Source organism: Amblyraja radiata, chromosome 3, assembly GCF_010909765.2.
Source record: "Amblyraja radiata isolate CabotCenter1 chromosome 3, sAmbRad1.1.pri, whole genome shotgun sequence".
Lineage (NCBI taxonomy): Eukaryota > Metazoa > Chordata > Chondrichthyes > Rajiformes > Rajidae > Amblyraja > Amblyraja radiata.
In genome coordinates, this window is record NC_045958.1 from 41,947,457 (window position 1) to 42,524,172 (window position 576,716).

The 576,716-nt window shown below is 41.9% G+C and overlaps 5 protein-coding genes across 16 annotated transcripts; 1 reads left to right on the forward strand and 4 right to left on the reverse strand.

The window, feature by feature from the left end:
- Positions 1–2,458: 2,458 nt before the first annotated feature.
- LOC116970958 (fructose-1,6-bisphosphatase isozyme 2-like) lies at positions 2,459–83,392 on the reverse strand. The gene is made up of 7 exons (XM_033017689.1): positions 83,122–83,392; positions 74,643–74,805; positions 70,108–70,200; positions 47,339–47,479; positions 28,991–29,128; positions 5,387–5,506; positions 2,459–3,479 (listed from the first exon to the last, which is right to left on the reverse strand). Exons 1-7 carry the CDS (start codon positions 83,289–83,291, stop codon positions 3,285–3,287), a joined length of 1,020 nt encoding a protein of 339 aa, XP_032873580.1. The 5' UTR covers positions 83,292–83,392; the 3' UTR covers positions 2,459–3,284.
- Positions 83,393–88,126: 4,734 nt separating this feature from the next.
- Positions 88,127–117,597, reverse strand: LOC116970962 (fructose-1,6-bisphosphatase 1-like). The gene is made up of 8 exons (XM_033017702.1): positions 117,499–117,597; positions 108,101–108,286; positions 99,087–99,252; positions 98,282–98,374; positions 96,795–96,935; positions 92,739–92,876; positions 92,534–92,653; positions 88,127–88,574 (listed from the first exon to the last, which is right to left on the reverse strand). Exons 1-8 carry the CDS (start codon positions 117,540–117,542, stop codon positions 88,380–88,382), a joined length of 1,083 nt encoding a protein of 360 aa, XP_032873593.1. The 5' UTR covers positions 117,543–117,597; the 3' UTR covers positions 88,127–88,379.
- Positions 108,284–314,017, forward strand: LOC116970959 (aminopeptidase O (putative)). Of its 8 annotated transcripts, none has more exons than XM_033017690.1 (17): positions 108,284–108,576; positions 122,002–122,959; positions 130,197–130,360; positions 141,744–141,903; positions 143,222–143,470; positions 183,993–184,182; positions 193,554–193,660; positions 203,093–203,195; positions 204,983–205,090; positions 205,699–205,742; positions 208,670–208,730; positions 220,648–220,710; positions 220,937–221,026; positions 267,523–267,639; positions 276,727–276,813; positions 278,893–279,052; positions 313,418–314,017. In XM_033017690.1, the coding sequence occupies exons 2-16, from the start codon at positions 122,157–122,159 to the stop codon at positions 279,031–279,033; spliced, it is 2,487 nt and encodes an 828-aa protein (XP_032873581.1). In that variant the 5' UTR covers positions 108,284–108,576; positions 122,002–122,156; the 3' UTR covers positions 279,034–279,052; positions 313,418–314,017. The 8 variants fall into 8 exon arrangements, with proteins under 8 accessions (XP_032873581.1, XP_032873588.1, XP_032873585.1 ...); XM_033017697.1 differs by having other exon boundaries at positions 122,002–122,106; XM_033017694.1 differs by lacking the exon at positions 313,418–314,017 and adding an exon at positions 279,942–280,350.
- On the reverse strand, positions 313,728–453,964 carry fancc (FA complementation group C). 4 transcript variants are annotated; one of them, XM_033017699.1, is made up of 15 exons: positions 453,883–453,964; positions 437,283–437,521; positions 434,950–435,034; positions 431,107–431,201; positions 393,640–393,741; positions 392,127–392,191; positions 373,696–373,860; positions 356,667–356,823; positions 348,151–348,206; positions 337,331–337,430; positions 336,145–336,178; positions 322,191–322,275; positions 317,598–317,769; positions 314,324–314,527; positions 313,728–314,224 (listed from the first exon to the last, which is right to left on the reverse strand). In XM_033017699.1, the coding sequence occupies exons 2-15, from the start codon at positions 437,451–437,453 to the stop codon at positions 314,060–314,062; spliced, it is 1,656 nt and encodes a 551-aa protein (XP_032873590.1). In that variant the 5' UTR covers positions 437,454–437,521; positions 453,883–453,964; the 3' UTR covers positions 313,728–314,059. The 4 variants fall into 4 exon arrangements, with proteins under 4 accessions (XP_032873590.1, XP_032873589.1, XP_032873591.1 ...); XM_033017698.1 differs by having other exon boundaries at positions 336,145–336,214; XM_033017700.1 differs by lacking the exon at positions 393,640–393,741 and having other exon boundaries at positions 336,145–336,214.
- A 22,504-nt stretch (positions 453,965–476,468) lies between these two features.
- ptch1 (patched 1) lies at positions 476,469–548,186 on the reverse strand. 2 transcript variants are annotated; one of them, XM_033017704.1, is made up of 24 exons: positions 548,014–548,186; positions 539,921–540,113; positions 518,198–518,387; positions 517,866–517,935; positions 517,658–517,749; positions 512,727–512,925; positions 512,346–512,467; positions 511,315–511,462; positions 509,495–509,626; positions 509,106–509,261; positions 507,141–507,239; positions 505,753–505,878; positions 502,351–502,469; positions 500,735–501,155; positions 499,855–500,167; positions 491,536–491,678; positions 489,965–490,148; positions 486,060–486,340; positions 484,078–484,215; positions 482,053–482,195; positions 479,760–479,859; positions 479,094–479,348; positions 477,976–478,500; positions 476,469–477,292 (listed from the first exon to the last, which is right to left on the reverse strand). In XM_033017704.1, the coding sequence occupies exons 1-23, from the start codon at positions 548,014–548,016 to the stop codon at positions 477,976–477,978; spliced, it is 4,152 nt and encodes a 1,383-aa protein (XP_032873595.1). In that variant the 5' UTR covers positions 548,017–548,186; the 3' UTR covers positions 476,469–477,292. The 2 variants fall into 2 exon arrangements, with proteins under 2 accessions (XP_032873595.1, XP_032873594.1); XM_033017703.1 differs by lacking the exon at positions 548,014–548,186 and adding an exon at positions 541,241–541,789.
- Positions 548,187–576,716: the final 28,530 nt, after the last annotated feature.

The window sequence follows — 576,716 nt, forward strand, 5'->3', positions numbered from 1 at the left end:
AGGATGTAACTAGTAGCGTGGATAGGGGAGAACCAGTGGATGTGGTGTATCTGGACTTCCAGAAGGCTTTCGACAAGGTCCCACATAAGAGATTAGTATACAACCCTAAAGCACACGGCATTGTGGGTTCAGTATTGATGTGGATAGAGAACTGGCTGGCAAACAGGAAGCAAAGAGTAGGAGTAAACGGGTCCTTTTCACAATGGCAGGCAGTGACTAGTGGGGTACCGCAAGGCTCAGTGCTGGGACCTCAGCTATTTGCAATATATATTAATGATCTGGATGAGGGAATTGAAGGCAATATCTCCAAGTTTGCGGATGACACTAAACTGGGGGCCAGTGTTAGCTGTGAGGAGGATGCTAGGAGACTGCAAGGTGACTTGGATAGGCTGGGTGAGTGGGCAAATGTTTGGCAGATGCAGTATAATGTGGATAAATGTGAGGTTATCCATTTTGGTGGCAAAAACAGGAAAGCAGACTATAATCTAAATGGTGGCCGACTAGGAAAAGGGGAGATGCAGCGAGACCTGGGTGTCATGGTACACCAGTCATTGAAAGTAGGCATGCAGGTGCAGCAGGCAGTGAAGAAAGCGAATGGTATGTTAGCTTTCATAGCAAAAGGATTTGAGTATAGGAGCAGGGAGGTTCTACTGCAGTTGTACAGGGTCTTGGTGAGACCACACCTGGAGTATTGCGTACAGTTTTGGTCTCCAAATCTGAGGAAGGACATTATTGCCATAGAGGGAGTGCAGAGAAGGTTCACCAGACTGATTCCTGGGATGTCTGGACTGTCTTATGAAGAAAGACTGGATAGACTTGGTTTATACTCTCTAGAATTTAGGAGATTGAGAGGGGATCTTATAGAAACTTATAAAATTCTTAAGGGGTTGGACAGGCTAGATGCAGGAAGATTGCTCCCGATGTTGGGGAAGTCCAGGACAAGGGGTCACAGCTTAAGGATAAGGGGGAAATCCTTTAAAACCGAGATGAGAAGAACTTTTTTCACACAGAGAGTGGTAAATCTATGGAATTCTCTGCCACAGAGGGTAGTTGAGGCCAGTTCATTGGCTATATTTAAGAGGAGTTAGATGTGGCCCTTGTGGCTAAGGGGATCAGAGGGTATGGAGAGAAGGCAGGTACGGGATACTGAGTTGGATGATCAGCCATGATCATATTGAATGGCGGTGCAGGTTCGAAGGGCCGAATGGCCTACTCCTGCACCTAATTTCTATGTTTCTGTGTTTCTATGTGCTCTAATTTTGCCCACAAATCTCCAGTGTTGGACTTTATCAAAGGCTTTCTGAAAGTCCAGGTATGCTACATCCACTGGCTCCCTTGTCCAGTTGGCCACACTGGGTAGGTCACATCACATGCTTCCCCAAGAACAGACCACTTATACATACACTATTCTGTACTCTGTTCTTGGAGAAGATTACCAGGCAGCCGGAGGAAAAGATTCGAGGCTGTGCTTCAAGTATTTTTAGTGCAATGTTCCCAGTGACTTGTGGAAGCCTCTGGCTCATGATTGTTCAAAGTGGAGTAGTATTCGCAGTGGCACTGAGAACCACAGAGGCAGGCATTGGTAATACCAGATGTCCTGTGTGAGCAGTGGAAGGAACTCATCAGCTCATAAACTATCCACCCCACCTCCTGCCCCATCTGTGATAGAACTTGCTGTCCCACATTGACCTAATTAGTTACAGAAGATTTCACAAAATTGGAGTGGAAGCAAATCCTCGATCCCGAGGGACTTCACAGGAGAAAGAAGATTGAAGAAAGGTTTTGACCCGTCACCTAAACATATTCTCTTGGGATGCTGCCTGACCTGTTGAGTTATTGCAGCACTTTGTGTTCTAATGATGAGTTTGTGCTGCTTCATAGTCTGGCCAACAACACCTTCAGTCATTTTGCTGATGGGGATTGACTGATGGGGCAGTACATACATTAGATTTGTGAACAGTTCACAACTGGGCAATTTTTCGTCGGGCCAGGTGGATATTAATGTAACTAGTTTAGTTCAGTCATCACTGCAGTTTTGATTTTAGGCTGGATTGTTTTTATTTTTCAGCCAGCACATCCATGAAAGGACAGGTTTTTAATTACTGCATCATAATGAATTGCCTAGCAGAGAGTGATCTTAGCAAAGTAGAATTTTAAATTCATTTTGGTGTTGAGAAGCTTATGACTGACACTTTTTAAAACATGAATAATGGCAATTGTAATGGCAATAAATGGGCAGCGGCATTCATGCAGGCACATATTTGGTAAATATTACAGCAAGAAAGAGTGGCTCAATGAGAAGGGCAAGCCATCCGTGGCTAAGTTAGGAAGTTCAGTGTAGAGAGAGAAAATACATAGCATTGCAAATATTAATGGTACGGTAGAGGGTTAGGAAATCTTTGGAAACCAGCAAATGATGACAAAAAATAATATATAAAGGAAGACTAGAAGACACAACTTTTTAACATGTAGGAAGCAAAGTTTAATGGTGATGTGCGGGGAAATATTTTTACACGGTGGGTGGTGAGGGCTTGGACTGTGCTGCCAGGTGGTAGAAGCAGATACAAGAGTGGGGTTTAAGAGACTTTTAGATAGGCATGTGGATATGCAGGAAATGGAACATATTGATCATGTGCAGGCAGAGGGGATTAGTTTATCTTCGCATCATGTTTGGCTTAGACAGAATCTCAGGGTATTTGACATGGGGGAAGAGGATACTTCCCCTAGTGAGTGCTTCTAACTGGAGGACATTCTTTCAGAATATTGGGTTGCTCATTTAAGGTGAAAATAATGAATTTGTTCTCTTGGGCATATCACTCTTTGGAATAATCCACGGCAGAGAATGACAAGGGATATGGGAAGAGAACAGGAAGTAATGTTGAGGTGGGTCAGCCATGACCTGATTGCATGAAAATTAGACAGAAGCAATGTCTGCCATTCCTGCTGTTGTTTTTTATCATCTTATCACGAATGGCACAATCTCCTCCTGTGCTCTACGTTTCTATATGTCTGACATAAGTTTGAAAGTTAGCATCTGACTGTTATCTCATTTTTTATTTTTCTAGATTCGGCGTATTTATTCCTTTCAGGACAGATGTAAGAAAGTGACATTTCAAATCTGATAACAGGTAGTAAATGTTATGTAAGAAGCACTTGTTTGTTCTTAACATATAATTTTCATATGTTGACATTTTACACTTTTGTCCCAAATACGATCCTCTTTATTTAAATAGCATACACCAGCCCCTGATATCAGTTTTATAATCATGTAGCTAATTTGAAGTTCATCCAGTGGTTTGATGCTTTTTTACAAAGGAAAGGTATTCCTCAACATCATCAGGTGATCCCATAATGAGTGGAACTCGTTGATGAATAGACTCTGGCTTCACATCAAGTATTAGCTGGGTTCCTGTCGTGGCTACACCGCCAGCCTGCTCCATAATAAAGGCCATGGGGTTGCATTCATACAGCAGACGAAGCTGTGGTTGAAGAACAAATAACATGAATTGCATTATCCAGCATTATGCACAAGACCGTAGGAAATTGCAGGGTCGTAGAAATAACCCAGTCAATCAATAAATCAGTCCCTCTTTGCCCCACCCATTTTCCAGTCGAATCCATCTATGCTTCACACTGTCTCAGGAAAGCAGCCAAAATAATCAAGGACCATTTACACCCGCAATCATTCTCTTTTCTCTCTTTTCTTATCAAGCAGAAGTTATAAATGCTCTTGGTTTCTTCCCTGCTGTTGAACTATTGAACACACATCTCATGAATTCCTTGTAGTGCTGATCTGCCAATCTACTGCATTGCAGCCCTTGCACTATTTTGTCTGTACTTTTGCTATAGGTGTTACTCTATATTCTGTACTCCTTTTTGAACTACCTGTAGTATTGTTACATGGCTTGATTGTGCTCAAATATAGTACAATACACCTGGTTAGCACATAATACAGATTTTACTCTATCTCAAAGATAGACACAAAATGCTGCAGTATCTCAGTTGGACAGGCAGCACCTCTGGAGAGAAGGAGTTGGTGACATTTCGGGTCGAGACCCTTCTTCAGACTGATGTCAGGGGAGTGGATGGTACATAGATTAGGGTGTGTAAAGATAAGGAACTGTAAGGTATGAAAACGACAAAGGGAATGAAGACCAAGGAGCATGTAGAATAGGTTATTGTTAGTTGGGAGAAGCTAACAGCAAAGCGAACAGAGATAAAATGTAGTTGGAGACAGTAAGACTGGTCAGAGAGGTGGAAGGGGTGGAGAGAGAGGGAAAGCAAGGGTTACTTGAAGTTAGAGGTCAATGTTCATACCGCTGGGGTGTAAGCTACCCAAGCGAAATATGAGGTGCTGTTCCTCCAATTTGTGCTGGGCTTCACTCTGACAATGGTGGAGGCCCAGGACAGAAAAGTCAGTGTGGGAATGGGAGGGGGAGTTAAAGTGTTTAGCAACTGTAATGATCAGCGTGTAAATGGTCCTTGATTATTTTGGCTGCTTTCCTGAGACAGCGTGAAGCATAGATGGATTCGACTGGAAAATGGGTGGGACAAAGGGACTGATTTATTGATTGACTGGGCTATTTCCACGATATAAGATATCATAATTGTAGATGATGAGGGGAGCAAAGTATTAATAAATATAGCTATATTTATGATACATGGGAAGGTACAATCAGAAGTGAGTTATTCCAGGCTTCCTCTCCATTCATGTAGATTATTGGCCCACTGCATCTAATTTCTAAATGAAAATATAGCAAGGTTTTATAGCCAGCTTTAAGTCAATAATAACTTTGTCTTGGATGTTAGCAAGTACCATCTATTGAGGGTTCTGTCAGTATGAAAAGGCATCATGACGTGTGTTATGCTGCAGTATTCGTTATAAAACATTTTCTCAGGCTTTTTTGGCAAATTAGCAGTTGTTAAAACATTTATATTAAAAGGCTGTTGGAAAATTTGAAAGTGTTATCAGAGGCATTTAAAAATGGCTTTGTAATAACATTGTTAATTGGCTCCTTGACTCAGTTGGTGAATACATATCCTGAAACGTTAAGGAAAAGCATGGTGCGGAAAGGATACAGGTTCATGATTTGATAAGAGTTCGCAGATTTCAGGCAAGCAAGGCAGTGCCAGTGCTCTGGATAGAGAGGAAATTGTCAGCTAGATTCCAGCTGACCACTGGAGGTTAACCCTGGCACAGACCAGACAACTTGGCATGAACCAGAAATTGAAAATTATCTTCTTTCTGTGCAAATCATTTGCCAGTTGAGCTGCAGGGAAATCTCTGTTTCACTACATAGGTCAGCATGAAATGCATATTTCTGTTTGTTTGTAAATGTTTTTATATACTGGAAACTTAGTTGGGCGCATACTAGTGGAAACCTACCTTTCCTTTTGGAGTTTTCTTATTGGCGGGATACATGAAGATTCCCCCATACTTCAAGGTACGATGGACATCTGCCACCATTGACCCAATATATCTTGCACTGTATGGAGCACTGCCATCCTGCATATAAAATAATTACAATATAGATTCCATTCTATCAAATGGTAAATTGCAAATTCCACCATATGTATCCATTCCATGAATAAATATTTTAAATATATAATTTTCATCCAAAAACAATGGTTTGTGTTTCATTTTATCACTTCAGATTAAAATAAACTTCTGTATAATCTCTTACATGCAATTTAACCCATGTAGAACATTAGTAGATAGAAACATAGAAAATAGGTGCAGGAGTAGGCCATTCGGCCCTTCGAGCCTGCACCGCTATTCAATATGATCATGGCTGATCATCCAAATCAATATCCCATACCTGCCTTCTCTCCATACCCCCTGATCCCTTTAGCCACAAGGGCCACATCTAACTCCCTCTTAAATCTAGCCAATGAACTGGCCTCAACTACCTTCTGTGGCAGAGAATTCCAGAGATTCACCACTCTGTGTAAAAAATGATTTTCGCATCTCAGTCCTAAAAGACTTCCCTCTAATCCTTAAACTTTGACCCCTTGTTCTGGACTTCCCCAACATCGGGAATAATCTTCCTGCATCTAGCCTGTCCAACCCCGTAAGAATTTTGTACGTTTCTATAAGATCCCCCCTCAATCTTCTAAATTCTAGCGTGTACAAGCCGAGTCTATCCAGTCTTTCTTCATATGAAAGTCCTGCCATCCCAGGAATCAGTCTGGTGAACCTTCTCTGTACTCCCTCCATGGCAAGAATGTCTTTCCTCAGATTAGATGGGGCTGTTATAATAATGGGGAGCATTCACAGGCTTGGACAAGACAGTTTGCGTTTCTCTTTCAAACTATCAAATTATTTTTCTGCATGTCAGCAATATTTTTATTGCAATTAGACAGAATAGTCTTTATCGAAAGGGAAGCAGGGGATACGCCAATTACTCAGAGGACTTTCGCTCTTTGGAGACCTGAAGGTCTTGGAAGTCTCTGAAGGTTTGAGATGGAGATTCCTGGGCCTGACTGACACCAGATTTCCCAGAACTGTTACTCATGCACCATTGTGAATGACAGCCAGCTTCCATAACTCAACACTGCAAAACACCATTGCATGAAGCACCAGATTCTCAGCAGAGCAAGTATGAAATTCGCATGGTAGTTTTGTGATTTTAAGGTCATATGTTTGTATCTGTGAGAAGTGGATTTTGTTAGAGGTGCTTTGTGAATAAAAAAACAAAACATCTTGGAAGCACTCAGCAGGTGAGGCAGCATCTGTGGAAAGTGAAATAAAGTTAATGTTTCAGGTCCAAAGCCTTCTGTCAGCCTATGTAGAACAGGCAGGCAAAGAGACTTCAACCTGAAACATTGGCACCATTTCTCTTTCCACAGGTGCTGCCTGGCCGGCCAAGTGTTCCTGCATTTTGTGCTTTCATTTCACACTCTCAGCATCTGCAAGTCTTTTTAAGTTCATTTTTACGTAAATGCAAGTAGTTCTTTCTTGTTCATCCAAGGCACGAAGTATATACTTCATCCTCTTCCAGCAACACCTGCTCAATCAACCTATCACAATCAAAGATTATAGAGGAGCGCTCCTCTAGTATCTTTGATCACAATACACTTTAGATAAAAGATATCCAATGCCATCTTGCACTACGGTTCCCCAGCTACCCTCAAAGATCGCATGTATGTCTAGCTCTAATGGCACCAATGTTTTTAAACACTATATCTCTGTTTCCTCTCCACACTCCTTAACAATAGACTTAATTTCAGTTATTCTGTCTTCCTGCAAGATAATTTATCATGTAATGCCATCAGTGAAGCTAAGAGGATCCTTCAGTACATGATAATCCATAAGTAAATACAATCTGACGCAAATACTGCTAACAGTATCTTATCACTTGGGGGAAGCTGGCAACCACAGAATTACTTTGTGGCTCTTACTTTCTGCAGTGTGGCTGTGAATCTGAAACTCAGGAAGTGGCCTCCTCTGGTACAGCAATCTAATGTATTTAGTAATGCTCCCAGCATTAACTTGGGCAGGCATAGAACAATACAGCTCAGGAACAATGTCTATGCCGATCATAAAGACAACTCTGATCTGCCTGCACAATCACTATCCCTCCATTCCCTGCATATCCATCTGTCTATCCAAAATTCTCTTAAATGCCGCTATCATATTCAACTCCACCACTACCCCTAGTAGCACCTTCCCTCGATGTAAAATCACAACATTCTATGTAAAATAAATAGTTGCCCACATATCTCTTTTAAACTTTGCCCCCACCCTCTCCTCATCTTAAAATTATGCCCTCTAGTATTTGATATTTCTGTATTGAGAAAAATATTCTGACTGTCTATCCTATCCATGTCTCTCATCTTTTTATATTCTTCGATCAGGTCTCCCCTCAATCTTAGGCATTCCAAAGAAAAGTCTGTCCAACCTCTCGTAATAATACCCTAATACTAATACCCTCCAATCCAGGCACTTTTCTGGTAAGCCACATTTGCACCATAGCCTTCACATCCTTCCCGAATTGGGGCAACCAGAACTGCGCACAATATTCCAAATGCAGCCTAACCAGTCCTATAAAGCTGCATAATGACTCCTGACATACTCAATGTCCTGACCAATGAAGCCATCATGCCATATGCCTTCAACTCTATCGACTTGTGATACTACTTACAGGGAGTTATGACTTGGAGACTTATGAACATCAATGCTGTTATGTCATTATGTCATTAGTTGTATATTTTTCCCGTGCATTTGACCTCCCAAAACGAAACACCTCACATTTGCTTGGATTAAACTCCATGTGCCATTTCTGCACTGCTTTCTGCAGTTGATCTATATACTGATGTATACTTTGAGAGCTTTCCTCATAGTCTGCAAGCTCAGCAGTCTTGGTGTCATCTGCAAAATTACTAACCAACGCATCTATGTTTATGTCCATGCTATTTATGTATACCACAAACAACAGAGGTGCCAGCATAGATCGCTGCAGAACTCAACTGATCACAGACCTCCAGCCTTCCACCACAACTCTCTGTCATTTATCAGTAAGCCAGTTCTGAATCCATACAACCAAGTCACTTAATTCCCTGCATCATTATCTTCTGGATCAGCCTACCATGGCAGACTTTATCAAATGCCTTACAAATCCATGTAAACAGCACAGCAAACGTCCCCAAAGGTTTCCTGAAACAATTTAAATCAAAAAGCAGAGGCAGTCGTCACTTTTCTCTGGGTGAACAAAGCAGGAAGATGAACCTGAACAGACTTGAAAGGATTTCAGAGCATCAAATGCCATAGAATGGAGATTGGCAAATGCTGCAAACCCTGCCGTTTTCTGGCTGTTTTGAAAGGCAATTAATCTCACTACCCTGCTTTTATTTTTCAAAAGATTTCCAATTCTCTTTTGAAAGTTACTACTGAAACTACCTGCCATTCCAGCGGTGCATATCAGATCCTGACAATTCAGTATGATAATACAGTTCTCGTGTTTCCAAGTGCAGTTTAAACAGCATATGAAACTTTGCTTGTTCATTTATAGCCACTCTTAAATTAATCCAGCATTGGTTTAAAGCAAGGACATTAGCTTTAAATGTTGCCCAGCCATTCATTCATGAAGAATGTCATATATGAGCCCAATGCTCAAATAAAGTTCACTTGAGCAACAGTGCTCATCGGATGATGGTGACAGAATCTTTCCAGCCCCTTTATTCAATGAGTCATTGATGCTGACAGTAATTGTAGTACCTCATCCAGCACTAATTTTACACAGACAAAATATTGTATCTTGGATTTTTCTAGGCTATATGTTTTAGCATCATGTAATGCAATGCAATCAAGTAAAAATATAGTAGTTCCCTGCCTAATGGAAACTAATTAAATCTATTTTGTATATTTAATGTATTTGCCTAGATACACTGTATATTTATAACAATGATCTGCTGGTGTGTGGATTATGTGTCTAAATTGTGGAATGCAGAATATTTGGCAGACCAAAATTTAATCTTGTTTTGCAGATGGCTCAACCTAATAAAACACCAACAATATGCAATAGCTGTTGAAACAGATTATAATTGAAAACATTCAGCAGTTTCATTTTTCTTAGAAGCATGAAATTTTAAAGACCCTTTGCATCCAACTTGAATAAATATGAATCATAGATAGACACAAAAAGCTGGAATAACTCAGCAGGTCAGACAGCATCTCAGGAGAAAAGGAATAGGTGACGTTTCAGATCGAGACCCTTCTTCAGAACCTTTCCTCCAGAGATGCTGTCTGACCTGGGAACTTCAGCATTTTGTGTCTATCTTTTGTTTAAAACCAGCATCTGCAGTTCCTTCCTACACTGTAGATAGGAAAAATAATGGATCAGGGCTTTTTAGGGGTTTCTCATTCCCTGCAGTCTGTTCCTACACAGATCACTTACAGACAAGACCATTGTTCTGAAATATAAAATTAAATTTGTAGTACAGTATAGGACTCTGGAACATTACATAGATGAATGGAAAGCTCTTTGCAAGTTTATTCCACAATTTCACTGTCAAGTTCTGACATGTTGAATATAAAATGCAATTGGACTGGTGGGTCAGTACAAGGGACAAAGGACATTTATTGTCACATACACCATTTTTGATGCAATGAAATTTGAGTTGCCAATTGCAGCAATAAAAATAAAACACAACATTAAAGAGCTTGACATTAAATATAAAAACATCCCCCCACAATGGTTCCCACTGTGAGGAAAGATGCTCCGTGACCACAGCTCCGCGATGTTGAAGTCGGCGGTCCCAGCTCTCTGGAGCTTACCACACGGCGACCCGGTTAAGGCATCGCCCGCTCCGCGATGGTGCTTCAGCGTCGTGCCGCTGCCGAAGCTGAAGTTCTGGCCGGTCCCGGCAGGAAACGCCACTCCAGTCCCGCTGGTAGGCCACGAGGAAGGGGCAAAGATACGGCTCGGAGGAAAGCCGCATCTCCGACCAGGTAGGGACTGAGAAATACAGTTTCCCCCTTCCCCCCCACGAGACCTCCAAAATCAAAAACTTTTGACACACTAAAATCTTTTTAAAAAGGGTGAAAAAACGAACAGCTGCAGGCTGGGCAGCCATACTCGACGGCGCCAATATGTTAAGATTCAGGACGTACAAGCAAGATTGCTTTACCAATGGGACATCAGGGAATGCTGTGTATCTACTTCAGAGACATGACTTACTCCGCGCTCACCAGACTCAACCCTCCAGCCTGAAGGTTTCTTGATTCATCACATGGACAGGATAGTTTCATTGGGAAGGCGGTGGCCCCGCGAGTGGCTGCCTTGCCATCAGTGTGTCAGTCATTTTGACTTTTTTTGTTTTTTTTAGTATGTTTAAATATATGTGTTAATGTTTCTCAGTATGTTTTTATGTGGGGAATGGTGGGGTGGAATAGGGGGAATCCAGTCACTTATCTCGGCGGAGATGCGACTTTCTCCTAGTCGCATTTTCGCCTCCCTCGCGGCCTAACAACTTGGATTGATGCAGCCTTTCCCGGAAACCGGCCCAGAGCTTCAGCAGCAGGCGGGGCGTGGACTTCCATCGCGAAGTCAGAAGATAGGCTCCGACCGCCGGCCTGCTGACTTTAACATCCTGAAGCCACGTTCCTCGGAGCTTCTAGCTGAGGGCGTGGAGCGGATTTACCATCCCGGAGCCAGGGATCCCTAGCCGGGGATCACCAGAGAAGAGCTCCGACTGCTGGTCTGCCTGCGGCCCATAACATCGAGAAGCTGCGGTTTCCGGTAAGAAAGTGGCTGGTTCGGTTACTCCAAGCCGCGGAAGTGTGTTTCATCCGTCCCGACGTCGGTGCTTCGATCATTACGACGAGACGGCCTGTACAATTGCGCCGTCCGTAGCGGCGACTGCGGAGGGTCAAGGCCCTATACACGGGTGAACAAAAGGAGGAAGACTGACTGAACTTTATTGCCTTCAATCACTGTGATCACTGTGGTGAATGTTTATGTTAAGTTCTATCGTTCTTTTAATTGTGTTGTGTTCTTTTAATTGTATAGCTGCATGGTAAAGGGCCTGTCCCACGAGCATGTGACTCCATGCGGCAAGCGCGACCTAACGTGGCCGCTTGAGCCGTACGGCCTCGCGGGGCCGGTCCCACTTCGATCGCCAGAGCTGTATGGAGTTGTGCGAAGCTGGTCCCGACATCACGCGGGGCTCCGAAAAACTGACCGTGTTAAAAAATTCCAGCCTGCCGGCCCGCAGCCACCTCATCGCCTTACGCACCGCCTCGATGGGCGTGCGCAGCGTCTCAACTCCATACATCACGCGCGAACTTCCCGCAGACTTCGCTCGGACTTCACGTCACTCACTCGACCTCCGCGCGGCCCCCGCTTCCGGTTTGGTCGCGCTCACCGCATGCAGGCGGATGCTGGTGGGACCGGCCCTTTACTCAAATATCATTGTATCTTAATTGGTGTATGTGACAATTAATGTGAATTTGAGTTTGAATTTGGAAAAGGGAGAGACAGTGAGGTCTGCCTCATGGTAAACTTATTGTAGTGCTTGCATGAGGCGGTCTTGTTCAACTCCTGTTCCCCTCAACTGGAACTAATGGTGCACCTGGCTGCGTTCCAAAACCAACTGACTGGACTGTTGACATCTTCAACCTCTCACTTAGACAGTATGAGGTTTTCACTTGCTCTAAAAGGACATTGATAATACCGGCACCCTAGAATAGCAAGGTGACTTGCCTCAATGGCCACCAAGAAGTGGCAGTCACGTACTCTGTGATAAAGTGAGATAAGTAAATTATGATACAAATCAACTCCAACCTCGATATTGACTAGGACCCACTTCAATTCATCTACCACTGCAACAGATCGACAGTGGATGTGATCCCACCGGACCGTCACTCTGCGTTGGAACACTTGGCCAATAGGAACACATTTGGCAGGCTGTTGTTCATCGGCTACAGCTCAATGTTAATCATTCAAATTCATTGTCAAACTCAAGGAACTGGGAATAGACACAAAATGAACGAATAACTCAGCAGATTAGGCACCACCACCATTACTCACCACCATACTCACCACCACCATTACTCACCACCAACAATGGAAGCCTGGATCACCTCAGTGCAGAGGGAGAACAGGGAGGGAAGAGACAGAGACTTAAGACTTTTGCCTCCATCACAGTGAGAGGTGCCTGATGAACTCACTGTGGTGGATGTCAATTTGTGTTTATTGTATGTTTCGTTATTTATTATTATATGTATGATTGCAAGCAACGTAATTTCGTTCAGACCGAAAGGTCTGAATGACAATAAAGAAATCCAATCCAAAGAATCTCTAGAGAAAAAGGATGGGTGGCGTTTCAGGTCAGGACATGGGTCTTTTTCCTCCCTATGTACCTGGATCCTTGACATCCTCATTGGCACACCTCAATCAATCCAGATCAGCAACAACATCTCTTCACTGACCAGCAGTACAGGGGGCACCTCAGAGTTGCTTACTCGGTAACCACGGGAAACGACAATTCAGATTACAGGAGGAAGATTGATAAAGATTGAATGGTGCCAGAACAACAATCTAGTCCCAATGTTACCAAGACCAATGAACTGATTGTTGACTTCAGGAAGGGAAAGCTGAGGGACCATGTTGGTGGGACAGTGATCGAGAGAGTCAACCGCTTCACACTCCTGGGCAGACACATCTCTGATGATCTATCACGGGGCCAGCTCATTGATGCAATCAGAAAAAAAGCTTGCCATTGCCTCAACTTCCTCACATGTTTGAGGAGGTTGAGCATGTCACTGAATACTCTTATCAAACTTCTTGAGGCAGGGACTATCTCAACGTTTAAGAAACAGTTAGACAGGTACATGGATAGAACAGGTTTGGAGGGAGGCAGGTAGGACTAGTGTAGCTGGGACATGTTGGTCGGTGTGGGCAAGTTGGGCCGAGGGGCCTGTTTCTGCACTGTATCACTCTATGACTCTTTGACTCTCCAAGTGTATGGTGGAGAGCATATTGACTGTTTGTGTCACAGCCAGGTTCAGAAATTCAAATACTCAAGAACAAAAGAGGCTGCAGAAAGTGGTGCACCATCATAGGTACTGGCCTTCCCAGCATGTAAGAGACCTACAGGAAGTGGTGCCTCAAGAAGGCAACTAATGTCATCTAAGACCCACACCCTGACAAAACTCTTCTCACTGCTACCATCGGTGGAAAATATAAAGAAACCTGAAAACTATCCACTATTTTGACAATTGTACCTATAAATATTCTATTTGCTTTAAAAATTATTCCAATGGTTTGGCATCAGGAAATATTTGGAATAATTTAGATTTTAATCAGATTTTTTGCCAAGTAAGAGTGCAGAATAAGGAATTAGATCATGTCAAAATAACCTTGAGGTCACCAGTCTTGTGCTCATCTTTAACAGTAAACAGTTTAACATGTAAACATCGCGGGACTTAACTAAAAAGCAGTAAGAAAAATTCAAAGACATAAAAAGCTGCAAAGAATGAGTTTTTAACTTGCATACGGCTTTCCTGGAAGCTATAACTGATTCAGAGACAATTGAGTCAAGAAAATCCCTAAATTATTACCATAATATTTGAGAACAATATTTAGCTCATTAACAACACAGGAGCTTAGAATAAATAGTATATTTTGATTCCTTGTTCTTAATTTTATTTCTTGATTTAAACAGATTTTTAATGAGCATGTGTTCAAATTAATTCAATTCATTAAAATTAATTTGTCTGCAGAGCTCCAGCCGGCGATGCGTGCACAGTTCGGGATCCCTCGTGGGGGAACCAGGAGAAGAAGAAGCCACCACCGCCGGCCCACGGCCAACTTCTACCATTTGCGCGGCGTGGGCTTACCATCAGGAGTGGGATCCCTCGTCGGGGATCCCTGGAGGGGAGCTTCGATCGCCGACCCTGCGATCTGCGGTGCTTCTGGCTGCGGCGCGAACTTTAAATCTCCGACCGCCGGCCTGCGGCCTACACCAACCTGAAGCCGCGGTCTCCGGTGGGGAGTCACCGATTCCAGACTTACCTTGACTTTCATTCATCTGGATGCCCGCAGCGGCGGTTGCAGAGGGGTAAGGTCCCGACCACGGGGGAAAATGGTGGACTGGCCAAATTTTGTGCCTTCCACCACAGTGATGAATGCTGTGGTGGATGTTTGTGTTAAATTTTTATTGTGTTTTTGTGTGTTCTTTTTCATTGTACTGCTGCTGACAAATTCATTTCACTTGCACTTTATGTGCAATGTGACAAATAAAACTGATTGTATTGCATTGTATGAACTGCAGCGGTAGAGTTGCTGCCTTGCAGCGCCGGAGACCCGGGTTCAATCCCAACTACAGGTGCTGTCTGTACGGAGTTTGTACGTTCTCCCCATGACCGCATGAGTTTTCTCCGAGATCTTCGGTTTCCTCCCACACACCGAAGACATACGGATTTGTAGGCTAATTGGCTTGGGTTTGTATACTTGGTATGTGTAAATTGTCCCTAGTGTGTGTGTGTGTAAGTTTGCGTTAATGTGCGGGGATCGCTGGTCAGTGCGGACACAGTGGGCCGAAGGGCCTGTTTCCATGCTGTATCTCTAAACTAAACATGGTCTGTCTGCTTAACATAAAATTACACAATACAGAAGGAAACCATATTAATATTTGACACTGAGAGAGTTATGAAGCGGCGCCTGCTGGCGCATGCAGATATCAAACCCGGCGTTCGGAAGCCGCGGTCACGTGACTCGGGAGGGGCTGCTGTTTTCGTGCGGTTTCGCTTTCGTGCCACAGTTGTTTTGCTGACCACCATTGTGATCAGACGTGTTTGCAGAGACCTGTTTGCCAAGGAGCTATTGTGTAAATAAATCAGTTCAGAAAACTTGGTTATCGTTTCTGCATCCGCAAAAGTGGTGACCCCGACCTGTCTCGCCGTCGTTAGACAAGAGATCATGCAGGAGGACTACGTCCCCGCTGAATCGGCCGGCACGAGGCAGGGCTCACCGGGCTTCAAGCTACCTTCCTTTTGGCCAGATCAACCTCAGGTGTGGTTCGCCCACGTAGAGGCACAGTTCCATCTGCATCGAATAATCGCGGATGACACAATGTACTTCCATGTGGTGGGTGCTCTGCCACAGGATTGTGACTCGAGGCTGTTGCCGTATATTAGAGACCCGCCGATGATCGCAAAGTACGAAGGTTTGAAGGCCCTGCTGTTACACACCTTCGGTCTCAGCCGTAGAGACAGGGCGGCGAAGATCGTGCACATGGACAGTGTCGCCGATTGGTGTCCATCCACCATCATGGCGAAGATGCAGGCCCTGATGGATGGGCATCGCCCGTGTCTGCTTTTCGAACAGGCGTTCTTGGAGCAGATGCCAGACAAGGTTGATTTGATGCTCGCCGAGGCCGATTTCAGCGATCCCCAGCACCTCGTGTAGAGGGCCGACGAGCGGTGGACCCACAGACGGTGGGACGTTTGTTCTTTCACCCGCCCCACTGCCACGGCCGGAGGTGAACAGCCGATGATGTTGGTGCTACTACCATCTCCGTTACGGTGTGGAAGCCCGAAGATGCCGAAGCCCCTGCTCGTTTCAGGGAAATGCCTCGGCCAATCGCCCATAGAGGCGAACGCGATCGGCCCAAACGAACGCCTCTACGTCCGTGATCGCCATTCCGGCCACCGTTTCCTGGTTGACTCCAGTGCCATTGCCAGCATCCTGCCTCCGAGCGCCCGAGATACCCGTGTCGGTAAGGTAGCACCCGTCCTCTCGGCCATTAACGGGACCGACATTTGAACTTACAGTGCGCGGACCCTGGACAAATTTTGACTCCCACTCATATAGGTGGAAGTGCACCATTGCTGATGCCGCCCAGCCGATATTGGGGGCCGACTTCTTGCGCGCGTTCTCCCTGCTAGTCGATGTGCGAGGCGGGCGAATGTTTCTGTTGTCGGACCTGTGCCCTGCCAAGCCGCGTAATCCGTTCTCGCCCCAGCAGCAACTCGACGAGGTAGCTGAGATCCAGCAACCTTTTGCAGCCATTCTCACTGAATTCCCAGGGTTGCTCACGCCCTGGTTCGACGGGGCCGTGCCACGTCATGGCGTGGTCCACCACATTCCCACCGAGGGCCCACCGGTTCACGCCCTCGCGCGCCGCCTCCCACCCGATAAACTGCGCATTGCACGAGACGAGTTCCAGCTTATGGAGGACATGGGGATTGTCCGCGGTCGGATAGCCCTTGGGCTTCCCCGCAGCACATGGTGGCCAAAGCGTCCGGAGGTTGGAGACCTTGCGGTGATTACAGGCGTCTAAACGTGGTAACCACAGCAAATCAGTACCCAGTCCCAAACATCCAAGATTTCTCAGCTCATTTGGAGGGCGCTGCCTTCTTCTCGAAGGTCGACCTTATTCGCGGGTATAATCAAATTCCGGTCCATCCCAACGACGTTTCTAAGATGGCCACCATCACCCCTTTCGGCCTTTTCGAATGGCTAAGAATGCCATTTGGTCTGAAGAACGCTGCTCAAGCGTTCCAAATGCTAATGGATCAGGTCGGGTGGGGTTTGCCGTTCATATTCATCTCGATGATATTCTGGTGGCCAGCAGTTCGCAGGTTGAACACGTCAGACACCTCCGCCTGCTCTTCGAACGGCTGCGTAAGCACGGGTTGGTGATCAACCCCACGAAGTGCCAGTTCGGATTGCGCTCCATCTCCTTTTTAGGTCACGGGATAACCTGCCACGGCGCACAGCCGCTGCCTGAGAAGGTAGACGCAATCCGTCGCCTCCCGAGGCCACTATCCGTCAAGGGTCTGCAGGAATTCATCAGAATGGTTAATTCAACTTCTACCACCGATTCGTCCCGTCAGTGGCCGCCATCATGAGGCCGTTGTTCCAATGTCTGGCAGGCAAACCTAAAGACCTGGTTTGGTCCAGGGAGGCAGGGATAGCTTTCGAGCTATAAATGTTATCCTGTGGTGGAGCTGCAACAGGGCCCCAGCTACTGAATACATGAAACAAATTTTCACAAGTGGCTGAGCAAGCTGCAGTTTAACCAGGTATCAAGACTATTACAGATAAGTCACGTATCTGAAACTCTCATATATTGAAACATTCAAAATCTATTAAAGAATCAGTTAAAATGTGACATACATTTAAAAATAATAGAACATATTTAAGTAAATTCACTTTCATTAATTAATTAGTTAAATTAGGTGCTACCTGACACCCTGGCGCTTTGCAGCTGTTTTTCTCCCTTCAACTGAATGGATTTGTGGTTCCTGCCACGTAATTAATCTGGACCAGGACCTGCGGGTGAATTTCCCAGAGTACAAACTGAGAATGTGCTGAAACTGCATGTTTTGTGGTCGGGTTACATGAGGAATCTCATGTTGGGACTTCACCAGCTTTGAGCATGCTGCAGTTTGTGTGTGATTCCTGGAGGTGATTGTATTTAGACAGGAAGCTGCCACAAATTTCATGCAGAATTTGGCAAATTTAATCTGCCTCCACAATCTTCAACTTCATTTCAAGCAGCGCATTGCATATTGTAACAACCCGCTACTTATCTGATTTTCTACCTCTTCCTTCTTGTTTGCTCATTTATTTTAAATCTGTGTCCTCTCCATGCCACCCGTTCAGGGATACTCCAAATTGATCAAAGCTGTTTATCATTTATAGATCTCTGTTAAATCTCCCCTTACCTTCACGTTTCTAATAAAATGCAAGCCTCATTTCTTTAGGCAACTGTAGAATTTTATCCCTGTTACCAATTCTAGAATTGTACTCCTAAAGTATGGTGATAAAAGTTGATCAGCTAGATTCAAACAGTATTTAACAAAGCATTAGGCCAGGAATTTCATTTGACCTGTTCATAACCTGTCTCCATTACTTTACTAGAATTTTGATGGAAAATATTTTATGTATTGAAAAGGGATTTCCATCACCCTTGCAAAACAGTAATGATGGTGAAGTAGGTGCACTTGCAAGTAAATTAGTGGCGTGACCCTATACTGCTATTTCAGAAACTAATTTTAATATCTTTTTGTTTATGTCAGTAATTCTATTCAGAAATAAACCTATTGTTGCACATATTATACAAGTGAAAAGGCATTTCCTGATGGAGCAGACAAAATCTGTAGGAGAGAACTGTAGTCGCTGGTTTACACAAAATGTTGCGTTAGCTCCGTGGGACAGGCAGCATCTCTGTTACGTTTGGGTCAAGACCCTTCTTCAGACTTCAGTATTTCTTCAGCATTTCCTGAACTGACAACACATGCTAGGATATTTACTAATTCTAATCACGTAATATATTTAAATAATATTTAAAAACATTTTGGCGGTCGCAAGAACTACAACTAAGTTTTATACAGAGAAGGTTCACCAGACTGATTCCTGGGATGTCAGGACTTTGATATGAAGAAAGACTGGATAGACTCGGCTTGTACTCGCTAGAATTTAGAAGTTTGAGGGGGGATCTTATAGAAACTTACAAAATTCTTAAGGGGTTGGACAGGCTAGATGCAGGAAGATTGTTCCCGATGTTGGGGAAGTACAGAACAAGGGGTCACAGTTTAAGGATAAGGGGGAAATCTTTTAGGACAGAGATGAGGAAAACATTTTTCACACAGAGAGTGGTGAATCTCTGGAATTCTCTGCCACAGATGGTAGTTGAGGCCAGTTCATTGGCTATATTTAAGAGGGAGTTAGATGTGGCCCTTGTGGCTAAAGGGATCAGAAGGTATGGAGAGAAGGCAGGTACAGGATACTGAGTTGGATGATCAGCCATGATCATATTGAATGGCGGTGCAGGCTCGAAGGGCCGAATGGCCTACTCCTGCACCTATTTTCTATGTTTCTATTCTCAAAATAGCTTCTTAGCTCACAGGTTCTTACAACACCTCTGGCCACAACGGTGGTCAGCAATCAACTGCTGCGCAAAAGCGAAACAGCGCGAAAAACCAGCAGCCCCTCCTGAGTCATATGACCGCGGCTTCCGAACGCCGGGTTCGATACCTGCGTGCGCCAGCCGGCGCCGCTGCATTGCCACTTTTCATTTCACTGCACATCTCGTATGTGTATGTGACGAATAAACTTGACTGAACTTGACAACATGTTATTTCTTTAAACAAATTGATTTATGTTATTTTTCTATTTGCATCAAAACCGACATCTAAGATGGAGCTGGAATCTCTGAGAAGGTAAAAAGTGCTGTATTTTCTTATTTCTTTCGAATCATTCATAAATGTCTCAATCTTTCCCTCATCATGGTATTCTCTTTGCCTGCTCCCACCACTTCTCAGTAGATGTTGATACATGTGAAAGAGAATCCCTCTGTGTGCTGTGTGTTGCAATGTTATACATTTGTCCTTTGTAAGTATGTTTCTTTTTCACTGAACATAGTACATTTTCCTTTTGTCAGTCACAGAATTTGCGGGATAAACTAAAACATGCGAACCCATCTTCTCATTCAAAAATGCTGGACTACAGTGTAACCAGTGCTCAACAGTTGTAGCAGGGTTTGCACGCTATCACCTCCTATTACAAGGCGAAACTGGGTAACAAAAGTGGCAACAAATGTCACTAAGATGAGCTCAATGCCTTTTATGCACATTTTAATAGGAAGAACGACGACACATCCGCATAAGCCCCCACAGCCCCGACAACACTGATCTCAGGAACTGCAGATGCTGGTTTATACCCAAGTACTGGAGCCGACATCAGATGCTGGTTTATACCCAAGTACTGGAGTAACTCTGCAGCCGACATCAGAGCATCATCCAGGCTATTAAACCTGGCTCAGCCAAAACTTTGATTATTAATAACCAATTATCTGTTATTTGCACTTTGTCAGTTTATTTATTCATGTGTGTATATATTTATATTATGGTATATGGACACATTGATCTGTTTTGTAGTAAATGCCTACTATGTTCTGTGCACTGAAGCAAAGCAAGAATTTCATTATCCTACCAGGGACACATGACAATAAACTCACTTGAACTTGAACTTTTATCGATTTTAATGTTTTTAGTTATTTTATAGGCAGCAACTGAAGAAAGCACCCCCAGAGGTGAGGACTGTACAGAGCTTGTCGGGGAAGGGGGGGGGGGGGGGGGGGGGGTCAGAGGAACAACTCCACGACTGCTTGATGTCTGGAGACTGGGCAATGTTCAGGGGCTCTGCAACGGATCTGAATGAATACGCCACAGTCGTTACAGACTTCATAAGGAAATGTGTGGAGGACTGTGTTCCAACAAAAACCTTCCGAGTGTTTCCTAACCAGAAGCCTTGGATGAATCATGAGATCTGCATTCTTCTGAAGGCATTATTAATTATTTTAACTGCTTATCATTTTTAGGTCAAAGGTCAAAAACTGTATTTGCCATTTGTGCTTACACACATAGGAACTCTTGTGCGGTTGTTCAGAGAATCAAGTCAAGTCAAATTAAAAAGACACACAGAAAGACACATAATCTATAAAAACATATACTTCTCTAGAATAGAAAAGAAAGTGCCTAAAACCCTATATAAAGGGGACAGTGAGAGCATTGTAAATTGCACAAACCCTATACAAAAGTGTCGATTGCATTGTAAATTGCACAGGCCCAGGAGACAATATAATATGATATAATATGATATGCTATGAGGTAGGTCAGGACATCAGTTCATTTTGTTTTGGCCAAGAGTCTCACTGTGGCAGGGAAGAAGCTCTTAAAAAAGCGTGTTCTGTTTGTGGCGATGCTGTCCGCTCGTCTGTGCCTGAGGTTGTATGTGCAGTTTTTGTGTTTGAGCAGGGAGTGAGCTGGATGTAGTGTGTCTCTGATGATTCTCTCTGCTCTTTTTTGACAGCGCTGCATGTAGATTGTGTCCATAGAGGGGAGTTCCGTTCTGATAATCCTCTCTGCAGTCTTTATGACTCTTTGCAGAGCCTTCCTCTCTGTCTGTGTGGTGTTTCCATACCACACCGTGATGCCTGTGGTGAGGATGCTCTCTATCAATCATTTGTAGACCTGGGTGAGAGGGCGACAGTGCAGATCAGCTTTTCTGAGCAGCCTGATGAAGTACAGCCTCTGCTGGGCTTTTTTCACTGTGGCAGCAGTGTTCAAAGTCCAGTTCAGATCTGATGTTACTTGTAATCCCAGGTATCTGTAACTGTCAGCCCTCTCCACCATAGTCCCCTTGATGATGAGGGGCTGCAGGGGGGGTGGATTTTTTCTGAAGTCCATTATTATTTCTCTTGTCTTGTCTGTGTTGAGGCTTAGGTCGTTCACCTCACAGGCAAGAATGTCGTTCACCAGACTCCTGTAGCCCGACTCGCCCCCCCCCCCCTTGATGAGGCCCAGGATGGTGGTATCATCCGCATACTTAATAATGATGGTATTTTCCTGGGTGGAGACACAGTCGTGTGTGTACAGGGTGAAAAGTTTGGGACTGAGACAGCAGCCATGTGGTGATCCTGTGCTGACGGTGAGCTCTGCAGACACCCTCCTTCCCATCCTCACCACCTGTGGTCTTTCAGTCAGGAAATCCAAGATCCAGTTGCAGGTGGGAGTCGGGATGCCGAGGTCTGTCAGCTTCTCAGTCAGCCTGCCCGGGCGAATGGTGTTAAAAGCCGAGCTGTAATCCAGGAACAGCGTTCTGACGTATGTTCCTCTGCTGTCCAGGTGTTGCAGGATGTGGTGTAGAACAATGGCCACTGCGTCATCCACTGAGCGGTTGGGGCGGTAGGCGAACTGGAGGGGGTCGATCGTGCCCGGGACCATGTGATTGATGTGTGTGAGAACCAGTTTTTCTAGACACTTCATGGCAACTGGCGTGAGTGCCACTGGCCTGAAGTCATTCAGAGTGGATGGGTTAGGTTTTTTTGGAACTGGTACAATAGTGGAAAATTTAAAAATACGGGGGACCACTGCTTGGTTTAAAGACAGATTGAAGATGTCTACATACACTCCAGTGAGTTGTTCTGCACAGGCCTTCAGAACTTTAGGAGGGACGCCATCTGGTCCCACAGCCTTGTGGGGGTTCACCTGCCTCAGAGCTTTCAGGACCTGTGTGGGTGTCACCTGAAAGACAGTGTCCGTGGGGTTGCAGGGGGCTTTTGAGGGGGTGTCTGTGTTCAGTCTGTCAAACCTGGTGTAGAAGGTATTAAGGCTGTCTGGGAGGGTGACATCCTGGGGGTCTGTGGTTGGTACTGTTTTCTTGTACTTTGTGACTGCTTGGATTCCCTGCCACATACTGCGTGTGTTGTTACTTAGGTAAAAGCTTTCAAGTTTTTGGGAATAAGCCCTCTTTGCAGCTCTGATGGACTTCTGTAGCTCGTACCGGGCTTTCTTGTACTCCCTTTGATCTCCTGACTTAAAAGCTTCCTGCCTTTTCCTGATCTTCTGTTTTATGTTTCCATTGAACCAAGGTTTCTGGTTTGGAAACACATGCACAGTTCTGGGAGGGGCACATATAGATGTGCACCAGCTGATGTAGTCACTCACAGCCTCTGTGTATTCATGAATGTCATCTGTGGCCACCTTAAAGATGTTCCAGTCTGTAGCCTCTAAACATCCCTGCAGGCTAGCCTGTGCACTGTCCGTCCAGGTGTTAACAGTTCTGACTGTGACTGGCTGTGCCTTAAGCCTCTTGGTGTAGGTGGGCTTGAGCCGAATTGCCAGGTGGTCCGACTTGACGAAGTGGGGTATTGGTTCAGCTATAAAAGCATTTCTGATATTACTGTAGCAGTGGTCCAGTATTTTATTTCCTCTAGTTGGGAAAGTCACAAACTGATACAGTTTTGGTATGTTTTTCTTGAGGTTGCAATGATTAAAGTCTCCCAGAATAATAAAAGCAGCATCAGGATATTTGTTTTCATGCTCATTGATCATGTCGTGTAGCTCCCTGAGTGCAGCCTCTTCTTTGGCGGAAGGGGGAATTCTTTGGCGGAATGTGTGATTGCATGAGTAAGCCTTGTTATTTGACCTGGCAGTTCTTGCACAAATGACATTTGAAAAAAAATATTGAGTACAATGAGAATGAAGGAAAGCTCAGAGTTAGCCAGAGGGCGAATTTCAAATAAATAACAGTTCACATCATTGGGATGGATCGTGCTGGCTCCTCCAATAGTCATATTACAATCACTCACCTGACATTTCTGCCTGTTGTGTCCTGCTGGTTTGAAGACTCCCAACAGTGAAGCCCCAGCGCAAATCTTCCCTAAAACTCTTGATAGCAAAATTATCTCTGCAGCATTGCAAACTCTCAAAAGGATCTCTGGCATTCAGAAATATTTAAATAAAATGGAAACCAATAGATGATACGAGTGCAAAAGATGGGAAACCTGCAAGTTATTGAGGCAGGAAGAGTGCAAGTCCATAAAGAAAGTGACCACCAGCAAAGGGAATAAAGAGGAAAAGGTTGCAGGGATGAAGGGAAGTAGGAAGAGTGAGAATGGGATTGTTTTCAATCAGAGCCAACACAGCCCTGATGGGTTGAATGGCCTCTTTCTATGTCATAATAAGCTCCAGATATGAGCATGCCCCCAACAGAGCCAGAGTGTCAGCTGACACAAAACACCCAGTTAATACAAACACAGGCTTAACCTCAACATTTTTATTTTGTAGCAACTTGGGAACAAACAAATATTCAGAGCACCGTCATTTAGCACATGTGCAATCCGTTTGTTTCGCAATGTCTCTCAACATTCACGAGTTGTTTTACTGGTTGCTCTCCAGATTAGATATGATTTTGAATGTTTTCAATTCACAAGCAGAACCAGTCTTTTTACATAGTTTTGCTATGATCTGTACTCCTCAGGGGGCCTTGACTTTTTTTCAGAATCATGATGTGCAGTTTAACCTCCAGCACCTTACTGAAGTAGCAGTTGTCCGTTTGAGACTCTAGGCAACCAATGTCAGCAGGCTTGGCGATCGTTTCGCTGAACACCTACGCTCAGTCCGCCTTGACCTATCTGAAGCGAGACCAAGCGCAGGGTCGGCGATCGTTTCGCTGAACACCTCCGCTCAATCCACCTTAACCTACCTGATCTCCCAGTTGCTCAGCACTTTAACTCCCCCTCCACACTCTCTGTCCATGAGAAGCAGTGATGTTGGAGGTTTTTACCAGGTACCCCCCCCCCCCCCCCGTTGTGGGTCATTGTGACATCACTTTGGAAGTGGGTTGAAAGATTTTCCATTTAAAAACTTGGTTTTGGTTATTTAAAAAACCGTGTAACTTGTGAAATATAGCATGAAATGTGAAATGAAAGTTTCTTTTGTTGACGGGGTTAATGTGATCAATAATCTGTGAAAAATTCTGCGCTGACGCGTGGTGTTTTGACGAAGGTAGAAAGACACATACACACTCACGCATACACGCACACATACATACAAGATGAGAGTTTTATAGATATAGAGATAAGGGAAACCCATCACAGGAAGAACGTGCAAACTCTGCTCTGACAGCACTGGAGGTCAGATTAAACCAGAATCGTTTGAGCTGTGGGATAACGGCGCTACTTGCATCACCACTGCGCTAAATTGCTGCAAATAAACAATTTGTTTTACTGCCACCCTGCTGGAGATCAGCAGAGACAGTTATTTGTCAGTTCTCATGTGACACAACACCGTTGAGATCACCATGCAGGAATACTAGGAAAACTAGAGAGGTTTATTGCACAGCTAGGAGATGTATTTTCGCAGTAGTTATGGAAAGGAATTAAAAAATGCAGAGAGATTACAGCTGACAGATAGACAGTGTCGTTGGAGAGGAAACAGAAAACAAACAGCACAACATGCTGAGTGGATTGTCGGATAAGAGTTAACTACACAGTCAGTGGAAATGAACGGAACGGAACAATGACATTCTTACTTGTGCATCTTTACAGGCCAATTAACACAATAACATACTACTAAATATATAGCCTGGCTGCTTGGTGTACCAACAACAACCTTGTCCTCAACACACAGAAGACGAAGGAAATCATTGTGGATTACCGGAAGACCAGAGGCGGCAGACACATCCCCATCCACATAAACGGGACTGAGGTGGAGCGCGTCTCCAACTTTAAATTCCTCTGGGTACACATCTCTGAGGTTCTGTCCTGGTCCCTCAACACCGCTAAACTGATTTCAATGACAATAAAGTTGAATCTAATCTAATCTAATCTAAATAATTAATAATATAATAAATTAAAACCAGTAATACTAGGTAACCAAATCATATTAAACTCGAGTACATGGTGCATCAAAAACAACGTCCATAGTTGCGGAAGTAGGATTATGATGCTGTTGTGCAGCATTCAAGAGTCTGCTAGTTGCTATTCTTGAGGCCATGGTTTGCAGGCACCTGTACCACCTTCCTGAAGGTAGTAGTGAGATGAGAGCATGACCTGGGTGCTGCAGGTCTTTGATGATATTAGCTGCTTTTTGGAGGCACAGAAGGGAGGTCCACCTGCGATGGACTGGGCAATATCTACTACTTTCGGCGGCCTCCTTTGTTGCTGAGCATTCAAGTTACCAAACCAGTGATGCAAACAGTAAAAAATGAGAAAACTAGGAATAGCTCTTATGTACTTTGCCGGAGCACAAGGAGCTTGACATAAGTTGAAGATAAAATAGAAGAACTGGGTCACAGAGTTTTGCATTAACTAAAGTTTAGGATGGGTAGCAATTGAAGGAGCAGTGGTATTCAAGGCCAGATCGTCAGCTCCCATCAGGAAAAGGCAAGGACATAATGTTGCAAAACTGGAAGAGTATGGCATTTGTTTCAAACAGGACTTGGAACCTAAAAAGCTACTTCATGGTTAAATAGAATCCGAACAATACATGCTCTTGTTAAGTCACTTTTTACATGTTATTGAGCTTTGAAATAAATTTTGAATAGAAACTCACTACTCAATAATGGGAACAATCTCCAGGTTAGCAGCGAGCTATGACATGATTAGTTATGCAGAGATGACAATATCAAGATCTGTGCAATTGGATGAGGATCTGAAGTGGATCGAATGAATAAATGCCCATGCATTGACAGCTCTGGCCATTTTTCAACTACTTCTACATCACATAAATTTCTACCTGGTCGCAGTCAACGTGTGCATGTTTAACATCAGTGTTAAAGTAATATTCATGTCTATCTAAGATGGCGCCTACCTGTGGTGAAATTTTGCCAGCGGCACAACAGAAAATCTTCAAATATAGTATTTCTGAGCTCATCTGCATCAAAGAATCTGCAGAAATCAACAATGTAAGTAGCGAGCTGCTAAAGGGCTTGTCCCACTGCGGGGACCTAATTTGCGTTAGAAGAGTTTAGAAGAGTTTGCGCTAGACTCAAACTTGCAGCATGGTCGACACATGGTCCTAGGAGGTCACTGTAACTCTCCTTCATGCTCGAGGGAAGTTCCCGAATACTCGCGGCCTCAGTTTGGTCGAGATGCTGAACATTTTTCCGCGAGTAAAAATTGGTTGGCATGGTTCTTTTGAACTCGTAGTGCAGTGGAATGGGGTTGCTATGTAGTTAAAAGCTGTGTGTGTGTGTGTGTGTGTGTGTGTGTGTATGTGGTGTGTGTGTGTGCTGTGTGTGTGTGTGTGTGTGTGTGTGTGTGTGTGTGTGTTTGATCCAGCTTGAGGTTTTTCAGGCGAATGCCCTCGAGCTTGAAGGTTGAAGACAGTTGATGTAGGTGGGGGCAAGCCCGTTAAGGGCTTTGTATACATAAAGAAGGAGCTTGAAATTGATTCGGAACCGCACCGAGAGCCAGTGGACAGAGGCCAGAATCGGGGTGATGAGGTCCCTTTTTCTGGCGCCCGTCAGGAGTCTCGCTGCGTCGTTTTGGACCAATTACCGGCAGGACAGGGATGATTGGCTGATGCCAGTGTAAAGGGAGTTGCAGTAATCTAGGCGGGAGGAGATAAATGAGTGGATGATCTTTTCGAGGTCGTCAAATTGGAGGAAAGGTTTTATTTTAGCTATCGTCCAAAGCTGGGAGAAGCTAGCTTTTACCACGGCATTGACTTGTTTGTCAAATTTCAATGCAGAGTCAAATATCACGCCAATGTTTTTGACGTGAGGTTTGAGTAATGGGGTAAGGCTTCCAAGGCTGCCCAGTATCGACCAGTGGCAGTAACATCTGTGGTGATGAAGTGCTTTGAGAGGTTGGTTATGGTGCACATCAACTCCTACCTCGACAAGAACCTCGACCAACTACAGTTTGCATACCGCCACAACAGGTCGACGGTAGATGCAATTTACTCTCTACTCCCACTCCCCACTGGACCACTTGGACAATAAAAACACCCACATCAGGCTGTTGTTTATAGACTGCAGCTTGGCATTTAATACCATCATCCCTTCCAAGCTGGTTACCAAAGCTGGCCATCCGCGAGTCAAGGCGCCAGACGGTGGAGGGCTCTACCCGAGCCTGCTGCCTGCCCCCTTTTCCGGGGATACGTCCGTGCCCGGGTGTGGATAGAAAGGGAATACGCCTGTCTACGGGCACCCTGAGGGAGTTCCGCGACCGCTGGGTACCGAGGGGGGTTGAATGTATCCTGGACAAGGATTGCAATATAGTTGTTTAGCAGTTGCTTAGCATATTTGTTCGTCTTGTATTATGGTGGTATTTTGTTTTATCTATGTGTAGTCTTTCTGATACTTCTTTGGCGGAAGGGGGAATATACACGACACTCACAATAATACATTGCAGTTCTCTGGGTAGATAAAACGGCCGTAGTAGTACCTAGGTCTCTGGTACTTTGAAGCAGCAATTCTTCTAGGTGTTCCGTTGTGCCACCTCTTCACTGAAAAAACAGTGCTGGTTTTAACATTTTCTCCCCAGTTTAACACTATTTTTATTTCTTGTCCTTGCATTACTAATGATCAATTTTAATAAACTGTTTAATTATATCTGGTATCTGGAGGAATTTAACCACATAATCTTGGTTAATGAATGTCAACCACATCTCTATATGTGACCCTATGGGAGCAAGACATTAGGGTATTAGATAATAGACAATAGGTGCAGGAGTAGGCCATTTGTCCCTTCGAGTGACATAGATTGGAACATTGCCATTTAAATAATAGTAATCATCTGTTAACTGAACATAAATGGGTTAAATATTAGCTTCAGGATGAAGTCTACCACCATGAGTTACATTTTCTGCAGAAGAGTAGTACATATCCTGCAAAGAGCAATCTACATTTCCAATATGTTATTTTCATGCCCCATGCTATGCATTAAGCAGTAAAAGTCATCCTTCTGCTTCCTCTGGAGTAGTAGGAAACTCTTTGTCAATGCACACTACACCTGGAAAGCTCACTGGCTTTGGATGCTTGAATTACGGTATGTTTGTTCGTCAATTCCACAAAGTTCTCATTTCAATCAGCATGTTACCTCACAAAAAAGATAAATATCAAAACCAAATACATTTTCAATCTCTTGGGAGGCATTCTGCATCCATTTTAATCTCCTGGAAATTATGCGAAATGAATTTTAAAAAGGTCGAGCGGAGTTTCTTTTTATTGCATTAATGTCCACATACCTCGGGAAATTTTTTCTGGTGGATGTATTCCGCGAGTGCAGGATCGAAGTATTTGGCGTAGCCCTCATTCAGACTATATATAGTTCCTTTCTTCTTTATCTTTACGTCCTGTTCCACAAGAATAAATTCGCCTATAGACTGAAAGAGGAAAGAAAGATTGGAATGGTCAAACAATACAAAAGTTAAATTGTTAAAATTATAGTCCAGGAGTTCGGCACTAATTGTCATTATATTTGTTATAACTGAGGCCAACGTGGTTCATTTGCATTCAAATAACTATTAATCTGAAGCAGACCAAGAAGAAAATTATCTATGATTTTGGCATTTAAATACGTAGTTGTGGGTATCAGCTATCAGTCATATTTGGTGGGGTGGGAGATTGCAACCTTCACGTGGTCCGCCCTGTTTCGACGAATGCAGTCAACCTGGCGTGCACAATCAAATAAGATCAAATAGAACAAGTTGCCCTCCAACTTTAGGCTGTTCACGCCATACTCAAGAAGAAGTCATATTTGGTTCATATAAATTATATTTCTCCTTTTGGATGTTGCTTTCACTCCCAATATGTGTGTTCTCAGCATGATACATATACTAATGCCAGTGGGGGTACCATATGCTCCAGGAGACATGTTGCATTTGAGCAGGAATATGTCCTTCTCAACTAGACGCTCAGAGATAGTGCTCTTGATCAGAAATATGATCAATTAGATAGACACAAACGGCTGGAGTAACTCAGCAGGTCAGGCAGCATCTAGGGTGAAATAGGATGAGTGCCGTTTTGGGTCGGAACCCTTCTTCAAACTCAAGAAGAAGTTTGGGTCTATCTTTGGTATAAATCAACATTTGCAGTTCCTTTCTACATATTGTGATCAAGTAGTTCTTTAAAGTGTTTTTGCAGGCCTTGACTGATTCCCTGTTGGTGATAATTCTGCCTCTGATCTTGAATTTCACTGAGTCAACCTTTGAGTGTTAGGGCGATAGTTGGATTTGAGAATACTGAAGAATGGTCCATAACATGGTTACCAGCAAGTTTGTGGATCTCCTGTGCTATTTCCTTCTACCATCTGTACACTAGATCATTGATTTTCTGTTGGATTACTGCCAACAGATGCCTGTCCACCTGATTATTTTCTCTTGAGGGGTGGCAATACATCCAATCTAGGAATGTCTGAGTTTGTGGTTTATTAGCTTCTGGATCTTCTGGTCATTTTTTTTAAAGCCTTTCTGATGTATCTGGGTAGATGAGTAAATGGCCTCTTCACATGCAAACTATTGTGGAATTCAGATTTATCTAGGCACAGTTGAAGTTTTGTGATTCCCATTAGTTGGTATTTGGTGGGTTATCTGCGAGGCATTCGCTGACAAGAGCTGCTCATTTTCAACACTCATTCTCTGGTAGCAAGGTTATTATTGTCACCATTATTTTGGGTTTAAACTAAAGGAGTTTAGGCTGTAGTCAAGCAAACCGTTTCTCATGGACAATGCAAACATCCCTGTGATCTCATGTTTGGATGGAGCTGTAATCTTACAATGCTTGATAGGGTGAGGATCTGTCCCCTGACTGAGGAGTCTAGAATCAGAGGGCACAGTCTCAATTTAAGAAGGTGGCCATTTAGGACTCAGATGAGAAGAGGGTTCTACATTCAGATGATGTGGCATCTTTGTAATTTTCTTTTTTTTCTTCTTGTTTTTGTTTATTTTATTAGAAGTTAATACAATACAAAACAATACAGTGGCACCTAATTTTAGGTGCCAACTATGTCATACCGTAATCCATTCCATGTACAACCTCTGGTTTTATGTTATGAGAAGGAAGAAAACAATAGAAAGGAGAAAGAGTGGAAAAATAGATGGTAGAAAGTAGAAAAATGTGAAGTGTGTATATAAAAAAAAAAAATAAATAAAAATAAAATAAAAAAGAAAAGGTGGAAAGTAGAAATAGAAGAGAAGGCCCCTTAAAAGAGAATTTTTCAAATCTATATTCGGAGATGTAGATCTATCCACGTCATGAACTGAAATCAGCAATCCTTATGGTACCGCTGCATCACATGATTCCAAAAAGTCGATGAAAGGAGACCAACTCCTTAAGAATTGGTCATATTTATCTATTAGTCGGAGTCTCATTTCTTCAAGGCGTGCTATGTCCATCATATTCCTAATCCACACTTTAACAGTTGGTATGGCTGTATTTTTCCAAAATTTAAGTATCAATTTCTTTCCAATTATTAACCCATAATTAAAAAAAACATTTTGGTCTTTATTTAAATTGGTATCTTCTCCTATTATTCCAAATATAATCCATTCCATTTTGGGTTCTATTCTTGACTTGAAGAGCTTTGTAAATATATCAAATATATCACTCCAAAATTTATTCAACTTTGTACATCCTACAAATGAATGTGTTATATTAGCGTTTTGAAACAAACATTTATCGCATCTGGGAGAGACGTTTGGATAAAATTTATTCAACCTCGTTTTTGAATAATATAGTCTATGTAATAATTTGAATTGAATTAAATTATGTCTTGTATTAATAGAACAGTTATGTGTATTCATCAAATACTTTTCCCATCTATCCTTCGAGATCTTTATCATTAGCTCATGTTCCCAATCTTCCCTTAGTGCTTCTGTTGAGGGTGATTCTCTATATAATATATTATTATAAAAGTATGAAATTAATTTTTGTGAATCAGCCTTAATATTCATTGCTTCTTCTAAAGGGTCTAAAAATATAGTTTGAAATCTATGTGTATATTTCTTCATAAAGTCACATACCTGTATATATTTAAAATATTGATTATCCTTCAATTTAAATTTAAATTTTAATTGTTGAAATGATAACAGTTTACCCAATTCATACATATCCCCTACTTTCCTAATCCCCAGTCTATCCCATTGTTGATATGTGTTGTCGATGAGAGAAGGTTTGAATGCGGGGTTGTTCAATAGTGGGGTTAGTACTGATAAATTATTTAATTTCAAGGATACTTTTATTTGTTTCCAAATTCTTATTATATTGTGAATAATTGGGTTCTTCTTATATATTATACTATTCAATTTTATCGGTGAGAGCAGGATTGTTCCTATATCGTGCGGATAGCACTCCTCTTTCTCCATTCTTATCCACTCCAACTGCTGAGTGGAACTATCCAGCCAGTACATTATGTTCTTAATATGCACTGCCCAGTAGTAATACATAAAATTAGGTAATGATAAACCCCCAACTTCTTTAGATTTGCACAAATGCTTTCGTTGAATTCTATGTGTTCTGTAATCCCATATAAAATTAGTGATAGTGGAATCTAGTTTTTTGAAAAAATATTTTGGAATATATATTGGGATCGCTTGAAACAAATATATTAATTGTGGTAAGAAAGTCATTTTTATAGCGTTAATTCTACCTATCAATGAGAGCGGAAGTGTTTTCCAAAATTTAATCATATCATTCAGTTTATTTAATAGTGGTATAAAATTGGCACTAAATAATGATTTGTGTCTTCTCGTAATTTGAATACCCAGATACTTGAATTTTTCTGTTGCAATTTTGAAGGGGAATTTTAGTAAATGTCTCGAATCCTGTGGTTTTAAAGACATAATTTCGCTTTTATTCCAATTTATTCTATATCCTGAAAAAGAGCCGAATTCCTCAATTAGTGTTAATAAGGTGGGTATACACATTTGTGTATTAGTAATATATAAAAGAATATCATCAGCATATAGTGAAATTTTATTCTTTGAATCCTTAGTGTTATATCCGTGAATATTCGGGTGATTTCTAATCCTTTCAGCCAACGGATCTATCTTTGTAATTTTCTATCGAGGAAGGTTGTGGAGGTTCAATCATTGAGTTCATCACAAACAAAATCAGTAGATTTTCTGGATATTGAGAGAATCAAGGGGTATGTGAATAATGCAGGAGAATATTTATCTGGAAAATTGTCCATGATCCAAAGTGCCTATTCCGGCTCTTATATCTGATGCTCTGATGCTATTTAACAGAAGGTTAAGAAATTTCTTGTTATGATAAACAGGGTCTGATTAGGAACAGTCAGCATGGATTTGTGCCTGGAAGGTCATGTTTGACTAATCTTCTTGAATTTTTTGAAGAGGTTACTAGGGAAATTGACAAGGGTATAGCAGTGGATGTTGTCTATATGGACTTTAGTAAGGCCTTTGACAAGGTTCCTCATGGAAGGTTGGTTAAGAAGGTTCAACTGTTGGGTATAAATGCAGGAGTAGCAAGATGGATTCAACAGTGGCTGAATGGGAGAAGCCAGAGGGTAATGGTGGATGGTTGTTTGTCGGGTTGGAGGCAGGTGACTAGTGGGGTGCCTCAGGGATCGGTGTTGGGTCCTTTGTTGTTTGTCATGTACATCAATGATCTGGATGAAGGTGTGGTAAATTGGATTAGTAAGTGTGCAGATGATACCAAGATAGGGGGTGTTGTGGATAATGAAGAGGATTTCCAAAGTCTACAGAGTGATTTAGGCCATTTGGAAGAATGGGCTGAAAGATGGCAGATGGAGTTTAATGCTGATAAATGTGAGGTGCTACACCTTTGCAGGACAAATCAAAATAGGACGTACATGGTAAATGGTGGGGAATTGAAGAATACAGTTGAACAGAGGGATCTGGGAATAACCGTGCATAGTTCCTTAAAGGTGGAATCTCATATAGATAGGGTGGTAAAGAAAGCTTTTGGTATGCTAGCCTTTATAAATCAGAGCATTGAGTATAGAAGCTGGGATGTAATGTTAAATTTGTACAAGGCATTGGTGAGACCAAATCTGGAGTATGGTGTACAATTTTGGTCGCCCAATTATAGGAAGGATGTCAACAAAATAGAGAGAGTACAGAGGAGATTTACTAGAATGTTGCCTGGGTTTCAACAACTAAGTTACAGAGAAAGGTTGAATAAGTTAGGTCTTTATTCTCTGGAGCGCAGAAGGTTAAGGGGGGACATGATAGAGGTCTTTAAAATGATGAGAGGGATAGACAGAGTTGATGTGGATCAGCTTTTCCCTTTGAGAAAAGGGAAGATTCAAACAAGAGGACATGACTTCAGAATTAAGGGACAGAAGTTTAGGGGTAACATGAGGGGGAACTTCTTTACTCAGAGAGTGGTAGCGGTGTGGAATGAGCTTCCAGTGGAAGTGGTGGAGGCAGGTTCGTTGATATCATTTAAAAATAAATTGGATAGGCATATGGATGAGAAGGGAATGGAGGGTTATGGTATGAGTGCAGGCAGGTGGGACTAAGGGAAAAAAGTTGTTCGGCACGGACTTGTAGGGCCGAGATGGCCTGTTTCCGTGCTGTAATTGTTATATGGTTATAACCTTCCATGCAGACTTCTTCTCTGGAACCTTCTCATTTGGCCATTGTACAATGCCTGAATTGGGAACGTTGTTATGTGGTCTAAACCTTGATGCTCGGGTGAAAAGTGTTAGTAATGACAAGCATTTTGGACACAATGGAATGTTCTTTCCCTACTCCCCATACGCTGACCATTCTTCTTCACCCCAAGTAGGGGAGTTGCCTGAAAGCATAAATTTTCATCCCACTGGGATGCAAGGTTTCTTCAAGGTCAGGCTAGAAGTCTTCCTTACAAACATCAGCAGTTTCCATGGTTGCATCATATGCACTAATAATAATAATAATAATAATAATAATTATTATTATTATTATTATTATTATTATTATAATAATAATAATAATAATAATAATAATAATAATAATAATAATTATTATTATTATTATAATAATAAAAAATGTATTTGTATACCACATTAACAAACAACTTGCGTTGACCAAAGTGCTTCACATCAGGGCATGTACTAGTTTGATACATACTACGATAGACAGACCTAACAATACATACATAAACTGTTACATAAACTCAGAGGGGCTCAAAAACGCTAGGGAGTAGAAATAGTAGACTTAAAGGAGTCGATGGTGGGGGCAGTTCTGATGAGGAGCGGGATGCTATTCCACAGTCTAGGTGCTGTAACGACAAAAGCGCGGTCACCGCTGAGTTTAAACCTAGACTGCGGGATAGTCAGTAGCCCCAAGTCGGCCGACCTGAGGGACCTAGAGGTAGAATGGTGGGTTAGAAGATTTTTGATATAGGTGGAGGCAAGCTCGTTAAGGGTTTTTTTACGTATAAGAGGAGCTTGAAGTTGATTCTGTACCATACTGGGAGTCAGTGGAGAGAGGCCAGGATCGGGGTCCCGTCAGAAGTCTTGCTGTGGCGTTTTGGACCAATTGCAGGCGGGACAGGGATGATTGGCTGATGCCAGTGTATAGGGAGTTGCAGTAGTCAAGGCGGGAGAAGATGAATGCGTGGATGATTTTTTCAAGGTCGTCGAATTTGAGGAATGATTTGATTTTAGCTATGGTACGAAGCTGGAAGAAACGAGCTTTTACCACAGAGTTGACTTGCTTGTCAAACTTAATGCAGAGTCAAATATCACGCCATGGTTTTTGACGTGCGGTTTGACTAAAGAGGTTAGGCTTTCAAGGCTGCCTGTTAAAGTAAAGTAAAGTAAAGTAGCCTTTATTGTCATTCAGACCTTGCAGTCTGAATGAAATTTTGTTGCCTTGCAGTCCTACATATAGTAAAAAATGGCAAAAACACACACAAAAAACACAAATTAACATCCACCACAGTGAGTTGAATACTCCTCACTGTGATGGAAGGCAAAAGTCTTAAGTTTTTGTCTCTTTCCTTCTTATTCTCCCTCTGCGCCGAGGCGATCCAGGCTTCGGATGTTGTGACCCCGCCGGGCGATGGTAAGTAATGTCAGTCCCGCGGCTGAATCCAAGCTCCGCGAACGGGCCGGTTCAGCTCCGCGGCCCGGGGTGGTCGAAGCCGCCGAAGCTGCGGCCCTCCAGTCCAGAGGACACAGCTGTTGTCGCGGGAGCTCCGCAGAACAGGTCACCAACCTGCGAGCTCCCGACGATGTCGTCCACCGGGCCCGCGGCCGGTCCTCCGAGGTCGGATCGCTGCTGCCGCTGCCCGCTCCGAGGTCTGGTGGCTGCTGCCGCAGTCGCTGCCCGCTCCGGGGTCGGGTCGCCACTGCCGCTGCCCGCTCCGGGGTCGGGTCGCCACTGCCGCAGCTCCGAGGCCGCCAGCTCCACTATTAGGCCTCGGCGCAGGCGGAGACGGAGACGGGGGATACGACAAGAGAAGTCGCATCCCCCCGAAATAAGAGACCAAAACCATGTTTACTCCCTCCCACCCACACACATACACAATAAACCAAAAATGAACTCAAACAGGACAAAAGAACAACACAAAAAAGAAAAAAAAAAGACGGACTGCAGGCGAGCCGCAGCTGCTAAGGCAGCGCCGCCATCTTGGGATCGTTTTGTTGGAGTTGGAGGGACGAGTAGGATGACCTCAGACTTGCTCTCGTTAAGTTGGAGGAAGTTCTGAGCCATCCAACATTTTAAGTCATCGAGGCAGTGCATGAGGCTGTTTAAATTAGACTAGTTGTTGGGTTTCAGGGGGAGATGGAGCTGTGTATCATCTGCATAACAATGGAAATAAATGCCGTGCCGTTGAATGACTTTGCCGAGGGCGAGCAGGTACAGAGAGAAGAGAATGGGGCCTAGGATGGAGCCTTCTGGAACCTCGCAAAAAAGGCTAGCTGGGGAAGAGAAAGAATTGCCCATGTTAGTAGAGTAACTCCTATTTTTTAGGTAGGAAACGAACCAGCTCAGGGCAGTGCCATCAACACCAACCCCGTACCGGAGACGGTCAATTAGGATGGTGTGGTCCACTGTATCAAACGCTGCGCTGAGGTTGAGAAGGAGCAGGATTGCACAGTCGCCGGAGTTGATGGTGAGAAGGAGGTCGTTGTGTACCTTTAACAAGGCAGACTCTGTGCTGTGGTGGGCCCTGAAACCTGATTGGAAAGTTTCCAGGATGGAATTTTGGTGTAGATAAGGCATTAGTTGGTCTAGAATCACCTTTTCAAGAACTTTTGAGAGGAAAGGCAGTTTGGAAATAGGTCTGTAGTTACTAGGCAAGGTAGGGTCTAGGTTAGTTTTTTTCAGGAGGGGCTGGACCACCGCGTGCTTGAAACAGGTTGGAACAGTGCCAGTGGCCAGAGAACTGTTGATGATAGAGAGGATACTGGGACCGACTATTGCAAAGACATCCTTCAGAAGGGCAGTGGGAACAATGTCAAGGTGGCAGGTTGCAGGTTTCATAGTGCAGACAAGCTTTACAAGGGAGGATAGAGTAATGGGATGGAAACAGTTTAACTTAGACAAACAGACCAAAGAGACAGCTAGGTCACGGGTGGGAGGGGACATATTTGTTCTAATGTTCTCAAATTTACTGGTGAAAAAAGTAGAGAATTCTTCGCACTTGGCAGGGGACCCAGCTAAGCTGGTACTGGGGGCTGGACATATGACAGAGGTAATAGTACTAAATAGGACCTTGGAATTTTGAGCGGTTTTGGAAATAAGTTCGGAAAAGTATTGTGTTCTCGCCGACTTTAATGCTTCCTGGTATTTGAGAAGATTGTTTCTCAGAAATTCGAAGGAAATTTGAAGCTGACGACTATTATGTTGGTTCGATGTTAGAGTGCGGTTGAGGGTCATGAGTGATTCACCTATTCCATCAGGAAGAAGTTAGACCTTCTACTTCCTGACAGAGAAACCCAACCCAGAAGGTGGAGCACTCACCATCTTGTTCTTAGATACATAGATACATAGAAAATAGGTGCAGGAGTAGGCCATTCGGCCCTTCGAGCCTGCACCGCCATTCAATATGATCATGGCTGATCATCCAACTCAGTATCCCGTACCTGCCTTCTCTCCATACCCCCTGATCCCTTTAGCCACAAGGGCCACATCTAACTCCCTCTTAAATATAGCCAATGAACTGGCCTCAACTACCCTCTGTGGCAGAGAGTTCCAGAGATTCACCACTCGCTGTGTGAAAAAGTTTCTTCTCATCTCGGTCCTAAAGGATTTCCCCCTTAAGCTGTGACCCCTTGTCCTGGACTTCCCCAACATCGGGAACAATCTTTCTGCATCTAGCCTCTGGGGAGGTTCTGGAGATACAATAATCCAATCTTGAGGCAAATAACCATCTTTAAAACTGGCATTGCCTCTGCCTTTAATTCTGCATTCTCCGAGGATGCTGGATGCCGCGACAATCTCTTGCAATCTCTTAGAGAACTGCTGGCAGACAGGAAGCAAAGAGCAGGAGTAAACGGGTCCTTTTCACAATGGCAGGCAGTGACTAGTGGGGTAACGCAAGGCTCAGTGCTGGGACCCCAGCTATTTACAATATATATTAATGATTTGGATGAGGGAATTGAGTGTAACATCTCCAAGTCTGCGGATGACACGAAGCTGGGGGGCAGTGTTAGCTGTGAGGAGGATGCTAGGAAACTGCAAGGTGACTTGGATAGGCTGGGTGAGTGGGCAAATGCATGGCATATGCAGTATAATGTGGGTAAATGTGAGGTTATCTACTTTGGTGGCAAAATCAGGAAAGCAGACTATTATCTGAATGGTAACAGATTAGGAAAAGGGGAGATACAACGAGACCTGTGTGTCATGGTACACCAGTCATTGAAAGTAGGCATGCAGGTGCAGCAGGCAGTGAAGAAAGCGAATGGTATGTTAGCATTCATAGCAAAAGGATTTGGGTATAGGAGCAGGGAGGTTCTACTGCAGTTGTACAGGGTCTTGGTGAGACCACACCTGGAGTATTGCGTACAGTTTTGGTCTCCTAATCTAAGGAAGGACATTCGTACCATAGAGGGAGTACAGAGAAGGTTCACCAGACTGATTCCTAGGATGTCAGGACTTTCATATGAAGAAAGACTGGATTGACTCGGCTTATACTCGCTAGAATTTAGAAGATTGAGGGGGGATCTTATAGAAACTTACAAAATTCTTAAGGGGTTGGACAGGCTAGATGCAGGAAGATTGTTCCAGATGTTGGGGAAGTCCAGAACAAGGGGTCACAGTTTAAGGATAAGGGGGAAATCTTTTAGGACCGAGATGAGAAAAACATTTTTCACACAGAGAGTGCTGAATCTCCTGAATTCTCTACCACTGAAGGTCGTTGAGGCCAGTTCATTGGCTATATTTAAGAGGGAGTTAGATGTGGCCCTTGTGGCTAAAGGGATCAGTGGGGTATGGAGAGAAGGCAGGTACAGGATACTGAGTTGGATGATCAGCCATGATCATATTGAATGTCGGTGCAGGCTCGAAGGGCCGAATGGCCTACTCCTGCACCTATTGTCTATGTTTCTATTAAATGGGAGTAGCTGTTGGCGGGTTCGCTGATAGACGCTGTTGTCAATATTGACCAGGTGCGAGCATGGCTCTGCGGTTGACCCCAGAATGACTCCGATGCGATGGTAACCTTGGAGTGACCGTAAACAGACAACCTGTCCCTTGTTGAGCGGTTGAAGCCGAGAGCTAGTTTTGTATTAATATATTCTTTCTATCTCGCGGCGGCGTTGGAGCTGGGATTGGATCACTGACGGTGCACTAACTTGTGGTTCTAGTAGTTGCTTGGCCATAGGCAGGGTGGAGCGGGTTCACTGTGACAAGAGTCATTCGGCCGAAGATCCCAGGAGAGTGTCACGGACAATGTCCCGTTGGTTGAGTAAGTCGAGATAGACATCAGAGACAACCCTGTGTGAGCGTTCCATTAGTTCGTTTGCACTTCTTACCGCGCGCACGGCCAGGCCGTTGGACTGTGGGTAATCGGAGCTGCTGATGGTGAGGTGAAAGTCCCAGCGTTTCACGAAATCCCTGAAGAGATGACTGGAGAATTGAGTTCCATTGTCTGAGAGCAGCTTTAGGGGGGCTCCGTGGACAGAGAAGTAGCGAGTCAGTTTTTGAATGACCATGGCTGAGGTCGGGGTACTGAGAAAGTCGACTTCATACCATCCTGAGTAGCAAAAGGATTTGAGTATAGGAGCAGGGAGGAGCCAAAGAGGGAGTACAGAGAAGGTTCACCAGACTGATTCCTGGGATGTCAGGACTTTCATATGAACAAGACTGGATAGACTCGGCTTGTACTCGCTAGAATTTAGAAGATTGAGGGGGGGATCTTATAGAAACTTACAAAATTCATGAGGGGTTGGACAGGCTAGATGCAGGAAGATTGTTCCCGAACAAGAACAAGTCCAGAACAAGGGGTCACAGTTTAACGATAAGGGGGAATTATTTTAGGATTGAGGTGAAGAAAACATTTTTCACAGAGAGTGGTGAATCTCTGGAATTCTCTGCCACAAAAGGTAGTTGAGGCCAGTTCATTGGCAATATTTAAGAGGGAGTTAGATGTGGCCCTTGTGGTTAAAGGGATCAGGGGGTATGGATAGAAGGCAGGGATGGGATACTGAGTTGGATGATCAGCCATGATCATATTGAATGGCGGTGCAGGCTCGAAGGGCCGAATGGCCTACTCCTGCACCTATTTTCTATGTTTCTATGTTTCTAGCCTGTCCAACCCCATAAGAATTTTGTGCGTTTCTATAAGATCCCCTCTCAATCTCCTAAATTCTAGCGAGTATAAGCCAAGTCTATCCAGTCTTTCTTCATATGAAAGTCCTGACATCCCAGGAATCAGTCTGGTGAACCTTCTCTGCACTCCCTCTATGGCTATAATGTCCTTCCTCAGATTTGGAGACCAAAACTGTACGCAATACTCCAGGTGTGGTCTCACCAAGACCCTGTACAACTGCAGTAGAACCTCCCTGCTCCTATACTCAAATCCTTTTGCTATGAAAGCTAACATACCATTCGCTTTCTTCACTGCCTGCTGCACCTGCATGCCTACTTTCAATGACTGGTGTACCATGACACCCAGGTCTCGCTGCATCTCCCCTTTTCCTAATCGGCCACCATTTAGATAATAGTCTGCTTTCCTGTTTTTGCCACCAAAGTGGATAACCTCACATTTATCCACATTATACTGCATCTGCCAAGCATTTGCCCACTCACCCAGCCTATCCAAGTCACCTTGCAGTCTCCTAGCATCCTCCTCACAGCTAACACTGCCCCCCAGCTTAGTGTCATCCGCAAACTTGGAGATGTTGCCTTCAATTCCCTCATCCAGATCATTAATATAAATTGTAAATAGCTGGGGTCCCAGCACTGAGCCTTGCAGTACCCCACTAGTCACTGCCTGCCATTGTGAAAAGGACCCGTTTACTCCTACTCTTTGCTTCCTGTTTGCCAGCCAGTTCTCTATCCACATCAATACTGAACCCCCAATACCGTGTGCTTTAAGTTTGTATACTAATCTCTTATGTGGGACCTTGTCGAAAGCCTTCTGAAAGTCCAGATACAACACATCCACTGGTTCTCCCCTATCCACTCTACTAGTTACATCCTCGAAAAATTCTATAAGATTCGTCAGACATGATTTACCTTTCGTAAATCCATGCTGACTTTGTCCAATGATTTCACCACTTTCCAAATGTGCTGCTATCCCATCTTTAATAACTGACTCTAGCAGTTTCCCCACTACCGATGTTAGACTAACTGGTCTGTAAATCCCCGTTTTCTCTCTCCCTCCCTTCTTAAAAAGTGGGGTTACGTTTGCTACCCTCCAATCCTCAGGAACTACTCCAGAATCTAAAGAGTTTTGAAAAATTATCACTAATGCATCCACTATTTCTGGAGCTACTTCCTTAAGTACTCTGGGATGCAGCCTATCTGGCCCTGGTGATTTATCGGCCTTTAATCCATTCAATTTACCCAACACCACTTCCCGACTAACCTGGATTTCACTCAGTTCCTCTATCTCCTTTGACCCGCGGTCCCCTGCTATTTCCGGCAGATTATTTATGTCTTCCTTAGTGAAGACGGAACCAAAGTAGTTATTCAATTGGTCCGCCATATCCTTGTTCCCCATGATCAACTCACCTGTTTCTGACTGCAAGGGACCTACATTTGTTTTAACTAATCTCTTTCTCTTCACATATCTATAAAAACTTTTGCAGTCAGTTTTTATGTTCCCTGCCAGTTTTCTTTCATAATCTATTTTCCCTTTCCTAATTAAGCCCTTTGTCCTCCTCTGCTGGTCTCTGAATTTCTCCCAGTCCTCTGGTATGCTGCTTTTTCTGGCTAATTTGTACGCATCATCTTTTGCTTTGATACCATCCCTGATTTACCTTGTTATCCACGGATGCACTACCTTCCCTGATTTATTCTTTTGCCAAACTGGGATGAACAATTTTTGTAGTTCATCCATGCAGTCTTTAAATACCTTCCATTGCATATCCACCGTCAACCCTTTTAGAACTAATTGCCAGTCAATCTTGGCCAATTCACGTCTCATACCCTCAAAGTTACCTTTCTTTAAGTTCAGAACCGTTGTTTCTGAATTAACAATGTCACTCTCCATCCTAATGAAGAACTCAACCATATTATGGTCACTCTTGCCCAAGGGGGCACGCACAACAAGACTGCTAACTAACCCTTCCTCTTTACTCAATACCCAGTCTAGAATAGCCTGCTCTCTCGTTGGTTCCTCTACATGTTGGTTTAGATAACTATCCCGCATACATTCCAAGAAATCCCCTTCCTCAGCACCCCTGCCAATTTGATTCACCCAATCTATATGTAGATTGAAGTCACCCATTATAACTGTTTCGCCTTTGTTGCACAAATTTCTAATTTCCTGTTTGATGCCATCCCCAACTTCACTACTACTGCTAGGTGGCCTGTACACAACACCCACCAGCGTTTTCTGCCCCTTAGTGTTTCGCAGTTCTACCCATACCGATTCCACATCCTCCAAGCTAATGTCCTTCCTTTCCACTGCGTTAATCTCCTCTCTAACCAGCAACGCTACTCCACCACCTTTTCCTTTCTCTCTATCCCTCCTGAATATTGAATATCCCTGGATGTTCAGCTCCCAGCCTTGGTCGCCCTGGAGCCATGTCTCCGTGATCCCGACTATATCATAATCATTAATAGCTATCTGCACGTTCAACTCATCCACCTTATTACGAATGCTCCTTGCATTGAGACACAAAGCCTTCAGGCTTGTTTTTACAACGCTCTTACCCCTTATACAATTATGTTGAAAAGTGGCCCTTTTTGATTTTTGCCCTGGATTTGTCTGCCTGCCACTTTTACTTTTCACCATGCTACCTATTGCTTCCGCCCGCATTTTACATCCCTCTGTTTCTCTGCTCACCCATTTAAGAACCCCACCACCTCTTATTCTCTGTTTATTATTGTTTTCTTCTTTCCCCCCTACATGTTGGGTCTGAATGCTTTCCTTCTCTGCCTCCTGCCTCACACACTGTCTAATAGCTTTCTCTATTTGAGTCCCTCCCCCCAACCATTCTAGTTTAAAGTCTCCCCAGTAGCCTTTGCAGATCTCCCCGCCAGGATATCGGTCCCCCTCAGGTTCAAGTGCAACCCATCCTTTTTGTACAGGTCGCACCTTCCACAAAAGGGGTCCTAATGATCCAGAAATTTGAATCCCTGCCCTCTACACCAGTCCTTCAGCCACGCATTTATCCTCCACCTTGCTCCATTCCTACTCTCACTGTCGCGTGGCACAGGCAGTAATCCCGAGATTGTTACCTTTGCTGTCCTACTCTTTAACTCCCCTCCTAACTCCCTAAATTCTCCTTTCAGGACCTCTTCTCTTTTTTTACCTATGTCATTGGTACCTATATGTACCACGACCTCGGGCTCCTCTCCCTCCCCTTTCTTGCTCACTCAATGCAGCAATGTCATTGACAAAGTATGTCAATCACCAGGCGAGGATAGTCAAGCGATGTTCAAGTCTGCTGCTGATGGAGCTGCCATTGAAGGCCAGGACTTTCCAGATTCTGAACTCCATGTTGTGGAGTGGAAGTGGCTAGTCTTTCAATGAGGGATAGTCACGACACACCGGTTACCACTAGGAGCAAAGTTTCAAAGTGGATCCAAGGTGACGATAGATCATGCTCAGCTGCATTAACCCTCACACCAGCAGGGCATATAGATAGACAAGTATTGGTGCGTGTGTGCACGCACAAGCACATGCACGTGCTCAGGCATGAATACCCTTACCCACTATCCCCTACCTGCTTCCTCCACAGACACTCATGACCGCTCTCACTTTTGATCCTCCCATCTCTAAATTCCTGCTGCCACTCAACCCTTTCCCATCCTTTACCAGACCCCCTTACTCCAACCGCTACAACCCATCTCTTGACTGAATAATTTTTCACTCACTTAATGTTACAATTTAAAGCGTGAATTGTTATCAGGATTAATGACATCATTAGAATTCCAGTTGGAATGACGTGACAAGAAAAGAGCGGTGATGAATGGCTTGTGTCAGAATGCCTTCATGTCAAAAGCTTGTACAGAAAACCACAATGTACATGGTGTGCCAAATGCAGAAGCAGCCGCCTGTGTGTTTTTAGCATTTGTTTCTGTTTTAGACCAATTTTTATTCCAAAGATGTTGACTTCTTACAATGATACTCTTTCATGCACACTTCTTCTCTGGAACCTTAGGGGACTTGGAACCTAGCAATAAAGGGGGCTTTTTCTGGTTGGCTGCCAGTGACTAGCGGACTTCCGCAGGGCTCGGTGTTGGGGACCCCACTCTTCATGTTGTATATTAATGAAGGGGACGAGGGGATTGGCGGCTTTGTGGCCAAGTTTGCGGATGATACAGAAATAGGTTGAGGGGGAGGTAGTATGGAGAAAACTCTACAGAAGGACTTGGACAGGTTGGGAGAGTGTGCAGAGAAGTGGCAGAAGGTAAATAGTGTAGCAAAGTGCAGAGTCATTCATTTTGGTAGTAGACTAAGTAGGCTTAGACTATATTCTAAATGGGAAGAGAATCCAGAAATCGGAGGTGAAAAGGGACTTTGGTGCAGGATGCCCAAAAAGTTAATTTGCAAGTCGAATTGGTAGTAAGGAAGGCAAATGCAATGCTAGCATTTATTTCAAGAGGGCCAGAATGCAAAAACAGGGATGTAATGCTGAGGCTCTATAAGGTGCTGGTCAGGTCACATTTGAAGTATTGTGAGCAAATTTAGGCACCATATCTGAGGAAGGATGTGCTGGTTCTGGAGAGTATCAAATAGATTGTTTACTATTTGTAAATAATCCAAGGAATGAGCGGGTTAACATATGATGAGTGTTTGACAGCACTGGGCCTGTTTTCGCTGGAGCTTAGATGGATGAGTGGGGACCTCATTGAAACTTACCGAATAGTGAAAGGCTTGGATAGAGTGAATGTGGAGAGGATATTTCCAATAGTGGAAGACCCTAGGACTAGAGGTGATAGCCTAAGAATGAAAGGACTTCCTTCAGGAAGGAGATGAGGAGAAATTTCTTTAGTTAGAGGATGATGAATCTATGGAATTCTTTGCCACAGAAGGCTGTGGAGGCCAAGCCAGTTGATATGTTTAAGGCAGAGATAGATAGATTCTTGATTAGTACAGGTGTCAGGGGTTATGGGGAGAAGGCAGGAGAATGGGGTTAGGACAGAGAGATCAGCCATAATTGAATGGCGGAGCAGACTTGATGGGCAGAATGGCCTAATTTTGCTCCTTACAGAAACATAGAAACATAGAAATTAGGTGCAGGAGTAGGCCATTCGGCCATTCGAGCCTGCACCGCCATTCAATATGATCATGGCTGATCATCCAACTCAGTATCCCGTACCTGCCTTCTCTCCATACCCTCTGATCCCCTTAGCCACAAGGGCCACATCTAACTCCCTCTTAAATATAGCCAATGAACTGGCCTCGACTACCCTCTGTGGCAGAGAGTTCCAGAGATGCACCACTCTGTGTGAAAAAAGTTCTTCTCATCTCGGTTTTAAAGGATTTCCCCCTTATCCTTAAGCTGTGACCCCTTGTCCTGGACTTCCCCAACATCGGGAGCAATCTTCCTGCATCTAGCCTGTCCAACCCCTTAAGAATTTTGTAAGTTTCTATAAGATCCCCTCTCAATCTCCTAAATTCTAGAGAGTATAAACCAAGTCTATCCAGTCTTTCTTCATAAGACAGTCCTGACATCCCAGGAATCAGTCTGGTGAACCTTCTCTGCACTCCCTCTATGGCAATAATGTCCTTCCTCAGATTTGGAGACCAAAACTGTACGCAATACTCCAGGTGTGGTCTCACCAAGACCCTGTACAACTGCAGTAGAACCTCCCTGCTCCTATACTCAAATCCTTTTGCTATGAAAGCTAACATACCATTCGCTTTCTTCACTGCCTGCTGCACCTGCATGCCTACTTTCAATGACTGGTGTCCCATGACACCCAGGTCTCGCTGCATCTCCCCTTTTCCTAGTCGGCCACCATTTAGATAATAGTCTGCTTTCCTGTTTTTGCCACCAAAATGGATAACCTCACATTTATCCACATTATACTGCATCAGCCAAACATTTGCCCACTCACCCAGCCTATCCAAGTCACCTTGCAGTCTCTTAGCATCCTCCTCACAGCTAACACTGCCCCCCAGCTTAGTGTCATCTGCAAACTTGGAGATATTGCCTTCAATTCCCTCATCCAGATCATTAATATATATTGTAAATAGCTGGGGTCCCAGCACTGAGCCTTGCGGTACCCCACTAGTCACTGCCTGCCATTGTGAAAAGGACCCGTTTACTCCTACTCTTTGCTTCCTGTTTGCCAGCCAGTTCTCTATCCACATCAATACTGAACCCCCAATGCCGTGTGCTTTAAGTTTGTATACTAATCTCTTATGTGGGACCTTGTCGAAAGCCTTCTGGAAGTCCAGATACACCACATCCACTGGTTCTCCCTTATCCACGCTACTAGTTACATCCTCGAAGAATTCTATAAGATTCGTCAGACATGATTTACCTTTTGTAAATCCATGCTGACTTTGTCCAATGATTTCACCACTTTCCAAATGGTGTTACTTTCCAAATTATGACCATATGACCTTATTTGGACATTGTTCAGATTAGAGCTTTTGCAATTACTTTAGTCAGACTAATTTTCCAAGCAGGGGAAGAGTGAGTTCCAAACTTCAACCATATTTGGCAGGAGATTGCTTATCTTGCATCATCTGTCTACCGTGCTTATCTCCGATCTTATGTCTACCTCCATCTGTAGAAATGAGCCTTTGCCAATAATGACACAAAATTAATGGAAGTTCTGATTTCCCCAACAACTGATATTCATTTATTTACCTTCCCAAACCTCCACTCAACCACCCCTCCCCCATGCCCTCCCAACTCACCCCTCTAATTTCTTAGTAGAAAACAAAGGCAACTACAGTATAACACTGCATTTTCAAATATTCTATTGCACAAACATTTGGATTGTGTATGAGATCAGAAATGGTGATAACTATCAGCTACATACTGGATCTAACATGAAGAAGTTGACACCGTGTCCTGTGGATAGCGCTATTAGGGTAGCGCTGCCATAGAGGGCATATCCAGCAGCCACCATGTTTCGTCCTGGTTCAAGGGCATCACCCTCAGTCAGCGACTCCGTGTAATCCTGCCAAAGTGAAAGAAATGAACAGTTATCCCGCTTCAGTGGTACATCGGCAGAATCATGCGAAAGTTCAAGAATAGTAGATTGCACACGTTTCTGGCACCTAGTACCCTTCAAATTCAAAGTTGTTAAAGCTATAGTCTTAATCTGAGCATAACGGCCCGTAGTTCTACTGCTGGCCCCAGGTTGGAGTTGCAGGGATCAGCCTGGCCAGGTGATGATGTCAATGTCCTCCATCGCTGCTCTGCCACTGCAGGCTGCGTCTGCTCCGTTTATAAAGTCCAACTTCTCTGTTTCTGCCCACCCAATTTGTTGCCATCTCAGAGATAGTCTTGTTGTATGTAGAATAAATATGTTCTTCTTTTGTTAGTTATATATTGAAAATGAGCTATCGATCTTCCTGAAACGTGCCTGAGATTTTTATTATTTGATCTATACGGATGCTGCTCATTTTTAATGATCTTTGCAGTGTTCCACAATCTCAGATTTTACTTCGGAGTCACGTGAGTGACTACGTGAAGAACCCGCTCAGCACGCATGCGTGCCATTACGCTACACGCATTGCGAAACGTCAGACGCGGTGGAAGGACGGGTCAGGGAGGACCGCGAAGCAGCTGCCCCCGCGGCGGCAATTTCAAAAAGCCGCTATTGCAGGTAAGATTTCTTACTCTGTCGTCTTTTTGCCCACTACAGGGAAGGCAAAAAGTAAACGGGGGCTGCGACAAAGCTGGTCAGGGAGGACCGCGAAGCAGCGGACAGCCAGCAAAGCAGCCGTCGGCACTAGATCACCCGCAGTGGGATCAGCTGTGCCCTGTGTAGCCGCCGCGCCGGCCAAATCAACGCAGCCGGGCGGCAGGCAAAACGCAAAACAAACAGAGTCGTGGACTCGGAGGAGTCCGACTCTGATACACCACGGGAGGCCAGCGACTGAGAGCGCTGGACCCGTATGGAATGGTGTTTGGAGCATCTGCTCCAGCGTGACCGGCTCCGGGAATTGGAGTCAGGCCACTGTGGGCATATATCAAACCCACAGCAGCACCTTTTCAAGGGCTGCACAATGTCCCCACCTTATCAGAGGGGAGCACCTCGAGTCAGTTCTGGGCTGACTTGGAAGAGGGGACCGCGGAAGAAAACACCAGTGCATGCATGGGGTGCAGGGTGAAGAGAATTTGCTGGATATGGTGGTAAGCTTCATGCAGCCAGACCAAACAGGGGCAAACCTGGAGCCTAAGCTTGCAACAAGCATTGACTACATGTCACTGAACCAGCTACAGGAACAGGCTGTGCTGGATACAACAGAGACATTTAACACCAGGAAACTGCATTTCCCTGAATGTGCCAATTGTAAACAGCTGCATCTGGAAGCACATCGGCCACGGGCAGAAGCATGGATGTGAAGTTTAAAAAAGTCCTGAAGTTTCTAAACTTCAGGAATAACCGCCTTTTCCCGTACGGTGGCACCACGGCCATGTCCCAAGGCCAACAGGACATGCAGGCACTGCTATGCAACACTCAGCACGAATTAAATAGCATTAGAAAAAGTGTCATACACCCAACGCTAAATCCAAAAATCCATGGGGCTGTGTAAGCCTGGAGCCACCAAACCGCCTATTCTCCTGTTCAGGAGGCAACTTGTCTAAGCAGGTAAAGGAGCTGGACGAAGAAGCCAGAACTTTGGGGCTAATCAAAGGATCAACCTACCCTGCCAAAAACCCACCATAACCTACGACAACACCCCTACGCACCCACTGGCAGAACTGGTGAAATTCGAGGGCTCGGCACTCTAAACATGAGTCTTTTAGGCCATGGCCCAGGCCGACCCTCCTGGAAGATGCGGGTAACCCCAATAACACCAGCAACCAACCCGAAGAACCAACCACCAGCACAGCAACGGAAGAACTTCAGGAAGAAGTAGTCCTGCCACAGGTAACAATGAAGGTAGGGGGTCTGGTTCCCCAAATAATATGGGAAGCATGGAGGTTGGGGGGGAAGACTGTACTAGGTTTTAAATGCATGGAGCATGCTAACATCCGATACTTACATCTTAAGCAGTATCCAGGGATATGCCATAGAGTTTGTACACCAAAAACAGCCCTCCAGTTCAACACAAACGAAACCGGGAATGTGTGCTCTCTGATAGGTAAAAAACAGAAGCACGTTGAACTGGAGCGACTTTACATAAAGGTGTAATTCAGACAACACAACACGAACCATTAGAATTCGTGTCCAATATATGTACTAAAACCAAAAAAGATGATGGTTGTCACATCATCATAGATCTGACAAATTGAATATATTTGTACAATATATTCACTTCAAAATGGAAACCTTTGTTACTGCTAAACAACTAATTTCCAAAGGGTACTTCATGGCTAGCATCGATTTAAAAGATGCATACTATTCAGTACCCATACGAGGTGACCACAGACGTTACTTAAAATTTAACTGGATGGAACAACTCTGGCAATATAAAGTGCTGCCAAATGGGCAAACATCAGCCAAGGCTGTACACAAAAATTTAAAAACCAGGCCTAGCGTTTCTACGCAAACGCAAACATATGGTTATGGCATATTTGGATGACATACTCATGTGGGCATAACTTTGGAATTGGCCATACTAACTGTAACAGCCACAAAAACAGTTGTTGGGGAAAACTGGGATTTATCATCCATCCAATTAAATCTAAACTAACACCGTCCACTACTATGGACTACTTGGGATTCACCATTGATTCAGTTCACAACGGTGACACTACCCAAGGGAAAGGCCAGAGAAATAATAGAGGTTCTAGCAACCTCATTGACATCACAAATCCATCCATCAGATTGGTAGCCAAAATAATTGGTAAAATGGTGGCTGCTTTCCCAGCCACATAATTTGGATTACATTACTAAAAATTACAGAGAGCTAAAAATCAAGCTCTAAAAATCAATGCAGGTCACTTTAACAGACCTATGAGACTACCAATTCAAGCCAAAACGGAGCTAAAATGGTGGATCGATAACATCTGGCTTTGTTCCAAACCTATCATTGTCAATAACCCTTCGATGGTACTACAAACGGATGCCAGTGCACTGGGGTGGGGAGCCACCATTACCATCACCAGCTGTGGAGATAGATGGACAGTGCAGGAGGCATCCTTCCCACTGACACTGGGTATAAATTACTTGGAAATGTTGGGTACAGTTCATGGACTTACACACCACCAGCATGTTAGATTACAAATAGACAATACCACGGTGGTAGCATACATCAACCACATGGGCGGCAACAAATTGATATCATGTGACAATCCCGCTAATTCAATTTGGCAATGGTGCATCCAGAGAAATATTTGGATATCAGCCACTTACCCACCACGGAGACTAAGTTTAGTGGCAGACACCAGGTCACGCAAATTTAATGAAAACACCGAATGCATGTTAAACAAAACAGTGTTTGCTGAAATCACAGCAAATACGGGAAACCGGATATCGATTTTGTCGCATTTAGAAGATATCTAACTATGTTTTATGGGAACCAGACCCTGGGGCAACAGCAACAGATGCATTTTCGTTGCATTGGGGGAAATGGTTCATTTACGCATTCCCTCCCTCCTGCCTCATCAGTCGGGTATGAAGCAAAATACAACAAGACTCTGCGTCTGGTATTTGGGAGTACCCGATTGGCCTACTCAACCATGGTTCTCAGTGGTGCAAAACATGGTATTCGAACCATGTATTACAATCCCACACAGACCAGATCTACTACTACATCCCGTGACGGGATAGCCATCCAAGCCATAAAGCTGGAACCTGCTAATTTGTAGAGGTTTTTTAAAAACACCGCTTCTACAACTGGGACTCAAGGACCGAACAGCAAACATCATCTCGGAGGCCCAAAGAGAGTCAACCAAGAAGCAATATCTGGTCTACATCAGAAAGTGGGAAACGTACTACCATAAGAACAAAACCACCAACAGAAATATCAACATCCCATCTGTTCTGGAATATCTGGCAGGCCTCCACTATGATGAGGGGCTCAGCTACAGTGCCATCAACAGCGCCAGAAGTGCCCTGTCGACATACATATGGCAAGGGACAGAGCGTTACACGGTAGGGACTCACCCTCTGGTAACCAAGCTCATGAGGGGAATATTTAACACAAACCCCCAAAAAACCAGGTACTCCCATGTATGGGATGTAAGCATTGTCCTGAAAGTACTCAGGAACTGGTCACCAGCATCTACTCTGTCCCCATACAGACTAACGTTTTAAAAAACAGTCATGGTAATGGCACTGGTCACGGCACAGAGGGTTCAGTCACTGCACAGACTGTTTGGACAACATGACCTCCTCACCTGACGATATTACGTTCCATATTTACGAACTAGTAAAACAGAACAGACAGGGATCAGCAGGCCTCAATATCCAATGTAGGTCATACCCTGCAGATGACCGCCTCTGTATAGTTAAACATCTATCACTATACATGGTGAAACTAAAAACCTGAGAGGCATGAGAATGGACTGCTGATCAGCCATAAGAAACCTCACAAAAAAGTGACGGTCCAAACGACCTCGAGATGGCTGAAAAAGGTACTGACGCGGGCTGGGGTGGATACTAATGTGTTCAAATCTCATTCCACCAGGGCCGCAGCTACATCAGCGGCAGTACGGCTGGATCTGCCCATGGACCAAGTCCTCGAAGCAGCAGGATGGTCAGGGGAAAGAACTTCCAGTTATTTTATAACAAACCAGTTAGAGAGACTGGAACATTTGCAGAAAGAAATTTAAATTCTGTAAATTAATTAAAACCCATAAATATTTGTGTTAATACATTATATGATTTCAATAACGAATCATGTGCAATTGTGTTAACACTATTCCTCCCAGTCAAGGCAGACGTGTGCATGGACGTTTCTACGGCATGAGATCACAGAGCTTTGAAGTCTTCATGTAGTCACTCACGTGACTCCGAAGTAAAATAGTAAGATTAAACGAGAACTTACCAGTTTGAAGTTTGATCTGTATTTTATGAGGAGTTACGATGAGGGAATACGTGCCCTCCGCTCCCACCCAGGTCATATATACTTAACTGGTACCTCTTCTCCAATCTTACTATGTTTAGTCATTACAGTTATCTGTGATCTCACACCGCTGCTTTGAAGAATGACACGCATGCGTGCTGAGCGGGTTCTTCACGTAATCCCTCATCGTAACTCCTCATAAAATACAGATCAAACTTCAAACTGGTAAGTTCTCGTTTAATCTTACTATTTTCTTTGTATGAGTAATCTATTTTCAAATCGGAAAACATGTTTTTGTTAAGGCCTGCTGTAAAATTTTGCATGAGTTTCACATACCAAATTGTCTCACTGTGTGACACAATTGGGCAGCTTCTTCCATGAAACACACACAACATGCAAAGAAAGGCATTTCTTCCAAGTAATTCCTCCAATAATTTCATCTTTATTTTCCTGAAATGAGCCTTATTTTTTAGCTTTTTCTCCTCGTTAAATCTTCCCATTTCAAATACGTTTTGTGGTATCAGGCAGATAAGTAACCAGCTTTCAGGCTTCTGCAACCACCGTTCAACTGGGGAGGATTTGCAATAGTGACTTAGAGCAAAATCACTGCTGCAGTATTTTCTCCTCTGCTGCAAGAATGAGTGGGTTTTCTGCAAAATGCCTCCACCCAGTGGCAGACATAGTGTTAGACTGAAAAATATATAATCCAATGGAAATGGGCAGCACCATGGAGTAGCTGGTAGAACTGCTGCCTCATAGCTCCAGACAGGGGCGGAAAACCCGGGGGGGGGGCAGAGGGGACACATCCCCCCCATGTTTTGAGAGATGGGGGGCATCCCCCCCAAGTTTTTGTGATCCCGATTTTAAAATCTCCGTTTTTAACGCTGGATTGAGCCTCCGAAGCCTCGCGCGTGTGTGTGAGTGTGCGCATGTGCGCGTGGCCACCAAAAAATTGTGTCCCCCGTCCCCTCCATGTTTTGATAGCGAGTTCCGCTCTTGGCTCCAGAGGCCTGGGTTCGATTCTGACCTCGGGTGCTGTCTGTGTGGAGTTCGCACATTCTCTCTGTGACCGCGTGGGTTTTGCTCAAGTGCTGTATGTTCCTCAAAAACTTGTGATCCGTCACTGTCATTGTTCACTCGCTGTTTAGGGAGACGTATATCATCCAGCGAGGTGGGAACCGTGCATTGACTTAAACTTGCTGCCAGTTTGTCAACAGGCAACAATGACCAAGAACACTGTAGTTGTGACTTGATGTTGGGACTATAGAACACAGAACAGTACAGCACAGGAACAGGCCATTCAGCCCATAATGTCAGCACTGAACATGATGCCAAGTTAAACGAATCTCCTCTATCTGTATCAGATCTATAGCCTACCATTCCCTGCATAGCCATGTGCCTATCCAACAGCCTCTCAATTACCACTATTGTACATTCCTCCACCACCACCCCCTGGCAGCGCATTCCAGGCACTCACCACTCTATGTAACAAAAACTTGCCCTGCACATCTCTTTTAAACATTGATGCTCTCACCTTAAATCTATGTCCTCTAGTGTTGGACATCTGAGCAGGGAATCCGATTGAGCTGCTCTTTAAAACGGGAAGCCTCATTAACTAACATAGTGGCTTTAAACCCTTCCCTTTTCCAATTTGCACCATCCATCTCTGACTCCCTTTCTCTCTGTTTTCCCTCTTCTCCATGGAAACAAGAGACTGCCATGAGGATAGCTCTTCAGTGGCTCTGATCCCTTTGCAATAAGCAGCACACGAATAAGGCAGCAACAGTGAGCTCAGGTTTCTGAAGATTGCACAGGGAGAAAACTATCATGGGGTTTAGTTAAAATGAGGATATCTCAATTTAGCAATTCCCTTTTTTATTTATGCATGTTCATGCTCCAGGCATCACCGGCACGCAAGCCCAATGCTTACTGATCCTCGCCAAATGCCCTTGAGATGTTTTCAGTGGGCCACCCCCTGTGATGGAGGAAACTGGGGTTTACGGTGGTTGATGGTTTGCTGGTCAAGTGGGCCGTTTTGTCCTGGGTGCTGTGAAGTTCCTGAGAGTTGTGAGAGCTGCATTCATCCTGAGCGCCAGACCCGGGTTCAATCCAGATCTTGGATACTTCTTATGTGGAGTTTGCACGCTCTTCCTGTGACAGCAGGGAGCTACGATTTTCCCCTACATCCCAAAGACGTACAGGTTTGTAGTTTAATTGGCCTCTGAAATTGTTCCTAATACATAGGGAGTGGATGATCTATATTTTAGTTAGATGTTAGATGTTAGGGAGTTAGATGTGGCCCTTGTGGCTAAAGGGATCAGGGGGTATGGAGAGAAGGCAGGTACAGGATACTGAGTTGGATGATCAGCCATGATCATATTGAATGACGGTACAGGCTCGAAGGGCCGAATGGCCTACTCCTGCACCTATTTTCTATGTTTCTATGATAAAGTGTGATAACTAATGTGAATGGGTCAATTGATGGTTGACACAGACTCGGTGGGCCAAAGGGCCTGTTTCCATGCTGTCTCTCTAATTTAACACAATATTCCATTATTCTCTGACTTGTCCCTTGCAGAGAGGCCTCATTTTGTCAGGAGACACACCCAGTTTCACTTTAGACCAAAACATCTGCCAAAAATGTGCAAAAAGCTACTTTGTGACTAGAATTACTCATTGGATAAGTGTGCTGAGTCACATGCATACACATCATCATCACATGCTACACATACGTCCATGCAAATATTTTATTAACCCACACCCTATTGCTGCATGAAGTAAAGAGAAACTTTGGGAAAAGAAAACTTTTCAAGCTCTCATGACCTATAGATGGGCTATAGGTCATTACGTAAAACTATAATGTAAAGATTCTGCATAGTAGCTGCTCAGGAAGGTTAGATTGCGTGGGATCTGGGAAGAATGAGCTGGAGACAGGACAGTGAATTGGCTTCCTGGCAGGAAGCAGAGGGTGATGGTGGAAAGTTGTTTTTCAGACTGGACACCTGTGACTAGTGGTGTGCCTCCGGGATCGGTGCTGCACCCATTGCTGCTTATGGTTTATATCAATGATTTGGATGAGAATATAAAAGGCATGATTAGTAAGTTTGCAGATGACTCTAAAGTGCAGGTTTACAGAGTTGTTCACACCAAGGGCAGTTTTACAGAGACCAATTAACTTACAAACCTGCATGTCTTTGGGATATGGGGGGAAGCTGGAGTACCCGGAGGAAACCAATGTGGTCATAGTGAGAACATGCAAACACCACAGAGACAGCACCCGAGGTCAGATCGAATCGGGTCTCTGGCAGTGAAAGGCCTCAAATCTTCCAGCTGTGCCACTGTGCCACCCAGGTGGCATTTTAAGAAGCATTTAGACAGGTACTTGGATAGGTAGGGAATGGAGGGACATGTGCAGACACACATCATAGGTTACAGATGCCTGTTCCTGTGTTGTAACGTTGCACGTTCTACGCACTCTCACTCTGGTTTAACCGAGGCCAGTTGCAAAGATAGTTCAGCTTTAAAGTTGTTTACTTTTAGATTGCTGCCAACATGAGGCTCGTGATTCTGGAAGTGGCACCACAAAACAGCATGAAAACATAAATAACACAGCAAAGGCTGTAAATCTTAGTTGACTCCGTAGATTAGTCATGCACTAACTGTCTGCATATTTATAAAGTATTGGGAGTGTTGGGACATACATACAAAGGCACGACACACATTTTCTAATTGAATTAAAAATGAAATCACTTTTGTTAAATCTAATTAACAAAACATTTATTTCGTACATACGCTAAGAACACAACAAGGCTTTATTAAATCCGATCAAGATAGACAAAAACCATTAACATCAAATCTTTAAACATTCATTAACATCTCAGTTCTCCTATTGCGAGTACGTTTTCCCTATATTAACTTTACAGGAGGGAATGTTTGACCTGGATGAGCAGTTAAGGAAATGAGGCCACTGTTATAATGGACAGAATCCTCAGGATAAACCTGCAACTCAAGTTTCCTCAATGCTTTAATGAATGAAAAAAGCAGAAAGTACCAGGTCTAAACCCTAATATGTCAGGTAACTTCAGTTGATCACTTCAGAAATTGTGCAATGGTTGGCCTCAGTAGCACCAGGTTAACCAAGGGGAACATTACAGTAGACATTGTCATTAGCTGAACATAAAGTGCTGGAGGAACACAACGAGTCAGACAGGCAATATGGATAGAAAATGTTCAGAGGGATACGGGCCACATGCTGGGGCTCGTGTGGATGGGGCATGTTAGTCGGCATGGGCAAGTTGGGCCAAAGGATCTGTTTCTGTGTTGTATGAATCTATCTGGAGGACAGGCAATGTTTCTTCGGAGGTTTTTATTATTCAGCTCCAATATAGATGATCCTCCTCAAACATTACCGCCATTTCCCCCTCCACATCTATTTCTACTAGTTTCTGATTTTACTGCAGCTTTCTAAAGCCTTGCATTTTGACTTTAGTCCCCACTATTTAGGAAGGACAGAAGACTAACCAGTCAGCCTGACATCGGAAGCCACAATTGCTAGAATCAATTTTTTAGGTAATGGTAACAAGAGGCTCAGGGTGAGAATGTTTACTGCATTGGATATGAACCGGAACAGTAACATTCTTGTTTGCCGCAGCTTAACAAGCATGTTAGATGCAACAATATACAATGTTATCAGTTATTTTGGGTAACAGATAACTTACCCAATGTTATCAGTAAAGGGGCTGTCCCATTGCGGTGACCTAATTTGTTAACTCTTACCATGATAGTGCAAAATCCAAACTGTGTAATGCTACTGGAGTAGTACAAAGTCCTCAGTGGTTTGGTGTTGAGGTGGGGTCGCGCAGGGTGGTTCAACACCTGATGGTTGATGGGAAGAAGCTGTTCTTGAGCCTGAAGGTAATGGTTCTCGGGCTCCTTTCCTTGTTGTAGTAGTGAGAAGAGAGTGGGGCCAAGGTAGGGTTCCCAACATTCTCACTCTCAAATAAGGGGCAAACGGTCAACATAAGAGACAAATTCCCGACGGCAATTCGTTGACCGACTCGCCCATGGCTGCGTGAATGATGAGTTGGCCCGGGTGCTGGACTGCACACAAAGCCCAGGCGGTGGGCCAGCTGAGGAGTTTTGGTCAGGGCGCCGGACTTTGCGCCCCCTTAAAACTCCTCAGCTGGCCTGCCTGCTGGGCTTTGTGTTCTGCTGCGCGCAAAGTCCAGCACCCCATCCAACTCATGAACCGATGATCGGCCATGAGAAGGAAGGGTAGTGGTGTCGGCATGGGCTGTCAGCGAAGGTCCGAAGATCGGACAGCTGTGGACGCATTGGTGGTCATTTTCAAATGTTCTATAGATTCAGGATCAGTTCCTGTGGATTGGAGGGTAGCTAATGTTATCCCACTTTTTAAGAAAGGAGGAAGAGAGAAAACAGGGAATTATAGACCAGGTAGCCTCACATCGGTGGTGGGGAAGATGCTGGAGTCAATTATATAAGATGAAATAGCGGCAAATTTGAATAGCAGTAGCAGGATCGGTCCGAGTCAGCATGGATTACGAAGGGGAAATCATGCTTGACTAATCTTCTGGAAATCATGCTTGACTAATCCTCTGGAAATCATGCTTGACTAATCTCCCTGGACAAGGGAGAGCCAGTGGATGTAGTGTACCTAGACTTTCAGAAAGTCTTTGATAAGGCCCCACATAGGAGATTAGTGGGCAAAATTAGAGCACATGGTATTGAAGGTAAGGTACTGACATGGATAGAAATTGGTTGGCAGATAGGAAACAAAGAGTAGGGATTAACGGGTCCCTTTCAGAATGGCAGGCAGTGGCTAATGGGGTACCACAAGGCTCGGTGCTGGGACCACAGCTATTTACAATATACATTAATGATTTAGGTGAAGGGATTAAGAGTATCATTAGCAAATTTACAGATGACACAAAGCCGGGTGGCAGTGTGAACTGTGAGGAGGATGCTATGAGGATGCAGTGACTTCGACTGGTTGGGTGAGTGGGCAGATGCATGGCAGATGCAGTTTAATGTGGATAAATGTGAGGAAAAGGGGTGTCCTTGTTCATCAGTCACTGAAAGTAAGCATGCAGGTACAGCAGGCAGTGAAGAAAGCGAATGGCATGTTGTCCTTTATGACAAGAGGAGTTGAGTATAGGAGCAAAGGTCCTTCTACAGTTGTACAGGGCCCTAGTGAGACCACACCTGGAGTATTGTGTGCAGTGTAGGTTCACGAGGTTAATTCCCGGGATGGCGGGACTGTCATATGTTGAAAGAATGGAGCTACTGGGCTTGTACTTTCGTTTGAACTTCATTTGAGGTTCAAATGACAATAAATGGTATTGTATTGTATACACTTGAATAGAAGGATGAGAGGGTAACTTATTGAAACATATAAGATTATTAAGGGATTGGACACGCTAGAGGCAGGAAACATGTTTGAGATGTTTGGGGAGTCCAGAACCAGGGGCCACAGTTTAAGAATAAGGGGTAGGCCATTTAGATGGGAGATGAGGAAAAACGTTTTCACCCTGCGAGTTGTGAATCTGTGGAATTCTCTGCCTCAGAAGGCAGTGAAGGCCAATTCTCTGGATGCTTTCAAGAGAGAGTTAGATAGAGCTCTTAAAGATAGCGGAGTCAGGGGATATGGAGAGAAGGCAGGGACGGGGTACTGATTGTGGATGATCAGCCATGATCACAGTAAATAGCGGTGCTGGCTCAAAGGGCCGAATGGCCTACTCCTGCACCTATTGTCTATGTCTGTTGGCCACGGGCGAGGCGCTGCTGCTGCACTCCATGGGCTGCACTACGTCGGGACGGGTGAGGCGGGGCCGGACGCGGCAGTCCCCGACAGTCCTACCCGACAGTCCCTTCGACCCGAGTAGTAGCAGTCAAATATGGGACAAGGCGGCCCTGTATGGGACAAACCAATTTAGCCCAATATACGGGATGTCCCGGCTAATACGGAACAGTTGGCAACCTTAGGTCAAGGCGGTGTCTGTCTTTGTGATATTAAATAATATTTTATACCAAGATACAGAGTAGGAATAAAGACATAATTTTCATCATGGGGGAGGAGTGGGGGGAATATGGCCTGGGCATCAGTTGTTCCCAATCAACGTCAATGCTTTGGATGATGGAACCTTTATTCCTACTCGGTGTATTGGTATCACGTATTATTTAATATCACAAAGACGCACAAAGATGCTGATATTGTACCTGCCTCAACTACCTCCTCTGGCAGCTCGTTCCATATACCCACCACCTTCTTTGTGAGAAAGGTGGGTATATGGAACATTTACTTGCTTACAACTGCACTCATAGTAAGATTCATTGGGACCACTTGGATCCATATCTGATTTAACTTTGGTCACCACAGTGGTCACATCTGTGTGTATATTGATATGTACCAAAATCAGCCAGTTTTCAGATCTTTTTTTGTGGCCTTCGTGGTTACAAAATATATGCTCAAAATGTTTTATACATAAGTACACAAATGGTAAAAGAAATTGTATGACGAGTGAAAAACTCATTGTAGGCCCATAGTTCTGATTTTACTTCGGAGTCACGTGAGCGACTACGTGAAGAAGAAGGGCCGTCCGTCTGCGTGCACGTCCATTATGTCTGAACGCAACGCGCGACGGACTGGAGAGGCACTGCGTCCGCCCAGGCCGTTAGGATGCGCAGGTAAGGAAAGTTGAATCACTTACCTGCGTTCTTTCGGGCTTGAAACTTTTTGTTGTTTCAGGGCCCAGATGTCGAGGATACGGTCCGCGGGGAAGTCGGCTGCCGAAGACCGCAGCATTTCCCAGTAACGGGCGACGGTGTTTCCCGACACAGCGCCGGCAGCTGAACCGGCAGGAGACTTGTTGCAGGAGGAGAGCTCCGTTGGTGGTCCTGCAGTACGGGAAAATCCACCCGCAAGTCAAACAACCCATTGACTCAGAAGAGTCCGGGGAGGGAAAGGGATACCCTCCCTCAACGGAGAGCGTCTGAGGACGACTCTCCCACATAGGAGCAACTTTTGGAGAAGTTGCTCCAACAATGACCTGCTCTAAGGAGAGAGCTGTGTCAGCCCGGGCCTACAGCAGCAGGCAGTACCGGGAGCCTCACATAATGGGGCAACCCAATGTCTTCCCCATTGGAGGGGGAAGTACATATGGAAGAAACCACTCTGAATCAGAGTACAAAAGCAGGGGGGGGGGGGAAACCTTCCCAGGGACAAGCAGAGGAAAGGAAGTAAGTAAGTAACTTTTACTTATATAGCACTGTTTAAGTTAACTTGCACCAAAAAGCTTTACATAAAATAAATAATAAGCACAAAAGAAAAGAAATACTTCTGCAATCATCCAGGTTCCACTGGGTGCTTCCCTGGATAGAGATCTAGAAAATGTCTCCTGCTCTGAGGAGAGGAGCATTCACGGTCAGTTTCAGTCTGACCCAAAGCAAGAATCTCATTTAGGCCCGCTGGAGGGGCCATGTCAGCGCAGGTATCCTCAGGGGCCTGCGGCAGCACCTGTTTTCAGGGCTACCTACAAATCTCACTCTCAATGGAGAGGAGTGTGAGTGATCAGTAGGTAACTGATCTCGAATTACAATACTATACAATACCATTCATTTGTCATTTGAACCTCACATAACGTTCAAACGAAATTTTGTTTCGAGATCAGTAGGTAACTGATCTCGAATTAAAGTATGAACATACTGAAGCACATGCATATGGCCTCAAGAGACAGCAGTTGGCAGAATATCCGCACAAATGCCGGCAAGGGAACAGCGCTATCAGGGTGACTTTGGAGAAACCAGCCGCCGAATCCTCTCTTCAGGTAAGACCAGAAGAAGGAAGCAAAAACTGTCGGACCAATCAAGGTACCAACGACAAGCAAACTTCATCAGTAGGCGACAACACACCTCACACCTCCATAGGGGGTAAGCAGTTCGCTGAAGCCGGTGGTAGCTTGAAAGCTGGGCACGGAAATATGATCAGAGTCGTCTTTCAAGGCAGACTCAGAATTATGGCCAGAATTGTCCGACAAGGCAGGCTCAGTATGATAAGGTTTTCAGACCAAGACCCAAGCAGAGGTCAGGAGAAACATGGAATCCACACTTCCTACCAGTCCAACTCCCAATCAAGGAGAGAAAAGGAACCCACATCAGGGGCCTTTGTGCTTACCACAAGACCACCGGTAGCCATGGAGGTAGGTGGGTCTAAGTTTACAGAAACAAGGGATTGTGGACCAGTTACATGTTGGTAATTTTACTCTTGTGTTTTTGTTCAAAATAACAATAACATGAATTTCAGATCTGGTTTTAAAAAACAGATAATAACATGTGATTATTTTTTACTGCACAACATACATAGGTTCCAAGCAGACTTGGAACTCGGACCGGAATTGTCTTCAAGGCAGGCCCAGTATTATGGGCAGGATTGCCTTCCAGGACAGGTGACAGATGGAGGATGTCACTTCATCCAGGTTTAACTCATTTGTGCAGTATAGACTTTTAGAAACAGCAATTTTTGTTATGATCTAACAACTGTTTTATAGGAGCTTCCTATAAAATGGTCACATGGCATGCATCGACCTCAAAGATGCATATTATTCGGTGTCTATTCATTAAGAACAGGAGATATTTGAAGTTTAACTGGATGGCATGGCTCTGCCAAATGGGTTGACATCAGCTCCTAGACTATTGACTAAACTACGGAAACCAATTCTGGGACTACAAAGGTCTCAAAACCATATAGTAATGGCATATTTGGAGGACATTTTCATTCTGGAGTCACCAAGAATTGGCAGAAGCATCAGTCAAGCAAACCAAAACCCTGTTTGAAAGAATTGGTTACCTCATCCATCCAGTTAAATCAAAATTGACACCTACAAGGGTAATTGATTACCTAGAATTTACTATCAAAAACAGTAAATATGTTGGCGACTTTGCCTAGGGGCAAACGACAATATTAATTAAGTTTGCAATGACCTGATAGCCAAATTCTAGCCATCTATCAGGCAAACAGCGAGTGTAATTGGCAAATAGTAGCTGCATTCCCAGCAGTACGGGCCTTTGCATTACCAGAACTTACAGCAAGCAAAGGAACGAACACTCAGATTACATGCAGGCCGAATTGGTAAACTATGGATTGCCAGCAGAGGCCATTGTTGAATAACCATGGTGGATAACGAATGGGAGACAGCTCAGGGAAATTTTGCTCGAAAGCCATCGAGGGTTCTTCAGACATATGCAAGCGGCTAAGGATGGGGAGACACCAACACAGTCTAAAGCTGTGGGGGCAGATGGAATGAGCAGGAGTCTGTAATTCCCCAACACATGGAATCAATTACCCAGAATTGTTGGGGGCACAATATGGACTCAAGGTTCTCTGTAACAATATGCAACCGGTGCTTGTTCAAATTCAGATTGATAACACCACTGCGGTGGCATATATCCATTAACAAGGGTGGTGTAAAATCTGTATCTTACGACAGATTGTCGAACCTCATTTGGCACCCGTATATCGAGAGGAATATTTGGGAAATCTACGAGGTAGATATAACACGGTGACAGATGCTGGATCACGAATGTTTAATAACAACACAGAATAGATGTTGAATCAGACAGTATTTAACAAAATAACTACACGATTTGGCATACCAGATGTTGATCCGTTTGCATCTAGACTAACCATTAGTTACCCAGATATGTGTCCTGCGAGCTGGATCCAGGAGCAAGGCAGTGGATGCTTTCTCCCTCAATTGGGGAGGAATGTTTATGTATGCTTTCCGCCAATTTGTCTCACAAACCGATGCTTGACAAAAATCAAGCAAGACTAAGCCACAGGCATATTGGTAGTGCCAGATTGGCCTACTCAAGCCTGGTCCCCAAAAATGTTGGGAATTATAGTCCAGCCAGTAATGGCTGTACCCAAGAGCAGGGACCTCCTAGTGAACCCAGTTACAGGGAGCAATCATCCACTACATGAACGTATAACTTGTTGGTCTGCAGATTCTGAGGAGGCCATTTCAAGGCATAGGACTGTCCGAACAAATACAACACAGTTCGGATAACGGATGTCTTGGAGTTCCTATCAACTGTACTATAACTATAAACTAAGTTATACTGCATCTATAGTGCCAGAGGCGCACTCTCCTCCAATCTGATGCCGGAAGCAGGGCACGGTTCGATAGGAACGCACCCCTTTACAACAAAATTCATGAAGGGAATTTACAATTTAAGACCTCCAAGGCCAAGGTACACTGACACATGGGATGTGAGCGTGGTACAAACCCTACTTTGACAGTGGGGACCGCCTATAACTAACCCTGAAGGTGGTATGCTGACAAAGAGTCCAGACACTGCAAAAGCTACGGTTGGACTACGTGACCGCCAATATGAACAACATAACATTCCTAATCAGGAAACTGACAAACAGAGCAGGCCAGGAATGCCAAAGTTCAAGGTCAAAAACTTTATTTGCCATTTGTGCTTACACACATAGGAACTCTTGTGCGGTTGTTCAGAGAGTCAAGTCAAGTCAAATTAAAAAGACACACAGAAAGACACATAATCTATAAAAACATATACTTCTCTAGAAATAAAAAAAGAAAGTGCCTAAAACCCTATATAAAGGGGAAAGTGAGAGCATTGTAACTTGCACAAACCCTATATAAAAGTGTCGATTGCATTGTAAATTGCACAGGCCCAGGAGACAATATAATATGATATGCTATGAGGTAGGTCAGGACATCAGTTCATTTTGTTTTGGCCAAGAGTCTCACTGTGGCAGGGAAGAAGCTCTTAAAAAAGCGTGTTCTGTTTGTGGCGATGCTGTCCGCTCGTCTGTGCCTGAGGTTGTATGTGCAGTTTTTGTGTTTGAGCAGGGAGTGAGCTGGATGTAGTGTGTCTCTGATGATTCTCTCTGCTCTTTTTTGACAGCGCTGTGTGTAGATTGTGTCCATGGAGGGGAGTTCCGTTCTGATAATCCAGGGATGGGGATCCAGGGATAATCCAGGGATGGGGATCCAGTTCTTGGCATATCCAGAGGACCAACGGTTGTGTGTGTGGTAACATACTAACACCACTATCTGAAAGTTACGGAGAACCTCAGAGGCTAACAATCGGTCCTCATCAGCCATAAAATAAAAAAAAAAACACACCAAAAGGTGTCAACTCAAACCATCTCCAGATGGTCAAAAGAGGTAATGGCGGTAGCAGTAAACATTTATATGGTTAAATCTCACTCCACCAGGGCTGCATCTACGTCGGCAGCAAGAGCTATGGACGTGCCCCTTGATGACATCCTAGTGGCTGCAGGATGGACGAATGAAATAACGGTCCACCGGTTTTATAACAAACCCATAACCGGACTGGGGGTGTTTGCACGTACCATTTTAAGTTCTGTCCCTTAGTTTCCCCCCCAAGGTTGGGAGGGGTAACTTTTTAAAAAACTTTTCTTTCATTTAAAGCATCAGTTTCTTTACTTAACTACGTAATGTCTGAATGCTTTAATGATTACACGCATCCATGGTCAATCCATTCAGTGTGTGACGCCTGGATTCGTAACCTGGCAGTAAAATCACAGAGCTTTGAAATCTTCACGTAGTCACTCACGTGACTCCGAAGTAAAATAGTAAGATTAAACGAGAACTTACCAGTTTGAAGTTTGATCTTGATTTTATGAGGAGTTACGATGAGCGATTACGTGCCCACCGCTCCCACCCTCATACTATTAAGGTCATATGGAAGTTCTAGTTTCTTCACAATCTTACTATTCTCAGGTCTTTTTTATCTGTGATTTAACACCGCTGCTTTGAAGATTGACGCGCACGCAGACGGACGGCCCTTCTTCTTCTTCACGTAATCGCTCATCGTAACTCCTCATAAAATCAAGATCAAACTTCAAACTGGTAAGTTCTCGTTTAATCTTACTATTAATAGACAACAGGTGCAGCAGTAGGCCATTCGGTCCAAGCCAGCACCGCCATTCAATGTGATCATGGCTGATCATCCCCAATCAGTATCCCGTTCCTGCCTTCTCCCTATATCCCCTGACTCCACTATCATCAAGAGCCCGATCTAGCTCTCTCTTGAAAGTATCCAGAGAACTGGCTTCCACCGCCCTCTGAGGCAGAGAATTCCACACTCACAACTCTCTGTGTGAAAAAGTGTTTCCTCATCTCCATCCTAAATGGCTTACCCGTTATTCTTAAACTGTGGCCCCTGGTTCTGGATTCCTCCAACATCGGGAACATGTTTCCATGCTTCTAGCGTGTCCAAACCCTGTATAATCGTATATGTTTCAATAAGATCCCTCTCATCCTAAATTCCAGAGTGTACAAGCCCAAGCCGCTCCATTCGCTCAGCATATGGCAGTCCCGCCATCCCGGGAATTAACCTTGTGAACCTACGCTACACTCCCTCAATAGCAAGAATGTCTTTCCTCAAATTGGGAGACCAAAACTGCATTTAATACTCCAGGTGTGGTCTCACTAGGGCCTAGTACAACTGCAGAAGGACCTCTTTGCTCCTATAATCAATTTCTCTTGTTACAAAGGCCAACATGCCTTTCGCTTTCTTCACTGCCTGCTGTACCTGCATGCTTACATTAATTGACTGATGAACAAGGACACCCAGATCCCGTTGTACTTCCCCTTTTCCCAACTTGACACCATTTAGATAAGAATCTTCCTTCCTGTTTTTGCTACCAAAATGGATAACCTCACATTTATCCACATTAAACTGCATCTGCCCACTCACCCAACCTGTCCAAGTCACCCTGCATTCTCATAGCATCGTCCTCACAGTTCACACTGCCACCCAGCTTTGTGTCATCTCAAATTTGCTAATGTTACTTGTAATCCCTTCAACTAAATCATTAATATATATTGTAAATAGCTGCGGTCCCAGCATCGAGCCTTTCGGTACCCCACTAGTCACTGCCTGCCATTCTGAAATGGACCCGTTAATCCCTACTCTTTGTTTTCTGTCTGCCAACCAATTTTCTATCCATGTCAGCACTCTACCTCCAATACCATGTGCCCTAATTTTGCCCACTAATCTCCTATGTGGGACCTTATCAAATACTTTCTGAAAGTCCAGGCACACTACATCCACTGGCTCTCCCATGTCCATTTTCCTAGTTACATCCTCAAAAGATTAGTCAAGCATGATTTCCCCTTCGTAAATCCATGCTGACTCGGACCGATCCTGTTACTGCTATCCAGATGTGCTGCTATTTCATCTTTTATTATTGACTCCAGCATCGTCCCCACCACCGATGTCAGGGTAACTGGTTTATAATTCCCTGTTTTCTCTCTCCCGCCTTTCTTAAAAAGTGGGATAACATTAGCTACCCTCCAATCCATAGGAACTGACCCTGAGTCTATAGAACATTGAAAAATGATGACCAACGCGTCCACGATTTCTTGAGCCACTTCCTTAAGTAACCTGGGATGCGGACCATCAGGCCCGAGGGATTTATCAGCCTTCAGTCCCATCAGTCTACCAAACACCACTTCCTGCCTAATGTGGATTACCTTCATCTCCTCTGTCACCCCAGATCCTCTGGCCACTAGTACATCAGGAAGATTGTTTGTGTCCTCCTTAGTGAAGACGGATCCAAAGTACCTGTTCAACTCATCTGCCATTTCCTTGTTCCCCATAATAAATTCACCCTTTTCTGTCTTCAAGGGTCCAACTTTGGTCTTAACTATTTTGTTTTCCTCTTCACATACCTAAAGAAGTTTTTACTATCCTGCGTTATATTCTTGGCTAGCTTACCTTCATACCTCATCTTTGGTCTGAGCAATGGTCTAAGCAAAAAAGACTCTCAGCCTGGATCCCGCCTGGCTTCAGAATATTATTGTGATTTACCTGAAGGGGCACTGATATTTCAATAAAAGCTTTACAGCACCATCTGGTGGTTACCTATAAACATTATGTTTAGTTTAGTTTAGAGATACAGCGTGGAAACAGGCACTTTGGCCCACCGAGTCCATGCCGTCCAACTAGTTCTATCCTGCTCATTCGAGACAATTTACAGAAGCCAATTAACCTACAAACCTGCACGTCTTTTCAATGTGGGAAGAAACCGGAGTACCCGGAGAAAACCCATGCTGTCACTGGGCCAACACCCAAACTCCATACAGACAGCACCCATAGTCAGGATCATAGAAACATAGAAAATAGGTGCAGGAGTAGGCCAGTCGGCCCTTCAAGCCTGCACCACCATTCAATATGATCATGGCTGATCATCCAACTCAGTATCCTGTACCTGCCTTCTCTCCATACCACCTGATCCCTTTAGCCACAAGGGCCACATCTAACTCCCTCTTAAATATAGCCAATGAACTGGCCTCAACTACCTTCTGTGGCAGAGAGTTCCAGAGATTCACCACTATCTGTGTGATTGAACCCCAATCTCTAGTGTTGTTAGGCAGCAGCTCTGCTGTTGTGCCACTGTGATACCTTCCAGCAGTCGTTAAAGAAACAACTTGGTCTGATTATCTCTTCTTAGTGCAGCAACGAGAACTGTTTTAGCATTTCCTACACTAAACGTTAATTCAACAATAACATCTGAATATAATTTTAGAATTCTTTAATCCTCTTTGGGATTTTTACATTTTTCACATTTTTAGTACTATGCACAATAATGGCCTCCTTATTTAAGAAAGGATGTTAATGCCTTGGATGAAGTTTCGAGATGGTTTCTAGATTAATACCTGGAATGAGTAGATTGGCCTGTGAGGAAAGATTGGTCAGGCTGGGCTTGTATCCATTGTAATGTAGAACAGTGGGGTGTGACTTGAATGAGACATAAAAGATCCTGAGGGATTTTGACAAGATTGATATACAGAGAATGTTACCTCTTGTGGGAGAATCTAAAATCAGAGTTTTTGCAGGTTAAGAGCGAGAGGGGGTGAGATTTTTTTTTCTCTCCGAACGCAAGAGTCTCTGTAATTTATTTTCCCTCAGTGGAAGTTGAGTCTAGTGATGTTTTCAAGGCAAAGGTAAACAGATAGCTGATAAACAAGGGGGAGTAATGATTACAGTGTGTAAACACGATTGCGGAATTGAGGTTACAATCATATCAGCCATGATCTTATTAAATACTGGAACTAACCCGAGAGCTGAGTTTTCCCAATTTATACATTTGTGTGCAAATAATTAAAAATCTTGGAACATGATGGAACATGAATTACGCAAACATCTTGTTGTGGAAATATCGATACCAAACAGCTTAAGCCTTGTGAATTATCATTTAAAAAAATATTCACCTTTTCATGAAGAGGGACAACAGGCTCTTTATTTTACCAAGACATCATAAAAACATTTCATCGGTAACAATAAACCTGTGATAATTTGTACAAAACATTTCATTCCAGATAAGTGATCAAATCTAAGTGGCCCTTTAACAAGGTGTTGATGACTGAATCTGTTTACAGAAACACTGCTTTTCACTGGGAGAATGAATACTTTATTGTCACATGTGATGAGTCACAGTAAAATGCTATGTTTTGCCTACCCAAGGTATGCAAAGAGTCGCCACATAAATGGCGCAGACAAATTTACAAATATCCCACTGGGTCCTCCTTTGTCCCCCACGCTGGGTCCTCCTTTGTTCCCCCCCTCCCCCCACGCTGGGTCCTGCTTTGTTTCTCCCCCATGTTGGGTCCTCCTTTGTCCCCCCCCACGCTGGGTCCTCCTTTGTCCCCCCCTACTCCCTCCCACGCCGGATCCTCCTTTGTTCCCAGCGGCATGTCCTCAGGCGGGCACCGCCCACCCATGAGGCTCCACCGCCTGGCCTTCTCTGCAGCCTGCTGGGAGGAGTCTGCCACCGCGGTCTCCTGGGAGGCATCTAATGAAACACTGTTTTATGCAGCCTAAATCCAATGCAGCGGCACCTCTTCTTTGCTGTTCGCAAATGAGCAACAAATCCAAAATACGTGCAGGTTACAAAGCCTCGCTTCTCAAAGATTGCTTGGTGAAAATCTAAATAAACTTTCAAACGATGAAAGCTGAAGTAAAAGTCAAATTGTGAATATTATAATGTGAGTTGTGGCACTCAATTAAGCCATTTGGTCCATTAGCAGAACTGTTGACATTTATGACTCTGAAGCAAGCATTTGACCTTTAGGATCTACAGATTAATCTGCCTCCCCAGCTCTTGTTCTGTTGATTTGTATGTTATAGCTCTTCAGTTCCTGCCTTCTCCCCATATCCCCTGACTCCGCTATCTTTAAGAGCCCTATCTAGCTCTCTCTTGAAATATCCAGAGAACCGGCCTCCACTGAGGCAGAGTATTCACACATTGGATCACTTAGTGGCCAGTTAAGTCAGGATGACCCTGTGGGCAGAGAGTGTGATATTGGGAAACTGATAGAAAATCAACAGACCATTCTCATGGGCTATGCGATAAAACATTACAGAGAAGCCACAGTAAAGACTGAAAACTGATTCTCAACCAGAACACCAATATAAATGTGAAATAAAAAGTACATTTTTTCATGCTTTAAAAAAGAAAAACATATTTTAATCATTGACTTGCTTTGGCTTAACCTCACACCACTAATCAATCTGATTGAATTAAACAAAAGACTCTTTGTCTTACCTTCCTGTAGATACCAAAAATGGTTCCAATAGCTGACAGGCAATCAATGTTTGAAGAACCATCCAATGGGTCAAAGCACACTAGATATTTACCCTGGAACAGACAATTATGCATTAAATTGCGATTGTTCTATGTAATCCTTTAAAGAAAACCTTCAAAGTCCCTATTGTGTTCCCAATTATCTGGAGGATGCCAACCTGATGACCTCAATGACGTACCTACCCTACATTTCACCACTCCAATCCCACTGCCAAAATCAAGAGGGCCGACTTACTACAGGGAGCAAAACATCAAGTCTTATTAGCTCTACTCTACTGCTTAATTTTATGTTTATCAATTTTAAGTGTGTCGTGAGGCAGTCCTATACATGTGGAAGATGTAAATTTCTATTGTGTTATGATGACTTATAATGCTTCAGTTGTGGCAGGTGGAACTAATAATTACTTAACAATGTCTTGCTGATTATTTTGGGTAATGATCCTACTCAGTGACACCGCAGAACAGCACAGCACAGAAACGGGCCCTTTGGCCCACAATGTTTATGCCGAAAATGATAGCAAATTAAACTGATCTCATCTGCCTGCACATGATCCATATCCCTCTATTCCTTGCACCCCCGCATGCCTATCTAAAAGCTTCTTAAACTGCTTTGGGGAACCGGCATGATGAGATCAAAGGGGGACCTGGCGTGGGATACTTTTGTAACTTTGTTGGCGCCCATTATGTGGCGACTCTTTGCATACCTTGGGAGTGCAAAACAAAGAATATCACTGTGACTTGTCACATGTGACAATAAAGTATCATTTGTTCATTCACAATGGTATCTGTCTCCAACACCAGCCTTGGCCGTGAGTACCAGGTCCCTACCACTGCCTGTGTAAACTACAGACACAAAGGTTGTTAACAGCAGTGAAGTGATGATACTCGTAGGGTTTGTGAAGAAAGCTGCCATGAAATTTAATAATCTCTCTGACAGGAATCCTTCCTTTTCCTTTCCCCTGTTTGTAACATAGAAACATAGAAAATAGGTGCAGGAGTAGGCCATTCGGCCTTTCGAGCCTGCACCGCCATTCGATATGATCATGGCTGATCATCCAACTCAGTATCCCATCCCTGCCTTCTCTCCATACCCCCTGATCCCTTTAGCCACAAGGGCCACATCTAACTCCCTCTTAAATATAGCCAATGAACTGGCCTTAACGACCTTCTGTGGCAGAGAATTCTAGAGATTCACCACTCTCTGTGTGAAAAATGTTTTCCTCATCTCGGTCCTAAAAGATTTCCCCCTTATCCTTAAACTGTGACCCCTTGTTCTGGACATCGGGAACAATCTTCCTGCACCTAGCCTGTCCAACCCCTTAAGAATTTTGTAAGTTTCTATAAGATCCCCCCTCAATCTTCTAAATTCTAGCGAGTACAAGCCGAGTCTATCCAGTCTTTCTTCATATGAAAGTCCTGCCATCCCAGTAATCAGTCTGGTGAACCTTCTCTGTACTCCCTCTATAGCAAGAATGCATTTCCTCAGATTAGGAGACCAAAACTGTGCGTAACCAGATGTCACTCCACAGAGATCCCTGGGATCTACCTTCGGTGATGTTATCAATCCGGGCAAGCCGACAATCATTTTATTGAATTCAGGATGAAAGAAGTACAATATTCACCTCCTTCCAATCCATTTTCAGAATATTGGATAATGGTTGGACCAAAATAGTAGAAATATCAAAAGCAAAGTTATGATTTAAAAAATGCACAGAATGTAAGGAGTGTGAATCACACATCTAAAATCACTTTGGGTAGTCAGGGAGTTTGTTAATGAGTAATTATAACTTCATAGTCTGTTAAAAATTCAGTTATACTTTATTCAGCAAGGGATAACACTTCTTTCTTTTGATGCTGAAATTAATTTCAGTTTACTGATTACTGCCAATTGCAATGAAAAAGAGCTGCAAAACCATACCACTTGTGAGGAAAGCCACGAACCATTGATAACAGCTTCAGGACTTCAATGGTTCAATGGTCGTTTATGACTTCCAGAGACAACAATGGTTGTCAGTGTACTCTGGAAATAAGGTCAGATATCCTCCATCGTAATGGAGAGTGTTCATTGTCTTTCTGATCTGTCTTCAGGTTATGCACGTTTGGATGGATGTTTTAGAATCTATTTTGAGATTTTCTTTGTGAAACTCTGGTACTCACCAAAATGCCCACAGCCCATTCATCATTCAAATGTTTACTGTGATATAGAAATGGCCACCAGGCCGCCTCACTAACAGTCTGTCTTGGCCCCGTCCATCTTTGTTGTTTTTTAGCATGTGTTAAATGTATGTTTTAGTGTTCTTTAGCTTGTTTTATGTGGGGGGTAGGGGGGGGGGGGGGGGTGGGATTGGGGAAAACTTTTTTAAATCTCTAACCTCGACGGAGATGTAATTTTTTTCCATATCGCATCTCTGTCTGCACTGCGGCCTAAAACCGTGGAGCTGGCGGCTTCTGTTGGAGACTGACTTTGGGAGCTCCAACCGCGGGAGCCTGTGGATTTTAATATCCCAAAGTCGGTTAGAGACTGACTTTGGGAGCTCCAAGCCGCAGGAACTTCGACCGCCCCGACGCAGGAGCTTCGGTCGCCCTGACTATGGATGGTGCGACTGCCCCGACTGCGAGAGAATAAAGAGGAAGAAGATTAGACTTTATTGCCTTCCATAACAGTGAGGAATGTGGGGAATCCGCTGTGGTGGAAGTTTATGTTAACTTTTATGTAGTTGTGTGTCTTGTTGCTTTTTTTTAGTATGGCTGTATGGTAATTTGAGGTTCACTGTACCTTAATGGGTACACGTGACAATAAACTGACCTTTGAACCTTTGATTTCAATCCATTTTATTTTGTTGTGGGTAATTATAATGAAGGTGCCCTCATAAACTGCACTTGCTGGGAGAGCACAATCCCAGACATAGGATTTAATTATGGATTACAGGCACCTCGTGATTTACGCGGGGGAATACGTGCCTGAAAAATGACGTGTCATTCAAAAATGAGTGAATTAAACATATGAACGACTGCTGTCAGCAGGCCATTTGAGCGCATTATTTCGAAAATACTTTTGTAAATCACACATTTGGTATTAACTGAACAAACGATTTATTTCCAAAGTACAGAAATCGAACACACTTAAAATGTGTGAAGATGCCTGTACGTGCTAAATCTTCACTTTATTTGCTTTCGGAAGACAAAGGTGTTTCTCTTGCATTTCATGATCCTAGGTTTTAAGGAGATAATTTTTGCTCTGCCTTTTTATCAGCAATGTACCTCTGTCACCTGCGCTTACACCATAATTGTCAACTAACTTTTCTGAAGGGTCGGCATGGATTTGGAGAGGACAGTACTGTCATAGAGTCATACAGTGTGGAAACAGGCCCATCAGCCCAACTTGCCCACACCGACCAACATGTCCCATCTACACGTCCCACCTGTCTGCATTTGGCCCATATCCCTCTAAACCTATCCCATCCATGTGTCTGTCTAAATGTTTCTTAAACCTTGCATTAGTACCTTCCTCAATTACATCTTCCAGCAGCTTATTTCATATCATCCACCACCCTTAATGTAAAAAGGTCGCCCCTCAGGTTCCTATTACATCTTTCCCCCCTCACCTTAAACCAATGTCCTCTGGTTTTCAATTTCCTACTGGGCAAGAGACTCTCATGATTTTGTACACCTCTATCAGATCACCCCTCATCCTCCCGTGCTCCAAGGATAAGAGTCCTAGCCTGCACAACCTCTCCCTACAGCTCAGCCCCTCACGTCCTGGCAAAATCATCGAAAAACTTCTCTGCAGTATTCCATCTTGAAATCTTTCCTATAACATGGTGCCCAAAACTGAAAACGATATTCTAAATACAGCCTCACCAACATCCTGTATACTGCAGCATGACCTCCCAACTTCTATACTCAAAACTCTGACTGATGAAGGCTAATGTGTCGAAAGCCTTTTTGACCACCCTATCTACCTGTGACACCACTTTCAATGAACTATGTACCTGCATTCCCAGATCCCTCTGCTCTACAACACACCCCAGAGCCTTCCCATTCACTGTGTCGGTCCTGCCCATGTTAGTCTTCCCAAAAACCCAAATCCTCACATTTCTCTGTATTAAATTCCATCAACCATTCCTCAGCCCACCTGCCCAACCAATCAAGATCCTGCTCCAATTTTTGACAACCATCTTCACTATCTACCATTAGCAAACTTGCTAATCATGCCATGTACGTTCTCATCCAACAATTGATTTGAATGATAAACAGCAGTGGGTCCAGCACCGAACCCTGAGGCACACCACTAGTCACAGGTCTCCAGTTTGAAAATAAACTTTCCACCATCTTCCTTCCTGCTTCCTTCCATGAAGTCAATTTTCTATCCATTAAACTACCCTCTCCTTAGATCCCATGTGCTCTAACCTTCCAGAGCAGCCTGGCATGCGGAAATGTGTTGAATGCCTTGCTGCCATTACATTGCCCACCCATTACATTCAGTATACACTCACCCTCTTCTCAGGATCCACGATTATTGCATCTTTGTTCTCCTCTGACACTAGAATACATGTACTGTAGGATGACTTTAGCATATTTATGATCAGATCATTGGACAAGACATCCAGTTTCTTGACTTCATCTCCAGTCACATTCACAGTCCCTGCAATTCCATACCTAAATAAAACAATTTGTGAAGGATCTTTAAGTATTTATCAAGCAGCATTCACTTAAATATAGCGCACAACACGAAACAGTAACAATTTAGTTTTCTGAGCTGTTTTGAAACCTGACCACACAGCCCTTTTAAATGGTAAACACATATGATACCAAATCCTCTTATGTTACCTCTTGACATTCTCTCCAGGGTAAGAGTCCAGTTGGCAAGAAGCCTGCAAGCCGCGAGGCTTCCACTGGTCTCCACAGTGAGGCAATTCATTTGTATAATGGTGAAAGCTTTGAATATTCCACACAAAGGTAGCCGTCCTTACTTAATGAGGGTTTTGCTGATCGCTTTTGTTTGCAAATAACTTTTCTGAGCAGTAATTAAAGATTTCCAACCAAAAGTTTGTTGATTAAATGAATATAACTTTTGGCCAGTGAGAATTCATTGGTGGGTGGTATTGGAAGAGAGTGGTGCAATATTGCTACAACATTGAGCAGAAGGAGGATAGCAACATTTCTGTTTTAGATTGCATTGAAAATATCTAATCATGTAATTTTTATCACGTTGTTTTCATGAGGTGATCTATCCTACAAACAACTGTGAACAATACCCTGTGACCTGCTTGTACCAGGGAATCCACTTTAATCTTTTTTTATTCACTGCTTATGTTCCCTTTCTCTCTTTCCTATGCACTTCCCTATCTTCATTATTTTGTCCCTTTTCTATATTGGTATTGGTTTATAATTGTCATATGTACCGAGATAAAATGAAAAACATTGTTTTGCGTCCTATCCAGGCAAATCATACCATACCTGAGTACAATCAAAGCATGCATGGGTACAACAGGTAATGCAAAAATAATAAGGAAAAACGTACCACATATATTGTTACAGCTACAAAGGAGCACCTATGAAATGAAAAGTTTAGAATTCTCGACATTCAGTAAACACAATAGTGGCTGTAGATTTAAGATATAATCTTTTAATTGCTATAGATGAGGCTCTCACCAGGGTCTCCTCTATATCCCGCAGCTCCGCTTTCATTCCCCATCCCCCCACTCGTAACAAGGACAGAGTCCCCCTTGTCCTCACCTTCCACCCTACGAGCTGTCGCATACAACACATAATCCTCCAACATTTTCGCCATCTCCAACGGGATCCCACCACTGGCCACATCTTCCCATCTCCTCCCCTTTCTGCTTTCTGCAAAGACTGTTCTCTCCGTAACTCCCTGGTCCATTTGTCCCTTCTCACCCAAACCACCCCCTCCCCTGGTACTTTCTCTTGCAACCGCAGGAAATGCTACACTTGTCGCTTTACCTGCCCCCTCGACTCCATCCCAAGACCCAAGCACTCTTTCCAGGTGGGGCAGAGGTTCACCTGCAACTCCTCCAACCACATCTACTGCATCTGCTGTTCCAGGTGTCAACTGCTCTACATCAGTGAGTCCAAGCGTAGGCTTGGCGATCGCTTCACCCAACACCTCCGCTCAGTTAGCAATAACTAACCAGATCTCCCGGAGGCTCAACACTTCAACTCCCCCTCCCATTCCGAATCTGACCTTTCTGTCCTGGGCCTCCTCCATGGCCAAAGTGAGGCCCACCACAAATTGGAGGAGCAGCACCTCATATTTCGCTTGGGTAGTTTACACCCCAGCGGTATGAACATTGACCTCCAATTTCAGGTAGTCCCTGCTTTCTCCATCTTTCCCCTCCCCTTCCCAGCTCTCCCACAGTCCACTGTCTCTGCCACTTCCTTTCTTCTTCCCGCCTCCCCCCCCCACCCCCACATCAGCCTGAAGAAGGGTCTCAACCCGAAACGTCGCCTATTTCCTTCGCTCCATAGATGCTGCCTCACCCGCTGAGTTTCTCCAGCTTTTTTGTCTTTCATCTTTTAACGGAATTTCATTCTGCTGAATTTCCCTATATTTAATAGAAGACAAAGCAAATGAAAACAAGGAGATCATCAAGTGCAATTGATCAACCTCCATTTTCAAGACCAGGTAGTATTGAAATATTCAGTGTAGCAACTGATCAGTACAGGATTGGAAAGCATACCCACTATTATGTTTATATGTAACATAGAAACATAGAAATTAGGTGCAGGAGTAGGCCATTCGGCCCTTCGAGCCTGCACCGCCATTCAATATAATCATGGCTGATCATCCAACTCAGTATCCCGTACCTGCCTTCTCTCTATACCCTCTGATCCCCTTAGCCACAAGGGCCACATCTAACTCCCTCTTAAATATAGCCAATGAACTGGCCTCGACTACCCTCTGTGGCAGAGAGTTCCAGAGATTCACCACTCTCTGTGTGAAAAAAATTCTTCTCATCTCGGTTTTAAAGGATTTCCCCCTTATCCTTAAGCTGTGACCCCTTGTCCTGGACTTCCCCAACATCGGGAGCAATCTTCCTGCATCTAGCCTGTCCAACCCCTTAAGAATTTTGTAAGTTTCTATAAGATCCCCTCTCAATCTCCTAAATTCTAGAGAGTATAAACCAAGTCTATCCAGTCTTTCTTCATAAGACAGTCCTGACATCTCAGGAATCAGTCTGGTGAACCTTACCTGGACTCCCTCTATGGCAATAATGTCCTTCCTCAGATTTGGAGACCAAAACTGTACGCAATACTCCAGGTGTGGTCTCACCAAGACCCTGTACAACTGCAGTAGAACCTCCCTGCTCCTATACTCAAATCCTTTTGCTATGAAAGCTAACATACCATTCGCTTTCTTCACTGCCTGCTGCACCTGCATGCCTACTTTCAATGACTGGTGTGCCATGACACCCAGGTGTCGCTGCATCTCCCCTTTTCCTAATCGGCCACCATTTAGATAATAGTCTGCTTTCCTGTTTTTGCCACCAAAATGGATAACCTCACATTTATCCACATTATACTGCATCAGCCAAACATTTGCCCACTCACCCAGCCTATCCAAGTCACCTTGCAGTCTCCTAGCATCCTCCTCACAGCTAACCCTGCCCCCCAGCTTAGTGTCATCCGCAAACTTGGAGATATTGCCTTCAATTCCCTCATCCAGATCATTAATATATATTGTAAATAGCTGGGGTCCCAGCACTGAGCCTTGCGGTACCCCACTAGTCACTGCCTGCCATTGTGAAAAGGACCCGTTTACTCCTACTCTTTGCTTCCTGTTTGCCAGCCAGTTCTCTATCCACATCAATACTGAACCCCCAATGCCGTGTGCTTTAAGTTTGTATACTAATCTCTTATGTGGGACCTTGTCGAAAGCCTTCTGGAAGTCCAGATACACCATATCCACTGGTTCTCCCCTATCCACGCTACTAGTTACATCCTCGAAGAATTCTATAAGATTCGTCAGACATGATTTACCTTTTGTAAATCCATTCTGACTTTGTCCAATGATTTCACCACTTTCCAAATGTGCTGCTATCCCATCTTTAATAACTGACTCTAGCAGTTTCCCCACTACCGATGTTAGACTAACTGGTCTGTAATTCCCCGTTTTCTCTCTCCCTCCCTTCTTAAAAAGTGGGGTTACGTTTGCTACCCGCCAATCCTCAGGAACTACTCCAGAATCTAAAGAGTTTTGAAAAATTATCACATATCTATAAAAACTTTTGCAGTCAGTTTTTATGTTCCCTGCCAGTTTTCTTTCATAATCTATTTTTCCTTTCCTAATTAAGCCCTTTATCCTCCTCTGCTGGTCTCTGAATTTCTCCCAGTCCTCCGGTATGCTGCTTTTTCTGGCTAATTTGTACGCATCGTCCTTCGCTTTGATACTATCCCTGATTTCCCTTGTTATCCACGGATGCACTACCTTCCCTGATTTATTCTTTTGCCAAACTTGGATGAACAATTTATACACGTGACAATAAACTAAACCAAGATATATGACAACATTATCTTCAGTCAGGTGAAGATATCACCAGAGAGCTCAATCCGGAGAAAGAAGTGGCTATTTTCCCAGAACAGGTAACTGTGGTCACTTGGGGTGTTCGTATTGCCAATGTGGCTGAATGCAGCTTTCCAGTTCACTATAATCTTCTGATTAAACCTCGGATCTTTCTGGTTTAGTTTAGTTTAGATATACAGCAAGGATTCAGGCCCATTGGCCTACTGAGTCCACACCAACCATAGATCACCCATTCACACTAGTTTTATGCTATCACACTTTCTCATTCACTCCCTACACATTGGGGGACATTTACAGTGCCCAATTAACCTATAAAGAGGAAATTAGAGCACCTGGAGGAAACCCTCGCGGTCACAGGAAGAATGTGCAAACTCCACACAGACAACACCCAAGGTCAGGATCGAATCCGGTTTCTGGCGCTGTGAGGCAGCAGCTCCACCAGCTGTGCTGCTGTGTTGCCTTAGTTTAAGAACATAAGGATTAAATGCAGCAGTAGGCCACCTGACCCTTCATCCCGTTCTATTATTCATCAAAGTCATGGCAGATCTTTTACCACAATGCCATCTTCCTACACTATCGCCAGATTTTTTAACCCCTTAATATACAAAAATTTGTAAATGCTCTGTTTTGAATGAACTCAGTGACTGAGCCTCTCTACCCTCTTTCTGCATTTCTTTCCTGGCAACTTTGATATATTCAAGGTTAGGAGTCCTAAACTATACACAATACTGAAGATGCGACCTCATCAAGGAAGTAAGACATCTTTATTTTTGTATTTAAGTCATCAAACCATAGAAATGTACAGTGTAGAAACAGGCCCTTCGGCTCAACTTGTCCTTGCTGACCAGGATGCCCCATCTAAGCTTGTCCCATTTGTCCACGTTTGGCCCATATCTCACTAATCTTTTCCTATCTATGTACCTGCCAAAATATGTTTTAAATGCTGTTATTGTACCTGCCTCAATTACTTCCTCTGGTAGATTGTTCCATACACCATCCAGCCACACCCACCACCCTTTGTGTGAGAAGGTTGCCTCTCAGGTTCACTTAAATCTAACACCTCTTACCTGTTAAACCTATATCTTCTGGTTCTTGATTCCCCTACCATGGAATAGAGACTCTGTGCATTGAACTGTCCCCTCATGATATTATACACCTCTATATCACCCCTCAACCTCATGCATGCTAAGAATTGTCTTTGCCTGCCCAACCTCTATCTATAGCTCAGGACTTTGAGTCCAAGGAACATCCTCATAAATCTTCTCTGCAGTCTTTCCCGTTTAATAGCATCTTTCCTTTACCATGGTGACCAAAACGGAACATTACTCCAAGTGCAGCCTTACCAGCATCTTGTACAACTGTAACATAACATCACAACTTCTATACTCAATTCCCTTACTGATGAAGTCCAATGTATCAAAAGCCTTCTTCACCACCTTCTTTGGGGAACTAGGTATATGTACTGAGGTCGTTCTGGTCAACAACGCCTTCCAGATCCCTGCCTTTCATTGTGAAGGTCCTACTCTGGTTTGGCTTCCCAAAATGCAACACCTCACACTAATATGTACTTCTTAATGTTTTAATGTTTTATGTTTTATTCTTAATAGTTTACTGTATGTCGTGTTGTTACTTGCGAGTGGAGCACCAAGGCACATTCCTTGTATGTGTACATACTTGGCCAATAAACTTATTCATTCATCCATTCATTCATAAACTCCATTAGCCACTCCTCAGTCCACTTACCCAGCTGATCAAGATCCTGCTGTAATTCTTCAAAACCATCTTTACTGTCTACAGTACCACCTATTTTAGTGTCATCTGTAAGCCTACTAATCATGCCTTGTACAAAGCTTACTAATTATGCCATGTACATTTTCATCCAAATTATTGATATAGATGATAAACAGCAATGGGCACAACACTGATCCCTGAGGAACACTGGCCTTCAGTGGCCTTCCAACCTTCCAACCACTCAGCCAAGTCTGGTCCAAAGATCCATATTGGACTTTGAAATTAAAACAAAATGCTGCAAAATGCTGGAAATCTGAATTGAAGGAAAAAATTGGAAATACTTAGCAGGTGAGGAATTACTTGTGAATAATGACTTTAACATTTCTGGTCATGGAGCTGAAATTTAAATTATTTTCCCCTCAGCAAGACACTGTCTGGCATGCTATGTTCATCGTTTTTTATCTTATTTATCAGTTCATAAGACACAGGAGCAGAATTAGGCCATTTGACCCATCGAGTCAGCTCTGCCATTCAATCATGGCTGATCTATCTTTCTCTCTCAACTCCAATCTCCTGTCTTCTCCCTATAACCTTTCTTGCCCTTGCTAATCAAGATCCTATAAATCTCTGCTTTAAAAATACAACGACTTGGCTTTCACAGCCATCTGTGGCAATGAATTCCACACATTCACTACCCTCTGGCTAATGAAATTCCTCCTCATCTGCTTTTGTCCTGAAAAGTATGACCTTTTGTTCTGAGGCTGTGCCCTTTGATCCTAGACTCTCCCACGTGGAAGCATCTCCACATCCATTCGATCTAGGCCTTACATTATTCGGTAAGTTTCACTGAGATCCCACTTTATCCTTCCAAAGTCCAGCATGTACAGGCGCAGAGCCGTCAAACGCTCATCAGACGTTAACCCAATCATCCCTGAGATCATTCTCCTAAACCTCTTCTGGGCACCTTCCAGTGCCTCCGATTTTTTAATCTTCTCACCATTTAGTATATAGTCAACACCTTTATTCCTACTACCAAAATGCATGACTGCACACTTTGCTATGCTGTATTCCATCTGCCACAGCTTTGCCCACTCTCCCAAACTACCCAAGTCGTTTTGCAGACTCCCTGCTTCCTCTACCCTATCTTCGTATCATCTTCGAACTTGGCCACAAAACCATCAATTCCATCATCCAAATCATTAATATACAATGTGAATAGCGGACCTTACAACGACACCTGTGGAACACCACTAGTTGCTGGCAGCCAACCAGAACCCCACCGCCACTTTATTTCCAATCTTTGCTTTCTGCCATCCAATACTGTTTAATGATGGAAATTCTGCCTTCCGAGTGCAAATGGAGCAATAATTATATCAGGCCAAATACATAAAAGAAAACCTATTCCAATTCCAAGAATTTCCCTTGTGGCAAAACTACAGATTCTAATGTTCATTGGCATGGTTAAACACCTTGCTGGGTGGAAAATTCATGATTTGACTGGTTGTTCCTATTGTTCATTTGTCAGTTGTGATAGAAAAGCAAAATGTTGCAGATGCTGGAGATCAGAAATTAAAATAAGACATTTGATAGCCGTATCCCTGGGGAAAAAAAATTATGATCATGTTTCAGGCTCAAATTTTTTGATCGTGAATTGGAAAGAAGCAAAAGTGTTTGTTTTTTTTGCACCTAGTCTGAGAGGCAGTTGAGAGCCTGTAAATTCTGGGCTTCAAAGAGACAATGAATTTACTGAGAGCTTGAGGTGACAGCTGCAAATCAAATGACCACACAAGACAGATCCACAGACCTCAAATATGGCAACAGAAATTGAGCTGGTGCCCTTTATATTTATTACCTGAGGAAAGAATGCAATGCGTGAGAACAATTAGGGAGATTCTCTGCTTCATGTCCAGCACAGTAGAACACCCTTAATGCACCTACTTAAACTGGCATAAACTGTACTGAGAATATGATTTAATTATGTTTTAATAAAAACATTTTTTTACTATAATTTTGAATATTTAAATATATAGAATATTTATTCACACCTAATCAATGTTGCAATGATGACTTTTGGAAAAACAATGCTAATTGCAAGGTTGCAATTGTAAGAATGGTAAAATACACAATCTCTCCAGTCTTCAGGTTTACGGTTAAACCCCGTCCCAACCAAGAGTAAAAACTGCTGATGTAGCTCACTGTACTTTGAAGAGCATAGAATCAGCTCGAAGTCCAATGTTGCTGTTCACTGGGCTGTTCACACAGATGTTGCAATGTTAGGACAGCTTTCTCAGCAGAACCCTGGGAATGGCAAGGGAGGAGTGGGAATATCAGCCAGGGCTCCCACTCTTGACTACATGTTTGACACTCGGGTGAACCTCATAGAACTGCACAGACTGTAGATCCATTCCTCCTGGATTCAAAGATGTTTTATTTAACACAACTGCAGCTTTCAGTAGCAGGAAGCATACCATTGTATAGAAATTCACAGTAAATAAATAGGCTTACTTAAACGTTGAAGATAACCTCAAAAACATTAGTATGTGAATAGGAAAAGCTGTTAAAATTATTTCTGTCTGCACGCAGATTTAAATATAAAATGTTTCCTTTAAGCATGATGAAACAAATTGCATGCAGTTGCTTACTTTGCAACACATTGCACTTGTGGAGCGTAAGCTAAACAAATACCAAGGACTCACAAGTGGACAAGGCCAGCCTTCCTCACGGCGCAGGAGATGGCCTTGATTGCCGTCAGCAGTGAATTCAGAAGCTGCGTGAATTCCCCCGTCCCTTTTGCTTTCCTTCCCTGTTCCATGACAAATCGAGTCATTGTTTCGACATCGATGTCAAAAGGCATCTGGTCCGACATTGTGGCTGTATTCCTTTCTCCTCCACAGTTGCAGGAGTAGTGAAGCAGAGTGGAGGTATCTAAGTGGAGTGTCTATTTAAAGTACACTCGGTGGGCCAAGCAAATGGAACAGCTGTTTGAAATGTTCAAGACTGAAGTCAGTCAGATGTCAGGCTCAAGCATGCTTTTTAGACAGACATGGCGTGCGCAAATGATTGACAAAAGAGAAAGGTTTTAGACATTGTCAAATTTGATATTGATTCGGGATCTTTCACTGAAATTCTGTATTGTTCATTATGTAGATGTTGAATTTACAAGTGTGCATAACTAACATATCTTTGTTTTGATGTGCAGCAAGAGTTAACGTGAGCTTTAATATAAGCTTTATATTAATATGAGCTTTAATATAAGGTACTTTGAGCAGAACAATTCCAAGAGTCAGAAGATGTAGCTACTCCAGGGGTGAGATCATTGAAAGACTACAACTTATGGTATGCTTTGAAAGGTCATGATCTTTTTCACTGTGTCATGAGTGCAGAAGTTAACCTGGCATTTGAAAGGAAATCATCCTGAGTGAAAATGCCAGAGTTCTACAGTGACAGACTGGAAAACCTTTCACTGTAACTGTATCTGGGGGAAATACTTAGGTAAGTGATATGCAATCACCATAGAGAGCTACCGAAGAACCCAGGCTGAAACCTGTATGGGAGCTGGAAAGTAGAGTGTTCTCCCACCTCCCTCTGGGGAGTGGATCTGTGGCCACTGTAGGTGGAGCCCAATGTGTGAGCAGTGGCTTCAGATCAGGCTCCACTCCCACAATGCAGCCAAGTGCCATCTCCTATAATAATAATAATAATAAATTTTATTTATGGGCGCCTTTCAAGAGTCTCAAGGACACCTTACAAAAATTTAGCAGGTAGAGGAAAAACATGTAAGGGGAATGAAATAAATAGTAGAGACATGACTAGTACACAAAGTAAAGACAGAATACAATTCAAAACACAATATGAGGCAATTAATGCACAGATGAAAAGGGAGGGGGACGTGGGGCTAAGGATAGGCAGAGGTGAAGAGATGGGTCTTGAGGAGGGACTGGAAGATGGTGAGGGACACGGAATTGCGGATCAGTTGGGGGAGGGAGTTCCAGAGCCTGGGAGCTGCCCTGGAGAAGGCTCTGTCCCCAAAACTGTGGAGGTTGGACTTGTGGATGGAGAGGAGACCGGCTGATGTGGATCTGAGGGACCGTGAGGGTTGGTCGGGGGAGAGGAGGTCAGTGAGATATGGGGGGGCCAGATGGTGGAGGGCTTTGTAGGTGAGGATCAGGATTTTGTAGGTGATCCGGTGGGAGATGGGAAGCCAGTGAAGTTGTTTGAGGACTGGAGTGATGTGATGCCAGGATTTGGTGTGGGTGATGAGTCGGGCGGCTGCGTTCTGGACCAGTTGGAGTCGGTTGATGTAGGTGGAGCTGATGCCAAGGAGAAGTGAGTTGCAATAGTCCAGTCGGGAGGAGATGAAGGCATGGATGAGTCTTTCAGCAGCGGGAGGTGTGAGAGAGGGTCTGAGTTTGGCGATGTTGCGGAGATGAAAGAAGGAGGTTTTAATGACATGGCGGATGTGAGGCTCAAGGGAGAGGGTGGAATCAAAGATCATGCCAAGGTTGCGGGCCTTGGGAGACAGTGGTGCCGTCGATGGTGAGAGTGGGGTTATTGATTTTGCTGAGTGTGGCTTTGGAGCCTATGAGGAGGAATTCTGTCTTATCGCTGTTGAGTTTGAGGAAGTTATGTTGCATCCAGGTTTTTATAGCTGACAAACAGGAGTTGATATGGGAGACGGGGGGGTTGTGGGGGGATTTGGTGCCGAGGTAGATCTGGGTGTCATCCTATCATCCATGGGCCTCCTGGATACTGGACCATGTGCAAGAAAACACCTTCTGGAGATACTACACCATCTCATTTTGTGCATTCAATTATTTGACCTTGGATTTCCATTTTACTGTATTTGACTGTATTTACCCATGGCTGCCAACTCCCACGCATTGAGCGTGTGAATCACGCATTTGACCAAATTCTCACGCGGAGCTGGGGCTGCCGAGTGTTTGCCGGGCTGGCAAGTCAGCTCCGGCCATGGAGCAGCCTCAGTGCAAGAGTACCGGGCCGTTGGAGGCGTCGGAAGCGTCGCTAATTGGTGTTATTTACAGACCCCCAAATAGTAGCCCAGATGTAGGATGTAAGTTGCAGCAGGAGTTAAAACTGGCACGTAACAAAGGTAATGCCACTGTGGTGATGGGGGATTTCAATATGCAGGAAGATTGGGAAAATCAGGTTGGTTCAGGACCCCAAGAAAGAGAGTTTGTAGAATGCCTCCGAGATGGATTCTTAGAGCAGCTTGTAATGGAGCTGACCAGAGAAAAGGCAATTCTGGATTTAGTGTTGTCCAATGATGGTCTGCATCCCAGTGTCCTCAGGGAGGTGGCACTAGAAATGGTGGACGCATTGGTGATCATTTTCCAATGTTTAATAAATTCAGGATCAGTTCCTGTGGATTGGAGGATAGCTAATGTTATCCCATTTTTCAAGAAAGGAGCGAGAGAGAAAACGGGGAATTACAGACCAGTTAGCCTGACTTCGGTGGTGGGAAAGATGCTGGAGTCAATTATTAAAGAGGTAATAATGGGGCATTTGGATAGCAGTAAAAGGATTAGTCCAAGTCAACATGGATTTATGAAAGGGAAATCATGTTTGACTAATCTTCTGGAATTTTTTGAGGGTTTGACAAGTAAAATGGATGAAGGGGTGCCAGTGGATGTAGTGTATCTAGACTTTCAGAAAGCCTTTGATAAGGTCCCGCACGGGAGACTGGTGACTAAAATTAGAGCACATTGTATTGGGGGTAGGGTGTTGACATGGATAGAAAATTGGTTGGCAGAATGGCAGGCAGTGGCGAGTGGAGTGCCGCAAGGCTCGGTGTTGGGGCCGCAACTGTTTACCATATATATTAATGATTTGGAAGAGGGAATTAAGAGCAATGCTAGCAAGTTTGCGGATGTCACAAAGCTGGGTGGCAGTGTGAACTGTGAAGAGGATGTTAGGAGGTTGCAGGGTGACCTGGACAGGTTGAGTGGGCAGATGCGTGGCAGATGCAGTATAATATAGATAAATGTGAGGTTATCCACTTTGGTGGCAAAAACAAGGGGGCAGGTTATTATCTCAATGGGGTTAGGTTAGGTAAGGAGGAGGTACAGCGAGACCTGGGTGCCCTTGTACACCGATCACTGAAAGTTGGCGTGCAGGTACAGCAGGCAGTGAAGAAAGCTAATGGAATGTTGGCCTTCATAACAAGAGGATTTCAGTATAGGAGTAAAGGGCCTGTCCCACGGGCACGCGACCTGCATGCGGCAAGCGCGACCTAAAGGGCTGGTCCCACCAGCATGCTCCTGCATGCGGCAAGCGCGACCTAACGTGGTCGCTCAAGCCATAAGGCCTCGCGTGGCCGGTCCCACTTAGATCGCCGGAGCCGTATGGAGTTGTGCGGAGCTGGTCCCGACATCGCGCGGGGCTCCGAAAAACTGACCGTGTTTAAAAATTCCGCGCGGCAACGGCCAGCCGGCCCGCAGCCGCCTCGACGTCGTGTCACTCACTCGACCTGTGCGCGGTCCCTCTTCTGGTTTGGTCGCGCTTGCCGCATGCCGTACGGCTCAAGCGACCAGGTTAGCTCGCGCTTGCCGCATGCAGGCGCATGCTGGTGGGACCGGCCCTTTAGGTCGCGCTTGCCGCATGCAGGTCGCATGCCCGTGGGACAGGCCCTTAAATAGGTTCTTCTGCAGTTGTATAGGGCTCTGTTGAGACCACATCTGGAGTATTGTGTACAGTTTTGGTCTCCTAATTTGAGGAAGGACATCCTTGTGATTGAGGCAGTGCACGTAGGTTCACGAGATTGATCCCTGGGATGGCGGGACTGTCATATGAGGAAAGATTGAAAAGACTAGGCTTGTATTCACTGGAGTTTAGAAGGATGAGGGGGCATCTTATAGAAACATATAAAATTATAAAAGGACTGCACAAGCTAGATGCAGGAAAATGTTCCCAATGTTGGGCGAGTCCAGAACCAGGGGCCACAGTCTTAGAATAAAGGGGAGGTCATTTAAAACTGAGGTGAGAAAAACTTTTTCACCCTGAGAGTTGTGAATTTATGGAATTCCCTGCCACAGATGGCAGTGCAGGCCAAATCACTGGATGGATTTAAGAGAGAGTTAGATAGGGCTCTAGGGGCTAGTGCAGTCAAGGGATATGGGGAGAAGGCAGGCACAGGTTATTGATAGGGGACGATCAGCCATGATCACAATGAATGGCGGTGCTGGCTCAAAGGGCCGAATGGCCTCCTCCTGCACCTATTTTCTATGTTTCTATATTAAGTGTAGATTCCTTGTAGCCTCAGCATGTTCTCCAAGAATGCTGGGAACAGTCAGCAGGTCAGGCAGCACTTGTGGTGTGAGATAAAGGAAAGGGTCTTTGACCATTGGACGTTTTGCCCCATCACAGATGTTACCTGACTTGCTGAGTACTGCCAGATCTTTGTTTTTATTTCAAATTTCCAGCATCTGCAGTTTTGTGGTGATCATACTTTATGACCCAAACCAAATTCCACAGTATGCACTTACCAAAACATACTGAGGCACTTATAAAAAGTTTGCAACTGCTGGAAGTTAGCACGCATATTACTGTGTTGGAATATTGAACTAAACTTAAAATTATTTGTTACTGTCTGTTATTCTGTAATTTTCTCCACTCAATTAACAAAGGTAATATATATTTTCACTCAAACTACAGAAATAGGAAATAAAGAGAAGTGGACTGGAGGGGTAAGTGATCAAGTTTATTTTTAATCCTTCATTGATCTATGTTGTATAGGTGTTGTTGTGCACCATTTGTTACATAAAGACACACAAAAACTAGGCTGAGCCAAACGCACTAGATTGATAACTCTAAGGATCGGAATCACTTTATTAATGATATGATTTGGATCATCAAGTTGGAATGTTACTTTGCATGGAAGAAATGAACAATCTTTGGTCCAGGTTTTTCTTTACAGTTTGCGATTCATATTCCACTGTTATATGATTTTGGCACATCGTTTTACATGTTCGAGGTACTCTAGAACATCATCTGTGGATCCCAGTACAATTGGTTCCCTCTGGTGAATGGATTCAGGTACAATGTCCAGCACATTCTTCGTACCTGTGGTGGCCATACCTCCTGCCTGCTCTATGATGTACGCCATGGGATTGCCCTCGTACAAAAGTCGAAGCTAAAATAGAGAATTCAGGAATTAGTTTAAGAAGTAAAAGTTTTTTTTTAAGTTCTTTCCCCTCCCACTCATCAGGAACAAGGCCAGAGTATTAGGATAGCCCTATTCAGGATCTGATCCGAAGGACCCTGATCTGAAACATAGAAAATAGGTGCAGGAGTAGGCCATTCGGCCCTTCGAGCCTGCACCGCCATTCAATATGATCATGGCTGATCATCCAACTCAGTATCCTGTACCTGTCTTCTCTCCATACTTCCCTTTAGCCACAAGGGCATGGAGAAACATCACCATGGAGGACATGGAGAAACATCACCTCTCCATGTCCTCCAGGGATGCTGCCTGACCCGCTGACTTACTGCAACATTTTGTGTTTTTCCTTTGTAAACCAGCATCTGCAGTTCCTTGATTCTACTTTTCCCAACATTGGTCACTGAGCGGTGACCTGTCTGGCTGATTTTTGTCCTCATAAGTTCAGTATCTTGGCTCTGTCGTTTGATCAGTTAACATTGCGGAGGCGAGATACGTTGGTTAGAGAACTTCACTACAATGAAGTAATATCCAAACAGATACACTAGAGACTGCTGATGCTGAAATCTTAAACAAAAACTCAAGTGCTGGAAGAACTCAGTGAGTCAGGAAGCACCTGTGGAGAAATGAATAGACAGTATTTCAGGTCAGAACTCTTCTTCTGACTGAAGACATGCTGACAGGCTCCCGGTTGCTTACCATTTTAATTCCCCTTCCCTTTTTCATATCGATCTTTCTGTGCTTGGCCACCTGCATTGCTAGAGTGAGGCAAACTGGAAGATCTGCTTGGGTAGCCCACAACCCAGTGGTATGAACTATGAATTTTCTAATATCAAGGAAACCCTCTGACCCTCCTTTTCACTCCCCACCCCATGGTGCACACACCTTTCTCCTGCCAACCTGATCCGTTTCTGCTCTTCCTTCCATTTATCTCCTACCCCTCCCTTCTCCGAGTCCCCCAATTCCCACGTATCCGTCCGCTTTCCCATCTCTCCCTCCTGATTTACATTTCACTCCACTTCTTCCTTCCTTATCTGCCAACCTTTTGTCTCCATTTTACTTAGAATAGAATAGAATAGCCTTTTATTGTCATCCAGACCGAAGTCTGAACGAAATTTAAGCAGTCATACATATAATACAATACAATAAAAAACAACAATAAACACATATTAACATCCACCACAGTGAGTCTACCCAGCATCTCCTCACTGTGATGGAGGCAAAAGTCTTAGGGCTGCAGTCTCTTCCCTCCTCTTCTCCTTCTGCGCTGAGGCGATACCCCACCGGGCGTTGTTAAAACCTGTCCTCGCGGCTCAAACACCGCGGCCCGGGGTAGTCGAAGCTGCCGCTCACCAGACCTGCTGACGCAGCCGCTGGCCCGCGGCCGAACCCCCGGTCTCAGGCCACCGCCACCAGAACTGCCGTCCCAGCCCCCGGAGCATCGTTCCAGCCCCGAGCCGGATCGCCCTCACGTGAGTACTGCCACCGTCTCAGCCTCGCGCCAGGCCGCCGCTCCTCCCTCGCGCCAGGCCGCCCCGACCGGGCACCGCTCCTCCCTCAGGCTGGGCCGCCCCGACCGGGCGCCGCTCCTCCCTCGGGCTGGGAACGCCGTACCTCCCCGAGCTCGGCTACTCCGACGGGAGCACCGTTCCTTCCTCGGGCCGGCCGTCACAGCCCCTCACGAAAGCCCTGTTCCAGCCCCGAGCCGGGCCGTCCTCACGGGAGCGAGCTCAGTGCGAGTCCTGGCGGGCTCTGCCTCCTGAGCCTCGAGGTCGCCAGCTCCGCCATTAGGCCTCAGCGCAGACGGAGGCAGAGAAGGGGAATACGACATAAAAGTCGCATTCCCCCGCAGGGAGAGACAGCAAGCCCCCTTTCAACCCCCCCCCCCCCAAAACACAAACTAAAAACCAAAACTAGACTAACCAAAACGAAAATAAACAACCCAAAAAACACAAAACAAACAGGACTGCCGGAGAGCCGCTGCAGCCAGAGCCGCGCCGCCTTTCTCGCTATTTCCACACATCTGCCATTCACCCTTCCTCGTCTGTTTCCACCTATCACTTGCCAGGCTATACCCCATCCTCCTCCTCATTTTCCAACTTTCTCCCCACTATTCAATTTGTCTGAAGAAGTCTCTCGACACAAAATGTTGTTAGTCCATCTTCCTCCACAGATGCTGCCTAGCCCATTGAGCTCTTCTAGCACTTTGTTTTCTCCTTAATATTAGAATGTGTTGGATTTTAAAATAGTAATTTCCAGGATTTGAGTATTGCTGACAAAACCAACATTTATTATCCGTGAGAAGGTGGTATTGGGTAACTTCTTGAACTGCTGCAGTCCATTAGGTGAAAGTACTTCCATGGTTGTTGGGAGGTAAGATCCAGGATTTAGACCCAGTGACGATGAGGGAGCGGCAATATGTTTCCAAATCAGGATGGTCTGTAACATGGAGAGGGAACATGTATGTGCTGGTGATTCCCTATCCTTGAACCCCTGGTCTTACTTGGTGGAAAATGTTGCATTTTTGGGAGATACCGACAGAGTGTCCTGGCTGAGTAACTACAGTGCATTTTGTAAACTGTATGTTCTGGAGCCACAGTGTGTTTATTATGGAGGGAATGTAGGTTTACGATAGTGGATGGACTGCGTTACTGCATCAAGGAAGCAGACTCAATAACATTTCTGTTGCAATATATATTTCAGGCTGGAGAATATGTTTTCGCTGGGAGTGCTGGGATGTCAGTGTTGCTGCTTTCCTGCTTCTATCCCCTCAATGTATCTTTGCTCTCTTCTGCCTCTTTATGTCTCTATCATTTTCTTCATTTGCTTTGGGTGCAAAGTGGTGAGTGGTTGGATACTCCAAAGTAAAGTCACAAATTACAGCTAGATACATTTGACCTAGCCTGTAGATCTGTATTTTTTGCCATCAAATTCAGCATGACTGTTGGCAATAATCCTGTCCCATGAACACACAACTCATCCACTTAATCCTGCATTGAAGGAACCCTACCTCGATGTTCATGTGCCCAATTTTAAACCTTTGCCACTAACAATTGAAGCCAAAGTGCAATTATTTATTGACCTAAGTTTGAGGACTTACAAATTCTTTCAAAGTAGACTCAATCTCAACCCAACACGTAAAGTCATTGGCACAATTCATGTTGGCTTGTGGTCAGTTAGATTTGGAACGGTGGTGTGGGAAAAATGTGGGTCGAATTTCTTTCTGATATTTATTGTACTTGCTTGTTTAATTTTCCATGAGATTTTGCACGGGAGACTGCCATTAGTAGGAGGTGGAAATGATGGCATGGGGCCCTCTACAGAACATCCAGAGCCAATGAGGATAGGGTAAAAAATAATGCATCTCCTGAACGATCATGAAATAAACAGTATTGAAGTTGACAGGCATGTCAGTAGGTACTGTGACTTCAATGTTAAATCACACAGAAAATAGAGATTAAGATTGGATTTAATGAAAAAATCCACATGCAATACTCTAGTTGTGTCCTCATGTTTCATACAGTTTGAGCTTGACATCCCTGCTCTTGCATTTTATGCATGCAGTCAATACAGACGATATGTTACTTACCTTCTTTATCATTGTGTTAAGCTGGCCTACTACCTCAGGGATCTATCTATAGGCTTGCACTCCTATTTATTACATAGAACAACATACTTGTCTGTCCTAAAATCCAGTACTAACTCTACCATTATTCAAATTCTGTGCTTACAATGCATATTTCAGTCAAGAACTCATTAAAGGAAAATGTACTAAAATGTTGCTTACAAGACATGCTTTATAAGAAACACATTAAGTAGTCAGAACACTAACCGACGTGTGTTGAAGGTCATATAAACAGTGTTTTCAAGTGAACTTTGAGCATGCTGAGGTTACTTTTGCAGAGCCACGGTTTGCTTGGTTCCAGTCTTACCTTTCCTTGGGGACTTTTTGTATTGGCTGGGTACAGAAAGATCCCTCCATACATCAGAGTCCTATGAACATCTGCTACCATGGAGCCAATATATCTTGCCCCGTAGGGAGCACTACCATCCTGTGGGTTAAAGATAGGTACAGTGGCTTACAGATAATAGAGACTGAATACTCTTTGTAAATAACTGCAATGTTCTTCGCCATACCTTTGGACATTTCTTTTGCTTGATGTACTCTAAAATTGCAGGATCAAAGTACTTCGAGTAGCCTTCGTTAATGCTGTAAATATTGCCTTTCTTCTTCATGGTCACATTCTTGTTGACCAAAATGAATTCACCAATAGCCTAGTTTCACGGGTATTAATTAAAATCAGTTACTTCAGTTTGAAGGATGGATTGACATCAGGAGACTCAGTAAAACCATTATAAAACATTTTAATCAATATGCTTTAAGTAAAGTCCAACAGGCAGCATTTCTATCCATATATATATACAGTGGCTTGCAAAAGTATTCATACCCCTTGAACTTTTCCACATTTTGTCACGTTACAACCACAAACGTAAATGTATTTTATTGGGATTGTATGTGATAGACCAACACAAAGTGGCGCATAATTGTGAAGTGGAAGGAAAATGATACATGGTTTTCAAATTTTTTTACAAATAAAAAACTGAAAAGTGTGGCGTGCAAAAGTATTCAGCCCCCTTTACTCTGATACCCCTAAATAAAATCCAGTGCAACCAATTGCCTTCAGAAGTCACCTAATTATTAAATAGAGTCCACTTGTGTGTAATCTAATCTCAGTATAAATACAGCTGTTCTGTGAAGGCCTCAGAGGTTTGTTAGAGAACATTAGTGAACAAACAGCATCATGAAGCCTAAGGAACACACCAGACAGGTCAGGGATAAAGTTGTGGAGAAGTTTAAAGCAGGGATAGGTCATAAAAAAATATCCCAAGCTTTGAACATCTCACGGAGCACTGTTCAATCCATCATCCGAAAATGGAAAGAGTATGGCACAACTGCAAACCTACCAAGACATGGCCGTCCACCTAAACTGACAGGTCGGGCAAGGAGAGCATTGATCAGAGAAGCAGCCAAGAGGCCCATGGTAACTCTGGAGGAGCTGCAGAGATCCACAGCTCAGGTGGGAGAATCTGTCCACAGGACAACTATTAGTCGTGCACTCCACAAATCGGGCCTTTATGGAGGAGTGACAAGAAGAAAGCCATTGTTGAAAAAAAGCCATAAGAAGTCCCGTTTGCAGTTTGTCACAAGCCATGTGGGGGACACAGCAAACATGTGGAGGAAGGTGCTCTGGTCAGATGAGACCAAAATTGAAGTTTTTGGCCTAAATGCAAAACGCTATGTGTGGCGGAAAACTAACACTGCACATCACCCTGAACACACCATCCCCACTGTGAAACACGGTGGTGGCAGCATCATGCTGTGGGGATGCTTTTCTTCAGCAGGGACAGGGAAGCTGGTCAGAGTTGATGGGAAGATGGATGGAGCCAAATACAGGGCAATCTTGGAAGAAAACCTGTTAAGAGTCTGCAAAAGACTTGAGACTGGGGCGGAGGTTCACCTCCCAGCAGGACAACGACCCTAAACATACAGCCAGAGCTACAATGGAATGGTTTATATCAAAGCATATTCATGTGTTAGAATGGCCCAGTCAAAGTCCAGACCTAAATCCAATTGAGAATCTCTGGCAAGACTTGAAAATTGCTGTTCACAGACGCTCTCCATCCAATCTGACTGAGCTTGAGCTATTTTGCAAAGAAGAATGGGCAAAAATTTCAGTCTCTAGATGTGCAAAGCTGGTAGAGACATACCGCAATAGACTTGCAGCTGTAATTGCAGCGAAAGGTGGTTCTACAAAGTATTGACTCAGGGGGGCTGAATACTTTTGCACGCCACACATTTCAGTTTTTTATTTGTAAAAAAATTTGAAAACCATGTATCATTTTCCTTCCACTTCACAATTATGCACCACTTTGTGTTGGTCTATCACATAAAATCCCAATAAAATACATTTAAGTTTGTGGTTGTAACGTGACAAAAAGTGGAAAAGTTCAAGGGGTATGAAAACTTTTGCAAGCCACTGTATATGTATAGAAAGGACAAGCAGCAATGATGGATGATTGGCCTGAATATAAAAGTTTTAGTTGCAAGAATTAGAATTGTAATTTTCAAGGTAGAATAGACATCCCATCAATAAAGGGACAATTAAAAGCATGCTGTTGTGTAAGAAAATGGTATAGGTAGCACTTGTGTGATCTGCAGTTCACACGTCCGTCCTCCTGGATGAGCAGACTGAACTTTAGCCCATTTGTTCATTTACTCCATGTAATCATTCACATGGAGACATGATAGTAAACAGAAATGGCTAACTTCATCAAAAATTAACAGTGATCCAAGGATTTTCTGGTGGCTAGCTAGTTGCAGGTCTGCAATCAATGACCATTTAAAATCTAACCATATATGGAAAAGATTAGCCTGGATTATAGTCTGAACAAAATTATTGGCACTGATTAATCATTCAGTAAAACCTTGCAAAGAATTGAATGAGGAATTTTGTTTTACATTGTAAGGGGTTATGGTCTGGAACCTAATGCCTGTAGGAATTAAGATTGATCAAGACATTTGTAAGGGAAGTTAATTTGTGAGACTGTGAGCATTTCAGGAGACAGGTGATGGTGCACATTAACTCCAGCCCAGATAGCCTTGATCCACTGCAGTTTGCCTACCATTGCAGCAAGCCCACAACAGACGCCCTATGCCTGGCACTACCCTCCATCTAGATAACAAGGGCACCAACGTCAGGCTCCTATTTATTGACTATAGTTCCACCTACAATGCCATAATCCCATCTAAATTCATCTCCAAACTTCTGGACCTAAGGGTCACCACCCCCCTCTGCCACTGGATCCTCAACTTTCTGACCCATAGACCACGATCAGTGATGTTTGGTGATAATATCTCCTTCACAATAATTCTCTACGTTGGTGCTCAGGATGTATCATCAGCCCCTTACTATATTCCCTGAACACGCACAATTCTGTGGCCAAATTTTGCTCCATCTCCATCTACAAGTTTGCAGATTTAGTGGCCCAGATCTTGAACAATGATGAGGCTTAGTACAGGAAGAAGATAGAGAGCTTAGTAGCATGGTGTCAAGCCAACAATTACTCCCTCAGTGTCACTGAGACGAAGGACCTGGTTACTGACTTCAGGAAGCTAGGTGGAATACATCGCCCAATCGGCATCAATGTTGCCAAAGTGGAAATGATTGAGAGCTTCAAGCTCCTAGGTGTAAATATTATCAACCACCTATGCTGGGACAACCTTATTGAAGCCATGGCCAATAAAAGAACACCAACACCTTTACTTCCTCAACGACTCTTACCAATTTCTACAGACACATCGTAGAAAGCATACCATTGGGTTGCATCACAGCTTGGTTTGGGAGCTACTCTGCCCAAGACTGCAAGAAACTGCAGAGAGTTGTGGATGTGGCCCAGTCCATCACCCAGACCAGACTCGTTACCATAACTCCATCTACACTTCTGCTGCCTCGGGAAGGCGGCCAACATAATCAAAGATTTTTTCCACCTTGGTCATTCCTTCTCCCCACTTCCATCAGACAGTAGATACAAAAGCTTGAAAGTACATGCCACCAAACTCAGGAACAGTTTCTTCCACTCCGTCATCAGAATTATTAACAATCCTTCCATAAGCTACAGTTCCAATTTTCCAACCTTCCTCATTGGGACATTTAATTTTTTCTCTGGAACTGTAACAGCTTTACTGCTGAACAACTCTGGAACATTTTTCTTCTCTCTACCTGTTATACTTGTGTAGGGCTTGATTGTATAGTAGTGCCTGATTTGATTGAATAGCACAGGAACAAAAGCTTTTCACTGTATCTCGGTGCAAGTGATGATAATACACCAAACCAAACTTCTAAAAAATGAGTCAAGGAATAGGATTGACAGGATTGCACTACCTGTACAATCTGTACAAGTAGCCAGTACAAACCCAATGGGCTGAATTATCTTCTTCTGTGCTGGTTAGTGGATTGCCATGGAATTTTCCTTATCCATGGGTGGAAAATCAATCCAAATATGATTACATGATATGGGGGGAAGGGTGACCTCAATTTAATTTAATAGATTTATGAATCACAAATAGATTTTATGGAATAGTTTGTTTTGACTATTGTTGCTTTCACAACAAAAGGCAGGTTATGTTCTTACTGGATCCAGCATGAAGCAGTTCACTCCCTTTCCTGCAGAAAATACCAGCATGGTGGCACTGCCATACAATGCGTAACCCGCTGCCACGATGTTACGACCCGGCTGCAAAGCATCTTTCTCATTTGGTTCGCCTTCAGTTGTCTAAATATACAAAAAGGACAGAAGTTACCAGCTTCATCCATTAAAGGAAAGTACACAATGCATTCTAATAAAAGTGCATTAGAGTTTTGTTGAGCTTAGTTTAGAGATACAGCCCGGAAACAGGCCCTTCGATCCACCGAGTCCGCAAAGACCAGCAATTCCCGCACAATAACACTATCCTAAACCCACTCGGGACAATTTACAATTTTACCTAGTCAATTAGTGTACAAACCTGTGCATCAATATTTCCCTCTATTTAGATTTTGGTAATTGGAATGTCTACCCTAAAACAATCAATGGTCTGAACAGAGGCAAACATTTGCCTTGCTTATTGGACCCACTGTCAGATCTGGCCATAATCAGATTTAAACAATGGCTGAGAGAACATCCTCAGCATTTTACACTTTTGAAGATGCCACATCAAATTTATTTTCCAACCAGCTCATTTTGATAAATTTACTTAATGCTCCAATTTTACATGGTTATATTAGTATCGTATGTAATTGTAATTAAATGTTTTTCAATATGCAATTCAGTATTTTTATTTTTGGCTCTCCCTGTGTCTTGGCTAATAATGTAATAAATCCATGGAATTTGAGAACATTTTTTTTACAGTCTCACAATATGAAACATTGTTGCTCAAGAAACCCATCTAAACTAATGTGCCGTGATATAAAAATTATCTTGGCTCCCATTAACTGCTTGGAAGTGATTTTTTAATGTGTCAATCGAGTTTTGCTTTGTATCCAAAATGCAAATGGACCTGGTGAGGTTTTACATTTGTTGGTCCACCTCAGCTGATAAAATAGTTTTCCAGGATTGGCATAATTGTAAATTGACCAGCCTGTGACCATCCTTACACGACTTCCACCCCAATACCATGCCACCCTAATGCAATAAGTAAAATATCCATAAACCATAATAAATATTCCAGTCAGCAATAAAAAACAGACAAAGCCCTGGAGTAACTCAGCAGGTCAGGCAACATCTCTTTAAAACCAGGCTCACCAGGCTTTGACCTGCTCCTGCTCCTCCTCTCTTCCAGCTTTCTCCCCCTTTCCCAACACGTCCAATCTGAAGAAGGGTCCCAGCCTGAAACGTCACCTATCCATGTTCTCCAGAAATGCCGGCAGTTATTCCAGCACTTTGTGTGTTATTTGTAAACCAGAATCTGCAGTTCCTTGTATCACCAGTCAGTAATATGCCTGGAATGGCCTGGTGGCAATCACATCTGACACCGCTGAAGTGAATATATTCATTTAAAAAAAAACTAATTTTGCTCACATATGACTTTTTATTGAAAAGACAATATGAAAGAATTCAAGTCATGGTAATAAAAAACGTACCTTTTTATAAATAGAAAAAATTGTTCCTATGGCACCAAGACAGTCAATATTGGAAGAGCCATCTAGTGGATCAAAGCAGACAATGTACTTTCCCTGAAAAGTAAGAATATATTTGTCAATGCTCCAATGTCATTCCCTCCCAATATACTTTGCATGGCAAGAAAATTATTATCTAAATTATGCTACAGTTTTGACATTATGCCACATTATGCCCTGGGGAGTTCCTCCAACACCTTCTCAAGAGCAAATTAGGGGTGAGCAATAAATGCTGGTCTCGCCAGCAACTCCCACATTCAAAAGAATGACTCACACCCCTTGAGCTATCACTGACTTTCCACATACCTAGCCTAATAGCCATGGGATCAACAGGCACCGTCACTGAGATGAGCAAAGACAACAGAGAATAAAATAATATAATCCCCAACCTCTGATGCAATTTCCCACACACCATTCATGAGGTTAAATGCCCTAGCCTAAAAACACCAGTAATTTACGCAATGCATTACTACATTTGCATCCGGATTTAAAAGAGGTATGTGATAGTTTGTATTGAACACTGTATTCATCTGAAACAAATCAGGTTTAAACACCAGCTGACAATAACGTGCTACTGGACAGCACAATGAACATGTTGCAAACCCACACAAAAGCAGCAAATTATTTACAATTAGATGGTTGAAACAGCAAATTATTTAAAATGCATGCTGTATTAATATACAATTTAAAATAATACATTTGTGCTTTATCCAAATATGATAGCCATTTCTTCAATTTTAAAGAATAAAAGGAATTCCTTTAAACTGACCCGTGTGTCTGGATCCACAATGACGGCATTTTTTTCTTCTTCCGATACAAGGACGCATGTACTGAAGGAGGATATTAACATGTTTACTACCATGTCGTTAGAAAGTATATCGAGCTTCTTCACCTGATCGCCTGTTACATTGATTTTGCTTCCGGAAAGTCCATATCTAGAAAATGAGTTGGGTATTAGTGCCAGTGTACATTCTTTACCTTGGATAAATTGAAATATTTGTTGTGCATAGACATTACAGAAAATTGATGTTCATCTAATTCATAGTTTTTCATATTGTGTCAAATAGTGCTGTCTATGCTATTCCAGAGAGAAGTTTCAATTTTCATCCAATTGCACCACTTGGACTTGCATTAACCCATTGTAAGCTGAGGGCTTTTGTGGAGACCAGTGGTGGTATCCTGCCTTGCTGGAATTTCTTATGTTGATTTTATGTTGTTTCCGCAGGCTGACCTCGGAAAACATAATCTCAGCTAAATGGGACAGCTACTCGGAATTGAGATCGCGAAACACAGAGGGTTGTAATTCTTTGGAATTCTCCTGCTTATGGAATGGTATACGTTCGGTCATGGAGCACATTCAAGGCTGAATTTGACAATTTAGGACATTAAACAAATTAGAGGAACTAGGGGGTCAACTGGCAAAATGCTTGAGGCACTTTGATTGCCTGTAATCTTACTAAATAGTGGAGCAGGCTCAAGGTGCTGAGTGACTGATTCCTTTCTCCAGTTTCATTTTAGGCTAAACAGTAATAAAGAAATATATATATATTTTTTTCATTTGCACAGCTTCCAGCAGTCCTGTTAGTTGTGCCGCAGTGGTCTCAGCAGTAGATGGCACATGCAAGCTGCACCGTCACTTGACATTTTGGGTCCTACGACTAACCTGGGATCCAAATTTGCACAGTTAAAGACGTTTTCCTCAGGTCACGATCTGGATTGCCAAACAATTCATCTAGACAAATTTCCCACTACATTTCCAAAGCAGATTAAATATGATAATTTGAAGGTTGAAAGTTAATGTTATGCACAAAGCAGGTGGTGATAAATTGATTTTTTTCCTCTGTACAGAAAATTGTCACACAAAATACTCCTATCTGCTGCATTACTTCAAAGCATTGCACACAGCTGGGCAGAAACCTTTCATTGGGCTGATAATGGGGGTTGTTCAGGCAGGTAAGAACGGAACATTTGAGGATAAGCAGTAATATTATTCATCTGAAGTGAAAATCGCAAGTGTATGATGGGCCATCGACATTGCTTTGGCCATCGACATTCGAGAGGCCATCGACATCGTCCATCACTTGCCTCATTATAACAAGCTGACTGAATGGGATTCAAAATTTAAATTTAACCAACTAAAAATATATTTTAGACTGCTGCAGAGATTATTTGCTAGGTTTGATGCGTACCTTCTATCAGCATTTGCAATTTTCTGCCTCCTTTTCAGTTAATGAGAATGATCCTGGCCCTTGGAAGTCAAAAACAATGCTCTACCCAGCTTGCACTGCTGCAAGCCCAGACCAAAAATAACCCATGTGTTCCTTGTACTGAAATTTGAATTCTAAAGAATACTTGTCAGCAAAACTAAATAACTGAAAACAGACTTTTAAACTGAGCAAATCTGTAAAAACTGTAAAACAGAACTGTGTAAAAGATAAACAAGTGTCAGAGGTGAACAGGGCTATAAACTATGCAGATCATTACACAATCATTAAAAGTTGACAGAAATGTTTTACATATTCTGACTTTGCGAGTCCAACAGCAACAGATTTGTCTATCTCCTCTGGCACATTTGGCAATTTAGAAGATAATCCTGTATGGCATCAAAGATGAAGCTCTTTTGATTTAATAGCTAAGACTTGACATTCTGGTTTGTTTTGTTTTTCATCACCCTCAGGAAATTATCATAAATTTCACTCCAGTCATCTTCCCCCAAAGTAGTATACCGATAAAGGTAAAATGCACTAACAATGAGATACGTCACAATGATTTCAAACAAGACTATGACACTTTCTTTCCTGGGATTCTTATTTATCACCGCCATCATCTGTTAGAAGAGAGAATGGAATTTTAATTGTGTTATTGTCTTGAGGAACAGTGATTTGCCAATCAGTAGATCAACAAATAAAATCAAGATAGGTTATCAAAAATGGTGCAGAATATACTTAGAATTGCTAAAGCAATTTTGTATCCAAAGAGAAATCGTGAAAACGGAATCCATATTAACTTTCACAAATGAATTTGGAAAAATGAAAGTGAATGTAAATAATTATATGGCCATTGTTTCTCTTTGAGAGAGACATTGATAAATGGTGGAAACTGTCACCAACTGTTCTAAATATGTGTTTACTGCAGATCCTGACCTCCCTAACTAATTGTACGCTTATAAAATCAAAACAGCTTCTTGCATAAATTAGTTGGCACAGAAATCATTCATACAGTTCAACCATTCCATGCTGGCATTTATTGCTTTCTCTTCAGCCTTTCCCCATCCTTCTTTCCCTAAGAACATCACCCTCTATTTCCTTCTCCCTTGTTTGTTTATTTAGTTTCCATTTAACGGCATCTAAACCAGTCACCTCAACCAGCCATGTCCTATCAAGTTCCACATTTTTAACATTCTCTTCATTCCTTATTTTTGGGGTCTAGGCATCGCCAACAAGGCCAGTATTATTGTCCTAACTGCCCTTGACAAGGGGTGATGAGCCATCTGCCCTGAACCATTACAGCCATTCTGGTGAAGGTACTCCAAGGATTTAGACCTAGCGATGATGAAGAAACTGTGATGCATTTTCCAAGTCAGGATTGTGTGCGACTTGGAAGGGAACATGCAGATACTGGTATTCATGTACACCTGAAGCCCTGGTGGTAGGGTGGTAGAACTCAGGGGTTTGTGAGATAATGTTGGGGTAGGCTAGATGAACAATTGTGGTGTATTTTATAGATGGTGCACCCTGCAGCCTTTGAACGCTTTTGTGGGTAAATGACTATTTCGGTCTGTGTCTGGGATGAAAATTAAGCAGTCTGTTTTGTTCTGGATGTTATCAAGCTTCCAAAATATTTTTGGAGCTGTACCCATCCAGCTAAGCGGCAAGTATTTCATCACAGTCCTGATTTTGTGCTGTTGTAGATGGTGGGAAGGCTTGAGTTTCTCACCAAAGGATGCCCAGCCTCTGGTCTGTTCTTAGAGACACTGTATTTGGGTGGCTACTGGTCAATGGGATTTCTGGTCAACAAGACCTTAGAAGTTGGTGGCAGAGGACTCAGCAATGATCACACAAATGAACATGAAAGATAAGTAGTAAGAATCTCTCTTGGTTGTACAAATATAACTTGTCATTCATTTGCCCTTGCCTGTTGTCTAGGTCTTGCTACGTGTAGGCATAGATTGCTCCACTTGCTGAAGAGTTGCGTGTGGAACTGAACATTCCAATCAAAAGCAAACATGGCCTTATGATGCAAGCAAAGTCTTTGATAAAGCAATCTCGGACCTACGCTTAGAAAACTTTGCGCCGGTGAGCAGGCTATTGATAAAGTACATGCCTGTTAACATCTCTATCACTTTACTCTTGATTTAAAGTAACTAGATTGGACTTGTCCCAATTTTCATGAGTGGCAATGGTTACCCTGCCATATGAAAGACATCGTTAAGCTAGAAAGAGTGCAAAGAAGATTGACAGGAATATAGCCCGGATTGAGGAGGGGAAGGGGCCTGACTTTATAGGGAGAGGTTGGGACTTTGTTCCTTGGTGTATGGGTACTGAAATGGTGACCTTGTATGTAAAGGGGCAAAGAGAGAGTGAATGCCCATGGTCTTTTACCACAGAGAAGAAGATTCATGGACTTGACAGCTTGTGTTTGAGGTGAGAAGGGAAAGATTTGGGCAGTACTTTCCTCATACAGGTGGTGTATGCATGGAACGAGCTGCCAGAAAAAAAGTGGTTAAGGTAGATACAATAAGAACTTTTTGAAAGACACTTGGAAAGATGTAGGAAAGGTTTAAAGAGATATGGGTCAAACATGATCATATAGTGCGAGCTGATATGGGCATCTTGGTCAGCTTGAATGAGTGGGTTGAAGGGCCATGCTATATTACTCAATGACTTTAATGTTGTCCAATTCTGGAGGTTTCCTGTATCCAGTCCTTACTTCATAAGCATCCTATGATGATGAGGATCTCAGGAGCAAGTTAAGGTGAATCATTTACTCATCCTGTGTCACAATATCACCAAGTTGCACCTCAGTTTTACACATGTCTGGTGCTGCTCCCAGCATACCCTCCCATACTCTTCATTGAACCAGACTTGATCTATTGGCTTGATGGTTAAAGTGTGGAATATACTGGTTTATGAAGTTATGGATTGTGCTGGTGCATATTTCTGCTGCGACACCTATGGATGCCCACTTCAGAACTATCAGATTTTGATGGATATTTAAGAATCAATCACATTGGTGGACCTGGAATCACATATGGGCTGGATTGGAGAGGGAGGTTTCTTCTTCATTTGCCCAAAAGTAAAAATACGCAGATGTTGGAAAGCTGCAATATGACAGAATCTGCTGGAAATATCCAGCAGGTTTGGCAGCATCTACACAGAGAGAGAGAGAGAGAGAGAGAGAGAGAGAGAGAGAGAGAGTTAACATTTCAGGTCAGTGAACTGCCATCAAATATTGTACTTTTGATTACAAAGCTTAAATTATTAATCACGAACAATATTCCTACCATATAAAACTTGCAGCTCTTCAGTTTAAACTTTCTGCCACATAAAATACATAACCCTTCACCTAATTTTTTGTTTTCCATCCTGAAGCCTACTCGCTATCCAGTCCTCTGCTCTCTGTCCACTGAGTCAACAAGTCTTAGTTAATCAATTGAAGGAACCCCATTGAAAACTCTTTCAACAATCCAGATTTACTCGATTAAACTAGCTAATTTCTGTTACATATTCAAAGAATTTTATGAGACCTGTATTTATTAAATCCATACTAGCATTATTTTACTTGTGAAATTCTTTGGCCAAAAACATTTTGTCAAAGTAGTCAGAATACTATTGTTTACTGCTGAGACTGAAATTAGCTAATAATTAATTGCATAGGAAATATTTTCTGTAGTTATTGCAACATTTTATAAGTTTAGGTGATAAGAGTTCGGTGTACCCAAGAGTATAGTCAGCAAAAAATACTTCAAAATAAAGGGTGCTTTGCGAAGATATGGTGCAATCAAGCACATAAACAGATCTGCAAAGAATTAAGGGGTTGTCACACTATTTATATACTTCAAGATACCACAGATCAGAAATCATTAGTTATCCAAGACACAATATCACACTCAACGGTGTTTCCAGTAAGACCATAGGCAGCGGGGAATGCGTGTCCTTCACCCTCATCCCCATCCCCATCCCCAACCATATTCGAACATTCAACAAAAGAAAATAAATGGCCAAATCAAGCTGTTTCAATGCCCCTTCAGACAAACTTGCAGAAAAAAGCCTCCCAGTAAACCCTTTTAAGGGAAGGTAGGGTTTTGATTAAAGTCAGACTCATTTAGTGAATGATCTATTAATCTAATTCACACCGACAAGTTTGTCTACAAAGTATTTTAGTGGTCTAGATGTTGCAACCTTATTAAAAAGTACTGTGCACGTTTAAGATATGAAATCTTGAATGGGATTCTCCAAAACAGAGAAAATGTGCTGTACTATCACCAGCACCAGCACAGTATATGTTGTTGAATGAAAGTCAGTAGCCTCACCCTATTTAGAAATCTTAAGTTAGTAACTAGATGTCACATGCAATCTACTGACGTTAAGGGGAAGCATTGTGGAAAAGGATACTAATTTCAAAATACACAAAGCAGAGTAATAAACTGAATTTTGCTCACATAACTTCAGAGGGGAAATGAAACAGTACAATAGCAGATGTTGTCATCTTTTTTGAGGATGTGCTGGGACAGTAGTACCTAAAGTATTTGGAGAGACTTTTTCAATATCATACGAAACCAGATTGCTTTAAAGGGGGACAGCCAAACTATCTGAAGCATATTGCACACCAGACTTCATTCTACACTAGGGTTCCCATTCCAAAGTTGCTATTGTTATAATAAAAATAATAATAATAATAATAATAATAATAATAATAATAATAATAATAATAATAATACACTTTATTGTCATTGTAAGTGCATTATTATTATTATTATTATTATTATTATTATTATTATTATTATTATTATTATTATTATTATTATTATTATTATAATATTGCACACCTGACTTCATTCTACATTAGGGTTCCCATTCCAAAGTCACTATTGTTAGCATCTCTGATCAGTTTTGACTCACAATTACCTCTTTCATGTCCTTAATTAAGCAATTCTTAGTTGTAAAACTGCACCATTTTAGCTCTCAAGAATGTGGAATCATTGCAAGAGGAGTTCAATAGGATCCCGACATATGAAACATTTTAATATTTGCTCCATATCAACAGTAAGCTCGTAACTGATCCTGGCAGCTGTATTTGGGAGACATGTACTCAGGGTGTTGATAATAAACTTACTAGCCCTTCATATGAAATAACAAGAACAAATGTTTGATAGATAGCAACAATCTGCACTTTATTTTATAACTAGGCACTGGACACATAGGGGTGGAAATATCTTCTGGTCATGCATAATGTATAGCTAGGTACTGAAGGTCCTCTATAATTTGAGAAATCCAATAATGTCATCTATCACTGTTTTATGGGGGGAAAGTGATGAACGTGTTCATATCGCTATTAGTAATATTTGAATACATCCTAAAGCAGATGCTGCAGACGTTTCCAATGGTAGATTGAAAGAACCAAAAACAAAGGCTGCGTTTCTGGCCATTTTGACCATGATTGGTTTGGCTTTAGAATTTCTAGTGGAAGATGGCAATCATTGCGCTTCCTTTCCTTGCCTCATCTAGGTTTGTGGATACATTTGATGGCACAATGGCAGATGAACCCAGTCTGCCTCTAGTGTCATCCAATATTCCTACTTTCGCTTTCCTGCTTTTGTTCATTTTTATGAAATAAAGAAATGAACAGCCCCATTTCAAGGGGATTGATTGTTTATTGAGAGTCTACAGACTAAGCCTCAAACTTCTGGTTGCAATGATGCTGGTATGCTGCATATGCAGTGCAACCATTAGCTCACCCATTAATGTACAATTGTAGTAGACCAGAACTTAAAAGTGAATATCTTGCAGATAGTGTGTTTCAACACGACGTTAGGAGGTAAATAGGTCAGGAAAATATGAGTAAAATACACAGCAGATGTCAAGTGCAGTGGGAACAAGGCAGGAATGATGCTCTGGAACTAAGTCACACAATTCCCAATGGAATTACTGAATCTTGATATATTTTAGCAGCCTGGTGAAAACACAGCTAATCATTTCATGGTGCAGTTATTACACACTTCAACATTTGAAAGAATCACATTGAAAAAGGTGAATAGGATATTTCAGATTATCTGATAAACAACAACTTATTTTCTAAAAAAAATTCAACAGGTTTCAGTGGAACATTATCTTATGATAGTACCACACCTTATATGTGAATGGTGAAAGAATGTACAATGATCAATGTCAGGTCGGTGCTGCAAGGAAACGTGACACTGGAGCATTACGTTCACAGTGGAAAAGTGGAAAAGAGCGATACACAGTATCGATAGTTGCATATTTTAAAACAAACAGACATATCTGAAATTTCAAACTTTGATTTTGATGATTTGAGATGAAGGGCAGGTAGTTATAGATTGGAGATGGATATTCAGAAAATCAGGGAGTTTCCTGTCCAATAAGGCAATGTAAGCATGAGACAGCACTTCCTGATGCACCAGTCTGATTGGAAGATCTGCATATCACACCCCCAACAGTTAAAACCACTGGAAAGGGACAAATTCTTAACTTTAAAACAATTATGTTCTTTTTAAACCGCACTTGCATCGAAACAAGTATTTTTAAAATGTCTCTAAGTGTTTCCTCCTTGTATAACAAAACTGTAAAATACATAGAAACAAAGTTATAAATATATAACACTGAAATATATAGAACTACAAGCAGCCTTGGGTCCACATCTAACGCGGAGGGTTTTAATATGCTGGAGAATCCCAGTAATTTCAGCAGACTTCCTGTATAAGACGTTGGTGAGACCGCATTTAGAATATCGTGTTCAGTTCTGGGCACCATGTTATAAGACGTTGGTGAGACCGCATTTAGAATATCGTGTTCAGTTCTGGGCACCATGTTATAAGAAAGATTTTGTCAAGCTTGAAAGGGTTCAGAAAAGATTTACGAGGATGTTGCCAGGACTGGAGGGTGTGAGCTATAGGGAAAGGTTGAGTAGGCTGGGTCTCTATTCCATGGAGCGCAGGAGGATGAGGGGAGATCTTATAGAGGTATACAAAATCATGAGAGGAATAGATCAGGTAGATGCAGTCTTTTTGCCGAGAGTAGGAGAATCGAGGACCAGAGGACATAGGTTCAAGATGAAGGGGAAATATTTAACAGGAATCCAAGGGGTAACTTTTTCACACAAAGGGTGGTGGGTGTATGGAACAAGAGGAGGTAGTTGAGGTTGGGACTATCCCATCGTTTAAGTAACAGTAAGACAGGTACATGGATAGGACAGGTTTGGAGGGATATGGACCAAGCGCAGACAACTGGGACATTGTTGGTCGGTGTGGGCGAGTTGGGCCGAAGGGCCTATTTCTTCACTTTATCATTTTATTTAACAGCTTTAAGCAAAAGTTTGCTCATCCTTTACGATAAAGTAACTGCTGTCTATAAAGAAGGATGGGAATAGTTCGTAATATCCGCGTTCAAACTATGGAGGGCGTCCAAACGCAAACTGAAAACATGCTGTAAGTTTTCTAACACTGCTCCAAAGAAACAAAGTGGCTGCATTAGGCATTAAAACAATAACTTGACTCCAAACGCCCTGACAGTTTAGTGGAAGAACTGCTGGACAGCAAATACCTACAGGTTGGCGATGCCCGCTTTCCTGACGGCCGACGAAATCGCCTTGACAGCAGTACAGAGAGCGCTGAGAAGCTGGTTCAATTCCCCGGTGCCTTTCGCCTTCCTGCCCTCCTCCAGCACGAAGCGGGTCACAGTGATCAAGTTGGTGTCAAAGGGAGCTTGGTCTGTCATGCTGCCTGGTTCAGCACTGCAACGAGAAGGGTGCACGGTAAAAGGAGGAGAGGCAGTCACACACCAAGCTGGCTTGGGGAGGAAAGCTCACACAACACAAACTCCAGGAGGGAAGGAGGTGCCATCCACCTCAAAGATTTGCAGCCAGCCAATCGCCTGAAAAGCCAGCCCCACCCCCTTCACTGAGTACTCAAGGCAAAACATTTGGCTAGATCTGGGTGAAATTCCAGCAGAAATGGCAACAAATCAGTGAGGCTGCAGCTAATCCTCCCATCCTGGAAAATATCCTTGCTTAACGGATCTCTTGTGAGTTTAAAACACGTCTAACCATATTTCTGCGATGAGTTGATGCAATTAAATACAAGTCGCTAGTGTCCGCTATCATTTTGGAAATGGTAATAACTGCAGTCTGGTAGTTACTTTTAAACTGTGAAGTTGTCGAACTGTTCGATTTTCTAATCGAGTTGGAACCTGGAACTGCCGACAGTTTAGTTTAAACCTCAGTCTGACACGTGCCCAACCCCTACCGAGAGGCAATCTCCTAACGTGATGATGGCATCTTGCTTTTCCAACGACCACACTCCTTCAACTGCAACACGGGGTTTCCAAAATGAATTAAAGTGTTTTCCAGTCCATAGGATGCGGTCCATTGAACTTTGGGGTTGGGCTGATTTGTCAAATTCGGAGGAAGATTACAATTACTGTCATTTATAAAGTGAGTTTCATTCTTGGGACATCCCTCAGCATGAAGTGCTCTCTGAAAAGTTGTCATGAACTGTAATTTTGGATCTGGCCACCCAGATAACAGATTCCCGAAGAGCACTGTAATAATGCCCATATAGTCTGATTTGGTCAACATGAACACAGAACATGTGGGTATGGAGAGAAGGCAGGTACGGGATACTGAGTTGGATGATCAGCCATGATCATATTGAATGGCCTACTCCTGCACCTAATTTCTATGTTTCTATGTTTCTAACAGGACCTTCAGCACAACTCGTCAATGCTTACCAAGATACTCCATTTAAGCAACCCCATTTGCCCATACAAATGCAAGACCCAACTTGCAATTCCGACCCAATGCCACCGCCAGAACAGGCCTTTATGGCAAAGTTAAGACTACATTTTTAGCAATTGTGGACTTGAATTGCACTAAATTACACTGGAAATGTGGCAGCTCTAGTGTGCTGCCTCAATGCAATCTTTTATTACATTCTTGTACGTAAGTATGAATGTGCCTATGTGTAGTAAGATTTTTTTTTACTGTACTATACAAAAATGGAATTTCACTGTACCTAGGTACATGTAAGAATAAAGTTTCAGTGAACCATTAGGACAAACACTGCAAAAATAATGCTCAGGAATCTTATATTCTGAGCGTGAGGATGAGGTCTCTTGTTAATTCCTCAACCAAAAGATTCCACTTCTGACTGCAGCACTCCTTCAGCACTGCATTTTAAGTACAACTCAAAGAATCAGGTGTCCATTTGTTCAGTTTTCTGGATGGTCAGGCATCTGGATCATTCCGTAGACCAGAACATGAGCTGCGAGGTCCAGGGTACAAGTGGGATGTGGAGGCAGATGCAGGGTTGGAATCTGGACCAACAGAGGTCAGGAAATGAATTCAGGGTCTGGAGTTCGTGTGCATTTCACATTCCCTTTAAATGCACTAGGTTCATCTGAGAGTTTATTATACATTTGTGTATCATGTTAAAAGAGGGAAATAGAAATATGTTGGTATTAATAGGAGTAACTTCCAACAGTATGAAAAATCTCCGAACCTAACAAAAAGTCCCAAGAATTCCAGATTATCAGAGATTTACTGTACAGGTATTAGGAATCCAACAAGTCTCATCCTTCACTGAAGAAGTGAAATGATTGGGCAATACAATTCAATTACTGGAAATACTCTTTGCTTCAAAACAATTTTTTTACTTGCATTACAACACATTAAAGAATTACAACATTTGAGGATTTCCTAATTTGAGGAAGGACATCCTTGTGATTGAGGCAGTGCAGCGTAGGTTCACGAGATTGATCCCTGGGATGGCGGGACTGTCATATGAGGAAAGATTGAAAAGACTAGGCTTGTATTTACTGGAGTTTAGAAGGATGAGGGGTTATCTTATAGAAACATATAAAATTATAAAAGGACTGCACAAGCTAGAGGCAGGAAAAATGTTCCCAATGTTGGGCGAGTCCAGAACCAGGGGCCACAGTCTTAGAATAAAGGGAAAGCCATATATGACTGAGGTTAGTTGTGAATTTGTGGAATTCCCTACCACAGAGGGCAGTGGAGGCCAAGTCACTGGATGGATTTAAGAGAGAGTTAGATAGAGCTCTAGGGGCTAGTGGAATCAAGGGATATGGGGAGAAGGCAGGCACAGGTTATTGATTGGGGACGATCAGCCATGATCACAATGAATGGCGGTGCTGACTCAAAGGGCCCAATGGCCTCCTCCTGCATCTATTTTCTATGTTTCTATGTAACAAAACCTATTTTAATATGGTGCTTAAATGAGAAAAAGCTTATTGCAATTATCTACTCCTATGACTGAGACATAGTGACTGTTGCCGCCAGGGAATACATTTTAATATAAAAAAACGAATCTAGCATCATTGTCCAAACAATACAGACATAGGAGATATCAGTTAGCTTTATCATCATAGATAGACACAAAATGCTGGAGTAACTCAGCAGGACAGGCACCATCTCTGGAGAGAAGGAGTGGGTGACGTTTCAGGTAGAGACCCTTCTTCAAATCAGTCTGAAGGGTCTCGATTCGAAACGTCACCCGTTCCTTCTCTCCAGAGATGCTGCCTGTCCCATTGAGTTACTCCAGCATTTAGTGTCTATCTTCGATTTAAACCAGCATCAGCAGTTCCTTCCTACACAAAGCTTTATCATCATGTTGGGCACTGCTCCAGAGGCAAGGGAACTGGTGTTACAGCACAAACAAGTTCTTCAATATATCAAAAAATGGGTGCAGCTGATTAATTGCAATCTGAGACAAAGTGAACTGCTGACATTCATAACATCTGGAATTTTACCAAGAGTATATCAGATGAATGGGAATATAAAGTGGTTTAAGCTGTGGCTGAAAGACATTCTTTGTATTGGGTACCTAGGATCCTGCAATTCTGCAAAGCCAACATATTTGATAATGAACACATTGTGATCATTTGGGAATGACTCAGCCTTTATAATGCAATCACATGGCCATCTATGTTCATTGAAAGCAGATATTCTAAAGTTTCAAAGACAATTTTAAAATGATAAGACTCAGTTAAAGAAGATTTAGAGTTGCTAATAGTTCCATTTAGATTGACACTCAAACCCAGTAGTACCCTCCGAGTTATTCCAGCATTTTGTGTCTATCTTCGGTTTAAACCAGCATCTGGTTCCTTCCTATGCCAGTAGTAAAATGATTTACTGTAGGAAATGTGTAAGAAGGAAATGCAGATTCTGGTTTAAACCGTAGACACAAAAAAGGCATTTCACTTCAAGGTGGTGGTCAGGTGGTACACGATAACGTGGAATCCAACAACTCAGGCAAAATGATCAAAACAAATTATGAAAATGATGCTTCTCTGCTACCTAGACTAATTTGTCACTTTCACATTTCTGATGAAGAGTCCCAGACCTGAAACATTAACTGGTTCTTTTTCCTTTGATGCTGCTTGACCTGGTGAGTTTTTCCATCATTTTCGGTTTACATTAAATAAATAATTGGTTCTAATCAAATGGACTGCTCTACCTCCCACATTATAATACTGACTCTAATGGGAATTGTGAAGGGAGTTTTCTTATTTTAACCACAGCCTCTTATGTATCAGCTGTTGATTGCCTCATCTTCCAGAAGGAGATTATTTACATAACAATTACGACCCTAGAAACGTTTATATCTTCCTCAATCAGTTTATTCTTTCAAAATAAAGAACCCCTCCAATACAAGATATAACTAACCATTAGTATGGAACCCTTATCCCAAGCAAAAATTTCTATGTAGTTTACAGGAGCATCTCAGTCATTAAAATTCCACAATTTCAGTGCTTTCAAAAATGGTTAATGGATCAATAACGTGATAATTCACACCTCCTTGTTTCCCTTCTGTACTATACTGTCAAAGACTACAGGATGTTTTTGAGTTATATAACCCCTGAATAATTCCTAACATATATATTAATTGTTTCAGAGGAATTGCGTGTTATTACTTGCGAGCGGAGCACCAAGGCAAATTCCTTGTATGTGTACATACTTGGCCAATAAACTTATTCATTCATTCATTCATTCATTCATTTATATCAAAGAGAAGGGGAGAAGGAATGGGTGAGTTTTCAGGTTGAGACCCTTCTTCGGACTGAGAGTCAGGGGAGAGGTAAACTAGAGATATGATGGGTACAAAGACCATGTAAAGTATGAAAAGGACAGATCAAAGCAGCCGATGATCAAGGAAATATACAATGGTTCATTGTTGGCTGAGGGGAAGGTGACAACAAGGCATACAAACAGTAAAATTCATCAGGAGAACAGTGAAACTAGTTAGAGAACTAGTGTGGGAGAGGGAAACATAGAAACGTAGAAAATAGGTGCAGGAGTAGGCCGTTCGGCCCTTTGAGCCTGCACCGCCATTCAATATGATCATGGCTGATCATCCAACTCAGTATCCTGTACCTGCTTTCTCTCCATACCCCCTGATCCCTTTAGCCACAAGGGCCACATCTAACTCCCTCTTAAATATAGCCAATTAACTGGCCTCATCTACATTCTGTGGTTGAGAATTCCAGAGATTCACCACTCTCTGTGTGAAAAATGTTTTTCTCATCTCAGCCCTAAAAGATTTCCCCTTTATCCTTAAACTGTGACCCCTTGTTCTGGACTTCCCCAACATCGGGAACAATCTTCCTGCATCTAGGATGTCCAACCCCTTAAGAATTTTGTAAGTTTCTATAAGATCCCCCCTCAATCTTCTAAATTCTAGCGAGTACAAGCCGAGTCTATCCAGTCTTTCTTCATATGAAAGTCCTGACATCCCAGGAATCAGTCTGGTGAACCTTCTCTGTACTCCCTCTACGGCAAGAATGTCCTTCCTCAGATTCATCAGAAACGAGGGGTTACTTGCATAGAGAAATCAATATTCATACTGCTGGGTTGGAAACTGCCCAAGCGAAATATGAGGTGCTGTTCGTGCAATTTACATTTGGCCTCATAATGACAATGGAGGAAGCCCAGGACAGAAAGGTCAGTATGGGAACGGGAGGGGGAGTTAAAGTGTTTAGGACCAGAAGGACTGAGCGAAGGTGTTCAGCGAAATGATCACCCTGTCTGTGCTTGGTCTCGCCGATATATAGGAGTCCACACCCAGAACATTGGCAACAATAGATGAGGTTGGAGGAGGTGCAAGTGAACCTCTGCTTCACCTGAAAGCACTGTTGGGGTCCTTGGACGGAGTCGAGGGAGGAGCTATAGGGACAGGTGTTGCATCTCCTGCAGTTGCAAGTAATTGTTTATTGTTTGTAGAGCTTGTAGACAACATCTACTGCCCTGCCTTCGTCAATTTGCTTTGTCACCTTTTCAAGAAATGCAATCAAATTTGTTGGGCACAATATTCCAGCCACAAGGTCATGCTGACTATGGAATGGTCTTGGAAATATAAGCACTAGTGAGATGTTGTCAATGTCTAAATCCCACTTGATTGTACTGTCGGTAATACCTCTCATCACTTTGTTGCTGATTGAGAGTAAACTGAAAGAGCTGTAATGGCCAGATTAAATGTGTACTTTTTGAAGACAGGATGCTCCTGGGCAGTTTTTTATATTGCTGCATATTGTTGTAACTGTAGCTTCTTTAAAGACACAGTTTAGATTTGCAATTATATTTAGGTATTATAGGGTGGCCATGTTGGATCACTCAGCAGATCAGATCCATTGGCAAATCACTTTGTCAGAAATGAAAAATGTCATGAAAGGTTGAGTCAAGAGTGTTTGTTGGTCAATAGACAATAGACGCAGGAGTAGGCCATTTGGCCCTTCGAGCCAGCACCGCCATTCAATGTGATCATGGCTGACCATCCCCAATCAGTACCCCGTTCCTGCCTTCTCCCCATATCCCCCGACTCCGCTATTTTTAAGAGCCCTATCTAGCCCTCTCCTGAAAGCATCCAGAGAACCTGCCTCCACCGTCCTCTGAGGCAGAGAATTCCACAGACTCAAAACTCTCTGTGTGAAAAAGTGTTTCCTCATCTCTGTTCTAAATGGCTTACCCCTTATTCTTAAACTGTGGCCCCTGGTTCTGGACTCCCCCAACTTCGGGAACATGTTTCCTGCCTCTAGTGTGTCCAAACCCTGAATAATCTTATATGTTTCAATAAGATACCCTCTCATCCTTCTAAACTCCAGAGTATACAAGCCCAGCCGCTCCATTCTCTCAGCATATGACAGTCCCGCCATCCCGTGAATTAACCTTGCAAACCTAAGCTGCACTCCCTCAATAGCAAGAATGTCCTTCCTCAAATTAGGGGACCAAAACTGCACACAATACTCCAGGTGTGGTCTCACTAGGGCCCTTACAACTGCAGAGGGACCTCTTTGCTCCTATACTCAACTCCTCTTGTTATGAAGGCCTACATGCCATTCGCTTTCTTCAATGCCTGCTGTACCTGCATGCTTACTTTCATTGAATGATGAACAAGGACCCCCAGATCCCATTGTACTTCCCCTTTTCCCAACTTGACACCACTTAGATAATGTTTAAGAAGGAACTGCAACTGCTGAAAAATCAAAGGTAGACAAAAATGCTGGAGAAACTCAGCATCTATGGAGCGAAGGAAATAGGCGACGTTTCGGGTCGAGACCCTTCTTCAGACTGATGTGGGGGTGGGGGGGGGGAAGAAGAAAGGAAGTGGCGGAGACAGTGGGCTGTGGGACAGCTGGGAAGGGGTGTGGAAAGAAGGAGAAAGCAGGGACTACCTGAAATTGGAGAAGTCAATGTTCATACCGCTGGGGTGTAAACTACCCAGGCAAAATATGAGGTTCTGCTCCTCCAATTTACGGTGGGCCTCACTCTGGCCATGGAGGAGGCCCAGGACAGAAAGGTCGGATTCGGAATGGGAGGGGGGGTTGAAGTGCTGAGCCACCGGGAGGTGTTGGGCGAAGCGATCGCCAAGCCTACGCTTGGTCTCACCGATGTAGAGCAGCTGACACCTAGAGCAGCGGATGCAATACATGAGGTTGGAGGAGGTGCAGGTGAACCTCTGCCGCACCTGGAAAGACCATTTAGATAATAATCTGCCTTCCTGTTTTTGCTACCAAAGTGGATAACCTCACATTTATCCACATTAAACTGCAACTGCCGTGCATCTGCCCACTCACCCACCTGTCCAAGTCACCCTGCATTCTCATAGCATCCTCCTCACAGTTCACACTGTCACCCAGCTTTGTGTCATCTGCAAAATTGCTAATGTTACTTTGAATCCCTTCACCTAAATCATTGATGTATATTGTAAAAAGCTGCGGTCCCAGCACCGAGCCTTGCGGTACCCCTCTAGTTACTGCCTGCCATTCTGTAAGGGACCTGTTAATCCCTACTCTTTGTTTCCTGTCTGCCAACCAATTTTCTAATCATGTCAGCACTCTACCCCAATGCCATGTGCCCTAATGTTGCCCACTAATCTCCTAATTTAGAACGGAGATGAGGAAACACATTTTCACACAAAGAGTTGTGAGTCTGTGGAATTCTCTGCCTCAGAGGGCGGTGGAGGCCGGTTCTCTGGATACTTTCAAGAGAGAGCTAGATGGGGCTCTTAAAGATAGCGGAGTCAGGGGATATGGGGAGAAGGCAGGAACGGGGTACTGATTGGGGTTGATCAGCCATGATCACATTGAATGGCTCGAGGGCTGAATGGCCTACTCTTGCACCTATTGTCTATTGTAAGATTGCACAATGCACACAGCCCAAAGATAGTGGTTCACACAATCCTGAACAATGTTACACATTTATAATAAAATAATATCACATCTGTGGTAATTATAGTTATTTTGCAGTTATTGCATTTCATGCTGCTATAAAATACAACCTAAAATATTTGCCTAGCTGTTTAAATTTAAATTTTCTGATCTACTCACATTGATGTACCTCTTCAGTACTTGCATTTGGTTTCAGTTGCATAGTCAGACTAATAATTGAGGTACAAATTTATTTGTGCTTTTTCTAAGTTCCACTCCAAAATGTGTGTAAAAGATGCAGATGTATTAAGTGGTTTACTCTTCACCTAGTACTTGCCAGGCTTTGTCCTGCCCCTCCTCTCTTCTAGCTTTCTTCCCCACCGCACCAACTGAAGAAGAGTTCAGACCCAAAATGTAACATATTCCAGAGATGACCATTATTATTTATTAACTTTTACATTCACCACTTCCACCCTGCCCTCAACTTAACCTGGACTACCTTGGACACCTCTCTCCGCTTTCTTGATTTCACTATCTCTATTACAAATCTACAGACTCCCACAGCTATCTGGACTACCCACTCTGCCTCATGCAAAGATTCTTATCCTGCTCTCAATTCCTCCGTCTTTACACATGTGCTCCCAAAGTGAAATGTTCCATACTAGGACATCCGAGATGTTGTCATTCTTCAAGGAACGTGGCTTCCTGCCCTTCTCCCATGGATGGGATCCTCACTTGTGTCTCCTCGGCGTCATGTAGTCCTGCTCTCGCTCCCCCCCAGATGCGACCAGGGCAGAGTTTCCCAGTCCTCATCTTTCACCCCACCCAGCCTCCGCATCCAACACATTATCCTCCGACATCTCCGTCTGCTCCTAAGTGATCCCACCACTAATCACATCTTCCATCTCCACCCCTCTCTGCCTTCCGCAGAGACTGCTCCATCCACGATTCCTTGGGTCACTCATCCCTTCTCGTCCAAACCACCGCTTCCCCAGGTACTTTCCCCATACAACTGCAGGAGGTGCAAGTGCAACCACCTGCCCTCACACCTTCTCCCTCGACTCCATCCAGGGACATCGAAAGTCCTCCTCTAACCTCATCTACTGCATCTGTGGTGTTCTCGATGTGGGCTCCTGTACAGATTAGTCAACAGTGAAGGGTGATTGCCCAGAAACGTTCCTTCTCTTTCCCTCCCTCGATGCTACCTGACCTGCTGAGCATCACCAGCGTTCTCTGCATTCATTGCCCTGTGAATAGGAGTAGCATTCGTTTCCAATGCCTTACCACACCCCGCAAACTGCACTTTCACCTCTCCCCTCCTCCTCCATATTCTGCTGCCAGGCGTAAGGGCTTCCTGGTCGGGACGCGGAGTGATGACGGGGAATGCGTGGAGCGGGAGGTGTGTGTGTGAGAGAGGGTGGGCGGCGGGACCCAGCAGCCGCCCCATGGGCGGGAGCTCATTGTTGTTGCAATCACGTTAATCAGGTCAGTGACCGAAGCAACAACAGCGGCGCTCGATGCCGGCCTCAGGGCGCCCCCTACCCTTCCGGGATTATCAACGTAGACTTTTGTTAACAACGCTGGATTGTTTGTAACTTTAAAACCAAGAATAAAAAGTGAGGATATGCGCAATGCAACACTCACGTTGCAATATCTCGTTGGAAATGTTTTCAGTTTCCTCTAATAATAGACGATAGTGTATTCTACTGGTAGTGTTTATTTCATGCAAAATACATAATATTGAAATGTTAGTGTGCACAACAAGTCCGCTTGGATATACAAGAAGAATATCCTGCCCTGGAAATGTACACGAGTAGAACTACCTAATGCCACGAAGTGGCGCTGCCATGGGTTGCTAACATCACGGATGTGTCTGCATAAAGTAATTGTGTCTCGGGCAAGTACACTGCTCCTAGCAAAAGGTTATGGTAACAGTTAACTTATCCAATGACTGGAGCAAAAACCAGTGCTGGGGGAAACTCAGTGGGTCGGGCAGCATCTGTGGAGGTGGAGGATAGTCGAGACACTACCCACAGATGCTGCCCGTTCCTCCAATCTGTGGGATATCGACTTCTTCTATGTAGTTTTTTTTGGCGGTTGGCAAACAACTTTTTAGTGCATTACCGCCACCAACTGGTATGGAGTATGGATCAAATAACATTGTAACTTATATACTAATAACCTATATCTTTCCGAACAAATTGGTTACCCTGAGAAAAAGCAATAGGATTTGATAGCACTTATATGAATTCTTTTGTAAAATATCTATTAAATCAAATTGTACTTTTTCTTTTCTGAATCGTTCACTCATTTGTCTTCTTTCTTCCTCATACCTCTCACAATGTATAATGACATGCTCTATTGTCTCTTCTTGCCCACAGTATTCACATCTGCCTGTATTATGCTTGCCTATTATAAAAAGTGTACTGTTCAGACCAGTGCGTCCAAATCTGATTCTTGAAATTACTGTCTCCTCTTTTCTGTTTTTTCCTGCACATCTCATTTCTCCCACTTTCCTCTGGACTCTGTAGAACCACCGTCCTGTGGGATCTCTACTTCTTCTTCTTGTAGGATTCCGGCAGTGTAGACGCTGCTAAGCGTATTACTGCCCTCCACAGGTCAAAGTTTGAACTAAATTCTTACATACAGTCCTGTAACTTGCAGGAATTGAAGAACAGCCCTGGATATCAGTTGATGTTTCTCACTGTCCAAACAAAGATGAAACAGAAAAAGCCTCAACTCCAAGTCCTGTCAGTCTAACAAACAATACTTTTCTTTCTACCATGTACTTTTTACATTCTAGGAAAACATGCTTAACTGTCTCATTACTCTCACATTCACACAAGCCAGAAACATTTTTCCCTACAATGCACAAATAGTAATTTAACCCACAGTGTCCCAACCTCAATCTACACAGTTTAACTGAGTCCCTACGGGACAGAGATGTACAGAAACATATTTTCCTAACTTCAGATTGTATAGAAAAGTAGTGTCTACCCCTGACTTCCATTTCCCATCCTCTCTGCCATTCTTTTGTTAAGCCCTCTTTAATTATTTCTCTCAGTTCCACTCACCCCAATAATACATGGATATCTATTTCTCTTCTTAAACTCTCCTTTGCTATGAGGTCCACCTGCTCATTCCCCCTTTGTGGGATCTCCATCTCCACTGCAGAGTTAACACCCAATACAATTAGCAGAAAGTTTTGACCTCATTAAACAGAGTATAAACGGTTGTGTTTCGAATTGCCAGCTCTCCTTTTTATAAAAGAAGTTGTGGATAAAATAATATTTCCACATTTCCAATGCAGTTGCTGCACCGTTGAACAGATTTGTGGACTATAACAATTGTTTTTTATATGTTGATCATTACTGTTTTAGTCAATTTGATTTGGTATTTTATTTAGTGATTCTTTACTTTTAGAGTGAATTTAATCAGTTTAGGACAAGCACAATTAGGTTTAAACGTAATTTCCTTCAGCTGTTTTAAACGTTTTTATTTAGTAGTACGTGAAATGATGTGGCCCTTTTGCTGACCGAATATCCAGTCCTAAATACAGGATCTCATTTAAACATAAAGGCAGTCTCTGCCTTATGAAACATTCCATTCTTGAGAACTGCTTGTAACCCCAATTTTACGTCAGTCGGAAATGAACCAAAATAGTTTGTGGGCGAGGATCACAGAAATGACTGCGGTAGGAGAGCAAGCAGGCGCAGGAAGTGTATTCGTTCCCATCCCGCCGAACTCCCAAATCCTCGGGGAAATACCCTGCTCGGCCCTGAAAAGATCCTGCAGCAGCCCGCAAATCCACCCTCGCACAGACCCGTGCGGCACAAAGGCGCTGCTATAGGGTGATTTCACTAAAGGTCATTGGAGCGTAGATCCGCACCCACGTGACCGAAAATTTTAACTGGAGTACATGCGTCACTTCCGGTACATGTTAGTGAATGGGAAAACACGCATTTTCACACCCGTTAAAAACATCGAAAACGGCCAGTTTTTGAGCTGCAATTAACTGTGCCAGTCGGGCTGACCGTGAGGCGCAGCTACCTAAATTTACAGTTAAAAAAAAAGATAGAAACTAAGGTAAATTCAAGAGGAAGCTGAAGGTGTAAAAACAGCGGAAGTTGTTAGCGGACATTTGCCGTGGAGATTTAAAGATCCAAAATATCGGGAATTATCGCGTTTGCTCGCTGCATTTCATCAAAAGTAAGGCATTATTGACTTTTTATCTTTATTCATTTGTTATATGAAAAGTATTAAAAGTTAAAAATCCGTCAGTAAAATTGCAAAATCGCCCATGGTTCTCAGGTGGGTTTTAACATGCAAAATGAAAATGCTTCTGAAGCTCCATTTACCATTTAAATAATCGTAAACTATCAATGCGTTTTGAAATAAATTTTACTGAGATGCAAGCTAAGGAATGGGATAATTGTCAGCTGTTAGTTGGACAAAAGCAGGACATTTTATTATTTGCCAAAATATATTTCTCAATGTTTCTTGTTTAAAGCCTGCACAATCACCCAAACTACTTATTTATTTATTTATCATCTAATAACAGACAAGCCTGCAGCATGGAATGATGTCAACAATCCTGATTGGGCACCCACTGTGAGCAGGATAGACAATGTGCACAAGAACGCCATGCACATGCAACAAGAAGAGAGTATTAAAGCAGATTTGGTTGCAGCTCAAGCATCTATAGCTCTGCAAGTTGATGGCGTTCTTGTGCACATTGTCTATCCTGCTCACAGTGGGTGCCCAATCAGGATTGTTGTCATCATTCCATGCTGCAGGCTTGTCTGTTATTAGATGATAAATAAATAAATAAGTAGTTTGGATGATTGTGCAGGCTTTAAACAAGAAACATTGAGAAATATATTTTGGCAAATAATAAAATGTCCTGCTTTTGTCCAACTAACAGCTGACAATTATCCCATTCCTTAGCTTGCATCTCAGTAAAATTTATTTCAAAACGCATTGATAGTTTACGATTATTTAAATGGTAAATGGAGCTTCAGAAGCATTTTCATTTTGCATGTTAAAACCCACCTGAGAACCATGGGCGATTTTGCAATTTTACTGACGGATTTTTAACTTTTAATACTTTTCATATAACAAATGAATAAAGATAAAAAGTCAATAATGCCTTACTTTTGATGAAATGCAGCGAGCAAATGCGATAATCCCCGATATTTTCGATCTTTAAATCTCCACGGCAAATGTCCGCTAACAACTTCCGCTGTTGTTGCCCCTTCAGCTCCCTCTTGAATTTACCTTAGTTTCTATCTTTTTTTTTTTCGATGTTTTTAACGGGTGTGAAAGTGCGTGTTTTCCCATTCACTAACATGTACCGGAAGTGACGCATGTACTCCAGTTAAAATTTTCGGTCACGTGGGTGCGGATCTACGCTCCAGTGACCTTTAGTGAAATCACCCTATTGCCGCACAGCGCCAGAGATCCAGGTTTGACTCCAACCTCGGGGCTGTCTGTGCGGAGTTTGCACGTTCTCCCTGTGTTCCGGCTTCCTCCAACGTCCAAAAGATATGTGATTAATTGCTCCCAGTGTGTAGCAAAGATCTTATATCGTAGGGAGTGGATGAGAAAGTGTTCCAGCATGGAGCCAGTGCGTACAGGTGATCTTGTAGTTACGGGTGTAAAGGCAGAGGGTCAATCAATGGAGTATGAGGAAAACAGAATAGAGTTCGCTCGATGACAATAGGGACAGTTTCGAAATTAGTGTTTTTGATGCACGCTTTGTAACTTTTGGTTTCTTTGTGCACACAGGTTTAAAGACACCTATGAAGCTAGAACCCAGGATCAATTTACAAGAACCCTTTTTTGTTACTTAAAAAAGAATCAGGAAATACTTATCACACTGGAGCATTACTGGTATTTGCATTTTTAAATGTTGACTGGACTATTGCTCCTTTGTTCCAGCTATGAATGAAAATACAGAGTCAACTCTTGACCCCAACAAAGATGACCTTCCTCTCATGGCCAATACTAGTTTTATGCTCGTCAGACATTACGTGCTAGATCTTGCAGTTAATTTCGACAGGGAAGTCATCAACGGTACCATTGTCCTTTTCCTCGAAACCAGCAAAGTGTACAACAAACCAGCCAATGCCGAGGGAGCAGGTCGGCACCCTTCATTGCAGGGATCTCTTGAAACTGGGCAACTCGGACCTTCATGCAGTCTCGCTTGTGCATGCAAAGATAAGATGAGCAATCTAGCTAACTACGGTGATGGCAGAGTTACCAATGTTAATAGTTGTAACCATAGCAACAATGAGTGGGCTGGAGGGATTTCTGGTACAAGGGAGCACTGTGGTGATGGGGATGATTTTGTGCTGGTGCTGGATTGTTGCGATCTTGTGGTGAATAAAGTGGAGGAAGTGAATGTTGTTGCTACAGCAGGTATTGACAAATTGATCCGAATAGACATGATCAAGCCAGAAGATGGCATTTATTCTCACGGGCTGCAGAATGATCTCCAGAGTAGCATATTGGATGCGATTCTAGGTTTAGCAGCAGAAGACTGGCAGGAGCAACATAATTATTACATGCAGTGCAGCGAAGCACCTGGCTATAGTGAGCTCCAGTTTCAAACTGACATGTGGAGCCTGAAAATAAAGAAACCAGGAGTACAAAGTCCTAAAGACTTTCCTCGAGTATTAAGGATCTGGTACGAAACAAAGCCAGAAGGTGGTTCAGTGAAATGGACGAAGGATCAAGTTGGCAGGTTGGTTACTTTTGAATGCATGATTCTTTAAAACTTGTAACTGAATTATAATCTGTGACATATGATGTTTTGGGTACTGTAATTGATCACTTAATGATGCAGAGCACAGGCTGTATTTAAAAAAATATCGGAAGATAATGTGTGTATGAGGTAAGGCATTTATTATCCATTCAGCACATTGCTATTTATTTTAACAATCCTTAAAGGATCACCTTTTTCTTTTAAGATTTTTTTTAAAATTAAGATGTCTTTAAAATATGATGGGTTGCTTAACTCTTTAAATTTATTTGACAAATAATACAGGAAATTTAATGTAACAGTCTTTGGCAAGTACTGATGCATTGCCAATTATAGTATAACATTGACACAAATTCCTCATAATATCAATTGCATTCACAGGCTTGGTTGGATAGCAGATGGGCTGAGACATAACATGTTTTGCTGTCTTGATTCTTCAGAGCTTGCATGTGTGAGTTTAGTGTGCATGGTGCTGGTTGTAATTATGTTCATCGTGCAACTCTGTTTAAAACCTTGCCATAGTTCTTAACTGGAACTGGTCTCCATTTTGTTGAAAGAAGAGGAATTCTGAACGGCATACTTTTCCTGTGACTTTGCTTTCTGCTTTCTCCGTTTCATGTATCTCAAGGTGAAGAATATTAGCAATTGCAAATAAGACTTTCCATTTTGTGTAGCTAATGTTAGCTTAGTTAGGAGCAGAGAGAAGCTCACCCAAGTGTGACTTAGCCCTAGCCATTAGGTTTGTTCCCTCCACAATGCCATATTTTCTGCTTACCAATGCCATTTATTTTATGATAATTCTTGGTGAAGCTGTCAATTTAAATACAAACTGGATGGTTTTATCCTCTGGCTGCATGCTGCTTAGGAACTGGACAGACTTTTGACTGTTTCCACATATGGCAGCAAGAATATATTCATAATCTCTATTTCAAAGAAGAAAGACTAGTCTTTCGCCCTGTGGCTTTGTAATGTTTGATACCTTGCTTTCATTGAACAATTATAACTTTATCATTGAGCTTGAATGGTAAATATTACAATCTTTTTGACAGTGGAAAGTAAGATTATTTATTTTACCAAGTGATGTGATAATCAACTGATTCAAGCGACATGTTTACATTGTCTGTTATTCCTTGGTACTCCAGTTCAGTTGCTTAACATACATGTTCTATAAAGCTGAACGTGTGGTAGTTGAGCATTGAAGGATAAATGACACAGATTGATGCGGCTTGGCAGTGTGCTCAGTTACGTAATGATCTGCATTAGGACAGAACCAGGTTAATTTAATATCTCATCCTGTCCTATTTTCTATTCATGTGGGACCAGTGATCATGAGAGTTTGAATTGAAGTAGAATGAAGATAGTGCAGCTAATTTGTTATAAATATTGTAAATATGAAATTAACTCATGGGTTGGAATCTTTTAAAATAATGTAGTGTATTGCCATTGAGAAGTTTTTTTTGTTACTGACCCTAGGTGGTCACATCACTGGGGGCATTGTTTATATTGTGCATTTACTGCTCCATTTAAGGAACTGCATGGATTGGAATGTGTTCAGGGAAGCAACCACAAGCCTCGATGAGTATACAGACACTGTATCATCATATGTCAGCTTTTGTGAGGACAGTTGCATTCCAACTAGGACTCTGACCCGTTCAACATCAACAAGCCCTGGTTTACTGAAGAACTCAGACAGCTCTGACAGTTAAAGAGGAGGCCTACAGGAGTGGGGATGCAGACCTCTACAGGCAGGCCAAGTACAAGCTGAGAAGAGGAATCGGAGCTGCCAAGGAAAGGTACTCTGAGAAGTTGAGGAGCAAGTTCTCAGCTAGTGACTCTTCTTCAATTTGGAAGGGCTTGCAAGAAATCACCAACTACAAGAGGAAAGCCCCCCGCTCTTTGGACAATCGTCAGCTGACCAACGACCTGAATGAGTTCTACTGCAGGCTTGACAAGCAGAAATGTAACCCTGGTTACCCTCCCCCCCCCCCCCCCCCCCCCCCCCCCAACAAACACAGCCAGATCCCAGTCTGCAAAGAATGGACCCTTCTGCACCCACTCCTCCCCATTTACCACACCTACTTAAAGCAAGATTCCAGTCTGAAAAGACTGGACCTTTTCCCACCCACCCCTCTCCAATCACCACTTCACACCCAATTACCCACACCCTCCGTGCTGCACAATATCACTTCTCAATCATCAAAAAAAAATAGAGGAGGTGGAGAGGCTTTTCAGAAGACAGAAAAGCCGGAAATCTCGAGGACCGGACAATGTTTCCCCCTCTACTCTCTAATTTGCTTTAAATGAGCATCCTCATAGATAAAAAGTCACTCCCTACTTCTAAATCCTCCCACAAGAGGAAACATTTTCTCTCATCCTGTCAACATGCCTCAAGACCTTGTATGTTTCAATCAAATCTCCCACTCTTCTAAATTCCAGTGGATACAAATGTATCTTTATTCATCTTTTTCATCGCAAAACAACTGAACCATTCTATGTTTTCTCAACAAACGTTGTCTGAAAATGACCAATACAATCACATTCTTACATGATTGAGATCAACAGTGTACACGGTACACCAGATGTGGTCTCGCTTATGCCTTTAAGTAACTAAAACACAACCTCTCTTTTGTATTATTTCCCTCTTGCAACAAACCACATCATTCCATTAGCTTTCCTAAATACTTGCAGTAAGACCATATGTAACTATGTAAGATCGGCTCTCTGGATACTTTCAAGAGAGAGCTAGATAGGGCTCTTAAAGATAGTGGAGTCGGGGGATATGGGGAGAAGGCAGGAACGGGGTACTGATTGTGGATAATCAGCCATGATCACATTGAATGGCGGTGCTGGCTCGTAGGGCCGAATGGAAGGTGACCAGACTGTCAAAGCTGCCACAGCCAAACATAAAAACAGCTTTTTTCGACGAGTAGTAGCTCTACTGCTGATTGTATTGTATTGTAGCAGATTGTACTGTATTGTATTGTACTTTGTATTGTACTTTGTATTGTATCCTAGGTAAGAGGGGAGTATGAGTGCCAGGGCAGTTTACTGTTCTGGATGTCAGATGTGGGAGGTCAAGGAATCTGATAGCCTTCCAGACGTCCACATCTGCGCCAGGTGCGTTGAGATGGGGCTCCTAAGGGACCGTATTAGGAACCTGGAGCAGCAGCTCGATGACCTCCGTCTGGTCAGGGAGAGCGAGGAAGTCATTGAGAGGAGTTACAGAGAGGTGGTCACTCCAATACCACAGGAGGCAGTCAAGTGGGTCATGGTTAAGAGGGGCATGGGGCAGAGGCAGGGACTAGAGAGTACCCCAGTGTCTGTACACCTTGACAATAAGTACTCCTGTTTGAGTACTGTTGGGGTGGACAGCCTACCTGGGGGTAGCAACAGCGGCAGGGCCTCCGGTACAGAGACCGGCCCTGTTGCTCAGAAGGGTAAGAAAAAGAAGAGGAGGGCAGTAGTAATAGGGGACTCTATAGTTAGGGGGTCAGATAGGCGATTCTGTGGACGCAGTCTGGAGACCCGGATGGTAGTTTGCCTCCCTGGTGCCAGGGTCAGGGATGTGTCTGAATGTGTCCAAGATATCCTGAAATGGGAGGGAGAGGAGCCCGAGGTCGTGGTACATATAGGTACCAATGACATAGGTAGAAAAAGAGAAGAGGTCCTGAAAGGAGAATTTAGGGAGTTAGGAGGAGCGTTAAGTAGAAGGACCGCAAAGGTAACAATCTCGGGATTACTGCCTGTGCCACGCGACAGTGAGAGTAGGAATGGAGCGAGGTGGAGGATAAATGCGTGGCTGAAGGACTGGTGCAGAGGGCAGGGATTCAAGTTTCTGGATCATTAGGACCTCTTTTGTGGAAGGTGGGACCTGTACAAAAAGGACAGGTTGCACTTGAACCCAAGCGGGACCAATATCCTGGCGGGGAGATTTGCAAAGGCTACTGCGGAGACTTTAAACTAGAAAGGTTGGGGGGAGGGACTCAAATAGAGAAAGCTAGTAGACAGTGTGTGAGGCAGGAGGCAGAGGAGGGAAGCACTCAGACCCAACATGTATGGGGGAAAGAAGAAAAAAATAAAAATAAACAGAGAATAAGAGGTGGTGGGGTTGTTAAATGTGTGAGCAGAGAGACAGAGGGGTGTAAAATGAGGGTAGAAGCAATAGGTAGCAAGGTGAAAAGTAAAAGTGGCAGGCAGACAAATCCAGGGCAAAAATCAAAAAGGGCAAATTTCATACATAATTGTATAAGGGGTAAGAGCGTTGTAAAAACAAGCCTGAAGGCTTTGTGTCTCAATGCAAGGAGCATTCGTAATAAGGTGGATGAGTTGAATGTGCAGATAGCTATTAATGATTATGATATAGTTGGGATCACGGAGACATGGCTCTAGGGTGACCAAGGCTGGGAGCTGAACATCCAGGGATATTCAATATTCAGGAGGGATAGACAGAAAGGACAAGGAGGTGGGGTAGCGTTGCTGGTTAGAGAGGAGATTAACGCAATAGAAAGGAAGGACATTAGCTTGGAGGATATGGAACCGATATGGGTAGAGCTGCGAAACACTAAGGGGCAGAAAACACTAGTGGGTGTTTTGTACAGGCCACCTAACAGTAGTAGTGGAGTTGGGGATGGCATCAAACAGGAAATTAGAAATGCGTGCAACAAAGGTAAAACAGTTATAATGGGTGACTTCAATCTACATATAGATTGGGTGAATCAAATTGGCAGGGGTGCTGAAGAAGAGGATTTCTTGGAAAGTATGCGGGATAGTTTTTTAAACCAACGTAGAGGAACCAACGAGAGAGCAGAAGGTAGTTGAGGCCAGTTAATTGGCTATATTTAAGAGGGAGTTAGATGTGGCCCTTGTGGCAAAAGGGATCAAGGGGGTATGGAGAGAAGGCAGGTACAGGATACTAAGTTGGATGATCATATTGAATGGCAGTGTAGGCTCGAAGGGCCAAATGGCCTACTCCTGCACCTATTTTCTATGTTTCTATGTCTATGTGTCTACTCAATAACCAAAAATCTGTAGCCTCCTTTTGCTCTGGTATTTTATATAATTCACATGTTTAATCAACAATGTTTTATTGTTAATGTTTTATGTATCATTCTTAACTGTCACTTGTCATGTCACTTGCGGGCGGAGCACCAAGGCAAATTCCTTGTATGTGAATACTTGGCCAATAAACTTATTCATTCATTCAATCAAAATGTTTCTCTTTAAAAGTTCAAAGCAGCAATATTTACATGTGTGTTGATTGCTCAAGGTTTGAATGTGATACTGATGCTGATGTTAATAAAAAGTAATTATCAAGCAAAGGTGTTTTTGTTATAAAATTAATTGGATTTCTTCAGGTTCTTCTCATTCTCGGGTTAAGTAAATATTCAACCAGTTACTAATTAATGTAAATCAAGATCACTGACCTTGATTTAAAAATACAAGCGATTTGTTTTATTTGTCTTTGTTTTCCCTCGGTTTTAATTGGTTTCTAATATTTAAGCTGTTTTAAAATCATTGTTTCACCACTCGGGTCCTTTGTACTGTTTTTGTCTTCAATATCCATGACACAGCCAGCTGTTAATAGGCCATCAGGGATTGATTAGGGGCTTGGGATCTGCTGCCAGAAGATGGCCTCGACAGCCAGGCCCCGAGCTGGATTGAGATAGCTGCTGAAAATGATGAGCGCATTAGCAAGCAAAGGAGAAGGTGTGAGGGGGTTCCATGCATGTGATGTTGAAGGTGAATGTAGATGGTGAGCCTGGTTTGAGCTACATCTGGCTCGTTATGTTCAAGTGAAGGATTGAGCAGGATTTCCTGCAGCAACATGGAGCGATGGACGACAGTGACAACATCCCTGGGTCAGGCAGACTCCTGCTCCACCAACCCGGTGCTGCCGCCAGGGCAACAGGCCTTTAAAGCCAAATTACGACTCTACTTTTTAAAGAACTTTGAAACTTGAAGGATGCAAAATGTTGCTGGAAACGTGGCGACTCTTGTGTACTGCTTCAGTGTAATCTACTATCCTTGCACTCTTGTATGTAAGTATGACTGTTCTTATGTATAGTAAGTAAGACTTTTACTGAATCGTATGCAAAAAACTAATTTCACTATACCTAGGTACATGTGACAATAAAGTACCATTGAATAACGTGCCTGAAAGGTTTTTTTCAGCAATTCAGTAATCACTATGTACTGCATGCAAGTGCCATCTTTAAATTTGTTCACATGCTGAAATGAGGTTAAAAACCCATCAGGTTTTGAATCAAACTAAGAGTACTACATGTTGGCCAAGGTTGCAGTCTTGATTTAATCCTTGGTCTTTACTAATCTTGTCTATGACAATAGAGGGACAGTGTCATTGGACACTTACTTGCCTGAATAGAACTGTAAATTTAACTGTTGTTTCATCTGCTACCACGGTACCTTTACTTCTTAAACAGAATTGTATTTCGACTCCTGTACTAAGTGTGTTTCTTCAAACTATCGAATACAACATGATAGACACAAAATGGTGGAGTAACTCAGCGGGTCAGGCAGCATCTCTGGGGAGAAAGGTTGGGTGACGTTTCGGTTCGAGTCCCTTCTTCAGATTTATTCTGAATCGGACTCTCACTGATTCAGACTCTCGCTGCTCCCCCTCTGTGGTTCTTTCCTAATACAACATGATGCCTTTCAGGCTTTGCCACCTTCTTGCTCAATGAGTTTCTTTGTCTATGGTTCCCTTTCTCCAACAATTGGGTTCAGTCAACGGAGACCGTTGAACCTAGCTCAAGCCCACCTTGCTGGCTGCCCAACAATCAGCACCATGGCACATTGACCAACTTTGCTGGCTCACTCCCTACTTCTGAACAGCATGTTGGGTCATGGTCTTCCTTGTGTATAGAACAGGGAAAGACATACTATCATCTCTATAGGATTCTCTTTCCCCACCCTTTTCAAAATTATTTTTTAATCTCCTGTTTCCCCAACAACCCTGTGGTGTTAAAGTTTCTGATGGTTGCCATGGATTTGGTGGGTAAAGGGGCTTGTTTCTGCACTGTATGCCTTTGACTCCATGGTACTCACTCCTAACTTGTCTTGCCCCCTGGTCAAATGATCCTCTGACTGATAGTTGAAATCTTTCAATTATTGCTCCAAGGCCAAATAAGTGACACGATGATAAAACAAGTTCTCGCGTAAAAGGAGTATAGAGTAATAGTTCATTTTTGTTGTGTTTCAGACCGTGTGTATATACAGCAGGATCCCCTATAAACAACAGAGCATTATTTCCATGTCAGGAACCTCCAGTAGCTATGGCAACTTGGCAAGCATCGATTTGGGCCCCAAACGATTCTTTGGTTCTAATGAGCGGTGAAAATTGTGCTGAACCCCAACAGGATGGAGGTAAAAGGAAATTTAGAAGGATGTTGCATTCCACCATTACATGATCCAAATGTTAAAAATTAACAGACATAGAACAAAGAATATTGTGAGTAAAAAGAAAAAAAATCTTCATTATTAAACTGGCAACATTAAATGACCTGGACTAGAAATAATTGCACGATTTGCATTTATGTGATGCCTTTTGCAACTTTGAAGTTTTAAATGCTTAGATCAATGAAATGCCTTTGAAGTGCAGTCAGTGCCGTGGCATAGGAAATGCAGCGGCTAACTTGTGTGCAGTTAGCCTGATAAAACAGCAATGTGATAGTGGCCAGTAATCTACTTTAAGAGAGGCCAGAGTGTTTAATTGTCATATGTACTGTCAACAGAACAATTACATTCTTATGGTAGACACAACATGCTGGAATTACTCAAGCGGGTGAGGCAGAGAGAAGGAATGGGCGATGTTTCAGGTTGAGACTCTTCTTCAGACTGATTTCAGGGGAGGGGATGGGACAAAGATAGAATGTAGTCGGAGACAGTAGACTAGTGGGAGAACTGTGAATGGGAAGGGGATGGAGAGAGAAAGCAAGGGCTATCTGAAGTTAGAGAAGTCATTGTTCATACTGCTGGGGTGTAAACTACCCAAGTGAAATATGAGGTGCTGTTCCTCCAATTTGCTCTTGGCCTCACTCTGAAAATGGAGGAGGCCCAGGACAGAGAGGTCAGATTGGTAATGGGAGTGGGAATTGAAGTGCTGAGCCACCGGGAGATCAGGTAGGTTGAGACGGACTGAGCGGAGATTAAATTAAATTCTTATATTGCTGCAACTAGACAAGCTTGTAAAAGTAATAAAATGCAGATAACTTATGATAATTAAAAATACAATCAGTTAATATGTAATATTAGACAACAGTAAAAGTGCAAAACCAAAGTCCGTAGTACAACCATAGGCACAATCTCAAGGTAAAGATCAGTTTATTTTCACATGTACCAATTAAGGTACAGTGAAATTTGAATTTACATACAGCCATACTAAACAAAACGCAACAAGACACACACAACCACATAAAAGTTAACATAAACATCCACCACAGCAGATTCCCCACGTTCCTCACTGTGATGGAAGGCAATAAGGTCCAAACTCCTCCCTCTTTATTCTCCCGCGGTCATGGCAGTCGAACCATCCGCAGTCGGGGGGGGGATCGAAGCTCCGGCAGTCGAAGCCTCTGCGTCGGGTCAATCGAAACTCCCGTGTTGGATCGGTTGAAACTCCTGCAGCTTGGAATCCCCGATTTCTGTCTAACCAGAGACCGCAGGCTCGGCGATGTTAAAAAAAATGGTGGCACCCACGGTTGCAGCTCCAAAGACGATCCCCGACAGGGATTGCGAACTCCGTGATTTTAAAGTCCCGCAGGCTCCCGCCATGGAGCTCTTGGTCAACCTCCAGTAAAGGTAACCGACTCCATGATGTTAGGTCGCAGTGCGGACGTAGATACGATACAGAAAAAATTGCATCTCCAACGAGGTAAGAGATTAGAAAAAGTTCCCCCCAGCTCCCCCCCCCCACACACACATAAAACAAGCTAATGGACACGAAAAAACAAACATACAAAACTGACACAAAGAAGGAACGGACAGACAGACTGTTGGCAATGTAGAGTACAGGAGGAGAGACTATCATAGTTGCTGCGGTAAGTGCTGTGAAGACAGGCTTGTGGATCCTCTGCTTTCCCCTACTGTAGTCAATGATCAGCTCAATGTCTTGCTATCTTTCAGGGCCAGATTGTTGTTCTGCCACCATTCAATCAGATTTTCAATATCCCTCCTGTACTCTGACTCATTACCCATTATTGGTCCAACAACATTGTTATTGTCATCTAATTTAAAGACTGCTTTGGAGCTGTACCTGTCTGCAGCATCATGGTATATGGAGAGAATAGAGGAGGGCGCTGAGCACAGCACTTTGAGGTGCTCCTGTGTTGATAGTTATCAAGGAGGAAGTGCCAATTCATGCTGATTGTGCTCTGCTGATGAGGAAGTCAAGGATCCAGTTCTGAGTTTGATAAGTTTGAAATGGATGATGGTGTTGTAGTCTATAATGGTTGAGTGTAACTTCTCTGCTCTTCAGAATAGAGTGTATGGAGCCTATGTGTACTAGAGGGGAAATATAATTAAAAATATCAAATCAGAGACACTTTTAACCTTTGCATGCATGCTTATAGATGCACTCTAAAAAGCTGTTGGATTTCCATATGAGTTTGCTCTGCATTTTTAGTTTAGTTTAGAGAAACAAGCCTTTTGGCACGAGTCCGCGCCGACCAGCGATTGGGACAATTTACATTTATACCAAGCCAAGTAACATACAAACCTGTACGTCTTTGGTGAGTGGGAGGAAACCAAAGATCTTGTAGAAAACCCACACGGTGGCGAGAAAAATGTACAAACTCCATACAGACAAGGACCCATAGTTAGGATCGAACCCGGATCTCTAGCGCTGTAAGTAGCAATGTTACAAAATGTTGAGATTTTAAAAATCAAGTCTGCAATTGATCCCATCAGATAAAGCATAAAAAGAAGTTTAATTTGACACCTAATTCACTTTCATATCTTCAGTATTAAAAAAGGTTATGGCCATTTTCACACTCGGAAATTAGCATCTTGTTCCCTATTGCTTTACCATTGACTTAACACAAAAGCTGTGATCGAGGACAGTCAAAAGCCCATAACTTTCTTACAAATTAAGAGAACTGAAAGAAATTTTCAGTTATTATAGATTGAATCATTCTGAAACAAATATGAAACAATCTTACTTGGATGACCTGAAATTAAAGCATATAATTAGTTAGTTACCCAATTGTAGCTAATTTCAAAATTCAATTACTAGATCTAAACATCAATCCGTTTCTTAAGAAAAGATCAACTTTTTTAAATAGCCTAAGTGTCCAAATAACATACACACAAGAATTCACAATGTAACATGATTTTAAATCTCATTGTCATGAATTTATTGGCCAAATGGAAGGAATTTAGTGTTTAATACCTGCAAATTAATGGCCATTTAATTCATCTTGCGAGTGGGTTTTTCTGGAACGCGATCATTTGGAACGTTGTGGTTGCGGTGAATTTAAACCCCATATCGGCAGGAAAAATACTGCCGGTTCGTATGGGGGAAAAGGTCACCGTTTCGCAACGTAAAATGTGAATTAAAGGCATCTTAAGGAGCACTTTTATACATAAAATAAACGGCTTTCCTTTACCTGCCCCGTACGTGAAATCTGTCCCCGTTGACGGCTTTAGAAACTGATTTTTAAATTACTCCAACGCTGAACTTGTCAGGCGATTTATTTAAAAAAAAAATTTTTTTAATTCACAGAACGCCCGTTAGAACAATTCTTCAACAAAAGCTTGCACTCCGAGAAAATATAATCCAGGACAGATAGGAGAAAACTGCATTTTAACCCCGCCCCCAAAGGCGGCAAAAGTGCGCACATGGCCAGTGGCAGAACTGCAGCGCCGCTGAAGGTAAGTTTTGTAACATACCTACTGTGCACGGTACTGCCCATTTGACAAATAATTTATTGTATTCCATGTGACATGATATGCAATAAACCTGTATATTAAAATAGTTGATATGATTACAATATTAACAGCTTGCACATGCATGTGAATTTTTACCATATAAAGAAGAGTCCAGAGGGGTTCCAGGAATCCAAGAGTTAGGAAGGAGATATTTCTGATAATGAGAAATTCTGTGTTAAAGGAGAGAAGCTTGAAGAAGTGGTAAAGTTTAGAAGTACAGTTGAAGTAGTGGTGGAGTATAGTATCTTGGGTCCAAGTGCCTAAGACTCGTATCCAAAATAAAATTGGTAAGGTAAATACTGAAGAGACTGGAGCTGAGATGGAAAAGGTATATGTTGTTCCAGATGAAGTTAGAGATCAGTGAGATTTAGCAGAATTCTGACTTTGTGATGTTGGGGGATCCAAAACTGATTTAATTTGAGACTGGACTCTGTTGTGGAAATCTGCTTATAACTAGTTTGCTGAAGTGCTTGCCACTATTGAAAAACAAAAATCACTTTATCTCTGGGATGTGTGTTACTGGTTTGAAATTTATTGTTGCTCTGGAGCAGAGTGTAGGAAACGTGTTTACGGGGTAATTTGGCCGTGGTGAGGTGGTTTCTATGGAGAGTAACTTTTGGCGCACGTTAATCCAAGCTATTTGCTATTGCCTAGGGACATGAAACATCTGTTTTTTGTGTATGAATATGTTGTGCATCTATATGTGTAAGCTGTACACAGATGCACGGTGATTGTGAGCCTGCAACTCTGAAGTTTGGATGATGCCCAAAAAAACAGCTGCGATTCAATCAAAATGTTCTGATGTTTCATGATTCCCTTTAGTTAAATGGCAGTCTTACTACATGTGGCTAACCATTCATAATTTTAATGATAGGAATGAACTCCCAGAACATGTGTTGTATTAAGTAGATTATTGCTGGGGGTTTTTTTTAATGATATTTAATGAAAACCTGGCATCTTAGTCTTGACATTTCTGGTTCGTGAACGTGACTGTTTTGAGAATTGTGGCCTTGTAATTTTTAAAATAACATTTCTTTAGTCTTGAGCATAGCATAAAGTGGGGAGTAACTCGATGGGTCGGGAGGGAATGGATAGATGATAATTTGAATCGGGGCAGTTTTTTAGATTTTCAGTTTGTAAAAATAGTTGGTCACCATGGTCTGTTCATCTCCTTACTGAAATTTACAAACAGAAATGTCCTGCTAGATCCATTACATCTGTGTGCTTTTTCCCCACCAAACTCATCACCTCATCCAATTTACTGTTCACCATTTAATATTATGTTGATGATGGTCTCCCTTGTTTGCAGAGATTGGTGTACTAATATCATATGATTATTAACCTCACCCTGTACCCTTGGTTTGGGAGTATTGACCCATACAGTGCTGCAGAATAACTTGTAAGCATGAAGTGGAAGCAGAAACGTTAAATATATTTAAGTCAAAAATAGATGGTTTTTTAGCTGCCAAGGGGATAAGGGGCTACGGGGAGAGGGCAGGGATATGGACCTAGGTATGGTTAGTATAGTAAGACCTGAGTGATCTCCTGGACAAGTGTCGATCGCCTGGATTGGGGTCGGAGAGGAATTTCCCGGATTTTTTTCCCGAATTGGACCTGGGTTTTTATCCGTTTTTTTGCCTCCCCCAGGAGATCACGCGGTTCTTGGGGTGGAGAGGGGTGATAGCGGTATAAAGGGGAGGGTAGTGTATTGTGTTCTGTGTCTTGTGTCTACTGTTTGTGGGTAAGTGTGTCTGTTTAGTGTTCAGCCATGAGTGAATGGCGGTGCGGGCTCGACGGACCTGGTGGTCTACTCTCGCACCTACTTTCTATGATTCTATGATTCTATAATACTGCAGCCATTTTTTTTTTAGTGGATTTAAAAAAAATTCGGAACTGCCTTGAGTTTTGCCCTGTAAATCAGGGGTGATGCCTCAGATTTACACATGGAGTATTTCAACGTGAAAGCATAATATGAATTTTAAAAAAAATAATGTTAACTTTATTTGTTGCATTCAATATCCTTAAGTTTGCTCTTTTTTTCCTCATCACCACTTTTAACCTCATGTTTCCTTCCAATCAAGTCCCCATTCGTTAATGTGTAAGAAGGAACTGCTAATGCTGGTTTAAACCGAAGAAAGACACAAAAAGCTGGAGTATCTCAGCGGGACAGGCAGCATCTCCAGAGAGAAGGAATGGGTGATTTTTCCGAAGAAGGGTCTCGGCCCGAAACGTCACCCATTCCTTCTCTCCAGAGATGCTGCCTGTCCCGCTGAGTTACTCCAGCTTTTTGTGTCTGTCCCCATTCTTTAATCATGTTCTCGTGCTATGTTTTTATTGGATTGACCTTATACAGTGAGATTGGTGTGTTTTATGCCAGTTGGTCTTTCTTTGAATAGCTCCTGCCGAAAAATAGGGGAACTTTTTATTTCAAAACATTTATGAAGAATATGAATTGGATTTTGTGATGTTATCTGAGAAAGCCTTTCTCAAATAAAGTACAGTACCTGAGACTGTTAAAGAAGACAAGAACCCATGGCATTAGAGGGACGATACTAGCATGAATAGCAGATTGGCTGAATGGCAGAAGGCAAAGAGTGGCAATAAAGGGGACTTTTACTGGTTGGCTGCCAGTGACTAACGGTGTCCCACAGGGGTGGGTGCTGGGGTCGCTACTCTTCACGTTGCATATTAATGATTTAGATGAGGGGATTAGAGGCTGTGTGGCCAAGTTTGCAGATAATACGAAGATAGGTGGAGGGGCAGGTAGTGTGGAGAAAGCAGGGATTCTGCAGAAGGACTTGGACAGGAAGGGAGACTGTGCAAAGAAGTGGCAGATGGAATACAGCATAGCAAAGTGTGGAGTCATGCATTTTGGTAGTAGGAATAAAGATGTAGACTATTTTCTAAACTGGGAAGAGGATTCAGAAAATCAGAGGATTCCCAAAAGGTTAATTTGCAAGTTGAATCTGTAGTAAGGAAGGCAAATGCAATGTCAGCATTCATTTCAAGAGGCCTAGTCCTGGATAGAGTGGATAGATGCGGAGCAAATCTTTCCACCAAAGGACAAAAGACATTTATTGTCACATACACCAATTGGTGTAGTGAGAGAGTCTAGGAAAAGAGTGCATAGCCTCAGAATAAAATGACATTCCTTTAGAAAGGAGATGAAGAGGGATTTATTTAGTCAGAGGGTGACAAATCTGTGGAATTTGTTGCCACAGACAGCTGTGGAGGCTGTTATTGGGTATTTCTAAGGTGGAAATCTATCAGATTTTTGATTAGTAAGGATGTCCAGGGTTATGGGGAGAAGGTAGGAGAATGTGGTTAAGAGGGAAGGATAGATCCGCCATGTTTGAATGATGTAGTGGACTCAATGGGATGAATGGTCTAATTCTGCTCCTATGACATGAACCGTATGAAAGCCTTAAAATGAAATTCGGCAAGATAATAATTCTCAAAATGAAACTGCTTTAGTGGTAATAAGTAATTGTTTGAGTGCTTTGAAGGTTAGGGTTTATGTGATCCCCAGATTTAGTAAATGCCCTAAGCCAGGAAATGGAATGTGAAAAACATTGATCCACATTTACTGGAAAAATCAAAATCAAATTTTCCTATATTTTGGGGCTCTTTTAAAGTTCTGTATTCAAGCCTCTTCAGCAAGAAGTCATAATAAGTAGAAGAAATTAAATTTCCTCTGCTATATGTTATCGTATCAAAAGCCTCATAGTTGTTAATACTGCAGCAGTTAAGCTTGCAAATTGAGTGTTTTGCTCTCAGAATTCCTTGCACAGTAAGTTCTTGTGTGTGAAATGTTGCCAACCATGAGTCAAGTCAAGGGTGCAGTGATATTTGATCTCTTTGAAGTATACAAAATTCTTGCAGTATTTGACAGGGTTGTTGCGGAGTTGATATTTCCCTTGGCTAAGGTGTCTAGAATCAAGCAGGGATCACTGTCTCAAACAAAGAGATTTGCCTTTCAGGACTGAGCTGAGAAGAAATTTGTTCATCCAACGAAATGTGAACGTTTTGAAATTCTCTTCTGAAGAGCGCTCTAACTCAGTAAATTCATGGCTAAGATTGATAGTTCTTTTATGCATTGAGAATCAAAGAATATTAGATTAGTGCAGCAAAGTGGCGCTGAGGTTAAATAATTATCCACCACCTTATTTTATTTGCGGAGCATGGGGTTGAATGGTCTAGTTGATTGTCACGTGTACCGAGGTACAATGAAAAGCTATTTTTGCAAGCTTACCAGTCAGCGGAAAGATGATGCATGATTACAATCGAGCCACCCACAGTGTACAAATACATGATAAAGGCAAAAATGGGAATAACGTTTAGTGCAAGATAAGGTCCAGTAATGTCTGATCAAATATAGTCCTAGGGTGTCCAATGAGATAGATAGTAGTTCAGAACTGCTCTCTAGGTTGGATGGTTTAGTTGCCTGATAACATCTGGGAAGAAACTGTCCCTGAATCTGGATGTGTGCATTTTCACACTTCTATACCTCTTGCCTGATAGGAGAGGGAGAAGAGGGAGTGGCCGGGGTCTAGTCCTGCCTCTCATGTGAGCCACTACAGCCAATGTTGTGTTCATTATTCTAGTTGGTTTGAGAATAGGCAGATGTTTTCTTATTGGGGAAAACTTGATTTCTGCAAGGCTTGTGCCATTGAGCTTCTTTGGTACTTAGAACCATAGAAAATAGGAGCAGGAGTAGGCCATTCGGCCCTTCGAGCCAGCACTGCCATTCAATATGATCATGGCTGTTTGTCTAAAATCAGTACCCCGTTCCTGCTTTCCCCCCCATATCCCTTGATTCCTTTAGCCCTAAGAGCTAAATCGAACTCTCTCTTGAAAACATCCAGTGAATTGGCCTCCACTGCCTTCTGTGGCAGAGAATTCCACAGATTCACAACTCTCTGGTGAAGAAGTTTTTCCTCATCTCAGTCCTAAATGGCCTACCCCTTATTCTTAAACTGTGATCCCAGTTTCTGGACACCCCCACTTCGGGAACATTTTTCCTGCATCTAGCCTGTCCAATCCTTTAGGAATTTTATATGTTTCTATAAGATCCCTTCTCATCCTTCTAAAATCCAGTGAATACAAGCCCAGTCGACCCATTCTTTCATCTTATGTCAGTCCCGCCATCTCAGCAATTAACCTTGTGAACCTATGTTGCACTCACTCAATAGCAATAATGTCCTTCCTCAAATGAGGAGACCAAAATTGCACACAATACTCCAGGTGTGGTCACATCAGGGCCCTGTACAACTGCAGTAGGTTTCTTGGGATTTTAATATTCTTAGAATAAAGGGGAGGCCATTTAAGACTGAGGTGAGAAAAATAAATTTTCACCCAGAGAGTTGTGAATTTGTGGAATTCCCTGCCACAGAGGGCAGTGGAGGCCAAATCACTGGATGGATTTAAGAGAGAGTTAGATAGAGCTCTAGGGACTAGTGGAATCAAGGGATATGGGGAGAAGGCAGGCACGGATTATTGATTGGGGACGATCAGCCATGATCGCAATGAATGGCGGTGCTGGCTAGAAGGGCCGAATGGCCTCCTCCTGCACCTATTTTCTTTGTATCTAATAAATTGTCTTGTAATGCCTCACCTTGCAGCAAGAAGAACTAATTAGAACCTATTCCCAAATGTGAAGGCATTTTGCATATGACCACAAGGTAACATTATATGTACTTTTAATAAAGGTAGTACTATAGGGGTTATTAATTCATTGAGTTTTGTTTATTCAAATAATTATTTATCTATGAATGTTGTACTTACAGGCTTGTTATGCTGCTGCAAGTAAGAATTTAATTGTCAATTTATCGGTACATATGTGACAGTTAAATACTCTTGAATCTCTTGCCTCTTGAGAATGTGGATATTGCATTATGTAAAATTAATGATTTGTATCTGAGTCAAACTAATCTTCTTTACCTTTTCTAAAAAAAATGTTGCACATGTTAGGATGCAGAGCAGGGTACTGGGAAATGTTTACTTTAGAGTGATCCCTTCAGTTTAGTTTAGAGATACAGCGTGGAACCAGGCCCTTCGGTCCACTGAGTCCGAACCGACAGATTATCCCCACACATTAACATATTAGCACAGTGGCGCAGCAGGTATTGCAACCTTACAGCACCAGAGACCTGGATTTGATCCTGAATATGGGCGCTATCTGTATGGAGTTTGTACGTTCTCCCCATGATCTGCGTGGGTTTTCGCCGAGATCTTCGGTTTCCTCTCACATTCCAAAGATGTACAGGTTTGTAGGTTAATTGGCTTGGTATATATGTAAATTGTCCCTAGTGTATGTAGGATAGTGTTAATGTGTAGGGATCGCTGGTCAGCGCAGACTCGGTGGGCCGAAGGGCCTGCTTCTGCGCTGTATCTCTAAAACTAAAACACACACAAGGGACAATTTACATTTGTTAAAGCTAATTAACCTACAAACCTGTAACCTTTGGAGTGTAGGAGGAAACCACAGATCTAAGCGAAAACCCACACGGTTACAGGGAGAACGTAAAACTCCATACAGACAGTACCTGTAGTCTGGATCGAACCTGGATCTCTGGCGTTGTTAGTGCTGTAAGGCAGCAACTCTACCGCTGCACCACTATGCATTGCCATTTCGCACAACAAACCACTGCGTGTTCTTGGCCCATAATAGAGAGATTGGTGAGACCAAGTGCAGGCTAGGTGACCGCTTTGCTGAGCACCAGTACTCCATCCACGATGGCCATCTGGAGATCCCACCTGAAAGTTATTTTGATTTCCCTTTCCTATTCCCACATGTCAGCCTCCCTTTCTGCCAGGGTGAACTCAAATGCAAACTCGAAGAACAGCATCTCATCTTCCACCAGAGTAGCATACAACCCAACAGCATGAATATTGTGTTCTTCAATTTCAAACAACCCGCTACCCCTCTGTTCCTTTAGCTGTTCTACCCAGATCCTCTCTCACACACCTTTATTAACCTTTTTTTTTGCCTTGACCCACCAACTCCATCTGCCATCATCTACACACACCTCACGCTAGATCCCCTATTCCCTTCTCTCACTCTTCCCATCTGCCCACCATCCCTCCGCTCTTCACCATCTTTTCTTATGTCATTCCATAATCTGCAACCACTTGGTGCCTCCATTCTCCCCTTCCCCTCTGCCGTTCTCTCCCACCCTTCATTTAACTACATCTGCTAATCAACCCCTCTTTGCCTGGATCCACCTAACCCTTGCCCCACCCTCTCCCTCACCTCTCTGTACTATATATCTCCCCTCTACTTTGTCTAGATGAAAGGTTTTAACCTGAAACGTTGACTATCCTTTTCTCTCCACCCGCTGAGTTCTTGCAGCAGCTTTCTTTTGCTCCATTTTCCACCTGCTCTAGTCTCTGTCTGAGGACCAATCAATCTTTAATTTTCTCATCTTAAATTTCATACACAAATTAAAGGAATGGAGTGTAAAGAATTGCATATGCATGGATCTCAAGAATATAAAATATTACAAACTGCATTGCTTGTAGGGTTAAATAGAGACTTGCGCATTGCACCTAAAGATGTCAAAGCATTAGTTAATCAACTGGGGCATTTTTTACCATGGGCCAGCTGTAAGCCACAGTGGCATTTCTGCCTCTTGTCATTAATATAAGATTATTATTGGTGCTTAGCAGAAAAAGTTGAATTCCATTGGAATTGAAAAGAGTTGACCTCAATGATATTTGTTGATGCAGTATATTTTTGACAAATTATAGTGAGATAGTAAAAACAGAAACTGGAAGTTTGTAAATATTATCAAGGATTAGACTTTCATTTCTTTCATTCCAGCACTTTCAAAATGGTTTTATTACGTAACCATGTGTATGCCAGCATCTACTTTCACCCTTGCTGTTGGATACTGGATTGAAATTAAACATGAATTTGTCTTTGAATCCCAGTGGCAAAGTCCTTCATCCTCATCTTCAAGCTTTGTAAAAGAAAACTGCAGGTTGGTATTTAGTTTCCTACATTAAATTTACATTCATGTCTCTGTGATGGAAAAATGTGCTATTTTCTTTATTCATGAGTTATTAGTTAGATATCAACTTGGGTATTTCAATATATTCTGGGGGGAATTAATTGAAAAATTATAATATAACAGAAACATAGAAAATAGGTGCAGGAGTAGGCCATTCGGCCCTTCGAGCCTGCACCGCCATTCAATATGATCATGGCTGATCATCCAACTCAGTACCTGTACCTGCCTTCTCTCCATACCCCCTGATCCCTTTAACCACAAGGGCCACATCTAACTCCCTCCTAAATATTACTGAGTATATCAGTAATTTACACTTTAAAAAAACATATGCTAAAACTTAAAAATTGTTAGTTAGGGCAATGTAGGAATTTAAAAGAAAATGTGCCATGGTATTAGATAAACATCCTAATTTTCATTGATATTCTGCATATGTTGTCTTGTATATATCAGGTCTCTGAACATTGTACCTCACAATTCTGGTTTAATCCCTCTCGCTACTTTCTATTTGGGGCCCTTTTCATTTTGTATTTGAACTGGTTTGAATTGAGTGACTTGATGTCCATTACAGAGAGCAGATAAAGATCAACGCACAACTTGGACTAGTGTCATGTAAGGAGCAGGATAACAATGTAAAATTTCTTCCCCTGAAAGACATAACTGGACCAATTAAGTTATTACATCAGTCCAGTAATTTCATGAACATTATTGTTGTTTGGTTTTCATTCCAAACTGATTTACTTTCAATTCTCCCATTGTCATGATGGGTTTAGAACTCTCATTGCCAGATCTATGGGTACAAGAAAGCAGTGTATGCTACTGTAATCCCTTTCAATGTTTCAATATGTGTACGCTTTCTCTTTCCATTTTTATCCATTTGTTGCTGGGTGACATTATCCAGAGGCAGGCAGTGTGTTTCCATGTTTTCCACTTGCTTATCCACTCCTTATCTGCATAATTAACAACCTAATGTTATACTGTCTTTCCAACGTTGGAATTTTCTCCACTGGACTCTTATGTTATGGCCTCATCGTGAACTCTGTATCCTACCACTGCTTCCCGTTCCCTCCCTTGGAGATTGTTTCAGATGCAGTGTGTGCATGGAGTTCTGCTTGATCTGGAGCTGACCTTAAAATCGCATACCTTACTTTACTGACTTCCTTTTTTGAGTAATGTGACAGTCTTGTCATTGATCATTGCTTATGAATCATTTATTAATATTATTAGGTGGCAATATATTGCAATATTGAATTTATTTCACCCTATCGTTTTGCATCTTTTTTACTTCTAGTGTCTACATGACAGCCTGTGGTCATTCAGCCTATCCTTGCCGATTCCGAAATCCTGCTGCCCGAAATCAAGATTGTATTCCTCACCGAGTCTTTGCTCCTGATTGTCTGAGATTAAGTAGTCAAGAGTTTCTGCTTCCTCTGTTAGCTCGGTGCCTTTCTGCGGCTCATTGTATTCTGGGCACTCACCCTTTCGGCAGAATTGATGTGTTAATTGTTCCTGCTAGTTTCTCTAGTCTGGGAATGGCCAGGTAAGTTTATTGCATTCATAAACCATATATATGTCATTTCTCTTTGCCTATTATTTTTGCCTTAATAAAATTCAATTTAAATTATTTGTTTTCTGAATGCCATCATCAAAGCAAATTTCAGCTCGCATTTGGTAGGTTTTATTTTAACATTCACGTTCTTCTAAAATTAAATTGTTGGATAAGGATTCAATAAGGTTTGTCAGATATTGTTATTAATTCTGCCTTTGCAGAAGTCATTCTCATGACAGTATCTCTGAAAGTGTTTCAAAATAAAAGGTGTTGAGTTCTGGCAAAAGTTACAGATGAAATAAATTTGTTCCTGAAAAGAGCATGAATTGGACTGTCCATTCAGTTTCAATGTTTACCTGTACGAAAGCAGAATAACTATATTTGGAATAATATAGTCACTTGGATAGGGGATTGATTGATGTGTTGAAAATAGTAAAGATAAATGGAGCACTGTTACTAATGGGTTTCCATGGGGATCAGGATGGAATTAGTTACTTACCAATAATGTTGAATAGATGAATGGACTATGCAACTATACAGATTGTTGATAAAGCAAATCAAGGTTAAAGTAACCATTGAGGAGAATCTGAGTCTGCAATGGGATGTATTTGGGTTACGATTTTGGTTTATTATCGTCAAGTGCAGTGTTACTGGTAAAAGCTTTAGTTTGTGTGCTATCAAATCAGATAATGCCATACATGAATATAATCAAGCCAAACATGTGCAAAGGATGGACTGAAGAGAAAGTTACCAGAGTGCAGAATATAGTTCTCAGCATTGCAGTGTAACAGTTCCAGTGAAAAAGTCCCAATGACATAGGCTGAAGAATCAGGGCTGTACACTAGTTTATGGAAGAACCATTCAGAGCTCTGATAGCAGAGGGAAAGAAGCTGTTCCTGAGTCTGGTGATATGTGCTTTTGAACTTCTATCTTCTGCCTGACGGGAGCAGGGAGAACGAGGAATGACAGGGGTGGGGGAAGACCCTTGATGAGGTTGGCTGATGCGTGAAGGGTAGACGGAGTCCATGGTGGGTCTGTGTGATGGACTGGGATACATCCAACTGTCTTTATTGAAAGAATAATTATGCAGTGATACAAACCATAGTTATTTGTATTATATTCATTGCCATAAATTATTTACTTGCTGCTCATTTATTTTTAATGTATTATTTACCTATTAGAATGTAATATGCAGATTTAGTGAAAAGAGGTAAAGGAAAGCTGCCAACAAATTGTGTTTTATTTATCGTGCAGAGAAATAATAGCTTACATGGTTAGTTACAGAAGCTCATCACAGGAGTTTGTTACTTTTCAAAAAATTGACCACGATTGACTAGCACATCTTCACATTTCCAAAGCTGTTGTTATATCTGAAAATTGACAAAGAATGATGTGGATTCCTTCGTATAATATTCCCACCATTTGACAATTTCTTCTACTCAAATACCTGAAATTTTACACTTCTATACTTCAGCATTTCATTCTGCCCTCAGATCTCAATTAGTGTTTAATGACCTGTTCCACAATAATAGCATTCTGCTTTTGGGCAACAGAACATTGAAGATGAGTCAATCGGAAAGATAAAATAATTAGCACGCTGTTCTCAAATCTTCCATTTATATTATATTAAAGAATAAGTTCACTGTTTAGTACTCAATAACTCTCTGGTATAGATTTTTTTTTTTTCTGTGCATTAAGTGGCTTTTGAGTGCCCCATTATTAATCTGAACGTCATTTAAAGGAGCTTCTACACAAAATGGGAGTGCATTTCATTTCTTGATTTTTTTTCACAACGAACTGCACCTCATTGGCTGAGAAGTGCTTTAGAATGCGTTATTTCTTGAAAATGTACCTAATTATCTTTCAAAGTTGTTATTTTTTATTTTTTTTACCCCAATCTTATATTTTCTTCTGTGTTGTTGTTCTACTGTCCTGGAGCAGCAGGGACCTGTTGGATATTCCCTTTCAGCTCTGTCCACGACTGCAGCAATTTGATATAAAGCACGTCACAATTTTTTGCTTTGATGAATCATTGGTGAAGTTCTTGGGAATGTTTCAGAAGGATTTCAGAAGTAGAATATCCACGCTGAAGCAATAGAATATCCACGCTGCTCCCATTCACCTATTGTATTGTATGGCTGCAGTTGATCTCATAATAATCATAATCATACTTTATTAGCCAAGTATGTGTTGCAACATACGAGGAATTTGATACTGAAGGTGCAGTTCCAGCTTTTTCCCCCTTGCTTTGACTCCACCAGTTTTATGGCATGATAAAACCCTTTTCACTTTTGTTTACATGCAGTAGTAGTAGATTATGATTCAGTTTTAACTGTGGAGTCTCCTCTGTACTAGGATTTAAATATATAAACATGACTAACCCTTGAGATTCATTTAATTGTAGGGTGCTATCCAGTTCATCCTCCATTTTCTAATGTTTGTATATAATTCCTGTCACAGTGAGGTTGAATTGGCTAACGTAGTTAATGTTGTAAACCTGAAGACTTCTTGCTTTGTGTGATACAACACTCTGCGGGAACATATATTTAACCTCTAAACCAATTCCATCTCTCACAGTATATTCTCAGAAGGACATACCAAGTATGGTCCCAAGCTAATGTTTCTGCAAAGAAGATGACATGTATCTGTTTAATTTTGATTTCCATTTCGGAAATGTTTTGGGAAATTTTGCCAACTTTGTACAAAGTTAAAATTACCAGATACAATATTTTGTGATGTGCAACGCATTGCAAAGAATTTTGGATTAATTGAGTTAACTTAAATGAAATGATACGTGTGCTTTAATGTTATAATCATTTTAAAAACCTTTAGTTGTACATAACTTTCCCAGGTTTTCTGAGATTTTCATAGAAGTGCATTGTTCTTTACCTGTTTTGTTAGCTGGTAACAAAATGCAGATGCAGTTTATTGCCTGTCAAAGCATTTCTGGGGCTGGGGCTTTTTTGCATACTAGATTGCTGCTGAAAGTAAGTGTGAACCCCCCCCCCCCCCCTCACTTATTGAAGTGTGCAGATGGAATGGTGGCAGACCAGGGAGATGTATTTTGTGCTCCCAAGACATAACCATTATAGGCTTGTGGTGACTGAATAACTCACTCCATTTTTACTGTGTAGATTGAAGGGTTTTGATAAATCAAATAATGTTTTTATGAAGATTCCAATGGATGTATTACTTATGTATTTTTATAAAAGGCTCAGGAGGTTAGGTGTACATAATAGCAGTTATTAATAATGGAATTATTTAAGGGACTGAAAACAGTTGGAATAAAAAAATATTTTCATGTTAATGAGTTGCAAGGATTTAGGATCGGTACCAGAGCATTACTATGTTATCTAGAACAGTAGAACTCAAGAACAAGCCGTTCAGCCTATAATGTTAGTGCCAACCATGATGCCAATTAAAACTAAACCCATCTGCCTGCAGGTGATCAATACGCCACCATTCCCTGTATGTTCCTCTTCATATCTGAATGCCTCTTACACTTCTCAATTGTATCTGCATTCACCACTTTTCAGGCACCAAGCATATTTGTGAACAATAAATCTTGCTCCGTGTATCCATACATAACTAAAACTCTGATCTTGTTATCTTCTAGTTTGGCGGTCTTTCTATTTGCGCAAAAACGGTTTGTGATAGCGCTCCGATTTTTTGCCAGTTCACTCACCGTTCGCCTGTGCTGCGAGTGCACCAAGTTTTGTTCCGATTGGTTGAATGTTGTAAAAGTTAGCGAGGTTTAAAAATATTAAAAACCGCATCTGCGCAGATTGGTCTCTTCTGCCAGTCAGTGCCGCGTGGATTAGTCTCGTCCCCCGTCACTCCCCCGGATGATTCCTGCGCCATCGCATCTTTACTGGAGCTGAGGGTGGCCAGCGGAGGTTTCCAACCGGACTTTCGGAGGGACCCGAAACAGCCCAGCCCCAGGCAGCTTCAACAATATGGAGTTTTGATTAAATTAGAGGTGGATAACAGTTCAGTTTAACATATCCAAGGAAGGATATATTACGGTCATGGTAAACTGCAGATGCTGGAATCTTAAGCAAAAATCAAAGGTATGGAGGAACTTTGTGGGTCAGGCAGGATCTGTGGAGGGAATGGACAGATGATATTTAGGCTCTGGCCACTTCTTCAGGTTCTGAATAACAAATCTGACCCAAAACATTGACCATTCCCTCCACAGATGCTGCCTGACCCGCTGAGCTCCTCCAGCACTTGTTTTTTGTTTGTTGAAGGATGTACTTGCTTAAGAAGTAATGCACCAATGATTGTATGGATTGATCTATGAGAAGAGATTGTGCAGGTCTGATTGAGAACATGAGGCGTGATCCATTTGAAATGTTCTTACGCTGACAAGTTCAATCAAAATGTTATGGAGCAAAAACCCTGAATTTTCAATATTTCTAGTAGGGCTTTTAGGATTACTTTCCGTAAATCCATTTGTTATTCAGAAAAATCCAATGTCTTTGAAAATGTTCCTTGTGGCAGTATTGTGGGTCTATGGACATTCTATGGTGGCTGTCTGTTAGTGGAGGCAGCAGCCAGAGTTGTTATCAGTTACAGCACTGATCGGCAAAATATGAGCTTGGGCAAAGGCATGAGATGAATGTTTCCTAATGGATTGAACACAAAATTATATTTCTTTGCAATTTACCACATTTTTTCTAGCTTAATATATTTAAGGTGCGCTGAAGAACAAAATTATGTATTTTTGCAAATTATATACATTTGCATCTGTTCTCAACAGATAGGCAAAATGTTGACAGGAAATATCAATAATGCATCTACTTGTAGCTCTACTTTGCATTGTTAATTTCCTTTGTGTAACAGTTGCACATTATATCTTTATACATCTCCACTTCGGAAAACAAACTGAATTTACAATATTAATTCACTACAAAGAGTAATTTTCTCTTTTTTTTAATAACCAACAGAATACTCTCTTTCAGTGAGAGCCTCCTAATTATTTATGTCCTGGTGTATGGCCTAATCTAATGTTACTTTATGAATTATGTAGAGGCCCATCTGCTTTCTCTGAGGGCTGTCTCTGGGTTTATCAGCCATTAGAAGTGAAAACGGCTTTCCTCACATAAGGTTTTGGTTTTTGTGGGTATCACAGCACTTCACTGTAAACTACATCTAAATTGTTAAATCTGTTTTCTGCAGTTCTTTGTTTTGTATACTAAATGAAGAGTGACAGGACTATTCTCAAGGATAACTTGCTTTCTCTCCTGTGGGGCCTGAGATGACTGATGATGCCAATGTGGGAGCTGCAAACTCTGCCGCAGGTGGGGCAGGAAGTGTTGACTGGGTTGGTGAACAGGTGGGTGGGTAGTTTAGTTAATGCTCTCTTTCCACCTTCCTCTCTGCATGCTCCTGCCATATAGGGCCAGGACTCCCAACACCACCCAAATGTTCCTCCTCTACTTTGAGCCAAATAAGGCCAGGCATTCCCAGTGGGTTGTTCCATCTTTCAAGGAGGCTTTGAGAATATTCTTGACTTCATTTATGTCTGACCCCCTGCTAATTTAGTGTAATTTATAGATACAGTACGGAAAAGGATCCTTTGTTAAGCCAAGTCCACACTGACCATTAATCACCCGATCATGCAAGTTCGATGTTAACCCACCTTCTCATCCACACTCTGCACACTAGGGGCAATTTACAGAGAACAATTAACCAACAATTCTGATCGAATTAAGGATGTAGGAGGAAACCAGAGCACTCTGAGCAATCTGATGTCAGGCATTTGAATGATGTGCCCTGCCCAGTGTAGGTCAGAATCTGAAAAGAACAGAGGCTGGAGTGCCTTGGTTCTGGAGTGTGTGATGAAGATTAAATGGCATTTTCCCTGTAGATTATTTTCCAAGTCTTGCAGGAAGCTTGTTGTAGCAAGAAAGACTGAAAGGAGCGATTGTGGTGCAGGGTCTGCACGAAGATTGGGTCTGTATAAACTTGTAGATTAAAAATATGGCTTGCATGCCATAATAAAGTAGCTGCAAAAACGGAGATTAATTTCTGTGCATTGCCAGATTTCAGGAGGATCTCCACATTCCATGTTGACTGACGATAAAAAGCTTTATTGAGGTCAAAAGTAGCTATGTATAGTGATTGTTGCTGGTCTCTGTATTTCTATTGACGATGACACTTGGTAACAATAATTAATGTCCACTGTTACGCAAAATGATTGAAATCTTCTCTGCAGTTCAGCTTTATGGCCACTGGGAGGCAGTTGAGGAGAATCTTGGTGATGACTTCCCCTGTGGCAAATGGGACATCCCATGGTAATTCCTGTAATCTCATCGTTGCCTTTCGTGAAGACCATCACAATCGTGGTGCCCTAATCTGATCTCCCTCGGTGTGCTCCCACTTCCCAGATGTGGGAGATGAATTTGTGAATACGAGATCAAAGTTCCTCACAGTCAGCTTTCAGAACTTCAGCAGGGACTCAGACAGAAGTCTGTTTTTTAGTTGGCATGTTGTGCAAATAACCAAAGGCTCACCCACTGAGATCAAGAACAGGGGTGAACATAGAAAGCACTAAAAGTCAGTTGGCACCCTTTGGAAGGAACACTTTGAAGACTTGCTCAACCACAGCACCCTTGCCAACAGTCATCAGCAAACTATCTGTTTCAGACATTGCCACCCTAATCTGTCAGAAAGGCCCTCTGCCTGACAGATACAGCATGGAAGGAGGCCCTTTGTCCTGATTGTTTTCTCCAGATTTGTGAAAGAACAATAAATCTAGTCCCATTCCAATCCATCCTACTCACTCTCCCAATAGCCCTGCATTTATTTCACTTTCAGATATATATCTAACATTTTTTAACTACAAGTAAATAAGCTATGCCCAGCATTGCAGACCAACCCCTAACATTGCAGTAGTTTCTACATGAACTGGTGAGCAGACAAGGAATAACAGATGGGATTTAACTCGGTCAAGTGTATGATGAATCATTTTAGAATGAAACCAGGGCAGAATAAGCAAGTTCAGTATTTCAACTGTGCATGCCCAGGTCATAGATCCCTTGAGATAAGCATTCTCGGCAGCTGAGCTGCTGTGTGTATACAGACCTGTGTTTTATCTGTAGTCGGGATCAAACCCGGGTCTCCGGCGCTGCAAGCATTGCTGAATTGCTACTGGAGTTAGATAATGTAGAACAAGTGCAAATGGGTGATCTCACTACCGTCCCCGTCCCCTCCCGAGTGTCCCATCCCTGTCCGGGGGCGGCCGTGGATGTCCGGGGTGACGGGACACCGGCCCAGAGCAGTGGCGGCCACAGGCTTACAGCCAGCGTTAACTCCAGCTCAACTCTACTCCAACTCCCGACGAACTAATTCCCCGACGGGCCGGGGACCGTCAGCTGCACCTCTCGCCTTATCCGGTGGCTGTCGGTTAACCCCCTTAGAGAGAGAGAGAGAGAGAGAGAGAGAGAGAATGTCCTCCGACGCTGCCGGGAGAGTTTCTGCGGAATTCCAGAGGGTGGGTTTGTGAAGTGAGATAGAAATAAGATCGAATTAATGTTCATAAAAGAGCGACGCCTGTCCGCTATTGAGTTGACAGAATTCTAGATTAATTCATTGGTGACATCCGTGGCGCTGTTGAATGGCTGCCTCCGCCTACAGCCTGTTTGTCTTTTTATCTTTTTTGTTTTTAGTATGTTTAAAGTATGTTTTGGGGGATTTTTAAAAAGTATTTTATGTGGGGGAGAGGGGTAGGGTAAGGGGGGTACCGTCCTTCAGTCACTTCCTGGCGAGGACGCGACTATTATCCGAGGAGCGCCCTCGCCCCTCTCCTCGCGGCCTACCAACTGGATTGGCCGGTACCGGACCAGAGCTTCAGCAGCGGAAGCCCAGCGCTGGATACATCCTGGAGCGGACGCTGCCTTACTTGAGATCGCCGTTTGTGTTGGGCCTGCTCCGGAGTGTTGGGCCTGCTGCATCGACATCGCGGAGTTGTGGTTTGCGGCGCTCCCAAAGCGGGCGGCGCTGACCAACATCGCGGAATCCTGGGACCTTTGCCGGGGGCTGCCAGGGTTGAATCTCCACCCAACTCAGCCTGTGGACTTCGGGAGCCGCGGACCCCGGTGAGAGGTGGCTGATTCAGAGGTCCATGCCGCTGAGGATGTTCTTCTGTTCGACGCGGGGTTCCATCGTTCCCGGCGAGTGGGCCTGAACATCGGGCCGCCCGTAGCAGCGACTGCGGGGGGCTCGCGAGGCCACGACCATGGGTGAACATCGGGGAACATCAGCGAGGAGGTTGACTGGACTTTGGTTCCTTCCCTCACAGTGGGGAACTTTGGTGCCGCTGTGGAGATGTTTGTGTTGTGGACTATTGTGTTCTGTGTTTTTCATTTTTTTTATTCGTATGACTGTATGGTAAATAGCATTTCGTTGTCTCTTACTTGAAGACAATGACAATAAATTGAATCAAATCAAATCAAATCAATACAGCCAGCGCTTCATTCATTTTTTCTTTATCATGAATGACCTTTGACAAATCACATGATTCCTTTTCATTTTTTCGGAATACCGAACTCACTTATTTGCACAGGAAATGTGCCCTGGGGAATGTTGTTGGACAGAGAGAACTTGGGGCACAGGTCCATAGTTCCCTGAAAGTAAAAGGTAGACAGGTTGGGGAAAGTGCTTGGCTGGTGAGGTGTTGAGTACAGGAATTAGGACAACATGTTGCAGCGGTACAAATCATTTGCGAAACTACGCTTGGAGAATTGTGCTCAGTTCTGATTGAGCCAGCTATGGGAAGGATGTCATTAAACTGGAAAGGTTGCAGAAAAGATTCACGTAGATGTTACTGGGATTGAAGGGCTTGAGTTGTCAGGAGAGATTGGATAGGCTGGGACTATTGTCCTTGGAGCGTAGAACATTAAAGAGTGAACATAGAGATATGTAAGATCATGAGAGGTGTAGATAATTGGAATGGTCACAGTTTTCCCAGAGTAAAGGAGTCTATCCTTGCACCCTTTTTGAAGAAGTGTGTATCTTTTCCAATTTTTACCTGTCTCTGAGCATACAGTGCAGATGTTGGGTAGATTTATCAACTTTAAGTCCATATGCTTTTCCAGTAGCTCCACTTTATTAATTTCCACCTTATTCAGAACTTCATTTGCTGGACTCCAGCAATCTAATTTTCCTTGAATTCTGACACAAAATCCTGAAGTAGCTCAGCAGGACAGGCAGCATCTCTGGGTGACGTTTCGGGTTGAGACCCTTCAGACTGGTTAGGGATAAGGGAAACTAGAGATGGTGATGTGGAGAGATAAAGAACAATGAATGAAAGATATGCAAAAAAGTAACGAAATAAAGGATACAGGTCATTGTTGGCTGTTTGTAGGGTGAAAATGAGAAGCTAGTGCAACTTGGGTGGGGGGGGGAGAGAGAGAGAGAGGGGGGGGGGAATGCTGGGGCAATCTGAAGTGAGAGAAATTAATATTCATACCACTAAGCTTCCCAAGCAAAATATGAGACGCTGTTCCTCAAATTTGCGTTTAGCCTCACTCTGACAATGGAGGAGACCTAGGACAGAAAAGTCTGTGTAGGAATGTGAAGGAGAATTAAAGTGCCCAGCAACCGGGTGATCAGGCACTGTAGGTGCATGCGGGCTGAGCAAAGGTGTTCCGCAAAATGATCGCCCAGTCTGTGTTTGGTCTCGCCGATGTATAAGAGTCCACATCTTGAACAACCGATACATTAGATGAGGTTGGAGGAGGTGCAAGTGAACCTCTGCCTAACCTGGAAGGACTGGCGAGGTCTCTGGACAGAGTCGAAGGAGGAGGTATCGCGACATCTTCTGCAGTTGCAGGGGATGGTACCTGGGGTGGTTTGGGAGGGAAGGGATGAGTTAACCAGGGAGTTGCGGAGGGTACGGTCTCTGCGGAATGCGGAAAGGGGTGGAGATGGGCTAGTGGTGGGATCCTGTTGGAGGCGGCGGAAATTTTAGAGGATTATTTGGATGTTGTGGGCTGAAGGGACTAGTTTCCAGAGGACTAATATGGACATTGTGGGCCGAATGGATTCTTGAGCTGGCGGCTCAGTTACTCAAGCCTGATGTGCTGGCAGCTCACTCACTCACGGCTGGTGGGCTGGAAGTTGACACGGCTATTCCTTGAACTTCCATTTCAAGCAGGGTGCAAGGCCGCCAAATTCAAGTGCGGTTTCTTACCACTTCAAGCAGGGTGCAAGGCCACTAAAGACAGCGAGTCGTGACCTCTCCCTCCTCCATCTTGCAGACTGAGCCACGCCCACACTTCTGGGTTTTATAGTCCCTCCCCCCCTCCCACCAGAAAGGGTGTGGCCTTCATGGCATGATAGACAGGAGAGAGAATCTCAACATTTTTTAAACACTAATAACTATTTTATTTTTCATCGATGGGAAAAATCCTCGGCACCTGATGAGCAGAGGGGGACTGAGTAAGATGGCCAAAAATCACAGCCGTACGTGGTAGCGTTTTTTCTAAAATCAATATAAAGCGCAAACAGGAAGTGGTCAAGATTAGACTTGTAATTATATAGAAGGCAAGGCAACTTTAATTAGGCAAGGCAACTTTAATTAGGCAACACAGCTTTAGAATTTCCAAACCAAAGACAACACAGCTTTAGCATTTCCAAACCAAAGGCAACACAGCTTTAGCATTTCCAAACTATATTTTCAAACCACATTAAAGGCACTGACTGGTCAGTAAAACCACTCAGTTTAGTAGACATGTGTTCGTGTTATTCACAGCTCAGACTGAGAGGCATGACCCTCTCGCTCCCCCATCTTGCAGAGACTGACTGAGGCACTCAACACTTCCGGGTTTTATAGTCCCTCCGGAAGGGGCGTGGCCTTCAGGAGAGAGAATCTCAACATTTTTTAAACACTAATAACTCTTTTATTTTTCATCGATGGGAAAAATCCTCTTGTTCTGCGCAGCAGAGGAGGACTGAGTAAGATGGCCCAAAATCACAGCTGTAAGTGGCAGCATTTTTTCTAAATATACAGAACAATAGGAAGTGGTCAAGATCAGACTTTTAGTAATATAGATATGTTGTATGCGACGGCTGATGGGGTGGAAGGTAAGGGCTCGGGGACTCTATCTCTGTTGCAACTGGGGATGGGGAGCAAGAGTGGGACGAAGACTGATATTAAGTATCTCAATCATGCCCTGTGCTTCCATGAGTTTTTCGTTTTTGATTACTGTTCAGCCACATATCTACTCTTACAATCCATTTCCTATTTTAATGTTTACAATGTATTTTAGATTTTATTTTATGCTTGCTGCCTGTCTTTTCCCAGCTTTTTCTTTGCATCTTATTTCCACATTCACTTCACTGCTGAACTTTGTGTAATCAGCATCTTTTTCAGTTGCGTTCTCGCCCTCGCATCTTTGTACCTCTTTTTCTTGCTGTAATTTATCTTGGTCATCTATGGGGCTCTAGCTTTAATATCTCTACCCTTCATGAATTGTAGCTGATAATTAGTAAATCTTTTGACATTGCTCTGCTTTATCCACACATTAATTTGCACTTCACACATTGTGAAGTATAGTGGGATATTTGTGATAGATGTACTGAGGTAAAATGTAGTACAAGCCCTTTATTTGCATATTATTAAAATAATACTGGGGCAGGTCAGATGACGATTGCAACTTAAAAAATGGGATAGGAATGGCCCTTCAAAAATCTATATGCTTGCATTAGAAATGAGCAGGCTTCCAGAGAAAATTGCGACTGAACCTGTACTAATCTAGAAAGACAGGCCAGTTAAAGAAAATTGGGTAAACTTTCAATCCTTTCAGGTGAGGCAGAGGTTCACTTGCACCTTCTCCAACCTCATCTACTTTATCCGCTGTTCCAGGTGTGGACTCCTCTATATCGGCGAGACCAAGCGCAGTGCTCGGCGTTTGTGTCGCTGAACACCTCCGCTCAGTTCGCCTAAACCTACCGGATCTATGGGTTCCTGAACACTTTGGTAACTCCCCCTCCCATTCCCATACTGACAATCTGTCCTGGGCCTCCTCCACTGTCAGAGTGAGGCTTAACATAAATTGGAGGAACAGCACCTCATATTACGCTTGGGCCATTTAAAACCCAGCTTTATGAATATTGACTTCTCTAACTTTGTAACCCTTGCTTTCCCTCTCTACAACCCTCCCCCATCCTAGTTCCTGATTACATTTTATCTTTGTATGCTTCGGTGTCTACTTCCCCTAGCTAACAATGATCTATTCTACATTTTCCTAGAGCTTTGTCCCCTTTGATGTCTCATTTTCACACCTTACCCTTCCATATCTCTGTGTCTCCCTCTCCCCAGACTCTCAGTGTAAAGAAGGGACTCGACCCGAATCGTCACCCTTTCCTTCTATACAGAGATGGTGCCTGTCCCACTGAGTTACTCCATCATTCCGTCTCTATCTTTAGGTAAACGGGTCATTCCTTTGGTCTCCCAGCTTAATTCGTCTGAATTCCAAGGAACTAGAATAAATCAATGGAAGTCTCAACTAGACTGTTGAGACTTCCATTGAAGTAGCATGAAGATATCAGAAGAATCTTCAGGGAGTTCTAGATATCCCTTAACAAAGGATTTCCTTTTTTAAATAGGGAAGACGGTGCAGGAATGCACTAGGCCAATAGATGGTGCTCAAATCTACTTCTCTCCATGCTTTAGAAACTGATAAATGCTTATGTTCAATGTTTTGCAACTATCTGTGTAATCCAGATGTGTTTTGCAACTATGCTCATATGTTTAGAAAGACTCACTGAATATTCAGTGAATTCTTATTATTGAGTAGTATTAATTACTTCCCATGTGGATTTGATTAAAATTAAAGCACTATTTTATACCACACTGCTGTGTGGGGTCTTGTATGTGATATCTTAACATTTGATACCTTTTGTAAATAGGATGGAAACCCTAGAACCAGAACATTCCTCACTTAGATATTGCTAAAAAGAACCAGTTTTATTTTTAAGAGGACTAAAAATATTTATAAATGTACAAAACAAGAGGCTTGTCTTATAACTTTAGAATTTTGAAAACTAATGAATGATGATACAAATCATTCTTTCAACATAAAGAATGTCTCTCCTCTCCCACAAACACAATGCAACTGTCTCTGAAAGGACCTTTTAACAGCCAGCAAAGCAAAATTGTTTGAGTTTTGCTTCCTGCTCTCTCACTTTTCATAAGGCTTTGGTATCTGCCAATTGAATTTTTATTGCCACTTTAACCCTGAAACAAAGTTGCACATTTTGATAAAACTTGTACAAGGAATCTTTGTTAGCCGAACATAAATTGGAGGAACAGCACCTCTTATTTCGCTTGGGCAGCTTACAACCCAGCGGTATGACGATTGATTTATCTAACTTCAAGTAGCCTTTGCTTTCCCTCTCTCTATGTCCCTCCCCCACCCTAGCTCTCCTACTCGTCACTGTCCTGATTAATTTTACTGTTTGTACGCCTTGTTGTCACAATCACCTCATCCAACAGTGAGCCTTTGTACATTAGCTTGATCATCGCCTGCTTTGATCTGTTCTTACATCTTGCATGTTCTTTGTACCCTTCCATATCTCGGTCCCCTCTCCTCTGACTCGCAGTCTGAAGAAGGGTCTCGACCCGAAACGGCACCCATTCCTTCTCTCTAGCGATGCTGCTTATCCCGCTGAGTTACACCAGCATTTTGTGTCTATCTTTGATCAAGTCAAGTTTGTGTATCCATGTCCGATCAAGAAAGAGTTTGGATGACTGGGCAGTTTTTTTCCGATCTCATTCTAGAAGCTTTTGAGAGGGTATTCAAAGGTCACTGCAAGAAGAAGGATATAGACTTTAAAATTCTTGTCATTGTAGATAATGTACAGAGTCACCCATCTGTCCTGCAATTGCAGAGCTGTCAGAACATGTAAAAGTTCTGTTTTCACCTCCCTCCTACAACTGCTTGATCAAGGAGAAATTGCGACATTCACGCCTGCTATTTGAGGCGCATGTTTAAGAAGTTGTTTGAAGCAACAGTCGGCGAAGAGAAACCAAATGTTGCTGAATTTTAGAAATGCTTCAACATTAAACATACAATAGATATCTTTTTAGATGACTAGGCTGTTGTCGGGGAGTATATATAAGCTTCTCCCAGAGTCCCAGAGAGAAGAGTTTTCTTAAGATCTGCAACAGCTGGCTTCTGAGAGTGCAGTAATTTTTTTAAGGTGATGTGGATGATATTCGTGAAGCTCTACCTCAATAGAGTTTAGAGGATACAGTGTGGAAACAGGCCCTTTGGCCCAACTTGCCCACACCGCCCAATATGTCCCAGCTACACTAGTCCCACTTGCCTGCATTTGGTCCATATCCTTCCAACCCTGTCCTATCTATGTTCCTGTCTAACTGTTTATTAAATGTTGGTCCCTGTCTCAACTACCTCCCCTTGCAGCTTGTTCCATACATCCACCACCCTTTGTGTGCAAAAGTTACCCCTCAGATTCCTATTAAATCTTTTCCCCTTCACCTTGAACCTATGTCCTCTGGTTTTCGATTCCCCCACTCTGGGCAAGAGACTCTGTGCATCTACAATGTCATCATTCCCCTCATGATCTTATACACCTCTATAAGATCACCCCTCATCCTCCTGCGAGTATAATGGGTGATCGTACTTTACTAAATAGCTCACCACTTTTCTTATGTCTTCTCTATTGCAAGAAATTGATAATGGTTTAAGGACAATAATTATAATGTTGAGCGCAGCAGGAAAGTTATCCATTCTGTAAAAACTGCTCCTTCACCTTATTATGAGCTGGGATGTGATAAAAGAAGGTTGACGGAGCCATCCTGCTTCAAGCCTCAAAACTGCAAAGAAGAATAAGAAAGAAAGCTGCAGCCATATTTCCAGTGGGTCGTTTGCTCTTGACACATCTGCAGTTCTACCAGCTAGTTCTTCATCCAATATTGATGACACTCAACCCTGTTCACGGTTACCTTAAAATAAATGTAATTCCAAGTATTATTTTATGTAATGTGTCTTCAGTTAAGAGAGAAAATGCGCATAAAGCTGCAAAACATTTTTTTTTAAATGCTGCAGGGAAAATTACTTGGTTATTGAGAGTTTGAAACACTCTAGCCTATAACCATTCGTTCCCCCATCTACCCAATTATTTTAATGACATGAGATAGACATAAAAAGCTGGAGTAACTCAGCGGGACAGGCAGCATCTCTGGAGAAAAAGAATGGGTGACGTTTTGGGTCGCAATTATAGCAAAGCTACCTGTATTGTGCAATTTAGTGTGTTTGCTGTTTTGGGTTGCTGTAGTGTTGGCTTATCACCAGTTAATCAGCAAAAGGAAGATAGACACAAAATGCTGGAATAACTCAGCAGGACGAGCAGCATCTCTGGAAAGTAGGGTGACGTTTCCCATTCCTTCTCTCCAGTGATACTGTCTGTCCCGCAGAGTTCCTTCAGCATTTTGTGTCTATTTTCTGTTTAAACCAGCATCTGCAGTTCCTTCCTACACATTCAATCAGCAAAAGGAGTTGGGGAAACAGCAAGAAGAGATGGCCGCATGCATGAACTGGTATATGCCTCCGAGTCCCTTTCTCTGTGTTGTATCAAAGGTTATTGTACTCCCCTTGTATCAGCCAGATCATAGGCCTCAGATTCAATCAGAGCCTGGGTACACTCCCCAAAGTGCAGTGTATCTCACATCTGTTGTGTGTTGCTTTTCTTTCTGTTTGTGATTGCCCACCTTAATCTCAACCTGGTCCGTTTAAAACTATCAGCTGTTAATAACCATATTTTCAATGTTTTCAAGCGAGTTAGATTTAGCTCTTAGCGTTAAAGGAATCAAGGGATATGGGGGGGGGGGGAAGCAGGAAGGGGGTAATGATTTTGGATGATCAGCCATGATCATATTGAATGGCGGTGCTGGCTCGGAGGGCCGAATGGCCTACTCCCCACTGCAACTACTCTCTACGCCGATGTCTATGACTCTGCTGCTCTCATCCTGTCAAATATATTCATTTTATCTCTTTTCCCTGCAACTTATAACTAAAGGGTTTTTCTCTCTTTCCTAGTTCTGATGGAGTGTCTTTGACCTGAAATGCTGAACCTGGTTCTTTTACCATTTACTGTGTGTTTCCCCGATTTTCTGGGTTTTTTTAAACAATTTTGCACCACTATCACAATCTTGCTAATTTTCAGAATTACTAACCCAATTCTATCAATCTTTATAACTCCTGTCATCTCCCCACTTCGTGCTTTGAAACATTAAGGAATATTAAACCGATTAGTGTCCCTGTTCTCATTCTTCTGAATGTTCAGCTCCAACTTGGAATGTCATTTAAGTTTTCTTTTCCCATTCTATGCTTTAAGTACATATATGTTCTAGGTCCTTGTTCTAGCACTATGAGAGCTCTATTAACATGGGCGCCACTTGTTTTCGTGTGACGTTAAGTTGTATCTCCATTTAGGCAATGCAAAAATGTTCAAAGAGAAGGGGAGAGTTCTTGAAAAACCTCTTCCTTAATCACTTATATTTGTGTTAATATTGTTGTGTGCTGTTTCATTTATCTGTTTAACATTCATCATTTGCAAAGAAGCAATGTAAAGTATCCTATGGATGTGACAGGAATCCAAGTTTACTCTTTCAAGTTGCTGTTTTAAACCAGACAACTTGTGCTGAAACATTGGCAGGTTATGTTAGTGGAACACTTTAATAAAATTTATAATTTTATTAAATTGAAAAGATTTTTAAATAAGATATTTATAAACTTTATGGTGGTAATGAGTTTGATCAGTGAATTGTCTTCTCTTGTTACTTTGAAAATATGTGTATTGTTTCAAAGAATGTTTACAGATGATTATTATTTATTAGACAACATTTGTATGTCATTAACTTAACTGGGATTAACCTAGTTTATTGAAATTGGATACTTTTATCCTGTATTTTACATTACAACTGGATGCAGCAAATACTAACCTTGCACCCATGGATGGAGTTGATGTATTTTACCATTTATAAAGAAAACTGGAATTAATCAGCATAAGTTGAACCCATCATAAACAGTATGGTACTTACTTTTCCACTAGAGGTTTTTATTGTGGGTGATATATTTTAATGCCATGAATGCTTCCAGTTACATGATCAATCACACATGGAAATACACACTGAAGTGCTTTAGATTGTTTTCAAAAATTCTCCCACAGGAAGCATCACAATAACATGTCATGTGGAAATGTTATGGGCAATTAGAAGGATGTACCTTAGCTACCTATTGATTGAAGTGTTTACCAAGCTGGTTTGAAAAAAGAACAGATTTATATCTTAAGTTTCTGGTTTAGGTCACTCTCCTCCTGTTTGTTTCCAATTAACTGCATGGAAACAGAGGAAGCATGCTGGACACCGGTCATCTGTTTCCTTCACTTCGTCAGTTACCCCGTGGAGGGGCAGAAATATATTGAGTTATGTTTTTTAAGTAGGAAAAGGATTATTTGAAATTTAGACCAAAACATTTTCCCATTGGCTATGTTTATTAAAAATATAAACATTCATTAATACATAAATTCAAAATTCATAAACACTTTTGCAGCTCTCAAGACGTGTCTAGCTTGACCAAAAATGAAGTCCTGTTTCTACTATGGTGAACAAGATGTGGTAACTAATTAGACATATTAAGGTTGCAAAGATTGCAATAAAGGTTAGTGAGAGGATAATTTGTGGTGAAGATCTTGGCTGAAGGATGCATCTTGTCCCTGTTACTATTCAAGTCAAATCCTGGCCTGCTTAAAGTCTAATAGCAGACTTCCAAGGCGATGACATCAGCGGTGGTGCAACAGTACCACTTTGTTATCCAGGAGCAGAAAGATTTGGGTTCAAGTTCCACTTTGTAGACTTGAACATGTCATCTTGGCTGGCACTGCTGAGGGAGCACTTATCTTATCTGTAAGCTGAAGCTTCCAAGCGTTGAGGATACTCTTAAAAGAAAGACATTCCTTTACCGAGTGATTTTTCATGAATTACTGTCCGATTAAAATACATCAAAGTAACAAATGCTATTTAAAGTGTTGCAACTGTTATAATACTGGAAATGGGGCAGCCAATGTGTGAGCATCAGAGCCAGGAAAACAATACTGCTTCTGGGACCACATGATTCATTTTAAAGTGCTACTAGACCAAGTGGGATCCGTTGGGTCCCGTCCCCTCAACGCGCGGTTTCTGGGGGGGCCTTCGGCGTCACACACACACACACTGACCACACACACACACTAACCACACACACACACTAACCACACACACACACACACACACACACACACACACACACACACACACACACACACACACACACACACACACACACACACACACACACACACACACCTTGATATTATATCCATATTATTCATTCGCTCCTTTTACCCCATCCCCCGCCTTATCCACTCACGCAGAACCCCCAACTGCGCAGGCGCGGCTAGAAGGGGGGGTGGAGAGGGAGGGGGGTAGAGATTGAGGGGTGGGTCTGGGGGGGGGGGCGCGGCTTCACAGGGGAGGGCTGGTTCCCGAACGCAATACTCCACCACTCACCCATAGGTCCCAATATTCACTACTCCCTAGGGGGGGGGGGGCAGAGAGGGAGGGAGGGGGTAGGGGCAGCACCTACCCAGGTTGTAGAGTAGCAGCCTCCCCGCCGGGCCCAAGCAAGGCTGCGGGTGGGAGTGTACCCGCGCGAGGCCCCCGTGACAGCCAGAGATCGGCAGGTGGGATCGGTAATCACCAGCGTGGAAAAGGCGTCACGATTCCCCGAGTCCCTGCGATTGACGGAGGATTCGCAGGTCTCCATAGACGGCCTCTCCCAGAGGGAGTAATGGCCGCCACGGTCACCTTCTCATCGTGCTGCCCCACAACCTCACCCGCGCGGCGATAACGACCGTCGCCGCCGTGCTCTAGAACTTCAAGGGGCCCAGCGGAGTGCACAGCACGAACTGAGCAGCAATTGAAAAACGCTAAGTGACAAATTTAAAGAAGTAAAAGTTAAGAAGCCAAGAAGTACAGAAGACATAACAGGTGACGTCACTCGCAGCGCGAGCAGAGGCAGGCAGTCAGATCAATTGTGACGTCATCAGCGAGACCGTCACGTCTATTTGAGATTTGTGAACATTTTCATAAATAACTCGAGAAATAATGCATGAAATTTTCAGATAAGGCTGTTTTTGATTTCACGGGATAAATCTCTACTGGAATATGTAAACATTTTATCGTTAGTGCGTCGTTTCTTCGAGTAGATATCGCGCACACAGACACAGATAGTTCTATAGTTATAAGGATGGGTTCAAAAATAAATCATCATCGGCGGTCACTCGAAACGAGTACGACTGTCCTCACCTCCCCATAGGGTCGTCTACTTGTGGGTCTGCAGATGTCTGTAGAGGCCGATCCGCGATCCACATACCTTGGTGCAACGTGGGCAGTGGAGACTGGCGGTGGTTGGTAGTCACCGAGCCCCCTCCTTTCTCTCTCCTTACGGTGATGTCGCATTGTCTCTATGACACGGCGTGGTCCCATTTCGTGACGTGCAGATCCTTCCTGCACGGATTTCCTCCAGGATTGCCTGTCCAGTGCAATGTGCTCCCAGTTGCTCGATGTGATGTGGGATTTCTTCAGACTGTTCTTGATGTTGTCCTTGAAGTGTTTCTTTGGTCTGCCAGGGGCTCGCCGACCTTCCTTCAATTGAAAGTACAGGATTTGGTTAGGGAGACGTGTGTTGGACATGCGAATGACATGGCCAGTCCATCGAAGTTGGTGCTGCATTATTGTGGTGTTGATACTGGTATGTTGGCTTCCTCCAAAACGCTGATGTTGGTGCATTTGTCCTCCCAGCTGATCCTCAGAATCTTTCGTAAGGATCTTTGATGGTATTGTTCCATGGCTCTCAGGTGGCTGCTGTAGGTGGTCCATGACTCGGCTCCATAAAACAGGGTGGAGAGGACAATGGCTCTGTAGACCAGCAGTTTTGTTTGATCCTTTAGGTCTCTGTCTTCAAAGACTCTTTTCCTGAGTCTGGCGCAGGCTCCGCTGGCACAACTCAGGCGATGGTTGACCTCAGAGTTGATGTCAGCTTTTGAGGAAAGAATGCTGCCAAGGTAGGGGAAGTGGTCAATGTTTTCAAGAGTTATGTCATCCAATTTTATAGTGAGCTGGGTAGACAGCTGGTTGTGTGGAAGTTGATGTAGGACCTGGGTCTTGATATTTCTGTGAAAAAGTTGTTCCGCATCTCAGTTCTAAATGGCCTACCCCTTATTCTTAAACTGTGGCCCCTGGTTCTCGACTTCCCCAACATCGGGAACATGTTTCCTGCACATAGCGTGTCCAATCCCTTAATAATTTTATATGTTTCGATAAGATCCCTTCTCATCCTAAATTACAGTGAATACAAGCCCAGTCGCTCCATTCTTTCATCATATGACAGTCCCACCATCCCGGGAATTAACCTTGAGAACCTACGCTGCATTCCCTCAATAGCAAGAATGTCCTTCCTCAAATTAAGAGACCAAAACTGTACACAATACTCCAGGTGTGGTCCAGTACAACTGCAGAAGGACCTCTTTGCTCCTATACTCAACTCCACTCGTTATGAAGGCCAACATGCCATTTGCTTTCTTCACTGCCTTATGCTTACTTTCAGTGACTGAAGTACTAGGACACCCAAGTCTCGTTGTACTTCCCCTTTTCCTAACCTGACACCATTCAGATAATAATCTGCCTTCCTGTTCTTGCCTCCAAAGTGGATAACCTCACATTTATCCAAATTATACTGCATCTGCCATGCGTCTGCCCACTCACTCAACCTGTTCAAGTCACTCTGCTTCCTCATAGCATCCTCCTCACAGTTCACACTGCCACCCAGCTTTGTATCATCTGCAAATTTGCTAATGTTGCTTTTAATTCCTTCATCTAAATCATTAATGTATATTGTAAATAGTTGCGGTCCTAGCACCGAGCCCTGCAGCACCCCACTAGTCACTACCTGCCATTCTGAAAGGGACCCGTTAATCCCTACTCTTTGTTTCCTGTCTGCCAACCAATTTTCTATCCATGTCAGAACTCTACCCCCAATACCATGTGCTCTAATTGTGCCCACTAATCTCCTGTGCATGACCTTATCAAAGGCTTTCTGAAAGTCCAGGTACACTACATCCACTGTCTCCCTTGTCCATTTTACTTGTTACATCCTCAAAAGTTCCAAAAGATTAGTCAAACATGATTTCCCCTTCGTAAATCCATGCTGACTTGGATCGATCCTGTGAGTGCTATCCAAATGCGCCGTTATTATATCTTAGATAATTGACTCCAGCATCTTCCCCGCCACCGATGTCAGGGTAACTGGTCGATAATTCCTTGCTTTCTCTTCCCTCCTTTCTGGAAAGGGGGATAACATTAGCTACCCTCAAATCCACAGGGACTGATCCAGAATCTATAGAACATTGGAAAATGATCACCAATGCATCCATGATTTCCAGAGCCACCTCCTTGAGTACCCTGGAATGCAGACCATCAGGCCCTGGGGATTTATCAGCCTTCCGTCTCATCAGCCTACCCAACACCATTTCCTGACTAATGTGAATTTCCTTCAGTTCCAACGTCACCCTGGGTCCTCTGTCCCCTAGTACATCTGGGAGATTGTTTGTGTCTTCCTTAGTGAAGACAGAACCAAAGTACCTGTTCAACTCGTCTGCCATTTCCTTGTTCCCCATAATACATTCACCTGTTTCTGGCTTCAAGGGACCCACATTTATCTTAATTAATATTTTCCCCTTCACATGCCTGAAGAAGCTTTTACTATCCTCCTTTATATTCTTGGCTAGCTTACCTTCGTAATTCATCTTTTCTCCCCGTATTGCCTTTTTAATTACCTTCTGTTGATCTTTAAAAGTTGCCCAATCCTCTGGCTTCCCGCTCGTCTTTGCTATGCTATACGTCTTCCCATTTATTTTTAATACTGTCCTTGACTTCCCTTGTCAGCAACGGTCACCTCTTACTCCCCTTAGAATCTTTCTTCCTCTTTGGAGCCAGAGTGGTGTGGCGTGAAAGGGAACCCATGTGCGTTCGTGGCCTTGACGTTTTTGGTGATATGAGGTGCCATGATTGTAACCTGGGTGGCATTTAGCACTAAATGTTTTAAATCATAAGATATACCGACAAGATTGAAGTCATTTTTAACAAATGAATCTTTTATGTCTTAGTTCTCCGATGCACTCGGGTGCCACTTGCAATTCTGTGGCAGAGCATATGTCTGTAGTACAATAAACATGGTTAAATTAGTTGAAAGAGTGGAGCCAAAAATAACTTATGACTTAAACTGTAAATTTTCCCAATAAAAATAGGGTAAATATGTCAAAAACGTTTAGTGGGTGAAGGATAGTTTTATACGAATTATGGTCACAATATCAATCTCAATCCCTTAGAGTACTGTGGTGACCAGATTGGATTGGCAAGGAAATTACCCGGTAAAATTCACTCTGTTCAGGAATTCTGTTGTTACTTTATGAAGCTGTAAAACAGTCATGACCTGTAAATATTAACATATGTTAGTGCCAAAAGTCAGCTGTTTATTCAGTTACTTAAATGTTGGAACAAGAATAGAGTAAGCACAGAATCATTTCCTTTTTGGGATTGAGTGTTAGATTTTTCCACATTGATACGTTTCAATTGGCTTTGATATTAACAGGTTGGAGTTAATTTTTTATTTGTAGTTAAGAATAATCATTGATCAGCCATGATCACAATGAATGGTGGTGCTGGCTCGAAGGGCCGAATGGTCTCCTCCTGCACCTATTTTCTATGTTTCTACGTTCCTATGTTTATGCAAATCCCAAAACATGACATGTCGTAACAGCTGAGGTATTTTGGAAAAATGCATCTGAAATTTACCAAAACTTTATCTTTGTTCTCAATCCCATCCCCCTGTCCATCTGCTCTTGTAGCAAACACCACAGACTTTACATTATGTAAGAAAGAACTGCAGATATTGGTTTAAAGCGAAGGTAGACACAAAATGCTGAATGCTGAAGAAGGGTCTCGACCCAAAACGTCACCCATTCCTTCTCTCCAGAGTTGCTGTCTGGCCCGTGACTTTACTTTATCTTGTCCAGCCCTCAGCTCAACATCAATGCTGCCCTACTTTCAGCTCAGAAATATTTGACACTTTTCCACTTGTTTCTTGCTTGGTACATGTGACAATAAACTAAACGAAACTTTTGTGGCTTTGGCAGACATTCACTGTCTCCTCCTACTACCAGGAGTCCAATTCAAAGACCTAAGCTCACCCTTGTGTTTACAAACACCATCTCTGCAGCTCCAGTTCTGCCGTGGCCATTTTGATATGAGTCATCCATATCTGAAGAATTAAATATTGTGAAGTAAAGCTGGATTATGTGTATTTTGATAAAGGTGTCTTCAGAAATGCTTGACTTATTTCATTCAATTCTACTTCAGTTGATCTCTCATTTTAATTGGTTAACTTAGCAAATATTTCAAAGGTTGAATAGCATATTGTTTTCTGCCTTTGATTCTTTATATCCTGTGTTGGTATTGGAAGGCGCTTGCCCTCCGGAGGACTGCTGAGAAACCGGGTTCAAGGCCGGAACCTCGGGTCGACGGAGCTCACAGCTGGGGCCTGGGTCGGCGCCACGGAGGTGTGAGGTGAGGACCTGACAGCGATAGTGGAGAGGTTGCTGCGGCGGTCGACCGACCGACGGAAGAGGATGGACCACGTGGAAGTGAGGACGCTGCTGCCGAAGCAAGGAACATAGGAGGACCCAGTGTGATGGGACCGCCGTGAAGGAGGGGGAAGAGCAATGGGGGACCTGGCACGGATACTTTGTAAGCGCCCTTTATGGGTGACTATTTGCATACCTTTTGTATTCAAGCAAAGAATTTCACTATGGGCTTGTCACATGTGACAATGAAGCATTCATTCAGAGGCCACATTTTGAACATTTTGGGATTTAAATTTGCACTTTTTGACCTTTTTTTCCAATTTGTATTGAAGATAGAGATGGCTGTTGGTGAAGAAAACGTCACTTGTCAGGCAGTCTGACCTTCTGCAAGTGAAAACATAAGAATATCATCAAATTATCGAGTCTCTCGATTAGAAAAATAACGGCAATGGATCATGTGGATGAGTGGTTGTTTTCCCAGCAGCAGCCAAATTGCTTTCAAAACATAACTATCAAAATTAGGCAAGATGACTTCTGGGGGATCAAAGCTCTGGCTCATTTTTGCAGCTGCTACAAATTAAAGCAAAACACAGGTTCCTCTCAGAAAACAATATGGCATACTATTAATTTTTTAACCTGTTGTTTCTGACGGTGCAATGAATTGGATCAGACTACCTTGTGTCTGACAATGTTTCTGACAACATCTGCCTCAATTTGTATAATTTTGCAACTCAAAGAAACCTAACCTCAAATGAACAGATTACTCTACAGCTAATAGCAAAGTATATCTGGTATTTCTTCAATTTCTACTCAAATGTTTGAGTCTTTTGTTGGAAATTGAACTGATTAGGGAGCAGGAGAGTGGAAACAGGCAGTCATTTTGATTATGTGGAAATGTGACTTAAAACTCATCTCATTGCCTTAGAGATTTAGAGAGTTGTTATGGCAGGAGTCGGCCATTCAGTGCGTTGAATGTGAGCAGGCCTGCTAGATTGAGCAGTCCAGACATTTCTATCCTTGTGCACTGTCCAGGTAACACTGCGTGTTTACTTCTCTTGTGGCTGTCCAATTCACAATTGAAATCATCGACTATCTCAGCTCATTTTACAAGATGACACTGGGGAGAGGCGACATTTGCAGGCAGCATGCAGGAGAGCATTTGTGCACTCGCCATTCGACTTTTTTTAAGTCTGCAGCAGTAGAAATCTGAATTTATGCAGTTTAAATGCATCAGCGATCTTGCACCCGCCCCGATGGACTTGACAGACCCGACCCTGCGGATTGCATGCATCACACCTGGAAGTGACAGGGAGGCCCCTATTTGCCAATGTCTATGCTGATTCTCACAGCAATTCCATCAATGCCTCCCCCGTTTCCATTAATAATCCTTGATTCTCTCTCCAACTGCACACTAGGGGGAATATACTGTAGCCAATTAAACCAAGCAACTTTGGTATGTGGGAGTAAACTGCAGCACAACCTAAACATACAAATTAAACTGACTAGCTGGTCATTACTAGGAGTGATTTTTTTAAAGTCTAGAATTACAGTGCCCTCCATAATGTTTGGGACAAAGACCCATCATTTATTTATTTGCCTCTGTATTTCATAATTTGAGATTTGTAATAGAAAAAAACCACATATGGTTAAAGTGCACATTGTCAGATTTTAATAAAGGCCTTTTTTATAAATTTTGGTTTCACCATGTAGAAATTACAGCTGTGTTTATACAAAGTCCCACCATTTCAGGGCACCATAATGTTTGGGACACAGCAATGTAATGTAAATGAAAGTAGTCATGTTTAGTATTTTGTTGCATATTATTTGCATGCAATGACTGCTTGAAGTCTGTGATTCATGGACATCACCAGTTGCTGGGTGGCTTCTCTGGTGATGCTGTGCCAGGCCTGTATTGCAGTGATCTTTAGCTTGTGCTTGTTTTGGGGGCTAGTCCCCTTCAGTTTTCTCTTCAGCATATAAAAGGCATGCTCAATTGGGTTCAGATCAGGTGATTGACTTGGCCACTCAAGAATTGACCATTTTTTAGCTTTGAAAAACTCCTTTGTTGTTTTAGCAGTATGTTTGGGATCATTGTCTTGCTGTAGAATGAACTGCCGGCCAATGGATTTTGAGGCAATTGTTTGAACTTGAGCAGATAGGATGTGTCTGTACACTTCAGAATTCATTATGCTACTACCATCAGCAGTTGTATCCTCAATGAAGATAAGTGAGCCAGTACCTTCAGCAGCTATACATGCCCAGGCCATAACACCCCCTCCACTGTGTTTCACAGATGAGGTGGTATGCTTTGGATCTTGGGCAGTTCCTTCTGTCCTCCATACTTTAGTGCCATCACTCTGATATAAGATAATCTTCATCTCATCTGTCTACAAGACCTTTTTCTAGACTGTGGTTGCTCTTTTATGTACTTCTTGGCAAACTGTAACCTGGCCATCCTATTTTTGCGGCTAACCAGTAGTTTGTATCTTGCAGTGTAGCCTCTGAATTTCTGTTCATGAAGTCTTCTGCGGACAGTTGTCATTGACAAATCCACACCTGACTCCTGAAGAGTGTTTCTGATCTGTCGGACAGGTGTTTGGGGATTTTTCTTTATTATATTGAGAATTGGAGAGGAAAAGACTACAAAAAGTAGTAAACACTGCCCAGTTCATCATCGGCTCTGACGTTCCTTCCATCGAGAGGATTTATCGCAGTCGCTGCCTCAAAAAGGCTGGCAGTATCATCAAAGGCCCACACCATCCTGGCCACACACTCATCTCCCTGCTACCTTCAGGTAGAAGGTACAGGAGCCTGAAGACTGCAACAACCAGGTTCAGGAATAGCTACTTCCCCACAGCCATCAGGCTATTAAACCTGGCTCGGACAAAACTGATTATTAATAACCACTTTCTGTTATTTGCACTTTACCAATTTATTTATTCATGTGTGTATATATTTATATCGTGGTATATGGACACATTTATCTGTTTTGTAGTAAATGCCTACTATTTTCTGTGTGCTTAAGCAAAGCAAGAATTTCATTGTCCTATGCAGGGACACATGACAATAAACTCACTTGAACTTGAATTCTTCTATCATCAGCTGTGGGGGTCTTCCTTGGTCTGCCAGTCCCTTTGCGATTAGTAAGTTCACCAGTGCTCTCTTTCTTTTTAATGATGTTCCAAACAGTTGATTTTCGTAAGCCGTTTGGCTGATGTCTCTAACAGTTTTATTCTGGTTTCTCAGTCTCATGATGGCTTCTTTGACTTTCATTGGCACAACTTTGGTGCTCATGTTGATAAACAGCAATAAAAGTTTCCAAACGTGATGGAAAGACTGGAGGAAAGACTAGGTGCTGAGAGCTTTCTTATACCTGCATTAAGGAGGCAATTATACGCAAATGAGCAATTACAAACACCTGTGAAGCCATGTGTCCCAAACATTATGGTGCCCTGAAATGGGGGGACTATGTATAAACACAGCTGTAATTTCTACATGGTGAAACCAAAATATATAAGAATGGCCTTTAATAAAATCTGACAATGTGCACTTTAACCACATGTGATTTTTTTTTTCTGTTATAAATCTCAAACTGGAGTACAGAGGCAAATAAGTAAATGATGGGTCTTTCTCCCAAACATTATGGAGTGCACTGTAGAATGTCATGGTTTCCAATTCTGTGGAGTCTCCCTTATCTAAAGAACATTTGAATTATGCTGAGCCCTTGTGCTATCTGAGAAAGCCGGCTCGGTTTACCTGTCACATTATTTTGTGTCTAAAAGATACCTTCCTGAATTTTACTGCCACCTTAACATTTGCATGTTTGTAAATGTCAATGGAGGTGAAGAGTGATATAACTATATCTATGAGAAACATCTTACAAATGCTAACATAAATCAATGGCACACTGGTACAGCTAACAGCCTCTGCAAATTGCCCCTAGTGTGTAGATGAGCGGTAGAATCGGAAGGGAAGTGATGAAAATGTGGGAAAATAAAATGGATAAACTGCCACAAAAGGCAGTGGAGGCCAATTCACTGGAATCAAGGGATATGGGAGAAAACAGGAACCGGGTACTGATTTTGGATGATCAGCCATGATCATAATGAATGGCGGTGCAGGCTCGAAGGGCTGAATGGTTTACTCCTGCATCTAGTCTATGTTTCTATCAGTTGAAAATTAATGTAAACATGGGTGCTTCGTAGTCAACATGGACTTAGTAGGCCGAAGAGCCTGTTTCTGTGCTATATCCCTCTCTGACTGACATATGTAAACATAAGGTGGCCTGATATGGTGCAAGTTTAAAAGTATTGCATATTACTGCAGATATTGGCTATGAATGTATGCAATGCCAATATTTGGGATGGGGAAAAATGTTAAACAGTTCTAAAGTTAGGCATGATACATTTTTTAACTTTCATCTCTGTTTATGCATGAGTTTTATCCTGTGTGCTGTATGTCTGGATTCCTATTTATTTAAGATTCCTGAGGTTATTCTCTGCAGCCTGGATATGTCTTATGAGTCATGGGCTGCACAGTCTCAAGTTAAATATTTTGTTTCACTGTGGAACTGGTAATATTAACCCAAGGTCAGCATGTACTTTGGTTTATCACAATTGCTAGCATCATTTCTAATTGGAATGTACCTTTTTAGTGTACATAAATATTTTGCCAAGCATGTCATGTAATCACATTAAATAATTTGTAACAGCCAACAAGAAACTGTACTTGCCATATATGTCAGTTCACCACTAACCAGGTTTGCAAACCATAAACTGCAGATGCTGTAAATTTGAAATGAAAACAAAAAGTGCTGGAAATACTTAGAAGGTAAATTGGGTATAATGCAGAAAGCAGCAATTAATTTTTCAAGTTGACGACCTTTCATCAGTTACGACAGTTAGAGATCAAGCATTCTAAAAAAGGTTGTCGTTTACTTGTTATTGTTTTTCTTAGTAAGTCCCATGATTCTCAGATGATTTGCTTCCCCTAAGCAGATGATACTTGGAACGATTTTTTTTTTAATGTAATGTTACCATGGCACAGCAGTGACTATACTGTCCTGTGTAGGAAGGAACTGCAGATGCTGGCTTAAACCGAAGATAGACACAAAAAGCTGGAGTAACTCAGTGGGACAGCCAGCATCTCTGGAGAGAAGGAATGGGTGATGTTTCAGATCGCGACCCTTCAGTCTGAAGAAGGATCTCAATGCAAAACATCACCCATTCTTCTCTCGAGAGATGCTGCCTGTCCCGCTGAATTACTCCAGCTTTTTGTGTCCACCATACAGTCTTGATGGGACAAGGCCTAGATCCAGTAGCTAGGATGGTCAAGGTGATTGGAGATCATGATCTGCTGCCCACACTTAGACATATGTGCCCAGCTATTCATGCTCTGCCCACACTTGTTCACAAGCGTTCGTTCACACGTGCTAGTGGATCCACACATGCTCTTGCCCTACATTGTCTTCCACAATCACCTTCATTTGATTTTCCTAATCCCCTCCTTCCCTTGGTGTTTCTACTCCTCTGATCTCCTTTCCACCTGCTCCCCTTTCCAGATATTGTAGTCTGCATTCCAGGTACAGTACAGTGCCACGTGCAGGTCCGTACTTAGGGGAATGTTGCCAAATTTTTCAAGATATGGTCTCCTTTCATTGATTCATTACAAGTATAGTATGGTGCAACACAACTCTGGAATTAAACCGATTCACGGACAGGGTGATGGGTGTGGTGAGAAATGAAGCAGGTATATCAACACGTAAAGGTCCCTTTTTTTTTTCTTTATTATTTTTGGTCTTCTTATTCTTCTATAGACTTTTACTCATTCACTCCTGGACTGCACTATCTGGTAGTCTAGGGGTTTACACATTCACTATTTATTTCACTCTCTCTCTTTCTCGCTCTTTCTCTCTTGTTCTATTTCGTTCTTGTTAAATTTTAAATGGAAGATGTACATTAAATGTATTTTGTCATATGTCGCGGTTTATGCTACTGTACATTGCTTCTAATAAAAATATTTTTTTTAAAAAGAGAATGTTGCCAAGATAGGAACAGTTTTATCTATGAAGAAAGATTGCATTTGCTAAGAATATTTTCTATGGAATACAGCAAACTCTAGTAATTGGAACCCTGCTTAATGCGAGGCATAAAATTAAAGATTAATACTTGTCTCTATTTACCAGGAGGAGTTCATACAAGCTGGTGAATTCGAGAAAGAACAGTATTGTCCTAAAATATTTTAGTATTTTAGAAAGAGGTAGTGAACTTGAAGTGTGTGAAATGTTCAACGAAGTCTTGGAAGTGCACAAAAATGGATAAATCCATGGAGCCTGACCACGTGTATCTTAGGCTCTTATGGAAGTGGGGCAAGAAATTGCCGAGGCCCTGGTCGAGATTTTTAAATCTTTGTTAGCCATGGGTGAGGTACGCTAGAGTGCCAATATTTTGCGGTTGCCAATATTTTGCTTTTCTTTAAGAAGGGCTGTAAGGTTAGACCCAGGAACTCCAGGCCAGTGAATATTATGTAAGTGGGGAGAAAGTTGCTGGAGGGGCATTGTGATGAACAGTATATGTTCGCATTTGGGAAGACAAAGATTGATTGGGGATGATATATGCGTGGGGAATTGTCTCATGGGTTTTAAAGACTGATCAATGCAAGGCAGTAGATCAGGGGTTCCCCAACCTTTTTCGTCCCGTTTACCCCAGGCAACTTTAATAGCACATAACAATGTTATTTCACTTATTTATGAACAACTAATGATGAACAAATGCCGATATACCAGAACCAAACACAGTCAATGAGAAAAAATATGTACAAATCCAGAATCATAAATTTACCCCAGGTTGGGAACCCTTGCAGTAGATATTCTCTCCATGGACTGTACCATGGTCTTTAAGGTCGCACATGGTAGGCTTGTCTGGAAGGTTAAAACACAAGATCCAGTGTGAACTAACCAATAGGATTTTTAAAAAATGGCTTGATGATAGGAAACAGAGAGTGGTAGTAGAGGGTTGCTTTTCAAATTGGAGACCTGTGACAATTGTAATGTCATGTAAATTGGTGCTTGGTCTGCTATTGTTTGTCGTTCATGTTTTTGGGTTGGATAAGAATGTAGATTTCATGTTTAGCAACTTTGCTACCGCAATTGTGGGGTTAGTGGACAGTAAAAAGGTTGTCTTGGGTTACAACGGGATATTAATCAACTAGGAGAATAGTGAAGGAATGGCAGATGGAATTTAACTCTGACAGATGCAAGTTAATTTTGACAATTTTGTTAAGTTAAGTTGAACCGAGATAGAACAGACACAGTCAATGACAGAGTGTGTAGAAATAGAAAGACCAAGTGGTGCAAGTACATAGTTCCCTGAAAGTGGTTACACTGAAGAAGAAGGCATTATGAATGCTTGCCATTGTTGGCCGCAGTATTGAGTACAAGAGTTGGGACATCATGTTACATTCGTACAAAACTTTGGCTAGATCATCCTCGAAGTATTGTATGCAATTCTGGTTACCATGCTATATGGAGGATGTGCTTAAGCTAGAAAGGGTGCAAAAAAAAAAATCACTGGGATGTTAACTGGATTGGAGACTTGAGTTCCAGAGAGATTAGATAAGCTGAGACTGTTTTCCCTCAATCGAAGGAGATTGATGGAGTGATTCAACACATCAGTCAATGTTGTAATTTTGTCAAAAAAGTGCTCTGTATTTCTAACTTAAACATCTTCAGGCAAAGTTTCCTTGCCTCTATTGCATTATCAGCGGTTGCAAAGTAGAGCATGTACGTATGTATTCATGCTAGGACAATAGACAATAGGTGCAGGAGAAGGCCAATTGGCCCTTCGAGCCAGCATCGGCATTCACTGTGATCATGGCTGATCATCCACAATCAATACCCCGTTCCTGCCTTCTCCCCATATCCCTTGACTCCACTGTCTTTAAGAGCTCTATCTAACTCTCTCTTGAAAGCATCCAGAGAATCGGCCTCCACTGCCTTCTGAGGCAGAGAATTCCACTCTAAATGGCCTACCCCTTATTCTTAAACTGTAGCCCCTGGTTCTGGACTTCTCCAACATTGGGAACACGTTTCCTGCCTCTAGCGTGTCCAATCCCTTAATAATCTTAAATGTTTCAATAAGATCCCCTTTCATCATTCTAAATTCCAGTGTATACAAGCCCAGCCGTTCCATTCTTTCAACCCATGACAGTCCCGCCAACACGGGAATTAACCTCGTGAACCTACGCTTCATTCCCTCAATATTAAGAATGTCCTTCCTCAAATTTGGAGACCAAAACTGCACACAATACTCCAGATGTGGTCTCACTAGGGCCCTGTACAACTGCAGAAGGACCTCTTTGCTCCTATACTCAACTCCTTTTGCTATGAAGGCCAACATGCCATTAGCTTTCTTCACTGCCTGCTGTACCTTCATGCTTACTTTCAGTGACTGATGTACACCCAGATCTCGTTGTACTTCCCCTTTTCCAAACTTGACACCATTCAAATAATAATCTGCCTTCCTGTTCTTACCACCAAAGTGGATAGCCTCACATTTATCCACATTAAACTGCATCTGCCATGCATCTGCCCACTCACCCAACCTGTCCAAGTCACCCTGCATCCTCCTCTCAGTTCACACTGCCACCCAGCTTTGTGCCATCTGCAAATTTGCTAATGTTACTTTTAATCCCTTCATCTAAATCATTAATGTATATTGTAAATAGCTGCGGTCCCAGCACCGAGCCTTGTGGCACCCCACTAGTCACTGCTTGCCATTCTGAAAGGGACCTGTTAATCCATACTCTTTGTTTCCTGTCTGCCAACCAATTTTCTATCCATGTCAGTACCATACCCCCAACACCATGTGCTCTAATTTTGTCCACTAATCTCCTATGTGGGACCTTAACAAAAGGCTTTCTGAAAGTCCAGGTACACTATATTCACTGGCTCTCCCTTGTCCATTTTCCTAGTTACATCCTGAAAACAAAATTACAGAAGATTAGTCAAGCATGATTTCCCCTTCGTAAATCCATGCTGACTCGAACCAATCCTGTTACTGCTATCCACATGAGCCACTATTTCATCTTTTATAATTAACTCCAGCATCATCCCCACCGCCGATGTCAGGCTAACTGGTCTATAATTCCCTGTTTTCTCTCTCCCTCCTTTCTTAAAAAGTGGGATAACATTAGCTACCCTCCAATCCACAGGAACTGATCCTGAATCTATAGAACATTGGAAAATGATCGATCACCAATGCGTCCACGATTTCCAGAGCCACCTCCTTAAGTACCCTGGGATGCGACCATCAGGCCCTGGGGATGTATCAGCCTTCAGTCCCATCAGTCTACCCAACACCATTTCCTAACTCATGTGAATTTCCTTCAGTTCCTCTGCCACCCTAGGTCCTCTGGCCACCAGTACATTGGGAGATTGTTTCTGTCTTCCTTAGTGAAGACAGATCCAAAGTACCTGTTCAACTCATCTGCCATTTCTTTGTTCCCCACAATAAATTCACCTTCAACTGACCCACATTTGTCTTAACTAATTGTTTCCTCTTCACATACCTACAGAAGCTTTTACTATCCTCCTTTATATTCTTGGCTAGCTTACTTTCGTACCTCATCTTTTCTCCCTGTATTGCCTTATTAGTTATCTTCTGTTGCTCTTTAAAAGTTTCCCCAATCCTCTGGCTTCCCACTCATCTTTGCTATGTTGTACTTCTCTTTTATTTTTATATACTGTCCTTGATTTCCCTTGTCAGCCACGGTCGCCTCTTACTCCCCTTAGAATCTTTCTTCCTCGTTGGAATGAACTGATCCTGCACCTTCTGTATTATTCACCAGAAATACCTGCCACTGTTGTTCCACTGTCATCCTTGCTAGGTTATCTTTCCAGTCAACTTTGCCCAGCTCCTCCCTCATGGCTCCATAGTCCCCTTTGTTCAACTGTAATACTGACACTTCCGATTTTCCCTTCTCCCTCTTAAATTGTAGATTAAAACATCATATTATGGTCACTGGCTCCTAATGGCCTCTTTGAGTTCCCTTTATCAAATCCGGTTCATTACACAACACTAAATCCAGAATTGCCTTCTCCCTTGTAGGCTCCAGTACGAGCTGCTCTGAATCCATCTAGGAGGCACTCCACCAACTCCCTTTCTTAGGGTCCAGTACCATCCTGATTTTCCCAGTCTACCTGCATGTTGAAACCTCCCATAACAACCGTAGTATTATCTTTGCTACATGCCAATTTTAACTCTTGATTCAACTTTCACCCTATATCCAGGCTACTGTTTGGGGCCTGTAGATAATTCCCATTAGGGTCTTTTTACCCGTACAATTCCTCGATTCTAACCATACTGACTCCACATCTCCTGATTCTATGTCACCCCTTGCAAGGACTGAATTTCATTCTTTACCAACAGAGCTCCCCCACCCCCTCTGCCCACCTCTGTCTTTTTGATAGGATGTATACCCTTGAATACTCAGTTCCCAGCCCTGGGCCCTCTTGCAGCCATGTCTCTGTAATTCCCATAACATCATACTTGCCAATTTCTAACTGAGCCTCAAGCTCATCCACTTTAGTTCTTATACTTCGCGCATTCATATACAACACTTTGACTTTGGTATTCACCTCCCCTCTCACACCGGTCACTATTGCCCCTGACCGTACTCTCTTATCCCTTCTCGAACTAACCTTCCCATTAATTCTGGAATCTTTTGTAACTTTTCCTGTACTCACTTCCCCTTTAACTCCATCTTTATACTCCCAATTTGTCAATCCCTCCCCCCCCCCACCCCCGCTATTTAGTTTAAACCCACACGTGTAGCACAAGCAAACCTGCCTGCCAGAACATTGGTCCCCCTCCAGTTAAGGCGTGATCCGTCCCTTTTGTACAGGTCACCCCTACACCAGAAGAGATCTCAGTGGTCTATAAAGCTAAATCCTTGCTCCCTGCACCAGCCCTCCAGCCACAAATTCAGATCCCCTATCTCCCTGTTCCTGTCCTCACCAGCACGAGATACAGGAAGCAATCCAGAGATAACCACCCTAGAGGTCCTGCATTTCAGTCTTCTTCTTCCTAACTGTCTAAACTCACGTTGCAGAACCTCCTTCCTCTTCTTCCTGATGTTGTTTGTGCCCACGTGCACAACTACTGCCGGCTGTTCAACTTCCCTCTCGAGGATGTTCTGAAGTCGGTCCGAGACATCTTGAACCCTGGCACCAGGGAGGCAACAGACCATCGTCGAGTCTCGGCTGTTGCCACAGAATCTCCTGTCCGCACCTCGGACAATGGAGTCGCCCACCACTATGGCTCTGCCCGACATCGGTCTCACGGGTCAAGTCTCATCGCTAGGATTGGAGCCACTGACCTGTCCACCGCTCGGACTGGAAGCGTTGTCTGCCCCGACAGCTCCCAAGCGGGTGTACCTGTTTTCATTAGTCACAGCCACCATGTTTACTCCCATTTCTCACAATCACCCACCTTCGCTCTTCCTGTATCCTTGGCGTGACAACCTCACTCTAGGACCTGTCCGGGAAACTCTAGTTTTCCCGGATGGCCCTGAGGTCATCCAGCTGCTTCTCCAGTTCCCCGACACGTTCATTCAGGAGCTGCACCTGGACACAATTTCTGCCGGTGTAGTTTCCAGAAACTCCAGCGGTGTGTACCTGACATCCCACATCCTGCAGGAAACACACTGCACCAACTTACCAACAAAGTGGAGATAGCCAAATAACAACAATAATTAGCTGTATTTTTATAGCAGATTCGACAAAAGAAAACACCCCAGATCTGAAGATGTGTGTAAAGTACTCGAGGATAAAGAAATGTTAACAGTGACAACAGGCAAAATATAGAGACAAAATTAATATTCCTTTAATTGATGGAAGAAAACGGGCGAGAAGGTGGAGTGGGATGTGTAGGGCAAAGGAAGTGTCTGTGATAGGGTTTGTGGAGATGGCTTAATGCCAATCATTACTAGCACATTAAGCTGCTTGGTCATTAAGGTGAGGGACCTTTCATCAGACTCAAGAAAGAGAAAAACAGAGTTAATCTAGCTCGCAATAAAGGTGGGAGAAGCAAATGAGTGGTAGAAAGTAAATTTCTCAGGATGAGGCAGCTGGGATCAATTAAGCCTCCTTGGCTGTGTAATTTGTTGTTAATGCAGTCCAGATTGTACACAGATTAAATCAAAAAAGCTTGGCAAGTGGAAATGGTTCTTAAATAAACAGATATAAAGAGCAGGTAATCTAAAATTGGAGAATTTGATACTGAGCTTGGAAGATTTGATACTGAGCTTGATGGACATCGAAATTGGGAGTGGGATGTTGGTAAAGAGGCAGACAACTGGATACACAGTGTTATTCCTGGGGCTTGATGGTGGGAAGGTGCTCAAAGTGATTAGCCAATCTGTGTTTGGCTTCTCCAATGTAGAGGCAGCCACGTTGTGAACACCAAAATATATAAACTAGATCAGAACAAGGGGGAGTGAATCCCTACTTTTTCTGGATAGAATATTTGGGACATTAATCGTGGAAGGGAGGAAGTAACACAGGGCTCGAGATTAACGGTTGCCCGGGTGCCATTGACCACGCAAAGCGCCGCCGGGCAACCTAAACACCGAGTAATTTTGCCCGGCTTGGCAACCATACTGGTTTGTACCGAAGATAGACACAAAAACTGGAGTAACTCCGCGGGTCAGGCAGCATCTCTGGAGAAAAGGAACGTGACATTTTGTGTCGGCGGTGACGGCTGTATTGCGTGGGAAAGATACTAGGTGCGGGGTGACGAAGGGTCGCAGCGAATGACGGCCCCCGAACAGCGACAGCGGCTCATCTCCTCCTCCTCCCACCCCCCGCCCGCCCTGATAAGGGGCCGCTACTTGCAAACCCGCTGACAGCGCACTTTCAAAACAAACCCTCCCGCACGCCGAGGCCGGGAGGAGGGAGGGAGGGGGAGGCCTCGGCGTGCGGGAGGGTTTGTATTGAAAGCGGTTATGCCGTTAGCGGGTTTGTAAGCAGCGTCCGCTATCAGGGAGGAGGAGGTGGAGGGAGCCGCTGTTGCAGCGGCTGCTGCCGCTGCTGTGCGGGACCCGTCTTTCGCTGCGCCACTTCTGAAGCAGCTGCACCATCGATCCGATAGCTATAGGATCTTTGAGCTGCACCGCTCGGCCCCGCACTTTGCTGTTGGCTGGCGGAGGAGGGAGGCGGTGGCGAGGAGTTCCCAACGGCCAAGGCAGCGGGGCGATGTTGTCCGAGGAGCGCTGACCCTCCTTCCTCCATACCTCGCCCCCCTTCTCTCTCTCTCTCTCTCTCTCTCTCTTGTATGCCCCCTCCACCCCCCCCCCCTTATCCTGGGACCCCTCCTCTACATCCCGCACTGATCCCCATTCCCGCCTCGATTCAGTCCTCACTGACATCCCCTGTGCTCCACTCCCCATCCCCCCCCAATCTATTCATCCTGCGCTGATCACCCTATCTACCTCGCATTGATTCTCCTGCCCCCCCCCTCCCCCCCATCCATCCTACACTGGTTCCCCAATTCACCCTGTACTTGCCCCTTTCCCATCCATCCTGCACTTCTCCTCCATCCATCCTGTACTGATCCCCCATCCATCCTGTACTAATCCACGCATTCATCCCGTACTGACCCACCCTCCATTTACCCTGCACCTTCCCCTCATTCATCCTGCACAGACCCTCCGATCCACACTGTACTGACCCCCCCCCCATTCATCCTGCGCTGGTCTCCCCCCCCATCCATCCTGTACTGATCCTCCCATTCAAGAATGGGGGGAACAGTCTGAAGAAGGGTCTCCACCCGAAACGTTGCCTATTTCCTTCGCTCCATAGATGCTGCCTCACCCGCTAAGTTTCTCCAGCACTTTTGTCTACCCCATCCATCCCGTACTGAACCCCTCCCCATTCAACACCACTGATATCCCCCGTGCTCTCCCCTCACAATTTTACCTACTCCAACCAACACGTACTAATTCACCTGCCTCAATCCATCCATTCTGCACCAAATGCCTTCTAACCCCCCTCCCCCCCCCCTGCCATCTATCCACCCCGCACTGATTCACACACACACCCTCCCTGACCCTATTGTCCTGTAAATGTCTTCAGAGCGAACATTGACTATGTTTGTCGAAATGCAATCGGAATGTGTTTTAATTCCCAATGTTATTATTTGTTTTAATCCATAAAGATGGATTAATTATATTGTGAACACGTGAAACATTAAAACTGCAGTGTTCGTTTGTCACTGCTACCGTTGACACGTTATTACAGAATTCATTTTAACGGCAAATCAATGCTCTTAATATGGAATATCAGTACTGCAGTTATTTAATGAGCAACATTCACAACTATACGTAAGCATATATGTTACCATGGTCCAGGATTTATTGACACAGGTTGATCATACGCTGAATAATCCAACCACATTTTTGTTTGGAAGTGGAAAGAACTAATAGAAATTGCATTAATTGCAATGTGTAAAAAGAGTTGAGATACTGTCATATAATTTTGCTGCATGTCATTGTGGGATATATCATGTCTTGATTGGTAAATGTTTAGTTTGTGACTTTATTTGAAGCAGAAATAATATGTGAATGCTTCATTGAGTATAATTCCGACTGGTAACTACGCACTTCGTCCGAGCACATTGTCGCACGCGTCATGCAAGCCGTCTTAAATGACCATCTAAACTGTCATTTGGCAACCTAAAAAGCTGCCAAGGTTGCCCGGCTGGCAACAGGGAAAAAAAGTTAAGCGAGAGCCCTGTAACAGGGCAGATGCTGCATTCTTGGACTACTCAGGAGAGTTTTCCTGCAACAGAGAACAGTAGGAGTAGGACAAGAGACTTGCAAAGGAATCAATGTTTATTAAATGATGGGTGAGAGGGGAGAAATATTGCCACAATATTGTGGTATCTTGTTGGTGCTGATGGAAATTGCATAAGATGATTTGTTGAATACGGATGCAGATGAGGTGGAAAGTAAGAACAAGGACAAGTATGTTCTTGTTCTTGTGGCGCAGCGGTAGAGTTGCTGCCTTACAGTGAATGCAGCGCCGGAGACCCGGGTTCGATTCCGACTACGGGTGCTGTCTGTACGGAGTTTGTACGTGACCTGCGTGGCTTTTCTCCGAGATCTTCGGTTTCCTCCCACACTCCAAAGATGTACAGGTTTGTAGGTTAATTGGCTTGGTAAATGTAGACATTAAAAAAAAATTGTCCCTAGTGGGTGTGGGATGGTGTTAATGTGCGGGGATCGCTGGTCGGCGTGGACCCGGTGGGTCGAAGGGCCTGCTTCCATGCTGTATCTCTAAACTAAACTAATGAAAGACGGTATAAAAGAAGTGTTACAGAAAATATATTTGTTTTTGAGATATAGATGTGTGGGTAATGCCAGCATTTGTTGTCTATCCCTAATCACCCTGAATTGAGGAGGCAATTGAGAGCTGCGTACAAACTATGCCAGATATGGCTGGCAAACTTCCTTTCCTGAAAGTTGAGTGAACCTGACTTGTTTTGGGATGATACAAGTATGTCATGATGCAATCAGCAATACTATTTTTTTTACTGCAGATTAACTTAATTACCTGCATTTCAACTCCCTATCATACTATTTTGTTGCAGGTTCAATGTGTTGGACTTAACTAGGCTTCTGCACCTCAACTTGAAAAATGGGGAGAGGAATTTCAGAACAATCATCTTTAGCACTGGATTCAGATTCCAACTTTATTGTCATTGTGCAGTGTACAGTACAGGGACAACGAAATGCAGTTAGCATCTCCCCAGAAGAGCGACATAGAATAATGAGCAATAAATATATATATGTACATACAGTCGTAGTAGTGCAATTTTTCTGGGGGAAGGAGTGTCCGGGGGGGAGGGATGACTGGCTGTCACCGAGGTGCAGAGTTAAGTACTGTAACATCCGCAGGGAAGAAGCTGTTCCTGGACCTGCTGGTCTGGCAACGGAGAGACCTGTAGCGCCTCCCGGATGGTAGGAAGGTAAACAGACTGTGGCTGGTGTGAGAGCAGTCCTTGACGATGCTGCGCGCCCTTCACAGACATCGCTTGCTTTGAACAGAATCAATGGAGGGGAGTGAGGAACCGGTGATGCGTTGGGCAGTTTTCACCACCCGCCAGACACTGACATACTTGTTGAGTCCCTTTACTGCATTGCCCGACTAGTAGCTTGAGCATCCTGAAATTCAAATGGCAATGTGAAATGCAGACCACACTTGAGACTATCCCCAATTGCATATAGAAAATGTGTAATCCAGTCAGGAGTTACACTGCAGTCTGTTGTATTATGTGAAGTTACCAGCAATTAGGATGAATCTGCTTTCAGCAATGTCAACAGATTAGTATTTATGTCCATTATTGAATTTATTAAAACAAATTTAATTCCAAGTTACTGAATTGAATGACTTCTGAATAAAAAATAATGGGACCCCTCGTGACATCTGATAATTCTGAGGAAGTTTAATTGCATGAGTTTGTAAGTGATAGGCTAGTGCGTTGTGTGGTTCGGTGTAGGTGGAACTTCAGTGAAAAGCAATTATATTGTTTGAGGAACAATATGAAAAGCATTAACCTTCATCTAATTCAGTTTGTTATTAATTACATTATCTTAAGGTAATTATATTTGATGCTGTCTTTAGTAATTTTGAAGTAAGCTGTTTGTGAAAATCTTGCATAAAACATTATTGTGTTCATGTATAAATGAAGAACAAACTTGCAAGGTGTTGATGCAGGTTGTTAATAGTGTTTTCTTTTTAAAGCCCACATATCATCTTCCTATCGCAATCTGTTTTATCCGGAGGAAACCATCTCTGTGGTGTGCGTCTGAGCCATGAAATAGCCCACGCCTGGTTTGGATTGGCTATTGGTGCTCGTGATTGGACTGAAGAATGGATAAGTGAAGGCTTTGCGACTTATTTGGAGGATGTGTTTTGGGCAAATGCACAAAAGGTACATTTAAATTTTTTTCCATGTGCTGTTCCCTATTGTGCTCAGGGCTCGATTCTTTTGTGGTTATGGTAGTGAGGTGTTTATTTAAAATGATCAAAGTTTCTCTTGACAGAATGGGGAAAAGAATTTCAGAGTATATAGGCAAGTGACCACTTTATCTTGAATCAGGCACTGTTTTTGACTTTGATGCTGACATGGATGTGAATACCAACAGGGCTTTGCTAGTCAGATAATCAAAGTTATTGTTTATATTATGCTTTTAGAGATTGTGTTGGAAGACAAAGCTGAAAAATAAGAGCAGATGATCTTTGAGGCCTTCAAATTGACTATCTTCTACTCCTTGCAATTTCATGTATGTATGGGATGGTTTCTTTTGAGGGAATCAGGAGTGTGCATTTTCTGAATGTTGTCCTACATTGGAATTGGATATGTTCTTACAATAAAGATTATTACATATTTGTGCAAGTATGACTTAATCCAAGTAATATTGAAATGCCAACCACGTATTTGAGTGCATTGTAAGTTTAAGTTTCAGCCTTACATTGTGTGAAACTTACAGTAGTGCTAAGGTGTCTAAATTAACATTAGCAGCTGGTAGATGCAAAACTAAATCATACATTGCCGATATATTTTATCATGAACTGTTTTCACATCTTTTTGTTGTGATGTTTAAAATCTTTTCACTATCTGTAAACAATTTAAATTGTATGCACCCATTTGTGACATACTTTGGAATATCCAAAGGATATTTTAAAAATATGTCATTTTTTTAAATACACTGTGAATATAATTAAAGTGGATGGAAATTGAAAAATGTTGCAGCTTTCTGAGAAAACTATCTTCTTTATTTGTGTATTTTGGAATCATTGAATTGTAGAACAGAGGTAATTTTTTCCACTGAATTTTCTATCCAATTGGGTCCAGTCACTGGCCGTCCCCCAAAGCCATAAACATTTATCTAATTCCCTTTTGTAATGTATTGCTGATTCTGCTTCCACCACCTCTTCCGATTGCTGGCAGAATAATGTTTTTCCTGAAAATTATTGTTCTTTGATTTTTGGGCTTTGTCATTTTCTTCTTATTTATCCGATTGGACCATCATGTTTTTGGATACTTTATTATCCAATCGCCTTTGACGTAATAGATTATGAAAGAAAACTGGCAGGGAAACTGGCAGGGAACATAAAAACATAAAAACTGACTGCAAACGTTTTTATAGATATGTGAAAAGAAAGAGATTAATTAAAACAAATGTAGGTCCCTTGCAGTCAGAAACAGGTGAGTTGATCATGGGGAACAAGGATATGGCGGACCAATTGAATAACTACTTTGGTTCCGTCTTCACTAAGGAAGACATAAATAATCTGCCGGAAATAGCAGGGGACCGCGGGTCAAAGGAGTTGGAGGAATTGAGTGAAATCCAGGTTAGCCGGGAAGTGGTGTTGGGTAAATTGAATGGATTAAAGGCCGATAAATCCCCAGGGCCAGATAGGCTGCATCCCAGAGTACTTAAGGAAGTAGCTCCAGAAATAGTGGATGCATTAGTAATAATCTTTCAAAACTCTTTAGATTCTGGAGTAGTTCCTGAGGATTGGCGGGTAGCAAACGTAACCCCACTTTTTAAGAAGGGAGGGAGAGAGAAAACGGGGAATTACAGACCAGTTAGTCTAACATCGGTAGTGGGGAAACTACTAGAGTCAGTTATTAAAGATGGGATAGCAGCACATTTGGAAAGTGGTGAAATCATTGGACAAAGTCAGCATGGATTTACAAAAGGTAAATCATGTCTGACGAATCTTATAGAATTTTTCGAGGATGTAACTAGTAGCGTGGATAGGGGAGAACCAGTGGATGTGGTGTATCTGGACTTCCAGAAGGCTTTCGACAAGGTCCCACATAAGAGATTAGTATACAAACTTAAAGCACACGGCATTGGGGGTTCAGTATTGATGTGGATAGAGAACTGGCTGGCAAACAGGAAGCAGAGAGTAGGAGTAAACGGGTCCTTTTCACAATGGCAGGCAGTGACTAGTGGGGTACCGCAAGGCTCAGTGCTGGGACCCCAGCTATTTACAATATATATTAATGATCTGGATGAGGGAATTGAAGGCAATATCTCCAAGTTTGCGGATGACACTAAGCTGGGGGGCAGTGTTAGCTGTGAGGAGGATGCTAGGAGACTGCAAGGTGACTTGGATAGGCTGGGTGAGTGGGCAAATGTTTGGCAGATGCAGTATAATGTGGATAAATGTGAGGTTATCCATTTTGGTGGCAAAAACAGGAAAGCAGACTATTATCTAAATGGTGGCCGACTAGGAAAAGGGGAGATGCAGCGAGACCTGGGTGTCATGGTACACCAGTCATTGAAAGTAGGCATGCAGGTGCAGCAGGCAGTGAAGAAAGCGAATGGTATGTTAGCTTTCATAGCAAAAGGATTTGAGTATAGGAGCAGGGAGGTTCTACTGCAGTTGTACAGGGCCTTGGTGAGACCACACATGGAGTATTGCGTACAGTTTTGATCTCCAAATCTGAGGAAGGACATTATTGCCCTAGAGGGAGTGCAGAGAAGGTTCACCAGACTGATTCCTGGGATGTCAGGACTGTCTTATGAAGAAAGACTGGATAGACTTGGTTTATACTCTCTAGAATTTAGGAGATTGAGAGGGGATCTTATAGAAACTTACAAAATTCTTAAGGGGTTGGACAGGCTAGATGCAGGAAGATTGTTCCCGATGTTGGGGAAGTCCAGGACAAGGGGTCACAGCTTAAGGATAAGGGGGAAATCCTTTAAAACCGAGATGAGAAGAACTTTTTTCACACAGAGAGTGGTGAATCTCTGGAACTCTCTGCCACAGAGGGTAGTCGAGGCCAGTTCATTGGCTATATTTAAGAGGGAGTTAGATGTGGCCCTTGTGGCTAAGGGGATCAGAGGGTATGGAGAGAAGGCAGGTACGGGATACTGAGTTGTATGATCAGCCATGATCATATTGAATGGTGTGCAGGCTCGAAGGGCCGAATGGCCTACTCTTGCACCTAATTTCTATGTTTCTATGTAATGCTAGTATCTCTCTATATCTAAAATCCTATGTCCATTGTTATATCTGTGTTACCTTTTTACAAAACAGCAATGGTTGTTTATTCACATTAGATACTATTATACAAAGCAAAAAAGTAAAGTGCTGGAGAAACTCAATGTGTCGAGCATCATCTGTGGAAAGGAATTGTCAACATTTCGGGTTGAGACCCTGCATCAGGATTGTGAGCACAGAGATGAAGATAGTGAGTTTAAAGAGGCTGAAGGGATGGGTGATGCAGGAGTTGGTAGGTCATAGGTGGAATCAGGTGATGTGCAGAATGATGCGTGGGTGGAGGCAGGGGAATAGGAAGGGAAAGTCAAGGGAGAAATATCCCTAGTAGATGCATGCATGGGTGATGGGCAGATGGAAAGGAGATACAGTGAAGTGAGGGAGAGGGGGGGGGGGGGGGGGGGGGGGAGCAAGGTGGATCTAGATCTGCTAGTAGGAGTGAGCAAGGAAAATTAGGATGGTGGGTTACCTAAAATTGGAATGTTTATAGCATTGAATTGTAAGATATTCAAGAGGAACATGATGTGCTGTTCTGGTTTGCTTCGATTACTTATCTTGCCCACTTGGTTCCAACTGCCCATCACCCATGCCTCTCTCCACCTGGATTTCTTCTCCCTTGGCCAACCCTTCCTATACTACTTCCCTCCCACCAATCTGCTTTCATCTTGCCATCATCCCTTTCTTATCTGGATCCACTCATCCCCTCCCACCCTCCATCTCATCCCACCCTCCATCTCATCCCACCCTCCATCTCAACCCCCCCCCCCCCCCCCATCTCAACCCCCCCCGTTCCATCTGCCTCTTTTATCCATTACTTTTTCCACTATTAGAAAGTAGTAATTGTCTCTCAATTCCCCTTATTACCTCTTACCCCTCAACGTGGCTCTATTTTTAAATCGTTGTCACTCCAGCTGTTTCCAACTACCAGCCCATCACACCTCTCCCTCTCAACTCTTATTGGCTACCAGCCTTCTATAAACTCAGTCCTGATGCAGGGTCCACAGGTGATGCTTGACCCACTAAATCCACCAGCAGTTTTGTTTTGCCTTGTACTCCAGCATCTGCAATCTCTTGTGCCTCCATTATAACCGAGAGCAATTTACATGCAGCGGGATTGATGCCTGAGATCAGTACTAGACTGAGATTTATGCCATTCAATCTCTTCCTGTTACCTTTTGTGGTTCATTCTGACAAGCCAACGCTGTTCATTTCCATTAACATTAATTTACTTTGTTAGGATTATCAATCAGGATCTCTGAGATGAAATATAGTTGGAATACCAGAACAAAATGCTGGAAGATTTTCGTGGGGGGGGGGGGGGGGGGGTGGAATTCCAGTGAGTTTTTTATTCACAAAAGTCAGGCATTTGATCATTACAGTTACACCAGTCGTGAAATAGAAAGAGAGACTATCTAAGAAAATATTGTTTTGGGGTTAATTTGCAAGTCAATTTCTTGAGACAGGAAAGCCAGAACCGTAAAATGAACATAAAAGAACAAAGAACATAAATCAGTTCAGAATGGATTTGGATAGATTTATTTTATGATCTGGGAAGAAATATGTTGTGATTAGTTTGCTCCTGAGTGGTGCTTGCACTCTCTACATATATTTGCCACTTCTGACTTGACACATTTTAATCATGAAGGCTGTTAGTTTAATCAAATGCATTGCAACATTTCCCCCAAATATAATTTAATGTTCTAAAGGATCCAAAAATGTATTTATGTATTTTTGTCACATAAATATATGCATGACTACAAAAGGCTAGGTGATCTTTCAAACTACGCTGAATTAAAAAGATAGAATCATTTATCTGATTGCCCCATTTAACAAGTCCAAAGAAAGTTAATATAATTTTCTTTTGAATGTGTTTTTACCATCCATTTTCTTTGTCTTCCTGGTGAGTTAATTCCAAGTATTTATCTCATCAATATATGGTTATTATAAACTATGTCCATCTTCCCATCCTTTTTGCCAGTACACCCTCTTCATTTAACTTCCAACACTAGGTAGAAGCGTAGAAGACAGGATCCCTTCCAAAATTCCCTTCAAATCACAGGTCAGTTGTGTTGGGACAAATATTATTTTATCATCATTACTGCCTGGTGAAAGTTTTAGTATTGTTATGAAAAGTTTGGTGGGATCTTGAAATCTTGATTCTTCAAAATCAAAGGGATATGTAATCAGAAATAATTCCTATTTTGCATTAATGTGCTGTCTCTTGGATAACATCATTCAAAAAATAAATTTCCAAGAGTATGCGAATGATGATTAACATTAACATTAGAAGGGTTTTGGCCCGAAACGTTGCCTATCTCCTTCGCTCCATAGATGCTACTGCACCCGCTGAGTTTCTCCAGCATTTTTTTGTGTACCTTCGATTTTCCAGCATCTGCAGTTCCTTCTTAAACAGCCCATCACCACAGTTCCTTATTTCAACACTCCCTCTCATTTTATAGACAGTGTCTCCGACATCCAAGCCTGGGTGAGCAAAAGTCTGTTCTTGTTTGTTTTGGGATGACCAAGGTCATTGTCTTTTCTCACTACAAACTCCATTCTCCAGTCTAAAGTTTCAGATCCAGAGTAACATTTTAACACTTCAGGCATTTATATACAGAACTCTGTACAACTATTACTATTTATATCAACGAGTCGATGGTGGAAAGGGTCAAGAACTTCAAATTCCTGGGCGTTCATATTTCCGAAGATCTCTCCTGGTCCCAGAACACTGATGCAATCATAAAGAAAGCACATCAGCGCCTCTATTTCCTGAGAAGATTACGGAGAGTCGGTTTGTCAAGGAGGACTCACTCGAACTTCTACAGGTGCACAGTAGAGAGCATGCTGACCGGTTGAATATTTGCTTGGTACGGCAACCTGAGTGTTCAGGAACAGAAAAGGCTGCAAAAGGTTGTAAACACTGCCCAGTCCATCATCGGCTCTGACCTCCCTACCATCGAGGGAATCTATCGCAGTCGCTGCCTCGAAAAGGCTGGCAGCATCATCAAGGACCCACACCATCCTGGCCACACACTCATCTCTCCACTGCCATCGGGTAGAAGGTACAGGAGCCTGAAATCTGCAACATCCAGATTCAGGAACAGCTTCTTCCCCACAGCCATCAGACTATTGAACACAACTTCAAACAAACTATGAACTAAAACAACCTATTGCACTTTATCTGTTTATTGATGTGTGTATATATATTCTATGGTATATGGACACACTGATCTGATCTGTATTTATGACTACAATATCCTGTTGTGCTGCAGCAAATGCAAGAATATCATTGTCCTATCTGAGACACATGACAATAAACTCTCTTGATTTGACTACTGTGCTCCTTAGCCTAGCCTGCTTTTGTCCATTCTGTTATTTTTCTGTGAGGCTATAATCGTTATCCACCTGTTTCCTTGAAGTTAATAAGATTATTGTTTAAACTACGTTTCACTCATTATTTATCCTCGGAGATCAGAGCTGAAGCATTCAGAATGATTGGTATGCACAGAACCCGTTTCAGAGCTGCACAAAGATTTGGAGCAGTAAAATGGAGACGTGGAACTTTACGTTTTACCAATGATTTGTCGTACTTGAATGGCTTTATTAATCAGGACAAGCTGACATTTGACTGAAATGCTGCAACAATGATACATGTTTTCCTATCTTGGACTATCTCAAAGCACTTGGGAGACAGCAAAGTATTTGTGAATTGTAGTCACTGTCATAGAAAAGCAGGAACAATTTGTGCATGCAGGTTTCCATAAACACCAATGAAGTGCAAAGCTGGGTAAATTAGTTGCTACACTATGGTAGTAAATTCTTGTTATCTTGGCATCTTTGAGGTGCACTCTATCGTATACATTCTCGTGATTCTCTCTAGCCTTCCTCTATTGCACATACGTTTCCAGTTTTGATGACGCTTACCGGATCAGAAATGTTTCTCTCCCCAATAAAGATGAGGCTTAAGCTGTGAAATGCTTGCTACATTTTCTATTTTTAATTCAGCTTTCCACTATTTGCAATTTTTTCCTCCAATTTATGAATATGGGCAAATGTTGATTGGGACCCTGAGAAGTTCCATGCTGCTTTTTGAATAATACAGTAGGGGATCTTTCACTGCCAGGCAGAAAACGGACCCTAGTTTAGCATCTGATCCAAAGACATTACCTCTGACAATAGAGCAGTCTCTCCATATGGCACATTGTGGCTCAATAAAGTTGCGGCTTTATTATGACTCAAGCATTTTAATGGGGTTCAACACCTTCTGACTCAGAGGAATGAGAGCTGACACTTAAAGGTATGAATGAAATAACTGATTTCTGAAGTGCAGTTAAATTCAGGTTATCCAATTAATTTAGTGATTTTATTTGTTTAACTCGGAAGATCCCAAGAGGCAACTTGCAGAACATGAGCAATAACTTGACTCCCAACTGGATTACCCATCCCTACTATTGGCATTGTCTTCATTATTATCTTCGGAGGTTTGATTCACGGTCTGGGCATTCATTGTGTCTTTTAAAAGCATGCCGTCCTAGAGTATAATACATTAGATTTAATACATTAGCAGAACACATCTGCATATTATCCCTGTGAGCCATATGTGCTTTAATCTCCTTATTCCTCTCCTTGATATGAATGCTCGGAGAATCCAAAGCAGATTTTAAAAGATAAATCCTTGTATATTTGTTTTAATATTTGAATTAGTTTGCTACATTATCTGATATTTCAGTTTCATTATTGTGTACTAAATTGCACCTTTATAATCCAGCATGAAGCAAATTGGAGTGCCTGATATTGACCTTGCCATTTTACAGGCTTCTTAGAATTTACCCTCTTAAGTGTATATCAGTGTAGGAATGTGTGCTGGGGCACACAGCAATACTGGGGGTCATATAGAAAGGAGTCGTGATCAAGTAAGAGATTTACAAAATGTGTTAGAATTCTAAAACATCATGCCCAAAAATATAGACACCATCCCCTGTATCATGAAAGAGTCAAAAAATCAAATAAAGTGCAGATGTCACACAATTGAAGAATTAGTTACCAGCGAAGTATCAGTTGTTATGAAATTCAGAGTGATGTTGCTTATTTTGCTGGACCCGATAAGTTGTCTGAGAACTCAAAGAAATGTGTTGGTGGTATGCCCACATGTGAAGATCCAATCCCACCTAAATGGTGAGATTGTTATTATTCGCACAGTAAATGCCTGATTTAAGGACCAAGTCACAGAGACACACAGCACAAACATAGGGTATTCCACCCACCAAGTTGATGCTGGCTGCCAGCCAGTCGTTTGCAGTATTCCTCAATTGATCTCAATTTTATTCTCATTAATGCACTCCAAATTCTACCATTAACCTACACATGAGGGGCAATTTACAATGGCTAATTAATCTTCCAACCTGTACATTTTTTGAAATATGGGAGGAAACTGTAGTACCCAAGGGAAACCTAAGTCACTGGGAGAATGTACAAATTCAATACAGACAGCAGTTATTGTCAGGATTAAGGGACACAGAGCTGGAGTAAAAACAGGTTAGGCAACATCCCTGGAGACTGCGGATAGGTGACGTTTCAGATCAAAACCTTTCTTCAGTCTCAAGAAGGTCTGAAGAAAGGTACCGACCCAAAGTGTCACCGATCCATGTTTTCTGGAGATTCTGTCTGACACACTGAATTACTCCAGCACTTTGTGTCATTTTGTGTAAAACAGCATCTGCAGTTCCTTGTTTCTACTTGGTCAGGATTGAACCAGGGTCTCCAGTGCTGTGAGGCAGCAGGTCTACCAGCAGAACTGTTTAACAGCCACAGACTGTTTACCCTCCTCCCATCCGGGAGGCGCTACAGGTCTCCTCCGTTGCCGGACCAGCAGGTTCAGGAACAGCTTCTACCCTGCGGCTGTTACACAACTTAACTCTGCACCTTGGTGATTGCCAGTCACCCCCCCCCCCGGGACACTCCTTCCCCCAGAAAAATTGCACTACTGCTACTGCATGTACATATATATATTTTACTGTTCCATTATTCTATGTTCGCTCTTGTGGGTGAGATGCTAACTGCATTTCATTGTCTCTGTACTGTACACTGCACAATGACAATAAAGATTGAATCTGAATCTGAGAATCAGAATGCTACCTACTGTCATTGACAGTTAACGATGCCACTTAGTAGTCTAATACCACTACTTTGAAGTCGATCCCTGCAGCAATTGTTTTTGTTTGTTTAATATTGCATAAGGCTAAGCATGTATCAATCGTCAAGTGTTCATTGACTACATTTCCCCAGCTTGCACAGGAAGAAGCAAAGGAACAACAGCAGCTGATGTCCTTACTGCGATGGCGAAGGCTCAGAGATGAAATTCAGAACTCTGAAGAAGAGTTACAAGTACTCAGGTGAATACAGACACATTGTTCATCAGAATTGGGAGCGATAAAGGTAGAAAAGGGCCGAAGGGCCGAATGGCCTACTCCTGCACCTATTTTCTATGTTTCTATGAAAGAGGGATCTAGGCATACAGGTCCAAGGAGCCCTGAAGAATGCAGCACAATAAGATAGTGAAGAAGGCATACGGGATACTGACCTTCATTAGCTGGGTCATAGAATATAAGAGCAGAGGGGTAATGGTACAGCTTTGTAAAACTTTGTTTGGCCTAAAGAATTGTATGCATTTCAGGTCACCACACTATAGGAAGAACATGATTGTATGTGAGAGGGTGTAGAAGACAAGGTATTGCCTGCACTGGAATACTTCAGTTTTGAGGAATGATTGGAGAGGTTGGATTGCTCTTTTGGAGTCAGACCTGTTCAAATAGTAACCGGTTTGTTGGCCTACATACACATACCAGCGTCAGGATTCAACTTATGTCTGTGGTGCTGTGAGGTAGTGACTTTACTAGCTGTGTCATTGTGCCACTTGTAAATTCTGTCAATATACCATCTTATCTTCCTTGCACAATAACAAACCTTACTATCGGTGTGGTCCAACCCATAAAGTTTGCATCTCAAAGGGGTGAGTATCTATGAGTGCTGTTTGATCATTGCAGTTCAAAAGACTAATATCTAAACTCTCCCTATATAATTAACAGAAAATGTCACAGTAATTCCAATGAGGATAATCTATTAATTGCTTCAAAGTTCACTATGGCACATAAATCACACAATACCGAAATTCTGTGCTGGAAATTGTCTAGTTTTTATTTGTATACTGTATGTTTCAAAAGTTTGACAATTTATTGCCTGGAAGAAGTAAATATATATATATCAAGTATCAGTTTGGCTTGGCAAAAAAATTATAGGTCTATAACCTGCATTAATTTTTGGGAAATCGAGTATTTAAAACCAAAGGTACTGCTTATTTCCATCTCATCCCTTGGCTCTTGTATAAAAAAATGTCTGTGTATTCACATTGAGTTGCACATTTCACTTGTTTTTGACAATTTAACTTGGTTGCTGCTGCTAAATGTGTCTTATTTTACATCAGTGTAAATGTCTGTAGATTTGCTGCAATCACCATCGTCTGTTTTAAAAAAAACTTCTAATTCAGGTTGAAAATATACAAATACAGATTCTAGCATTCACCATAAAAATATAATCTGTGGGGTTTAACCAGCCATTCATCCTTGGGTAAAATGTTCCTTCAAACCTTAAATCTAAATGAAGAGCGTCAATGAAGAGCGTATTTGGGTGGCAATGCCCTGCTTCATTCTCAGCTGCTGATTATTTTATTTGTGCTCCCTGCTCATCTTTGTACTCCTGATCCCCCTGTCATAGATGTATGTACAATGCTACTTTTCAGAGAAAGGGTATAGGAGTTATGAAGTGCAGCTTTGCTCTGGTGACGTCCACTGATTGAACTTCTTGTGGTAGATGGAGAAGGTGAAGATGAATGCAAAATCAATGGAAAAACTCTTCAAGGGTAACTGAATGACTGACAAGCAATTATTCTAAAGTGAGGGCTTTGATCTGATATTGAAGAGCATTAAAAACAAACCAGAAAATTGGTAAGAGGCCTGAACTGGGGCTGAATCGTTCCCATCCCTTGTTTCTGATCAGTGAATGTGATGTCTTTAGCTGCTCCTTAAGTGGAATTGGAGGTCAGAGATTTTTTCCTCTCTCCGTATGGCAGGAGATGAGAATATTGAATGATACTCGTGAGTCGTCATGCTACCCATGATGTGATTCGTAGGGGACTGATATACAGTAAATTCTCATTAATCCGATACAATCCGTTACACCTTCTGTTTGTCGAATTATCAAAAGTCGGAGCATTCAATTTAACAATCTCGGAGGTAACCGACATAATGTTGACTGTTAGTGACTGACAGGTATCTAATACTAAATGTAAACAAGAAGCAATTTGCAGAGTTTATATCCCCAGACAATGACAGTGGGATTCCAAATAGGCACATCAACAAATCTTCAATAATCATCGAAAACCATGGATAAAAAAGTGACATGAAAACTGAAGTGATCATTAAAATAGAGTGGTGCTCGCTGGGTGACAGGCTGACATTTCCCCAGTAACAGATAACCGTATACTGAGAGACTTGATAAAATGGGAGTTTAAATTGTGACGTTTCAAAATTACCTTGACTGAAAAGATCCCAGTCCATTGTGAAACTGCAGAGGAAAATACTTAATCACAAAATAAATGAAAGAAAAATCAGCAAAGCTAGCGAATGGCAGCATACCAAATGCCATCGGGGAAATGTGGGACTTTATCATTTAAGAGAACACAGTGGGATATTGAGAAGACAATGGGAAATGTAAATATTGCCAAGTTCCAATTTATTCAGAGAGAACCTGAAAGGATGATTAAATTAGAAAATCAGGGCGATGAGAACATGCTAATAAGTTGAGTGCAGTACATAGGTGGTATGGGCCTTTGAATATATATAAATAGGAAGCAAGTGGCAGAGCTCTTTTTCCAGAGGATAATACTGTGGGATTCAGAATAGGCAATGGGGAAACTATATTGACTTCAAACAAATATATTGCAGTTATGTTCAATGTGGTATAAACTAAAACACTTTAATCGTATAAAATCATGGATAAAAAGTGAAATGAATACTAAAGTGATCGTTTACAGCTTATAAAACATGTTATCTGTTTGACTGGGAGTTGATTGAAGAGTTGGAAGCATATGGCCTGAAATGTGCAGCCAGTTAAACAATAGAAATGTAATGCTAAATTTACAATCTGCTGTGGATAAACATGCTGGTATTAGAATATGAATTGTTGGATTAATGCATATGTTCATGCTCTATTAAAATCTGTTAGACACATAATTGTTGGAAAGAGAATATTCTTAAATGATGTGTGGGATTGATGAGAATTGACGATAATTAATGTTCATTGAATTGATCAAGTGTGGAGATAGCTTTTACTAGATCTTCATCTAAGGTACACATCACACGGAACCTAATTTTACTTTGAGGAAATGGGGAAGGTTATTTCCTGCGATTTCTTGATTTCTATCCAGATGAGTCTTTAAATTACTCTGTGTAAAATGGGAGGCATGATTACTATTGAATAGCAGCATGAAAAAGAAAGGAGTTAAAATAAATAAATAGAAATATTAACTTTCTGTATCATTGTGTGCAATATTTTTGATGACTATTTCTCATTACACATGTCTGATAGAAACATAGAAACATAGAAAACAGGTGCAGGAGTAGGCCATTCGGCCCTTCGAGCCTGCACCGCCATTCAATATGATCATGGCTGATCATCCAACTCAGTATCCTGTACCTGCCTTCTCTCCATACCCTCTGATCCCTTTAGCCACAAGGGCCACATCTAACTCCCTCTTAAATATAGCCAATGAACTGGCCTCAACTACTTTCTGTGGCAGAGAATTCCAGAGATTCACCACTCTCTGTGTGAAAAATGTTTTCCTCATCTCGGTCCTAAAAGATTTCCCCCTTATCCTTAAACTGTGACCCCTTGTTCTGGACTTCCCCAACATCGGGAACAATCTTCCTGCATCTAGCCTGTCCAACCCCTTAAGAATTTTGTAAGTTTCTATAAGATCCCCCCACAATCTTCTAGATTCTAGCGAGTACAAACCGAGTCTATCCAGTCTTTCTTCATATGAAAGTCCTGATGTCACAGTTTCCAACATGATATTAAAACTGTGTACAAAATAATCATGGAAGCAAATGTCACTTGTCTTTTCTCAATGTATGTGAAAATTGATATTATTTCTGGACTGGAATGTTGTTACTACCGTTGCCAGGTCTACTTTAGAAACATAAAAACAAGGAACTGCAGATGCTGGCTTTACCAAGGACAAACAGAATATTCTGGAGTAACTCAGCAGGTCAGGCAGCATCCCTGGAGAATATGGACAGATAACTTTTTGGGACCCTTCTTCAGATTGATTTCAGGAGTGGGAAGAAAGAAAAGTAGAAGAACGGAGAGGCTGGACAAATCATGTCAGGAGCAGAATTAAGCCATTGAGTATACTCTGCCGTTCAATCATGGCTGATCTATTCTTTCCTCTCAACCCCATTGTCCAACCTTTTCCCCATAACCCTTGACACCCTTACTAACAAAGAGTCTATCAATCTTCACCTTAAAAATACCCAATAACGTGGCTTCCATAGCCGTCTGTGGCAATAAATTCCACAGATGTATTACCCTGTAACTAAAGAAATTCCTCCTCCACATCTCCTTTCTAGAGGTGAGTCCTTTTATTCTGAAGTTGTGTCCTCTTGTCCACCCACCAATGGAAATATTATCTTCACCGCCAATCTATTCAGACCTTTCACAATTTGGCAAGTTTCAGATGAGTTTCACTGTGTTTGGCTACTGGAAATTATCCATTGGCACAACTAAATATTCAAAGAAGAAGAATGTATCAACAACAATCCTGGCTGGTGAAGGAAAATAAATAAATTGTTGAGATACCAGATCCAAACTTGCGATCATTTGTCAATATGACAGTTGTGTCATTATTTTACCTTGTTCACAGCAGGGAGGGTACTTTAATATAGGTGGGAACTTATTAGAAACAGTAATCCAGGAAGCAATTAAGAATCATTTGAACTATTATGGTCCAATAAAGGAAAGTCAAACCATAAACGTTAAACCGTAAACATTAGGGTTGTTATTGTGCACTGAGGTAGAGTAAGTAACTTTGCTTTGCTTGGAATCCAAACAGATCAGATATACCATATGTAGATTGGTTATTGCATGTGAACCAATCACAGTAGAGTAGCATCACATAGTAGAGTAGCATACACCTTAATGTATGCTTTATATTAACACCCACTTCCTACATTAGGTAGTCTTGGAAGCGGTGATGATGAACTAGCAACTAAAAACCTGCTGTACCACTATACTATGTGTTTAAAGATGACTCCAGTCTGTGTAACATAATCATTTACATGTTGTCAGAAAGCTTGAAGTAACCCACTGCGTCCATATATTGGGTTTTATTTTGTTTATCATTTTCATTTGTATCACCATGGCTCACTCGTGCCGAAAGCCAGCGCAGCTTATCTTTGATTCTGACATCGGGGAACGATGGGGGCTATTTGAAATCGACTACGAACACTATATCAACATCGTCCATCGTAATGAACCAGATGCTGTCAAGGCTTCTCTTCTACTAAACCTGGCGGGACCGGAGGCTATGATGAGAGCACGGAGCCAGCCGTTCTCGATGCTAACAATCAGGTAGTTGTACCTGCTGAGACTATGCGTGACGTCTTGCTTCGTAAATTCCGTGAACTATGCGACCTACCCTCAAACCGTATCTTAGAAAGAGCAAAATTCTTCGGGAGATACCAGCTTCTTGACGAGCCTGTGGAAAGATTTATTTGTGACTTGAAATATATGGCTCGGCGATGCTGCTTCGGGGTCATGTCAAACAAATTAATCCGGGACAAGCTTGTCAGTGGCATGACTGATCAAAAGCTAAGACTGAGTTGCTGCGGAATGCTGACTTAACCCTTGAACAAGCTGTGCATGCCTGCCGAACGTCTGAGATTGTGGCTCCACTAAGTGACCAGTTTGACACTCAGAAGAAGACCATAAACCTGACGGGTTTCAACAGACGAGCCACACCGACAAATAACAGAAGATTTATGAATGAACCACCGCAACCGGCTAACCGGGGATTCACCAATGAGCCCCCGCAAAGATGCCCGAATTGTAACTATTTCCACAACAAGGGAAGAGCATTTTGTGTCCAGTGAATGGCAAGCCTTGTAATTACTGCAAAAAGATGAATCACTTCACCGTTGTCTGCAGGCCCCGTGGGAACAGAACTTCCAGCTCAGCGTCTAACCTGCACCTGTTGCAACAAAACCAAACAATTCAAGACTCACAGGACCAGCTCGACTCTGCCCACGAGGACGATCCAATTAGCACATATGAGGAGTCAACTGTGCATACACTCCTTCACACAGCTGGTAAGATTCTGGATCCCTCTTTGTTTCAATGTCAATTAACAACAATCCTGTGAAGGCCAAGCTCGATACCGGTGCCCGCGTGAATGTAATGTCTGTGAATGTTTACAACAAGATAAAAAATAATTAGACCTTGACTAGAGGCAGCTCTACCTTACATGCTTATGGGGGGGGGGGGGGGGAGGTCTTGTATCCTCTTGGAAGAACTACCTTCAAATGTGTGCTGAAAAACACCACAAGAAATCTGACTTTCTATATCTTAAAATCTGACTCTGCGACTCTACTGGGCATCCATGCTTTCTGGGTATGGTGAACTATCTGGGAAAGTTCATACCGAACCTCAGCGAACTAAGTTCGCCACTGAGACAACTCACTCGGAAGGACACTGAGTGGACCTGGTACCAGCAGCATCAACAAGTATTTGATTTTTTTGAAGTCCAAGCTGACATTCTTCGATCTGAAGCGTCCTGTCACGATAATCTGCGATGCCTCACAATACGGGCTGGGCACAGCCTGCCTTCAAACATCTACCGATGGGACTGTACTACCTGTATCTTACGCCTCCCGCACCATGACGGACACCGAACAGCGCTACGCACAGATCGAGAAAGAGCTGCAAGCTGTGGTCTTCGCTTGCTCAAAATTCAAGGACTTCATCTTCGGGAACACTTTCACAGTCGAAACAGACCACCAACCACTTGTAACCATCCTGAACACACCTATACACGCAGCACCTGCACGACTGCAGCGCATGATGATGCAGCTCCAGCGGTTCGACTTCAAAATCGTTTACAAAAAAGGAAAGGACATGCTCGTTGCTGACACTCTCTCTCGTGCATCACGTGCATCCAGTGAACGACCCCCATATGAATGGGACGAGTTTACGGTTCTCAAGATCGACTTCGTTCCCACGGAACGCCTGCGTCGCCTGGCTGAACACACAGCCGCTGACGGCACTCTTCAGCTACTCTCGTCCATTATCAAAAGAGGCTGGTCAGACAGACAATCCAGCACACCACTGGAGGTGCAGCCGTTCTTCCTAGTCCGCGATGAGCTGGTAAAACAGGACGGTGTCATAGTTAAGGGCCACAAAGTCGTGATCCCTTCATCCTTACAAGACGAATAATACAAAGAGGCACACAACGGTCACCCAGGTACCGATGCCACGTTGGTCCACGCACAGAGCATGTTCTACTGGCCTGGTATGGCCAAGTACATACGGGACACTGCCCCATCTGCGACAGTTTGGCAACACACCAACAGAGACAGCCTCTGCTACAACAACCCCCACCAGCACTGCCTTGGACATCAGTGGCTGCAGACATTTTCGAATGGCACGGCAAACACTATCTAGTCCTGGTCGACTCCTACTCTAACTGGTTCGAACTTGGTTATTCAAAAGCACAGAAACGCTTTTCCACATTCGGCGCACCAGTCCGTCTGCAAACTAACAACGGAAGACAATTTACCAGCCACGCTGAACGGGCCATTAGGAGCGCAAAATAACTATTGGAACGTGCCCACCTGGCCAAGTCGGATGTGTATCTGGACCTTCTAAACCTCCGAAACATCACTAGAGACGGGGTCCTGGGCTCATCAGCCCAACGCCTGATGTCTAGGACAACACGACCTCCAATACAATACCAATTGCACAGCAGAAGCTGGTGCCACAGGTGTTCAAGCCAGCCACGATCCAGAAGCGCATCCAGGGAGAAACACAACATCCAGAAACAATCATATGGCAGGTCCAGCAAACCTCTGAAACCGCTACTGCAGGGCCACGTTGTCTGTTTGCAGACGGCTGTGGGACATTCCCCTCTAGGTTTTGTCGTTGGCCCATCTAAGGAACACCGCTCCTACCTTGTCAACGTCGATGGTGCTTGTAAAGGAACCTCGTCCGCCACCAGCTGATCCCTTTGCTCCATCTCTGATGTTCATGCCGACTGCTGCTGCTGCTGCTATCACTAGTCCCAGCATGTCCCGTTCTCCGCCGTTCTCCGCCCTGCCTAACAACAACGCTACCTCTCCCACATGCTCACCCTATCGGTCGCCTAAAGTCCCCCCCGCTGCTTTCTCACTTCCGGGTTCATTGCCTCCGTCCCCCACTAACTTTTCTGGTGCGGAGGGAGAGGGGTTGGTCCGTACACGTTCGGGTCGTATTAGTAGACCGCCTGATAGATACGGTGAGTATGTTTAAATTCACGAACCTTATATGTGTTTAACTATATTCGCTCTTTACGGGGAAGGATGTAGATTGGTTATTGCATGTGAACCAATCATAGTAGAGCAGCATCACTAACCCCACCTTACTGTATGCTTTATATTAACACCCACTTTCTACATTAGGTAGTCTTGGAAGCGGCAATGATGAACTAGCAACCTGCTGTACCGCTATACTATGTGTTACAATTAAAGATGACTTTAAACTCCAGTCTGTGTAACATAATCATTTACACCATACATAGATACGATCAGGTCAAACTCAAGTACAATAGAGCAAAAGGGAACATGGTGCAGAATATAGTACTCAGTGCATGTTCCTTTGACAAAGTCCAATATCCTCAATGGGGTAGAGGTGAATGGGACAGTACCCTAGCTTATGGTAGGACAGTTCAGAAGACTGATAACAGAGAGGAAGAAGCTGTTTGAGTCTGATGGTGCACACTTTCAAGCTTCGCCCTGACGGGTGCAGGGTGAGAACGGAATGTGTGGGGTGGTTCAAGTCCTTGATTTATGTTGGCTGCTTTTCTGAGGCTGCATGATTGAATTGAGCATTTTTGATCAACTGATTTTGAGGTAGATAAAAGCAGGGCAGTTAATATGTTATGAACTTTAAGAGGTTATCACATCTTAGATGTTACTTTCTTGATTTCACTACTCTTTTTAAATGATTGTTAATAATTTATGTTTCAATTTTGCAACAAAAGAGCACAATTGAACTATTGAACCATTGGATATTATGGGATGTAATTTAAAAATTTGTAGTTGGTGCAAACCTGGAAGGGTTGAAATGATAGGTTTCCTGGCCTTCTGTATTATGATACTCATTGCAATGCTCCCACATTTTCCTATAACCTATATTCTGTTAGTAATGTTTCTACTACAGTAAGGGTAATTTACAATGCCAATTAACCTACCAGGAGGTCTTTACGATGTGGAGAAAACAGAAACATCCTGGAGAATTCCACCCTATCACAGGCAAAATGTGTAAATTCCACACAGACAGCTCCCGACGGCAGGAATGAACTTGGCTGCTGGAGTTGTGTGGTAGCAACACTAACTGCTGTACCTCTCCACTGCCCTTACATTGAGACTTGTAGAATTACTACCAGCTTGCTGCCAGACTTTTGATGGAAATTTGGAGCTCATTATATGCAATTTTATGTTTGAGACTATTTAATTTTACAGGCCTAACAAGGAGAACACGGGTGAAGTGAGCAGCCCTGGTGCAACGATTGTCAAACATGGTCGAAATCCAGGAAAGATCTTCATGCAAGTTCATTACTTAAAGGCAAGAGCTTCCTTTCACACATACATATTAGGGCGGCACAGTGGCGCAGCGGTGGAGATTCAAGTTTGATCCTGACTACGGGTGCTGTCTGTACGGAGTTTGCATGCTCGCCTCGTGACCTGCGTGGGTTTTCACCTGGATCTCCGGTTTCCTCCCACACGTACAGGTTTGTAGGCTAATTGGCTGGCTAAAATTGTAAATTGTCCCTAGTGTGTGTAGGATAGTGTTAGTGTGCGGGGATAACTGGTCAGCGAGGACTCGGTGGGCTGAAGGGCCTGTCTCTGTGCTGTATCTCTAAAATAATAGAATCCTAACGGTAACCTGTACACATGTCAGGGGCAGCTGCTGTGCTCTGTGATGCAATCAGTGAATATTAAGAGATAGACCAAGGATAACTGTTGGGACACATTTTTTTCTGGCCTCACCTGACAATCGTGTGAATTCACTTTACAACTTTGGACTCGTTCATTATATGTTGAATCAATTGAAATTGAAATTTTGTTGGAATGGCTATCAACAGGTGCAGAACATTGGTGGGTTAATGGAACTGAAGTGCCAATCATCCAGTGAGTGGCGGAACAAACTTATAGATCTCTGTGGCCTACACTAGTCAATATGATCAGAAGCTCAAATCCCAATTATTGTTGCTGCATCAATCGCCCTAATCAATAGCAAAAGGTCATCCTTCAGGACAAGGTTTTAGGTGGTTCATCCTTGGGTTCTGGAGTGAGCCTTGAAATACATTTTCAGATGTTACGTGAAAATGTATTTTATTTGCTGTATAATATATTGCCAATGCCAAGAGGCACTGCCGATATATCTCGGGCTTGAGGTTGTCCTCTTGACTTGAATGACTCCTGTGTTTTACCAGTTCTGCGGCGATCTATCTTCCTACAGTGTGGCAGGATTCAGCCTGAACTGGTGGGCTGGGTCCTTTTTGTATCCTGTGCCCCAGCTTTGCACCAGACACAGCTGCCATATGGGACACAAACCCCATTCATGTGAATGGAGATGCCAAACTAGTTTACAAAGGCACATTGGGAGCAATGTTTGTTTTGTTATCATTTTCTTGACATTCTTAATTTCCAGTATACTAAGGTATAGTGAAACATTTAATTTCAATATTTTTTGAAAATGAGTGTTTGTATTTTTAAAAGCTTCTTTCAAAAGACACTCTGAATCTAATATCTGACTCCTAGATGCTGCTGGTTGACTATTTTGCCTCATGGGAAAGGCCTCAGGATGCAGACTGCAGTCAGCGCACCGGATTGACTATGTTTTGGCTCATTATTTTTGAACTATTTGAATAATTCAACTTTTAAAGCACAGCTATTTGCATGAGCACACATGTTGAACTAATTGGTTAAGTTTCTCACATAAATATTTCAACACTACTTGATGGTGGGTGGCTGCTGTGCCATGGAATTTGATTTTGTTCAATCAAGTTGTCTTTGTACAAATTGCAATTTCTTCACATTGGATTGAATGAGACACATGCTTTTGATATTTTATATTATGAGAAGAAATAAGACAGATTTGAGAGCATGTCAGGCTTGATCAAAGCTTTGGTTTTGAGTAGGAGTTGGTGTTATTTTTAACTAATTGCCAAAAGAATAATTGCATCCTTCAAGTGGAACTATACAAGTGAAAATGATATGTATCAAAATAATGATGGGTAATTCTGTTAGATATATTGACATTTTATCTGCACTTTGAATGTTCATATTTAGTCTGTTATGTTATCTCTCGCAATTTCCAGTTTTTTTTTAAAATGGTGTATTTTTTAGGGTTATTTTCTGCTTCATTACCTCGAGAACCAAGTAGGACAAAAGGCTTTTCTTGAATTTTTACGGCTATTTGTGGAGAGATTTCATGGGCAACTAATTCTTTCTCAGGTGAGTTACTTTGGGAAGAATGTTTGATTATATGTTTTAATTATGTAAATGTGAGTTCTGCAACATTTAATCATCAACGAACACCAGCCGTAGAACCTCTATATTTAACAAAATAACTAAAGTACGTTTCAGCTTGGAAATGTCCAGCTTCTATCCTGCATTGTCATGACAAAAGCTCCAGGCACTGTGCTGCTGAGGCATGAACTATACGATACGATAGAACTTTATTTATCCCAGGAGGGAAATTGATCTGCCAACAATCATAAAAAACACAAAATACATGAAACATGAAATGACAGTGTTGAGTGGAAAGGCTTGGGGGATGTGCAAAGATTGAAGAGGTGGGTGGGGGGGGGGGGGCATCTCACCTTGTGTCCCTTTCACTGAAATCTTGTGATATTTGCTTATATATAATTCACTTTGTTCCTTTCACTTGAATCGGTGTTCTGTATAACATTGCTTACGATAAGTATGAAAATCAGGTGAGGTAAAATCTAACCGTGCTAAAACTGGTTGAAATGGGAATTATTTTTTTAAATCTATCCTTTTTAATATAAATTGAATTCCAATTTTTGTTTTGTGACAATTGTTATTATTTCAAAAATTAGGATTTTCTGCACATGTTTATGGAGAATTTTCCACAACTGAGAAGGTAGGTGCAAAAGATGCTTTGTTTCTCACAATTAAAATATGTTATACTTTCCAGACGTTCAAAATAATAATTAGCAATGTCCATGTGTGGATTAACAAGCAACATATAAATCTTCTCTGCAAAGTAATTTGTTACCTCTAGCATCATCATGAATTCAGTGCATTAAAACGAGTGTTTCCATAAAAGAATAACATTTTGCAACCAGAAAAAGACCCATCATTTCTGCCCCAATCTGCTGCTCTTTCTCCATGAGTCTGTGTATAATTTCCCCTTCATCCAACTCTATTTGAAAGTTTTTATTGATTCAGCAATGATTTTAAAAAGGAATGGTAGAGAATTGAATCATAACAACCCTGTCCAAAAAAATTAATACCCACTTCTATTTTTTTTATATTAGTTATCCTAAATCAGACCCTTTTGGTTGTCAATCCTTCTGCCATTAGAAACACATTTTCTCTATTTAATTGATCAAAGGACATAGTGCTTCAGTAGTAGAATTGCTGCTTGACAAGGCCAGAGACCCAGGTTTGATCCTGACTGCAGGTGTTGTCTGTACAGAGTTGTCTGTACGTTCTCTCTGTGACCATAAGGGTTTTCTCCAGGTGCTCTGGTTTCCTCCCAAATTCCAAAGACTGCAAATTTGGAGGGAAATTGCCTTCTGTAAATTGTCCCAAGTGTGTAGGGTAGAATTAATGTTTTGGTGATTGTAGGATGGTGTGGACTTGGTGGGCGAAAGGCCCTGTTTCCACGCTGTATCTTTAAAATAAAAACCTTCTTGATCTTTGAATCTCATCAACTCCATATGTTCGTCAGAGCCCTGGGAGGAATTTCCCAATGTTATCCATTTTTTCCCCACATAACTAGTGTCTTTCATATGTGGGACCATTCTAATACTACATCTCTGCATTCTTTCTGAGTACTTGATATCCTTCTTAAAAGGGTGGTGCCAAAATCAGCCACAGTGTTCTATAATGGGTTTTATCAGATCTTTCTGAAGTTTTAGCACATATTCTTTAGCATTCTGTCTCCAGTGAAACATGCTATTGAAGACTCCTTAAGTATCCTTCCTTCTTCATGATCTTGAATGTATGCATCCCCAGGTCATTAGCATGACATTGTTTAGGTAATATTTTCATCTTCTTATTCTTCATGTGCAAATCACTTCTCTGCAGCATAGTTCATCTGATGTGTCTTTGTTCATTGTCTTCCCCATCTTGTGCTTGTGAGGTTTGTGTTGATCTTTGCTGTTTATTTTGAGTTTCACCTCAATTGCAAGTTTGGAAATTCGGATTGATATACCCTAGTTTTATTATGAGCACCTACTTATAGCTATGGTATTACTGCATATGTCCCTGTGGATTTTGCCCTGGAATGGCTTAGGCATCTTTCAGGTGCGTGGCTTTCCAACCACATCCCATATAGGATGGTTTGTTAATTAGCCACTGTAACCTCCCCCCAGTGTGTGGGTGAGTGGTGGAATCTGAGAGAGGGGGTAGAGGAAAATGTGGGAGAATAAAAAGGGTTAGGTTAGGATTAGTGTAAATGAGTTCTGGTTTGGTGTGGAATCAGTGGACCATAGGGGCAGCTTCCACGCTGTATCTCTCCATGACTAAAGATGTTGGCAAAGATGCAGCCACATTTAACACTGCTCTTTACTGAGATTGGTTCTGTTATTCACTTATTCCTTGATATCAGGCTTGCATGATATAGAATGATTTCTGTGGGCAGCTGATTTTCTTGTCATGGTCAAACACCATGAAAACAAGCTATTCTACCCTCCATGACCAAGCTGACCAGTGGACTCACCATTATTAATCCCTCTTCCAGCACATTACCTAATCCTACCTCGACAACAGATCACCGCAGACTGTCTCTTGCACCACCAAGGTCTTGTTTCATCTAATTGTGTTTTTTACTAATGTCTTGCGTTTTTTTTTTGCAATGTATTTTTTCTTTATACTGTTTTGCAGAATCTTCTGTGTAAGTTATGTTTGTGTGTGCCTGTCCGTGTCTATGTGGCTATAACACTGCTTCTAGCATGATTTTCCATGTACCTGTTCCACCTTGCAGTTAGTCATATGACAATAAACTTGACTTGACTTGGCCCATAATATTCTCTGCCCAGGAAATTCAACTGCTCTTCCCAACAATTATTAAATGCTGTCAACAGCTCTGCTGCCATCACTCTCTCAGTCATTGTATTCCAGTTACTCATTACAAAGGTTCCCCCTCAGACTACCTCTAAATCTCTTTCCCTCTACGCTAAATCTATGTCCTCTTGTTGTATCCACCTCTGCTCTGTAATGTACCCTATTCGAGACCTCAATCATGTCCCCTCTTAAACCCCACCGCTCCAAGGAAAACAAACCTAACCTCTCCAGTCTCTCCTCTTAACTGAAACGCTCTGTCCCATTTAATAGTGAGATTAGTGGCTTTTAGATTGGCACATGAATATGGAGGGATATGAATGACGTGCAGATAGAAGGAATTAGCTTTATTTGGCATCATGTTCAGCACAGATATTGTGGGCCACAGGGTCTGCTCCTGTGTTGCACTCATTTATTACAACATCCCGGTGAATCTCCCCTACACCCTCTCCAGTGCTGCCGCATGTATTGAGGGTGTTGTTCCACAGTGCGTCTGGAGTCAAGGCATTTAGTGAGGTTAAAGAAGGCCATGTAGACTGGTTGGTGCTGTTCTCTATTTTTCTTGGAGTCATCACGTGGACTGATCATGCCTAGTTATATTACACTGAGCCCACATAATTTCCTAGATTTGGAACCATCCCTGTATCTTTTGTTACTGGTATGAAAGTGCAAAGATAATGTTGAACTTTTGTATTTACTTTAGAAGTTTTTGTCCCACTTTTTAAATTTAGAAAGTTTAATATTTCACTACATTTTCTTCCTGTGCTTTATTCACTACAGTCAGGGGCTGTCCACGGAAACTATTTATGAAATATGGCTAGATGTAGCTGGATTGCCAAAGGTAATTATTTTTTGGACTTGCATTAAACATTCCTAAAATGACAATGGAAGATGCTGGAAATACTCAGCGGGTGAGGCATTATCTGAGAAACAGCTCTATTTCTCACTTTCCACAGATGGTTTGTAACCTGAATATTTCCAAAATTTTCCGTACATTTTTCAGAACTCGTATCTGCAGTTTTTATTTTGCTTTTTGATGAGCAGTATCTAATTTGCTTGTGTATGGATTCACCTATCTTGTATTTATGTATTCAAATTTATATGTGTGAGAGTTTCCAAAGACTGGATGCCTATCACTGCACTGTAAACGTAGATACAGAAGGTTTAATGAAAAATAAAATTTGATTCAATGCAAATTGAAATTCTACATATTTGTTATTTTATTATTTAATAACAAGCATTGCAAAATAAATATGTGCCTCAGGAAATTTAGTAACAGACAATACAGAAGCAAAAGGGAAGTGTAAATTTATGTTATGTTAGACGATAAAAAGCATATTGAAGCACTGTAAAAAAATTTTTTTTAAATGAAATTGTAATATATTGTATTTCATGATTGAATGGTTGAAATTGTTCAGAAAGGTTCAGGAGGCAAGAACTCTTTCATTTTGTTCATCAAGAGAAAACTGAGAGAGGACCCAATAGGGTTGAATAGAAAACACATTTTTACTTTTGGAAAAGGTTAGAATCGAAGAACGTAAATATAAAAACACCAAGATGTTAAATGAACATGAACATGAATCATTTTACATAGGATGAATATAGAACTTGCTCCCATAGGTTCAGTTAGATGGGTCCAGCAAATTTAAGGGGAAGCACAATGTATACTTGAAAGAAAAACAAATAACCAGATATTGGGGGAGGGTTGGAAAAATTAATCCGTGAGTGAGCAGGCTCTTTCGGATCATAAATAGCAGCTTGGACCAGGTGGCTAATTAGCCTGTGTCAAATCTTTAGTGTCTGTGTCATTCTATTCAGTAGGGTTAAGTAATACATTGAAGATGACTTGAAGGGGAAAAGTAAACAATAGTTTAGGAGTACTGCACTTTACTCACAAACACTGCCTAAAACTAGATTAAGCAAAAATCTAATTTATTTTAGCCTCAGAAATTAAAATCAGTTTAGAGCCTGTTTGAGGAAAATCTGAATCTGCATGTGCATTGAGATAATTTCAGTCATGCCATTGATTCCTTCCATAAAGTGTAAGTTTTAGTGGAGTATCGGTTAGTATGTCAACAAAATTAGATCTGAGCAGAGTTTGTTCTTTTGCATGGCAATCTGTTAAACCAGTCACAATGTTCATATGGCTGACCTGAGCTGAGAGCTGTTATACCTAAAATGTAGCAACAAAGAACTGCAGATGCTGGTTTATACAAAAGATAGACACAAAGTGCTGGAATAACTCAGCGAGTTAGGCAGCATCTGTGGAGAAAAAGGATGTATAACGATCCTGACTCGAAATGTCACCCATCCTCGTTCTCCAGAGATGCTGCCTGACCCTCTGAGTTACTCCAACACTTTGTTTCTACCTTTAGCTGTTTTAGCTACTTGGATAAGTTTAATTGTTCTCAGCCCTCTGTCTCTTCCAAGCTCGGCCAATCGTGGGGCTTACTCTCTGTACACCCAATGCCATATATGATTGTTTCTCCCCTAGAAATAAATGTGTTTGTTTTTGTTTTGCACAGTCAAATTTACTGTAGAATTTTTATGTGACAATTTATGTAGAATTTGTCTTGTGTGTATGGCTGAGCATGTATCTGTGATGCTGCTGCAATTAAGATATTAATTGTACCTGTACCACACCATACTTGTGTATGTGGAAATAAACTCTACTTGACTTGATTGCATCCCCCGTTTCGAGCAGAGAACTGCGATGATTCAAGGATTGTGTACTTAAAAAAAAAAATAATAATAAAGTTAGTACGATAAAATGCTCCATGGGCATGATTTAAATATTTTTAAAACGATATAATGTAATTATGTCGTTAAAGCTATCCCACCCAGCAAGTATGCCTACTGATTTTTGCAAATAGCTCCAGTAATAAACATTCTCTGCAATTTTGTCTAATACTCAGCTGTAATTTAAAAAAAAGTTGATCCTGCAAATTAGATGTGGCCTTACCAATACACTATAATAAGGGAATTATCCTTCAACTTCATCTTTAGCTACCAGCTATTTAGGAAATAATTGCTATGAGTACCTTTTCATCAGTGCTATTTGGTTGAATCGGATGAACAAAAGAACATTGCCATTAAAGTTTGAGGATAATATATGAGGGTTACTGTCACCCACCATTATCTCTCAAATGCCAAAGCAAAGATAGGTTTATCTGATCTCATAAGAGTTGGAATATGTTCAGGCTGAAAGTTGCCAGACTGAAAACAACAGAGCACTACCACTGCAGCACAGTCGATAGAGCTGCTGCCTCACAATGCCAGAGACTTGGGTTCAGTCGTGACCTCTGGTTCTTTCTGTGTGGAGTTTGCATGTTCTCCTTGTGACTGCATGGGTTTCCTCCCACATACCAAAGATGTGCGATTTTGTACGTTAATTGGCCTCTGTAAATTCCCCACTAGTATGTAGAGAGTGGATGCGAAAATGGGATAACATAGAACTAGTGTGTACGGGTGATCGATGGTTGGCGTGGGCTGAAGGGCCTGTTTTCATGCTGGATCTCTAAACTAAGCGCAGTGATACATGATGACCACTGGACTCCTGCCAATTTGGTGTTTAAACATGCACTGCAATGACTGTCAAAGCCTCCACCTCTAACTTCCCACGGAAATATCCGAAATAGAGATTTATATTTCCTTCAGATTTGAGGTGAATAAGCAACAGGATTTCAGTTCCATTAATTGTCCTTAAACAATTTCATGAGAAGAAAATGAGGAAGTGACATACGTCAAATTCAATCTAAAAAGAGACAAAATGAACTGCGAGAGAGGAAAAAAAGACAAATAATTTTTTTTCTTAAAACACAAAGTCTTCTCGGAACAATTTGCTACTTGGGGAAATTAGCTGCACAGTTTTATTTGTTTCCTTTCTGGGCCTTTCGAAGTGAAGGAGATTGAAGAACAATATGTTATGCCTTTTACTAGGTGCTCATGAAATGTATTGCCAGGCCTGAGTGGCTGCAGTGAAATTAGTTTCTATTTATGGCATATATCCGGTCAGTTTATGTAACACACGGAGATGTGCAAGCGTTATCATTTCCTGACGGTCACTGTAATGGAAGCAAATGGTTATGCAAACATACAAATCGGGAGCATGAGAAGGCCACTCAGCCCTTGGAGTTTAGAAGAATAAATATAAACTCCTAATTCTAGATTCGCTCAAGTGGAAAAATCCTCTCCATATTCATCCTGTCAACGCCCCTCAGGATCTTGGGTTTAAATCAAATCCATTCTTAGTCTTCTAAATTCAGGCGAACACAAGCATAGCCTGTCCAACAATTTCTTATTAGACAAGCCTCCTATTTGAGGTATCAATCTAGTAAATCTTCTCTGAACTACTCCAACAATTTCACGTTCTACCTTAAATAAGGAACCAACTTTGTACACCCGGGATATGATCTCATCAACACCTTAAATTATAAATTAACCATTTTTTAGCAATGGATTATACCTTGATGTGTTCATATTTCTGTCCCTCCACTATGGGCGTAATATGCCTGCACTGTGTACCATTTGCAAAACCCATGGCAGACATTAACCTTGCAAACCCATGACCCTTGACACCTCAAAGACAGGAGTAATGCTTAACGTTTCTGCATTTACAATTATTTAGTGAGTTTTCATTATTATTTTTAACCTGAGCATTGATACCTTGTTTCTAGTTATGCTGTGGATTTGAAGATATTAGAATGCACTTGTTTGTAGTGAAAATCTGTGGCCCTGTGTCTTGATCAGTAGAAGTGTTATTAGTCATGCTGCTGAGACAAACTTAACCCAGGTGATTCCTGACAAAATTGAATTGGTTTATTGGATTGGAGCACTGCAGCTATAATTTACGATGCATTCTCAACTGTGGAATCAGTCATGAATGCTTTGGATTGATGTACACTGTTCATTGCTGGAAAGGGCACATTTGTCTGGTCTCAATAGTGGACAAGATCAGGTTTGCATATGAAAGCTACCCCTGCAGAATGAGGTATCTTTTATTATATATTCTCCCTCAGGTGAAGTATGTTCACTTGTACAGCTGCTACATATCCACACCAAGAAAAATAGATGAAATCCAAAGATTATCTTTGAACAAGTAAAATTGACAATATGTAGGTATGTTGCAAAGCCTACCTGAAGCGTCGTTGAAAATCTGCCGCTGCGGTGTGCGCGATTTTGGCGCCGTTTAGAGGGGGGCGGGTTTAAAACGCGATTTTCTCTAGGCTGTTCAAATCGAAGATGTTCAGCCTAGTTAATTATTAACGAAAAATCGCTGGAAGACCTCGTCGCAAAAGCTATTATTAGTTTTAAAGGCCTCGTATAATAGTTATAGTAGTTTAAAAATCCATCTCTAAACCCGCGACCGCCAGCAACCGCAGGGTCTCATAAAGCAAATAATTGAAGTTAGACTGTATATTTTTACATTAAAAAGGGCTTCTAAAGATCCCTTTATACAAAGTTTAATATTGCGAGTAGCTCAATTTGGGCCCATTATATCCCGCAGTATTTTTCTGGGCATTTGGGGGCACAAATCTACCGCAATGTGAACGTTCTAAACCAGCGCGTTCCACAGGGACCCACTGGAAAGCTGATTTAAATGGGCATTTATTTACAGCAATTGAACACTGAATTCCTTCCATTTGGTCTATAAATTAATGTAAATGAGATTTTAAAATCATGTTTTATTGTGAATTATTTGTGAATATTATTTGGACATTTAGGCTATTTAAAAATGTTAATCATTTATTAAGAAATGGATAGATGTTTAGATCTAGTAATTGAAGTCTGAAATTAGCTACAATTAGGTAACTAACTAATTATATGCTTTAATTTCAGGTCATCCAAGTAAGATTATTTTATGTTTGTTTCAGAATGCTTCAATCTATGATAACTGAAAATTTCATTCAGTTCTCTTAATTTTTAAGAAAGTTATGGGCTTTTGACTGTTCACGATCACAGCTTTTTTGTTATGTCCATAGAAAATCAATAGGGAACAAGATGCTCAATTCCGAGTATGAAAATGGCCATAACTTTTTAAATACTTGAGATATGAAAGTGAATTAGGTGTCAAATTAAACTTATTTTTATGCTTTATCTGATGGGATAAATTACAGATTTGATTTTTTAAATCTCAAAATTTTGTAACATTGCTACAATATGTCATTAATTTCCCTTTTGTTTAGTTATTTGATTATAATGTTTAGCAACAATTTATTAATATACATGGTGTTGTGTGCCATGGAGGTCTCAATTCACATTTAGAATCTGTCATTAAATTGGGAATATTAATGTATTAAAGTAGAAAGTCAATGGTACTGAAATGTTTAAAATGTTGAAAGGAAAATGGAATCCAGAGGGAAAAGAAACAAGCAAAAGAGTATTGTGTTGCAAATACGAACAAATTAAAAAAATAATTCTTATATTTAACTGGCAACTTTCATGATGTTAAGGCATCCAAAAATATGTTACAGACAAAATACTTGGAAAGTTTATTAATTTGCTGTGTAGGAATGTGAGTCAATTTGCATAAATCAAAGTCCCACAAATGAATAGTGATCAAATAATGTGTAGGTTGCTTTTGAATGGAGAACAATGTTGGTCGGAAAGGTAGAGAAAGAAGCTGATAAATGTTAATATGATTTGAGTTTATAGTCATATGTAGAAACACGGTGAGGTACAAGTATAATGCGAATCTTGCTTGCAGCAGCATCACAGGGAAATAAACTCAGACAACTCACAAAAAATTTAGAAGGATGAGGGGGTATCTCATTGAAACTTACCGAATAATGAAAGGCCTGAATAAAGTGAATGTGGAGAGGATTTTTCCACTAGTGGGGAAGTAGAGGACCGGAGGACGCAGCTTCAGAATAAAAGGACATACCTTTTAGAAGGGAGATGAGGAGGAATTTCTTTAGCCGAAGGGTGGTGAATCTGTGGAATTCATTGCCCCAGATGGTTGTGGAGGCCTGGTCTTTTGTGAAATGGAGATTGACAGGTTTTTGATTAGTAAGGGTGTCAAAGGTTGTGGGGTGAACGGGGTTGAGAGAGAAAGGTGGATCAGCCATGAAGGATGTTGAAAAACACAAGACTTTTGTAATTAATTTATTTTACAACATACAAAGAGTTTGATTTTACCATATAGTCATACCAAATAAAAGCAACAAGACACAAATACATGAAAATAACATTAACATCCACCTCAGCGGTTCCACCACATTCCCCACTGTGATGGAAGGCAATAAAGTCTTATCTTCTTTCCTCCTTTTCTCCCGCAGTCGGGGCAGTCGAGGAGATCGTAGCTCCCGCAGCCGGCGATCGAAGCTCCCGCGACAGGGTGGTAGAAGCTCCTGCAGCTTGGAGCTCCCGAAGTCGGTCCCTAATCAGGGACCGCGACCTCCGCAGGTTTCTGCGGTCGGAGCTCCCAAAGAGGCTGCCAGCTCCACGATATTAGGCCGCAGCGCGGACGGGGATACGATACGAAAAGAAGTTGCATCTCCGTCTAGGAAGGAGATTAAAAATGTTTCCCCCACCCACCCCCCACATAATACAAAACTAAAGGTACACTAAAACATACATTTAACAACAGACTAAAAACAACAAAGAAGCAAAAAACAAGACAGACCGTTGGCAGGTTGTGCAGGTCAGTGTAAAAATCTGGTAGTTGTATGAAAGTAGCTGTTCCTGAACCTGGTGGTGTGGGACTTGAGGCTTTTGTACTTCCTGCCTGATAAGAACCAACTCATCCCTATCAACTGATCTGAGACCTACTTCCAATTTTGCTGCAAATTCTGCAGCCGATGTAATTACCATTCTCTGCCTCAGAGGGCAGTGGAGGCAGGTTCTCTGGACGCTTTCAAGAGAGAGCTAGATAGGGCTCTTAAAAATAGTGCAGGGGATATGGGGAGAAGGCAGGAACGGGGTACTGATTGCGGATGATCAGCCATGATCACATTGATTGGCGGTGCTGGCTCGAAGGGCCGAATGGCCTACTCCTGCACCTATTGTCTATTGTCATTGCATTTTATCCTCCCCTTCTTATTGATTTGGAGAGATTGCGCTGCTTGTTTTCCCAGAGGGCTGTTAGTAATTTACATTAAAACACAACAAGGGATTTATCAAAGTCAAAGTGAGCAATTCTGTCAAAATAATTTTATCTACAGAGAACTTTGTGCCTTGCTCTGCATTGTATATCTATTCTGATGGTATTCTGTGCATAGCAGTAGAATGAGGATTGTAATTAAATTGAAGGATGTGGTTCAAGATGCTATGGGATATTACTGGCTAAGTAACTGGAAGGGGAGATTTGTTATGTTGCAAAATAGTCTTGTTATGCAAACACATCAGTATGAGTATTCCCAAATCTTTTCCAAAGCTGATTTATAAGAGAAACATGTTCACATGAAGGGCAAAGAGCACTTGTTTAGAAATTCCTCCAGACTGATGTTAAGTGAAATGAGGATCAAGATTTTTCCATCATAAAGTTGTATATACAGGTAGTAGAATATGTTTGGCCATTGGCACTCACAATCCAATTAACTAAAATCTAAAATGCATCTTGCGTGGAAATGTACATCTCTGGGATGCAAGGTCATAACCCCATAGGAAAATATAGAGATGTTTTACACTCCACCCATAAATACAAAGTATTACTACTACAAATCTTGTTTAATGATTCGGGGATGGTTGGGAATGGAAGTTATGCTGTGGTAGATCTTTTTAGGGCCAAATATCTGAATGGTGCATCAAAATACTTCTAAACTGAGTTGTATAGTGCATAACAGCAGGCAGTGAAGAAAGCGAATGGCATAGAAACATAGAAAATAGGTGCAGGAGGAGGGCATTCGGCTCTTCGAGCCTGCACCGCCATTCATTGTGATCATGGCTGATCATCCCCAATCAATAACCCGTGCCTGCCTTCTCCCCATATCCCTTGATTCCACTAGCCCCTACAGCTCTATCTAACTCTCTCTTAAATCCATCCAGTGATTTGGCCTCCACTGCCCTCTGTGGCAGGAAATTCCACAAATTCACAGCTCTCTGGGTGAAAAAGTTTTTCTCAGTCTTAAATGGCCTCCCCTTTATTCTAAGACTGTGGCTCCTGGTTCTGGACTCGCCCAACATAGGGAACATTTTTCCTGCATCTAGCTTGTCCAGTCCTTTTATAATTTTATATGTGTCTATAAGATCCTTCATAACAAGAGTAGTTGAGTATAGGTGCAAAGAGGTCCTTCTGCAGTTGTATAGGGCCCTAGTGAGACCACACCTGGAGTATTGTGTGCAGTTTTGGTCCCCTAATTTGAGGAAAGACATTCTTGCTATTGAGGGAGTTCAGCGTAGGTTTACAAGGTTAATTCCCGGGCTGGCGGGACTGTCATATACTGAGAGAATGGAGGGGCTGGGCTTGTATACTCTGGAGTTTAGAAGGATGAGAGGGGAACTTATTGAAACATATAAGATTATTAAGGGTTTGGACACGCTAGAGGCAGGAAACATGTTCCCGTTGTTGGGGGAGTCCAGAGCCAGGGGCCACAGTTCAAGAAAAAGGAGTAAGCCATTTAGAACTGAGACGAGGAAACACTTCTTCACACAGAGAGTTGTGAGTCTGTGGAATTTCCTGCCTCAGAGGGCAGTGGAGGCCAGTTCTCTGGATACTTTCAAGAGAGAGCTAGATAGGGCTCTTAAAGATAGCGGAGTCAGGGGATATGGGGAGAAGGCAGGAACAGGGTACTGATTGTGGATGATCAGCCATGATCACATTGAATGGCGGGTGCTGGCTCGAAGGGCCAAGTTGCCTACTCCTGCACCTATTGTCTATTGACTGTAACTTGGGTCTTCAAGCAGATTATTAGAGATTATTTTTATTTTGCGTGAATGTAAATCGGCAGAATTGTTTCTCCACACACTAATTGGATATAACACGATCGATGAATTAGGGAACACTCTGTATTACAAGGGCCTAATTGGTCATAATACAATTTCAATTGGGATCTAGAGAACCTTTTAAAAATTACTTTGGAAAATGGCAAGCAAAAAAAAAAGCCTCCTTTGAAAAAATGTTACCATGTAACTTCCCCACAGTAATTGGACACCATTGTCTCTTACATGACAACATGCAGTCTATCAGTTTCACCACAGTTGTCTACTGAAATTGACAAGTGATCACAGCCTTTAGTATTTTTAGCTTGCAGTAACAACAATAAACCTTTAGCTATCAAAAAGATATATAATTTTGAAAATGCTGCTGGGAAAAGGTCTTTTTTATTGAGAGTCTGAAACATTCTAACCACTATTAATATAATTGATTTATAGCATGATGTTCTATACCATGAGGTTTCTTAGGAACACAACTGTCCCATTATAGTAGAACTACCTGCACTGATTTAGAGTACAGGTGGTTCTGCTATAGTATGAGTTTTGTTCCTAAAATACCTCGTGTTATAGAAAATTGCTTTATAAAGACAATTTTATAAAGGGGGTTAGGGCCTAAGAATTGTAGATCAGCAATAACAAATTTATTAATAACAATAGGTTGATTGTCAATAACAATAAATCGTTTGTCGACTTCAGTGGTCACTCGTGCTTACAGTAGCAGCTGTGTTCTTAGAGAGACAATTAACATAGAACAGTATAACACATGAACAGGTCCTATGGCCCACAAAGTCCATGTCAAACATGATGCCGTTAAACTAATCCCTCTGCCTGTATGAGATCCATATTCCTCCATTCGCTGCAAAACCATTTGCCTATCCAAAAACCTCTTATTGCCACAATTGTATCTGCTGCCACCACCATGCCTGGCACCGCATTCAAGCATCCATCACTCTATGTAATTTTTTTTTTAATTGCCCTGTACATTTCCTTCATAACTTCCCATCTCTTGTATTCAATGTCGAGACCAATAAATACGTCTTCTTTACAGTTACTAAACAAGTTTAGTACCTTCTTTCAAGGGGTTATGGACTCCCTGCCACTTTCAAGGAGCTAAGGGATTGGAAGCCAAGGATCCTCTATACATCAATGCTGTTAATGAAGAACACAATGAATCAATTAAGAACTTTGTATCTTCTCTGGCCAGGCAAGATCAGGAGAACTGTTTTTGAAGTACAGGTAATCTAGGAAAATAGAGGCCAATGAGCCTCATGTCAGTGGCAGGGAAGCGGTTGGAGAGGATTATTCAGGAAAGGATTTACCCGCATTCAGAAGGGTTAATTAGAGACAGTTAGCGTGGCTTTGCTCATCAAAGATCATGTCTTATCAGCTTGACAAGTTTTTGAGGAGGTTACAAAGATGATTGATGAGGGTAGAATTGTGGATATTGCTTAATGGGTTTTAGTAAGGTGTTTGATAAGGTTCCTCATGGTCGGCTGATACAGAAGATTAAGATGCATCGGATCAATAGTGACTTGGTCATTTGGATCCAGAATTGGCTTTCTCAGAGAACATAGAGGTTGTGGTGGAAGGGTATTAATCTGGCTGGAGGTCTATGACCAGTTTAATTCTGCAAGCACCTGTGCTGGGACCACCATATATAAATGACTTGGGATGTAAATATAGAAGGGTTGATTAGTAAGCTTTGCAGACAATACCAAAATTGGTAGAGTTGCAGACAGTGAGGAAAACTTGTCAAAGTACACAGCAGGATATAGATCAGCAGTGGAAATGGGTTGAGAAATGGCAGATGGGGTTTAATGTCCAGTTTTACCTTGCAATGATCCCAAGAAGCATGAGATTTGGTTGAATAGCCATAGAACTGTAAAGTGTGCATTTTAAGAACTTTTGTTCAATTGGGTTATTTTGAGTGACTATAACTACTTTTGGTAAAAAGATTATTTGGGAATTGTACTTTTAGCGCGTTATTTCTGCCTGCAAACGAACAGTGAAATTGATAGTCAAACTGTACACACATGATCGCAGCTAAAAATGAAATGCCATTGTAAGTAGGTTCCCCTTTAAGTTTCAAGTGGAGGCATCGGTGCGTTTGGGTGGTTATTAAGATTAAACTGTCGCAAGAATGCAAAATCAGAGACGTGTTCCATTTGTCTGAACTTGCCGTGTTGGCAGCCCTGAGTACAAGTGTTCTGTTATTGTGCAGATTGACAGCGGTTAGCAGGGGCAGTGCGTTCGCTATACGCAGGACAATGAGCCTTTTGCTGGCTGAATGATCAATGTTGGATCAGGTTCACTTTCACATTCCCCAGCTCCTACTCGCCACCCATCTACACACGGGGCGGCACCACACACACACACATGCACGAAGCCGGTCTTCTGTCTCTTAAGGCTCCGCAAGAATCCGAAGGAGTCTGCTTTTTATTCTTTTTAAAGTAGTTTGGGAAATTGTTTGCGGCAGGCAGCGCGTCGTGGCAGTGGAGCTGGTCGTGCCTCGCTCCCCGTGGAACGCTGTGTCGGCGGGAGGGGAATCCTCGCGCCCGGGCCACGTGGAGCCGCCAGATGACTCCCGCGCTCTGCCCTGCCCGGAGCGGCGCTGCCACATTATTCTCCAACAGAGCAAGGCAATCGATCGGCTTTATATGATTACGGCAACGCTGTGCATCGCAGCCTCCTGCCACGGCTGTGGGCTGCAAGGGAGATGGAGCGGCACCCCGGCAGCGCGAGCACTAATATTGGGGGGCTGCTGGCGGTCTGGGCTGCAATGCAATTGAAAGGATTTCATTAAAACAACAACAGCAACAACGATGTTTACCCCGCCTGGTTTTTAAAATGTGAAATCTCAGACATTTTTCTCTCTCTGGCTTTAGCCCCTTTTGGATGACGCTGTGAAGTGGACAGAAACTCGACTTGTCCGTGAAGTGAGGAATGAGGTGAGAAACGCTGTTGTATTAATTGTAAACTAATTAGCGATTGGTCAAATTTCTTTAACTATATCGCAACCCGCGTTGCCTTTTATGTCTTATTTTGTTGCGAAAGGTATTTGTTAATCGGAAAAGGAGTCGCGAACACGATAAGTTACACTTCGGCTTTGTTTTAACACAGCCTAGCATGTAGCGAAATGTATCAAACTTGTATCTTTTCGTAACCATACATTAGGTCACGAAATGGGAAGGAATCAATCAAAGGTTCAGAAAAGGCTCCCGTAAAAGAAAGCGCCGCCGCAAGGACGAGATGACTTTCGGAGAGGTATGTGTGAGTTGTTTGGGACATATCCCAAAGCTTCCTCCCAAAAGGTACAGTAAACTCTGTTATCGCCCATTTCCGAGTGGTTAGGCATGGACAGGTTCTAAAAATGTATGGGTGAAGTTGGAAACAAAGGAAAATCAACGCGTTGGAAGATTAAGGGCAGTTGGTAAATGTTTTCATACGTATTGTAAATTTAAGTATATTTAAAATTGTTGATATTTAAAGGGAGACCGCATTTTCCTAAAATCAACAATTAGACGTTTGGTTGAAAAAATGAGAGACGTGCATCAGAAAAAAAAATCTTTTAAGCAAAGTAGGGGGATCGTAACAAGTATGATTAAAGAAAACAAGACAAACGCTCAGCAAACTATGTTTATTTTGAAAATAGAAATTCATATCAATATTTTGTTTAATGTAGTGCAAAGAACAAAGTTATAGCTTTTAAAATAGTGCTAGTTATACCTATTTATGACCATCATCAAATTAAAGCAGTCTTGGTTTTCTTTTGATCTGCCATTTTTCTTTTCCCTTTGTCTTTTCAAAGCCAAGTAAAGTTTTGAAAGCTTTTTCAAGTATCACTTCACTGCGTAAAGATCCTGCCGGCTTTTCATGTCAGACTGACTGCACAGTCATCATAATTAAGTCTCATTTTGTCATCATCCAACAAAGATGCAGGAACATTTTCCAGGAGCAGCTGCTTAGGTTAATACTAAAACTTGATGTTGCAGCTTTTTTCTTGTCGTTGCATTCGTTTTCAATAAATACTTTAATATTGTAGTCCTTTGGTTAGACCTCATTCTGAGCAATGCATCCAACATTGGTCACCAAGGAATAGGGGGGTTGCATGTAAGGTCATCGGATCAAAGGGCGTGACGCACGGAGCAGTTCAATCCGTCTGAAGGACATGGCAGCTTCCGGCATACATTTAATAAACGAAACGCGTACTTTCTTACCTGTTAAAAAACGCCAAAATGATCAATTTTTGCGCTGTAAATAATTGTGGAGGTGACAGCGCTCGAGTATCTTTGCTTGTGAACCTGAGCAAGGTGTAAGCGGCTGAAGGAAGGTGCATATCCCCCGGGACAGCACCCCGTGGGTCAGCGCTGTCCGGGTACGGTCGCCCTCCGCCCCGTCTCCCTCTGTGCAGCCGCACTGCCACCGGTCGTGGGTTGGTAGCGCCCACACACGGGGCCGGGTGGAGCGCGGCCACGGACACACGGGGACGAAAACCCGGCAACGTCCGGCAGCAGCGGTGGGGACAGTCTGGTCTCTTCGCCCACCCATAGTAGTGACCGTGCTGCATCGGCACCCTGGCACCACACACCCCCGATCCCCCGAACCAATCTCCCACCCCACGGGGGCAGATGCCCTGGGGTCCGCGAGTGTGGAACCAGAGTGTGGAGTCCGGATGCTGGGACAGAAGTAGGGCCGGCTATACTGGCAGCCATAGTAAAGATTTACCTGACATTCACAGCTTGTACTCCAGACAGTGTTGCGTGGCAACAGTACGGGTCACGGGTCATAGAAACATAGAAATTAGGTGCAGGAGTAGACCATTCGGCCCTTCGAGCCTGCACCGCCATTCAATATGATCATGGCTGATCATCCAACTCAGTATCCCGTACCTGCCTTCTCTCCATACCCTCTGATCCCTTTAGCCACAAGGGCCACATCTAACTCCCTCTTAAATATAGCCAATGAACTGACCTCGACTACCCTCTGTGGCAGAGTTCCAGAGATTCACCACTCTCTGTGTGAAAAAAGTTTTTCTCATCTCGGTTTTAAAGGATTTCCCCCTTATCCTTAAGCTGTGACCCCTTGTCCTGGACTTCCCCAACATCGGGAGCAATCTTCCTGCATCTAGCCTGTCCAACCCCTTAAGAATTTTGTAAGTTTCTATAAGATCCCCTCTCAATCTCCTAAATTCTAGACAGTATAAACCAAGTCTATCAGTCTTCCTTCATAAGACAGTCCTGACATCCCAGGAATCAGTCTGGTGAACCTTCTCTGCACTCCCTCTATGGCAATAATGTCCTTCCTCAGATTTGGAGACCAAAACTGTACGCAATACTCCAGGTGTGGTCTCACCAAGACCCTGTACAACTGCAGTAGAACCTCCCTGCTCCTATACTCAAATCCTTTTGCTATGAAAGCTAACATACCATTCGCTTTCTTCACTGCCTGCTGCACCTGCATGCCTACTTTCAATGACTGGTGTACCATGACACCCAGGTCTCGCTGCATCTCCCCTTTTCCTAGTCGGCCACCATTTAGATAATAGTCTGCTTTCCTGTTTTTGCCACCAAAATGGAGAACCTCACATTTATCCACATTATACTGCATCTGCCAAACATTTGCCCACTCACCCAGCCTATCCAAGTCACCTTGCAGTCTCCTAGCATCCTCCTCACAGCTAACACTGCCCCCCAGCTTAGTGTCATCCGCAAACTTGGAGATATTGCCCTCAATTCCCTCATCCAGATCATTAATATATATTGTAAATAGCTGGGGTCCCAGCACTGAGCCTTGCGGTACCCCACTAGTCACTGCCTGCCATTGTGAAAAGGACCCGTTTACTCCTACTCTTTGCTTCCTGTTTGCCAGCCAGTTCTCTATCCACATCAATACTGAACCCCCAATGCTGTGTGCTTTAAGTTTGTATACTAATCTCTTATGTGGGACCTTGTCGAAAGCCTTCTGGAAGTCCAGATACACCACATCCACTGGTTCTCCCCTATCCACGCTACTAGTTATATCCTCGAAAAATTCTATAAGATTCGTCAGACATGATTTACCTTTTGTAAATCCATGCTGACTTTGTCCAATGATTTCACCACTTTCCAAATGTGCTGCTATCCCATCTTTAATAACTGACTCTAGCAGTTTCCCCACTACCGATGTTAGACTAACTGGTCTGTAATTCCCCGTTTTCTCTCTCCCTCCCTTCTTAAAAAGTGGGGTTACGTTTGCTACCCGCCAATCCTCAGGAACTACTCCAGAATCTAAAGAGTTTTGAAAGATTATTACTAATGCATCCACTATTTCTGGAGCTACTTCCTTAAGTACTCTGGGATGCAGCCTATCTGGCCCTGGGGATTTATCAGCCTTTAATCTATTCAATTTACCCAACACCACTTCCCGGCTAACCTGGATTTCACTCAATTCCTCCAACTCCTTTGACCCGCGGTCCCCTGCTATTTCCGGCAGATTATTTATGTCTTCCTTAGTGAAGACGGAACCAAAGTAGTTATTCAATTGGTCCGCCATATCCTTGTTCCCCATGATCAACTCACCTGTTTCTGACTGCAAGGGACCTACATTTGTTTTAACTAATCTCTTTCTTATCTATAAAAACTTTTGCAGTCAGTTTTTATGTTCCCTGCCAGTTTTCTTTCATAATCTATTTTTCCTTTCCTAATTAAGCCCTATGTCCTCCTCTGCTGGTCTCTGAATTTCTCCCAGTCCTCCAGTATGCTGCTTTTTCTGGCTAATTTGTACGCATCATCCTTCGCTTTGATACTATCCCTGATTTCCCTTGTTATCCACGGATGCACTACCTTCCCTGATTTATTCTTTTGCAAAACTGGGATGAACAATTTTTGTAGTTCATCCATGCAGTCTTTAAATGTCTTCCATTGCATATCCACCGTCAACCCTTTTAGAATTAATTGCCAGTCAATCTTGGCCAATTCACGTCTCATACCCTCAAAGTTACCTTTCTTTAAGTTCAGAACCATTGTTTCTGAATTAACAATGTCACTCTCCATCCTAATGAATGGAGTGACCTCGACTGCCATGCAACCACCCTATGGGACACGAGTCTCGGAGACATTGCATAGAAGGACCATGTTACTTTTTCCTACAGTATGTATTTGTCACCGGTAACATTAGTATTGATTCTGCAGAAGGATCCCGACCCAAAATGTTACTTGTCCATTCCCTCCACACAGGCATGGAAATCGCTCTTAAAACATGGGGGGGGGACACAATTTCCTGGCGGCCGCGCGCGCAAGAGCACACACACGAGGCTTCGGCCATGCGCCCTGTGGACGGCATCGGGAGCTGACCTGGTTGGTGACCGACTCCGAACTCCAGCAACAGCAGCTTCAGCCGCCCTGAATCGTGGGGCTTCAATCAGCCCATTCGCGGGGGCTTCAACATCTGGAGCCTCGATCGCCTCGACACAGCAATTTGACCGCGGGGCGGTGGAATATCCCGCGGCCGGCCGTGCCGTGCCAGGCGATGAAAAGCCCCGTGAACGAGCCGATTCAAGCTCCGCTCTATGATCTTTGCTCCACGTACGTCTCCCTCCTCCAATCACCGCGCTCTATCCTCAGTCGCACCCCCCTCCTTCCGCCACTGACTGACACCTCCCTCCTCCAATGATCGCGCTGAATCATAATGTCGCGCCCCTCCCCCCCCCCATTGCCTGCTGACCGACGTTTCTCGTCCATTCAGTGCCCTCGATCATCAGTCCCACCCCCACTGTCTCGTGGAAAGCGGAGATTTTTAATAGATTTTTTTGTAACCGAGTTTTAAAGTACGGATTACAAAACATGGAGGGGGGGGGAAGGCAATCACCCCCTGCCTCTCAAAACATGGGGGGGGGGGAAGGCAATCACCCCCTGCCTCTCAAAACATGGGGGGGGGGGTACGTGTCCCCCCCCCCGGGATTTCCGCCCCTGCCTCCACAGATGCCACTTGAGCTGCTGAGTTCCTCCATCACTTTCTGTTTTGCTCAAGAGTACAGTTTCTGCAGTTCCTTGTGTCTCCATTGCATCATCATTATTGGCCCATATTTATTTGAAACTGCATTGCATGAAACAAATCTTTCTTTTCATAGTTAAGTTCGATTTAGTGATTGGTGTGTGTCTGTAATTCAAAATTAGAACAAATGTATCAAAACGATGTTTAGCATTTGGTTGCTCCTAGTGAGAAATACAATGAGGATATGTTGCAAAACCACAGCTCTCGACTGTCTGATCAGTTATTAATGGGTGGAACATCGCAGGTCCAGGACCAGCAACATACCACCTGTGAATTCTACTCACAGCAAATTCCAAAATAAAAATAAAACTTCTAACTTCCACAATTCTGTTCTGAACAGTGTTCCATTTGCCACATTATTTTGCTCATCTATTTTCCTTTATATCGTCTCCGATGCATAATTTTCCACTTACCTTTATATTGCCAACAAACTTGGAAGTGTTACAGTCACTGTCCATGCACAAGTCTTGTACATGATTAAATTAAAACATGGAAGTGAACGGGAAGTGGTGAATTTGAAACATGCTGTATAAATGTCAGCATTAATCAGTCTGTTTTTAAGGAGAACTTTTTAAATACACCAATTAATTTAATTGGCTATTGATCATTGTTTTGCACACAAGAAAAAACATTGTCATTATGTCCAAGTTTCTTTGAAAACACTGTGCCAGCTTGTTAATATTATATTTTATTATTAATGTTTACAAATACATGACATAGATATAAGTCTGCTCATAGGAAGAAAACAGCCTTTGCTCAGATTTATTACACATACATTCTGGGGATTCCAGTGCCTTTAACCTGATGTTCATAATAATTAAAATGTGTTAACCGTAGATGTGTTTGCATTATGTTCCAGGATAAAAACAGCTTATCTGTAGAAAAAAATTGCAAGTTGAAACAAGTTGTGTGAAGATTTATAGCTTACCTTTGAACGTACACATCTTAGCAATTATCATAAGGCTGTTTTACTAGTCTAGGCTCGGTTATTTAGGATGAATTATTGATGTGTGATGAGCTTGGTGGAGCCAGTGGCAAGCTGTGGAAACAATCTACAATTGCCGGACTAAAGTTAATGATTGCTGCATAATTCAACATTTATAGGTTGGGATTTGTATTTTTAAATATGACAGGAAAGTAGGATGTCACAAGCAGTTTCACATCAGGCTGTAAAGATAAAACGAGGCAATGGAGATTAAATTCAATTTCTGAAATTTACTTACAGATAACATTGTCCAGAGATGAAATTATTATTAACAAAACATCTTTTGAAATTCTAGCTCATAAATTAGAAGGGTTCAATATAATTTAACATTCATTTTATTTGGAACTGTTATTTGATAAGGTTGCCATTTCTCAGTTGATGCTTTAAGTAACAAGTTGCATTGGTGCACTTATTTTAGAGTTTTGATAGATTCCTATATATAAAAAGAATGAAGCTTTTGATCCATTAGCAGCCTAATTCAGAGTAAAAACTTTTACGACTTCCTTTGTGGTAAATTTATTCCACCCGTTGGGGTTTTGTGAGCCATTTTCTTGCGATTTTATTTTATGATTTTTATTTACGTCGTGCCATTTTTCCTAACTTAAGTTGTTATCTTGAAGAGTTTATTTGTAAGAATCACCAAACACATTGAATTTCTATGGTGAAGAACCTTGCAGGTTTAATCTGGTGGAATGTCTGAAACTTGCTTTTTGGCAATACAAGTAAAGTACAGTATTGCTTTTGGATTATGCTTTTTCTCAAATAGATAATAGTTTACAGTAATTAAATGCAAACAACCTTCACAGAAGCTATAAAAGATTTTCATCCACGTTTTCTTAGAAATGAAGCAACAAATAATTTGTAAATTCCATTAAGAAAGTAAGACCTCTGGATTTCATCAATTTAGGGTTTATCAGTTGGAATCTGTCATCATTATGAGAATTGCGTTTAAATTGATGCAAGGAATTCCTTTGGTATTAAATATAAAGGAGAAAACTTTCATAATTTTGGTCCCAGTTGTGCTGAGAGATAGCCAGGGAATGCTGAATAACAGCCATTCATAATTTGGCAGACTGAGGTTCTGCATGACAAGATATGGAAGTCCAATTCCAATGTATCTGATTGTTGGCTGCTAGAGTCACCATTGAGTCCAGCGGCAGATCAATAATATGCCGATGAAAGAACTTGGATACATCTTGCTTTAGGTCTTATGCAAGGGTGGCTGACATACAAGAGCCACCCCTGGGGCATTAAATGGCCATGCCAACTCTGCAGAAAGGAAGGTGTAGGTTGATAGTTATATTTGTCTTGTAAGTTATTATCAGGGAATGAATTGTGAAGCTTGCTCTGCCTTACTGGATGCCTGTTGAATGTGGAGATACAGCTTGTTCAACTCCCTGCATCTAGAGGAGATGCTTGAGTAGAGGGAGGGGAAGGGGGGGATGGGGTGGTGGAGGAGAGTGGCAGTGAGTTTGAGGAATGAGAAAAGCCAGGGTAGCTTTCTGTAAGCAGTTTGGTAGCCTGCAGGTCACAAAACGTGCTGCCCCAGCAATAATAGTTGACTAATCTGGCTTGATCTTTGTTCTTTTCATTAGAGCAAAATGCAATAGTTGTCTTTTCCATAATTTACTTGTCTGCTTTTTCAGGTCTGTAGATACATTAACCTCTTGACCTTGCATTTATCACAATTTTCTTATGGTAATATATGTGATAAAGAGGACACTCCAACATTCTACATACATAGCTAGATTTGGAAAAGCCCAGTTCATTTCTGCTGCATTATTGATCATCCACAATGCATCATATTAAATTTTCCATTTTTACAGAGCTGTATTTTGCTGCTTTTCGTCTAAACTCTAGGTAGACTCTTTCAGCTAATCTCTTGATTAATCTAAGTGGAATATGTTCCATGACAGAAATATGACCATCTTGGTCACTGTGGTTCAGTGCATACAACGCAGTTGATTCATTATTTGCAGATAACTTGTGTGAAAAGCTATGACTATTATTTGAATGGTGGCCAATTAGGAAAAGGGGAGATGCAACGAGACCTGGGTGTCATGGTACACCAGTCATTGAAAGTAGGCATGCAGGTGCAGCAGGCAGTGAAGAAAGAGAATGGTATGTTAGCATTCATAGCAAAAGGATTTGAAGTATAGGAGCAGGGAGGTTCTACTGCAGTTGTACAGGGTCTTGGTGAGACCACACAACTGTATTGCGTACAGTTTTGGTCTCCTAATCTGAGGAAAGACATTCTTGCCATAGAGGGAGTACAGAGAAGGTTCACCAGACTGATTCCTGGGATGTCAGGACTTTCATATGAAGAAAGACTGGATAGACTCGGCTTGTACTCGCTAGAATTTAGAAGATTGAGGGGGGATCTTATAGAAACTTACAAAATTCTTAAGGGGTTGGACAGGCTAGATGCAGGAAGATTGTTCCCAATGTTGGGGAAGTCCAGAACAAGGGGTCACAGTTTAAGGATAAGGGGGAAATCCTTTAGGACCGAGATGAGAAAAACATTTTTCACACAGAGAGTGGTGAATCTCTGGAATTCTCTGCCACAGAAGGTAGTTGAGGCCAGTTCATTTTCTATATTTAAGAGGGAGTTAAATGTGGCCCTTGTGGCTAAAGGGATCAGGGGGTATGGAGAGAAGGCAGGTACAGGAAACTGAGTTGGATGATCAGCCATGATCATATTGAATGGTGGTGCAGGCTCGAAGGGCCGAATGGCCTACTCCTGCACCTATTTTCTATGTTTCCATGGAACATTCATCAGTATGATGGTGTTCATTGACACAAGGAAAGTGAATGAATAGATGTGGTTCATCACTGAATAGACATTTTATAGGATGTAACAAGTGGGTGCTCACAATTCAATTATGTTATTAACGGTTTAATTGATTGAGATGAGTATAAATGGAACTGAACATTATGTCACATAAATTAGATTAAACTGCCTTTTTTATGTTGCTATCTCCATTAATAGTAACATTTCTGCATTAACATTGGACACAAAGTATTTTGTCCTTGGATGATTATGCAGAATATCTGCATACAATGTGTAAATTATTGAGGATATTTGGATTATTTCATTATAAGTGTGGAATAAAAAACACAAAGTGCTGCAGTAACTCATTGGGCCATATAGCATTTCTGGAAACTATGGATAGATGATGTTTTGGTTTGCAATCTCCAGAGACGCTGCCTGTCCCGCTGAGTCACTCCAACACTTTTTTCTAAACCAGCATCTGCTGTTCCTTGTGTCTATACTGTATACCTGTTGGGTGGTACTGATGGAATGACACACTGTGTGGTGGTGCAGAAGAAGGGCCATATTGTAGCAAAGCACAGATGGAATGACACACTGTGTGATAGTACTGATGCAATGACACACTGTGGATTACTACTGATGCAGTAACACACTGTGGAGTACTACTGATGCAGTGACATATAGAAATAAATACAATTGAAATATGATGGCCATTGCACAGATTTCGTTACAGATTTGAGGTATATCTGAATTTGAATTGACATATAGGAACAGTAGGAAGCTAGGAAAAGTCAGAAGAGGAGATCATCCTAATGCAGTGGAGAGAAATGGCCTGTGTTCAGGAAAATAGGTTGTAGAAGCAGTTTGGGGAGAGTTGATAAATAATAAAGGGAAGAAGTCACTTGTTGGAGTGGCGAATAGCTTCCCTACCAGTGACCAGATGGTAGGACAGAATATTGGGGGAGAAATGGTGGGAACTTGTTGGAAAGATATAATAATCACTGTCAATTTTGAGCACATTTTGAAGCAACCAGAGAATAGACTATATTAAACGTGGAATTAGACAACGGGATCAATTAATGGCTTTTTTGTGAAGGCATCGTAAGGAAGTGTTCAATTTAAGAGAGTTAAGAATGTGTCCAGGATCAGGCTATTAAACTTCTAAAAGAGAATTAGCAACTATACAACAGTTTGTTTAATTTGTCATAGTTTATATGATAGAAACCATCATTAAAGACGGTCCATCGTGTCATTTAGAAAGATTCTAGGTAATCTAGCAAAGTGAGCACGATTTTGGGAAGGGGAAGTTGCATTTGACAAATTTACTGGAGTTCTTTGGAAACATTATCATTGCAGCTCTTTCAGGGAGAAAATAGGAAGTACTCTCTTGACTGAACATAGTGTCATTCAGAAACTAATTAAAAGTGTGTTTGAAAGGGAAAAAGTCTTGAATAAAAAAAACTAGCCGCAGAATGAAATGGGAGGATATTAGAACTTGCTAATGGACATGATGTTTCCAATGGCATGCAAAAGTAAGTATTTTAATTGCTGTTGCCTTGAAGTATTAATAAGGAAAAAGCATGCAACCTATCAGGATCAAACAAAAGGGAGTGAGATAAAAATAATGTCCTTGAAATAAGGAAATTAACTTTTCAGACCAGTTTCAAGCTCTTAAATCTTGAGGGTTAATGATTATTTTACAATGTTGAGAAAGATTTGGGTAGAGATCTGTGAGTTTGGCGATCATTGTGGAGGAAGTAGTGAACATTCAGGAGGAGGATTAAATTGGAAACATAGACTCCATTTTTTTTTTAAATGACCAAACACACCTGCAACTGACAACCAACTAAACTATTTTCTGTTATCAAGACTTAACTACAGTATAACATGACAGGATGATCAATGGACAAGCATTGAGTAGAATGCCTCGAGCCCTGATTAGTTTTTTAATTTAGAGATACAGCGCGAAAACAGGCCCTTTGCCCCACCGAGTCTGCACCGACCAACGATCCCTGCACACTAACACTATTCTACACACTAGGGACGATTTACTTTTTTTTTAACCGAAGCCAACCTACAAACCTGCACATCTTTGGAATGTGCGAGGAAACCAAAGAACCCAGAGAAAACCCACGCAGGTCACGGGGAGAACTTACAATGTCTGTACAGACAGCACCCATAGTCAGGATCGAACTCGGGCCTCTGGCACTGTAAAGCAGCATCTCTACTGCTGCTCTATTGTTCCGCCTGATGATGATGATAACTACTTTTTCTCATTAGTGACCTGGATCAGAATATCAATATAAATATGTTAATTTATAGGCTCTATCAAAATGCGAGAGAATGTAAGCAAGGAAAAGTACTAAATCTATAGCCTAGAAATGTATCCAAAGTTAGACACAAATTGCTGGAGTAACTCAGTGGGACAGGCAGCATCTCTGGAGAGATGAAATGGGTGACGTTTCGGGCCTAGACCCTTCTTATCCGAAATGTCATCCATTCCTTATCTCCAGAGATGTTGCCCGTCCTAAGTTACCACAGCATTTTGTGTATATCTTTGGTGTAAACCAGCATCTGCAGTTCCTTTTTACACAATATATCCAAAGTTAGTGGGGTTAAATCGTGGTAGATTACTTCTGAAATTTTGTTCCATATAAACATTTGGGCCTAACCAGTCAATGGGAAATTAAATATAAAGCATCCAAGTGTTGAGCATTATATTTGGAAAGGGGGTAGGTGACCAATTTACTCTGTAAATTACATTAAAATATCCAAGGATGAAGTTGAGATTTGAGTTTTAATATCGTCATATTATAACCAATATAGAGCCCTGGTCCACAGACCAGTTTATTCCTTTGAGATAAAAAAGAGGCATTTAGAAACTTGAATTTATGTCTGTCTCAATGCCTCTTAAATGTAGTAGTTGTATCAGATTCCATCACCTCCAGAAACACATTCCAGATATTAAAGACTGTTTAAAATCAATATCTTATCTATCAGATCCCTTTAAAGCTCCTCCTTCCACCTTAAATCTAAGTGCTCTTATTCTTCAAACCCCTACTGCGAGAAAGGATTTAAAGTATCTCACTGATTTAAGACTCTCTTAATCTCGTATCCGTTTGTCAGATTACTCTTGACATCTTTCACTGCAAAAGAACAAGTCCAGCATATCCAGTCTTTACCCACAACTAAAGGCCTCCAATCCAGGCAACATTCTAGTGAAACACCTCTGCACTGTCTCTCCAGCGCAGTCAGATCCTTGCTATGATGTTCAGAACAGCTCATAATCCTCCAGGTATGGCTTAACCTGTGCTTTGTAAAATTGGAACACAATAATCCAACTCTTCTATTCGCTGCCACCTATGACAGCAAACATGTTGTATATCTTTTATTCATTGTTCTTTATCTCTTCACATCATCGTCTATCTCTCGTTTTCCTTATTCCTAACCAATCTGAAGAAGGGTCTCGACCCAAAACATTACCCATTCCTTCTCTCCAGAGATGCCTCCTGTTCCACTGAGTTACTCCAGCTTTTTGCGTCTATCTTCAGTTTAAACCAGCATCTGCAGTTCCTTCCGTCACATGCTGTATGCTTTCTGCAGCACCCCATCCTTCTGTATCGCCACATTTAGGGAACTATGGACTTGGATCCATAGGCCTCTCTTCACTGGATATTTTGCATCTTTACTAAAATGGGGCACCCTAATATGGTCGTCATACTGTAATTAATGAATTAGTCCATGACTTTCTTGCACTTGTAACTATTCCTCTACTTCAAAAAGCACAACATTGCGTGTGCGTTTTAAAGTGCTTTTCCAACTTTCTCTATTACTTTCAATGAACCGTGTGCATGTACATCTTCATAACTGTTCCCCCCCCCCTTTTAAAATTGACCTCCATCTTTAACCCACTAAAATGTAACTTCACAATTTTCAGTATTTGAGAATCTGCCCATTTTTTACCAGCTTGTTTGTTCACTCTTTGAATTCTGTAGCTACCAAGTAAACACTTTAAATTGTAAAGAGTTTTTCACAATGGTAATTGCATCATTAATTTCATAAGGAATTTATTTTCTAGCGCCTCAAAATAGATCACTTAGTTTATATAAAAATATAATAATTCAACAATCACCAATGACATTTTTGTTTAGTCTCTATGCATTTTAGTAGATTGTTTTATTTTTTTTAATTATCCAGCTCAGATCCGTAACATCTTGATTTAATTTGTCATTTTAAAAGCCCTGCATGGTTACAAATGACAGTAACTACATTATGAAAGGAAGCTTTAAACTGGGAATGTACTTTCAAACATTTGATCAATGGATTGAAATAATTAATGCTGCAAAATTGCAAGTTGGAATTGGATCAAAGCAGCAACGATGATTTTGTGCCAAATTACAGGCAGGTTGTTTTACTTTCCACAGCACAGCCACTTATAACTCTTGGTGAGAATTAATTTTGAAGCTTTCTCACATATTTAAAAAAACAAGTTTTTTTTTAATGCAGGGGAATTTGCAAAAGGCATTCAGTATTATTTCCACATGGTAATTGCTGCTTAGAAGATTATTGAGGAAATAATAGCTGATATTTGTTCCAGTAAAGCATTTACATGAGAACAAGGGAACAATTCATCAAACAATTAAGATGATAAAATAAACAAGTGAAATTTGAGTCATTTATCAATACAAACAAACAATGCATGGGATAACTCAGTGGTTTGTATTCAGAACTGGCTTACTCATAGAAGACAGAGTGTTGTGGTGAAAGTTGTGTTATTCTGGCAGGAGGTCTGTGGCCAGTGGTGTTCCACACGGATCCAGCTGAGATCTCTGTTGTGGACCTAAATGTAGATGGTTTGGTGACTAAATTTGCAAAAATATCAAAATCAATGGAGTTGCAGACAGTGAGGAAAGTTTTCAAAGTATACAGTGGATACTCTAAAGTAGATAGAGTGATAAAGAATGCATGTTATACATGTCATCACTGGTCAGGGTATCGAGTGCAAGGGTTAGGAAGTCATGTTACAGCTATATAGGACTTTAGTTAGGCTGCATTTGGAGTATTGCGTGCAGTTCTGGTCGCCCCAGTACAGGAAAGATGTGGAGGCTTTGGAAAGAATGCAAAAAAGGTTTACAAGAATGCTGTCTGGATTAGAGGGTATTGGCTATAAAGACGTGTTGGATAAACATGGATTTTATTTTCCTCTGGAGCATCGGAGGCTGAGGGAAGACCTGATAGAAGTGTATAAAATTCCAAGAGGCATCGATAGACAGAACCTTTTCACTGGGTGGAAATATTAATAGTCTAGAGGGCAGAGCTGTAAGGTGAGAGGGACAAAGTTTAAAGATGTGCAGGGCAGTTTATTTACAGTGGTATGTGCCTTGAATACACTGGCAGGGGCGGTGGTGGAGGCAGATGCGATAGAGCCATTGAAACGGCTTTTAGATAAGTACATGGCAAGGTATGGAGGAATATGAATCATGTGCAGGCAGATAAGATCAGCTTAACTTGCATAATTTTTTGGCACAGACATTGGGGTCCATCGAGCCTGTTCCATGCTGTATGTTCTACATTCTAAAATGTATCCTAAATTAGTTAACGTCAATGAAATCAATACAAAATTGCATCAATTGTAATGAATATTGTGACAAAATGACGTCCGTGTAATTTGCATAAACTTTATTGTCAATTTTTTCATGAAGACATTTGCCATAATTTGTAAGATATTAGCATTACTAAAACCACCTACTGTTTATACACCAGTGGAGAGGAATTTGTCTCTAATACCTTTCTGCAGATGGCAGCTTGCAATCTAGCACTCTTTTGAAATACATTGAGCAGGAAGAAATATTTTTGCTTGCGTGGTAAATCAAGTAATTCACTGCTGAACATTAGACCAGGTCTAAACTCGTATAAGAAACCTGTATTGCGCTATTTCAGCTTTTGTATGTATTGAATTATAGATGGATCAGTTTCCTTATAGAAGTCACACTCTCTTTCAACAGTGGGCAATGTTAATTACTGCCTATGATATGCTTTGACATCAAATTTATCACTACAAGAGTATAGTTTAATTTCTTCTGGTCTTAGTCATTAAGTGATATTTTAAAACTCTGAAATTTAAAATCCACTGTCCTCCTAGTTTAATCTTTTTTCATATCATTTGTTTCCCTACCTCCGCTGATTTATTATTGATTTCATCCACAGTTAATTAGCGCTATCATCTCACTCATTACACTGTTTTACTTCACCGCTGTAATCTCATTGAAAGTTATTTACCCAGGTCATTTGGGTTGCCATATGTTGATTCATCCCATTATCAGACATTCAGTTTGAATTTGCTGCAATTTGTATAAAACATTATCAAGAATAAAGATGCCAAGGCAAGTGAAAATGCAGACAACATTAAATTAGTTCACACAGAACTTTAAAATGCCCCTTCATTCCAACTGGTGCTCTTGTGGTAACCTGGGTTGCTGCCATGTTCAAGCGTTCTGCAAATATTTTTTAAATATTAAACTTAAAAAACAAGAAGCCTTATTTCTTATCTTGGTGTACAAGGTGCTCTGAGCAACATGTATGATGGATCATAATCTTTCAATCCCAAAAATGTTGGATGTATTCTCAGAGGAATGTCATTATTTATATGTAGGAGAATAAAACAATCATATTCTACTTCCAAGTAGATTCAGTGGTGTCACATGTAGATAAGCTAGTTACAAATGCTTTTGGTATATTAGAGTCATACAGCATGGAAAGAACCCAACTTGCCCATGCCAACCAAGATACCCCATCTACACTTGTCCCACTTGCCTGAGTTTGGCCCATATCCCTCTAAACCTTTCCTATCCATGTACCTGTCCAAATGTCTTTCGAATATTGTTTTTTGTACCTGCCTCAACCACGTCCTCTGGCAGCTTGTTCCATTTACCGAACACCCTCTATATGGAAAAAGTTGCCCCGTCATTAGTCTCAGGAAATTGAATATAGAAGTGAGGATATTATGTTACAGTTGTACGAGACATTGGTGGGGCTTTATTTGGAGTATTGTGTTCAATTTTTGTCACTCTACTATAGGAATTATGTAGTTAAGCCTGAAAGAGTGCAGAGAAGATTTATGAGGATATTGGATATTTCCAGAACTTGAGGGCCTGAGCTGTAGGAAGAGGTTGGGCAGACTAGGATTATATTCCTTGGAGCATAGGAGGCTGTAGGGTGATCTTATACAGTGCCCTCCATAATGTTTGGGACAAAGACCCATCATTTATTTATTTGAGATTTGTAATAGAAGAAATCATATGTGGTTAAAGTGCACATTGACAGATTTTATTAAAGGGTATTTTTTATACATTTTGGTTTCACCACGTACAAATTACAGCTGTGTTTATACATAGTCCCCCAATTTAAGGGCACCATAATGTTTGGGACACATTGCTTCACAGGTGTTTTTAATTGCTCAGGTGTGTTTAAATGCTTCCTTAATGCAGGTATTATAGAGCTCTCAGCACCTAGTCTTTCCTCCAGTCTTTCCATCACTTTGGAAACTTTTATTGCTGTTTATCGACATGAGAACAAAAGTTGTGCCAATGAAAGTCAAAGAAGCCATTATGAGACTGAGAAACAAGAATAAAACTGTTAGAGACATCAGCCAAACCTTAGGCTTACCAAAATCAACTGTTTGGAACATCGTTAGGAAGAAAGAGAGCACTCTTTCTAAGGTGAGTTTACTAATCGCAAAGGGACTGGCGGGCCAAGGAAGACCTCCACAGCTGATGACAGAAGAATTCTCTCTATAATAAAGAAAAATCCCCAAACAACTGTCCGACAGATCAGAAACGCTCTTCAGGAGTCAGGTGTGGATTTGTCAATGACCACTGTCTGCAGAAGACTTCATGAACAGAAATACAGAGGCTACACTGCAAGATTCAAACCACTGGTTAGCTGCAAAAATAGGATGGCCAGGTTACAATTTGCCAAGAAGTACTTAAAAGAGCAACCACAGTTCTGGAAAAAGGTCTTGTGAACAGATGAGACGAAGATTAACTTATATCAGAGTGATGGCAAGAGCAAAGTATGGAGGAGAGAAGGAACCGCCCAAGATCCAAAGCATACCACCTCATCTGTGAAACACGGTGGTGGAGGCCTGGGCATGTATGTAACTTGTCTTCATTGATGATGCAACTGCTGATGGTAGTAGCATAATGAATTCTGAAGTGTATAGACACATCCTATCTGCTCAAGTTCAAACAATTGCCTCAAAACTCATTGGCCAGCGGTTCATTCTTCAGGAAGACAATGATCCCAAACATACTGCTAAAGCACAAAGGAGTTTTTTTAAAGCTAAAAAATGGTCAGTTCTTGATTGGCCAAGTCAATCACCAGATCTGAACCCAATTGAGCATGCCCTTTAAATGCTGAGGAGAAAACTGAAGGATACTAGTCCCCAAAACAAGCATAAGCTAAAGATGGCTGTAATACAGGCCTGACAGAGCATCATCAGAGAAGACACCCAGCAACTGGTGATGTCCGTGAATCGCAGACTTGAAGCAGTCATTGCATGCAAAGGATATGCAACAAAATACTAAACATTCCCATACTTTCATTTATATGACATTGCTGGGTCCCAAACATTATGGTGTCCTGAAATGGGGGGACTATGTATAAACACTGCTGTAATTTCTACATGGTGAAACCAACATTTATAAAAATGGCCTTTATTAAAATCTGACAATGTGCACTTTAACCACATGTGATTTTTTTTTCTATTACAAATCTCAAATTGTGGAGTACAGAGGCAAATAAATAAATGATGGGTCTTTATCCCAAACATTATGGAGGAGGGCACTGTTGATGTGTTTAAGGTCATGAGGGGAATAGATAGCATGAATGCACAGAATCATTTTACAGAAGACATAGGTTTAAGGTGAAATGAAAAATATTTAATAGGAACCTGAGGGGCAACTCTTTCACAAAGCGGATGGTTAGCATTTGGAACAAGCTGCCAGAGGAGATAGATAAGGCAATTAACATTTAAAATACATTTTGTCAAGTACATGGACAGGAAAAGTTTAGAGGGATATGGAGCAAACACAAGCAGGTGGCACTAGCGAAGATGGGGCTTCTTGGTTGAGATGGGTGTTGGGCTGAAGGGCCTGTTTCCATGCTGTATGACTCTATGATGGTGTTGTAGAAATTGGTGATCTTTAATTAACTTTACAGATTCAGAGAGTAAAGTACTCAATAAATACAGAAGGAAAGAATCCAACATCTGTTTGGTAAGTTTTGCATTAAAAAGAAATCACATAATTATTTGATTCAGGCTCATTAGATATTGATTTGCCATCTTTGCAAGTACTCTTTGTAGTATATGTGAAGAGTTTTATTGCAGGGAATGGTTTAGATTAAATTGATTACATAGAACATTAAACTTGATGCAGATATAAAAATGTGTTTGAATGATTTCAGAAGAACAGAAACTTGAGTTCCTATTATATCTTTTCCCTCTCATCTTAAGCCTATGCCCTTTAGCTCTTGATTCCCCTACCTTGGGGAAAATACTTTTTCCTGCAGCATGGGGACCAAAATTGAGTACAATAATCCAAGTGCGGCCTCACGAACATCTTGTACAACTGTAACATAATGTTCTCACTTCTACACTCAATACCCTATCCGATAAAGGCTAGCATGACAAACACTGCCTTCATCACTCTATTACCTGCAATGCTACATTCAGAGATTTATGCACTTGGACTCTATTCTGCAGCACTCCCCAGGACAATATCATTCACTGCAAAGGTCCTACCCTGACTTGAATCCCCAAATTGTAACACCTCGCACTTATGTGAATTGCATTCAATTTGACATTCCTTGGCCCACTTCCCCAACAGGTCAAGATCTTGCTGGAATTCTTCGATAACCATCTTTACAATCTACGATACCACCTTTCTGGTGCCATCTACAACTTGTACCTGTACATTCTCATCCAAATTGTCGAGATAGATGACAATCAGCAGTGGGCTCGCACTAATTCCTGAGGCACACCACCAGTCAAAGGCCTCCAGTCTGAAAACAACCTTCCACCTTCACCACTGTTTCCTTCCATTAGGTCCATTCTCTATTCAGTCGCCTAGTTCTCCCTGAATTTCATGTGATCTAAACTTCTGGAACAGTCCACCATGCAGATCCTGTAAAACAGAGGTTCCCAGCCTTTTTTGTCCCGTTTACCCCTCGCAACTTTAATAGCACATAGCAATGTTATTTCACTTATTTATGAACAACTAAAGGGCCTGTCCCACTTGGTGATTTTTTTTCCGGCGACTGCTGGCATCATATCAGGGTCGCCAAAAGATTTTGAACATTTCAAAATCCAGCGGCAACAAAAAAATGTTGCGACACTTGAGGAAACACCGTGCGTCATTACGTCGTCCCGCCGCAGTATGCCGCAACTTTTTCGGTGGCCTGATACGTCAGTCAATGATTCTCCAGTCACCGAAAAAATCGCCTGGTGGGATAGGCCCTTAATGAAGAACAGATACTGGGACACCAGAACCAAACATAGTCAGTCAATGAGAAAAAATATGTACAAATCCAGAATCAACGAATTTACCCCTTGGGTATGTGAAATTTAGCCCCTGGAGGTAAATTTACCCCAGGTTGGGAACCTTTGCTTTAAAAGGAGGAAGGATGGGACAGGCTGATGCTTTTGTTCCTTTATTCCAAAGAGGAGATATAATTGTTGTATATAACATTGAATGTGTGAGGGCATGTATTGTATGCCAATGAGATTATTAGCTGGGGGAATAACAAACATAATTGACATGATGATCAGAAGAACATTTCCTCACCTGTAAGAGAGTAGCGATCCAGAATTATTGCTGGAAAGGATGATAGAGGCAGACCCTCTGCTTTTAATGCATTCTTGGACATGTACTTGAACCCACAGGGCAATGGATCAAGAGTGAGAAAGTGAGATTACATCAGATGGTCCCTCTTTTGACCATGACAAACATGAGCTGAATGAGCACCAAATTGTAAATTCTGTTATGATGAAACATTAACAATCTTAAGAATCTTAAGAAAGAAATTAGAAAAGCTAAAAGAAGATATGAGGTTGCTTTGGCAAGTAAGGTGAAAGTAAATCCAAAGGGTTTCTACAGATATATTAATAGCAAAAGGATAACGAGGGATAAAATTGGTCCATTAGAGAGTCAAGAGCAGACAGCTATCTGCAGAGCCAAAAGAGATGGGGGAGATATTGAACAATTTATTTTCTTCGGTATTCACCAAGGAGAAGGATATTGAATTATGTGAGGTAAGGGAAACAAGTAGAGTAGCTATGGAAACTATGAGGTTCAAAGAAGAGGAAGTACTGACACTTTTGAGAAATATAAAAGTGGATAAGTCTCCAGGTCCGGACAGGATATTCCCTAGGACATTGAGGGAAGTTAGTGTAGAAATAGCAGAAGCTATGACAGAAATATTTCAAATGTAATTAGAAACGGGAATAGTGCCGGAGGATTGGCGTACTGCGCATGTTGTTCCATTGTTTAAAAAGGGATCTAAGAGTAAACCTAGCAATTATAGACCTGTTAGTTTGACGTCAGTGGTGGGCAAATTAATGGAAAGGATACTTAGAGATAATATATATAAGCATCTGGATAAACAGGGTCTGATTAGGAACAGTCAACATGGATTTGTGCCTGGAAGGTCATGTTTGACTAATCTTCTTGAATTTTTTGAAGAGGTTACTCAGGAAATTGATGAGGGTAAAGCAGTGGATGTTGTATATATGGACTTCAGTAAGGCCTTTGACAAGGTTCCTCATGGAAGGTTGGTTAAGAAGGTTCAATGGTTTGGTATTAATGGTGGAGTAGCAAGATGGATTCAACAGTGGCTGAATGGGAGATGCCAGAGAGTAATGGTGGATGGTTGTTTGTCAGGTTGGAGGCCAGTGACTAGTGGGGTGCCACAGGGATCTGTGTTGGGTCCACTGTTGTTTGTCATGTACATCAATGACCTGGATGATGGTGTGGTAAATTGGATTAGTAAGTATGCAGATGATACTAAGATAGGTGGGGTTGTGGATAATGACGTAGATTTTCAAAGTCTACAGAGAGATTTATGCCAGTTGGAAGAGTGGGCTGAAAGATGGCAGATGGAGTTTAATGCTGATAAGTGTGAGGTGCTACATCTTGGCAGGACAAATCAAAATAGGACGTACATGGTAAATGGTAGGGAATTGAAGAATGCAGGTGAACAGAGGGATCTGGGAATAACTGTGCACAGTTCCCTGAAAGTGGAATCTCATGTAGATAGGGTGGTAAAGAAAGCTTTTGGTGTGCTGGCCTTTATAAATCAGAGTATTGAGTATAGAAGTTGGGATGTAATGTTAAAATTGTACAAGGCATTGGTGAGGCCAATTCTGGAGTATGGTGTACAATTTTGGTCGCCTAATTATAGGAAGGATGTCAACAAAATAGAGAGAGTACAGAGGAGATTTACTAGAATGTTGCCTGGGTTTCAGCAACTAAGTTACAGAGAAAGGTTGAACAAGTTAGGGCTTTATTCTTTGGAGCGCAGAAGGTTAAGGGGGGACTTGATAGAGGTCTTTAAAATGATGAGAGGGATAGACAGTTGACGTGGATAAGCTTTTCCCACTGAGAGTAGGGACGATTCAAACAAGGGGACATGACTTGAGAATTAAGGGACAGAAGTTTAGGGGTAACATGAGGGGGAACTTCTTTACTCAGAGAGTGGTGGCTGTGGAATGAGCTTCCAGTGAAGGTGGTGGAGGCAGGTTCGTTTTTATCATTTAAAAATAAATTGGATAGTTATATGGACGGGAAAGGAATGGAGGGTTATGGTCTGAGCGCAGGTATATGGGACTAGGGGAGAATACGTGTTCGGCACGGACTAGAAGGGTCGAGATGGCCTGTTTCCATGCTGTAATTGTTATATGGTTATATTAAGGAACAAGTAAAGTTTTAGGCATGAATATTCTTAAATTGCATGTCAAATCTCAGCTGTTTCTCCAGTATGAACATTAAGTCATGGTAAATATATTTTAATTCCATTTGCATGATATCAGTAGTAGCGAAAAAAGTTATTCATAGTTTGCATCGTTTTTTCCTCAAGTACGGAACATAATACCCTTTGGGTGTCACTTACGTTCCTTGTAATTTATGAAAATATTATGTTGCATTTTAATTTGTCTTTTTGAAGTGTTTCTCTTTTCTCCCCGCTGCCTTGAACTATGCTGCAGCTGTGGCCTGCTGGGTGGCTGATCTGCCACCAGCACAGTATTAATCTTGCTCTTAAGCACATGATATTTGACAGTTGCGCAGCTTGCTAGGAATCTAGCATTTCCCAGCATGGTCATAGCTTATTCAAACATTTTCATTTTAGCAATACTGTAAAATATGTGAAACATATGGTATGGTTCCCTTTGAGTATTTCTGAATTTGAAATATATTAGTTGAATATATGTGGTAGAACTCTATTTTTAGGATGTAAAAGCACCTGCACATCTTGGAGGTTGTTAACTCAGTTTGTATGCAAGCTCCGAGCGAGCCCAGTAACATTGTAGTATAATGATCTCATAAAACTTACCGATTATTCATCAAGATAAGCCTCTTGCTTTATATTAAAAGTAGGGTAATATATAAGTATAGGTAAAAAGTAATATATATCTTGGTTGTACTGGTTAGCACAATACAGAATTTGTTTTTGATTTCTCTTTGGATAAGTACAGGGAAATATTGGATTCTCAAGGAACGACAGATGGCTGAGGGAGAAATCAGGAAATGAGTTGGGTGTCGGACAAAACCTGGCAAGTGATAGGTAGATACAGGCGGGGGGGGGGGGGCATATGGATGGACAAAGGCCAGAGGTGAAAAGAAGAGATAAAGGTTTGAGGAGTGGAATGTGAAACCAGTTGAAAGGAAAAGTGGTGCACACCCGGGTGGGACACAGGAAAAGGAGGGGAAAGAAAGGGCATTTGAAGAAGTGTCTTAACTGAAACGTCACTTAGCCATCTCTCATTAGATGCTGCCAGACATGTTGTTCCATTTTGGGATATATGACAATAAAACACTCTTGGATCCTGTTATTCCAGCACTTTGTCTTGGGAAATATTTGACCATTCTGCCGAATTGGTGAAGTTACACGTTTTGGTTTAGCTCATTGTTAGCTTTATCAGATTACACCGCTATGAAATATTTTGTAATGTTTTACTATTTTAAATGTAACTGAATATGTAAGTTCCTGCCAAATATTTAGGGTTACATTTTTTGTTACTGGGGGAACCACACAGCACACTTAATTTCAATTTGAAACACCTTATTAACTATGATTCCCAAATGTTGAGTCAGAGTCGTGCAGCATGGAAACTGGCTCTTCAGCCCAATATCCATGCTCCATCTAAGCTAGTCCCATTTGGCCCATATCCCTCTAAACCTTTCCTGTCCATTTGTACCTGTCCAAGTGTCTTTTAAATGTTACTGTATCTGTCTCAGCTACCTCCATTGATAGCTCATTCCATGCATTCATCACCCTCTGAGTGGAAAAGGTTGCCCCTCAGGTTCCTATTAAATCTTTCCCCTCTCACCTTAAACCCATGTCCTCTGGTTCTTGATTCCTCTACCCTGAGTAAAAGACATTTGTGCATAATTAATATTTTCTGTTGATACCGTAACTTGGTCAACACTGCAAGTAATGTGCCTGTTTTTTTGTTGTTTAATTTTTGAGATATTTGTAATTTTTCAGTGATTTATATTGAGCTTATATGCTTTTTGTTTTGCCTAATTTAATATTTCCTTTGACTAGACTAGCAAATAACTAGACAGTTCAAACAGATGAAGGGATTCATGGGACAGTGCCCCAGTTGTAATTTTGTGGTTCAATTTTGTTTGGGTTTACTGCAACATGGGTGTTCACAAGTGGGAGTTTTATGTTAATTGGAAGCCACAAACAACAGAGAATAGCTGCAAAAATAAAGCCGGTCATTTATAACTGAGGTACATGGAAGATTCTCTCAGTAGTGAACCTCAAGAATTCTCTGCCAATGAGGGTGGTGGAGGCCAGATCATATAGCTTTTATTTAGCATACCAGGTAAAAGTACAAATGTTTCACTTGGCTTCATATAATTTTTTAGTTAATGTTTGATGAAGCTATACGTTTTGAAATCTTACAAACAGATTTCTTGACTGAGACTAAATTGCTGCAGGGTATTTTTGGTTCAATGCTTCCATTAATTTGTTCTGAAGTTTGATCAAAACAAGCGTGTTTCAAGATTCACTCCCAGCAAACAATACCACGTGAAATTTATGTGTGGTCAGTCAGCATTCCGCACTTGGTGAAACAGTTAATGTCATGTATATTAATTCATTAATTTCACTAGGAGAATTGTTTACAAATTAGAATATTTTGTTGATGGACAACTTTAGTATAATTATAAAGGACACTATCAATAGCTTTCTGTTATGTTCTAGAAATTGTTAAGATTTGATCCACATGGTTTTCTCTGGCATAAGCCACAAATACAGCATCAAAACACTAGTCACTAAAGTGTCTGCACCTATTTGATTTAAACTAAGGATATGCATGTTTTAGTCTATGTTGATGCATGGGCAGATACAGTTCATTATTAGGGATCCCATAGGTTTTTTAATCAGTTTGACAGTAAATTAAAAACCATTGTCACTTAAGAATCTGAGCTGCTACTTTAACTACAGCTGGCCATTGAAATTTGACAAGCAATAGCTTCTGTTGACACTTGGGCAATGACTCTCTACTTAACAATGTAAATACAGCCTTTATTATTTTCAGCTTGTAAGATCAAAACTAAACTTGAAAGTTTGCTATTGAAAAGACCTCTATTTTTGAAAATCCTGTGGAGAAATAACTTTTATAACGTTATTTTGTATTACACAGGGTTTCTTAAGAACACATCTATTGTGTTGCGGCAGGACCACCTGTACCATGTTTGCCACAACAATAACTTCACATTATTTTTAAGAATTGCTGCATCACTAACTTTGTTAAAAAAAAAACCTAGGTAACATCAAACATTTGAGGGGAAAACACATAAGGACAGGCATGAAGATTTATTTTGGCAATTATGTCTTTCTTAGTTCTGTTTGGAGAATTTTCAGTAAGCTGGTTATAAGATATACAGAAAAGAGAGGAAAGGACAAAATAAATGTAATTGTGCTTTGTAGGGATATTACTGAGCGAATTGATCTCCACAGAAACAGCTGAACAAAATAATTATTTGCATAGCGTTGCCCTTTTCAGTACTATGCAAACACAATTCATCATTCATGGATTTGTTAGTCACTTTTTAATTCATTGATTGCACTGATTTATGCCTATTCTTCCTGACAGGCGATCACAGCCATCGAAACCTCACTTTGAATCCATTTCCAATCTTGACCATTGCCCTGGATCTGTTACCACTTTGGATTTGCTTCTTGACATTATTGTGCTATGTTACAGTGCAGTGTGAAAAGGAAGGGCTGACTCTGGGATTGAATCAACAGTGTCTGGCACCCGATGTTTTGAAAATGGATGAAAGTCTTATCTTTAAAGTGAACGTGTGTGGGTGTGTGTATATATATATATAATAGAGAGGAGTGTTTAATTTTCATATGTACTGACCACAGCATAATGAAATTCTTACTTGCAGCAGCATTACAGGCCTTTAAACACCATACACATAGATAACGCCTTGATTTTGTTGTTTATTATATATTAATAACCTTATATAGCCCAAAGTTCTTAGTGCAACCAAAAATAGTCTACGATTCATAAGTTTAGTTCGTGTTCTGTAATATTCAAAAATTTGATGGTTGTTTAGAAGGAGCTTCTCTTGAATTTAGTGTTCTTGGTTTTCAGATTTCCATAACTTCCCAATGGTAGGAATGAAATAAGAGCGTGGCCAGGGTGGTGTGAGTCTTTGATGCTGGCTGCCTTTTTGAGGCAGAGCCTCCTGTAGATCCTTTTGATGGTAGGGAGGTCAGAACCCATGATGGACCAGGCAGCTGCGGAAGTATAGTCTTAATCTTAGTCTTCTGTTCTTCTTGCCTAAAGTGTGAGTCCTTGACATTGTTTGTTATTGTGAGCACATTGCCTCAGTGAACAGTATGCATGTGCACAACTTGATGGCACTCTGCTTTCAGACATTTCAGCCAAATTCTAATTCAACGTTCTCATTTCTTTCAGGGCCCCTGAGTAATGTTTGGAGTGGGAATCTTACCCAGATTTCTATTCCTTTAATTAAGTGGGTTCTGGGTGTTTATATTACTCTAGCAATTCCAGCTGGATGATGTGAACAGATCAGGAATGCAACCTTGCACCTTCCTCATCCGTTTGCTCAACTGGGTAAATATGCTGAACCGGGAAAACAAAGCTTATCTTAATTTTTTTTGCAGTAGTAAAAATATGAACCATCTGCAGACAGTAATTCTTGCCAGTCACTTATTAAAAACAGTGGCAACACCTGTCTACTTAAAGCTTAATGGTGATTAGAAGTTTGTGACTGGCAGCTGAATGTTTCAAAAATTCTTTTAAACATCAATTAAATGTGTTTGTAGTTTGTACAGCAATAATTTATTTGAAGGAGTTTATTTTTGGTAAATTAGCAAATGGGGCACATCTCTCACTGCAAGGTTTCTCGCTTATTATTTATCTAACAAACAGCAATTTATAACTTCAGTACTTGTTGTCATCTCAGCATATTTTTTTAAAGCATGTAAAACAAACAACTGGAGGATAAATTTCCCTTGTGTTAAATCGTAGAGGTGTTGAAATATGCTTAGCCATTAAATACTATAGAGGCCCTCTGGTTTCAGGCATCGAAGTGTAAAGTCCTCCTGTGTATCTCTTTAGTAAAATACAGATTTTCATCATTCACTTCTGGAATAAAGGTCATGGGTCTTTGGTGATTAAACAAGTGCACAAAAATGGAATTGTTCATTTTATTTTGTCAATGTATTTATAATATTTCTGGTACTCAGCAACAAATTCATTCAGAAAAGCTGTTTAAAGTAACTTCAGGAATTATTTTACGAACTGATTATTGCACAATTAAATCCGCTGAATAGTTAACAGTTCTTCCACTGTTGCTTAATTACAATTACAATTTTTGGAAGCTTAATCTTCATTTTTGTTTGATCTTGTCACAAGAATTTTCGAGGTTTTGCTTACCCCTCTCTCCTGTCATTCATATTAACTTAAAAAAAAAATCTGTGATACATGTTAAATGCATGAAATCTTTCCAGAAGATATTGAGATTTATATTGGCTATCCCTCTTCAGTTCTCCATTTTAAGTGAAACTGAGACATCAGATTCTTTTTAGAATTACATAATAAACTCTACATTTTTTGACCGCACAGTTAACCTAGTTAATTATGCAGTTTTAAAATAAATCATGGGGAACAAAAAAAACATTTACTATGATTTGGTAATAATGGGTTTTATCTGTTCAAATATCTTCAAATAGAGAAACTGGGTCAAACACGTCACTCAATTAAAGTTTTTGTCTTTGAAATTTCTGGAATCTCCTGAAGGAAATTTTTCAGTTCACACTTTATTTGATAGCCGAAGGAAAATATACCAGTAGAGTCAACTAAAGAGTAGGCGATAAAGAAAGATTTGCAGAAAGGAGAAATGCAGAGCATTGAGTTGAGCATACTTAATACACAGGCGATGAAACAAAGGATCACGTGCAGAACATACTGCGGTCAAAGCAGAGCAATTGGACTGCCGCAGGTGCTTTGCTGGAGACTTTAGCAGAAATGGGTAGACCCTAGCTGGTGTAGTCAGCTAGTGGTGCTAAATAGTTGAGACAATAAGAAAAGCAAGATAATTTTAGATGAGCTAAAGGTGGAGGATGCAAGACCAACACAGGAAGAGTATTGGAGCTCGGAGTATGCAGGCAACAATGGGGTGGCTGAAGATTTTGAGCCGAGGTTAGCGCTGGCATTCTTGGTATTGTTATTGTTTATTATTGTCATGTATACTGAGATACAATGGAAAACTTTGTTTTGTGTGCTATGCAGGCAAATTATACTGGAAATGGGAATATCAGGTGGTGCAAAAGTGGAAATAAACTGTAGATAATATAGTGTTACAGCTACAGCGAAAGTGCTGATTTAAACAAAAGTGCAAGAGTTGCAAATTGTAGATTAGAAGATTGGGAATTCATCCTTGGCATCTGAGAGGTCTGATCAAGAGTAATACGAGCCGAGAAGAAGTTGATCTTGAAGCTGCTTTCACGCTTTTGCATCATCTGCCCAACAGAAGAAGGAAGAAGAGAGAATGACCGGGCTGTGAATGATCCTTAATTATGTTGTCTATTTTATAGACAATGGACAATAGGTGCAGGAGCAGGCCATTCGCTCCTTCGAGCCAGCACCACCATTCAATGTGATCATGGCTGATCATCCACAATCAGTACCCCGTTCCTGCCTTCTCCCCCTATCCCCTAACTCTATCTTTAAGAGCCCTATCTAGCCCTCTCTCGAAAGTATCGAGAGAACCGGCCTCCACCGCCCTTTGAGGCAGAGAATTCCACAGACTCACAACTCTCTGTGTGAAAAAGTGTTTCCTCATCTCTGTTCTAAATGGCTTACCACTTATTCTTAAACTGTGGTGCCTGGTTATGGAATCCCCCAACATCGGGAACATGTTTCCTGCCTCTAGTGTGTCCAAACCTTTAATATATTTCAATAAGATCCCTTATCATCCTTCTAAATTCCAGAGTATACAAGCCCAGCCGCTCCATTCTCTCAGCATATGACAGTCCCACCATCCCGGGAATTAACCTTGTGAACCTACGGTGCACTCCCTAAATAGAATAATTTTCCCAAGCCATTGTGAAGTATAGATGGAGTTGATGGGCGAGGCGGGAGCTGTTTTGCATGATTGACTGGGCCATGCTCACAACTCTCTTGAAATTTCTTGCAATCTTGGGCAGAGCAGTTGCCATGCCAGACTGTGATGCATCCCGGCAGGCTACTTTCTACGGTGCATCTGTGGATGCTGATAGTTGTTGGAGATATGCCTAACTTCCTGAATCTTCTGGGGAAGTAGAGGCATTAGGGTGCATTCCTGGCAGTGGCGTCCATGTGGTTGGATCAGGGCAAATTGTTGTTGATGTTAACACCAAAAAACCCAAAACTCTTAACCGTCTCCACTTCAGCACCATTGATGCAAATTGGATCATGTACTCCAACCCACCTCCTGAGGTGGATGACTAGCTCCTTGGTTTTCAGGGGAGGTTGTTGTCTTGATACCTTGCTACTAGGTTCTCTACCTCCTTCCTGTATTTGGTCTCAGCATTGTTTGAAATCAGGCCTATTATGTTGGTGTCATCTGTAAGCTTGAAATGGAATTAGAACATAATGTGTCTGCGCTGATGTATATGTATAGGGAATTGTGTACGGGATTGAGAATGCATTCTTGTGGGATCTGGTGTTGAGAATTATCGTGGAGGATATTTGGTCACCTAGCCTCACTGATTACGATGTGCGAGTCAGAAAGTCGGGGAACCAGTTTGAGTCTGGGTGCTGAATCTAGGGTTCAGGATTTTGAAGATGATTTTAGTGTTGAAGGTTAATACAGTTAATAAATAGGAGTCTGACGCAGAAGCCAATGTTCCAGCTGATGTTCCAGCGATGAGTGTAGGCCCAGGGAGTTGGCATCTGCCTTGGACCTGTTGCAGTGGTAGATGAATTGCAGTGCAAGGTTGTCTTGGAGGCTGGAGTTAATGTGTGCAATGACTAGCCTCTCGATGTATTTGTTAGGTTACGCAACCTTATTTTTCTTTGGCACTGGGGCAGTCGTCTTAAAACAGGTTGGAAGCTGAGATTGGAGTAGGTTAAAGATATCAGCGAATACCCCTGCCAGCTGGTCTGCACAGGATATGAGGATGCGGCCAGGGAATCCATCCGGGCCAGTCACTTTCCACATGTTCATTCTTGGGAATGGCAGATCTAATGTGACTCATGAGTGGACGAGGATGTTGGTGACATTATTCCAGAGATTTAGAGCTGTCTCTATGCTTTAATTGATGAGGCTTGTAATTGGTTACTTTTGGTGTAATTCCAACATTTGGAAATTCAGGGAGATAGTCTAGACCTGGCCTACATTCTCGAGAATTTAGAAGAATGAAAGAATGTCTTGTTGAAATTTGCAAGGCACAACAAAGGGAATGTTTCCTATGGCTTGGGAATGTAGAACCAGGGATCACTATCTCAGAATGAGAGGTAGGGCTTTTTGGATTGGGATGATGAGAAATTTCTTCCTGGTGATTTTTGAAATGTTCTATCCTGGAAGCTTGTGGAGGTGTAGTCATTGAGGGCATTCAAAACTGATAAATAAATTATTGTGTAGCGGGGGCCTACTGGCGCACGCAGGTATCGAACCCGGCGTTCGGAAGCCGCTGTCACGTGACTCGGGAGAGGCTGCTTGTTTTCGCGCGGTTTTGCTTTCGCGCGGCAGTTCAGCACTGACCACCGATGTGGCCAGACGTGTCGAGAGAACCTGTTTACTGAAAAGTGAATTTTCGAATAAAGATTCATTTAAAAGTACAGTTGCCGTTCTTGAGACCGCCAAAACGGGATATTAAACAAGTCAAGGAAAATCGTGTTGAAGTAGATCAGTCATGACCTTGATGAATGATCAAACTAGCTTGATGGCCAAATGGTGTACTCCTGCTCTTGTATTTTATGTTCAGAAGGAATGAGTTTTAGAGTTAGCATGTCACAGCTGAGAACATTTTAATTAGTCATGACGTGAAAGCTTGCTCTGAAACTCTTGTGGCTTCTATGGAAAATTTGACTCTGTTGTTTGGAAATGACGCTATTCATGATCTGCATCAATCGAAAATGTATGTGATAGATAATAAAAAAGTTGAAGTGGCTAGAGATGTAATACTTTGTATCTAACACACTTTCTTCACAAACTTCCTTTTTATTATTTCAGGGTTCAACATTAAACATAAGCAATTTGGATCTAGGGGAAAAAAATCAAAGGCAAGGGATATGATACTGTAACCCATGTGATTGTTGTCAAGAGTCGTAAAGTTGTACAGCAAATGGCCCTTCAGCCCATCTCACCCATGCCAACCAAGTTGCCCAATTGAGCTTGGCCCACTTGCCTGCACCCACCCCATATCGCTTCAAATCTTTCCTATCCATGGTCCTTCCCAAATGTGTTTTAAATGTCTGATTGTACCTGCTCTAGCACATCCCCTGGTAGCTTGTTCCATATGCGTGGAAAATACTGACCCTTGGCTCCTTTTTAAATGTTTCACTCTTCATCTTAAACCTATCCCCTCGGGTTTTAGACTGGGGAAAAAATTATAGCTATCCACCTTATCTATGCCCCTCCTGATTTAATGAACCTCAAGTCATTCCTCAGCCTCCTATGCTCCAGGGGCAAAGACCCAACCTCTCTATGTAACACAAGCCCAAAAGGGTAACATCCTCCTGAATCTCTTGCACCCTTTCCAGTTTAATGCCACCCTTCGTATAGAAGGTGAACATAACTATACACAGTAATCCAACTGTGGCTATACCAGCTTGTCAATGCATGAGATACAGCATTTGGTTGACATACCATTCTAGTTTTGCAAAATACTTGTAACTTGGAAAATAATTACATTGTTCCTCTTATTAGGGTATTTCTGTTGTTGGGCAAGTTATACCTCTGAACATGATTATTGTTTCCTTATAACAAGAACTCTTGCTCTCTTTGTTGTCTTCACTTGATATTCTAAACTGCCTCAGGCATATGGTTTGATTGAGTCCTGATTCTTTACTGGAAAGGGGTCTCTGGGCCTCTTAACCATTTCCCGGTTCTCTATTTTTGGGGATTAGCCAATAGAACTGTCAATTGACTTGTTTACAGTCTTGAAAGTGAAAGAAGAATTATGCTAAACTGAATGAAGTTATTCAACCTAACATAATTGGCCACATTTTTGTGGTTTGATTACTAAACAACATTAAAATTGTAATATTGATCAATGATTTGTTTTTAGTTTTGAGTTAAAGCATCAACATTTGAGACAATATGCTAGCTCAACAATGTCACTTCAACATTGAATTATTTGGGGGCTCTTAATAGCAGAGCAAAGTGGCAGATTAAACTTTTGAAATATTTTGACTGTGTATTTGATATTGCATGCACAGGATATGTGTGTTTGACATTCCGTGCACAGAGGCCCAAGTTAAACCAGTGGTTCCGCTCAAAATGAATAAGATCCAGCCCAAAGGCGTTGGAAGTTCTCTGTAAATAAATAAAAACGAGTCAAGGTTTGACTTAATTTGTCTTGTTAAATCAAAAGTCTTGATAATGATAGGATTAGAAATTCTGGGCATCTTAATTTTATTCCTCGCCAAATTTCTCTTTGATACATTAGGAACTGAAATATGCTGTTTCACACTACTTTTAGCAGGGGTTGGAGGGTGTTACCAGCTAAAGGTCAAATGGGATCTGCATTTCAGCTAATTTGGAAGGAGAGCCAGTGAGTGTTTCAGAAGGTGGAGGAGTGGCAAATAGATCAGCCTACCTACATGTAAGTAGATGTGGTTAGAACGGGGATGGAGTGAAAGGCTGATTAGTTGTGTGTTGGAGAGCAGTTGAGTAACATGGTTGGCTGGAGAAGGGTGGGGGGAGGATTCCGTTTATTTGTCATGAAAGTGGGGATTTGGGACTGACATTTTAATTGAAGAGGGTTAACTGCAGGGCTGAGAGATCGTGACGTAGGGGGTGGAGGGACTATGTAGAAATCAGGGTGATGGGGATGGTGTGTGCATTTTGAGAATCTTTGATCACAGTAGTTCCAAATACATCAATTCATATTTACTTTTCAGCTACATAGGTTTACCACCATTCATATTATTCTACTGTCAATGGTGCAACGTTCATCATTTGGCTGCTAATCTTCTGCACTCTGAAGTTCAATTTGTAAATCTGTCTTCAATAATGTAATGTGTAAAAAGGAACTGCGGATGCTGGTTTAAACCAAAGATAGACACAAAAAGCTGGAGTAACTCAGTGGGACAGGCAGCATCTTTGGAGAGAAAGAATAGGTGATGTTTAGGGATAAGGGAAACGAGATATATAGACGGTGAAGTGGAGATAAAGAACAATGAATGAAAGATATGCAAAAAAGTAACGAAGATAAAGGAAGCGGGCCATTCATTGTTAGCTGTTTGTAGGGTGAAAATAAGAAGCTAGTGCGACTTGGGTGGGGGATGGATAGAGTGGGAGAGGGAATGCTGAGGCTACCTGAAGTGAGAGAAATCAATATTCATACCACTGGGCTGTAAGCTGCCCAAGCGAAATATGAAATGTTGTTCCTCCAATTTGCGTTTAGCCCCACTTAGCCCCACTTTGACAATGGAGGAGATCTAGGACAGAAAGGTCTGTGTAGGAATGGGAAGGAGAATTAAAATGTCCAGCAACCGGGAGATCAGGTTGATTCAGGTGGGTTGAGGAAAGGTGTTACAATAATGTAATGTTCCTTTCACCTAATTTAAAAAAAAGTATAATCTTTACTCACCCCTTTGTCTTCTTCGTGAAATCTTTTACTCTTAAATATATCTTAAACACTGTTGTTTCTCTGCTTTGAGAATTTCCATCTTTACATTGTGAGGCAGCTTTTATGACAGCTGCATATAATTTAAAGTATCAAAGTTACTGCAATTTCATTTCTTTTAAATTCACTTTGCAACTACTTAGTTGGCAAGCAGCAATGTCAACAACGGGTAATTTCTATGCACCTTCTGCTACCAATTTAGAAAGAAGCGCCTTTAATGAAAATGTTCGTGTTTGCCATCAGATGTCGTGCAGATGTTAAAAATCTTGATTGAAGCTATTGTGTTTACTGCTTTGTACACAACTTGATCCCAGTTTATTTAGACTGATGATTTGCTGTCAATGGTGGAAGTGGAATTGGGAACAAATTAGCAATATAAATGTAACTTGAAATTCTTTATCGGGAATTGGTGAATGAACTGTGAACCCTACATTTAAATTAAAAAAAATCAAGTACTTGAATTACTCAGCAGGTCTGCAGCATCTGTGGAGAGAAAAACAGCCAACATTTCAGGTCAATTACCATTCTTTAGAATCCGAAGAGTAAGAAAAGCTCAATTGCTGGAGGGAAGAATGGTAGAGAGAACAGTTAGATGGCACAGTCGGCAGAGATACTGTCTTTCAGCCTCAGAAACATGAGTTCGATGCTGACTACAGGTGCTGTCTGTACGGAGTTTGTACTTTCTCCCTATGACTGGGTTTTCTCAGGGTGCTCTGATTTTCTCCCACATTCCACAGATGTGCAGGATTGTAGGTTAATTGGCTTCTGTAAATTTCCCCTAATGTGTAGGATGGATCTAGTGTATGGGTATTGTTGGTCGGCGTGGACTAGGTGGGCTGAAGGGCCTGTTTCCACGCCGTATCTCTAAACTAAACAATGGAAATGACTGATGGGGTGGATATGAAAGGGCGGCCCAGTGGCGTAGCAATAGAGTTGCTGCCTTACATCACCAGGGCCCTGGGTTTGATCCTGACTAAGGGTGCTGCCTTTACGGAGTTTGTACATTGTCTCTGACGCCGTGTGTTTTCTCCAGGTGCTCCATTTCCACCCATACTCCAAAGACATAGAGGTTTATTGGGTTAAGTTAGGTTAATTGGCTTCGTAGGTTAATTCGCTTCGGAGAAAAGTTTAAATTGAATGGGAAAATTATTTTTTAAATTCCCTTGTGTGTAGGATTTACTAGTATATGGGGTGATTGCTGGTTGGTGTGGGCTCGGTAGGCTGAAGGGCCTTTCCTATCTCTAAAGTTTAAAGAACATTTTTGTGGTGATGAAAGCTTTTGGAGTTGTCTCACTAATTGATGAATGCGGGCTGTTAGATTGAGAAAATCCTGGAACTGAGAGAGACAGTCCAAAGCAGGTGCTGGCAACCTGAAATCAAAAGAGAATATTGGAATTACCTAGTAAATTGGATAGCAACTCTGAAGAAAGAAAGTGTTGATGTGAAAGATGACCCTGCATCATAATTGCCCATCTTATTATCTGAAATTGATTAATTCGATACGAGCCTCAAAGTGAGAAGCTGAAGAGCTGTCCCTTTGGCTAACATTAAGCTTTGTTGGAACAGAGCAGGAGGTCAAAGAAGGGGGGAGCGACGACAAATGGGAGTGCAATGGAGAATTGAAATGATGCAACCAGATCTCAGAGTCGTCATTATGGACTGAATAGTGGTATTCTGATCTCTTTCCTCAACCTAGCTGGCTGTGTTTTTAGATTTCTTAAGTCTGCATGATTTTTAAATTGGAAACCTTGTCAGGTGTAGCAGAGGTGGCTCTCAGTTGGAAGATTAGGGGCTCAAATCCCACTTGAAAGGCTTGAAGGCATATATCTAGGCTGACGTGCAGTAATAAAGAAGTGTTTTGCTCTGTCAAAGCTGATGCCATGACCCACACACTCAGAAGGATCACAGTGAGGGAATGTTGGCTCAATATTACTACCAGTATTTTTCAGAGCAGCATTGTCAAAAGAATATCTGACGAATATTTCATAGATCTATGAAAAATTGTATTGAGGGAACTTAGGTTGCAGGTCTTAGTGTTTCGCAGCTCTACCCGTATTGATTCCACATCCTCCAAGCTAATGTCCTTCCTTTCTAATGCGTTAATCTCCTCTCTAACCAGCAATGCTGCCTCACCTCCTTTTCCTTTCTGTCTATCCCTCCTGAATATTGAATATCCCTGGATGTTCAGCTCCCAGCCTTGGTCACCCTGGAGCCACGTCTCCGTGATCCCAACTATATCATAGTCATTAATAGCTATCTGCACATTCAACTCATCCACCTTATTACGAATGCTCCTTGCATTGAGACACAAAGCCTTCAGGCTTGTTTTTACAACACTCTTACCCTTTATACAATTATTTTGAAAAATGGCCCTTTTTGATTTTTGCCCTGGATTTGTCTGCCTACCACTTTTACTTTTCACCTTGCTACCTATTGCTTCTACCCTCATTTTACACCCCCTCTGTCTCTCTGCTCACACATTTAAGAAACCCACCACCTCTTATTCTCTGTTTATTATCTTTTTCTTCTTTCCCCCCTACATGTTGGGTCTGAGTGCTTCCCTTCTCTGCCTCCTGCCTCACACACTGTCTACTAGCTTTCTCTATTTGAGTCCCTCCCCCCAACCGAACAAGCAGCAAATATAGGACGAAGACCATGTGCAGGCAAATGGGATTGAATAGATTGGCATCGTGGTTGGCACAGACATGGTAGGCTTAGGGGTTTGTTCCGGTGCTATATAAATTGGTTCCATTATTTCACCATAATAGTGAATGTCTTGCAGTGAATATTTAACTGGATTCAAATGGGAACTCTTTCCTTTTGTTATTATTAATGGATGTAGGTTCCCCTCCCTTCTATCATGTTAACTGTTAAATTCATTTTCTGGAGTAACTTGGCAGGTCAGGCAACATCTCTGGAGGATATAAATAGGTAACGATTGGGATGGGACCCTTCTTCAGACGGATTGTAGTTGGGGGGGGGGGGGGAGCTAGAAAAGGGGTGGGGGTAGGACAAAGCCTAGCAAGTGATAGGTTGATGTACACCTGTACTAATTGAGAATCTATCTGTCTCTGCCTTAGAAATATCCACTGGCGGCCTCCACAGCCTTCTGCAGCAAAGAATTCCACAGGTTCAACACCCTCTGACTAAAGGCATTACTCCTCATCTCCTTCCTAAAAGAACGTCCTTTAATTCTGAGGCTATGACGTCTAGTCCTAGACTCTCCCACCAGTGGAAACATCCTCTCCACATCTGCTCTATCCAAGCCTTTCACTATTCTGTATGTTTCAATGAGGTCCCCCCTCATTCTTCTAAACTCCAGCGAGTACAGGCCTAATGCAGACAAACGGTCATCTTAGGTCAACCTACTCATTCCTGGAATTATTCTTGTAAACCTCCTCTGGACCGTCTCTACAGCCAGCACATCCTCAGAAATGGTGCCCCAGATTGCTCACAATATTCCAAATGCATCCTCAGCTTGGATGTAAGATAAGGAGAGAAGAGTAAAATGTGAAGCACAGGAAGGATGTAGATGGAAAGGACCTGGGGGGGGGGGGGGGTTAAGCAGTAGGGGAAATCGGGAGAAATGGTTGTGCACCTAGGTGGGGAATAGGGAAGAGAGCTTTCTTCCCCCCTACTGCAATCTGTATGAAGAAGTATCCTGACCTGAAACGATGACTATCCATGTTTTCGAGAGATGCTCCAGGACCCACTGGGTTACTCCAGCATTTTGTCTTTTTTTAAATATAAACCAGGGCTGCCAACATTGGGTGAGAGTTGGGAGTGAGAAATTGCGAGAGACCAAGCCTGAGGGAGCACAGCGACCGGGGGGGGGGGGGGGGGGGGGGGGGGGGGGGGGGGGTGTCCCCCTCCCATTGGTACGGAACATTTGCATTTTTCAGATTGAAATTGTGCAATATGGTGCACACTGTAGCGAGTCTTTTAACTTACACTTGAATGCAATATATATGCTTTAAATTGGATTGGAGCGTTTTTGAAAGGGGGGAGGCTGTGCGATCACTGATCACTTGCCTTGGGGGTACCCGGTGAGGGAGTGGAGCAGCGAAGTGGGGAGAGGGTGTGGAAGAAGGGTGTCCCCCCTCCCAGGGTAGGACCTTTTGAAATTTGATGTATTAAAATCATGTTTTAGTGCACTGTAGAAGTATGATTTCAATGTTTTTTGTATGAAGTATTTTTAAGAGGTAACTTTTTAAGGGATAACTTTATCCACACAAAGGGTGTATGGAACAAGCTGCCAGAGGAGGTAGTTGAGGCAGGGACCATCCCAACATTTAAGAAAAAGTTAGACTGATACATGGATAGGACAGGTTTGGAGGTATAGACCAAAAGCAGGTGGCGTAGCTGGGACATGTTGGCGGGTGTGGGCAAGTTGCACCGAAGGGCCTGTTTTCACACTGTATCACTCTATGACTACATTATACCTCCACCATGCATGAATGCTTCAAAATCAAGTGATCGAGTTTTATTGCCATATACTCAAGCATAGAAACATAGAAAATAGGTGCAGGAATAGGCCATCGGCCCTTCGAGCCAGCACTGCCATTCAATATGATCATGGCTATTCATCTAAAATCAGTACCTCTTTCCTGTTTTTTCCCCATATCCCTTGATGTCGTTAGCCCCAAGAACTGAATGTAACTCTCTCTTGAAAACATCCAGTGAATTGGCCTGCACTGCCTTCTGTGGCAGAGAATTCCACAGATTCACAACTCTCTGCGTGAAGAAAGTTTGTTCTCATCTCAGTCCTAACTGGCCCCCCCTTTATTCTTAAACTGTGACCCATGGTTCTGAAGGCCCCCAACATCGGGAACATTTTTCCTGCAGTTACAGTAAGTGAAAATCTAGCAGGCAAGCAGGATGCTTTCACCAACCACCCCCATTTGAAGTCCACTTGCTTCCACCGTATATACCCAGTGCTTGGTACTTACTTTCAGCAGCCACTGGTTGTCCTCCAGGATGCACCGAGCCGCAGCCTGATCCATGTCAGTCACCTGGGCGAATTCGGCACAGAGACTCTCACGGCAGCGGCGCAACGCTTCGACGCCTCCGACGGCCCGGTACTCTTGCACTGAGGCTGCTCCATGGCCGGAGCTGCAGTGAGCAACTCGCCAGCCCGGCAAACACTCTCCAGCCCCGCTTCCCGTCCGCATCTGTCCCAGCCGCTGCTTCCGCTTCCAACACCCGCGGCCCATGCAGTTGATATGAGTTTTGACATTTTCGTTGATCACAGAATTTCTCACAACAGAGCGAGAGAAACTTGTGATCAGCGTGAGAATTTGGTGAAATGCGTGATTCTCACGCTCAATGCATGGGAATTGGCAGCCCTGCCTCTCTATCCCCCTCTCCCTCTCCCTCTCTCCCCTCTCTCTCTCCCTCTCTCTCTCTCCACCTCTCTTTCTCTCCCCTCTCTCCCTCCCACCTCACTCTCATCCCTCTCTCTCCCCCTCTCTTCCGCTCTCTCTCCTCTCAACCCCCCTCTCTCTCCCCCTCTCTCTCTGCCCTCCCCCTCTCTCTCTCTCCCCCCCTCTCTCTCCCCCTTTCTCTCGCCCCCCCCCCGTCCTCTCTCTCTCCCCCCCCCTCTCCCTCTCCCCCTTCTCTCTCTCCCCCCTTCTCTCTCTCTCTCCCCATCACTCACCCTCTCTCTCTTCCCCTCACTCTCCCTTCTCTTTCTCTCCCCCCTTCTCTCTCTCTCCCCCCCCCCTCTCTCTCCTCTCTCCCCTGTCTCACCCCTCTCACTCTCTCCCCTTCCCACTCTCTTCTCTCTCCCCCCCCTCTCTCCCCCCTCTCTCTCCCCCCCACTCTCTCCCCCCTCTCTCTCCCCCCCTCTTCTCTCTGCCTCCTCCCCTCTTCTCTCTCCTCTTCTCCCCCTCTCTCTTCCTCTATCTTCCCCCTCTCTCTCTCTCTTCTGCCCCTCTCGCTTACCCCTCCCCCTCACTCTCCCCCTCTCTCTCGTCCCCCGTCTCTCCTCCCTCTCTCCCCCTCTCCCCTCTCTTTCCCTAAACTCCTCTCCCCTCTCTTTCCCTCCCCTCTCTTTCCCCTAACTCTCTCTCCCCCCTCTTTCTCTCTCTCTCTCTCTCTCCCTCTCTTTCTTCTCTCTCTCCCCCTCTTCTCTCTCTCTCCCTCTCTCCCCCTCTCTCTATCTTTCTCCCTCCCTCTCTATCTCTCCTCTCTACACACACTCTCTCCTCTCTCTCTGTCTCTCCTCTCATCTCTCTCTCTTCCCCCCTCTCTCTCTCTCTCTCATCTCTCTCTCTCCCCCATTTCTCCCTCCCACCTCACTCTCCCCCTGGCTCTCTCTCCCCTCTCTCTTTCTCCTCTGTCTCTATCTCATCTTTCTCTTTGCCCCCTCATCTCTCTCTCTTTCCCCCTCTCTCCCTCTCTCTTTTACCACCCCTCTCTCTTCCCCCTCTCTCGCATTCTCTCCTACCCTTTCCTCCCTCTCCACCCCCTCTCTCTTCCCACTTTCTTCCCTCTCACCCCTCTCTCTCTTCCCTCTCTCTCTTCCCCTTCTCCCACCTCATTCTCCCCCCTCTCTCTCCCCTACCTCCCCCCCTCTTCCCTACCTCCCCCCCCCTCTCCCTCTTCTCTCTCTCCATTCACGCCCCCTCTGTCTCTCCCCTCTCTCTCCTCTCACCCCCCTCTCCCTCCCCCCACTGTCTCCCTGTCTCCCTCTCTCTCTCTCCACCTCCCTTTGCGAGTCTGTCCCTTCGGCACAGAGACTCTCGCGGCAGCGGCGCAACGCTTCCGACGGCTCCGCGGCCCGGGACACTCGCACTGTCCGGTGTGCTCCATGACCTGAGCTGCAGCGAGCGACTCTCTAGCCCCGCAAACACTCGCAGCCAGGCAAACACGTCGCCAGTCCCGGCTCCCCGCACCTGTTCCCGCTGCTGGTTCTGCTCCCATCCCTCCCGCAGCCCCGGCTCTCCAACACCTGCGGACCATGCAGTTTATCCGAGTTTTGAGCGTGAGAAATTTCTGATCAGTGTGAGGGCGTGAGAGCTTGCTTGAGGGCGTGAGTCTCACGCTCAAAGCGTGAGAGTTGGCAGCCCTGTATAAACCAACATCAGAGGGGTGAGAGGGAAGAAAGTGGGAAGAGAGAGGGGGTGGAGAGGGAGGAAAGGGTAGGAGAGAATGCGAGAGAGGGGGAAGAGAGAGGGGTGGTAAAAGGTTAGACACAAGGAACCTTGTGTCTAACCTTTTGTGGTTACACTCCTAAATGTTGCTGTCTCAGAAGAAGGATCATAAACGTATAGAACTAATTGATCTGTAGTTACACCGCTTTTCACAGTAAATGATGCAAGTAAATTTTCCCTTGACATTTCGCTGGACATTTATTGAATTCCTTAAAAATTATGTCAACAATAGGTTACACTCTGTGTAAGTCACCTCATAACTTGATATTTTCTCCACCATAAAGGCACACCAAATGTTTGATGTAATATTCTCTACATGGTTAGGCTGATGCACACGGACTCCAAAGATCCTCTCTCCAGACGCACTCACTGTCCTGACCTTCGTTAGTGCCCAGTTAAAATCCAGGAACTCAATTTTTCATGTCAATATGGAAGTACTTTTACCGGCAGGCAGCATTTGATCAAAATAATGACTTCCTGGTACACTTTTCAGAGTAATTAGAAATGCTTGCCGTGTCAGCATTTATATCTAATGAATTAAAAAAATTTATAAGAAAGGATCCACTCACGGGAAATGCCTAATGGGGATACATCATATCTTATGTCCATGAAAATAAAACTTTAAAGCAGAAGAGACATGAATGGGATACCAGAATGAATTTAGTATTCCGGTAATGCGCCAAATAGTTGTCACCTATGCTATAATGTGTGTTTCTGATGGCCTCTAGGATAGATATTGTGTGAAGATTCATAGGTATGTGTCTTAAGACATTATGAAAAGCGTTGGGTGTAGCTCCTGTATAATGATATTCAAGTTTTGGATCCAGCTTCTGCCATCAGACATGGCTCTGTCAAAAAAACTGAAGATGCTGGAAAATAAAAACAGAAAATGCTGGAACTACTCACAGGTCAGTGTGCTAATGTGAAAGGAAAGTTGGTTAATGTTTCCAGCCTGGCAAATCAGGACTGGTTCACGTTCTGAAACTTGAAACATTAACCGCTTAGCTTTTCAAATTTGCTGCCTGACTTACTGAATGTTTCCAGTGTTTTTCTGCTTTCATTAGGCCAAGGTCAATCTGGAAGAGATTGGAGAGGTAGTCATTGATGATATGGCCCATTGTTTGACTTTCATAGCTGCTGTTGTGAGGAAGTCTTGAGTTGTCATTGGTGCAAAAGAAAATGGCTGGTTTAGAGTTGAAGTCGAGTGTTTACTGATTCATTTGTCTTGGTGATGTGGACTCTTTGTCAGCATGTCATCAGTGCAAACAAGCTTCATTAGATTCATAAAACATTGGTTTCAAAATACAATATGATGGATACTCAGTGTTAAGCAAATCAAAGCAACCCATGTACTGGACCCGATCCACTGGCTTAACTATTCACATCATCTGCAGTTGGGTGCTTGGCTGCACTGTATACATCATAGATAGACACAAAATGCTGGAGTGACTCAGCGGGTCAGGCAGCATCTCTGGAGAAAATAAATAGGTAATGTTTTGGTTCAAGACCCTTCATCAGACTTATAATGGAGGTATTGACCTAGGTCTGATGAAGGGTCTCGAACCGTAACGTCATCTATTCCATTTCTCCAGAGATGCTGCATGACCCGCTTAGTTATTCCAGCATTTTGTGTCTACAATGTAAACCAGCATCTGCAGTTCCTTCTTACACACTGTATACATCATGATAGGCTGGAGAAAGAATGAACTTCATGGCATGAGACCATCATCATTCAGCTTCTCTGCAAGTCTGGTAGTTCAAACTCTGCACTGGAAATAGACCTGCTGCTTTATTGGATAACAGACAAACTGAAGGTTAGACTTTGGGATTTTCACAACATTAAAAGAAAATTTCCATCAGAAATTACAAAGCATTTTTGTATATTTGAATATTCCAGCAAAAGCAAGAAATACTCATGAAAGAAAAGTGTTTAGAACTCATTTGTTTTAAACAAAGTAAATGTGTACAGTTAAATCAATCAACCATTGGGTACGTTTGCATCTTGGAATTCCTTTCCTTTCAGAAGCTGGTTGGAAATGTGGTGAAGCCTATAAATCTGTTCAGACAAGTCATGCTGATGATATCCTGTGTGTTTTACAGGATGCCTCTGACCTAGAGGCATTCATAGTTAAGACGAGCCTGCTAAGTAAAGGGTTCTAACTTGTTTAGGCAACCATTTTAACAACAGATGAAAGGAAATACTTTAACTTTGCGACTGACATTTTACTAACAAAATCTAGAGCTGCATTGTGGGATTATGTTTGAATGGCTTCCGTAATTTGAAAGGTCAGATGTCGTTTATGGTTTATTCATACATTTTTCTGAAGCATTGCCAACTGCAGCTTCCATGTTCAGATTTCAGAGAATATTCAGAGTAATCTATTTGCACTGAAAGGACAAGCTGAAGGATTTGAGAATCATTTAGAAAAGAGGTGGATTCTGTGCGTGAAATATATATTGGCGCCATCAATCTGATTTTAAACAATGTAGATATCAGGAAATAACATCATGGGGGGAAGTATGCATTAGGCAGAGATCCCAGAATAATGTAGCAATAATTGAAATCGCCCAGCAGTCAGTCAGCTCCTACTGCAAAAGTTTGTACACATTCCTGCTGAGATGTGGCTTTTAACGCCTCCACTGATGCATGGGTTCAAGCAAACTGGATGTTCAGAATACCATCTGTACTGGCTCAGTGGTTTGTGTCTTGAACCTGGACGCAGTTACTGTTGCAGTTGTACTACTTAAATGCAAATCTATCACGTTTTTTGCCAGAGAAAGGTTAGTAGTAATCTTTGCTCGTTAGCTACCATGGATTTAGCTGCTGCGGTAATTTCAAGTTAGCATTGTTGAATAGTCTGACAGTGCTGTTGTTTCAGGATAATAAAGTCTTGGTTGCTCAAGCCTGCCTTTGAGCAGCTACAGTGGAGCTTCAAATGTGTGGGAACTGAAGGCAGTTTTATGCATCACAGTCCCATGTACGGCCGTATAACTGAAGTGTAGTTTAACTTGCCAATTCTATTATCCTGTTAATGTTTCAGATGTGGTCTCGCTGCTTCATAATCAAAGCCCAGTTTTATTTGAATGCTTTTTGATGTTTGAAGCAGGCCATGTTTTCCACCAGTTATTTCATTAGCAAATGCCCAGAGTTTGAATTTTTTAACGGTAAGCAAGAATAAAATATCGTTTTAAAAAAAATGTATTGATTACTGTTCTTTGAACAGAAATGCTTGAAAACTGTAGTGTATTAAACATAGTTTTATTTGTATGAAACTTGTTAATTGCCTAATTTTCGGTGCGACTGTTCCATTTATGAGAGAGATTACAATTCTTTTCTCGAATTGATCCATCTTAGTGATGGCTCATAGATGTTTCCATTTCAGTTTTTAAACAATAGTGCCAGTTTCAGGAGATCTTAATGTATTGTTTACACATTATTTGAAAGTAATTTAATATAGGACACTTATTATGGCATGCAAGCAAACACTTAGATGTTAAATATTTGTTCATAATGTGTGCAGGCACTGATTATTGGGATAGATGTTGAGATGTGTTTAAAGAGAACTCAAAGCTATCGCTATCTTTGTTTGGTAGCTATAGCGATAGAAGATCATAATAAAGACCATTTACTAAAGCTTCTGTAACTGTCAAACAAGCAAAATATGTCCTTCAACGTTTATTAATGTATTAATTGAATGATTGGCAAATGTTTTCTCTAAAAATGAAAAGTTTAATAATGTGCATATGTTGAGGGTCAGTTTACACCTCCATCTTCACTGGCACTAGATGATTTGCTGCATCAGATTGGTGATTTGTCTTTGCTGGAATATTACTTCAATCGGATAAAATGGAAGACTTGTGGATTTTTTATTGCATTTGTATTCAATTTAGGTGCAGTTTTCCATCATTGGCCAGGAATTGTGCTTATTCATGTTGATTTATGATGAGCGTTGTTTGGCTCCAATATGGTCACTAATGTGTGACTTGCATTTATGGTGCACATCAAAACTCTTGTTATATTGGCAAGAGCGATAATATATATGCAATTATTGAGTGACTAATGTAAGCAGAGCAGGTGGGCCATGATGTAAATCAGCATTTGACTAATTTGAAGGCTGGGCTTCAAAAAAAAGGCATCCCAATTATCACCACAATCTCTGTTTAAAGTGATCATCATCTTCTCACAAGTTGGTCAACGGTGGCTTGTGCTTTGTAGAATCTTGAAAGCTGCTCGTCAACACACAATCTCTTGTGCTGAAGGCCTGCGGCTTGACTTTAAAGGTTTAACTCAAACCTGTTGAAGTCAATTATTGGTGATAGACAATAGACATTTCCCTTGCAGTACAGTGTGATTATTTTAAGGGGCACAACGTACTGGAGAGGGTACACTCAGCCATGTTCTCAGCATTGTTGCATGCAGCAATGGGCAGGTGGAGTTTGCACCAAACTATCCATTTCACCACATCATCTTGTTTCACTGAATCTCCTCCAGCAAGATCAACCCGTCACTAGCTTCTCCTAGATGATACTACCTTTTCCTCTATCTTTCAGTCTGTCTTGGTCTCCACATGATGAAATACATCCCCTTTGTTCCTTCACCCACTCTCCACATCTTAAAGCAAGTTTAAATCTCTTCTGTCTCCAAAGATGATGCCTGATTAACTGCTTTCACTCGTGAACATAAGCTTGGAATCTCGTAGAAAACCACGAGTTTGATTTTTTTCTTTCACTCGGGGCCGTAGGTTGCCGACCCGTGCTCTAGAATCATGACCAGCACAAAAGATTGTGGTTGTTGGAGGTCAGTCATTTCAACACATTGTTGCAAATGCTTTCCTTGCTAGTGTTGCAGGCTTTTTTTAGTTGCTTGATCAATGATCTTCCTTTCAGCATAAATCAGAAATGAGGATGTTCTCAGGCCATATGCGGCTTCTTGGATGATGAAGAGCTGAATCTTACTGGAATAGCTATATAAATATTATGGCTTTAAGATCGGGTCGAGGACTGAATATCTGCAATCCAGCAGCAATTCTTTATCTTATGTTGTCCAGGACAAAGCAATCTGCTTGATTGCTACCTATTTCACTATCCTGTACATTCACTAACAACACCATTGACATACAGATGCAGTGTCTACCATCTATAAAATGCAATTCTCTTCTGAGCCTACTTCGTGAAAGACAAAGGCAGCAGGTCATTGTCATGACATGATAATCTGTCACTCTCTTCATTGTCACTAAATCAAAATTTTGTGTCTCTGATGCTTATAACCCAATGGGAATAATTTGGCAACAATAAACATTGGTGAAATACAGACAGTAAAATTAAATTATTTTGCAAAATTGTTTTTCCATTAGAATAAAAAATATGTTGTATGACTTTTTCAAAGCCCGTAAAAGTGTAACAATTAGTCATGTTAATTATCACTTTTGGCAACAACACCAGTATACGTGATTGGTACATCCACATACATAAGGAAAGTACGACTTCATTCTTGACTTGTATCAGGATATGTTGAATGTGATGAGTAAAGCTAGTTCATTGTGGCCACATCAAGAGCACCTGTTCATGTCTTTGGAGTGTTGTGTAAATAAATGTAAGTTGAATGAGAATTAAGGCAAAAAATTCAGTAGTGCTGTTGGGTTAGACTGAAACATGATCCTTTTTAATGGGCAGAGGATATTGCAGTGCTAAGTGGAATTTAAGTGAGCAAATTTTAAAATATTATTTACGACATTTTATTCTAATTTTGCTTATCTACAGAATAGAAATGTAGGAACTAATTTAATTCCAATTGGATTTAAAGTTTATTAATGGCAAGTTTGATTTGTGAATTGTTCCAGTGTGTAAATGATGTTCCAGTGATGATGTGGAATGAGCTTCCAGTGAAGGTGGTGGAGGCAGGTTCGTTTTTATCATTTAAAAATAAATTGGATAGTTATATGGATGGGAAAGGAATGGAGGGTTATGGTCTGAGCGCAGGTATATGGGACTAGGGGAGATTATGTGTTCGGCACGGACTAGAGGGGTCGAGATGGCCTGTTTCCGTGCTGTAATTGTTATATGGTTATATGGTTATATGGTAAATGGCTAAATTAAATGTTTTATTTTTCATAAATGCAATTTACAAAGCACATCATATTGATAGATTATATATTAACAGATATTATCCCGTAAGCAATAACGTCTCTAATCATACTTATCCATATTTCAGCTTTTGCCAGACCAACTGGTTTTGCTCCTGGAATTTATATTGGAGATGAAGTCCTTGTCTTCCCAAACACTGCAGACGTTACAGAAGCAGTACTGCCTAAGGGAGCAGGATGCAGAGGTAATTCATTTCCTACCCCACTGCACTGTTTTGCCAACAATTGATAAACTATGTCAGAGGGGGAAAAGACAAAGATCACAGAGTTTACTACAGCAGATGTGTGTTTATTTGAAATCCAAATGGGAGGCAGAATTTATTATTAAAAAAATTATTATTTTATCTGCAGAATAATTTTATAACATTGCAACTCCCTGAATTTTAACTACATGTGGCAATGTCATGGAAGTCACTGCTCAAACAAACTCTGTGGCATAGATTTCCCCTTTGCCGATTTTAATTTCAGTCTGGTATCAGCTACGGGAGCATCTCTGGTTCCAGCAGTGATGATGTCACCAAACACAGCTACCCACTAATCCCATCAAAGAGTCCTGTGAGCAAACCAGGAAGTTGCAAACAGGATATGTTATTCATTTTTCAGAGATTTTGTAACGAAAGGTACACACATAGATTTGAGCAGAAGCTGTAATATCAAAAACTTATAAAAACAAAACTTAAAATAATTTTCAATCCGAGAATGAAATTGGACTTTCTACAAATATTTTTATTTTTAAATAAAATATTTTATTTCTAAAAAAGTTTTCAGAACCAGAGAGATTTTTCACCAGAGGTTTTTCATAATGAGAGAAATGCGTAAAACGTTCAAATTCCCATCACTTCAGATATTTCAGCTGATTTCTATCTTTAAGGACTTTACCATCACACCTTGCTTGTTTGATTGATAACAACATTTAGGAAACTTATGCATATGTTGTCAGTGTTGTAGTTTATTGGTGGATAATGTCATTTATCCCATAATTAAAGCTGATGTTTGAGTTGATTATTTTCATATGCTACATTCTACATGGGGAATAGGTAGTTAAACAGGCTAAAATTAGAATGCAGGAAGCATGTTTTTGATATGTTTCTAGCAAATAAAATCTTCAGTGCTGAGATGAACAGAATATTATTAAGTAGGAGAACACTTCTTATGGATCAAAGACAGACACAAAAAAACCTGGAGTAACTCAGCGGGACAGGCAGCATCTCCGGAGAGAAGCAATGGGTGAGGTTTCCGGTCCTGACGGGAGAAACCGTAGTCCTCAGTAAACTGAGCACAAGTATTTAGTGAAACAAGGAGTTATCCATCTTCCTGACACGAAAAGTTACCCATTCCTTCTCTTCAGAGATGCTGCCTGTCCCGCTGAGTTACTCCAGCTTTTTGTGTCTATCATTGGTTTAAACCAGCATCTGCAGTTCCTTCATCCACACTTTGTATGGATCAGTTGGTTGAATTGCTGGTCAGCCATAATCTAATTAAATGTTTGAAGGAGCTTGAGTTGCTGATGATGTACTCTCTGGCCTCACCAACTACAAAAAATGATTTCTGGTAATTACTGAATATCTAAAAAAGGACAATTATTTTGCTCTTAATGTAATTGTGCTACCTGGGACACTTGAAGTCTGCACATTGGTTTACCCTTTTTTCAGATGAAGGAGGAGCTGTAGAAACAAAGAACTGCAGATGCTGGTTTGTAGTAAAGATAGCCACAAAGTGCTGGAGTAACTCAGTGGATCAGGCAGTATCACTGGAGAAAAAAAGATAGGTGACATTTTGGGCTTGGACCCTTCTTCAGACTGAACGTAGGGGATTGGGGAGGGGACATGGGGAAAGAGCTGGAAGCAAGAAAAGACTAAGACAAATCGGGGCCGACAACAGATGACCTCGGGCAGGGTGGTGCCCTGCTAGGCCAGGGAAAGGGGGCGAGGGGAGTGCTAGCAGAAGTTACTTAAAATTAGGGAATTCATTGTTCACCGGTACCTCTGGGTTGTAGGTTACCCAAGTAAAATATGAGGTGCTGTTCCTCTAATTTGCATGTGGCCTCACTCTGGCAATGGAGGGGGCCCAGGACAGAAAGTTCAGTATGGTATAGGAAGGGGAGTTGAAATGGTTAGCAGCCAGGAGAACCCGTAGTCCTCAGTGGACTGAGCGCAGGTATTTAGTGAAACAAGGAGTTGTCCATCTTTCTTATTCATCAAAGTCCCTGTAACTGTGCTTGGGTCTATTGTCTTATTTTGAAAGTTAATATTCTACTAATGACATCTACCACAGCGTGTGGTGAAATAACATTCAGAACATAATTCTTTTCAGCAGAGGCAATTTGTCCAGTTTTTTTTCTCGTTGCTCTGTTTGCTATTTTCATCTTAGAATTCCAATACTGAGTTTAGTTTAAAGGTAGACACAAAGTGCTGGAGTAACTCAACGAGACAGGCAGCATTTCTGGAGAGAAGGAATGGGTGATGTTTCGGGTCGAGACCCTTCTTCAACCCAAAATGTCACCCATTCCTTCTCTCCAGAGATGCTGCCTGTCCCGCTGAGTTACTCCAGCATTTTGTGTCTACCTTCGATTTAAGCCAGCATCTGCAGTTCTTTCCTGCACATACTTAGTTTAGTTTAGAGAAACAGTGCGGAAACAGGCCCTTCGGCCCACTGAGTCCACGCCGTCCAACGATCCCCGCACATTAACACTATCCTACACTAGGGCCAATTCACACATACACCAAGCCAGTTAACCTACAACCTGTTGGAGTGTGAGAAGAAACCGACGATCGCGGAGAAAGCCCACGTGGTCATAGGGAGAACATACAAAACTCTGTACAGAAAGAACCTGTAGTCAGGATCGAAACCGTGTCTCCGGTGCTGCAAGCGCTCTAAGGCAGCAACTCCACCAGTTCTCAAAGAGCACTAGAAAATAAGACCTGAAATATATTGCATCTGTATGAATTGTCTGGAAACTTTTCATTTAATAATCTAACATTGTTTCACATAAAAGTACACTTTGTCCAACATGAATCATATTGTTGACTATAGTTCAGTATCGAGGTACAGTGAAAAGCTTTTGTTGCATGCTAACCAGTCAGCAGAGAGACAATACAGTGTACAGATATATGATAAAGGGAATAACGTTCAGTTCAAGATAGTAAAATCCAATCAAACATAATCCGAGGGTCTCCAATGAGGTAGGTAGTATGTCAGGACTGCTCTCTAGTTGTGGTAGGATGGTTCAGTTGTGGTAGGATGGTTCAGTTGCCTGATAAGAGCTGGGAAGAAACTGTCCCTGAATCTGGAGGTGTGTGTTGTCACACGTATACCTCTTGCCTGATGGGAGAGGGGAGAAGAGGGAGTGACTAGGATGTGGCTCATCCTTGATTATGCTGGTAGCCTTACCAAGGTAGCATGAGTTTGTGTGATGGTCTGGACTACGTCCACAATTCTTTGCAATTTCTTGTGGTTTTGAATGAAGCTGTTCCCAAACCATGCTGTGATGCATCCGAATAAAATGCTTTCTACAGATGTTGGTGAGGGTTGTTGGGGACCTGCCTAACTTCCTAAGCCTTCTAAGGAAGTAGAATCGTTGGTGTGCTTTCCTGGCCATTGCTTCAATATGGGTGGTCTAAGAGGTCCATTTATACCTCATGCTACCTTGGTAAGTTGTTGGTGATATTTGTTGCTAAGTACATGCATGAACGAAAAATAAATATCTTGATTTTAGTAACTTTACTGACGTGATGTAATTGTGCTATCCTAGTATTCTTCATTACCTATCTATCTATATCTATCTATATTTAAAACTCTGTGGCTGCGTGTGTGTGTTTCTGCCTGGCTGTCTTGTAGGTGCCACATTCGGCCTTTGATTCCATGCTACGCCAGCACTCCGTCATTAAACTCCGTAATATTTTCCATGTCGCTAGCTCATTCATTTTACATCCGATTTTGCACTCCTCAAAACATTTTTTCTTTTTATGTACCCATTGTTGGTGATATTTGTTGCTAAGTACATGCATGAAAGAAAAATAAATATCTTGATTTTAGTAACTTTACTGACGTGATGTAATTGTGCTATCCTACTATTCTTCATTACCTATCTATCTATATCTATCTATATTTAAAACTCTGTGGCTGCGTGTGTGTGTTTCTGCCTGGCTGTCTTGTGGGTGCCACATTCAGCCTTTGATTCCATGCTACGCCAGCACTCCGTCATTAAACTCCGTAATTTTTTCCATGTCGCTAGCTCATTCATTTTACATCCGATTTTGCACTCCTCAAAACATTTTTTCTTTTTATGTACCCATTTTTTAATAAAATCATACACCCCCCCCCCCCCCACTCACTCATTTTGTCGCCTCCTGCCGGCCAGCGACCATAACGGCTGCTGGCGCTCGCCTCGCCTCAAAGACGCCATTTAAAAACAGCCGAAAGAAGCCGCCCCACGACCGCCAGCTGTCTCCCCCCTCTCTCTGTCTCTGCCCTCTCTGTCTCTCTGTCTCTCTGTCTCTGTCTCTCCCTCTCCCTCTCTCTCTCCCTCTCCCTCTCCCTCTCCGGAGACTGCCACCGCGGGCAAAGCCCAGTCCGCCGCCCGCCCGCCGCCTCGTTCGGCATCCTCAGGTCTATCCCCACCCATGGCCCACATCCAGTCCATGCCTGGGCTCGAGCAGAGCCTGGAACTGGAGTGAGCGCCCACTCCAAACCCCCTCCCCCTTCACCTTTCTCCCCCATCCTCTCCTCCCTCTCGCCCTCTCCCCGCAGACAGAGCAGAACGCCGGCTGTTGCCAGAACCGCTACAATAGGCGCTGCTGGACTCCAGCCCGCCCACCTGCCCGTACACTCCAACCCCTCTCCCCCCTCCCTCACTCTCCCTCTCTCTCCCTCCCACCCCTCCCTTCTTCTTGCTCCCTCTCCCCCCCCTTCTCTCTCTGCCCTCACTCTGTACCTCCCCCCCTCCCTTTCTAGACGCGCCTGCGAGTTGGGGGCTATGCGTCAGTAGATAGGGCGATTATGGGGTAAAAGGAGCAAATTAATAATATTAATATATTAACAAGGGGGGTAGTTACCGTGTGTGCGGGGGGGGGTAGTTAGTGTGTGTGTGTGGGGGCGGTTAATGTGTGTGACGCCCAATGCCCCCCCCCCCCTCAACTGCACGTTGGGGGAACAGACCCAACGGGTCTGCACTTGGTCTAGTATAAGCTAAAAGTCTCATCTTGTTTGTGTGTGTATGTGAATGTGCTGGTATCTACGGCAAAATGGTACATGGTAGTGCTAAAAATTTTGCAACACCTTGCGCACCTTTGTTCCGCGGTCAGTCGTGTCAAGTTTCCTTCAGATTTGATTTTATATTACACAAGTTATTGATATTTAAACTTTTTTAAAAAAAAACAACTTTGAGAAGAATAACTATGATTCTGCTTTGAGATTTGTCTGGCAGCTTCCAGTGATGACGTCACAATGGCATCTCACAGTCCTCCAATCACAATGGGATCTCATTTACATACGCTACCAATGATGTCACAATGGGATTGTAGCCCTGCTCACAACATTGTTGCTATCCACGTACACTTAGTTCTGTTAGCTCAGCTGGTCTGTGTAGTTCTGTTTGTGCAGATTATATGGTGTGCATGTTTAGCATTGTGTCCAATAGAATCAAGAAATCTAATAGATTGGCTTCACATTGATTCTTAGCTAGTTTCATTTCATGAATGCACTATCATAATTAACTATATTTTGTCTAAATACTTTGCCTGTCCCTTCTGTTTCCTTACTGATAGCAATTCCCCCCAAATTCATGTAACATTTCCCTTGACACAACCTTTCAAAGTAATCTTTTCCATCATTCATTACTTCTAATCAGTCTTTCATAGTTTCCCCCTGATGCACTTTGAATGCCAGTAGCAGTTGATGCATTAAGAAGTTAGAGGAAATGCTGTGTTCATTCGGTTTATTAAATGCTCCACCAGATGGGTATATGTTTCCTATTTTCCAGTACAAAACCCAGTGGGTGTTCAAATTTACAAGTAAAAAGGAAGGGAAAGAATAAATATTTAAAAATCATTCTAGTCTTGAATCTCTGCCTGTGGTATTTTTGCTTTTTTTTTTGTTATTTCCATCATGATTATTATGTTATCCGATGAAATATTATTTCTAGACAGATCAAGATGTAACGAGATTTGGTATTCAATTACTTTGAAAATGTTCCACGCAATATAGTTTAAATATAAGAAAATATAATTCATCATTCTAATACATTCGGTTTCCCACTCATTGTATTTCAAAACATACATTGTATTTCAAAACATTATATGGGCTCCCTTTAAATCATATTTGCCTGCTGCTGTTCTCAAATTCCATTCTTCTAATTTATTCGACATGTCTAGTTCTATGACTTTGCTTGAAATAATGTACCCTTATAGAAACATAGAAAATACAGTGCGTTCAGAAAGTATTCAGACCCCTTCACTTTCTCCACATTTTGTTACGTTACATCCTTATTCTAAAATGGATTAAATTATTTTTTTATCATCAATCTACACACAATATCCCAAAATGAAGAAGTGAAAACAGGTTTTTAGACATTTTTGCAAAGTAATTAAAAAGGAATAACTGAAATATGACATTTACATAAGTATTCAGACCCTTTACTCAGTACTTTGTTGAGGCACCTTTGGCAGCGATTACAGCCTCAAGTCTTCTTGGGTATGACACTACAAGCTTGGCCCACCAGTATTTGGGTAATTTCTCCCATTCTTTTCTGCAGATCCTCTCAAGCTCTGTCAGGTTGGATGGGGAGTGTCGATGCGCATCTATCTTCAGGTCCCTCCAGAGATGTTCCATCGGGTTCAAGCCCGGGCTCTGGCTGGGCCACTCAAGGACATTCACAGACTTGTCACAAAGCCACTCCTGCATTGTCTTGGCTGTGTGCTTTGGGTCGTTGTCCTGTTGGAAGGTGAACCTCTGCCCCAGTCTGAGGTCCAGAATGCTCTGGAGCAGGTTTTCATCAAGAATCTCTCGGTACTTTGCTCCGTTCATCTTTCCCTCCAACCTGACTAGTCTCCCCGTTCCTGCCACTGAATAAAATCCCCACAGCATGATGCTGCCACCACCATGCTTCACCGTAGATATGGTATTGGCCAGGTGATGAGCGGTGCCTGGTTTCCTCCAGACTTGATGCTTGGCATTTCAGGCCAAATAGTTCAATCCTGGTTTCATCAGACCAGAGAATCTTGTTTCTCATGCCTTTGGGCAAACTCCAAGCCGGCTGTCATGTGCTTTTTACTGAGAGTGGCTTCCGTCTGGCCACTCTACTATATAGGCCTGATTGGTGGAGTGCTGCAGATATAGTTGTCCTTCTGGAAGGTTCTCCCATCTCCAAAGAGGAACTCTGTAGTTCTGTCAGAGTGACCATCGGGTTATTGGTCACCTCCCTGACCAAGGCCCTTCTCCCCCGATTGTTCAGTTTGGTCAGGCGGCCAGCACTATGAAGTTCCAAAGTTCTTCCATTTAAGAATGACGGAGGCCACTGTGCTCTTCAGGACCTGCAATGCTGCAGAAATTGTTTTATACCCGTCCCCAGATTTGTGTCTCGACACAATCCTGTCTCGGAGGTCTACGGACAATTTCTTCGTCTTCATGGCTTGGTTTTTGCTCTGACGTGCACTGTCAACTGTGGGACCTTATTTAGACAAGTGTGTGCCTTTCCAAATCATGTCCAATCAATTTAATTTACCACTGGTGGACTCCAAGTTGTAGAAACATCTCAAGGATAATCAATGGAAACAGGATGAACCTAAGCTCAATTTGGAGTGTCATAGCATAGGGCATGATGAAATGTGATATTTCAGTTATTTCTTTTTAGTTACTTTGCAAAAATTTCTAAACATCTGTTTTCACTTCTTCATTTTGGGGTATTGTGTGTAGATAGATGATTAACAAAAAAATAATTTAATCCTTTTAAAAATAAGGCTGTAATGTAACAAAATGTGGAAAAAGTGAAGGGGTCTGAATACTTTCAGAATGCACTGTAGGTGCAGGAGTAGGCCATTCGGCCCTTCGAGCCAGCACCGGTATTCAATATGATCGTGGCAGATCATTCAAAATCAGTTTACCGTTCAGTTTGCTGAACAAAAAAAAAAGACCTTTTTATGGCATGGTGATTTGAACTGAATAAGTTTTCAAAATTCTGTCTTTTGATAAAGCATTATGTAAAAAAGAAAAATGAAAGATTCTGAAAGAATTAGCATTTTTGTTTTGTTCTTCATTTGCTTTTTACTAAAGTGGTCATATAGTCAGACAGCATGGAAACAGGTCCTTTGATCAACTTTCTAATGCTGACCAGGTTGCCCATCTGCAATAGTCCCACTTGCCCATGTTTGGTCCATATCCTCCAAACCTTTCCTATCCATCTACCTGCCCAAATATCTTCTAAGTGCCCTCCGTAAAGTTTGGGACAAAGTCCCATCATTTATTTATTTTCTGCTGTACTCCACAATTTGAGATTTGTAATAGAAAAAATCACATGTGGTTAAAGTGCGCATTGTCAAATTTTATTAAAGGCCATTTTTATACATTTTGGCTTCACCATGTAGAAATTACAGTTGGGTTTATGCATAGTCCCCTCATTTCAGGGCACCATAATGTTTGGGACACATGGCTTCACAGGCATTTGTAATGGCTCGGTGTGATTAATTGCCTCCTTAATGCAGGTATAAGAGAGCTCTCAGCAGCTGGATGGATTTAAGAGAGAGTTAGATAGTGCTCTAGGGGCTAGTGGAGTCAAGGGATATTGGGAGAAGGCAGGCACGGATTATTGATAGGGGACAATCTGCCATGGTCACAATAAATGGCGGTGCTGGCTAGAAGGGCCGAATGGCCTCCTCCTGCACCTATTTCTATGTCTATGTTTCTAAACAAGCATAGGGTAAAGATGGCTGCAATACAGGCCTGGCAGAGCATCACCAGAGAAGACACCCAGCAACTGGTGATGCTCTGGGGGGACTATGTATAAACAATGCTGTAATTTCTACATGGTGAAACCAAAATGTATAAAAATGGCCTTTATTAAAATTTGACAACGTGCGCTTTAACCACATGTGATTTTTTTTTTCTATCACAAAGCTCAAATTGTGGAGTACAGTGGCAAATAAATAAATGATGGGTCTTTGTCCCAAACATTATGGAGGGCACTGTATGTGCTTACTATTAATGAAACTAGTTTTTAATTCCACATTTTACTTTCTTGAATCTATTTCCTTTCTCTTACCTTTTTACTTATTTTTCAGGTGCGCCATCGTTGGTGTGAGCTGGTTATTAAACACAAACACACCATGGCATACGGGGACCTGATTAATTTTTTGAAACAAGATCAGGTACCCTATTTGAATATATCTGTGAATAAGAAATGATGTAGAAATAATTATCTAGAATTATGTTAAATGCTCGCTGAATAATACATATTTAAAAAGCAGCTTGCAGTTTCTAGGGATTTTTTTTTTGGAATATTTGAAGTTTTGATGCTAAAATTAATACTAACAATAAACCAATAAAGCTTAGTAGACGTCAAGGCTATCTTTATATTTTAATAGTGTACTACCTCAATAGTAAATTCGTAAAAATGAAAATAAAATTTGGAAATGAAAGTTTGTGAACACTTCTGTTCATTTTGTAATCCTATTAGAGTCATAGAATCATGGAGCTGTATAACATGGAAACAACCCCTTCGTTCCACCTTGTCTAAGCCGAATAAGTTGGCATATTGGGCAAGTCCACATTGTCTTCATTTGGCCCATATCCCTCCAATTCCTTCCCATCTATATTTCATTCCAAATTACCATTTAAAAGTAATGGTTGTATCCACTTCTAAAGCTTCCTTTGGCAGCTCATTACAGGTAGGCTACCTGCAGTGAAAAAAGTTGTTCCTCAGGTCCCTCTTAAATCCCTCCCTTCTCTCAAACCTATGCCCTCATGTTTTGAATCTTAGGAAAAGGAGCATTCACCTTATCCATGCCCCTCGTGATCTTGTACACTTCAATAAGTTTAATGCACAGCCTCTTAAATTAAAAAAAAAATCCAACCTATCCAACCTTTCCCCATAACTCAAGACCACAAAACATCCTGGTTAATCTTTTTTGTACCCTTTCCAATGTAATGACCAGAACTGCACACAGGTCTGGTCTCATCAATGTGCAACTGCATCCGTATCTTAATGTCCCGACTTTTGTACTCCATGACCTTCCCAATAAACGTGTAGGAAGGAACTGCAGATGCTGGTTCACACAGAAGATGGAAACTTCTTCAGAAGAACCCTTTCCTTCAGTCCAGAGATGCTGCCTATCCCGCTGAGTTACTCCAGCATTTTATGCCTTTCCAATAAACACCTTTTTCACCACACTGTCTTCCTAAGTTGCCACCTTTAGGGAACCTTGCAATATACTCCCAGATCTCTGTTCTGCAGCACCAAGGCTCTACCATTTACTGTGTAAGTCTTACCTGGTTTAACATTAGAAAGTGCAACACTTTCCACTTATCAGAGTTAAATTTAGTTTACCATCTTCCCAACTGATCTAGATCTTGTTGTAAACTTAGATAGCCTTCCTCAATGTCTACTATACCACCCGTTTTGTTGTTACCTGCAAACAATGTGGAAGCATTTGCCCATCAAACTAGAACACGTGTTGCTTTCTTGGTTGTACTTTGACTATGAACAAAAACATTCTAATAAAGTAACACAGATAAATTGTTTGATTCATGATAACCCTATGGAGATTATTTATTAGAAACCTACTAAATTGGTGACATGCTCCCTCCTTCATGCCTTGCGTCTGGTGGCTTTTCTGACTGAAACAACATCGGGGTTTGCTCCACAAGAGAATGAATGGGATGATGCGAGTTGAGAGCCACAGGGAGCTACAAGTCCCCTTTATGGTGAAAGTGTGACAGGGACACAACTGAGCATTTTTGTCTGCTCCACTGCGTCCCTTCCTACACATTTTGTCTACCTTTCTCAACCTTTTCTCAGCAAAGTCTCACTCAGAGGCCTGAAATAAAACAGAAACTCTCAGCAGCCCAGGCAACATAAGATAAACAGTTAACCTTTTGAGTTGAAGATCTGTCAGCATGTGAATGTAAAAGTGTTTCCTGTCCGTCCTCCTTCAGTGCTGTGGAATAGGTAGTTCTAGTTATTATCCTGAAGGTTGTGCAATACAATTTTAATGATACTAAACATCAAAAGGAAAACATTAATTTGCAGCATAGGAGTTCAAACATGTTGAGCATGATACTGAATTATTAATTACACAACACTGCTTAATGCTGCCAAGTTTAAATGAAATTAAATGGGTTACTTTGCATGCAAAATATTTATTTTACAGAGAGTTTTAAATGTTACCCTTTAGAAATTACACATAATAAAGGTGATGCTTTTGTAAAGAGCTATATTATTTCCCCAGGCAATGGGAGTCTACCTCTATGGTGAGTTGATGGTTAATGAAGATGCCAGGCAGCAACAACTGGCTCACAGTTCCTTCACCATGCTTAAAGAAGAGATGGATCCATCCTTGCTGAAGGTAGTGGCAGAAATGCTTTTCTAGCCAAGCGAGGGCCAAAGAGGTAATTCAGTGACATATTCTCGCAGTTTACCTTGAGTTGAGAACATTTATTGTTACTTACTGGGAAACCATTCAAGGGGAAATGGGAGGTTGAGTCATTGATGCTGCCCAGTAAGCGTGGAAAGCTCTGATATAATCATGAGATACCATATTTAGAGTACGGTGCCCAGAGTAGAGGGGGAGGGGAGGTTGTTGCTTATGATGATTGGAAAAGGTTTGTCAGAACTGTGCATTGCTGTTTGACAAGTTTCATAATTTCCACTTTATTGTCATTACTTTGAGATGAATGAATGAATAGGTTTATTGGCCAAATATTCACATACAAGGAATTTGCCTTGGTGCTCCGCCCGCAAGTGACAACGACAGTTAAGAATGATACATAAAACATGAAACATTAATAATAAAACATTATTGATTAAACGTGAATTAAATAAAATACCAGAGCAAAAGGAGGCTACAGATTTTTGGTTATTGAGTAGAGCTACTACTCGTGGAAAAAGCTGTTTTTATGTCTGGCTGTGGCAGCTTTAACAGTCCGGAGTCGCCTTTCAGAGGGAAGTGATTCAAAGAGTTTGTGGCCAGGGTGAGAGGGTGAGATGAAAACCCTTCTTACGTGTGGTGAAGTTAAAACCTGAGAGAGGTCAGTTTGATGGAAATTAATGATCTTTGAAGTGAGGATATTTTTGGCACAGCTGAAAGAACTGAGAAAAGGCCTTAAATAAGGTAAAGCATCTAAATATGCAAACATGCATGCAAATGCATAAACAATTATTTTATTTTGGAGTGTGAGGTAATAGGTGAAAAAAATTGGAAAATAAGACTCAACATGTGTGAATAACATAGAGATGTAGAATAAGCACATAGAATTTTTTATTTTTTTTAACTGGCAGGACGGAGTTAACTGGACTATCCAAGAACCTGGATGAAGGATGGGGAAAAAAGTGTTCTTCACCAGATTATAAACTGAAAGTTGTTTGCTTCTCTTTAAGATTTCAAAATCTCTCTGAAAGAAGTAAAATAAAGTAAATGTTAATGTTTAAAATGTAAAAATTGCATTCAAATGTAAATATAGTATGGGTTTGTTAAACAGCCTCTATGGTGACTTACTTTTGATCTGGTTACTATTTAGAGGAGGTCAAACAGCATGTTACTGAAAGAAATGTAAATTTCATAAATACAGGATAAACAATACTGGTTTAAATCAAGTATCACAACAACAAAATTGTAACCGAGTACTTAGATTTAATACTTTAAAAAAGGAGAGCTGTGTAATATATTCATACATATTCATGTGTATGTTAATGAGTTGGTGTTCAATATACGCAGGGAATGCTGGGTAATAAATCTCTCTCTCGTGATCCAGGCAACCAGTGTGTAAGTCTTGTTCTTCATTCTGCCGTCCGGAATATAACAGCAGGAAGGTCCAGCAAACTGTTATGATCAGTTAGTAATGCACTGTAAGAAAACATTAAGTGGTGTTCATAAATCATGTATCTGAATAGAAGGATCCTTATTTAGACATTTTAATTCATCTGAAGAGCGGCACTGTCTTATCAGGTCAGTCCTTCCTCAGTATTGCACCACAACATTACCATAGATTTTGTACATAAATCCTTCTAACTTGGAAGCAAGAGGTGCCAGATAAACTAAGCTCCTAGTCCACTCCTAGTCCACTCATTTGGTAGCAAATTGAATAGAAAGATGAAAACAAGCTTTTTGAAGAGTGCACACGCCTGTAAATCCAGGAAATTCTTAAAATTTGAACCATGGAAGCAGACTCCTTGTTAGAGGGCAGAGAGCAGGCTTCGTCAGACTTTGGGGCGGTTAGTGTGTGTGATAGGCTTGACAAAAGCCATCTAAACATAGCTTGATGTCAAGTGACAGGAAACTTTGTAATGCAGACTTGGTTATTGGTCTGAATCTGAAGAAGTGTCTCGTCCCGAAACGTCACCTATTTTCTCCAGGGATGCTGTCCGACCCGCTGAGTTACTCCAGCTTTTTGTGTCAGCTTCCAATAATTAGGCATCGTCTGCCACTTTACTTTGTTCAACGTCAAGTTTGTTTGTTCATGGGTTGATTTATTCATCACAATTCCTTGTTATTGCATTGATTTATTTATTTATAAAATTCTTTAAATTCAATCACAGTGGATAGCAGTTAGTCCTACAAACATTAACATAATGTGGCAGTAGTTGAAATGACATGTTGTAATAGCTGTATCTACTTGAAACCATCTGTTTATTTTCCATGCAGCTTGCACATAAAGTGTTCTTCCCCAGTGTTGTGCATTAACTTGGTATTCTGTAGAAGCTCTGTGACAATATGCCATGTTCATTTTGTGCAGCGTACACAATTTAACAGCATAAAATATTTTAATTCCATGTTGGTAAGATTTTAGAGTCCATTATAAAAGATGAAGTTACGGAGTACGTAGAAGTTCACTATAAAATAGGCCAAAGTCAGCATGGCTTTTGAAAGGGAGGTCTTGCTTGACAAATTTACTGGAATTCTTTGAAGAAGTAACTAGCAGGACAGACAAAGGAAAGTCAGTAGATGGTGTTTACTTAGATTTTCAGAAAGCCTTTGATAAGGTGCCACACGTTAGGCTGCTTAGAAAGATGAGAGCCCATAGTATCAAAGGGCAGATACTAGCATGGATAGCAGGTTGGCTGAATGGCAGAAGACAAAGAGTGGAATAAAGGGGGCTTTTTTTGGTTGGCTGCCAGTAACTAGTAGAGTTCCGCAAGGGTCGGTGCTGGGGCCGCTACTCCCCACGTTGTATATTAATGATTTGGATGAGGGGATTGAAGTTTGAAGATGATATGAACATTGGTGTAGAGGTAGGTAGTGTAGAGAAAGCAGGGACTCTGCAGAAGATCTTGGACAGGTTGGGAGAGTGGGCAGAGAAGTGGCAGATGGAATATAGTGTAGCATTGAAACACAGAAAATAGGTGCAGGAGTAGGCCATTCGACCCTTCGAGCCAGTACCACCATTCAACATAATCATGGCTGATCATCCAAAATTAGTATTCCCACTGATTGTCGCCGGAAGCTTGCGTCCTTTTCAGGATGGACGATGACAGCGATGTCAACATTTGAAACATGGAAGATGGACACGAAAGAAGAAGTACCCTATTCTTGTTTTCTCCCATGTCCCTTGATTCCGTTAGCCCTAATGGCTAAATTTAACTCTTGAATACGTCCAGTGAATTGGCCTCCGCTGCCTTCTGTGGCAGTTTATCCATTTTATTCTCCCACATTTTCATCACTTCCTTCTGATTCTACCGCTCATCTACACACTAGGGCAAAGTGTGGAGTCATGCATTTTGGTTGTAGGAATAAAAGCGTAAACTATTTTCGAAATGGGATGAGAAACCAGAAATCAGAGGTGCAAAGGAACTTGGGAGTGCAGGTGTAGGATTCCCAAAAAGTTAATCTGCAAATCGAATTGGTAGTAAAAAAGTAAACTAAATGCTAGCATTTATTTCAAGAGGGCTTGTATACAAAAATAGGGATGTAATGTTGAGGCGCTGGTAAGGCCGCATTTGGAATATTGTGAGCAATTTTGAGCACCATATCTGAGGAAGGAAGTGCTGGTTCTGGAGAGGGTCCACAGGAGGTTTACAAGAATGATCCCAGGAATTAGTAGTTTAACCTATGACGAGCGCTTGTCGGCACTGGGCCTGTACTCACTGGAGTTTAGAAGAATGAGGGGGGACCTCATTGAAACATACAGAATAGTAAAAGGCTAGGATAGAGTGGATGTGGCGAGGATGTTTCCACTAGTGGGAGATCTAGGATTAGAGGTCAGAGAATTAAATGACATTCGTTTAGGAAGGAGATGAGGATAAATTTATTTAGTCAGCGTGTGGTGAATCTGTGGAATTCCTTGCCACAGAAGACTGTGGAGGACAAGTCAGTGGATATTTTTAAGGCAGAGATAGATAGATTCTTGATTAGTACGGGTGTCAGAGGTTATGGGGAGAAGGCAGGAGAATGGGGTTAGGAGGATGAGGTAGATCAGCCATGATTGAATGGTGGTATAGACTTGATGGGCCGAATGGCTTAATTCTACTATTCCTTATGACCTTAGATTAACTTGGAAGCCTGTTGCATCCCTACAGGAGAAAATGTTCATTTTAAGAGTCTGGACTAGATTCAAATTCCAAAACAGAATGCAACATGTAAAAACATACAATCTCACCCAGCCTTGTAGTTCCCTAATTATTAATTAGGGTTGGTAGAGCAGGCTTACACAGGTGGTGGTATGTAAAACATGAGGCCTGAGCACTTTTTTTTAAGGATTTAGTTCAAAATGTGCATTAAAAAAAGAAATCCTTTTATTCAAAGGAAGGGAGAAATATAATAACATTAAGCTATGAACTTGACTGTACCTTTTGGGCCAGTTAATATGAAATCCTTTGTTTAAAAATTACCCAGATGTAGTAACCCATGGTGACTTTCAATGCCATGAGTGATCCTGTACTTTTGATCTTCAAAGGTTAGTCTAACGTTCTGTAAGTTAATTCAACCATTTAATAATATTCTCAATGCTTTCAAGCAGGTCGATGCAGAATTGATAAACAGTGTTGGCCCAGAACACTTGGCACTGCAAACTTATTAGAAGGTAGCTACCACTGTAGAACCACTTCTTTTGAAAGTATTTGCAAGCCTTTGTAATTGTCAACATGAGAAGATTTCAATTATTTTCCCTCTCATTGCTTTTTGATAGAAACATAGAAACATAGAAAGTAGGTGCGAGAGTAGACCACCAGGTCCGTCGAGCCCGCACCGCCATTCGCTCATGGCTGAACACTAAACAGACACACTTACCCACAAACAGTAGACACAAGACACAGAACACAAGACACTACCCTCCCCTTTATACCGCTATCACCCCTCTCCACCCCAAGAACCGCGTGATCTCCTGGGGGAGGCAAAAAACCGGATAAAAACCCAGGTCCAATTCGGGGAAAAAAATCCGGGAAATTCCTCTCCGACCCCAATCCAGGCGATCGACACTTGTCCAGGAGATCACTCAGGTCTTACTATACTAACCATACCTAGGTCCATATCCCTGCCCTCTCCCCGTAGCCCCTTATCCCCTTGGCAGCTAAAAAACCATCTATTTTAGACTTAAATATATTTAACGTTTCTGCTTCCACTGCTCCCTGGGGCAGTGAATTCCATAAATTAACCACCCTCTGGGTGAAGAAGTTCTTCCTCATCTCAGTTTTAAAAGAGCCCCCCCTTATTCTGCAACTATGTCCCCTAGTTCTAGTTTCCCCGATCATTGGGAACATCCTCGGTGCATCCACCCGATCAAGGCCCCTCACGATCTTATATGTTTCAATGAGATCGCCTCTCATTCTTCTAAACTCCAAAGAGTAGAGTTCCAGCCTACTTAACCTTTCCTCATATGTCAATCCCCTCATTGCAGGAATTAATCTTGTAAACCTTCGCTGCACTGCCTCCAGGGCTAGTACATCCTTTCTTAAGTATGGACCCCAGAACTGTACACAGTATTCCAAATGTGGTCTCACTAATACTGTGTACAGCTGCAGCAAGACCTCCGTGTTTTTATACTCAATCCCCCTAGCAATAAAGGCCAAAACTCCATTGGCCTTCCTGATTGCTTGCTGCACCTGCATACTAACTTTTAGTGATTCATGTACTAATACCCCTAGATCCCTTTGCGTTGCATTACAACGCAGCTCCTCCTCATTTAGAAAATAACTTGCCCTATCATTTTTTTTCCCAAAGTGAATGACTTCACATTTATTAGTATTAAATTTCATCTGCCAAGTTGTTGCCCACTCACCTAGCTTATCTATATCCTTTTGCAGACTCTTCCTATCCTCCTCATCCCCTACTTTTCCTCCCATTTTTGTATCGTCCGCAAATTTTGATATATTACACTTGGTTCCCTCCTCCAAATCATTTATATAAATTGTGAACAACTGGGGTCCCAGCACCGACCCTTGCGGAACCCCGCTAGTTACCGGTTGCCATCCCGAGTATGAACCATTTATCCCCACTCTCTGCTTCCTATTTGTTAGCCAATCCTCTACCCATGCTAATATATTACCCCCAATCCCATAATTTTTTATTTTTAGCAATAGTCTCTTATGTGGCACCTTGTCAAAAGCCTTTTGGAAGTCCAAGTATACCACATCCACCGGTTCCCCTTTATCCACCCGGGTTGTTACTTCCTCAAAGAATTCGAGCAGATTCGTTAAACAGGACTTCCCCTTCACAAAACCATGCTGGTTCTGTCCGATTAAGTCATGTTTATCCAAGTGCCCCGTTAGTGTTTCTTTAATAATTGTCTCTAACATTTTACCCACCACCGATGTTAGACTAACCGGTCTATAGTTACCCGCCTTCTGTTTACTTCCTTTTTTAAATATAGGTGTTACATTGGCCATTTTCCAATCCACTGGGACCGTTCCTGCCTCCAGGGAGTTTTGGAAAATTATCACCAATGCATCCACAATCCCCACCGCTATCTCCCTCAAGACCCTTGGATGTAATCCATCAGGCCCAGGGGATTTATCCTCCTTCAGTCTCATTAATTTCCCTAATACCACCTCCTTGGTGATCTTAATAGTATTTAGCTCCTCCATTCCTACCGCCCCCTGTTTATCCAGCGTTGGAATATTTTTTGTGTCTTCTATGGTGAAGACTGATACAAAATACTCGTTTAATGCCTTTGCCATTTCCATGTTCCCCACCAACAACTCTCCAGTCTCACCCTCCAATGGACCAACGTTCACCTTAGCCACCCTTTTTCTTTTTATATAGCTATAAAAACTCTTACTATTAGTTTTTATGTTGTTCGCTAAATTCCTTTCATAGTCTATTTTCCCCGTCTTAATTAATCTCTTAGTTATTTTTTGCTGACCTTTAAATGCTTCCCAATCCTCTACCCTCCCACTATCTCTGGCTACCTTATATGCCCTTGCCTTCAGCCGAATACTATCCTTTATAGTTTTACTGAGCCATGGCTGACTGTTCTTACCCTTACCCCTTTTTTTCTTCATAGGAATAAATTTTTCTTGAAGGTTATACAGTAGATCCTTAAACGTACACCACTGCTCATGTACCGTCTTATTCTTGAGTCTGCTATCCCAGTCAACTTTGATCAGCTCAGTCCTCATACCTTCATAATCCCCCTTATTTAGACTAAGCACCCTAGCCTGAGTTTCAACCTGCTCCCCTTCTATTTGAATATGGAATTCGACCATATTGTGGTCACTTGTTCCCAACGAGTCCCTAACTATGACATTTTTAATTAATCCTGCTTCATTACACAGGACCAGATCCAAGATTGCCTCCCCCCTTGTCGGTTCTGTGACATACTGTTCTAGGAACCCGTCTCTAATACATTCTATAAACTCTTCCTCTAGTCTACCCTGCCCAGTTTGGTTTGCCCAATTAATATGAAAATTGAAGTCCCCCATGATTACAGCAGTTCCCTTTTTACATGCGTCAACTATTTGCAGATTTATGTTCTGACTAACAGCGTCACAGCTATTTGGAGGTCTATAAATTACACCCACTAGTGTTTTTTTCCCCTTGTTATTCTCTATCTGTACCCAAGCTGTTTCACTATCCTGATCCTTCAACGCAATATCCTTCCTCTCTATTGCCGTTATTCCCTCCCTTATTAAAAGGGCCACCCCTCCTCCCTTTCTTTCCTGTCTATCTTTTCTAATTGTCGAGTACCCCTCTATATTTAACTCCCAGTCCTGATCCCCTTGCAGCCATGTCTCCGTAATGGCCACGATATCATAACTATATATACTTAATTGCACCGTTAATTCGTTTATCTTATTTCGAATACTCCGTGCATTTAGATAAAGCACTTTCAGATGATTTTTACTACCCTTCCTTTCCGTTTTTGCCCCTTTTACATCTAGAGCTTTATCTTCACACATTCTGGATCCTCCTGTCACATTTTGATTTTCCGCTTCCCCACTGATACCCTGCTCTATTTCCTCTACCCCTGCCGTTATTACCCCCCTTGATACCTCCCCCCCGCTACTTAGTTTAAAGACCTCTCTACTGCCCTAGTTATATGATTTGCCAGGACCCCAGTCCCAGCACCGTTCAGGTGAAGTCCGTCCTTACAGAACAGATCCCCCCTGTCCCAGTACTGGTGCCAGTGGCCCAAGAAACCAAACCCATTTTTCCCACACCAGTCTTTGAGCCACGCATTCAGCTTTTTAATTTTACGTACCCTCGCCGATTTGGCCCGTGGCTCAGGTAGCAATCCGGAGATCAGTACCCTCGAGGTTCTGCTTTTTAATTTATTCCCTAACTGCTCTATTGATCTATTGTACATTTAATTTTTAGGCATTTTAGAATTACAACTGCAACTGATTTTTATTACTTGTTTGAAATATTCCCATTTTACAGAGAAATTGTGCAGGATGACCAGCATTTAAACATCACCACATTGATTTTTTGATCCAGTACCAAGCCAATTGTTTACAGGTCTTTACTGGATTATCTTTATTGACATTTTTTAATATAGCTTACCTAATTTGTTCGCTATGGTGAAAATACTTAATTCTAAACACTTTACAATATTTACTGAGAAACTAAATTAAACATATGACATAAATATCTCCCTTCTATCTGATTTCATAAACAGCTTAAAATAGTTAGCAACTAAATTATTGCAATATAATACAAAAAGCAGTAGCCAGGATATAGGGTACAAATTACATTGTGAGATACAATCAGTATATAAGAAAGGCAATGTTATAGTGGCCATGCATCAATATGCAAGTAAACTGGGAAAATCAGGTTGGTACTGGACCCCAAGAAAGGGAATTTGTAGCGTGCCTCCGAGATGGTTTCTTAGAGCAGTTGGTTGTGGAGCCTATCAGGGAAAAGGCAATTCTGGCTTTAGTTTTGTGTAACAAACCGGATTTGATAAGGGAACTCAAGGTAAAGGAACCACTAGGAGGTAGCGACCACAATATGATAAGAGTTAACTTGAGAGGGAGAATTTGAGAGGGAGAAGATGAAATTGGATGTGTCAATATGCAGCTGAGCAAAGGGGACTACATGGACATGAGGGAGAAGCTGGCTAAAGTTGACTGGAAAGGGACCCTAGCAGGGATGACGGTGGAACAGCAATGGCAGGAATTTCTGGGAATAATTCGGAAGATGCAGGATCTTTTCATTCCAAAGAGGAAGAAAGATTCTAGAGGGCGATCATGGCTGACAAGGGAAGTCAAGAACAGCATAAAACTAAAATAGAAGGCATATAACATTGATTGATGTTGATGGGAAGCCAGAGGATTGGGAAACTTTTAAAGAACAACAGAAGGTGACTATAAAGCCAATATGGGGAGAAAAGATGAAATACGAAGGTAAGCTTGCCAATAATATAAAAGAGGATAGCAAGCGATTCTTCAGATATATAAAGAGTAAGAAAGAGGCTAGAGTGCATGTTGGACCGCAGGAAAATGTTGCTGGAGAAGTGATAATGGGGAATAAAGAAATAGCAGAGGAATTTAATCACTTTTTTGCATCTGTCTTCACAGTGGAAGACACCAGCAATGTGCAAAGAGTCAGGGGGTGGAAGTTAGTGGAGTGGCTATTGCCAGGGAGAAGGTGCTTGGGAAGCTGAAAGGGCTGAAGGTGAATAAATCACCTGGAGCAGATTGTCTGCACCCTAGGGTTCTGAAAGAGGTAGCTTTAGAGATTGTGGAGGCATTGATAGTGATATTTCAATCATCACTGGAGACTGGAGTGGTTCCAGAAGATTGAAAAAATGCCAATATTACCTCGCTGTACAAGAAGGGAGCAAAGCAGAATAGTGGGAACTATAGGCCGGCTAGTCTGACTTCAGTGGTTGGTAAGATTTTAGAATAAAGGATGAGATTACGGAGGAATTCGAATTTCATGATAAAATAGCTCGGAGTCAGCATGGTTTTGTGAAGGGATGATCTTGCATGACGAATCTGCTGGAATTCTTTGAAGAAGTAAATAACAGGACAAAGGAGTCAGTGGATGTTTTTTACCTAGATTTTCAGAAAGCCTTTGATAAGGTGCCATACATGAGGCTGCAACGGCATTTGAGAGCCCATGGTATCTAAGGGCAGATACTTGCATGGATAGCAGGTTGGCTGGATGGCAGAAGACAAAGAGTGGTAATAAAGGGGGCCTTTTCTGGTTGGCTGCCAGTGACTAGCAGAGTTCCACTGGGGTCGTTGCTGAGGCTGCTACTCGTCACATATATTAATGATTTGGAAGAGGGGATTAAATGCTTTGTGGCCACGTTTGCAGATGATATAAACATGGGTGGAGGGGCAGCCTGTATAGGGGAAGCAGGGACTCTGCAGAAGGACTTGGACAGTTGGGAGAGTGGACATGGAATATAGTGTAGCAAAAAGTGGTGTCATGCATTTTGGTAGTAGGAATAAATGCATAGATTATTTTCTAAATGGGGAGAGAATCCAGAAATCGGAACTGTAAAAGGACTTGGGAGTGCTGGTGCAGGATTCCCAAAAAGTTAATTTGCAAGTCGAATCGGTAGTAAGGAAGGCAAACGCAATGCTAACATTTATCTCAAGAGGGAGAGAATAGAAAAATAGGTGGAGGTTTGTTTTCGGTAACAACTTTCCATACTATAGAGTAACCTTTTTTTCTTTTTGATATTTTGATATTGCTGTTCAATATATTGCCTTAGAACACTAATGAATTCATGGTTCAGCCATTTTTGTGATGATTAACCTATGGTGAAACAGAATGGGCCTAACAGATGAGGAGAAAATGGTGATTAAAGGTGGTAAATATTTTTAATTTTATAAAAGTGTTATATTTTAGATGTAACGGTTTAATACTGTAATATACATAATTCCTGATATCATTGCCTCTATGTTTCAACTTTATTGGTTTTGATATTTCGAGAGTGGCTTTCATTTCTAAAGCTCTGGGTCATATTACTATGTACTTACATACAATCACATATTAACCACATGTCAAGTTGAATTTATTGTCATATGCACAAGTGCAGTGATCCGGGAATCTGTGGCAGGATTAGACAGATGGCATTTCAATTCAGATCCTTCTTCAGACCACTTGGATAAGTTTCAGTTTAGTTTATTGTCACTTGTACCGAGGTACAGTGAAAAGCATTTTGTTGTGTGCTAACCAGTCAGCAGAAAGATAGTACATGAGTACAATCAATCCATTTACAGTGTATAGATACATGATAATGGAATAACGTTTAGTGCAAGGTAAAGCCAGCAAAATCTGGTCAAGGATAGTCCGTGGGACATCAAAGAGGTAGATAGTAGTTCAGCACTGCTCTCTGATTGTGGTGGGATGATTCAGTTGCCTGATAACTGCTGGGAAGAAGCTGTTGCTGAATCTGGTGGTGTGTGTTTTCACACTGCAATACCTTTTGCCTGATTGGAGAGGTGAGAAGAGGGAGTGGCCAGGGTGTGACTCGTCCTTGATTATGCTGAGGCAGTGGGAGGTATAAATGGAATCAATAGAAGGGAGGTTGGTCTGGGCTACGTCCACAATCCGCTGCAATTTCTTACGGTCCTGGGTGGAGCTGTTCCCAAACCAAGCCGTGATGCATCCTGATAAAATGCTTTCTATGGTGCATCTGTCGAAGTTGGTGAGAGATGTAGGGAAAATGCCAAACTTCCTAAGCCTTTTAAGGAAGTAGAGGTGTTGGTGTGCCTTCTTGGTCGTTGCTTCAATATGGATGGTCCAGGAGAAGTTGGTGGTGATATTGACCCTGAGGAATTTGAAGATTTTGATCATCTCTACTTCGGCACCGTCAATGCAAACTGGGGTTTGTGTACCGCTTTGCTTCCTGATGTCGATCACTATCTCCTTTGACTTGCTGACATTGAGAGAAAGGTTGTTATCTTGACACCAGGACACAAGGTTCTCAATCTCCTTCCTATACGCTCTCTCAAGGGCCTGTCCCACTATCACAACCTAATTCACGACCTCTGCCGAGTTTGCCCTTGACTCATACTCGCAGCATGGTCGTCACGAGGTCATAGGTGGTCGTAGCAGGCCGTGATGCTAGTCGTAGGTACTCGTGGCATCAAGTAGGTCGGGGCGTTTTTTCTAGCAGGATGAAAGATGTCCACGAGTAAAAAAGGTCGTAAATTAGGTCGTGAAAGTGGGACAGGCCCTACATCTTTATCATGCTGGTGGTGTCGCCTGCGAATTTGAAAATTGAATTAGATTTATACATGGCTGCGCAGTCGTGGGTGTACAAGTAGTAAAGAAGGGAGCTGAGAACGCATCCTTGCGCAGCACCAATTGAGGATTATCGTGGAGAATGATTTGTCCCCTATCCTCACTGATTGGGGTCTGTTGGTCAGGAAGTCGAGGATCCAGTTGCAGAGATGAGATGCAGAGAGATTAGATTGAGAATGGCAGTGTGCTGAAACATAACACAAAAGGTTTATAATATTCAGGCTTGAGGTCATGGGATAGTTAATTATGCATTTTGTGCCTCGTGGTTATGTGACTTTAACGTACTCGGTCTTGATAGACACAGGATCAGGGACGAATAGGATGACTGAGCAAAAAATACACCAGTACTGCTGTCAAACTAAGTAAGCTCTTTTAATCTGCTCCCCATGGATTCAGAAATTGTAATGGGTTGGCATCTGGCGCACCAGGTAATGTTCTCTGTGCTCCGCTTCATTTTCTGTGGCTTCTGCTCTCATCCTCACATTCCACCCACGAGCACCCCAGTCCCCACAGTCCTCCCCCAGTTACTGGGACCTTGGTTCCCACAATCACTTTATACGAGCAAAACACATTTTGAGCAAAACACAAAGTGCTGGTGGAACTCAGTGGGTCCACCAGCATCACAGATGCTGCCTAACCAGGTGTTTTTTTTAAATTTTGTTTATTATTGTCATGTGTACCAAGGTACAGTGAAAAGCTTTTGTTTGTGTGCTACCAATCTAAGAAAAAACTATGCAGGATTACAATCGAGCCATCCATGGTGTACAAATAAAGTGTACAACATTTAGCGCAAGATAAACTCCGTTGAAGATAGTTCAAAGGACTTCAATGAAGTAATCTAATCTAATCTAGATGCGTGGACAGGCCTGCACTCTAGCTGATGAGAGAACTGTTCTGTTGCCTGATTACAGCTGGGAAGAAACTGTCCCTGAATCTGGAGGTATGCATTTTCACACTTCGGTACCTCTTTCCTGATGGGAGGGGAGAAGAGGGAGTGACCAGGGTGAGACCTGGCCTTGATTATGATGGTGGCCTTGCCAGGGCAGGATGAAGTGTAGCTGGAGTCAACGGAAGGAAGGTTAGTTTGCGTGATGGTCCGGGCTATGTCCACAACTCTCTGTAATTTCTTGCAGTCTTGCAGGATGGAGCTGTTCACAAACCACTCTGATAGAATGCTTTCTACGGCACACCTATAGACGTTGGTGAGGGTTGTTGGGGACATGCCGAACTTCCTAAACCTTCTAAGAAAGTAGAGGGGTTGACATGCTTTCTTCACCAGTAAAGTTACCCCGGTTCTTTATGTTTTGCCCAAGATTCCAGCAGCTGCAGTTCCTCTTGTCCCTTGAAACTTACCTGTTTACTAGAAAATTTAATATATAAGTTAACTAAAGATGGGTTAAAGGTATTTAATGCAAATAGCATCTAATAGTCTGGAAAATCTGCCAATCTGTCATCGCCAAAGTTCCAGGTGTGCCGAATTTGGGAGTTTGACTATGTCCCACCTTTTTATATATCAATAACAATAGAAAAACATAGACATTTCTAAATTATCACAAAGTAGGAAGATGCGTTTGATCTTCCCACCGTGCTGAGTTTTAAAATTCCAGTTGTGCAGTGAGCAAGAAAGTCTGGAGGTGATTTGTTGCATGGCTGCTCTTGCACATCTTCTAGTGATGGGTCAGTTGCAGAGGTCTTGGAACGAGGTGAATCAAGCCATCTTGTCTTCACTATTGGTATGTGAACTCTGATCCCATAATGGGATAGAAATAGAGGTTGCGGACTAACTAACCAAAACTTGCCAGTAATCCGATCGACTGTCGACCGTTTGAAAATGTCCTTGATCATTCATTTGTCTCACTTGGTGTATTTTCAAACATTAGTTGTACACTGTTTTGAAATGCATTAGAAATATGTTTGGATGTACTCATTGATGTTGCTCAGCTCACAGGAAGTTGTGCAGTGTATTTGGTGCAGTATATTTACATTTGGCTGATATTTTCAAAAAAGTAAATTCCCTTGTTCAAATGTAGCATTTCATTCAGAATTCAACTGACATTACGCAGGTAGTTTCCTCAGACTTTACTTCAAGGGATATTGGCATGGCAAGATCATGCCTGCTTGTGTAGAGATGGTGGTGAAATTGAGACAATGGCTGCTGCTGAGCTATACTAGAGATATTGCAACAACGAATAGCAAAATATTTCCAAATCAGGATTGTGTGTGATTTGAAGGCCCTGTATGGTGCCATTTCCTTCAGTGATATTGTGATACGTTTTTTTAAACTCAGAAAGTATTTGATATTGGTTTATTATTGTCACGTGTAAAAAAACAGTTCTGCATGCTGTCCATATCATACACGAGTATAATCAGTAATACAAAAAGAAAAAGGAAACCAAATGCAGAAATTTATGTTACAGATACAGAGAAAGTACAGATAAGAGATCTGTTCACGAGTCTGAGAGGAAAGAAGCTTTTCTTGAACCTGGTGGCACCTGCTTTCAAGTTTTTCCTCTTTTCCTGACAGGAGTGGAGAATAGAGAATGACTGGGTGTGAGTGGTCCTTCATTATGTTGGCTGCTTTCCTGAGGCAGCATGAAGTGTAGGAGGTTGGGGTTAGGCCTGTTTGCGTGATGAACTGAGCTGCATTCATAACTCTGCAATTTCTTGCAATCTTCAGCAGAGCAGTTGCCATAACAAGCTGGGATACATCCTGGAAGGATGCTTTCTGTGGTGTATCTGTAGAAATAGGCACGTGTCATTGGAGATATGCCAAATTTCCATAGTCTTCTGAGGAAGTAGCAGCATTGGTGTGCTTTCTTGGCCATATCATTGATGTGGTCAGGCCAGATCAAATAGTTGATGATATTTACTTTTAGGAACTTGAAGCTCTCAACCATCCCACCTCGTCACTTTATTTAATTGTGGTGCAGAGTTGAAAGCCAATTGGTCTATTTCTTCTTCTAATGCTCATGTGATAGAAATTTAAGACACCTGATATAAAGCAACTACAAAGGAATTGGTATAGAAACTGTATTGTCAGACTTTAAGACAGCGAACACAGGATCATAACAGTTCTTCCCCCCCCCCCCCTCTTACCACTTCAAGCAGGGTGCAAGGCCACCAAATTCAAGTGCAGTTTCATACCATTTCAAGCAGGGTGAAAGACAACTACAGCGAGTCGTGACCTCTCCCTCCTCCATCTTGCAGAGACTGAGCCACGCCCACACTTTTGGGTTATAGTCCCTCCCCCCCTCCCACCTTCATGGCATGATTGACAGGAGAGAGAATCTCAACATTTTTTAAACACTAATAACTCTTATTTTTCATCGATGGGAAAAATCCACGGCACCTGATGAGTGCAGGGGGATTCTGAGTAAGATGGCCAAAAATCACAGCCGTACGTGGTAGCGTTTCTTCTAAAATCAATATAAAGCGCAAACATGAAGTGGTCAAGATTAGACTTTTAATTATATAGAAGGAAAGGCAACTTTAATTAGGCAACACAGCTTTAGCATTTCCAAACCAAAGGCAACACAGCTTTAGCATTACCAGACTATATTTTCAAAACAGATTAAGGGCACTGACAGGTCAGTAAAACCACTCACAGTTCAGTAGACATGTGTTAAATTAAAATTAAATTAAATTTCTTTATTTATATAGCACATTTTTAGTCAACTTGCATTGACCCCAAAGTGCTTCACACAATTACATCCACACAGACAGGCAAAGGTGGGTGAAGTGTCTTGCCCAAGGACACACACAGGCAAAGGTGGGTGAAGTGTCCTGCCCAAGGACACAACGACAGTATGCACTGCAAGCGGGATTCGAACCAGCTACCTTCCGGTTGCCAGCCGAACACTTAGCCCATTGTGCCATCTGTCGTTCAGTGTTATTCACAGCTCAGACTGAGAGACATGACCCTCTCGCTCCCCCATCTTGCAGAGACTGACTGAGGCACTCAACACTTCCGGGTTTTATAGTCCCTCCGGAAGGGGCATGGCCTTCAGGAGAGAGAATCTCAACATTTTTTAAACACTAATAACTTTCATCGATGGGAAAAATCCTCTTGTCCTGTGCAGTGGAGGGGGACTCAGTAAAATGGCCAATAATCACAGCCGTTAGCGGCAGCGTTTTTTCTAAAATCAATATACAGAACAATAGGAAGTGGTCAAGCTCAGACATTTAGTAATATAGATTTTGTAGCCAGCAAATGAAATCAAGTCATACTTGGCATGGAGTTGCACGTTCTTTGGTGCTTGGTACTGTTTGGGCAACGATGTGAAACCTTATAACATGAAAGTGTTACCAATTGTATTGGAAGATAATAAAGTTCCAAGATTATTTCCATTCCAAAATGCCCTTTTAAAATGATGTTACTGGCATGGATTGTGAATACTAACATTTGTGTGAAATCATGTTCATTAATTCATGGTTTCATTGTCCAATGGCTCTGTATACACTGCTAATTCTGACTTTAAATTAAGTAAGTACGTTTATTGGCCAAGTATTCACATACAAGGAATTTGCCTTGGTGCTCCGCCCACAAGTGACATACAGTGACAGTTACGAATGACTCAGAAAACACTAAACATTAATAATAATAAAACATTAATGATAAAACACCATTGATCAAGCATGTGAACCAACAAAATACCAAATCAAAGGGAGGCTACAGATTTTTGGCTGTTGAGTACAGCAACTGCTCGTGGATAAAAACTTTTTATGTCTGGCTGTGGCAGCTTTGACAGTCCGGAGTCGCCTTCCAGAGGGAAGTGATTCAAAGAGTTTGTGGCCAGGGTGAGAGGGGTCAGAGATGATCTTGCCCACTCGCTTCCTGGCCCTTGCAGTGTACAGTTCATCAATGGAGGGAAGGTTGCAGCCAATAATCTTCTCTGCTGATCGGACGATTCGCTGCAGCCTCCAGGTGGTCGTGCTTGGTGGCTGAACCAAACCAGACCACGATGGAGAAAGTGAGAATAGACTCTACGATGGCCGTGTAGAATTGGATCATCATTGCCTGTGGCAGATTGTGCTTCCTCAGCTGCCGCAGGAAGTACATCCTCTGTTGTGCCTTTTTGACCGTGGAGTCGATGGTAGCCCCCCGCTTAAGGTCCTTGGAGATGATGGTGCCCAGGAACTTAAAGGACTCCACAGATGTGACTGTGGTGTTGTTGATGGTGAGTGGGGTGAGGGGAGGGGGAGCTCTCCTAAAGTCTACAATCAATTCCACTGTCTTAAGAGCATTGAGCTCTAGGTTGTTGCTACGGCACCAGGACGCCAGCTGTGACACTTCCTGTCTGTAGGCAGATTCCTCCCCATCCTGGATCAGTCCAATCAGGGTTGTGTCGTCCGCAAACTTGAGAAGCTTGACAGGTGTCTGTGGAGGTGCAGTCATTGGTGTAGAGAGAGTAGAGGAGAGAGTATGCAGCCTTGCGGTGCTCCTATGCTGACTGTTTGCGGGTCCAAGATGTGCTTTCCCAGCCTCACATGCTGCTTCCTGTCTGTCAGGAAGTTGGTGATCCATTGACAGAGGGGTTCAGGCACAGTCAACTCGGAAAGTTTGGAGTGTAGTAGCTCTGGCACAATGGTGTTGAATGCAGAGCTAAAATCAACAAACAGGATCCTCACATAGGTACCCTGGCGGTTTAGGTGCTGTAGGATGAAGTGCATCCTACTTTTACTTTTTTTTAAAACCTTTTTACTTTTTTTTTTAAAAGGAAGCAAAAATTGAAGTGAATTACCTTATTCTTTTAGTATGTCTCTCTTTAGATCTTTAAAATGGAAAATATGAGGATTGTAATTCTGCTTAATTTGAACTTCAAATTGTTGCCTTCAATCTTAATGTTAAATGTAAGAGTTATTTTCTCATTTAAATTGTGTTTTAATAAATGTAATAATAAATGCACTTATTTATGCTATATTTGTTATCTATGATGGTATTAAGCTGATTATTAGCTTGAAGTATTTTGTTTAGCATATATCTCTTTCCTGATTTTAATACAATTGAATTACAGATTCATTTCCTATATATAATTTCCTATCCCATCATGGCTAAATATAATTTAGTATGGATGAAAATGTATGTAATGCTATCTTGTTGATTAAACTGATTTTGGAATATTATCTCATGTTCAAATATTGATATCTGTTAATTTATGAATAAGTAGATAGTTTCTGTTTTAAACTAATTTCAGAATAATAATACAGTTGGTATAATTGCTTGTAGGTATGCATGAAGCAGTACCATTAATGCATTAAGAGGAGGTTTTATTTGATATAACTTAAATTGTTACGTTCCCAAAAAGCATAACACCTCCTCAAAGTAGATTGTACATAGTGCAATTACGAGGAGTAGAGGAAGAATCTGCAACTTTCCTTTTATGTTGTGGCTGAGTGGGTTCCTGGCATTCTGATTTGTGTCATGAGATGTTAAAAAAATCACATTGCCAGGGATTACCACATAGTTGCTACCTTCACAACTGGTGTTGAAGCCACCGCAGTTTTATAATACATCAGTTTTATTTTTACATTTTTAAAGCCTAATGGTGCTTGTTTGCAACAAAGGAAGAAGTACATCTTCCACAAAATGATTCCCGTGGATTAATTCATCCATCAAGCTTGATCTTTCTAGCAAGGTGCAGAGCTTAGCTGATTGGTGAACAGTGATCTGTTTTGCTTTGTTCACAGTGGCTAAGTTCTGCACCTGAAGAGAAGGAATGATGACCATGTCAGTATGATTATGGAATACTTCATTGAGACTTACTGTGAAATAAATCCATCAGTGATAATTTATTTAGCATAACAACATATGTAGTTATAGTAATAACTATTTGTGCAAATGTTCTCTCTTTTGACCCTGAACCCCAGTAACCTTTTCCTGAAAAGTTTAAGGAATCAGTCATCCCCTGGTAGACATAAAAAGCTGGATTAAGTCAGCGGGATAGGCAGCATCTTTGGAGAGAAGGGTGATGTTTCGGATCGAGACCCTCCCTCACTAGTGATAGCCATTGACATTTAGAATATGTGGCATTGGTCAAGCTGGTCATATGTGAGCAGCATGCCATTTTGTCAGTCAATCCACTCATTTACATCAATCCACTCATTTTTGAGGTGGACTCTATCCTATATCATGGTCAGTGAGCTTGGATACCAGTCACTGCTGCACTCTTTGTCTACTCCTGTTAGGCAATAGGTGCAGGAGTAGGCCATTCGGCCCTTCGAACCAGCCATTCAATGTCATCATGGCTGATCATCCCCGATCAGTACCCCGATCCTGCATTCTCCCCATATCCCCTGACTCCACTATTTTTAAGAGCCCTATCTAGCTCTCTCTTGAAAGCATCCAGAGAACCTGCCTCCACCGTCTTCTGAGGCAGAGAATTCCACAGACTCACCACTCTCTGTGAGAAAAAGTGCATCCTCGTCTCCGTTCTAAATGGCTTACTCCTTATTCTTAAACTATGGCCCCTGGTTCTGGACTCCCCTAACATCGGGAACATGTTTCCTGCCTCTACTATGTCCAAACCCTTAACAATCTTATGTTTCAATGAGATCTCCTCTCATCCTTCTAAACTCCAGTGTACAAGCCCAGCTGCTCCATTCTCTCAGCATATGACAGTCCCGCCATCCCGGGAATTAACCTTGTAAACCTACTCTACACTCCCTCAATAGCAAGAAAGTCCTTCCTCAAATTAGGGGACCAAAACTGCACACAATATTCCAGGTGTGGTCTCACTAGGGCGCTGTACAACTGCAGAATGACCTCTTTGCTCCTATATTCGATTCCTCTTGTTATAAAGGCCAACATGCCATTCACTTTCTTCACTGCCTGCTGTACCTACATGCTTACTTTCATAGACTGATGTACAAGATTAGATTAGATTAGATTAGATTAGATTCGTTTATTGTCATCAGACCATCAAGGACCATCAGATCCCGTTGTACTTCCCCTTTTCCCAACTTGATGCCATTTAGATAGTAATCTGCCTTCCTGTTTTTGCTACCAAAGTGGATAACCTCACATTTATCCAGATTAAACTTCATCTGCCATGCATCTGCCCACTCCCCCAACCTGTTCAAGTCACCCTGCATTCTCATAGGATCCTCCTCACAGTTCACACTGCCACCCAGCTTTGTGTCATCTGCAAATTTGCTAATGTTACTTCGAATCCCTTCTTCCAAATCATTGATGTATATTGTAAATAGCTGCGGTCCCAGCACCGAGCAGCAGTACCCCACTAGTCTGTTGAATCTGAAAGTTGAATCTGAATCTGAATCTAGTCACTGCCTGCCATTCTGAAAGGGACCCGTTAATCCCTACTCTTTGCTTCCTGTCTGCCAACCACTTCTCTATCCATGTCAACACTCTACCCCCAATACCATGTGCCCTTTTCTCCTATGTGGGACCTTATCAAATGCTTTCTGAAAGTCCAGGTACACTACATCCACTGGCTCTCCCTTGTCCATTTTCCTAGTCACATATTCAAAAAATCCAGAAGATTAGTCAAGCATGATTTCTCCTTCATGAATCCATGCTGACTCGGACCGATCCTGTTTGGCTATGTTTGTGGCTATGGCTATCCAAATGTTTGGCGATCTCATCTTTTATAATTGACTCCAGCATCTTCCCCACCACCGATGTCAGGCTAACTGGTCTATAATTCCCTGTTTTCTCTCTCCTGCCTTTCTTGAAAAGTGGGATAACATTAGCTATCCTCCAATCCACAGCAACTCATCCTGAGTCTATAGAACATTGGAGAATTATCACCAATGCATCCACAATTTCTAGAGCCACTTCCTTAAGTACCCTGGGATGCAGACCATCAGGCCCTGGGGATTTATCAGCCTTCAGTCTATCCAACACCATTTCCTGCCTAATGTGGATTTCCTTCAGTTCCTCCGTCACCCCAGATCCTCTGGCCACTACTATATCAGGAAGATTGTTTGTGTCCTCCTTAGTGAAGACAGATCCAAAGTACCTGTTCAACTCATCTGCCATTTCCTTGTTCCCCATTATAGAAGAATGCAATTTATTGTCATTCAAACCTAGGTTTGAACGAAATATCATTTCTACAGTTTTTTACATTACAAAACAATCCAAGACCCACACTTAACAGTTTACATAAACATCCATCACAGTGAGTCTCCAACCTCTCCTCACTGTGATGGAAGGCAAAGTCTTTATCTCTTCCCTTTGTTCCTTCTCCCGTGGTTCAGCAGTCCAACTGCAGTGTCGATGCGAACTGGGGCTCCGATGTTAAAGCCCCCGGCGGGCGATGGTAAATCTTGAGGCCGTTTAAGCCACATCGGGCGATGTTAGGTCCATGTCCTTAAACCCGCGATTCCAGCGGGAGAAGTCGCCGTTGCGGAGCTCGGAAAAGCGGTCTCCCACCAGGGACTTGGAGCTCCCGATGTTCCCGTCCACCGGGTCTGCGGCCGGTGCCTCCGAACTCCAAAAGTCGGGTCGCAGCCGCACGCCACCACAGCTCTTCCCGCTCCGAAGTTGGCCAGCTCCGCGATGTCAGTTCCACAGGCTCTGCAACTGGAGCCCTCAGGTTAGTCCCGGCCAGAGGTCGCCGCCGGCTCCACGATGTTAGGCCCAACGACATCCGAGACCCGACAGTGAATAGTCGGGTCCCCGCACAGGGAAGAGATTTAAACGGTTTCCCCCACAGCCCCCCCCCCACCACCCCCCACATATACACAGCTAAAAAAATAAAAACTAACTCAAGACATACATTTAACAAGACAAAAATAAAAAAAGACAGACGACTGTAGTCGAGCCGCTGCCGTTAGGCGCCGCCACTAACACTTTAATAAATTCACCTTTTTCAGTCTTCAAGGGTCCAACTTTGGTCTTAACTAATTTTTTTCCTCTTCACATACCTAAAGAAGCTTTTACTATCCTGCTTTATATTCTTGGCTAGCTTACCTTCATACCTCATCTTTTCTCCCCGTATTGTCTTTTTGGTTATCTTCTATTGTTCTTTAAACATTACCCAATCCTCTTTCTTCCTGCTCATCTTTGCTACGTTGTACTTCATCGCTTACATTTCTATACTGTCCCTGACATCCCTTGTCACCCATGGTCGTCCCTTTCTCCCCTTGGAATCTTTCTTCCTCCTAGATTGCTTTTTAACAGTCTCCAAGATGCAACATCTGTATCCAATGAGCATTCCGATGGAAGCTGATTCTGCATCCATTAACCATATAATAACCATATAACAATTACAGCACGGAAACAGGCCATCTCGACCCTTCTAGTCCGTGCCGAACACGTATTCTCCCCTAGTCCCATAGACCTGCGCTCAGACCATAACCCTCCATTCCTTTCCCGTCCATATAACTATCCAATTTATTTTTAAATGATAAAAACGAACCTGTCTCCACCACCTTCCCTGGAAGCTCATTCCACACAGCCACCACTCTCTGAGTAAAGAAGTTCCCCCTCATGTTACCCCTAAACTTCTGTCCCTTAATTCTCAAGTCATGTCCCCTTGTTTGAATCTTCCCTACTCTCAGTGGGAAAAGCTTATCCACGTCAACTCTGTCTATCCCTCTCATCATTTTAAAGACCTTTATCAAGTCCCCCCTTAACCTTCTGCGCTCCAAAGAATAAAGCCCTAACTTGTTCAACCTTTCTCTGTAACTTAGTTGCTGAAACCCAGGCAACATTCTAGTAAATCTCCTCTGTACTCTCTCTATTTTGTTGACATCCTTCCTATAATTAGGCGACCAAAATTGTACCCCATACTCCAGAATTGGCCTCACCAATGCCTTGTACAATTTTAACATTACATCCCAACTTCTATACTCAATGCTCTGATTTATAAAGGCCAGCACACCAAAAGCTTTCTTTACCACCCTATCTACATGAGATTCCACTTTCAGGGAACTGTGCACAGTTATTCCCAGATCCCTCTGTTCACCTGCATTCTTCAATTCCCTACCATTTACCATGTACGTCCTATTTTGATTTGTCCTGCCAAGATGTAGCACCTCACACTTATCAGCATTAAACTCCATCTGCCATCTTTCAGACCACTCTTCCAACTGGCATAAATCTCTCTGTAGACTTTGAAAATCTACTTCATTATCCACAACCCCACCTATCTTAGTATCATCTGCATACTTACTAATCCAATTTACCACACCATCATCCAGATCATTGATGTACATGACAAACAACAGTGGACCCAACACAGATCCGTGTGGCACCCCACTAGTCACTGGCCTCCAACCTGACAAACAACCATCCACCATTACTCTCTGGCATCTCCCATTCAGCCACTGTTGTATCCATCTTGCTACTCCACCATTAATACCCAACCATTGAACCTTCTTAACCAACCTTCCATGAGGAACCTTGTCAAAGGCCTTACTGAAGTCCATGTATACAACATCCACTGCTTTACCCTCATCAATTTCCCGAGTAACCTCTTCAAAAAATTCAAGAAGATTAGTCAAACATGACCTTCCAGGCACAAATCCATGTTGACTGTTCCTAATCAGACCCTGTTTATCCAGATGCTTATATATATTATCTCTAAGTATCCTTTCCATTAATTTGCCCACCACTGACGTCAAACTAACAGGTCTATAATTGCTAGGTTTACTCTTAGACCCCTTTTTAAACAATGGAACAACATGCGCAGTACGCCAATCCTCCGGCACTATTCCCGTTTCTAATGACATTTGAAATATTTCTGTCATAGCCCCTGCTATTTCTACACTAACTTCCCTCAATGTCCTAGGGAATATCCTGTCCGGAGCTGGAGACTTATCCACTTTTATATTTCTCAAAAGTGTCAGTACTTCCTCTTCTTTGAATCTCATAGTTTCCATAGCTACTCTACTTGTTTCCCTTACCTCACATAATTCAATATCCTTCTCCTTGGTGAATACCGAAGAAAAGAAATTGTTCAATATCTCCCCCATCTCTTTTGGCTCTGCAGATAGCTGTCCACTCTGACTCTCTAATGGACCAATTTTATCCCTCGTTATCCTTTTGCTATTAATATAGCTGTAGAAACCCTTTGGGTTTACTTTCACCTTACTTGCCAAAGCAACCTCATATCTTCTTTTAGCTTTTCTAATTTCTTTCTTAAGATTCTTTTTACATTCTTTATACTCCTCAAGCACCTCATTTACTCCATGCTGCCTATAATTATTGTAGATCTCCCTCTTTTTCCGAACCAAGTGTCCAATTTCCCTTGAAAACCATGGCTCTTTCCGATTTTTACTATTTCCTTTCAACCGAACAGGGACATAAAGATTCTGTACTCTTAAAATTTTACCTTTAAATGTACTCCATTTCTCTTCCACATCTTTCCCATAAAACAAAATGTCCCAATTTACTCCTTTTAAATCCTTTCGCATCTCCTCAAAGTTAGCCTTTCTCCAATCAAAAATCACAACCCTAGGTCCGGTTCTGACCCTCTCCATAATTATATTGAAATTAATGGTATTGTGATCACTGGTCCCGAACTGTTCCCCAACGCATACCTCTGCCACCTGACCCGTCTCATTTCCTAACAGGAGGTCCAGCACCGCTCCTTCTCTAGTAGATACTTCTATGTATTGCTGCAAAAAACTATCCTGCACACATTTTACAAACTCCAACCCATCCAGCCCATTTACAGAATGTGTTTCCCAGTCTATGTGTGGAAAATTGAAATCTCCCACAATCACTACCTTGTGCTTACTACTAATATCTGCAATCTCCTTACATATTTGCTCTTCCAATTCTCGCTCCCCATTTGGCGGTCTATAATACACCCCTATAAGTGTTGCTACCCCTTTCCCATTTCTCAGTTCCACCCAAATAGCCTCCCTAGACGAGCCCTCTAATCTATCCTGCCAAAGCACTGCTGTAATATCTTCCCTGATAAGCAATGCAACACCTCCACCTCTTGCCCCTCCAATTCTATCACACCTGAAGCAACGAAATCCTGGAATATTTAGTTTCCAATCACAGCCCTCCTGCAACCATGTTTCACTGATCGCCACAACATCATACTTCCAGGTGTCAATCCAGGCTCTGAGTTCATCCACCTTTCTTACAATGCTCCTACCATTAAAATATACACATTTAAGAAACCCACCCTCTCTTATTCTCTGTTTATTGTCTTTTTCTTCTCTCTCCCCTACATTTTGGGTCAGAGTGCTACCATTCTCTGCCTCCTGCCTCACACACTGACTGCTAGCTTTCCCAATTTGAGTCCCTCCCCCCAACCATACTAGTTTAAAGTCTCCCCAGTAGCCTTTGCAAATCTCCCCGCCAGGATATTGGTCCCCCTCGAGTTCAAGTGCAACCCGTCCTTTCTGTACAGGTCACACCTTCCCCAAAAGAGGTCCCAATGATCCAGAAACTTGAATCCATACCCACTGCACCAGTCCCTCATCCACTCATTTATCCTCCACCTCGCTCCATTCCTACTCTCACTGTCGCGTGGCACAGGCAGTAATCCTGAGATTGTTACCTTTGAAGTCCTTCTCCTTAACTCTCTACCTAACTCTCTAAATTCTTCTTTCAGGACCTCTTCTCCTTTTTTACCTATCATTCTCTTTTGATATTTTCTGACCTGTGAAATGTGGTCAACAGATGAACACCCAATAGCCTGTGACTTGCTGTATTTAAATGCAAATACCTGAGCAAGTGCACAGTAGACAGGAGTGATATAATTAGTCTGAAGAAGGGTTTCGACCCGAAATGTCACCTATTCCTTTTCTCCAGAGATGTTGCTTGACCCACTAAGTTACTCCAGCATTTTGTGCCTATCTTCAGTGTAAACCAGAATCTGCAGTTCCTCCCTACACGTGATATAATGGTACTCCTCACATGGATTGGCTCATCTAACGAATCATTCCATTCATTGCTGATACCCAAGTATATTCTCTGGAGACCAGGAAAGATGCTAGCTAACACAGGTGAGTAAAGAATGTTCCAACTTATCTCTCATAAAGATGATTACATTTCAATCTTTATTGAAATTGTCAACCTTAAAGTTGCACAGCACATGCTATCAACTGTGTTATCAGGTTGCTAATATTCACCTCACTGAAAGCTGAGCATGCCAACAGTCCACTATTTTCCAGTCCCTCTTTCCATTTACAGGGGTGGAAATCCCGTGTTCTGTGCTCTTGGAACAAATAAGCCTTGAAGATGACAAAAATGTCATGAGAGCCAGTGGAAGAAGTGTATTTGGGAAACTGCATGAAATTTGATCAAGATGATTGTAGGTGGGATTAGTCTGGATGGATAAATGAAAAGTTTAACATTTGCATGATAAAGATGAGAATACATCTGCTTTAAGTATTTGTTAGTGGTGATGTGATGGAGTGTACTTGACCGATAGCATGGGGTGGTCTGCACAGCAGCATTTGGATAAATATCCAAATACATTCATTTTCCTTGACCTGCCTAGTCAATTAAAGCACTTTCTCCACAAAATGCTCTGCTGATCCCATGGCCACCACCAACCTCACCTTGGCATTAGCAGCAAGTTTCTGGGGAAGGTTATCCATCTTTAGCTGTGCACTTGCCCATCAGTTCATTGTGGAAGGCATCAATGAAAATGCACCAGAGCCTTTGCTCATTGGGAACCCTGACTACACTTTTTTTCTTTTATTTTTAACTCTCATCTCTCCTAATCCTATTTTTGGATTATTTCTTAAACATTGGAGTTGAGATTGCATCATTTGGGTCCTTAGCAAACTTGTTGCCAGCCATGGAATGCCAAACCGGCAAGGAAAATGCTAATGAGGCATCTGTTTGTTTATTTTTTGTTTGACTTTCAGCTTCTCGCATAATATCAGTCCAGTCTGCTCTGATGCGTATCTAAATTAGTATTAATCTTGTAATATCCCCTCTGCAGCATCCCTACTGGCCTTGATGGTCAGTGAAATCAAGAAATTGGGAGTGAGTAACTATGATTCCAGTGGATGAGCTTCTCACGTGATGTATTGGGTGGTCATTTCACAGTAAATTAACTTTGCATGCATTTGACACAAACAAATAGCTATAAAGGAGAGCTGTGTCGGAAGGCTGAAAGCAGAGCCACAGAGATTGAAAGGATCTTTTTTTTTTAAAGTTAAATCTGTACATTTTCTGTACAATGTTGTTTTCCAATTCCTATAGTATTTTTGATAATTTCCTGATTCCATTTCAGATATTCTTCAGTATCCTTTTTCTATTCAGGCCCATCCAAGAAGTGGACCTGATCTCTTGTGCCTACTGAACTGATATCAGTTGCAAAATCACACTGGCTCAGTTCAGCAGGAACAGGAGTTAGGCCCTTAAACTACATTGTGGATGTATTGTGTGCAGTAAAGGAAAGCCAAAGGACAAATTAACAATTAACCATCTAGTCTAATTATTTCATACTTAATGCTTAAGCTAATTAATGTCTTTAAATGTAGTTCTTGTTCTGAAACTCAAAAATAATCCATCTTTGAAATTGGATGCATAATTTTATTTTACAGAATGAGGACATTGTTGGCGATACCATCGTTAATTGCCTTTGAGAAGGTGGTGATGAGGCAGCATCTTGAATTGCTGCTGTTCTTCCAGTAATGTTTTTAGGTATTAAATTCCAAAATTCAATGACAATAGTGATGAAAATTGGGATCTAGATGACATGTGACTAAATTTAAACTACAAAATGGTCCCATTTGCAAGCAGTCCTCGTCCTTTATGATAGAGCTCAGTGATTCCGTTTTTAAGTAACAATGACGAATAATCAATTTAATAGTATACAGTTGAGTTGGTCATATGTTATATATTTTTTCAAAATCTAAATTTATGGTTTTTGAATTTTGGAATTTCATATTTAATATCACTTTTTAATTATCTGTTACGGCTGGAATGAGGAGGACTGAATTCAACAAATTATTTTCTGGTTTTAAAGAGCTTTTTGTGGATACAATGCAGATCCATATCTCTCGGTTGTAATGGAGAGATGCTTGCAATTCATAACTGTAGGTTCACCATTCAGATGTATTTGGAGGAGACGGTAACATGATATAGTTGATGAAATTTGTATAATTCAGGTAAAATCAGAAATGTTGAAATTCCTCTCAACTGACAAATCATTTAAAAAGATGGAATACATTTTCTAAATGGGATTATTTTGCCTTTTAGAAATATTGTAGAGGGAATGATCACATTTGGAGTCATATGACTTCCGTTCAAAATTAATTGGTTAAATTGACAAATTACAAAATAGATTTACATTTAATTTGGTGTAATTAATCACAAGCAGCACAATTAAGGAACTGGTAATAAAGATTGAGCAGCCTAAGGGTGACATCATTATCGTAAAATCTGATGTTCCCAACAAAATAATCTAGAACTCTAGGTCTCTGTTTAAGTGTCATCCCAATTAAGTGGGAATGCAATTTTTCTCTTTCTCTTTCTCTCTCTGAAGGTTGTTTTGAAACTCTTATCCTCGAAGCGAAGTGCAAACGGTCTTTTAATATTTTGAAGGCAGAGGTAGATAAATTCTTGACGCAAGCAGGTGAAAGGCTGCTGCTCTCCTTTCAGATGCTGTTTTTGTACCCAGGTTCAGGATGTTAATAAGGATTCCCTGTATGTGTGCTGGCATGTTGTTATTGGATTTTAACGTTGCAATATGTTCTTAAAATACCACAAACATCTCACAGTAATTTGAGATTTCTGAAACATGTTCCTGTCAGTTAAATGGAAAAGTATCAGCAGTTATCCTTACGACTGCTTATATTTCTGACCAATATCCAAGCTATGGGGTCTGATTTTTCTTTAAAGTTAGAATTAAGAATAGTTACCTGTGTTACATGTGCATGCATCTATCTCTTAAAAGAAGTGTTAATTTTCTGCTGTTTAACATGCACGTTGAAATGATCGGTTTCTGACATGGCAGACAAATAGGAACTTGGTTTATAGCAATGAAGCATCTTTCATTGATTCCTTTCACTGCTTTTTTGTTGCTATAAAGATGACAGATGATGAGATGATTGTCACAGCTGGGAACAATTACTTTGGGTACTAGGGGCCAGCTGAATCAGAAACATTTAGGGATTATGTGATTCTGAAAGTAATCAAATGACTGAATATTACATCATTCATATGTGAATGTATAATTAAGAGATTATAGAAATTGAGTCTGCTGTATCTGTTGCTACTGGAACCCTTGTGCAAAACAATAGGATCTTTATTGCAAAACCTTAATGGCTATCAACCATCTAAAAGTGCAGTGCTTCACACTGCAGTGGACCTTCAAATAGAACATTGCAGGAGGTTAAGCCAGAGGTTTGATACTGTTTAACCACTAAGTAATCATTACGAAAATACGCTTTTAACTCCATATCCAATTGTAGATTCCTAGCAGCCTTACATTTGCTGCCAAACTACCTTGGTTACATAATCTTCCTCGGGTTAGATAATAGTGATTTGTAAATAGAAAATTATACACTGTTGATCTGAATAAAATACTAAATGAAAATGGCAAGCCCTTTAGTATTTTACAAGGAAGTAGCAAGTTATTTGAATCTTAATGCATTTAGAATAGTTATTTACTGTGAATTGGTTATGCTACTGGAGATCAAGCAGCATGCTTATACTGTGGGGTCTAGTGGATTGGTTGTTTGACAAAGCTTCATACTGACAACATATTTTAAGTAAAACAAAATATGTCGATAAGCTTTCTTTCTCTGAGGAAATGGAATCACAATTTAGCACCTCAAGGCACTTGGATCATCTGTATTCTAACTCCAATCATCTTACGTTCATTATTACACTTTAAAAATGAAGTAATTTAAGATTTTAAAAGATTAATTCAGTAGGTAGAACATTCACAAGGGGCTCGGGAAAGCGCATGTAAATAACTTCCTTAGGCTGTCTCCTGTTTACCACCGTCATTATTTCCTTACACCCAAATAAAAGGTAGGTATATTTGGCATGAAATATATACCCTTTAAACTCCATTAGATCATTTTTTAGGAAGACGTGAGAGTGAGTTCAAGTTTGTCTCCTTCCCCCCCCCCCCCCCCACTATTTAGTGGGTTTAAACTAAATAGTGGGAGTGGGGGGGGGGGGGGATGAGACAAACTGGAAATATAAGTTAAAGGGAAAGAGAGTATAAGAAAAGTTAAGAAAGACACCAGAATTAACAGGGCAGAAAGCTCAGGAAGGGATAGGAGAGTATGGGCAAGTGAAATAGGAATCGATGTGAAAGATGAGGGGAGTAATGGATTAAAAGTATTGTTTATGAATGCACGAGTATAAGGAATAAAGTGGATGAGCTTGAGGCTCAGTTAGAAATTGGCAAGTATGATGTTGTGGGAATTACAGAGACATGGCTGCAGGAGGACCAGGACTGTGAACTGAATATTCAAGGGTATACATCCTATCGAACAGACGGAAGTAGGCAGAGGGGGTGGGGTAGCTCGGTTGGTGAGGAATGAAATTCAGTCCCTTGCGAGGGGTGATATAGAATCAGGAGATGTAGAGTCAGTACGGAAAGAACTAAGGAATTGTGTGGATAAAAATACCCTAATGGGAGTTATCTGCAGGCCCCCAAACAGTCGCCTGGATATAGTGTTCAAGTTGAGCCAAGTTAAAATTGGCATGTCTCAAAGGTAATGATACGGTTGTTATAGGAGATTTCAACATGCAGGTAGACCGGGAAAATCAGGTTGGTACAGACCCCAAGAAGGGGATTTTGTGGAATGCCTCCGTGATGGATTCTTAGAGCAGCTTGTGTTGGAGCCTACCAGGGAGAAGGCAATTCTGGATTTAGTGTTGTGTAATGAACCGGATTTGATAAGGGAACTCGAGGTAAAGGAGCCATTAGGAGGTAGTGACCATAATATGATAAGTTTTAATCTACAATTTGAGAGGGGGAAGGGAAAATCGGAAGTGACAGATGAACAAAGGGGACAATGGAGGCATGAGGGAGGAGCTGGCCAAAGTTGACTGGAAAGATACCCTAGCAGGGAAGACAGTGGAACAACAATGGCAGGTATTTCTGGGAATAATACAGAAGGTGCACGATCAGTTTATTCCAAAGAGGAAGAAAGATTCTAAGGGTGACCATGGCTGACAAGGGAAGTCAAGGACAGTATAAAAATAAACTAAAAGTATAACATAGCAAAGAATAGTGGGAAGCCAGAGGATTAGGAAACTTTTAAAGAACAACAGAAGATAACTTCCCTCCTTGCAGCCAAGATAATGAAAAGATGAGGTATGAAGGTAAGCTAGGTAAGAATATAAAGGTGGATAGTAAAAGCTTCTTTAGGTATGTGAAGAGGAAAAAAATAGTTAAGACCAAAGTTGGACCCTTGAAGTCAAAAACAGGTGAATTTATTATGGGGAATAAGGAAATGGCAGACAAGTTGAACAGGCACTTTGTTTGTGTTTTCCTTGGTGAAGACAGATGAATGAATGAATGAAAACTTTATTGTCATTCAGATATACACCTAGACAGTGCAGCTTGAACAAAATTTCGTTGCATTTGACTCTCCAAATCAGGTAAATAGTAAAAGTAAAAGTGCTAGGTGCGTCCATAAAAATGCCTCATGTGCATGGTTCTGTAAAATAAATATATATAAAAAGTTTTTTAAAAGTGTCGATATTTAAAAAGTTCTAGCCTCGGTTTTGTTGAATGTTCAGTAATCTTATGGCCTGGGGGATGAAGCTGTTGCAGAACCTGGTTGTCCCGCTCTTCATGCTGCGGTACCTCCTCCCAGAGTTAAGCAGTATAAACAGTCCAAATTGTGGGTGTGTGGGGGCTCTGGTAATTCCCTTAGCTCTAATCAGACGGCGCTTGTACCCCATGTCCATGATGGAAGGAAGAGAAGTCCCAATGATTTTTTCCGCTGTCCTCACCACTCTCTGAAGGCACTTCCAGTCCGCAGCTGTACAGCTGCCGCACCACGTAGAGATGCAGCTGGTCATGACCGACTCAATTGTGCTTCTGTAGAAAGTGGCGAGGATGGGAGGGTGGAGGTGTAAACTTCTCAACCTGCGGAGGAAGTACAAACGCTGCTGTGCCCGCTTTGCCAGAGATGTAATGTTTGTGGACCAGTTTAAGGTGTCCGTTATATGCACCCCCAGGAACTTGATCCTTTTCACCTGCTCCACTGCTGAGTTGTTGATGCAAAGTGGAGTGTGACTGGGCTGAATTTTCCTTCTGAAATCGACGACAATCTCCTTGGTTTTGTTCACATTTAGATCCAATCTCCCAGATGTACTCGTAGCCAGAGGACCTAGGGTGACAGAGGAACTGAAGGAAATTCACATTAGGCAGGAAATGGTGTTGGGTTGACTGATGGGACTGAAGGCTGATACATCCCCAGGGCCTAATGGTCTGCATCCCAGGGTACTTAAGGAAGTGGCTCTAGAAATCGTGGAAGCATTGGTGATCATTTTTCAACGTTCTATAGATTCAGGATCAGTTCCTGTGGATAGGAGGGTAGCTAATGTTACCCCATTTTTTAAGAAAGGCGGGAGAGAAAAAACTGGGAATTATAGACCAGTTAGCCTGACATCGGTGGTGGAGAAGATGCTGGAGTCAATTATAAAAGATGAAATAACGGCACATTTAGATGGCCGTAACAGGATTGGTCCGCGTCAGCATTGATTTACGAAGGGGAAATCATGCTTGACTAATCTTCTGGAGAGCCGGTGGATGTACCTGGACTTTCAGAAAGCCTTTGATAATGTCCCACATAGGAGATTAGTGGGCAAATTAGAGCACATGGTATTGGGGGTAGGGTACTGACATGGATAGAAAATTGGTTGGCAGACAGGAAACAAAAAGTAGGGATTAACGGGTCCCTTTCAGAATGGCAGGCAGTGACTAGTGGGGTATCGCAAGTCTCGGTGCTGGGACCACAGCTATTTACAATATACATTAATGATTAAAATGAAGGAATTAAAAGTAACATTAGCAAATTTGCAGATTACACAAAACTGGCAGTGTGAACTGTGAGGAGGATGCAGAGTGACTTGGACAAGTTGGGTGAGTGGGCAGATGCAGTTTAATGTGGATAAATGTGAGGTTATCCATTTTGGTGGCAAAAACAGGAAGGCAGATTATTATTTGAAAGGTGTCAATTTGGGAAAAGCGGAAGTACAACGAGATCTACTTGTTCATTAGTCACTGAAAGTAAGAATGCAGGTACAGCAGGCAGTGAAGAAAGCTAATGGCATGTTGACCATCATAACGAGAGGATTTGAGTATAGGAATAAAGAGTTGTACAGGGCCCTGGTGAGACCACTTCTGCAGTTGTACAGGGCCCTGGTGAGACCACACCTGGAGTATTGTGTGCAGTTTTGGTCTCCCAATTTGAGGAAGGACATTCTTGATATTGAGGGAGCGCAGCGTAGGTTCACAAAGTTAATTCCCGGGATGGCGGGACTGTCATATGTTGAGAGAGTGGAGCGACTAGGCTTGTATACACTGGAATTTAGAAGAATGATTGGGGATCTTATTGAAACATAGAAGATTATTGAGGGACTGGACACGCTAGAGGTAAGACACATGGTCCCAATGATAACCAGGGGCCACACTTTAATAAAGGGTAAGTCATTTAGATCGGAGATGAGGAAAAGCTTTTTCACCCAGAGAGTTGTGAATCTGTTGAATTCTCTGCCTCAGAAGGCAGTGGAGGCCAATTCCTTGGATGCTTTCAAGAGAGTTATGTATTCTTAAGGATAGAGATATGGGGAGAAGGCGAGAACGGGGTACTGTTTGTGGATGATCAGTCATGGTCACAGTGAATGGTGGTGCTGGCTCAAAGGGCCGAATAACCTACTCCTGTACCTATTGTCAATTGCAATGAATGTCCTGCTATGCTGCACGATTCTTGCACAAGTACCTACAATTTCTTGCCAATTTCTATTGTTTCCACCTCAGATTTGTATTTGGCTCATGGCATTTCAACATCTTTAGTGCCACTAATTTTCTAATGTTTTCTTGATTATGGTAACATGAGCTCCATGCCTTGATTCATTATTAGTTACCTGGAATGTTTGGTATGATGCTTTCTTTTGTACAGATGAATGGGTAAGTTTGATATTTATATATTGTTACTACCTGTTCTCTTCTATTAACCTTTCAACATTCATTTTTGCAACTAGGTTAACGCTGGATAATTTGAAACTGCGGAGGAGCAAGAGTAGGCGGCGTTAGAAGAATATTTTTGCCACTTATTACACCGCCTCTGGTAATTGTTAGTAGAAAAGTGCACACTTGTGTCAAAGTTCAGAATTATAGTCGTATTTCACAACATATGGGAGGCTTGCGTTCAGGAAATTGTTAATTTCCAAAAATTGGAAAGTGCCTGTTGCTGACAAAATGAAGACAGCCTGGCTAATGCTGGAATGAGAAATGTTAGTGTTCAGTCCCTTTTACTGTTACAAGGTAAAAATGTCAGGCACTGTAAGTGAGCAATATAAACAACTCCAGTTTATTCAAGGCAGACAGTAGGAATGTGAAAGCAGCATAGACTTCTAATAGATGTTTTTACAACCTGCATCTGACATTAATTTAGCTATAAGTTGCTTCAGACCAATTTTGCTGACAGGTCCACTGGGGTTCAGAATTGCACTTGCCAAGATTATTTATAGCCAGGTTTGTTTTATTTTAATGTTTATTATGGATAACATCTTTCAGACTTTATTACAAGCCAATCTATTAGTACAAATGTTTGAACATCTGCAATAAAATGGTTGAAGGAATCAGACTGACTAAATAATTGTTCTTTGATGCAGGGCATCACTTCATTGTACTGTTACATTGGTTTCCAGAAGCAGATGTTGCAGAAGTTCAACGGTGACTTGCACCATTCTGTCTTCCGCTCGCCTGCATTTTGTGTTCTTTAATCTATGAGCAGTGCTAACCAACAGTTGAGATACTCCATCCAAGCTGTCTCCACCCGAGGTGAACTGCAACAGTAAATAGCAAAAATCACCAATGGTTTTATTTAAACTTTCCTATTCCCCCCCCCCCCAAATCCTCTTTTTCCTGCTCCCTTTTGCACTCACCAGTTGGAAAGACTGCTTTGCTATTCTGTTTCCTCCTTCTGTAAACAATATAAAACTCACAAGTAGCTGACTGGTGAGATCTTTCAGGTGACCTCTTTTTGCAAATACTGTGTTAGTGAATAAAGCAGTTTGCACATCTTCTGGCTTCAAGTTTGCCATGGTGCTGAGAATTTTCAGTTGACTGTACACACATTTCACCTCCTCCTGAATATTTACAGAAAGGTTAGCAAAATCAGACAAACAAAGGCTGCTAAATAATGCAGTTACTTCAAGCATGAATTATAACAGTGAATGTCAAAAGTTAATCATTTTGGTCTGTCTTGAGGTTGTGAAAAGCAAACATCCTTTATAAAAAACATCATGGAGTCACACACATGTACCACCAATACAGACTATGTTCCCAATGATTCTAAATCTGGTACAGCATAGGGCACTGTGCCAGATCTTGTCTTTTCATCATGAAAGGAGGGGAGGAAGTCCCTTAACAGATGTGCACAGCATTTATATTGTGGGAAAGTGCACAAAACTCCTGCAGCAAACAGCTTAATAGTAAAGATGAAGCAAACTATTGCCAGTGGTAGTAGCAAGAGGCAGCATTAAATATTTACTTTGAAAGACTGATCTTTTGCCAGTCAAGCTGGTATTAACTGATTATCCGAGAGTAAAAATGCAAACAATTCAATGGTGGGTCTTTGTCCCAAACATTATGGAGGCCACTGTAAGAGATTGAGGCACAAAAACTAAAGGTAGTCAGTATAAAATAATAATCATTGAGAGAAGTTAAGGAGAAAGCGGAAAACTAGATCACAGTAAAGGAAAAATAATTGTACTAAGGCAAGATGATTAATACAGATGTGGATTGTTAGGGATGAATAGCTCAGGAACAGGCCCTTTGGTCAATCTACTATGTCTGTGCCGAACACAATACCAGGTTAAATTAATACATGTTACCTATACATGATCCATATCCATCCATTCCCTTCATATTCATATCTAAAAGCCACTATCTTATCAGCTTCCTCACCCACAAATCTCTGTAAAAGAACTTGTCCCACACATTTCCTTCGAACTTTCTCCCTCTGATCTTGTAACTATTTCAATATGATCCTGGAAAAAAAGATTCAGATGGTCTACACATTCTATGTTTCTCAATTTTATAAACTTTCAGGTCTCCCCTCAGTCACTAAAGAAAACAATCCAACTTTGTCCAATCTCTCTTGATAGCATATACCCTATAATCCAGACAGCATCCTAGTAAACCTCTTCTGAATATCTGCAAAGTCTCCACAGCCTTCTTGCAATGGGCGACCAGAACTTCACATAATACTCCAAATGCAGCCTAACCAAAGTTTTATAAAGTTGCAACATGGGTTCGTGCCTCTTGTATTCAATTTTTTACCATTTTATCCACTCATGTTACCATTTTTAAGGAGCTATGGACTTATACCCCAAGATCCTTCTGTACACCAATGCTGATAAGAGTCCTACCATTAACTATATTCCCCCCACATTTAACCTTCCAAAGTCACACTTGCCCAGATTGAACTACATCTGCCACTTTTCTACCCATATCTGTGACTGATTTATGGCCTGTTTATCCTTTGACAGCCTTCTTCACTGACCACAACTCCACCACTTTTTGTGTTGTTTAGAGACTTAATAACCAAATCACTTACATTTGTATTCAAGTAATTTAGATCTATCACAAACAACAGAGGTCCCACTGATTGTGTGGCGGCGCGACTCACCTGTTGCAGCGGCCCCTACAGCCTGTCTGTCTTTTTTTATTTTTTGTCTAGTTAAATGTAGTGTTGGTGTTTTTTTAATACTAGTTTTAAATGTGTATATGTGGGGGGCAGGGGGGGGGAAGGGGAAACCGTTTAAAATCTCTTCCCTGTCCGGGAGACCCGACCTTTTCCCTGCCGGGTCTCCGTTGTCGTTGGGGCCTAGCACCGTGGAGCGGCCTCCAACCTGAACGACCCGGGGGCTTGGGAGACTGCGGAGCTGCGGACTACTCACCATCGTGGGGCTGGCCGGCCTCGGAGCGTGGGGAGCGGTGGTGACTCGCTGCTGCGACTCGACTCCTGGGGTTCGGAGGCTCCAGCAACGCAGCCGCAGGTCTGGTGGACTGGGACATCGGGAGTTCGCGGGTCCGGGGGGAGAGACCGCTTCCCGGAGCTCCCGCAACGCGACTTCTCCAGCCCGTGTCGCGGGGTTGGAACGACCTGGAGCGTGGTCGTACATCGCCCAGCACGGCTTCATGGCCGTGGGACATTCCAGTGCCCGCCGGGGGCTCCAACTTTGTGACATTTAGACCGGGAGCGGGGCCGTAAATCGCCCGGCACGGCCTAAAATGGCCGAGGGACTTATCATCGCCCACCTGGAGCTTGGACATCGGGAGAGACATGGAGAACAGGGGAGAGAAAAGACTTTGCCTTCCATCACAGTGGGTCCACTGTGATGGATGTTTGTGTGAATTAAATTGTGTGTATGTCTAGGAAATTGTCTTTGTTTGTATGGCTGTGGAAACAGAATTTCGTTTGAGCCTCACTGAGGCTCAAATGACAATAAATTGTATTGTATTGATCCCTATGGAACACCACTACTCACAAACCTTCAGCCAGAATAACATCCATCCACCACAATTCGGTCTTCTGTTGGTATGCCAATTCTGAATCAAAACTATCAAATCACCTACATCCTGTACATCTCAATCTTCTGGAAAAGCCTTTCATATAGACAACATCCACTGCCCTAGCCTCATCAATCACTTTTGTCACTTCCTCAAAGAATCAACTTTGTAAGACACGATCAACCCCGCTCAAAGTAATGCTGACTGTTCATTCTGTCCACAGGCCCATCTTTTCAAATCCCTCTACATCCTTACTTCATCTTGCTCCTGAATTTGTTCCAGTCTTATTGTCGATTTTTTAACCTTCCACTTCTTTCACATTACAGGCTAAGAGCCTTCAATGTTAATACCACTTTATCAAAGGATTTTTGCAGATCAATACAATACGTTACAATTTAACGTTTGGTCAGGCAGGATCTTTTCTTCAGCAGGCTATCTTGAAAATTATGGTTAGAAACAAGTAACATTGAAAGAAAGGAAAGATGATAAAACTAATAACGTTAGGTATGTTGTTGATGCAAGTGCTACCATATAACCAATTATAGGATTTGCACTTAATCTTCTAGGCCTCTGGGATGGTACAAGGATACTTTAAAAAGTAATTTAAAAAAATCAAATGCATTAAACTTGATAGAAACCTACCATTAATTGTTTCTCTTGTTGGTTTTCCATTAGTGGCTTATGGTAGAATATGAAAAGCCAAAGGAGAACTTCGTGGGGATCATCAGCTATCATCAACTGCTGTAAGGCAATATTCAACCAGTCTCCAAAGTGAACCAGTAAAAACCAGTTCTCAAAGAAATTTGCGGTGGTTCTGCAAAAAAAAAAGCTTAAAGTTGGTATGAAAGTAAATTAAATAATCAATTTATTAGTCTTTATTATGGTGTTTTCCAATCAATAAACTAAATATTGGATTTCTTAATTTCTCCCCCATTCCTTTAAGTATTCCTTGTCCAACTTTCATTAGTATTCCTGCAAATATTACATGTGCTGAACAGCTGTGCTCATCTGGTGTTGTTGTAGTCATCACTTCGGAATCTTGCAGGTCACAACATTGTAGCGTGTGTGCAGAGGTATTTGTCCAGAACAGTTTGAAGAAGACATTTGTTGAATGTTATTTCCACCAGAACCACTTGTGAAACTGTAAATCTGCATACCTAGTAAATCAAGGTAGATGAAGACAGTGATATACTGAGTGAACTTCAACAGGAAAAATAATATGACTGGAAAGGCATTACTTTCCCGGTCGTCTTCGAAATATTATGCAAGTTTTCTCATGCACCTAATAAATTAAATGGTTCACAGTTGGACTCAAAAGTGACATTACTAGAATGGAGCATCAGTGCAGGCATTTTTTGCTGAAGTATGTGGCGTGCGGCTTAACTTTGTGATTTAGAAGCAAGTTTGATACTGACCTTCACAGTCAGAGAATCAAGGATGGGGTGGTCTCGTGTATTAAGGTGAATAAAAAGCCAATTTGCAAACCATATTATAAATGGTACATGATGGGACAAGCAGAAAAGCCTCTATTGTCTTCTGAAATAAGGACAGGAGGTTCTCAATGCTCCTCTTCCACTTTGAGTCATCATGGGTCAGGGATTTTAAGGAATCATCAATATTTCGAAATAGGCTTTAAGAACATCTTTAAATATCATCTTCTGTTATCTGATAATTGCTTCCTATTACAGACACTCCCCAAATTTATGTAACGGTTATGTTCTCATAGACCCGTGCAAAATTCAGATGTTATGCAAATTGGAAAAGAAAGTGCGACTGCGCACGTAAATTTACTATTCGATATGGAATCCACGTGGGAGCTCGGACGCAAAGACTATGTGGGAGAATTAATCCATGTAAACCACTGGAATGGTGGTTCTGCGAGGTATTCCAGGGGGAGAGAAGGTGGGGAGTGGGGTAGGAAAGAAACGCCACATTCAACAGGAGGCAAGGGCTGAGTTCTCAACTAGCAGCATTAGGGAGAGCAGGGTTCATGACCGATTCCCACTGTCAGTAACACATCTGTAATGATCCCTTAGGAAGCGGAATTCACCAACTATGGAGCAACTGGCGCTAATCCCCACCCAGCTATGTTCTGCATCTCAGTGCTGAGCGACTACATTGCTAATGCCGACCCACGTTAAACCAACTCTCACAGATTGCTTTGGTGGCACACTCTGTACTGAGACTTGTAGCAATAAGATCATCTTAACTATTTCATTGCTGGAGGAGCACTGTGTAGGGCTGAGTTAGCAAAAAGCAGCACCAGGGAAAGCAGGGTTCATGACCGATTCCCACTGTCAGTAACACATCTGTAATGATCCCTTTTTGAATTGATTCCATTGGTGGTCTAGTTCCAGATAAGGCATTCTGAGCACTAAAGAAGCTACCAGTGTAGCTACATCGCAATATACTTCCATCACCATGTGTATAAGGTCATAAGTGATAGGAGTAGAATTCGGCCCATCAAATCTACTCCGCCATTCAATCATGGCAGATCTATCTCTCCCTCCTAACACCACTCTCCTGCCTTCTCCCCATAACCTCTGACACCCGTACTAATCAAAAATCTATCTGTCTTTGCCATAAAAATATCCACTGACTTGGCCTCTACAGCCTTCTGTGGCAAATAATTCAACAGATTCATCGCCCTCTGACTAAATAAATTTCTCCTCATCTCCTTCCTAAAAGAACGTCCTTTAATTCTAAGGCTATGACCTCTAATCCTAGTCTCTCCCACCAGTGGAAACATCCTCTCCACATCCATTCTATCCAAGCCTTTCACTATTCTGTGTGTTTCAATGAGGTCCCCTCTCATTCTTTTGAACTCCAGCGAGTACAGGCCCAGTGCCGACAAACACTCCTTATTCTACTTATTCCTGGGATCATTCTTGTTAACTTCCTCTGGACCCACTCCAGAGCCAGCACATCCTTCCTCAGATATGGTGTATCCTGAAATCACTTATTCATGGCTAGACTGTAGAACTTAGTATTACCCAACATCTCCAAGCATATTTAGTAAATCATCTATTTGAGATTAAAAAATGCCAAATTTAAAAGCTGCATTTGGGAAGAAATGTTTCAAACTCCTCCAGCCAACTTATAGGATCAATTATACACAGGAAGGCTGATGTTGTGAAGTATATCTCCCTACCGTTCATATTAAATAGGTGACTATATATTGGTTAAAAAATACATAAGACTAGAACTGACAACAGCTTTGCAGCCAGGTGCATTTGTATCAACCCTTATGCTGCTTGGTTGAACTAAATGCAATTTTTTTCCGACTGCCACTTTGGAAACCTGACTAAGTCTAAAATTCACAGTATAAATAAAACATATTAGGTGTTGGATTAATACATTTGAAATGCAAATAAATCTGAATAAATTGATATAACGGATTAGATCTTAATCAATATTCACCAACAATAGAGACAGTTAAAAAACTGGATAGCAAATCTGAAATATACATTCCCCAATCTTGGATGTTGATGTCAGGGGGATTTACGCTTAATTTGAGCATTAGAGTTAAGAATTAGAGTTTGGAAAGCAGTATGTAAAGAAGATAATGTAGGAAAGAACTGCAGATGCTGGTTTAAATTGAAGGTAGACACAAAATGCTGGAGTAACTCAGCCGTGTCTCTGGCGAGAAGGAATGGGTAACTTTTTGGGTCAAGACAGATTGTGTAAATGGTCTTTTTGCTTTCTACTTGGGACATATATGTGCTGTGTCTGGAATTCACTGGTGTTTGCCTTTCACCGGCATGAGTCAGTTTGAGTATCATACTTGTGACTGTGACAAAGACCTAGTGGGATGCTTTCTCAGTTTCAGCATCCAGGTTAGGAGGAGAGATTGAACAAGTTGGTTTTACCAATAGTAGTTTAAGCTTTGTAATACCATATACCTGTAGACACAGTACTTGAACTTAAAAAAACACTGGTAGGATGGATCTACACTCACTGGAGTTGGTCTCATGTAAATATAAGCTTCCAAGACAGTTGACAGGATTCTTCCTCTGGCTTGACAGTGTATAATTAGATGGGGGTAGTACTGTCATCTTAGAATAAGAGGATAGTTAATTAGGACCAAGCTGAGGAGAAATTTATTTGTTGAAATGGTTGTGAATGTTTAGAAATTTCTAGCCCAGAGGGCTGTAAATGATTGGTCATTAAATATATTCAGAGCTAAAATTAATAATTTTTGGACTAAAAGCGAAATACAATTCAAACACCAATATAGATTTGAGATTGCCATAATCTAACTGAATCACAAAGCACATTCAAGGGGCCAAATCATCTACTCCTTTTCCATTTCTTACATTCTGGTTGAAAAGGTCTAATTTAGACACCTTATAACTCGAGCTCTAAAGACTGCAGCTATAAAGAGTCTAATTCCTTTCAAGATGCAGTGGTTCATTCAGGACTCCATTAGCTGCAGGTTTGTATTGCAGCGCATAAATAATTGAAATATATCCCAAGCTAAAACTCCCTCGAGTTCTTTACCTGCCTTTCAATTTCACTTAGCTTCTGAGCATCTTAAGTACTTCACATAAACTAACCTGCCTCTATAATGCTTTGCAAGATAGTCATCCACATAAATATCTAGTTGGTAAATTTGATTTCTCGCCAAATCTACAGTGTGTTGACTTAATGTGTATCTCACTGAATTCTGTATTACCATTCTCTTACCATCTGAATAGAACACCTGAATGTTATGTCCGAGTTTTTAGAATCACTTTTTCAGTCATTGATGCTAATTATAACACGATGCATAATTAACTTAGTTGGCAGTCTGCACAAAACAGTGAAAAACATCTAATTAAAGTCCATATGTGCAGAGAGAAGTTGGGTAATTGCCTTGCACGCTGCGAGAACGTAACAGTTAATTGCTACTTGGCACCTTTGTAATAGTGTTGGGCTCTGACTGTTGACAAATGAATCTTTGCACAGAAAGGATCAAGTTCTGCGATGTGATACATTTCACTCTCATTTTCCAAGAAAGGGAGCACATTATACATTAAGATCTCAGATCACAGCCAGGGAGAGCTCACAACTCACAGGAGATGTGAATGATTAGAAAACTGGCTTGCGAAGGAAGTGTCTTGTTACTACACAAATAACTGCTAAAGCAGGACACATCCTAACCACAAACAAAAATCTCTTGTATTGATTGAAGGGATAGAAATAAAAACATTTGAAAACATTTTGAAAGGATTTATAGCTAATTTAAAAGCTCACCTTTTGACTTTTTCATCCTGTACAATCCTTTTCAGCATTTGAACAATAGTAATTAGGTGCCGGCACCAGGCCTCTGGTGGAACATCTGAATATTTTTTTTAGAAAGTAATTTTATATCACACAATATATGTGACTTTTATATAACATATAATGTACATAACATATATTAATTTTAAGTAACTGTAAAACTATATAATTGAACAATATTCTGGAAGACATTTTGAAGTGATGTTTCCAGGTGAGAAATTGCGAGGGAGTGTAGCGACCGAGGGTGTTCCCCCTCCCACGGTCGGGAGCTTTTGCATTTTTCAGCTTGAAATTGTGCAATCTGGTGCATACTGTAGGGAGTCTTTTAACTTACACTTAAATGCAACATTTATGCTTTAAATTAGATTAGGTATGAATAAGGTTAGGCTAAATTACATTCCTAATTACATTCCACAATAGAGCTAGGCTCTGATCAACAGGTGCAGCACGTGAATGACTATATTCATGTATGGAGATCAGTTTATATTCATGCTGTTATGCATATACATGGAGAAAAACACAGAGAAACAAAGCAAAAGTCAGACTTCCATCACTGTTCTGCACAAATAAATCAATCAACCTTACCCTTTGAATATAGAAACAAGACAAAAATAATGCCACATATTCAATCATATATGGTTCAATGAAATTAAGATATATATGTAAAAATATATATGGAAACAGGCCCTTCAGCCCACCAAGTCCACACCGACCAGCAATCTATCATACGCCAATTCCATCCATCACGCCAGGGACAATTTACAGAAGCCAATTAACCTACAAACTTGCGCTTCTTTCGGATATGGGAGAAACCGGAATATCCAGAGAAAACCCATGTGGTAGTAAGGCAGCAACTCTACCGCTGCCACCCCATTAAACTATTTTTTCTGTAATATATTTATTATGGTGTCACGTGAATAAAGATGAACACATGATTCTGATTTCTGCCCTTAGTTGGATAACACACGTCCAGTCATTGTGTTTTATGGCTGGTTTTCAACCTCTTCAGGCTGAAGGTCTCTACCCGAAACATCACCCATTCTTTCTCTCCAGAGATGCTGCCTGTCCTGCTGAGTTTTTCTAGTTTTTAATGTCTATCTTCAGTTTAAACCAGCATCTGCAATTCCTTCCTACACTATTTGTTAAGCAAAACATGTCCTATTCTCATAATATTATTCACCTCAACAAAGTTTTTTCTTCACCTCCGTTGCTGCAGAGAATACAATACCAGTTATCAAATCTCTCTTCAAAATGAAATTTTTTTTCCAGTCCTGCCAACATCATCATAAATTGCTCCTGGATCCTCTCCAGAGCAATTGCACCCTTTCTACAATGTGTCATAGTCTTACAGCATGGAAACAGGCCCTTCATCCCCACTTGTCCATGCAGATCAAGATGCCCCATCTAAACTAGTCCCATTTATCTGCATTTGGCCCATATCCCTTTAAACCTTGTGTGTGTATGAAAGTGTTAGTGTCAGTGTCAGTGTCAGTGAAGCGGCGACAACATCCGGAGTGAGCGGAGACTTGGCGATGACCGGGGAGCGTTTCCCTCTCTCCCCACACGGGAATGCAGGCCGGCCCAGGTGCTCCGTGTCCAGCTGGGGTCCAGGGGAGGTGAGGGTCAGTGACCCGGGGGTCAGGCATCGGAGTGGAGCCTTAGCCCGAGATTCATCCCCGCGGCTCCGGAGGTGGCACCGACGCCCCACTCACCCGGTCCACTCCTGGTTCTGGGCCGGGGTTAAAACTCCATGTGGTGTGGACAAAGCGGCCGCCCGACACAGAGCCGCCGGAGGTGAGGGTGGGAGGTGTGTGCCGTGCCTCGGGGGGTTGGTGCTGGGACCACCGCTGTGTCTCACCTATCACACCATCTGCATGGGAGAAACTGCGTGAGCAGTTTGTGAAATGCATGAGTCTCACGCTCAATGCGTGAGAGTTGGCAGTCCTGCTAATAATGCAAACATTTTATGCAAGTTCCAATTGTTTGGACAAAAATCACTTATTACTGCTTTATAACAATAAAGTTACTTTAAGACCATTTCAGAAATGATGGCAGTCAACAAACAATCAACTAACAAATTAAAGCAAACTAAAAAAAAATAACACGTTCCCTTTCCTGACTATACCTCATAAGTACTTTAACGCTGTTAACAGAGCAAAGGGATGTTAATCTCAAGAATCAAAATGGGGAAAGTGGGGGCAATTTTGCTTAAATGGTAATTCTAAGCCCATTCAGATCTGCATAGAGCCAGAGTTATACATCATGTACATGGCTGGCCCAATTTGTCCATAATGATCAAGTTGGCATTCTGCGTGCCCAGGGACTGGCTCCTGTTCCTAGATCAGCTCGCTCCCAGGGACTTGCTGCAGTTCTCAGGTCGGCTCACCTGCCCCGACCCTGCGAAAACGAATTGAAAAAAAAACACGTGGTTTTTCGGGTTACGGGCCGGATTCAGCCCGTGTGCCGTAGGTTGCCGAACCCTGTCCTAGATGTTTGGCCTCATTGTGGTCCCCCCCATGTTTTACAACCGATTCACCTGCTTAGTTCTATCTCCGGCTGCTTCATGTTGGCGGCGGCTGCACTTCCAACCAAGAAAGAAGAGAAGAGATGCGACGTCACTCACAGCCGCCAACTGACGCGCTTCCCCAGACCTCACAGATCGCTGTGATGTGGCGCAAAGAGACAAACTGTGCAGGGACTGAAGACAGCGTGAGAATTCTGTCATCAGCGTGAGAATTGACTGAAATGCGTGACTCTCATGCTCAAAGCGTGAGAGTTGGCAGCCCTGTCTAAGGCCAGGATGTGACAACAGACACACAGGGAGATACATACACAAAGGAAGACACACACACACAGGGAGACACACACACACACACACACACACACAGGGAGACACACACACAGGGAGACACACACACACACACACGGGGAGACACACACACAGGGAGACACACACACACACAGGGAGACGCACACACACACAGGGAGACACACACACACACAGGGAGACACACACACAGGGAGACACACACATACACACACACAGGGAGACACACACACATACAGGGAGGCACACACACACACACAACGAGACACATACAGGGAGACAGACACACACACACACACACACCTGTTCTACCCCCTCCATCCATCCTCTCCTTCCCTCCCTCCTCTCCCTCTCTTTCCTGCCCCCATCCCTCCCTCTCTCCTCCCCCCTTTCCTCCCCCTCCCTCTCTTTCCTCAACCTCCCTCTTTCTCCCTTTTCTCCTTCCCTTCCTTCATCCCCTTTCTACACTTCCTCCCCCTGTCTTTCTTTACCTCCATCCCTCCCTTTTTTTCTTTCTCTCTCTCTCTCTCTTTCTCCCCTCCCTCTCTTTCCCCGGCCACCCAATGGGGAGTCTGGCGGGCACGGTGTAGCGTGGATTGGCGGCGCCGGCACTGCCGTGTGAGTTGAAGGGCAGGAGGGAGGGAGGGAGCGAGGCTGCAGCGGCGTCCGGCAGCGCAGTGCTCGCAGCCGGCGTGCAGAGGTGCCGACACCCGGCGGCTGCTCATCCAACCAAGAGAGAAGGGACGCGACGTCACTCACAGCCGTCAACAGACGCGCTTCCCCAGACCGTGCAGATCACTGTCATGTGGCGCAAAGAGACAAACTGCAGCAAAGATCGTATAGCTCCGCTATAGGATCTTTGCTGTGCAGGGACTGAAGACAGCCTGAGAATTCTGTCATCAGCGTGAGAATTGGCTGAAATGCGTGACTCTCACGCTCAAAGCGTGAGAGTTGGCAGCCCTGTGTTTCTAAAAACGACACAAAGCGCTGGAATAACTCAGCATGTCAGGCAGCATCTCTGGAGAACATGGATAGGTGATGTTTCGGGTTTGACCTTTCTTCAGACTTCAAAGTCAGAAATGTAGGTTGCAGATTAGACAACAACTAGCAGATAATTTGCTATTTTAATCTAAACCACAAGACCATTATCAAACAAAACTTAATACAGCCATGGGATGAAGAATTAATATGAAAGGCTATCAAAATCTGGTTCAAGAATTTGGTTATAATGATTACAAGAACATTTAGAAATTGGAAGTGCAAGAAAGGAATTTCACAGGGAAAGGTTCACTTCAACTGTAAGCACCACCACCACTGGCCAAATGGTCACAACTGGGGAAGCACAGAAACAAAATCTAGAGGGTTGCAAAAGTGGCAGAGGTTTTTGCAATGAATACAACTACACCATCAAGCCTCAAATAAGTGAGATGCTAAGTTGTGTAATAGTGACATGCTAAAGAACCATGGAGGACAAGTAAGTAATGATTGAAGGTGAGGTTGCGTAAGCATAAGCAACTTTTCCATATATGCAAATATTAGACATAATATAACTTTCACCCAACCCCCAAATTCACTTGGACTATCTCTAACCTCTCTCCTCTTTCTCTATCTCCATTACAGGTCAGACTATACATTGGTCTATTACAAATCCACCGACTCCCACCCTGCCTCTTGCAAGAACACATTATCTTACTTAATTTCTCTGCCTATGCTGCATCTGCTCCCAAAATGAGGTTTTCCACTCTTGTACATCCGGGATGTCCTCTTCAGTTTGGTTTGGAGATACAGCATGGAAACAGGCCTGTCAGTCCACGCCGACCAGTGATCACCTGCACACTAGTTCTACCCTACACAATAGGGACAATTTACACAAACCTGTGTAGGAAAGAACTGCACATGCTGGTTTAACTCGAAGGTTCAGAGTCTGAAGAAGGGACTCGACCCGAAAAGTCACCCATTCCTTCTCTCCAGAGATGCTGCCTGTCCCGCGGAGTTACTCCAGCATTTTGTATCTAAACATGTTTGGAATGTAGGAGAAAACCAGAGCACTCGGAGAAAACCTACATTGTGACAGGGAGAACCTACAAATTCCATACAGTCAAGATTGAACCTGGGTCTCTGGTGCTGGAAGCAGCAACTCTGCTACTGTAGGTACACAAAAATGCTGGAGAAACTCAGCGGGTGCAGCAGCATCTATGGAGCAAAGGAAATAGGTAACGTTTCGGGCCGAATCCCTTCTTCAGACTGATAGGGGGTGGCGGGAAGGAAAAAGGAGGAGGAGCCCGAGGGCTGGGGGATGGGAGGAGACAGCCCGAGGAAGGGGAGGAGACAGCAAGGGCTAACAAAATTGGGAGAATTTGATGTTCATGTCCGCAGGATGCAGACTCCCCAAGCGAAATATGAGGTGCTGTTCCTCCAATTTCCGGTGTTGCTCACTCTGGCAATGGAGGAGACCCAGGACAGAGAGGTCGGATTGGGAATGGGAGGGGGAGTTGAAGTGCTGAGCCACCAGGTAGGTTCTTGCGGACCGAGCGGAGGTGTTCGGTGAAGCGATCGCCCAACCTCCGCTTAGTCTCACCGATGTAGATCAGCTGACATCTAGAGCAGCGGATGCAGTAGATGAGGTTGGAGGAGATACAGGTGAACCTCTGTCGCACCTACAACTCTGCTACTGTGCCGCTCGCATGTTGATTTGCTTTCTCAGTCTATAATGGAACTGACTATACTACAAGTTATCCGTCCTTAATTTTAGTTTTTCCTCACTTCTTTAGTGGATTATGATTTGATTAACTCATCTGACCTAATCCATCCCAACACAGATATTTCCTTTGTCCTTTTCCATTCCTCCCACCACTGTCTCTGCAACTTAAAATCACCTTTTTGATTTCTCTTTTCTGGCAGTTCAGACAAATAATCTCTGAACTGAAATATTAATGCTGTTTCTCTTTCCATAGGTGCTATCTGACCTGCTTAGTAATTCCAGAATATTCTGTATTACAATCCAAATTCATGAGATCGCTTTGAATTATTGGTTATATCAAGTGTTACACTGCCAATTTAGAAAATCACAGGATGTGATTTTGTGCAATTTTAATTGAGCTTTACTGGTATGAGTATGACTGGACAATTTATTCTTGCATAAATCTCATCCTTTTATTGTAAATTCTGGCACTTTTCATTCATTTTAATTGGTAATCTCAGCATTGTCAAAATTAGCTTTGAAATGCACGATGTGATGTTTACTACCACCGGTTCTCCCATGGAGTGATGCAAAGATAGGTGAAGGTAAGATCAAGAGCACCATTCAGAACATCCTCGAGAAGGAAGGTGAACATCCGGCAGTAGTTGTGCACGTCGGCACAAATGACATCGGGAAGAAGGTTCTGCAACGTGAGTTCAGAGAGTTAGGAAGAAGTCTGAAGAGCAGAACTTCTAGTTTGGTTATTTCTGGATTGCTTCCAGTACCTCGTGCTAGTGAGGACAGGAACATGGAGATAGGGGATCTGAATGTGTGGCTGAGGGTCTGGTGCAGGGAACAAGGATTGAGATGTATAGACCACTGAGATTTCTTCTGGAGTAGGGGTGACCTGTACAAAAGGGACGGGTTACACCTTAACTGGAGGGGGGCCAATGTTCTGGCAGGCAGGTTTGCTAGGGCTACATGTGTGGGTTTAAACTAAATAGTGGGGGGGAGGGATTGACAAATTGGGAGTATAAAGATGGAGTTGAAGGGGAAGTGAGTACAGGAAAAATTACAAAAGATTCCCAAATTAATGGGAAGGAAAGTTCGAGAAGGAGTAAGAGTAAGGTCAGGGCCAATTGCGAATGGTGCGAGAGAGGAGGTGAATACCGAGGTCAAAGTGTTGTATATGAATGCGCAAAGTATAAGAAATAAAGTGGACGAGCTTGAGGCTCAGTTAGAAATTGGCAAGTATGATGTTGTGGGAATTACAGAGACGTGGCTGCAAGAGGGCCAGGGCTGGGAACTGAATATTCAAGGGTATACGTCCTATCGAAAATACAGACAGGTGGACAGAGGGGGTGGGGTAACTCTGTTGGTGAAGAATGAAATTCAGTCCCTTGCAAGGGATGACATTGAAACTGGAGATGTGGAGTCAGTATGGATAGAACTAAGGAATTGTAAGGGTACAAAAATCCTAATGGGACGTATCTACAGGCCCCCAAACAGTAGCCTGGATATAGGGTGCAAGTTGAATCAGAAGTTAAAATTGGCGTGCAGTAAATAGACAATAGGTGCAGGAGTAGGCCATTCGGCCCTTCGAGCCATTCGGCCCTTCGATTCAATGTGATCATGGCTGATTATCCCCAATCAGTACCCTGTTCCTGGCTTCTCCCCATATCCTATATAAAGGTAATGCTACGGTTGTTACGGGAGATTTCAACACGCAGGTAGACTGGGAAAATCAGGTTGGTACTGGACCCCAAGAAGGAGTTTGTGGAGTGCCTCCATGATGGATTCTTGGAGCAGCTTGCACTGGAGCCTACCAGGGAGAAGGCAATTCTGGATTTAGTGTTATGTAATGAACCGCATTTGATTAATAACATTTGAGTTTAAGGAGCCATTAGGAGGTAGTGACCATAATATGGTCGTTTAATCTACAATTTGAGAGGGAGAAGGGTAAATCGGAGGTGTCAGTGTTACAGTTGAATAAAGGGGACTATGGAGCCATGAGGGAGGAGCTGGCCAAAGTTTACTGGAAAGATACCCTAGCAGGGATGACAGTGGAACAACAATGGCAGGTATTTCTGGGAATAATACAGAAGGTGCACGATCAGTTTATTCCAAAGAGGAAGAAAGATTCCAAGCGGAGTAAGGGGCGACCGCGGCTGACAAGGGAAGTCAGGGACAGTATAAAAATAAAAGAGAAGTACAACATAGCAAAGATGAGTGGGAAGCAAGAGGATTGGGTAATATTTAAAGAGCAACAGAAGATAAGTAAAAAGGCAATACAGGGAGAAAAGATGAGTTGCGAAGGTAAGCTAGCCAAGAATATAAAGGTGAATAGTAAAAGCTTCTTTAGGTATGTGAAGAGGAAAAAATTAGTTAAGACCAAAGTTGGACCCTTGAAGACTGAAAAAGGTGAATTTATTATGGGGAACAAGGAAATGGCAGATGAGTTGAACAAGTACTTTGGATCCGTCTTCACTAAGGAGGACACAAACAATCTTCCTGATGTACTAGTGGCCAGAGGATCTGGGGTGACAGAGGAACTGAAGGAAATCCACATTAGACAGGAAATTGTATTGGGTAGACTGATGGGACTGAAAGCTGATAAATCCCCAGGGCCTGATGGTCTGCATCCTAAGGAAGTGGCTCTAGAAATCGTGGACGCATTGGTGATAATTTTCCAATGTTCTATAGATTCAGGATCAGTTCCTGTGGATTGGAGGGTAGCTAATGTTATCCCACCTTTTAAGAAAGGCGGGAGAGAAAAAACAGGGAATTATAAACCAGTTAGCCTGACATCGGTGGTGGGGAAGATGCTGGAGGCAATTATAAAATATGAAATATCGACACGTTTGGATAGCAGTAACAGGATCGGTCTGAGTCAGCATGTATTTACGAAGGGGAAATCATGCTTGACTAATCTGGAATTTTTTGAGGATGTAACTAGGAAAATGGGCAAGGGAGAGCCAGTGGATGTAGTGTACCCAAACTTTCAGAAAGAATTTGACAAAGTCCCACATAGGAGATTAGTGGGCAAAATTAGGGCACGTGGTATTGGGGGTAGAGTTGCTGACATGGATAGAGAAGTGGTTGGCAGACAGGAAACAAAGTGTAGGGATTAACGGGTCCCTTTCAGAATGGCAGGCAGTGACTAGTGGGATACCGCAAGGCTCGGTGCTGGAACCACAGCTATTTACAAAATACATCGATGATTTAGATGAAGGAATTCAAAGTAATGTCAGCAAATTTGCAGATGACACAAAGCTGGTGGCAGTGTGAACTGTGAGGAGGATGCTTTGAGAATGTAGGGTGACTTGGACAGGCTGGGTGAGTGGGCAGATGAATGGTAGATGCAGTTTAATGTGGATAACTGTGAGGTTATCCACTTTGGTAGCAAAAACAGGAAGGCAGATTATTATCTAAATGGTATCGAGTTGGGAAAAGGGGAAGTACAACGGGATCTGGAGGTCCTTGCTCATCAGTCAATGAAACTAAGCATGCAGGTACAGCAGGCAGCGAAGAAAGCGAATGGCATGTTGGCCTTCATAACAAGAGGAGTAGAGTATAGGAGCAAAGAGGTCCTTCTGCAGTTGTACAGGGCCCTAGTGAGACCACACCTGGAGTATTGTGTGCAGTTTTGGTCCCTTAATTTGAGGAGGGACATTCTTGCTATTGAGGGAGTGCAGCGTAGGTTTACAAGGTTAATTCCCGGGATGGCAGGACTCATATGCTGAGAGAATGGAGTGGCTGTGCTTGTATACTCTGGAGTTTAGAAGGATGAGAGGGGATTTTATTGAAACATAAGATTATTAAGGGTTTGGACACCTAGAGGCAGGAAACATGTTCCCGATGTTGGAAGAGTCCAGAACCAGGGGCCACAGTTTAAGAATAAGGGGTAAGCCATTTAGAACTGAGACGAGGAAACACTTTTTCACACAGAGAGATGTGAGTCTCTGGAATTCTCTGCCTCAGAGGGTGGTGGAGGCCCGTTCTCCGGATACTTTCAAGAGAGAGCTAGATAGGGCTCTTAAAGGTAGCGGAGTCAGGAGATATGGGGAGAAGCAGGAACGGGGTACTGATTGGGGATGATCAGCCATGATCACATTGAATGGCGGTGTTGGCTCGAAGGGCCGAATGGCCTACTCCTGCACCTATTGGCTATTGTCTATTATCTATTGAATCGTTTCAATAACTGCTACAGGTCCCGAGCAGTAGCAATGTTCTTTGTATGAGGCAATGCAATAAGCAGTGCAAAAAGAAACAGAAGATGCCAGTAACAGCACCTATGGGGAGTGAAGGAAAAAGTTAATGTTTATGATAAAAGACTCTTCGTCAGGATTTGGAAAGAGAGAACAAAAAATGTGTTTCTTCTCTCCATTTCAGTTCTGAGAAAGTCTTTGTTCTAAAACATTATCTCTGTCCCACAGCTTTTTTCTACAAATAGTGGTGTAAGCATGCAATTTATACTATACTATGTTTTACCACATTTTTGTACAGTTTGTCACGAAGAAGTATTCATCTGGGGTTGATGCAACTTCATTCATTGTTCTATGCATAATAAATAGAATGCTGTAAACTGTGTTAGATTACACAATTTAATAGCTGATTTTCAGATATCATCATGAAAAACAACAGATGAAGAGTATGTTATATGCCTAATATTGATAGTTATTTGTTGCACTTAGTTCCAAGATTAATAAATATAGAATCTCAACTGTTGCAAGCCATTTGCCTCATTATCTTATTATTTTGTAGGAACATTCCAATTAAGACTTTTTCCTGGAGATTAGCAACCTATTTCCTTTCATGCATACATAAACTCCCTTTTGAAATTCACTACAAAAGATTTGAAACAATAAGTGCGGTGATGTAATGACTAGGATGAATCTTCAACGTCAAGCAAAAGGACAGTACCGAGTCAAAATAAAACAACATTTTAAGAACGTACTATCGCTGGCAATAAATCAGTTATCCTGCTGGAATATATCACCATACTATGTACCATTGTCAACATTTCAATCAAGTAAAATCAGCTTCATTTCGCATATTTGATTCCTATTGATCACTTTGGAAAATTAGACTTAACAAAATAATCATGCCACAAATTATCATAGCATACAGTGCATTCAGGAAGTATTCAGAACATTTCACTTTTTTCACTTTTTATGATGTTACAGCCATTTAATCAAACAAGGTAAGTAATCAATATAATGACCCATAAATCAATTTAAATAACATACCAATATCAACAGTGTGTCACAGTCATAGATTAATACATCATGGAAACAATCATTTTGGTCCAACGCATCTATGCCAACTAATATAGACATAAATGCTGGAGAAACTCATTGGGTGAGGCAGCATCTATGGAGCGAAAGAATAGGTGGCGTTTCGGGGTCGAGACCCTTCCTCAAGCTATGCCAACCACGATATCAATTTAAGCTATTCCCATTTGCGTTTGGCCTTATAAAACTTTCCTACTCAAATGTCTTTTAAATGTTATTGTACCTGCCTCATCCACTTTCTATTGCAGCTTGTTTCATATACCCACCACCCACTGTGTGAAAATGCTGTCCCTCAGGTCACATTTAAGTCTTTCCCCTCTCACCATAAAATTATGCTCTCTAGTTTTTGATTTTCCTTTTGCAGGAAAGACTATGTGCATTCACCTTATAATTTCCCTCATGAGGATGCATCACAGCTTGGTTTGGGAACAGCTCCATCCATGACTGCAACTGGTGGTGGCATTGACAGATTATGGGGAGGAATGTACCAACTCTGTCTGATTATAATGTGCCATATAGAAAAAACTAAATTAAAAAGGAGAATAAAAGAATTGAAAGGAGGGCAAGATTTTGTAACGAGGAAAATCACACATATTTTGTCTTTACTACTCATGCAGTGAACGTGCAAGCAGATTGAAATCAATGCAATGAAAATCGATGGAGTTGAATAATGGGCAGGCAATTACCTGCTCCAAACAACTGCCAGGAGCTGAAGATAAAAGATACCTTTCCCAACATATTTGATTTTTATTATGAAGTTGCATGTTACCATTCAATCACCATATTGGAGACCGTTTAACTTTTTTTAATTGGACTTTATCGAACTTCAATGTTATATCTTGCACTAAATGTTGTACCTTGTATCCTTTATCTGTGCATTGTGGATGGCTTAATTGTATTCATGTATAGTCTCTTCTTTGACTGGATTGCACCCAAATTCTTCTGGAATTTTTAGAGGATGTGACAAGTAAAATGGATGAAGGGGTGCCAGTGGATGTAGTGTATCTAGACTTTCAGAAAGCCTTTGATATGGTCCTGTACGGGAGACTGGTGACTAAAATTAGAGCACATGGTTTTGGGGGTAGGGTGTTGACATGGGTAGAAAATTGGTTGGCAGTCCGGAAGCAAAGAGTAGGAGTGAACGGGTCCTTTTCAGAATGGCAGGCAGTGGCCCTTCGAGCCAGCACCGCCATTCAATGTGATCATGGCTGATCATCCCCAATCAGTACCCCGTTCCTGCCTTCTCCCCATATCCCATATATATAGTGGCGAGTGGAGTGCCGCATGGCTCGTTGTTGGGGCCGCAACTGTTTACCATATATATTAATGATTGGAAGAGGGAATTTGGAGCAACACTAGCAAGTTTGTGGATGACACAAAGCTGGGTGGCAGTGTGAACTGTGAAGAGGATGTTAGGAGGTTGCAGGGTGACCTGGACAGGTTGAGTGAGTGGGCAGTGCGTGGCAGATGCAGTATAATATAGATAAATGTGAGGTTATCCATTTTGGCGGCAAAAACAAGGGGGCAGATTATTATCTCAATGGGGTTAGGTTAGGTAAGGGGGAGGTGCAGCGAGACCTGTGCATCCTTGTACACCGGTCACTGAAAGTTGGCTTACAGGTACAGCAGGCAGTGAAGAAAGCTAATGGAATGTTGGCCTTCATAACAAGAGGATTTCAGTATAGGAGTAAAGAGGTTCTTCTGCAGTTGTATAGGGCTCTGGTGAGACCACATCTGGAGTATTGTGTACAGTTTTGGTCCCCTAATTTGAGGAAGGACATCCTTGTGATTGAGGCAGTGCAGCGTAGGTTCACGAGATTGATCCCTGGGATGGCGGGACTGTCATATGAGGAAAGATTGAAAAGACTAGGCTTGTATTCACTGGAGTTTAGAAGGATGAGGGGGAATCTTATAGAAACATATACAATTATAAAAGGACTGGACAAGTTAGATGCAGGAAAAATGTTCCCAATGTTGGGCGAGTCCAGAACCAGGGGCCACAATCTTAGAATAAAGGGGAGGTCATTTAAGACTGAGGTGAGAAAAAACTTTTTCACCCAGAGAGTTGTGAATTTATGGAATTCCCTGCCACAGAGGGCAGTGGAGGCCAAGTCACTGGATGGATTTAAGAGAGTTAGATAGAGCTCTAGGGGCTAGTGGAGTCAAGGGATATGGGGAGAAGGCAGGCACGGGTTATGGATAGGGGACGATCAGCCATGATCACAATGAATGACGGTGCTGGCTTGAAGGGCCAATAAATTGAACTGAATATGTTGTCACAAACCATATGTTTATGGCAATAACATTTTAATAAGAGATTATAGAAAAATCACGCTGTAACATTCACGGCAAGTTTTGGTAACAGGCAAAGTTTTCTCAATTGTCAGAAGGCTGGTGTTCAGATGACAGTATTAAGAATATTGTGTTCAGTTCTGGGCACCATGTTATAGGAAAGATATTGTCAAGCTTGAAAGGGTTCAGCAAAGATTTACGAGGAAGTTGCTAGAATTAGAGGCTGTGAGCTACAGGGAGAGGTTGAGTAGGCTGGGTTTCTATTCCTTGGAGCACAGGAGGATGAGGGGTGATCTTATGGAGGTGTATAAAATCATGAGAGGAATAGTTCGGGTAGATGCACAGAGTCTCTTGCCCAGAGTGGGGGAATCGAGGACCAGAGAACATAAGTGAAGGGGAAAAGATTTAATAGGAATCTGGGGGGTATCTTTTTCACACAAAGGATGGTGGGTGTATGGAACAAGCTGCCAGAGGAGGTAGTTGAGGCAGGGACTATCCCAACGTTTAAAAAACAGACAGATGCATGGATAGGGCAGGTTTTGAGGGATATGGACCAAGCGCAGGCAGGTGGGACTAGTGCAGCTGGGACATGTAGGCCAGTGTGGGCAAGTTGGGCCAAAGGGCCTGTCTCCACACTGTATCACTATGACTCTAACCACTGAGTAATTTTCCATTAAATTATCCTTTCCAAACACATGCCAGAATTGACAAAATTATGCTAGAATTGAAAAAAAAAACCTTCTCATCTTATTAATCTAGAGTATATAAAATGACCTCATAGTTGCAAAGACAAGGCAAAAAAGGCTAATTTTAAAAAGTACAAACAGAACTTACCTGATGGATTTGTTAATAGTGCCACCACAAAGGACTGTTGATTAAGTGGAAAGTAGAGTTTCAGCGGCATCTTAATAGTGTGGGTGTAGGGATAGTGGTGAGAAGAGAATAAGAAAAACATACTGAACCGAAATGCATATTTACCAAGTATATCTGTGCTTGAAAACAGATTATAAATTCACAAAATGACACAAAGTGCTGGAGTAACTCTGCAGTTCAGGCAGAATCTCTGGAGAACATGGATGGGTGAAGTTTCGGGTAGAGATCCTTCGTTAGACTGTTATAGATTCACAAAGAAAATTTTTCATTTTGTACTCATAATTGAATGGAAAACAAGAACAATTGGCCTAATGTAACTGGCTTGTTATGAATAAGATCTTTTTCTGAAACTCTACAATGTGCATTCAATGGGGAGGTAAATACAGGAACTCGACATTGCAGAAAATATCTGTAGAGGCAGCACATATACAATCCCTCGGAATATTCATTTTTAAAAATGGAATTTAACAAAGAATAAAAATAAAACAGAACTGAAAGATCATCTGCCTGTATTGTTAATACAACACCCAATGCACTGGAATAAAGCAAAAATCAAACTAGTTCATTAATGTTCTTTAAAGATGAAAATAAATCAATACCTTGCTCAAGTCCCAACCAATACAGTTGATTGTAAACATTTCTATAAAGTGGACCAGCAGGTGGACAAAACTAGTCAACTTCACTGTCAGATTACAGGCAATGGACAATAAATAGTAGTCTTATTAATAGTCACATTTTCTTAAGTGAAATATCAAAGTCAATGCTCTGAAAATAAATTAAATTAAATATCTGATCAGAAAGATGCCAGATATAATTCCCAGCAGGTCTTGTCTGATCTTGGCCACTGTATAACCTAGTAATTGGTGGAAGAGAAGAAGCAGAAAATAAATATCTGGAAGAGGTGGGTTTATTTTTCTCAATCCAGGGACCTCCAGTGGAACTATGCAATGAAAGGGACACTTAGACATGGACTACACTGTGCCTTTAGCTGAATAACTTGTTGTAACCTAATATGCAGGCTTACCCATGCATAATGATCTCTGTACCAGAGACCATGATTTTACATTTACGAGGCCTGTCAATAACGCAATGAAATGCTTTTAACAGGAAATGATGCTTTTCATTTAGACACTGAAAACCAACTAACCTGAGTTTGCACCTGCAGCAGAACTTGAACAAAACACCGAGTAAATGCTTGTATAATGGTTATAATCTTAGGATGCCCATCAGTCTCCAGTAGAATGGTCCTTACAATTTAAGGAGACAAAAGTCATACAATTAACACACATTAATGTCAGTCATCCAGATTTTAGCAGTGCATTCATGCACAACAATAAACCTGTTTATGTCCAAAGCTAACGGGTCATGGTTTGTAGGAATAATAATATGTGGTTGTAAATAATACAGCTGCATGCTCTTTAAATTCAGCTGCTTACATGAAGAGACAAGGAATTTTCTCAATGCTTGCCATTTAGTCCCAATGAAAAAAATAGGTCACATGCAGTTCATGCGGTAAAAGTTTTAAAATACAATTGAGAACTTGAATTTACACGGTTTAGTATATTTCCAATCAAAATTAATATGCATTTGCCAAAGTGAATATATCAGATAACTTTTTTCTGATCAATTTAACTAAATGCAAATTATTTTGCATGATAAATAATTCTTGCATAAAAGCAACAAACAGCTGTGCAAATGTAGACTGGTATTGTTCTTATTAAACCATGCAGTTCCTGGTACGTGCTGGCTAAGCATAATTTACAATTGATACTCATACTAACATCTGTTCTATCTTTATCTTGATAATTTGGTTGAACCATATATATTTCTATCATTAAAGGCAAGAAAATACACATGAAAAATTGAATTTCCAAGATACCATGTCTTTAAATGAAGTGAGGCCGTGTGCTGTTCACAAACAAAAATTGTGGGAGAAATCAACATCTCTCTGCAGCATTTTCAATAGATTTGCTACATGAAGCTTGCTCTACAATAAAACAGCTTCTGTTTAATCATTTCCTTTGAATAGATCTGTCTCCTATTGCTGCAAGAGCTATTCAGGCAGTTCTAGTACCTTAAAGTGGCAACAATGATAATCTTAACTTGCTGCACTTCCAATGCATGGGGAACAGCAAACAATTGTTCTCCAATTGATATTCTATTTTCATTTAAAAATGCAAAATTAAAATGATAAATAAAAGTCTACCCTATCACCAAGGTACGTGATTCAAAACAGAACTATTTCCAGAAAATAGCCACAATGACATTCAAAAAGAGAATGTTAACATAGAAATTCTATTGAATGTAACTTACTAATATCATAACTCATTATTGCTTGTTGTTGCGGTCTATATGATAGTTTTAGTCCTAAAATGCATTACAAGTGCAACTGTTCATCACAAAGAGATAAACGTAAAGAGTATATGTTTATACGTTTTAAGAAGTTACTACCAGACTCATTACTGAATTCCACAACTAAAGGTGACTTGGTTTTGCTGCCTGTTTCTGTCATCCACCCATGATCTTAGTCAATTTGTCTTCTTTTTTCATTTCTGGAAGTGAAGGACATACTCAGCCTAAACTACCGGACATATCCTCCCGCTCAGCATTTGGCAACCCCTGCACCTTATTTACAGTGTATCTTCATGGTCATAAATTCATAGAGCAGTACAGCAAGAAAACAGCCACTTGGCCCACCTTGTACATGCTGAATAAATTGGCATACTGGGTGTCCCATTTTTCACTTCTCACTGCTCCATTCCGAGGTCCCCACCTGCTGTCAGAAGACCACTATCCAGTGCCAAACAAATGTAGGCTGGCTTGCCTTATGGACTACCATCGACCCCTGACTTTCTGATCCACAGACCACATCAGTGAGGATAGACGACTAAAAATCCTCCACAGTAATTCTCGACACTAGTGCCCGCAAGGATGTATTCTCAGCCCCTTGTATTCCGTACACACGACTGTGCGGCCAATTTCTACTCAAACACCATATACACGTTGCAAATGGCACTATCCATTGTGGGTCAGACCGTGACAATAACGAGATGGAATACAGGAATGAGTTAGAGCGCTATGTCAAGAGACCAACCTCTCCCTCAATGTCAGAAAGTCAAAGGAACTAGTTATTGACTTCAGGAAGCATGGTGCAGTACATGCATTAATCAGCCTCAATGGTGCCGAAGTGGAAATGGTCAAGAGGTTCAAGATCCTCGGCATAAATATCACCGATTTGTCCTGGATAAATTAAAGGTACAGGGAGTTTGTTCACAAAGGACCACATTGAAGGTATGGCCAAAATACACAAACCCATAACTCTATGCCCTCAGAACAGCAAGTTTGACATGTTTCCAACAACCCTTACTGACTTCCACAGATGCACCACAGAAACTATACTATCGGATTGCAAAACAGCTTAGTTTTGGAACAGCTCTGCCCAAGACCGAACGCAAGGAATTGGAGAGAAACGTGACTGTAGCCCAGTCCATCACACAGACCAGCCTCCCCACCATAGACTCCATCTATACCTCACGCTGCAGCCAATATAATCATAGATCTTTTTCCCCTTCTTCTCCCTTCAGGAAGATAATACAAAAGCTTGAAAGCACGTTCCACCAGAGTTATGAACAGCTTCTGTTATCCTGCTATTGAATGATCTTCTTACAAGCTTGGGTGTAGTCCCAATGTGCCAATCAATCTCAATATGGGCTTATTCTCTGTAACTGTGATGCTGCACTGCTGTAAAATTATATTCTGCACTCTGCTATTCTCTCTTTGCACTACCTGTTGAATTCTGTAAGGCTTGATTGTACTAATGTAGAGAATGATTTAATTTGACTGGATAGCACACAAACAAAAGCTTTTCACTGTGTCTCAATACTCTTTACAATAATAATAACATTCCAGATAAGGACTACCATCAGAGTGAAAAGGTTGCTCAAGGTCACACATACATCTCTCCCCACACGCCTTAAGTCTCGATTTAGAACCCTCTACCCTGGGAAAAAGACTGAACATTCACTTTATCCATGCCCCTCACGGTCATGTACATCTCAATGAGGTCAACCCTCAGCCTCCAACATTCCAAATAAATAAATTCCAGCCTATCCAACTTTTCATAATCCAAGCGAGCAAGTCCAGGTATGATCCTGGGGTGAATCTCCTTTGCACCCTTTCCAACTTAACGACATCCTTCCTACAACAAGGCGAGCAAATCCACACATAGTATTCCAAGTGTGGTCTCACAAATGTGGTACTGCTGCATTATGATGAACCAGCTTTTGTATCCAATACTCTTCCCAATTAAGGCAAATGTGCCTTCTTCACCACTGTCCACATGACTCACCACTCTTAGGGAACTATACAGCTGTACCCCCAGATCCCTCTGTTTTGCAACACTCTCCATGGCTCTACCACTCACTGTGCAAGTCCTGCCCCTGGCCTGACATACCAAAGTGTAACACCCTACACTTGTCAGGGTTAAATACCATTTGCCATTTCTTGGCCCACCTTCCCAACTGTTCAGGATCTTGTCGTAAATTCTGATATCCTTCTTCACTGGCAACAATACTAGCAATTTGTTGTCATCTGCAAATTTACTAACAATGTTAACTACATGGTCATCCAAATCGTTCATGTATATAACAAACAGCAGCATTGGCCCCTGCAGTATACCGTGGTCACAAGTCTCCAGTCAGAAAAAACAACTCTTGATAAATACCCTTTGAGTCTTGCTTCCAAACCAATTTTGAATCCAATTGTCTAGCTCACCTTGGATTCCTTTCGATGTAACCTAATTGACCTACCTTGTAGGACCTTGTCTAAGGCCTTGCTGAGGCCTATACAGACACCTTCACTGCTCTGTCCTCATCAATCCTCGGTGACCTTTTCAAAATTTATCACATTATTGAGACATAATTCCCATGCATAAAACCAGGCTGACTATCCTGAAACAGCTCGTGCCTTTCCAAATGCTGGTAGATCCTATCCCTAAGAATACCCTCCAGCCACTTCCCCCATCTCTGGTGCCACCTCCCCAACCTGTCGTTCCCTGGCTTGTCCTAGCTCGCCTTTACAAATAACAACATTAACACTCTCCTGCCTTCTAGAACTTCATCTGTAGCTAAAGACGGTGCAAATATCTATACTAGGGCCTCCAGAATTTCCTCCCTAGTTTTGCACAAGGTCTGAGGAAGTACTTTGTCCAGCTCTGGGGATTTATCCACCTTAAGGCGCATTAAACTGTCAATACCTTTGATAATTTCTATATGATCTAAGACATCACAACACCTCAATTCCTTAGCTTCCATGATAATCTCCTCAGTAAAAATCAATGAAAAGTATTCATTTAATATCCCCCCCATTTGTTCTGATTCAGCACAAAGACAGCAATGCTGATTCTGAAGAGAACTTATTCTTTCTCCGTCCTGCTTAAGATTTTCCTTTACTTCCAGCTCCATGTCATGTCCTCTTTAGTGCCCTACTAAAGTCAACGACTCCTTAAGGAGAAATTCACTTGATCCTGCGTTCAAAACTGATGTATGCCTCCTTTTTTCTGACCAATGCTTCAACATCTCTCATCCCTAAACTTGCAAGCCATGTCACTCACCTTATCAGGAAGATGCTGCCCCAGAACTCTTACTAATTCACTTTCAAAAGCCTCCTACTTGCCAGCCATCCATTACCTGCAAACAAACTCCCCCAATAGACTTTTGAAAGTTCTTACCCAATGTCCCCCAAATTAGTTTTGACCCAATTTGGGACCTTAACTTGTAAAGCATCCCAGTGCTACCTGATCAATGACATTCCCCACATTCCCAATATCCCTGCTGCTGAACAAGCTTATTTTCCCTCCCTCCCAGTTCTGATGAAGGATCTTCAACTGGAAACTTTAATCCTATTTCTCTTTCCTCAGATGCTGCCTGAAGATCTGAATATTTCCAGCATTTTCTGTTTTTGTTTTAAATTTCCAGTATCTGCAGTTTTTTTAAAGTTGCGTTTTCCTGAGATTTCCTGATGCCATCAAATCTTTAAGGTGCAACATCTGCCTTCAGCAAAGATAGGTCTGGAGGCCTGAGATCTGGATAGAGTGGATGTGGAAAGGAAGTTCCCACTAGTGGGAGTGTCTAGGACCAGAGGTCATAGCCTCAGAATTAAAGGAGGTTCCTTTAGGAAGGAGATGAGGGGGAATTTATTTTGTCAGAGGGTGGTGAATCTGTGTAATTCATTGCCACAGAAGGCTGTGGAGACCATCAATGGATATTTTTAAGGCAGTGATAGATAGATTCTTGATTAATACAGGTGTCAGGGGTTATGGGGAGAAGGCAGGAGAATGGAGTAAAGAGGGAAAGATAGATCAGTCATGATTGAATGGCAGAGTAGAATTGATGGGCCGAAAGGCCTAATTCTGCTCCTATCAATTATGAACATGAACTTATAGCATAATAATTGTAAGGATAAGAATAATTCCTACGCAAGGAATAATCACCAGTATATGATTAACATTTTGAAAATCAATTAAATTACATTCTAATACTCATTAAAGAGGTTCCATGCTATTTTACAGGCAGCTTTTGATTGCTTCTAACAGCCGGCAAATGAAGAGGAGTAAAATCTGGAAGTGATTGTGCACACTAATTAAACCATGCTCAGCTTTCACTATTCACTACTGAAGACATCTGACTATACTGCATCTGAAGAAGGTTTTCTGGGATAAATTTCCAGACTTTACCCATACTCTCTCAACATTTAACATGGAAACTATCCAATGTCATTGCAGAAGGAAAATTGAGCCAAAAAAGAGATGGCAGAAATCTCAAGCACAAATGCAAATGATGGGTTGAAGATAAATATAAAGATTTTTCAATGAAAGGCAGAGTAGGAGATGAGGATTTTAATAATATTTGACATTTAAAGATGGAACTTTTACAAAAACAACACATTCTTTTTGGCTATTTAACACGATTATATAGCGATAATAATTTCAATGAGGTGACACAAGATCTTTACACTGAGCTACTTTATTTTGTCTTCATGCTGTCACAGCACCAATTTATCACGAGCAACAGCAAAAAAAACATGAACTGTCAATCATTTTTAATGCACAGCAGACATGAGTTTACCAGCTCCAACTGGTGATCATCCCAATGAATAAACAAATGTAATAAGCTTACTTTGGTTCTCTGCCAATATGCATGACCATTCATTTGGTGAAGGCCATACTGGTCTAGAAACCGAAAGAACTCAAGACCAGTGAACATTATCAATGATAGGATTTTGCGTTAACAAATATTTCATGGCAGTTCCTCTGAAATATTTCCATATTCTCTGGACTCAAAACTTTAGAGAATTTTGATACGATTTTCCATATCTTTGTGCATTCTGTTTACATTTACTTCAAGCATTCACAATTGAGAATTACTTTAAAAACAAAAACAGTGCAGTAGCATTAAATTAAGAATTCTGTTGCGCTTAAGAAACATAAATATCAATGACATTATAATTACCTCTTTACTTCATCCTCATGGGCCTGTCCCACTTAGGCAATTTTTTAGGCGGTTGCTATAGTCGTAGCAGGTCGCCAAAAAAACAGCGACCGGACCCCCCCTATGACAATGTCTACGACAAGCTACAACAACCTACCACCTAGTCGACGTCAAGCTACGGCAAGCTACCGACAACCAGCGATCAAGTCGTCGCGACTTAGGATGTCCACCCACGACCACACCTACGACAACCTACGTCCATCCACGACAAGCTACAACCCTGTCGGCAACAACTGCAGACAATTCACGTCATTTTGGCCTCCAAAACAATGGAATCACCCTGTTTTGCTATAAAAGGGGTTGCAGGGTGGGGTTTCCAATCATTCTGTGTCATGACTACCATGGAGCAACAACAGAGGGCATTGCTCTCACAAGAAGCCCTGCTGCTGTCAACAACCCTCATGCGTATAGATCAGCAAGACAGAAGGACAAGAAGAATGGGGAAGAAGCCTGAGAAGAGGTCTCTGTGGTTGGGGACGCTGCAAGTCGGCTCCCTGCCAGCAGCGTGTTCGTAATTTCTACATGTTTAGTTTTTTTTAGTTTGTCCAGATGTGTTTTAATGTCTCTTGGTGTGTCTTGTGTGGGGGGTGGTAAAGGGGAAGGGAAAGGGGGGGAACCGCTTTCGGTCGCCTCCTCCATGGAGAGGCGACTTTTTCCATGTCGCCTCCCTCACGGCCTAACACCATGGATTGGTGCGGCCTTTCCCGGAGTTGGGTCCGGAGTTTCAGCAGCGGGCGCAGCGTGGACTTTTCATCGCGGAGCGGGCGAGCCCTTGCCTGGGTCTCCAGAAGGGAGTGCTCCGATCGCTGGCCCGCGGACTGTTACAGCCTGAAGCCACTGTCTGCGGAGCTTCTAGCTGCGGGCGCGGCGTCCGGAGCCTGGGACCCCTCGTTGGGGATCCCCGGAGAAGAGCTCCGATCGCCGACCCGCGACCGATAACATCCTGAAGCCGTGGTCGGCAGAACCTCTATCCGCGGGCGCAGCGTGGACTTACCATCCGGAGCGGGATCCCTCGCCGGGGATCCACGTAGAAGAGCTCCTACCGCCGGCCTGCAACATCCTGATGCCACGGTCTCCGGTAAGGAAACGCCGATTCGGGACTTACTGTCTGGATGAGAGGGCCTGTACATCTGGCCGCCCGCAGCGGCGACTGCGGAGGTTTATGGCCCCGACCACGGGGGAACAATGGAGGAGGACTGACTGTACTTTGTGCCTTCCACCACAGTGAAGAATGCTGTGGTGGATGTTTTTGTTACATTTTATTGTGTATTGTGTGTTCTTTTTTGATTGTACCGCTGCTGGCAAATTCATTTCTGCACTTTATTGTGCACGTGATTAATAAAACTGATTGATTGATTGAAGCCCTTGTCCCTGAAGAGACCCAGGTTGAGCCAGTATGACAACCTGATGGCTGTGCTCCAGCAAGAAGATGAGCCTGCCTTCAGAAACTTTACTAGGTTCCCCCATGAGCTGTTTCAGGAGCATAAGACAAGGATGGGCCCTCTCCTGGAGAAAAAGGAGACCTTCATGAGGAAGCCACTGGAACCAGGCCTACACCGAGCCATCACCCTCCGCTACCTGGCATCAGGAAACTCCTACAAGAGCCTCTTCTACAACTTTCTTGTGGCCCACAACACCATCAGCAAGGTTGTCCGAGGGACCTGCGAGGCCATCATCAATGCTTGTGAAGATGAAGTCATGGACTGTCCTAGTACACAGATGAGTGGAAGAGAGTGGCGCAGGGCTTTGATACCAGATGGAACATCCAGCACACATGTTGGGCAGTGGACGGCAAGCATGTGGCCATCAGGCCAAGGGAGGTTCAATCTACTTCAACTACAAGAAGTTTCATTCCATCGTACTCCTAGCTGTGGTGGATGCAAACTACAACTTCCTGTTTGTGGATGTGGGCACACCTGGCAGTGTTGCAGATGGTAGGATCTGGAGAGAGACCTCCCTTGGGCAAGCACTGGAAGGAAGAGCAGGCTTTCCTGATCCAGAACCTCAGCCAGGAGAAGACAACCCTGACATCTACTACACACTAGTTGTTGATGATGCCTTTCCACTCAGGTCATGGATGATGAAGTTATACCCTCACAGGCAGGTGTAAAGGGAGCAGAGGATCTTCAAATACAGGCTGTCCAGGACTAGGAGGGTCATGGAAAATGCCTTCCGCATCCTCGCCAGCATATTCAGCTGCTTGCTGACCATGATGGAGCAGGAGCCCAAGAATGTGGAGACCATTGTCTACACAGCATGTGTCCTCCACAACCTGATCCGTACCAGAAGTGCAGCAGAGGCAGCCATGGTGGAGGGTGACCGAGTGGACAACCAGACAGGCAACATCACACCAGGCTCATGGAGAACTGGAGGACAGGTTGCATCAATGGTAGCACTGGAGAGATTTCCAGGAAACACCTGCAATAAGAGAGCCAAGGACCAGAGAGACCATCTCTGCACTTCCTACAACTCTGAACTAGGCAGTGTACTATGACACAACAACATGATCTGAAGACCAGCAGCAAACAGCCCACACCACAAACAGAAGTCCACCACTCCAGGAAGAGAGACCACAAGAGACAACAAGAAAAGGCCCTTTTGAGGGCCACCCACATCCTCCCAAAATAGTTTAATTTTCAATGCATTACAATGCTTGTGTTTGTGTTTGTTTTATTGATCAAAATATATGAAAAAAATTTGCTTTTCAACGCAGTGCAATGCTTGTGTTTGATTTATTGATCAAAATGTATGAAATTTAAATATTTGAAAGTGATGCCATGAGACACTACTCTGAAATATAATATCTTCATACATCACTTTGCCATCAACATGTCAAGCATTTCCTTTATTGATATTGAAACAAACAAAAGTTTTAACCACAAAAAAAGTTTGATAAGAACATACAACAGTGCATACAAAAATATTACATAAAATTTGAAATTATCTATAATAAATCTATAAAGAATCATCACTTTAACAAAAGAAAAGTTTGATTTATTATTAGATTATAAAGAACATACAGCAGTGCTTAAAAATATATATAATCACATAAAATTTGAAATTGTCTACATTAAATCTATAAGGAATCATCACTTTAACAACAAAAAAAACAAAGTCAGCACCAGCGACAACCTACGTCACCTGGCGACAAGCTACGTTAACCTGGCGACAACCTACGTTAACCTGGCAACAAGCTACATCAGCAGAAGTCAAGCTACGCTCATTGGCGTCAAACCCATTGTCGCCGACTGCCCCCGAAAATGTTTCAACCCACCGAGTCGACATGAACCACAGATCACCTGTTCACACTAGTTCTACATTAACCCACACCCTTACCCACTTCCTACACACCTGGGGCAATTTACAGAGGCCAATTAACCTACACACCCATATGTCTGTGGGATTTGGGAGGAATCTGGAGCACCTGGAGAAAACCCATGCAGTCACTAGGAGACCATGCAAACTGCACACAGACAGCACCCGAGGTCAGGATCGAACCTGGATCACTGGTGCGGCGAGTTCCTGCTGTGGAAGGAGTTTAGTGAATCTGATTGATTCCAAGGAAAGCACAATTGATGTATGAAAAGAGATTATGTCAAATAAGCATTGAGGACGGAGGATCACAATAGAAGTACATGGGGCAAATCATTTATGATTGACACAACAAGTTTCTTCTCAGAGAATGGTTAGTGTGGAATTCTCCATTACAGAAACCAATTCAAGGCAAATTATTAAACATATTTAACGTGTGAGGTGTTTTTCTTTTGGCTGGGGGTATCAAAGTTTACAGGGAGAATGGTACCAGATTGACAGCAATCATCATGAATGGAGAAGCAGACTTAAAGAGCCAAAAAGCCTACCTTTGCTTCTATATTTTATGTGCCTTTCTATGTACACAGAACTGAAATTAGACACTTGGAGTCTGACCAAAGCTCTAAATAATTTAAGAATAATTCCCAAAGGTACACAAAATTGCTGGAGGAACTCAGCGGGTGCAGCAGCATCTATGGAGCGAAGGAAATAGGCGACGTTTCGGGCCGAAACCCTTCTTCAGACCCTTTGAGAAGTCCACTTGAGAATCAGAATTTTTTTTTCTATGATTGTCACCCTTTAGTTATTTGCATTCCTCCTCCAAAATCTCCAGACTCCACCACAGTTAATTTTTTAATCAGCATTTTATCCTAATTTGTCTTTCAGGTATAATCATCAACCATTTGCTTTTCCAAATTGAATTCCATTTTTGCCCCCTAAGCCTGTCTACACCTTTCATAACTTGTTGCTCAAATTTACATTGCTTTCTGTACAACACACGAGTGCCAACTGCAATCTTGGGCAAGTTCTGACAGTGAAAGCAGGAGCGATAGGAAGAAATCCTTATGCAATTTGTATTTACATGAATAAATAAACACACTATTCTCACCTGAAATAATTATCAATTACCCTAAATAGTGAAGGATGATCGGCTGATACTTTCGGCTGCAATAAAAAAAACACATTTATTGGAGTGCTACTTTTGTATAAAGTACTATTCGCTTCCACAATTAAGCACTTCATTTCTTCTGGATCAGCCAGTATCAATGTTTTCAGTTAATAAATTCCAAGATGAAAGAAGTTGAACATGCTGAAAATAGGCAGGTTTTTGCACAAAGCACATCTTGACTATCACTGCAGTTCCGTAAATATTCTGTTTAATATTCTGAGTTAATGAATTCGTCGACGCAACAGGTATATCCAAAATTCTAAATTTGAGCTTACTCTGGCAATTTTTTTTAACGAGTTAATCATTATAGTAAGTTACCTTAATAAAACTAGTTTCTGAGATAAAAGTATGTATATTTACTTGGCAAACATTTAAACAAGATATTTTATGTATCTTTTAAATTAAGATACGATAAATTATAATATCTCTCCATAAAAGTTAGTTTTTACTGCTGTTTGACCTCTTATGTGTTAATATTAAATACATGAGCATGAAGATATAAACTCAGGATCTATAAATGAATTTTCCCATTTCATCATATTTTATAGTCTGCCAGTTTAATTCTGATTTTAATATTTATATTCCCGTTAAATTATTGGCTTTCAGTACCACTCCAGGATCTGAACTCAAAATAGAATATCAATTTGGCGCAAAAATGGGCTGCATTGTCAAAATAGATATACTTTAAATACATTGTTAACAAAGCATCACCTGTCAGTTCAGAAAAGAGCCTGGTATTCTGTCAAAATCCTGCCCAGCAATTATATCCCACCAGCCATCACCAATCAATTGACCAGTTACTAAATTACTGCATTGGGGGATCTGGTTATATGAAAATTGTCTGCCATGTTTGCCCACATCACAGTTTAACTACAATTCTAATCCAAATTCTTAAGGGGTTGGACAGGCTAGATGCAGGAAGATTATTCCCGATGTTGGGGAAGTCCAGAAAAAGGGGTCACAGTTTAAGGATAAGGGGGAAGTCTTTTAGGACCGAGATGAGAAAAACATTTTTTACACAGAGATTGGTGAATCTGTGGAATTCTCTGCCACAGAAGGTAGTTGAGGCCAGTTCATTGGCTATATTTAAGAGAGAGTTAGATGTGGCCCTTGTGGCTAAAGGGATCAGGGGGTATGTAGAGATGGCAGGTACAGGATACTGAGTTGGTTGATCATCCATGATCATATTGAATGGCGATGCAGGCTCGAAGGGCCGAATGGCCTACTCCTGCACCTATTTTCTATGTTTCTATTGGTGAACATAAAACATAAGAGTAGATCATTCGTAGACAAAAATGCTGGAGAAACTCAGCGGGTGAGGCAGCATCTATGGAGCGAAGGAATAGGCGACGCTTCGGGTCGAGACCCTTCTTCAGACCCGAAATGTTTCTTCGACCTGAAACGTCGCCTATCCTTTCGCTCCATAGATGCTGCCTCACCCGCTGAGTTTCTCCAGCATCCCAGAAACGGTTCTTGATTATTTAGATGTGTCTTGGCAACGACAATGTACTCCCATTGTAATTCTGTGAAGCTACCTGTCTACACTCAAAACGTTAAAGCTAAGTAGGCAATTATAGCCATTGAAACTTAATTAAATTTAAAATTAAAAAAAATTAATAAAAAACTTGATGGTATTTTGAGTTTGGAGATTCTATCGAAAGGGTCTCCAAGAGAATTCCTTTTTCTCTTGATGAGTAAAATGTTTTATATCCACCTACTTCAGACTCTGAGTGGCTTCACAGCACTTCTGATAACTATTTACATCAATTATAATCAACTAATTTTGAAATATATGTGGCCTGTGTTCTGAGAAACACTAATGCACGCACAATTTATAAAATTACTGTTTCAAGCTTGTCTGTTTGATAGCAATATGACAGTCAAACAAATAGCTTCAGCAAATTCTACAGGGAGGGAATATACCACCATTTATTACTGAGCCGTTTTATACAATTACCACAAATAAAAATGTGATGCAGACAACCATGGGGATAGGTCAAATGTACAACAATTATTTGACATTGATTTATTATTGTCACATCTGCTGAGATAAGTGAAAGACATTGTTTTGCATGCTATCCAGTCATTTCATACTATCCATACGCAAGTACAACAGATGGTGCAAAATGAAAAACAGTGTAGAACATAGTGCTAGTGCAATTGTGTTACAGTTACAGATGTTGCAGTTGCAGAGGATGGCCAGTTTACAGATGTGAGCCTCGATAAGAAGGGGGAGAAATGAAGGAAAAGTTGAATAAAGGGAAAGAGACCCTGGGTTCACTGCTGGGAATGGGAAAGGAACACGGGGGAGTGGGTTACCTGAAATTGGAAAATGAAAAAACAAGGTATGTTAGGAGAGTGGGACTACACCTTTAGCCCACAAGAGATCTATTTAGTAGTCTGATAGCAGAAGGAACTAAGCCGTTTCTGAATCTGGTGTTGTGTGATTGCAAGTTTTTCTATCTTTTGCCTAACGGGAGGAGGAGGAAATTACTACGGTGCAAATGGACCTCGTTTGTCTCAGCCAGCGTAAAATGTACATTGGAGGTGTGTGTAAGTGTGCATGTATGCGTGAAAGAAGAGGGGAAGGCTGGATGCGCGATCGTATGGGCTGCGGCTACAAATCTCTGCATTTTCCTGCAGTCTTGGGCAAAGTAGTTGCAAAACCAAGTTATGATGCATACTCGTAGGATGCTTTCTATCGAGCATTTATAGAAATGAGTTTGAATCATTGGAAAAATGTTGAATTTCCATAATCTTCGGAGGAGGAAGAGTTGGTGTGCTTTCTTGACTGCAGGACAAATTAATGGTGATATTTATGATCAGAAACTTTAAGCTCCCGCCTATCTCCATTTCAGCACCATTAATACTGGTGAGGCGTGTACAACACTATATTTAGATTCGTACAACACAGAAACAGGCCTTTCGGCCCAAATTGCGCATGGCAACTAAGATACCCAATCTGTTGCACCTGTTCGTCTTTGGCGCATATCCCTCTGAACCTTTCCTATCCATGTACTTGTGCAAATGGTTTTTTTAATGAAGACAAAAGATTTGCCATGATGTGCTAGTTCACTGTGCAGACCATAGTCACTCTACAACTACATACTGTAAGTGATAGGAGCAGAATAGGGCCATTCGGCCCATCGTGGACTCTGCCATTCATTCATGGCTGATCTGTCTCTCCCTCCTGACCCCATGCTCCCATAACCCCTAACACCCATACTAATCAAGAATCTATCTATCTCTGCCTTTAAAAAAATCCATTAGCGTGGCCTCCACAGCCTTCTGTGGCAATTAATTCCACAGATTCACCACCCTGACTAAAGAAATTCCTCCTCATCTCCTTCCTAGAGGAACATCCTTTAACCCTGAGGCTTTAATTCTTAGCCCTACCGTTTTTGCATTACAAGACAAGATTGGAAAGTAAGTGCCTGCTACTGGGAACATTGGCTACTGCAAGAGCAAAAACACCATTCATCATCTGTAAGCTATTTAAATAGACTATGATTTCAATGTAAATTACACCCTTCAGTTCCTTTTTTATTTTTACATGTGCATGAAATGTTTCTGCTGAACTAGAGTATCACTGACATATGATGTGAAACAACATTGACACTCAATTTCTCAGGAATGGTAACTAAATGTGTCTATAAATAAAATGCAGTAAAAGTACTGTCGAGAGAGGAAAATCATATGAACCCTGCAGTGTAGGGAATAAATATCTCCAAAATTAGGAGCCATCTCTCTTAATTTAATTTAATTCCTTTGCAGACGTGGCTGTCACTGGAAGCTTTGAATTTAATGTCCATCCCTAAATGCCTTTAAAAGAATAACAGCTAGTCAGCTACTTGAACATTACTGTTTTTAGTTTAGTTTATTGTCACGTGTACAGAGGTACAGCGAAAAGCTCTTTGTTGCGTGCTATCCAGTCAGCAAAAATACTATAGATTACAATCAAGTTGGCCACAGGGTAAGGGAATAATGTTTAATGCAATCAGTAAAGTCTGATTAAAGTTGAGGATAGTATGGTAGCTCAGGACTGCTCTCTAGTTGGTGATAGGATGGTTCAGTTGCCTGATAACAGCTGGGAAGTAACTGTCCCTGAAACTGGAGGTTTCCTCCAATGGGAGAAGGGAGAAGAGGGAGTGACCGGGCTGAGATTCGTCCTTGATTATGCTGGTAGTTTTGCCAAGGCATCGTGAAGTGTAGATGGAGTCAATGGAAGGGAGATTGATTTGTGTGATGATCCGGACTGCATCAACAATTCACTGCAATTTCTTGCGGCTTGGTTGGAGCTGTTGCCAAGCCATGCTGTGACGCATCCTGATAAAACACTTTCTACAGTGCATCTGCAGAAGTTGGTAAGAGTTGAAGGGAACATATCGAACTTCCCAAGCCTTATAAAGGAAGTAGAGGCATTTGTGTGTTTTCTTGATCATCGCTTCGACATGGCTAGTCCAGGACAAGTTGATGGTGATATTTACTCCTAGGAACTTGAAACTTGCAACAATCTCTACTTCGGTGCCTTCAATGCATACCAGGATAATTGCACAGCTTCGCTGACGTCGATCACTATCTCCTTTGTCTTGTTGACATTGAGAGAAAGGTTATTGTCTTGACACCAGGTTATAGACAATAGACAATAGGTGCAGGAGTAGGCCATTCGGCCCTTCGAGCCAGCACCGCCATTCAATGTGATCATGGCTGATCATCCCCAATCAGTATCCCGTTCCTGCCTTTTCCCCATATTCCCTGACTCCGCTATTTTTAAGAGCCCTATCTAGCTCATTCTTGAAAGCATCCAGAGAACCTGCCTCCACCGCCCTCTGAGGCAGAGAATTCCACACACTCACACCTCTCACTGAGAAAAAGTGTTTCCTCGTCTCTGTTCTAAATGGCTTACCTCTTATTCTTAAACTGTGGCCCCTGGTTCTGGACTCCCCCAAATTTCAGGAACATGTTTCCTGCCTCCAGCGTGTCCAAGCCCTTAACAATCTTATATGTTTCATCATCTTATATGTTATGAGGTTCTCAATCTCCTTTCTGTTCTCGGCTTATTATTTGATATGCGCCCACAGTGGTGGTATTGTCTGCGAATTTGTAAATTGAGTTGGAGGTTGTGCAGTGAAGGTAGGGTGAGGTGTACAGCAGGATTTAATGTCAGTATTGGAAAATGGTGATATTGTGCCAAAATCAGGATGATGTGTAACTTAAAGGGAACATGCAGGTGGTGGAGTTTCCAAGTGATTGCTACGCTGTCCTCCCTTTCAGATGGGCTGTTACAGAATATTTTCTAAAGTAATTGCAGTACATTTTGCAGATGGTACACTCTTAGGAATGTCTTCCATAAATGGGGAGAGTGACCAATTATGGTGTCGGATTGAATAACAATCAAAAGACGTGCTTTACCGCAGAAGGTGCTTTCTCAGAGATTGTTGAAGCTTCAGGCACATGAAGAGCAACCTACTATAACCCTGATGTGGCACATGGATGGGGTCAAGAGATCGCTTGTCAGGAAGTGAGTAATTTGCTGCAAGTTACCCAGTCTCTGCCCTCTTAAAATGACAGGAATAAGTTGGGCAGTCAGTTAAATATCTAGTCAATGGTGATCCTATGGATGTTGACTGTGAGAGGTTTGACAATGGGAACACTATTGAATGTCAAGTGGAGATGGTTGGACTCTTGTGGGAAGTGATCACTCCCTGCATGTGTTTCAAAAATATTCTTTCCCACTTAGCAGAACATTCCTAAATGCTGAATGTAAGATGGAAAATTGCATTATCTGAGAAGCAGCAAGGGGAATGAACACTTGTGTAATAACCAGCAAACATCCCTATGAGCAATATGCTCATGGTTAGGTCTTTAATACTGCCCTAAACAGTTCTGTAGCAGTGTCCTGGGTCAATTGCAAGAAAGCTTATTTTATGCAAGGTACAATTTCAGCCAGTGCAGTTTCTCTTGGATTCTCTCTGATTTACAATATACATTTATGAATACTAATGTTTGTAGTTTATTAGTTATGCCAGCCACAGGCTTTTAAATGATCATTCATCAACATAAAATATATATTTTTCTCCTCAATCAGTTAACCAGAAAAAATGTATGTTTTAGTAGAATAAATCTTTAGACATAGAAATTGAGACTTTGAGTATAGAAGTTGGGATGTAATGTTAAAATTGTACAAGGCATTGGTGAGGCCAATTCTGGAGTATGGTGTACAATTTTGGTCGCCTAATTATAGGAAGGATGTCAACAAAATAGAGAGAGTACAGAGGAGTAATACTAGAATGTTGCCTGGGTTTCAGCAACTAAGTTACAGAGAAAGGTTGAACAAGTTAGGGCTTTATTCTTTGGAGCGCAGAAGGTTAAGGGGGGACTTGATAGAGGTCTTTAAAATGATGAGAGGGATAGACAGAGTTGACGTGGATAAGCTTTTCCCACTGAGAGTAGGGAAGATTCAAACAAGGGGACATGACGAGAATTAAGGGACAGAAGTTTAGGGGTAACATGAGGGGGAACTTCTTTACTCAGAGAGTGGTGGCTGTGTGGAATGAGCTTCCAGTGAAGGTGGAGGCAGGTTCGTTTTTATCATTTAAAAATAAATTGGATAGTTATATGGACGGGAAAGGAATGGAGGGTTATGGTCTGAGCGCAGGTATATGGGACTAGGGGAGAATACGTGTTCGGCACGGACTAGAAGGGTCGAGATGGCCTGTTTCCGTGCTGTAATTGTTATAAGGTTATATGGTTATAGCTCTTGTGAAAACTTTTCACCTTGATAAATTTACCACAAGCATACTTTCAATCATCAGCAGAACATGTTGCAGACTATCCTACTTGCAACACATAATCACTAACAGCTTGTAGAAAGTCGTTCTGTTTGGGTTTTGTCAGAACAACTTGGTTTTAGACGTCATTCCGGGCATAGCCCAAATCAGATAATTCCAGAGATTAAGTGAGTATATCTCTGCATGATCTGCATGTCTCCCCTTGACCCAATGTAGCATTTGATTAAAGAGGCAAGTGGGACCCTCTGTAAAAATTACCAAATCATAAATGCACAGATCACCATAAGAAACGTTCCGAAATTTACCTCCAACAGCTTTCCTCCCCATTAAAGAAAACAGTGGGACACATAACTAAATATTTCAGATAGTTCTTTCCCCATATCATGTCACTACTTGGCTAACCAATACCTTACACTCACAAGTCTAACATAAATCAGGAAGATTATTAAATAAACTAAGATAGAGTATTGACAGTTATGCCAGTCTGATGGCACAGCGGTGACTTAACGGGATTACATGGGGGGGGGGGGGGAGGATAAACAGTTATGTAGACATATTATATGATCAGAAGTAGTTAAATGGAGCCACAAGGAACTGCAGATGCTGGTTTACAAAAAAAAAAGATAATGCTAGAGTAACTCAGCGGGTCAGGTAATGTCTCTGGAGAACATAGATACATAACATTTCGAGTCGGGACCCATCTTCAGACTGGTTGTGGGTGGTGGGGGGGGGGGGGGGGGGGGGGAGAGAGCTGGGAGAGGTGGGGACCCAAACTCCTGGTTCACAATTCATAGCTCTTCTATCTTTATCTCAGCACATAGTCTTTTCATCTCTCGCCTTTATCCGACTGTCTCCCAATCAAAAACACCTCTCACCTGTCCTCTCTCCAGCTTTCTCCCCCTCCCCACCACAATCAGCCTGAAGAAGGGTTCTGATCTGAAACACCACCTATCCAAATTCTCCAGAGATACTGCATGACCACTGAATTACTCCAGCACTTGGTGTATTTTTTAGTTAAATGGAGATTCAATGGAAGTATTGAAAATTATGATAGGTTTTGATAAGAACCATTAAGAGTTTCCAACAGCACAAATGTGAAATAACTGCCAAAAAGGACCATAGTGGAGATGGATTTGTGATTTGACCTGAAGTACAGCCTGAAAATGTGATGGAAGCAGATTTGATTGAAATTCGATATGTACTCATATCGCACCATATGTACTCCCGACGTGTACTCGGAAATTTGATATGTACTCGTGAAAAGGTGAAACAAACTGCAGATTAAGTGGAATGCACAGAGGAGCAAGACTATTGGAATAGTTTTTTCAAAGTGCCAACACAAGCAGGAAAGACCTTCTCTGATATATTAGCCTATGATTCACACATTATAGAATGAAATAGCACAAAAAGTGGAAGCCATTAACATCAAATTGTCTTAGCTTTTTGAAAGATCTATCCATTAGACTCTCTTGCCCTTCACTCAAAACCTTGTAATTCCTTTCATCTTCATGCTGCAGAATTGTTATCTTCAGATTTGTCAATACAATTTTCCCCAAAATCTTTAAATTTGACATTCTTCCCTAAACATTCAGTATAAATTCACTGGGGAAATCAATCAAAACCGGTGTTGATAATCTATAATTTGCTTCTTATTAGGAGACCTACCAGTAATGAGTCTGTGATGATGGCTTCAAGTTCCACTAAAGAAACACATGGATGAGATACCAAAGATTCGATAAGATGCAGAACAGTCTGTTCCAGACTAGGAAGGTAGCGCAGCCACAAGTTCACAACTGCAGACTCAGACAGGAGAATCTTTTTTCTATTTAGTTGGGAAAAGGGGAAAAAACGGTGGAGTTAGTATTCCTTTTAGATGCGATTTAAAATCTCACTTATTACCCACCTGCAAATTGTCAATCCATCATCCAAAAGATTCAAATCACCTGTCTCATCCAAAAATTGACAACCTTAGATTTTATTCCGAATTACTTCTTATGTGTGCTGAAATTGGTAATCATGTCTGAAGGAAATGGTAATCATGTCTGAAGAAATGATTCAGTCTGATGCAGATTGATATTATTCTTAAATTCAATAAAGCATCCATTTTAAGTTAAATTGTTCTGCAAAATGTTGTAAACTGTATATTTACGTACACAATGCCTGAAAGTTTTATAGCTTTTTACATAAATTCAGTAGCTTCAACATATCAGTAAAGAATTTCAATACTTACAGTAACTTGCTAGATATCAAAGCAGGAAAAAAACAACAATTTCCACATTTCTTCCAAATTCCCACTGAAATTATGGAGAAGAACTATAACCAAAACACTTTCCAACATGTTTGAAACTAATTATAACAAAATTGAAGAAAACATCAAAAAGGATGTTGAAAGGTGGTCGACCCTTCCTCTAGACTTCAGTGCCAGAATACAAACGGTAAAAATGAATATCCTACCTAAACTACTATATTTATTCCAATCTCTCCCAATTAATGTCCCCTGAGATAAATTCATAGCCTGGGATAAAATGATCTCTAGATTCATTTGGAATAGCAAAAAACCAAGAATAAAACTAACAACACTTCAACTGCCGAAAAGCAAGGGTGGAATGGCTTTACCAAATCTGAGGAAATACTTTTATGCAGCTCAACTCAGACCTCTGGCTTGTTGGTGTAGACCTAATTATGAATCTCGATGGAAAGAAATGGAAAGGGAGATACAGGGTTACCAGACCCAGATTTTGGTGGGAGACAAATATCTGAGAGCGGCTTTGAGACATGCTATGGATCCAATAGTAGCATTTACGTTAGAAATATGGAATGTTATAGTGGAAAAATACAAATTAAAAAGAGGAGTTCAAGCATTGAAGTGGTTCGCATATGACTCAAAGTTTGCCAGGGGTGTATGATTCAAAATTCAAAGAATGGGCACAAAAAGGCATAACGGCAATGTATACAATTTCAGAAAATGGCGAGTTTATGAGCTTCCAAGATTTAAAGTCAAAGTATGGTCTCGAAAACAAAGATTTTTTTAGATACTTGCAATTAAGAGACTACTTTACAAAAGAGATAAGGCTAGAACTAGATGAAACTTCAAATAATTTGATCAAGGTGATTGTAATGTGTGAAACACATTGTTCACCCACAAGCTCACTAGTATGGAGAGAATTTTGCTGGAAGAATCTATCTCGCTTTTTTATAACACCCAAAATAAAAAGCAGACAACTTGCTGTCCAACAACACTGTTGGAGGCTGTGTGGGAGTACGGAGGCAGACCACTCGCATATTTTCTGGAACTGTGTAAAGATAAGACCATACTGGGAAAATGTTAATGTAGCTGTAAAAATTATCTTGGATTATAAAATCCCAAATTCCTGCCCTGTGATGTATCTGGGGCGTATTAAAGATATTGTAAAAATAGAAGATACATATTTGATTAAAGTTTTGCTTGCAGCAAGTAAGAAGGCCATTACCAGGCAGTGGCTTCATGAAAAAAGTCCAAAACAGGAACAGTGGTTAGAAATTGTGCGAGACATCTTTAATATGGAGAAATTGACATATTCCTTGAGAGTCAAGGAGAATTCATTTGAGAAGATCTGGGAAAAATGGACCGTTTATTTGAGCCATGACACCAATTAGATAAATGCCGAGCTAGATATGGGAAGATTGCGTTATATAGAACTAGATGGTATGTTTGTATGAATATTGAATTATCTCCAGATAACTAATCAATGTAATGTTTTTTCTTTTTTTAATTTGGTAAGTGAACCACACGGTCTTATTCCAATTTATATTTTTTTATTTACTTCTTTGTTTTTCCCCCCTATCTACTTTTTTTTAAATTTTGATTGCTGTTTTTCCTACTTTGTTTTATTTATGGTGATGGTGTTGCACTGTTTTGTATATATCGCTTAAAAATCAATAAAAATTTAAGTGAAAAAAAAAAAGAAATTATGGAGAAGATCAGGAGCATCCTGGAAATTTCACAGCAGTAATTGGCGCACGTGCCTCGGAGTTAAAACTCATATTGAACCCACTGATCAGATTCAGAGAATGGCTAATGTCGAAAATTGTTCATTGAATACAATTTGCAGATTAATCCCCCATTTCGCACGCCCTCCAACCCTAATCCAAGAGTAAAAGCCTATTTGTTCCTTAACAATGCAGACTTGAAGAAGTCTTCCTGTTTAATCTGAAACGGAATACTGCTGACTTGCAAACTGTCAAATCCCATCCTAAAATTAATTGTTAACTTTTAAATGTTTTTTTAAGTTCTGAATGTCAGAACCACTGGAAGAGCTGACAGTTTTGACTGATGGCAAAACTGTGGTGGAACTTTGCCAATGGTCCAGGTTTCCGAGAGGTGTTTCAGGGCCAGGATTTGTTCTGGCTCGGTTATCTCTACAAGTGATGTTGCCTAGAGCCTGCCAATCAGCTCCAGGACTCCAGGGCAGAAAGATCAGCCTTCCAAATCTAGAAACATTTTCCCTCCATTGCACCGAACTTAACTTTGTTAACACTTTGCAACTTCACACCAAGGGCCAAAAACATATGAAAATAAAAGATAAAAGTACAAGCGGTGCGATGGTTAGAGACGGAAAGGAAGGGGATGAAACTAGTGCAGGAGACCTTGGTGGAAGTACCTCTTGGAAACAGGTGCACCCTCTTGGGAGCTGTCGGGACAGGCGACGTTTCCAGTCTAAACGGCGGACAGGTCTGTGACTCGAATCCTAGAGCTGAGGTTCGACCAGCGAGATCGACATCAGGCAGAGCCACTGTAGTGGGTGACTCCATTATCAAAGGTGCGGACAGGAGATTCTGTGGCAGCAGGCGAGACTCGAGGAAGGTGTATTGCTTCCCTGGTGCCAGGGTCCAAGATGTCTCAGGCCGACTTCAGAATATCCTCGAGAGGGAAGGTGAACCGCCAGAGGTAGTTGTACATGTAGGCACAAATAATGTGGGTAAGAAGAGGAAGGAGGTTCTGCAACGTGAGTATAGGGAACTAGGTAGGAGGCTGATTCTAGGGTGGTTATCTTTGGGTTGCTTCCAGTACCTCGTGCTAGTGAGGGTAGGAACAGGGAGATCCGGGATCTGAATGTGCGGCTGAGGAGTTGGTGCAAGGGGCAGGGATTTAGATTTCTAGATCATTGGGATGTCTTAATAGAAACATAGAAAATATGTGCAGGAGGAGGCCATTCGGCCCTTCGAGCCAGCACCGTCATTCATTGTGATCATGGCTGATCGTCCCCAATCAATAACCCGTGCCTGCCTTCTCCCCATACCCCTTGATTCCACTAGCCTCTAGAGCTCTATCTAACTCTCTCTTAAATCCATCCAGTGATTTGGCCTCCACTGCCCTCTGTGGCAGGGAATTTCACGAATTCACAACTCTCTGGGTGAAAACGTTTTTTCTCACCTCAGCCTTAAATGGCCTTCCCTTTATTCTAAGACTGTGGCCCCTGGTTCTGGACTCGCCCAACATTGGGAACATTTTTCCTGCATCTAGCTTGTCCAGTCCTTCTATAAATTTATACGTTTCTATAAGTATCCCCTCATCCTTCTAAACTCCAGTGAATACAAGCCTAGTCTTTTCGATCTTTCCTCATATGACAGTCCCGCCATCCCAGGGATCAATCTCGTGAACCTACGCTGCACTGCCTCAATCACAAGGATGTCCTTCCTCAAATTAGGAGACCAAAACTGTACACAATACTCCAGATGTGGTCTGACCAGAGCCCTATACAACTGCAGAAGATCCTCTCTATTCCTATACTGAAATCCTCTTGTTATGAAGGCCAACATTCCATTAGCTTTCTTCACTGCCTGCTATACCTGCACGCCAACTGCAATCCATGTTGACCTGGACTAGGAGCAGTGGTGACCTGTACAAAAGGGATGGGTTGCACCTTAATTGGAGGGGGACCGACATACTAGCAGGCGGGTTTGCTAGTGCTACACTGGTGGGTTTAAACTAAACAGTGGGAGGGTTTGAGTCAACAACGTGGAAGTGTATGCGTATAGCAGTTATCATGGGTGATTTTCATCTATATAGATTGGGCCAACCAAATTGGTAGCAGCGCGGAGGAGGATTTCCTGGAATGTTTTTTTAAACCAATATGTAGAAGAACCGACCAGAGGACAGGCCATCCTAGACCGGGTATAGTATAATGAGGAAGGATTAGTTAACGATCTTGTTGTGCAAAGCCCCTTGGGCAACAGTGACCGTAATATGGTGGAATTCTGCATTAGGATGGAAAGTGACACTGATAATTCAGAGACGAGAGTCCTGAATTTAAAGAAAGGAAACTTTGAAGGTATGAGACGGGAATTGGCTAGGAAAGACTGGCAAATTATACTTGAAGGGTTGACAGTGGAGATGCAATGGCAAAGATTTAAAGACCGCATGGATGAACTCCAAAAATTGTTCAGCAATGTCTGCCGAAAAAAATAAAACAACAGTGACTATAGTATGGTGGAATTCTGCATTAGGATGGAAAGTGACACGGTTAATTCCCAGAGTACTCAAGGAGTCATGTAATCGGGTTTCACTGTAAGTTAATTGATACATGTGACAATAAACAGACCATTGAAACCTTTGAGATGGCCCTAGAAATCGTGGATGCATTGGTGATCATTTTCCAACGTTCTCTCCACTCTGGATCAGTTCCTGTGGACTGGAGCGTAGCCAATGTAACCCCACTTTTTAAGAAAGGAGGGAGAGAGAAAACTGGGAATTATAGACCAGTTAGCCTTATATCGGTAGTGGGGAAGCTGCTCGAGTTGATTGTTAAAGATGTTACAGCAGCGCATTTGGAAATCATTGACAGGATTGGCGAAAGTCAGCATGGATTTTTGAAGGGGAAATCATGCTTGACCAATCTTCTGGAATTTTTTGATGTAACAAGTAGAATGGATAAGGGAGAGCCAGTGGATCTGGTGCAGAGTACCCTCCATAATGTTTGTGACAAAGACGCATCATTTATTTATTTGCCTCTGTACTCCACAATTTGAGATTTGTAATAGAAAAAAATCACACGTGGTTAAAGTACACATTGTCAGATTTTAATAAAGGCTATTTTTATTCATTTTGGTTTCACCATGTAGAAATTACAGCAGTGTTTATACATAGTCCCCCCCATTTCAGGGCACCATCATGTTTGGGACACAGCAATGTCATGTAAATGAAAGTAGTCATGTTTAGTATTTTGTGCATATCCTTTGCATGCAATGACTGCTAGAAGTCTGCGATTCATGGACATCACCAATTGCTGGGTGTCTTCTCTGGTGATGCTCTGCCAGGCCTGTATTGCAGCCATCTTTAGCTTATGCTTGTTTTGGGGGCTAGTCCCCTTCAGTTTTCTCTTCAACATATAAAAGGCATGCTCAATTGGGGTCAGATCGGGTGATTGACTTGACCACTCAAGAATTGACCATTTTCTAGCTTTGAAAAAGTCCTTTGTTGCTTTGGCAGTATGTTTGGGATCATTGTCTTGCTGTTGAATGAGTCTCCGGCCAATGAGTTTTGAGACATTTGTTTGAACTTGAGCAGATAGGATGTGTCTGTGCATTTCTGAATTCATTATGCATCAGCAGTTGTATCACCAATTAAGATAAGTGAGCCAGTACTTTCAGCAGCCTTACATGCCCGGGACATAACACCTCCACCACAGTGTTTCACAGATGAGGTGGTATGCTTTGGATCTTGGGCAGTTCCTGCTCTCCTCCATACTTTGCCCTTGCCATCACTCTGATATAAGTTAATCTTTGTCTCATCTGTCCACAAGACCTTTTTCCAAAACTGCGGTTGCTCTTTTAAGTACTTCTTGGCAAACTGTAACCTGGCCATCCTATTTTTGTGGCTAACCAGTGATTTGCATGTTGCAGTGTTAGCCTCTGTATTTCTGTTCATGAAGTCTTCTGTGGACATAGAAACATAGAAAATAGGTGCAGGAGTAGGCCATTCGGCCCTTCGAGCCTGCACCGCCATTCAATATAATCATGGCTGATCATCCAACTCAGTATCTTGTACCTGCCTTCTCTCCATACCCCCTGATCCCTTAAGCCTCAAGGGCCACATCTAACTCCCTCTTAAATATAGCCAATGAACTGGCCTCAACGACTTTCTGTGGCAGAGAATTCCACAGACTCACCACTCTCTGTGTGAAAAAAAAATATTCTCATCTCGGTCCTAAAATACTTCCCCCTTATCCTTAAACTGTGATCCCTAGTTCTGGACTTCCCCAACATCGGGAACAATCTTCCTGCATCTAGCCTGTCCAACCAACCCCTTAAGAATTTTGTAAGTTTCTTTAAGATTCCCCCTCAATCTTCTAAATTCTAGCGAGTACAAGCTGAGTCTCTCCAGTCTTTCTTCATATGAAAGTCCTGCCATCCCAGGAATCAGTCTGGTGAACCTTCTCTGTACTCCCTCTATGGCAAGAATGTCTTTCCTCAGATTAGGAGACCAAAACTGTACGCAATACTCCAGGTGTGGTCTCACCAAGGCCATGTACAACTGCAGTAGAACCTCCCTGCTCCTATACTCAAATACTTTTGCTAGTGATCATTGACAAATCCACACCTTATAACCATATAACAATTACATCACAGAAACAGGCCATCTCGGCCCTTCAGGTCCGTGCCGAACACTTATTTTCCCCTAGTCCCATCTACCTGCACTCAGACCATAACCCTCCATTCCTTTCCCGTCCATATACCTATCCAAATTATTTTTAAATGATAAAATCAAACCTGGCTCCACCACTTCCACTGGAAGCTCATTCCACACAGCTACCACTCTCTGAGTAAAGAAGTTCCCCCTCATGTTACCCCTAAACTTCTGTCCCTTAATTCTCAAGTCAAAACCTGAAAAGTGTTTCTGATCTGTCGGACAGGTGTTTGGGAATTTTTCTTTATTATAGAGAGAATTCTTCTGTCATCAGCTGTGGAGGTCTTCCTTGGTCTGCCAGTCCATTTGCGATTAGTAAACTCACCAGAGCTCTCTTTCTTCTTAATGATGTTCCAAACAGTTGATTTTGGTAAGCCTAAGGTTTGGCTGATGTCTCTTAACAGTTTTATTCTTGCTTCTCAGTCTCATAATGGCTTCTTTGACTTTCATTGGCACAACTTTGGTCCTCATGTTGATAAACAGCAATAAAAGTTTCCAAAGGTGATGGAAAGACTGGAGGAAAGACTAGGTACTGAGAGCTCTCTTATACCTGCGCTAAGGAGGCAATTAAACACACCTGAGCAATTACAAACACCTGTGAAGCCATGCGTCTCAAACATTATGGTGCCCTGAAATGGGGGGGGGGGGGGGGGGATTATGTATAAACAGAGCTTTTTTTTAACATGGTTAAATCAAAATGTATAAAAATACCCTTTAATAAAATATGACAATGTGCACTTTAACCATATGTGGGGGTTTTTCTATTACAAACCTCATATTGTGGAGTACAGAGGCCAATAAATAAATGATGGGTCATTGTCCCAAACATTATGGAGGGCACTGTATCTGGATTTTCAAAAAGCTTTTGACAAGGTCCCACACAAGAGATTAGTGTGCAAAATTGGAGCACTTGGTATTGGGGGTAGGGTTTTGACATGGATAGAGAACTAGTTGGCAGACAGGAAGCAAATATTAGGAATTAACAGGTCCTTTTCAGAATGGCAGGCAGTGACTGGTGGGGTGCCGCAAGGCTCGGTGCTGGGACCCCAGTTATTTACAATATATATTAATGATTTAGAGGAGGGAAAGAATGTGATGTCTCCAAGTTTGCAGATAACACAAAGCTGGGTGGCAGTGTGAGCCGCGAGGAGGATGCTATGAGGCTGCAGGGTGACTTGGATAGGTTGGGTGAGTGGGCAGATGCATGGCAGATGCAGTCTGTGGATAAATGTGAGGTTATCCACTTTGGTGGAAAGAACAGGAAGGCAGATTATTATCTGAATGGTGTCAGATTAGGAAAAAGAGAGGTGCAATGAGACCTGGGTGTGCTTGTACATCAGTCACTGAAAGTAAGCATGCAGGTACAGCAGGTAGTGAAGAAAGCTAGTGGCTTGTTGGCCATCAATGCGAGAGGATTTGAGTTTAGGAGAAAATGTCCTACTGCAGATGTACAGGGTCCTGGTGAGGCCGCACATGGAGTATTGTGTGCAATTTTGGTCTCCTAATTTAAGGAAGGACATTATTGCTATTGTGGGGGTGCACCAGGTTAATTCCCGGGATGGCGGGACTGACATATGATGAAAGAATGGGTCGGCTGGGCTTGTATTCACTGGAATTTAGAAGGATGAGAGGATATCTTGTAGAAACATATAAAATTCTTAAAGGATTGCACAGGCTATATGCAGGAAAAATGGTCCTGATGTTGGGGCAGTCCAGAACCAGGGGTCAATGTTTAAGAATAAAGGGTTAGTCATTTCGGACTGAGATGAGGAAAAACGTCTTCACCCAGAGTGTTGTGAATCTGTGGAATTCTCTGCCACAGAAGGCAGTTAAGGCCAATTTACTGGATTTTTTCCAAGAGAGAGTTAGATTCGGCTCTTAGTGCTCAAGGAATCAAGGGATATGGGGAAAAAGCAGTAACGGAATACTGATTTTAGATGATCAGTCATAATCATATTGAATGGCGGTGCTGGCTCGAAAGGCCAAATAGCCTCCTCCTGCGCCTATTTTTCTATGTTTCTAAAATGCATGTGTAAAGTACATATTAAGAACACAGAACACCCAACACAAAATATAGTTTATGGAAAATTACATCACTCAAGTATAATGAGCACATGAAATATAAGTAGTGGATTAGTGAAAATCAGCAAATATCAGAATACATTCCATCTTAAATAAAAACAAAAATGCATCAATTTTCCAGAGTTTACATTTTGAGGATAGAAAACTATTAAGTTTATACTTTTCATGAATAATTTTGCCATTAATTAGCAATCCTACTCAGAGTTTATATTACAGTCACAGAGCTTTATAGCACATAAACAGTCCCTTCATTCCAACGCAACCATGCTGACCAAACAACTCAATGAAGCTAATCCCACTTGCCTTTGCCCGGCCCAAATCTCTACAATCCGTTCTATCCAAGTACCTGTCTGTCTATTTGTCTTTTAAATGTCATAATTTTGCCCACCTCTACCATTTCCTCTGGCAGCTAGTTTCATGCATCACTACCCTCTACGTGACGACGCAAGAAAGGAAAACAAATCACACAAGCTTCATGTCACCTGTTTTTTGGGCAATCATCTTAAATAGTGACCTTTTCTTATCAACTTGTCAGTCACCGGAAACCAGTTACTTTGCCCAAACCATTCATGATTTTAAGCAGGTCAACCAAATCTCCTCCGTTCTGCATTCTCTAAGTAGGACAATCTTTCCAGTTCATCCGTTAAACCATAATTCCTGGAAACATGCCATTATAACTTTCACATCCCACATCTCTCCTAAAGCCTGATGCCTAAAATTGAACCTACAATTCCAACTTGGGATAAATGTTTCATATTGGATATTACATATATCCCTTGCCTTGAAGATAATCCATTGCTTATAATGATTAGTCAGTATTTCAAATCACTCTGATTCAAAAGGGTGCCTAACACAATAGTAGGAGATGACGACAGCAGGATATAGGGAGAAGTAAGAAATAGGAAAACTGTAGCAAACTTGATGGACCAATAGTGGTGCTATATATCAATTTTTTTTAAAACATTCCCTTCAGAAGAGGCATTTGAGCAAGGTGGCAACAAAGCTGCATGGTTTTTAGACATTAAGGGAATCAAGGAATAGAGAGTTGGAGGTAAAAACAAAAGTTGCTGGAAGCACTCAGCAGATCAAGCACAATATTTATAGAAATAAGATTAGTCAATACTGTAGGTCAGAAACCATGCATCAGGAGAGGGTGCAGAGAACAGAGAGAAAGTCAGTGAAATGTAATTTGCAGACCAAACATAAATAAATTAAGTTTAACAGGGAGGTTCTGGCACATTGATGGAAAAATAAGTGATGTTTACTACATATGCTTACATTTGATGCAGCAAACACCTTTCATTAAGGCCATTTGGTCACAGAAATTTTGAGATACAGAATAAAATTTGACTCGTGGAATTTATGCCAAAGAAAGTGAATACATTTTTTTTCCCAACCCGCAGTTATGCAGTTGATGTGTTTTGTACCATGAAAGTCGTGATGCAAACTGTTCTCTCGGAATGCAACCCCACCCTCCCATAACACGGGAGTCGCCTATGTTAAAAAATATTGCAAGTGATGCATAGATAGTGCAACAATGTGGCACTAAACCAAAGGATGGCATAACCTTATTGATCAGCAGAACAAGCACAGGACTTGAATGTCTTCCTCCTAATTCTATTTCTTATGCAGGATTAGGAGAATATTATTTTTATTAGAGAGGGTCAATTAAAAAAAAATCTCTACTTACTAGCTAATAGATATTTAAACACTCACTTTACACTCACCAGGCTGTTCATTTCAGTAATATGACTGTAAAATTTACCGTAGATACTAATTTACCAGTCATCACATTACCAGCAAGAACAATTTAGTGATTTAAATTTGCCCAGCCTCATTATTTCCATTTGTCTTTATTAAGAAATAATTTAGCCTCTAACCTAGTGTGCTGCTGAGTTTTATTACTGCTTTCCATTGTCTGTGGATACATCTGTAGTTTTCAACACTGTTGCAATTTCACTGTAAATTGGTCTCGACACTACAGCTTGATGCCAACTCATTGTTGATGCACCACAGCTGCATACATTAAAATGAAGTCTGTTCAAAAGCTACAGCTCTGTAAAAGGAATAGTAGATAAATATGATGAAATAAAAAGGAATGTCATAAATTAATAAAATGTAATAAATAGAAACTGTTGCTTCACCTCGAAGGTGTTTAGGTCCTTGGATATTAGGAATGGAAAAGATAAAAGGGTTGCATGAAGAGGGGAGTGGGTGTTAAAGTGCAAATATGAATCCAGGGAGTCTGTGAAGGAGCAGACACTTTGGAATGTTGGAAGGGAAGGGAAGGGGAGGGGAGGAAAGATGTACCTGTAGTGCCACATTGTTGAGTGTGGCAGAAATTATGGAGGTTGATCCTTTACATATGGAGGGTGATGGTATGGAGGATGAAGAGAAGCAAGCCCTTTCCTCACTCTGGACGAGATGGGTAGAGCTCGTTGGACTGATACCATTGAGAATATCGGACATATTTCTCACCAAGTAGGAAAGTTCTGAATCTCAACATTAATGTAAAAGTTCAAAATCTATTCAACAAGAAACACTGGCAATTTCCTGTCCATGCTTTTAGATGAATTCCTGGTGAAGTCTGACGTCAGAGCAGGTGTTTGCTGAGATTCCTCAGTATTTAGTGAGAAATCAGCTGCTGAATCATGCAGCTGGTTGGTCATTCAATTAAAAGGCTTTGTGAAAGAAATGGTATGGAAATAGCAAGTTTCATTTTTCTTAATTTAATATTTTTTATGATTTAAAGTTATCTTAAACTGATTTTTATTTTTTAACAATTCATAATTACATTTTTTTGAAGTGCTTTTAAAAAGAAAAATGGTGTTAACTTTTGTAGCAAAGCTGGTGGTGGCTTTGTCACCTGCTAAATGATTGCAATATAACCCGTGGATGGGGTTTGTCTAACAATCATAGATCAGCCCTTTGAATTGTTCAAGGTACTGGAATTGCCCACAGCCTCGCTGGTTTGACTCCAGGACTCTCTGGTAGAGTAAGATATGTTTTTTTGGGTGTAGAAAAGAGAAGATTAATAAAAGAGAGTTATAATACAGATAACGGGTTCTCTTTAAGAAAAACTAAGCTATCGAGTTTAAGGGCACTGAAAGGTGGCGTGTCAGTTCCAGGGGTAATAAATGATTTTAGTAGGGGAAATGATTGGCATTAAGTGTCCTGGAGATATTGAAGTTCACATTTGGGTGAGGCACAACATGGAGCTATCAACTTCATATGGGCGGAATGGTTCCCATAACAGAAATACCAAATCAGGACTGACAGGAATGAAGGCAGGCACGGATTATTGATTGGGGACGATTAGCCAATGAATGGCGGTGCGGTGCTAGCTCAAAGGGCCGAATGGCCTCTTCCTGCACCTATTTTCTATGTTTCTATGAAGTTGAGATGAAATTGGTAATTGGTAATTTTGATGAAAAGGTTATGGTATTTAAAGGTTAGCTTAGCAGATGAAGCCGTATACAGTAAATGACCTGTAAGGAGATTGGAGTCGGTGACAAAGAAGTTGAGCTTGAGCTTGAGATCCAATCAAGTACAAATACCTCATATTATGCAACTCATCACAACTCACTAACACCAATATACCAAAAAATAGATAACACTCCTCCAGTCACACCTACTGCCGTTGTTTACGGATCAATGCCAATTAGCAATATGCTGACTGAATCATCATTTGGAATTGTAGCCCTCCTTACAGAATCTAGAGAATAAAAAGGGCTTTAATGCTTCGGTTTAATACCCAAGTTAAATATCTGAAAATGTAATATACTACAATATATTGGATGATTGGAGTCACTCGTGTCATCTTTGTGCCACCTCACAAATGTGTTTGACAACAAATGTACAACAGCAGTTTTACCTAGATATAATGTTGCATTTTCATTTTGCAAAGCAGCCGTCTTTGTGGTCTTACCAAATGAAACTGCCAATCTGAGTTGAATTATAACTGACTGTTTTAAAGATCTCTATCTACTAAAAAAATTGTTTAAAATTCCAAAATTAATGCTTTGGCACTGTTGATTTTGACGTGATTATACTTTCATGCTATGTCCCATATCACGTTACATTACCAATGCATCAACCTCTATATAATATAATTAGTATAAATTTATAAATACTCCAGTTTAGTTCAGTTGAGTGAGATACTGCATGGATACAGACCCTTCGGCCCACCGAGTCAGGGCCGACAAGTAATCAACTGTACTCCAGTTGTATCCTACACATTAGGGGCAATTAACAGAACCCAATTAACCTACAAACATGCACGTCTTTGGGAATGTGGGAGGAAACCGGAGCACCCGGAGAAAACCCATACCCAGGGAAAACGTACAAACTCTGTACAGATGGCACCCTATTCAGGATCCAACCCAGGTTTCGGGCACAGGAAGGCTGCAACTCCACCTCTTTGCCACTGTGTCACCCTAGTAAGCACAAGTAAATAAAGTTTCATATACAGCTGTGAGTATTGACTCTTCTTATACAGCTGTGAGTATTGACTCTTCTTACTGGATTACTGTTTTATATGCATGATATTGTTTGAAGATAAGTACTGGACACTCATATTTTGCACTATATTTTCAAAATTTACAATAAATCACCAATTTTAATACATACTATTTAACTTTATATCACAACATAATTAAAAGCATTGTGGAAGTAAATGTACATATTTCTGATAATGAACAAAGCATTATGAGAAAATTACTGTTTATAGGCATTGGTTTATTATTATCACGTGTACCAAAATAAGGTAAAATGCTTGTCTTTGTGTGCTATTCAAATCAAAGCAGGGAAACTTAAACGTGGCAGAACATTGCATCACAAAGGTAGAAGATTACTTCACTTAGAGTTCAGCGTCCAATTTCAGATTAATTTTCAATATTGTATTTGGCACACACTTACATTATAAGGCATGTTAATTCATTCCACAATGCTATCTTTGGAATCTGTACAGAAGGAATATTTTTACCAAGCAGTCTTTTATGGATTTGCTTCTGATGATTTCTGTGTGGGCTTGGAGACTATTAATTGTGCATGCCATATCACAAGCCACAATTTACTTTTTAAGTAAGAAGTGCTGGAGTTACAAAAATCAAATGTAGCATTTGCCACCAACGTTTGTGGGTTACTGTAAATAATACTTTGTTCAAGAATGTTGATATGTCATTATATTTTTAATGTACCTCATGCATGCACATAATTTCTTGATTTAAGAGCAAAATCTACTAAATATAGCAATTTATTAAAGGTAAATAAAATAAAATAATTTCACTTTCTCTCTTCTTCCTGCCAATATTTGGTCGGGGCAACGTACTCAAGTTTCAGCCTGTACACCATTCTGTGCTGAAGAAACAATATTGTCTAGAGTGCTGGAAAACATGTTCAGCAATACCATTAGAGTTGAATCCAACCCAGCATCAACATATGCAGACATCCTGCTGGATTTTCAGATTATGATTAAATGTGGAAATCCTAATGGATTTTCACTTACCCAAATTAGAGTGACTGGTCAACTGCAGTAACTGCACTCAAGGGGGACAGTGTGGCAACATTGCTGAGAAATCAATATTTTGATAAGGTTTTTCTGGGTATTCTCAATGTAACTCAACTAGGTGTTGAGACAGCAGCATCATATATCAGTTACAAGACACAGCCTTCTTTAGCCTTCAAATCCCCCATATTTTTAATCTCTTGTTTTTTTCCTTAAAAAAAAAGTCCACACAAGATGTCCCAGTTGGTAACTGATATTTAGCAGTAACACATGGTTTGGCCTTCAGCATCAATGGGAGTTAATCCTGGCGAGCAGTGGGTTTCTGAGACTTTGATGACCTCTGAGTGACTGTCCCAGAGACTGGAACCAAAGAGTCTAGCTCTGGATGGTAAAGACACTTCACAATTTCCAATCCCACCACACACTACCCTTCAGCCTCCTGTACCCCTTTTTTTTTCTTTTCTCTTATAGCTTTTATTCTTCCATCAATATTCCACAGCTGCATTCCTTCCTACAGTAATATCCCTTTGTAAGTTTTGCCCAGCATTTCTCTGATTCTGTGTTTTTTTTTAAACGAGATGTTTTTCTAATGTCAGGGATTGTGCTACCTTGTGGTTGGAAACACAAGGTAGTACAATTCACAATGCTACCAAGGGAAATGGCTGGAAGGACATCATGCACTATTGGAGGATCCAGGTTTCAGGTGCAGATAGATCTGGTTTAAATTATTCAGTTATATTTTTGAAATAGAAGAACACAAGGGGCAGGAAGGTACAACATTTGTTGTAGCAGGCACGCAAAAAATACAGTAAAAGAAGAACAAGTCCAACAGATAAGCTGGGGTCATGGATTTCACAAACACTTTCTCACAATAGGACATTGAAGACAAGAGCAGCAGACTCTAAAGTTCACAAATTTGCCTCCACTATAACAGAGCAGTGGAAGTACAAGAAGCTTTTCAATTTGAATGGACCTCAAACTAGAAGTATTATTCAAATACACAAAAAACAGCATTACAGGTTCTTTAGTTTTATTATAAAATATTTCTCATACTTTTATCGTTATGCCTTATTTTGAGCTCTTTGATGAAAGAAAGTTGCTGAATATTTCATAGAAAAAAAGAGTTGTTTTTTAATGTACCTCCCCTACTCCACTCCCAACACACTGCTTCAGGAATGTTACACCTTTCTATCTATGCCAGACACTTTCACATCCAATTCAAAATTTAACAGATGGTTTAATATCAAATCAAAGGAAACTTTGAACGTAGCAGCACATCTATGGCATTACATTCTCCTAGATTAAATTCCAGAAATAGATTGGAATCCACAACCTCCTGACTCAGAGTAGGGAATTGACACTGAGCCAAGACTGACACCTGCACCATAGTGTCATGCATGTCAGAAACAACCAGGAGAAATAAGATGAATAATGTATTTCTGCTAATTTCAATGTATTTACAGGCCCACCAGGGCGTTCAAAAATGTTTTAAATGTCCATAAGTTAAAAAATTGAATTTATCAGGAGTTGAAGAGTTGTGTTAAATTTTCAATGGAAGAAAAGCAGAAATAAATAACAACGTTTTATAACTGAAGATCATTGATTATTAATAGAACATTAAATTTTAATGCAGCACTTCAGCATATAGCTTCATAAAAGAACATCAATATCCCTGTGGGGAATTATAACATTCTCAAGAGTCTGGGGTAAAATGGATAACTTTCCGACTTTTTTAACTGGGAGGAAATTTAACTATTAGGCAAATTATTATACCGATTGCAATTAGTTTAAAAGGCTCTTGAATGGACAAAATCTCCACAGGCTAGACATTGTAGTGGCCATTTTGAGAAGAGCTGTTTTGAGCTAGAAGTATTATATTTTGAGGCATTGACGAGGGAGATCTTAGCATGCAAAGAAACAGCAGCAACCAGATCTGTGGCCACATGGCTGGTTTTAGCTATAGGATACATCAAGGCAAATGGAAGTGATAGGGAATCACAAGTGATAGGAGACTACAGGATGTCTTGTTTCTTTTCCTTATCCAAGCTTCACCTGAAATTCAATAATGCATTTCAATTCAACTACTTCACGGATTACCAAATTCCACACCATAACCACTCGCTGGGTAAAGACAGATTTCCTGGATTTTTTTGCGGTAATTAACTTACATGCTTGGCCTTTGTTTTGGATCCTTTCATAATTGGAAACATATTCCCAACACTTCCCCATCAAACACTTATAGAATCTTTCCACTGCTTGCTATCAGACCACCTGCAGTCAAACTATATCTTAAGAAAAAAAGAAAAATCATTTTTTTCTTCCAATGATTCTATTTGTTTAATTTCTAGCTGGTTGGAACATATTGGTACAGTTTCAATGGAGGTTTTAATGCCACCTGCCACGATTTGTAAGCACACTTTTGCAATGTAAAGGCTACTTACTGCAGAAAGCAATTGCTGACAGTTTCTAGGAACTCTGTGCTGAGAGTTTCATCCAAACCATTGTCACGACAACTTAGAAGACTTTCCATCAACGGAACAACCTCAGGTAAAGTAATAATAGGTAAACAGAGAATAGAGATGTTCCTCCATCGTTCTGAGGGTAACCTATATTAAAAAAAAAACACCATTACTTAAATGAGTATTTTTCTAAGTTACAAGATGAATTGAAAATGTTGGAAATGCACATATTCCATATTCGGAAAGAGGGAAGTTAATCTACTTCCACTCACCTTGTGAGAACTTGGATACTTGTTCAGATCTCATATCTATTAACATGATGTTAACATTATGTTTTCTAAATTTAATTGAGATTTTAAATATCTTTTAACAAATATTTGTCAAGCTTCAAGCTCCTCACTAACGTAGATGAACATATAAAATCATTGGAAGAAAATAATGTCCAAAATGTAAATATCTAGATATTGGGGAACAGGCAAAGGATTTGGATTTTGAAATCTACATCTATGACTCTTATTAAGTGTGCTGGCAAATTTAACAAACTGAGTTTCTATCGATACCAGATTGTAAAATGCATCTGTTAATTAATTGAAAAATTTGTTTCTATTAAGTAATGGTTTTATTCATTTAAACATACAAATTACGACAAATGCAGACGGTCGGGTTGCGTCACAATTTCATTTGGAAATAGATCTGCCCGAGATGAAACAAATTGCAGAGTTGTAGATGTATCCCAGTCCATCACATGGACCAGAATGCACACCATTGACTCCATCTACACCTCATGCTGCCTCAGAAAAGTGGCCAACATAATCAAGGACTTGTCCCATCCCTGTCATTCCTTCTTTTCCCGGCTCCTGTTGGGCAACAGGTTCAGAAGCTTGAAAACATGTACTACCAGACTGAGGAACAGCTTCTTCGCATTTTATCAGGCTTCAGAACGGTAAGCTAGGGTACTGTCTGATTCACCAATTGCGGACATTGGACTTTGTTTAAGGAACTGATGCACCACAATGCTGAGAACTACATTCTGCACTGTATTTTCCCCTTTTGCTCTACCTATTGTACTTGAGTTTGACTTGATTATGTTTATGTATAATATTATCCAATCTGATTGGATCATGTGTAAAACAAACCTTTTCACTGCACCTCGGTGCACGTGACAATAATAAACCCCAAATGCCAATTCAAACATGTAGGTGAGGCTCCAAATTATTCATTATGAATTAACAAAATTAACAATAAATGTAGTCCTATTTAACCACCTATGGTTCTCCTTCAGAGTGGGCCCTATGGAAAGCTAAACAATAGGCAGCAAGAGGGGAGAAAAATTACAGATACCAATATAAACATACAAATTTATTTGAACAAATTCCAATAACGTAACGATAACAAATCATGAATGCTTGTATATATTTTTTAAGCACTTTACAGAAATATCCAACAGATAGCACAATTGTAATTGGGACTCAACTGTTATTTTTTTTAATCAGATAACTATTATATCCTTGAGGTATATCAGCTAATAATATAATAAATGTCTCTGCTCACTCCTGTACAGAAGGAAATCAGAATCTGTAAGTGTGTGTGCCTGTATCTGTCTGTGGAACCAAAGTTACTATCAAACAGGATAGAATAGAATAAAATAGAATAGAATGCCTTTTATTGTCGTTCAAACAGACAAGGTTTGAACAAAATTTCATTCCTGCAGTCATAACATTACAAAAAAAAACCAAGACCCACACTTAACACAATTTACACAAACATCCATCACAGTGAATCTCCAACACCTCCTCACTGTGATGGTAGGCAAAAGTCTTATCTCTTCCCTTTGTTCTTCTCCCGCGGTCTAGCAGTCCCACTGCAACGTCGAGGCGACTGGGGCTCACGATCTTAAAGGCCCCGATGGGCGATGGTATGTCCCGCGGCCGGAGCCCTCAGGTTGGTTCCGGTTAGAGGCCGCCGCCGGCTCCACGATGTTAGGCCCAACGACACCGGAGACCCGACAGGGAAAAAGTCGGGTCCCCTTACAGGGAAGAGATTAAAAGGTCCCCACCCCACCACATATACACAGCTAAAAAATAATAAAAATTAAAACCAAAAACATACATCTAACGGGACAAAAATAAAAAAATACAGACGGACTGCAGTCGAGCCGCTGCCGTTAAGCTCCGCCACACTACCATAGCAGGTATGGTATCCAGATACAGTCAGTGATTGTATTATCTTCAAATTATGCTAGTTTCTCATGAATAGAACTGTAAACCATATAATCAGGACACAAGATAAATCCTTACCATAATAGTTAAATTCTAAAAATATGACATCCCCTCCCAAGCCAGTTTCAGTGACTATGCTAAGGAGGGAACTCATCCCATTGTGTCCAGTGAACAAAAAAACCTTTTAAGCTTACCAGATATCCCAGGCATTTGTACTTCTGTAGATCACTACTTCAAGGACCTAGCCACATACTCCATAAATATAGTAGCGCATTACTCCTTCAAGTAGTGGGTTTTATGGCCTATAACATTTGTGGTGAAAAAATATAATTTCTCCACTCTTTCTTCCACCATTTATATTAAATCCATAAACTGGTTATTGACCTATCCACAGAAGAACTAGATTCTTCCTGTTCCGATGTCTGAGCCTCTCTTAATTTCTTACACCTTTATTAAAATTTCAGTTTAAAGAAGAACATCCTTTGAAAGTTGAAGGAATTTAGGTGGTCTTGGATGTGAGTACGCACAATGAAGATCATAACTGTAGCTCAAACAGTATTGCTGATTTGATCTGTGTCTGATTTTGCTGCTGATGACCTGATCCATTATCCATGTCAGGTTTCCACACCACCATCACCTAGTGGAATGCGGGCAGCCATGTTGGTTAGGCAGTTCAAATTACGATTTTGAACGGACAGTACTCATTTCGATGGTCTCTGCATGTATTCTAATTAAAGTACTTGTTATGATATATAAAACTCTGTATCAATAGTACTTTGCACATGGTGTCAGAAGTAGGATAACATTGCGGTCGACGACATAGAAGAGCAATCTGTATGGTTGGTCCCCGAGGTGGCACTGCAGCTTCACAATACTGACCGTAATGACCTCGTAATGGCGCGACGCAACGTCTCACCTTCAACAGCAGCAGAAGCAGGCAAACGATCGCCGAACTCGGCCTGGGGCTCACGGCCGTTGCGGTCCGGATCCGCCCCCACTTCTACTCCCAGAGCGGGGCCATGAAAATTGAAGATAGACACAAAATGCAGGAGTAACTCAGTGGGACCGGCAGCATCTCTGGAGAGAAGCAATGGATGACGTTTTGGGTCAAGACCCTTCTTTTCAGACTGAAGAAGAGTCTCGAACCAAAACGTCACCCATTCCTTCCCTCCAGACGCTGCCGCTCCTGCTGAGTTACTCCAGCTTTGAGTCCATCTTCAAATGACGTCACGCGCTCCAGACGGCTGTGCGTGCGCATGTAATCGCGCCCGACCTTCGCTCGACCGTCTCGGCTCAACGCGACCATGAGTTCGCGTAATTTGCATGCCAAGGACACGTAAGTGGGACAGGCCCTTTACATTGCTGGGTTTTAATAGCTCTGCCTTCCTCAGGCGATTAAACTGTTCCCGAGACAAAACACTGCATTTCGCTCCAGTGTCGATTTTCATCTCGATCACTTTATTGTTTACTGTTACGGTGGCCATTGGCTCACTGTTCTGCACATTTTGTGTGAGAATAGAATGTGCCTGCAAAACGATTCCATCAACCTTTGGCCTCTCGTCCATGTGGCTATTCGACAATTCTGACAGGAGCTCAACACCGGGTCTGACGTGTTTTTGGATCTTCTCAATCTCGCAACATTCCACGTGATCCCACACTCGGTTCGCCGGCTCAGCGACTCGTGTCTAGACAGACCAGGACTACTCTTCCAGTCGCGAAGCAGCTGCCCCAGCCACAGGTCTGCGAGCCCGAGGTGGTTCGGGTGCATCTGCAGCGTAAAAGACAGACGCAGAAGGCGTACCACGACCATTCTAGTTGTATCTGAAATTTGAAATAAACTGAAATTTTAACTGAAAGATAGCAGAGTCAGGGGATATGGGGAGAAGGCAGGAACGGGGTACAGATTGTGGATGATCAGCCATGATCACATTGAATGGCGGTGTTGGCTCGAAATGCCAATGGCCTACTCCTGGACCTATTGCATATTGTCTATTTTTCAAGCTGTGACAAACATATATCGGTTACAAAGAAACAAAATGAAGAGATCCTGGGCAGAATAAAATACAGAACAGGAACCTAAATTCCATAAGATTTAGTCCAGGAGAATACATTGGAAAATGGAAGGCACTTGCTTCCAAGTTATCCGGTGTTACTGCTGCCTATCCTCAAGGAATTTCTCTATGGTAGGGGATCTCAGAGAGAAACAAACACTCTCCAAATACTACAAACAGAACTTGCTGGAAATACTCAGGCTGTCACTGAGAAGAGGGAAACAGAATTAATGTTTCTGGTTGGTAACCATTTATCGGAATTGGGAAAAGCTTGCATTAAAGTTGCTTTGCGATTCCATGGCCTCAATAGATTTCAGCAAACCAAAATGATTCCAGATCCCAAAAGACACTTTGCAGTGGAAAAAATAAATAAATTTGTTCTGTTCAACACAATACGTATGTGATATAAATAGACAATAGATAATAGACAATAGACAATAGATGCAGGAGTAGGCCATTTGGCCATTCATACCAGCACCGCCATTCAATGTGATCATGGCTGATCATCCCCAATCAGTACCCCGTTCCTGCCTTCTCCCCATATCCCCTGACTCCGCTATTTTTAAGAGCCCTATCTAGCTCTCTCTTGAAAGCATCCAGAGAACCTGCCTCCACTGCCCTCTGAGGCAGAGAATTCCACAGACTCACCACTCTGAAGAAAAAGTGTTTCCTCGTCTCCGTTCTAAATGGCTTACTCTTTATTCTTAAACTGTGGCCCCTGGTTCTGGACTCCCCCAACATCGGGAACATGTTTCCTGCCTCTAGCGTGTCCAAGCCCTTAACAATCTTATATGTTTCAATGAGATAGCCTCTCATCCTTCTAAACTCCAGAGTGTACAAGCCCAGCTGCTCCATTCTCTCAGCATATGACAGTCCCGCCATCCCGGGAATTAACCTTGGAAACCTACACTGCACTCCCTAAAAATAGCAAGAATGTCCTTCCTCAAATTAGGGGACCAAAACTGCACACAATACTCCAGGGTGTGGTCTCACTAGGGCTCTGTACAACTGCAGAAGGACCTCTTTGCTCCTATATTAGATTACTCTTGTTATAAAGGCCAACATGCCATTCGCTTTCTTCACTGCCTGCTGTACCTGCATGCTTACTTTCATAGACTGATGTACGAGGACCCCCAGATCCCGTTGTACTTCCCCTTTTCCCAACTTGACGCCATTTAGATAGTAATCTGCCTTCCTGTTTTTCCTACCAAAGTGGATAACCTCACATTTATCCGCATTAAACGTCATCTGCCATGCATCTGCCCACTCCCCCAACCTGCCCAGGTCACCCTGCATTCTCATAGCATCCTCCTCACAGTTCATAGTAAATCAAATTTGCAAGCGAGCAAAACTGTGTAGGAAAGAACTGCAGATGTTGGTTTAAATTAAAGGTAGACACAAAATGCTGGAGTAACTCAGCAACTCTTTTGTGTACCTTCAATTTTCCAGCATATGCAGTTCCTTCTTAAACACAGGCAGCATATCTGGAGAGCAGGAATGCGTGACGTTTCGGGTCGAGACCCTTCTTCAGACTGATGACAAGCTAGCAAACTACTTGTTTGGCAGACAGAAGTTATTGAAATATGCTGCCAAAAGAATTATGATTCCTAGTTTGAAGCCATTGAAAATAGTAAAATTATAGTAATTTTTGTCTCTAATTGACAAATTAAGCCCTTTTTAAAAGCAGTCTGTTGTTACATTACCATGATTTAATATATTAAAAAACAGGTGGGACAGCTACAATTATTCAACTTTTGTTTTGCATTAACATTAACAAATGAAACATTTGATTGGAGCATAGAAGGCAAAGCCTGTAGCTGCATGCACTGTTAAATGTTCTCTTGAGCAACGGTGGAGGTAAATACTGATGGTATCTTTACCCCTAAAATGAGACAGATGTCTCGAAGCGGTATACCACTTCAAACGGTTGCAACCACACTTCCAATTACACGCAAGACCAAACTTTAGTATAAGAGACAATGCAAAATCTCTTTAATACATGTTAAGTTTATATTCCAACGGTACAACTCATAATATACAGCATTCTTTACATGAGTGTTTTCTTTCTTTGAATCATTCATGATTAGCAATGGCTGCAAAAGACATCTGCTTCAGACAAAAAAAAGCTACAGCACTCTCCTGATAACTGATACACTGGAGGTTTACAGGCAAGAGAGGAGCCCTGGGAGTCTTCAATATGATCTCAGATTCCTTGAAATTTCATGGTAGCAGATGAAATGTGGGACATGAAACCTCTTGATCATTATCTATAGTCCTCTTTCAACTGAAGATGCAGTGTTTTATTGAACAACACTTGAAAAGAAGCATGGAAAGTAACAAAGCATAGAATGTATGTATGGTTGGGGATTTCAATATCAAAGTCTATTACTAAGAGTGACTTGATGATATGATCACTAATCAAGCTATGGTTATCAGACCGGATCTGATGGTAGGGAATGAGCCAAGCATAAAGGATTAACCTACTTGCCCCTTCCACATGCCAGTTCCACATGTCCATTATATAATTAGTAAAAGTTACATCATGTTGTCCTTATAATGACAAAGCACCATCTTAACAAAGAGGACAAACTTGATTGTGTTGTGGGACACTACAAATCATGTTAAATGAGGCTATATGTCTAAATGTCCTTTTAAAGTCGTAATTTTATCCGCCTCTATAGCTTCCCATGGCCGTCCGAAGTGGCCGTCCGAAGTCATGTTGCAGTTGCATAAGACGTTGGTGAGGCCGCATTCAGAGTATTGTATTCAGTTCTGGGCACCATGTTATAGGAAAGATGTCATCAAACTGGAAAGGGTACAGTGAAGATTTACGAAGATGTTGCCAGGACTAGAGGGCCAGAGCTATCGGGAGAGGTTGAGTAGGCTGGGACTCTATTTCATGGAGCACAGGAGGATGAGGGATGATCTAATAGAGGTGTATAAAATCATGATCGAATAGATATGGTTGAGTCTTTTGCCCAGAGTAGTTGAATCAAGGAGCAGAGGACGTAAGTTTAAGGTGAAGGGCAAAAGATTTAATAGGAATCTGAGGGGTATATTTTTCACACAAAGGGTGGTCGGTGTATGGAACAAGCTGCCAGAGGAAGTAGTGGAGGCAGGGATTATCGCAACATTTAAGAAACTGTTAAGACAGGTACATGAATAGGATAGGTTCGGAGGGATATGGATCAAACGTGGGCATGTGGGACTAGTGTAGATGGGACACGCTGGGCCGAAGGGCCTGTTTCCACACTATATCACTATGACTATCTATCTTTCCCTCTCAAACCCATTCTCCTGCCTTCTCCCCATTACCTCTGACACCGTATCAATCAAGAATCTATCAATCTCCTCCTGAAAAATGTCCATTGACTTGACTTCCACAGCGATGAATTCCACAGTTCACCTCCTCTGACTTAAGAAATTCCTGCTCATCTTCTTCCTAAAGGAATGTCTTTTAATTCTGAGGCTGTGGCCACTGGTCCTAGACTCTCCCACAAGTGGAAACATCCTCTCCACATCCACTCCATCCAGGTTTTTACCAGGCTGGGACAGACGGCAACAGCTTCACACCATGTCCCAAAGCTCGTGTCCTGTCCTGCATCACCCAAGGCAGCAGAGACTTTATAGGAGAGGGCAAGCACCGTAACAAAGTAGCTCACGATGGTTTGGGTAACATTCAGGAATGTCTTTGCATGTCACATCATGAATATTACTGAAGGGTCTTGATCCGAAATATAATCTGTACCTTTTCTCCAGAGATGCTGCCTGACCCACTGAGTTACTCCAACACTCTGTGACATGTCACCTATCCATGTTCTCCAGAGATGCTGACTTACCCGCTGAGTTACTCCAGCACTCTGTGAAACGTCGCCTATTCATATTCTCCGCAGATGCTGCCTGACCCGCTGAGTTACTCCAGCACTCTGTGAAACGTCGCCTATTCATATTCTCCGCAGATGCTGCCTGACCCACTGAGTTACTCCAGCACTTTGTGTCTATTTTCCCTTCACCCATCTGCCCAAGCCCACTCTCCCCCCTCCTTTCCTATGTTCCTTTCCACCCATAAACCTTTCTCTGCCTATACATTTCACTCCTCTTTCAAATCTGCTCTACTTATCTACATGCATTTTTCTTCTTAACTTTTTAGTCAAAGAATGATGCAGTGTGGAAACAGGCCATTCAGCCCAACTTGCCCACACTGACCAACATGTCCCATGTAAACTAGTCCCACTCACACGCATTTGGCCCACATCCATCTAAACCTGTCCTATCCATGTACGTGTCCAAAGGTCTCTTAAACATTAGAATAGCCCCAGCCTTAACTATCTCCTCTGGCAACTTGTTCCATACATCCACCACCCTTTGTGTGAAAAAGCTACTTCTCAGATTCCTGTTAATTTCTGAAATATTGGTCATACATTTGATGCAAAAAAGCTCCAATATAAGGCTCAGAATGGATCAGAGAGCATCTAAAACCCTTGAGCTTCCAGGGCCCTTAAGCGGGCCCTGGACCCCGGCATCGAGGGACTTCACGCTTCGCGATCGTGATGTGCGCAACACGCACATTATTTCACATTACATTTTTTGTAATCCTGTCATGCCACCCCCCTTTTAGAAAAGCTTCGTATGGGCCTGTTTCCTCCGGCAGCTCATTCCAGATAAGGATGCCCCTCTGAATGAAAACGTCACCCCTGTGGTCCCTCTTAAATATATCCCCTTTCACCTCAAGCCTACTCCCCCTAGTTTTAGTATCCTACACTAGAAGGATACCAAAACGTTCTACACTTCCTAGACTTTCTCCAGGTAGCATTCTGGTAAACCTGCACCCTCTCCAAAGCTTCCAAATTCTCCTTGTAATGGGGCAACCGGAAATGCACAAAATACTCAAAATGCGGCTTAACAAATGTTTCTAAAGCTGCAACATTTCTTCCCGACACTTATACTCATTGCCCTGACTGTTGAAGGCAATCATACTGTATGCATTCTTTACCATTCTCTCTACCTGCATTGCCACTTTCAGGGAGCTGTGGACCTGGACCCCAAGAACCCTCTGTACATCAATATTGTTACGGGTCTTGTCATTAATAATATACATTCCCCTTACATCCGACCTCCCCAAGTACAACTCTCAACAGCTTCTCCTTCGACCCCTCCCACATTCTCCAAGTCCAAGGCATAGTCATGGGCCCCAGCTATGCCTGCCTCTTTGTAGGGTACATTGAACAATCCCTGTTCCAGGCGCACACTGGCCCTATCCCCGAACTCTATCTCTGCTACATTGACGACTGCATCGGGACTGCCTCCTGCACCCATGCAGAACTCACTGACTTCATCAACTTCTCTACCAATTTTTATCCCGCACTCAAATTCACTTGGACCATCTCCGATATCTCCCTTCCATTTCTTGATCTCACCATCTCCATCACGGAGATATATACACTATCGACTGACATCTATCTTAAACTTACTGTCTCCCACAGCTGTCTTGACTACACTTCTTCCCACCCTGCCTCCTGCAAAGACTCTATCCCCTACTCCCAATTCCTCCGTCTAAGCTACATCTGCGCCCAAGAAAAGGTGATCCATACCAGGACATCCGAGATGTCCTCATTCTTTAGGGAAGGGGGTTCCCCTCTTCTATCATAGATGAGACCCTCACATGGGTCTCCTCAGTATCCCGCAGCTCCGCTCTTGCTCCTCCTCCTCCTCCCAGTCACAACAGGAGATGCAACACCTGTCCCTTTACCTCCCCCCCTCGACTACGTCCAAGGACCCCAACAGTCCTTTCAGGTGAGGCAGAGGTTCACTTGCACCTCCTCCAACCTCATCTACTGTATCCACTGTTCCAGGTATGAACTCCACTATATCGGCGAGTCCAAATGCCGGCTCGGGGAACATTTCGCTGAACACCTCCGCTCATTCTGCCTAGGCCTAAGTGATCTCCTAGTTACTAAAGACTTTATCTCCCACCCTCCCATTCCCATACTGACCTGAGACAGGTCTGAAGAAGGGTCTCCACCCAAAACATCATCCATTCTTTCTATCCAGAGATGTTGCCTGCCGTACTGAGTTACTCCAGCGTTTTGTGTCTATCTTCGGTGTAACTAGCATCTGCAGTTCCTTCCTACCCATACTAACCTTCCTGTCCTGGGCCTCCTGCACAGTCAGAGGCCCAACGCAAATTGGAGGAACAGCAGCTCATATTTCGCTTGGGCAGTTTACAACCCAGCTGTATGAATTTTGATTTCTCTAACTTCAAGTAACCCTTGCTTTCTCTCTCTCTCCATCCTTCCCCCACCCTAGTTTCCCGATTAGTTTCACTGTCCTCCTGATTAATTTTACTCGTTGTATGCCTCGTTGTCACCTTCCCCATAGCTAACAATCAACCATTCTACATTTCCTGGATAGATTACCCTCCTTATCTCTAGTCTCTCTCTCCCCGGACTCTGAAGAAGGGTCTTGAGCCAAAAAGTCACCCATTCCTTCTCTCCAGAGGAGCTTCCTGTCCTACTGATAAATGATATGCAAATAGAAATCCCATTCGCCAGGACAGATATTGATAAGAACTCATTCTTTGTAAGAACCTTCAGGGAATGGAATAAACTAGACAACAATATAGTCAAATCACCTTCACTAGACAGTTTTAAGGGGGCACTAACAGCACGTCAGTATGCACAACACATCCAAGTTGGCGATATGCAGAGGACTGCCCTGCCGACTACAAATTCAGAAGATACTGAGGTAGTCCAGCATTGTGTGTCTATCTTCGGTGTAAATGTGCAGTTCCTTCCTACACAACTCACATTTGCTTGGATTAATCTCCATTTGCCATTTCTCTGCCTATTTCTGTACACACTGGCCTGCCCTCATCAATCCTCTTGGTGACATCCTAAAAGAGCTCTATATGAAACATGATTTCCCACATATAAACCCATGATGCCTATTCAAATACTGGTCGATCCTGCCTCTAAGAATCCCCTCCAGTAAATTTCCCACCGTTGTTCTCAGGTTCATCAGCCTGTAGTTCCCTGGTTTGTCCATGCTGCCCTTCTTAAATAACAGTACAAATGATTCACCCTGATGTCCAACCAGAAGTGGCAGGTGTGTAATCTTTCTCAGCTTTCTCCTTAGATGCACAGCCAGTTTTCTGCCAATTTGATCAACTCATCAAGGTATCATGAAATGGCCAAAAGCACAGAATGCAACAAGTTATCGGAACGCCCAGAGGCCTAACTGTGTCTCTAGTTAAGCTCTGACAATACAATTATAGAAATGCCATCTGCCCAAGTATGTGAAATATTGTCCAGATGTATTCTGTTCACAAAAACCAAAATAATACATTTGAGTTGTCACCAAATTACCCTACTTTCAATCATCAGCAAAATGATGGAAGATGCCACGCACAAATTTAGATTTTGCCTGGCTTCATTTCAGCTGTTCCAATCTCAAACAATAAAAGTGAGGTAAGAGAAGCAGCCATTGGCATCAAGGTAGCATTTGACCCAGTATAGCATTAAAATACCCAGGTAAACTGAAGTCAAAGGGCAAAGGGAAATCACTCCAAGAGCTGAAGTTACACTGGGAGTAGAATCATTAGCAGGATAAGTCCTCCCTCCACCACCTCCAGTTTAAATTCCATTTGGAATATTTTGGAGGACCAAGAAACCAAGAACCAAGAATGGCAGTGGTTCACTAAATTGACTCATCACCATCTTTTTAAGGTCAATTGGGGACAGATAATAAATGTTATCCCAGCCCAAATCTTCAAATAGAACATGGCTGCGATGGATTCCCTTTGTGGGTGAATACCAGTTCAAATGGTATGATGTGGCAGTTAGAAAGTAAGCAATAACTGTGCCGCATATACTCTAATTTAGTAATATGCAACGCGTCTATAATAAGCTTCGGGAGCAGCAACAAGATGTGCTGTGAAGTGAGAAGAGGCAGATCAACACTCATGAATAACTGCATCGGAAGTTCTAGTTACAATCATACAAGTACAACATGAGAACAAGTAAATGGAAAAGGAGAGAAACATAGAAACATAGAAAATAGGTGCAGGAGGAGGCCATTCGGCCCTTCGAGCCAGCACCGCCATTCATTGTGATCATGGCTGATCATCCCCTATCAATAACCCGTGCCTGCCTTCTCCCCATATCCCTTGACTCCACCAGCCCCTAGAACTCTATCTAACTCTCTCTTAAATCCATCCAGTGACTTGGCCTCCACTGCCCTCTGTGGCAGGGAATTCCATAAATTCACAACTCTCTGGGAGAAAAAGTTTTTTCTCACCTCAGTCTTAAATGACCTCCCGTTTATTCTAAGACTGTGGCCCCTGGTTCTGGACTCGCCCAACATTGGGAACATTTTTCCTGCATCTTGCTTGTCCAGTCCTTTTATAATTTTATATGTTTCTATAAGATATCCCCTCATCCTTCTAAACTCCAGTGAATACAAGCCTAGTCTTTTCAATCTTTCCTCATATGACAGTCCCGCCATCCCAGGAATCAATCTCGTGAACCTACGCTGCACTGCCTCAATCACAAGGATGTCCTTCCTCAAATTAGGAGACCAAAACTGTACACAATACTCCAGATGTGGTCTCACCAGAGCCCTATACAACTGCAGAAGAACCTCTGTACTCATATACTGAAATCCTCTTGTTATGAAGGCCAACATTCCATTAGCTTTCTTCACTGCCTGCTGTACCTGTAAGCCAACTTTCAATGACCGGTGTACAAGGATGCCCAGGTCTCACTGCACCTCCCCCTTACCTAGCCTAACCCCATTGATAATAATCTGCCCCCTTGTTTTTGCCGCCAAAGTGGATAAGTTCCCAAGATGGTGGCAGCGCGGGCACATCGCGACGCCCCGTGTCTCCCAAGAATGGGAAAAATAGCGACAATTCCCCTACCTGTTTCAAGGCTGCTCACACGGAGCAGTCTTGTATCCATTTCGTACAGCCAACAGGAACTTCTGGACTTAGGTTCCTGCGGCTGCAACAACTTTCTGGGCGATCTCCGTCTCGCTCCTGAGCTCGTCAGAGCAACGGAGCACCGAAGCAGCAGGGCTGTAGAAAGCCAGCAGAGCCGCGGGGCTGGAGACCGCGGGGCTGGAGAACGCCAGCGAAGCCGCGGGGCTGGAGACCGCCAGCGAAGCCGCGGGGCTGTAGAAAGCCAGCGGAACCGCGGGGCTGTAGAAAGCCAGCGGATCCGCGGGGCTGTAGAAAGCCAGCGGATCCGCGGGGCTGTAGAAAGCCAGCGGATCCGCGGGGTTGGAGAACGCCAGCTGAGCCGCGGGGTTGGAGAACGCCAGCAGAGCCGCGGGGCTGGAGAAAGCCAGCGGATCCGCGGGGCTGGAGAACGCCAGCTGAGCCGCGGGGCTGGAGAAAGCCAGCGGATCCGCGGGGCTGGAGAACGCCAGCGGAGCCGCGGGGCTGGTGGGTTAAAGGCCAGGTTAGAGCTAGCCCCACACAGGCTAGCGATTCCTAGCCTTTTCCTCGCTAACGTGCGCTCACTGGCAAACAAAATGGACGAACTCCGGCTAAGGATCATCTCCCACAACTGGATCAAAGACTGCAACATCCTGATCTTCACGGAAACTTGGCTCAACATCGACGTTCCTGATAGCGCCATCCAGCTAACGGGGCGTCATTTACTCCGAGCGGACAGGACAACAGACTCCGGTAAGACCAGAGGTGGGGGTCTGTGCATTTATGTAAATAAAGCATGGTGCACGGACTCCACCATTATCGAGAGTCACTGCTCAGCTAACCTAGAGTTCCTTTTGGTTAGATGCAGACCGTTCTATCTGCCCAGAGAGTTCACCTCCACTGTTGTGACTGCAGCCTATATCCCTCCTGATGCTAATGCCAAGCTTGCAATGAAAAAGCTGCATACTGCCATTAGCAAACAACAGACGTACAACCCCGAGGCAGCCTTCATTGTTGCGGGTGACTTCAATCACTCCAACCTGAAGACTGTACTCCCCAAATTCCACCAACATGTATCCTTCCCCACTAGAGTAGACAAGACACTGGACAAAGTCTACACAAACATGGCTGAAGCTTACAAAGCCGTCCCCCTCCCCCACCCTGGTCAGTCTGATCACCTCTCATTGTTCCTGCTCCCTAAGTACTCCCCACTCATCAGACGGGTTAAACCCACTGTGAGGACAGTTAAAGTCTGGTCAGAGGAAGCGGACTCCGCACTTCAGCAGTGTTTTGGAAATACTGACTGGAAGACGTTTGCAGCCCAGGCCACCCTTGACTCCCACACGGACATTGATTCCTGTACATCCTCTGTAAACCTATAAGGTTTATCTGTATTCCTATAAACCCCACCATCAATAATGTCACCTCCCTCAAACGGGTGACCATATTCCCGAATCAGAAGCCATGGATGAACAGCGAGGTCAGGCTACTGCTGAAAGCACGGGACACCGCTTTCAGGTCAGGCGATGCTCGAGCCTACAGTTCATCCAGGGCTAACCTGTAGAGGGGCATCAAGAAGGCCAAGCACTGCCATAAGCTCAGGATAGAGGAGCACTTCAACAACAACTCCGACCCCCGACGCATGTGGCAAGGCATCCAGGCCATCACAGACTATAGACCCACCAACACCACCCCCACATCCAGCGACGCCTCCTTCCTTGAGGAGCTTAACCACTTCTATGGCCGCTTCGACAGGGACAATCTAGAGACAGCCATCAACGCTGTGCTCCCTGCTGATCACCAACCCTTCACACTCACCCCCTACGACGTGTACGTGGCACTGAGTGGGACTAATGCACGTAAGGCTGCTGGCCCTGACGACATCCCCGAGCGCGTCCTCAGGGCCTGTGCTGCGCAGCTGACAGACGTCTGGACTGACATCTTCAACCTGTCACTTGCCCAAGCAGTTGTCCCCGCGTGCCTTAAAACCACCTCCATCGTGCCGGTGCCAAAACACCCCACTGCGGCAAGCCTCAACGACTTCCGCCCAGTTGCACTTACCCCCATCATCACCAAGTGCTTCGAGAGGCTGGTCCTGGCACACCTCAAAGGCTGCCTACCCCCCACATTGGATCCCTATCAGTTTGCCTACCGCAAGAATAGGAGTACGGAGGATGCCATCTCAACGGCACTTCACTCCGCCCTCTCCCACCTCGACAACAAAGACACTTATGTAAGAATGCTGTTCATTGATTACAGCTCAGCATTCAACACCATTATACCCTCTAAACTGATCACCAAACTCGGTGACCTGGGCATCGACCCCTCCCTCTGCAACTGGATACTGGACTTTCTAACCAACAGACCCCAGTCTGTTAGGTTAGACAAGCACACCTCTTCAACCCTCACCCTGAACACCGGCGTTCCACAGGGCTGTGTGATGAGCCCCCTCCTCTACTCCCTCTTTACCTACGACTGCACACCTGTACATGGTACTAACACCATCACAAGTATGCAGATGATACAACGGTGATTGGCCTCATCAGCAACAACGATGAGTCGGCCTATAGGGAGGAGGTCCAGCTCCTAGCAGCATGGTGCGCTGACAACAACCTGGCCCTTAACTCCAAGAAGACCAAGGAGCTCATTGTAGACTTCAGGAAGTCCAGGGGCGGCACGCACACCCCCATCCACATCAACGGGACGGAGGTGGAACATGTTTCTAGCTTCAGGTTCCTGGGGGTCAACATCTCCGATGATCTCTCTTGGACCCACAATACCTCAACTCTGGTCAAGAAGGCTCACCAGCGTCTCTTCTTCCTGAGGAGACTGAAGAAGGTCCATCTGTCTCCTCAGATCCTGGTGAACTTCTACTGCTGCACCATCGAGAGCATCCTTACCAAATGTATCACAGTATGGTATGGCAACTGCTCTGTCTCCGACCGGAAGGCATTGCAGAGGGTGGTGAAAATTGCCCAACGCATCACCGGTTCCTCGCTCCCCTCCATTGAGTCTGTCCAAAGCAAGCGTTGTCTGCGGAGGGCGCTCAGCATCGCCAAGGACTGCTCTCACCCCAACCATGGACTGTTTACTCTCCTACCATCCGGGAGGCGCTACAGGTCTCTCTGTTGCCGGACCAGCAGGTCCAGGAACAGCTTCTTCCCTGCGGCTGTCACACTACTCAACAATGTACCTCGGTGATTGCCAGTCACCCCCCCCCCCCGGACACTCCTCCCACAGGAAAAACACTATGTCTGTATACATGTAAATAGATTTATTTATTGAAATCATATTCTATGTCGCTCTTCCAGGGAGATGCTAACTGCATTTCGTTGTCTCTGTACTGTACACTGACAGTGACAATTAAAGTTGAATCTGAATCTGAGGATAACCTCACATTTATCTATATTATACTGCATCTGCCACGCATCTGCCCACTCACTCAACCTGTCCAGGTCACACTGCAACCTCCTAACATCCTCTTCACAGTTCACACTGCCACCCAGCTTTGTGTCATCCGCAAACTTGCTAGTGTTGCTCCTAATTCCCTCTTCCAAATCATTAATATATATGGTAAACAGTTGCGGCCCCAACACCGAGCCTTGCGGCACTCCACTCGCCACTGCCTGCCATTCTGAAAAGGACCCGTTCACTCCTACTCTTTGCTTCCGGTCTGCCAACCAATTTTCTATCCATGTCAACACCCTACCCCCAATACCCCCAAGAAAGTAATCAAAACAAATATATCTGAGCTTTACTTCATTTTGTATGCTTTCTACAATTGAACTATAGAGCAGAATGGATGGAATATTTAAGTGTGCTTCAACATGATACACCATCATCTGTGAAAGAATATTAATTAAGGGACATTGAGAGAAATATACAACCTATATCTTTAAATTGAAGAATCAATTAAAATAAACCAGTCGACTCTCTTCGCGGGTGGGCGGCGCGACTCACGTCGCAGCGGCCTCTGCAGTCCGTCTGTCTTTTTATTATTTTTTTGTCTCGTTTGAATGTAGTTTTTATTATTTATTTTTTTGTGTATGTGTGTGGGTATGTGTGTGGGGGGCGGGGGGTGGGGGAAACTTTTTAAAATCTATCCCCTGCACAGAGAACCCGACCTTTTCTCTGTCGGGTCTCCGTTGTCGTTGGGGCCTAGCACCGTGGAGCGGCCTCCGGCAGGAACGACCTGGGGCTCCAGTCGCGGAGCCTGCGGACCTACTCACCATCGTGGAGCTGGCCGAGTTCGGAGCGAATGGAGCTGTGGTGGCGCTCGGCTGCGACCTGACCCCGGAGATTCGGAGGCTCCAACCGCAGGTCTGGTGGACAGTGACACCGGGAGCCCGCGGGTCCCTGCTGGGTGACCGCTTTTCGGGGCTTCCGCAACGGTGACTTCACCCGCCCGAGTTGCGGGGTTGAAGAGTACCTGGAACGGGGCCTTACATCATCGCCCGGCGTGGCTTGGAATGGCTGCGGGACTTTGCTAGCGCCGGCCGTGGGCTCCAACACCAAGACCCGGAGCGCGGCCTTGCATCACCCGGCGCGGCGTTAATGGCCGCGGGACAATTACCATCGCCCGCCGGGGGCTTTGACTTTGACGGACATCGGGAGGGGAATGGGAAGTGCAGGGGAGAGATAAGTCTTTGCCTTCCATCACAGCGAGGAGGAGATGCGCTGTGATGGATGTTTGTGTAAATTGTGTTGTGTCTTGGTTCTTTCTTGTGTGTGTGACTGCTGAAACAACATTTCGATTGAACCTCAATGGGGTTCAAATGACAAATAAATTGTATTGTATTGTATTGTAAAGCAATTTTAAGGATGCATTTGAAATCTTTCGTGAGTGCAAAGGTGAATAATATTTGCTCTCTGAAGAGATTTTAATCAATGGCAGTTAGGATTAAAGAGCGGCTACAGGGACTCTGTAAACAAGATTCAACAGGGCACTACATTTATATTCCATGCAGTTTTACCCCTTCAGGATGCTTCACATTAAACATAACTATGTAAACATAACTACATTTACAATGAACGTAAACGTGCAGCAAGAATGTAACCCGCAATTTCAGTACATAAATTTCACCCTTTATTAGGACAGAAAAAGTTAGCACAGTGAAAAAGGGCCTGATTTTCTTTTTAATGTTCACATCAATCATGGTTTATGAGGTTTTAAATTATTTCATATTCTATTTCAAACCAGACACTTGCCTCAAAAACATGGAACTTCTGTCACATTGATCGTCTTGAAGTTGCTTCACCAGAGAAGAGACCATCTGAAAGAGGAAGCAGCAAGTCATACACAATAAAGCAAAACAGAAACAGAAAGAGCCTATTCCACAAAACCCTTTCCTGACAAAAGTCCAAATCCGATTTCAAAATTTGGAACTGTGAAACGATTTGGTAATTTTTACTACTTTTTGTGATGAAGGGCGGCACGGTGGCGCAGCGGTAGAGTTGCTGCCTTGCAGCGCCGGAGACCCGGGTTCGATCCCGACTATGGGTGCTTTCTGTATGGAGTTTGTACGTTTTCCCCATGTTTTCCCCACCTGTATGTAGGTAAATTGGCTTGGTAAATGCAAAAATTGTCCCTAGTGTGTGTAGGATAGTGTTAATATGCTGGGATCGCTAGTCGGCTCGCACCCGGTGGGCTGAAGGGCCTGTTTCCACATGAATCTCTAAACTAAACTAAGATGTAACCCCTGGGTGGCCTGTCTCTCACCGAAAAAGTTACGCCCACATTTTGAATTCCCTTGTCATTAAACGTCTCAAATCCTTTAATGACAATAACTCAAGTCTATCATCCCGTAACCTTCTATACTTAAAGGAATGCAAACCTGTTGTGTGGAACCTGTGTTTAACCCTTCCTTCTCTGGTATTACTCTGGTGAATATGCAGTGCATCCCCCGCTGGACCAACTCCTGAGGTACAGAAGCAATGCAGTACCTCAGATGCAATCTAACCAGCACATCATACAATTAAAAAATACAGTTAAGGAAATTGTCCCTAACATGTACCACATAGAAAACTGAGTAACTACACCAAATTTGCTCTATGATTTATGATGAAGTGTTTCGATCCGAAACGCTGACAATTCTTTCCCACCCCATTCATCCCTGAATAGATGTTGCTCAACCTGCTGAGTCCCTCCAGCAAATTGTTTTGTCATCCCAGATTTCAGCATCTGCAATTTTAGTTTAGTTTAATTTAGAGATACAGCGTGGAAACAGGCCCTTCGGCCCACCAGCGATCACCCCATACACTAACACTAGGGACAATTTACAATTTTACCAAAGCCAATAAACCTACAAACCTGTACGTCTTTGGAGTGTGGGAGGAAACTGGAGCACCCGGAGAAAACCCACGCGGTCATGAGGAGGATGTACAAACTCCAATCAGACAGCAGTCGTAATCAGGATCTAACCCGGGTCTCTGATGATGTAAGGCAGCAACTCTACCCGCTGTGCTGTCTCTTCTACCTCCACGCAGGATTTTAGGTGTCAGCTCTACTCTTGCCATAATTCCAGAATAGTGAAAAAATTGTACGAGGACCAGAACAATGATTTCATATGTGATCTATTTTGTAAGTAGCACCACATAAGATTGCAACTTTCACTACGTAACTGACATGAAAAGCGATTCCATCTTTTCTACTTAAAACACATGCATTACAATATGAATTTCTGATTTAGCTCTTAAAATGTCTTTCTATAAATGTACTTACATTTTTCAATAATTTAAGGTGGTACTCCTCCTCTGGGTAATGTAAACTCCGGATAAAATCTCTATCTTCCTGGTCTACGCTGATCATGCTCTGCAGCAAGTTCTATTAAAAAGAATGAACAGCAAACATGCAATATTAATGTATTTTAAAATGTCACTAAACTATTTGCAAATGACATTAAAATTGGGATGCAGTGGAGGACAAAACTGGATGTGTACAATTACAACAGGATCTTGGTCAACTGGGCCAACAGGCCGAGGAATGGCAGCTGGAGTTTAATTCAGACAAATGTGAGTTATTGCATTTTGGAATGAAAAATCAGGGCAGAATTCCACAGTAAATGGTAGAGCCCTGGTGGTCTATGCAGAACAGAGAAACCTGAGGGGTGGGGGGGGGGGGGGAATGGAGGGGAGAGGAGGAGGAACAGGTACATAGTTCCAAGAAAGCGAGGACACATATTGACAATGTGTAGAATGCTTGCCTCTATTAGTCAGGGCTTTGAGTACAGAAGTTAGGAAGTTATGTTTAAGGTGAGAAGATGAAAAATGTTAATGGACCTGAGGGCAACCTTTTCACACAGAGGGTGATGAGTATATGGAACGAGCTGCCAGAGAAAGTGGTAGAGACAGTTATAACATTTAAAACATACTTGAACAAGTAGATGAATATAGGAGTTTTAGTGGGATATGGGTCAGGTGCATGTGGAACCAGCACAATTAGGCAAGTTGATCACCATGGACGTTGAGTCATAGGACTGACCCGTTCCTGTGCCGTATAGTTCTATGACTATAACTCAAATGCATTTAGACAATAAAGGATGATGGGACAAGCTTAGCAACTCCAGAAAATGAAATCAAAGATGAAAATATTCACTGAAATAATTAATTAACACTCAAAAACAAATTATATTATGAATAATGACTCAGACACTGCCGTGACCAAAACAAATGAATAAATAAAATATCTGTCATATGCAAGGACCAGTTAGGTGCGAGCACATGAACATAAATATGTGAAGGTTTTCCATCTAGTGGCTGAAATGCAAAGGCAGGGCTGATATTGTCTGTCATATCATGCTTGATGGTCTGTGGGGAATTTCTGTACAAATTGTTTAGACTAAGGCAGAGTTCTGGAAAAGCAGATCACAGTTAAGGCATGATCCTCACAGTTATTCAATCGAACAAGTAGATGAATATAGGAGTTGCAGCAATCGAAATCCAATTAACTGGGGGGGGGGAAATATTACAAACACAGCCTTCAAGACGTTCTAAAATCGTGGGTTAATGATTGATAATTGTGTGATAAATGGCATCCGGGTGGTAACTGAGGATGCCATAGGCTACTGAACTGAGGTAGAGAACCAAATGCCAGGCATGTTTTACATTTAAGGTCTTACACAATGCAAGCCATAATTTATTTTTAAACACCCAGATGAATTTTACTGATAAATTCAAATACATCTTCAGATAATACATCGCGACATACAACTGCAATTGATGCAAATCTAATTTAAAAATCTAAAATTTGGCACAGCCTAGGCAGTACCCTAAACAATCTTCTGGCATGAAAATAATACTACTGTGAAATTTCTTACGCTAAAAATGTTACCACACATCATGCAGTGTTTTCCCCATTCAACAAGGACAACAAGGCCACATGTTGATGGTGCTCTCTATACAATCCAGGCAATCCTGAAAAATGTTTACCACTAGTAGGTATGTTGCAAAGCCTACCTGAAGCGTCGTTGAAGATCTGCTGCTGAGGGTGTGCGCGATTTTGGCGCCGTTTAGAGGGGGCGGGTTTAAAACGCGATTTTCTCTAAGCTGTTCCAATCGAAAATGTTCAGCCTAGTTAATTATTAACGAAAAATCGCTGGAAGACCCCGTCGCAAAAGCTATTATTAGGTTTAAAGGCCTTGAATAATAGTTATAGTAGTTTAAAAATCAATCTCTAAACCCGCGACCGCCAGCAACCGCAGGGTCTCATAAAGCAAATAGCAGAAGTTAGGTTGTATATTTTTACATTAAAAAGGGCTTCTAAAGATCCCTTTATACTAAGTTTAATATTGCGAGTAGCTCAATTTGGGCCCATTATATCGCGCAGTATTTTTCTCGGCATTTGGGGCACAAATCTACCGCAATGTGAACGTTCTAAACCAGCGCGTTCCACAGGGACCCACTGGAAAGCTGATTTAAATGGGCATTTATTTACAGCAATTAAACACTAAATTCCTTCCATTTGGCCTATAAATTAATGTAAATGAGATTTAAAAATCATGTTTTATTGTGAATTATTTGTGAATATTATTTGGACATTTAGGCTATTTAAAAATGTTAATCATTTATTAAGAAATGGATAGATGTTTAGATCTAGTAATTGAAGTCTGAAATTAGCTACAATTAGGTAACTAACTAATTATATGCTTTAATTTCAGGTCATCCAAGTAAGATTATTTTATATTTGTTTCAGAATGCTTCAATCTATGATAACTGAAAATTTCATTCAGTTCTCTTAATTTTTAAGAAAGTTATGGGCTTTTGACTGTTCACGATCACAGCTTTTTTGTTATGTCCATAGAAAATCAATAGGGAACAAGATGCTCATTTCCCAGTATGAAAATGGCCATAACTTTTTAAATACTTGAGATATGAAAGTGAATTAGGTGTCAAATTAAACTTATTTTTATGCTTTATCTGATGGGATAAATTACAGACTTGATTTTTAAAATCTCAAAATTTTGTAACATTGCTACCACTAGCACCCGCTTTCTGCCTTGGCCTTTCTGGCATGTGAAAGGATATTAGGGAGGATGATGCAGAGCAGGACAATGGCATTTGATCCATTAGTAGAGTCCACAAAATACCAGGTGGACTGACCTGGACACAAAGATGACCAGAAGAATTACCCCTATGCAGGGAGCCTGGATAAGAAGAACAAATAGAAAATAGAACAAGATCATTGAGGTTATTGATCCAACACAATTGATGCAGTCAGCTTGACATTCAAAGACTGGTGTAATGGACATTATAACGGATGAGGTTACAGAATACTTGTGCAGATACTAGCGTGGATAGCAGGTTGACTGGATGGCCGAAGGCAAAGAGTGGCAACAAAAGGGGGCTTTTTCTGGTTGGCTGCCAATGACTAGCAGAGTTCCCCAGGGGCCGGTGCTGGGGCCGCTACTCTTCACATTGTATATCAATGATGTGGATGAGTGGATTGAAGGTTTTGTGGCCAAGTTTGCAAATAATACAAAAAATAGGTGGAGGGCCAGGTAGTGCAGATAAAGCAGGGACTGGGAGAGGGGGCAGAGAAATAGCAGATGGAATATAGTGAAGCAAAGTGTGGAGTCAGGCATTTTGGTAGTAGGAATAAAGGTGTGGAATATCTTCTAAATGGGGAGAGAATTCAGAGAATTCAAAGGGACTTGGGACTGCTGGTGCAGTATTCCCAAAAAGTTAATATGTGTAAAATCGGCAAATGCAATGCTAGCATTTAATTCAAGAGAGCTAGAATACAAAAACAGGGATGCAATGCTGAGGTTCTATAAGATGCTGGTCAGGCCACATTTGGATGATTGTGAGCAATTCTGGGCACCATATCTAAGGATGTGCTGGCCCTGGTAGGATCCAGAGCAGGTTTACAAGAATGATCCCAGGAATGAGTGGGTTAACATATGAATTAAAGGACGTTCCTTTAGGAAAGAGATGAGGAGGAATTTCTTTAGTCAGAGGGTGGTGAATCTGTGGAATTCTTTGTCACAGAATGCTGTGGAGGCCAAGTCAATGGATATTTGTAAGGCTGAGATAGATAAGTTCTTGATTAGTATGGGTATCAGGGATTATGGGGGGAAAGGCAGGAGAATGGGTAGAAGGCAGGAGAATGGGGTTAGGAGGGAGAGACAGATCAGCCATGATTGAATGATGAGCCTGATGAGCCGAATGGCCTAATTCCAATCCTATCACGTATGACCTTATTACATAAAGTCCAGAAGTAACTTCCTGACTAACCTGTCCACGTTTACGTCTAAGTCATTGATATACATCACAAACAGTAACGGTCCCAGCACAGATCCTTGCAAAACTCTAACTTTCAGCCAGAATATTATCCTTTGTTCAGTAAGGTAGTAAGAAATCCATGTGACCAAGTCACTATTAATCCTGTGCATCTTAAACTTCTGAATCAGCCTACCATGGGGGAAACTTATCAGATGTCTTACTGAAATCTATGCAGATAACATCCGTTCTAATGGTTTCCATACCAGTGACACGGGACTCACCCGGCCTATAAATCCCTGTTTTATCTCTACTTCCCTGCTTAAATGAAGGAACAACACTCTCCAGTCCTTCGGGACCTCGCCTGTGGCTAGAGAAGAAGATAAAGAAACTTAAAACCAGCAGTACAGCAGTCAATCTCTAGGTGCCTGCTGCAAGCAAGATTTTCATTGTACCTGTACCTCAACACACCTGTGAATATGACAATGAACCTGACTTGAATCAGAGTAGACAAGCATTGCGATCCAGTGCAAGGTGACGTAACCTGGCACCTTGCCGTGGATCACACTGCAGAGCATGGTAATACTGCAACTGACTGGAAGTGGCACAGTACTCAGGATACTCAATGAACTGATTCATAGAGCTATATAGTATGGAAGTATTCATTTTGGCTAACCTATTCCATGTTGGTTTACTGAGGTAGTTCCATTTGCCTGCATTTCGCTCATAAACCATAAACAAGTATAATGTGTGAACAACCATGAACCTTCCTATCTATACCAAATCTAAAATCATTTGCCATCAAACTGAATTGTCCATTTCCTCCAACTTACCAGTAATAACTTCTACTTGTTTTTCCTGCCGCCTCACAACGGAAGCTGGAATTTCCAGCATCTTCAGCTCCACCCCGTATAAAATTTGGTTCCAGAACTGAGCCTTTTAATTGCAGCTTTATAAATTGTAGATTCAATGCACAGTTCTTTGACCAAGTTTTTAACCTTGCCTCTCAATTTCTCCTTTCATCCTAATTCTCTTTGGCGATGTAATGAGACCTGAATTTACTTCAGAAACACGATTGTCTATCTGAAACTCACTACTTTCTGAAAATCAATTTGCCCTGATGGAGCAGAATCCATTAATATAATTAAGTCCACTGAACTGGCAAGATCTTACAGAAATAAATACCCTTCACAATGAATAGTAGAAAAGGTGAAAGTACACTAGTGTCCTCTACAGCTCAGTTGAAACAGTGCATTATCTAAATATGTGGAAAAACTGAGTATTTTGTCGTTATTTTGTTCTGCAGTGAATTGTACTAATGTCCGCACAGTCTAAGCCATACTAATAATTAACTTTTTATCAAATTTAGTCATTTATTTTTGGTCATATTAATGCTCACGAAAGTAAAAAACATGACATATAGATAAAACTATAATATAGAGCATTTAACAAGCCTTTAAGAAATATAAACAGAAAAATGTATTGCAGAAACATTTTTGAAATCGTCTATTATCAAGATGCCTTTAAACAAAGATTTCCTCGCTGAACAAAGATTGCAAAAAGTGGTGAACACTGCCCAGTCCATCATCAAAGACTTAAACCCCACTAGCCATGCTCTCATTTCACTTATGCCATCGACAAGGTGGTATAGGAGCCTGAAAACTGTGACATGTATCTGTAACTATAAATATCAATCATTTTCTTAAAATATATACACACACACACACATATACATGTGTGTGTGTGTGTGTGTCTGTCTGTCTGTCTGTCTGTCTGTCTGTCTGTCTGTCTGTCTGTCTGTCTGTCTGTGTGTGTGTGTGTGTGTGTGTGTGTGTGTGTGTGTGTCTGTGTCTGTGTCTGTGTCTGTGTCTGTGTGTGTGTGTGTGTGTGTGTCTGTGTCTGTGTCTGTGTCTGTGTGTGTGTGTGTGCTGCCATTTAAAAAATTCAACTACGTTCGATTACAACTAAGACCGAACTGGTATTGTTGTCTACCAGGTAACTAACAAGAGAATCAGAGGAAGTATTCAGATCGATGAAAACCTTTCTAAGCAGATTAACTTTATACACTAACTTTGAGGAATCTGTGAGATGATCTCACTGAAGCACTAAAAAAAAAAAATCATACAGGGCTTCTTCTGAAAGTTGCATTGATGACGCTGTCCTTGGTAGGGATGTCTCTCCCCCCTCTCCATCTCCCTCTCTCCTCAACCCTCTCCCCCCTCCCCCACCCCTCTTCACCCCCATCTCCCCCCCACCCCCTTCCCCTCTCTCTTGCACCACTCCCCGCTACCCCGCTACCCCTCTCCCACCCCACTACCCCTCTCCCCCCCTTCCTGCCCTCCCCGCTCTCCTCCCCCTCCCCATTTCTCGAGTTATTAATCAAAATGTTCACAAATCACAAATAACTTAGAAAATAAAACCACTGGTTTTGGCTGATGACGTCACAATGGCTGCACGCTGTGTTCACGCGCTGTGAGTGACGTCGCCCGGCCGCGCCGCTCGCAAGCCCAGCCCAGGTGTTCACAAGTCTTGCTCGTGCTGCGAGTGACGTCACCCCCCCCCCCCCCCCCCCCCCCCCGATCACTCCCCCCCGTTCTCGGGCCCTGTCTGCAGCCTGCAGCGAGGGAGCCAGCAGCGAGGGAATATTGCATTCGGGAACCCTGTGACCACGCGCCCCCCACCCTTCAAACTCTATCCCCCTCCCTCTCTGCCCCCCACTCCCTCTATGCCTCTGTGTCCCTCCCTGTGCCTCTGTGTCCCTCTCTGTGTCCCCCTCTGTCCCTCTCTGTGCCCCTCTCTGTGTCCCTCTCTGTGTCTCTGTGTCTCTGTGCCCCTCTCTGTGTCTCTGTGTCCCTCTCTGTGTCTCTGTGTCTCTGTGCCCCTCTCTGTGTCTCTGTGTCCCTCTCTGTGTCTCTGTGTCTCTGTGCCCCTCTCTGTGTCTCTGTGTCCCTCTCTGTGTCTCTGTGTCTCTGTGCCCCTCTCTGTGTCTCTGTGTCCCTCTCTGTGTCTCTGTGCCCCTCTCTGTGTCTCTGTGTCCCCCTCTGTGCCCCTCTCTGTGTCTCTGTGTCCCTCTCTGTGTCTCTGTGTCTCTGTGTCCCTCTCTGTGTCTCTGTGTCCCTCTCTGTGCCCCTCTCTGTCCCTCTCTGTGTCTCTGTGTCCCTCTCTGTGTCTCTGTGTCCCTCTCTGTGCCCCTCTCTGTGTCCCTCTCTGTGTCTCTGTGTCCCTCTCTGTGTCTCTGTGTCCCTCTCTGTGCCCCTCTCTGTGCCTCTGTGCCCCTCTGTGTCCCTCTGTGCCCCTCTCTGTGCCCCTCTCTGTGCCTCTGTGTCCCTCTCTGTGCCCCTCTCTGTGTCCCTCTCTGTGTCCCTCTCTGTGTCCATCTCTGTGTCCATGGACTCTGTGTGTGCTTCCCCTGCTTAGCACTGGAATGGCAGTAATGGACAGTATTATCTATTCTGTTTAGACATTCTCACAAATTAACCAGACACGCAATACAGAAAAAGCCCTTAAGTTAAAATATATAACATTCTATCAGAAGAGTTTCCTGTCCAAAAACAGAAGCTCCGTCTGCTTCGATATTGCAACTTCTAACCATGGACTATGCAACTTATCATCCACTATCACATTTCAGCATAACTTTCAAACAACCAACAACTTGCATTTATATTATGTCATTAATAAAGTAAATGTCCCACAGCTTTTGACAGAAGCACAATCAAACACACATTAATGCCAAACCAAAGATGACGTTTCATGCTCTGGCAATCATTAGCTTTGTCTGAGATGAGTTTCAAAAGTGCCATCCAGGATGATTAAAGAGATCAATGCATGTAGGGGTGGTTAGATAAAGACAGGAGAAAGTACTGCTGTCAGTGGTGAAGCAAAAGGAATTCTGAATGCACAGAAATCCTTCCCTGGTGGAATGCCATCTTCTTTAGAGTTGTATGGAAGTTACAGAAATTGCCAAATGAGGCGGAGATGAAGGATAAAGTGATGGGGGGGGGGGGGGGGGAAGAGAAATGCAGTGTGAAAACAGTTAACAGTAGTTTGAAAATGAGGACCACAACCACGACTAGGATTAAGGCAGTGATTTTGGATGCCCTGAAAAATGAGAGGCCAGCCATAAAGCACTGAAAGTAGTCGAATCTGAAAGTTACAAGACTGGAAAGCTGTACAAGCTGATGCAAAGCCAGTTTGCAAAACTACTCAAATGGAACAGAAGCATTCTTTTACTGTGGTACTCAACATTTTGGAAACTCAGCTGGGGGGCAGTTACTCTGGTTCAACATGAAATAGTAGCTGAGGAAAGAGAGTGAACATCGACTAACCCTTTGCCTCCACTGAAGCTGCTCAACCCATTGTGACTCTCCAGCAGTTTGTTTTTTTACTAAGGACGTGCAAGCTAAGATTGAGGAACTCCAGAGGTGATATTGGGGGGGGACTAAGTGAGAACAGTTCCCTTAAAACTGAAAAATGGAGAGACTTTGGAAGAGGATTTCACCAAAGGTTTAAGAGAGATCAAGTGAAACAAGGCAGGATATAGTGCACTTCAGACAACAGAATAGGTGCATTTTGGTAGTCCTCATTTATGTAATATAGGGAGAGCATCAAATAAAATATGCACAACATTTAAAAAAGCAACAGGATGAAGGATCAGACAATATTTAGTATAACAAATAAAATAAAAATATTGCCCAGGACACTAACACTTGCCAGCTGCTTGGGATCTTGCATGAGCGGACATAGATTGAACTCAGTAAACTACTGAAGTGCCATTCCAGGCAATGTGCTCAAGTCATCGGAATGAGACTTGACCTGTGACCTTCTGAATCAGTGTGTTTATGTTTCATTCAAAACTGCAATCTCATACCTTTGAAATTCTACAAATCGAGTAGTTATGAATTACTTCGTACGTTGTAATCTGCAGTTCCTTTTTACAAGGGAAATGAGAATTTCAAGCAAATGTCAACACCTCTCAGTAACTCAAAGAACCCCCCTCCATATCCAGCTCGATCGCAGTCATCCCTGTTTCCTGCAAAGTTAATGTTGAATTGGACAATTGTTTTGGTCGAGGGTCAAACCACGCGATATGGATGCTATGCTACATTTGTAAGAGACCATAATTGGAAAGTGTGATAGTTAAATATTTGAATATTACATATGTACACTGAAAATACTGAACAAAATTACTTACAAATACAAGAACAAACTCTCTATCTACAGCACCCTCTAGTGCAGAAATTTGTCCTTGCAGATTCACCAGATTAGGGTAATTAAGTCTCCGGCCCTAAACTCACAGAAAAACTCATTAAAGATAGTTGCACATTTCTTCCTACTCCTGTTAAGTGCCATATTATTTCATTGCTGCTTTCATGGATCCACTGCTTTACCTTTTTTTGTATGAAGTCATACAATTACATAGATGATGTTGGAACACCAGTATGCAGGGGCTCGGGGTGGCGGAGCAGCAGTGGGAGGACATCAACAACATCGCCTGCCCAGATCGATCCCTGCAACTCCGACCCAGTGCTGTCGCCAGAACAATGGGCAATTACAGCCAAGTTAAGACTATTACATTTTTAACAAGATGGTGCCAGAAGCTACTAGCTACACTGCTGTACTTAAGTATGATTGTGCCTACGTATAGTAATATTTTTACTGAACTGTATGCAAAATGGAATTTCACAGTGCCAAGTTAAAGTGACAATAAATCTGTTCAACTCTTGTTTCAGTTGGTTGACAATACATTAATCCCAAGGACACTCCAGGTGACACTGCCAGGTGAATTATTAGTAAAAAATAGTAAACAAGTATGCTGTATCTCTTAGGTTACAAAATAACTGGAAACAAACTCAAGAATTTTACTAAAATTAAATGGTCCTACAATAAATGATATTTTCAGTGACATAGTCCAATGGTGTCCCTGTGGTGCTCAGATGTGGAGGTGCTGGTAAGTTTCTACACCCTAGACCAGGAATATCGGTGAACGGTCAAGTGCCATTTCTGCTTGCTGCTGCTGTCCTGACAGCATTTCATGTCCCATCCTATATGGACATAAAACTTGCACAGGATGACCTGTACACAACTACCAGAAGTGTTGAAACAAAGTACCTTTGAGGGTATGTTCGTCATAACTGGGGATTTCAACAAGGCCAATCTGAAGAGTGTGTTTCAAAAATACCACCAACAAGTATAGCTTGAGCTGTAGGGACAGGTTGGGCAGGCTAGGACGATATTCCTTGGAGCGTAGATGAGATCTTATAGAAGTGTATCATGAACAGAAGATGTGTAGAAGATGCACATAGTCTTTCACCCACAGTAAGGGAATCGAGAACCAGAGGACATAGGTTGAAGGTAAGAGGGGAGAGATTTAATAGTAATCTGAGGAACACGGAGGATCAGTAGAATGACATCTCACAACCGGACACCCTTGGGAGCACTTGTACCCATGATCGCTATCACAGACATGATTGATCTTCCTGAGAGTGAAGTGTGGAGAGCGCTGGCCTAGATGAGAGTCCCCAGCCGCATTGTGAGAACATGAGCAGAGCGGAGCCGGGATCGGGCAGGACGGCGGGAGTCAGATTTGCGCCCCCACCCCCAGTCGAGCACGTCCCTGTACCCGGAGCCGTGACACCCCCCCCCCCACAAGCGTGCCCCCGGTCCCCATGACACCCCCGAAGCGCGCCCCCATGACCCCCATGTGCCCTACGCTACTCCCTCACCACCACCACCTCTCTCACCCCCTTCACCATCTCTCCTGCCTCCCTTCACCGTACCCCCTAACTTCCAAGAGAGTTAGATTTAGCTCTTAGGGCTAAGGGAATCGAGGGATATGGGGAAACAACAGGAACGGGGTACTGACTGTGGATGATCAGCCATGATCACAATGAATGGCGGTGCTGGTTTCAAGGGCCAAATGGCCTACTCCTGCACCTATTTTCTATGTCTATGTCTATGTTTATGTGGGAACCAGTTGGTAGGAGTATTTATAAACAGCTTCAACCTCTTCCTACTCCTTCCTGTGATTCCCACCTACTTTAAGAAGATCACTATCCTGGCACCAAAGAAAAGGAAGGTAGCTTGCCTTAATGACTATCGCCCAGTAGCTCTAACATCCACCTAACATGCAATGCTTTGAGAGGCTAGTCATGGTAAATCAATTCCAGCCTCCCCTACAGCCTAGATCCACTGCAGTTTGCCTGACGTTGCAACCAGTCCATGGCAGACTCCACCTCCCTGGCCCTGCAATCATCCTTGAAACATTGGATAACAAGGATATCATTGCCAGACTCAGTCAAAGCTCAGCCTTCAACACCATAAATTCAACTAAACCCATGTCCAAACTCTTGGACCTTGGACCTAGGAAACTGATTCATCGACTTCCTGGCCCACAGACTGCAATCAGCGTGGATAGGCGACAAAACATCCTCCAGGATAATTCTCAACACCAGTGCCTGCAAGGATTCATTCTCAGCCCATTACCAAAGTCCCCACAATTGTGGTCAAATCCTGTTCTAACTCCATTTACAGGTTTGCAGATGACACCCACTGCAGTAGGCCGGATCTCAAACAATGAAGAGAGTTCAGGAAGGATAGAGCCGACTAACATAGTGCCAAGACAACAACCTCTCCATCAATGTCAGCAAAACTAAGGAGCAAGTCATCTATTTCAGGAATCAGGTTGGAGTATGCACACCAATCTGCATCATCGGTGCAGAGAAGATTTAAGATGTTGCCAGTACTCGAGGGCCCGAGCTATGGGGAGAGGTGGAGCAGGGTCAGACTATATTCCTTGGAGCGCAGGAGGATGAGCGTGGGATCGTATCGAGGTGTATAAGATCATGAGAGGAATATATAGGGTAAATGTACAGAGTCTTTTACCCCGAGTTGGGGAATCAAGAACCAGAGGTCGTAGGTTTAAGGTGAGAAGGGAAAGATTTAATAGGAACACGAGGGGCAATTTTGTTTTTTTACACAAAGGGTGGGAGGTTAATGCAACGAGCAGACGGAGGATTGTTGTAGGAAGGAATTGCAGATGCTAGTTTAAACCGAAGATAGACGCAAAATGCTGGAGTAACTCAGCGGGACAGGCAGCATCCCTGGATAGAAGGAATGGGTGATGTTTCGGGTCGAGACTTTCCTTCAGACGAAACATCACCCATTGCTTCTACCCAGAGATGCTGCCTGTCCCGCTGAGTTACTCCAGCATTTTGTGTCTATCTTCGGAGCAAATGGAGGAGGTAGCTGAGGCTACTATCACAACATTTAAGAAACATTTAGACAGGTACATGGATAGGATAGGGATATGGGCCAAACGGATACAGATGGAACTAGTTTAGTTTAGTTGAGAGATACAGCACAGAAACAGGCCCTTCGACCCACCGAGTTCACACCGCCCAGCGATCCAACCCTACCCTACACACACTAGGGACAATTTTACCAAGCCAATTAACTTACAAACCTGTACGTCTTTGGAGTGTGGGAGGAAACTGAAGATCTCAGAGAAAACCCACGCCGGTCACGCGGAGAACTTAAACTCCATACAGACTGCAACCGTAGTCAGGATCGAACACGGGTCTCTGGCGCTGGAGGGCAGTAGCTCTACTGCCACCATGCCGCCCAGTGAAGATGGTGCTTGATGATCAATGTAGGCAAGCTGGGCCGAAAGGCCAGTTTCTACACTGTATGAATCAATGAGTGAATCCTCAGTATGTGTTCGCTCCAGATGGTGTATCTGGCTGCATTCTCAAAACTAGCACAGACCAATTGGCTGGAGTTTTCAGACATCTTCAACCTCTCGCTTCTACAATCCGCAGTACCCATCTGGTTTAAAAGGACATCATAATAGTGGGGCCCAAGAAAAGCAAAGGGACATGTATTATCAACAACCAACCAGTGGCATTCAGATCCATTATGATGAAGTGCTGAGAGGTTGATATGATGCAAATCAACTCCTGGCTCAGTAATGACATGGACCCGCCAATTCGCCTGCCACCACAACAGATGGACAGCATAGGTGATCTTGCTGGCTTTCCATTCTATGTTGGGCCACATAGACAATAGGAGCACATATGTCAGGCTGTTTCTTATCGACTATAGCTCAGCATTCAGTCCCTTCCAAACATATGGAACAGGGTCTCTGCTCCTCCCTCTGCAAATGCGTCCTCTACTTCCTCATCAGCAGGCTTCAAACAGATGTCAACAACTCCTCCCCCACACAGGCACACCACAAGCCTGCATGCTCAGTTCCCTACTCTATCTCTGTACCAAGGATTGTGTAGTTAGATACAGCTCCAACATCCTCAAATTAACCGATAATGCTACCTTCATTAGACAACAATGGGTAACAAGTCAGAATATAGGAAAGAGATTGATAATCTGGTTGAGTGACAACGGTCTTGTTCTCAATGTTAGTAAAACCGAGGGGCTGATTGTTGACTTCAAGAAGGTGAAGCTGAGGGAACATGTGCCTACCTTTATCACAGGACAGAGTGGAGACGCAACAGCTTCAAGTTCCTTGGCTGGGCCCAACACATTGATGCAATCACAAAGAAAGCTCACTAATACTTCCTCAAATGTTTGAGGAGATTTTGGCATGTCAACAAATATTTTGTGGAACTTCTACAAGTGTACCGTAGAGAACATACCGACTGGTTGCACCACAGCCCGATTCAGAAAAATCGACCACTCAAGAACAAAAGAAGCTGGAGAAAGTGGTGAACATTGTGGATGCATCACCTGTACTGACCATCGAAAGGATCTACAGGAAGCGCTCCCTCAAGAAGGCATTTAATTTCATTAAAGATGCTTCTTGCTGTTGCCATCGGGAAGAAAGTGCAGGAGCCCGAGAACTATTATCTCCAGATTCAAAAACAGCTTCTTCCCATCAACCATCAGGTTCTTCAAGCGCCGTGCACAACTCTTACCATAACCCAACCTCCACAACAAACCACTACAAATGTTTGCATTACTAGGATTGCTCTACATTTGGTTTTTGGCCTATTGGACAATTTGTTGTGCAATGTTATTGCGTCTGTGTGTCTGTAAAACAGCAGCAAGAAAGAATTAAATTGTCCTAATTCATACCCGGTGCATTCAAGTAAACACTCTAGACTCTTGAGATCACAAACCTACTCAATTCCCTTGATGTGGGCTCATTAGAACCCTATCAATTTGCAACAAAAAAACTTTCCTATTTTTATAATTCAAACCTTTGCTGTGAAAGTTAACATTTCATTAGACTTCCAGCTTGAATTTTTAAACATACTATAACGACAAATTTCCGACTTTTCCAGTGTCCTCTTTTCCGTTGCCATTACTACACAGGCATGTAGGAGTGATCTTACGCAGAACAAATAGAACAGATCTTTGTCGTTATATCCAGTTGAATTGGTTGTTTATTTAAGTACTTGTACAAACAAAGAGATGAACATACCAGGTTTTCCTTATTCTGCATGCAAGCTGTAGCTGGCTGTTCTGTCCCAGGTCTGGTCTGGTGAAAACTGTATGCCCTCCTTCCCTGGGCCTGGTCTGCCACTTCCTGTCTCCTATGCCCATTATATATACACACCACCCTGTGTCTCTAATGACCGCCCCCGAGTGTCCAAAATAATACTGCAAGATATATATAGACATAATAATATAATATGCCAACAGTAGCTAGCCTAAACATAAATGGCTCCTACACACCGCCCCCTATTTGTTCTACGTATATAACAAACCAATTACCAATAAACATTGAAAGGAGCTATAAAAACGTATATACTATGTGTTGGCATTTAAACTTCTTCTCTTTCTTCTTCTTATCCTTATCTTGCTGTACCTAGGTCTCAGCTTCTTGGATGTTGCTCAGTCTGAAGTCGAACTGTACGCACAAGACCTTGTGCATCTGGTATGGTCTCTAATTAAATTAAAAATTAAATTTCTTTATTTATATAGCACATTTTTAGTCAACTTGCATTGACCCCAAAGTGCTTCACATAATTACATCCACACACACAGGCAAAGGTGGGTGAAGTGTCTTGCCCAAGGACACACACAGGCAAAGGTGGGTGAAGTGTCTTGCCCAAGGACACTCCAAGCGGGATTCGAACCAGCTACCTTCCGGTTGCCAGCCGAACACTTAGCCCATTGTGCCATCTAATATACTGCCCATTAGCCAAGAGCCTCGTGGTGCAGTGGAATCAGCCACCACAACAATGTCACCTGGAGCAAAGCTTCTCCTTACCCTTGACCATCGTTGTCGTTCTTGGATTAGAGGCAAGTATTCTTGTGTCCACCATTTCCAAAAGAGATCTGCCATATATTGCACCTGTCTCCATCTCTGAGAGAAGGTTTGAGGTATGTTCTCATCCCATCCGTGTCTTTCCTTATAGAGCTCCTGCATAATCAGCTTGGCTGGCAGAATAAATGGTGCTAGAAATCCTAAAGGGTCGTATATAGAGCCAACCACGGACAAGATGCCCCGTCTTGTGTATGGTCGTTCCTGTGCAGCAATTCTGAACTTGAACACATCTGTTTCAATGCACCAGTGCAATCCCAGTGCACTTTCCATTGGCAGATTGTCTTCGTCCAAGTCCAACTCCCTGGTCTCCTTGGTTCTGTTTTCTTGTGGAATGGATGCCAATACAGCACGGCTGTTGCTGATTCACTTTGACAGCATGAATCCTCCCATTTGGCAGAGTGAAGTCAGTCTCTTGCCATTTGAACTGCTTCCTGTTCCCAAGGCATGGATTTTAAACAATCATCTACATAGAAGTTGTTCTTTACTGTGGTTGTCACCTCTGCTGGAAAGTGAGCTTTGTTGTCTTCAGCAGTCTTCCTTAATGCAAAGTTTGCACAACTTGGTGACGACACTGCGCCAAAAAGATGTCCCTTTATCTGGTATTCAACAAGATCATGCTTCACATCACCCTCCGGCCACCACAGGAATCACAAATAGTCAATATGCTTTTCTGATATGATGAAACATTGCTTTGATATCAGCCATCAAAGCAACCGGTTCTTGTCTGAATCGGATGAGAACTCCAATGAGTGAGTTGGTACGGTCTGGACCCTGCAGGAGTTGGCAGTTAAGTGATGTTCCTTTCAAGACTGCACCACAGTCAAAGACCACCCTTAAGGTTCCTTTCCTTGAGTGATACACCCCATGGTGAGGGATGTACCAGAGCTCTCCATCACTTCGATTCAGCTGGTTCAGCAGTACCATTTCAGCATAACCATTGTCAATCATTTTTGTGAGGAAAGATGTATATTCATCATGAAATTTCTTATTCATGCCAAACCTGCGTTTCAGGCTCTGGATGAGCTGCTCAGCAATGCAACGGTTATTCGGCATACTGACGCTTTCTTGTTTGAAAGGTAAGTCTAGACAATAGTGTCCATCTGTCATCTTTGCTGAGCGATTCAAAATATCCAAGAACTTTCTCTGGACATTTCCTCTGTTTCCTTGCTGGTTCTTTCACTGATGTCGTGATTGTATTGCTTGACCAGTAGCTCCTCTAGGTTTACGATGTATATTCGATTGACAGCAGCAGCAGGGCAGCCATTTTCAACCCCGCTTTCGTTGTCTCTTCTCAAGGGACCATAGATGACCCACCCCAATAGGATCTTCACGGCGTATGGTCTATCCCCTTGGCTGTTGACCAGCTCCCTGGGTTCCAATACCTTTGAAGCATTTGTCCCGATGAGTAGGTCAATGCCAGAGTCTATTTCAGGAATCTTGATATCCTTCAAGGCCATTGTATCAGCTCTTCCTGATTGGGAATGTTTAGCTGAGAAAAAGGCATGGTTTTTGTGAACACATCAGATAGTTGAATAAAATCGTCTTTGTCCAGACTCGATATTTCCAAACCTGAGATATGATGACTGATCACTTGGTTCATGGTATACAAGAGAATACCAGTCTTTTGTCCTGTAATGTTCAACCTTCTTATCAAGCTTTCTGTGCAAAAGGCAGATGAACTTCCATGATTCGAAAATGTGTATGTTTGCAACACTGTGTCCCCCTTGTGGCTCTTTACCTGTACTGGTACAATGGAGAAGATGAGGCTTCTTTGCCGGCCCACACATATGAGGTGAGGGAACAGCATTACTCACAATTTGCTTTCATTCTGTTCTGTAGGCTTCTTCTCTTTGTTCTTTTCTTCAATGTGAAGTATTTTAGGATGATTTTAGTTGCACACATCACATGTCAAATGACTCTTGCAGTCGTTGCTCATGTGTCCTATTTTCAAACATCCAAAGCAGACTACTTTCTCCTTTAAGAAGTCTATCTTTTCTATGTGCCCCTTCTTCCTGATCTGTGGACACCGCCCCAATGCGTGACCACTTTTATTACAGAACAAACAAGAACCTTGAGAGTTGGTGGTAGACACATTTCTTTCCATTCTACTTGTTGTCAGATTTAATCCCATTTATCCCAATATCTTTAATGCACTTTAACTACAAAGCTGTTAAAAATAAAATTAGTAGAAACAACAGAATTAATAGAAAAAAAGTAATTGACTATTTGAAACGACAATATTCTGAAGGGCCAATATAGGACATGGAAAATGTGTGTTTAAGAAGGAACTGCAGATGCTGGAAAATCGAAGGTACACAAAAATGCTGGAGAAACTCAGCGGGTGCTTCCTCCATAGATGCTGCTGCACCCGCTGAGTTTCTCCAGCATTTTTGTGTACCATGGAAAATGTGTGACTGAACAGTGGTCATGAAAAAGGAACTGCAGATGCTGGTTTGCACCGTTGACACAAAATGCAGGGTCTGATGAAGGGTCTCAACTCAAAACATCAATTCCTTTTCTCCAGAAATGCTGCCTGACCAGCTTATTTTTCTCCAGCATTTTGTGTCTATCTCAAACTACATGCTGTTTTCAACAAAGTGCCTGTAATTTTTGGCCAAGAAAAAGGTAATGAAAAAGGTTTTGGTGGAGCAGATGTTTACATTTATTGAGAGTCTCAAACTTATAAAATTAACACTGATACATTTATTAAGGAACTCGGATGGTACATTTTCTCGGCAGAATACTATGAGAAACGGAATTTCTTATTCCAAGTTACAGAATTTAAGAGATGCCAGGTAAATACATGAGGCAGATTAGAATGGAAACATATACTGATGGTCTGAGATGAATTGGGTAGTGTGGATACATGACTTTCATTGGCAAATTGGGACATTTGGCCTGTTTCAGAGCTGTAACCCATATGTACACTGTGAAACCAAGGGACCCCTTACAGTAATTTCTCAGTCAAAAATGACTGGCACTTTGGTGAAAACAGCAAGTGGTTTGAGATAGACACAAAATGCTGAAGTAACGCAGCAGGTCAGGCAGCATCTCTGGAGAAAAGGAATAGGTGACGTTTTGGGTCAAGATCCTTCATCAGACCCAGTATTTTGTATCTATCTTTGATGTAAGCCAGCATCTGCAGTTCCTTCTTATACAAGTAGTTTGAGAGTTTGCATCCATCTTACAAAAGAGTGTTGAAGAGTGGGGTCTTTTTTGTTCTTTTTTACAAGAGTAACAAATTAGCTTTGGTTGTTTCGTTGAACAGTAGGTCAGAAATGTGAAAATACGTACTTCATGATATTCTATTCACGGTTATTCTATTCCTGGGCTACTCGATTCCAAATTACCGAGCAGGGGACTCCACATAGAAGAATTTACTTGACTTCTGTCTCCGAAGAAACAGCCCCATGTTAGTTTGGCTGAACAAACCCACAGATTGTTGTTCAATAAATTCCATCAATCACAATATAAAGGTTCTTTCATAGATTTAAACACAGAGCTGACTCTAGCTGTACATATCGGAAAATGCTATTTTGAAAAACAGTTTGAATGTCATTGGAAATGTATGTGCACTCAATCATGTTTAGCCAGTGTCTCAACATGACTGCTGCATTAGCAACCATAGGGCAAACTGCCTGTGTGGAGAGGAAATAGAAAAACAGACCAACTAACAAGGCCAGCTTCATGTCACAAAAACAGATACATCAGGCATTCAAAGACGACCATTGATTGCAGCCAAGCAAAATTGCATGATCCAGACTGTGACATTTGACCTGAAATGTAATCAACTTTTATGACGGCTATATTTAGAAATGAGAAACAATTTACTTCAAGCGTATTTCTATTCAATGTATATTGCACAGTACATATGATTCAATAAGACTTTGTAATGATTCAATAAGACTCTGTAAAGTAACATTCCTAACAGTGTTCAAACCAAGAAAGTAATTAATGTTACAAGGGGGCCAGATCTGCCAGCAGTGAATTGCTTGCACTCAATAAACAGACCAAGCAAAGACTTTCTGAATTCATCCATGTCAACTTATTACTTAATGCCAACTCAATCCAAAATGGCAGGTCCTTGTATGATGCAATGTTGTCATTTGATGGGCCCTACAAGCTTTGCCCATGAAACATTGAACAAATAGTAGTAGCTGACTGAGCAATGCCTTCAAGCTTTGCCAGCTGTCAAACTTTCAAAGGAACTCGCACGTATCAAATTCTCTCCCACATTCAAATCAGCCAATACATTTGAGAGTTACCACAATTCTTTCATTCTGCAAGATGTATAGAGCATGGTTGTTCCAGTGTTGTGCACTGTACTTTTAGAGTTTTCAGTATAAGATGACAATATGATTTGGAGCGTTGGTGGAGGAATGAACACGAGAATATGTGTGAATGCCTTCCAATTTAAATGTTGACGTGAAATATTTTACATTCACCTGAGGGAGCAGACTTTTCACTTTAACCTCTCATCCTTAAGTTGTTATCCGTGACTGGTGCATTGAAGCATCAGCCTACTTTTAAACACCACTCTGTGAAGTGGAACCAAACAGAGTCGGTTGCAAGAAGCAGAAATCACTGTTGCCAAATGGTGTTGCAGCTGCCAGTGCACAATTCAGTTCACTTCCCAACAACAGCTGGCTACAGTGATCTAAAACACATAAGAGGCATGGGCTGGAGTAATTGTTGAAGCGCTCTCACTACAGGTGGTTGGATAAGTGTGGAATAGTCTGGAATACATCTTATGTGAATTCAGATAAAAGTTGAATTTCAATTGTGGGGGTGAAATCCACTGGACAGTTCTTGTGCTCTCTGGTTGCTTGTCCCAAGCAACCTATGACTGGTGGGAGTTTGCCCCACCATGAGCGAAAACTACAGTTTGTGTGCCCATCCACCCATCCACCCATGCCCAACGTTAATGCAAGTCAAATCCTCATTCAGGAATTCTTGCTAAGAATCAATGAACACTTGCCCTTCATTCAAACTTGCCTTCGAAGAAAACATGTCTTCTTCAAAGGTGATAGTTTTCAGAGAGAAGGAGGCTTTGAATAGCCTGCCTTCCTCTTTAAGCCGATTAGAGCTGTTGGTCATTTTATTATGCAATTAAATCTGATTGATTTCAGCAGTTAAAATGGATCTCATAGTTTCTCCATTTCCCAAGGTACTGTAGAATATTATTTCCTTTGTCTACTACAAACCCACTGACTCCTACAGCTAACTTACCTACACTTCCTCCTATCCTGTCTCTTGCAAGGACACCATCCCTTTTTTTTTACAGTTTCTCGGTCTCTGCCATATCCGCTGTCCAGATGAGGCTTTCATGGTTGGACATCTGAGGCGTCCTCTTTCTTGCATAATTGTGGCTCCTCCGTTTCTGCAATTTTGTACTCAGACAGAATGGGGATAGTTCTCCTGGCCCTCACCTTGTACCTCACCAGCCTCCGCATCCAAAACATCAATCGCCAAGATTTCTACCAACTTCAATGTGATCCCACGCCTCTCTACTTCCCGCAGAGCTCTTTCTCAACAACACTGGTTTGCTCATCCACCCCTGGCATTTTCCCCTGCAACCGCAGGAGATGGAATAGCTGTCCCTGTACCACTCCAGTCTACCCCATTCAGGGATCCTAACAGCCCTTCTAGGTGAGACAGAGATATATTTACACTTCCTTCAACTCATCCATGGCAATCGCAGCTCTTGGCGTGGCCTCCTCTACAGTGACGAGATAAAACGTACACTAGGTGGGTGATCGTTTCATCAAACATTTGCAATCTATTTTCTTCCACAACTGTTGTTGGCCTGAGTTACGCCAGTTTAATTTTTTGCTCAAGCTCCCAGCATCTGCAGTTTCTTGTGTCTCTGTAACATTAAATGTTTTTTTTTGTTTTCTCTCTACAAGTGCAGCACGACCTGCTGGGAATTTCCTAATGTATCTCGCAACTTTTACATTCCTTAGTGCATGTTCTTTCTCTCAAACCATCTGTTAAATAATGAACCAGATAACTGTCTTCAGTTTATCACCATGTCAATCCTAGTCTCACCCAATGAGGGTTATTCATTTAGTTCTATCCATCCCTTCTCCACACTGTCAAATGCATTAATTTTCTTTCTTTTCCCATTCCTATTGATTCTTCAGTCTTCCTTTCCACAGATGCTGCATGAACTGTTGGCAGTTTCCACCATTTTCTGATTGTTTCAGATGACCAGCATCTGTAGCGTTTTGAATTTCAGCAAGTTCAGCAAGCCTGCCTGTAGGTTTAGACAGCACAGCTAGAATCCAGCACAAGCGTCATGCCAATCTCCCGCATTCAGTGATTTAATTAAAACAAGCCAGGAAAATTGAATGCAGTTCCACATACACCCACATCCGATTGTCACCCAGTGTTCTTCACCACTACTCCTCACACAGCACATTCTCCCTTTCAGCACTCCCATCAGCACGTCCTTCAGATTTTATTGCTCCTCTCCAGAGCCTGACCACCCATCCCAAGTACAATGGGACCTGATTGTACATCTCAAATGTATTACCAAATAGATTATGAATCCTCAGGCATGGATAAGCTCTTTATAAGTAAATACACCAATGCAATGGCACCAAGTCAGAACCTAATTTCTCTCACTTCAGGTAGCCCCGGCATTCCCTCAGCCGAGATGGTTGTTGGCAGCAACCTTCCCCCCATCGACGAACTGTACACTGCAAGGGCAAGGAAGCGAGCGGGTAAGATCATCTCTGACCCCTCTCACCCTGGCCAAAAACTCTTTGAAGCACTTCCCTCTGGAATGTCAAAGCCGCCACAGCCAGACATAAAAACAGCTTTTTTCCCATGAGCAGTAGCTCTACACAACAACCAAAAGTCTGTAGCCTCCTTTTGCTCTTGTATTTTATTTCATTCTTCACATGTTTAAATTATAATGTTTTATTCTTAATTGTTTACTGTATATCGTATTGTCACTTGCGAGCAAAGCACCAAGGCAAATTCCTTGTATGTATACATACTTAGCTAATAACATTTATTTATTCAATTCTATCCCTCCCCCACCCAAGTCGCACTAGCTTCTCATTTTCACCCTACAAACAGCTAACAATGGCCTGTTTTCTTTATCATCGTTACTTTTTTGCATATCTTTCATTCATTGTTCTTTATCTCTCCACATCACTGTCTATATCTCTCGTTTCCCTTATCGTTAACCAGTCTGAAAAAGGGTCTCAATCAGAAATGTCACCCATTCCTTCTCTCCAGAGATGCTGCCTGGCCCGCTGAGTTACTCCAGTGTTTTGTGTCTATCTTCAACCTGGCTACCTAACTGAGTCCAATAACAACTTGATCAAAGTCACGTTAAAAATATTACACGACCCAGGGCTCCAGTAAGATGTGGAGTGGCTATGGTCCAGTTTGGATTAGTTAAAGGAAACCAAATGTTTTGAAAACATCTATCAATCTTTTCCTCTAACCATTTTGTTATATCCTCCCATGACATAGTACATCTGTTTCAAGAATCTGGTATCCAGCACTCAACGATGTGACCTTCTCCTTGGTGTAGATGAAGTGCAATGAACTGGCCATTCACATCAAACTAGACTGTGCGGGTTATGGCAGAAATGCCGAGAATTTCTTCAGAGGTGCTACATCTAATGGACGTCACAGAAATTCATACATTGTGAATGTTCTGTGGTTCCCAATTGCGGGATATCCTCTGGTTGTTTGTGATAGGTTGTATAACAAAAAGCTCCATTGCTTGTTTTCTAAGACCTTCAAAGACGATTTTCTTACAGCAATGTTTCTGTTGCCACCTTTGCTTTAGAGTCAGGTTGGGGAGGGCTATATATCAATATCAAGGGTCACTCCAGTAATCTGAACTCAGCCATGAAGCTGACTCCTAATCCTCCCCAGCTCCCCACCAACATCACAGCAGATCTCTCAATGCCCAGTAAAAAAAACGGAATGGGGTATGGAAGGTTAAAGTATAGCGTGTCTCTCTTCAAAGAGTACAGACATATTAAACTTATCATCTGGAGAAAGCAAACAAAGCTCAGAGAGCAGACTGCACATAACAGAGAAAAACACAAGGTGCCATTTAGTTAAAAAATACCAAGGAAGAAAAATAAGGCTTCTTTGAAAGCTGCATTCAAATAGGAAATGACAAAATGCTATTTTTTTATACAAAAGAGCATGATCTAATACAGAAACTCATACATCTAGGCATAAAATCTTTGACTACCAAATCAAATCATCATTAGGATCAGCTTATAACTAAACCAATCATCCTAAACAGTGTCCAGATAACTTCACAAAAGAACTAAACTACAATCCTTATTTAATTTTGTTTTGCCGATTTGTTAAATCTTTATCACACATGATGGGGAAAAAAAAAACACATGTTTATTATTTATAGCTTTGGACCGCAAATGTCTGGTAGTCAAGCAATAATTTGCTTTTATGTGCTGCCACATCCTGCCATCATTCTCTGTCTTAAAGTACGAATGCCCAGAACTCACTTATAACATGAGGTCATCTCCTGAAAAGGAGTCTGCAATGTTTTGCAAATCATGCAACATGTTTTCTTTGCCTCTCATAAGTAGCATGTCATGATTAGCTTTTCCTTTGATTCATGCGTTATATTTTCACTGGAAATGATCACAAACACCTTAAAGGCCTATCTTAGCTTAGAGGCCACCCATCACTTGCCTGGCTTTGCCCCACCCCACTTCTATTTTCCAGCTTTCTCCCCCTTACTCCAATCAGTCTAAAGAAGACCTAAAACATCATCTGTCCATTTCCCTCCACAGATGTTGCCTGACTGGCTGAGTTCCTCCAGCACTTTGATTTTGCTCAGAATTCACTCATCTGCTGTTTTTCCCAATCTTAGAGATCATAATCAACTGCCTTAGCAGCATAACCCTGAGCAATCCTTGGGATCATGAATAACTTGCTTGCACTCCAGTTCTGTGGGTTCTAAGAAGGCTGCTGAGCCATGGGCCAGGAATTTCCACGACGTGGGGATGTTACACTCTTTCAAGGGGGCTACAAGAGCATCAAGTTCAAGTTCAAGTGAGTTTGTCATGTGTCCCTGTATAGGACAATTAAATTCGTGCTTTGCTTAAGCACACAGAACATAGTAGACATTTACTACAATACAGATAAGTGTGTCCATATACCATAATATAAATATATACACACATGAATAAATAAAGTGATAAAGTGCAAATAGCAGAAAGTGGTTATTAATAATCAGAGTTTTGTCCGAGCCAGGTTTAATAGCCTGATGGCTGTGGGGAAGTAGCTATTCCTGAACCTGGTTGTTGCAGTCTTCAGGCTCCTGTACCTTCTACCTGAAGGTAGCAGGGAGATGAGTGTGTGGCCAGGATGGTGTGGGTCTTTGATGATACTGCCAGCCTTTTTGAGGCAGCGACTGCGATAAATCCCCTCGATGGAAGGAAGGTCAGAGCCGATGATGGACTCGGCAGTGTTTACTACTTTTTAGTCTTTTCCTCTCCAGGGCGCTCAAATTGCCGAACCAAGCCACGATGCAACCGGTCAACATGCTCTCTACTGTGCACCTGTAGAAGTTAGAGAGAGTCTTTCTTGACAAACCGACTCTCCGTAATCTTCTCGGGAAGTAGAGGCGCTGATGAGCTTTCTTGATAATTGCATTAGTGTTCTCAGACCAGGAAAGATCTTCAGAGATGTGCACGCCCAGGAATTTGAAGCTCTTGACCCTTTGGGGCTGTGGGTCCCCCTCCTACTCCTTCCAAAGTCCACAATCAGTTCCTTGGTTTTGCTGGTGTTGAGGGCCAGGTTATTGCGCTGGCACCATATGGACAGTTGCCCGATCTCTCTTCTATAATCTGACTCATCCCCATCAGTGATACGCCCCACAACAGTGGTGTCGTCAGCGAACTTGATGATAGAGTTCGCACTGTGATTGGCTACGCAGTCATGGCTATAGAGTGAGTACAGCAGGGGGGCTGAGCACGCAGCCTTGAGGTGCTCCCGTGCTGATTGTTATCGAGGCTGACACATTTCCACCAATACGAACAGACTGTGGTCTGTGAATGAGGAAGTCGAGGATCCAATTGCAGAGGGATGCGCAGAGACCCAGTTCTGCGAGTTTGGTAACCAGCTTGGAGGGGATGATTGTGTTAAATGCCGAGCTGTAATCGATGAATAACAGCCTGACATATGAGTTTTTGTTGTCCAAGTGGTCCAGTGCGGAGTGGAGGGCCAGCGAGATCGCATCCACCGTTGATCTGTTGTGGCGGTAAGCGAACTGCAGTGGGTCCAGGTTTTTGACGAGGTAGGAGTTGATTTGCTCCATGATCAGCCTCTCAAAGCACTTCATCACCACCGGCGTTAGTGCCACTGGTCGACAGTCATTGAGGCACGTCACCTTACTCTTCTTGGGCACTGGTATAATTGATGCCCTATTAAAGCAGGTGGGGACCTCAGACCTCAGAAGTGAGAGGTTGAAAATGTCCGTTAAAACTCCAGCCAGTTGGTCCGCACAGGTTTTTAGAACACGACCGGGTATACCATCAGGACCAGGTGCTTTTCGGGGGTTCACCCCTCTGAAGGATTTCTTGGGATCGCTGAAGGCATTCTTGAATTGTGTAAATAAATTCATGAAATGAGACTCCCTCCCGCCACAGTTACACAACCCCCAAACAGTTGATAACATGTGGAGGAACAAATGGCATACATCCATACAAGATTAAGCATACAGCCATACAGATAGCAGGTTTACACTGTCCTTAGATGACTGGAGTTGCACGCACTCCTCACCGAATAGGTAGCATGATCACTCCATGCAATTGAGTAACTCCAGTAAACTGTTAAACTCCATTTGAATATGTCTAACATTATCTGTTTTTGTTTCAGATTTCAAGCACTTGTAAGATTCTGCTGTTCAATTATTTTGCTCAATTTTCAACCCTGCGGATTATCAGGCCAATGATCTTTGGGTTTACATACCTTGCAATCAAACATTTATAACTCAAGGTGGACAGAAAAGATCATAGAGCAGAGCAAGATGGTCCACTCCTGCAAAATCCAATGGACTAACGGGGCGGGACGTCCGCCATTTTAGCAAACCCGACCCGACTTCCGTGAAATGTGTAATCGTGTAAACATAGAAATGAGGAAAACTACCAAGGGAATGATTTGGTATGGTAATTGAAAAGTTTCTGAAATACTAACTTAGAGTGGAATCAGAGCATGCAACCATTGTCTTTTTTGAGGAGGACGGATGAGAGCTTTGGCTTCCAGCCCAGGATGGAATTAATTTTAGCAAATGTTTGCTTGCTGTCAGAGTAATATTTCAATGGCCTGCATTATCTGTAATTCGAACATTAAAAATGGCATGAAGGAGAGGGCAATGCTTAGGAAGGAACTGCAGATGCTGGTTTAAACTGAAGATAGACACAGAATGCTGGTTAACTCAGCGGGACAGGCGGCATCTCTGGAGAGAAGGAATGGGTAACATAGAAACATAGAAAATAGGTGCAGCAGTAGGCCATTCGGCCCTTCGAGCCTGCACCGCCATTCAATATGATCATGGCTGATCATCCAACTCAGTATCCTGTACCTGCCTTCTCTCCATACCCCCTGATCCCTTTAGCCACAAGGGCCACATCTAATTCCCTCTTAAATATAGCCAATGAACTGGCCTCAACTACCTTCTGTGGCAGAGAATTCCAGAGATTCACCACTCTCTGTGTGAAAAATGTTTTCCTCATCTCGGTCCTAAAAGATTTCTCCCTTATCCTTAAACTGTGACCCCTTGTTCTGGACTTCCCCAACATCGGGAACAATCTTCCTGCATCTAGCCTGTCCAACCCCTTAAGAATTTTGTAAGTTTCTATAAGATCCCCCCTCAATCTTCTAAATTCTAGCGAGTACAAACCGAGTCTATCCAGTCTTTCTTCATATGAAAGTCCTGACATCCCAGGAATCAGTCTGGTGAACCTTCTCTGTACTCCCTCTATAGCAAGAATGTCCTTCCTCAGATTAGGAGACCAAAACTGTACGCAATACTCCAGGTGTGGTCTCACCAAGACCCTGTACAACTGCAGTAGAACCTCCCTGCTCCTATACTCAAATACTTTTGCTATGAATGCTAACATACCATTCGCCTTCTTCACTGCCTGCTGCACCTGCATGCCTACTTTAATGACTGGTGTACCATGACACCCAGGTCTCGTTGCATCTCCCCCTTTCCTAATCGGCCACACTTTCCTGTTTTTGCCACCAAAGTGGATAACCTCACATTTATCCACATTATACTGCATCTGCCCACTCACCCAGCCTATCCAAGTCACCTTGCAGCCTCCTAGCATCCTCAGATTAGGAGATGCTAATCTGTCCCTTTCCCGTGACTTTCAGTCTGAAGAAGGGTCTCGACCCGAAACGTCACCCGTTATTTCTCTCCAGATGTGCTGCCTGTCCCGCTGAGTTACTCCAGCATTTTGTGTCTATCTTCAGTTTAAACTAGCATCTGCAGTTCCTTCCTATACAAACAGCAGTCTGTACAATTGGCGATCGAAATACAACAGCTAGTATTCAAGGATGATTAATGCACCTGGCCCAGTTTATGTACTGAACTTCATCCCGCATTGAAACCGACCCCAGGATGTATTAATCACCAATAAATACACGCATCATTCCCCTCTTTTCATTACTTGTATGACAGTTTCTAAAATTGGCGCACACAATGCTTTGGGGCCCGTTTGAATGGGTGAAAAATACAGCGATTCCAAATCTCGCTGCACTTGACCCAGTAGAGTAATTTTCTTTATTCGTTTCAATGCGCGTAAAAGCAAATGACAATACAACATGAAGATTCTTGCCACAAACAACCAAAAAAGCTTGTAATGATTAGCATTTTATTAACTCCGCCTTTTCATTTTGGATCGAATAAATAAAAGTGAAAGACGTTTACACGGAATTTGAAATATTTTTTTTATTATGCTTAGCATTTTGGAGATTTGTTGAGAAATGGAGCACTTAATGTTGAGGCACGGTTACTGTAATCTGACGCATAAAATGCCTGCGTTTTAAAATCTAAATATTTATTTGCTGTAAAATAAATAGTTACACATGGTCATAGCTGGTTACCCTATATTCTGCTAATTGGAATTCATATATATATTTTAAAAACCGCATAAATGATAAATTGCAGGAACAACGTGTTTTTAAAAGAATTTACTTCAGTTGTGATTAGTTAACGGTGTAATCCATTTGAAATAGAAACTAATTATATTTTCCCAAAACAAAAATCGAGGAAAAATGTCCTGCATAAATTCCTAATTCACAATCAAGAAACTGCATCAAGAAACATCGGATTATAATTTGATTTTAGATTCCCAATTCGATCCATTAGGAACCGCGACAGTTCTGCGTGCAGCACGCACTTGGGCAAATGAAATGCATCGGTCTTTAGTGATTCAGAACTGTGTTCTGCATTGCAACAATTTCATACATATTGAGTTAGGAGCTGAAGCTAGCGTCTGCAGTTTTAGAGCACGGGACAATTATAGGTAATCAAAAGAAAAATAATTAACTTTATCTAATAGCTGGGTGAGAAGGGTCCAGAAGAGACCCATGACCAAAGATCATAGATTGGAGCGGAGACGGAAGCCGGTTACGGAAATGGCGCTGAGGATTACCCATGACCTACTATGGCTTTTTCGACGAGTGGACTATCTTTGATGGACAGAGAGACTAAAGCAATACATTATTGGGACAGCATTGACAAATCATTAAATACAGATGCACCACAAGGTGTGTCACAGCATTGTGTTGCCTAGTACACTATCTGGACATTTTCCCATACGATGAGAAGTTGCAGGCACACATTTATTAGCTTAAAGCGCTGATATCATAGAAAGGCTAACAGATCCCTGAAATAGCACAGGTGAAATTTTTATTTCATTTCTTTTTTGAAGAATTTATGCAAGAACAGCGTCAAAAGAACATTAATTTTTGTCTCTGTCGTGTATTGAATTTTTTTTAGTGAACAGAAGTGAAGGAGAAAACAACTTCAATAACCAATTATAGCAATTTATTTTGCATACTAATATTTAATTGCTATTTTCTGAATGAAATAGATGAGTGTTTAGAGTTTTGAGATTCAGCGTGGAAACAGGCCCTACAGTCCACTGAGTTCACGCCAACCATCGATCACTCGTGCACTAGTTCTATCTTATCCCAGTTTCACATCCTACACACTAGGGGCAATTTATAGAAGAGCAATTAACCTAAAAACCTGCACGTCTTTGGAATTTGGGAGGAGACTGAGGCACCAGGAGAAAACCCATGCAATTACTAGAACAAACAAACTCCGCAGGGAGTGCACACACAGTCAGGATTGAACCTGGGTCTCTGGTGCAGTGAGGCAGCAGCTCTACCGCTGCACCACGGTGCCACCCAAAGTACTGCCTCATGGCGGCAACTAATATCAAAGACCCACACCACCCTGACCACTCTCTCATCTCACTGCTACCATTAGGAAGGTACAGGAGCCCGAGAACTCTTACCTGTAGGTTCAAGAATAGCTGCTTGCCATCAACCCCGAGGCTCCTGACCACACTGCACAATCCTACCTCAGCACCGAACTACATGGCTGTAGAAACCTACAACTTGAACTATTATGGTCTGGTTACCTAGTATAACTGCTAATTTATTGTATTATTAGCAATTATTGTAAAGCAAGAATTTCATTGTCCTACACAGGGACACATGACAATAAACTAACTTGAACTTGAACTTGAACTATTGTTTATTCTACATTTATTTATCATGTGTTGTTTAAATGTACAAATAAAGCTGCAGCAAGCAAGAATTTTGCTATGAGTCCCACTGCACATGAAAATTAAACTCTCTTCAACCTTGCGTCAATCCACATATCTAACTTGTTCTCACAAGCTCTTTCTGCACATCCAATTTTTGGCTATCTAGACAGTTTGACAACCAATAGTCTTTGATAATCCTATATATCTTTTGAAAAGTGCAGAGAGATACTTGTTGTCATTGTTTTAATCTCAGCTATCCGGAGTATAACAATGATTACATTAAAATGGTGCTGGTATTCAGAGAGCAATGGAAAATCTTGGCGTCACAACTAATGCAGCCATAGCACAATGGGATAGATTGATGACTTTTTAATGATGTACTTCAAAATCCTAAATGCAAAGAACATATTCATATTCCAAAATCAGAAAATTGAGGATTTAAAATTATAAATTTATTGTAAGGTCAACCAATTCATAATATGCAAGTGTTTCCATTTTTTTTAAAACAACGGTTTGCATCCCGATCGGTGATTTGTTATAGCTCCTAAACTCACTGGAACTAAAATCCATGGTATGAGGATTATTTACAATGCATTTGAATGGAAGCAAGTGATCACCATATAATGAATAGAGAAGACATTAGATTTTTACAATCTATGAAAGTTCATTTACAACCACAAAATACTGTATATTAAGATAAAAGACCTAATAAAGTATTGAATTATACTATTCACATCCGTGCAACATCATACCCCTGCTCATTAGGGAAATAGAATACTTTGAAATTTATATAGGTACTTAGTCACCCACTAATGGGAAATTGGTGATTAAAGAAAGTCTCAGCACTAACATTTAGTGGTGGTAATCTCTCCAATCCAGAATGTAATTACTATATTAATTATCTGTTCCGAACCCGGCGACAGTGTTGTGGTGACCGTACATGCATCAGCATCATCCTTGGTTAACAAAAATGTTTGTCATGCTTTGTAATCATCTTCCATTAAAACAATGGCAAAAACTATTTTTATTTACCCATGGCCAATTAGGTTTATATTTTTTTGTTTAAAATAAAAGTGAATTTGAAGCATGAACAGAGTTCAAAATAAGCCAGAGTTGTCTTTACTTCTGCTTAAAATATGACATGCCCGCAGAAAGACCACACAAGAGGTCATCCAATACTTCAAAACAAATCATTCCATACCGATTTTAAACTTTGATTTAAACTAGCAATTTAGCACGACATTCTAATTATTAAACAACATTGGGGGCAACTTCAGTTTCAATAAAAACAGGTTAATGATGTCATAAATCCTCCAAGGTCAGCAAGCCTCAAAGAGGATGAACAGTTACCTTTATTAATATCGGATTGTTTGATGTTTCACCACCAGTACCCATTCAATTCTTTCTTTCTTTTTTAATGTCTCCTTTAGTTTTATTTGCAGTTGAGTTGTGGACTCCAGAAGCAAAATTACAATCGATAAGCACCAGATGTTGCATTTTAATTAAAACTACTACACAATCTGGCTCATCTATTTATGTTGTAAGAATATATCTCCACTTTAATGTCGATAGCAGCTACTAAATTAGGTTTTATGGTAAGGTACAGCACAGACATTTAAACACTCTGCATGTTAACTGAATACCTATTTTTGGTCCAGTTTTTGGGGTAAACAAGAAAAAGGCAATCTGCACTGTAACTACAGATGCACAATTTAAACACAAATTAGGCAAATTTGCTCTTTTCACTTATTATTGTTATTATATCTATCTCTAGCCATGAGATTTTGCATTGAAACACATTAAACAGCATAAACTCATAGTCCTGCAAGACCAATTCACACTAAACAGTAGCAGAATAGCACCACTACCAGAGCTGCTGCCTCATTGGGTTAGAGACCATGGTTCAATCATGACCTTGGGTGGAGCTTACATATTCTCCTTGTGACCGAGAATTTTCTCTGAGTGCTCTGCTCCCACATCAAAGACACAAGGATTGGTAGGTTAAGTGACAGCTGTATATTATGATACGAAGGAACTTTATTTATCCCAGGAGGGAAATTGATCAATATTGCCGTGGTGTGTGTGAGTGGTAGAATTTTGGTGAAGTTGACAAGAATGTGTGGTGAATTTAAAAAATAGGATTATTGTAAAAAGGTGCTTGATGCTCAGTGCAAGCTTGGTGAGTTTAAGGACATGTTGTTTCTATGACTCTAAACATCCCAGAATGAAAGTTCATAAAAATGTTCATTCCAGTTTTTAATTGCTTGGTAATTCTTAATCACTGCTAAACAATCCCAATTTTAACTGGCACTTAAAATTAACTTCTAAGTCCCAAGTCTTGTTTCATGAAACTTGGATTTATAGATGAAGATATTAAAACATTTTTCAAATGAAAGACCTTTTTCCTCTTACTCTCTCGCTCATTCCTAATTTCACTTTGCGCGTATTTTGGTGATGAATAAGATATTCTAATTTACAAGCCCTGATTCAGACTCGAGAGATGCTGCTTCAGTTTGATTAGTTGGGAGATACATAGCTGCTTGCCCTGGGAGGGTGCTGTGCTGAGATGGCATTGATCACAGCAAATTTCTAGTGCAAGACCTGAGTCTATTGGCAAATGTATGTAATATTAGCAGATAGTGCCATTCCGACACATACTGACTGCCAAATTTACCTATATATAAACCTAGTTAAATCACATCTACATCAATTGTATAATTCCCCTTAAACAGTACCAGATCCCTTTACAATTCAAATAATTGTTTTACTTTTTTAATCTACTTTTGTGTTCTATAAATTAAATGTTTTCAGTAGAGATTAAAAAATATAGATGCATTATAAAAATGTTTTAGGGTTATTTTACTAAAAGGACAACTAATTCACAATTTAAGAGTTCAGTAAAACATATGAAGCTTTACATTTTGTATAATATATACATTTAAGTATCACAATTAATGGTTTTTAATATTCCCGTGCTTTCAAAAAGAAGCAATAATTGGGATATTTAGAAAAATTACCACCTATCCCTCAACGTTTGAATTCCGGAGGAGGCGCTGTCCTGAACGGCTGCCTGTCCTGCAGCTGTCCATTTTTTCCCCTTCTTTTTTATTATTTTCAGTTCGTTAAGTGTACAGTCAGGGGGTCTAAATCTTTTATGTGTGGGGGGTGATGGGGGGGAAGGGGGAAACTGCTTTTCTAAGTCCCTACCTGGTCGGAGGGGTTGCCTTCCTCCGAGCAGCGTCTTCGACCTGTCCTCGCGGCCTACCAGCGGGTCCTGGAGCGACGTTTCCCTGAGGGGACCTGGCCAGAACATCGGCTTTGGCGGCGGCGCAGAACATCGGCTTTGGCGGCAGTGCAGCGCTGGAGCGCTATTGCGGAGCGGGCGATGCCTTTCCTGGGTCGCCGCGCTGGGACTCCAGTATGCTTGGTACCGCCGAGGAAAACATCGTGGAGCCGCGTTTCTGCGGAGCGGCCAGCTGCGACGTTGAACTTACATCTCGCCGAGATCACCAGTGTGCGGAGCTCCGTCTGGCATGGTCTGTTGGCTTGGAAGCCGCAGGCTCCGGTGGGAAGGCGGCCGTTCCTGGCACCCCAAGCCGCTGGGGGTTCTCCTGACGCCGGAGTACCATCACCCGGCGAGAACATCGGGCGCCGTGGTGGCGACTGTGGAGGCCTCAATAGGCCCGACTATGGGTGGACAAGAGGATGGGGACTGGACTTTGTGCCTTCCCCCACAGTGGGAATCACTGTGGGGGGATGTTTTGGTGTTGAATTTCTTTATGAATACTGTGTTGTATTTTTATTAGTGTGCTGCAAGGACATCAGAATTTCCCCTGAATAAGGGGATTAATAAAGTAATCAATCAATCAATCAACGTTGGCAAGACATCGACTTCAGGAAATGGGCGATGTTAGCAACAATAGTGCTGAAGTGGAAATGATGGGAGTTTCAAGTTATTGGGTTTACATATCACCACACATTGTCCTACTGCAACCACATTGATGCTACAACCAAGAAAAGACATCTACTTCCTCAGATGACAATGAAATTCAAAATGTCTTCACTGAAGGTTATCAATTTCCACAGATGCATGTAGAAGGCAACACAACTTGGTTTGGCAACTGTTCTGCCCAAGACCCAAAATATTGCAAAGATGTGAATGCAGCCCAGTCCATCATACAAACCCCTTCCCCCCCTTCTCCCCCCCCCCCTCCCCTCTCTTCCTCATCCTCTTTCTCTCCCCCACCCCCTCTCTCCCCCCCCCCTCTTCCCCCTCTCTCTTCCCCCTCTCTCTTCCTCCCCCTCTCTTCCTCCCCCCTCTCTCTTACCCCCCCCCTCTCTCTTCCCCCCCCTCTCTCTCTTCCCCCCCCCCCTCTCTCTTCCCCCCCCCCTCTCTCTCCCCCCCCTCTCTCTTCCCCCCCCCTTTCTTTCCTCCACCCCCCCATCTGACACCATTGACACTTCAGGCTGCCCGAAGTAAGTCAACATAATCAAAAATCACTTACACGCCAATCATTTGCTCTTCTCCCCTCTCCCATCTGACAGAAGATACAACAGTTTGAAAACAAGCACCACCACATTTAGGAACAGCTTCTTCCACGCTCTTGGCAGAATAATGAACATACCTCTCATAACCCAAGGGAAGCCCTAATCTCCAAACTACCCTCTGGTTATTATTCTCTTTGCACTCTGTAGTACATGCAAATGGCTTGATTGTACGCCCTTATGGTATTATCTGACTGGTATAGCGCACAAGCAAAGCTTATCAATGTCAACTACAATATTAAATACCAACTGCATAAATGATATCACTATTTCAAATAGGATATCCAAACAAGAACAAGTTTACTTTTACAGAATGAAAGGAGTGAAATGTTAGTAAGTGTATAATGTATTTTACATTTTTCAGAGGTTTCTCTATTTCACTGTTTGATTCAGCAGAAAACTCAACATTCCTGTGTTTAAGAACGGAAGTAAGAAAATATAGGGAATTATGGGCCAGTGAGCCTCATGTCAGTGGTAGAGAAGTTATTGGAGAGAATCTTTCAGGATAGGATTTATTTACATATGGAAGGGAAAGAGCTAATTAGGGACAGTCAACAAAGCATTGTGCATGACAGTTCATGTCTTACTAACCTGTTTGAGCTCTTTTAAGGAGGTGGAGGGAAGTGATCGATGAGACTAGGACAGCGGAATGCTCTGCCTGAGGTGTGGTGGAGGTAGATACTATAGTGGATTTAGAAGGTTTTAGATAGGCACATGGATATATGGAGAATTATATGGATCATGTGCAGGCAGATAAGATTAGTTTATCTTTGCATCATGTTTGGCACAGACATTGTGGGCTGAAGGGCCTGTTCGTGTGGCTATACCGTTCCACCAGGCACGTGCCGTGAGTAATTACTCAGGGTAGGCAGTTGGCTTTTTTTTAATCTTAAACCGAGCATGCGTAGATTGTTCTCTCTGTAAGATGTCAGTCGACTTTTATAGTCTTCAAAAGCCATATCTCTTAATAAAGTACCGTATTTCCCGGCAATGAAGATGCACCTGCGTCGAAGACGCACCCCCATTTTGAGTTGCTAAATTTTGAAAGAAGGTTGGCGGGACAGAATTTCTCACGCTCAAAAAAATGAAAATAAATAAAGTAACAATTCAATTTGCCCAAGGCTTCCAAACCTCCTTCATTCTGAATTACTGAATGGGTGGGAGGTGGAGGGTGACGGCAGGTGGAGAGATGGTGGGGAAAAACGGGAGCACACCGGGACAAGTTGAATCAGTTGTGACCTTATTGAATGACAATACTAGTTCAAGGGACCAATTGGGGGGAGAGTTCCTTTCACGGCGTGTGGGGAGTCTGGCCAGGGGTAAAGTTGCGGGGAGGGCAGGAGCGTTGAGAAGGAGGGGGTCTGGGATCGGGGGTCGGGGATCGGGGGTCGGAGCCACCGCTTTGTGGCCGGGGAGGGAAGTAGCTCGGGTGGCTGCGAGCGGCCGCCGGGACCTCAGCGCCTTCTGCCGGCCCGCCCACCTCTGGCAGTGCTCTCCGTCTGAACATCTCTCACCTGCCGCTCGCCGGCTTCGCTCATGTCAGCCGCTTCCCGCCAATCCTTAAATTCCGACTGCCGCCAGGAGCATGACAAGGCCTCACTTGCTGCGCTGGATGACACTGCATGGCATTCACTGCCCGGTCCGTGTCTTTCAATGTAGACCGGACAGTGACGGGACCAGCTCAAGAGCGGGTCAGCGGGCGATGGATAACAGTACAGTGGGTGATGGAGCTTACTCCTGTGTCAGCGCGAGTAATCTCAATTGGTCCCTTGATCGCGCTGACATAGGAGTAAGCTCCAACGCCCGCTGTCCGGTCCCAGCGGCCACTCGCAGCCACCTGAGCTAATTCCCTCTCCGGCCACGATGGGTGGCTCCACGCCCGGAGCGTCGCGGCAGCGGTTAGTTAGTTTCTGGCACTATCCCCGACCCCCTCCTTCTCAACGGTCCTGCCCCCCCCTGCAATTTTATCCCTGGCCAGACTCCCCACACGCTGTGAAAGGAACTCACCCCCCCCCTGCGGCGCTGTCCTTTTGCAGCCGCTTCCCCCTTTAGAGCCGCTTCCCATCATCTGCCAGCAATGAGGGGTAGAGTTGGCTATTCCTCAGTACAGCAACATCATTCTTGATGTTGCTGTACTGAGGGATAGCCAAGTCTATCTTTCTTGGCTAACAACCTAACTTTCGGACTCCAAGACGCAGGTAAATTTCCGTGCCTTATTTTTGGGTAAAAATAGTGTCTTCATTGCCGGGAAACACGGTATTTAAAAACATATAGCTCAAAGAAATTTACTTACCACATTATTTGTACACGAACTCCATTCTTCTCTCTTTGCTTCTTAAGATACTCTTAAGATAATGGCAATGTTTGAAAAACCCACCAAGGAACTTACGCTGCGCATGAGCGGCAGGATGCTGCACATGCGCAGTACGCAGTCCACGGTACAAAGGCAGAATTTCAGCTGCCTTCAGCTCCCCTTGTGGTGAAGGCTTGAAGCTGCGTCAACGGCACGTGAGCTGCACATACGTTCGCGTATTACATGTACTGCGGATGAAAGGCACGGGAGAATTATGCCTATCTAAGAGATCGATCTCTTAGGTAGGCATAAGTCTTCCGTGCCTTTACTATTTATATTTAATAATTACCATTTCATAATTTTAGTCAGGGTAGGCAGTGCCTACCTTGCCCACCCTAACGGCACGTGCCTGATTTCCACGTTCTATTTATTTCTGGTATCGCCACTCACTGAAGTTATGCAATATAATAAGAAGAGCTCCCACAGAAATTACGAGTGAGAATTTAAACACATTTTCAATATCCTGCTCTAGTTGCAGGTGTTGGATAATCTTACCCAAATCCAGTCATTAGCTTTTTGTTCCACTGCATTCTCAGGGTCTGCACTGTACAGACACCACACGCACTCCAACAGGTTCTGATGGCTCCCATCTGCAATAACAAATGGTAATAGCAGCCGTGTTTGAATATGGAGGTGGTGTACTAAACCAACCAAAACCAAAGGACTGGCCTCCAGTAACCACCATCTTTATCTGTGTGCAATATTTTCCTTTTGCTGCCCATCAAGTTCTGCGTTACCAGGGCCTGGTTTCACTTGCACTTTATGTGCAATGTGACGAATAAAACCGTATTGTATTGTATTGTACCTTTGTGACATTCTGGCTCAAAAGTTGCCTTAATGTCACAAGCAATCACTCTCACGTCACATTTGGATGAAGAGAACACAAAGGCCTGAAGAAGGGCTCAAACCAAAACGTCACCCATCCATGTTCTCCAGAAATGCTGCCTGACCTGCAGAGTTACTCCAGCACTTTGTGTCGTTTTGTGTATTGATCAGCATCTATTTTAGTTTAGTTTTAGGTTTAGTTTAATTTAGAAATACAGCGTGGAAACAGACCCTTCGGCCTACCTGGTCCGCTCAGACCAGCACCAACCTACAAACATGCATGTCTGTAATGTGGGAGAAACCCGGATCACTTGTAGGAAACCTTACAGACCTTAGTCAGAATTAAACCCAGGTTTCTGGCACTGTAAGACAGCAACTCTATTGCTGCACCACTGTGCCACTCTAGAAGTTCCTGGTTTCTACCATTGAACCAATACTGTGATGAGGACTGGAGCAGCAGTCCTGGCAAAATGGAATAAGGCAATGTGAGCACTGTTGAATATGGCTTTCATCACTTTGTTGGTGATAGAAAGTAGTTTTTATGGGCAGTGATAGCCAGATTGGATTTGACCTGATTTTAGAAGAATGATGTGCAAATTAAGCAGGGTGTTAGCCAAAGCAGCTCTGTAGGAAGATTAGCAAGATGGTGTAACTTAATATTAAATTTATGCTGTTAATTCAGACAAGCTCAAATAGGCATGATAAAAACAGAAATATAGGTCCATTTAACATTGCAAGAAAGTGCATCAGTCACAGCCCAATTGGTAGCACTCCCACAAATCAAAATATTGTGGGTGCAATATTGTGGGTATAAACATCTAGCTTAGCATTTCTATGAAATAGTTCAGATCAAGTTCTGTTCACCTATCACCCCAATGTTTGCTGACCCATATTGTCTCCCAGTTAAGCAGTTCCTCAATTGTATAATTCACATTTTATCCTCGCTATCACTAATTCCTTCAGTCCTACAACCGTTGAAGAAAGCCAAGTTCCTTTGATTATGGCCATCTGATTTTAAACAGATTCAATCACAAACTTAGGTGTCTCTCCCTTTAACTGCTGTATCCATGTTATTCTTTAAGATGTGTGTAAGAGGGAACTGCAGATGCTGGTTTGAGCCGCTCTGAAGAAGGGCCTTTGCCATAAACGTCACCCATTCTTTCTCTCCAGAGTTGTTGCCTGTCCCGTTGAGTTATTCCAGCTTTTTGTGCCTTTCTTCTTCTTTAAGATACTCATTTGCCTAAGCTATGGGGTCTCAGTTTTAATATCTCAGGAGCATTGCTTTTGACAATGGTTACTATCACTTCACAGAACCAATGTCAAAATCCATCCAATAATTGGTAATTTCCTCAACAATTTAGGATAATTAACACTTGACAAAAATCACAGATATTTTAACTTTGAAAATAATCCTCATGCAAGCGTACACCTTGGGATTTGCATTTTTCTAACTCATCTATTCTTCTTGCTTATTTCCTGTTTCCTTCATCAGTAATTCCTTAAGCGCTTTAAAACCCTGCCATATTCTACTTTGTAATTAAAGCCATTACATAAAGCTTTTAACGTAATTTCTCTCTTCTTAAAAATATGGGCAGGAATGTCCTTAATAATTAAGGTGGATTGGAACAGCCTGCACTACTAACACTTATATTATAGGCAAGATTTTAATTTTGAATGTTAACAATTTGATAGCCACATGAAACAGAAAATCTACAGTATTTCCAATTATTTTTAAACTCATCTCAAGACAAAGCTTCCATGGGCAACATTACTTTCCTGAAAATGTAATTTTGTCATTATTATAGAAATCAATAATTTATTAGATATACTATAGGCCAAAATAACCAAAGATCCTGTAGAATCAATCATTGTAGACAGTTAGCCAAGAGCCAAAATTAAAAACTAGGCTTGACTGATTAGGCATAAAATATGATTGGTCTTTGCGTTGTAATGTGATATTGGTGATGATTATACCAGATTGTTAAAGATGATAAAGTTAAAACAAAGAAGCACACCAACGCCTCTACTTCCATAGAAGGCTTAGGACGTTTGGTATGTACCCAACAACTCTCACCAATTTCTACAGTTGCACCATAGAAAGCAATTTATCAGGATGCATCACAGCTTGGTTTGGGAACAGCTCCATCCAAGGCCGCAATGAAATTGCAGCGAATTGTGGACGCAGCCCAGACCATCACAAACCATGCCGAGGTATGGCCAGCAGAATAGTCAAGGACGTGTCGCACCCTGGCCACTCTCTCCTCCCCTCTCCCTACAGGCAAAAGAAATAGAAGTGTGAAAATGCACACTTCCAGATACAGGGACAGTTTCTTCTCAGCCGTTGTGGCAGCGCTGCCCTAGCAGCTGCGGCTCGCCTGCAGTCCATCTGTTTTTTTCTTTTTTTTTGTTTTCTTTCGTCCTTTTTAGGTAATTTTAGTTTATTTAGGTTGTGTATGTGTAGGGGGGTGGGAGAAACATGTTTTTGGTCTCTTCCTTCGGGGGGGATGCGACTTTTCTTGTCGTATCCCCCGTCTCCGTCTCCGTCTGCGCTGAGGCCTAATGGCGGAGCTGGCGGCCTCCAACTGGGTCCGACCTCGAGGCTCCGGAGGCAGAGCCTGCCAGGACTTACCAACGCGAGGCTGGCCAACTTTGGGGCTGTGACGGCGTTCCGGCGGAGACGACCAGACTTCGGAGTCTCGGAGGCTCGGCTGCGGGCCCAGTGGACGACATCGTTGGGAGCTCGCAGGTCACAGGTTGGTGACGTGTTTTTCCGGAGCTCCCGCAACAGCTTTGTCCACTGGACTGGAGGGCGGCAGCTTCGGCAGCTTCAACCACCCCGGGCCGCGGAGTTTGAACCAGCCCGTTCACGGAGCTCGGATTCAGCCGCGGGACTTGCTTACCATCACCCGGCGGGGTCACAACATCGTAGGCCTGGATCGCCTCAGAGCAGAGGAAGAACAAGGAGGGAAGAGACAAGGACTTAAGACTTTTGCCTTCCATCACAGTGAGGTGGTGCCTGGTAGACTCACTGTGGTGGATGTTAAATCTGTGGTTATTGTGTGTTTTGTTATTTTATTCTATGTTATGACTGCAAGGCACAAAATTTCGTTGAGACTGAAAAGTCTGAATGACAATAAACGATACTTGATACTTGACTTGTTATTAAACAACTGAATCATTCTACCACAACCTGAACAACTATCTACCTCTTTGGTGACCCTCGGACTATCCTTGATTTGACTTTGCAGGCTTTACCTTGCACTAAACTTCATTCCCTTATCGTGTATCTTATACACTGCAAATGAATCGATTGTAATCATGTATTGTCTTTCTGCTGACTGGTTAGCACGCAACAAAAGCTTTTCACTGTACATTTAGCAGATGCAGAAAATTAAGTGAAAAAATGCCTAAAATTTTCCATAACATCCAAATTGTAATAATTAATCTTAGAAATGAAAAGAACCAGTCATCTTCTGAATAGATGAAGCTGTATCACCATCCCTGTGGACTTACCATGTGCTACAACAAATGGGTTCCAACAAAGTCTGCCCAGCAACTGGCCAATCATTGGAAATGATTTCAATGCCGCAGTCGTCTTCTGCAATAAGAGGAGAAATGTGTTGGATCAGTATTTCTACAAACCCTGTATGTGGCCACCAAAAAGAACTGTTTAATATTAATATACAAGCATCACAAAAAATACCCGAGGTTGAAATTTAGCCACATGATCTTAAAATAAAATTCAATATTGGTGACCTTCCATGAGCATCTGATGGACACAGAACTCATATGATGCATGTAAGCAAATATTAGTTTACTCTTGTCACGCCATTGTACTTATTGCATTTATCATTACGATGTATACTGTTTATTCTATAAGCTTCATGTAAAGAAGGAATTTCATTGCACAATAAACTAATCAAATACACTACACTGAAATGGTTCAATTTATTATTCTGTAACTATCATCATCCAATGAAATTTGCACAAAGTGCAAAATTTTCCAATGTTTGTTACAAATGATAAAGCAGAATTAGAACAATACTGGGGGAGAGCAAAACCAGTGAAGATTAAACAAACCCATGGAGCTAGAGAGAGGAAGACAGAGACTGTCAGAGGGCACAAGAGTAAAAAAAATGTCTGCTTGTTTTGTGTTTAAACATATAGTAGGTCCCCCTCGGTCATGACTGACCATGGGTGATGCATCCTAGTTTGCAAGTGATTTGTGGTCGGATGCAAGTCAGGGCGATGTCATATGGAGGACAGGCTGGTGCCCATGCAGCACATCCACCCTCTCCACGCCGCTGATCGATCCAAAGGAACAGCAGGGCCGTTACAGTTTGGCACCAGCGCCGTCGCAGGATCTGCGAGAGCGAGGTTGTAGACAATGACGAACTGCCTTAGGGGCTCCGGATTTTCTTGAAGTTTACCCCAGGAGCCTTTTCCATGACTGGATATGGCCCCAAGGAAGTGGCGTTTTTAAATCAGCTTTCCCTCTCCTAGAAGAAATGCTTTCCCAGGCTGACGAGCCCCATCTGCCCGAGACTCATGGGTGCGGGAGCGTCTACCTTCCTGTGCAGGTCTATAGCACCTGCCCACTGCCCACATAAACATATAATGTAAATGATTAAATGTTCCCATTACATGTGACTCCTGTTTAACTGAAGGGTGGCGTTCTTAGACAAGCATCCTTTGATTATCCTTGATGCAAATGATGATTATCCTTAATGCAAACCCCTATTTTGCATTGAACCCCATGTAATAGGCAGAGATGCGTTTCCTACAAAATGTTTTTCTCTTAACGGTGATGATGACTACCATCACTGAGGGGTTGGGGTGACGGGTGGCCCTCTTCAGATGTTTGCTTTGGAAACAGACAAAGCAGCAGCTGTATTTGGAGATACAAATGACTGTAAATGATTTTATTTTGCATGATTTCATTTAAATGAAGACAATCTCTTTTAAACGCATATTAAATGTAGATAAGTGTAATGATATAATTCGCAATAACAGTGGTCATTTATGTTTATAACTTGCTTCAAATATATTGAGGGTAAATAATATGGACATTTTTGGGGGGGGAAAAGCTAAAGCAAAATGAACCTACTGTATTAAAATGAAAGCCACGTTATCTGCACATGCATCAAGAAATGAGAGCTTAAAAAAGACAATAAGTGTTGTTTCTTTCGCATTTTGTGTTCATTTATTTAATTTATTCCCCCATATAAATTCTGCGCACACCAATTTTATTCAATATCTGGGATTTTTGGGCCGTGATTTGTTTTCTTCATACGGGTGAATTTCCGTAACCAGAGCAGCATAACACAGGGTTTTCCTTCACTTTGATATTTTGAGTCGATGTTTATTTAAACCAATTCCCTTCATTTCAAAATTGCAAGTCAGTTCTCATAACTATTAAATTCTGGATACATTTATAGTCTCCAGCTTTGAAACATTTATGATGTCACCGGGTCACAGTTTAAAATCAACACTACACAACTCACGGCCAAGGTGCAAACTTGCAAGTTAAAAAAAAAAATGGCTAGTCATCCAATTCACAACCATAGAACTGTTTATTTCAATGAGTTAAGGAGGTAGTTGACTTGATTGCTTGAAAGTCTCATGTATCATCTTTGCCAATCTAGAGAAAGTTGCCTTTCATAATAAATCAAATTGCAGGAAATACATTCCTGTTTGCATTAGGCATAGCCTGTTTCCCCAACTAGATGTAGCAAGATCCAGAAAAGCAAATTGAAACTGTCTCCTTGCCACTACTAACTTTCTATTTGTCTGAATTTGTGCAACAGATTGGCATTAATGATTCATTCCATCTGTGAATTGCTTACCATATGCTGTATGGCTCCATAAATCTGCTTCAGGAACTTCTGTAATTTAGGTAGGTGCAGGCAGACATCTTGCTGGGATTCAAAAGTAGTGGCCTGGCCCCATTCAACAGACTTATTCAACCAGTAATCAAATCCAAAACTAGAAGGTGGAATGGAAGTTGCTTGGGTCATACCACAAGCTACAAAACTCAAGTTTAATAGTCATCAAAAGGAAAGGATACTTCCTCCAAACCTGGAATCTGTTTCATAAAAAAGGTGAAAGAAATGTTCAATATTTTTCTATGTTAAACAAGCTTTCAAAACAAAATCAAAGATTTAAATATAATTAACATTTTATCTCAGAACAATCGGAATAACTACAATAAGAAAGTAACTTTTAAATGTGTTGCTCGATTCACCAGCATTTCATTACAATCCTTATATAACTATAAAACTCTCTCACTCTGTGTGTGTGTGTGTGTGTGTGTGTGTGTGTGTGTGTGTGTGTGTGTGTGTGTGTGTGTGTGTGTGTGTGTGTGTGTGTGTGTGTGTGTGTGTCGTGTTCGTGTTCGTGTTCGTGTTCGTGTTCGTGTTGTGTTGTGTGTTTTCACAGCTTGCCGAAAAAACGACTCGCGAACGAGAACATTTTTTACATATTCTGGTTGAGATTTACCCCCCGGAGTCCAAAATCGGCTTATCTGAAAATGTTGTCCTTTATTTCTTGAGTTATTAATAAAAATCTTCACAAATCCGATAAAACTTTGAAATCAAAACGCCTGTTTTTCACTGATGACGTGACAATGGATCTGCCTGCCTGCCGTCTGCTCACGCTGCGACTGACGGCACTTCCCACCCCTCCCTCCTCCCCCCGTTATACAAAAGTCGTCCTGTCGACTGAAGACTGCGGCACGTGCTGCGAGTGAAGAACGAGCAAGTTGGGCCCTGTACTAGAGCTCTCGGGTCCGGTCCATCGCTGCCGAACAATGTTTGAAAAAAAACCCACTCTGTCTATTTGCTCATGCTGGGAGTGACGTCACCCCCGCGACCATTCCCCCCGTACTCGGACCCTGCTTGCAGTGAGGTTCGGGAACCAGCCCTACCCTCTGATGATGCACCCTCCCCACCCCTCACTCTCTGCCCCCCTTACGCTCCCTCTCTGACCCCCCATGCCTCCCGTGGGGGCAACGGGTGGGGGCGGGTGCGTTTTGCAGCTGGGAGCGAGGGAGTATTGCGCTCGGGAACCAGCCCTCCCCTGTGACGACGCACCCCCCCCCCCACTCCTCAAACTCTACCCCTCCCTCTCTGTCCCCCCCCCGCTTCCTCTCTGCCCCACTCACGATCCCTCGCGCCCCCCCCTCTCCCCCCCCGTGTCCCTCTCTATTCCTCTGAGTCCCTCTCTGTGCCTCTGCGTCCCTCTCTGTGCCTCTGCGTCCCTCTCTGTGCCCCTTTCTATGCCTCTGTGTCCCTCTCTATGCCTCTGTTGTCCTCTCTGTGCCTCTGTGGTCCTCTCAGTGCACCTCTCTGCGCCTCTGTGTCCCTCTCTGTGCCTCTGCGTCCCTCCCTGTGCCTGTGTCCTTCTCTGTGCCTCTGTGTCCCTCTCTCTATCTACCCCCCTCCCTCTCTAGCTGCGCCTGCGAGTTGGGGACTATGCGTGAGTGGATAGGGCGGGGGATGGGGTAAAAGGAGTGAATGAATAATATTAATATAATATCAATGGGGGTGGTTAGTGTGTGTGTGTGTGGGGGGTGGTAAGTGTGTGTGTGTGTGTGAGGGGTTGGTTTGTGTGTGTGTGACACCGCAGGCCGCCCCCTCCCCCTGCAACCGTGCGTTGAGGGGATGGGACCCAATGGGTCCCACTTGGTCTAGTAACAGTTCAATACTGCTTAGTGAAAAGTAACAACACAACCACACTTTTCAAAAAGAATGAAACAAGAATCTTAACCAATTATATTGTGTCAAGATCTCCAATTGAAAAGAAGGGATGTTTTATTTCATATTTATGACATCTGCTGCTTTCTTTAAATTTTCCTTTTTTTTTAAAATTATTATTTATTTCGAACAGAATAAAAGAATAAAAAGCAAGTGTGAAAAAGCATACAAAAAACAAAACAAAAATATTTATAAAGTGTCGTAAACAATATCTATAAATAAATGAAACCGTATGTGTCCGAAAAGGAGCAGGAAGAAGCCAAAGCTTATTAATTCCCACCCCTTATTCAACTGCTTGTAATTATCTTGTACAAATTTAGCAGCTATATGTACACCATAGGTACACCAGCCACTATATGTACACCAAATTATTTACATTTATACACTAATCAAATATTTACAAAGCCATACAAAAAAGATAAAAAGAAAAAGAAAAGAAAAAACCCTCATAAACTATACAGTATCTTAGTCGTATATACAACCCATCACTCTATAATCACCCTTCCCAATACAATCAGTATAACAAATATCCCACTCACAATCACCTATCCTCATCCCAATATCCCAAATTGAAAATGTTAAAGGTCTATGATTAAATAGGGTAATGAAACACTTAATTGGAATTGTTAAGATTGTTGGCACAAATTTAAATAGTACAGGTGGTGGGAAATAAAAAATTATGGAAGAATCCCCTTTGGGAAAAATAATTTTGATTTGGCTTTTCATAAGCCTAGACAGAGGACCAAAGCGAATCAATGTGGCACTAACAAGATCAATATGCAAAACCTTATGATATTGAAGGATCTAGACTTAATATCTGTTATGATTGTCAGCTGGAAAAGGCAGGGGGAATATGACCCATCACCTACTGAATAGAGTTTGGCAGGCAAGCAGTGCCATGGCTCCTATATTGGAACAGCAATATGGGGTCAGGAGGGAGAGATGGGCGGAATGGTGGCACAGCAGTAGAATAGAATAGAAGATAGAATGCTATTTATTTTCATTCAAACCTGGGTTTGAACGAAATTCCATGTCTACAGTTTATTTACATTACAACACAATCCAAGACCCACACTTAACACAGTTTACATAAACATCCATCACAGTGAGTCTCCAACATCTCCTCACTGTGATGGAAGGCAAAGTCTTTATCTCTTCCCTTTGTTCCTTCTCCCGTGGTCCAGCAGTCCAACTGCAGTGTCGAGGCAAACTGGGGCTCCGATGTTAAAGCCCCCGCGGGCGATGGTAAGTCCTTGTTAGGTGATGTTAGGCCCGGCTCCATGTCCTTAAACCCGCGATTCCAGCGGGAGAAGTCGCCGTTGCGGAACTCGGAAAAGCGGTCTCCCACCAGGGACCTGCGAGCTCCCGATGTTCCCGTCCACCGGGTCTGCAGCCGGTGCCTACGAACTCCAAAAGTTGGGTCGCAGCCGCACGCCACCACAGCTCTTCCTGCTCCGAAGTTGGCCAGCTCCACGATCTCAGCTCCGCAGGCTCTGCAACTGGAGCCCTCAGGTTAGTCCCGGCCGGAGGTCGCCGCCGGCTCCACGATGTTAGGCCCAACGACATCCGAGACCCGACAGGGAATAGTCGGGTCCCCGCACAGGGAAGAGATTAACGGTTTCCCCCACAGCCCCCCCCCCACCACCCCCCACATATACACAGCTAAAAAAATAATAAAAACTGACTCAAAGACATACATTTAACAAGACAAAAATAAAAAAAGACAGATGACTGTAGTCGAGCCGCTGCCGTTAGGCGCCGCCACTCCCACACTAGAGTTGCTGCCTTACAGCGATTGCAGCAATAGAGACCCGAGGTCGATCCCGACAATGGGTGCTGTCTGTACAGAGTTTGTATGTTCTCCCCGTGACCTGCGTGGGTTTTCTCCGAGATCTTCACTTTCCTCCCACACTCCGAAGAGGTATGTAGGTTAATTGGCTTGCTAAATGTAAAAATTGCCCCTAGTGTGTGTGGGATAGTGTTCATGTGCGGGGATCGCTGGTCGGAGCCGACTCAGTGGGCCGATACGGTTGTTTCCACGCTGTATCTCCAAACTAAAAGATAGATCAGCTATGATTGAATGGCGGAGTAGACGATGGGCCGAATGGCCTAATTCTACTCCAATTCCTTAAGACATCACGTGGTCAACTGGGGCCAAAATATTTTAAGGCACAATTAGTAAGTTTTCATATGATGCTAAAGTGGGTGGTATCATAGATAGAGAAGATGGTTATCTAATATTACAACAGGATCTTAATCAGTAGAGTAAGTAGGCTGAGGAATGACTAATTGAGCTTAATGCAGATAAGTGCTAGGTGTTACATTTTGGGAAATGAAACCAGGGCAGGACCTTCACAGTAAATGGTAGGGCCCTGGAGATTGTTGTAGACCAGGTGGTCCTTGCTTTCTCCCTCCTTCCCATCCCCTTCCCAGCTCTCCCACAAGCCTCCTGTCTCCGCCTCTTCCTTTCTTTTTCCCGCCCCCCCCCCCTCCCCCCCGACAACAGTCTGAGGAAGGGGCTCGACCCGAAACGTCGCCTATTCCTTCACTCCATAGATGCGGCCTCACCGCTGAATTTCTCCAGCATTTTTGTCTACCATCACAGGTAGATAGGGTAGTCAAGAAGAAGTTTTGCACCAAAGATAGACACAATGTGCTAGAGTAATTCAGCGGGTCAGGCTGCATTTCCGGAGAAAAAGGATATTTTGGTGATCTTTTGGGTTGGGACCAATCTTCAGGGTTTTGTTGCATTGGCCTTCATTAGTCAGGGTACTGAGTATAGAAGTTGGGGCACTATGTTACAGTTGTATAAAATGTGGGTAAGATCACACTTGGAGAACTGTGTTCAGCTTTGGTCACCGTGTTATAGGAAGGATGTCATTACGCTGAGATGATTTAAAAGCACGTTGCCAGGACTTGAGGGCTTGAGCTAAAGGGAGAGGTTGGGCAAGCTATGACTTTATTCCTTGGAGTACAGGAGGCCGAGGGATGATCTTATAAAGGGGTATAAAATCATGAGGGGAATAGATAGGATGAATACAGAGTCTTTTACTCTGGGTAGGGGAATCAAAAACAAGAGGTTTAAGATGAGAGGGGCAAGATTTATTACAAACCCAAGGTGCAACTTTTTCACTCAGAGGGTGGTGGGTATATAGAACGAGTTGCCAGGAGGTAGTTGGGGCAGATACATTAACAATATTTAAAATACATTTAGTCAGGTACATGGATAGGAAAGGTTTAGAGGGATATGGGCCACACAGGCAAATGGGACCAGTTTAGTAGGCTTGGATGAGTGGGTCCAAGGGCCTACTACTGTGCTGTACGATGATGCCTGTCCTTCTGAGTGTTTTTCAGTATTTTCTGTTTTTATTGCAGATTTTCAGCAAATACCAGATGTTTTTGATTTTCAAGGTCTTAAGTACCTCCTTCCAATGAGGAATATACTTATGAATTCATGTCTAAATGAGCATTCTGATCCAATTCACATCTTAACTAATTCAGCATTCCATATCACTTTGTCTTTTGGCCTTGATATATTTTTATGAATTTTGTATTTTTGTTAAGGGATGTTATTAGATTTGGATATATCTCCACTTCCATTCAACATTAAGCACTCCTAAGTTAGAAATCATGTAGCCTGGTTTATAATCTCATTGTTCAAAACTATGCTTCAGTCCAACCTAGGGACCCACCCACTCCTTAATAAACTAATACTAGCAATATGATCACTCATTAGCATTACCAAATTATATACTCCTCTATGCGGTGAGAGCACATCCACAGGAAACAAGTTGCAACGCACCCAAAGTCAATTCACTTTAAACCAGTGCACCCATTAGCTGTGCCGCTAGCAAGAGCTCTTCGTGAAGTAATACCCAAACACTGGGATGCGAGCCTAAAAATCACTTAAGGCAACACTATTTACTGCCATGTCAATATACTTCTTGTGTGATCCTCAAATTGCCAGTGATGGATGTCCTATCATTTCCACTAACACAAAATACACTCTCCAGACAAAAAAATAGAACTTTGAAAGAGATATGTAACTGCACTGCTGAGTGTTTTCCCACTAACCAAGTAGACATAATAGAAAACTTCCACCAAAATCCCACTGCATGAAGATTTCACAGGCCTTCCATTGTCCTTCATGAAAAATCCAAAAAACGTTGTTGTGGCTGGATTCTGCAGCATTACAAAAATGAAACATTCTAACAGTCTAAATTATGTTGTCCAGAATTTGTTTTAATTGATAATTTATCCATTTTCACCCAAATTTCCTTGTGAAAATATGTAGTTTCCCTGCCAAAACTATCGTTAAAGCCAAGCTTCAAACACAGAGAATATTCGATCTGATTTTTTTTTTTTTTTTTAAAGTAAAACATTATAACTAACTAAAAAAATGACCCTGCAGGTTCATTAATAAACTCAATAATTAAGTTTGTACTATATTCAGGTACCTTTTATTTTCTGGTGCAGTTAGCAGATTAGTGTAACTAAAGAAAACAGAAATAATAACCCTAGCGAGAATGCTGATTACTAAAAAGAGTGCTAACACAATAAAAAACTTCTTAACCAATGAAAATGTAAAATGTTACATTTTCCTTGTAAAATGTGCTGCATGATATTTCCTCATAACTAATCTGAAGGCAGGAAAATGTTATGTTACCATCACAAGCAGCGACCAAATCCAATATTACCTGATGATACAGGAGGCCATTTTGGCCCATCAAAGTCTAAACTGGCGCACCGCTCAATCCCTTCCCCCCTCCCCCTGTAATTTTCTCCCCAAATTCCCATTACCTCCCCCAGATTCTACTACTCACCCATACACTCGGAGCAATTTACAGTGGTCAGTTATGCCCCTGTCCCACTTAGGAAACCTGAACGGAAACCTCTGGAGACTTTGCGCCCCACCCAAAGTTTCCGTGCATTCCCGGAGGTTTTTGTCAGTCTCCCTGCCTGCTTCCACTACCTGCGACTTCCGGCAACCTCCGGGAACCACACGGAAACCTTGGGTGGGGCGCAAAGTCGCCAGAGGTTTTCGTTCAGGTTTCCTAAGTGGGACAGGGGCATTACCTACCTGCATGTCTTTAATATTGAAGAAAACCAGGGAGAATTGGAGGTCAGGATTGAACCCAGGCCGCTGGAGCTGAGACAACTACTCTACTAGCTGCACCATTGTGCTGCCGAACAATTAATGCATCCCTCTTCTAGGGGTCATAATTTAGCAGGCACTGGTAAATGAAATGGTGTAGTTACAACAGAGGATGAATATAAACACTATAATAGGTTTCCTTTTCCACTCCAAAAACAAGTGTGTAATGGAATATCATTCATGGATAAGTGTAGCTGTTATGGATCAATCTCTCAGTTCTGTTTAAATAACCCTCCTGCAGTGAGTCATGAAGGTGGCACACAGCCACCGTCTCAATGAAAACTGGAAATGGGTAATGAATGAATACCTGTAAGGCTAGCCTGGGGAGGGGGGGGGGGGGCGGAAATAACGCTTACTTTATTCTATTGTACTGTTTTTACCAATTTGGTGCAACTGTGGGGATGGATTGATAATCTCAGAAGCACTGAAAATGAAGCATTATTCATGCATGTGGACCTGTAGTCAGATATGGGCCTGCTGTCAGATATAGGCCAGAAGGGGCAAGGCAGTAGATTTGCTTATCTGAAGGACACCATCGACCTTCGTTACCTTATCAGTGTGACTGCTGTCAAAGCCTCTAACTGAATATTTCTTAAATCTTTCTAACGTTTATAACAGGACATTTATAAACTTAAAATTCATGCAAGTAATTAAAAGCTTAAACAATTAAACTAAAACAATGAAATAGAATTATAAACATGAAACAAAGGTTAAAAAAAACATCTTGCACATTGTTTCCCAATCCGAGAATCCCCATTGAAATGAATTAGATCTTTGATGGCAGGCCAAAGCTAATCTACTGTAGAATCAGAGATTGTCAGGAAATCTTAGCAAGACCTTCTAAACACCTGTCCCCAGTGTCCAGTAACAGAGCACAGCAACACAAATGGTGCCATCAGTCACACAATAAACCTTGAACTTACAAGTCTAGGACTTGCCTCCAATGGAACAAATGAAACTGGGGTGGCCCAGTGGCAGAGCTAGTAGAACCACAGCCTCGCAGCCCAAGAGACTCAGCTGCAGGCTGGGCGTAGTTTGCTGACTCTCCCAGTGGCTGCACGGATCTCCTCCATATGTGCCTGTTACCTCCCACTTCCCAAAGATTTACAGGTTGCTGTTTTAATTGATCTCTGTAAATTGTCCCCAGCGTATGCGAGTAGTAGAATCCGAGGAAAATTGATGAGAATGTGGGGAGAATAAAAATTGAATGAATGTAAGATTTCTGTAAATGAGTGGATGAAGGTCGGCACAGACTCAGTGGGCCGAAGGGCCTGTTTCTATGCTGTATCACATTTCCTTAGAAACAGACTGCCACAACCTAGAAAAATGGCCCTGATCTATTAATAAACTAGAAGACAGAGGAGAGTCTACCCCAGTAAATGAGCTCTTTATCACTGGTATATATGAGGTCATTCCTTCTTCTTGTAAAGTCAGTGAAATGTAGGTTTAGAATTTTAGTTCAAACTCACCCAGAACTATGCCAATTAGAAAAGCAGAGATGTGTTACCCTCCATTTAACTTCACAAATATCATCATGTTTGGGAACTGAAAGGCACAGCAAAATTAACCTTTACTTTTTGGGACCTGGCGTCAAGCCCATTCCACGCCGATGAGATAAAAATGTTCCCAGCTGAAGAGCGACAGAGTTATGTGTAAAAAAAACCTAATGTAAATAAGTCACCAATACAAACTACTTCTCAATTTGACATCCTCAATTCTCTCTGAGAGAATAATGGCAAGAAAAACAGAAAAATATCCAACTGTGACAGAATAAAAAAGCAAATAAGCTAGGTATGAGATTACACGAAAATGCATTACAAGTGCAGCAAGGCATGCACGAGCAGAAACAAGGAACTGCAGATGCTGGTTTACAAACAAAGACACAAAGTGCTGGAGTAACTCAGCAGGTAAGTCTGCAAAACATGGATAGGTGAAGTTTCGGGTCAGCACCCTTCTTCAGATCAGTGTTTCATGCTTGCGTGTTCTTGTATTCCATTATTTGTTCTGAAGAAGGGTCGTCAACCTGAAACATTACCTGTTTCTCTTTGCACATTTCCTGTCTGGCCTGCTGATTTTTTTCCCCACATTTTCTGTTTTTAGTTCAGATAATGTGGACAGCATGCAAATCCTCTGGAAAGTTATGATCAACAAGGAGGGAGTAGGGGAAAGATCAACAGAATATTCCTCCTAACAAGACCGCAAGTATTCCCGACTCAGGAAGCGGGAATATTTTAAGTACAATTTTGTTGGCTGTGTCATGACAAGTGACGTCATCCATTAAGCTGATCACTACGTTAACTTATTATATTACCTCCACCACCTGCCCCCAAAACCACAGCAGCCACAACAATGTTGCCTCAAAAAGATCATTTTTCACGGTTTTCATGACATAAACCCAACACGTTTACCTCACAGGTGACCTCAAAACCCTGACCAAGAGGAGCCACAGAATGTCCACACTGCCTGGACTGTCCTTAGAAGTAAAAGACTTCTGGCCTTTCCACCAACAAATGGCAAGACTGGTCTGATGAGAATTGCCAGCAGGCACACAAGCTAAATTTATGAGAGCACAAGATGTTCTTGGATCAAAAGCTCCACAACTGCCCAAGGTAAAATAAACAGCTCCATCCTCACCTAAAAGCTGAGGTTCAAAAGAAAACCTGTGACCAATAACTATGGTGGGTGGAAAGTGCGAAGGCGACTAGCAATTAATCACATACACAAATTATTCAACATTGTCATCTACTGTCCAACCCCCAAGGCTCACCCTATTAAGGGCCAAGGCCAAGAAAGACTCTACAACCGTGGCTCTGTACTTAACTCAATCCCACATCAAAATGTATTGTATTGTATTGTATGCCTGGTCCAGACTTAAAAGGCCATATGCCAACTGAAAAATGTAAGCACAAACTCACAACCTCATCTCCCCCACCACAGAGGGAAGGGAAAATGCCAGGTGACTTTAGCAACCCATCAGCACGACCATTTTCAAGAAAGGAGATAATTCATTGGGAAAGTCAGCACCTTCACTGCCTATTCCCATTGGCTGTTCCCGGAATCACAGTATGGATGCTGTCTACCAAAAGGAAAAATTGACAAAATCTTTTTAAAGTGCATTAGAGGTATTGTGGAACAATCTTTTCAAATTTGGCATCTGCAGTAAACTGTCCCCCCTTTACATCTGCTGTGTGGTAGCACACAACTCATGATCTTAAACAATAGGTCCACAAAACCATATAACCATATAACAATTACAGCACGGAAACAGGCCATCTCGGTCCTACAAGTCCGTGCCGGACAACCTTTTTCCCTTAGTCCCACCTGCCTGCACTCATACCATAACCCTCCATTCCCTTCTCATCCATATGCCTATCCAATTTATTTTTAAATGATACCAACGAACCTGCCTCCACCACTTCCACTGGAAGCTCATTCCACACAGCCACCACTCTCTGAGTAAAGAAGTTTCCCCTCATGTTACCCCTAAACTTCTGTCCCTTAATTCTGAAGTCATGTCCTCTTGTTTGAATCTTCCTTATTCTCAAAGGGAAAAGCTGATCCACATCAACTCTGTCTATCCCTCTCATCATTTTAAAGACCTCTATCAAGTCCCCCCTTAACCTTCTGCGCTCCAGAGAATAAAGACCTAACTTATTCAACCTTTCTCTGTAACTTAGTTGTTGAAACCCAGGCAACATTCTAGTAAATCTCCTCTGTACTCTCTCTATTTTGTTGACATCCTTCCTATAATTGGGCGACCAAAATTGTACACCATACTCCAGATTTGGTCTCACCAATGCCTTGTACAATTTTAACATTACATCCCAGCTTCTATACTCAATGCTCTGATTTATAAAGGCTAGCATACCAGAAGCTTTCTTTACCACCCTATCTATATGAGATTCCACCTTCAAGGAACTATGCACGGTTATTCCCAGATCCCTCTGTTCAACTGTATTCTTCAATTCCCTACCATTTACCATGTACGTCCTATTTTGATTTGTCCTGCCAAGGTGTAGCACCTCACATTTATAAGAGCCAATTTTGGTGCAGATGATGTCAAGGAAAGCTGGAATATCATCTTAACAGTCTTTTCTGCTGCAATGCTGCACTTCACCTCCATCAGGCTTCCTGCTGAAGAAAAAACAATGTGCAGGACAACTGAGATAATGTTCAACCAATATCACCACCTCTCCAAAGGCAACCCTAATCACCTTAAGTTCCCGTCAACATATACATGAAGCATTCAACAGAACAATTTTACCCTTGACATATGTAAAACAAAAGGTCCTCTACAAATCTGCATCCAGCTTACAACATTGCCCTCAATGATAAAGGTGCAGGACAAGACCCTGGTAAACATAACTGCATTTTGCGATTCAGGACTCCTCAATGAAGACATCATTGCTGGTGAAATTCACCATTGCATTCAGTGCACCAACTCAGCTTTTGGCCATCAAAGGAAAAGACCTCAAATCTAACAAAAGCTCGTGGTCTACCATGCTGCTGTGATCACTGCGTTCCTGGATCCCTCAGAGAATAAACTACCCACAGACTTCAGGAGATGCCCCAGTCAGTATCAATGGTGCCTGTAGATGGTTTATGCATGCAACCAATAATGTAGCTACCTCAGTACCACTAACCACGCCTTAGTTATCAAGTATAATAACACTCTCTCTTCCTATCTCTCTCTCCCCAGCACGGTGACAGACTGCGTGCAGTTAGTGCTGGATCATGTTTAATCTGTGTGTTTATTAAAGAGTTAAGTAAAGTTACAAGTGTGTGAGATTCACTTCTTTACATGGTGTCGGCAAGTTAATTCTCACGCCTCCTGTTTATCGGGTTTTATTTCTTGAGTTTGTTTCTTTGTCGGAGTTTTACTCTCCTTGTGTCAGCGCATGATGCTGCAGCTCCAACGTTTTGATTTCCAACTGGTTTACAAAAAGGGCACTGAAATGCATGTGGCCGATACTCTATCTCGTGCCCCACGGGCCTCCTGTGACCGCCACCCCTACGAGCAAGAAAACCTCTTGGTGCTGAACGTCAACATCGTCCCAACCAGGCAACTTCAGTGCCTGATCGAACACACCGCCACTGACACTGCGTTGCAGCAGCTCACAGCTGTCATCAAGCGCGGCTGGCCCGACAGACGGACAACTTTGCAATCGGGTGTCCAACCGTTCTTTCTGGTCCGCGATGAGCTGGTGCTCCAAGATGGTGTTATCATCAAAGGCCACAAGGTCGTGGTTCCGGCCTCTCTGTATGATCTCTACTACAACGCAGCCCATAGCGGTCATCCCGGGGTCGATGCCACTATTTCTCACGCTCAGGGACAATTCTACTGGCCTGGTATGGCCAAATATATCAAGGACCGAGTTTCCTCCTGCTCCACCTGCAACAACCTCGCCCCGCACCAGCAGCGAACAGCCCCTTTTGCAGCAGCCGGCACCCTGCCATGCCCTGGACATCGCTGGCTGCCGACATATTCGAATGGCGGGGCAAGCAGTTTCTTGTCCTGGTGGACTCGTACTCCAACTGGTTCGAGGTGGACCTGCTTCCTTCAATCACCTCCGAGATGGTCATCAGCAGACTGCGCAGGCACTTCGCCACCTTCGGTGCCCCTGTCCGTTTACAAACTGACAATGGCCGACAATTTACCAGCGCTGAATTCAAATCTTTCGCTGCCAAGTGGAACTTTCATCATTACACTAGCAGCCCGGAGTATCCACAAAGCAACGGCCTTGCCGAGCGAGCCGTGCGGAGTGCTAAGGGTCTCCTTGAGCAGTCCCGCCTGTCTAACTCCGACTTCTACCTGAGCTTACTTAACCTCCGTAATATCTCCCGTGACCCGACCATGGGTTCCCCTGCCCAGCGTCTGATGTCGCGGACAACCAGGCCACCTATGCCGATCGCTCAACAGACCCTGCTACCCAAGGTATTAGAGCCTGCCGTTGTCCAGCAGCGGATTGAACAGAAGCATGAGGTTCAACGGCGTTCCCACGACAGGTCCTGCCGCCCGCTGACGTCCCTACTGCCCGGGCAAGTCATTCGGTTGCAAACTAGCACCGGCTATTCCCGTCTCGCGACCGTAGTTGGTGTGGCTGATTCGCCTCGTTCTTACCTGGTGGACTATGAAGGGACTGTCTATCGTCGGAGCCGTCAGCACCTGTTGGCTGTGAACGAGCCGAAGCCTCCACCTGCGGGTCCTTATGCTCCACCTCTGCGGTCCCAGCCTGCCCCTGCCGGCTTTCCTGCTGATCCCTGCATGCCCCGGACCCCTCACTTGTTGCGTTCTACTCCACCGCTGCCGCCGGGTTCTGGCCGGTTTGCCTCCCCTCCTGCACGTTCTCCCTCCCCTCCTGTCTCTCCTGCTCCGGCTGCGTCTCCTCCTGCTTTAACTGCTGCTACGGATGCGTCTCCTCCTGTTTTAACTTTCTCGCCTACTTCTGCTGCGCCTTCTCTTCTTTCTGATTGGGGGGGGGGAAGGTGTTGTATGCACGCGTTCGGGTCGCATTGTTAAGCCGCCTGTGGTGACTTTGTTTAGATTCGTATATTTTATATAATCACACTGCCATGGCTCTATTTCAATTCTGATTTCTAAGGGGAAGGATGTAGATGGTTTATGCATGCAACCAATAATGTAGCTACCTCAGTACCACTAACCACGCCTTAGTTATCAAGTATAATAACACTCTCTCTTCCTATCTCTCTCTCTCCAGCACGGTGACAGACTGCGTGCAGTTAGTGCTGGATCATGTTTAATCTGTGTGTTTATTAAAGAGTTAAGTAAAGTTACAAGTGTGTGAGATTCACTTCTTTACAGTGCCGAAGTAGAGATGGTCAAGAGTTTTAAGTTCTGCGGTATAAATATCAACAGCAATCTGTCCTGGATCAACCCCACTAAAGCTATGCACAATAAAGCATATCAATGCCTTTATGTCCTCATAAAACAGATGGTCAAGATGTCTCCAATCAGGTACCAACTCCTACAGATGCACGATAGAAAACATAGGGATGCATCACGGCTGGGTTTGGCAACAGCTCTGCAGAAGACCGCAAGTAATTGTAAAGTTTTCGATATAGCCCATGTCATGACACAAACCGCCCGCCCTCCCCCATCCACGTCAACTACACTGCCTCAGGAAAGCAGCCAACATAATCAAGGACCACATTCACCTAGTCTTTCCTTCTTTTCCCCTCTTCCGTCCGGCAAAAGATACAACACCCTGGAAGCACATACCACCAGATTCAAGAACAGCTTTGACCCACTGTTATCAGGCTGCTGTATGGTCCTCTAAGGGCATAGTCCCAATCTTCCAACCTACTTCATGGTGGACATGCACTTTTTAAAGTCTGCACTTTCTCTGTAACTGCAACACTGTAACAGTATATTATGGGCTCTAGTACATTTCTGTTTACACTGCCCCTTGTAATTGTGTATGACTTGATTGTACTCATGTTTAGAATGTTTTGATTCAATAACATGTAAACAACGTTTTTCACTATCTCAGAAAACAACTATAATAAACATATTGCACCTTAAAGCACCAGACGTTCATATCAATGTTGCTTATGTAAAATCTTCCATAGACAGGATAAGTGAATCAGTATCTCTCATAGGTAGATAAAAATGCTGGAGAAACTCAGCGGGTGAGGCAGCATCGATGGAGCGAAGGAATAGGTGACGTTTCGGGTCGAGTCCCGACCCCAAACGTCACCTATTCCTTCGCTCCATAGATGCTGCCTCAACCGCTGAGTTTCTCCAGCATTTTTATCTACCTTCGATTTTTCCAGCATCTGCAGTTCCTTCTTAAAACAGTATCTCTCATATCTAACATCAGACTATCAAACAGACATTATATACCAAACTCCATCACAGTAAAACAATGAAGGAAACGATTCAAGGAAGCGTATCTGCACCTAACCCCTGGGCCATGACCATTCAGAATGGAAATGGAGAATTGGGGGATGCAATGAGACCCATATATTGGGAGCACACCACCTGTTAAGCTACCCACCTAACAACACTATAGTAACAATCTCGACCTTAACGCTTGTCTACAAACCTCTCAACCTTTGTATCTCTCCTTTCACCTTCAAGATATACCTCAAAACCTACCTCTTTGATCAAGTTCCCCTTAGCCTGATGAAGCCATTTATTTTGCTCGTTTGCCTAACTGTGAAGCAATTACGATGGAACTTTATTCGAGTGGTTTTCCCCCCGTAATGTCAAAGGCGCTGCATGGATGGAAGTTGTACAAGACTTGCAAATGCTTGTAAATCTCTGCAATGATTTCGGATATGATTTTAGAAACCCTGACGTTGAAAGAATCTGATGGTCTGCAATGTAGCAATGTTACAAAATTTTGAGATTTTAAAAATCAAGTCTGTAATTTATCCCATCAGATAAAGCATAAAAATAAGTTTAATTTGACACCTAATTCACTTTCATATCTCAAGTATTTAAAAAGTTATGGCCATTTTCATACTCGGAAATGAGCATCTTGTTCCCTATTGATTTTCTATGGACATAACAAAAAAGTTGTGATCGTGAATAGTCAAAAGCCCATAACTTTCTTAAAAATTAAGAGAACTGAATGAAATTTTCAGTTATCATAGATTGAAGCATTCTGAAACAAATATAAAATAATCTTACTTGGATGACCTGAAATTAAAGCATATAATTAGTTAGTTACCTAATTGTAGCTAATTTCAGACTTCAATTACTAGATCTAAACATCTATCCATTTCTTAATAAATGATTAACATTTTTAAATAGCCTAAATGTCCAAATAATATTCACAAATAATTCACAATAAAACATGATTTTTAAATCTCATTTACATTAATTTATAGGCCAAATGGAAGGAATTTAGTGTTTAATTGCTGTAAATAAATGCCCATTTAAATCAGCTTTCCAGTGGGTCCCTGTGGAACGCGCTGGTTTAGAACGTTCACATTGCGGTAGATTTGTGCCCTCAAATGCCCAGAAAAATACTGCGCGATATAATGGGGCCAAAATGAGCTACTCGCAATAGTAAACTTTGTATAAAGGGATCTTTAGAAGCCCTTTTTAATGTAAAAATATACAACCTTCCCTTCAGTTGTCTGCTTTATGAGACCCTGCGGTTGCTGGCGGTCCCGGGTTTAGAGATTGATTTTTAAACTACTATAACTATTATTCAAGGCCTTTAAACCTAATAATAGCTTTTGCGACGGGGTCTTCCAGCGATTTTTCGTTAATAATTAACTAGGCTGAACATCTTCGATTTGAACAGCCTAGAGAAAATCGCGTTTTAAACCCGCCCCCTCTAAACGGCGCCAAAATCGCGCACACCCGTAGCGGCAGATTTTCAAAGACGCTTCAGGTAGGCTTTGCAACATACCTATGCAATGTGAGTAGCTGCTGCAAACACGAGGGGGGGGGGGGGTAAACCTCACACGTTATTTCGGTGACAACATGGAAAGAGTTTGCATTCAAGTGAATGTGCTTGGCAATGTTTATAATTTTAAAAACTGCACGTGAATGTCACTGACCTGCGAGCCGGTCCACTGCACCCGGAACTGCTCGAGTTTCCCGCCGGGCTCTGACTGACAACTGACGCCTCTTTGCTGGCTCCAATCGTGCAGCGCTGTGCAAACCCAGGCCGTCCCTGTGCTCCGAGGCGATGCTTAGCTTCGGCAAAACGCTCGAAATTTAATTGAAAATCTCAACATTGTCATGAAAAGAATACCAATGCCATCAGCTGTGAATCGCAAACGACAAACCCGAATGTGAAAACTTAGATCAAACTGTGCATGCATACACACCATCCAGCATTGAAAGCTGCTGAGCTTATGAAAGTGCTGTTTTCAGAAAGGTTTGCGGGAGTGTGTGATCCAATGGACCAAAAATGTATCAATAACGCATTATCGCTCTCTGAAGCATGTATTGTGAGTTCCATTTTCACCCTCAAGTATTGGTGTGAACCATTTGGAATGTTGGGACAATTAGATTGCCCATACATTTTATTTTCCTCTAGTTCCTCTATTTCCTCTTATTATCTGAATGGTGGCCGATTAGGAAAATGGGAGATGCAACGAGACCTGGGTGTCATGGTACACCAGTCATTGAAAGTAGGCATGCAGGTGCAGCAGGCAGTGAAGAAAGTGAATGGTATGTTAGCATTCATAGCAAAAGGATTTGAGTATAGGAGCAGGGAGGTTCTACTGCAGTTTTGGTCTCCTAATCTGAGGAAAGACATTCTTGCCATAGAGGGAGTACAGAGAAGGTTCACCAGACTGATTGCTGGCATGTCAGGACTTTCAAATGAAGAAAGACTGGATTGACTCAGCTTGTACTCGCTAGAATTTAGAGGATTGAGGGGGGATCTTATAGAAACTTACAAAATTCTTAACGGATTGGACAGGCTAGATGCAGGAAGATTGTTCCCGATGTTGGGGAAGTCCAGAACAAGGGGTCACAGTTTAAGGATAAGGGGGAAATCTTTTAGGACCGAGATGAGAAAAACATTTTTCACACAGAGAGTGGTGAATCTCTGGAATTCTCTGCCACAGAAGGTAGTTGAGGCCAGTTCATTGGCTATATTTAAGAGGGAGTTAGATGTGGCTAAAGGTATCAGGGGGTATGGAAAGAAGGAAGGTACAGGATACTGAGTTGGATGATCAGCCATAATCATATTGAATGACGGTGCAGGCTCGAAGGGCCGAATGGCCTACTCATGCACCTATTTTCTATGTTTCTATGCAGACGGACACATTTCCAGATTTATAAAAATCACTTTCAAACTTGCAAATGAGCCATTCAAGCTTGCAACATTTCAGATATACCTAAAACACCGATTTTTTTTTAACTGCAGATGTGGAAATCTGATATTAAAACAGTAAATGGATCCAAAATCGGTTTTAAGGTAGGAGACAGAAGGTTGGGGAAGAGGATATTTTATTTTCAAACAGGAGGCCTGAAACAAAGAGCTGCAGGTGCTGGTTCCACTGCTGGTTATTTATATCAACGATTTGGATGAGAATATTTGTAACTAAATTTGCAGATTGACTTGAATAGTGGACAGTGAAGAAGGTTATCTAAAACTACTCAGGTATTTTGGCCACCTGAGCAAATAGCTGAGAAATGGCAGCTTAATTCAGATAAATATGTTCATGTGATCGGAGTAGAATTAGGCCATTCGGCCCATCAAGTCTATGCCATTCAATCACGGCTGATCTATCCCTCCTAACCCCATTCTCCTGCCTTTTCCCCATAACCTCTGACACCCGTACTAATGAAGTATTGCATTTTGTAAAGACAAACCAGGGCTGGAAGTGCACAGTAAATGGTAGGACCTGAAAGAGTGACAGATCAGGAAGTTCTAGAGGTGCAGGTGCGTAGTTCCATGAATGTGATGAACAGGTAGACAGGGTAATAAATAAGGCATTTGGCACTTGCCTTCACCCGTCAGGGTATTGAACACAGGAGTTGGGAAGTCATGTTACAGCTGCTTTTTAACCTTCTGCCTAACTCCCTAAACTCACTTTAAAAGACCTCCTCCCTCCTTCCTCCTATGTCATTAGTATCATCATGTACTATAACCTTTGTCAGTTCTCCCTTCATCTTGAGAACATTCTGTACCCAATCTGAGATATCCCTGTTCCTGGTGCAATGGAGGCAACACGCCATTCTGGTCTTCATCTCGGCCACAGAAATGCCCTTCTGGTCCCCTTACTACTGAATCTCCCACCTCGACTGGTGGCCTAGTTTTTTCCATCCCATTCTGTGCATCAGAACTTACCCTAGTGCCACAAATTCTGTTGCTGCTTCTTTTCTATGAGAGGCCATTCCCCCTAAAAGTATCCAAAATGCTATAACAATTTGACAAGGGAATTACCACAGGAGATTCCTGCACTCACTGCCCTTCCTGGTGGTCATCCATATCCATTTTCTCTGCACCGGGAGTGTGACCAACTCACTAACCGTACTGTGTACAGGATGATATTTTCCATGTCCAGATGCCCCATAACAGTTCACTGGTTCTCCTTTATCTATTCTACTTGTGCAATCTGTGAAAGGATGTAATTGTGTTAAGCATGATTTCCCTTTCATAAACCCATGCTGACTTATCCAATCCCGTTAATGATTTCCAGATGTTCTATTATTACATCTTTTTATGATAGATTCTAGCAATTCTCCCCACTGTTGATTTTAAGCTCAATGATCTTTAATTCCCATTTTTCTCTCTCCTTTTTGAAATAGCAAGAACATATTTGTCACCCTCCAATCTGTAGGAACTGCTCCAGAAAATGATGTTGATAATCATGTGGCATCCACAATTTCCAGAGACACTTCCTTTTATTCTCTCAGACATAGATTACCAGTCCCTGGAGATTTGTCTGTCCTTTGCCTCATTAATTTCCTTAACAGTTTTTATTTACGATAGCTGATTTCCTTTGGTTCCTCTGTTTCGCTAGAACTTAGGTTTCCGAACATGTTTGGGAGATTACTTGAGCCCTCCTTTATGAAGATAAAGCAAAATATGTGCTTAATTGTTCTGCCAGTTCTTTCTTCCTGGCTATAAATTCCCCTATTTCTCACAGTAGGAGACCTACATTTGTTTCAACTAACTTTTTTTTGCACTTAGAATCTCTAAAGCCAGTTTTTATGTTCCCTGCACACCCTCTTTTGGACTCCACCATTGCCCATTTTATAAATCTTGTTCACCTTTGCAGAATTATCGATTGCCCACAAATCTCAGGCTTTCAGTTTTGCATGCCAATTATATCACCTCACCTTTGGATCTAATACTAATTTCCTTAATAAGTCGCATTTGAGGCCTCTTTCCCAACTTATTTTTGTGCCAGGCAGGAATGAATTTCTCTCACCTCTACCAAAATCAGTCTGAAGAGGATCCCGATTTGAAACATAACCTATTCCTTTTCTCCAGAGATGCCGCCTGACCTGCTGAGTTACTCCAGCTTTTTGCGCCTATCTTAGGAATGAATGATTGTTGTAATTCATGTACACATTCTTTAAACCTTATCTACCCACTGTCAATCTATCTAATTAATCTAATTATGGGGTTTCCTGTTCCCTGTGCCGGGGAGCTGATCCAAATACAAAATCTCTGCAAACGGCTATGAGAACGAATGATAAAAACCTAATGTTGACGCATTCCATTCCAAGTGTGTGAGGATCAGCCTTTCGCTGCTTTAAATTGATGGACACACTTCTACTAGCCCTCTCCTACTGTGTAAAATGATGAAACATTTACTTGGTAACTGATTTTGTTCTCTTGGACAAATGGTAGTATTTAGTTACCAGTGGTGCATAATATAAAGGGAGGTATTAAATACAGCAGTTATTTCTGTTTCCATAGTTGCAGCACTTTGGAGTATGTGTTCCATTTCTTAGTTACTCGGGTTATGTACCTTTTTAACTTTTGTTTTCCTAATACTTTTACTGGCAGATACATAAACATGTTGGCTTCAATACATTTTCCAAATGTTAAAAATATTTTATGGCATAATCTCTTCTTCTGTGAGCTCTGAGGGGAACTCATTAAATAACATATCAGGATCCAAGTCAAACATAATGTCTTAGAGCTCCATCCTTTCATTTCACAGTGCTAGTTATAAAGTATTGCTTTAATGTATTTGTGTGTAGGAGTCGCTGTGGATGTGTTTGTGTGTGGGTTTATGTGTTTAGATATTTATAGATATGTGTGGCTGTTTGTGTGAGGTGGTAGGATAGAGGTGAGAGAAGGAAGGATTATGTTCGGTGAAGTGGTTCTTTTTTATATTTTGAAGTGTCTTCTTGGTCTTTTTAATATTTTGAAGTGTCTGGGTTCTATATCATGTGAATAAAAAAGACTTGGGAGTTCCAACAAGCATAGTTACTTATTCAAATGACTCCTCTACTGCCACTGGGAACTCCTACAAACAACTTTGCCAGAAGGTCAAGACCCATCTGAAGAAGGGTCATCTGAAAAAGGGTCTTGACCCGAAACGTCACCTATTCCTTTTCTCCAGAGATACTGCCTGACCCGCTGAGTGACTCCAGCGTTTTGTGTCTTATCTTTGGTGTAAAGCAGCATCTGCAGTTCCTTCCTACACACAGGGGAGGAAAACCCGGGGGGGCCAGAGGGGACACGCCCCCCCCCCCCATGTTTTGAGAGGTGGGGGACATCCCCCCCAAGTATTTGTAAGGATAGAGCACGGCGATTGGAGGAGGGAGACGTGGCACAGACCTGCGCTTCATCCGCAGGCAGGGGTGATCCCGGCCGGGTCTCCGGCGCTGTCCCGAGTCCCCCCCCCCCCCCCCCCCCACGCCCCACGGGTGGCCAGAGAGGTCGGGAGTCAGACTTTGCCTGTCCCGCCAGGTTAACCTCCCTGGGCTTGCGGGAAATATGGCCAGCGCGGATATCCCATCAGTCCAGACAGGGCTGTAGTTAACCCGGTGAGACAGGCAGAGTTGAGATTGAGCCTGAAGCCTCACGCGTGTGTGTGTGTGTGTGTGTGTGTGTGTGTGTGTGTGTGTGTGTGTGTGTGTGCGTGTGTGTGTGTGTGCGCATGCGCGCGCGGCCGCCAAAAAAATGTGTCCCCCGTCCCCTCCATGTTTTCATAGCGAGTTCCGTTCTTGCCTACACGGTTAACATTCCAGATTTACAACCGTTCATCAGAACTGGAAAAGACTGGAAACAAGGGAGTTTTCAGTAGCAGACAAGATGAGGGAGGGATGGTTAAAAAAGGGGAGTATCTCGGATAGGGTGAGAGCAGTATGTTGATTAGAACAGTTGGAAACACATTATATTCACTATATTCCCCTCCACCGTTATACTTAAGATGCATTGGTAAATTGTGAAGCACTGTTGCAATTTCTACCTTTATTTCCACAATATCCACAATGAACTGCAATATTATAGATATTTTTCCTTCTGCCTCCACCAAGTGTTCTATACTTTGGTTCCAAACCATCTCCATACTATTTAAACTTTGACCAATGTAGGTTGCATCTGTGGTGAGATATTTTACAATCTTGCAAAGGCTTAATGATTCAATACTATTATCCTTAGGTCTGGATTAATTAATCTGCATTGCACATAAAGATATATCGCCAGTATTCTCAAAAACACTTATTTACCACAAATTAAAATATTCATAACATGATTTCCCAGACCAACACATCAAGATTGCTTTAAGTACTATATTCTCCTCTCTATTCAAACAGGGTCTACACAAATGCAAATGGTTCTGAATTGTTTGTGAATATTGCAGCAAAGTTGGAACTCAGCATAATATGATCGACATACAGATTATGCTTTTGACTGCAAGCACTTGAACTGAATTTTAGAAATGGAATTTCACTACCAAAGTCCACATATGCCACAGGATAAATTTCAAATGCAAAAACTTTAATATTTTAGCGGATGAATCGGTAGGTTTGAAAGGAATTTATTCACAATTCTCATTCACGGATAACACTGGTCACAAAACACAACCGACCACAATGGTGGTCCTGGAACGACTGGCGGGCAAAGCCCAGAAACAGCGCGAAAACCCGACCCCTCCGAAAGACACGTGCGCGCGGCTTCCGACCGTAGGGTTCGATGCTGACGAGCACCAGTATGCTGACGAGCACCGCTACATGCACCCCCCCCTAGAAACCGTGGTACGGAAACGCACCGGTAGCCGAATGGTACGGCCTGAATGTGTAGTCCTTAAATGCGGGACGGGCGTAACAACGGGGAACGGCAGAACAGAACCGGAGGGACGCGAAAAACGCGAACAAGAGGCGGGCGTAACAACGGGGACCGGCGAAACAGGGCTGGGAACAACAGGGTCAAAGGATAGCAGAACGGCCGGCAGACGACCTCTACGCCGTGGTGTGGCCACAACCAAAGGGCTGTCCTCGTCCACGTGCTTAAGGCGGCCGACGGAGATGAGCTCCTCCCGGCCGCCCATGTCCAACGTGAACGTGGCGACTCCAGTCCTCAGCACCCAATACGGCCCCTCATAAACCCGCTGGAGCGGCGAGCGGTGAGCATCCTTGTGAAGGAAAACATAAGCACAATTCTGTAATGACACCGGCACATGCACCGAGGCCGACCCGTGCCTGGAGGTGGGGACGGGGGCTAATGCGCGCAACCGCTCACGAAACTTGGCTAGCACCGCCAAAGCCGAAACCTCCTGACCACGGGCGGCGGGCTGGAAATCCCCTGGTACCCGTAAGGTCGAGCCATAGACGAGCTCGACCGAGGAGGTGTCCAGGTCATCCTTAGGCGTTGTTCTGATGCCCAGAAGGACCCAGGGCAACAGGTCAACCCAATTGGGGCCGGTGAGCTGGTCCTTCAACGCCGACTTAAGGTGTCTATGGAACCGCACGACTAAACCCATTTGACTCCGGGTGAATCTCTGGAACTCTCTGCCACAGAAGGTAGTTGAGGCCAGTTCATTGGCTATATTTAAGAGGGAGTTAGATGTGGCCCTTGTGGCTAAAGGGATCAGGGGGTAGGGAGAGAAGGCAGGTACAGGATACTGAGTTAGATGATCAGCCATGATCATATTGAATGGCAGTGCAGGCTCGAGGGGCCGAATGGCCTACTCCTGCGCCTATTTTCTATGTTTCTATAAGCGGTTGTCTGGTGTAGGTGGGCGCCGTATAGCTGCGCTAAGCCGGACCACAGGGACGAGCTAAACTGTGCCCCACGGTCTGTGGTGATGTCTGATGGAACCCAGAAACGAGCTATCCAGTTCGACACGATAGCCCGGGCGCAAACCTCTGCGGAGGTATCCGATAACGGGATAGCCTCCGGCCACCTAGTGAACCTGTCCACTATTGGAAGCAGGTGTGTGGCACCCCGCGAACATGGTAAGGGTCTACATGAATATGTAGGAACCTGCTGTCAGGCACAGCGAAATCCTGCACGGGCGGCCGTACATGTCGCTAAACCTTGGAGGTCTGGCACGGGATGCCACCTGCTTCCGCAGCCCGTGCCAAACAAATTTGGATGCCACCAGGGCGGACGTGGCACGGATGGCCGTGTGTGCCAAACTGTGGACTGTGTCAAAAACTCGCCTTCTCCAACTGACTGGTCCTGGAACGACTGGCGGGCAAAGCCCAGAAACCGTGCGAAAACCCGACCCCTCCCAGAGTCACATGTGCGCGGCTTCCGACCGCAGGGTTCGATGCTGACGAGCACCAGTAGGTGCCGCAACAATATAATAGGCCGATTATATAGGCTGGAACCTCCCTTTGCACCCTTCTCCAGAACCATAACACTTAACCAACGTTGACATTTAGTACAATATTGAGATTGTGAAGCACTATCAGAGACACTGTTTCCCAAATAAAATTATAACTACATGGTACCTTCTCACTCTTGAAGTGGACAAAAACAAAATTGCCTTTTTTCCAACAATAGGATACCATTCATCCCCCAGCCAGTGACACCACATCAAACTGTGTGGCCATAAATCTTGTAACTATTTGTGGGACCTATTTATATGAAAATTACATATTTTGCCTATAATGCACAAGTATTGGCCCTGCAAACACATACAAACTGTTTCAAAATAATGTTTGCAATTACTTGGATTTAGGCAGGGCCGGCCTTAGGAGGTGCAGGGCCCAATTGGGAAAAATCTTCGTAGAAATATAAATAAATAATTATAAATGAGTCGCGTGTCGTGAGTAACATGACAATTCGGGGGAGAGTTCCTTTCACAGCATGTAGGGAGTCTAGCCAGGGATAAAGTTGCGGGAGCGTTGAGAAGGAGGGGGTCGGATTCAAGCCAGTAACACTCACTCAACGCTGCCGCGGCGCTCCGGGCGCCACCGCATTGGGGCCGGGGGGGGGGGAAGCAGCTTGCGTGGTTACGAGCGGCCTCCATCACCGGACAGCGGAACCGACTGCCATCTCAGCTCCTTCTGCCGGCCCGCTCACATCTGGCAGTGTTCTCCGTCTGAACATTGAGGGGACCAGCTCAACAGCAAAGGTCATAGAGCGGAGTGGGTCAGCAAGTGATGGATAACATCACAGCGGGCGGTAGAGCTTGCTCCTGTGTCAGCGCGAACAAGGGATCAATTGAGGTTACTCGCCCTGACACATGGAGTAAGCTCCACCGCCCACTGACCCGCTCTTGAGCTGGATGATCCCCGGACGACCCCCCTCCATCTCAACCGTCCTGCCCTCCCAGCAACTTTACCCCTGGACAGACTACCCACTACCCACTACCCCCCCCCCCCCCCCCAGCAGCGCTGTCCTTTTACAGCCGCTTACCATCAGCTGCTAGCAATGAGGGATAGACTTGGCTATATCTCAGTACAGCAACATCGTTCTTGATGTTGCTGTACTGAGGGATAACGAAGTCCATCTTTCTTGGCTAACAACCTAACCTTCGGTCTCCAAGATGCAGGTACATTTTCTAGCAATGTCACAAAATTTTGAGATTTTAAAAATCAAGTCTGCAATTTATCCCATCAGATAAAACATAAAAAGAAGTTTAATTTGACACCTAATTCACTTTCATATCACATACATTCAATATGATCATGGCTGATCATCCCCAATCAGTACCTCGTTCCTGCCTTCTCCCCATATCCCCTGACTCCGCTATTTTTAAGAGCCCTATCTAGCTCTCTCTTGAAAGCTTCCAGAGAACCGGCCTCCACCGCCCTCTGAGGCAGAGCATTCCACAGACTCACCACTCTCTGAGAAAAAGAGTTTCCTCATCTCCGTCCTAAATGGCTTACTCCTTATTCTTAAACTGTGGCCCTGGTTCTGGACTCCCCCAACATCGGGAACATGTTTCCTGCCTCTAGCTTGTCCAAGCCCTTAACAATCTTATATGTTTCAATGAGATCCCCCTCATCATTCTAAACTCCAGAGTGTACAAGCCCAGCTGCTCCATTCTCTCAGCATATGACAGTCCCGCCATCCCGGGAATTAACCTTGTAAACCTACGCTGCACACCCTCAATAGCAAGAATGTCCTTCCTCAAATTAGGGGACCAAAACTGCACACAATACTCCAGGTGTGGTCTCACTAGGGCTCTGTACTACTGCAGAAGGACCTCTTTGCTCCTATACTCGACTCCTCTTGTTATAAAGGTCAGCATGCCATTTCTTAGCGCTAACGGCAGGTACTCGGGAAACGTGGTAACATGAAGATTTTACAACATGTTGAAAAATGTCCACATGTAAAATATACTCGGGATGTCAAAATGTGATGCTTTTTAACACATAGTCATACTGTAGTAGCTCGTGAGTTTACCGTAGTAGGACCTGGTGTCCCATATGACTATTGCATGTTCATGATGGAAATAACAATACTCTGTATATTCATTACCTTTGAATTGTAGTTTTACGTAATCCTCCCATAATTTCTGAGTTCCATTTCACAATATCTACCAGACATACAGAATGTTGCAAGGTAATATCTTGCCCAAACTCAGTTGTATCTTTCTATCTCAATAAATATCACAAAATATGCCATTGTTTCAGCCACATTATGACAAAATATAGAATGTAGGTTATTTGTTATCAGTCACCCCATCCCAGAAACAACAGAACTTAAAGAAGAACATTTGTTTTAGTAATTTACGAGCATGTACCATACAGAGTCCGTTGATCCGTATCCAACAAACTATTGTGATAATTCCATAAAAGGTATTATTGTCTAAGAAATTTGGTGTAGAATGATAATCCATCTCAGTACTCATTTAGGCAAGTCCCAAGCTATAGATACTTTTCGCCCACCCCCAATTACCCTCGCCCGATCTTCATTGAACCTATCATTTGACCGATCTTTTACTCAGCTACTGTAATGTTTCCTTCCTATCAAAATCTCTGTGTAGCATCTCTGTCCCTATCTTCCAATTCCCACTTTGAAATAAAATACAACTTTCGACCACAATTTCACAGCAGGATCGCTATGTAAATGCAAATATATGGTATTTTATCCTAGCATTCCCCCCCCTTACCACCACATATTGTCAAGTCTTTCCAATGCGAGCTGATGGCAGATATCCAGCTGTGCCAGGCATGGGAAAGGGAGTGTGAGCGATGGAAAGGAAGACAAGGGGCAAAGGAAAAAAAAAGTAAGCACAACGATTGTTTTTAGAAATCTACAGAGCCAAAATTATGAACAGAGATAGTGTGAAAATAATCAAAAAATAAATTTCAGAATTGAAAGGGCAAATCCAGCAACATGAAAGAATGTCATGATTAATGATGCCAACTGGGATGAAAGAGTGAATGATGACTAGGAACCAGCAGTTATAAGGCTCTGCGAGACAAGATTGACCTACAGGTGAGGATGGGCTAGATGATGGGAATGTCTACCTTCCACTGCTCTTGTAGTCCATGTTAGTCAAAGGAGGCACCTTTCTGGTATCATTTAGGGAGCTTTAACTGTAAAAGTTTGTAGAAAAATTATCTTGTGGCTCACGGGCAACTGCACTGGTTGACAGTTCTGGCAACAAGTCGCCTGTGCCCCCGAGTACAATAATAACAATACATAGAAACATAGAAATTAGGTGCAGGAGTAGGCCATTCGGCCCTTCGAGCCTGCACCGCCATTCAATATGATCATGGCTGATCATCCAACTCAGTATCCCATACCTGCCTTCTCTCCATACCCTCTGATCCCCTTAGCCACAAGGGCCACATCTAACTCCCTCTTAAATATAGCCAATGAACTGGCCTCGACTATCCTCTGTGGCAGAGAGTTCCAGAGATTCACCACTCTCTGTGTGAAAAAAGTTCTTCTCATCTCGGTTTTAAAGGATTTCCCCCTTATCCTTAAGCTGTGACCCCTTGTCCTGGACTTCCCCAACATCGGGAGCAATCTTCCTGCATCTAGCCTGTCCAACCCCTTAAGAATTTTGTAAGTTTCTATAAGATCCTCTCTCAATCTCATAAATTCTAGAGAGTATAAACCAAGTCTATCTAGTCTTTCTTCATAAGACAGTCCTGACATCCCAGTAATCAGTCTGGTGAACCTTCTCTGCACTCCCTCTATGGCAATAATGTCCTTCCTCAGATTTGGAGACCAAAACTGTACGCAATACTCCAGGTGTGGTCTCACCAAGACCCTGTACAACTGCAGTAGAACCTCCCTGCTCCTATACTCAAATCCTTTTGCTATGAAAGCTAACATACCATTCGCTTTCTTCACTGCCTGCTGCACCTGCATGCCCACTTTCAATGACTGGTGTACCATGACACCCAGGTCTCGCTGCATCTCCCCTTTTCCTAGTCGGCCACCATTTAGATAATAGTCTGCTTTCCTGTTTTTGCCACCAAAATGGATAACCTCACATTTATCCACATTATACTGCATCTGCCAAACATTTGACCACTCACCTAGCCTATCCAAGTCACCTTGCAGTCTCCTAGCATCCTCCTCACAGCTAACACTGCCCCCCAGCTTAGTGTCATCCGCAAACTTGGAGATATTGCCTTCAATTCCCTCATCCAGATCATTAATATATATTGTAAATAGCTGGGGTCCCAGCACTGAGCCTTGCGGTACCCCACTAGTCACTGCCTGCCATTGTGTAAAGGACCCGTTTACTCCTACTCTTTGCTAAAGTGCTTAATACACTTTATTGTCATTGTAAATACATACAACAAATTTCAGGCTCGCTGCCCGAGCGGAGCTCCAACGTACCAAATAAATAATAACGACAATGGAAACAACAAAAACGGCAAGAAAATCGTTGTCTAGTCAGAATGTGCATTATTTCACAGTATAGTGTTGTGACAGTACAAAATATAGTGTTGTGGCAGTACAAATATACAAAAATGACCCGAAACGTTGCATATTTCCTTCGCTCCATAGGGGGGGGGGGGGGGGGGGGGGGTACAGGGAGTCGGATAGACTGCGCAATGACAGGGGGGGGATCGCAGTGTAAGTGAGTCACCACCTGCGTACAGCGTTCCCACATCCCTCTTCTCCACCAAGCAAAGCACACTCCTCTCTCCCCTCCACTCTCACCCCCTTCCTTCCCTCATCCCCCCCCCCTCCCTAAAGAAGGAGTCAGAGGGAGGGGGAGGGAAGTAGTGAGAGGTAGGGAGAGGGAGATCTAAATGGTAACTGGTTTTGGTCTCCAATCACCTCACAAAGGGCGGCCAACAGTGGTGGTAAGGCAGAAGGGAGAAATCTCTCTCACCAATTCTCTCTCTCTCTCTCTCCCCCTCTCTCTCTCTCTCTCTCTTCTCTCCAATTTCCTCCCTCTCTCTCTTCCCCATTCCTCTCCCTCTCCCCCCCCCCCACTCCTCTCCCCCAGCCATGTTTATTACAGTTCACTCCACGAGTGTGTGTGTGTGAGAGCCGAGCAGTGTTTCTCATTCTGACTCTGCTCCGTGAGCTGCTCGTATTGACAGTAATCGAATCCAACTCTTAATTGAAAACGAGTGGTTTGCAAACTGAAAATCCCCCCTCTGTCTCTCCACTGCACCCCCCAACACACACACACACACACCCAGACAGAGACACACCCAGACACGCACGCAGAGAGACACACAGCCACACACAGCCTCAGAGACACACACACACACACACAGAAACACAGAGACATACCCCACCCACTCACACACGGCCCACCTGCCCGCTCCCGGCGTTTAGCGTTGAATACTCACGGCTGAGTTCGCTGCGTTGCTGGGGCTTGCTGCCCTGTAGACTCCCCCCCCCCCGGGTCTGCTCCGGCGGCAGTGAGTGACACAATTTAACGCATTTACTGAGGAATGCGGATCGATGCATTGTTTAACTACTTGCTAACTACTGGCTGTTTACAAGTGTTACAGTAGCAGTTAAAACATCGTTTGTTATCCATGTTCGTTTTGTAAAAAAATCCGTATGGCGAATGTTTTTTCTTAATCTTTATTTAACATAGCGAATTTGTATTTCCGTATGAAATACGGAAAATTAACGCGGGGCCCCCCCTTGGGCGTGGGGCCCAATTTGGAAAAATCGGTCCAATCGGCCTAGGGCCGGCTCTGGATTTAGGCATTGAATAATAACAACAGGCACATCATAATACACAGCTTTGCTTCAATCAAAGTTTAAAAATGTATCCCATGTAGACAGTAGTTACAATTTCAGGAAAATTAATTTAACTTGTGAGAAGTATTCATAATAATGTGATGTAATCTCTCAAATTAGCATGAGAGACAATATTGAGCCAAGGTAAACAGAATACACCAGCAGTCACAAACCAAGTACCATCTGACTTCCTACATTGATGCAACAAATTATTATTTTACCTGTAATAGATGTGCCTAATGGTTGAAGAGTATGCAAAACAATACAAGTCTTCTGAAAATATACAGTGGAAAACAATAGGAATGCTCTCGTTTCCAAACAAAATGTGGTTGGTAATGACTGCCAGAGCAGCTCACAATTCCCATGAAATTTCACACATAAATTGTAATAAAAAGCTATATCGGACTATAAGTTGTTGGAACATGACCACCCATTTCCTTCCTCCAGTGGGAGTACAGCAGAGGCAATTTCATCCTTTTCCCCCTTCTGGTTGACATTTCAACATGTTGTATTCTGATGTATAATTGGTCAGGTCTATCGTGTGAACAAGGCATTAAAGACAAAACAAATGTTCCTAATGTCATTTCACTCTGCCTACATACTTACAAATGTGATCTATAATAAAACAGAAAATAGAGTTGACGTTTCAAGATGATGCCTTTCATCAAAATCCTGATCCAAGTACTAAGTCAGGCAGCATGGTTAATACCCTCCAGCTATCTTTGTGCATAAAGCACAGTCAGTTCTCGGGGGGAGTTACAGCGAACTGGTCCGATAGTCGCATATTATGAGAAGTACGTATATTATGAGAGAAGTACGTATATTATATTATGGGAAATCGCATATTATGAGAAGACAGCAAAATACTGAAAATATTGGGGGTGAAAATGACTTCAGGACAGTTTGTTACGAAAATGAAAGAAATGGTAACAGAATACTTATACAGCTGAGTGAGCATAATTTTATGGGTGAGAAATTGTGTTCAACCAATTGACGATTTATTTGACAAAGTAACTAGCATGTTAGATAACAAGGAAGCCAATGGAAGTAGCAAATTTTGTTATCCATAATTTGGTCTGTGAAGTGCCCCATAAAGGATTACTACATTAAATAAGCACCTGTGGACTTGAACGTAATAGTTTAAGTCCAGTGGGTCAGATATGGGGCTTTATATGTGGGCCAGATATATTGTCAGTGCAAAGGGACTAGGAGCAAGGCCAAGTGTGCATCCAGAGTCAAGGTCTGGAATAGTACTTGATGTGCAGTTAAAGCTGGGACCAGGGGAGTGTTCAGCACTGGGAACCTAAGCAGGTAAGCAGCTATGATCAGGGTAGAATAGGCGGCCAGGTGTAAGGCGGGGCTCAGGGACAGGAATGAGAGAAGGTATGCAACTGGAGTCAGGGTCAGGAGTAGTACCAGGTGTGCAGTGAGACGCAGGTTGGTCAACATGGGCCAAGTGTTTGATTATAATCTGATTTCCATACATGAATACACTAAGATCATTCATGTGCTGCACATGTTGATCAGGGCCTGGGCTCTACTGTGGAATGTAATTAGGAATGTAATTTAATCTAACCTTATTCAAAGCTAATCCAATTTAAAGCATATATATTGTTTTAAATTGGATTAAATTGGATTTTCAAGTGTAAGTTAAAAGACTCGCTACAGTATGCACCATGTTGCACAATTTCAAGCTGAAAAATGCAAAGATTCCATACCAATCGGAGGGGGGACACCCTCATCCCACACCCTCTCCCCGGTCGCTACGCTCCCTCGGGCTTGGTCTCTCGCAATTTCTCTCTCCCAACTCTCACCCAATGTTGGCAGCCCTGAAAGAGGATCTTCTGCAGTTGTATAGGGCTCTGGTAAGACCACATCTGGAGTATTGTGGACAGTTTGGGTCTCCTAATTTTGAGGAAGGACATCCTTGTGATTGAGGCAGTGCAGCGTAGGTTCACGAGATTGATCCCTGGGATGTCGGGACTGTCATATTAGGAAAGATTGAAAATACTAGGCTTGTATTCACTGGAGTTTAGAAGGATGAGGGGATATCTTATAGAAACATATAAAATTATAAAAGGACTGGACAAGCTAGATGCAGGATAAATGTTCCCAATTTTGGGCGAGTCCAGAACCGGAGCCATAGTCTTAGAATAAAGGGGAGGTCATTTAAGACTGTGGTGCGAAAAAAATATTTCACCCAGAGAGTTGTGAATTTGTGGAATTCCCTGCCACAGAGGGCAGTGGAGGCCAAATCACTGGATGGATTTAAGAGAGAGTTAGATAGAGCTCTAGTGGCATCAAGCAATATGGGTAGAAGGCAGGCATGGGTTATTGATTGGGGACAATCAGCTGTGATCACAATGAATGGCGGTGCTGGCTCGAAGGGCCGAATGGCCTCCTCCTGCACCTATTTTCTATGTTTCTACTTTCGAAATAACATTGTAATTATAATTCTGAAAAGAAGAGGAGCAAATTTTCATCCAGTAAGGTCACCTAAACAACGTTAGCATCAACTCAATTAATAATATTTCTTGTGAACTGCACATTAGTCTAAATTATGGCGTAATTCCCCATATTTAGTTTAGTTTAGTTTAGAGATACAGCGCTGAAACAGGCCCCTCGGCCCCACGCCCACCAGCAATCCCCGCATATTACCACTATCCTACACACACTAGGGAATGTTTTTACATTCACCAAGCCAATTAACCTACAAATCTGTACATCTTTGGAGGTACGTCTCTTTTTTTGATCCATGGAATATTTTATGTGCATCTAGAAAGGAATTAGGTTGCCTTGGCCTATAGCACCTCATCTGAAAATAAGTATCTCTGGCCTAGTTACAACTCTCCCACATCAATAATGTCTAAAGTTCACACATCATGGCTGAACATAAGACCTTCACATAGAAAAAAACTGCTAACTCTTAAGCAAAAGTATCACGTTTATGTGTAGGAAAGAACTGTAGATGCTGGTTTAAACCGACGATAGACGCAAAAAGCTGGAGTAACTCAGCGGGTCAGGCAGCATCTTGGGAGAAAAGAAGAGGTGACATTTCGGGTCGAGACCCTTCTATAATAATAATAATAAATTTTATTTAATGGGCGCCTTTCAAACATCTCAAGGACACCTTACATAGTATATCGGAATAACATATAATCGGAATATAACAATAAAGACATCACAGAGACACAAATTAAAAACAGGATTCAATCCAAAAACAGAAAATCAAAAACACAGTGTGAAGAGGGAGCAGCGGCAGCCAAAGCGCGCCAGCGTTCACTCTCTCTTCACAGCAGCCATCTTGGACACAGACCTACAGGACTACAATCAGACAAAAAAAATCATCCCCCCACAGTGGATAGCACTGTGGAGGAAGGCACAATGTCCAGTCCCCACCCCATGTTCACCCCAAAGTCAGGCCTATTGAGGCCACCGCAATTGCCTCTACGGAGGCCCGATGTCCCTGGCCGTTCTCACCGGGTGGTCTTGCCCCGGCGTCGGGAGAGTCCTTTCGGCGGCTGGGCCACTTGGAACGGCCGCTTCCTGGTTGGAGCCCGCGGCTGCCGAAGCCGACAAGGCCGCGCCGGTTTGGAGCTCCCAGGCTCCCGTTGTTGAAGTCGGCGCCGCCTCTACGCTCCGCAAACCCGCAGCCCGGAGTTGTTGCTCTCGGCGGTCCAGCTCGCCAGAGCTCCAGCGCGTCGCTCCACGCGGCGACCCAGGCAAGGGATCGCCCGCTCCACTCCGCTCCGCGATAGCGCTCCAGCGCTGTGCCGCCGCCGAGGCCAAGCTGCTGGGCGGTGCCCGCCAGGAAACGGCCTCCAAGCTCGCAGGTAGGCCACGAGGACGGATCGACGGGCAGCCCGGAGAAGAAGCTGCCTCACCGACCAGGTAGGGACCTAGAAATTAAGTTTACACCTACCCCCCACATTAAAAAGACCATATCCCCTACAAACAAAAAACAGGACTCACTAAAAACTATAAAAAAAACGGATTTAAAACGGACGGCTGCTGGCTAGCAGCCGTTCACACAAGATGGCTCCTCCTCCTCCTCCTCTTCTGCAGTCTGAAGAAGGATCTCGACCCAAAACGTCACCTATTCCTTTTTCCAGAGATGCTGCCTGACCCGCTGAGTTACTCCCAGCTTTTTGTGTGTATCACATTTTATGTCGTTCCAGGTCATACGATTTTCATTAACATCTCAATTTTCATACTATTTCTTGAAGCAATCTGCAGCACAAAATCATTGATCCTGATTGTTTTTAATTTTACTTTACATTTTTTGCAGCTCCATATGCTCATCTCCCATTCCTGAGTCCCATATTATGCTTGTCCCCTTTCATCCTCTTCTTTCCTTATCCGACATCTTTTTGTCTCCTTTTTATTTCTAACCATTGTTACTTACTCCACCTGACTGCCAATAAGCGAGTTCGGTATTCTGAAAAACGCAAGGAATCGTGGGTTTTGTCAAAGGTCATTCGTGATAACGAAAAAGCGATCGAAGCGCTGGCTGTATAAACTGTGTATAATTTGTTAAGTATTCTACCAATTAATTAATCTAGAATTCTGTCAACTCAATAGCGGACAGGCGTTGCTCTTTTATGAACATTAATTCGATCTTATTTCTATCTCACTTCACAAACCCACCCTCTGGAATTCTGCACAAACCCGTCCTGGCAGCATTGGAGGACATTCTCTCTCTCACTCCGAGGGGGTTAACCGATAGCCACTGGACTGACTTGGCAAATGAAATTCCTCGTATATTGCATAACATACTGTGCTAATAAAGTATTATTGTGATTGTGATTGTGGATAAGGTGAGAGGTACAGCCGACAGTCCACGCCCGTTGGGGAATGGGTTCCTCGGGAGTTGGAGCAGAGTTGAGCTGCAGTTAGCGCTTCTTCTCTGCGCTGGCTGTAACCCTGGGGTCACCACTGCACCAGGCCAATGTTCCCTCACCCTGGACATCTCCGGCCGTCCCCGGACAGGGATGGGACATTTGGGAGGGGACGGTAGTGAGATTGCCCATTCGCACTTGTTCAACATTATCTAACTCCAGTAGCAATTCAACAGCGCTTGCGGCACTGGAGACCCGGGTTCCATCCTGATTACGAATGAAACGCAGGTCTGTATACACGCAGCAGCTCAGCTGCTGAGAATGTTTATCTCGAGTGACCTATGGCCTGGGCATGCGCAGTTGAAAAACCGAACTCGCTTATTACACCCCAACACCCTCACCTCTAACACCCTCTCATCTATATTCACCTATCACTTGCAAGCCTTTGTGCCATCCCTATTTGCTTTTCCAGCTAATTTCCCTTCAGGTACTCCCTTCTGAAGAAGGGCTCCGACCTGAAACACTGGTGGAAACCAGGCACCGCTCATCATCTGGCCAATACCATACCTATGGTGAAGCATGGAGGTGGCAGCATCATGCTGTGGGGATGTTTTTAAGCGGCAGGAACTGGGGGACTAGTTAGGATCGAGGAAAAGATGAACGGAGCAAAGTAGAGAGATCCTTGATGAAAACCTGCTCCAGAGCGTTCTGGACCTCAGACTGGGGCAGAGGTTCACCTTCCAACAGGACAACGACCCAAAGCACACAGCCAAGGCAATGCAGGAGTGGCTTCGTGACAAGTCTGTGAATGTCCTTGAGTGGCCCAGCCAGAGCCTGGACTTGAACCCGATGGAACATCTCTGGAGGGACCTGAAAATAGCTGTGCATCGACGCTCCCCATCCAACCTGACAGAGCTTGAGAGGATCTGCAGAGACGAATGGGGGAAATTACCCAAATACAGGTGTGCCAAGCTTGTAATGTCATACCCAAGAAGGCTGTAATCGCTGCCAAAGGTGCCTCAACAAAGTACTGAGCAAAGGATCTGAATACTTATGTAAATGTGATATTTCAGTTATTTCTTTTCAATTACTTTGCAAAATTTTCTAAACACCTGTTTTTGCTTTTTCATTCTGGGATATTGTGTGTACATTGATGATAAAAAAAAGAATTTAATCAATTTTAAAATAACGCTGTAATGTAACAAAATGTGGAAAAAGTGAAGGGGTCTGAATACTTTCTTAATGCACTGTACATCCCTCTGAAAGCTGGCCATGCATGTACCAGCCCCTGGGAACATAGGTTGTTCGCCAGATTCGGTCCTATAAATACTTTGTAAAAAAAAAAGCATCACTAATCTTTCATGCAAAATGTGCTTAAAATGATTGATAATTGTAAGAATAAATTATTGCAGGCCAGTAGAATATGTTCTTTCGCTCACAACATTAGATAATTATACACGATCAGCTCCTACTTTTAAAAAAAAGATATGTGCACCTCAAAAATCTGTGATCATTAGTAGAGTGAATTGACTGAAGCAAATGACCACATCAGGCATGTAGCGTTGAACAATTTGCACATGGTTCGATACACCTAAGTTTGTATTAGTGTGCAATTTATGAATACATTGTAAATATTTTCCATTTGCAATCAATGTAATAATCTGCCACACAAAAAAAAAAAAAAAATCAGGATCATTGCAGTTAGTGGTTCCTGATTGGGAGGTAAAACTGGGACAATTGCATAGACGATTAGGCTCCGTTACATGTCCTCTGAAGATGGGAGCACTGGAAATCAACCCCTTTTCAGGAAAATGGGTATCCTACTGTTTTATCTTTTTTTATTCAGCTTGACATTGAAATCAGTAAAGAACAGCCTTATGGGTGCAATTTTCATTAAATGTTTATCTCTGGGAGATGGGGGGGGGGGGGGGGGGGGGGTAATCAGGTAATCAGGTCAATCTCTGGCATTTTGCTGATCATTCTTTTCCAACTGTAGACCACAACCAGGCACTCTTTTAGTCGCTTGCCTAACCCAACCTAAAGAAATTGTCAGAGGACATAACAGTTGGGTTGAGTGTATGACCTATGTTTGGTTGCATGCAGTTTTTTTATGAACCCAAATTCCCCCCTGACAATATGCACTATGTGACTGTAAATTCAAACCATTTAAAACAGAAACCAAGTATCAAGAACACCAAACTAAAAGTTATATTATTTTTATTTGTTAGAAATTCTATCAGTGTTTGAACATTAATATTTAGGAAGCTTGCACAATATCCATTTCCCATGATGCAAAATAGATAAAATACACAAGGCACGTATTCCATGGAAGTTGAAACCAAATTATGTAACATTTCGAATAGTTGCTTTCTTTTTAACACTGTAAAACATCTCCAATTGTAAGTTACAATGAAAGTATGCACTGAAACTGTCTCTTATGATCCAACACAATTGTATCATTACATATAAACTCTTTAAAAATATACTTCTGTCAAAAGACTTGATGACTACTATGTACACTACAAAAATAAATTTTCATATAAATAAATTATATGGCATACATTTATCTTTGTAACTGAAATGACACAAACTCACCCCTCCCAACGCTGGCAGGTGATGAGACCCAGTTTGAATATTTTTCCTTTTGCATCCTCATACTAAAATCTACTTTCTTAATGTAACTGTTATATATCTTTCCTATTTAGTATTAACATTAGTAAGCACTTTATACAGATTAAAAATCCATTACAAAAACATTACCGTAATAGCGTTTCAAACAGACAAAAGAAATCCCTGCATTTGTTATAAACTGGCATACAAATTCTGTCAGACACAATCTTATGATACAAAAATATAAATATCACAAAAACACATTTTTTCTTAAAAACCATAGTTGCCAGCCATTGAGAAATTCTCCCTTTGCCTGTGGGACTATAGGAGAAAATGTCTACATTGTGCAGAAGCAGCAGACAGTGGAGGGAGTGGAGAAGGTACACAAACATATCTGGTTTTAATAGATTGTGTTTTGTTAAACAAGTGGGGGGGGGGGGGGGGGTGGAGGGGGAAGAGATGGATTGCCTTTTCCCAAGGCAAAAGCAGTGGGAAGTCATTCTGAACTTTTCACACAATTTACACTATGGAAAGTGAAGTTAGTTCCAATTAACACCAAGCATTTTTTTTTGTGAATTCTGGATGATAATGGGTCACTGCAAGTGCCATATTGAAGTCTGTTGTTGAATATCACACACATTTCTATGCCAGAGATTTTTTTAATATATAAAAAAGGCAGTTAAGGTTAACCCTTAGTGTGCTAATGGCAGTAGCTTATTTTAACACTTAAAAGAAAAGACAAAACCCAGTTTACCTGAAACACAATTTGGCATCATCTGTTACATCAATCAAAGTGGCACCATTGAGAATACACAAAATTCAATCCAACCTCTGGCATTAGTACTCAGATTGGCTGTTCATAATTGACCTATGCTGATCTTCCTTTCCATTTATCTATGCTGGGGAGATGTAGAAATGCTAAATCCAAAATCTATTACATTCTATTGGCACAAATTACGCCCAATTTTTCCAATATTGAACATCTGAATTTTTTATTGAACATTCTTGTAATTGTATGGAATCCCTGTTTATTGTTAATAGATGAATAAATGCATTAAATTTATGAACAGGTTAATTTTATGTGGATGCATGTTACAAATATTAGAAAGGTAATTTTATCCTATCAATGGTCTTTCACTACCAAAAACCCCAAACAAGGCATCTGGATAGTCATCGACATTAGTGCTTCAAACTCTGTTATCAAATTGGTATTGGAATGAAGCATTCAATGAAAAAAAATGCAGGTCATGACCCAAGGATCCCTCTAAACTCGACAGCCTAAGGAATAGCACCTTCGATATTCCAGCATCTGCAGTTCCCTTTTGAGCCTAAGGAATACTTTAAGTGCCATTGGTGTTATAAAGTAGAAATGCCTTGTAATTTTTTCATAGGACACATTTTTTGTGTAAATAAAAATTTACATGAAGCTGCAATTGGAGAATTATGATCTTGCCTGCCCACATAGTTTGAGTACAATGATGCCAAACCTGTATAATAGTAGATAAGTTTAACATTAATATAAACCAGTGTTTTGAAGGGACAGTTCCTGCATGCCTCCCTACATATTTACAAATAAAGATGCGATTGGAGTTGAAGCTCCTTTCACAAGTTTACTTGGCTGGATGTATTTTTACAAATGTACAAATGTACAAATCTTTGCTAAAGAGAACAGTGTATGAGCTTACTGGTGGGATTTTTGCAAACAAAACATAGATTGATAATAAATTAAAAAAAATTAAATCTGTCTTTGTTAGGCCTGACAGTTAGAAATTGCAGATACAGTTTATCATTCAAAGAATCTCAGGGTGTCAATAAATATACACACATACAGACACACACACTAAGGGTTAAATTAAAACAACATGGACGTATAATACACTGCAAGGAGTCAAACAACTATTAAGATCATAAAGATTACCGTGCTTTTCTTCATATCTGGTCATTTAAAAAATCACGCATAGCGTGTTTGAAAGTTAACAGTGACATTTTATACTACCACAGATCTGTGATATACAAAATTAAAATATTTTAACAAAATGTGTACCTTTACAAAAATCCTATCACTTGAACAATATTTGCATAGAATAATTATACAATTATACAATATTTCAAGCAGCAGCAACATATGCTGACATTTATGACTAAATTAAGCTTAAATGTGGCACAGATAAACAGATCAATGTACATATCATATGGATCACACAAAATTGTTCCCAATCCATTCACAGGAGTTTTACAACTCCTAACATTATACTATTTTACATTGTACATTTGTATAATACATGTGTACATCCTTTAAATATTATAGAGAAGCAATATTTAACAATACAATAGATTAACAGTTACAGTAAACTGTTTTCACAATTCTGGATCGCCTGTATTCATAGCCTGCAGCTTCGAGGATCAAACTACACAAAGTAATTGTTTTCCCATCTTTGGCCATCTGTACATTACAAATTCCAACTGGATAAAGTAAAAGAAAACAAAGCTATTAGTTTATCACAGCATTTTACGTGACATACAATATATCGGTTTTTCACACTCAAGACAAATATTACTTGCTAATACCTCTCAGATCGTCTGGGACAGGTCTGCTCTGTGTCCCCAGAGTCAGAACTAAACATGGAGAGGCAGCATTTAGTTTTTATGCACCACATATCTGGAACAAACTCCCAGAAAACTGCAGGTCTGCTGCAACTCTCAGCTCTTTTAAATCTAGACTGAAGACTTTTCTGTTTGCCGCTGCCTTTCAGTAAACAATACAATTTATTAATTACCTATATTGCACTGTAACTTCTATTCCTGCTTTTATTCTATTTTAAATATTTTATTTGATTGCTTTTAATTTTGTAATTATTTTATCTGAATAATCTAATAATCGTTTTACGTGTTTCTTTCCAATGCTTATAATGTTTTATGTAAAGCACTTTGAATTACCTTGTTGTTGAAAGGTGCTATACAAATAAACTTGCCTTGCCTAATACAAATTTAACTTGAGTGGTATTTGATTAAATAATTTTCCACTTATTAGAACAAATCAGGAATGGTTTTGCTTTCATTTAATCTAATCAGATGGCAAATGAACAGTTCAAACAAATGTTTTAAACATCATGGCATCTTTCACAGAATGCCCCTCGGAAACTTACCTAATGTGTTCTGTTTCCATTGCTCTGTGTTTCACATTCATCGTCTTCCAACTCTAAAACTTCCACCTTTGAGTCCCTTTTATAAGATGCATCAAAGGGCACATGAGGATCAACAAATGCTCCCGCCTTAGTTTCACTGTACTCCTCATAATGTGGGCATCCTCCAAACGCATTTTGGCTGGGGATTGGAGGATGCACAGCAACAGTAACAGAGGCTGTGGCAGTCACAGTAGTAATAGGCTGGCAGTATGTTGGTGCAGAAACACCATTGGCAGTGAATGTTGGATTCCTAGTCCTATGAAAATGTGACCGATAACTCGACTGATCGTTATTGCCGAGTCTGGAATGCCCTTCGTGAGCAGTTTCAAAAGCGTCCATGCGCGGCCTATAAGAAGGCGGTCGAAACTCTTCTCTCGCCTCCAAACCATGGTCCCTGCAATTCCTCCGCGATTGCTGGCATTTGATATTCTGTGGAGGGGACGGTTGAGGTCTTGGTCGATGGAATCTGGATTCCGGCTGAACAACCTGAAATTAAAGAAAATCATTAATGATACAGAAGTATCCATGAGAACATACTGTAGCATTCCGATTATGCTGCACACAAATCACAGCTATGATTTATCCACAATGAATTACATTATAAGTATTAATAGCAAATAATACACTTTCATTAGAATTGCTAATGCTTAACTATTGCTGTAAAGATCAGATAACCAGGATATAATGGAACTCATGGATCATTTTCACCTACATCGATAAAACTGATTGTTCAGAAATCATTATGATCCAGCTTACAGCAATTTGTTTCTCACAGCCCCTTTAAACTCACCAGGACGTTAGTTCCAGTATTTTTTTAACCTCACTACCATTCTGAATCCGATGCTTGCTTTAAACTCACTTTGAATCTGTATCCCACAAACCCATCATTTTCACTGGATCCCCATATATGTGCTTCTTGTAAACTCACTGGATTCATTGGAAAGTTTAGCGATGTACATGTAAACATGAAAAAAATAAGTGAATTAAAATTGTGGTGGAATATTAATAGACGTAATATCCACTAGTTTGGAATATGTATCCTTGCACAACCAAACAAATTTTAGAAATACTTCACTTACTGTAGACCTGGGGAAAACAGGATTTTCAGTTGCTTCCACCATGATTTGGTGGGGTGCTGCAGTAGAACTGAGATTAGATTCATAATGCTTTAATTCTTCATTAATCCCAGAAACTGTAGTTTGAGAGCTGAATTCAGAATCTGAAGAATCAGATCCATTATTCCCTTGTTCATTTGGAATTGCAAACCTCACAACTCGAGGTGGTGGATCTGGTGATGGAGTAGGTAACCTTGTTCTTCCATCGCAAGGTGAGATCTATGGACAAATGTGTGAAGAATGATTAGAGTCACTGGGAGTTCATATCTTTACTATAGCTGGTTTCAGTGAGGTGACAGAACTGTTCCATTCTGTTTGTAGTTTGTTTGGTTGTTTGTTTGTTTGTATTTTTGCACAAAGTCCGCGAGCATTGCTACTTTTCATTTTACTGCACATCTCGTATGTGTATGTGACAAATAAACTTGACTTGACCAAAAATCTTGGGATTGGCTTGGCTTTAAAGTAGGACAATCGCAAGCTTAACTTGATAAAGTCAAACATGATAATTGACTGCCACATCAATTATGTACCAAGTATTCTCTAATTTGTAAAGCAATTATTTTACAGCATGGACAATACAGATAATGCCACTATTATTAAAATTCATCATGGAGAAAATGATAAACATACCTCTGGAAGTGGTCCAAAGTAGGACAGCAGCACTGGAAGTAAGACTAATCCATTAAGAACACCCAGAATGGTTAAAATGGCAAGGACTGCAAAGAAGTACCTATAATAATTGTAAAGAATAGTGCAGTTAATTTCAAGAAACTCCTTATAATGCAAATCTTTTTCACAAATAAAAACAAACCATTGTGTAAGTATACATTTTTTTACTTTAAATCACAGCAATTATTTACCTTTCACATCAGAGGCTATTTCCTACAACAAGTGTTAGTTGATCAAAATGAGAAGATTATATTAGTTTGTTAATTGTACTAACACTTTGACTGTTATTCATGAAGTTTGTTATACACACAGAAAAATATGGAATGTGGCATGAATTACTAAACAGGTTCATACAACATGCACAATGCAAGGGGCCCCCATTACCTTAACCTCAGCAAAAGAGTGTAGAATTTAAACAATTTAGACTAGAGGCAGGGGGAAGCAAACGCTCAGCCAGCTAATCCATTTGCATCTCACAAAAGAATCACTAATTAAATTTGTAGTGTATCATCTAACAACATCAAACCTTTTTGCCTACACCACTCAGAGAAGCCGAGTTGTTGTTTTACCATATAGTTAAATCCAATATAGAGCATGAATCAGGGCTCTGATGTAAAATGCTACTAATTCTATAGCAGTTTCTGGCATTGTATTTCATAAGATTATTTCACAATTTCAGTTCACTATAGCATCATTGCACTGCAAAATATATTTTTTCTGAGGTACAACTTGCCCTCCATAAATATCCTGTTTTGCATTAAGTATCTCAAATTTGCAAGTGTGTAACTGGTTATTCATTCAACTTTTTAAGGTCAAGAAATGCAAAGGTAACCTTATAATCAAAAGTAAATATATTACTAGCTGGTATTCAATCTATCTGGGAGAAGCCTTGTGGATATACATATGGGTAAAGACTTCATGGCTAAGGTTTCAAAGGACATAAATAACAATCCATCTAATATCTTGTACAGAAGCACAGTTATATTACTATACTTAAACATAACATAATTCTCTTAAAAAAATTAAAGAATACATCAAGCAGCAGTCAACACGGCTTTAAAACGAATGATGTCATCCATTTGAGATTTTGTTCGCAAAGTGTAAACATTGTCATTATAACCCAATATAAGCAAGTAAGTATTCGTATCACTCTAAGAGCAATATGTTATAGAGCATTTTGATCCACTGTTTTACAATGGAGCAAACGAGATTTTACATCTGTTCACTTCAAATGTATTGCAAATTTTAAGCCAACATTGTCATTTGGTTTAATGGCTGCCCTAGTTTGACGACTGGCTGAATCTGTTATTGGGCCCCATCTGCAGCCTTGCAACTATATCCTGTGTTTATTTAATATTTCACTTATATAAATATGCATAAACCAAGCTAAATTTTGCTGTAGCTAAATTAAACAAAGTCCCAAAGCTTAACAGGCTACTCTCTTTAAAACAAATAAACTACAAAATATAATTGAGGTGTCAATTTAATCTATAATTGGAAAATAGGCTCCAACTCCCTAGCATGTCCAGTTACAGAACTGAACCATATACAGTAAAACTCCGATAATCCGCTATCTGACTATTCAGAACTCCCAATGGTTTGTCATCCTTCTCACCAAATGATGTTTGCTGTGCTCCTTTCCAACTTACTGAGGCTCAGGTTCCTGTTCCAGCTCATCGGGACCCTGGTGAGTTGGAAGCAAGCAAAGGAACCAGAGTCCCAGCGGGTTGGGATCAATCATTCATTCACTTCCCATTGTTGAAATTATAAAATCACAATAGAAACATAGAAAATAGGTGCAGGAGTAGGCCATTCGGCCCTTCAAGCCTGCACCGCCATTCAATATGATCATGGCTTATCATCCAACTCAGTATCAGCCTTCTCTCCATACCCCCTGATCCCTTTAGCCACAAGGGCCACATCTAACTCCCTCTTAAATATAGCCAATGAACTGGCCTCAACTACCTTCTGTGGTAGAGAATTACACAGATTCACTACTCTCTCACAATAGACTTGGTGTAAAGGTTAAACAGTAAATGTGGTAAAATAAATCCCAATCAGGAACCATTATTTACACTTTCATTTTAGAAAATATTTTAGCCAGTAAATTATTAGAAAGTAAGGTTAATAGCAAAACAAATTTCATAATGGAACATCACTGACAAAGATTTTAAATGAAATGACCATGCAGCTCATAACGATCATGTGAAGTGCAGAACTTCTGGTTCTGAATGGGAAGAAGATAGTTTCTTACCTTACAATGAAGTCAAATTCAGACCCAGCAAGCATGAGAACACCAAGAAGAGTCGACACAGCCCCATCCAGCACAGGTGCAAACATGTGCTCCAGTGCAAGAACTGCCCGGCGGTTTTTGTCCCCAATGGCAGTTAAAAAAGCCTGTGGGGGATAAAATCAATGCACTCAGGTGTGGTACTCACTGAAGACATTACATCAAATTTGTAAAGCCATACCCAATAGTTCAGCAGCTGCTGTGATTATGCTTCCTAAACTGAATGCCTCAGGTACTTTTTACCAAGCAAGTTTCAAAAGAAAAATCGACGCCATTTTTAAAAACAAAACCCCAAAATCAAAAAATCAAAGGGATGAATTGATACAACTTTTCATTGTTTTTATGGATCTTCTGCAGTAATTACGTCAAATGGTTAGGAGGCTGTTCAACCATGAAAAAAAACGATGTTACAATAAAATAATGGACATTTGAGATTCTGGAACAGTAAAACAAGATGACAACCAGATACTGACTCCTCAATTCTATCATTTAAATGTTTCCTATGCTCACCATAAAATAGAGGGATTATTTAAAATTGATAGTTATTTATGATTTTGCTCTGAGCAATAATGTATTAGACGCATTTAACTATAATGGTCCATCTGTCTGCGTTATTTGGGAGTACTGGAACAACTATTTTTTAAAAGCTGCTCTCAGCCACGTCTATCCAAATGCAGAAAATGCGTTTAGTAGTCAGATCCTACTGCACTGAATGTACTCCGACTTGCATACTCCTGGAATAACAAATTTTGTACCAATATTTTAAGCAGAGACATGATTTAAAAAAAATTTTAAATCCATATCTTTAAATTTCCATTTAGTGTGGGCATTATTTCATGATTTCTTTTAATACAAAGTAATTTTAATAAACGTTTTCCCAATGGTGGACTTCCTCAAGGAATATCCCCAAAAAATTACTGACATGCACAGGTTTTCGTCTAATTTACATGGAGATTCTATCCTAACCTACTTCACAGTCACGTCCAAATTAAACAATCATATGTGTTGCCTAAAAATAATCATTGCCTAAAAATAAACATTGTTTTGGTTTGCCTATGTCTCAGACTACAAGCACTTAATTTTCTATTAAGAATTTCTACCCATAGGTAGTTCATTTTTATTCCTGTTAAATCATATAATATAACCATATAACAATTACAGCACGGAAACAGGCCATCTCGACCCTTCTAGTCCGTGCCGAACACATCATCTCCCCTAGTCCCATATACCTGCGCTCAGACCATAACCCTCCATTCCTTTCCCATCCATATAACTATCCAATTTATTTTTAAATGATAAAAACGAACCTGCCTCCACCACCTTCACTGGAAGCTCATTCCACACAGCTACCACTCTCCGAGTAAAGAAGTTCCCCCTCATGTTACCCCTAAACTTCAGTCCCTTAATTCTCAAGTCATGTCCCCTTGTTTGAAACTTCCCTACTCTCAGTGGGAAAAGCTTTTCCACGTCAACTCTGTCTATCCCTCTCATCATTTTAAAAACCTCTATTAAATCCCCCCTTAACCTTCTGCGCTCCAAAGAATAAAGCCCTAACTTGTTCAACCTTTCTCTGTAACTTAGTTGCTGAAACCCAGGCAACATTCTAGTAAATCTCCTCTGTACTCTCTCTATTTTGTTGACATCCTTCCTATAATTAGGCGACCAAAATTGTACACCACACTCCAGAATTGGCCTCACCAATGCCTTGTACAATTTTAACATTACATCCCAACTTCTATACTCAATGCTCTGATTTATAAAGGCCAGCACACCAAAACTTTCTTTACCACCCTATCTACATGAGATTCCACTTTCAGGGAACTGTGCAGTTATTCCCAGATCCCTCTGTTCACCTACATTCTTCAATTCCCTACCATTTACCATGTACCTGAGAAATCCTGAGAATACAGTAGCTCAGAGGTATTTCCAGATACATTTCTTGCATGGTTTTGTCAAAATGGACACACAATTGAAGGTCCTTTCACATACCAAAGCAACGTGTACAGTGAATTCCACCCCAATTCCAACGGAGGCAATGAGGATCACCACAGGAACTGCACTCAGTTTTATTCCAATGAGGCCCATCATCCCAAAAAGTTCCACCGTCATCAGTGCTAGGACCAATACCTAAATGTGGTTTTGAAAAAAATCAAAATACATTAGCTTGCTATGGTCATTCTTTAATTTGACTGGATCATTTTTTGCACAAAAATGATGACACGTACAGTTTTTTTGCAAGTTTCTTCATGAACAAATTAACTTTTAAATGTAATTTGAACTGTTTTACAAAGAGCCTCATATTTTTGAGTTTGACAGGTTCTGAGCATTCTTTGCATGGGGCAGCAAGCAAGGCCCTCACTTTGTAAACACTGTGCCCCTATTTTTATACTGGAAATATTTCAGATTTATACTTAGCTCTCATTCACCAAGAAATCCACATTTTAGAGCACCTTTAACATGTCAATTCATTAAAGGTGAATCAATTTAAAAAAGACTGTGTCAAATATGATATTAAGGAGGATGATAAAAAATCCTCCTGGCCATGAGCTTAGAGTTGATGATTTAATATGTGGATTGCAGCTTTGTGGATAAATTGAAGTTATGGAAAGTGGTTAATCTATCTGATGGGCATTGAAATGGTCGAGTCTGGAGCAAGATAAAATTTGATTTTGTGCCAAAAGCAGATACGCTGAGGTCGAAACAAAGACAATGTTACATTGACGGTGTCTTTCAAGGAAAAGACGTGAATTCAGAAGCACAGCTTAGAATTTTATAGTTTGTAAAATGGTGGTGTCAAAATACATGCAGTGGTTGTTGTAATATCTTTGTACAATACACCCATATTGCCGTTGTATAGTATATAAATGAGAAATAGGAATGGGGAGAAGAGAGAGATCTTTCTAGGACTCCAGAGTTGCAGAACAAAGACGACAGGGCACAGGATTTACTGGCTATAACTGAAGATATGAGGTTGGGACCAGGTGACTGTATAAACTTATGACTGAAGGGAGGCAAACAAGGAGGATGCTGTGGTCGCCTAGGTCAAAGCAGGAACAAGGTCGTGAGCGACAGAGGGAGGCTGTACCATGGTCAGATGACGAGGGTGTGTTTTAGTGTCGCGCAGGGGCAAAAACATAATTGCAAAGGTTCAGAAAGAAATCTGGATTATTTTAAATATTTTTGCAAAATGCTTTGTAAGTGAAGATGAATCAGGTTGGACTAAAAGCTTCAAAAGACAAGAATGCTATTATTGGCTGATGAGTGTCAGATTACCGGAGCCTCTTTGCCCCTTACAAAAATAAATTGGTCTGGTTTGTGTTTAAATTCAAAAATTATAATTGAGACAAAGTCATTCTTCCTTCCCATCTAGCTATCAAAAAAGAAAATATGTATGCCAATAGAAACAAGAAGATTTGCACTGAATTTCAATGATATTTCGTAGTGAGGTCAGAATCAAAATGCAAAGTATTTTTCCTTTAGGTTCTGACCAACCATTTTATTTAAGAGAGCTGCAGAGCCTAGTGTGACATTGCTTTAACTTTTAATGAAATTACAGGTGATATCCTAAATCACAGAACACTCCATCCAACATATTGCATACTAAACATTTCTCTTCATTAAACATACTGGCATATAGAGCTTGTGACAGTATCAGTTAATTAGCTCACATCTGGTTTTATTAACAGCCTCTAATGCTTTCACCAATTTCCCTCTTACCTTAAATTAGTCAAAGCAAGGGAACATTTCTTTCTTTAGATGACATACTCCTTGCTAAACTTGAAACTAACTCTAAAGTTTATCTTTCCACTGCTTAAATTTTCACCATCGTCATGTTTCCCAGCCGAATAAACATCTCATGAATGATGTCACAGGCATACCCCACCAAAGGCCCAGACATAAACAAAACGTTTCCCAATTAAAAAGCTATGCCAAAAGGAATTCAGCAGTATTAAAGCTCCTTCTAAACTTACAATGATCCCAGCCGTCCAGGGGTTCAAGAGGAAAAGGGCGCACACCAGGAAAGTACAAGCCAAGACCACGCTGATGGCGAGCAGCAACCAATGTCGGAGCCCGACGTATTGTTCCCAGAAGAGAAATGGGTATCCGTTCGGATAACTGGCAAGTCCTTGGTTACTGAAGTTGTTGCATATATTTCTGACTTTTTCAATAGCTTCCACAAAGTCCGTTGTTTCACGCAGTATATTGAGGTAGAAAGGAAACTGGGAATATTCAATGGGCTCAGATGCTGGAACTAAACAAAATGAACCAGTTTACATTTGTAAAAAAAAAACTCATATTTTTCATTGCTATTTGCATTGCATAAATGAGATTTATTTATTAATGGATTTATTCTACTATTACTAATCAGAATTATTCATCAAATAATAACTTCTTAAACCTACAATTAAATAACTGTCCCTTCAATTCAGATCAGGTCCAACTTCACTCCCCAGCCTGTGGGACTGTAAATTTGATAATCTTAGCCGAGCTGTATTTTATACAATCAGTAGACAAGCTCCTAGGCTGAAGGGAAAAGGTTTTGTTTCTGATTATTATGCATTTCCTCCTGAGGTTAGAGCCTCTATGACAGTGAAAATAGAGTTGGGGTAAGGAAGATAAATAATTAAGAATTGGAGTGAGAAATTGAACTTTGATCAAGGCGCAAAACAGGTAATAGCTGATATTGAAGGGAAAGTCAGATGTACAATGGGCAAGTAACCAACCCACTGTAGTCAGTTCTGAGACTGCATCCCAGCCAAATTTCATTATCACTCCCATTCATTCCTTTCTAATTAGCTTTAAAACAACAATCAATATGCTGTATCATTTTTGCAGCAACTTTTATTTTACTCTTTGGTAAAATATTGTAACTACAGCGGCAAAATGTTTTGGCTAAAGACTCTTTATGGCCCCAAAATTGAAAAGTAGAATTGGTCCTTAATTTAAAAGCAATGCTTTATTAAGCTTAACCCTTCCACTCCAAGAGCCGCAATGAATTGTAAAACTAATTATACAGCCAAAAGGTTCTTGCTAATATAATCATTCATTTTACCTTTGCCCACATTAATGATGGAAATGACATTAATTTTTGGAAAGAAATTTGATAAATTCCAAAAATACAATCATGTTTTGTATCTTATGTACAGAATCACTATTTAAATTCAGATTATAAATATATACCTGGGTGGCTTCAATGGCATAAAAATTAAACAATATCCAGACCTAATTACCTGGTGAAAGCAAGTTTGATCAGACTGTGACAATTGAGCCTTTGTTTAAAAATCAAAATGTGAAACCTCTACATCTGAAGGTCTTGCTGTATTTTTTTTACCAAGTGCCTTTCCTTTCTTTTTTAAATACAAGACTTTTACCAAAAAAATCCCCCAACAAAACCAGCATTGAGTTTTTGCTGCTGTGTGTTCCAGACCCTGCAGGGTCATTCAACTGACTTGCTAAACATGATTTGCCCTATTATAATCTCAACTATAAATTTTCATTAAGACAAGACTTGGCCGGCTGCCACCAGGCTCCGGGGTTTGGAATACAGTGCAATGTCTTTGTCCAATCACATACCCAGCACTCACTCAGCAGACCAATAACCTCGACTTGCAAGCAGTCACATAACTGAAACCTGAATGGAAATTAAATCAATCCAAGTTCCCTCCTTGAGACATAAAGGACCCCCTCCCCGGCCAATACTAAACAGAATTATCGTGATGAAGCACAGGTGTGCAAAAACCCACATACTGGTATCATATCATTGACTAATGATTATGGAAAAGCCTTTACAGTTTGTGGAGGGAGTAAAACATGCGCCTTTTCCACAGGAAATCAAATTAATTCCAGAACAAAAATACACATGTAATACTTTTGCTCACTTGACCTTCAGCATTCTTATTGTAACAGTGACAGGGTTTATATAGTTATTTTCAAAAATAGAATTTATGCAGGAGCAGCAATTCCAGAATGTAATTTTGAGCATTTTTTAAAAAATGATTAATTTATTATATTATTGATAAGAAAAGCAGCATTTTCAAAACGTGATAGACTTGATTAGAAGCTTTCCTGTCATTTTCCACACCTTGCGCCAATTTACAATTTCCAAACTCCCCAGGGCATTATAATATAACAAAATCCAGATTTTACTATTATTGTAATGTTAAGATCATCAGCTTCACAGTCATAACATCACAATACATCAACAGCTTTGTGATTTCTGTGCCTTCATAGCATATAGTGAAGTCACAAGTTCATCCTTACTCTTTGGATTCCTTTTGTTTTTACAGGCGTCTCCAAAGGCAGTCAAGAGAAAGCAGTTAGAGTTGATTTAACCAGCCAGGCTCAAAATTCTCAAAAAATGTAAAGGTTTGGGGCATGAACTTTCAGAAAGTTTACAATGGTGTACTATCAACAAATTGATCGCAAAATCGCTAAATCATTGGAGTCTCCTGCGAAAGTTTCTTCATTGCCACTTCCGAAACATACAACCTCTACAGCCAAGAAGGCCAACCATGAGTTACACGCCACCCTGACTTGAAGTATATTACCATTGCTTTATTATCCCTAGGTCCGATTCCCAAAATACCCTATTCAACAATATTGCGGGAATATATCCACCAGAAGTATGGATGTTCAAGAAGGTGTGGCTTATGACTATCTTCCCCAATCAATCTGTTAGTGACCAATTTTGTTGAACAGTAAATATGAGTTATAACCATGGGATCCGATAATTCCTTGCAAGACCACCATCCATTCTAGCCATCCCTTTGCTGTACTAACTCAACTTTTATAAAGACACTCGACCAAGTGGGAACCATTGGGTCCCTGTCACACGGTAGGCCTGGTCCCCCAACGTAATCCATTTCCCCAACACAATATTCCGCCACTCACCCGTTCCCCCAACGCAACCCGTTCCCCCAACGCAATATTCCACCACTCACCCATAGCCCCCAACTGCGCAGGCGCGGCTCATTTCCCCTCATCCCCCAGCACTCACTCCCTCTGCCAGAGATATTCTCTCCCACCTATCCATTCCTCAACCTTCTCTGCAACTTAAAACTAACGCTTTCTCTCTTTTCGTGTTCTGTCGAGGTGTCTACAACCTGAAATCTTTCTCTTTCCATAGATGCTTCCTGATCTGCTGATCAAGCAATTTCAACACATTATTAGAATAATTAATAATAGCACTTTAGTACTTTTCAAAGAACAACAGAGGAATTATTCTGAGCCAAGATTTGTCATCCTGCAATCAACACAGCACAGATTATCATCATTGTGGCATTGCAGACATCCGTTGGCAAGAGTTACATAAAGACAGGTACTCTGTGTTCTCTGGGATCTTGCAGTGAGTGAGTAAGTGACATTACCATGCATTGGTATCAATTAAAGTGTGCAATTCTTCCATCATGATGGTGTGGAAGCCAAATCAAGTCAAGTGGGAGACTGATATGATCCTGCCCATTTTCAAAATGTTTTCCAAGTATACACAAAATGCTGGAGTAACTCAGCGGGTGAGGCAGCATCTATGGAGAGAAGGAATTGGCGACGTTTTGCAGCGAGACCCTTCTTCAGTTTCGTTCCCGAAACGTCGGCAATTCCTTCTCTCTATAGATGCTGCCTCACCCGCTGAGTTACTCCAGCATTTTGTGTCTACCTTCGATTTACCAGCATCTGCAGTTCTTTCTTAACATTCTCCAAGTATATCCTGGTTTATTTGGTCCCTGTTCTTTTCCCCTTTGTTTTACCTGGTATTGATACTAAAAACACTTTAAAAAACTGAACTTAAAATATCTCTGGTTACAACCACACAATGGCTCAGAGAAAATACTTGAGATTAAGAAGTTAGATCCAAAACAAAGGGAGGGAAAATACTTACTTCTAAGTGCAGTTTCTGGCCTGTTGTCTGCCTTGTCGTGAACCCATTCAGGAGGAGGTGGCCGAATGTTCGCTTGGGAGGCAGCATAAGCCACAGGGTCATTACTGACCCAGGCAGTCAGGTAGATGTAAAAAGCATTGGGATTGATGATTCCATCAGCATTCACTAATCGCTGTTTAGTCAACTGCAATACGATGAGAAACTGCTTAGATCACAGTATTTTTTTTTCATTAACATACCTCACAGCCACAGAATAAAAGAACAACCAAAATCCTCACATAAAGCAATCTTGCTGTCACAAGGAATGAATTAAAACCAAATTTTACTTCAGTTAAAGGTTCAAAATACATCACAAACACACCAATATTTAGCATTCCATATATATATATTTATATATTTTTTAGAAAAATCTAAAATGTGAGCGAAAGAAAATTTGGCAAGAGTCCCCCATGCACGTCTGTGTGCAGTTAACCTCTGTTGTTAACGCCAAAGGAAATGCCACCCAGCAAATGGGGGAGAGCTATAAAAATAAAACAACATCTGTACAAATTTTGCTAGCACTTGCTTCATCTGACCTGTGTATATTCAGATAATGCACCATGCCAAAAAACAGACAGAAGCAGAATCTTGCTTGGATCACCCGTGGAGCAGTTTTCTTTTGAATGTTCATCTCAGACAGAAAACAGCATGGACTTTAGTGTCAAAAAGAACTGCCTTTGTTGCCAAAAATTGCACATTTTGGAAGGGGAAATGAAATATATGGAAACTGTATAGTTTTACTTTTAAGTGCACTTGTCATGTTCTGCTTTTAGTTTTCTATTTGAATGACAGAGGCACTGAAAAAATGTGATACACTAAATCTGGATTTAATTAATCCACAGGATACTCGACAACTGTACGTCTTCTGCTGTATGTGGAATCAAACAGTGCGGCTTGCAACCCCTGTGGGCATGGCACACTTTTCTCCCTCCCAGGCACAGGAAATTACATCAGATGTTACAGTCCCAACATTTGGACCCACAAGCTACACCTGGTAAAGAATGAACTACTGTATTTAGAGCTTACATGGGTAAATGCTCATTCAGGCCAACTCTTGATCGGTATTTTGTGTCTTAATTCTTTCAGTGTTAATGGGTACGCTGTAGCCAGCAGAAAAGCCACATGTTTTACACTGTAATAATTTTAAACAATGTGCTCTGTAAAATTGTCACGTTGAATATGGCAGAGAAGGTAGAGAATAAACAGAACTATTCTCAGAACATTATTGATGGTACTTCGCCAAAAAAGACAAATGGCTAGAGTGAGAATCTAATTGCTTTTCAGTGCTTAGTACCATTTTCACTGAGACGTCGCATTTGTAATGAAAGCAGACAATAAAAAAAATTTTTTTAAAAGAAATTCTGTAACCTTTTGTGCAGAAACCATGTGGAGAAATAATGCATTACCACAAAAGAGGCCACTAAAATGTTCGAGGAATTTTGGGTTCACACTCAGCAACTCAAAACACAAAATAAATTCAGTTATTATCACTCATCAATAAAGCATGTGTTGATTTTCTTATAAACCCTTACCTGACTTAAGTCAGTAGGTTTGTGCCTATTGCCAGTCTGAATTAGCAACTTGTATGCCAGAACACCATCATCAGACCCATTTTTGTAATTGTTGTGGGTGATCTTTCCAGCTTTCCATTCCCTGTCAAAGGTATCTTGCAGATCTGATTACCAAAAAGTTGAAACATTTTGTAAACAACAATTAAGCTGCAATTCCAAAACATGTAATTTTTCACATAAGGGACTTAAATTAATGAAATGAACTCACAGCATCACATACATAAAACACAACAAGTGGAGGCATGAAAATGTAAATCAACATTCTGCATAACTGTCTACTTTTTGAAAATGAATGGAAACCTTATTGGGTTTTTTTTAAACGTTATGTGGTGTTTGGCCAGTTTGGCTGCAGGAGTCAGTCCATTTTTGTGAAAATGGCAAGACCTGTTAATTTATATCTGTAAACTAGTCATTCCCATAGTCAGCACAAGATGGACTCAGAGAAATATGTGTGATTGAAAACGTAATTTTTGTTACAGTGAAATGCAGGAACTATGACTTCCACATCAAGTGATTTCTGCAATAAGTTTTATGTCGTTTCATTACACTCCAGAAATTCAACAGGATATTTCCCAAGAGGGCCATATTGTGTCATATACACAAGTATAAGAAATAGACAGCTAATAATTGGAAATACCACCAACACGCAGGTTAGGCTAAAAAGGAACATCGGTCAGAATTGATGTTCCTGATTGCCAGCAAGAAGGATTGATGAAACCCACATTAGTACAGATACAAAAAAAAATGTAAGTCTTGTTTGTGCATTGCCCATGAGACTGAATAGTTTGCAAAAGGAAACACAAGAGACTGCAGATGCTGGAATCTGGGGCAAAAACAACTGCTGGCTCTGCCGAGTCCCTCCAGGAATTTGTTTTTGAATAGTTTGCAAATTCGCTGTTTGGACTCATCCATGAAAAGAACTCTAAGACTAGTCTCATTTTGCAATTGGAGCTGTAACCAATTATAAATCACCATAATCAAGAGATGCAAATAATTATTACATGAGAATGTAGAAACAAAGAACTGCTATTTACAACAAAAGGCACAAAGTGCTGAAGTCAGGAGGCAGCATCATTGGAGAACATGGATAGGTGACATTCCAGGTTGGGACCCTTCTTCAGACAGATCAGGTCTCAGACAAGAGATTTGTAATAATGAATATTTTTAGTCTATAATCAGAATCAGTAAGCTTGCTCTCTCAGGTAGAATGTTTTGAAAAGATTCAGAATATACCAATACTGGAAAGTCAATCCACAGAATGCCCTGTGTAGGAGAATTAGACAGGATGGGGATGGGTGAGGGAAGTGGGGAAGTTTCTTCATTGACCTCTACTCATCTACAATGACAGGAAATCATAGAATTGTTACAACACGAAAGGAGACCATTCTGCCCGTCGTGTCTGTTTCACTCTCCACTAAAGAGGTTCTCGAGTTTTATTCATGTGGTCTTTTCTCCATGTTTGACATTTTTCTTCACCATACTTGTATCCAATTCCCTTTTTAAGGCTACAATGGAACTTATCTCCACCATGCAGTGTATTCCAGATTCCAACCACAAGCTGCGTTAAAATGTTTTTCCTCATGTCACTCTTAATTTCCTTATTTGTTATTTTCAAAATGTGATCTCTAGCCCTTGACCCCTCCACCGAAGGATACAGCCTCCCACCATCCACTCTGTCCAGTTCCCTCATCATTTTATATACTTTCAATGAAACCCAGAGAAACAATTGCAACCTCTCTAATTTATCTGTGTAACTGTAGTCCCTCGTACATGGTAGCGCTACAATTTTAGGCCCACCTTACCATTCGCCTGGAGTGTGCAGTAGCAAGTTTCATTCAATTTGACAAAGTAATTCCCTTTAAAAACTTTAATTTACTTTAAACCCCCTGGGCCCGCTGCGGTCCCTCTTGCCGGCCCAGTCAGCTGCGCCTGCGCAGTTGGGGGAAAGTTACCAGGCCTGGTATCCGCGCATGCGCAGTTGGGGGAGGGTTGCCGGGCCCGCTGCCATTGTGACTCACGTCACAACGGAGATCTCTGGCGTCACAACAGGGACCCGTCAGCCAGGCCTGCACAGTTGAGGGAGAGTTGCCGGGCCGGGATCGTCATTTTTACTGAACATCGCCTCGTGTATGGGAGAGTGGTGGAATGTTGTGTTGGGGGCGGGGGACCCAACGGGTCGCGCTTGGTCTAGTATTTTATTAAGCTCAGCATAATTTCATTTATTTTGTACTCCGTGAATTGGGTGCACCCCAATTGGGGGCACCCCATTCCAAGAAATGCCGCCAAATTCTTTTAAATTCTTTTAAATTACCTATTTATTTTTTACTAATAAGTGTACATATGTTAATGGTTGTCGTGTTTGTATTTTTTTAACCGGAGGAGATGTAATGGAATTTCGTTGCACAGTATTGTGCAATGACAATAAACGTATTCATTCATTCATTAACTGTTTTCTCAACCTGTTGTACAATCTGGAATAATTTATGCACACACAGCCGAGATCTAGGGGCTAGCGGAATCAAGGGATATGGGGAGAAGGCAGGCACAGGTTACTGATTGTGGATGATCAGCCATGATCACAATGAATGGCAGTGCAGGCTTAAAGGGCCAAATGGTCTCCTCCTGCGCCTATTTTCCATGTTTCTATATTGCATCTCATCATTCTTCTTTCCAAAATGCATCACATCAAATTTCTCTGCATTTTAATTGTGTCAAGTCTTGAAAACAATCTGAAGGGTCCCGACCCAAAACATCGCCTGTCCATTTCCCTTCACTAATATTGCCTGACCCGCTGAGTTCCTCCAGCAGTCTATTTATTTTACTTAAGATTCCAACATCTGCAGTCTCTTGTGCGTCTCTCTCTCTCTCTCTCTCTCTCTCTTAAACCATTGATCTCAAACACTGATTCCTGGAGAACACCACTTTTTCACCTTCCCCAGTCAGAGCAAGCATCAATCATTCGCCACAAGCCTCCGCTGATCAATACATGGCCAACCACATCCATCCCATCTATGTCCCTTTTACGCCATGTATTTCAAACTTACCGATGAACCAGTTATGTGGGTTTAAATTCATGTACATTATACTGACTCATCATAGAACATTAAAATAACTAAACACAATTTGCTCTGCATAAACCTGTGTTGGCTCGCATGACTCCATTTCTCTCCGGGTACCTATTAACCCTGCAATATTTCTAAAAGCTTCTATGTTTCTAAAAGATTTCCCACCAATGTGATAAAAGTGACTGGCCTGTAGTTGTAGACCATAACATCGCTCCCTCCTTTGAATTAGTAACTAACATTTACTTCTCTCCAGCACTTTGACACCACCCGTGTGTGTAAATAGTTTAGGGAGAATTAAGATCAGCCCCCATAATTTCTTCCTGCACTTCCTTTAAAATCCTACGAAGATCCAATCTACTCCTGATGACTTAAGTTCATCAAGCTTTTCTACATGCAATCAATTTTTAACATATCCAATGACGCCCCGTCTCCTGTTCCACTATTACTTTGGAAGCACCTGGTGAAGACCAATGCAAAGTACTCTTTCAGAATTCATGTGAAAGTTCCCATTTTTGTCCTTTATGGACTCCGTTAATTTATGTATTACCATTTATATGCCCAGAGAATACTTCATGGTCGCTTCCCTTCCCATTTTAATTTTCACTTCCCCTCCGATTCTTTTATAACCAGCCAGGTGGTCGCTGGTATTTACAACCATCCACGAGTCACAAGTAGCTGTTTTCTTGGCTTCATCTTCCTCTGCATCTCTTTCATAAATGGAGTCTCTGGATTTTTTTGTCTTTCTTTTGCACTTCATGGGATGTGCCTCAACTGTGCTTGAATCATTCTTCCTAAAAGTTTGGTTCCATTTTAATTTTGCATATCAACCTTTGGTTCCAACTTACTTAGGATGGATGGCTTTACTCCAATGAATCAGTTTGTACTTTGGCTCTCGCTCCCTATTAAGATAGACTGGTCACCAACAGCTTCAGCCTCTAAAACATCTCGTGCCAGCTTAAAATCAATTTTGTTAATGCCTCTAAGCTCCTGCTCGGGACCTTGTTTGCAGTTACAGGTTTTAACAAAAACCTGAATGCAAACCTGTGTGTTCTTGATAGACGGCAACTTTCTCTAACAGCAATTATACACACTACGTTTCACACAGCAGACTGGAGGAAAATGTGTACTGCACAGGGCGAAAACAGTATGAACGTCCAAGTTAAAAAGAAAAGGAACTCAGCCGTTCCTCGAGCACAGCATGAGTTAGCACTGTGTCCTCAATTCATTCCATCTGTTTGACTTGGGCAGCACATACAAGTCGTGAGATCTGTTGCCAGCATATGTAAAGATCACAGCCAACACCTATTCATTCTGAACTGCTATTTTCCTCTGCACCCTTTAAAAAAAAAGCATAGAAGATCAGTGGCTGTTCCAAGCAGGTAATTTGGATCACATTTGGAACAGGAAGCCACAATCCTGTACAACGAGCCTCTGTGTGAGCAGATGACAAACCGCATACCCAACATTTAGACCCACCTCACAGCTGCACTGAAGCTGTAATCAAAACCATAATTACAAATCTGATAGGTTAACTACAGCTGTAAGGAGATAAGGGTAAAAAAGCCAGGCACAAATGCCATTGCCCGAGGGCTGAGCTTGCTCATTCCAGATTGGAAAAAAAAACTCCCACGTAGACTTGCAGACTCCAACCTAAAACAAACTGGTTTGAAACAATGGCAAGAGCTTCAAAAGCACACACTGCACACCTGCCAAACTTGATGCACATTCCCAGACATGCCTTGGAATGAAGAGGAACCAATGCGTAAATACCACCTAGGTGATTTCAAAGCACTCCACTGAGTGTGGCCTTGGGTTGCACACATGCTTTGAAAGCTTAGTTTCCCTAAATAATAATAGCACAACTGGATTATCTTCTATCCCGTCAACACAAACACCCACCGGCACAACATTTAATGAACATGTGTGCCCCACCAATAATAAGATTGTTTACCTCAAAGGTGGACACTACAGCGCTTATTACTTTTTGCACAGATGCATATTCATCTTTAATTTGGAATGAACCATATTGCAGTAATCTCCAGGTGAAAATGCTAACCTTTGAAAAACTAGACTAGGCACTTGTTGTAGAGATTCACACTGGTATACCAGACATTCGTGAACATCAGTGCTCATCCAATTACAAATCAAGCTCTGATTACAAATCACCCACAACCAGTTGAATTTGGATTTTTCACATCAAGATAATAACATTCACAATGACGTCCCATGGAGGTGAGCAATGGCAATATTTCCCTCCTTCAGTCAATCAATTAAGCAACGTCTTGTTATCGCCCTACCACTGTTGTTATGAATCAGAGATACTGTATACGGTCTACAATCGCTAACCTGGCAATATTATTACAATACTAAAATTCCAGCCAGAAATCACAGCAAAATCCAAAGCTAGGACTAAAAGATACTTTAAAATATAAACCAGGAGTGGTACATCAGTGAGTGAACCAAATTATTTGAGAGGATGAATGAAAACAGAACAAAACATGATTTTTGATGAAACCAAATGACCGTTGCAGATTTTAACAGCAAAACGAGCAGGTTCTCAGCAAAAATAGATTAATCCTGACCAGTTAATCTGCATGAGTGCACAAATGGATGCATGATTTCCAACAGGGGTCACTAGCTATTGATCAAAGGCAGTCTCTGCCTGATCTTTCTCCTTTCAGATTAGAAATGCAGGGCCATCTGTCACAACTACAGAGCTGAAAATGGTTTTGTTTATAGTGGTTTCTGCATTTCATGATGAAAGATTTATAATTCAGCATTTAGTAGGCAAATATTGGCAATTATATCAAAATTACACCCAGCAGCTAATAGAATAGGCACCTGATATATCATTCCAAAATGACAATTTTTGATCATTTTTTCTTTCTCTAGAAAAATTTAAATATTCCCGTTTGCTTTCATGGCTTCTGAAAATTTAGACCTTTTTAAGAAATCATTTATATCATCCTGGCTCTATCTTTTAGAAACAGGTTTACAATAGAAACTATTTCTCTTCTAGTTGGGTTCCAATGGGAGGCTATCGGCATGAATTTTTAACTGTTTCTCTCTCCAAAGGCGATGTCCGAACTGCTCAATATCGCCAGAACTCTCTGCCTTGATGTCAGATTTCCAGCATCTACACTATTTTTGCCATGCATAATTAGAAATAAATATTGTCAACTATGCAAATATATCTAGTTTCAAGCACATTATAACAAACGCTCTAATTTCTTTCCAGTATTTAAGATACAGCGGGTATTACCACCTTAGGTGGGCATTCATGAAAAGGAAGAAAATCTAGTATTGTCACCTGAGCATCAACTATATCGTTTTGCATTCACACAGTGATAGCAGGTAGGTATTTCGATACCAAACATGTTCTAAACTAGTTGGATCACCATGCAAAGCATCTACCTATTCCAAACAAGGCAATCATATCAAGGAGACACAGGATCAGTGGTTGTCATAGAGTAATGTCGCCAGGAAGCCGGCTCACTGGGTCTACACTGACCATCAAGTACCCACCCTTACAGTGTTCATAAGGGATTATTATATGTTCTGGTGTGTCGCTAGTATTCGCCAGATTAAAGTCTGGCTGCTAATAGGGAGTACCAAAGATTACAGAACAGACTGTGATGGTCACAGAGGGATGGTAATAAGCAGATTAATGCAGGGATAGGGGTGGCCAAACACTCCTTGGCTGGATCATTCCCACTGCACTTTCCAGAATTATTTTCTAGAGGTGAATGTCCAAGAACAGAACACCCATTGAGAGGCATATGAGTATGTCATCTGAGCCCTCAAAATCCGGTCAATGCAATAATGGAAGAAACACTCAGCACACAGAATGAAACATGCTCTTTCATTGTAGATTTTTAGATAAAGTCCAACAGCATGGAAACAGGCCCTTTGGCTCAACTCATGCCCTATTGAAGCTAGTCCCAATTTGCCCAATTCACATTGGGCCCCTATAGTAATAGAGATCTTCTAAAATTTTGATTAGACTTCCATATTAAAGATCAAGGATGATCTCTCTGAACTTCACACAGCCTTCCACGATTTCATGTAATATTTGGATTTTGGGATAAATTAATTTCATCTAGTAATAATAAAATATAATTTACAACATGCATTTACATGGTATTTTAACACAAAAAACATCATGAACAATTAATAATCAATAGCATGTGCATACAAATGCCATTGTAAATTCCTCTTCAATGGGCTAAATACGGCTAAAATTGTACAATTTTCAAAAGAGTGGCGCTGCCCAAGCAGCTGCGGCTTGCCTGTAGACCGTCTGCCTTTTCCTTTTTTTTTGGTTTTCTTTGGTCTTGTTGGACATGTTTTAGTTTATTTTTAGTTGTGTATGTGTGGTGGGGGGGGGGGAAACTTGTATTAGTCTCTTCCTTCGGGAGGATGCAACCTTTTCTTTGTCGAATCTCCGTCTCCGTCTGCGCTGAGGCCTAATCGCGGAGCTGGCGGCCTCCAACTGGGGCCGGCCTCGAGGCTCCGGAGGCAGAGCCAGGACTCACCATCGCGAAGCTGGCCGACCGGGGCTGTGGTGGCGCTGTGGCGACGGTCCGATTTCGGAGCCTCGGAGGCTTTGGATGACAACATCGGGAGCTCGCAGGTCCCAGGTTGGTGACCGATTCTCCGGAGCTCTCGCAACAACAGCTTCATCCGCTGGACTGGAGGGTGGCAGCTTCGTCCGCCCCGGGCCGCGGAGTTTGAACCAGCCCGTTCGCGGAGCTCGGATTTGGCCACAGGATTTACCATCACCCGGCGAGGGGCCCAACATCGAAAGCCTGGATCGCCTCAACGCAGAGGGAGAACAAGGAAGGGAGAGACAAGGACTTTAAGACTTTTGCCTCACATCACAGTGAGGAGGTGCCTGGTAGACTCACTATGGTGGATGTTAAACTGTGTTCATTGTATGTTTTGTTATTTTATTCTCTGTCATGACTGCAAGGTCTGTAATTTTGTTCAAACTAACAAGTTTGAATGACAATAAAGGATACATTATATTCAATACTTTATAAGAAAAACATACCTATGAGAAAAAGGAACTTCATGTATGAAAGTTCCTTTTGCTAATAGGTGTATATATTTCTTAAACGTGCTTTTTCGAAAATTGTACAATTTTATGGGTAACATTTCTTTCATCTTCCCCAATCCATAATTTAAAATATGAGGAAATGAATACTGTTCTTACCTTGTAACCAGTCATGAAAATAGTGCAGCCACATTCTTGGAAGGTCTCCATTTTCTTCCAATAAAATGAATTTCACATTTCTGAAGCTTTTGTGCAGGTCATACAGCAGATACTGAGCATTAGGATAGTCTGTTTCTTGTTTAGTTACAATGTACATGTTGTAGAATGAGAAGTATTTAAACTGTGCTGCAATAAAGTCATATTCTCGAGTGTCACGAGGCACAATGTCTGTAAGATCCAGTCCATCTCTGACTCTTGTAGTTCCATAGAGACTGATCCCAAGTAAACCCAAAAAGAGAAATATGACTGCAATCTGTGATAAAGGGGAAAAAAGTCAGTTTAAACAAATAACAAAATTCACAATGGATTTACAAAAACTACCTCTGGCGGCACTTGGTTACAGGCCAAATAAAGTATACGATCAACACAATGATGAGCGGAAACACCGTTAAAAAAGTAACATGATATATTCATAAGCAAAAATAAATGTGTTATTTAATTTGCAGGTTAGATCTCTCCATTCTATTGAACTTTAAAGTCCTTCGCATTAATGTACCGCTTCATTCTTTTCAAAACGTGCTCTATTTCACAACATCACTGAGATATGTCAAATGTATTCGTTCGTCTGTGGCTTGCAATATTGTTCATCTTAAACATCCATCTCTATCTGCCCCTCCCCCAGCCCGATCCAAATATTGTGCTTGATTCCGCATATATCGTTTGTAAAGATTGTTATTATGCCTCAAAGTAGTTTTAACATCCATACAATACTAAATTGAATGAAAATGTAGACTGAATGGAAATATTTCACTGTAATATTGCTTAATATATCATGGCAGCAAACAGAATATAAACAAAAAGGGGTTTGACAAGTACTCACCTTTGTCGTTGGTTTGAGCAATAGCGGTGCATAATATTTTTCGGCAAAGAAAGAGAGAGTCCACTTGGTGCAGGGTGGATCTGCACAGTTATTACTGGGATCTGTAAACTGGGAGAGAAGGTCCCGTGTTGAACTGGCAGTATCCGGGCTCTGTGGGGTAAGTGAATCCTGTGTAGTTGGAGTGACTGGCTGAACGGAAATCTCAGAGCAAGGCTCTGCAGTTGTATAGTACACCTGGGTATGAGGATCATATTCTGTGCGCAGCTGCACTGTAGACTGCATGGTAATTTGAGTCTCATGTGTAAAATTTTGATTAACATATGGTGGTGGCGGTGGTGGTGGTGGTAGTTGGCGAGGATGGTTGTCATTTGTATCTCTATAAGCTTGTGGTTCAATCTGAATAACTCGGTTGGCACAGGGACTAAAAGAAAGGAGAAAAATTAATGTGTTGACAGTGCAGTTATCACAGTTACTTCAACACTCATTATTTACATTTTTCATGGAATCCCAGAGATTACTAAACACGCATTGGACTTTTACACCGAATTACATCAATTACTTCCTATTGGTGCAATAGAAGTCAGGATTAAACTTCAACATTAATCTGATTATCTTGACACAAAAGGTCAAGTAAGTGGTTATTGGTGCCTGCGGTGCTAATGAAAATAGCTCACAAAATAAAAAGGTGACCCCAAAACATTTTCTTTGCGCTTTTCTTGCAGACCAGTTACATCACCTATATAACCCCAGAAACTGTGATCCAGATTTCTATCCTGGAGACAGGGAAGGGGTTTGGGGTTGGTTTAAAGTTGGGAAATGGAGCTGAATGGAGCGGAGGGATGGATGAGGCATCTTGGTCAGAATGGGCAGGTTGGGCCAAAAGGTCTGTTTTTATGCTGTATGACTATGGCTGGGGAGTCATAGGGCACTGGTGGAAGGGTTGCAGTAAGATGTTGACGTTCTGGCCAGGCAACAATGGACACTGGAGAACTACATGTCCTAGGGTCAGATCCATGAGGCAGACCAGTAATGGAAGCAGACTGGAGGATGGGGTTAGGGCATCAGCGAGACTGCAAAGTCAGAGGCTAAATTGGAAGCAGGGTAATCTAATTATAAAGTCAGGACAAGATCAGAACTGTCAAGATGGAGTAGTATCTCATCAAAGAGTTTGGTGAAACAGGTATAGTTGATCAAGCAGGTAAATGGAAAAGCTTTTTGCTTCTGCTTCCAGCAGATATCATCTCCCTTTAAAAACTGGCTTCTCAAGGACATGAACACTTAGCTGTTCACTGAGAGGTTCAAAATGAAATGTAAATATGATGCAAATTTCCTAGTCACCTCATGTATAATAATTTGTCTCTCATCTCCCCTCTGTTACAATTAAAAATGGATGGGTTGAGGTCAGGGTGATGGTATTTTACATTTTAATGTCCTACTAGATCCTGACTACGCAATATTTGTTACATTTTCCTTCACAGTGAGAGAAATCTGCAGCAAACCTATTATCTTGTAAACGGTTACAAAGTTATGGTAAAGAACCAAGCAGGAGGCCCTTCAGGTTTCACGACAAGTTCCATAGACAACTTGGAAAATTAAAAATGTTAATTCCTTCATACCTGGTAAAACAGCAGAGGATGTCAAGCCTCCTCTCCTCCCTGCGATAGAGGTCCATGCTGAGAATGGCAGGGAAGATGAGCAGAACCATAGCAAAGTTAAAGACCACAACAACAGCAGCCTGCAAACAAAATGGAACGTCCATTTGAGAAAAAACAACCATTGTGATGAAAGTAATTACACACATGTGCTGCACATGAAGTTAGGCATAACTTCTTCATTTTTAATTCTTAAGGTTTACGGACAAAATATTTACTTTATCCTTTGAGAGGCAGTTTCCATAATTACAACTCAAATTAGCGAATTCATGACCATTCATGAAAGATTATTTTTCACAGGGTTGACAGTTATTGTATAAATAGATTCTAAAAATTAAATCAAAAGTCTCTTTTCTCCTAAAGATGTTTGAAAATGGGAATTATTGACAGTTTTTGCCAGGTGTATTTTGCACATTCAGGGAACCTTATCCATATCTTTAAATTCATTATTAAATGCAACTTACACAGCATTTATCAACAAGTACAAAAGAATGGAGTCAAAACTCCATGTACTAATGTGCTCTGCGCTACAACTAAATACAAGCAGTGAAAGAGCAACACTAGTTGGAACAGTAACAAACCAGAGATATTTAATTTTCCCCACTTACAGACTGCCTACAATAAATATCATAACCATATTTAAAATTGTGCACCTTCACGGGTTAAGCATAAAATAGCGTTTCTTACTAGGCTTCTTAAAATACATATCAATCCCAAATGGGAAATCATGTATCCATGCTGTTCCTATAAAAGTCTTAACATTTTATTTCTCTTCTTGTGAGACCGAGTAGTTCTAACAAATAAAAACGTGATATCCTTCTAAAGCATTTTCCAAATGAACATATCAACTTTGAAAGTGATAGGGATTAAGCTTTAAAATTCATGTCTCTGTGGTTTCAAACACAGAAGCTATTCTCACTTTTTCAGAATTCAAATAAATCAAACAACTCAAATATGCATCATCAATAAGCCGTCCATAGAGAAACCGGTTACTTCATGCTAAGGTTAAAAAGAATGAAAGCCTGTGCACAAGATCCACAAAGAGAAGTCAGCATGACTGGTTGGTGGGGCCCACTCCAAGGTACAGGCTGTATATGCCATTCCCGGTGGACCACCCAGAGAGCATGGATAGGCTGCATAGCCAGAGGTGATGAGCAGATGATGAGGCCTGTCATCCACAGTTCCCACCTTACTTCTGCCTGCTTGCAACTCTGTTAGATCCTCCTTTTGTTGTGCTTTTCAATACCCTGTTCTTAACTGCTAGAACAGCTTTTCTTCAGAGTGCAATTCTATTTGTCATACAATCAAGGCAGGGGTCTACAAAGGTTAAGGAATTGGGGAAGGGGGCTATGTAGGTCATTCGCTGCACTTACTCAATCTGCCACAATTGTGCCAAGGATTTCACCACCACCACCACCCCCCATCTCAATACACTCTAAAGTTTTCCAATGAATGTTAAACATACTATAAAAATGGGTACAAATGCATTTCGAAGTGCTTCAGCCAGTCTTATCTACAGGCCTGTGCAAGTTCCACAAAATTACCAAGTTAGATCTGATTAGCTTAAAATACACTACCACACTGTTTGTCAACTGTGACACCATAAATTGATCAAACATAGATTTGTTACATGATCAACAATGCGAGAAAACTACACCAAACATTCCAAGAAAATCACAGTGAAAAAGAAGAAACCACTGACACGCAAGACTGAAAGCAGACTGCATGTGCAAGAGCTAATCAGGAAACCATTTATTCTCCCTCAGCAACCGGATTGCTTTACAGATACTGGGCCTCAAAGGGCATGAATGCTTTGATAATTATCTCACACTGTCTTAAGGAAAAGGTCAAAATCAACTCCCTTCATAACCAAATAAATCGAGAGGGGAATTACTATTCATTATTAAACCAGAGGAAAAAAAGGAAAAATCAAAATCGACATTCCTTTCGGTTTAAAGTTCCAAAGTGCTACTAAACGTCCCCTTGGCAAGCCAAACAAATTGATTTGAACAGGTGGTTAGGGAAATCAAATCTATATTTTTCAAGAGTTAGAAGAGTGAGCATTTATTTCTGTTCAGTCTATTATGGCAATAAATATTATGCAATGTTTTTCAAAATAAGTTGCTAAATATTTTCTCCCTCTCCCCACTTCATTTTATGACTAATCTAATGGCCAAATTATCATTCTTGTTTTCAAAGAACTAAATTTGTGTCTGTATTTAGCTGCTTGAATATTATTCCACGTATCAAGAATAATTACTACTCTTCACTTTGCTGGGGAGGGTACAGATCAAAGCGTGAAAAATGAATGGGGACATAGGTTACTAATGTAAAAATGCTTTTCTGAAATAGTACAGTTAATCTCCACTGTAAATGTTAACTGACCTCATAAAATGTTTCCCCGTTAAGCTAAGAAATTTCCAAAGCAAAATTGAAAATGAATAAAATCCTATAATGTCAACACATCAGCTAACTGGCAGGATCTACCTTTGATGTATCTGGCATTGGTAAGAGACTACTTGAAACAAAAAAAAATAGTTAGCTCTTGCACATTTTTACAAGATTGATTTTTAGTTTGGATTATTGCAAATTCGTTGGCCCAATGATCCTGGTACTTTATAACCAATCAGGTTATTGATAAAAAATATATTTTACAGACAAACAGAGAAGGAAGTTTGCTTCACAATATCTTGAACGATAAAGTTAAGATTCCAATTTTAATAGAATTAGATTTAACCTACGTAGCAATTAAAAGTAACTGGAAACATAAAACTAAATTCATAAAGAATTTTAATCTCAATGTTTATACTTCTGGCAATTAAGGCATTGTTATGTCATTAAACTGTGACCATGTTCAAATGGCAAAACATGATCACAGTTCCATGACACGTGCAAATGTACAAGTATTTCACTCTGACAGCTAGTTAGCTAAAAGCAAAATGCTGGAGGAACTCAGCGGGTTGGCAGCATCTGTAGAGGGAATGGACAGCCAACATTTCATCTTGGGATCAGACTATCCATTCTCTCCACAGATGCTGCCTGACCACTGAGTTCCACCAGCTATTTGTTATTTGCTCAAGATTCTAGCATCTACAGTCTCTTGTATCTACAATATTATTGTGGATTTCAGCTTTATTTTTTCCAATCAAAAGATAGCTGGTGGATGGTTTTAATCCTATGAGAGTGACAGATTTGATAGAGGTGAAATTCACCCAAGAGCAAATTATTGCTTCATTAAATCAGAATTCCTTTTGTTTTAAGCTATTTCAATTTCACCACTTTACTTTCAGGCAACACAACACTTGGCTCATTCATCATGAATTTGACTTTTAATACAATTTTTCTGAATAGAATGTTTTCACATACTTGTAAGGAAAATGCTCTTAGGGCAGGAATCGGTATTAAAGCAGCCATGAAAAAGGCAGTCACATTACTGATCGAGGTAAGGGCCACACTTGCTCCAGTTCTTTTTAAACATTCTCCTGTTCGATCCTGTTGGAGACAAGTGGAAGAAAATCAATATGCGATTTAGGTTGGCTATTCCCAAAAAACCTTAAATGCCAGAACACATTAAAACCAATGCCCTTTTTCTGTAAACAAGAATAAAGCATACCGGACTGGTACTGTGCAGAAAAAATAACAATAGTGAATGAAGGCAATTTAGATTGTCATCTGGCCTTAGAAGCCAATGTTATTCAAATATTAAACTAATTATAATCAACTTACCAATTTAGAAACTGGAAAATTGTATTTTTGCTTTGTTTGAAGATACTATTCATTTTAACTCTTCAAAGGCATTCGCCACCATATCAACAATTCATACACTGCTACGAAAAACTACAATTAGCTATTTGGTTTTAGAGGCCGATACCTCACAAAACAGAATGGGCCTCATTTTTGTAGTCATAAACTCTTCTATATGTCAGAAGGTCTGTGGATGCAAAGCACCAGACTCAACTTCCTGCATTGTATGAAAATAGTGGACTCTTTAGGATAATATAGATAATATGATAAATCTTTCCTTGAGAAAATAATGCATCCCAACCCCATTCTGCTGGGAAGAAGGGAGTTCATTTTTTTCTTCCATAAAAGCTAAACAGCTTGTGTCTTTGATGCAATTATTCCCAAGGATTCCGTGCATCCTGCTGATGGTATATTGGCTGGGCTAAAAACGTGTGCCACTACACTCCTTTTCTTCCTGTGTATAAATACATTTGCAGCAATACCAGATCACATCTTAAGTCAGCTTGCCATTCAAAACGAAAGGGACAATGTTTTTCCGCCAAATAATCCGTTTACTATTTGATCTAAGCCACTTTAAAGCTATTGCAGAAGCAAAGCATTACAAACTCACGTGAAGAAACTGAGGAGTTTTCATATCTTGGGACAGTGTATAAGTTTGGGGCAGGTGTAGAGAAGAGGTTAATAAGCAAATGGATTACAAAACTTCTTTGTGACTACTATTTTATTATGGAGCTGTAGAAGCTCACACCCAAGATACAGATGTAAAAATGCCTTTTGTTACATTAAAATACAGATGGATTACTTTCTTTTCAATGTACAGACTGCAAATAAAATGACATTAACTTGCTTTAAAATACTATTACATAGATAGGCATAGAAAATAGGTGCAGGAGGAGGCCAATCGGCCCTTCGAGCCAGCACCGCCATTCATTGTGATCATGGCTGAGTTGTCCAATTGTACAAGTAGAAACATAAACAAGTAAAAATATTTCAAAATGATCATCACTTACCTCAAATGGAATTCTTTTATTATGTCCTGTTTCACTGAATGCATGCGCCAAAAGAAATACATCGTCCACTCCAACACCAAGAGCAAGAAAAGGCAAAACCTGCAGAACAAAACACATCTGTAACAACTCAATTCACTAAACAAGAATTTCAAAGGCTGAATCAATCAATTATTACTGCAATTGGCAAAAATGTCACTGATAAACTGAATAAACAAACCATCACAGAATATCTTTACTGTATATTTTATTCCATGAAGTGCTTGCAATGCCCAATAATTCAGTGCAAAATCCAATACTCAGGAATCAAAGTTCTGATTGGCCTACTCTTCTGGCAGAAGTAGAGGAAGCTTTGCATGTGCCTAAAGTTCGCTACCCTATCATTACTGCAGGAACCAATGTAGATAGATCAGGCAACTATGGCACCCAGACACACACACACACATGTAGTCCACGGTGTTTTCAAGAGAGTCAGATTTAGCTCTTAGGGCCAAGGGAATCAAGGGATATGGGGAAAAAGCCAGAACGGGGTACTAATTTTGGATGATCAGCCATGATCACATTGAAAGGCGTTGCCGGCTCCAAGGGCCGAATGGCCGACTTCTGCACTTATTTCCGATGCTTCTATGACCCAGCAACAGAGATAGACCAAAGTAACTCAACAAGGTTATGTCCAAAGCGTTCAATGTGGCACAAAAATCTCCCAAATCCTCGACCTCCAAAGAAACGTTCAAGCTTACTGACAAATAAAAAGTAACTATGCTTGCGAAAGATTTGGTACCATTTTGAAAGTCTCAAAATCTCATGTTGTTCTTAGTTCGCAAACTTCCTGAGGCTTTTTTGAGGTGTGCTACCAAATTCCAAAGGTGATGCAGGAACTCGTCCAAACACACCCCGGTGATGTACTAATTGGTTTACTCCAGTTTTAATTAAAACACAATAAGGTCAAATGGTAGCCAAAGCCTATGCCTCATTAAATATGTCATTTGATGGCCGTGATGAACATCATTATTTTTACAATTTTCTTCTGAGCAATGATTTTACTGATTTTTATTCACGTCTTCTCCATGTGGATGATTGTCTATGATGTGGCTTCCATAACTTGTTTTAGCTGGGGTGCCGATCTAATCCATGTAGCCCTATGAAAGTTGGGTTTACTATTCGGTCACTGCATAACAATACCAATTCTGACTCATTGATGCTGCTGCCCTGGCATCTAAACTAAGCAAGCATCAGATAAACACATTTTCAATTTGCATAAATGGAAAAATGTTACTTTATTACATTGCATGCCCCAGATGATTTAAAAAACACAAGTTTTTGTTCTATTTTGACAGTTTGAAATACAGTCCAGATATGGAAATTAAAAATCTTTACAAATTCTGTACAGGATAAGGTTACATAAAAAGCAAGCACTCTGACATTAGGTACCCAGCTCTGAAAGAAACCTATTTAATTCCCTTTCCTGAAAATAAAATTCTTTAAGTGATTGTATTTTAAGTTACTCCAAGGAACAGTTCACGTAATCCAACTGCTGAGTGAAAATCTGCAGTAAATGTGTTCTGCAGACATTTTGGGGTCATATTTACCTCTTTATACTGGTGACATTTTCAAGCTTTCTTTTTTTTTTTTATAAACACAATGTTTTTTTTTAAAAATTGGAAAATCTAAAATTCAGAGTTTGATCTAATGAATCAAACACAAAGTTACTGCACTGCCAACAGCGATCAGAATTTGAAATACTCCAATAAGATTATAGCATTTGACTTTGTCGAGTGAATGAAGACTGACCCATCTGTAAATAGAGTATTCATGTTTCTTGGTGGAAGGTTATTAATAAAGATAATCTCTAAAATGAAAAATGATCTGTTGGATACTCCATGGAATAAATTACTAGTATTAGTAAATATAACTGACAATGTTTTTTTTGTTTGTGTTTTTTTTAAATTATTTGACTTTATATTATACCTGAGTTGTTGCAGCATTAAAGGAAATTCCAATCAAAGAACAAAGGCCCAATCCTGCAGCCACTGACAGTGCAACCAACAAGACACCTGCTAGCCCAACAGCACCCTGGGACTTGGCACAGTCCCACCGCAGCATGGTTAAACAGGCATAGGCAAGCTGCAAGCACAACAAGGGAGAAATTATTATGATACTTTTCAAACACAAAGTGAATCAATCACTGCCATAAATTCATACATTTGTCCACGCAAAACACACATGAATGTGCCATAAATTGGGATAATTTTATGATGCTGCGCATAACCAGTGCTTAAGTAGCAGATATTATTTTTTAGTGACAAGCAGTGCTATTACTTGCATAGCTACATCATGAGATACACACAATGACTTACCATTAAAAGATAGCCACCAGCTACTCGTATAACACTGACACTGGAAAATGACTTGAGGATGTCTTCAAGGGTAGTAGTAGAGAACGAAAGAACCTTTTGGGTCGAATTCTGTGCAACACTGTCATGAACAACCTGCAATAAAAGTATAACATGAAGGAAACTTGAAAAGGAGATCACTGATTGGATCATTTAAGAAACATTTTCCATAAAAATTGTGTTCAAATTCTGTAGTTTTCCTGCAGCTCCAACATAAAAAGTTGTGACAAAATATTTAATTGATGAAATAAACAGAACACTTGGATCTTGCATATTATCCATGCATTAATTTAAAAAGTGTACACCCCAGTTAAGTAATACTACAAAGTGAGATGAACTACTGCATATTTGTCAGCTTAGTTTAACAGAATTCCTGATTTACAGACATTTAATGAACCTCCTATTCTGCTTGTATGCAAAACAATCTTTGTCCCCCCCCCCCCCCGACCAATAGTAAAAGTCACAGCTTAGGTAATTCATCAAGTTCTTCTTCACTCAAACAAAAAAAAAAAAAATCTTCAGAATTTCTCATTCACGCTTGATTGGCTGGCTAGCACATAGGGTCACAGGCTGCTTTACAAAGGTCACTGCCCGGGAAACAAATGCCAGATGATGTCACATGACCCTACCAATGGGACTGCAGCTGTGAGAAGAATCTGTGCCTAGCTAATGTTTTCCAGACACCTTTTTTTTTTTAATAAACAGAGTAACAATCATAGTGGGCGACTGTTGTTCAGTTCAGTGTTGGCTTTGTTTGTTTCCATATTGTGCAAGTAAATGCAAATAAATATCATTGTAAATATATTTGAATTTTTAATATAACGTCAGTTGTATTAAACTTGTATTCTCCACATAGTATTGTAAAGAAAAACTATACTGATCGTTTTGAATCCCACAGGTTTACCTCAATTCAGGCACTGCATGCATGGACAAAAAAACTTGTGCAAGCAAAAAGAGACAGAAGCAGGCTTCACTGCAGGAAGCCACATCTGGAGGCTAAATTGACCATTTGACAGACACATCCTTCCTATTACACATAGCCTTACATGCAAAGTTTTCTCAACGGAAATGCATCTTATTTCCAACACATTCAAATAAAAAATGCACCAGAGCATCAATGGGATTTTTTTTAAGGACCAGATTTCAGATGTATAAATTTTGATTCATGTTCTGGAGTGTTTTTATTTAGTAAGATCAGGTAACTCGGATTATTAAAAAATCTGTAGGCAACATGTTAACTTTCAGTTTCTATCATAAATTACAACCAAATAGGTTATAACAAATAATCCCTGTACGAAATTCTTCCATTTTACTAATCTGTTTACCTAGTTATCTAGGCACATTACAGACTGCTGTATTGTGCATAAACAAACGTGGTTGTTATGTACTTTAAGCAGGTTTGAAAACTGCATTCCTAACGCAAAGTGAATGCTATGTTTTCTGTGTTATGGAGGGGGGGTGGTAGAATATCAAAATAAAGGCCGGTTGAAGAGCAAGTTATCAAAGGGCAGTTTTGTACAAAAGGACTGGAAAAGTATAAATCTCTGCTAAATGTATCAAAATACCACACACCAGATATTTCTCTGAAGGGCATTGACTGGCAATTATATAGAACTAACTCAGCAGTCATAATGCTTACAGCCAACATTCATATGTTGTACAGCAAATAGATATAGTGGTAGCTGCCCCTTTCTTTAAATCCTAAAATGTTTTGTTACATTCTGATCCAATACACAGGACCAGGCATATACCGATAAGCACTTTTATGTTTCTGTCCATTTTACCTCAACATATTTCCTTTGCCAGGCCTCCAGAATGGCTGCTGCTTTGTCCAGATTCCAGTTGATATCCGAAACGTAGTAATAATCCTTGAAGTTCTCATACATCTGCTTGGGGGTCATTAACTGAAACATGGTCTGGAAAGCCTGGGCACTGAATAGAGGCAGGCAGAGATGGGGGATGGGGACAAAAATAAACATCATCAACTCAGTTCACAAAGTTTTAAATGAATAGCAGAAAATATTTTTGCTACTTTCCTCCACCTCTAAAAACCTGACTTTTACAAAGCATTTATTTTAGTAACTTGTAAATATACAAATGAATGATGCAGCTTTTCTCTGTAATTTATTATTAAATAGTTGACTGAACTCGATATAGTATGAGATATAACGGTCCTATTTTATTATTAGTTAGTTGACTAAGGTCAATATTGTATGAAGTACAGTTAAAAGTCACTTGAAACCATATTAGAAAGTGTACTTTTTAAAGACAAGGTAATTGTTGTTTATCTGTTTCTTTATGTTCTTTAGTTAATAAACAATGTTTACAAAGCAGCAAGCCGTAACTATGGACGGCATGATCATCCCCAACAGTGTTTTCATCATGATATTCAGATAAATAAATTATAGAATTCAAGAAAGAGTAGGAAATGCTATCCCATCCCATCTCAGCATCACCTTTTCTGGTCCATAGAAGAATACGAATAAAGATACTTGATTGCATCCTTTTTCAGGTTAAATACAATATCCACCCTACCCAAGTAATGAATCAGTAGATATATGCAACTTATATTTTATAAACTCCTTTGAATATAATTGGATTCAGACCAAAGATTTTGATCAAAGAATTAGGATCAAAATTAAGTCAAAGATTTGTTCGAGGTTCACGAAAGGTCTATAATTTTAGCTTTTATTGCGGCTATTACAGAATGAAGCCCTGAGACAAGAGAATCCCATATCCTGTACCTGTCGTTGAAATCAGCTGTAACTTGGGTTGCGCTACATGGTTTCCCTGCCATTCTAGCTCAGTTGCTTACCTGCGAAGTTTCCCACTGCTGTTCTTGGTGGTTCCGCCTAATATTAGCTCCTCTTGCCAATGCATGTACTTTTTAGACAGCCCCTGGCAACCACCACTTAATATACGAGGAATATCAAGAGGCTGTAAATATAATAAGCATCATCAGATGTGATTATATAACTAGAGTATGATTACATAAATAACTTGCAAGTTCATTAGAATTTACAATTTTCAATTCTAATAGCAGTTTTATTACAGCAATATTTATTTGGTACAGCAATACCCAAGAATGATATTTAACCCATTGCAAATCAAAAATCCAGTAAAATACACATTAACCCCGATTTGAATGAAACAACTGCACAGAAACACAAGTAGAATATCTGGCATAACTGCTTACCGTTGTTGAGTTTTTGTTCGGGGCAGTAGACGGGCAGTCAGGATCCACGGGGTTCAGGCAAGGGCGGTCCATGTAACCATGTCCCACACCAGCCTTGGTCAGCATTTCTTCCCCAATATCCACATCATGCTTTAGGTCCTTTAACTCCTTCAGGAATTCTATGGGGTCAAGATTTGTCCATTGCAACTGTGGCTTCCCTCTGTCAATAAACAAATTGCATCTTTCAGCAAACCTGCACTAGTGATAGTTGCTTATGAACTTAAACATTGGCAATTTGTTTGTTACCATTTGAGTATAGATCAAAAATATGATAACTGGTTCAGTTATTTGAGAGGCATAGTGGTACATCTAGTAGTTGTAGTGACACTGATTCAGTCTGACTTCCCATCTTTCTGCGTGGTGTTGGCATGTTCGCTGCGTGGTGCATGGGTTTCCTCTAGGTGCTTTAATTCCGTCTCACATTCAAAAACAGCCAGTGTTGCTATGTTAATTGTTATTGTAAATTATTGTTATTGTAAACTAGTGAAAGAATCAAGGAGCTGATGGGAATACAGAGAGAATGGGTTACACGTAAAGTTAGTGGGGAAATTAGATTGACCTGTGAGCAGGTATAGATTCATTGGTAGAATGGCTTCCTATCTTGTGAGGAGATATTGCATGAACTAACTGACTCAATGGAGCATAAATGCCAGCACATCGTTGTCGGTAAATTATATGCAAAAAAGTTAGTTATTCATTAGGATGCCATATGGATTCAGATATTTATACACAGGGCCAGTACTCATTGAGCTTCTCACAAACCCACAGCGGATATGCAAGAGTATTTCCCACTAAAACTGTGTCAAGCTTGACTTAGCACAACAGAAAGCCAATTTATTTTATTGGAGACAATCGACAGCGACAGACCAAATTCGTATATAACAGCATGGATTAATTTCAGGCCTGCAAATGTTTTACTGCCCAGCCTGCACAGTGAGCAACAAGTTGCACACACAAGTTCCTGAGATTGGTTTCTGAGCAATGATATCTGGTGAAGTGCAAAAGTCTTGCTGATGTAAATCGTAAGCCCTAAACACAGACATACTTGGAAAGCTAAACAAGGCATGTTTATCGACTATGTAGGAACTTGAATTTTTATGAATGTACCCGAGCTTCACAAATGTCACAAAGTATTCACAATCTACTAATATGAATCACTGAATTAAAAATACTATTATTTAAAATGAAAGATTCTAAAATGTCTATTAACATAGAAAAACAAGGCAATTAAATTAACTCAATTAATTTAAAAAATATCTACATTACACAGAACTCTCCTCCGTTTCTCACAGATGTTCCTCTTCACTGAAATGAAGAGATTTGCTGAACCAGAGCCAGGTCTATGTGACAGAGTCCAGCGCCCACATTTTCCGGCGGAAACTGCATGAAGCTGCAGGAAGTCTGCCTATGCCACTGGTCTCCACAAGGAGTGCAGCAGTCAGTGACCAGGACCTCTTGGGATGTTGGGACCATCCACATTTGCATAAATGAGCCTCAGAAGTCGCATGGATTGTTAACAGAGCCTGCTTGCATAAATATAATGCACTGATGATATAAATTAATTTACATTTTCAATAATAGAGTTTACTTAAATATTTGTAATACTACAATGTTCTTTCATTATAATAATATGTTTACAAAATGTCATTGATTTTATTATTTGTTCATTGGTTTTATAGAATTGTCAATGTTTGGGTGACATTCAGAACCGTTCAAATTTGTTGAAAGATTTTACAGTTTTGGCTAAGTTTGTGAACATGACTGAAGTGGGGGTTTTTTTGCTGTCTCCGGGGCTTGTTCTGGACCTGCATTTGCCAGATCCATCAATTTAATTCAAATAACCCTCTATTGTACATGAAATGGGCTAGGTTTTCATGTTAGGAGAGCGGCCCGACTACAGACAAAGTTATAATTTTGTTTGTCAGGACTAAAGGAATTTAAAAATAAAAAGGCATATTATTACATGAATTTCACCGCTAAACAGAAGCCTAATGAATACGGAGTATTGGAATTTAAAATAAGTGGCAAATTAATAATACTGAATTTACCATTTGGCTGTGAAATTTAAATTTATTCTACCACCTTTGCTGTAAATATTAGCAATATGTTTAATTTGGTATTTTCAACCATATTTGTTACAGTAAGCTTAACAATGAAGGTTAACGATGGACATCTGTGAAATTGCTATCATAAATACACTATTTTAAAGAGATTGGACTGGAATTCAAAAATGACTTAATTCACGGTATCATTTTACAAACAAAATTTAAAAAAAAAACGTGCACTAAAATTCTTCAGTGTACAATGGGTTAAAATGAATTTTGAGGCCTCAAGAGTTGTTGAAGTGTTGAAAAGGTGATATGCAGGTGCTGTGGCTTCTGATTAACATTCATTTTTGATCTGCATCAAGAGGGAAGCTAACGCATTTCCCAGGAGAAATGATAGAACGTTAAGTGAACGCTAGCACCTCCTAGCAGCTTCGGCGTCACATACACACACACACTAACCCCCCCCCCCCCTTGATATTATATTAATATTATTCATTCGCTCCTTTTATCCCATCCCCCGCCCTATCCATTCACTTATAACCCCCAGCTGCGCAGGCGCGGCTAGAGAGGGGGGTGGGTGGAGAGGGAGGGGGGTAGAGAGGGAGAAGGAGGGGGGTAGTGATTGAGGTGTGAGGGGGGGGGGATGGAGGGGGAGGGGGGTAGAGAGGGAGAAGGAGGGGGGTAGTGATTGAGGTGTGAGGGGGGGGGGGGCGCGGCGTCACAGGGGAGGGCTGGTTCCCGATTTACCTCATGATTTTTGAGATCATGAGGTAAATCTCTACCGGAATATGTAAAAATTTCACCGTTACCGCATCGGGTTTTCGAGGAGATGTGAATCAAAGAAAAAGTTCAAGCAAGCAAGCAAACCCACAACTAAACATCCAAGATCAGAGTTTTATAATATAATAGATAAACAGGCACATTAAACGTAACAATTCAACAAATAAATGTACAATAAATGATCAGTTATTTCTATGTAAACACCAAACATTTGGCTGCCATCATCCTCAAAAGAAAATTGGGTAATTCCTGTTCCCAAAGTTTAATCTATTTAATATAATTCCTATTACACCGGATAAGCAATTCCAAACTTTGTCTGAATGCTACACTGGTTAATGCTGAGAGATAAATTAGTTCTGAATACACAAGTTCCGCCAGTCTACACACTTTCTGTCTATTACAAAAGAATCTTTCTATCATAACAAGTTGTCATTTTTACACATTGACAGAGTAAAATAAAAAATCCAATTGAATCAACAGATCATGACATAATGTCTTCTGTATTACAATAATAAAAGCTGTTTTTATTCTTGAATCAATCATAGTACCTTACCTTTATTACTGCTAATGATACCTTACTTCTTTATGCTTTTTGACAGCCTGGCAATCGACCAATATCCCCCCCTTTTGAATTTCTTCCTGCTGCTGACAGATTAGAGAAGCTTTTGGCTGGGTTACTTTGTGGTTCAAACCACATTGTATCTGCCTAACCAGGCTTGAGTTATTATTTCAATTCTCCCAACCAGAAAACACAAAACTCTTATTTACAATTCAATTTTTACATTATCAATTCCTTGCCCCTGCCTACTTTTCCAACAAACTTTCAGCCACACAGGAAAAAAACATGATTTGAATTGGGAATCAGAATGTTGTAAATCTATACATTCTGTGAGTGAAACACTAAATCCAACTGACTGATAAACAGCCACATGTGAGAAAATATGTTTTCACTACTCTCTGCTAATTGATGTCAGCAGCCAAATGTCTTTGCTGATTGATGGGAATGGATAGTGGAACAGAGGCTAATGCCACTAAAGTATTAGCTATGTGAACTGAGCAGAAAGGTTGCAGGGTAAATATTTGTTCAAGCTCCACTTTGGGCACCGTCAGGAGATCTGAGCCTTGGACAAAAATGGCCCTTGAACCTGTTAATTGCTTGAGCTGCCGGTTCTTGTCAGGATGGCACAGGCAGCTGAACAAGCTGAAGAAATAAACAGAAGGCCACTTGCCTCGCTGGTAGTTGGGAGGGTTGGGTTTGAGGGGTTCTCGAGCACCATTTGGAATACCATGGAGTTGAAGAGCAGGCTATTCCTCCTGGATCAGACAGCCAGTGAAGAGCAGGTGCTGACCCTGCCTTGATGTATGTCTGATTTCTCCATGACAACCTAAACAAGTCAAACCTAACAGCACATAGGTTCTAAGACAATCTGCTTAAAAGATACCCCAACAGGCCCCGATTGGTCCTGTTCTTTTCTCGCCTCCAGCTCCTCAAACCACTCCCCCCCCCCCCTAATTTCAGTCTGATGAAGGGTCCTGACCCAGAACATCACCCATCCTTTTTCTCCAGGGATGCTGCCTGTCCTGCTGAGTTATTCCAGCACTTTGTGTCTATCTTTGGTATAAACCCGGATCTGCAATTCTTTGTTTCTGACTCTTTAGGACAAGTTGCTTTTCAGGTGTCTTTGGACCATAATTATAGCACTAGGGTTCATAGCACCTATTTCTGTCCATAGAGCAAGCACAATAAGCTCCTATCCTTAACCTTATCTGTTTAAAAGATATTAGGTCAAGGCATTAATAACCTTGATTATTAATGGTAATAGTATTGGACATACCAAAGTGGAAATTGATATATCAGCAAGGTCTTCTGGTTAATGGCCTTGCGAAGATACTCAAAAATGCTGAACCTATATACGATCAGTATGTTGCCTTGTAGGTTGCTTTTCCTTATGAATGATCCAAATATACTTTTCGTAACCGAAAATATCAACAAGAAAACTCAGAGGATATTACCAGCAATATAAAGTTGGCATTTATAACAGAAGGCAATGGAGATTTACTTACGGCAGGTAGACTGTTCCCAGTTGTAATTTAGCACCTTCCCAGAAACAGTCCAAGGGTGTGATTATTAGACACGGATACAATTGTTCGATAAACTGGTAAAAACATGGAAAAATCACTAAGCTTAATAAGGATAGTCATGATGAAAATGGAAGTAAAATTTCAATACTTTGTGTAACAGTTTAAAATTTTAACAGCATTCTAATTTTACCTGGGCCATCAAAACCCCTTCTGTTACAAGTGCTCCTGATTTATAACACAAGTGGTCTAAAGTCCACGGTCTAAAGGAAAAGGGAAAACGTTTTAGAATGTATAATAAAAGTACGTACACAACTTAAAAATGTGGAAGCAGAATGATTAGATGGCAATTCAATAAAATGACGACTCAACGTCACAGACTTAAAAAGGTAGCAGCACCTAAGGGTATTTGTCAGTTGAAAAGTCAAATTTCCACGAAAAACAGATTTCCTTTGAGTTGGGGCAAAATGTTCTTCACGCAAGGTCAATAACATGGAGAAAGGTGATTAATTCAGTGTAACTTACTTGTTGTACAAATAAACCTGCACTCTGCTGGCTTTAAGTGCAGAGTTAAGGTGTTGCTGCAGTGCTTCAACTGTTAGAATATTAGCACCTTCCTCAGGTGTGGTTTGAATCATGATCTGTGGATTGAACATGGCCTCCTCTCCTATCTTCTCTCGTGTGTATGATAATTCTCGACTCACTCTGCCACCAACTAAGGGGAAAAAAGGATTTTTAAAATAATTATTACTAAAATGACAATGTTTTAAAAATCAATAAAAAACAAAAACAAAAGTAGTCTGGATGCAATTTACAACACTTTTGAGCTTTCTGGTATTAGATTCAGACTGGCACACCCATATCTATGTACATATTGCAACAAAATAAGCACAAACAACAACTGGTCATTTCCCATTTAAAGCAACACTGACATCCATATAGCCATTTCCATTATTGTTCCGGAAAGATGCATGCTTAAAGATCAGGAGGCATCAATCACATTGAAAATAGTTGAGGAGAAAGTAGTCAACTTCTCAGATCTTAATTTACACATGTAACTAAATTCGGGATAAGGGGAGGTTTCATTTTTTTTAAAAACATCGTTATTTTCATTGTGGGGGGTGGGATAGGGAGAAGGTGAGGAGTGGGGGGGTGGGAAGATAGAGGGAGAGGAGGGGGGTAGGAGGAAGTGGGGGAGATAGCGGGAGAGGAGGGGGGAGTGGGGGAGGTAGAGAGTGGGCGATAGAGAGGAGAGTGGGGTGGGGGGGGAGATAGAAGGGGAGGAGGCAGTGGGGAAGGCGAGGAGGGAATGGGATAGGGGGGGTGTTAGTGGGGAGTAGGCAGATAGAGGGGGGGGTAGGGAGGTGAGAGGGGTTATGGAGGGAGGGAGTGACTGAGGGTAGAGGAAAGGTGAGGGAGGAAGAGAGGGAGTGGGGAGAAGAGGGGAAAGAAGAGGGAGGGTGAAGAGGGGAAGGGAGTGCTGGGATAATGGAGGAGGATAGGGGTAGGAAGAGGGTTGGCGAGACGCAGTTGATGGAGGGTTGCCGTGACTCACGTCACAACGGGAACCCCTCAGCAACGCCAGTGCAGTTGGGAACTATGGGTCAGTGGTGGAATATTGCCTTGGGGAACGGGCCCCAAAGGGTCTGCACCTGGTCTCATTCTTTCTAAAATATTGTACAAAAAGTGCTTCAATCTATTACCATCTTTATTGCTTGGGCATTAAGTATTGCTTGAGAGAATGGGAGAGATTAACCTTGGATGAGGTTGCATGCTATCAGCAGAGCCTTCTCTTTGATTAATGCAAAGCAAACTGGACAGGTTCGCTAATTGATAGGCAATTGTACCAACCTCTTTATATCCAGACAGATGGTATACACAAAGGTTTACTCTAATGTCTATTGATAAATCATAAAATTAAGTAATGCATTTTAGCACTAACATACTCAAGATGCAGTTTGGCGATTTGGTACCAGCTAAAAAAAAAAATCCAAATATCCTCAATTTATGTAACTGTTTGCAGCTTAGATATTAGTCACATGTTATGTAAATTGCAAGAAGAAATGCTAAGTTTGCACATTAAAAAATTACTTTTCCAAATATTTATAACTCATTTCCAATTTAAATATTTGCCTGTCAGTTTGTTGTGTATTATAATTATCCAAAATATTAAAATATTTTTCTTAGTAACAAAATTATAATGTTCACAAAGTTTAAACAAAATTTTCAATTACATTTTATAGATTAACTTTGTTATTCAATTTCTTTTAAACTTTATATTTCCAGATGCATTGTAGATGCATTCGGCAGCTCCAGAAGAGCTGCCGAATGCATCTACATATTTTACAAACGTCAGCATTTAATAAGAGAACGTTATTAAAAAATGTGGTCACCCTGTTAATACTTGGGAGCTTCAAACAAATTTTAACTAAATAGAGAATTAAGTCCCAAAGATTTATTTTGGGTCAAGTGCACTCAAGAACTTTGCTTTTACATTTTTTTAACATGGGAGTGAAGTTTGTTTGTGGGAATGGATTTATTTTCTTTCCAAAATGTTGTTCGTTCTCAATTCTTCACTTAGATCCAAACACCTCTTAGAATCCTCCTGAAACCACACAATCCGATTTGCTGGTAAGGACTTCTAAACCATGCAGAAGCAATCCCAAATTCTGGAATCCCAACACAATGTCAGAGTTTCAGTCTGCTACTAATCCAATTTTAATCGGTATTCCTGATAATACCAACAAAAGAACACACCTTTCCATATAAAATATGACAGACTGTGAACAGCACCACCATGATGCTCCTGTGAGTTGTTGGATGTTTTTGTATTCTCTTCCTTCAGTTTAATATGGTTATTACGTGCATGGTAAGCTCAGGTTTTTATTTGGCAGCTTCTTCTTCTGAGGTTATCCCTCAAGATTCAGGATAAACTGTTCCAGCTTTTTTCTGGGTTATGGCCAATGTGGGAACGGATGACTCTTCTACAGATGGGGCTTACAGGGCTGGTGGATGGGTAGTTTGAGATAAGGATATCTGTATGCAGGGCCTCTGTAATCTCAGATAAACTTGGAACTCTTTCTTAAAATCATTCCCAATGTTCCTCTGCTTTGAGTGGTCGCAGAGCAGAGATTCCTAGGAGCTGGTGGAGGTGTTGCCTTCCTTCAAGGCGTCTTTGAGCATATGCTTGAACATTTCCCTTTGTCTGCCTGAAAACTAACTTCTCAGCTTCCTGAACCATGCGTTCAACATCTTCCTTGCTGAAGCGACACTGGTTGTTTGTGATGGTGATCTTATTTTTGTTTCCAGTATGATTTGGGAGCCTGGTACCAAGCATGTGAATAACATGCTCTGCTGAATATATCCAATTGAGTATAACTGGCGTCTCAATAAAGAGAATATTGGCCTAAAAGTAGACACTGACATTGATTCATGTGATAATTCCAGTGAATTTGGAGCGGCAGCTTTGGTGTTATTTTTCCAATGTCTTAGAAACACAGAAAATAATAATAATAATGGATGGGATTTATATAGCGCCTTTCTAATACTCAAGGCGCTTTACATCGCATTATTCATTCACTCCTCAGTCACACTCGGTGGTGGTAAGCTACTTCTGTAGCCACAGCTGCCCTGGGGCAGACTGACGGAAGCGTGGCTGCCAATCTGCGCCTACGGCCCCTCCGACCACCACCAATCACTCACACACATTCACACACAGGCAAAGGTGGGTGAAGTGTCTTGCCCAAGGACACAACGACAGTATGCACTCCAAGCGGGATTCGAACCGGCTACCTTCCAGTTGCCAGCCGAACACTTAGCCCATTGTGCCATCTGTCGTAGGTGCAGGAGTAGGCCATTCTGTCCGTTGAGCCAGCATCACCATTTAATATGATCATGGCTGATCATCCAAAATCAGTGGATGTATATTGTAAATAATCCAGGCCTCAGAAGAGCATGGAAGGTGGGGATCACTGCAGTCCTGTATTCTATGATTTTGATGCCAGGGCTGAGGTCTTGATCTGCTGATACCCTTTTTTCCCCAGTGAAAGACTCTGCTGATGTATTGAAGGCAATAGTAAATCTCATTGTCTTCTATGAAAGGTAGCTTCTGAGATATGGGAATGTGTCCCTGTTTTCCAGGGTCTCAACGTGAAACATCATTGGAGAGCAAAGATAAGTTAATAGGGGATTGTTGTCTTGTGGACGTTGAATATAAAGGTCTATTCTCTCGTATACTTCACTGAATGAGTCAGCAATGGCTAGAGCTTAGCTTTCAAATAGGTGCAAATGCATGCACAGGATAACCTTGGTCTTGAAGTGGAGTTGCTGAAGGCTGAATAGCTTATCTTTAGTTCTGAAGGATAGCAACACTCCCATGGGAAATTGATTAGAAGCGAGGTGCAACTATGTGGTCAGATAGATTCAGAAAAGGGTTGAGCAATCATGCAGCATTTGGGCTGCTCACTCAGGTGGACTAAAAATAAAATTAAAAAAAGATAAAATATCCCATGCCACCATTCCCATAGAACATGTATTGTGTCTTTGCTTATACTGACTATTCAATCATCATCACTAAAAGAGATTATCTGAATATCTCATTGCTATTTATGGGAACTCATTACTTGAAAACCGGCTGCTGCATTTCCAACATTACAACCATAACAGCCTCATTGGGTGGAATCTAACCAGTTTTACTGTAGCTATTCCTTTCGAGTCTATTATTTCTAAAATGATTTGTAAATGGCACATGGCAAACTTGGTAATTCATTCATTAGTCTTCTACTTGATAATATTATTATAACGAGAGGCATGTACAACATGCATTCTGTAGACCGGAATCAACATTTTAGAGCACAACAAAATCAATTCTTGTATTACAACTTAGACACACAAAACTACAGATGTTGACATATTTTGCTTTTGATGTTGATGTCTGATCCTCCACTTCAGCTGGAGGAACTCAGTGGATCAGGCAGCATCTGCGGAGGGAATGGACAGATGATGGATTGGGCCGGAACCCTTCTTCAGTCTGATGGAGTTGGGGGGGGGGGGGGGGGGGGGGGGGGGCGAGGCGGGGCCAAGCATGGAATGTGCTTGGTGGCAAGGGGGGATGATTGGCAGATGGGTAGCTTATAACTCAACAGTATGAACATTGAATTCTCCAATTTCATGCAAAGCACCCCCCTCCCACCTTTCTCTGCCTCCACCCCAACTAGTAGACACACAATTCTCCCACACGCTAGTCACCCTGCTCCTTTCCTCACTTCCATACTGTCATCTCCCATCCTTTTTTTAATCCCTCGCTTTCCCCTCCTGCCACCCTTTCCACCCATATCCTTCTCTCCAGCTTTACACTTCACTTCTCATCTGACACCCCTTTGTCTCCTTTTCATATTCAGCCTTTGTCACTTACTCCACCCATGGGACAATCACCACTCCCTTCTTTCACCTTTATCCACCCATCACTCGCCAGACTTGTCCCCAGCCCTACCTCCCATTTCCAGCTTTCTGCTCCATCAATCTGAAGAATAGTTCCAACTGAAACATTTTCCAACCATTTCCCTCCACAGATGCTGCCTGATCAGCAAAGTTCCCCCAGCAGTTTGTTTTTTTACTCGTATTAAGATGAATATTTTCACCCATGTTGGTACTTGGTATGAAATATCTTTGAAATCAGTACATACTCAAAAATGATTAAGAATCCATAGAAAGGTTAGAAAAACTGAGAAATGACAATACCAATTTTTTGTATTCCGTAAAACAGGTGTGAAACAATTATAGGATTAACTCTGTACGGACAAATAATTTATTCATTGTGTTAATGACAGGGTAATTCACACCAAGACCAAGTATGAAAAGATCTACATTTTATTTTTTTTATTTAAAATTCAGGTTAGTTAAGGTTCACAGAATACCGGAAGGATAATCAACAATAAATCAAGCCTTATTACAATGGGTAATTTATGTAGAAGTGAATATTTTGAATGCCCAGATAATACATGGGTTGGTAATGTATAAATGTTATGAAAAATAATTACTGCATCGATCTGATCATTTATGCGAGTTTTAATTGCAAATGAAATAATGACATAATTCTCATGACTGGTGCGTCACATCTCCCAACAGTGACCTGAAAATGCAGTGGAAGTATGCAATGGTCAAGAAATTTGTTAAGTTAATCATGCAAAATATTTTTTTCTGTACAATGGACATGGTCATCCAATGCCAAAGCAACACTATTTTGATGCAAAACAAATTCTCCAATCTTCAAAAAAAGATAAATGGACTAGTCACGCAATGTGTATTGATAATTATTTTAGATTTCTTCTACGGCACATGTGCAAACCTGCAACAAAATTGAGTTTGCACACACACACACCAATAAAATAGAATGTGTGCAATTTTGTCGTTGTGTTTTTTTTGTTTTGTTTTTGTTTTAAACAAGTCGTTACAACTGCAAACCAATAGCACATTTGCTGTTTACTACTCCGATCACAATTTTAGATCACAAATTTCTTTGAAAAATCTACACCCAAGACAATTTTTACTAATAGCCCACGACAAACTATGATAGGAAATGCTGCAAGTTATCATCATAGCAAAATAGCTAACATAAACAAAGTGACAAGAAATATGTAGCATAGACTATAATCAGTTATTTTCTTTACTTCAAATCTAAATTACTGTAGGGACCTGGAAAGTAATTTTGTGCACCACATGCTATTATTTCCCATCACGACAATTACTTCCTGGTTCTCATTAATCACTATATTATGAAACTTGAACTCCATGTTTTCTTACTACTCTCAGCCTTAATTTTCCATTTTTGTAAAGAGTTAGGTTTTGCCATAGTAATCAGCATCTTGCAAAGGGAGTCCAAAGTGATTAACTTACACAATTCATTAACAATCACTCAGAGCTTACATTAATCCAGCAACAAGACACTCTGCACCAGTCCTTAGGATCAGTACTGCTATAATATTTTCCAGCACCACCATCAGCCTAATCAAAGATTTTTGAAAGCTGAAACAGTAGAGGGCCTGACATCCATACGGATAAAGTATTGCCTAATAAGATATGTTAAATCCCCAGCAGGGTCATGACAAAAAAAACTTCAACTGCAGAAGCCAGCCTTTCATTCAATACCAAAGGTGCTCTATTACAAATTCTTGCTCGAGATGATATTTCCTTTTGGGATCAATGGAATTTAACACTAATTTGCATCAAAGACAAATCCTGACCGGGACAAGCAAGTCATTCTTCATCTTTTCTCAAAATGACTAACTGTTTACTATCAACAGCAGTAATTATTTCACAAACAAGCTCCTGTCAAATTCCATTAGTGATCTGAAAAGATTGGATTGTGGATCAATGTTATGTGACATTGCCCCCACACTAAGAACAAGAAAATTCTGAATCTCACCATTTGAATCTTTTTCCTTTAAAAGAGTGTGTGTGCGTGTGTGATTTTGCCTTTGAAACGTATTTCCTCGAAAATCAGACGCAAAAACGCAGAGATTTTTTACATATTTCGGTAGGGATTTAACACTATTTCAAAAATCCTAAATTTGGTCAAATATTTCCCCAGATTTTGAATAAAATTGTTCACAAAACTCACTTATAAAAAAATAATCGCCGCTTGCCAGCTACTGACGTCACAATGCCCACATGCCCACCAATCAAGGGCCACCTGGCCCCAGCCCCACCCACCGCTGTGGATTAATGCAGCTGCTATCAACGCTCATGCGCAGTTTTCCACGAGGTACGTTACTCCACCCACCCCACCGTTCTTCAAAAGGTGCAGAAAGAACGAGAATGTTCTGCAGCAAAAATCCTAGAGCTGTGCTCAGCTATAGGATCTTTGTTCTGCAGATCATTCACGTGCTGAACGAGTTTCTCCTCACTGTCGGCGCAGCTCATGAAGCCCCGCCCCTCCCATCCCCTGCGCGCTCAATCCAGCTGTCGGTTTCCAGAGTCAGAAGCCGCTCGGGGAGGCCCGATCTTCTGTCTCCCCCCCCGGCCCGGCCTGGCTCTGTCACGCTGGTGGGTGCGTTTACCTTTGCGGAAGCCACGATCAGCTGGTCCCCTGCTGCTTTTCACCGTCCTCAGATCGCTCCGTGCCTCCCTGCCACCCTCCTCTCTCTCTACCCCCCCCCCTCTCACTCTCCCCGCTCTCTCCCCCCCCCTCTCCGACAACCCTCTGCCCTCCCCTAAACACCCCCCTCAACCCCCTTCCCTCCACCCCATCCCTACCCCCTTCCCTCCACCTCCCCCCCCTCAGACCCCTTTTCCCCCCTCTCTCTCCTCCCATCTCTCGCTCCCCTCCTCCCCCCACCCTCCCTCTCCTCCTCCCCCCCCTCTCTCTCTCTCTGTCTCTTGCCCTTCTGTCTCTGCCTCTCTCGCTGTCTCTCCCCATTCTCTCTCTGTCGTCACTCTCTACCCCCCCCCCCCCCCCTCCCTCTCTAGACGCGCCTGCGAGTTGGGGGCTATGCGTCAGTGGATAGGGCGGTTATGGGGTAATATAATATCAAAAGGGGTCGTTAGTGTGTGTGTGGCGCCGGTAAGTGTGTGTGGCGCCGCATGACACCCCCCCCACCTGGCAAACGCGCGTTGGGGGAACAGACCCAACGGGTCTGCACTTGGTCTAGTATGCTATAAATATCATGCAATTCTCTCCAATGTCTGGCCCCTCCGATTGCTGCATGCAATTTTTTTGCTGTAACTATCTACAAAATGTACAGAGGTATGGTTTCCGAGTACAAAACATTAATAAATATCCTAAGATAGACACACAAAAAAAACTACTAACTCAGCGGGTCAGACAGCATCTCTGGAGAAAAGGGATAGGTGACATTTCGGGTCGAGACCCTTCTTCAGACTTTCAAGTAAAAGTAATTTTAAATCCATCAAGAGTGTTAAATTCATAATTTTAGATGTTTTAATCTGGATTATTTTATCTATCATATGACATCAAATTTTACATTGACTAAAACAATAAAAGGATGGCAGCAAATTGTTAAAATATGAGGTAATAGTGTGCAGATTATGGTGTTTTAGGGTTGAAATACAGCATCAATGGTCTGTCATGTTTATGATGCTCCTTGAACTGAACCCAAACCAGAAATGTAAATGCTCTACATTTCCCATTTACAGATGCTTCTTTAAGATGGGAGTAGGTTTGATTTGGTAGACGCACATCTTCCATCCAAACAACATGACCGACCCATCTTGATGACGGAGGCTTCGATGCTAGATGTTTTTGCTTCATTCGGCAAGCTTGACGTTGGTTCTTCTGTCTTCCCAACTGATATTTAAGCTGCTTCGAAGACATCGTTGATGGAACTTTAAGTGTTTTCATATGGCGTCGGTATGTTGTCCAGGTTTCTGATGCATACAGGAGCGTTGGAATCACCACTGCTTTGTACACTAACATTTTGGTGTCTGTTCAGATGTCACGATTTTTAAAGACTCTTGTTCGAAGACGTCCAAAAGCGGTTTCTCACCTAAGCTACATGGTACAAAACTATACATGACACAGTACCAATATAAGATACAATAAAAATCTGAACGTGAAGCTCTACTGAGCCAGTCTTACTGGCAATCAAAATATCCACTTTACCCTCTTTGTTACACACTGTTAAAATACCAATCAGTATTCCAAAAATAACATGGGGAAAATGTGACTTTCAGTGAGAATCTCCTTCTTTCCCACTTTTGGTCAACACAAACAACAAGCTTCAAAAATCAATCAGATATCAGGATTATTAATGCAGTCCAAAATCCTTGGGCCTGCTCTACAAGCTTAACAAAACTTGCACTGATGATTCCATCTCCTACCCCTGCCCATGTTTAAAGTAAGATTGAGGATCAGTTGGTGTTTATTCAGATTGTGATGCTGTTCATTGACTATTGGAGGATGGACTGTAAAAGGGGGTGCTAGCAGGTCTGGCCAGGCTCAAGAAAATAAAATGTTATTAGGTCTGAGATCAAATATTAGTAGTACAAGTACATTTCTGATTAGGATTCTGGGCTAGGACCAAGCCTGGACAATTGTGTTAATAATGCTTTAATGATTTCAAATAGAACTGGACACTGAATTCATCACTGTGTCCAATCTGTTCAAAAAGGCACAACAGAGGATGTACTTCCTGCGGCAGCTGAGGAAGCACAATCTGCCACAGGCAATGATGGTCCAATTCTACACGGCCATCGTAGAGTCTGTTCTCACCTTCGCCATCATGGTCTGGTTTCCTCAGCCACCAATCACGACACCTGGAGGCTGCAGCGAATCGTCCAATCAGCAGAGAAGATTGGCTGCAACCTTCCCTCCATTGATGAACTGTACACTGCAAGGGCCAGGAAGCGAGCGGGCAAGATCATCTCTTCCCTCTGGAAAGCGACTCCGGACTGTCAAAGCTGCCACAGCCAGACATAAAAACAGTTTTTATCCACGAGCAGTTGCTCTACTCAACAGCCAAAAATCTGTAGCCTCCCTTTGATCTGGTATTTTGTTGGTTCACATGCTTGATCAATGGTGTTTTATCATTATTAATGTTTAGTGTTTTCCGAGTCATTCGTAACTGTCACTGTATGTCATGTTGTTACTTATGGGCGGAGCACCAAGGCAAATTCCTTGTATGTGAATACTTGGCCAATAAACTTACTTACTCACTCACTGGAGAGTCTAAAGATCTTTCTTAATGAATATGGAACCATCCCCTGCTTGTCAGGCTATTCTTATATTAATATTTGTTGCAAACAAAATCCTTTCCCTACTACATTCTATTTCAATTATCAATAAGTATGAATCAGTTTTTGGATGATGTTCCATCTCACTCATGCATCTGCATCTCACTTCCACCACAATCTGGTTTTGAGATCCATATTCCTTCAGGTAGCGCATTGTGAAACTGAAAACAATTAATCTTTACCATTTGTACAACATTAACGTACAACCATGTGTGAAACAACAGTACTCCAGTGAAGAACAGTATTAAGATTTTGCACCTCAATATCATCATTAAAAGAGGAAGACAGTTTCCGTTTTATCCCTAGACGGAAACAAATCAGGTTGTACACTATACTATGGATGCTGGGATCCTTGGATACATGCATAGCCTAGTTCAAATCTGACACTTAGCCAAATTACTCTACCCTCAGTCAAAGTTCAGACACACACACTTTTCAGCAGGCATTTCTGATCATGAGCAAGAAATTTGGTTTGATTTTATTTTTCACCTTAACTACTGGCTTTGGCGACCAACTGCTAGATCAGATGTGAAAGCTTGGTCTGTGCAACTGTGCACCCCACCATTCAGTGCATTCACTCACTGCGGCAAGTAGAACTGAAGATGACGGTTTTGTAGCATTACATTTTTTGAATTTGGCTGGACTATAATTTATGCTTTTACAATTGCAAATGTTTGGTATGAAAAATCTTTTGCATCCTTTAAAAAATGTTTTTGTTGTCAACATTAAACACCCAAATTCAATTTTTAGATATAATAAGTGTTTTAGATATACCGAATGTTGCCGAGTGTCTCAACAAACAGCCGCTGGTTTAAGGCTGCAACTTCATGTCAATCCACTCACTTCTGCTGCGTCACATTGACCCCATGCCTCTTTTGAAGCTGACATCACCAATCAGTTCTGAACAGGCCTCACCTCTCAGCAACAAAGTCTCTTTTCATTGGTTTTCCACTGTAGGCCACATGGGCAAACACAATGGTTGCCTCCAGCTTCACACAAGCTCCCCGGTCTGTATGGATCATTTTGGAGTGATTTATAACCAACACTTTTCCTTCTGCATCTGTGCAGGGAAACACACATCACTGGGGGCCACTTTCATGATTTTGTTGCGACTAGGATTAGTTGGATTAGGGACTGACTCATAAGAACCCCCCGCAGCTATGAGGAAGTTTCATTGCGGGATCAGTGTGATGCTAACTATTCTCTACCACCAGCACCACAAGTCTGTCATAAAATAGATACAAAACCAAAATCTGCACAAATAATTTATAACTGATGATGAATTTTACTCAAATATGCAACTATGGATTATTAATATTTGCTTTCATGAAACTTACATTCAATTTCCCCCATCAAATTAATAAAAAAATTGCTTGAAGAAACATTTTAAAGGAAAAAAAAAGTTTCAAATGTTTACAAGCAGTTGCTGTTACATTTCATTCCAGGTTGAAACAGTTGCTCCTTTCAAAAATAAACTTGAGGCCTTTTAGAAATTGAAATAGGTAGAAGGCTGTTGTGAAATTCTGATGAAAAATGGTCATCAGTGGACAAATGAAGGAAGGCATGGAAGATGAAAATCTACTGAAGAAAATTGAAAAACATGATTGCTCCAAAAGTTTCTAAGTGTTATCTGTTATACTTTTTTTCTCTTCTCTCTAGTTCTTTTTCTCCTCTATTCTGTTTAGTGCATTCACTATCAAAAGAAAGGGGGTAAGCAATGGAGGCTTTGACCTGCAGCTGTAACACAATACTTTCACACAGCCCTGTCGACCCTCTGACATAAATTTTACACCGCAGCTGGCATTTACACACTTAACATTTCCATATGTATAGCATGGTCTGTGCTAATTATGCTAATCACCTGTCTAACTCTCCACTGCGAAAAATGGTTGTATTTAGCAGTCCACTGCTTACAAATACAGCTTACTGTGTGGCTGAAATGTACATTCAGACAACCCTGAATGGTAAGATTTTTCCACGTTGCTGGCTTCATTCAGACTGCAAAAAAATTTATTCAAGTCAACTGGTTTCGGCCAGCAACATAAAAGTTACGAGAAAAAAGTGAGTGTGCTCCTGCCCTAACATTCTAAGTCTGCTTGCAAGCAAAATGATAAATCAATTGGTGTGGGAAACAAACGAAGAGATATATTTTGTAAGGCATGTGAAACAGTTGCCTTTTAAAAAAAGAAAACCACTAGAACCACCCATTTCTTCCCAAGATCTCCAAAATGAAGAGCATTTGTTTCTCTTACGTCAGGGTAATGAGACAATTGAGGTAGTAAGAAAAACTTGAGAGAAATCAACACTTCCAATATAACAGAGAGAATAAATTAAATACTACTCAACAATAAAATAATTTTGGACTTGTCAGATACTTTGTACAACCATCTTATGAATAGAAAGACTTGTACCTTAAAGAGAATATGATACACATTGTGAGGCCCTTAAATATAAATCATCTGCAGTATATGTTGATGAAGTAAATAGCTTATAATGATAATAAATAGATGTAACTTAAAGATCTTTATTTTTCTTTTCTTTTTTATATACAAAAGACTGGTTAATTCACTTTACAGAAAATTTAGAGCAGAAATTAATTATGGAACTGGAATTTGGACATTTCTCACAAATAATCTTTTTAAACAGTGAGACAAATACATTTGACCCAGATTCTACCCAATTTTAAATTCAGTTACACTCCTTTGGCAGTCCAGAGCCTTATAATAATTAAAATGTTCACTGTTAGTTCTATTCCAAAATCTGGCTCAGCAGCCAAAACAGAAATAACACTACAACTACTGTGGTCATTTCACAGCAGATATATATTTTTTTAATGGTAGGGGGGGGGGGGGGGGGGGGGGGGGGGGGGAGGGGGCTGTGGGGGGTAGTGGGATGCAAGTTTAGACCACCCTGCTTCTATGGCACAGTATTCTGTTTACATTTCAGTGCTTGATTGTGTAATACATATGGCATTTTTGGGCAGGAATCCCGAGTCTTCAGCCAAAAGTCTTTTAGCAATACTATTAAAAAAATTGTACACTAGCCATTTATTTTATTTTGCTTTTTGGAAGACATTTATTTGGATTTTTAAATCACCAAGCTCGATAGCATCAACCACTTTGCCCTCTATTCCATCAACAATGGCATTAAACTGCTTTTTAATCTAATTTAATCATAAACACATAACAAGGAAACATCTTAATCTACACATATAAAGCAGGCCAAATTGTTGTCAAAACACATTCTCAATAATGTAACAAGATGTCATTGACCAGTTCCTTTCAACATCTCAGCACAAGGTCCAAATTTATCTGAACAAAGTTAATCCCAAAGCAGGACAATGAAAACAGAATGGGGAAAAAAAGGCACAATCTCAGTTTTTCAATCAGAGATCAGCTGTGGCCAAGATGGAGTGAGTATACTGGTGGACATAGTCTATCAGCAGGTCACAGGGAGGTCAGCTTTGAAGGAGGAATCCAAATGAAATATAAACATGGCATCGTGGAAACCAGACAAATCTCCCATAGTTTTGTCCAGCCAGCACTAATCTAGGCATCAGCTGTGGAGCAAAACCTAAACAAATGGATCACTTAGTTCATACATCTGGAAGCTGTCTTATTTTAGTCTTCAAGAACAGATATGTACAGTTTAAACACTGTTCCAGCATACAAAAACATTTCATTTAAAAACATGCTTGGACACATATGTCCTGTAAAATTAATCTACATGCATTGCCCTGGGCTGTTCAATGCTATCCCGAAGATGGCTTTGTATTTGTCAGACAATAATTCAAGTGCATATAATGAAAAGTGAGATATTGGACGGTAACAGAAGGTCACGGAATTTTCTTACGATTCCTCACACATATGGCATCTCTTTTAAATTTAAACTCTGCTTCATTAACCAGTTTTAAAAGAACGCAGAACATGGAGCACGATAGTGTAATAGGAAAGTAAGTGGACTAGCCCCCACATTTCAGGAACGTTGATCCAGAGTAGTTGGGGAATCTAAATTTGAGTAATTTAATAAATCTGCAATTTTAAACTTGTTTCTGTGATATTGATAATGAAACTACTAGATTGTTGTAAAAGCCCCACATGGTTTGCAAGTGTCCTTCAGGGACAGAAATCTTCCACTGCATCCACTCTGGCCGTTAGATGGCTCCAGATCACCCATGTGACTTGACTCATCACTGCCTTCTCAATAAGGAATGTACAATAAATGCCAGTATTTCCAGCAATATTCATGTTCAGTGAATGAAAGTTAACAACAAAAAGCAACAGATATTAATGCAACACAAATACGTTTAAATGTCTTGTTTACTGCTAACAATAAAAGCAGTTTTTGATGAGTGAATTCTCCAATTTTTAACAAAAGGCGAAGAGGGGAAGTACAACGGGATCTGGGGGGTCCTTGTTCATCAGTCACTGAAAGTAAGCATGCAGGTACAGCAGGCAGTGAAGAAAGCGAATGGCATGTTGGCCTTCATATCACGAGGAGTTGAATGTAGGAGCAAAGAGGTCCTTCTGCGGTTGTACAGGGCCCTAGTGAGACTACACCTGGAGTATTGTGTGCAGTTTTGGTCTCCAAATTTGAGGGATGGCATTCTTGCTATTGTGGGAGTGCAGCGTAGGTTCACATGGTTAATTCCCGGGATGGCGGGACTGTCATATGCTGATATAATGGAGCTGCTGGACTGGAATTTGGAAGGATGAGTTTAAGAATAAGGGGTAAGCCATATAGAACGGAGATGAGGAAATACTCTTTCCACACAGTGCACAGTTGTGAGTCTGTGGAATTCTCTGCCTCAGAGGGTGGGGGAGGCTGGTTCTCTGGATGCTTTCAAGAGAGAGTTAGATAGAGCTCTTAAAGATAGCAGAGTCAAGGGATATGGGGAGAAGGCAGGAACGGGGTACTGATTGTGGATGATCAGCCATGATCACATTGAATGGCAGTGCTGGCTCAAAGGCCTACTCCTGCACCTTTGGTCTATAATCTTGCAGGAAAAGCCCCCATTTATGAGCATATTTAAAAAAAAAAAAATTTTTCAACTTTGAACTCAAAACTAATGATGAGTATACGTTACAGCTTCTTGATTAGAATGACCAGGTAAGGCAGCTAAAACTATTTTTAAAAAGTCCAAAGGCAAAAAAATATTGTTTTAATTCATTATAGAAGTCATGTTATCTGAATTGATGAAAAAGCAGCAATAAATTAAAGCATCTAAACCAGATATATATATGGTATATATTAAAAATGAGAATAAACAATATTTGTCAATGAAAGGCTAGCACTTCATAAGCCTAAGATTCAGTTTTTGGAACTGCCTGTTTATTAGTTTACTGAACTGTTGATCATTAAAACGGACACCTTAAACTGGTCCACAAACATTACATCTCTGGCAAAACGGGCACAGCAGCGGTTGTACTTCCTCCGCAGGTTGAGAAGTTTACACCTCCACCCACCCATCCTCGCCACCTTCTACAGAAGCACAATTGAGTCGGTCATGACCAGCTGCATCTCTACGTGGTGTGGCAGCTGTACAGCTGCGGACTGGAAGTGCCTTCAGAGAGTGGTGAGGACAGCGGAAAAAATCATTGGGACTTCTCTTCCTTCAATCATGGACATGGGGTACAAGCGCTGTCTGATTAGAGCTAAGGGCATTACCAGAGCCCCCACACACCCACAATTCGGACTGTTTATACTGCTTAACTCTGGGAGGAGGTACCGCAGCATGAAGAGCGGGACAACCAGGTTCTGCAACAGCTTCATCCCCCAGGCCATAAGATTACTGAACAATCAAAAAAACCGAGGCTAGAACCTTTAAAATATCGACTTTTTAAAAAAAAAAACTTTTTATATATATTTATTTTACAGAACCATGCACATGAGGCATTTTTATGGACGCACCTAGCACTTTTACTTTTACTATTTACCTGATTGGAGAGTCAAATGCAACGAAATTTCGTTCAAGGTGCACTGTGTCTAGGTGTATATCTGAATGACAATAAAATTTTCATTCATTCATTCATTATTTCAACCAATAATTCCCTAGGCTAAAGGAGCTTCTTTTAATCCAAGAACAGATCTGAAGGACTGAAAGCATCAATGAATGCAACTTTAAAATTGAAAAACTGTCAACAATTCAAAATCCATTAACATCAACACCACTGGGGAATCAAGAGGAAAAGCACTAGTATACTCCTCCTGCAAGAGTTTCTGTATAATCTTTCAGAAAATAAAGCTTTCAAGGATGCTATATGGGATTTAAGTAATTAGAAAACTCAGAGGAATAGGTGTTTTGGAAACAGCTTTGTACTGTGTTAGAAAATTGACTTCAAAAAGCTGAAGCTTTTTTTAGTTCAATGCTAAAAATTACTATGATAACCCATCTCATTGAGTTTGATTACAATGCAAAGCAATATATTCTACCCTTCATATATCAGATGTAATTTAATTTATGACACATTTCAGTAATGTCTACAACTTTTGGTGCCCTCCCTAGGAAAACAGTTTAGGAAAAAATATGATGTCTGGGATTTAGCAGTGAGAAATAGATAATGACATCATAAAATTTAAGAGTAGTAAGTCTAATCTCTTGCTACTGAAGTCGATGGAAAAGAATTTGTAGTACAATCAGCAGCCGAGATACGGAACATTTCTCTCAACCAAAAGGGAATCACTTCCACTTAGTAATGATGTATCATTTGAGAAGATTGTAATGAATGTGGTCCACATTATCAAAATGTGAGAGAAGTACATGACATAGATAACAGTAGATGTGATGGTCAATGGCGCATTGGATTTTATCTGTTTTCATGGAAATCCTGCCACGCCTGCCATTGTTTTCAGCAATTTCTGCTTTTATTTCAGATTACCAGCATAAGCAGCTCATTTTTAATGTTCAATAGATTTTAAGAGTTTAATTGGTGCTGTGAATGCAGTGCCAATTTGAAATTAAAAGCCTGAAACAAGTCTGAAGTGCAGATGAATTCCACTCTGCCCTGGCCTCAACACTTCTCAAAGTCTACCGGGTATGCAAAAACAGCACCTTATGAAAACATTTCCAGCATATGCCTGCAATTTGAAATAGAATTGCAGTTCACAAATTCATATATATATATATTGACATGATCAGCTACATTAAGATTACGCAAAAATACTTTGCTCAAATTTATATCGTTCTCCAGACCCAGTACATACTTGTCTCAGAGAACAGAATTCTCTAAAATTTGCTGTTGTGAATTGAGCCAAGACATTCCAAGGGTGGATGCCTGTACCTTGAACATTGGGTTCATAGATGAATGTTTAAAACCCAGTTCAGAAAGTAATTTATTCTGCATTCTAGTATATAAAGTTTACATACTGTCATGTCAGTGCTGTCCATATGACTAGAGAGTGGTCTTTTTTATTGCATGCTGAGGATTAATTATATGAAGCTAGACACTCAATTAATTGTATTCAGTTTTGATGATGCTGGTGCCACAAATTAGAAGGTTTATTATGCACAATGAACCATAGTCATGTACACTATATGGGAAAAATGGAAAGGTATGCTAATCGCTAGAAATGGAAAGGGATGCTGATCGCTAGATTCATTTCTCAGTGACACAAATGTTATTGATAGAGGGATCTTGGAACTACTGGAATAATCAATAAGAAACTATTTGAAATTAAAAGTAGTGAATTTCCTGAGACAACTTAACCATTAAATTTATAACAAGGCACCATAATGTTTTGAAAGGGAGGTTCTTGCAACTGGGTGACCCCACTTGTCAAATGGTTTGTTTACACCGAGATAGAAACAACATGATAGAAATGACATGAGAGGCGAGAATGCTTTTGAAGATTTTGGAGACCATGCATGCATGCAAAACTCTTGGATAGAGTGGCGTGGAAAATACTTTTTTTTTAAAGTATGTAATTATGGACTAAACCACATGGGGCTGATGTGTGGTACAATGTCACTTTTCTCATTTGTTCATAACCTGTTCCCAGAGGTGGCGTAATTTACATGTCACCAGCAAACTTTGTCAAAAATGGGCATTTTACAACGGTGATCAAATAATACTATTATAGTGGAAATTTTATGATTAGTGAACAGTAGCATAATAGTCTTGTGCACGAGTAGCACGTCAACCAATACAGAAAACAACCAAACCATTTGGTGCAAGGATCGAGGTTTGTCATATATTTGTTTTAATCAATTTAAATTATCAAGTAATTACATCTACTTGTGGAAGAAAATAAACCAGCTTATACAATTCAGGATTAAGGGTACAATGCATCTTAGTATGAAAAAGCACACGAGTTTGATTGATTTAGTGAGATCCCTCTCCTAGAGCATATTATTAAACACGTAACTTCATCTACATTTATTCTTCTTTTATTACTCATCATTAATTGCCTTTGAGAATGTGTTGAAGAGCCACCTGTTCTTGAAATGCTGCTGTCCTTCTGGTGAATGCACCCCACAGTGCCATTTGGTAAGAAGTTCTAGGGTTTAGACCCAGCAATGATGCACAAACAGCCAAACATTTCCAGCTCATTACGGTGCACAACTTAGAGAGGAACCTGTAGGTGGTATTATTATACATCCATTACCCTTCTTGATGTTTAATATTGCAGATTGGGAAATGCTGCAAGAGCAACTGCAGTTTTTTTTGTTGGCAGAACAAACAAAAGTTCTTTCCTATATATTTAACACTTCTGTATTACTCTGAAATATTCCTACAGCCTATTGCATTTGGCGAGAATATTAAATGTAGTAAAGGTTTTCATTCAGGCGTCTTCAACAAGGGGAACTATTGCACGTTTCCCAATATGTATATAAAGGTACGTGCACAATTTCCACCAAATATTAGAATCTAGTAAACAACTATAGAAATTTGGGTAGCACAGTGGCACAGCTGAGAGAACTGCTGCCTCGCAGCCAGAGATCTGGGTTCGATGCTGACCTTGAGAGCAGTCTGTGTGGAGTTTGCACGTTCTCCCTGTGACTACGTGAGTTTCCTCCAGGTCCTCTGATTTTCTCCCACATCCCAAAGATTGTAGGTTAATTGGTCTGTAAAATTGCCCCTAATGTGTGTAGGGAGTGTCTGAGAAAGTGGGATAACATAGAACTAGCGTGAATGGGTGATCGATGGTCCACGTTGAATCGGTAGGCTGAAGGGCCCGTTTCCATGCTGAATCTCTGAACTAAATTGCTATAAAATTATTTTGCATTCTCATATCAACTGAGTTTTATTTTCAATGAAATCAGGACACAATCTCATCAAGAGGATTTTTTTTCTATATTTCATCAGTACCTGATGATGTGCGGGCCATTAAAGAAACACTTTACATTGTGGGATACATTAGCTTTACTGTGAAATGTTTCAAAGCTCTTTGATCAAAATTTGATAGACCGAAACATGTAAACTGTCATTGCTGATACATTTCCCAATCCGTTCATATTCTAACTTGGTCTCTTTACAGAACCCAACCACCCACACCCTTCCATCACCTGCATAACTCCCCTCTGTTCAGCTCTTTGCCCCGTATTGCCTTCTGTTTATACATTTAACCACAGAAATATGCAACTGCTGCTCTTTTAGTATAATTTGTGCAGTGCCCATGTTCGTGACCAAAGAGTTACCACTCCACTGAGAACACACACAGCTACAAGATTCCTGCTGCTGTCAGCCATTTGGAGAGGGGAGGGGGGAGGGGAGGGGGGAGGGGGGGGGGGGGGGGGGAAGACGAAGGACAAAGACAATATGTGAAGCAAATGAGAAAGCAAAAACCATAAAAACACACTGCCATAGACAGCAGAAAAAAACTTTAAGAATGTCAGAAATACATGAATGGATATTAGAATATACACTATAACTTTTATATTAATTGGTATATGATTTAATGAGAAAGGTGGTAGTTTTGTAAATAATAGTAAATATATAAAAACCTCAACAAATAAAATTACTTCAATATATTTATATAGATATTAAATAAAATCTTTTCCCAACATATGCACACACTTCTCACCCTTTAATTAGTAAGCACGCCCAGTCAAACATTTGACAGCATTTTAATAAACGATGTTTTCGTTTACCCTGCTAAACAATGAAAACTGTTCATTTGCAGTATTAAAAAGATGAATAACTTTAATTCATTTCGTAAACTCCTCACGCATCGATTAACAATTCACCATTTTTGTTTCAGTGTTTAATCACTATAAAGATAGATCAAAGCTCAGAATCTTTAGCCGAACCTAGCTCCCTCCCCCACGGAAAAAAAAAGCACCACATAGAAAATCCTTTAAAAAAATATATAAAATGTAATACTAACTGCAATTAAACATACGTCACCTCCCGCTAGTTTACATTAATCTACTTTGCAAACATGCGTTCCAGTCTGTACGACTTCACTTTTTTTTCCCCCGAGACAAATGTTTTTTTTGAAAGTTGAAAGCGGTCCAAAACAGGACCACACACACACACTCGCTCACTCACTCACTGGCTGGCTCAGTCACTCACTCAGTGGCCGGCCCGGCTAGGCCCGCCCGCCCGCCCGCCACTCGGCCGCACCGGTCACTGGCTCAGTCACTCACTCAGTGGCCCGGCCCGGCTAGGCCCGCCCGACCGCCCGCCACTCGGCCGCACCGGTCACTGGCTCAGTCACTCAGTGGCCGCCCCGGCCCGGCTAGGCCCGCCCGACCGCCACTCTCACTCAGTGGCCGCCCCGGCCCGGCAAGGCTCGGCCGCACCGGTCACTGCTGCTGCTGGGGGCGCTCACAAAATGGCGGCTTTGACAAGCTCCACACTTAAAGAGAAGCTGCACCCCCACCCCGACAAACAAGGTGCCACAAATCACCCTCCTCACTCCCCCCCTGCACCCTCACCCCCCCTGCACCCCCAACCCCACAAACAAGGTGCCACAAATCACCCTCCTCACCCCCCCCCTGCACCCCCACCCCGACAAACAAGGTGCCACAAATCACTCTCCTCACCCCCCTCCCTGCACCCTCACCCCCTGCACCCTCACCCCCAACCCCCAACCCCACAAACAAGGTGCCACAAATCACTCTTCTCACCCCCCCCCTGCACCCCCACCCCCACGGTGCCACAAATCACCCTCCTCACCCCCCCCCACCCTGCACCCTCAACCCCACAAACAAGGTGCCACAAATCACCCTCCTCACCCCCACCCCCCTGCACCCCCTCCCCTGCACCCCCAACCCCACAAACAAGGTGCCACAAATCACCCACCCCCCATCCCACAACACCCAGACGCCGTGAGGTTTATACAAATGTAGAGATTAATTATAAAGGATTACAGCAACGTCTTTGTAACTTTTACTTGGCCTTCGGCCAGACAGACATACAATAAACAATCCCACTCCGGTATGATGTTTCTTCATCTCCCCCACCCACCTCGTCTTTTGGTGGCACTGATTCATAGTTTTAAACTTTGATTCGGCGGAAATAAAACAAACTCCCCCCGAGAGGGGAAAGGTCTTACCTTCCACCCACAGCTCCTCGACATCGGTTTCAAGATTAGCAGCCCTTAATCCCACTGCGAACGCCCCAAATATTAACAGGCCCACAACGAAGAACTTGCCACAGTTCCTTTGAATGTAACAGCCCAGATTAAAAAACAGTTCCTGAAATTTAGCTCGAAGCCACAACGGTGCTTTCCTTCCAGTAGCCTTTCCCTAAAAGAGAAAAGAGACACTTGAGAATCTGAGGGAACTCATCGGACAATTGCATCCTTAAAGAGACAGCACTCCTTTCAATTGACGATTTCTAGTTGCAACAATTGTCTTTTTGTGAATAAGTAAAGCTTTAAAGCCCAAAGCTTTTAATTAAACTTGCGCCATTAAACACTGCCCATTGGATTATATCATATTACGTATTATGTTACTAAAAGTGACGGCAAGTCTCTGCAGCGACTGTCACTTCATCTGTCTAAATTGCAATCCAACCTGCAGCGGTGACAGACTACAGGGGCAGAAACACTGCTGCAAAAGGGGATCGGTATCCCATGCTGTGAAATCCAATCGGTACATTAAAATATGCAAATAAATTAAGAGGACAGGATAAATGCATGCAAATATATAATGTACATAAAAGTTAAACCCCGAAAGAATCGACGTGTTAAGTTTTTGTATTTAATATATTGAATGTAACAGCCGGATTTATTGGATCGACATCTAATAGAATACATAGTAGCAAAGAGTACATCCACGTGGTTGCTCTGCTGTAACATCATAAGCTGGAGTAATTCATTTCCATAGCAGTATCAGGACGCTGTGATCTGAATTAGGAAGTGAAGCAGCCATCTGAGAGTTACGACAATATTTGCGAACGGAAGAGGGAGCCACATGGATTTCAGTTTATAACTCTACTCTGAACAGATACGATCGCTTAAAGAATGTTTCGCTTTTTGTTTACTTTAAAACTTAAAGCATGCAGCCAGGACTTTGCAGATTTTTGTATCTTTTAAATGCAATCCTAAATCCTCATTGCTGTAAAGCAACTCCACGCAAAAACATGGCGAGTTAAAGAAACAAGAAATCCCACACACACATCCAAGTGAGTCGATGCTCCCTCCGTGCTATTTGGACTGCAGCGATTGTGGAAGCGCCGCCTGGGAGAGCTGAGCTTTGTTATCCTCGCTTTAAAACTTTCACTTCTACTTGCTGCTCAGTGTAAGCATCGATGCGGCGGCGATTAGCTCCCACTCTACCGTTTATGGATAAGAATAGGGGAACACAAAAGGCCCCCCAATGCACAAAATGAGAAGCAAACATAAAAAGGGTTTTACGAACTGGAAATGCACCTTTGAGATCTGATCCAGCGCGAAGGCAGCATCGCAATAGCTCGGCCGTTCCAGATAATCTAAAACCGCTGTCGGATGCCGCAGGTTTCTCCTTATCCTCCTCCTGTTTTGCTGAACATGGTCCTCCTCCTCCTCTGTCCTTCGGCGCTCCGTAATGTTAACAGCCGAGGCCATGTTGTTGATGGGACTTGGGCAGTATAATCACACACCGTCTTAGGTTCCACCAAACTTTAATCCTCAACAAAGTAGACGCTGCCTGGCAAACTTCATACTCCTCGTAGCGATGGCGAGTCAAAGTTTGCGCCTTCCATTCCCACATTTCGCGATCTGGGGGATCCTGGAGTTATTCTACATTCACGGGGGCACAGTGCGCTTTAAAAGAGACCGGAGAGGGCAGCTTGAAAACGTTCACCTTCTTGCAGAGACTCGGGGAGTTTACCCGCACCGATCACTCGCTTGAACCATACTGTGCAAAACAGGCCCCGGAGCTCGGTGAGCCTTGATTCAATAGGGAAAAAAAGCCTGTCTCTCCATTTAGGGGGGAAGGAAAGCAAAAACCCGCCTCCAGGGCCGTCAGATGGCTGGGTGAAGGTTTGTATTGCTTGGCTCTGATTGGCTGAGGAAGGTTGAAATTACTCAGCAAACACGACTATTATTAGCTGCTTAGCAACAGCTCACCAAAGTAGAGAGACCACCCAGGCTGCGAATGCATCCATCCCCACTTCAGGGGAGTCGCGGTTCGGCTGAAAGAAATCATAGCCTTTCACTCCCGTCACAGTCTTTCTCTCTCTCTCTCCTTTGCACGCACTTGGTAAAACAAACTTTTATATATTTTCGACAGAGCTGCAATTTAGCAATTTTTTCCCGTAACAGCAGGTTGGGGGTTCTGCAGATTACAGGGAGTCCGGTCCTGGCGAATGATTTTGAAGTTTTATTTTAACCATTTGCTCTTGTTTCAATGGACATTCTTTATCTTGGCATCGAGTTGTAACAAATACTGGGAGGTCTCAGTTGAATTAGCAGGCTTGCACGGATAATGACAGCCTTTGGATCGTGCAGTTGGAAGTACGAGGTGTGTGTGTATGTGCGCGCACGTACATTTTCTTTCGAAATTTTTCAATAGCTGCTCTTTCTCAAACCACGCGAATGAAAAGAATATAAACTATTAAAACTCTCCCACAATAAATAGGAAATGCACCCGAATGGATATAAATCTTTGGGAAATGATTTAACTTCATTTTTTGTTCCCTATCTGGGACTTTTCAGACAAATAGGGATATCTTTCATTTTAATCGTAGAAATCCCACACACCCCTCCCACCGCCCCCGCACAAACCACCCATACACATTTTCATTTTATTCATTGGGAGATGTGGGGAGTTTCATTAGGGTCATGTGACCGGCGTACCCAGGGCGACGCGCTGACACAATGTGAGAATGGCTGAATTACAGTAGTATCAAAGGAAGAAAACAAAATCCTCAGTGGTCCTGTCAAACCCCATCAGGATCAATCTGATTTGCATGGATAATTAACAGACTTCTGTTAATTTCAGAAGGGAAAGGGGGATAGGATGAGGAAAGGAAACTTGCTCAGTTGAATTTCACATTCATGTGCGCCTGTGCGTAAAGAATCTGAGGCAAGCTCCGAACAATTCCGAACAAGATCTATCCACTCGCCGTCATTCCGTACGATAAACTACGTCCATTTATATATGGCGCCTTTCAAAACGTTATAAAGCGGTTCGCAGTCAATGAAGGGTCGCTGTTTCAACACACGAAGCGCAGCGGCCAACGTGTACACAGCAAGATCTCACACGCACAAAAACATGATAATGTGAGGATAATCTGCTTTCCAGAATGTCAACGAGGCGAAAACATCGGGCAGGAAACAAGGCTTCCCTTCGTGCTTTTCCGTGAAACATTGGCCTGGGGTATTTAACATTCACTTGGGAGAACAGACGGAAACTCGCTTTAATTTCTCATCCGATTGACGGCATCCCTGATAGAGTAGCCTTTCAGTGCTGCATTGTCGAATCAACCGAGATTTTTGCGCAAATCTCAAGAGTGGGATTTCAATTTTCTGACTCAATCAACAAAACCACAACACACACACACGGTTCAACATTTTAACTTGCTGAGTTAAAGTTTGAAGGGCAATACACCACTTCAGGAAGACTCTGCTTTCCACTATCTTTCTACCATTCGGTGTCAAACCTTGTCAAGGCCTCAAACTGGTTTTATTGATGTCCGTTCATAAAGACGGTCAACACTAAACCGCTCCCTCGGCCAACCACATCAATACATACACAATGTGCCTATTTAGAGCAATCCCGTTTACTATACTCTATCAAGCCAAAGCTGTAAAGTTACACAAAATAGTATAACAAATTCACCTTTACATTAGGTATAGTAAATAATCATGGGAACATAAATGGCACAGTATATAATAGCTAAAATTAAGTATATAAGTTACATGCAGTGTGTCGAGTGGGTGTACGGAATTGATTATTCGTGATTTCTAGCACCTTGACGCGAGCACACGGAAGTAGATTAATATCAGCAGATATATACCACTCTAATCCAGAATGTCACTTCATAAAATCAGAATCAGATTCAGATTTGAAGCCATGTTTTTCCTCAATAAATGATTTTGGCGACAGTATTAAATATGAATAGACTTAATCTATACAACAAATGTTTACAACTTTCTCAACTTCACATTAAAGCAAACACCTTAATTTGAGCAGGTTTCATAATCCATACGTAAGTTTCCAATAATTAACTTCCATTCATCAATTAAATATTAATTATCAATAATAGTTAGCTTAATCATTTAAGCATAAATGAACTGATATTTCATCGTCGTATATCTCAATCCAATTCGACCACATTTTGCTGTATTATACAGAAAATTGGGAAATGTACATTGTTTTCGATTTATTTATTTCGGAAAATCTGATAATTATAAATGTGATCTCCAAATCTTAGCTTGATAATATGGTCGATTGTCACCTGTCTGGTGGGAAATGTAATCAATGTCTGCCCTAACCACTCTTAGAATTAATACATGTATATGACTAAACCGCGCTCTCGAAGTATATTTTACATTACTCCCCTTAGAGGTCCCAAGTGGTATTGCAACAAAGCACGAAGATTGATGAATTAGTCAAAAGGAATCTAAATTCTGAACTAACATTTACTATCACAACAGCTGTATTTTGTTCCCAATTGGGTTTTATGTTTTCTGGATTTGCGTATGTAAATATAATTTAACCCTCTGTGCATTTTAGTATTCCGTTTATAATAACATTTATAAATATCAAATATCACACCAGACGAAATGTGATAGAACAAAATTGTATTCAATTCAAGAGAAGACTAATCAGAAAATTGGCTCAAATAAAATGATAATTTTTCATATTAAAGATCTACGAAATGGCAAATTAATGCTACCCTTTCAAATGGATGCATTATTGGCGAATTTTAATTTACACAATTTATTTTTCTCAGTAATAAAGATGAAAAATTAAGTCAATTCACTTTGTTGGTGGTCTACAAATAGTACGGGTTAATTGTGTTAACACATTTTTGTTAACTTAAGGTTAAATAAGGTTAATCAGAAACTTCTTATTGCCTAAGATTAAGATTACCATGATGACCAACTGACAAATATGTTTGCTAACGTGATAGAAATTAGATTTTATCATGTTCTACCTATCATCAATCCAAACTTGTCGCGAACCTCACTTCCATGTACCCACTTTTAACCACAATGATTGTGCGCACACAAATACGATAAGCAAGGTATTTGGTTGGTGGTAAAATATAATGGCACCAAATGTCCAAGGGCTCTCTTTGACTTTCTTTTAAAGATGCCATGTCAAAACGTCTTCCAATTTATAATGAGTGGTTGTTCTATTTAAAAAAAGGAATGTTTAAAAGGGCGGTGCATTTTAAGCTTGTGCTCCATGGACATAGGGAATGGATAGAGTACATTTGGCATGTAATTGCTTTGCTTCTGTATGGCTGCAGAGAAAGGAAGAAGTGTGAGCTCAAACTTTCAACGTGGGTGGTCAGCTATGGATGCCCCCAATTTGCCTCATTACTAATGCATGCGAGTGTTCCATTGCGAAGCGATAATGTTGTTCGTAATCAATCTAGCCTTATTTACATTTGGAAGCATTGCTGTCTTTAATATGCATGCCTTGTTCATGTAAACAGCGTTCGACGACCGCTTGGGTTAACTTCAACAAATCATTATGGGTCTCCTCATAATGGTCAGAATCGTTTTTTTCGTCAAATGGATTTAATCAATTTTATTTGTCATTTGACTCTTATGGAGCATTTTCCATCTCTTGCGTTTGAACCTTTACTTGTGCGATGGTAATTTATTTTACACCAAATGTCCGGTGTATATTGAGCCAACCATTTAATGTATATTAAAATGATATCCACAATATGCAAATTTTAAACTTCATTTTGTTATTTCTCATTTCAAATCGTGGTTAGATAGACACAACGTAATACAATACCCTACAATGTTTATTATTCCCGTTTTCAACATCATTATCTGATTTGGCGAACTCTACCACGTTTTATGATTTACATTTACAGGAAGGATTCAATCTTATTGATTTAATCAATAACATGTTTTAGTAATCATATCTGGTTGTTGAAATTATCAATAAGAATGAATATTTTCCCTTAAATATCTCCATCCATCTAACATGCCCTGGTTTTCCACTATCCTGATCATGCTGTCATTAATCTATAGATTTTGAGGTATTTCAGTATTTTCTTCTGTTAAATAGAGAGTGTCAATAACCTTGCGCCAATGGCACATTCAGGCATCACATCTTGCTGCAAACTTATCCGAATCCAACAAATACAGGTGTTTCATCTTTACTTGTTTGGAGCCTCCATTGAATTCTAGGCAGACATGGCGCCAATTGTGTAAGGAAGCACACACGCTATACAGTATGTTACTCTCTGATTGACACAAATCAATCAAACCATTTTTGATTGCTATAAATGTGAATGAAATAGGGCTTTCTACATTAGTTCCTTTGGGAACAAGTGTACCTTTGGGACTATATGCTGTAACCACTGGATATAAATAAGAAAATGTATAGATCTACATAAAATGTTTAGATCCATCATTGTGTAGCTTTAACTTTAACATTAGCTTTAATTCTGGAGCACTGAGGAAAATGCATTGCACATCATTGTAATTCACCTCTAAATAGCAATAAGTTTTAGATTTTCAGTGTTGCTGATTTTGCCTGGACTAATTAATAAAAAATGGTCAATTTGTGAAAGATGTTTTCAATTTTCTTTGAACTAATTTCTGTTAACAGATTTTTTTCAACTGAAGTTGACGTTGTGCTCCAACGTGCTTTAATCTTCAAACACAGCACAGTAGTTTTTCTTGTAACTGGTTTCAATATGTCAAGCCTCCCCTCTGCTTCTCCCACACACGATGGGGGGAAAAGCACCACTCACAAAAACTGTCAAAATAATGCGACTAATTACCCCTGATCGAGCTGAAAGAGCAGTGCATTGCATGTTGCCCAGAGCATGGATACCGAATTAGGAATAGAACACACAGCCATATATACACCGACAAACTCACACAATTCTGCTTTCAGTAAGTAAGTTTAATCATTTCAGGGGCCATTCATTTGACAGCCTAGCATCACGTCTTGTCGAACACGATTGGCGACACGATCCTTTGACCTACTGCTGTAGCAAGAAATTTATTAGATATATAGGCGTGAGAAATGAAAGGAAGTAAAACAATTCCGCCTCATTGTACTCACCCTTTGACTCTGCTAATCCGGTTTACACCTCACGCCTACATCACTCAATAGGACTATTACCAGCAAAAAATAAAGCGGGGGGGGGGGGGGGGGGGGGGAGAGATGCTGAAGTCTAAGAGGCAAAACTATTTCAGCGAAAATTAAAAAAAAATTGGCATTCATTTACACGCGCCGAATTCCACCACTCGTTTTTATAGTGGAAGTTCTTTTTTTTCAAATGGCCACGCTTTAAATATAATTACCAGGTTTCATTTTATACTGTAGTCTTTGATCCGAAATAAATGATTTTGAGAACTTTTTTTCATCGAGGATTGATTTTGCTTTATAAAATGTACTTTTATCGACCGGCTCACTGTATTTTAAGTAACATTTAAGTATAAGGCACTAAATTGTTGGGGATAAGGCAAATGATAAAGTACTATATACGCGAATACTTTGGTACAAGGTACAAGGTATTGGAGGTGGATGAAAGAAAACGGCAATCATACGGCACGCCACGCTACATGCAGAAGTTCAACTGAAGAAAATATAGATGTCTTTTTCCCTGCTAGGGGAGACAGCACCGATCAGAGATTTATTTTTGTCCCAGAGGTGCATCTCTATAAGAATTGCGCTGAACGGAAGCGGGGGGCGACCTCTCGGAGCGTGAAAATGAGTTCGAGGGATCCTCGGGACCCCTAGCTCTAGTCACCCCTAGTCACCTTTTCCATTAACTCACCGTCTGTTCAGCGACCAGTTTAAGCCAAACTGGGTCTTTCTAGTACAATCAAACAGCAAAATCACCTCGGATCTTTATCAACGCTGCTGCACCACCCAACCACAATAATCCCAGTATTAGCTACAGAAGCAGAGGCTAAAATAACTGTATCAGTAACACAGCGAGTTTATGCCATCTGCCAAGCGATCACTCCAAGAGTTCTGCGGTCTCTCCGTGTTCTAATCAAAGGTAACTTACCATCTTCCCCGAACCTCCCTTGTATGACCGCGCTGGTCTCGCTTGTCGAGATATTTTCAGGAGCTAAAAGATGTTATTTCTCACAAAATTTAAAAAAAAAAGGTTTTAAAGGAACAGGGATTGTAATAATCCTGCTAGGTTGCAGTCATTCTGCTGTGTGCTGGAAGGTCTCACAATTACATGCCTGTTTCTATTAAGCAGCGCGGTCTTCGAGGTGGGTGGTCTGCTCTCAATAGGCAGGACCTGTCACCGTCACGTGACTGCCCAACACCACCGCCCCCCCCTTGCACAATAAACTACAGTTAAATCTAAACGAAACTAGCGTGCTATCAGTCAGTCCTGTGTAAACACTCGCTACAGCGCAGACCATAAGAAACCACGTACTGTGCTCAGTTGCTGTGAAATCCACACGAAACTTTCCGAAATATTGACAACTAGAAAAGGAGATTATTTATCCATTGTTGAAATGGCGCTAACTAATTCTGTGTGGAAACTGATAAATAAATGGTGATATATCGGTGGGAGAAATAGCTGTATAAACACGACTGGTTTCAAAAGATGAAACTGCGTAATTGTATACTTTACATTGTCACGTTTCACAAAGGGAATCATTTTGTTCGTCTTCTATAAAAAACAATTGAAATGTTCCAAAATACTGATCAATAATCTTTAATGTAGGATAGGCACCGTGAACGTGGAGCCACGTTCCACCCAAACACTGCATTTGCGAGGAAAAGGACATTGCTGCGCTCAGATACAATTCTTCAAAGCAATTTAACTGTTTCAGAAGTTAAATATCTTATAATTTTATTGCCTAAAATTCATGTCTTTAGTAACGCGGGGAACGGACGTGGAAAAAAGTTGAATTACAGAATAAGATGCGATCTCAAGATTCAAGGCAATGACAAGGGGAGGGAGAGGGGGGGGGGATGAATAGCAGTGGGATACAGTGTAAAGAAATACGGGAAGAGAACGAGACATCGTGTAACAATACATGAAAGGCAGAAAATAACTTTGTCAGAAATAATGAGACACCAAGACAGAAACACCGAGTGAAGTGGCAAATATAGACCGATTGTAAGACTGTGCGTGTGTCTGAGAAGGGTCATGTTGGTAATCAGAGCCAGAGAAACTTCCAAGTCTAGGTCAACTTAAGTAAAATGCGGATGCAAAATAAATAAAATGTGTCTTAAAATGTAATAGTCCATATACAAAATATAATACATTGTTGACTCCTGCCACAGATTAGCTTCTACCTGTGCGCAAGAGTCAAGTAGTATACCAGCTATTCTTGATTTTTTTAATGCTGTGTTGGTTGCTTGTGGATGTACAATAGATACCACACGGATAGCTGCCCCTTGCAAACATCGTTCACGCTGAGCTGCAATCAATACTGCCAATTCTGATCATCGCAAGAAACGGATAGCGTATGACGTTGGATCTGTTCACCTTCCGAATGACGTTTCTGCTTTAAAGAAAACGAAAAGAGCGTTTAAAGATTTTAAGTTATCATTTAAACCACAGGGAACTTTTTTTGAGTTGGGAAACTGAAGACCCCACAGATGCCGGAGGATGTTTTGAACTGCTTTAATTGCAATTTCCATACGAGACGGGAAGACAAAGATGGAACACAGGCGGAAGAGTGGGTGGGGGGCTCTGGAGTGGCGATGCTATTCTTAATCCAATAAAATAATCGGTTTCAATGGGTGTAATTCCGTCCATTAAATATGTCAGATGTTCAGGTTTTTATTTCGGAATGCAGACATTATTAGTTGTGGGGCATTCGTTAAATAACAGAAAAACCTTAGTACCAATAAACTTAAACATAACCCTTAAATATCTGTAAATGATACAGCTCAGTTGCTGAATACTGGTCACAGAGGTGGCCAAGTGCAAGTAGGTTACAGTAACAATTCAGAGAATTCGTGCACAATGGGGGGTGGGTATCATTTTTTGATTAACAATAAAGTGAACCAAAACAGTATGTTGGTTCTTGTTTTACCATTCTGTGAAATGAAGGTCACTGGGCCAAAGCTGGTGAAGGATGGAATTCCCCTCCAACCCAAAAACACCTCTTCCTGTTTGCAGACACAGGGCAGTCTTGGGCCTTCTCCCAGGATAAGGAGCAAGTGGGCCAGTTTGGTCCTGGCTGGCTTGGACAAACGGGCTGGGCTATGCTAAATGACCAAATTAGATATAATTTTCCTGAAAATGTTGTATTCCGGGTTTAATTCATTATTATATGGTAGATCTGGTGGCTTGAAGTTAGCATACATCAAATGATAGGACATACATTGATATTGGGTGTAATTGTGCTCATCAGCATGGGCTGACTTAAACATAAGCAAGCCAAAAATGTTTAAACTCAGCGTGTGAGGCAGCATCTATGGAGCGAAGGAAATAGGCAACGTTTCGGGCCGAAATCTTTCTTCAGACTGATGTGAGGGGGGGGGGGGGGGGGGGGGGATGAGTATAATAAAGGAAGAGGAGGGAGAGCTAGAAGGGGAGGAGACAGTAAGGACTTACTGAAATTAGAGAAGTCAATGTTCATACCACTGGGGTACAAACTGCCCAAGCGAAATATGAGGTGCTGCTCCTCCAATTTCCGGTGGTCCTCACTCTGATCATGGGGAGGCCCAAGACAGAAAGGTCGGATTCGGAATGGGAGGGAGGGGGAGTTGAAGTGCTGAGCCACCGGGAGATCAGGTTGGATATAGTGAACCGAGCGGAGGTGTTCGGCAAAACGATAGGAGGATTATTTGTTGTATGTGATGGCTGGTAGAACAACATACAACGTACAACAAATAATCCCACGACATTTACGCCACCTCCAACGTGACCCCACCACTTGCCACATCTTCCCACTTCCTCCCCTTTCCGCTTTCCGCAGAGACCACTCCCTCCGTAACTCCCTGATCCATTCGTCCCTTCCCACCCTTCCCACCCCATCTCCGGGCACTTTCCCTTGCAACTGCAAGAAATGCTACACTTGTCGCTTTACCTCCCCCCTTGACTCCATTCAAGGACCCAAGCAGTCTTTCCGGGTGCGACAGAGGTTCACCTGCATCTCCTCCAACCTCATCTATTGCATCCTATGCTCTAAATGTCAGCTGATCTACATCGGTGAGACCAAGCGTAGGCTTGGCGATCGCTTCGCCGAACACCTCCGCTCGGTTCGCAATAACCAACCTGATCTCCCAGTGGCTCAGCACTTCAACTCCCCATTCCAAAACTGACCTTTCTGTCCTGGGCTTCTTCCATGGTCAGAGTGAGGACCACCGTAAATTGGAGGAGCAGCACCTCATATTTCGTTTGGGCAGTTTGCACCCCAGCGGTATGAACATTGACTTATCTAATTTCAGGTAGTCCTTCCTGTCTCCTCCCCTTCTAGCTCTCCCTCTAGCCCTCTGGCTCCTCCTCTTCCTTTCTTCTTCACCCCCCCCCCCCCCACCCCCCCACCCTCACATCAGTCTGAAGAAGGGTTTTGTTGCCTATTTCCTTCGCTCCATAGATGCTGCCTCACCCGCTGAGTTTCTCCAGCATTTTTGTCTACCTTCGATTTTTCAGCATCTGCTGTTCCTTCTTAAACAAAAATGTTTAAATTTGTTTTTGGTCAGCAAGTAAACACGGGGAAGGTTGGTTATTCACAATCAGTAATGAATCACACATGTAGATGGTTCCAATCCACACACAGGTAGGTGTTTCCATTTTGCACACATATAGGTGTTACAAAAGATCAGCAGTGAACCAACTGAGTATCAAGGAGAATCCATTAACTTTCATGTTTGTTCTTGTCAGTGTTAGCGCACAAATCACCTGATATGTCCCATTTAATTTATAGTTCATCGGCTGGTTGGAAAATATGGGAAATACCTGACGTAGCAGTAAAGAGATGGTTAAAATCAGATTCAGCTCCTTTATGTGTGTTATGTGTTGTTACTGGTAAGACTGCACCATAACTGGTGGGCTATCATATTTAAAGTCTGTATCACAATGCCATAACTTTCACAAAATAAAGAATGAAAAAAAAGAATGAAAAAATCATTTATAACAACTCAAAAATACCGTGTGAACTGATGTCTGTCTGGAATCAGTTATCAGGATGGCATTCAATATAAGAACCCTATTTTGTGCTAATTTGCTTAATTGACAGATATCTTTCTTCTCTGAATTGCACACCTATTTGGCAGAGAAAGGGAAGAATAAAAAGTGACTTTAATGTTACGCGGGGATTCAATAACTGGGTGAAATGAAGGTGTTTGTGCCTGCAGCAAAAGTCCAAATTTGGGGCCTAAACAAAGAAGATAATTGCTTCTAAATCCAGTGTAGAATTTAGAAAATGCTCCTTTGAAGTGAAAGACAGATATTTAAGCAGATGTTAGATACACACAAGGAAAAAAATAGAATATTGCCCTGATAGCTTGAGATAAAGTAAGATGGAAGGAAGCTCATGTAAGTATTTGTTTCCATGTTGTTGCTATTGTCTACACCAATTCCTATCCTGAGTCAAATGTCCTAAAGTTCCATGCATTATTATTCATTCTTTCTCAGCTCCAGTACACATCCCCATCTTTCACAATCTACTGAAATCTCTCAGCATTCACATTGTCTTACATACCTTTCTTCTTGGACACATTTTCCTTAACGATACAAGTATAATTTAAAATCCTGAATAGCTGTTAAGATGGTATACTGGACCTCCCACCACTTTGAAATCTCCTTTCAATATGATTTATGGCATGTTCATAAACAAATGAAAACATTTCAGTGTGTGTGAAATGGATGCTGTCTAAATTATTTGAAAAATCATCAGTTTATTACATTACACAAGTAAAAGTATTCTAAAAATCAAAACTAATTAGTTTAAAATTCTGAAGAGTTTTGTGTGGATGAAAATAGTTTCCTGGCCCTTATTCAGCATGCTCAAGTGCATTAACTGTGCTTCCTTTCTTTAGCAAATGGCACTTACAGTCATCACACCTTTGACAAGTATTTCGAAGTAAATGGAAAGTAAATTGCCAATAATTCAGTTTAAAAGATCCTTGGCTAAGAAAATCACAACGTTTATGGAGATGCATGAATCCACTTGTTGTGGACTTTAATGAAACATATTTTTCACACAATTCCTCTTCCCACCAAATCACAGTCCTTTTCAAGAGATTTCAAACTTATTTTGCCGTTATAAAATTGCATTAAAAGAACATTGGAAAACGTGCCAATATGTAAATATAAATGCTTAAAAAGCATTTGTTCAAAAGTACGTGATGTGAGCAGAATTAGGCCATTCGACCCATCAAGGCTACTCCACCATTTCAATCATGGCCGATTTATCTTTCCCTATCAACACAATTTTCCTGCCTTCGCCCCATAACCCCTGACACCCGTACTAATCAAGAATCTATCAATCACTGCCTTAAAATATCCATTAACTTGGCCTTCACAGCCTTCTGTGGCAATGAATTCCACAGATACACCACCCTCTGACTAAAGAAATTCCTCTTCATCTTCTTAAAGGTATGTCTTTTTATTCCGAGACTTTGACCTGTGGTCTTTGACTACCCCACTAGTGGAAATATCCTCTCCACATCCACTCTATCCACTCTTGTTTTTCATGTCTGAGATAAATGTAACAGATATTTTCTGTTATGTTGGGTGAGTGCAGCTCAACAACATTCAATGGTATTTGGACATCTAGAAAGGAGTAGATTTGCATCCATCTGCTCTACAGCAGAGCGACCATTATATACTTACTACTGGATCCTCTGCTATGACTTGTGAATTATTTTGCGTATAATTCAGGCCAAGATTAGAAACGTCCTTTTTAAAATCTGAAAACTGAGAATGGAACTACAGACATCCTGTATTCTTACCTCACCTTGCAGTAGAAAGTGTACATAGGGCTCTATTTGATATGTTGGAAGTACAGCATCAAGATCCATTGTAGGCAATACAGAATGGAGCAAGTGGCAACTTACTGGGGTGAAACTCCTAACAACAGAGATCTAAAGTGTTTTAAAAAAAAATCATGAATGTTATTCATAATGCTGTGGAGACCTAGATCTTCAATTTACAATCGGCTCCTAATTCAGAATTATTAATTTTGGGGGTTTGATTATTTGTTAGGAGGCTTCACATTCCACATAGAAACATAGAAAATAGGTGCAGGAGTAGGCTATTCTGTCCTTCGGGCCAGCACCGCCATTCAATATGATCGTGGCTGATCATCCAAAATCAGTACCACGTTCCTGCTTTATCCCCATATCCCTTTATTCCGTTAGCCTTAAAAGCTATATCTAACTCTCTCTTGAACACAAGTAATGGTCAATGATCCAATCTAATATCTATCAGCCACAAAATGGCAGGCGATATCTTCTCCGGTGGCACTGGCACATCCATCAAAATCAACAAACCTCCCAGAAGGACTCAGAAAGTGCTAGATAACAACCATGAACTGACCAGCCAAAGTGGGATCTAAACAGCCTGCAGTAGTTGCCAGACCATTTTATGACATCATAAAGCAATACATGGCAAATTAATCCCATGGGGCCTCCGCTGAGGACGAAGTCTGCCACTGCACTTACTTCCCTCACCAAGGGAATCATAGATTGGAGGCAGTGGACACATACTAAACTTAACACAACATAGAAACGTCAGGAAGAAAGTAGACTAAACCCTGATTAATATGGAAATAAAGTGAATGCAATTTATTATGCTCATCTGTTGCTTTTTGTTTCCTCTATCAATGTGGGAGTGGCATGTGTAAGATAGATAGAGTAAAACCAGCTTTGCGTGTAAAATTGGGATCTACCAGAATTTAATGTCAAAGCCAAGTGAACTCTTCATAAAGCCATCTAGCACAATTTTATCTATTTTCTGATAGAATCCATTTAGATTAGATTAGATTAGATTCCTTTATTGTCATTCAGACCTTTCGGTCAGAACGGTCTTTTTCTTCAATTTCTGTAAAATACTAGTTAGCTAAGTCAATAAAGCATTGTGCCTCACCCTAAGATTTATTTTACCTGGGAACTATGCTCTTTTTGTGAGGGCTGCAATTTGTAATGTTTCTTAAACTTTTACTTTTCAATTGCACTTTGAATATTCGTAATGCTACGGACAGAGATAAAAACTAAACAGAAGTTGGGAGTGTAAGAGCAGGATGTTCTAGAGAGGATTGAAATGAAAAGGCAGTGCAATCTGATGGGAACATTTAAGTTATCAAGAGTAGAGAATTGCTTTAAAAGATAATTAAATTTATAGAACTATTTGTATAAAATGTTTCATTAATTTCTATATGCCAAACTTATTCTGAAAATAAATCCCGCTAGCCAGTTCAGAACAGCATTAGTAGAAGCACTGTCGCACAGACCTTGCAATACAAATTTCCATTACAGCAGCAAGGATATCCTCCAACATGTTGTGTGGCATTCCAATCCTGCTAAATAAAGCAGAATTGAAACCGATCTAAAACATAAAGCTAATATCATGAGGTGTTGAGGAACAGCTGAAAAAATGTGCATCATTGGAATCTGTAATCATTCGATCGTAGTGTCAGGCAATGGCCACCTCACAAGAATCTCTCCACTACCTGCAATCTTCAATTGTATTGCTATCATCAAGATCCCCATCAACATCCAGAAGCTCAACAATACCAGACTGATAGATACTGTGGCTACACTAGCAGGTAGCAGCAGTGCATCCTCCTGCAGTGAATGGCTCAGCTCCTGTGGTGAGTGACTCATCTAAATCTTTTGACTATCTATAGGACACAAGCCAGAAATGTAATGGAAAGGTTTCCACATGCCTAGATGAGTGCAGCTTCTACAACACTACAGATACTTGACCCACCATGGAGGACAAAGGAACCCACTTGATTGGTACTCCATGCACCAGACAAAATATCTTTGCAACATATTGGCTGCAGTGTGTACCATCTACAAAGTGCACTGCATTTGTAGGCTACTCCAACAACACAACCTATTGTGAATATCATGTCTGGGGAATGAAGTACAGCGAATTTCGCAAATAATAGAAGGAATAGCTTCTGCAAGGCTTCATATTCCAGATGTAATGAACAGATATGAAGTAACCACCACAAAAGGGAACAACCCATCAGCGTTATTTTTAAGCAGTTCCTTGGGGTGGAGAATGTTGCTTCCACTCCCATTCTGGCAGGCAGGTTTGCTAGTGCTACACGTGTGGGTTTACACTAAATAGTGTGGGGGGGGGGGGGGGGGGGGAGGGATTGACAAATTGGGAGTATAAAGATGGAGTTAAAGGGTAACCGAGTACAGGAAAAGTTACAAAAGAGTCCTGAAGTAATGGGAAGGAGAGTTCGAGAAGGGATAAGAGAGTAAAGTCATGGCCAATAGTTACCAGTGTGAGAGGGGGGGGGGGGGGGGGGGGGGGGGGTGAATGCCAAAGTCAAAGTGTTGTTTATGAATGCGCGAAGTATAAGAAATAAAGTGGATGAGCTTGAGGCTAAGTTAGAAATTGGCAAGTATGATGTTGTGGGAATTACAGAGACATGGCTGCAAGAGGGACCAGGGCTGGGAACTGAATATTCAAGGGTATACATCCTATCAAAAAGTCAGGCAGGTGGGCAGAGAGGGTGGAGTAGCTCCATTGGTGAGGAGTAAAATTCAGTTCCTTGAGAGGGGTGACATAGAATCAGGAGATGTAGTCAGTATGGATAGAACTGAGGAATTGTAAGGGTAAAAGGACCCTAATGGGACATCTACAGCCCCCCAAACAGTAGCCTGGATATAGGGTGCAAGTTGAATCAAGAGTTAAAATTGGCATGTCGTAATGGTAATACTACGGTTGTTATGGGAGATTTCAACATGCAGGTAGACTGGAAAAATCACGTTGGTACTGGACCCCAAGAAAGGAATTTGTGGAGTGCCTCCGTGATGGATTCTTAGAGCAGCTTGTACTGGAGCCTGCCAGGGAGAAGGCAATTCTGGATTTAGTGTTGTGTAATGAACCGGATTCAAAGGGAACATGAGGTTAATGTACAATTTGAGAGGGAGAAGGGTAAATCGGAGATGTCAGTATTACAGCTGAACAAAGGGGACTATGGAACCAAGTTGACTGGAAAGATACCCTAGCAGGGATGACAATGGAACGACAATGGCAGGTATTTCTGTGAATAATACAGAAGGTGCAGGATCAGTTCATTCCAAAGAGGAAGAAAGATTCCAAGAGAAGTAGGGGGTGACCGTGGCTGACAAGGGAAGTCAGGGACAGTATAAAAATAAAAGATAAGAAGTACAACATAGCAAAGATGAGTGGGAAGGCAGAGCATTGGGTAACGTTTAAAGAGCAACAGAAGATAACGAAAATAGGCAATACGGGGAAAAAGATGAGTTGCGAAGGTAAGCTAGAAGAATATAAACGAGGATAGTAAAAGCTTCTTTCGGTATGTGAAGAGGAAAAAAATAGTTAATACCAAAGTTGGACCCTTGAAGACTGAAAAGGGTGAATTTATTATGGGGAACAAGGAAATGGCAGATGAGTTGGACGGGTACTTTGCATCCGTCTTCACTAAGGAGGACACAAACAATCTTCCTGATGTACTAGTGGCCAGAGGATCTGGGGTGACGGAGGAACTGAAGGAAATCCACATTAGACAGGAAATGGTGTTGGGTAGACTGATGGGACTGAAGGCTGATAAATCCCCAGGGCCTGTTGGTCTGCATCGCAGGGTACTTAAAGAAGTCGCTCTAGAAATCGTGGATGCATTGGTGATAATTTTTCAATGTTCTATAGATTCAGGATCAGTTCCTGTGGATTGGAAGGTAGCTAATGTTATCCCACTTTTTAAGAAAGGCGGGAGAGAGAAAACAGGGAATTACAGACCAGTTAGCCTGACATCGGTGGTGGGGAAGATGCTGGAGTCAATCATTAAAGATGAAATAGCGGCACATTTGGATAGCAGTAACAGGATCGGTTCGAGTCAGCATGAATTTACGAAGGGGAAATCATGCTTGACTAATCTTCTGGAATTTTTTGAGGATGTAACCAGGAAAATGGACAAGGCAGAGCCAGTGGATGAAGTGTACCTGGACTTTCAGAAAGCATTTGATAAGGTCCCACTTTGGAGATTAGTGGGCAAAGTTAGGGCACATGGTATTGGGGGTAGAGTGCTGACATGGATAGAAAATTGGTTGGCATACACAAAACAAAGAGTAGGGATTAACGGGTCCCTTTCAGAATGGCAGGCAGTGACTAGTGGGGTACCGCAAGGCTTGGTGCTGGGACTGCAGCTATTTACAATATATATTAATGATTTAGATGAAGGGATTACAAGTAACATTAGCAAATTTGCAGATGGCACAAAGCTGGATGGCAATGTGAACTGTGAGGAGGATGCTATGAGAATGCAGGGTGACTTGGACAGGTTGGGTGTGTGAGCATATGCATGGCAGATGCAGTTTAATGTGGATTAATGTGAGGTTATCCACTTTGGTAGCAAAAACAGGAAGCCACATTATTATCTAAATGGTGTCAGGTTGGGAAAAGGAGAAGTACAATGGGATCTGGGGGTCCTTGTTCATCAGTCAATTAAAGTAAGCAAAGGTACACAAAAATGCTGGAGAAACTCAGCGGGTGCAGCAGCATCTATGGAGCGAAGGAAATAGGTAACGTTTCGAGCCGAAACCCTTCTTCAGACTGATGGGGGGTGGCGGGGAGAAGGAAGGAAAAAGGAGGAGGAGGAGCCCGAGGGCTGGAGGATGGGAGGAGACAGCCCGAGGGCTGAGGAAGGGGAGGAGACAGCAAGGGCTAACAAAATTGGGAGAATTCAATGCAGGCAATGAAGGATCTGGGGTGACGGAGGAACTGAAGGAAATCCACATTAGACAGGAAATGGTGTTGGGTAGACTGATGGGACTGAAGGCTGATAAATCCCCAGGGCCTGTTGGTCTGCATCGCAGGGTACTTAAGGAAGTCGCTCTAGAAATCGTGGATGCATTGGTGATAATTTTTCAATGTTCTATAAATTCAGGATCAGTTCCTGTGGATTGGAAGGTAGCTAATGTTATCCCACAATGAAAGTAAGCATGCAGGTACAGCAGGCAGAAAAGAAAGTGAATGGCATGTTGGCCTTCATAACAACAGGGGTTGAGTATAGGAGCAAAGAGGTCCTTCTGCAGTTGTACAGGGCCCTAGTGAGACCACACCTGGAGTATTGTGTGCAGTTTTGGTCTCCAAATTTGAGGAAGAACATTCATGATATTGAGGCAGCGTAGGTTCACGAGGTTAATTCCCAGGATGGCGGGACTGTCATATGCTGAGAGAATGGAGCAGCTAGGCTTGTATACTCTGGAATTTAGGATGAGAGGCAATCTTATTGAAACATATAAGATTAATAAGGGTTTGGATACACTTTTTCCACACAGAGAGTTGTGAGTGTGGAATTATCTGCCTCAGAGGGCAGTGGAGGCTGGTTCTCTGGATACTTTCAAGAGAGAGTGGGATAGGGCTCTTAAAGATAGCGGAGTCAGGGGATATGGGGAGAAGGCAGTAACGGGGTACTGATTGTGGATGATCAGCCATGATCACGTTGAATGGCGGTGCTGGCTTGAAGGGCGAATGGCCTACTTCTGCATCTATTGTCTATTGTCTTTTGGCATTCTATAGGTGATTCTGAGATGACTCAAGAGGTCATTGTGGGATCTGCAGACTTTGATGCAGGTGGGGTAGGAGATGTTTGATGAGGCAGGTGTGTGGACATTTTTGTAGCTGGGGAGCTCCAACTGTCTATGTCTTTTGGATGCATGAAATTGAAGCTCTCAATGCCATCGTGAATGTACCTTCTTCAAAGTGAATGGTTATGGGCTGAATGTTGTTGGTAATGCAGCCAACAACTTCATGAAGGCTTTTACAAAATGCTTGAATTGTTTCCACTGTCTTTCTGATAATCTCTTGTTGTGATGAAAATTCAGGTTTTCGAAGTCTGTGAATGCCATGAACTGCAGTTAGAATGGAATGAGCGTAATTAGGGCCTCATTGCTGTGAGTATTGGTCTGCAAGAAGTTGCTGATGTTGCTTTGCCTGTCTTTCAACGGACTTGGAGAAATCTGCAGAGACAACATTAACCATGTCTCTCTGTTGCTGGTAGGTGCCTGGTATTGCAGCCCATGTCTCAGGAGCATACAGAAGGGCCCCAATCATGAGTTTAGTGCCGGATTTGAGGTCTTAGTTGTTACGTATTCTTTTCTTCAGATAGCCATAAGATGCGCTGACACACGGAAGGTGATGGTTATTTTCAACATTGATGTCTGCCTTCATTTAGATGATTTTTAAAAACATATTTGGACATGTCATATTTTCCATCATCACCTCTGCTATTGTCAGCAAGTGTTGTACATCAGATGAATGTTGGTTGAGGACCTTTGTTTTCCAAATATTATTTGTAAGATGCATTATCTCATATGCTCACCAGTGACTGGAAGTTGTGAAGTTGTTAAAGGAACCCATCCAAACTAATTTTGTCGTTGGGATACTAAAGGTCAACACTTCATACCCAAAGTTAATGCTCCATTCTTTCTCCATTCTTGAGTTTTAAGAGTGATAATAATAATTATGCCTTTAGTCATGATAAGGGGTTTTGTTTGGAAAAGGTTGTGCATTTATCCTATCAATTCCCATCATCATTTTATACACCTCTTAAGATCATTCCTCTGCCTCGTGCGCACCAAGGAATTGAGTCCAATCTCTCTCTATAGCCCTCAAGTGTTGGTGATATCCTTGTAAATCTTCTCTGCACTTCTTCCAGCTTTGGAACATTCTCAGTAATGGAACACCCACATAACCCAGGGATCCCATGTAGTTTGGCCTCTGGGGTAGACAATTATAGTTTCCTAGCATTCTTCCATTTTCACAGTCCATTCTTCAAAAAGCTCCTATTCAAGCAAAGGTGCCCCACTTCACCATGGATAAACATGCTGAATGACCATGCACTAATTTTACACAAGATTAAGAAGAAACAGACTTGCTTGAAGTTGACTGCATGAGATACTGTTGTTAATATTGGCCAAAATAGAGCTATTATAAAATGGAAGATCTTTGTATCTACAGGGTCTGCTTGGTCAATTTCTGTGTAAAGCAACAAGCTGTGAGCCGGTGCCAGAAAGTCTAGGTCCTAGATTGAAATATCAGATAAGGCGAGGTCCAGATGTCCTCCCTATTGTTAAAATGTATGAGGACTTTGCAAAGAAGCTCAGAGATTTTGATGATGCATTATCAGGATTGGCCGGCTGCAGAAAGGTTGTAAATACTGTTAATAATGTTGCAAGGTACTTGTGTTACTGTTTGATGATTGGCTGACGTGTGAAGCCTTGTTTGAATGGTTTATACTCCCTGGGAGAATGTTGCATTACTTGGGTCAACTGACTTCTTTCCAGAAGCTTCTGTAGAAACATTGTAATGGGGCGCTTTGTAATTGGGCATGGGAACTGTCAGTAACACTATAATGTAATTGATATCTGTGATTGGTTTGTAGGGGCTGCCACCCCATTGTAGTTCTGCCCCACAGGGTCCGATGACCTATAAAAGGTGATCCCCACGAGGATCGTTGTCGATCTTCTGGAAGGGCACTTGGGACTGTGTAACCTTTTGGAGGTATCTGCTTGCACGAGGCTGAAGGGCTTGGACAAGCAGAGACAAGGATCAGACCCACTGCATTAAGTATTGTATAGGGAGTTTGTTATTGTTTCATAAAATAAAGTTTAGTGATCCAGTGCTTGACTCAGTGTTTTACTGAACTAGACTAAGGGGGGGTTAGCTCTAGGAGCATAATTACATTGGGGGCTCATCTGGGATCTCAACGGACCCCCAGACACAAGTTTGCGATTGAGGGTGTTGAGCCGTTCCCGATTGCGAGGGGAGAAATCGGCGCCACGGTGCGGTTTTCGCATCGGTTTTCCCACTTCGCTAGTTGGAGCGGATCGATCAATCGCGAACTTGGGTTGGGGTCCCAACGAGATCTGAGAACAGTAGTCTAGCAAGCACTTCATTGCCTTTTGGGGGGTTTGAGGCCCTCTAAAATCAGTCAACAGCTGTTGCAAAAAACAACTGTTAGGTACCATTGAGTTGGCCTGACATCAAAAAGTAATTGAGTGGTTTGAGGCCCTGCCCAGACTTGGATATCCGATTGGCTGGATATTTGAATGTACAGGTCTGGGTCGAAACAGTACTAAGAGGCAAAGTACTGCATCGTTGCTGGGGGTGCAGATTGGAAAGGCACTCTAAAGATCGGCATCGACTGCCAGCGTGAAGCGACCATGCGTTGACACCCGGTACCATGCTGGTGGAAACGAAGAAGCCCAAAGGGTGAGCCTATGAGGGTTTGAGTCCCCACCTGTGTGGGAAATATCTGGATCTCTGAAAAGACGGGGGAGGAGACTCGTAAAGGTACCGGGAACTCAGTGGTTAAAGTATAAATTGGTAGAAAATACTTTTAACCAATCCTGAGAATTTCATAATCACAAAGACGTCTGCTTAAAAATTTGAATTTGAACGCGTACTAAAAAGATAATTGGACAAAGAAAATAACGAGCTGAAAATAGTTCGATCCAAATTTACCAAATTCAGGACCTCATATTGAGGTACTGGCTAGTTCTTATTCCACGTTCTCATATTGAGAGCTGGATGTTGTAAAGTGTATATATTTTCTTCCAGGTTAACCTGTGTATAATAAATTTTTTGAAGCTGTAGTTTAAAGTATATTTAAGATTTGCCGTTGTCGCATTGTATTTATCATGTAATGCTTTTGATTTAAATTTTGAATGTTAGGTACACTGTTTTAATAGTGGTTCGAGTTGACTGTATAGAAACATAGAAAATAGGTGCAGGAGTAGGCCATTCGGCCCTTCGAGCCTGCACCGCCATTCAATATGATCATGGCTGATCATCCAACTCAGTATCCTGTACCTGCCTTCTCTCCATACCCCCTGATCCCTTTAGCCACAAGGGCCACATCTAACTCCCTCTTAAATATAGCCAATGAACTGGCCTCAACTACCTTCTGCGGCAGAGAATTCCAGAGATTCACCACTCTCTGTGTGAAAAAAGTTTTCCTCATCTCGGTCCTAAAAGATTTCCCCCTTATCCTTAAACTGTGACCCCTTGTTCTGGGCTTCCCCAACATCGGGAACAATCTTCCTGCATCTAGCCTGTCCAACCCCTTAAGAATAGGAGAATAGGAACATAGTTTGATTGGGATTGTTATTATAATTGTAGTCCGACTCGTGGCTGTTCAACCAGGGGTTCGTATCCTTCCGATGGTTGAAAACACCACGAGGAGGGATTAAAATATATTGTGATTTGCTTTTGAAATTGTGTAGTTAACGAATGCTTGTCATTTATATTGGAGTGTGTTTTTGTATGATAGTAATGTGGTATAGTTTCTTGTTTAAGTACGATTTTGCTTGCATGGTTTGAGTTTATTTGTTTATGTTAGATTAAAGAGTTTTGAGTGTGGGAGATTGCTGCTGAAAAGTGTATTCGATTGCTCACTGGAGCACCTTAATTTGGTCGACCAAAGATTGTTTTGGAAATGTTTACAGGTTGAAAGCTGTATGAGTTGAGTGCGAATTGTGCGAGAATGTTAAGGAATTTGGGTACCCGATTGAAAGGATTGATTGTGCGATTGAGTTGAGAGAAGTGCGAGACTGTTGACCCGCTACGGAGCTTTTGGCCATTGTTCGGGAGCGAGTTTGATAAGTCTAAAGATTGCGAGAGGAGTGAATTGTTAAGGAGGTGTGAGTGGCTTTGGAGTTTGTTTCCATTGTCTGCGAACATGGGGAATCAACTGGAGCGAGATATGACTGAGGATTGTGAAAACCCATTGCAATTAATATGCAATGAATTTCCACAGAAAGCTGAGAGGTTGAGAAATTTTTCGGGAGCATTGAATAAGGAATTAGGGGACGGATTATGGCCAAAGGAAAGCGTTAAAACATTGAAGGGAATAAAGTATATAGAACAAATTATTTGGCAATGTGGTAATAGTGAGGTAACGAAGGAGTTAATAGGATTGTGGAGAACATACTATACAACATGAAAAACAAATAGAGAAGTTGTAAGAATGGCGAATTGGAAGAGAGCAACCTCACAGCTTGGAATAGAGCTAAGAGATACTGAAGTCTATCAACTTCTAGGTACCTTGAGAAAGGAGCAGGAGAAGGGAAGAGGGAAATCTTCAGAAGGGAAATTGGCACCAGCAGCTCTTGAATTTAAAGGACCCGGTGGTTGGCATTGACCTTAAAGGGGAGGAAGACGATTGTTTAAAGAGGTAGGAAGGCTTTCAAATTAGAGGTTCACAGCCTTCCCTTTATCTTTCTCATGTTCCCAGTTCAGATATAATTTTTAGACTGTGAACACAGCACAAATTTGGATTCGGCAGAACCTTTAACTCCACCTACTAAATTTACACCGAAGCTTGCTTCACCAGCAGTGGTGACACCAGCACAGGTTCTTTGGTCCTGATTGTTTCACTGGCAATAGATAGTTCAGTAGTTCACGGGACTAGTTAGAATAGTTAGAATAGAACCAGTGTTCAAAGATAAGAGCTTTAAAGCAATAGTGCAATTCCCGAAGTGCCTTTGTGAGCCTGTGCCTAGACGAATTAGATGGGCAGCGGGAGATCATAAGGAGTCATTTGAAAAATACCGTGATTCCCTAGAGAGGAGGGGAGTGCCTCTGAGGGCGAGGCAATAGCTGGAGATACTAAAACAGATCCCGATATAGCATATATTATGAGAGCAGAGCGAATGACCCTTAGGCAGTTCCCAGTTAGGAAAGTGCCTACCCCTACTTTCAATTCAGTTGCAGTGAGTGCAAATAATCCCCATACAACAGATGTCCACACCTGATGGAAGCCTAATGAGACGACGACAGTGTTAGGCAAAATCCTTGATAAAAATAAATTACCTTCTTCCTTTGAAGAATACATTAAGAACTACAATGCATGGGCATGATGCAGACTCTCGAGACCTATGGGAGGTGGTGCAACAGTCATTTATTCCTGCAGAAAACATCAGATTTCTAGCAGCCTTAGAATATCCAACATATGAGGCATTGGAGGATGTAATGGCAGATGATAGTGCAAGGGAAGAGGCAGTTTTCACTGCCCTTGTGAATACCTTTCAGAGACCAGTTGATCTATAAATAAAACCTAAGAAAGAGCAGGAAGATCAGCCTGCAGATAAAACAAAGACAGAGTACGTGGCGAAAAAAGAGACGCAATTTGAAATTGGCTTGTACTCGCTAGAATTTAGAAGATTGAGGGGGGATCTTATAGAAACTTACAAAATTCTTAAGGGGTTGGACAGGCTAGATGCAGGAAGATTGTTCCCGATGTTGGGGAAGTCCAGAACAAGGGGTTACAGTTTAAGGATAAGGGGGAAATCTTTTAGGACCGAGATGAGAATTTTTTTTTTCACACAGAGAGTGGTGAATCTGTGGAATTCTCTGCCACAGAAAGTAGTTGAGGCCAGTTCATTGGCTATATTTAAGAGGAAGTTAGATGTGGCCCTTGTGGCTAAAGGGATAGAATCTTTAGAATCTTTATTTGCCACGCAACCAGGGTTGGTGGATCAGGGGGTATGGAGAGAAGGCAGGTACAGGATACTGAGTTGGATGATCAGCCAAGATCATATTGAATGGCGGTGCAGGCTCGAAGGGCCGAATGGCCTACTCCTGCACCTAATTTCTATGTTTCTATGAAATCTGGGAAAAACAATTCCCACCAGATTACCTCAGACATACCTGCCTTGGAGCCGGGGGGGGGGGGGGGGGGGGGGGGGGGGGGTGCCAAGATCAGTGCTATGATTGTGGTGAAACAGGGCATTGGAGCAAATCATGTCCAATGAAAGAACGAACAGGAGGGAGGGGCCAATGAAGAGGGTCACGAGGTCTGAGGAATCTTTGGGACCCTAGATGTTACAGAAACACTCGAGATGCCAGGGATTATAGAAAACCTTTAAATCCTACGGATCATGAGGAGCCAAGAATGAGCTGGCCAGAGGATTAGGGATTAAGATGACAGACATCTTTCTCACAAACCAACCCATTTTTGCAGTCCTGATCCGCCAGCCAGACCAGAATCTATGGACAAAACAACCTGACCCCAGCCTCAAGACCTATTAGAATAATCTAAGGGAGTTGAGTATACCTTCCTCATAGCACTGAGAATGGTACGGGGAAGACAGCAGGGGAGAATTACCCAGGATCAAAAAACTGCAAAAAGCCCCCACACATACCTGGAGGAATATTCTAAAGAAAAGTAGCACTCAGGAGTCTGCTTCAATTGTAGCCAATTAGATCACTAGAGCAAGGAAGGCCCAACAGAGAGACACAATAGAACAAAGTATGAGAAGAACTAAGAGGCAATAAAGAAACTAAGAAGGGAGACAAAGTAACTGTGGTGATATGAAGAAACTCGATGGGAATAAGATTTGGCTGGTTGTGGTCCAGTGGTTGACTCAGTGTTTTACTGAACTAGACTAAGGGGGGTTTGCTCCAAGAGCATAATTACACTGTAACTTTTGATATTGTCAGTAGAGGTGTATTCATTCCGCCTGTATGCTATTTCTGATGTAAGAATAAACTTTAATTCCAAAGGTAAGGATTAACTCAATGTTTGAAATGGTGACTGACTAATTACATTGGAATATTAGTCCTTCAATCCATTCCATTGAGAGTGGTGCATCATTTGAAGTACTCCAACTCTGCAATCTTGGATCTAACCAAGACACTTACATATTTGTAACGATACAAAGAGTTTTCAAGGATTTTGATCAATGATGGAGAAAGATCACCTGGAGATTACAAAGAAACAAAGTTTATTAAAGTATTTTGAAACAAAGTAAAACGATTAGTAAAAGATTAAACAAATCACAAGTCTCACATCCTGCTTATCGAGCCTTCATTGATACAAGCAGCGACTGGTAGCAACAAGCCTCATGCCTTTCTGTTGCACCCTGAGGACTCCTTAACAATGACCTGGCCTGGAGAACTCAAGGGTGTTGGCACTGAGATGAGCACTGAGCTCACTCTACCATGCACTTATATACTCAATAAGCACATGCTTCTTCCCTAATCTACAAACAACATTCAACAATGTTCTAAAACATCCTCCTCAATAGGAACAGGGGTTATTTCTTTTATCGGGAGCTGATGTAATTTCATATATCTCTGGGAAGAAACGTTTATCCTGTTTTACTAATATACGTCCTTGAGATTGCATGCTCAGGCTTTGAGATTTACTCGTACTTCAAAGTGAGCCCAATTATTTCCCTCAGCACCTGATTGTTTTTCTCAGCAAACCTGCTTGGTTGACAAAGGGATTGTTAACAATAAACGACATTTTAGCTGAAAGGTCTGCTTTAACCTTTATATTATAAATCTTTTAGCTGATAACATTGATTTCCATGGAATTGGACTTAGACTGCCATGTAAATGTGTTAGAAAATAGAGGGAATTGTATGAAAATAAGTTGCATTGATTGGTGAGCTGCCTGCATTTGTGACTTACCCATCTCATTATAAACTCACTCTTATCATGAGTGGATGCCCTGGCAAGAATCTCATTGTGCAGCTGAACATTGAGGCTTTGAAGGTTCCAGTCACAAATTTCACAAAATGCTTTGACAGGCAATTAAGCCACCCCCCTCCCCAAGTTTAACTGGCTGTTGTGGCTATCAAACAGTTTCAACGGCTGTGAATTCCAGGGGACTCAACAATTATTGCAAGTCAAGATAGTATTATTTGTTACAAATACAATCTATTATGTTATGTCAAGGAATATAAATGTTTAAAACACCTAAAACAGCTGTCTCTCTCTTGAATTACGGAGTTAATGAAACTCCACCATGTATAAAGCTGAGGAAGTTGGCACTCGACTCTATGAAGGGTTAGGCCAGGATTACAGTAGTTGTCAGCTGTCAGGAAATTTGGGACTTTTGCACTCACAAACACTTGAGTAAGTGTTTGTCCACGCTGCATACCATCCTGACCAAGAAATATATTGCTATTCATTCATCATTAATGGTCTACATCCTAGATTACCCTCTCGAAAAGCATTGTGTGGGTTATTTCACCGGCAGCCTACTGGGGTGGCACAGTGGTGCAGTGGTAGAGTTGCTGTTTTACAGCGCCAGAGACCCAGGTTCGATTCTGATTATGGGTGTTGATTGTATTGAGTTTATTCTCCCAGTGACCACTTGGATTTTCTCCGCGTGCTCCGGTTTCCTCTTCCATTCCAAAGAACTGCGGGTTTGTAAGATTAATTGGTTTCCACAAATTGTCCCATTTTCCCGAATGTGTAAGATGTGAAACTGGGTTAACATAGAACTATTGCGGACTTGGTGGGACAAAGGGACTTTTCCCATTCTGTATCACTAAAACTAAAAAGAATGCAGTGATTCATGTAGGTAGCTCACTATCATCTTTTTGATGTCGTTTGGAATAGGCAGTAGATGTCAGTTATACAGTGCATTCAGAAAGTATTCACACCCCTTCACTTTTTCCACATTTTGTTACGTTACAGCCTTATTCTAAAATGGATTAAATTCTTTTTTTTTTAAATCATCAATCTACACACAATACCCCATAATAAAAAAGCGAAACAGGTGTTTAGAAATGTTTGCATTAATTAATTTAAAAGAAATAACTAAAATATGACATTTACATAAGTATTCAGACCCTTTACTCAGTACTTTGTTGAGGCACCTTTGGCAGCGATTACAGCCTCAAGTCTTCTTGGGTATGACGCTACAAGCTTGGCACATGTGTATTTGGGTAATTTCTCCCATTCTTCTCTGCAGATCCTCTCAAGCTCTGTCAGGTTGGATGGGGAGCGTCGATGAACAGCTATTTTCAGGTCCCTCCAGAGATGTTCGATTGGGTTCAAGTCCGGGCTCTGGCTGGGCCACTCAAGAACATTTGCAGACTTGTCATGAAGCCACTCCTGCGTTGTCTTGGCTGTGTGCTTAGGGCCGTTGTCCTGTTGGAAGGTGAACATCTGAGGTCTGAGGTCCTGAACGGAGCAGGTTTTCATCAAGGATCTCACTGTACTTTGCTCCGTTCATCTTTCCCTCAATCGTGACTCGTCTCCCAGTTCCTGCCGCTGAAAAACATCCCCATAGCATGATCCTGCCATCTCCATGCTTCACCGTAGGTATGGTATTGGCCAGGTGATGGGCGGTGCCTGGTTTCCTCCAGACATGACGCTTGGCATTCAGGCCAAAGACAATAGGCAATAGGTGCAGGTGTAGGCCATTCGGCCCTTTGAGCCAGCACCACCATTCAATGTGATCATGGCTGATCGTCCATAATCAGTACCCCGTTCCTGCCCTCTCATTGGGAACATGTTTCCTACCTCTCGCGTGTCCAAACCCTTAATAATCTTATATGTTTCAATAAGATCCACTCTCATCCTTCTAAATTCCAGTATACAAGCCCAGCCGCTGCATTCTCTCAGCATATGACAGTCCCAGGAATTAACCTTGTAAACCTACGCTTCACTCCCTCAATAGCAAGATGTCTGGTTTCATCAGACCAGAGAATCTTGTTTAGGTGCCTTTTGGCAAACTCCAAGCGGGCTGCCATGTGACTTTTACTGAGGAGTGGCTTCCGTTTGGCCACTCTGCCATAAAGGCCAGATTGGTGGAGTGCTGCAGATATAGTTGTCCTTCTGGAAGGTTCTCCCATCTCCACAGAGGAACTCTGGAGCTCTGTCAGTGACCATCGGGTACTTGGTCACCTCCCTGACCAAGGCCCTTCACCCCCCGATTGCTTAGGTTGGCCGGGCGACCAGCTCTACGAAGAGTCCTGGTGGTTCCAAAGTTCTTCAATTTAAGAATGACGGAGGCCACTATGCTCTTCGGGACCTGCAATGCTGCAGATATTGTTTTATACCCTTCCCAAGATCTGTGTCTCGACACAATCCTGTCTCGGTCTACGGACAATTCCTTCGTCTTCATGGCTTGGTTTTTGCTCTGGCATGCACTGTCAACTGTGGGACCTTATATAGACAGATGTGTGCCTTTCCAAATCATGTCCAAACAATTTAATTTACCACTGGTGGACTCCAATCAAGTTGTAGAAATATCTCAAATATAATCAATGGAAACAGGATGCACCTAAGCTCAATTTTGAATGCCATACAAAGGGTCTGAATACTTATGTAAATGTGATTTTCAGTTATTTCTTTTTAATTATTTGCAAAAATTTCTAAATACCTGTTTTCACTTTTTTATTATGGGGTATTGTGTGTAGATTGATGACAAAAAAAACAAATTTAATCCATTTTTGAATAAAGCTGTAAAATGTAACAAAATGTGGTAAAAGTGAAGGGGTCTGAATACTTTCTGAACGCACTATACTTGAATCCTGAAAAATAAACAAATAAAATAGAAATCACCCAATTATCATCTGTTATTGGAAAAAAGGGGGCGCAGTCCTGTGCATGGCTGCCCAGCCAGCAGCTATCTGTCTCTTCATCTTTTAATTTTAATTTTAAGTTAGTTAAGTGTTTTGTTGGAGGTCTAGACTTTTTTTATGTGGGGGTGGTGGGGGGGGGGGGGGGAAGGGGGAAACTACCTTTCAGGCTCCCTACCTGGTCGGAGAGGCGGCTTTTCTCCGGGCTGCAGCTTCGACCCGTCCTCGCGGCCTACCAGCGGGCCTGGAGCGGCGTTTTCTGTCGGGGACCACCCAGAACAGGGGACGGCTTCGGCGGTGGCACAGCGCTGGAGCGCTATCGCGGAGCAGGCGATGCCTTGCCTGGGTCGCCGCGCTGGAGCTCCGGTGAGCTGAGACCGCCGGGAACAACATCGCGGAGCTGCGGGTCTGTGGAGCGACCAGCTGCGGGCGGCGGTGCTGAACTTTACACCGGGAGCCTGGGATCTCGCGACGAGATCGCCAGTTGTGGAGCTCCAACCGGCGCGGCCTTGTCGGCTTCGGAAGCCGCGGCCTCCAGTGCGGAAGCGGCCGTTCCAGGGTTCCCAGGCCGCTGGGAGGACTCTCCCGACGCCGGAGCAACATCACCCGGCGAGAACGGCCAGGAACATCGGGCCTCCGTAGAGGCAACTGTGGAGGCCTCAATGGGCCCGACTATGGGTGAACTGGGGTTGGGGACTGGACTTTGTGCCTTCCCTCATGGTGGGAGCCATTGTGGGGGGATGTTCTATGTGTTTAAGACTCTCATTGGTGTTATGTCTGTATTCTTTTTTTTGTGTGCTGCAAAATGGCAAAAAGCATTTCACTTCACTACACCTAGGTGTATGTGAATGTGACTAATAAAATACCTTTGATACCTTTGAGATGGAAACCTCAAACAAAACAATTGTGACAACATTGTGAATATTTTCAGTTTATTAACTAGAACATGAATACATTTGTAAAAGATAATTTTGAGTGATGAAACTACATCATTTGTTGACTAATGTAGCCAAGGCTGAAGCTCATGGAATTGAAGGCAAATTATTCATCTCTGAGTGGCTGAAGACAGGAAGTTAGAAGAATGGTTTTGTACGCAAGGTAGCAACATGAGAGCAACTAGTAGCAGTGGTCGCCTATTTCCTTCGCTCCATAGATGCTGCTGCACCCGCTGAGTTTCTCCAGCAATTTTGTGTACCTTCGATCTTCCAGCATCTGCAGTTCCTTCTTGAACACTAGTAGCAGTGGTCATCTAGTTGCTAACCAGAAGGATCTGAGTTGGTGTTGAAATTATTGACCATATATAAACACCTTAGGCAAATGAATCTGAAGCCATATATCCAAGATTGCAATGACACAAAGATGGTTTACATTATATTAAGCTGTATTAACAATTTTGTGGCAAATTTGGCCCTAAAGAAGGCAGCACACTTTCTAAATGGTGTAAAAATGATAATAAATGGAGGTCCAACGAGGATGTTTGTATAGTTGGTGAATCTAGAAAACAATGAGACAGACTAATTGAATGCAGACATAATATTTGAACCACGAGAATACATGCAGTAGGATTTCTGCTTCAACTATGCAATGGCCTAAACAATGCACTTGGAGTACCATGTGCATTTTTGCACACTACACTGCAAGGAGGGCATATTGGCTTTCAAAGGAGTGCAGTGCAGATTTACCAGAATTGCACTTGGACTTTTTGTGATTTAAATTGCAAGGATATATGATAGAAACTAATGATGTGTGCTCTGGTGTTTAGGTTAAAAGGTGAGCTGAATTACTTTTTTAACGTATGTTGAATTGATTGGGGAAGATAATAAGAAATGCATTATTTTTTTCCTCCAAAGTATATTTTATTCATAATATACACAGTTGGGATGTGTTGTGTTCTTCATTCATAGTTTCAAGTAATACAAAACATTCACTTACAAAATGTCAAAGTCCCAAATATTTCACCTCCAAATATTTGATCACTGAAATATTAGAGAGACTATTATATAGGGCCTATCCCTTAAGCATCCACGGGCAGAAGACTGGGGTCTTTCCCCACAGATACTGTGCTGCCAGATACAGTATGGGGAAAGCATAACACAGTTTGCTCGAGCAAAGATTACATCAATTTCTACAATGTACATGTGTAAATCGGGTGGCGCGCGCGTGACAGCCTCGCCAGCAGTCTGTCCGTCTTTTCACCCTTTTTGTTATTTTTAGTCTGTTTAAAAGTATGTTCCTGGAGGTTTCTTAGTCCTTTATGTGGGGGAGATGGGGAGGGAAAGGGGGAAATCGTTTCACTGTCACTTCCTGGTCGAGGATGCATCTATTCTCCGAGTCGCATCTTCAGCCCCCCCCTCGCGGCCTACCATCTGGATTGGCGCGGCCTTTCCTGCCGGAGACCGGCCAGAGCTTCAGTGGCAGCACAGCACTGAATTACCATCGCGGAGCGGGTGATGCCTTACCGGGGATCGCTGTGTGGAGCTCCGGAATGTTGGGCCAGCTGTGGTCTGCGGAGCTTCCAGCTGCGGGCGGCGCTGACTTTAACATCGCGGAGTCCTGGGACCCTTTGCTGAGGGTTGCCAGTGTTGGAGCTCCGTCCAGCTCGGCCTGTGGACTTCAGGAGCCGTGGTCTCCAGTGGGAAGCGGCCGATTCGGAAACTCCAAGCTGCTGAGAGTGTTCTCCGTTCCGACGTCGGAGCTTCGATCATCTTGGCGAGAGGGCCTAAAACATCAGGCCACCGTAGCGGCGACTGTGGAGGCCTCAAAGGCCCTGACCACGGGTGAACAATGAGGAAGATGACTGAACTTTATTGCCTTCCTTCACAGTGGGAACGTTGATTCTGCTGTGGGGGTATGTTTATGTTAAATTCTATCGTGTATTGTGTTCTTTTTATTGTATGGCTGTATGGTAACTCAAATCTCACTGTACCAATTGGTGCATGTGACAATAAATGTAACTTGGGCTTGAACTTGAACTTAAATTGCTGTGTGTCAAATTTTTACTGAAAGGCAAGGGCAAAGTTCAGTGCTGTGACGATGGTTTGGGTTGGCTAGAATTCAACATCTCCACTAATGTCATGCAAGTCAGGTACGATGCGGCCAAATGATTTTCTTCCAACAATATACAGGTGCCTGTGTTTGCGCATATAGTTCCTTGGGAACAGATGGAACATTTAATCCCCTTCATCTGTCTCATACTGCTCCTTTCATCCTCAAGAAAAGCAAGGATACTTTCATAAATTAATACTGATATTTTGAAGGAATTATTGCATTAAAAGTAGGTGTTATTCATTCAGATGTTATATAATTCAATGACATTGGTTATTACAGTAACTGGCTCAACACTTTTAATGTTATGGGAGTAGACTCACGCTGCCCTAGATCTACTCTTATGGTAAGAGAACCCTAGAGCACATCAATTAAGCATTTATGATCTGGAAGGGATTTCTGTCTCCTTCGCACACTTTTTTTTTCATTTTCTCTTGGGGTGGATCAAGTTATCATAAGCCGAGCCAAAAATTGGCTTGAGTCATAACCTCCTTTATTCCAATGTCAAGTGAAACATAAAATGGTAAGAATGATCAGAATTGCTGAGTTCAACCTGTACCACTCCCGGTTCCAAAAAAACAAACTAGTTTCCACTGCGCCTGCACCACGATGGGTATGTAGTATTTATTAATAATTGTTTGATTTCTGGGATAAAACTTGAGGTTGGCAAAATAAATTAACCTCTATAAAACAAGCTTGGACTCATAACACATTTTGAAATAATTCATGCTTGCCGTGGAAAATAATGAAATAAAACAAGTAAAACCATCAAATCAACAACATTTTAGTTCATTTTCAGCAGTTGCAATTATAGTGAAGCCACTGTATTTGTGTTGCCATTATTACATTGTGGAATTCAAAATAACTTTGGTATTTCCATTTGTGCATTATTTAATGAAGAAATCTTAATAGTGCTGTTGATCAGTACTCTTGCACAGTTTGCGGCAACTCTGGCACTCAAGTTTAAAATGAAAGCATTTATAAAATGGTCTTAAACTAGATATGCAAAAATCATTGTGGCTTTGTTGCATCAGGTGTACATGAGTTTTAATGATACACAAAACCATAATTACTGCTTAGCAAATCCACTGGCCCTAAAAATCTATGCTTATGCACATGGATTGTAACTAATAGATAACTATTTCAAAGTCTGGTGGATTTGAAAAATAAAAAATGTTTTTAAATAATTTATGATCTGTCGGCCTCTACCTGAAACTTATGGATATGTTGTGCTCTGTAAAACAGTTTTTTTAATTAAAAGGTTTGCTTTATGTTTTCTTGCTTGATTTACTAATAGTCAGAATACTTCACTATGACTGGTTGCTGATCCAAATTGGTACCTTTAAGGTTGTTAATTTTTAGATATCATCTAGAATGATGTGTCTTTCTGCTGACTGGATAGCACGCAACAAAGTTTTTCATTGTACCTCGGTGACAATAAACTAAACTCAACTGAACTGCATTAGCTAATATCAAAGATAGGGAAAGTCAACAACACAGAAATTGCTAAATCTTTCTGCAGCTTCTACAACTGCTGTTGCTTTACTGCAGACCACAAATTCCCAGGACTTTAATAAATGACCAAGATGGTGCTTGGTTGTATGATTATTGAAATTTTTTCTTCAATCCTCTTGCATGTACTCTCCTAATGCAACTGGTTGCGATAGCTAGTCTAGGAAGCACTTCAGTACTCATTAATTCAAAGATGTATCTCTGATTGTGGTCACACTGCCTTTATATATCTGTCCATCACCTGTGAATAGACATAAAGTGCTGGAGTAACTCAGCGGGTCAGGCTGTACCTCTGGAGGGCAGAGGTCCTTCAGTATTTCAGAATGATTGTAGGGGGTGGGGGGTGAAGAAAGCTCTTCACGAGTTCACAAGTTCACGTTATAGGAGTAGAATTCAATCATGGCTGATCTCTGCCTCCTAATCCCATTTCCTGCCTTCTCCCCATAACCCTTGACACCTGTTAATTCCTGTGAATAGACCTTGTAATCTTCCTGCGAATAGACCTTGTGTCAAGATTAGAAAAGTGCGCAGCAGGCAAATGGTATATAATAAAAATGTAAAATATTTTTGATGCTCGAAAGTGTGGCTTCTAAACTGTAGTGGGATTCAATACATCTACGTGAAGGGGTTTTGGCATAGCTTTGCACAGTTTTGCAATACATGAGCATATTGTGGAGGATTATGGATACCTGAAGAAAAAAAGTATCATGGCTATTCTGGATGAAAATGAACTCAAACTCAAGTTTGTATTTTCTAATGGACAGGCATTAGGGCATCAGAAAACCCGTGCGCCTCTGTGGTGCAAACCTTACGAAAGCATTAATTTGTTAATGTGCTAGCAGAATATTCCTGCTGGCCCTGAGATACAGATGAATTGTTTAATTATAATGCAGTTAAAACCTGAAGTAATGATCATTCCTGCTGTGAAACAGAGTACACAGTGAAACACGTACTTTACTGCTGAATCTTTTTCAATTAGTTGGCAGATCGAACAATGGTGGACTTTTTCTTCATCACAACATAGGTCCTTTTGCTGATTTTTTTACATTACTGAATAAAATCTTTAAATAGTATTGTTTACTTTTTTTTCATTGCTCTCCAAACATTCCGTTTGACGGAAGCCACAATACCAAAGGATGGACAATACTTCTGGAATTTGGAGCAAGTTGATGAGCTTTATAGCCAGACGGCAAGGCAGATAATCAATCTTCACTGGGAACTATGAACAGATGATTCCCTTTGTCCATGACCAGGATGTGCCACGAGATTCAGCACAAGCATGCCCCTGCAGATTGCTGACATTTCCAACTGCTGTGAACATCTTTTGCTTGCCTTGATATAAAAAATATTTAAAAAGCTAGCTGTTTCTCAAGCTTTCACAATAGTTATGTAATTGGCCATTAGATTTTCCTGAACATGATAATTAAAACATGTCAATCCACAAAGTGCTGGAGTAACTCAGCAGACCAGGCATCATCTCTGGTTAACATAGATAGGTATCGTTTCAGGTTGCGGTCTGAAGAAGGCTCCTAACCTGAAAGGATGCCTATCCATGTTCTCCAGAGATGCAGCATGACCCGCTGAGTTACTCCAGCACTATGTGTATTTTCTTGTTAATCAACATCTGCAGTTCCTTGCGTCTAATTAAAACATGAATAAAAAATTGAAAAAATTCAAGGATGCATCTCAACACCACTT

Coding starts and splice junctions, on each gene's coding strand:
- LOC116970958 (XM_033017689.1), bottom strand. CDS start 83,291: ATGTCGGACCAGATGCCTTTTGACATCGATGTCGAAACAATGACTCGA. Junction 29,129..47,338: donor ACTTCTTCATGTTAGATCCA/GTATGTAGCTGA, acceptor TTCCTCTTTCAG/TCTATAGGCGAATTTATTCT. Junction 3,480..5,386: donor AGAAAACTCCAAAAGGAAAG/GTAGGTTTCCAC, acceptor CTTCAACCACAG/CTTCGTCTGCTGTATGAATG.
- ptch1 (XM_033017703.1), bottom strand. CDS start 541,414: ATGGCCTCGGCTGTTAACATTACGGAGCGCCGAAGGACAGAGGAGGAG. Junction 511,463..512,345: donor AGCAGTGGGAAACTTCGCAG/GTAAGCAACTGA, acceptor GCCTCTATTCAG/TGCCCAGGCTTTCCAGACCA. Junction 509,627..511,314: donor GGCAAAGGAAATATGTTGAG/GTAAAATGGACA, acceptor CTTTTATTGCAG/GTTGTTCATGACAGTGTTGC.
- LOC116970962 (XM_033017702.1), bottom strand. CDS start 117,542: ATGGAGGAGGAGGGGAGAGGTGAAAGTGCAGTTTGCGGGGTGTG. Junction 98,375..99,086: donor TTGTGGATCCAGACACACGG/GTCAGTTTAAAG, acceptor CTTACTTTTCAG/GGAAAGTACATTGTCTGCTT. Junction 92,654..92,738: donor AGCAAAAGAAATGTCCAAAG/GTATGGCGAAGA, acceptor TTTAACCCACAG/GATGGTAGTGCTCCCTACGG.
- LOC116970959 (XM_033017690.1), top strand. CDS start 122,157: ATGAATGAAAATACAGAGTCAACTCTTGACCCCAACAAAGATGACCTT. Junction 193,661..203,092: donor GAAGAGTTACAAGTACTCAG/GTGAATACAGAC, acceptor TTAATTTTACAG/GCCTAACAAGGAGAACACGG. Junction 208,731..220,647: donor ATGTAGCTGGATTGCCAAAG/GTAATTATTTTT, acceptor CTCTGGCTTTAG/CCCCTTTTGGATGACGCTGT.
- fancc (XM_033017698.1), bottom strand. CDS start 437,453: ATGACCCAAGCAACTTCCATTCCACCTTCTAGTTTTGGATTTGATTAC. Junction 431,202..434,949: donor CCCATTTGTTGTAGCACATG/GTAAGTCCACAG, acceptor TTGTTATTGCAG/ATGGGAGCCATCAGAACCTG. Junction 322,276..336,144: donor ACTATTAACAAATCCATCAG/GTAAGTTCTGTT, acceptor AAAAATATTCAG/ATGTTCCACCAGAGGCCTGG.